At 42.3% G+C, this 576,716-nt stretch overlaps 6 protein-coding genes across 12 annotated transcripts in view; 2 read left to right on the plus strand and 4 right to left on the minus strand.

The window, feature by feature from the left end:
* Positions 1 to 10,325, plus strand: part of LOC140724717 (serine/threonine-protein phosphatase 4 regulatory subunit 4-like) — an 11,103-nt gene extending 778 nt beyond the window's left edge. The window contains exons 1-3 of the mRNA XM_073039184.1: positions 1 to 12; positions 2,200 to 2,273; positions 9,565 to 10,325. The exon at positions 1 to 12 is cut by the window's left edge and continues 778 nt beyond it. Of these exons, the coding sequence (XP_072895285.1) occupies positions 1 to 12; positions 2,200 to 2,273; positions 9,565 to 9,640 (162 nt within the window). The 3' untranslated portion in view covers positions 9,641 to 10,325. The remainder of the gene's footprint in view (positions 13 to 2,199; positions 2,274 to 9,564) is intronic.
* A 45,862-nt stretch (positions 10,326 to 56,187) lies between these two features.
* Positions 56,188 to 325,128, plus strand: LOC140724713 (serine/threonine-protein phosphatase 4 regulatory subunit 4-like). Of its 2 annotated transcripts, none has more exons than XM_073039175.1 (23): positions 56,188 to 56,291; positions 115,236 to 115,338; positions 130,482 to 130,629; positions 131,669 to 131,742; positions 136,611 to 136,717; positions 140,289 to 140,396; positions 147,180 to 147,301; positions 158,656 to 158,778; positions 159,970 to 160,139; positions 163,962 to 164,081; positions 184,857 to 184,934; positions 200,110 to 200,193; positions 203,780 to 203,959; positions 206,727 to 206,832; positions 214,464 to 214,611; positions 219,454 to 219,598; positions 221,235 to 221,276; positions 221,383 to 221,457; positions 231,986 to 232,037; positions 246,881 to 246,986; positions 247,474 to 247,538; positions 248,009 to 248,135; positions 324,449 to 325,128. In XM_073039175.1, exons 2-23 carry the CDS (start codon positions 115,288 to 115,290, stop codon positions 324,555 to 324,557), a joined length of 2,340 nt encoding a protein of 779 aa, XP_072895276.1. In that variant the 5' UTR covers positions 56,188 to 56,291; positions 115,236 to 115,287; the 3' UTR covers positions 324,558 to 325,128. The 2 variants fall into 2 exon arrangements, with proteins under 2 accessions (XP_072895276.1, XP_072895277.1); XM_073039176.1 differs by lacking the exon at positions 324,449 to 325,128 and adding an exon at positions 250,579 to 252,911.
* On the minus strand, positions 256,832 to 279,705 carry LOC140724714 (protein Z-dependent protease inhibitor-like). Of its 2 annotated transcripts, none has more exons than XM_073039177.1 (5): positions 279,566 to 279,705; positions 272,877 to 273,600; positions 268,618 to 268,888; positions 261,554 to 261,701; positions 256,832 to 261,462 (listed from the first exon to the last, which is right to left on the minus strand). In XM_073039177.1, exons 2-5 carry the CDS (start codon positions 273,562 to 273,564, stop codon positions 261,271 to 261,273), a joined length of 1,299 nt encoding a protein of 432 aa, XP_072895278.1. In that variant the 5' UTR covers positions 273,565 to 273,600; positions 279,566 to 279,705; the 3' UTR covers positions 256,832 to 261,270. The 2 variants fall into 2 exon arrangements, with proteins under 2 accessions (XP_072895278.1, XP_072895279.1); XM_073039178.1 differs by lacking the exon at positions 279,566 to 279,705 and adding an exon at positions 279,189 to 279,325.
* Positions 323,463 to 377,818, minus strand: LOC140724715 (alpha-1-antiproteinase F-like). 2 transcript variants are annotated; one of them, XM_073039181.1, is made up of 5 exons: positions 377,677 to 377,818; positions 376,580 to 377,196; positions 372,132 to 372,402; positions 368,156 to 368,300; positions 323,463 to 323,957 (listed from the first exon to the last, which is right to left on the minus strand). In XM_073039181.1, the coding sequence occupies exons 2-5, from the start codon at positions 377,187 to 377,189 to the stop codon at positions 323,769 to 323,771; spliced, it is 1,215 nt and encodes a 404-aa protein (XP_072895282.1). In that variant the 5' UTR covers positions 377,190 to 377,196; positions 377,677 to 377,818; the 3' UTR covers positions 323,463 to 323,768. The 2 variants fall into 2 exon arrangements, with proteins under 2 accessions (XP_072895282.1, XP_072895281.1); XM_073039180.1 differs by having other exon boundaries at positions 377,636 to 377,730.
* A 21,577-nt stretch (positions 377,819 to 399,395) lies between these two features.
* Positions 399,396 to 430,896, minus strand: LOC140724718 (alpha-1-antitrypsin-like). The gene is made up of 5 exons (XM_073039185.1): positions 430,795 to 430,896; positions 429,388 to 430,064; positions 416,940 to 417,210; positions 410,442 to 410,589; positions 399,396 to 399,802 (listed from the first exon to the last, which is right to left on the minus strand). The coding sequence occupies exons 2-5, from the start codon at positions 430,055 to 430,057 to the stop codon at positions 399,614 to 399,616; spliced, it is 1,278 nt and encodes a 425-aa protein (XP_072895286.1). The 5' UTR covers positions 430,058 to 430,064; positions 430,795 to 430,896; the 3' UTR covers positions 399,396 to 399,613.
* A 47,838-nt stretch (positions 430,897 to 478,734) lies between these two features.
* Positions 478,735 to 547,522, minus strand: galcb (galactosylceramidase b). Of its 4 annotated transcripts, XM_073039189.1 has the most exons (19): positions 547,158 to 547,519; positions 547,082 to 547,123; positions 546,870 to 547,038; positions 545,343 to 545,411; positions 540,154 to 540,217; positions 538,078 to 538,191; positions 534,418 to 534,557; positions 531,017 to 531,055; positions 515,350 to 515,477; positions 509,875 to 510,030; positions 507,393 to 507,517; positions 504,699 to 504,826; positions 501,447 to 501,536; positions 500,289 to 500,378; positions 495,812 to 495,956; positions 491,385 to 491,565; positions 488,972 to 489,135; positions 483,720 to 483,796; positions 478,735 to 481,338 (listed from the first exon to the last, which is right to left on the minus strand). In XM_073039189.1, the coding sequence occupies exons 3-19, from the start codon at positions 547,008 to 547,010 to the stop codon at positions 481,195 to 481,197; spliced, it is 1,995 nt and encodes a 664-aa protein (XP_072895290.1). In that variant the 5' UTR covers positions 547,011 to 547,038; positions 547,082 to 547,123; positions 547,158 to 547,519; the 3' UTR covers positions 478,735 to 481,194. The 4 variants fall into 4 exon arrangements, with proteins under 4 accessions (XP_072895290.1, XP_072895291.1, XP_072895288.1 ...); XM_073039190.1 differs by lacking the exon at positions 547,082 to 547,123 and having other exon boundaries at positions 547,330 to 547,519; XM_073039187.1 differs by lacking the exon at positions 515,350 to 515,477 and adding an exon at positions 523,085 to 523,212 and having other exon boundaries at positions 546,870 to 547,522.
* Between the last annotated feature and the right edge of the window lie 29,194 nt (positions 547,523 to 576,716).

Below are 576,716 nucleotides of genomic sequence, written 5' to 3' on the forward strand. Positions count from 1 at the left end.
AGATACCTGAAGGTACGTACCTGGGACAGCGAATAATAGATCATATTTTAAATCGCATTTATTGATTGTTGCTCCGCTTGCAATAAGCAAATATAACGGACGGTCCAGTTGCAATGCATTCGCTCCCTGACCCGACGGCGCTCCGAATGATTTGAGAAGGAAATTTAACTACCTGGGATAATGGGATTCAATCCAATATTTTGTAATCACAAGGCAGTGATATGAATTGGGAAAATATCAGCAAATGAAGCATTTAAACCCAGCGTCGCAATTGGCATGGTTTACGAATTAGTTATTCTAACGGCAAACCAACACTATAAATATGGAGTACCCGTATCGTGCTTATTTACGGAGCGTAAAACGTTAGACTTATTCATGTTCTACAGATATGAAATCGGTCACAAATGTTACCAATAAATCGATCAGAATAAATTTCAGTTCACATTTCAATGTTAATTCAGTAGCATTATTGATGGAGAGATGTCAATCATTCACTGAAAGAATTTCTGGTGCTTTACAAACTGGGTATCCTTACACATAAAGCACATCTCACCTCAGTCTCTCTAGTCTGCACAAATACGTCAACTGTAGATCTGACACTTTAAAAAGAACATTTGCTGCAGTTATGTCCTTGGCTATCTCTTGTCAGCTTATGATTCTGGAGTGAAAGGATTAACATATGAGGAGTGTTTGATAGCTCTGGTCCATACTCGCTGGCGTCTGGAAGAATGGGGGGGGGGGGGGGTGGAATCTAGGACCACATTGCACAGCCTCAGAATGGAGGGATGAACAGAGATGAGAAGGATTTTTTTAGCCAGAGAGTGGTGAATCTGTGGAATTTGTTGCCACAGATGGCTGTTGAGGGCAAGTCATTGGGTATATTTAAAGCAGAAGCTGGTAGGTTCTTGATTAGTCAGGGTGTCAAAGGTTACAGGGAGAAAGCAGGAGAATGGGGTTGAGAGGGATAATAAATCAGCCATGATACATGGCAGAGCAAACTCGATGGACTGAATGGCCTAATTCTGCTCCTCTATCTTATGGTTTTATGTAATGTTTGTCCTGTGAAATGCATATACAACCACAATCATAAATACCTTAAGAGGTTAAAAATTAACATGTTCTTTGACTGGAACCTGTATGTCTTGTACAGTATGTCTCCCTGGCTGTACATAGGGAGTGTGGGTGATAATGTACCAACAGCAAATTCAAAATTTCTGAACCTTGGGCACATTGTTACCAGTGGATCAGAGGTCCTGCTATATTTAATTGATGATGATTTACCTTCCTGACGACTTCACACCAATGAATTTCTTGTATAAGTAAATAGGTAGTCAGAGCTGTGCTAACCTTTGACAATTCAGATTAATTTTCTTCCATATTGAGAAAAATAAGTTCCAAAATGTAACAATTCCATATAATTGTACAGAAATTTCAGAAATGGTATCTAAGCTTCTATTTTAAAAACAGTCACAAATATTGATGCTGAGATATTGTACATCCTTGGACACATCATCACTGATGTAACTTGGGGTCATCTGGTATTTCAGGTCTTTCAGCATCAGCCTCACTTGCCCAGCGACCCAGCCAGGGTTGATCAGGCCCTGGCTTGAGTCCCAGCAGCACTGGTCATATGTCTTGGTCCATAGCCAACAGAGGCTCACTCAGCAGCCTATGTTGTGGTCCTGATGGCACTTTTCTCTGCAGCCTCTGTCATGCCAAGGAGATAGTAGGCTCTGCACAGTGAGCAACCAGCAAAACCTGTACCTCTATAATCTCACAACGTGCCCTCCACCCGTCTCTGGCACTGTTCTACCAGCTCATAGTACTTGGCTTTCTTGAGCTCAAATGCATCCTTGATCCGGTCTTTCCAAGGCACTATCTGTGACGATCTGCTTTGAGGTTTCTAAAAGAATGACCATGTCAGGATTCAGGGATGATGATGCGATGAAGTCAGGTAACTTTAATTGATTGTCAGTTGCCAGTCGTACACCTGCCAAGTAAGCCTGCTGGTGATCTGGTCTGAGGCTGTGATTGGTCTCCAGCTTTGACAAAGGCTACGGGTTTTCTGGGTTGGCAGAGCTTCCTTTGGAGAGACTTTTCCATTACAGTTTATTTTATATGAAATCCTTTTAATAATTTCTTATTGCCACCCAGTTGTTCCAAATCAATAACATTTTAAATATCTATTTATATTTTTAGACTCCAGAGGAGATAGAAAGATTGACAGTTGATGAAGAGCTCAATGATATTGAAAGGGCTGTCTATCTTCTGAGGTAGGTTACAAATTCCAATTTCCTAACACTGAACAGGAAGTGAAATGTCTGAAATTGTAATTATAATTAAAGCCAATAATGTCATATTGTATTTATAAAAGTTTGAAGATCATTTGCTTATTTTGCAAAGTCATCAGCCAGTGGCATTTTTAAACCTGGTACTACTTTTTGAGGGGTGGAGATTCATCTCCAAAACAAGGTGTAAGGCACTCCTTCCCTCTGCTAGCCTGGAGGTCAAGCTTGGACAAGATGTAGCGCCTGCTTAGCCCCTCCGATCAGGGTCACGTGAAGCCATGGGACTAGCTGGTGGATGGTCGTATGAGCAACTGGTGCATATCACAAGTCTTCGTTATGCAACCATTGATGCTAGGCAGACAATCTCTAAAGAGTATTGATAATGGCTGGGGTCACCCATCTTGTAAAGACACTGTCCAGAAGAAGGCAATAGGAAACCACTTCTGTTAAAAAAGTATGTCATATGACACAACACATAATGGTGAAGATGATGATGACTATTTTTGGCCATAACACATGAGTAGAATTAGGACATTTGGTCCATCAAGTTTGCTTCATCATGGCTTGTTTATTATCCCTCTTAATTCCATTCACCTGCCCTCTCCCCGTAACCTTTGGTGCCCTATCTAATCAAGAATCTATCAATCTCCGCTTTAAATACACACAATGACAGTCTGCACAGCTGTCTGTGGCAATGAATTCCACAGCTTCACCACTCCTTGGCTAAAGGAATGTTCCTCATCTCTGTTGTAAATAGACATCCCTCAGTTCTGAGGTTGTGCCCTCTGGTCCAAGACTCCCCTGCTATAAGAAAAATCCTCTCCACATCCACTCTATCTAGGCCTTTCACTATTTGATATATTTCAAAAGGATCCCCTGTCCTTCTCAACTCCAGTGAGTATAGGCCCAAAGTCATCAAATGTTCCTTGTATGTTAACCCTTTCGTTCCTGGGATCCTTCTCATTAATGTCCTCTGGTCGCTCTCCAATGCCAATACATCTTAGATAACGGCCCTTAACTGTTCACAACACCCCAAGTGCAGTCTGATCAACGCCTTGTATAACCTCAGCATTACACCCTTGTTTTTGTATTCTGGTCCTCTCTAACATTGCATTTGCTTTCCTTACCACCGATTCAATCTGCAAGTTAACCTTTAGGGAAACATAACATGCATGAGTAATCCCAAGTGCCTTTGCACTTCTGATTTTTGAATTTCCTCCTTATTTAGAAAATAGCTTTTTGCCTTTATTCTTTTTGCCAAAGTGCATGACCATGCACTTCCCTATGTTATATTCCATCTACTATTTCTTTGCCCATTTCCACAATCTGTTAAAGTCCTTTTGCAAACACCCTGCTCCCTCAAGACTAACTACCCCTCCACCTATCTTTGTATCATCCACAAACTTGGCCACAAGCTATCAAATTCATTATCCAAATCACTGAAATATAATGTGAAAAGAAGGGTCCCAAAATTGACCCCTGTGGAACACAACTTGTCACCGGCAGACAACCTTTATTCCAACTGTTAGCCTCTTGTGAATCACCCAATTTTCTTAACATATCTTTTCATGCAATGTCCGTTAGGGTCTTTTTACACTTCAGTGTCCAGTAGGGTCTTTTTACCCTTTCAATGTCCATTAGGGTATTTTTACTCTTTCAGTGTCTATGAGGGTCTTTTTACCCTTTCAGTGCAATTAGGGTCTGTTTACCCTTCAGTGTCCATTAGGATCTTTTTACCCTTCAGTGTCCTTGAGGATCTTTTTATCCTTCAGTGTCTATTGGGGTCTTTTTACCCTTCAGTGTCCATTAGGCCATCAAGGTATTTTTACTGTTTCAATGTACATTAGGGTCTTTCTACAGTTTCAGTGCAATTAGGGTCTGTTTACCCTTGCAATGTCCAGTAGGGTCTTTTAACCCTTTCAATGTCCATTAGGGTATTTTTACCCTTTCAGTGTCTATGAGGGTCTTTTTACACTTTCAGTGTAATTAGGGTCTGTTTACCCTTCAGTGTCCATTAGGGTCTTTTTACCCTTCCGTGTCCATTGGGGTCTTTTTATCCTTTCAGTGTCTATGAGGGTTTCTTTTACCCTTTCATTGCAATTAGGGTCTGTTTATCCTTTCAATGGGTCTGTTTACCCTTCAGTGTCCAATATGGTCTTTTTACCCTTCCGTGTCCATAAGGGTCTGTTTACCATTTCAGTGTCCATTAGGGTCTTTTTACCCTTTCAGTGTCATTAAGGTCTGTTTACCCTTCAGTGTCCATTAGGGTCTGTTTACCCTTCAGTGTCCATTAAGGTATTTTTACCCTTTCAGTGTCAATTAGTGTCTTTTTACCCTTTCATTGTCCATTAGGGTATTTTTACTCTTTAGTGTCAATTAGGGTCTTTTTACCCTTCCGTGTCAATTAGGGTCTTTTTACCCTTTCAGTGCCATTAGGGGCTATTTACCCTTTTAGTGTCCATTAGGGTATTTTTACCCTTTCAGTGCCATTACGGTCTGTTTACCCTTCAGTGTTCATTAGGGTCTTTTTACCCTCTAGTGACCATTAGGGTCTATTTACCCTTTCAGTGTCCAATATGGTCTTTGTACCCTTCCGTGCCCATTAGGGTCTTCTTACCCTTCAGTGTCCATTAGGGTCTGTTTACCCTTGCACTGTCCATTGGGGTCTTTTTACCCTTCATTGTCCATTAGGATATTTTTACCCTTCAGTATCCATTAGGGTCTTTTTACACCTCAGTGTCCAGTAGGGTCTTTTTACCCTTTCAATGTCCATTAGGGTATTTTTACTCTTTCAGTGTCTATGAGGGTCTTTTTACCCTTTCAGTGCAATTAGGGTCTGTTTACCCTTCAGTGTCCATTAGGATCTTTTTACCCTTCAGTGTCCATTAGGCCATCAAGGTATTTTTACTGTTTCAATGTACATTAGGGTCTTTCTACAGTTTCAGTGCAATTAGGGTCTGTTTACCCTTGCAATGTCCAGTAGGGTCTTTTAACCCTTTCAATGTCCATTAGGGTATTTTTACCCTTTCAGTGTCTATGAGGGTCTTTTTACACTTTCAGTGTAATTAGGGTCTGTTTACCCTTCAGTGTCCATTAGGGTCTTTTTACCCTTCCGTGTCCATTGGGGTCTTTTTATCCTTTCAGTGTCTATGAGGGTTTCTTTTACCCTTTCATTGCAATTAGGGTCTGTTTATCCTTTCAATGGGTCTGTTTACCCTTCAGTGTCCAATATGGTCTTTTTACCCTTCCGTGTCCATAAGGGTCTGTTTACCATTTCAGTGTCCATTAGGGTCTTTTTACCCTTTCAGTGTCATTAAGGTCTGTTTACCCTTCAGTGTCCATTAGGGTCTGTTTACCCTTCAGTGTCCATTAAGGTATTTTTACCCTTTCAGTGTCAATTAGTGTCTTTTTACCCTTTCATTGTCCATTAGGGTATTTTTACTCTTTAGTGTCAATTAGGGTCTTTTTACCCTTCCGTGTCAATTAGGGTCTTTTTACCCTTTCAGTGCCATTAGGGGCTATTTACCCTTTTAGTGTCCATTAGGGTATTTTTACCCTTTCAGTGCCATTACGGTCTGTTTACCCTTCAGTGTTCATTAGGGTCTTTTTACCCTCTAGTGACCATTAGGGTCTATTTACCCTTTCAGTGTCCAATATGGTCTTTGTACCCTTCCGTGCCCATTAGGGTCTTCTTACCCTTCAGTGTCCATTAGGGTCTGTTTACCCTTGCACTGTCCATTGGGGTCTTTTTACCCTTCATTGTCCATTAGGATATTTTTACCCTTCAGTATCCATTAGGGTCTTTTTACACCTCAGTGTCCAGTAGGGTCTTTTTACCCTTTCAATGTCCATTAGGGTATTTTTACTCTTTCAGTGTCTATGAGGGTCTTTTTACCCTTTCAGTGCAATTAGGGTCTGTTTACCCTTCAGTGTCCATTAGGATCTTTTTACCCTTCAGTGTCCATTAGGCCATCAAGGTCTTTTTACTGTTTCAATGTACATTAGGGTCTTTCTACAGTTTCAGTGCAATTAGGGTCTGTTTACCCTTGCAATGTCCAGTAGGGTCTTTTAACCCTTTCAATGTCCATTAGGGTATTTTTAACCTTTCAGTGTCTATGAGGGTCTTTTTACACTTTCAGTGTAATTAGGGTCTGTTTACCCTTCAGTGTCCATTAGGATCTTTTTACCCTTCCATGTCCATTGGGGTCTTTTTATCCTTTCAGTGTCTATGAGTTTTTTTTTACCCTTTCATTGCAATTAGGGTCTGTTTATCCTTTCAATGGGTCTGTTTACCCTTCAGTGTCCATTAGAGTCTTTTTACCCTTCCGTGTCAATTAGGGTCTTTTTACCCTTTCAGTGCTATTAGGGGCTATTTACCCTTTTAGTGTCCATTACGGTCTATTTACCCTTTCAGTGTCCAATATGGTCTTTTTACCCTTCTGTGTCCATTAGGGTCTGTTTACCATTTCAGTGTCCATTAGGGTCTCTTTACCCTTTCAGTGCCATTAGGTTCTGTTTACCCTTTCAATGGGTCTTTTTACCCTTCAGTGTCCATTAGGGTCTTTTTACCCTTTCAGTGCCATTAAGGTCTGTTTACCCTTCAGTGTCCATTAGGGTCTGTTTACCCTTCAGTGTCCATTAAGGTATTTTTACCCTTTCAGTGTCAATTAGTGTCTTTTTACCCTTTCATTGTCCATTAGGGTATTTTTACTCTTTAGTGTCAATTAGGGTCTTTTTACCCTTCAGTGTCCATTAGGGTTTTTTTTACCTTTGCAGTTTCTTCACTCTACCCACAAGGATTCTATATTTTCTGATCATACGTCACCTCTTTCTAAGGATTTGATTTTTTTTTACCAACACAGCCAAGCCTCTCTCTCTGCCTACCTGCTTGTCCTTTTGATACAATGTATTTCCTGAGATGCTAAACTCGCAACCATAATTTTATTTCAGCTAGAACTCAGGTGCCCACAACATCGTACTTGCCAATCACTAACTATGATACAAGATCATCTACCTTATTCCCTACACTGCGTGCATTCAAATATAACACTTTCATTCCTGTATTGATCACTTTTTTTTGATTTTGGTCCCCTGTTACACTTTAATCCATTCTACTGACTGCAATTTTGCCCTGTTATCTGCTTTTTCTTCCTCACAGTCTCACTACACACCACGTCTAATTGTATACCAACTGCTTCATCCTCAGCCCTATCACTCCAGTTCCCTTCCCCCTGCCAAATTAAACCCTCCTCAACAGCTCTAGCAAACCTGCCTGCAAGAATATTGGTCCCCCTCAGGTTCATGAGTAACCTATCCTTCTTGTACAGGTCATACCTTCCCCAGAAGAGATCCCAATGATCCAGAAATTTGAAATCCTGTCCCTTGCACCAATTCTTCAGTCACCCATTCACCTAGCAAATCATCCCACTCTTACTGGTATGTGGCATAGCAGAAATCCAGAGATTACTACCTGGATGGCCTGCCTTTCAGCTTTCTACCTAACTCCCCATATTATCTCTCCAGGATCTCCTCCCATTTCCTACCTATTGTTGACACCAATATGTCCAACTGTTCACCCTTCCCCTTTAGAATACTGTGGATCTGATCTGAGACATCTTTGACCCTGGCACCTGGGAGGCAACACGCCGTCAAGGTGTCCCCTTTATGTCCATAAAATCTACTTTTTGCTCCTCTAACTACGGAATCCCCAATCATGACTGCACTCCTCTTCTCTCCTCTTCCCTCTGAGCCAGACTCAGTGCCAGGGACTTGGCAGCTGCAGCTTCCCCCTTGTAGGTCCGCCCCCACAACCTTGTCCAAAGTGGTATACTTACTATTGAGTGGTATGGACACAGGGGTGCTCTGCTTATTTCCTTTCCCACTCCTGACCGTCACCCAGGTACCTGCCTCCTGCAGCTTGGGCTGACTACCTCCCTGTAGCTTCTATCTATCACCACCTCAGTTTCCTGAATAAGCCGAGGGTCACCCTGCTGCACTCTGGTTCCTTAACAAGGTGTCGAAGGAGCTGCAGCTCGATGCACATCACACAGATGTAGTTACCACGGAGACTGAGGTCTCCGAGAGTTCTCACATCTCGCACAAAGAAAATACTACAACCTCTGGATTCATTCTCAGTGCACTAGCTATGTACTAACACAAAAAACACAATATTTTGCCTTTTGGTGCACTTAGTTTACATAATTAGTTTGCTCACAGCTGTGTCAGCTTTCTATCAGTCTTTCAAGGACTCTGATATTGGAGTGTTAAAATAACAATTGGAAGATGCATGACACTCTCCTAGATTGCCGCTGATCTGTTTTTATTTCTGTATCATTACTCAAAGGAAAGTTTTAAAAATGTTATTTCATGTATGTACATTATTTTCCTGTTATGTAATATGAAATATTCATCTGTTTCATTGGTTCTGTAATATTTAATCACATAGTTTCAAATTTTCCTTTTGCCCATGTTAGTCATGAAATGTAGATTTTGAGTTTTTGGACTTGGCTACTTGTGATTGAGATGAAAAAGACTACCATTCTGTTTCTTGAAAATACCTACTCAGTAGAATACAAGGCTATATTGGAACTATGCTGAACATTATTGTTCAATTTCAAGTTTGTTGAATGTCAATTCCAGTACACAAGTGTAAAGAATGAAATAATTGTTACTCCAGGTCTGATGTAACAGAAAAAAACACTATAAGATTTTAAAACGCAGTAATTAAAAGAAGCACGATTAATATATCTAAATACAAAAGATAGCTTGTATACATTGACTGTATGTCCATAAAGTGACACGAGGCACAGGAGTGTCTGTACATAAGGTGACTCTGAAAGGAAATGATAAAGTAGTGGTGGTTGGGGGTGTGGTGGGTGGGTTAGTGGTGGAGATGTTGATCAGCCTCACTGCGTAGGGAAAATAACTGTTTTTGAGTCTGGTGGTCCTGGTGCGGATACTACATAGTTTCCTCCCTCATGGGAGTGGGACAAACAGACCACGAGTAGGGTATTGCTGGCCTTTTGCTGGTACCTTTCTGTATTTATGTCCTTGATGGCAGGATGACAATGTACTGTTGTTCTATGTAAGGATTATTTCTTTGCTTGATAACAATATTATAAATATTTATTGTTTCTTACTTCTCAAAGCAATAAAATGTAAGACAGGCATAAAAGTTGTCTTGTTGTTTTTGTATCGTTTGGACAATGAAACATTCCAATCTTGTCCTTATTTGTTCATCTGATACATTTGCACTTCTTGCTTTTTGCTTTCCTAGGATTTGTGACATTCATTTGCTGGTGCAATTGCAAGAATCTAGAAGGGAGACAAAAGGCAATGTGTTTGAATGGTGACCAACAACTAGTTACAAAATGTATAGACTAGACATCTCTCCAAGAATATGAGCAAGTTCATCATGCACTGAGTATTGACCTTTATTGCTGGAGGATTTTAATGCATCACATTGAATTCCTATTGTCTTGATGAAATAATACCTGGAATAAGACCATAGAACATAGGACCAGAATTAGGCCATTTGGCCCATCGTCTGCTCTGCCATTCCACCATAGTTGATTTATTATCCCTCTTAACTCCATTCTCCTGCCTTCATGCCGTAACCTTTGACACCCAAACTAATCAAGAACCTATCAACCATCACTTTAAATATACCCAATCACTTAGCAATGAATTCCACAGATTCACCAATCTCTGCCTAAAGAATTTTTTTCCTCATTTCTGTTCTAAATGAGCACCCCTCTGTTCAGAGGTTCTGCCCTCTTGCCCTAGACTCTCCCACAATAGGAAATATCCTCTCCACATCTCTCCACACACTATCTAAGACTTTCAATATTCGATAGGTTTCAATAAGATCCCCCTCATTCTTCTAAACTCCTGTGAGTAGAGACCCAGAGTCATCAAACTCTCCTCATGGTAACCCTTTCTTTCCCAGAATCATTCTCGTGAACCTTCTCTGGCTACTCTTCAATGCCAGTGCTTTCCTAAATTGCTCACAATACTTGATGACCAATGACTTATAAACCCTCGGCATTACATCCTTGCTTTTATATTCTAGTCTTCTCAAACTGAGGATTAGAATAGTTCAACATTCAAATTAAATTTATTACCAAGGTATGTACCTGCATATGTTAGCATATACTCCCTTGAGATGCATTTACTTTCAGGCATTTATGGGAAAATGAAAGCATTATAGAATTTATGAACAATCTATCCTTAAAGATTGAGATACAAGTAATGTGCAAAAGACAAATTGTTCAAAAAACTAAGAACATGAGCCATAAAGAGTTCTTCAAATTAAGTCTATAGGTCATAGAATATTGTGTATAGGTTTACTTAAGAAATGAAGTAAAAGAAATAAAATGAAAGTGTACCAGTTTGATTCCAAGAAATAGGGGTTTGTCCTGTGAGCAGTGATTGTGTAGATTGGGTCTATACTTCTTCAGATAATCTTTCCATCTTCCAAATTCATTGAAGTGTACAAAGTGCTTACTCAGTCTGACAGGTTGTGTTGGGATGCTGTTTTCACTGCTGGAATGTCCAGAGTAAGGGATCATGGGTTCAAAATAGGAGGTCAGAGATTCAGGACTGAGATGAGAAGGAAGTCTTCACCCGTAGGGTATTGAATCTGGAACTCTATTTGAAGGACTAATTGATAGATATTTGAATGTTAAAGGACTCAAAGGATTTGCAGGGAATGCAGGAAAGTGTCTGGTGGCAAAGGGCGAGACTTGATCATATTGAATTGCATCTCAGGCAAGTTCAAGTTTATTGTCACCTGACTGTACATACAGTATAGACTGTACAACTAAATGGAACAATGTTCCTCCAGACCACAGTGTACCTGCAAATCACATATCACACACAGCACATACAGTTGCAAGAAAAATTTTGTGAACCCTTTGCAATTAACTGTTTTCTGCATCAGTTACTCATAAAATGAAGTCTGATCTTTATGTACGTCACAATAATAGACTAACGCAATCTGCCTAAGCTAATAAAATGCAAACAATTGTACTACTTCTTGTCATTACTGAGTACACTTTTTAAACAATCACAGTCTAGGTTCAAAAAAATATGTTAACCTTTGGGGTAATGCCTTCTACAAAATCTATTTGGAGTCATGTGTTCCAATCAATGAAATTAGATTGGAGGTGTGGGTTGTAGAGGTGCCCCGCCCTATAAAAAAGACAAAGTCAGAGCCTGTGCCCCTCAAGAAAAGATGTCTTTATGAGCACCATGCCTCGATCAACACAACTTTCAGAGGACCTTAGTAGAAGAGTTCTAGAGATGCATGAAGTTGGAAAAGACTACAAAAACATTTCTGTGAAGCATAGTGGAAGGAACATCATGGTTTGGGGTTGCTTTGCCTCCTCAGGGCCTGGACAGCTTGGAATTATTGAGAAAACAATAAATTCAAAATTGTGTCAAGATATTTTACTGGAGAATGTCAAGGTAGTGGTCCATGAGCTGAAGCTTAATAGAAGTTGATTGATGCAACAAAACAATGATCCACAACACAACTGTAAATCAACAACAGAATTGTATAAAAAGAAGAAAATTTGTGTTTTGGAATGACCAAATCAGAGTCCAGACCTTAATCCAATTGAGGTGCTGTGGCATGACCTGAAGAGGGCTAATCATGCAAGGTGTCCCAGAAATATTGATGAATTAAAGCAGTTTTGTTTGGAGGAATGGCCTAAGAGTCCTCCAAGCCAATGTGCAGGAGATATCAACAGTTACCGGAAATACAAAGAAGTCACAACAGTTACTAAAATCAAAGTATACTTATTCCAACAAATGTATGTAATACTGGATAATTTTTCTCCATAAATAAATGAACAAATATATTTCTTGTTGTGTTATTTATTCAATTGGGTTTTCTTTATCTAGTTTTAGAACTTAAACATGAAGATCTGATCACATTTTAGGTCATATTTATGTAGAAACAGAGAAAATTCTGAAAGGTTCACAATCTTTATAGCACCATTTTAAAACAAAATATTACACAAATAAGTTACTAAAATAGGTCCACCTACCCCAACTCTGAACTGTTTCCACAACCAGTAGACTCACTTTCAAGCACTCTTCATCTCTTGTTTTCTATTTATTTCAATAGGTTTCATTAGGTTTCAATAGGTGCATTTAATGTCAGAGAAATGTATACAACATACATTCTGAAATTCTTTTTCTTTGCAGACATCCATGAAAATAGAGGAGTGCCCCAAAGAATGAATGACAGTTAAAATGTTAGAAGCCCAAAGAACCCCCCAACTCCCCCTCCCACTCACAAGCAGCATCAAGGTAATGATCCCCCCAGTCCCCAGCACAAAGGCATCAGCACCCTCCATCAAGCACTCAAGCATGCAGCAAAGCATCGTTAAAGACACAGAGTCGTAGTACCCAAAAACTACATGTTCACCTGATAATTTTACATACCACACTCTCTCTCTCTCCCTAATAAGGGTAAAAGAGGTATCCCTGTTTCACATCGAGAGGGGAGACATAACAAACAACTAGCTGATTTATGATGTTAGAAGTCTGTTGTGTTGCTCTTTCTAAGCTCAGTGCTAGGAGAGTTGGCACCAAAAAGGCACAGCTCTCCGGGCACTCAGCCCACTACTCCCGGTGTTCTACGTTCTGCTGCGATGCTTCAGTTAGGGGCACTGGCCTAGAATCAGCACATTTCCAGAGCCATGAAATCCTGGAACCCTGAAAGTGTGCTTGTCTTCTCAGCTGTGTCCCGAAAAGGAAAAAAAGAGATATCAAAGATAGAAATAAAGTTGTTTCCGAAGATGCACGCAAAGGAGTTGCTGATGAAGATCATCACCGGATGCGGTGCAAAGCGGGGGGCGAACATAAGTGGAGATGTGGAGAAAGCGAACAAGCTGAACAACTTCTTCAACAGGTTCGACAGCTCAATCTCATCCTCACCGCAGAAATCCACACCAGGCTTACTTCCCTCACAGGAAAATAGCCACTCACAGGAGACCTTGCCCACGCCCAGGATTACGGCTGCACAGGTGGAAGGTCAACTGAGGAAGATCTGTACCAGCAAGGCGGCTGGACCGGATGGAGTTTCCCCACGATTACTGAGGGCCTGTGCGACTGAGCTGGGAGAACCACTACAGCGCATCTTCAACATGAGCCTGGAGCAGAGAAGAGTACCCAGACAGTGGAAAGCATCCTGTATTGTCCCGGTACCGAAGAAACCACAACCAAAGGAGTTGAATGACTTCAGACCTGTTGCCTTGACGTCGCACGTGACGAAGACCATGGAGCGGCTGATAATACAGAATCTGAGGCCACAAACCAGGCACGCCCAGGATCCTCTTCAGTTTGCGTATAAGGAGAAGGTGGGAGTGGAGGATGCTATCACGTATTTGCTGCACAAATCACTCTCTCACCTAGATGGGGTCAGTGGTGCTGTGAGGATTACATTCCTTGACTTCTCTAGTGCCTTTAACACCATCCAGCCCAAGATCTTAAGGCACAAACTAACGGAGATGGGAGTAGACTCTCACATGGTGGATTGGATAGTGGACTACTTGACAGATAGACCTCAGTGTGTGCGGTTGGGAGACTGTAGGTCTGACACAGTGGTCAGCAGCACAGGAGCGTCGCAGGGAACCGTACTCTCTCCGGTCCTGTTCACCCTGTACACATCAGACTTCCAATATAACTCGGAGTCCTGCCATGTGCAGAAGTTCGCTGATGACACGGCCATAGTGGGGTGTGTCAGGAATGGACAGGAGGAGGAGTATAGGAAACTGATACAGGACTTTGTGATATGGTGCAACTCAAACTACTTGCGTCTCAATATCACCAAGACCAAGGAGATGGTGGTGGACTTTAGGAGATCTAGGCCTCATATGGAGCCAGTGATCATTAATGGAGAATGTGTGGAGCAGGTTAAGACCTACAAGTATCTGGGAGTACAGTTAGACGAAAAGCTAGACTGGACTGCCAACACAGATGCCTTGTGCAGGAAGGCACAGAGTCGACTGTACTTCCTTAGAAGGTTGGCGTCATTCAATGTCTGTAGTGAGGTGCTGAAGATGTTCTATAGGTCAGTTGTGGAGAGCGCCCTCTTCTTTGTGGTGGCATGTTGGGGAGGAAGCATTAAGAAGAGGGACGCCTCACGTCTTAATAAGCTGGTAAGGAAGGCGGGCTCTGTTGTGGGCAAAGTACTGGAGAGTTTAACATCGGTAGCTGAGCGAAGGGCGCTGAGTAGGCTACGGTCAATTATGGATAACTCTGAACATCCTCTACATAGCACCATCCAGAGACAGAGAAGCAGTTTCAGCGACAGGTTACTATCGATGCAATGCTCCTCAGACAGGATGAAGAGGTCAATACTCCCCAATGCCATTAGGCTTTACAATAGGCTTTAACTGAGTTAAGTATTGTATGTAATTAGTTTTGCTACAACAAGTGTATGGGACATTGGAAAAAAGTTGAATTTCCCCATGGGGATGAATAAAGTATCTATCTATCTATCTATCTATCTATCTATCTATCTAGTGCCACCTTAATTTTGCTCCGCCTCCTTTATTATTATTATTTCTTTTTTTCTATTCTATTTGCGCAGTTTGTTGATTTTTGCACATTGGTTGACTACCTGACCTATTGGGGGCTGTTTTTCATTGACTGTATTATGTTTCTTTGTGTTTATTGTGAAAAGTAAATTTCAGGCTTGTATATGGTGACATGTGTGTACTTCGATAATAAATGACTTTAAACTTTGAATAGTTAATAGTATGTATAATTTCATCACAATTTACTTTGTATTGTTAGTTGTCTTGAATGTATGGTTGATACTCAGTTATCCAGCATAGTAGGGGGAGCACCTACTTCCCTCTGAATAATTGAAAAATAATGGCGTAAAACAAAACAATTTAAAGGATGTTGCTCATTTTCAACATAAATGTTTATTAAAACAGCTGTGCTTATTCAAGTTTATTGTGATATCATTATCTAGCTTCTCAAGCACTCCAAGTTTCTTTGCCGGGTGTTTCTGTTTACTGGAAATTACAGATCCATTTACAACACAGTATGCCTCTGGAATATCAAAGTTCAAAATAAAATTTATTATCAACATATGTATCCTGTATACAACCTTCTTCCAGGCAGCTACAAAGCAAAGAAACAAAATAACAAAGAAACAAAGAAACCCACACAACAAAGACCAGTGAACACCCAATGTATGAAAAAAAAGAACAAATCATGCAAACAAAAAAAAGTAAATAAGTAACATATAAATAGAAATAGAGAAACATAGAAAACCTACAGCACAATACAGTCCCTTCGGCCTACAAAGTGTGCCGAACATGTCCCTACTTTAGAAATTACTAGGTTTACCCATAGCCCTCTATTTTTCTAAGCTCCATGTACCTATCCAAAGGTCTCTTAAAAGACCCTATCATATTCACCTCCACCACCGTTGCTGGCAGCCCATTCTACACACTCACCACTCTCTGCATAAAAAACTTACCCGATATCTCCTCTGTACCTACTCTCCAGCACCTTAAACCTGTGCCCTCTTGTGGCAACCATTTTAGCCCTGGGAAAAAACCTCTGACTATCCACATGATCAATGCCTCTCATCATCTTATACATCATATAAAACATGAACTGCAGCATTCCCAAAAGTGAGTCCACAGCCTTGAACCAATTTAGTGCTTAGGCAATTGTATTAAGTACTTACATATAAATATTTGGAGTATAAGTACTTTGCATATATCAAAGTACAGATATGTCACCATATACCACCCTAAGATTCATTTTCTTGCGATCATTCATAGTAAATACAAAAAAACCAACAGAATCAATGAAAAACCTCTCACAACTAGACAGACAAATGACCAATGTGGAAAAGACAACAAACTGCAATTACAAAACAAAAAAAACCCAAGCATAATAATGACTCACTTTCAAGGACTCTTCATCTCATGTTCAATATGTATTGCTTATTTTTTTTAATTATTGAATCCAGAGGTTATGGGAACATTTCAGATGGGGTGAGTGAAGTTGAGTGAAATTATCCTCTCTGGTTGAAGAGCCTGATGGTTGAGGGGAAATAACTGTTCCTGAGTCTGGTGGTGTGAGTCCTGAGGCTCCTGTCCGGTGAGAAGGGAGTATGTCCTGGGTGAGGGGATTCTTGATAATCAATGCTGCTTTCCTGCAACAGCAATCCTTGTAGATGGGCTCAGTGGTGGGGCAGGCTTTACCCATGATGGCCTGTGCTGTATCTACAACATTTTGTGGTCTTTTCTGTTCAAGGGAATACCAGGCTGTGAAGCAACCAGTTTGTATACTCTCCACTGTGTCTCTATAGGTTTGTCAAAACTTTAGATGATAAGCTGAATCGTCACAAACTTCTGAAGAAGTAGAGGTGCTACATAATGTACATTCCTTCATAATGGTGGATCCAGGACAGATCCTCTGAAATGGTAACACCGAGGAATTTAAAATTGCTGACCCTGTCCAGCTCTGAACCTCCAATGATGACTGGCTCACAGACCTCTGCTTTCCTCCTCCAGAAGTCAATAAATCAACTCTTTGGTCTTGCTGACACTGTATAAAAGATTACTGTTGGGGCACCACTGAGCCAGATTTTCAATTTCTCCTATATTCTGATTCGTTGTCAGAAAATTTAAATATGGCTTTGGAGCTGTGCTTAGCCTCACAGTATAATATTGTGTAACACACACAAAATGCTGGTGGATTGCAGTAGGCCAGGCAACATCTATAGGAAGAAGTACAGTCGACGTTTCGGGCTGAGACCCTTCGTCAGAACTAACTGAAAAGAGATAGCAAGAGATTTGAAGGTGGGAGGGAGAGGGGGAGATCCGAAATGACAGGAGAAGACAGGAGGGGTGGGATGAAGCTAAGAGCTAGGAAGTTGATTGGCAAAAGTGATACACAGCTGGAGAAGGAAGAGGATCATGGGACGGGAGGCCTAGGGAGAAAGAAAGGGGGAGGGGAGCACCAGAGGGAGATGGAGAGCAGGCAAGGAGTGATTGTGAGAGGGGCAGAGAGAGAAAAAAGAGAGAGAGAGAAAAAAAGGGGGGGGAGTAAACAAATAAATAAGGAATGGGGTAAGAAGGGGAGGAGGGGTATTTACAGAAGTTAGAGAAATCAATATTGTATAAATAAGTTTCTCTAACTATTAATGTTCAATCATCTTTAAATGCACATTTTAAGTGTAATTAATCCGGTTCTGTACTTTTATTGCACTTTACCTGTCGTTGTCATCTTACTCTTTTCTCTAGAATTCTAGAGTCTAGAATTTCTGAATGCAGGCCTTTATGGCAATGTTGGCCTTGAAAGTATATGCATTATTAACTTGCAAACAACCCTGTAAATCATCTGCTGGTTAATTGGCAGGCCACTTTACATTCTGTTCCCGGCTTCATCTTGCATTTGTTTCATAATATTCCCTCTTATCAAGACTGCACTGTCTCTGAGTTGGGGGGGGGGGAGGGAATGGGGGATCACCTATTAGATTTGGCTCCTATTAGAATGCCCTTTTGTTATAAAAATCTATTAGTACACTTTTGCAATATTGTAAAAGAAGCACAAGAACCTGATACCACATATTAGGCTCATTCCTACTAAAATTCCCACTGAGAAATAGTTGGTAATTTGAATGAAAGGTAATTGTACTTTATTAAAAAAATTACAATTTCAAGACAATATTCGAGTCATAGAGAAGTACAGCCCAGAAACAGGCTCTTTGGCCCATCTAGTCCATGCCAAAATCATTAAAACTGCCTACTGCCATCGTCCTGCACTGGGACCACAGCCCTCCATATCCCTACCATCCATGTACCTATTCAAACTTCTCTTAAATGTTGAAATTGAGCTTGCGTGCACCACTTGTGTTGGCAGCTCATTCCCTACTTTCACAACCCCCCAAGTAAAGAAGTTTCCCTAAAGATTCCCATCAACTTTTCACCTTTCACCCTTAAGCCATGTCTTAGTCCCACCCAAACTCAGTGGAAAGAGGCTGCTTGCTTTTACTCTATTGCTACCCCTCATAATTTTGTATTCCTCCATCAAATCTCCTCTCAGTCTTCTACATTCTAAATTACACAGTTCTAACTTATTCAATCTGTCCTTATAACTCAGGTCCTACAGACCTCGGAACATCTTTGTAAATTTTCTCTGCACTCTTTCAATCTTTACATTTTCCTGTAGTTAGGCGACCAAGACTGCACACAATATTCCAAATAGCGCTTCACCAACGTCTTATATAACTTCAACATAACATCCCATCTTCTGTACTCAATACATTGATTTATAAAGGATAATGTGCCAAAAGCTTTCCTTACAACCCTATCTACCTGTGATGCAATTTTCAATGAACTGTGGATCTATATTCCCAGATCTTTGTTCTACCACGCTCCTCAGTGTCATATTGTTCACTCTGTAAGACCTACTCTGGTTGGTCTTACCGAAGTGCAAAACCTTGTAGTTGTCTGCATTAAATTCCATTTGCCATTTTCAACCCATTTTTCCAGCAGGTGCAGAACCCTCTGAAAGCCAGGATAGCCTTCCTCACTGCCTACTACATCCCCAATTGGAGTCAACTGTAAATTTAATGATCCAGATAACCACATTATCATCCATATCATTGATATAGATGACAAACAACAAAGGACCCAGCACCAATCCCTACTGCACACCACTAGACACAGGCCTCCAGTCAGAGAGGCAACCCTCTACTACCACTCTCTGACTTCTCCCACAAAGCCAATGTCTAATCCAATTTACTACCTCATCCAGAACACCAAGCAACTGAACCTTCTTGACCAATCTCCCATGCAGGACCTTGTCAAATGCCTTACTAAAGTCCATGTAGACAACATCCATTGCCTTCCCTTCATCCACTTTCCTGGTAACTTACTCAAAAAGCTCTATGAGATTGGTTAGGCATTACCTACCATGAACGAAACCATGCTGACTATCCTTAATCAGTCCATGTTTATCCAAATACTTATATATCCAGTCCCTTCGAATACCTTCCAATGACTTTCCCACACCTGATGTCAGATTCACAGGCCTACAATTTCCTGGTTTCTGTTTAGAGCTTGTTTTAAACAGCGAAACAACATCGGCTATCCTCCAATTCTCTGGAACCTTTTCTGTCGCTAAGGATGATTTAAATATCTCTACTAGGACCCTGGTAGTTTCTGCACTTGCCTCCCATAGTGTCCAAGGGTACACATTGTCAGGCTCTGGGGATTTATCCACCCTGATTTATTCAGAGTAGCAAACTGTACAGGGTCCATGATGTTGATGCCACTTTGTCTCACTTCTGTAGACTCTGTATATGTCTTCCAAGTAAATACAGATGCAAAGAATGTACTTAAGAGCTCTCCTGCCTGTTTTGGTTCCACATATGGAATGCCGTTTTGTTCTTCCAGAGGATCAATTTCGACCCTCGCAATCCTTTTGCTCTTAACATACTTTAGGATTCTCCTTCACCTTGTCTGCTAGAGCAACTTCATGCCTTCTTTTAGTCTTCCTGATTTCTTTCTGAAGTGTTCTCTTGCATTTCTTGTACTCCTTAAGTACCTCATTTGTTCCTTCCTGCCTATAACTGTTATGCGCCTTCTTTTTTCTCTTAACTAGATGCCACAATATCTCTTAAAAACCAAGGTTCCTTACACTTGTTATCTTTATATCTTATTCTGACAGGCATATACAAGGTTTGTACTTTCAAAATTTCACTTTTGAAGGCCTCCCACTTTCCAAGTACACCTTTGCTAGAATCCAACCTGTCCCAATCTACATTTGCCAGATCATTTCTGATACCATCAAAACAGGTCTTTCTCCAATTTAAAATCTCCATCCACGGCCCAGACCTTCTCTTTGCATATTTACTTTGAAACTAATGGCATGGTGGTCACAGGATGCAAAGTGCTCCCCTACACAAACTTCTGTCACCTGCCCTGTCTCATTCCCTAATAGATGATCTGGAATTACATGCTCTCTCATTGGGAAACTTTCCTGAATGTATTCGACAAACTCTTATCCCATCTAGTCTTTTTACAATATGAGATCCCGGTCAATATGTGGAAAGTTAAAATCACTTACAGTAACAACCTTATGTTTCTATTCTTTGTAAAGAGATTGTCTCATTGAGACTGTCCATCTTTCTGGTGGATTCCAAATAACATGTTGCTACAGTATATAATAAAATTATTAGTGGTATCAGCCAGTATTGTATAGACAATGCAAGCAGGATTTCCTTGTGGCCAATCCCCACTCCCCCACCCCATTGCAACATGTCAATTCGTGGACTCCTCTTCCATCATGGTGAGGCCACTCTCTGGTTAGAGGAGGAATACCTCATATTCCATCTAGGTAGCCTCCAGCCTGATGCCATGAGCATTGATCTCTCCAACTTTTGGTAATTTTTCTCCCTCCCCCTTCCCTCTGCTTTTATTTCTCACTCTGGCTCTCCTCTTAACTCTTTTCTTCTCCTCTCCCTGGCTCTGAAAACCTGTGCCAACCAACTAGCGGGAGTATTCATGGACATTTTCAACCTCTTACTCATACGGGCAGAAGTTCCCACTTGCTTCAAAAAGGCAACAATCATACCAGTGCCTAAGAAGAATAATGTGGGCTGCCTTAATGACTACCGCTTGGAAGCACTCACATCGACAGTGATGAAATGCTTTGAGAGGTTGATCATGACTAGACTGAACTCCTGCCTCAGCAAGGACCTGGTCCTGTTGCATTTTGCCTATCGTCACAGTGGGTCAATGGCAGATGCAATCTCAATCGCTCTCCACGCAGCTTTAGTCCACCTGGATACGTATGTCAGGATGCTGTTCATCGAATATTGCTCAGCATTTAATACCATCATCCCCACAATCCTGATTGAGAAGTTGCAGAACCTGGGCCTCTGTACCTCCCTCTGCAATTGGATCCCCAACTTCCTAACCGGAAGACCACAGTTTGTGAGGATTGGTGATAACATATCCTCCTTGCTGACGATCAACGCTGGCGCACCTCAGGGGTGTGTGCCTAGCCCACTGCTGTTCTCTCTATATACACATGACTGTGTGGGTAGTCATAACTCAAATGCCATCTATAAATTTGCTGACGATACAACCATTGTTGGTAAAATCTCAGGTGATGACAGGAGTGAGATATGCTAACTAGTGGAATAATGCCGCAGCAACAACCTGGCACTCAATGTCATTGAGACGAAAGATCTAATTGTGGACAACAGGAAGAGTAAGACAAAGGAGCACATACCAATCCTCATAGGGGGATCAGAAGTGGAGAGAGTGAGCAGTTTCAAGTTCATGGGTGTCAAGATCTCTGCGGATTTAACCTGGTTCCAATATATCAATATAGTTATAAACAAGGCAAGACAATGGCTATACTTCATTAGGAGTTTGAAGTGATTTGGCGTATCAACAAGTACACTCAAAAACTTCAATAGATGTGCGATGCAGAGCATTCTGACAGGCTGCATCACTGTCTGGTATGACGGGGTGGGGGGGAGCTACTACACAGAACTGAAAGAAGCTGCAGAGGGTTGTAAGTCTACTCAGTTCCATCTTGGGTACTAGCCGACAAAATACCTGGGATATCTTCAGGGAGCGGTGTCTCAGAAAGGCAGCATTGATTATTAAGGACCTCCAGCACCCAGGGCACGCCTTTTTCTCACTGTTACCATCAGGTAGGAGATACAGAAGACTGAAAGCACACACTCAGTGATTCAGAAACAGCTTTTTTCCCTCTGCCATCCTATTCCTAAATGGACATTGAATCCTTGAACACTACCTCACTTTTTTTAAATATACATTACCGGTATTTCTGTTATTTTGCACATTTAAAACAATCTATTCAATATGTTTATTCTGTAATTGATTAACTTGTTTATTTATTATTATTATTATTATTATTTTTATTTTACTTTTTTTTCTCTCTTCTGTATTACGTATTGCATTGAACTGTTGTTGCTACGTTAACAAATTTCATGTCACCTGATTCTGATTCTGATTTTGGTACCCCTCTTCCTTTCCTTTCTCCTTTGGTCCTCTCACCTTTCCTACCAGATTCCTCCTTCTCCAGTCCCTTACCTTTTACTTTATCAGCTCCCCGCTTCTCACTTCATCTCTCCTCCCCACCCACATGGCTTCACCTATCACCTGCCAGCTTGTATCCTGTCCCCTCCCTGTATCTTCTTATTATGTATCTTCCCTTCCTTTCCAGTCCTGATGAAGGATCTCAGCCCAAAACATTGACTGTTTTTTCAATAGATGCTACCTGACCTGCTGAGTTCCTCCAGCATTTTGTATGTGTTACATTGTATAGACCATATATGTTACAATATTTGTGAAAAGGCTGAAAATATTGGCAAAATTAATCTAACTGTTGTGGTCACCATCAACCCAAGATGGATATATTGTAACATCTTGATTGACAATGACAATCTAATAAGGAAATCATTGATATGAATAGAATTAATATATAATTGAAGAGTATAACATTCAATTAATGTTCCTGAGTAAATATTGATACTTCCCTATACATCCATGTTTATGGCTTTCCTTATTTGAATAGTTGTCAATGACTCTGGAAAAAGTCATTAGACTCTTGCTGTTTTCCACCAAGAGATTCATATCTCATCTCTACCATTCACTATCATCTACTTCTGAAGTCCCACAATGATCTCTCCTTTTTTTTCTTTTCTGAATAAGGGACTAACTGAAAACAATTCAGAAAATGTGTAGTTTGGGTGGTTGATGTTTGAGTTGAGTTGTTCTCCGATCTTGGCAATTTACTTGTAAACCATTCATCACCATATGAGGAGACATAATCAGTGCCCTGTAATTGTGGTCTGTCCTCCCAATTAATGGCCTTTATATACTTATCAATCATCTGACCTGTCGTCGTTTCGAAAACTTGTATGTGATGTGGGGAGGAATTCTCGTCACTGATTGGTTGCATGGTGAACCATGCTCTGTTCATAAATTGGATCGAAGTCTACGTGATTGTTTACAGAATTGTTCGCAGACAGCCATGCTTCTAGGAATATTCTTGCATGCCATGTGTTTGCTTGCATCATGACTTTCACTAATGCCCAGTTGAATTTGTGCCCCTCTCGATCTTCATGGGTAGACACCAGGGAGAGTTGGTCAAGCTGCTGCACAGCCAGTTGATGTTCATGGATCCTTGTGGAAAGTTTGCTCCCAGTTTGGCTGACGTAATAATTGCTACCATCCCTGCATTGGATTTGGTGGACAACATTGGTCTTGTTCAATAGCTTGTTTTGTTGCTTAGCTCTGCAGAGTACTCTCCCTAATGTTGCTTTTGTTTTACATGTGACCAAAATTCTACATTCTTGGAGCAACTGGGCTGTCATTTCCAAGATATTTCAAAGGTATGGAAAGACAACCCATTTGGTGGCTTTTTGGTTGGTGCGTTGTTGACCTCGTAGACATCCTTATATGAAGTTTCATGGGTATCCATTTTGTGCAAATACTTTCAAAGGTTTTAAAGGTACATTTAATGTCAGACAAATGTATACAATATACATCCTGAAATGCTTTTTCTTTGCAATCGTCCACAAAAAACAGAGTGTCCCCAATGACAGTTAAATGTTAGAACCCCATATTCACGCCAGCTCCCCTCCCTCCCACGCGAAAGCGGCAACAACAACGATCCTCCCTCTCCCGAACAAGTTCACCTGGCATTCGACATACTACAGGCTCTCTCTCTCCCTAATAAGGGAGAAAGAGGTGTCTCCGTTTCACAGTGAGAGGGGAGACATGATAAACAATTCGCTGGTTTACGATGTTAAAAGACCGTTGCATCACTTTTTCCGAGCTCTGTGCCCAAAGATCTCGGGTCTCTGGGCACACAGCCTTAGATCTTAAATCTCCTAAGACACACTGATATCCTTCCCGGACACTGACCTCCAATCCCCCTGTCTCCAGAGCCATGAGATCTCGGTCCTCTGATGGCAAGCGGAGCTTTTAGGCTGCACCCTTGGCATGCCAAAAGATGGCCATTCATGAAACCCTGAGAGCAGGTCCCATTCCCGCAAAGAACTGTAGTCAGCGTGTAGCTCTAGGTCAGGGTCTTCAAAAGAACCCGGAAAGGGAAAAATATAGATATTAAAGGTGGAAATAGAGCTGTTTCCGAAGATGCAAGCAAAGGAGTCACTCTTAGGCGCCATTGAACGTTCTAAGCTCTAAAATACTTTAAAGTACTTTAAAGGAGTAATTCCATTCTTCTGTTCCCTCCAGATATTCTTGAACTTTTTCTTGTTATAAATTATCCACAGTATGATAGTGATTTTCAAATTCTCTTCAGTGAATTCAAGAAAAATTGTAGCAGCATTTGACTTATGATATTCATTTGGTTCATACTATATTAATATTTCAATTCAATTAATAATAAAATGCTGTGCAAATATGAAATGCCAATGGTATTTCTATATTGTTTAAAAGATGCTGCTGGAATGAGAATCTGTCTTGTTTTTAAATTCTACATGTGCTTTGTATTTCATTATTCTACCATTTTACTTCATCCAAAAGCTCTGAACTCTGTTCTCTCCCAACATTTCCCCAACTTTATATTGTGCTCTTACCAAGCTCATCTTATCCAGGAGATGTATGTTCTGATTTCTTAAAACAATTTTTGGAACATAGATTTGGCCCTTGGGCCCATAATGGCATGAAATAAATTAGTAATCAAATAGCCAACTAAACTAGGCTCTTATGTCAATACAATATTTCAGTCCCTCCATTTTCCTCCCATTCTTGTGCCTATCTAAATGTCTTTTAAACGTCCTGAACATATCTGCCTCTACCACCACCCCTCTGAATATACATGCTGGCTGGTTTCAATTGTTTACTTCAGCTTGACTACTGAGTTCGGGTGACCTTGATTCTGGTGTGTAGAGGCATGGTGGATTGGACATTTTCCCATCAGTCCCATACATTGGATCCACTGCAAAAGAAAAGTTATTAGGTGTGAGGTAAAACACTGACAAGAAAGATTGATGGAGCCTTATTTGACACTAGTCTTCACTGCGATTAGATCTGATGTGGTCTAGGTTAGGATCGGGGCTTGTCTGGTGTCATGAAACAAATTGACTTCTTTATATGTACATTAGAAGAGAACAGCACAGGACCAATGTTGTGCCGCACCAGCTAAAAAGCGAATTGAAAACCCCAAATACTAATCTTTCCTACCTACACCATGTCCATGTTCCTCCATCTTTCTTACATTCATTTGCCTATCCAACTGTCTCTGAAAAGCCTCTAATATATTTGCCTCTACCACCAAACCAGGCAGCGCATTCCAAGCATTCACGACTCTCTGAATAAAAATCTTACCCCTCACTTCTCCCTTATATCTATCCCCTCTCACCTTCAATGCATGCCCTCTGGTATTCGACATTTTAACTCTGGAAAAAAGATACTCTCTGCCCACTCTATCTATGTCTCTCATTATCTTGTAAACCTCTATGAGATCTCCCCTCAACCTTCAACATTCCAGAGAAAACATCCCAAGTTTATCCAGCCTCTTGTTATAACACTAGACCAGGCAGCATCCTGGTGAATCTCTTCTGAACCCTCTCCAAAGCCTCAATATCCTTCCTATAGTGGGGCGACTAGAACTGTATGCAATACTTCAGATGAGGCCTAACTAGTTTTATAAAGTTGCAACATAACCTCCTAACTTTTGAACTCAATGCCTTGACTCATAAAAGCAAGCATTCCATAAGCCTTTTTAACCACCTTATTGACCTGTGTAGCCACTTTCAAGGAGCTAAGAAATTGGATCCCAAGATCTTTATGCCTAGCAACACTGTTAAGGACTTTCACCTTAGCAGTGTACTGTCTCCTTGCATTTGCCCCGCTGAGGCGCCATCCTTCACATTTATCTGGGATACGCTCCATCTGTCATTTCTCAGCCTATAACCATATAACAATCACAGCACGGAAACAGGCCATTCTGGCCCTCCTAGTCCGTGCCGAACTCTTAATCTCACCTAGTCCCACCTACCCGCACTCAGCCCATAACCCTTCACTCCTTTCCTGTCCATATACCTATCCAATTGTACCTTAAATGACACAACTGAACTGGCCTCTACTACTTCTACAGGAAGCTCATTCCACACAGCTATCACTCTCTGAGTAAAGAAATACCCCCTCGTGTTTCCCTTAAACTTTTGCCCCCTAACTCTCAAATCATGTCCTCTCATTTGAATCTCCCCTACTCTCAATGGAAACAGCCTATTCACGTCAACTCTATCTATCCCTCTCAAAATTTTAAATACCTCGATCAAATCCCCCCTCAACCTTCTACGCTCCAATGAATAGAGACCTAACTTGTTCAACCTTTCTCTGTAACATAAGTGCTGAAACCCAGGTAACATCCTAGTAAATCGTCTCTGCACTCTCTCTAATTTATTGATATCTTTCCTATAATTCGGTGACCAGAACTGTACACAATATTCCAAATTTGGCCTTACCAATGCCTTGTACAATTTTAACATTACATCCCAACTTCTGTACTCAGTGCTCTGATTTATAAAGGCCAGCGTTCCAAAAGCCTTCTTCACCACCCTATCTACATGAGACTCCACCTTCAGGGAACTATGCACTGTTATTCCTAGATCTGTCTGTTCCACTGCATTCCTCAATGCCCTACCATTTACCCTGTATGTTCTATTTGGATTATTCCTGCCAAAATGTAGAACCTCACACTTCTCAGCATTAAACTCCATCTGCCAATGTTCAGCCCATTCTTCTAACCGGCATAAATCTCCCTGCAAGCTTTGAAAACCCACCTCATTATCTACAACACCTCCTACCTTAGTATCATCGGCATACTTACTAATCCAATTTACCACCCCATCATCCAGATCATTTATGTATATTACAAACAACATTGGGCCCAAAACAGATCCCTGAGGCACCCCGCTAGTCACCGGCCTCCATCCCGATAAACAATTATCCACCACTACTCTCTGGCATCTCCCATCTAGCCACTGTTGAATCCATTTTATTACTCCAGCATTAATACCTAACAACTGAACCTTCTTAACTAACCTTCCATGTGGAACTTTGTCAAAGGCCTTGCTGAAGTCCATATAGACTACATCCACTGCCTTACCCTCGTCAACATTCCTCGTAACTTCTTCAAAAAATTCAATAAGGTTTGTCAAACATGACCTTCCACGCACAAATCCATGCTGGCTACTCCTAATCAGATTCTGTCTATCCAGATAATTATAAATACTATCTCTAAGAATACTTTCTATATTTGCCTATATTTGCAACTGGTCTATATCGTGCTGTATTCTTTTCCAGTCTTCTACACAATCCACAACTCAATCAATCTTTGTATCATCCACAAATTTACTAAACCACCCATATGCATTTTCATCCAGGTTCTTTATACAGTATACATTACAAACAGAAGAGGTCCCAACACAGACCAGTCATTTACCATCTGAGAATATGCAAAAATTAGTGAAAACAGTTCCATCTTCCCAGTAGTTCTTTTGACCTGTGTTGTTTATGCACTGCCTTACTATTTCTCTGTCATCCAGTCATGGTCCAAGATTCCTTCCACGTAAACTTTGGAAAAATACACATGTCAGTCCTTTCATTAAACATTGTTTGCTTCCCTTGCTGCTTCCATTGTCCATGAAGCTCTCGTTTTCACTTTTGTCACTCTAACATTGATTATTGATATATTTTCCTAACTGGCTTTATGATGTCCACACTTTATATAAAAAAAAAGATCTCAACTCATATGATAACAGTTGACAGACAGACATACTTTATTGATCCCGAGGGAAATTGGGTTTCGTTACAGTCGCACCAACCAAGAATAGTGTAGAAATATAGCAATGTAAAACCATAAATAATTAAATAATAACAAGTAAATTATTCCAAGTGGAAATAAGTCCAGGACCAGCCTATTGGCTCAGGGTGTCTGACGCTCCGAGGGAGGAGTTGTAAAGTTTGATGGCCACAGGCAGGAATGACTTCCTATGATGCTCAGTGTTGCATCTTGGTGGAATGTGTCTCTGGCTGAATGTACTCCTGTGCCTAACCAGTACATTATGGACTTGCTGTCGAGAGGACATATTTGCAAGTTTTGTGCGGATCAATTGAAGTGATGCTAGGATTTGGAGATTTAGATAGATAGATAGATAGATAGATAGATAGATACTTTATTCATCCCCATGGGGAAATTCAACTTTTTTTCCAATGTCCCATACACTTGTTGTAGCAAATCTAATTACATACAATACTTAACTCAGTAAAAAATATGATATGCATCTAAATCACTATCTCAAAAAGCATTAATAATAGCTTTTAAAAAGTTCTTAAGTCCTGGCGGTAGAATTGTAAAGCCTAATGGCATTGGGGAGTATTGACCTCTTCATCCTGTCTGAGGAGCATTTAAATTATGAGAACAGATTTCCTTCTGTGATTTTGTTCTAAAGTTTGAAAAATGACTGGATTAAGATTGTTAGCATGCTAAAAGAAGTCAATAAGGTATATACAAAGGAAGCATATTACTTTTGAGGAAAATAGAAAAATAGATGTAACCTTAAAATGGGACATGTTGGTTAATGAATGAAATTCAGAAATTTAGTTTCTCATGTAATATGCTCAGAAATCCTGATTTCTATCTCATGTGGAAGCTCAATCAACCAAGGCTTTCAAAAATGAGTTTGGTCAGATTCTTGCCAGAGAAAGAGAGAACCTTTGGTTTGTCGATTGTTGGAAGAAATGCGAAGCTTTTGGGGTAACTTTGGTCTGTGTCTTTGCTATTGCTTAGCACACGCTTAGGCTCAGTGATGGTACTGATTGTTTTTTTTTTTGCTGGTGGTAGGGAGGGAGGATCATTGCTTGCTGCCGTTTACGTGTGGGGGGGATCTTGGGGGGAACTTTGGGGTTCTCACGTTTAACCATCGTTCATTCTCTGGGGCGCTTCTCTGTTTTCATGGATGTCTGCAAAGAAAAAGCATTTCAGGATGTATATTGTATACATTTCTCTGACAATAACTTTGACCTTTGAACCTTTAAAAAAATTGTGTCAAAAGATATGAAGTATAGATTAGCCAGAATCTAGTTCAGTGAGATAACACTGTTGAAATACTGACTTACTACTGTGCACCTGTCTGTGCTGTTTATATCCTGTCCTTCAGTTCAAACTGCATTCACTCTTTACTTTGAATCTCCCTAGCCTATGTTCTTTGGTGCCTTGACCTGACCAATGTATACTTTAAAATTTCTTCCTTAAAAGCCTTGAGAAGCTTTCCAAAGTTAAAAGCACTGTAATTGAAGTTTATTGTTATTTGATAGATAAGTATTTGTGTACCTGCATTTCGAGACTGTGAACATTAATCTGAAATTTACAGTAACTTTCTGATAGGTGATGTAATTGCTAGTTTCTATTTGTGTCACATAAAATTGTTGGAAATTTGATGTTTGCTACAGTGTAACAAAATCTGCTGATTTTGGTCATTGTGTGCCTAAGAAGTTTAGAGTGAACTGTCTCAGTGACTATTGTCCAGTAGCACTCACATCTATGGTGATGAAATGCTTTGAGAGGTTGGTCATGTCTAGAATCAACTCCTGCCTCAGCAAGGACCTGGACCCATTGAATTTTGCCTATTGCCACAATAGGTCTACAGCAGATACAATCTTAATGGCTCTTCACATGGCCTCAGATCACTTGAACAATATAAACACCTATATCAGGATGCTGTTCTTTGAGTATAGCTCAGTGTTTAACACTATCATTCCCACAGTCCTGATCGATAAGCTACAGAACCTGGGCCTCTGTACCTCTGCCTGAATTTGGATCCTCAATTTTGTAACCAGAAGACAATCTGTGTGGATTGGTAATAATATCTCCTCCTCGCTGATGATCAACACTGGCGCACCCTAGGTGTGTGTGCTTAGCCTGCTGCCCTACTCCCTATATACCCATGGCTGTGTGGCTAAGTATAGCTCAAATATCATCTATAAATTTGCTGATGATACAACTATTGTTGGCAGAATCTCAGATAGAGATGAGAAGTCTGCAGGACTGAGATATATCAGCTAGATGAGTGGAGTCACAGCAACATTCCTACACTCATTGTTAGGAAGACAAAAGAACTGATTGTGGACTTAAAGAAGGGTAAGATGAGGGAACTTGAGCAAATCCTCATAGAGGGATCAGAAGTGGAGAGAGTGAGCAATTTCAAGTGGCAATTTCAAGGGGTGGGGGGAAGTGGCTACTGCACAGGACTGAAAGAAGCTACAGAAAGTCAGCTCCATCATAAGTACTACTCTCTGTAGTATCCAAGACATCTTCAAGGAGTGGTGCCTCAGAAAGGCAGTGTTCATTATTGTGGACCCCCATTACCCAGGGCATGCCCTCTTCTCTTTGTTACCATCAGGCAGGAGTTACAGAAGCTTGAAGGCACACTCTCAGCAATTCAGGAACAGTTTCTTCCCCTCTGCCATCCAATTCCTAAATGGACATTGAACCTCACTTTTTTATATATTGTTTCTGTTTTGCACTATTTAAAATCTAATATACATATATATATTTACTATAATTGATTTACTTTTTTTCTTTCTGTCTTGTTATGACCATAAAACCATAAGACAAAGGAGCAGAAGTCGGCCATTCGGCCCGTCGAGTCTGCTCCGCCATTTTTCATGAGCTGATCCATTCTCCCATTTAGTCCTGCTCCCCTGCCTTCTCACCATAACCTTTGATGCCCTGGCTACTCAGATGCCTATCAATCTCTGCCTTAAATACACCGATGACTTGACTTCCACTGCAGCCCGTGGCAACAAATTCCACAGATTCACCACCCTCTGGCTAAAAACATTTCTTCGCATCTCTGTTCTGAATGGGCACCCTTCAATCCTTAAGTTATGCCCTCTTGTACTAGATTCCCCCACCATGGGAAACAACTTTGCCACATCCACTCTGTCCATGCCTTTCGACATTCGAAATGTTTCTATGAGGTCCCCCCTCATTCTTCTAAACTCCAAGGAGTACAGTCCAAGAGCAGTCAAACTTTCCTCATATGTTAACCCTCTCATTCCTGGAATCATTCTAGTGAATCTTCTCTGAACCTTCTCCAACGTCAGCACATCCTTTCTTAAATAAGGAGCCCAAAACTGCACACAGTATTCCAAGTGAGGTCTTACCAGTGCCTTATACAGCCTCAACATCACAACCCTGCTCTGTACTCTATTCCTCCAGAAATGAATGCCAACATTGCATTTGCCTTCTTCACCACCGACTCAATGTTTTACCTTAAGGGTATCCTGCATGAGGACTCCCAAGTCCCGTTGCATCTCTGCATTTTGAATTCTCTGCCCATTTATTTCTTCTACCAAAGTGTATCACCATACACTTTCCGACACTGTAATTCATTTGCCACTTCTTTGCCCATTCCCCCAATCTATCCAGGTCTTTCTGCAGATTTTCTGTTTCCTCAGCACTACCGGCCCCTTCACCTATCTTTGTATCATCAGCAAACTTAGCCACAAAGCTATCTATTCTATAATCCAAATTGTTGATATACAACATAAAAAGAAGCAGCCCCAACACAGACCCCTGTGGAACACCACTGGTAACCAGCAGCCAACCAGAATGGGATCCCTTTATTTCCACTCTCTGTTTCCTGCCAATCAGCCAACGCTCTATCCACATATGTAACTTTCCCATAATTCCATGAGCTCTTATCTTGTTTAGCAGCCTCATGTGTGACACCTTGTCAAAGGCCTTCTGCAAATCCAAACATACAACATCCACTGCATCTCCCTTGTCTAGCCTACTTGTAATTTCCTCAAAAAATTGCAAAAGTTTTGTCAGGAAGGATTTTCCTTTAAGGAAACCATGCTGAGTTCTGCCTATCTTGTCATATGCCTCTAGGTACTCCATAACCTCATCCTTGACAATCGACTCCAACAACTTCCCGACCACCGATGTCAAGCTAACAGGTCTATAATTTCTTTTTGCTTCCTTGGCCCCTTCTTAAATAGCGGAGTGACATTTGCAATCTTCCAGTCCTCCGGAACCATGCCAGAATCTATTGGTTTTTGAAAGATTATTGTTAATGCCTCCGCAATCTCAACAGCTACTTCCTTCAGAACATGAGGGTGCATTCTATCTGGTCCGGGAGATTTATCTACCCTTAGACTATTCAGCTTCCTGAGTACTTCCTCTGTCGTAACTGTGACTGTGCACACTTCTCTTCCCTGACACCCTTGAGTGTCCGGTCTACTGCTGAAGTCTTCCTCAGTGAAGACTGATGCAAAATACTCGTTCAATTCCTCTGCCATCTCCTTATCTCCCATTACAATTTCTCCAGCATAATTTTCTATCGGTCCTATATCTACTCTCACCTGTCTTTTACTCTTTATATTCTTGAAAAAGCTTTTAGTATCCTCTTTGATATTATTTGCTAGCTTCCTTTCATAGTTCATCATTTCCCTCTTAATGACCTTCTTAGTTTCCTTTTGTAAGCTTTTAAAAACTTCCTAATCCTCTGTCTTCCCACTAATTTTTGCTTCCTTATATGCCCTCTCCTTTGCTTTTACTTTGGCTTTGACTTCTCTTGTCAGCCACAATTACATCCTTTTTCCATTCGAAAATTTCTTCTTCTTTGGAATATATCTGTCTTGCACCTTCCTCACTTCTCGCATAAACTCCAGCCACTGCTGCTCTGCTGTCCTTCCCGCTAGTGTCCCTTTCCAGTCAACTTTGGCCAGTTCCTCTCTCATGCCACTGTAATTTCCTTTACTTCACTGAAATAACGACACATCAAATTTCGGCTTCTCTTTCTCAAATTTCACAGTGAACTCAGTCATGTTATGATCACTGCCTCCTAAGGGTTCCTTCACCTCAATCTCTCTAATCAACTCTGGTTCATTACACAATACCCAATCCAGTACAGTTGATCCCCTAGGGGCTCAACTACAAACTGTTCTAAAAAGCCATCTCATAGACGTTCTACAAATTTTCTTTCTTGAGATTCAGTGCCGACCTGATTTTCCCAATCCACTCGCATGTTAAAATCCCCCACAATTATCATAACTCTGCCCTTCTGGTAAGCCTTTTCTTCACACATACAAATTATGAATGGCATTGAACTGCTGCTGCTAACTAACAAATTCCACGACATATGCCGGTGATAATAAAACCAATTCTGATTTTGATTTTGATTTTGATTCTGATTCAGGATGAGTTCCTTTGTCAATAACTATTAGGAAGTAATGCACAGTTTTATAATACTGCAGTAGTATTGGTAGTGTTCTAACTTATTCTGTATTTCATTTCAATACATAATTTGTTACTCAGTTTTTAATTTTAATACTTTAACTATTTCCATGAAACTTTGTTTAATTGGGACAGCCACTTAATTGGGCCAAAGTGTACTGGTCCCAAAGTGTCCCGATTAACTGAAATCCACTGTAGTAGGTTCCTCATTGACCACTGAAGAGGCATAATTATGAACTTAGATATTATAGTGTATATTAAGGCTATAACATGAGTATAGTGGAACATAATGAAATTAAACTCAGAAAGAGAAAGTTTAGTTTTTTAAACTGCAAAATTTAGTTTCCCATGTTTCTTCACATAAACCAATGGCAGTAGAAGGATGTAGAGATCTGGAGCACTTCTCCAATGTTCTGAGTTACTTTGCTGGCTCTTCCGTTTGGTTCAGACAGTACCCCGTGAACTATGTAATTGCAGTTGACAAAAGTGGCAGTTTTCTATAGAGGAGTCTTTGGCAGAGTCTGGATTCTGTTGGATGAATCTTTGGAAAGAAAGTAACCCTTCAGAAGTTGTTGAGGAACATGTTAAATAAGTTGACTACTTTGTAGGGATACATTTATTATGTCTCCATTCAGAGTAGTAGAAATTGAGGTCATTGCTTTTTCTTACAGCATATGGGACCTTGGGAAAGATAGAACATGATTTCTAGCTTTAATAGAAATCTTTCTAAGATGGCTTACTGCTTCCCAAGTGAAGCATCAACTTACAAACCACAGCTCTTCAGTGATGATGACATTGCTGCATTCTCCAGATGTGATATCTTAATTACTCCTTTTGCCTTTTCATCAGGTTCAAGATTCAACATTGAAGATTATCCTGCCTTTCTTCATCTGCTCTTCATTCTAGCCCAGGCTCAACTTCAATTGTGAGCATTCTACATTCAGGATTGTTTAATGTCATTTCCAGTACACAAGTGTAAAGCAGAACAAAATAATTGTTATTCCAGATCTGATACAGAACAAAAAAAAAACACACAAGTAAAAAAGGAACACATAATAATAAAAACACATAGGCTAGCTTATGTACCTAGATTGATTGTATGTGCATAAAGTGGTGCGAGGCACAGGATTGTCTGTACATAAAGTGACTAAAAGGAAATTATAAAGTAGTGGTGGAGAGTGTGGAGGGGTGGGTTAGCAGGTGTAGGTATTGATCAACCTTACTTAACTGCTTGGAGAAAGTAACTGTTTTTGTTTGTGGTGGTCCTATGTAGCCTCCTCTCTGATGGGAGTGGGACAAACAGTCCATGAGCAGGGTGCGTGAGATCAATCATGATGTTTCTGTCATTGCCTTTCTGTATATATGTCCTTGTTGGTGACTAGGCTGTGCCAGTGATGCATTGGTCTGTTTTGACCACCTGTGTAGAGCCTTCCTGTCTGCTGAAGGGCAGTTTCCATACCATGCAGTGATGCAGCTTGTTAGCATGCTCTCTACTATCAAGCAGTAGTAAATCAATGCAACTGGACTTGCTGTGTTGTCTAGAAGACATTTTGCCACTCACCTGAAAGGTGAGTGAGTTTGTACGCCGGAAAACTATCTACCATGGATCAGAACTGAAGAAGCCTCCCGGATGAATGGTGAAACATTTTCTAGACAACTCAGCAAGTCCAGTTGCCCTGATTTACTACTGCTAGATGTACAATAACCTGGATGATTGAGAGCCTTCATAGACATGATGCTCTCTACTGCATTTCTGTAGAATAACGTGCATATAGATATGCGCAGTTCAGCTCTCCAGCCTTCTCAGAAACTAGAGGTGTTAGTGACCTCTCCATATCGCTCTGTTTCTTTCAAAGCATAAAGGCCTGTTTCCAATCCCCTTCATTCTGAATGCATCTGTTTCTGTTCTCTTCAATTATCCTCTGTACATTCTCATTGCATTTTGGGTGACTACTATATATATGATTTCCACTTATGCTCGTTCCTACACATGGAAATAATTTTCCTGATCCATGATATTCGTAAATCATTCATATTTTTACTTGTATAGTGTCACTAAATGAGAGGCGCAGAGATGACAGAGGAACTGAATGTATATTTTGCATCAGTCTTCACAGTGGAAGTCATCTGCAGTATACCGGACATTCAAGTCTGTCAGGGAAGTGAAGTGAAAATTACGACTGAGAAGGTGCTCAGGAAGCTTAATGGTCTGAGGGGGATAAATCTCCTGGACCTGATGGAATGCACCCTCGGGTTCTGAAGGAAGTAGCTGGAGAGATTGCAGAGGCAGTAACAATGATCTTTAAAGAATCAATAGATTCTGGCATTGTACCGGATGACTGGAAAATTACATAAGTTACTCCGCTATTTAAGAAGGGTAGGAGGTAGCAGAAAGGAAACTATAGACCTGTTAGCCTGAAATCAGTGGTTGGGAATTTGTTGGAATCGATTGTTAAGGATGAGATTATGGAGTACCTGGAGGCACATGACAAGATAGGCCAAAGCCAGCGTGGTTTCCTGAAAGGAAAATCCTGCCTGACTAACCTGCTGAAATTTTTGGAGGAAATTACAAGCAGGGTAGTAGATGTGGTGTACTTGGATTTTCAGAAGGCCTTTGACAAGGTGCCACACATGAGGCTGCTTAGCAATATAAGATCCCATGGAATTACAGGGAAGTTATTAGTGTGGGTGGAACATTGGCTGATTGGCAGAAAACAGAGAGTGAGAATAAAGGGATCCTATTCTGGTTGGCTGCTGTTTACCAGTGGAGTTCCACAGGGGTCGATGTTGAGACTGCTGCTTTTTACAATGTATGTCAATGACTTGGACTATGGATTTGAGGCTAAGATTGCCAATGATACAAAGATAGGTGGAAGAGCAGGTGGTGTTGAGGAAATGGAGAACCTGCAGAGAGACTTAGATAGTTTAGGGGAATGGGGAAAGAAGTGGCAAATGAAATACAATGTTGGAAAGTGTAAGGTCATGCACTTTGGTGGAAGAAATAAATGGGGAGGTTATTATTTAGATGCGGAGAGAATTCAAAATGCAGAGATGGAAAGGGACTTGGGAGTCCTTGTGCAGGATACTCCAGGTTGAGTTGATGGCAAAGAAGGCAAATGCAATGTTGGCATTCATTTCTAGAGGTATAGAATATAAGACCAGGGGTATGATGTTGAGTCCCTATAAGGCACTTGTGAGAACACACTTGGAGTATTGTGTGCAGTTTTGGGCTCCTTATTTTAGAAAGGATATACTGACATTGGAGAAGGTTCAGAGAAGATTCACGAGAATGATTTCAGGAATGAAGGGGTTACCATATGAGGAACGTCTGGCAGCTCTTGAGCTGTATTCCCTGGAGATCAGGAGAATGAGGGGGGATCTCATAGAAACTTTCTGAATGTTAAAAGGCCTGAACAGATTAGATATGGCAAAGTTATTTCTCATAGTAGGGGAGTCCAGGCAAGAGACTACGACTTTAGGATTGACGGATGTCCATTTAAAATAGAGAAGTGGAGCAATTACTTTAGTCAGAGGGTGGTAAATCTGTGAAATTTGTTACCACGAGCGGCTCTGGAGACCAAGTCATTGGGTGCATTTAAGGCAGAGATAGATAGGTTCTTGATTAGCCAGGGCATCAAAGGGTATGGGGAGAAGGCAGGGGAGTGGGGATGACTGGAAGAATTGGATCAGCCCATGATTGAATGGTGGAGCAGACTTGATGGGCCAAATGGCCTAATTCTGCTCCTATATCTTATGGTCTTATGGTCACTCCAAATGTACCTATATGTATTCGGGCCATTTAAGAAACTCTTATGTAGGTAGATTCTTGATTAGTTAGCACATGAAGGGATATGGGGAGAAGGCAGGAGACTGGGGCTGAGAGGAAAATGGATCTGCCATGATGAAATGGCAGGGCAGACTTGATAGGCCAAATGGCCTAATTCTGCTTCTATATCTTATGGCCTTATGGTGGTACAATAAAAAAATGGAGGGCTGTATGGGAGGGAAGAGTTAGAATTATCTTACAGTACGCTAAGTGATCAGCACATCATGTTGTGCTGAAGGACCTCTGCTGTTCTTTTCTATGTTTCATTTTACCCTAGATGAAGAGATCTCATTCATTCATTATCATTTCCTTAAACAAATTCTGTTGTTTGCTCTTCGATATCTTGTAAATCTTGTCTCTTGTATCTTGTAAATCTTGTAAATCCAATATCTCTGTTTCTTTCATAACATGACTACTAGAACTGCATACAGTACTGTGGTCTAATCAAGGGTTGAAAGAGATTTTGCATAACTTTGTCAAATAAAGGTTAATGGTCAGTTTGATTTTTTTTCTAATGACATACATCTTCTGATTGCCTTAGTACCCAGAGATCATGTTGATCCTCCATTTCACGTATGTGTACATCCTTTAAGCAGTTAGTGACATCTGTGTTCTTCCTACAAAATATACTACATCATATATAATTCTGTAGAAACACAATTTGCTGATTATTTACCCATTCTGCAAATTTATTAATTATTTCTGTGAATTTAGAAATATTATGCTTCTAATTCCAGTAAAAGGAAAAGATATTGAATATTCAAAACTAAATATTTTTAAATACTAATTTAAATATGAAAATAAAGGACTTGCAGGACTTGACAGAGTAGATGCAGGGATGATGACAGCTTTGTCAGTGGTGCTAGAATCATTGATTACAATATCAAAGTCAGGATTGAGCTCAAAGGAAACTTATTCAACCAAAAGGAAGTAAATTTTGTATTTTTATTCCAAGAGGGATAGGGAGGCACAGTACAGTAGTTAAGGGTATTCAAGGCAGAAGTCAGTAGATATTTAGAGTCATACAGCACTATGAAACAGGCCCCTTTGCCCATCTAGTCCATGCTGAACTGATATTCTGTTGAAGTTGCATCGATCCACACTTGGACAATAGCCCTCTATACCCCTTATAACCGTGTACTTCTCAAACTACTTTTAAATGTTGAAATCAAACCTGCATCCCCCATTTACGCTGGCAGCTCATTCTACACTCTCACCACCCTCTGAGTGAAGAAATTCCCCCTCATGTTCCCCTTAAGCATTTCACCTTTCACCCTTAACCCATGACCTCTAGTTCTACTCTCACCCAACCTCAGTGGAAAAAATCTGCTTGCATATACTCTATCTATACTCCTTATCATTTTGTATGTCACTGTCAAATCTCCCCTCATTCTCCTATAGTCCAGGGAATAAAGTCCTAACCTATTCAACCTTCCCATATAACTCAGGTTCTCAAGTCCCAGCAACATCCTTGTGAATTTTCTGTGTACCCTTTCAATCTTATTGATACCTTACCTGCAGTTAGATGACTAAAACTGCACAAAATACTTCAAATTAGACCACCAATATCTTATACTACTTAAATCTGAATTTTGTACTGAATATTCTGATTATTGAAGGCCAATGAGCAAAAAGATCTCTTTGCAACCTTTTCTAGCTGTGACACTTTCAAGGATTATGGATCCCTCTTTTCTATCATCTTCCCCAGTGCCCTGCTGTTCACCCTAGTTTGTCTTCTCCAAGTGCAGCATGTCACACTTGTCTGCATTAGCTTCCATCTACCTTTTTTCAGGCCATTTTTGTAGCTGGTCCTGATTTCGCTGCAAGCTTTGATAGTCTTCCTCACTGTCCACTACACCCCCAGTCTTGGCATCATCTGCAAGTTTGCTGATACCATATTATCATCCAAATAATTAATATAGATGGCAAACTGGGGACTAGCAGCACACCACTAGTCATAAACTTCCAGTTGAATGGGGAGGGGGGAGGGGTATCGGGGGAAGGCTGTAATCATGTACTACCACTCTCTGGCTTCTCCTGCTAAGCTAATTTTGAATTCAGTTTACTACTTCACCCGAAATGCCAAGTGACTGAATCTTCTGTACCAGACTGCCATGCTAAAGTCCATGAGGACAATGTTCATTGCCTTTCCTTCATCAACTTTCCTTGAAAAACTCCTAAGATTGTTAGCCATGTTGACTATCCCTAATCGGGCTCTATCTACTTAAATACATATATATCCTGTCCCTCAGAATACCTTCCTATAATTTATCCACTAATGACATCAGGCTCACTGGCGTATAATTTCCTGACTTTTTCTTAGAGCTTTTCTGAACAATGGAATATCATTAGCTATCCTCCAGGCCTCCAGCATCCCACCTGTGGCTAAGGACATTTCAAATACCTCTGCCAGGGCCCTTGCAATTTATGCACGAGACTCCCACAAGGTCTGAGGGTACACCTTGTCAAGCCCTGGGGATTTATCCACCCTAAGACAGCAAGCACCTTCTGGATACAGTCCATAACATCTCTACTGCTTTTTCCCAGTTCTATTTGTTCCTTATTGCCTATACATGATATGTACCTTCTCAACCAGGGCCTCAATATCCCTTGGAAACACAAGTTTCCCTAAAACAGTTGCTTTGCATTTTATCCTAACAGGAACAAGCAAACTCAGCACTCTCAAAATAGTATTTCAAAAGTTCAAAGTTCAAAGTAAATGTATTATGAAAGTACATATATATCAGCAAATACTATCCTGAGATTCATTTTCTTGCAGGCACTCTCAGTAGAACAAAGAAGTACAATAAAAACTACACACAAGCAAAGGTTGTCAAGCAACTTATGTGCAAAAGAAGTCAAACTGTGCAAATACAAAAAGAAATGAATAATAATAAATAAGTAATACACGTTTGCGTACCTCTTATCTGAAATGCTTGGGGTTGGAGGTGTTTTGGATTTCTGATTTTTCAGATTTGGGGATATATAATGAGATAGTTTGGGAGCACCATCATTTATGACTCTGAATTTATGTGCAACTGTTAAGCAGTATTTGTCTTAGACCATAAGAACGTAAGACATAGGAGCAGAATTAGGCCATTTGGCCCATCGAGTCTGCTCCTCTATTTAATCATGGCTGAACCTTTTCTCCCCTCCTCAAACCCCTTCCCTCAGTCTTCTCCCCGTAATCTTTGATGCCGTGTCCAATCAGGAGCCTATCAATATCTGCCTTAAGTACACCCAACGCCCTGGCCTCCAGAGCTGCACGTGGTAACAAATTCTAGAAATTACATTTGTTCATCACCCATCTGCACTTAGCAGTAAAAATTATTGCATTCCATTAATGTAATGAAAATATAGCATGTGCAGGGTAACAAAAGCAGCCCAACGGCATCGGGAGAATACCTGAATCAGCTGTTGAACAACAACAAACAACAGCAGGCTTTTAGTCTCCACCTATGATGCCATGCTTTGATTAAGATGTTACAGTACACTATATTTGTATTTACTTTTTTCAGTTTTATATAAGGTATAAAAACAATCAGCATTGCAGACTTGTTCTGGTGTTAGATTTTCATCAGTGAAGATTTTCTCAAACTCCAATGAATTTCTCTGCTGCTTTGTGATCAGCAGATGTTTCGTCACCACAAATCTTTAAAAAAAATTGCTGTGCCTTTTTAAAATTTCTGCAACCAGAATTACCTTCAGAATATTCAGAATTACTTTCAATTTTCAGTTAGTCATGATAGATCTTCGCTTGTTTCATGATCAGCATACTGTTAAGCAGCGTATGTTCACTCCACCACTGGTGAACCCTCTTTCAATGTATGATCATCATTTTCATTTATTGCTTCATGCATTTTTTCTATTTTTCATTAAGTTCTGTTCATTACATATTACTTTTATCAACATACATATATGTCACCATATACAACCCCAAGGTTCATTTTCTTACGGGCATTCACAGCAAATAAAAAGGAGCAATTAAAAGAAATCAAAATAACAATAAGAAATAAATAAACATAGGTATCGAGAACATGGCATGAAGAGTCCTTGAGCCCATAGGTTGTGGAAATATTTCAGTCATGGGGTGAGTGAAGTTATCCCCTCTGGTTCAAGAGCCTGATGGTTGAGGGGTAATAAGTGTTCCTGAACCTGGTCGTGTGGGTTGTGAGCCTCCTTCCTGATGGCAGCAGTGAGAAGGGAGCATGGCCTGGATGGCAGGGGTCTCTGATGATAGGTGCTGCTTTCCTGAAACATCACTCCACGTAGATATGCTCAATGGTGGGGAAGGCTTTACCCTCTAGTTATGTGTTGTGGTGAGTGAAGATGTCCACACTATTCATGACCCTGATGGTTGAAGGGTAATAACTGTCCTGAACCTGGTATTATGGGACCTAAGTTTAAGTTCCAGTTAAATTATTATTCAATCATACACATGAATACAGCCAAATGAAAGTGTTTCTCTTGGGCCAAGGTGTAAAACACTGTACAACAGTCACATATAATTACGATAGCAGAAAAACATAGTTACAAAAAATATAAAGTAATATAATATAGCCCAAGTCCCTGAGAGTCATGGCCTGTGGATTGATGGTGCGTGGATGTTGTCCTGGAGCCATGTTTGTACAAGAACAAGCCTGTAGCAGTTTCTCATCTTGTGCAAATGCTGCCATAGACGAACACAATCCAGCTTGTCTTGCACTGTGCAAGCCCTAGAGAGCAGCACGCAGCTGGCTCCAGTATCTCCTTCCCTGGTGGCGACAACAGGCGACCCTGTGGCGTGAGGTCCTGGTCTCTGCAACAACTGAGGCCACACAGCCGCCTTGCTGTCAGTCTAGCAATGAATCAGTGAATCAGTGTTCTACATTACCAATGTCCAACAGTGTCTGGCAATCACAAGAAAAATGTCCAAGCTAATCATTTCCACTGTTTGTTGGATTGTGTACTGCCTCCACACACTGACGCTGACACCTTCCCTGGGTGGCTGAAGCAGGCTGCGGCTCAGTGTGGAACAAGTCCAGCTCCACTGCTGTAAGCAACTCGCCAGTGGGGTAAACCTGTAGTACTTGATGGTCTAGAAATTGTATCTTGCAATTGTAAAAAATGACATAAAGGATGAACAACTACACCTTTGTTTGGACCCAAAGAGACATTCTGAGCACTCCACCATCTTACCAGAAGAAAAGGCATTAACCTTTGAAGGCCTTCCACTTACCAAGCATCCCTTAGCCAGAAAACAAACTCCCTTAATCCATGCCTACCGATCCATTCTGATGCTATCAAAGTTGGCCTTTCTCCAATTTTGAATTTCAACCTAAGGATCAGTTTTACCCTTCTCCATAATTATCTTCAAACTAATGGAATTATGATTACTAGGTCTAAACACTGTCAACCTGCGTAACACCTATGGACATGGATCCCAAAATCTTGCTGATCCTCCACACTGCCAAGAGTCTTACCATTAATATTACATTCTGTCTTCAAATTTGACCTACCAATATGAACCACTTCACACTTATCTGGGTTGAACTCTGCCACTCAGTCCAGTTCTGCATCCTATCAATGTCACGCTGTAACCTCTGACAATCCTCCAAACTATTCACAAAACCCCCATCTTTTACGACATCAGCAAACTTACTAACTCACTCTTCTACTTCCTCATCCAGGTCATTTATAAAAATCACAAAGAAGAGGGGTCTCAGAACAGATCCCTGTGGATCACCACTGGTCACCATCCTTCATGCAGAATATGAACCATCCACAACCACCCTTTGCATTCTGTGGGCAAGCCAATTCTAGATCCACAAAGCAAGGTCTCCTTGGATCCCATATCTCCTTACTTTCTGAATGAGCCTCACATGGGGAACTTTATCTAATGTCTTATTGAAATCCATATGCACTACATCCATTGCTCTACCTTCATCAATGTGTTTTGTTACATCCTCAAAGAATTCAATCAGGCTCGTAAGTCATGACCAGCCCTTGACAAAGCCATGCTGACTATCCCTAATCAGATTTTGTCTCTCCAAATGCTCATAAATCCTGCCTTCTCCAACAATTTGCCCATCACTGAAGTCAGGCTCACTGGTCTATAATTTCCTGAGTTATCTCTACTCCCTTTCTTGAACAAGGGAACAATGTTTGCAACCTTCCAATCCTCTGATACTTGTTCCATCCTTATTAATAATGCAAAGACCATTGTCAGAGGCTCAGCAATCTCCTCCCACACTTCACACAGTAGCCTGGGGTATATCTTGTCCGGCCCCGGTGACTTATTTAGCTTAATACCTTTCAAAAGCTCCAGCACATCCTGTCTATACACTCAAGCATTCCAATCTGCTGTAAGTCATCCCCACAATTGCTAAGGTCCTTTTTCATTGGCCCTTCCTGCCCCTTCAACAACCAAGTCTCATCAAAGGCTACAATATCATAATTTAATGTATTGATTCATGTCCTAAACTCATCTGTCTTTCCTACAATACTCGTTGTATTGAAATAGAAGCAACTTACATCAGTCCCACCATGATCAACCTTTTGGTTCCTGTTTTTATATGTAGGCTTAACATCTGCTCTCCCCACAACCACTTCATCGCCTGTCAGGGCACTCTTGGTTCCCATCCCCTCGCAACTCCAGTTTGGATATTGAAATGATCAAAGAATATGGGGTTCATACCCCAGGAAATTGTCCCTAAAATAAAAGTTTACTCATTGTCTTATCGAATAGTGGAATTGCCACAAGGGAGGCCAAGTTGCCAATGTCTGCAGTTCTATTTCTCAAATTTCAGTGGATTTGCCACTGTTTCAGTGCAGCCTCGGGGAGTTTTTTCTTAATGATACTGAGTGTTGATTGTCGTGAGTTAAAATCTGGGCCATTATGTTATTGTCTTTTTTCCGATGTTAGCTGTTTCTGTATGCGGATACTGTTGTAATGTGGGGGAGGATGTGACAAGTTTGTGGTTTTGTAATTTTGTGCCTTGAAATTGCTCTGTAAAGTAAAATTTCTCATACAATAAAATATCAAAACAGCACGAGAGTTTAAGTACCAAAGCAGGTTAAAGAATGTACCAGCACCTGCAGAATTTCTTGTGGAAGGAATGCAATGCTGCTTTATTTATGTTTGTAACACAAAGTCAATGATGTCATGAAGCCATACTTTTATTGTATTACTGTTTCAGCTTGATTTAGAGAGATTGACATATGGCAATGTCTCACATTATTTTCATATAATAATGTGTGATAAGCTGTTCTATAAATGTTTTATGGTGACTTTGTTCAATAGTTCACATTGAACTTGGTTTTAGTTCAAAGAAAATGTCTCTCTGACCTCTTTTTGCTCCTGCTGCTTCTGTTTACTATACCAATACATTCAGTATATAACAAAAGTCATATATGAATTGATGGCTCCCCAACTTGATCCAAAAGAAGATTAAATCAACTAAGTTAGTAGACCATAAACCCACCAGTCAGAATGTTCTCCCTGGTATATCTGTAGAAGTTCTAAAGGTGGCATCCATCATTAAGGACCCTCATCATACAGGGCACACTCTCTTCTCATTGCTACCATCAAGGAGAAGGTCAACCTTTTAGTAACAGCTTCTTCTCCCTTGCTATCAGATTTCTGAATTGACAATGAACCCTCTGCACTATCTCACTTTTTCCCTCTTGTTTTGCACTGCTTATTTAATTTAATTTTTATATTATTGTAATTTACAGCTTTTTAATGGCATTGCACCATTATGTCTCTGCGCCACAAAGAGATCATGACCTATGCCAATAATATGAAACATAATTCCAATTTTGAGAACATATTGATTCTATTTGAACACTATTTGTTTAATAAAACAGGTTTTCAAAATGAACTTGTTCTGATGCTGTGAATAAAGACAAAATTGCAGTGTATTCTTCACATAACAATAAAAATGATTTTTTATGGATGTTACAAATCTTTACCAATTTCTTCCCTTTCATAGTTTTCTCTTTATCAGAATGGCTTATCAATTTAGTAATATCTTTCAAAGATCACATTCAATTTGGGTCATGCTAACCTGAGCAGAATTTGGTATGTAGTTTGGCTTCATTATGTCAGCTCATGGGCACATTTGCCAACAGATGTTCAGTATGAACATTTGTAATTAACAGAAGCTGAAACAACTTTTACAGCATTATTTACATGTGAGTGTTGTACCTTTCCAGCTATTACACATTCAGAGAATTTTTGCTCTGTTGTAAGGCTTAACTGTTGATAAAATAACTAATGTCATTTATGAGATCTTGATATCATGACTATTAAAATATAATTATTTCTGAAAAGTTTTTAACTATTCATTATGACTTTATTTGTGGGAAACTGGTAAAGGTTAATTTGATGTGAAAGTCTAGGTCAGAGCATTCAACTAGATCTTACAGTTTTAAAAAAAAAGTTAGACTGGTCTGATCTTCATTGTTCTGTATTGTTCAGTTAGTGGAAAACTTAGGGGTGTCAGGAGGAAAGGCAATTGCTGCAAAATTTCTATTTTCTACTTATCATAAAACAACTGTATTTCTGTGGCTAGTTCAGTTGCAATGGATATATCTGACCAAAAGTATATGATCACTTTGGAAAAGAATATTTGTTCATGAATAGATTCCAGAGATGAGATGAACATTCCCAATATCAGGGTTAAAGTTGATAATGCAACTTTCATATGAAGAATTCTAGAATCAGTTAAACTGTCTGCAGAAGTCAAACACCCTTTAATTAGCACATTGACATTCCTTTATCAGTTTCCTCTTTTAGTTAGCTGAATCATTCCTACAGCCCACTTGCTTATTTTGCAATTAAATATGTTCAGCCTAGAGATATGAGATTAATTGGCACAAATTATTCTCTTTTCAATCTTGTTGTAAATAGTTTTATTTCTTATTGCCTGTCTTCTGAATGTAAACTTTACTTTTACAATCTATACATTTTTTTGACTTTATGATGTAATTTGCTTGACAATGAAAGAAAAACAATTATTTCCCCTGATTTACTTTATGAGAAAAATGTTTGAAGTTCTTAAAAAAACACAATCTTTCTTTGCATTTTATTTGGTGGTAGTATTTAAACTGTCAGTAAATATTGTTGCTTATGCATATATTTCTTATTTGGTTAACTGATTTTATCATACTTCTGAAGAAGTGTTGACAAAAATCGACACAAGTGTAATTACTTCTAACATACAAACAGCAAACAAATGGCAATGTGTATATAGAAAAGAAAAAAATGGCGATGTTGTGTATATATAAGAAAAAAACCTGCCCCAAAATGTAATGACATGCAATGTAACACGTAACATACATCGCAAACTTAACCCTTAACAGTCTGAGTGAATTCTGCCTAATGAAATTAAGGAGTCCCTACAGATTCCCCTTTAATTCTTGCAGAATGAATATAAATACCATAAGACCTTAAGATATAGGGGCTGAATTAGGCCATTTGGGCATCGAGTCTGCTCCACCATTTCATTACATTTCCTAAGAAGGTTGGCGTCATTCAATGTCTGTAGTGAGATGCTGAAGATGTTCTATAGGTCAGTTGTGGAGAGCGCCCTCTTCTTTGTGGTGGCGTGTTGGGGAGGAAGCATTAAGAAGAGGGACGCCTCACGTCTTAATAAGCTGGTAAGGAAGGCGGGCTCTGTCGTGGGCAAAGTACTGGAGAGTTTAACATCGGTAGCTGAGCGAAGGGCGCTGAGTAGGCTACGGTCAATTATGGATAACTCTGAACATCCTCTACATAGCACCACCCAGAGACAGAGAAGCAGTTTCAGTGACAGGTTACTATCGATGCAATGCTCCTCAAACAGGATGAAGAGGTCAATACTCCCCAATGCCATTAGGCTTTACAATTCTACCGCCAGGACTTAAGAACTTTTTAAAAGCTATTATTAATGCTTTTTGAGACGGTGATTTAGATGCATATCATATTTTTTTTTTACTGAGTTAAGTATTGTATGTAATTAGTTTTACTACAACAAGTGTATGGGACATTGGAAAAAAAAGTTGAATTTCCCCATGGGGATGAATAAAGTATCTATCTATCTATCTATCTATCTACATCTGATCTGTTTTTCCTCTCAGCCCCAATCTTCTGCCTTTTCCCTGTATCCTTTCATGCCCTGACTAATCAAGAATCTATCTGCTCTGCCTTGAACATACCCAATGACTTGGCCTACACAACTGCCTGTGGCACAGATTCACCACTCCCTGGCTAAAGAAATTCGTCCTCATCTCTGTTCTAAAAGGACGTCTCTCTACTCTGTGGCTGTATCCTCCAGTCTTAGACTTCCCTACCATAGGAAATGTTCTCTCCACATCCACTCTATTGATAGGTTTCAATGAGGTCCCATTCATTCTTCTGAATTTGAGAAGATGGAGGTCCAGAACCATCAAACACTCCTCATATGATAAGCCTTTCAATCCTGGAATCATTTTCATGAACCTCCTTTAAACCTTCTCCAGTTTCAGCACATCCTTTCTAAGATAAGGGGCCAAAACCTTCTCACAGTACTCCAAGAGAGGCCTCACCAATGGTTTATAAAGCCTCAACATTACATCCTTGCTTTTATAGAAACTTAGAAAACTAGATTTATAATCCATTCCTCTTGAAAGAATGTTAACGTCACATTTGCCTTTCTCGCCACTGCCTCAAACTGCAATTTAACCTTTAGGAAATCCTGAACAAGGACTCCCAAGTCCCTTTGCACCCCAGATTTTTGTATTTTCTCTCCATTTCAAAAATAGTCTACCCTTTATTTCTTCTACCAAAGTCCATGACCATACATTGTATTCCATCTGTCACTTCTTTTTCCATTCTACTAATCTGTCTAAGTCCTTCTGTAGCTATTTCCTGAATAGATTTCCTGAATCTACCTGCCCCTCCACTTCTCCTCATCTACAAACTTGGCTACAAAGCCATCACTTCCATCATCCAAGTTATTGACATATAACATAAGAAGCAGTCCCAACACAGACCCCTGTGGAACAACATTAGTCACCAACAGCCAACAAGAAAAGTCTCCCTTTATTCTCATTCTTTTCCTCCTGTCAATCATCCACTCCTTTATCCCTGCCAGAATCTTCCCTGTAATACTGTGGGGTTATAGCTTATCAAACAGCCTCATGTGTGGCACCTTGTCAAAAGCCTTCTGAAAATCCAAGTAGACAACATCAACCAACTCTCCTTTGTCTACCCCGCTTGTTATTTCTTCGAAGAATTCCAATAGATTCGTCAGGCAAGATTTTCTCTTGATGAAACCATGCTGACCATGGCCTATTTTATCATATGCCTCCAAGTTTCCTGAGACCTCATCCTTAATAACCGACTCCAACATCTTCCCAACCACTGAGGTCAGACTAACTGGCCAATTGTTTATTTTCCTCTGCCTCTCTCCTTTCTTGAAGAGTGGAGTGACATTTGCAATTTTCCATTCTTCCGGAACCATGCCAGAATCAAAGCATGCAGGGATTATACTTAAAAATATACATATACAGGCATATCACTGTTTTGTGATTTTGCCAAATAAAAGTACTCCAGTAGCACAAGCCTTTGCATTCTTTAGCTAGGAATCAAAAATATTAAAAAATTGGAGGAATGAAGAATGATGTAGGGAAGAAAATGTGTTTTCCGTGATAAAGGGACATTCCTTTAATCATTTTAAACAGGTGTGGTTTAAAACAATTTCATACTTCTAGTTAATGATCAGCTTTGAAAATTGGCTTTTCACAGGTTTGCCTTTTTCTCTCCCTGCCCTCACCACCCTCCCCATAAACTAATTTAAATGAAGGCAATTTTTCCTAAAATCTCTTTTTTGCTCCCACTCTAATACCCACTCTAGTTACTTATATAGTGTATTTGGAGAAAAGAGAGAAAATTTCTGATTTCATCACAATTTGTTTGTTGTAATTCATTAATTTGCATTCCAGAATCCAAACTTAGAGCTTTTGGTTAGTCAGTTAATGAAAATTGAGAACTGTAATGAATGAATTAGACCATCAGACATAGGAGCAGAATTTGGCCATTTGACCCATCGAGTCTGCTCTGCCATTCGATCATGGCTGATCCTTTTCTCCTCTCCTCAACCCCACTTGCCATCCATCTCCCCGTAACCTTTGATGCCGTGTCTAGTCAAGAACTGATCAAGCTCTGCTTTAAGTGCACCCAATAACCTGTGCTAACAAATTCCACAAATTCACCACCCTCTAGCTAAAGAAATTTCTCCGCATCGCTGTTTTAAATGGTCCATTTATCTCGAGGCTGTGCCCTCTTGTTCTAGACTCCCTCACCATGGGAAACATCCTTTCCATATCCACCATGTATAGACCTTTCAACATTCTAAAGGTTCAATGAGATCCCCTCTCATCCTTCCAAATTCCAGTAGGTACAGACCTAGAGCTACCAACCATTCTTTGTATGATAATAACCATCATAGTACGTTGGTGCTGTCTTGGTCTGACAGAGAAATAATCTCTCTCAGATTTAGAACCATAGAACACTACAGCACAGTACAGGCCCTTCAGCCCTCCATGTTGTGCCGACCCATATAATCCTTTAAAAAAAGGACTAAACCCACACTATTCCATTACCCTCCATTTTCTTTCATCCATGTGCCTGTCCAAGAGGCTCTTAAATACCCCTAATGTTTTAGCCTCCACCACCATCCCTGGCATGTCATTCCAGGCACTCACAACCCTCTGTGTAAAAAACTTACCCCTGATGTCTCCCCTAAACTTCCCTCCCTTAATTTTGTACATATGCCCTCTGGTGTTTGGGACAATATTCAGAGTTATAGAAAATTATGCAATAATAATGAAGTTTGGGTTCCATTTCTAATCAAAACAATGAAATTGTTTTAGCATGGTTCAAATATGAATACCTTGGAAATATTCATTTAAAAAGAATATTAATTAGTATATACCTTGGAGAAATTAATTAGTACCGGTTTCTCAACATAGTTCAAGTTTATTGGACTGTACATGTATCTAACTAACCTAAACAATATTCCTCCAGATCCTGGTGCACCCACAATACATATATCACACACAGCACATAAAATAAAATATTATCACAAATAAGTTAATAAAATATAACGTGATTTCCTAAAATCTAACTTGCATACAGTGGCTCGAATTTCAGATTGGAGGCACATTACATATGGTGTATGCTGTTTTGTGTCGTGAAACCTGGGCTGATATTGCAAGTGCTGTTGTTTTTGCACCTATGGTCAACTTGATTGATAGGCTGGAGACCTGATAGCTGAGCTCTGCACTTAGTTAAAATCCATCAGTCAGGGATGAATTGTGAAGAGCAACAGAGAGCCCCACAATGTGCAGATTCCCAGTCTGGTGAGACAGAGGAGGAGCAGGGTGAGGAAGCACCCCACAGTACCCAGAGTCTCCGCGTGATGCAAGCTGTGCATCCTAACATCACATCTCAGACCGTGCGGATCAGAAGGCCCAAAGCCTGCCAGATAGCAGAGTAGCAAAGTTTTGATGAGGACGTAGATCTAGTGTTGAAAACAGTGGCCAAAGGTGGTGTGGAGAGGAGATTGCAGATGATGACAACAGTGATCATAACTGTGGCAGCAGAAAGATTTGGTACCAAGGAAGAGAAGCGGGCCAAACAGCCATATGTTAGAAACAACAGAGCCACCAAAATCCACAACATCCGGAAAGAACTCAAGGCACTCAAGCAACAACATAAACTGGCAAACCATGAGGAAAGGGGACCACTGGAAGAACTGCGTGTGATGCTGAGGAAAAGGCTCATAACTCTGAGAAGAGTGGAGCAACATCAGAGGCACAGGAGAGGAAGACCACAGAAAAGATCTGCATTTATCAGTAACCCATTTCAGTTCACCAAACAACTGCTGGGTCAGAAGAGAAGCAGAAAGCTGTCCTGTAGAAAGGAACAGATGGACCACCATCTTTGAAGCACCTTCAGTAACCTGGACAGAGAAGTTGAACTGGTAGACTGTGATGTGCTCATCGCCCCCGCAGAACCAACAGGGGCCTATGAGACCTATGAGAGCCTCTCTTCAAGGAGGTTCAGCAAGTAGTCAAGAAAGCCGGAGCTGGCTCAGCACCTGGTCTGAGTGGCATCACCTATAACATCTACAAACACTGCCCCCGGCTTCTCCGGTGGCTGTGGAGAATCCTCAAGGTCATCTGGAAGAGAGGCAAAGTGCCCAAGCAATGGAAGTATGCAACCGGAGTGTGGGTTCTAAAGGAAGAGAACTCTGCGAACATCAGCCAGTTTAGGATAATATCCTTACTGAGTGTTGAAGGGAAGATCTTCTTTAGCGTGGTGGCAAAGCGCCTAACAGAGTATTTTCTGAGGAACAATTACATCGACACCTCCATCCAGAAGGGTGGTGTTCCAAGGGTACCAGGCTGCTTGGAGCACACGGGAGTCATCACACAGCTCCTGAGAGAGGCCAGAGAGAATAAGGGTGACTTAGTGGTTTTGTGGTTGGATCTGGCCAATGCCTATAGATCAATCCCCCACAAGGTTGTTGAAGACGCTCTGAAGAGGCACCATGTTCCTGAAGGAATCAGAGGCCTCCCTATGGACCACTGCAATGAGTTCCACCTGAGAGTCTCAACAGGACCAATAACATCAGACTGGTGCAGGCTGGAGATTGGTATCATCACAGGCTGCACCATCTCAGTTATCCTTTTCGCCCTGGCAATGAACATGCTGGTAAAATCTGCAGAGCCAGTGTGTCAAGGCCCGAAATCAAGATCTGGGATCCACCAATCACCAAAATGAGCCTTCATGGATGATCTGACTATCACTACGGAGTCAGTGCCAGGTGCTAGGTGGATTCTTAAGGGGCTGGAAAGGTTGATAAGCTGGGCAAGGATGTCTTTTAAGCCTGCAAAATCAAGATCTGTAGTGCTGAAGAAGGGGAGAGTACAGGAGAAATTGTGTTTCTCTTTTGAGGACATTCTAATTCCTACCATCACAGAGAACCCTGTTAAAAGTCTTGGGAAGATGTTTGATACAACACTCAGAGATAAGGCAGCAATAAGAAACACCTGTGGGGAGTTTGAACAATGGTTGCAAGAGGTTGACAGGACTGGCCTTCCAGGGTGGTTTAAGGCATGGATTTACCAGCACGGTATACTACCAAGAATCCTCTGGCTACTGTTTCTCTATGAGTTTCCAAATTCCACTGTTGCTGAATTAGAGAGGGTAGTCAGCCGGTTCTTGCGAAGATGGCTGGGTTTACCAAGGAATATCAGCAGCATCGCTGAGACAATCTGCAGCACCCTTGACATCTGCCAGAAAACAAGTCCAGTTAAGAATACCATCTGCTTCGTCAAAGAGGGGGAAAGACCGACAGAACACCAGAAAGCAACCGGGTTGCTCTTCACTGTGCAGGATTGGAAGTTAAAAGCAGTCCTGGGAAAACAGCTGCAGTTTCCTCTCCACATCAGAGACCACATTGTGGCCCGACATTGCGTTGTGGTCTGACTCATCAAGCACGTTCTTATGCTTGAGCTTACAGTGCCATGGGAAGAACGCATGGAGAAGGCCTACAAACAGAAAAGAGCCAAGTATGATGATCTGAAGAACAACTGCCAAAGAAAAGGCTGGAGAGCAAAGTGTTGGCCCGTGGAAGTCGGACGTCGTGGCTTTGCAGGCCAGTCGCTCTGCAAAGTATACACTGCACTTGGAATCATGGGAGAGGGAAGAAGGAGAGCCATTTCTACCACCACAGATGCAGCAGAGAAGGCGTCAAGATGGCTCTGGATAAAGAGGGCAGATCCATGGGTTGTTGCTAGGGCACAGGCCGGGGTCTGATCAACCCCGGTCGTGTCGCCTGGGCAAGGGTGTATGATGTTGAAAGACCTGAAACACCTGAGAACCCCAGGTAACATCACTGATGATGTGCCCTAGCTTAGCATCATACAGATGTTTCTGTATGAAGAAGGGCACTTATTGTTCATGAATGGGGTGGGGTATTTAGAAGCCTTTTAGCCCTGAAGGAAAAAAACCTGCTCCTACCACATAGTGGACATAGATTGTGAATTCTAAATCTTGTAAGGTATTTTAAATCCTAGGAACTGGCTTATGATAGTTATGCACGGAATCATGGTAAGTGTAAGTACAGTACATGTTCCTATTCAGACACTTAAATGATCAAGCTGCCTCCTGTGGCTGACTCTCACCTTGCCTTTGTTAAAACCGGAAGTGGATAGATTTTTGAGTTAAACTTCACTTTAATTGTGCACTTTGATCTATGGTACCTTTCTTGTACTTACAGTCATAGAGCCTTTCTCCGTGCTGTAGTACTCTTCGGCCCATCTGGTCTATGCTGAACTATTACTCTGCCTAGTCCCATCCACCTGCACCCAGACCGTAGCCCTTCATATCCCTCCCATTCACGTACCTACCCAAATTTCTGAAATTAAGCCCACATGCACCACTTGCACTGGCAGCTCATTTCACACTCTCATCACTCTCTGAGTGAAGAATGTTCCCCATCTTGTTCCCCTTAAACATTTCACCTTTCACCCTTAACCAATGGCCTCTAGTTCTAGTCTCAGTAGAAAACAACTGCCTGCATTTACCCTATCTATACCGCTCATAATTTTGTATGCCTCTATCAAATCTTGTCTCAATCTTCTATGTTCCAAAGGACAAAGTCCTAACCTATTCAATCTTTCCATAAAACTCAGGTCCTCAAGTCCTGGCAACATCTTGTAACTTCTCAGGTTTTGTATTATTTACTGGCATTCTTGTAATGGTTGAAATTTGAAATGCAAGCATTCAACACAAACTATATAACTTGAATACCTGTTAAGTATTTGCATCTTTTATTGCTGATGGCTGATTAATATAGAGCACAATTTGTTTTCACTTACGACTAGGATATTTGAAATAGTACTGTGATTAAAATCTTGCTACTATCAGCAAGATTCTAATATTAACCTTTATATAATAAAAAATCAAATTATTATAAGTAGAAAGCAATCTTGTTTGGACTCAGTAATCTAAAGTTTTGCTTTATTTGGAGAGACCGATAGTGAGAAATTCTGCCTAAATACATGAATTAATTTTTGGTTACCTGTTATACTCTTTCAATGTATTTGCCTGCTCTGAAATTGATTATGTGGAAAGGAACATGTACAGATACTGTACTCAGGTGTGATTTTAGGGGAGGCGGCCAAAGGAAAATTTCGAACTGTTGCCTGTCTTACTATATAGAACATCTGATTAAAAGGAAGCTTTCTAAATAGTGCAGAGTTTATGAGCTAGTAAATTTAGTGATGAGTAACAATCTCCATGGTAATTGAGAGTTGCATAATTAGAGTCTGATTAATTTACAAAGTAACACACACAAAATGCTGGAGGAACTCAGCAGGTCAGGCAGCATCTATGGACAGGAATAAATAGCTGGTGTTTTAGGTTGAGACATGGGATTTCCAGCATCTTGTGTTTTCAATTTACATATTTTCACTTTGCAGAGAAATACTTCCTGTTGATTATAATTTATTGGAAGTTAATGCGTTAGTTTGGCTGGTACATCCAGTGACTTTGGTTCAAAGTCATTTCATTTTGCTCTTAATATATGATCATATTGTTTTGAGTTATTGCAATAAATCTGATTATACCTTTTGTGTGCAGTTAAAATGCTGAAGTGTTAAACTGGTATATTTTCTGTGAGGAAACACTTGGACTCCTGATAGAATATGTTAAAGTGAAACTGAATCTGGGGTTTATGTAATCTACTTTTAAAAATGGACAAGTTTTAGATTCTACATTTGTATTCAAAATGCACCAAAAGAAATGAGCTACAATGGCCACTTAAACACCATCTCATTGTAATGGGAAAATCAAGAACACATAATCTGTCAAGCATTCAAGCAACAGGTTCATAATAGAACTTAATACCTACAAAGAGAAGCAGACTCAGATGATATTTACATTACAGCTCAAAACCTAATCATTTAATCTTGCTTTTAGCTAACATCTTCTTGTCTTTTATTTTCATTTTGCATTTTAACCTTTGTAAAGCACTTTGAATTATATTGTCTATATGAAAATTACTCTATAAGTAAGTTATTGTTATTATTACTGAAATTTCATGTTAAGCAAATAAATGCTATTTTAAAGTTCTGAGGAGTGGAAGATAGCTGTGATTGATTATGTTCAATGTGGTGTGCCTGCTGAACTCAGATTACCACAGTCTTAACTAAACAACAGTGGTAACAGATGAATGGAATGAGTGGAGAGCAGGCTCTGCTAGAATGTTGTATAATTGTTAGTCAATACTAAACCACTATCAGAACAATGTTGGTGTATGCGTTCTTCATTAGAATTGGAGTCTTTGGATATATAATGCACACTGAACTTCATAATTTTGGGAACACCGCAACATTAATTAGGGAAAGACAAAACCCTTAAAACTTGGAATAAATTCAGGGGCTGTCTGTGATTTCCAACATTGTCACAAGCATACCAAGTTTTCTTTCTGTGTCTTCCCTGTACGTTTCTAAGCATACTGAATCCTTATATTTTTGTTGTGTTCTCCCTTCCTCTCAGACCTGTTGACCCCTTTTGTCTATTAAATTATATCTTTATCTTTATTTGGGCTCTTACTTTCTAAATCTCCCTATGACTTGTTCTGATTTGATATCATCTTCCACTATCTATCTGTCTCCCATTTTTTTCTCTCCTATTTCAGCAACAGCCCTCATCAACACTACATCGTACGAAATTGTGGTGGTGGGAGTGTTGCATCATATCAATCTTCCCGTTCCTTCAGTTCTCCACAAGCTCTTGCAGACTTCAATAGGGAGAAAACTGTGTTTCAAAAATCTACTGAGGACATTAGGTAAAGTTCTTCAGCCTTTATTTATGGATACATATATAATCCCTGTCTCTTCAGTTCTAAGTATGACATTTTTCTCACCCTCTTTATTTCCTCCTACACTTTCATTGTGTGCTTCTGATAATGGTAGGATTTCTGCCACAAAACGACAGTTTTCCATCACATGTCAGTGATAATAAAACTGATTCTGAGTCTGATTTGTAGACGGAGATCGAAAATGTAAAATCTGAGCACTATTTACTATTAAAGAATAATATGTTTAAGGTATCAGTGCAAACATAATATAGGCAACAGTTAATAGTAGTGGGGCTTTTTTTTTAACCATTCAGGCACTGGAACAATGTTAGAAATTCTTCTAATTTTATAAAATGAATTATTTGCTGTATTAACCTTGCCTCCCATGCATATCTTTTTTTCCATGAATGATCTTGTCCTCAGTAATGGCCATGAAAATTAATACTAAACAAATTAGAAAATTATTCTGGTGGATTACAGGGATCAGTGCCTCCTGATGATTATCTCATATATCTAACTCTCATATCATTGTTTAATGCAGTTGACTCATTTTTCCCTTGGGTTTTGATACTTAAGACTTTTGGTTGAATTCGAAGAGAGTAATGGAAGTGGAAAATATTTATAATGTGGTAACTGCTGTTATTTTACTATGAATAACCATCATAGCAGAAAGTCCTTTGTTAATTATTGAACTTATTTAGAAGTCCAGCCCTTATGTTGATCATATATAAGACACAAAAGCTGAAAAGATACCACATTACTAAACCTTTTCTAAGACTTTAAAAAATATCATATCATGGAAGGGGTTTTTATTACATCACAGAGAGAATTTTGAAATGTGGTATCTTTTCAGTTTTTGTATTTTGAAGTTCACTGCAGTAGTTAGCTATTTTTTTCACATGGGATTGAAGCCAAATGGCTTTAATCTACATGCAGATTAGCAGGTGCTGAATGCTATTTTAACCATGCACAGTGAATCTCAAATATCTCATCAAATCAGGTTGTCTTGCATTAATTTTAATTTCAAAATTCTGATTTACTGGAAATCTATAGAACACATCTATAGAAGTTTGCCAAGGTTTTCGATGACATGCCAAACCTCTGCAGACTTCTGAGGAAGTAGAGGCATTGTGCTTTCTTCACAATAATATTTGTATGATGGGCCCAGGACAGATCCTCTGAGTTAGTAACTCGCAGGAACTTAAAGTTACTGACCCTCTCCACTTCTGATCCCCTGATGACTACTTGCTCTTGGACCTCTGGTTTCGCTTTCCCTAAGTCTACATCAGTTCCTCAGTCTTATTGACATTGAATGAGAGGTAGTTGTTAAGTTTTCAATCTCCTTCCTGGATGTCTTTAAGATACAAAAAACCTCCTGGCTTATTATGATTAGGAGGGCGTTAGAAGGACAGATCTTGCTGGTGGGATAAAGTGAAGAGGTGGCGAAACACACAGACTGTTGAAAATAATGTGGTCTTTGGGCTATGGTGGTGGTGTTGGTAGTGATGACAGCTGGTGGGAGTGTAGGTGGTTCCTGAAGGAATTGTACTTGCTTACTTCAAGTCTGGAGCTAATCACCAAGAAAAATATATGAGTTAGCAAGGGAAAAGGTTTAGAACATAGAACATAGAATAGTACAGCACAGTACAGGCCCTTCGGCTCACAATGTTGTGCCGACCCTTAAACCCTGCCTCCCATATAACCCTCCACCTTAAATTCCTCCATATACCTGTCTAGTAGTCTCTTAAATTTCACTAGTGTATCTGCCTCCACCACTGACTCAGGCAGTGCATTCCACGCACCAACCACTCTCTGAGTAAAAAACCTTCCTCTAATATCCCCCTTGAACTTCCCTCCCCTTACCTTAAAGCCATGTCCACTTGTATTGAGCAGTGGTGCCCTGGGGAAGAGGCGCTGGCTGTCCACTCTGTCTATTCCTCTTAATATCTTGTACACCTCTATCATGTCTCCTCTCATCCTCCTTCTCTCCAAAGAGTGAAGCCCTAGCTCCCTTAATCTCTGATCATAATCCATACTCTCTAAACCAGGCAGCATCCTGGTAAATCTCTTCTGTACCCTTTCCAATGCTTCCACATCCTTCCCATAGTGAGGCGACCAGAAATGGACACAGTACTCCAAGTGTGGTCTAACCAGAGTTTTATAGAGCTGCATCATTGCCTCGCGACTCTTAAAATCTATCCCTGGACTTATGAAAGCCAACACCCCATAAGATTTCTTAACTACCCTATCTACCTGTGAGGCAACTTTCAGGGATCTGTGGACATGTAACCCCAGATCCCTCTGCTCCTCCATACTACCAAATATCCTGCCATTTACTTTGTACTCTGCCTTGGAGTTTGTCCTTCCAAAGTGTACCACCTCACACTTCTCCGGGTTGAACTCCATCTGCCTCTTCTCAGCCAACTTCTGCATCCTATCAATGTCTCTCTGCAACCTTCGACAATTCTCTACACTGTCCACAACACCACCAACCTTTGTGTCGTCTGCAAACTTGCTAACCCACCCTTCTACCCCCACATCCAAGTCATTAATAAAAATCATGAGAACTAGAGGTCTCAGAACCGATCCATGTGGGACATCACTAGTCACAACCTTCCAATCTGAATGTACTCCCTCCACCACAACCCTCTGCCTTCTGCAGGCAAGCCAATTCTGAATCCGCCTGGCCAAACTTCCCTGGATCCCATGCATTCTGACTTTCTGAATAAGCCTACCATGAGGAACCTTGTCAAATGCCTTACTAAAATCCATGTAGATCACATCCACTGCACTACCCTCATCTACTGTATATGCCTGGTTACCTCCTCAAAGAACTCTATCAGGCTTGTTAGACATGATCTGCCCTTCACAAAGCCATGCTGACTGTCCCTGATCAGACCATGATTCTCTAAATGCCCATAGATCCTATCTCTAAGAATCTTTTCCAACAGCTGTTCCCACCACCTAAGGCTCACTGGTCTATAATTACCTGGACTATCCCTACTACCTTTTTTGAACAAGGGGACAACATTCGCCTCCCTCCAGTCCTCCAGTACCATTCCTGTGGACAACGAGGACATAAAGATCCTAGCCAGAGGGTTAGCAATCTCTTCCCTCGCCTCGTGGAGCAGCCTGGGGAATATTCCGTCAGGCCCCGGGGACTTATCCGTCCTAATGTATTTTAATAACTCCAACACCTCCTCTCCCTTAATATCAGCATGCTCCAGATCTCCAACCTCACTCATAGTGTCCTCACCGTCATCAAATTCCCTCTCATTGGTGAATACCAAAGTGAAGTATTCATTGAGGACCTCACTCACTTCCACAACCTCCAGGCACATCTTCCCACCTTTATCTCTAATCGGTCCTATCTTCACTCCTGTCAACCTTTTGTTCTTTACATAATTGAAGAATGCCTTGGGGTTTTCCTTTACCTACTCACCAAGGTCTTCTCATGCCCCCTTCTTGTTCTCCTCAGCCCCTTCTTAAGCTCCTTTCTTGCTACCCTATATTCCTCAATAGACCCAACTGATCCTTGCTTCCTAAACCTCATGTATGCTGCCTTCTTCCACCTGACTAGATTTTCCACCTCACTTGTCTCCTATGGTTCCTTCACCCTACCATTCTTTATCTTCCTCACCGGGACAAATTTATCCCTAACATCCTGCAAGAGATCCCTAAACATTAACCACATGTCCATAGTACATTTCCCTGCAAAAACATCATCCCAATTCACACCCGCAAGTTCTAGCCTTATAGCCTCATAATTTGCTCTTCTCCAATTAAAAATTTTCCTGTCCTCTCTGATTGCATCCTTTTCCATGATATTGCTAAAGGCCAGGGAGTGGTGGTCACTGTCCCCCAGATACTCATCCACTGAGAGATCTGTGATCTGACCTGGTTCGTTACCTAATACTAGATCTAGTATGGCATTCCCCCTAGTCGGCTTGTGAACATACTGTGACAGAAATCCATCCTAGACACACTTAACAGACTTTACCCTGTCTAAACCATTGGAACTAATCAGGTGCCAATCAATCAGGTTTAGTGAAAGATGATGATGAAATCAATTACAATCTATAGTTCATTCACCATCCACAATGAATCAACCTACCTCCAACCTGTTAGCACGAATGTCGATTTCTTCAACTTCTGGTAATATTTCCATATTCCGCATCCCTCTTCTTTAAATCCCCACTCTGGCCCCGCCATTACTTCTTCTCCTCTCTTGTCTATCACCTTCCCCGATCCCTTTCTCCTATTGTCCACTCTCCTCTCCTATCAGATTCCTTCTCCAGCACTTTACCTTTTCCACCTATCACCCCCACCCTGCCCCCTCGGCTTCTCACTTTATTCGCCCTCCCCACCTGCCCATCTTCACCTATCACCTTCTAGCTTATATTCCTTCTCCTCCTTCCACCATCTTATTCAAACATCTTCCCCTTTCCTTTCCAGTCCTGGTAAAGAGTCTTGTCCCAAACATCAACTGTTTATTAATTTCCATAGATACTGTCCAACTTGCTGAGTTCCTGTTGCATTGCTCTGAATTAACTTCAGTTTGTTTCTGCTATAAACCCCCTAAATTTCCGTCTGTCATTGATTAAAGTATGTAAGAACTTAATAGATCCATTTTAGGTCATGTGAGTTCCATTTTATTTCAGTTTACATACTTTATAATTTGAGAATGAAAATGGTGAAAGTGTTATACTGTTTCCTTTTTAACTTGTAAAATGCACCTTATTATTTGTTGTTTTGTGGTATTATTACTTTATGTGTTGTGTGTCTAATTAATCAGTATTGTGCAAAACTCCTAGACACATTTACAGAGCCTATAAAAAGTATTCACCCCTCTTGGAAGTTCTCATGTTTTATTGTTTAGCAATATTGAATCACAGTGGTTTAATTTGGCTTTTTTTTGACACTGATGAACAGTAAAAGACTCTTCTGCGTCAAAGTAAAAACAGATCTCTACAAAGGCTCCAATATAAAGTGAAAACGGATCTCTAATATCAAAGAAGATACTCAAAGCTTTTTTAAGTACATACAGGGTAAAAAAGAGTCAAGGGTAGATATAGGACCAATACAAAATGACGCTGGAGATATTGTAATGAGAGATGCAGAGATGGCAGAGGAACTGAATGCATATTTTGCATCAGTCTTCATAGTGGAAAATATCTGCAGTATACCGGATAATCAAGAGTGTCAGGGAAGTGAAGTTTGTTCAGTGAAAATTATGACTGAGAAGGTGTTCAGGAAGCTTAATGCTCTGAGGGTGGATAAATCTCCTGGACCTGATGGAATGCATCCTTGGGTTCTGAAGGAAGTAGCTGGAGAGATTGCAGAGGCATTAACGATGAGCTTTCAAGAATCGATAGATTCTGACATTGTACCGGATGATTGGAAAATTGCAAAATTTACTCCACTACTTAAGAAAGGTGGGAGGCAGCAGAAAGGAAACTATTGACCTGTTAGTCTGACATCAGTGGTTGGGAAGTTGTTGGAATCGATTGTTATGGATGAGATTACGGAGTACCTGGATGCACATGATAAGGTATGGTTTCCTGAAAGGAAAATCCTGCCTGACAAACCTACTGCAACTCTTTGAGGAAATTACAAGCAGGGTAGACAATGGAGATGCAGTTTACGTGGTGTACTTAGATTTTCAGAAGGCCTTTGACAAGGTGCCGCACATGAGGCTACTTAGCAAGATAAGAGCCCATGGAATTACAGGGAAGTTACTAGCATGGGTGGAGCATTGGCTAGTCGGCAGAAAATAGAGTCTGGGAATAAAGGGATCCTATTCTGGCTGGCTGCCGGTTACCAGTGGAGTTCCACAGGGAACGGTGTTGAGACGACTGTTTTTTACGATGTATGTCAATGATTTGGACTATGGATCTTGGCTAAATTTGCCAATGATACAAAGGTAGGTGGAGGAGCAGGTAGATTTGAGGAAATAGAGAACCTGCAGAGAGACTTAGATAGTTTAGAGGAATGAGCAAAGTAGTGGCAAATGAAATCCAATGTTGGAAAGTGTATGGTCATGCACTTTGGTGAAAGAAATAAATGGGCAAACTATTATTTAGATGGGGAGAAAATTCAAAATGCAGAGATGCAAAGGGACTTAGGGGTCCTTGTGCAAGATACCCTAAAGGTTAACGTCCAGGTTGAGTCGGTTGTGAAGAAGCCGAATGCAAAGTTGGCATTCATTTCTAGAGGTATAGAATATAAAACCAGGGATGTGATGTTGAGGCTCTATATGGCACTTCTGATACCACACTTGGAATATTATGTACAGTTTTGGTTTCTTTATTTTAGAAAGTATATACTGACATTGGAGATGGTTCAGAGAAGATTCATGAGAATGATTCCAGGAATGAAAGGGTTACCGTATGAGGAATGTATGGCAGCTCTTGGGCTGTATTCCCTGGCGTTCAGGAGAATGAGAAGGGATCTCATAGAAACATTCCAAATGTTAAAAGGCCTGAACAAATTAGATAAGGCAAAGTTATTTCCCATGGTAGGGGATTCTAGGACAAGAGGGCACAACTTCAGAATTGAAGGATGTCTTTTTAGAACTGAGATGAGGAGAAATTACTTTAGTCAGAGGGTGGTAAATCTGTGGAACTTGTTACCACGAGCGGCTGTGGAGGCCAAGTCATTGGGGGTATTTAAGGCAAGGATAGACAGGTTCTTGATTAGCCAGGGCATCAAAGGGTATGGGGCAAAAGCAGGGGAGTGGGGATGACTGGAAGGATTGGATCAGCCCATGATTGAATAGTGGAACAGACTCAATGGGCCAAATGGCCTACTCCTGCTCCTATATCTTATGGTCTTATGATCGTAGGGTCTAAGTGATCTAATTTATTACAAATATATAACACAAAATTATTGATTGCATAAGTATTCACCTCCTTTAATATGACACACCAAATCATCATTTGGTTTTAGAAATCACATAATTAGTTAAATGGAGATCACAGTGTGCATGGAAGGTGTTTTAATTGATAGTAGTAAATATCTGGAAGGTCTAACTGCTGGTGAGATGGTATTCTGGCAAAACCACACCATGAAGACAAAAGAACACTCCAAGCAACTCCACAAGAAGGTTTTGAAAAGCATAATTCAGGAGATGGATACAAGAAAATTTACAAGTTACTGAATATCCCTTGGAGTCCAGTTAAGTCAATCATCAAGAAATGGAAAGAATATTGTACAGCTGTAAATCTCCCTAGGACAGGCTGTTCTCAAAAACTGAGTGACTGTGCAAGAAGAGGACTTGTGAGGGAGGCCACCAAGAGTCCTATAACAACTCTGCAGGAGTTACAAACTTCAGTGGCTGAGATGGTTGAGACTGCTCATTCAACAACTGTTGCCGAGCTGCTTTATCAGTCACAGCTTTATGGGAGAGTGGCAAAGAGAAAGGCACTATTGAGGTAAAAAAAACTCCCATGAATTCTTAGCTAGAGTTTGCTAGAATGCATATAGGAGACTCTGAAGTCAACTGAAAGAAGGATCTATGGTCTATTGAAACCAAAATTGAGCTTTTTGGCCAGCAGACTAAAAGCTGTGTTTGGCGTAAGCCAAACCCGACACATCATCAAAAACACATTATCTCTACCATGAAGCATGGTGGTGACTGCATCATGCTGTGAGGATGCTTCACTGTAACAGGCCCTAGATGGTTCTTGAAGGTAGAGATTAAAATGAATGCAGCAAAGTACAGGAAAATCCTGGAGTTAAACCTGATGCAGTCCGCAAGAGAACTGTGACTTGGGAGAAGATTTGTTTTGTAGCAAGACAATGACCTCAAGCATAAAGCCAAAGCTACACAGGAATGATTTAAAAATAACAAAGTTAATGTCCTGGAGTGACCAAGTCAGAGTCCAGACCTCAATCCAACTGAGAATTTGTGTTTGGACTCATGATTCCCATGCAATCTGACAGAGCTTGAACAGAGCTCGAATAGCTTTGTAAAGAAGAATGGGAAAAATTGCAGTATTCAGATGTGCAAAGCTGATAGAGACCTATCCACACAGAGTCAAGGCTATAATTGCTACCAAAGGTGCATCTTCTAAGTACTGACTTGAAGGGGGTGAATTCTTATACAATCAATAACTTTGTGTTTAATAATTTTAATAAGTTTAGAGCAATCTGTAGAGATCTGTTTTCACTTTGACACGAGTCTTTTTCAGTTGATCAGTGTCAAAAAACCCCAAATTAAATCTACTGTGATTCAATATTGTAGAACAATAAAGGATGAAAACTTCCAAGGGGGGATGAATACTCTTTACAGGCACTGTATATAGCTAGGGTGCCCCAGACTTTTACACAGTACTGTAACTTCAATTTACTGCTTGCAATTTATAATTTACATTCAGAACTGATGAATGATTATTGTTTGAATTAATATCTGCTATATTCACATAACTTCAGAATACTCCCTAACGGCAAAAGCATAAATGGCATTGAGCTCATCAGTGAGTAAACCTCATTACAGTGCAGTCCTACCACCCTAGCTTTCTATATGTGCCGAAGGCTTTTGCATAGTGTTGTATGAACTGTGTTGTGCATCTTGGTTTGGAGATACATTGTTCCGTCACCCGATGTACAGTGGATTCTAGTTAATTAGGACACCTCTGGACCAGTACATTTTGGGCCATTTAGCCAAAGTTTCATGGAACTAATTAAAAAGGTATAAAAATAGATAAACTACTATTTAACTGAGTAACAAATTATGTATTTAAACAAAATTCAGAATAAATTAGAATGCTACCAAACCTACTACAGTATTATAAAACTATATATTAGTTCCTAATAGTTAGCAATGGAGGAATTAATCCAGTGTACGCTGACTTGAACAAAATCAGTGCAGATACCCAGTGTTGATTACAGACTGCCTTCGTACAATGCTTTTGATGATCAAATTCTCTAAATCTTCAAATTCATTGTGATATTATTGATACCTTCAACTTGTTCTTAGTTCCTAATTTGCTGAAGTAGTGAAATTGCTTAATTACCACTCCCAGCAATTTTTCCATCTCTGAGCCCGAATGTTTGAAATTGCTGTGAACAAAACGGTTCTGAATTGTCTTACTGCTTATTTCTCACTAACCATCAGTGACAAAAATAACTACTTTCTAAACACAAACACATGCGACTGATGTCATTTAAAAACGATTCACTACCCAGATAAGTATGAAGTGGTTCGTTTCGGTAGGTCAAATATGATAGCAGAATATAGTATTAATGGTAAGACTCTTGGCAGTGTGGAAGATCAGAGGGATCTTGGGGTCTGAGACAATAGGATGCTCAAAGCAGCTGCGCAGGTTGACTCTGCAGTTAAGAAGACATATGGTATATTGGCCTTCATTAATCATAGAATTGTATTTAGGAGCCGAGAGGTAATGTTGCAGCTATATAGGACCCTGGTCAGACCCCACTTGGAGTATTGTGCTCAGTTCTGGTCGCCTCACTACAGGAAGGATGTGGAAGCCATAGAAAGGGTGCAGAGGAAATTTACAAGGATGTTGCCTGGATTGGGGAGCATGCCTCATGAGAATAGGTTGAGTGAACGACCTTTTCTCCTTGGAGTGAAGGAGGATGAGAGGTGACCTGATAGAGATGTATAAGATGATGAGAGGCATTGATCGTGTGGATAGTCAGAGGCTTTTTCCCAGGGCTGAAATGGCTGCCACAAGAGGGCACAGGTTTAAGGTGCTTAGGAGCAGGTACAGAGGAGATGTCAGGGGTAAGTTTTTTACACAGAGAGTGGTGAGTGCTTGGAATGGGCTGCTGGCAACAGAGCAACGGTGGAGGTGGATACGATAGGGTCTTTTAAGAGACTTCTGGATAGGTACATGGAGCTTGGAAAAATAGAGGGCTATGGGTAGCCCTAGTAATTTTAAGGTAGGGACATATTAAGCACAACTTTGTGGGCCGAAGGGCCTGTATTGTGCTGTAGATTTTCTGTGTTTCTAAGCATGTTGTAGTATCTGATGGCCAGACAACATGCACACAACTGATGCTAGAAAGAAAATGTTTGGCAACACTCTCTCGTCCCATTTAAGTGGCATAGTGTTCAAAATAAACAAAGGGAATCCTGGCTATTTTCTTGATTTGTTTTTATTCATTAAGAGTTGCCCCAACAAGTGGCTTCCCCGATTAACCAATGGGCCAAACCAGAATCCACTGTACACGTGCACGATTGAATGACAATAAACAGAACTTGAACTTGTATCTCAGCAAAGAAAGATACAGCTGATATTCGTGCTCGTTCAGAAAAGTGTCTAGTTAACCAGTAACTAACTTTTGTCCACCTGGACAAAAAAGACACGTACGTTCGGATGCTGTTCATAGACTTTATTTCAGCGTTCAACACAATCATCCCTCAGAAACTAATTGGAAAGCTGAGCCTACTGGGCCTGAACACCTCCCTCTGCACCTGGATTCTAGACTTCCTGACTGGGAGACCTCAGTCAGTCCAGATCAGAGGCAGCATCTCCAACACCATCACACTGAGCACGGGGGCTCCCCAGGGCTGTGTGCTCAGTCCACCACTGTTCACTCTGCTGACCCATGACTGTGCTGCAACACACAGCTCAAACCACATCATCAAGTTTGCCGATGACACGACCATGGTGGGTCTCATCAGCAAGAACAACGAGTCAGCTTACAGAGAGGAGGTGCAGCGGCTAATGGACTGGTGCAGAGCCAACAGCCTGTCTCTTAATGTGAACAAAACAAAAGAGATGGTTGTTTACTTCAGGAGGGCACGGAGCGAACACTCCCCGCTGCACATTGACGGCTCCTCAGTAGAGATCATTAAGAGCACCAGATTTCTTGGTGTTCACCTGGCAGAGAATCTCACCTGGTCCCTCAACACCAGCTCCATAGCAAAGAAAGCCCAGCAGTGTCTCTACTTTTTGCGAAGGCTGAGGAAAGTCCATCTCCCACCACCCATCCTCATCACATTCTACAGGGGTTGTATTGAGAGCATCCTGAGTAGCTGCATCACTGCCTGGTTCGGAAATTGCACCATCTCAGATCACAAGGCCCTGCAGCGGATAGTGAGGTCAGCTGAGAAGATCATCGGGGTCTCTCTTCCCGCCATTACGGACATTTACACTACACGCTGCATCTGCAAAGGAAACAGCATTATGAAGGACCCCACGCACCCCTCATACAATGTCTTCTCCCTCCTGCCATCTGGGAAAAGGCTCCTAAGCATTCGGGCTCTCATGACCAGACTATGTAACAGTTTCTTCCCCCAAGCTATCAGACTCCTCAATACCCAGAGCCTGGACTGATGCCTTACTGCCCTATTGTCTTGTTTATTATTTATTGTAATGCCTGCACTGTTTTATGCACTTTATGCAGTCCTGGGTAGGTCTGTAGTCTAGTGTAGTTTTTTTCTGTGTTGTTTTTTACGTAGTTCAGTCTAGTTTTTGTACCGTGTCATGTAACACCATGGTCCTGAAAAATGTTGTCTCATTTTTACTATGTACTGTACCAGCAGTTATGGTCGAAATGACAATAAAAAATGACTTGACTTGTAACAACAGGTCAGCCAGTTTAACTTCAGCATTAGGGAAAGTTCCATATTCAGTAATCAAAGACAAAAATTGTAGTCATTTGGCTTGTGAGAATTGAATCAAGAAAACCGGCACAGATTTGTTAAAGACAAATCATATCTATATAACCATATAACAATTACAGCACAGAAACAGGCCATCTCAGCCCTTCTAGTCCGTGCCGAATGCTTACTCTCACCTAGTCCCACCTACCTGCACTCCATTCCTTTCCTGTTCATATACCTATCCAATTTTTTTTTAAATGACAAAATCGAACCCGCCTCTACCACTTCTACTGGAAGCTCGTTCCACACAGCTACCACTCTCTGAGTAAAGAAGTTCCCCCTCATGTTACCCTTAAACTTTTGCCCCCTAACTCTCAACTCATGTCCTCTTGTTTGAATCTCCCCTACTCTCAACAGAAAAAGCCTATCCATGTCAACTTGATCTATCCCCCTTATATTTTAAATACCTCTATCAAGTCCCCCCTGAACCTTCTATGCTCCAAATATCTAACTAAGTTATTTGATGAAAGTATTTTGATGAATTAGCAAGAGAGGATTGACAGGGGAAATGCAACTGATATTGTATACATGGACTTCCAAAAGGCATTTGATAAGTTGTCATGTGGTAGGTACATCATAAAGATTGAATACAATGAACTTAAAGGGGGTGCAGCAATATGAGTAGGAAATGGGTGGGAACCATCAGGCTCCTGAACCAAAGGGGGTAACTTCATACAACTTCATTTGCCCCATCATTGAAATGTTCCCACAACTAATGGACTCACTTTCAAGGGCTCTTCATTTCATGTTCTTTATAGTTATTGGTTATTTATTTATTATTATTATTATTATTTCTTTCTTTTTGTATTTGTGCACTTGTCAAATGTCCATTCTGGCACGTTCTTTCATTGATTCGGTAATGATTATATTTTATTATGGATTTATTGAGTATGCCCACAAGAAAATGAATCTCAGAGTTGTATATGGTGACATATATGTAGTTTGATAATAATCTTACTTTGAATTTTGAAATTCATCATTTAACAGAAACATGCACTTATAGTAGAGTAGAATTTCATTCTAATTGTATAGTAGAATGCCACAGGGTCAGTTTTAGGACTATGCATTTCTTATGCATACCAATAACTAGGACTAACATACACAAGTTGTTCCTACAGATTGTGAGAATAGGTAAATAACTGGCAGATAGGAAGGTATGGTTATGCACTTTGGTAGAAGGAATAAAGACATACACTATTTTTTAATCTCAAAGAAAATTCAAAAATCGGAGTTGCAAAGAGACTTGGGAGTCTTTGTTCATGATTCCCTGAAAGTTAACTTGGAGGATGAGTTGGTGCTAAGGAAGGCAAATACAATGTTAGCATTGATTTTGAGAGGGCTAGAGTTTAAAAGCAAGGACATAATGCTGGGGTTTTATAAGACCATAAAACCATAAGAATATAGGAGCAGAAGTAGGCTATTTGGCCCATCAAGTCTGCTCCGCCATTTCACCATGCCTGATCCAGTTTTCCTCTAGCCCCATTCTCCTGTCTTCTCCCAGTATCCCTTCATACCCTGACCAATCAAGAATCTATTAATGTCTGCCTTAAGTATACTTAAAGACTTGGCCTCCACAGCTGCTTGTGGCAAAGAGTTCCACAGATTTAACACTCTCTAGCTAAAGAAATTCCTCCTCCTCTCCCTTCAAAAAGGATGCCCCTCTATTTTGAGGTTGTGTCCTCTGGTCTTAGACTCTCCCACCATAGGAAACATCCTCTCCACATCCACTCTATCAAGGCCTTTCACTATTCAATAGGTTTCAATGAGGTTACCTCTCATTCTTCTGAATTCCAATGAATACAGACCCAGAGCCATCAAATGCTCTTCAGATGACAAGTCATTTAATCCTGGACATATTTTTGTGAACCTCCTTTGAACGCTATGCAGTTTCAGCACATCCTTTCTACAATAAGGGGCCCAAAATTGCTCACAAGTGAAGCTTCACCAGTGCTTTATTAAGCCTCAACATTACTTCCTTACTTTTATATTTTAGTCCTCTTGAAATGAATGCTAACATTCACCATAAGACCATAAGACATAGGAGCAGAATTAGGCCATCTGGTCCATTGAGTCTGCTCTGCCATTCAATCACAGCTGACCCTTTTTTTTAACTCCTCCTCAATGCCAGTTCCTGGCCTTCTCCCTGTAACCTTTGATACCATGTCCAATCAAGAACCTGTCAAGCTCTGCCTTAATTATGCCCAACGGCCTGGCCTGCACAGCTGCACGTGGCAACAAATTCCACCCTTTGGCTAAAGAAATTTCACCACATCTCTGTTTTGAAAGGGCACCCCTCTATCCTGAGGCTGCGACCTCTTGTCCTTGACTCTCCCACCGTGGGAAACATCTTCCTCACATCTACTCTGTCTAGGCCTTTCAATATTGAAAGGTTTCAATGAAATCCCCCCTCATCCTTCTGAATTCAGGCGAGTACAGACCCTGAGCCATCAAATGTTCCTCGTATGATAACCCTTTAATTTCTGGAATCATCCTTGTGAACCTTCTCTGGACCCACTCCAATGCCAGTACATTTTTTTCTCAGATGAGGAGCCCAAAACTGTTCACACTACTCAAGTTGAGGCCTCACCAGTGCCTTATAAAGCCTCAGCATTACATCCTTGCTCTTGTATTCCAGACCTCCTGAAATAAATGCTAACATTGCATTTTCCTTCCACACCACTGACTCAATGCGCAAATCAACTTTTAGGGTGTTCTGCACAAAGACTCCCAAGTCCCTTTGCATCTCAGATTTTTGGATTTTCTCCCTGTTTAGAAATTAGTCTGCACATTTATTTTTACTACCATAGTGCATGACCGTGTATTTCCCAACATTGTATTTCATTTGTCACTTTCTTGCTCATTCTTCTAATCTGTCTGTCCTTCTGCATCCTACCTGTTTCCTCAACACTACCTGCCCCTCCAGCAATCTTTGTATCATCTGAAAACTTGGCAACAAGGCTATCTATTCCATCATCTAAATCATTTATACACAGCATAAAAAGAAGTAGTTCCAACACTGAACCCTGTGGAACACCACTAATCACTGGCAGCCAACCAGAAATTGATCCTTTTATTCCCACTTGCTGTCTCCTACAAATCAGCTAATGCACTAACTATGTTAGTAACTCTTAATTTGGTAAGCAGCCTCATGTGTGGCACCTTGTCAAAGGCCTTCTGAAAGTCCATATATACAACATCCACTGCAGCCCCTTTATCTATCCTACTTGTAATCTCCTCAAAGAATTCCAACAGATTTGTTAGGCAAGATTTTTTCTGAAGATAACCATGCTGACTTTGTCTCATCTTGTCCTGTGTCACCAAATATTCTATAACCTCATCCTAAACAACTGAGTCCAACATCTTCTCAACAACTGAGATCAGGCTAACTGGTCTATAATTCCTTTCTGCTGCCTTCCTCCTTTCTTAAAGAGTGGAGTGACATTTGCAATTTTTCAGTCCTCTGGCACCATGCCAGAGTCTAATAAATTTTGAAAGATAATTTCTAATGCCACCATAATGTCTAACGCTACCTCTTTCACAACCCTAGGGTGCAGTTCATCCGGTTCGGGTGCCTTACGTGCCTTTTAGAGCTTTTAGCTTTTTGACCACCCTCTCTCTTGTAGAAGTAACTGCACCTACTTTTCTTCCTTCACACATTACAACAATAGGCATACTGCTAGTGTCTTCCACAGTGAAGATTGATGCAAAATACTCATATAGTTCATCAGCCACCTCCTTGACACCCGTTATTATTTCTCCTGTCTCATTTTCTAGTGGTCCTTTATTCGCTCTCATTTTTCTTTTATTTTTAACATATTTGAAAAAACTTTTACTATCTACTTTGATATTATTTGCTAGCTTGTTTTCATATTTCACCTTTTTCCTTCTGATAATTTTTTTGCTCTCTGTAGATTTTTAAAAACTTCCCAATCCTCTATCTTCCCACTAATTTTTGCTTTGTTGTATGCCCTTTCTTTTGCTTTTACAATAGCTTTGACTTCCCTTGTCAGCCACAGTTGTATTATTTTACCATTTGAGTATTTCTTCATTTTTGGAATATACATGTCCTGCAGTTTCCTCATTTTTCCCAGAAAAGCACGGCATTGCTGCTCTGCTGACATTCCTTCCAGCAGCTTCTTCTAATTTACTTTGGCAGACTCCTCTGTCATACCACTGTAATTTCCCCTACTCCATCAGACTTTACTTTCTCCCTGTCAAATTTCAAGTTGAACTCAATCTCATTGTGATCACTGGTTCCTAACGGTTCTTTTACCTTAAGCTCCCTAATCACCCCCGGTTCATTACATAACACTCATTCCAGAATAACTGATCCCCTGGTAGGCTCAACAACAAACTGGTCTAAAAAGCCATCTCTTAAGTGTTCAACAAACTCACTCTTTTGAGATCCATTACCAACCTGATTTTCCCATCGACCTGCATGTTAAAATCTCCCATGACTACCATAATGTTGCCCTTTTGACATGCCTTTTCTATTTCCTGTTGTAATCCATGGTCCACCTCTTAGACACTGTTGGGAGGCCTGTATATAACTACCATCAACGTCCTTTTACCCTTGCAGTTTCTTAACTCAGCCCACAAGAATTCAACATCTTCTGACTGAACCTATGTCACATCTTTTCAAGTGGTTAAGGCGTTGGACTAGTGATCTGAAGGTTGTGAGTTCGAGCCCCAGCCAAGGCAGCATGTTGTATCCTTGAGCAAGACACTTAACCACACACTGCTCCAGTTAATCCAGCTGAAAATGGGTACTGGCAAAATTCTGGGGGTCAACCTCGTGATAGATTGGCGTCCTATCCGGGGGGAGGGGCTGGGGGAAGTCTCGTACTCTCAGCCGCTTCACGCCATGGAAACTGGCATAAGCACTGGCCTGATGAGCCTATAAGGCTTGGGACAGACTTTAACTTTAACTTTACCAGTATAGCTACACTACCCCCTCTGCCTATCTTCCTATCCTTCCGATATAACGCATAACCTTCAACATTCAACTCCCAATTACAACCATCCTTCAGTCATGATTCAGTGATGTCCACAACATCATACCTGGCAATCCTTAATAGTGCAACATGATCCTCCACCTTATTTCTTATACTATGCGTATTTAGATACAACACCTTGAGTACCGTATTTGCTATCCTTCCTGATTCTGCATCGCTAATGTTTTGATACTCAGCCTGTTGACTGCAACTAAGTCCCATTACCTGCCTGTCCTTCCTGACAGTCTGACTGCATGCTATCTTTACTTTTTTACCATCCGTCCTATGTTGAGTCCCTTCACTCCAGTTCCCACCCCCCCCCCTATAAAATTAGCTTAAACCCCACCTCCAACAGCTCAAACAAATCAGCCCATGCGAATATTGGTCTCCCTCGGATTCAGGTGCAACCAGTCACTTTTGAACAGGAAGAGATCCCAATGATCCAAGTACCTGAAGCCCTGCCCCCTGCACCAGCTTCGCAGCCACACATTTATCTGCCAATTTATCCTGTTTTAACCCTCACTGGTGCATGGCACCGGCAACAATCCAGAAATTACTATCTAGGAGGTCCTGCTTCTCAGCTTTCTACCTAGCTCTCTAATTTCTCTTTTCAGGACACCATTACTTTTCCATCCTATGTCATTGGTACCAATATGTACCAAAACATCTGGCTGGTCCCCCACCCTCTCCAAAATGTTGTGGTCGTGATCTGAGACATCCCTGACCCTGGCACCTCAGAGGCAACATACCATCTGGGTGTCCCGTTCAAGTCCAAAGAACCTCCTATTTGTTCCCCTCACTATTGAGTCCCCTATCATTACCGCTCCCTTCTTCTCTCTCTTTCCCTTCTGCCTGTAACTCAGTTGCCGCGGCATTCTCCCGGGAGGTCATCCCCTACAAAAGTATCCAAAGCGGTATACTTGTTTTTGAAGTGGATGTCCACAGGGGTGCTCTGCTGTAATTGCCCATTTCCATTTCTCCTTACGCTCACCCAGCTACTCTCCTCCTGCAACTTCGAGATGACTACTTCCCTGTAACTTTGATCAATTATCTCCTCACTCTCCCATACAAGCCAAAGGTCATTCAGTTGCTGCTGCAGATCCCTAACGTGGTCTTCAAGGAGCTGCTGCCAGATGCACTCGAACATCCGGCATGATGAACACACCACAGCCATTTAAATGAGACAGTAAGAGAGGAAAAAAGATAAAAAGGAGACCTTAACAGACCCTTTACACAGAGCTGACGCCTCTTCAGAGCCAAAGCCTCCTTTGAGCCAAAGCCTGTTGCTTCTACTTTGACACTGGCCTAATCCCGACAATGGCTGCTCTGCATTTGCCTTCTTCACCACAGACTCAACCTGCAAATTAACCTTTAGGGAATCTTGCACAAGGACTCCCAAGTCCCTTTGCACCTCAGATTTTTGTATTTTCTCTCCACTTAGAAAATAGTCAACCCTTTTATTTCTTCTACCAAAGTGCATGACCATACACTTCCGACACTGTATTCCATCTGCCATTTCTTTGCCCATTCTCCTAAACTGTCTGTCCTTCTATAGCCTCTCTTCTTCCTCAAAACTACCTGCCCCTCCACCTATCATTATATCATATGCAAACTTTGCAGCAAAGCCATCAATTCCATTATCTAAATCACTGACATATAACATAAAAGAATTGTTCCCAACATAGACTCCTGTGGAGCACCCTAGTCACTGGCAGCCAGTCAGAACAAGCTCCCTTTATTCCCACTCTTTGCCTCGTGCCAATCAACCACTGCTTCATCCATGCTAGAATCTTTCCTGTAATACCATAGGCTCGTAGTTTGTTAAGCAGCCTCATGTGTAGCACCTTGTCAAAGGCCTTCTGAAAATCCAAGTACATAACATGAACCAATTCACCTTTGTCTACCCTGTTTGTTCCTTCTGCAAAGAATTCCAACAGATTTGTAAGGCAAGATATTCCCTTGAGGAAACCAATCTGACTATGGCCTATTTTATTATGTGCCACCATGTACCCTGAGCCCTTATCCTTAATAATCGACTCTTAACATCTTTCCAACTACTGAGGTCAGGCTAACTGGCCTATAGTTAGCTTTCTTCTGCCTCTCTCCCTTCTTTTCAGTCTTTCCAGTCTTCTGGCACCATGCCAGAGTCCAATGATTTCTATGAAAGGTCATTACTAATGCCTCTACAATTTCTTCGGCCACCTTCTTCAGAGCAAAGGAGTGTACACAATCTGGTCCAAGTGTCTTATCTACCTTCAGACTATTCAGTTTCCCAAGAACCTTCTTCCTAGTAATGGTAACTTCACACTTTATGACATCTGATACCTGGAACTTCCACTATACTGCTAGTGCCTTCCACATTGAAGATGCAAACACGAGGAAATCTGCAGATGCTGGAAATTCAAACAACACACACAAAATGCTGGTGGAACATAGCAGGCCAGGCAGCATCTATAAGGAGAAGCACTGTCGACGTTTGTGTTGTTCACATTGAAGATGGATGCTTTATTCTGCCTTTCTCCTTTCTTGAAGAGTGGAGTGACATTTGCAATTTTTCCAGTCGTCCGGAACCATTCCAGAATCTAGTGATTCTTGAAACATCATTACTCATGCCTCCACGATCTCTTCAGCCACCTCTTTCAGAACTCTGGATCAGATGACTTACCTATCTTCAGACCTTTTAGTTTCCCAAGAACCTTCTCTCTAGCTATGTCAACTTCACATACATCCTGCTCCCTGACACCTGGAACTTCCACCTTACCTGACCTCTGTGACTTTCCTCTGTCAAGCTATCCCCCCTGACAGTATCCAAAGTGATATATCTGTTGTTGAGGGGGATGGCCTCCAGGGATACTCTGCACTGGCTCCTTAACCCCTTTCCCTTCCTGACTGTCACCCATTTTCCTGCGTTGAGCAACATGCATGTAACTAATTCTTGATATGTCCTATCCATTACCCCTTCAGCTTCCTGAATGATCCAGAGTTCATCCAGTTCCAGCACCATCTCCATAATATGGTTTGTTAGAAGCTGCAGCTGAATGCACTTCTCGCAGTTGTAGTCATCAGCAACACTGGAGGTCTCCCTACCTTCCCACATCCTGCAAGAGGAACATTTCACTATCCTACCTGTCATCCCTACCGTCCTAGCTGAGTAGATATAAAGAAGAGAAGGAAAAATCTTGAGCTTTTTTTCCCTTTGCTTTCTCTGAATGAAGCCTCCTTTCACTGAAGCCTTGAAGAGCTAAAACCTTAAGGTCATCACTCTGACTATGTCCACTCAGATGGCAGCTACTGTGCTTGTCACTGCCTTCCTTTAATTTGCTCTTACTAATCAATCCCAAATGCCAATTGGTTGCTGGTCAAAGCTCTATTATGCTGCCATGACTCGCTCCTGCCTTTTATCCTTGGGCAGTTGACCTAGTTGAAGTCCCCTCCTCTCCAACTTTCCAATGTCTGGATTGGCCGCTGAGCAAAGCTCAAGGCATTGGTTAGACCACACTTGCAATATTGTGAGCAGTTTTGGGCCTGCTTTGGAGAGATTTAACAATAATGATCCTGGGAATGAAAGGGTTAACATCTGAGGAGGCTTGATGGCTCTAGGTCTGTACTCAGTGGATTTTAGAAGAATGAGAAGGAATCTCATTGAAACCTATTGAATATTGAAAGGCCTAGATAGAGTGAATGTGGAGTGGATGTTTCCTATAGTGGGGGGAGTCCAGGACCAGAGGGCACAGTCCTAGAATAGAGGGACATGAATTTAAAACAGACATGAGGAACAATTTCTTTCGCCAGAGGTTGATGAATCAGTAGAATTCATTTTCACAGACGGTTGTTGAGGCAAAGTCATTGGATATATTTAAAGTGGAGGTTTGATAGGTTCTTCATTATTCAGGGCATCAAAGGTTACAGGGAGAAGGCAGGAAAATGGGATTGAGAGGGATAATAAATCAGCCATGATGGAATGGTGGAGCAGACTCGATGGACTGAATGGCCTGATTCTGCTCCCATGTCTTATGTCTTATATGTAAATTGACACAGCTTGGAAGTATGCAGAGGATACTAACTGAGTGAATAGGTGGCGGAAGATATTTAATGCTGACACATAAGATATTAAATTTTTGATACAAAGACTGAAATGAAGCAATATAAACCTGAATGCACAAATGTAAAAGAATTGCAAGTACAGAAAGATTTGAGGTAGATATGCATCATTCATTGAAAGTGGCAGGACAGGTTAAGAAAGTTCTTATCTTTTAAAAGAAAGGATATTGCAAGAACAAGGATATCACAATGGATCATTAATACAGTACTCTATCTACAACTAGAGTTTTGGATTCGGTTTTAGGATCTACTTTTTGGAAAAGATGTAAATGCTTTGGATTAACTGAAGAGTTTGCACATTTGAAGGTCTTTCATTGTGCATAGAGTTGTGCTGCTGAGGAAATCATCAGGAAATCTGACAGATGTACTTCAATCATAAAGGGTATAGTTAGAGTAAATGGTTAGAAATGGTTTCCATTAGCGATGGGGGGGGGTCAAGAAATAAGTTTCACAGATGGAAAGTCTTTATAGGCTTCCATTGGTCAGGGTTGATCATGGATGTTGCATCCTCGCTGTCCAGTGAAGTCAATTCACAAGCCAGGGCAGTACGATATGGAGAACAAGCTGTGACCCATGCAGCAGGTTTCCCCTCTTCATGCAGTTGATGAATCCAAAGGAACAGCAGAGACTGATAAGGTTTAGCACCAGCAGCATCACAGGAGTTGCTAGTCAGCATTGAACACAATGTAGGACTGCCTTAGGGACTCCAGCTCCGGATTTTTCCCCTTGAGTTTACTCTTGAAGCCTTCCCCATGTGTGGCTATAGCTGCAAGGCAGCAGAGTTTTGAGATCAGAGTTTTCCTTCTCCTTGATGAGCTTCCTACCATGGCTGATGAGCCCCATCTGCCTGAAACGACTGGTTTTAGGGTTCCAGTGAAGGGCAGGATCTGGACTTGGTTGTCAGTGGCTATTTGAGGCACACATTATTGGTAACATTTATAGGTAGTGGGATCTTATCCCCATTCCCACCCCCGGCTATAACAACCTTAATGAACCACAGATGAAAAGAGTTTGGAAAAAAAATCTGAAAGGCACATGAGGACAAAATTTTGTTTTGTGTAAGGAGCATTGATGGTTTGGAATTGCTCTTTTATTAGTTATTTAATTTATTTTATTCTTAGTTTTATGGATATAGGAACCATCTGTGTTCTAAATTGTCTGGAGTAATAGTACATGCATATTCAACTGCAGCATTTGAAAGAGATCTGTGTAAGGGTCTGAAAAGGAAAATAATTGCAAGGTTCTGGAAGAGAGGACATGGGAATGGGACTTGATTTCTCTTAAATAAAAGCAATAGTATTTCAACAGTCCACATAGCTACTTTCTATGCTATAACAGTTGTGGTTAGGTGATGAGACCACTTGGAATGTTTTTGTACCTATGAAAATGTTTATGGTCCACTTGAAACATGTATCAATTATTTTACCTGCATCCTAAGTTGAAATAGGTTCATTTCCCAGTTAAGTAGGACACTCATGTCATCTGTTGCATCACCCATTGCTTCCTTGGGATTTTTGCATTCTACTAATTTTTCTTCAATTTCCCTGAGGACAGACCCAATTAAAATCATATTAAATCATGCAATGCATATTTGACTTAAGCTCTTATTTGTCCTAATTATTTTTCTTAGTTTTATGGACATAGTAATCCATTAAGGCAGAAGCTCACTCCAAAAATGATTAGGGTAGCCAAACAAGGGAACTTGCATCTCCCTTCAACACTATAGTACACAAGATTACAACAAAAGTTGTAGTTCCATTGTTGTTTTGGTCCCCCTTGCCCCTGGAATAAGACTTTCTTCTTTGCAAGTCATCTGCAATGCAGTTGGCATATAACAACTGCTCATTCCACAATATGAACTTTGGGACCTGGAATGTTGTAGTTCTCAAGGACAAAATCAAAAGTAATTGACCTGAACATGGCTCTGCTATCATAGGCATAGATTCAAAGTACTACAGTGCAGAAGCAGGCTCTTTGATGTATCTCGTCTGTGCCAAACCATTAATCTGTCTATTACCATCAATATTCACATGGTCAATAGCCCTCCATACCTTTTCCATCCATACAGAAACATAGAAAACCGACAGCACAATACAGGCCCTTTGGCCCACAAAGTTGTGCTGAACATGTCCCTACCTTAGAAATTACTAGACTTCCCCATAGCCCTCTATTTTTCTAAGCTCCATGTACCTATCGAAAAGTCTCTTAAAAGACCCTATCATATCCGCATCCACCACCGTTGCTGGCAGCCCATTCCATGCAGTCAACACTCTCTGAGTAAAAAACTTGCCCCTGACATCTCCTCTGTACCTACTCCCCAGCACCTTAAACCTGTGTCCTCTTGTGGCAACCATTTCAGCCCTGGGAAAAAGCCTCTGACTATCCACACAATCAATGCCTCTCATCATCTTATACACCTCTATCAGGTCACCTCTCATCTTCTGTCGCTCCAAGGAGAAAAGGCTGAGTTCAGTCAACCTGTTTTCATAAGGCATGCTCCCCAATCCAGGCAACAACCTTGTAAATCTCCTCTGAACCCTTTCTATGGGTTCCACATCCTTCCTGTAGTGCGGTGACCAGAACTGAGCACAGTACTCCAAGTGGGGTCTGACCAGGGTCCTATATAGCTGCAACATTACATCTCGGCTCCCAAGTTCAATTCCACAATTAATGAAGGCCAATACATTGTATGCCTTCTTAACCACAGCATCAACTTGCACAGCTGCTTTGAGTGTCCCATGGGCTCGGACCCCAAGATCCCTCTGATCCTCCACACAGCCAAGAGTCTTACCATTAATGGTATATTCTGCCATCATATTTGACCTACTAAAATGAACCACTTCACATTTATCTGGGTTGAACTCCATCTGCCATTTCTCAGCCCAATTTTGCATCCTATCAATGTCCCGTTGTAACCTCTGACAGCCCTCCACAGTATCCACAACACCTCCAACCTTTGTGTCATCAGCAAACTTACTAACCCATGCCTCCACTTCCTCATCCAGGTCATTTATAAAAATCACGAAGAGTAAGGGTCCCAGAACAGATCCCTGAGGCACACCACTGGTCACCGACCTCCATGCAGAATATGACCCATCTACAAGCACTCTTTGCCTTCTCTGGGAAAGCCAGTTCTGGAGCCACAAAGCAATGTCCCCTTGGATCCCATGCCTTCTTACTTTCTCAATTAGCCTAACATGGGGTACCTTATCAAATGCCTTGCTGAAATCCATATAAACTACATCTACTGCTCTTCCTTCATCAATGTGTTTAGTCACATCCTCAATAAATTCAATCAGGCTTGTAAGGAACGATCTGCCCTTGACTAAGCCATGCTGACTATTCTTAATCATATTATACCTCTCCAAATGTTCATAAATCCTGCCTCTCAGGACCTTTTCCATCAACTTACCAACCACTGAAGTAAGACACACTGGTCTATAATTTCCTGGCTATCTCTACTCCTTTTCTTGAATAAAGGAACAACATCTGCAACCCTCCAATCCTCTGGAAACTCTCCCGTTCCCATTGATGATGCAAAGATCATCACCAGAGGCTCAGCAATCTTCTCCCTCACCTCCTACAGTAGCCTGGGGTACATCTCATCCAGTCCTGGCGACTTATCCAACTTGATGCTTTTCAAAAACTCCAACGCATCCTCTTTCTTAATATCTACATGCTCAAACTTTTCAGTCTGCTGCAAGTCAGCACTACAATCATCAAGATCCTTTTCAATAGTGAATACTGAAGTAAAGTATTCATTAAGTACCTCTGCTATTTCCTCCGGTTCCATACACACTTTCCCACTGTTACACTTGATAGGTCCTATTCTTTCACGTCTTATCCTCTTGCTCTTCGCATACTTGTAGAAGGCCTTAGGGTTTTCCTTAATCCTGCCCACCAAAGCCTTCTCACAGCCCCTTCTGGCTCTCCAAATTTCCTTTTTAAGCTCCTTCCTGTTAGCCTTATACTCTTCTAGATCCCAAACATTACCTAACTCTCTAAACATTTTGTAAGCTTTTCTTTTCTTCTTGACTAGATTTATTATAGACTTTGTAGACCACGGTTCCTGTACCCTCCCATAACTTCCCTGTCTCATTGGAATGTACCTATGCAGAACTCCACACAAATATCCCCTGAACATTTGCCACATTTCTTCCATACTTTTCCCTGAGAACATCTGTTCCCAATTTAAGCTTCCAAGTTCCTGCCTGATAGCCTCATAATTCCTCTTACTCCAATTAAACATTTTCTAACTTGTCTGTTCCTATCTCTCTCCAATGCTATTGTAAAGGAGAAAGAATTATGATCTCTAACTCCAAATGCTCTCCCACTGTGAGATCTGACAGCTGACCAGGTTCATTTCCCAATACCAAATCAAGTACAGCCTCTCCTCTTGTACACTTATCTACATATTGTGACAAGAAACCTTCCTGAACACACCTAACAAACTCCACCCCATCTAAATCCCTTGCTCTAGGGATATGCCAATCAATATTTGGGAAATTGAAAACTCCCATCACGACAACTCTGTTATTATTTCCAGGATCTGTTTCCCTATCTGCTTCTCGATATCCCCGTTACTATTGGGTGGCCTATAAAAAACACCCAATAAAAAACCCAGTAAAAAAACACCCAGTAAAGTTATTGACTTCCTGTTCCTTCTCTCCACCCACAGAGACTCCGTAGACAATCCCTCCATGAAGTCCAACTTTTCTGCAGCCGTGACACTATCTCTGATCAACAGTACCACGCCCCCAACTCTTTTGCCTCCCTCCCTGTCCTTTCTGAAACATCTAAAACCTGGCACTTGAAGTAATCATTCTTGTCCCTGAGCCATCCAAGTCTCTGTAATAGCCACCACATTGTAGCTCCAACCATCCATCTAAGTGCTTCCTTTTTCTATCACCTGTCTATCCTCCCTCACACACTGTCTCCAAGATTTCTCTATTTGTGAGCCAACCCCCTCTTCCCCAGTCTCTTCAGTTTGGTTCCCTCCCCCAACAATTCTAGTTTAAACTCTCCCCAGTAGCCTTAGTAAACCTTCTCGCCAGGATATTGGTCCCCCTGGGATTCAAGTGCACCCTGTCCTTTTTGTACAGGTCACACCTGCCCCAAAAGAGGTCCCAATGATCCAGAAATCTGAATCCCTGCCCCCTACTCGAATCCCTCAGCCACGCATTTATCCTCCACCTCATTCTATTCCTATTCTTACTGTCGAGTGGCACAGGCAGTAATCCTGAGATGATAACCTTTGTGGTCCTGCTTCTCAACTTCCTTCCGAACTCCCTGTAGTCTTTTTTCAGGACCTCTTCCCTTTTCCTACCTATGTCATTGGTACCAATATGTACCACAACCTCTGGCTGTTCTCCCTTCCACTGCAGGATATCTTGCACGCAATCTGAAACATAACGGACCCTGGCACCTGGGAGGCAAACTACCATCCTAGTTTCTTTCCGGCATCCACAGATTCACCTGTCTGACCCCCTAACTAAAGAGTCCCCTATCACTACTGCCTTCCTGTTCCTTTCTCTACCCTTCTGAGCCACAGGGCTGGATTCTGTGCCAGAGGCATGGCTAGTGTTGCTTCCCCCAGGTAAGCTATCCCCCCCACCCCCCCCAGCAGTATTCAAACAGTAGTACTTATTGTCATGGGGTACAGCCACAGGGGTACTCTCTAGTGCCTGACTCTTCCCCTTCCCTCTCTTTGAGTGATTATGCAGAAAATTTGAAGTTAGTAACTCATCAGTTAATAACTCATCAGGGGTGATTGATAAGCTTGTGGCCTAATGTAGAAGGAGATGTTATTAACTTCACACTTTATGCATAATCACTCAAAGAGTTGTCCTGCATATACATATAACGAGAGATGTATAACTCATCTTCTTCTACCTTAGGACACAAACTTATCAATCACCCACCTGTAGACACTTTATGGAGGTCCAAGATCCGTATGCTCCACGACTGCTGAGCTAAGTGTGTAAATGTAGGAGGAGACTATGTTGAAAAATAAATGTGCTAGGTTTTCTAAAATTGACTCCTTCTACCTTAGGCCACAAACTTATCAATCACCCCTCATATAAGTCATGATTCATGGGGCTTTCAATATGCAGGTAGATTGGGAAAATCAGGTTAGTGCTGATTTTGGATCCCAAGAGAGAGCTTTGTAGAATGCTTTTGAGATGGCTATTTATGTCGACTTGTGCTTGAGCCTATGAGGGAATCAGCTGTTCTGGATTGGGTGTCATGTAATGAACTGGTTTTGATTAGGGAGTTTGAGGCAAAGAAACCCTTAGGAGATAGTGATCATAGTATGATAGAATTCACCCTGCTATCTGAGAGGTAGAAGCGAAAGTCAGATTTATCAGTGTTACAGTGGAGTATGGAAAATTAAAGATGCATGAGAGAAGAGATAGCCAAAGCTGATTGGAGGACCAATATCCTCGTGAGCAGGGATGAGGGAAGAGTAGCAATGGCATGAGTTTCTGGGAGCAATCTGAAGGGCACAGGATGGATACATACCAAAAAAGAAGTATTCTAAAGGCCTGATGACACAACTGTGGCTGACATCTGAAGTCAAAGCCAACATAGAAATAAAAGAGAGGGCAGATTATAAAACAAATATTAGTGGGAAGTTGGAGAATTGGGAAGCTTTTAAAAACCACCAGAAGGCAACTAAACAAGCCAAAAAGAGGGAAAGGATGAAATATGAAGTTAGGCAAGTAATAATATCAAAGTGGATATCAAAAGTTTTTTTTCCAGATATATAAAGAGTAAAAGAGAAGTGAGAGTAGATATTGGACCACTTAAAATGACACTGGAGAGGTAGTAACAGGGGACAAGGAAATTGGCGGATGAACTCAATAAGTATTTTGCATTGGTCTTCACTGTGGAAGACACTAGCAGTATGCCACAAGTTCAAGAGTGATAGGGGGCAGAAGTGTGTGAAGTTGCCATTACTAGGGAAACAGTGCTTAGGAAGCTGAAAGGTCTGAAGGTACCTGGACCAGGTGGACTACACCCCAGGGTTCTGAAAGAGGTGGCTGAAGCGAATGTGGAGGTATTTGTAATGACCTTTCAAGAATCACTAGCTTCTGGCCTGGTTCTGGAGGACTGGAAAATTGCAAATGCCAATTCACCCTTCAAGAAGGGAGGGAGGCAGAAGAAATTATAGGCCAGTTAGCCTGACCTCAGTTGTTGGGAAGATATTTGAGTCTATTGTTAAAGGTGAGGTTTCAGGGTACTTGGAGCCTTATGGTAAAAATAGGCCACAGCCAACATCGTTTCCTTAAGGGAAAATCTTGCCTGACAAATCTGTTGAAATTCTTTGAGGAAATAACAAATACAGACAAAGGGGAATCGGTGGATTTTGTGTACTTGGATTTATAGAGGGCCTTTTACAAGGTGCCACACATGAGGTTGTTTCACAAGATAACAGCCCATACGAGCATGGAAAGAGCATTAGTTGATTGGCAGAAGGCAAACAGTAGGAATAAAGGGAGAATTTTCTGATTGGCTGCTAGTGATTATTGGTGTTCCACAGGGATCAATGAAGGGCCTTTTTATGTTGGAGGTCAATGATTTGGTTTTATGGCCAAGTGTGCAAACAATATGAAGATAGGTGGAGGGCAAGAAGTTTTGAGGAAGAAGAAAGGCTGCAGAAAGACTTAGGTAGATTAGGAGAATTGCAAAGAAGTATTAGATGGAAAACAGTGTTGGGAAGTGTATGGTCATGCACTTTGATAGAAGGAACAAAAGTGTAGACTACTTTCTAACTGGTGGAAAATTCAAAAATCTAAGGTGCGAAGTGACTTTGGAGTCCTTATGTAGGATTCCCTGAAGGATAACTTGCAGGTTGAGTCTACGGTGAGGAAGGCAAATGCAATGTTAACATTCATTTCAAGAGAACTAGAATATAAAAACAAAGATATAATGCCGTGACTTTTTAAAGCACTAGTAAGGTTGTATGAAGTATTGTGAGCAGATTTAAGCCCCTTATCTTAGGAAGGATGTGCTGACATTGGAAGGGTTCAATTAAGGTTCATGAAAGTGATTCCAGGAAGTAAAGGAGCATTTGACAGCTGGAGTGTACTCACTGGAATTTAGAAGAATGGGGAGGGATCTCATTTATACCTATCAAATATTGAAAGGCCTAGATAGAGTGGATGTAGAGAGGATGTTTCCTATAGTGGGGGAGTCTAGGACCAGAAGGTTCAACCTCAGAATAGAGGGACATCTGTTTAGAACAGAGATGAGGAGGAATTTCTATAGCCAGAGCATGTGAATCTATGGAATTCATTACCACAGGCAGCTGTGGAGGACAACGCAATGAGTTTATTTAAGGCAGAGGTTGATAAATTCTTGCTAAGTCAGGGCATTAAAAGTTATGAGGAGAAGGCAGGAGAAGGCAGGAGAATGCGGTTGAGAAAGAAATAGATCAGCTGTGATCAATTGACAGAGCAGACTTGATGGGCCAAATGGCCTAATTTTGCTCCTAAGTTTTATGGTCTTATATACAACCCTGATTTATTTTCTTGTGGGCATTCACAGTAAATAGAAGAAACACAATCGAATCAATGAAAGGCTGCACCCACCAGGATGGGCAACAACCAATGTGCATACAATAACAACAAACTGTGCAAATACAAAAAGGAAGAGAAGTAAAAAAGAAGTAATTATAATAATTAAATAAGCAATAGATATCAAAAACATGAGATGAAGAGTCCTTGAGGTGAGTCCATAGGTTGTGGGCACAATTCAGTGACGGGGTGAGAGAATTTGACAGAAGTTATCCCCTCTGGTTTAAGATCCTGATGGTTGAAGGTTATTAATTGTTCCTGAACCTGTGGCATAGGTCCTGAGGCTCCTGTGCCCCTTCCTAATGGCAGCAGTGAGAAGAGTGCAAGGCCTGGATGGTGAGGGTCTTTGATGATGGACGTTTCTTTCCTGTGACAGTGCCTCATGTAGATGTGCTTAATGGTGGGGAGGGCTTTAATCATGATGGACTGGGCCATACTTTTTGTAGGATTTTTGCAGGATGTCTTGATTTTACCAGTCAATATACTCTTCACCACACTTCTACAGAAGTGTATCAATGTTTTAGATGACATGCCGAATCTTTGCAAACTTTTAAGTAAGTTGACGCACTGCCATGCTTACTTCATAATGGCACTTACAGTATGTGCTGGATCTAGCACAGATCTTTGGAAATCATGACACTGAGGAATTTAAAGTTTCTGGCCCTCTCCGCCTCTGATCCTCCAATGAGCACTGAGTCACAGACCTCCAGGTTTGTTCCCCTGATGTCAATAACCACCTCTTTGGTCTTTCTGATATTGAGTGAAATCCTCCCAGCTAGATTTTCAATCTTCCTCCTGTAGACTGATTAGTTACCACTTTTGATTTGGTCCGTGACAGTTGGCAAACTTAAAATTGGCATTGGAGCTGTGCTTAGCCTCACAGTCATAAGCATAAAGTGGATAGAGCAGCACGCTAAGCACATAACCTTGTGGTGTACTTGTGCTGAGGGAATCTTGGAGGAGTTACTGTTATCGATCTTAACTGGCTGGAGTCTGCGACTGTGGAAAATGAGGATCCAGTTGCACAAGAAAGTACTGAGGCCTAGGACGAAACTTATTGTTTAGCTTTGAGTGGTGATAGTTTTGAATACTAAACTGTAGTCAATGAAGAGCATCCTGATTTCAGCATCTTCACTCTCCAGATGTTCCATGTTTGAATGAAGAACCAAGAAAGTAGCATCTGGATCCAAATCACCTCTCAGACAAGAGTTTCATCACCAAACTCTCAAAACACTTTATCACTGGGGACGTATGTGCTACTAGACAATAGGTGTCGCACATGAGGCTGCTAAACAAGATGAGAGCACATGGTATTACAGAAAAGTACTAGCATAGACAGAAGATTGGCTGACTGGCAAAGAATTGGAATAAAGGGGACCTTTTCTGGTTGGCTAGTAGTGTTCTTTGGGGTAGGTGCTGTGTCCACTAATTTTCACATTATATTTTAATGATCTGGATGATGGAATTGATGGGTTTGTGGCCAGATTCGCAGATGATACAAAGACAGGTGAAGGGGAAGGTAAATTTGAGGAAGCAGGTAGTCTTCAGAAAGACTTGGACATATTAGAAGAATAAGTTAACGAAGTAACAGATGGAATTCAGTCTAGACAAGTGTATGGTCATGCAGTTAGTAGAAGGATAAAGACATAGACTATTTTCTAAATGGCTGAGAAAATTGTAAATTCAGAGCTGCAAAGGGTCTTGGGAGTCCTGGTGCAGGATTTCCTAAAGGTTAACTTGTAGGGTGAGTCAGTAGGAAAAAAGGTATATGCAATGTCAGCATTTATTCTGAGAGGACAAGAATATAAAAGCAAGGATGCAATGCTGAGGCTTTATAAAGCTTTGGTCAGATTGTGTTTTGGATATTTTGAGCAGTTTTTGACCTCTTATCTAAGAAAAATGTGCTGGCATTGGAGAGGATCCAAAGGATATTCACAAGAATGATCCCAGGAATTAAAGGATTACTGCACGAGGAGCTTTTGATGGCTCTGGTTCTGTACTGACTGGAGTTTAGATGAAGGAGGGGGGAGATCTTATTGAAACTCATCAAATATTGAAAGGCTTAGGTAGAGATTTGGATTTGGAGAGAATGTTTCCTATAGTGGAAGAGTCTAGGATCAGAGACACCGCCTCAGAATTGATGTACATCCCTTTAGAACAGCGATGAGGAGGGATTTCTTTAGCAAGAGAGCAGTTAATTACATGTGATTAACCAGAAATGAATTCATTGCCACTGACAGCTGTAGAGACCAAATCATTGGGTATATTTAAAGTGGGCGTTGATAGGTTCTTGGTTAGTCAGGGCTTCAAAGGTCATGGGGAGAAGGCGGGAAAATGGGGTTGAGAGAGATAATGAATCAGCCTTGATCAAATTGTGGAGCTTTATATACATAGAGGAATGTAACATAAGATATAATATGGTGGAATAGGCAGAATGAAATGACATCCTTGGAAGAGTGGGGCAAGTAGCTCCAAAAATCTGTGGGATTATAGTGGAAGTTGGTGGATAGTCTATCCCTGAGTTAGATACACAGTGAACCAGAAAGGGAAAAGAAGGATCTGAAATGGAACACAGAAAGGTGAGTGCAGGGAGGAAATTTGTTCGTTCTGCGGGAAGCAGCACCAGTGCACTTTGATGTACTGGGAGAACAAATTTCTGTGAAGCTTGTTACAACAGGAACAAAGACTGTTTTGTGTTTTACCCTCTTTTCATGGTAGAGATCACAAAGATGTTTTAAAAGTGTTTGGAAGAATAAAATGAGGAATTGAAAATAATTGGTAGTAATATAAAAATGCTGGAGAAATTAATGTGACAGAAAACTAAGCAATCTCTAGCGTCTGGTGAGCTGCATCTCAGAATACAATGAGAAGTACTGTAGCTATGGAAATAAAGGATACCTTCAACATTTTATAGTATTGGAGCAGTCTCTGAAGATTGGTGGCAAATGATTTGAAAAGGAGCAAAGGGGAAAAGTAGGAACTGCAGAATTCAAAGCCTTACATTAATGAGAAGAAAATGCTTAGAGTCCATGCTGAAGGATGGGATTATAGGATATTTAGAAAATATAATTGGGATTAGATAAAGTGGACATAACTTTATGAAAGAGAAATCATAGTTGATAAATGGGAATATTGAAGATGTAACTGGTTGAATAGATAAGGGAGAACCAGCGTACTCGGATTTTCAGATGTCCTTTATATACTAAATAAGAGCTCAGGCTACCAATCTAAAACACCTGAGATCAGGGCTAATATGCTGACATGAACTGAAAGAAAGTAAAAATAAATGGATCTTTTTCTGGATAGTGGACAGTGACTAGTGGCTCCATCGAGAGTGCCTGATTGGCTGCATCACTGCCTGGTACGGGAATTGCAAGGCATCTGACTGCAAGTTCCTATAAAGGATTAGGATGACTGCTGAAAGAATCATTGGAGTCCCTCTTCCAACCATCAGAGATATTTATCAGGAGCACTGTGTATACAGGGTCTCGGCATTGTTGATTCCTCCCATCCATAAAACAATTTATTTGACCCCCTATCATCAGGCAGGAGGTATCGTAGCATTCGGATAAGAGCTGTTAGGATGGGAAACAACTTCTTCATTTAGGTTGCCAGACTACTGAACTCCCTGCCATCAGTCATCACATATGGAGTGCCAGTAGTATTATACTGTTTACTTTTTAATTTGTGTTGTAAATTCACCTTATTATTTGTTAATCTATTTGTGGTAATATTGCTTTATGGGTTGTGTGTGAGTTATATTTACTGTGTTGTGCACCTTGGTCTGAAGGAACATAGTTTCATTTGGCAGTATACATGCTTACAGTTGAATGACAATATACTTGAGCTTGCATACTACAGGGATCGTAGCTACTCATAATAAAAATAAACAGTTTGGTTACTGTGGTTTTTGCTGATGACACAAAATGAGGGAAGTTTGTGAGGATGATGTAAACAGGCTTCAAGGGAATTCAGACTCTTTGAATGAATGGGTAAATATTTGGCAGATGTAGTAAGGTGTAAAGTTATCCGTATGGACAGCAAAATCAAAGGTAATGTATTACTTAAATGCTGAAAGCTTTGGAAATGCTGCTGTACAAAGGGACTTGTACCCATTCACTGAAAGCAAATGTGCAGGTAAAGCATGCAGTTACAGACAGACAGACAGACAGACAGACATACTTTATTGATCCCGAGGGAAATTGGGTTTTGTTACAGCCGCACCAACCAAGAATAGTGAAGAAAAATAGCAATATAAAACCATAAATAATTAAATATTAGTAAGTTAATCATGCCAAGTGGAAATAAGTCCAGGACCAGCCTATTGGCACAGGGTGTCTGACACTCCAAGGGAGGAGTTGTAAAGTTTGATGGCCACAGGTAGGAATGACTTCCTGTGACGCTCAGTGTTACATCTCGGTGGAATGAGAATGGTGAGAATACATCTGGAATAATATGTGCCTTTTTTGTCTTCTTCTTTTCTTCGGCTGCCCATCGATTTTCGATTATGACTGAGGCCTGGGCAAGGTTGTATGGAAGACCAGCAGTTGCCCATGCTGCAAGTCTCCCCTCTGCACACCACCAATGTTGTCTAAGGAATGGGCATTAGGACCTATACAGCTGGACACTGGTGTCGTCACAGAACAATGTGTGGTTAAGTGCCTTGCTCAAGGACACAACACGCTGTCTCAGCTAAGGCTCTAACTTGTGACCTTCAGATCACTAGACCGACGCCTTATCCACTTGGTCACGTGCCACACACTTACCAAACAATTCAACTCAAGATCATTTAATGTCATTTCCTGTACACAAGTGTAATTAACAACAAAATAATTGTTACTCCAGATTTAGTGCAGCACGAAAAAATTCACAAAAGATAAAAATACAATAATAATAAAAACACAATAAATATAAATACATAGATAGCTTAAATACATAGAATAATTGAGGACCTCCAGCACCAAGGGCATGCCCTTTTCTGACTGTTACCAACAGGTAGGAGGTAAGAAGCCTGAAGGCACACACTCAGCGATTCAGGAACAGCTTCTTACCCTCTGCCATCCGATTCCTAAATGGACATTGAACCTGTGAACACTACCTCAGTTTTTAAAATATATATTATTTCTGTTTTTTGCATGATTTTTAGTCAAAACAATACACGTATACTGTAGTTGGTTTATATATTATTATTTTCTTCTTCTATATTGTAGCCCCCTGGTAAACCTCAGACTCGCTCAGCTCGCTTCCGTCTGGGGGGAGCAGCCTTTGACCCCGCCAAATTGGGTAATCAGCTTGTGTAGATGCTGTGTGATGTCCCCACCGTGCCAAATAACAGACAGTACACCATATGTGATTAAATGATTACACTTTATAGATCTTACTGGAGCTATGTACTTAATAGAGATACAATATAAAAGGAAAAGTAAAAGGCGCCAAACTTATCAAAGTCCAAACCACTTCGTGCACAACCGTTGGAGCTCAGTTAACAAAGTCTTCTTGCCACCATTCAATCCCCTCCGACCTCCTCGACCCACCGCCTGGGACTAACAACGATGGTCGACCAGACGCTCCACACAAATCTGTCCTCGTCTCCTCTTTTCGCCGAAAACTCTGGGCCCGGGACCCCCACTCGGGGTCCGTTCCGTCGCCCAGCTTACAACACCGCGACTTCTCCCTCTAACCCCCTCGCGCTGTCTCCCCAAAGCCCGCCCAACACTAGTTTACAGACTCACAAGAAAGAATAACCTCTATCCCAATTGGTTAACAAACGAATACAATTCTCGTTATCAGCAATTATAACACAAACAAGCTGCGAGAGAAAGCACTTTCTCACCAGTTAGCATAACAAGGAAGCATTTTTACTTTTAACAAACAAAGAAGCCATTTTGATTAATACACGCAGTAACATAAAGAAAGAAGAAACCCCCTTATACTATTATGTATTGCATTGAACTGCTGCTGATAAGATAACAAATTTCACGATACAGGCCGGTGATAATAAACCTGATTCTGATTCTGATTCTAATTGTATGTCCATACGATTAGATACTAGGCTATACATAAGGTAATTAGTTTCAATATAATTATGGAGAAGGATAGGACTGGACCCAGGGTTGAGATTTTTGACTGGAGAAAGGCTAACTTTGAGGAGATGCGAAAGGATTTAGAAGGAGTGGATTGGGACAATTTGTTTTATGGGAGGGCTGTAATAGAGAAATGGAGGTCATTTAAAGGTGAAATTTTGAGTGTACAGAATCTTTATGTTCCTGTTAGGTTGAAAGGAAAGGTTAAAAGTTTGAGAGAACCATGGTTTTCAAGGGATATTGGAAACTTGGTTCGGAAAAAGAGGGAGATCTACAATAAATATAGGTAGCATGGAGTAAATGAGGTGCTCGAGGAATCTAAAGAATGTAAAAAGAATCCTAAGAAAGAAATTAGAAAAGTTAAAAGAAGATATGAGGTTGCTTTGGCAAGTAAGGTGAAAATAAATCCAAAGGGTTTCTACAGTTATATTAATAGCAAAAGGATAGTGAGGGATAAAATTGGTCCCTTAGAGAATCAGAGTGGACAGCTATGTGCGGAGACAAAAGAGATAAGGGAGATTTTGAACAATTTCTTTTCTTTGGTATTCACTAAGGAGAAGGAGATTGAATTGTGTAGGGTAAGGGAAACAAGTAGGGTAGTTATGGAAACTATGATGATTAAAGAAGAGGAAGTACTGGCGCTTTTAAAGAATATTAAAGTGGATAAATCTCCAGATCCTGACAGGATATTCTCTAGGACCTTGAGGGAATTTAGTGTAGGAATAGCAGGGGCTCTGACAGAAATATTTCAAATGTCATTAGAGATGGGGATGGTGCTGGAGGATTGGCATATTGCTCATGTGGTTCCATTGTTTAAAAAGGGTTCTAAGAGTAAACCTAGCCATTATTGACCTGTAGGTTTGACGTCAGTGGTGGGTAAATGAATGGAAAGTATTCTTAGAGATGGTATATATAATTATCTGGATAGCCAGGGTCTGATTAGGAACAGTCAACATGGATTTGTGTGTGGAAAGTCAAGATTGACAAATCTTACTGAATTTTTTGAAGAGGTTACTCGGAAAGTTGACGAGGGTAAAGCAATGGATGTTGTCTATATGGACTTCAGTAAGGCCTTTGACAAGTCTCCACAGGGAAGGTTAGTTGGGAAGGTTCAATCGTTAGGTATTAATATTGAAGTAGTAAAATGGATTCAACAGTGGCTGGATGGGAGATGCCAGAGAGTAGTGGTGGATAACTGTTTGTCAGGTTGGAGGCTGGTGACTAGTGTTGTGCCTCAGGGATCTGTACTGGGTCCAATGTTGTTTGTCATATACATTAATGATCTGGATGATGGGGTGGTAAATTGGATTAGTAAGTATGCAGATGATACTAAAATAGGTGGCGTTGCGGATAATGAAGTAGGTTTTCAAAGCTTGCAGAGAGATTTAGGCCAGTTAGAAGAGTGGGCTGAACGATGGCAGATGGAGTTTAATGCTGATAAGTGTGAGGTGCTACATTTTGGTAGGACTAATCCAAATAGGACATACATGGTAAATGGTAGGACGTTGAGGAATGCAGAGAATAGAGTGATCTAGGAATAATGGTGCATAGTTCCCTGAAGGTGGAATCTCATGTGGATAGGGTGGTGAAGAAAGCTTTTGGTATGCTAGCCTTTATAAATCAGAGCATTGAGTATAGGAGTTGGGATGTAATGTTAAAATTGTACAAGGCATTGGTGAGGCCAAATTTGGAGTATTGTGTACAGTTCTGGTCACCGAATTATAGGAAAGATGTCAACAAAATAGAGAGAGTACAGAGGAGATTTACTATGTTTGTAGAATGTTACCTGGGTTTCAGCACATAAGTTACAGAGAAAGGTTGAACAAGTTAGGTCTTTATTCTTTGGAGCGTAGAAGGTTGAGGGGGGATTTGATAGAGGTATTTAAAATTATGAGGGGGATAGATAGAGTTGACGTGGATAGGCTTATTCCATTGAGAGTAGGGGAGATTCAAACAAGAGGACATGAGTTGAGAGTTAAGGGGCAAAAGTTTAGGGGTAACACGAGGGGGAACTTCTTTACTCAGAGAGTGGTAGCTCTGTGGAATGAGCTTCTAGTAGAAGTGGTAGAGGCAGGTTCGATGTTGTCATTTAAAGAAATTAGATAGGTATATGGACAGGAAAGGAATGGAGCGTTATGAGCTGAGTGCAGGTAGGTGGGACTAGGTGAGAATAAGCATTTGGCATGGACTAGAAGGGGCAAGATGGCCTGTTTCCGTGCTGTAATTGTTATATAGTTATATGGTAGCTGATGGGAAATAATAAAGTTATGGTGCAGTTAGTGTGTGGAGATGTTGATCAGCCTTACTGCTTGGGGAAAGTATCTATTTTTGAGTCTGATGATCTTGGTATGGATGTTATATAACCTCCTCCCTGATGGCAGTGGGAAAAACAGTCCATGTGGAGGGTGGGTTGGATCCTTCATGATGTTACATAGAAACATAGAAAACCTACAGCACAAAACCGGACCTTCGGCCCACAAAGCTGTGCCTACCTTAGAACTACCTAAGCTTTACCCATGGCTCTCTATTTTTCTAAGCTCCATGTAGCCATCCAGGAGTCTCTTAAAAGACCCTATCGTTTCCGTCTCCACCATCCTCGCCGGTAGCCCATTCCACGTACTCACCACTCTCTGAGTGAAAAAATTATCCCTGACATCCCCTCTCTAACTTCTTCCAAGCACCTTAAACCTGTGTTCTCTTGTGGCAACCATTTCAACCCTGGGAAAAAGCCACTGACTATCCATGCAATCAATGCCTCTCATCATCTTATACACCTCTGTCTCATCCTCCATCGCTCCAAGGAGAAAAGGCCAAGTTCAACCTATTCTCATAAGGCATGCTCCCCAATCCAGGCAACATCCTTGTAAGTCTCTCTGCATCCGTTCTATAGTTTCCACGTCCTTCCTGTATTGAGGCGCCCAGAACTGAGCACAATACTCCAAGTGGGGTCTGACCAGGGTACTATATAGCTGCAACTTTACCTCTCAGCTCTTAAACTCAGTCCCATGGTTGACAAAGGCCAATGCACCATATGCCTTCTTAACCACAGAGTCAAGCTGCGTAGTAGCTTTGAGTGTGCTATGGACTCGGATCCCAAGATCCCTCTGATCCTCCACACTGCCAAGAGTCTTACCATTAATGCAATATTCTGCCATCATATTTGACCTACCAAAATGAACCACTTCACACTTATCTGGGTTGAACTCCATCTGCCACTTTCCAGCCCAGTTTTGCATCCTGTCAATGCCCTGCTGTAACCTTTGACAGCTCTCCACACCATCCACTCCCCAACCTTTGTGTCATCAGCAAACTTACTAACCCATCCTTCCACTTCCTCATCTAGGTCATTTATAAAAATCACGAAGAGTAAGGGTCCCAGAACAGCTCCCTGATGCATTCCACTGGTGACCAACCTCCATGCAGAATATGACTTGTCTACAACCACACTTTGCCTTCTGTGGGCAAGCCAGTTCTGGATCCACAAAGCAATGTCCCCTTGGATCCCATGCCTGCTTACTTTCTCAATGCCTTGTAGAAATGCCTTGCTGAAATCCATAAAAACTACATCTATGGCTCTACCTTCATCAATGTGTTTAGTCACGTCCTCAAAAAATTCAATCAGGCTCGTAAGGGATGACCTGCCCTTGACAAAGCCATGCTGACTATTCCTAATCATTATGCCTCTCCAAATGTTCATAAATCCTACCTCTCAGGAACGTCTCCATCAGCTTACCAACCACTGAAGTAAGACTCACTGGTCTATAATTTCCTGGTCTATCTCTACTCCCTTTCTTGAAGAAGGGAACAACATCCGCAACGCTCCAATCGTTTGGAACCTCTCCCATCCTCATTGATGATGTTACTGGACATTTTCTGGTACCTTCCTGTATATTTGTCCTTGATGGTGTGTAGCGTGGTGCCAGTGATTCTTTGGGAAGTTTTGACCACTATTTGTAGAGCTCCTGTCCACTGGAGTACAGTTATTGTTCCAAACAGTGATGCAGCTTGTTAGGCTTCTCTCTATTGGACATCGATAGAATGATATGCAGATGGATGTTTGAATTTCAGCTCTCTTCAGCCCCCTCAAAAAGTCAAGACATTGATGAGCTTTCTTGACTGTGTAGGATGTGTTCTGGGACCATGAGAGATCGTGTGTACTATGTACTCCCAGGAGTTTTGAATCTGCCCGCAATTTACACTGCTGTGCTGCTGATGTAAAGGATGTTGTGAGTGGTGCAAGTTCTCTGATGTCAATAACCATCTTCTTTATCTTGTTGACATTAAGGAAGAGGTTATTTGCCTGGCACCTAGCCTCAAACTCTTCCATGCCCTCTCTGTAGGCCATCTCATCTTTGTTGATGATAAGATCATAAGACCATAAGACACAGGAGCAGAATTGGGCCATCTGGCCAATTGAGTCTGCTCTGCCATTCAATCATGGCTAATCTTTTTTTTCTATCTTCTCCTCAACCCCAGTTCCCAGTGTTCTCCCCATAGCCTTTGATGCCATGTCTAATCAAGAAGCTATCAATCTCTGCCTTAAATACACCCAATGACCTGGCCACCACAGCTGCATGTGGCAACAAATTCAATAAATTCACCACCCTTTGGCTAAAGCAATTTTTCTGCATCTCTGTCCCTCTATCCTGAGGCTGTGCCCTCTTGTTCTAGCCTCTTCCACCATAGGAAACATCCTTTCCACATCTACTCCGTCTAGGCCTTTTATCATTCAAAAGGTTTCAATGAAATCCCCTCTCATCCTTCTGAATTCCTGTGAGCACAGACCCAGAGCCATCAAATGTTCCTCGTAAGATAATCTTTTCGTTCCTGGAATCATCCTTGCGAACCTCCTCAGATACCTCTCCAGAGCCCCACTACTGTTATGTCATCGGCAACTTGATGATGATATTGCTCAGGTGTTAGGCCGTGCAGTCATATGTCAGCAGAGTGTACAGCAGTGGGCTCAGCACACAGCCCTGGGGGACACCTGTGTTGGGATGATGGAGAGGGAGGAGCAGACCTGACCATCTGAGGTTTGTTGTTAGGAAGTCCATCATCCAGTTGCATAGTGGTGTATTTAGACTGAGGAATAGGAGTTTGTTCACTAAGGTCTGTGACACAATAGTTTTGAATGTTGAACTGAAATCCAGAAACAGAACTCTGACATAAGTGTCCTTGTTTTCTAGGTGTGTCAGGGCCAGGTGCACGACAAATGCATTGGCATCTGTCGTAGAGTGGTTCTGTTGGTAAACATATTGGTGAGGGTCTAGCATGACAGGAATGGATTTTTACTATGTGCCATTATCAGTTGTTCAAAGTGCTTCATGAAGATTGGCATCAGTGCCACTGGGCAGTAATCATTTAGTTGTGAAGGTGTAGAGTTATTTGGTACAGGGATGATGGTAGTTGATTTAAAGCATGTGGGGACAGCAGCCTGGCTGAGTGAAGCATTGAAGTTGTCAGTGAGCTGGTGTGCACACTCCCTGAGTACTTGGCCTGAGATGTTGTCTGCCTGATCATAATGAATTGTGGAATAGTCTCAAAAGGGTTAAAACATCTACTCTTGATTTATTTTTTTCTAAAGTAATGTAGAAAATTGGACCATCTTCAGTGTAGTGAAATGGGTGAAACCAGAAACAAGAGCAGTCAATTTAAAATATTCCTTAATAAATCTAATTATAATTTAGAGGAAACTTCGTTGCCCATTCTGGTTAAAAGGAAAAAATCATGACAAGAGAGTAGATAGGGCAATAGCATAAATGTTAAAGGGTGAGTGAGTAAATTGAAGCTGTTGATGGGTATAAAGGTGGCAGGGTGGGAGGAGGTCCAAAGCCAGTATGACATTACAGATGGGATAGCCAGTTTCTATACTAAATACAATACACAGTGCTTCTGCCACACCAGACAAAAAAGATGGTGGAGCAATTAATGTCAGTATTTTTATGTGCTTTACATTTCATGGCAAGGTATCTGACTGCAATTCCCTATGAATTGCAAGGCATCTGACCACAAGTCCATACAAAGGATTGCAAGGATTATTCAGAGAATCATCCAAGTCTCACTTCTATCCATCAAAGATATTTATTAGGAGTGCTGCATATGCAGAACCCTTAGCTTTGCCAATGTTCCTTCCCATCCGTCCAACAATCTCTTTGAACCCCTCGCATCAGGCAGGAGTTGCTGTGGCATGGTAGTGTAGTGGTTAGCACAACACTTTACGACCCGGATTCAACTCCCACTGCTGCCTGTAAGGAGTTTGTATGTTCTCCCCATGGAATCTGTGGGTTTCCTCTGGGTGCACCAGTTTTCTCTCACAGATCAAAGATGTACCAGTTAGTGGGCTAATTAGTCATTATAAATTGTCCTGTGATTGAGCTAGGCTAAATCGGGTAATTTGTGAGTGGTGCAGCTCGAATGGGTGTTGTGTAATAACCCAGATCTTATTAGGGAGCTTAACATAAAGGAACCCTTAGGAGGCAGTGATCATAGTATGATTGAATTTATACTGCAAGTTGAAAGGGAGAAACATAACTCACATTTATCAGTATCACAATGGAATAAAGGAAATTGCAGAGGCATAGGGGAGGAGCTTGCTCAGGTGGACTGGAGGAGGATACTGGTGGTGATGAAGGCAGAGCAGAGATGGCTGAAGTTTCTGGGAATAGTTCACAAGGTGCAGGATAGATATGTTCCACAGAGCAAGAAGTTCTCATATGGCAGGGGTTGGCAACCGTGGCAACCATGGCAGATAAAGGAAGTTTGGGACTGCATAAAAGCCAAGGAAAGGACCTATAAGATAGCAAAAGTGAGTGGGAAGTTAGATGATTGGGAAGCTTTTGAAATCCAACACAAGGCAACTAAAAAAGTCAAAAGAAAGGAAAAGATGAAATATGAGGGCAGACTAATATAAAGCTTGATACCAGAAGTTTTTTTCAGTTATATAAAAAGTAAGAAGGAGATGAGAGTTGATGTTAGACCATGGGAAAATAATGCTGGTGAGGTAGTTATATGGGACAAAGAAGTGTCAGATCAGCTTAATGAGTACTTTGCATCTGTCTTCACTATGGAAGACACTAGCAGTGTGCCAGATGTCTGTGAGTGTCAGGGAGCAGCAGTGAGTGTCATTGCTATTACAAAGGAAAAAGTGCTAGGCAAAGTCAAAGGTTTTAAAGTGGATAAATCACCTGGGCCAGATGGACTACATCCCAGAGTCCTGAGAGAGATTGTTGAAGTGATAATGGATGCATTGGTCATGATCTTTGAAGAACCATTTGATTCTGGTATGGTCTCAGAGGACTGGAAGATTGCAAATGCCACTCCACTGTTTAAGAAGGGAGGAAGGCAAAAGAAAGGAAATTATAGGCTAGTTAGCCTAACCTAATTGGTTGGGAAAGTGTTGGAGTGTATTATTAAGGATGTGGTTTCAAAGTACTTGGAGACTAAAAATAAAATAAGCCAAAGTCAGCACAGTTTCTGTAAGGGGATAGCTTGCCTGCCAAATCTGTTAGAGTTCTTCAAGGAAGTAACAAGTAGGGTGGATAAAGGAGAGGCAGTGGATGTCATTTACTTGGATTTTCTGAAGGCACTTGATTAGGTGCCACATAAGAGGATGCTTAACAAGATAAAATCCTATGACATTACAAGAAAGTTACTGACATGGATAGTGGAATGGCTGACAGGCAGGAGGCAGTGAGTGGGAATAAAAGGAGCCTTTTCTGGTTGGCTGCCAGTGACAAGAGGTGTTCCTCAGTGGTCAGTATTGGGACCGCTACTTTTCACATTGTTTGTCAATGATTTAGATAATGGAATTGATGGCTTTGTGCAAAGTTTGGAGATGATACGAAGATGGGTGGAAGTATAGATAGTACTGAGGAAGCAATGTGATTGCAGCAGGACCTAGGCAAATTGGAAGAATTGGCAAAAAGTAGTCTTTGGAGTACTGCAAGTCTGTGTCTTTGCTTTTGCCTGGCTCACACTTGAGGGCTTGGTGGCGGGTGCCGATGCTTTTTTTTGTCACGGGGGGGGTGGATTGTTGCTTGCTGCCACTCACATGCGGGAAGGAAGGAAGCTGGGGGGCTTTCTAACATTTAACTGTCGTTCATTCTTTGGGGGCACTCCTCTGTTTTCATGGATGGTTGTGAAGAAAAAGCATTTCAGGATGTATATTGTATACATTTCTCTGACATTAAATGTAGCTTTGAAACCTTTGAAAATGTGGCAGATGGAATACAGTGTTGGGAATGTATGATAATACATTTTGGTTAAAGGAACAATAGTGCGGATAATTATCTAAATGGGGAGAATATTCAAACATCAGAGGTGCAGAGGGGCTTAGGAGTCCTTGAGCAAGACTCCCAGAAGGTTGATTTACTGGTTGAGTCCGTGGTAAAGAAGGCAAATGCAATGCTGGCACTTATTTCAAGTGGAATAGAATATAAAAGCAAGGAGATAATTCTGAGCCTTTATAAGCCACCAGTCAGGCTACACTTGGAGTATTGTCAACAGTTTTGGGCCCCATATCTCAGAAAGGATGTGCTGTCGTTGGAGAAAATCCAGAGGAGGTTCACGAGGATGATTCTGGGAATGACCGGGTTAACATATGAGGAACGTTTTGAAACATTAGGCCTGTACTCACTGGAATTTAGAAGAATGCAGGGGGATCTCATTGAAACCTACTGAATGTTGGAAGGACTAGATAGGGTGGATGTGGAGAGGATAGAAATACAGTTGTATTGCTGTGAGTAATGCTTCAAGGTCTGGCTATGATCATTACTGAAAACAAACTGGCGCCAACAGAAACCCACTTGGAGTATGTGAGGTCACATCTCAGAACTGTCTGTGGTGTGTAGAGACCTATGTATTGCCTGCGATCCTTTCCAGTGCCTTGTGGAATTTTATATGTGGCATTATGTCAGTACTCAAAAATCAAGACAAGTCTCAGTGTCAGTCTTGGATTGAGATATGAATCCACAAGTTTGCATGAAAGTTCTATAAACTGAGCTGCAGCCTGCACTATTTCAGAATTAGAATCAGAATCAGGTTTATTATCACCAGCATGTAACATGAAATTTGTTAACTTAGCAGCAGCAGTTCAATGCAATATATGACATTATAAAAAGAAGAAAAAGTAAGTAAATCAATTACTTTAAGTATATATGTATTTTGAATAGACTAAAATATTGCAAAATCAAAAAAGTGAGGCAGTGGTCAATACAATATCCAGTTAGGGTCATATGGCAGAGGGGAAGAAGCTGTTCCTGAATCGCTGTGTGCGTGCTTTCGATCTTCTGTACCTCTTTTCTGATGGTAGCAAGGAGGGGAAAGCATGCCCTGGGTGATGGGTGTCCTTAATACTGGATGTCACCTTTCTGAGGCACCACTCCTTGAAGATTTATTTTACATGTACCAAATATCATGCCTCAATGTATTCACTTCTTGGAAAATATTATAGAAACAAAGCTACTGGAGGAGCATGATAACTTGTATACCAAACTCTCAATTTCCTTGGTTAGGCAAGCATGTTACTTGCCACTTTGCTCTTAGCTTATAATGGATGCTAAGTCTATTACCATTGTATATTCACCATTGTTCTTATCACACCATGGGTAAGGACACTTTACCTCATGTTCTTGATATTTATTGCTTATTTATCTGTGCTCATTATTTCATCTGTGATTTTCTTTTTGTATATGCACTGTTTGGATGAAAGAAGACCATAAGACGTATAAACAGAATTTGGCCATTTGGCCATTCTCTACTGTTAAAAGAATACTTACTCTGAAATAAACAAGCCTTAAGTAGCAGACAAATTAACATCGGTGCATACATTTTAAGCTTATATTAGCATTTAGAATTGTATGTGTAGATATTTGGAGATGAAGTATTTGGCCATTGTAAATTGGCACTACAGTGTTTTCAGCAAATAGCCATTGTACATTTAAGTCTAAATAGCAGGGGAAAAATTACCTTTTGTGACCTCTGGATTTTCAACAATTATGGCTAATAAAGTATGTCTCAAATGTAGAGGCTCAACAAACAGCATATTGATAGCAAACACCAAAGGACAATTTATCATATTGTATTAATGGGGTGAAACATTAGCTTGGATACCTAGGTGAACTCTCCTATTGTTTCTTGAAATTGTGTTTTAGACTCCTTTCTTGCATCTGAGATTATAACTGATATCTGGAACGCATACTTGCTGAGATCTATAAGAAGTGATTGTGACCCTGATGGTCCTCTCAGCAGATCTTGCTTTCCTATCAGGAGGGCATATCTCACTCCTGTATGCCCTCTCATCACCACCTGAGATTCTACCAGCAATGGTTGTATTGTCAGCAAATTTATAGATGGTATTTGAGCTATGCCGAGCCAAATAGTCATGTGTATGTAGAGAGTAGAGCAGTGGGCTAAGCACACACCCTGAGGTGTGCCAGTATTGATCATCAGTGAGGAGGACTGATGAGGATATGTTGTCGCCAATCCACACAGATTGTGGTGTTCTGGTTAGCAAGTTGTGGATCCAATTGCAGACGGAGGTACAGAGGCCCAGGCTCTGCAACTTCTCAATCAGGATTGTAGGAATGACGGTATTAAATGCTGAGCTATAGTCAATGAACAACATGCTGACATAGGTGTTTGTGTTGTCCAGGTGGTCTAAAGCCGTGTGGAGAGCCATTGAGATTGCATCTGCTCTTGACGTATTGTGGCAATAGGCAAATTGCAATGGGTCCAGGTCCTTACTAGGCAGGAGTTCAGTCTAGTCATGACCAACCTCTCAAAGCATTTCATCACTGTAGATGTGAGTGCTACCAGGCTATTATCGTTAAGGCAGCTCACATTATTTTTTCTTAGGAACTAGTATAATTGTTGCCTTTATGAAGCAAGTGGGAACTTACGCCCGTAGCAGTGAGAGGTTGAAAAAGTCCTTGAATACTCCCGCTAGTTGGTTTGCGCAGGTTTTCAGAGCCTTACCAGATACTCCATTGGGACATTCCGCCTTGTGAGGGTTCACTCTTTTTAAAGACAGCCTAACATCAGCCACTGAGACAGAGATCACAGGGTCATCAGGTGCAGTAGGGATCATCACAGTGATAGTTCTGTTCTCCCTTTCAAAGAGGGCATGGAAGGGGTTGAGTTTATCTGGTAGTGAAGCATCACTGCCATTCATGCTATTGGATTTCGCTTTGTAGAAAGTAATGTCTTGCAAACCCTGCCAGAGTTGCCGTGCATCTGATGTCTCCTCTAACCTCATTTGAAATTGTCTCTTTGCCCTTGAAATAGCCCTCTGCAAATCATAGCAACACATACAAAATGCTGCTGCATTCCACCAGCATTTTGTGTGTGTTGCTTGAATTTCCAGCATCTGCAGATTTCCTCGTGTTTGCCTCTACAAATCATAGCTGGTTTTCTGGTACAGGCCTGGGTCGCCAGACTTGAATGCCATGGATCTAGCCTTCAGCAGATGACGTACCTCCTGGTTCATCCTTGGCTTTTGGTTTGGTAATGTACAGTAAGTCTTTGTAGGCACCCCACTCATCCACACAGGTTTTAATGAAGTCAGTAACGACTGCAACATATTCATCCAGGTTCAAAGATGAATCCCTGAATACAGTCCAGTCCACCGATTCAAAGCAGCCCTGTAAACACTCCTGTACTTCCCTTGTCCAAACCTTCTTGGTCCTCACTACTGATGCTTCAGTCTCTGCCTATACTCAGGGAGTATAGCCAGGTGATCAGACTTCCCGAAGTGAGGGCGTGGAATAGCACGGTAGGCATTCTTGATGGTGGTGTAGCAATGGTTCAATGTGTTGTTTTCTCTGGTATTGCAAGTGATCTGTTGATGGGGTCCACAAGTTAGTTGTGTACAGCTGAATGACAATGAAGTTCCACTTGAATTTGCTAGAAAAAATAAAAGATAATTTGTACCTCTGCTCACTAGACACATTTTCCATTTTATCAGTTTGTTTTGCATATGAACTGTTTTTTTAATGGAATGTTACTTCCCGTGACTTGATGAAGTTCTCGTCATCATTCTCTATTGCCCAGTCATACCTCCATCCACAGTGATGAAGTTTTTGAGAGGTTGGGATTGGAGAATATCAGCTTCTGTCTGAACAGTGACTTGGAGCCACTCCTATTCACCTACTGAAGCAACAGGGCTACAGTGGATGCCATCTCATTGGCTCATTATGCAACCCTGAAACATCTGGACAGCTAAGATGCAGATATCAGTATGCTTTTTCTCGATTACACTTTGACACTTAACACCATCATCACCTCAAAACTAATCAATGAACTCCAAGCCCTGGGTCTCAATATACCTTTGTGCAATTGGATCCTGGATTTCCTCACTTCAGATTGGCAAAAACATCTCCTCCACAATCTCCATCGGCACAGGAGCACCACAGGGATGTGTACTTAGCACCCTGCTCTACTTGCTTTACACCTATGGCTGTGTGGCTAAGTACAGCTCCAATACCATATACAAGTTTGCTGATGACACCACTGTAATGGTGTGATAAATCAGCATACAGGAGGGACTTTGAAAACTTAGCTGAGTGGTGTAATAACAACAACCTCTCATTCAATGTCAACAAGACTAAGGAAATGATTGTAGACTTCAGGAGAGGTAAATTAGAGGTCCATAGGAGACTCAATTTTGCAGTGCATGGAGTGAGACACATTTTATAGCGGCTCCACTTTTCTTTATATTCTACATCCCACTGTCAGATTCCTTTTAAGTTTGATGATTTATTACTTTTGTTGAAAGACTTACAATTTAACTGTGATGGCCGGAAGTCGATCTGGTATTGAACTGAGAAGCGGCAAGACTTTTCCTGAAATGGAGCAAACTGAACAAATAAAGAAATCGGAGGAACCTGTTACTTTAGCAGGAATATTCTCTTCAATACAAGATATGAAGTTTGAATTTGGATCGCTCAATACTAAGATTGATAAGCTGACAGATACCAAAGGGAAGCTTGAAAAATCTATCTTTAATGTCCAAGAATCTCTGAAGAATCTGGACTCTCAAATTCAGACGCTTAAGCAGACTACACACCAAATTGAGAATGAACACGAACAATTCAGGCAAACTATTAAAGATCAAGAACTGAAGATGTCTTCGATGGAAAAGACATCAAAATTACCTCGGAACTATCTAAAATGAAGAAAAAAATGATTGATTTAGACTGTAGAGCACATCGGAGGAATTTGTGTATATTAGGATTGCCTGAAAATACTGAAGCTGGTGACCTGCTAAAGTTCTTCTCAGATATGTTGTACTCACTTTTTAGTGAGACCCTGGAAGCGAGCCCTTTACTCAATATAGCCCATAGAGTTCCAAGATTTCAGCGTTCATCTGAATTACACCCTCGGCCAATCGTACTTTGTTTGCATTATTATACAAACAAAGAAGCCATACTTCGAGAGGCCAGAAGAAAGTGAAAGATAATCTTCAAATCAACAGAAATTCATATAGTCGAAGATTTTCCTCCTGAGATTTTTGCCGTAAGAAGGAAATACCGGGAAGTCATTAGCGAAATATATAAGAGAAATTTACATCCATCTCTTCAGTACCCAAGTGGCTGATAATCTTCCCTGCTAATTCTCAGCCACAGAAGATCTACTCCCCTCAAGAAGGATGGGAGTACATTAAAAATCTTAAAGTTAAGCTGATTGTTGAATAGGTAATTCTGATGTATGAGATGTTTATAGATGTCTTGAGCAAAGTCATCTATGCTTTTTTAATCTCCGTATGGGATTTGGCTGATTAAATTTTTTTATTCATTATTAGTATATACTCATAATTGCTTTGTAAGGAATCTTTATAGTATCATACTATAGAGGTCTGTATAGGTCCTGGCTTGAATTTTTTTTTATAATTTCACTTGTTCCAACATTAATATAGTTTTAGGCTTTATATATATATAAATATATATATATATATATATTCATTTATTGTTTTTGTATGACATAAGTTTTTTTGAAAGAAAGAACTTCAATTGTAATATTATTTGCTTGGATTTACATTTTTTTGAATATGTGATTAATACAATTTAGATGAATTTAAGATGGCTGTCGCCAGTTATGTTTTTATTACTGTTAGACATAACATTACAGTGTTTGAAATTTGTTTGTCTCTTTTAATATGGCTAAATTGGATGGGATTAATATTTCAATTTTAATATAAATAGCTGCAAAATGGAGGATAGGGTCAAGGGTCATTAGTTTAGCATGCAACCAGCCTATTGGTTGGTGTTTTTCTGGCTTTGTTATTAGAAATAACATTTAGAATAACTATTAGAATAGGTTTTCTTTCTCGACTGGGCGGTTCTTTAGATGGACATTTTCTCTCAAATACTTCATCCCTTCTAGTCATATCCGTACCTTTTGGATTAATCTGCCTTTGTGCAATAGTTTTCTTTATAAAATATTAAATTAAATCTTAAACATGGATGTTAATAAAATTAATATAATCTCTTGGAATCTGAATGGCGTGAATCATCCTATTAAGCGTAAAACAATTTTTAAGAAATTAAAAACACTTAATGCAGATATTATTTTTGCGTAAGAAAATCAATTACGGAGACAGGATAAGGACCACTTTTTCAAATTTTGGAAAGGTCCTTTATTTCATTCTTTATCGACTAATAAAGTTAAGGGGTATCAATTTTTGTTAACTCTAAAGTCCCCTTTGTACACTTTAATACTATTACTGATTCAATTGGAAGATATTTAATTGTTACTGGTTTATTATGCGATTAAAAGGTAGCTTTGGTGTGTATACGCATCTAATGTAGATAGTCCTGAATTTTTTTAAGAAGCTTTTTCCTGAGCTACCGAATCTGAATGAATATAAGTTGATCATGGGTGGTGACTTTAATTGTTGTCTGAATCCGGTGATTGACAGGTCATCAACCAATCCGTCGCTACCTAATAAAGCGGCAGCTTGTATTAATTCTTTTCTACTAGAATATGGCCTGGTCAATATCTGGAGATATAAACACCCTAACGACAAAAATTTTTCTTTTTTTTCACACATTCATCATAAATACTCTAGAATTGATTACTTTTTTCTAGATACACGCTTACTACACTCCGTTGTTGAGTGTGCGTATGATGTCATTGCGTTGTCAGATCACGTGCCTTTGAAATTAACCCTGAAGCTCTCTGATAGCTTTTTGAAAGTGTCACAGTGAAGATTGAATCCCATATTGTTACAGGATCCAGCTTTTGTTAGTTTTATTAAGGAGCAAATTTCTATATTTTTTGAATTTAATACAACTGAAGGAATGTCAAACTTATTTATATGGGACACGATGAGATCTTTTCTTAGGGGACAGATAATTTCACACTCAGCAGCTTTAAGAAAGAAAACTAAAGCAGAACTGTCAGAGCTTACTAATAAAATTAGAGAGATAGATAAAGCGTATTCAGTAAAACCTACTGAAGATCTATATAAGGAAAGGGTTGAACTTCAAACACAATATGATTTGCTTCTGACCTTTCCCATTGAACAGCAAATTTTTAAATCTAAAAGTCTATTTTATATACATGGAGATAAGTCAGTTAAACTTTTGGGTGGTCAGTTAAAGGCAGGCATGGTTAGAAGACAGATTTTGAAAATACATAGACCAGATAGAACTGAAACCCTAGATCCTTATGAAATTAATAAGATATTTATGGTTTTTTACTCTAATCTTTATAAATCTGAATTCTCTGACAATACTTTTATTATGAATAGATTTTTGCAAAAATTAAATATACCTAAAATTTCGACTCAAGGTATTGATATATTAGATGCAGCTATTAAACAAGAGGAATAGCCAAAGCTATATCCTCTATGCAATTAGGGAAAGCTCCGGGACCAGATGGTTATACGGTGGAATTTTACAAGACTCTCCATTAAATGCTTATACCACATCTTTATCAAACTTTTACTGATTCTATATCCTCTGGGAATCTTCCAAAAACTTTTTATGAGGCATTAATTTCATTGATTCCTAAAAAAGGAAAAGATTTATCAGAATGTGCATCCTATTGACCTAGCTCCTTACTGAATGTAGATTTTTAAATTCTCTCTAAGATTTTAGCAAATAGACTTGAGAATATTTTGCCTACTGTTATCTCAAATGATCAAACTGGATTTATTAAAAATAGGTACTCACATTTTAATATTCAAAGACTGTTAAATATCATTTATTCCCCATCAGTTAAAGAATCTGAATGTATTGTGTCTCTGGATGCAGAGAAAGCTTTTGATAGGGTGGAGTGGCCTTATTTGTTTCAGGTTTTGAAAGGATTAATTTCGGTCTGGGATTTATTTCCTGGATTAAACTGATTTATCAAGCCCCAGTGGCTGCGATTATAATTAATAAAAGTCTCCTTATTTTAGACTATATAGAGGAACCCGTCAGGGTTGTCCTTTCAGTCCTTTATTATTTAATTTGGTTTTAGAACCACTTGCTATTGCTCTTAGGGATTCTAATTCTGTTCAGGGTATTTAGAGAGGGGATAAATTACATAAAGTTTCATTATATGCGGATGATTTATTAGTTTACATTTCAGACACTAGGAGATCTATTCCTTTTATGTTATCTATATTTACTGAATTTAGCATTTTCTCTGGATATAAATTAAACTTACATAAAAGTGAATTATTTCCTATTAATAACTATTCTGATTATTATGATCCAATACCTTTTAATATTGCTAAAAACTATTTTACTTACCTTGGTATTAAAATTACTATAAATTTTAAAGATCTATGTAAATATAATTTTTCCCCTCTAATTGAATATACTCAACAAACGCTTTCTAAATGGTCGCCTATGTTGATGTCATTAATTGGTTGAATAAATGCTATAAAAATGGTTATTTTACTGAAATTTTATATACATTTAAAGCAGTTCCATCTTTTGTTCTGAAATTTTTTTTTGATAGAATAGATTCCATGATCCTGTCTTACATTTGGAATAATAAAAGCTCCAGAGTGAATAAATTTTTATTGCAAAAATCAAAAAAAGATGGAGGACTGGTGCTACTAAACTTTAAATTTTATTATTGGGCAATTAATATTCATTATATCACCTTCTGGATTCATGGTATAGATAACCAGGTTACATTTCATGGTTACATTTGGAGGAGAATGCAGCAAAGGGGTTTTCTTTAGCTTCTTTATTGGGAGCTCCTCTTCCTTTTTTGTTTTCCAGGATAGGTAGACAAGGTCTTAGTCCTATTGTTAAACATACTTTAAAAATTTGGTTTCTGTTTCGTAGATTTTTTGAATTAAATAACTTTGTACTCTCCAGTAATATCCATTTTAATTTTTTCTTTAAACCATCAACTCTGGATAAGGCTTTTTTATATGGAAAACTAAGGGAATAAAAACTTTTTTAGATTTGTTTTCAGAGGATTCTTTAATGTCTTTTTCGCCGTTAGTGGATAAATATGATATATCTAGTGCACATTTTTTTAGGTACTTACAAGTTAGGAATTTTTTACATTATTTTTTACCAAATTATCCAATGGCTCATTCACCAAATTTGATTTACGCTATTTTTCAGCTTAAACCACTTCAAAAATGATTAACAGCTATTATATATAAACAGTTAATGAATGCATGTATGATGCCTAATGATAAGGTTAAACGTACTTGGGAAATAGAACTTCAACATTCATTTTCAGATGATCAATGGAATAAAATTTATTATCTAGTTAATAATTCATCTATCCGTGCTCGTCACTCCCTAATTCAGTTTAAGATAGTACACAGGGCCCATATGTCAAAAGATAAACTAGCGCATATTTTTTCAAATATAAGCCCTACCTGTGACAGATGCAATGTTGAGGTGGCTACTCTAACTCATATGTTTTGGTCCTGCGTAAAGTTAAATAATTTTTGGAGGGATGTGTTTAGAATATTATCAAAAGTTATAGGTGTGGATGTACAACCCAATTCACTTACGGCAATCTTTGGGATTATTCCAGAGGAAGCTCCTGCTCAACATGTGATAGCTTTTTCAACTTTACTGGCTAGGAGAGCTATCTGGTTATACTGGAAAGATTCTAATCCACCTACTGTTTTTAACTGGCTCTCCTCCATTATGTCCTGTTTAAGTTTGGAGAAAATTAGAAGCCAGATGTTTGACACATCTTTTAACTTTGAGCAAGTCTGGTGACCTTCTATTCAATATTTTCATATGATTTAAACAAATTTTTAAGGAAACATTTTTTTTCCTTTTTGTTCCTCCTTATCCATGAAGGTTCAGAGATGACTAGAAGGATGTTTTCTTCTTTTTTTAAAATTTTTTTATCCTCAAATGGACTGCCCAATCTTTCTTTTTTTTTGTTTTAGGTTAGTTTAGCGGGTTTTTTCTCCTTACTATAAAAATTTCCAGTCTTTTTTTTTCTCTATGATTTGTCAAGAGAAGTTGTAGTTTTTTGTTCATATACAATAGCTCAACATCATATTTATTTGATTTTGACAGTATATATTCTTTTGTTGTTTCTGTGTTTTTTTGTATTATGTGTTTGCTACAACTTCTCCTCTGATCTGTATCTTTTCTTTTGTTGGAAAATCAATAAAAAAAAGATTGAAAATGAAGAATTAGAGGTCCATGAGCCAGTAATCGCCAGAGAATCAGAGGTGGAGAGGGTAAATAACTTTAAATTCCTGGGTGTCACTATCGCAGAGGATCTGTCCTGGACCTGTCATATAACTATTACTGCGAAGAAAGCAGGACAATGCCTCTACTTCCTCATGAGTCTGCAGAGATTAGGCATGTAATTGAAAACCTTAGCAAACTTCTATAGATGTGTGGTGTAAAGTTACTGTTCTATAGATTTGCTAAGTATGTCCACAGAACATGAATCTCGGTGTTGTATGTGGTGACATGTGAGCACTTTGATTATAAATTTTGCTTTGAACTTTGAACTTCATGGTTTTGGGCATCTCACTTTAGAATATGACATTTCTGTCTGGCGTATTCTCAATCTGTAACTTTGAAGTGAAATTGGGAATGAATGGAAACTCTTCTGCTGTTTTCTACATGTAGGTGGTTGGCATTGGCACTACTGGAGAAATAGGAGAAGGTTCACTTTATCATGTTTATCCCTTCTGCTACCTTGTAGTCTATTTTCACAAGTTGATTGTTTTACAGCTGCAGCTTCCTTCTGCTTTGCATTTAAGAAGAAAGAACCAGATAATTTAGACTTAAAGAAGTCATTTGATACAAGATACAACAGCACCTCTTTCACCTGAGATGGTTGAAGAAGTTTGGTGTGGGCGCTCAAATACCAAGAACTTTCTACAGGAACACAATTGAGAGCATCCTGACTGACTGCATCACTGCCTGGTATGGGAACTGTCCTTCCCTCAATTGCAGGATTCTGTAGAGAGTGGTGTGGACAGCCCAGTGCATCTGTAGCTGTGAACCTCTCACTATTCAGAACATTTACAAATCCAGGTGTGTAGAAAGGGCCCGAAGGATCATTGGAGACCTGAGTCACCCCAACCACAAACTGTTCCAGCTGATACCATCTGGGAAACGGCACCACAGCACAAAAGCCAGGACCAACAGGCTCCAGGACAGCTTCTTCCACCAGGCCATCAGACTGCTTAACTCATGCTGACACAACTGTATTTCTATGTTATATTGACTATCCTGTTGTACATACTAATAATTATAAATTACCATAAATTGCACATTGCACATTTAGATGGAGACATAACGTAAAGATTTTTTACTCCTGATGTATAGGAAAGCTAGAAGTAGTTAAATTCAATTCAATTCCACAGATTCACCACCCTCTGGCTTAAGAAATTCTTCCACATCTCTATTCTGAGGCTGTGTCCTCTGTTGCTAGTTCCTCCACGATAGGAATCATCTTCTCCTCATCCATTCTATCTAGGCCTTTTAAGGCCTATCTAAACAGAAGGTAAAAGTGTTAATTGTATGTCTTGTATTGCTCATGATGTAAGGGTACTTGATTTTATTACAATTACTACACTTCATTCATTTTCCTGCTTTGTTAAAAGGAATTGTATATAAGAATTATTAAGGAAATAAATGCCAGGGCTGCTATAGCCAAGCTGACTAGCTGTTAATGGTGTTGCTATGAGACACCTGGGACCAAATGCTGGTTTGAACAAATGTGTAAACAACATTTCTGACAAAAAGAGACGTGTCCTTTGTTTTGCTTTTCTCCTTCTGTCCTTGGATTCAAATTGTACAGTTATTTCAGTCTAAATCCATGAGCCTCAGTCACTACAGCTACATTAACGACTGTTTTTAATGTTTATAATTTTTTTAACCTGTTATTCAAGTTTGAGTTCAAGTTTAATTTAACCATTTTTAATTAATTAAAATAATTAAGCATTTAACCATATATGGACATCCATAAGTACAGCCAAACAAAACAGTGTTACTCCGGGGGCCAAGGTGCAAAACAGCTTTACACAGTATGAAACATATACAGCACGTATAATTATGTTAAAAGTAAACATACAGTCACAAAAAATAATAACATGGGCCAAGTCCCTGAACATCATGTTCTGTAAATTAATGGGGCATGGGATGTTTGACGGCAAGAACAAGCCCAAGGCAGTCCAATCATCACGCACTAGTGCAGCCGGAGACAAGTACAAACCAGCTTGTCTTCCACTGATCAAGCAATGAAGAGCATCACTGATGGGACGAACGAGCTCCCATCCCAGCTCAAATGCCTGCCTCGCCTCTGGCTTCACCTGCCCTGGGCGGCTGCAACAGGGCCTGATCTGTGCTACAGTAGTTTGAATGCTCCTACTACTTGCCAAATTAGAATATTGCTATGAAGTTATTTTGCTGCTAAGCCAACAGGAGCATTGAAGTTTATTGTTTGAACATAGTACAAAATGAACACACAGCATTCTAGTCAGAATACCCTCTTGACCTTGTTCCATTTGTCTCAGTCTAAATGCTGCACATCATCTTATTCATGAATAACTGCATTACCATTGATTAATGTTTTTGTTGTGCAGAGTTTCTGTGATTATAGAATTACTTTTGTACATCAACCAAGTCAATAGCGATTAAAACACTTTACATTTGACAATGTGAGATGACTCTTACATAGATTCGGACGCTACGTGCAGAAGTTCCATGTTCTCAGGGACGGCAAGTATGCTGTTATGCATAATTTGAGACACAGAAAGTCCTGATTGAAAATAACCCCTTCTATTGTTGACATGTACAGTGTAAATAAAGCAGATTATTATCACAAGCTCCTGACTCTCTTTGATTGACAGGTAAATAATAACTTGCATTCTTATGGCAGATTTTAACAGAGGAGCATTATCAATCAGATTGTGTCAACAAATCCCCTAAGGAGATGTGTGTGTGAACATTACTCCAGTTTCTATTTCTTGTGTAGTTTCTTTGGCCGCTCATTCCTGCTGTGCCCAGTTAATGCCCGTGTATGTTGAGGGAAATTAGTAAAAGCAAAAGCAGAACACTTCTCCATTGTATCTCCTGATTGATGAATAAATCATAACAATTGGTCATGTGGTATCCGCATAGAAGTCTGTTGCTTTATTTCAAAAACTAAGGATTCATCTGTTAACAATCAATTATCATTTTGCATGGTTATAATTTGATTTTAATGCTAAATCACATTCTTTTGGGAAATGAAGCTGTGCAAGTGATTGAAGTGTCAGTGACAGAGCAATTTTGGACTAGTGACCATAATTCATAGTTTTAAAATAGTAATGAAGAAAAGAGAGGACTAGTCCACCAGATCAAGTTTTAAGTTTAATTGTCATTCAGTCATACACATGAATACAGCCAAACAAGACATTGTTCCTGAGGGGCCAAGGTGCAAAACACAGTTCCAACAGTCACACACAGTACAAGGTGGCTGTAAAACCTATAGCCATAAAAATAATAAATAGTATAGCCCGAGTCCCTGATGTCATGGCCTGTAGATTAATAGTGCATGGGATGGTTGTCCTGGAGCCACGTTTCTGCAAGAACAAGCATGTACAGCAGTTCTTCATTACGCGTTGTGTAGCTGTAGATGATCATAATCCAACTTGTCTTGCTCTGAGCGAACAATGGAGAGCAGTACCAAATGGAGGGGCCAACCTTCAACCCAGTTACACTGCACTGCCTCTGATGTCTCCTCCCCTGTGTGGGGGCTGCCACAGATAACCTTGCAGCATGAGGGCCTGGTGCACTCTAGAACTGAGGACAGGCAGCTCCCCCGCCATCGGCCCCACTAACGAGCCAGTGGACCTACAGTATTCTACATTACCACATATTGAAGTTCTAAATTGGGGAAAGGCTGATATTGATAGTATTAGACAGGAACTTGCAAAAGTTCATTGGGAGACACTAACAGGAGGTAAAAAGGCAAGTTAGAAGCTTTTAAAAGTGAGATAGGGAAAGTACAAGGTTAACATGTTTGTGTTAGAGTTAAAAGCAAGGTTGGCAGAATTAGGGAGCCCTTGCTGATTATAGATATTGAGGTTCTGATCAGGAAAAGAAAGGAGCCATATGTCAAGTGGATCCTGCTGAGAAGAAGTAAATCCCTTGAGGAAGGGAATTTACTATAAGGGAGTGCAGGTAAGAAGTATTAAGGGAAGTAAGGGGTCATGAGATATCCTTGACAAATAAGTTAAAGGAGAATGTTAAGAATGTCTAATGATATATTTAAGAGCAAAATAATAACTAGTGAGAAAATAGGTCCCCTTAAAGATCAGCCATTATTTATGTGAGAGGCTACAGTAGATGTGTAGAGTTTTAAATTAATACTTCTCATTTTTACTTAGGATGGAAAAGATCATGGTAGCTAGATGATTGAGATAAAATGCAATAAAGGTTAACCAGAGTGATTCCTGCGATGAGCGAATTATTCAGATTGGAAGAAATTAAACAGACAGGGCCTGTGAATGAGAGGGTATGGCAGGGTAGATGCAGGAGTGATCTTGTACCCCACCCCCTGCAAATTGCTGTGTCTAGAACAAGTAGTTAGAATGCAGAGGTGCTCTTTCAAGAGCGAACTGAGAGGAAAGTTCATCACTCAGAGCATAGGGCATCTTTGGAATGATCTAGTCACAATGACTGGGGTAAATTCAAGACTGTGATTAATAGATTTTTGCATATTAGGGTTACTGTTCCCACAACCTTTAGACTCACTTTCAAGGATTCTTCATCTCATTTTCTCAATATTTATTGCTTTTTTATTATTATTATCGTTATTTTTATTATTCTCTTTTGTATATGCAGTTTGTTGTCTTTTGCATATTGGTTGTTTATCTGTCTTGTTGGGTGCAATCTTTCATTGATTCTATTGTTTCCTGGATTTACTGAGTATGCCCACAGGAAAATGAATTTCAGGGTTTTATACGGTGACAGGTATGTACTTTGATAATTAATTTACTTTGAACTTTGTGTATAGAAAAGTGATGTTGAAAAATATTTCCTCTCATTTTTTTATGATCTGCTGTCTATCTCATTCTGTTTGAAGGAGTAAGTTCAATTGTTTTTTTTTTGCAGTTCTGGTCAAGATGTTCAGCGAACCAGTGTGGTGGTTAATCTACCGAAGCTGATGCGACAGAATACTTCTGAGACTATTCGAAGAGTGGTGCCAAAAATTAGAGTAAGTTGCACCAGTAACAGAGTGCCAAGATTTGGACAGTTGAAAATATTGTATCAGAAATGGCATTGTACTAATTTCAATCACCTTGCAAGGCCATGGTAGCAGCATTTAAATGTCTGGTCTCACCACTATCATGTATCAGAAAAGATTACACTACATACTGTGGTATTAACATATTAAGTATTACAATTTCCAGAGGTTAAAGAATTCTGTGGGCTGACATATTTAATGACAGAATGGAAAAACATAAATTGCTTTTTGATACATTTGCCTTTGAAAAGTTCATCTACTTTATTCTCTGAATTGTTTTGTTTTTAGTGTCTGGACAAACCTCTCTCAGTCATCACCCCTCTACTCCTGCTGTGTTTTCAATATGAAAGATTTTCTTCACTTTACTCAGAGAATGTAGTGTTCCCTTGTACCTTGCAGTCACTATCGATGCTTGCGATATTAGTGAGGTGCTGTAATATAACCATTTGTTACTCAAAGTGTCCACTGCAGATGTGAAAGCTGTACGTAAAACAATTTGTTAAAAATCATAGCCAGTACTTGATATCATCCTGTGGCAATGATTAATTGCCCCATATTTATGAGAATTTCAGATATCAACTGTATATTTGGAATGCATCCTATTTTAAAGTATGTTTACTGTAATGGATCAGAATATTTGTCAGTCAAGCTGCCTTCAAAGTCTTCTCCTTTGTGAAATCAAAAGCATGTATTTTCTACAAATGTGACTGTTCAAATTGTTATAAGACCATAAGACATAAGAGCAGAATTAGGCCAGCCCATTGAGACTGTTCTGCAATTCCATCATGGCTGATTTATTATCCCTCTCAACCCCATCCTCGTACCTTCTCCCCAGTGACTTTGTTGTCCTGTCTAATTAGCCTCCACTTTAAATATACCCAATGACTTGGCTTCCACAGCCATTTGTGGCGATGAATTCTAAAGATGCACCACCCTTTGACTAAAGACATTCCTCCTCAATCTCTGTTTGAAATGGTTGTGGCCTCAAAATGTGACTGATCTTGTTGTTATAACTGATTTTTTGTTTATATAATCCACTATATTTGTTTAAAAAATCATCCATTAGGCATATCATTAACACTAGTTACATATATGCATGAGCAATTGCTTGGATTACATACTGCATCAAGTATTTATCAGGCATATTGCTAAGTGATTTAAATAATTCATTAATTCAGTTTACCAAACCAGTGCTTGCGCTTTGAAAGTGGTAATTAATTAATTAATCCCATTCCGTTACTCTTTCTCTATCTCTTCTCAACATTTTCTTTTTGATTAAATATCCAGATTCAAGCATATTACTGTTAATATCTAAAAGTTTCAGGATGGTTTCTTTCCTGTTGTATCAGTTTCATAAGAAGATAAGCTTTAAGTGCAAAGTACAGACAAGCGAATTCCTTTAATTCTAACCAAATATTTGAGGAAATTAATAATAATAACTTGACATTTTGAAATTGCATGAATCATGTGGTAATTTCCAAAAATAAAAACACCCTGCAAGTACTGTATATCTAAAATAAAAACAGAAAATGCTGGAAAAAAAGAGAAAATCTGCAGATGTTGGAAATCAAAGGAACACACACAAAGTGCTGGAACAACTCAGCAGGTCAAGCAGCATCTATAGAAATGCTGGAAAGGCTCAGCAGATAGGGCAAAACTGTGGAGAGAGAGAGAGATGGTTAATTTTGCATGTCCAGGAACTCTTCATCAAATGTAGGAAAGGGAGAGGGCAATTAGTTTTATTAGCAAAGGAAATTAAGAAAGGAGATGGATATGGTTATATGGTTATATTAAAGTAAAATTGGATAGGTATATGAACAGGAAAGGAATGGAGGGTTATGGGCTGAGTGCAGACTAGTGGGACTAGGTGAGAGCAAGCGTTCAGCACGGACTAGAAGGGCCGAGATGGTCTGTTTCTGTGCTGTAATTGTTATATGGTTATATGATATAACAAAATAAATATCTCCACTGAGATCAAAAGGCCAAGTGTGGCAGTAAATGTGTGGTATGGAAACGTCAAGGCCTTTGTATGGAAAAGCCAAAAAATAGTGGATACGTCCAGTCCATCATGGGTAAAGCCCTTCTCACCACTGAGCACATTATACAGACCATTGTCTCAGGAAAGCAGCATCCATCATCAAGGACTCTAACTATCCATGCCAAGCTCTCTTCTTGCTACTGCCATTAGGGAGATGGGGCAGGAGTCTCAGGACCACATGTTTAGGAACAGTTATTACCATTAAATTAAAGAGGAGGAGGTGCTTGCTGTCTTGAGGCAAATCAGAGTAGATAAATCCCCAGGACCTGACAGGGTATTCCCTCGGACCTTGAGGGAGACTAGTGTTGAAATTGCAGGGGCCCTGGAAAAAATATTTAAAATGTCGATATCCATGGGTCAGGTGCCGGAGGATTGGAGAATAGCTTATGTAGTTCCATCGTTTAAAAAAGGATCAAAAAGTAAGCTGGGAAATTATAGGCTGGTAAGTTTGTCATCAGTAGTAGGTAAATTATTGGAAGGAATACTAAGAGATAGGACCTACAAGTATTTGGATAGACAGGGACTTATTAGAAACAGTCAGCATGGCTTTGTGTGTGGTAGGTCACGTTTAACCAATCTATTAGAGTTTTTCGAGGAAGTTACCAGGAAAGTGGATGAAGGGAAAGCAGTGGATGTTGTATACATGGACTTCAGTAAGGCCTTTGACAAGGTCCCACATGGGAGGTTAGTTAGGAAGATTCAGTCGCTAGGTATACATGGAGAGGTAGTAAATTGGACTAGACATTGGCTCAATGGAAGAAGCCAGAGAGTGGTAGTGGAGGATTGCTACTCTGAGTGGAGGCCTGTGGATAGTGGTGTGCCACAGGGATCAGTGCTGGGTCCATTGTTATTTGTCATCTATATCAATGATCTGGATGATAATGTGGCAAATTGGATCAGCAAATTTGCTGATGATACAAAGATTGGAGGTGTAGTGGACAGTAAGGAAGGTTTTCAAAGCTTGCAGAGGGATTTGGACCAGTTGGAGGAATGGGCAGAAAAATGGCAGATGGAGTTTAATGCGGACAAGTGTGAGGTATTGCACTTCGGAAGGTCAAACCAAGGTAGAACATACAAGGTAGCCTGTCACTTTTAACTGCACTGAGTAAATCGTGCTCTTTACTTTGAGAGTCTTGTAATCCTCTCTGGATAACAAATTCATCTGGGCTCTGGTGTCAGGCTTCAATGTAATTACTGTTTCTGGAATAATCCATTCTGGAATAATTACTCAGTCTCTGGAATAATCCATTTTGTTTTACCAGCACCAGAAGTCTGTAGAGAATCCACAAAGACTTCCTCAATTTCCTCATCAACAGTGTGCACCTTTCTCTTGGGTAGCTGCAGCTTTGCAGCACTTTGCAAAATGATTCTTCTCCCAAATTATTGCAGGACTTTCCACAAGCAGGACGTGACTTTGGAATGTGATTACCTCCACGGTTGCTGCATTTGCTGTTTGAGCCTATCTCTTTGCTTTGCTGTTGATTTGAGAAACGATTTGCGCACTGCTCTTCTGTTTTACAGCATACACTGTTATGTCTGCCCTGTGTAGCTCCTTAGCTTGTGCTCGTGTGGTCTCTTCTGCTCTACACATGTCCACAGCTTTTTCCAATGTCTAAACATTTTCATGGATCAATTTTTCTCTGAGCCAATTATCTGGTATTCCACAAACTACCGTACTCTGTCTCCAACTGGTGAGTCTCTCAAATCTCTAAACTCACAGGACTTACTCAATGTGTGAACATCAGCTAAGTATTGGTCAAAGCTAACACCTTGTTTCTGATCCCAAGAAAAGAAATGATGTATTTACTTGGGACAAAATACTCCTCAAATTTTGTCATTTGTGTCCAATATAAAAGCTGTCTCATCAATTTGAAAACTCTTATAGCATCTTTGCCAATTATAGCATCCAAAGCATCTTTGCCAATTACAGAAAAATAGACTCTTTCAATTTTTCATCAACACCCCCCCTTACTCTGCCAGCCACTAAATATATATTGAATTGCTTTTTGACGTATTTCCAGTTATAAGTTAGATTGGTGATAAACTACATAGGTGTGGGAGGACTTAGGTTATCTATGATGGGAATTCTTGGCCTCTCACCTGAATTTCTTGGTGGATTTGGTGACTGCTGAACTTTGGGAACATATGTTGTTTTGCCTTGCTGGCCAGCTTTTCCCGTCATTAGTATCATCAGTCGCACACAGTACCGTGTTCATTTACTGTCAATGTTTAGACCTTACACTGACTTCTGGCACCATGTTATGTTTAATAAAGACAAACTTGGCATGAATATCGCTAGAGCTTTTAATTACTCAACAGTGTTCAAAACTAAGCACGTGAGTCCCGCTCACCATTGAAGCTTCTGGTTCTGGGTGAAGCACCCACATTGCCCACTAGGAACTGAAGTTCTTTTATTACGCAAGCACATAATAACTGAGGTGGATCTCCATTTAATTTCTGCCCTCACTTTAAACCTATGTCCTCTGGTTCTCGACATTCCTACCTTGGGAAAAAGATTCTGATGACCTATCCAATCCACGTCCTTTATAATTTTATAAATCTCCATTAGGTCAGCTCTCTGAATGGGTTGGTGGAAAAGGAATTTATTATGCTTGCCGTCATAGGAATAGGCAAAGTATAAAAGTTTGGATGTCATGTTGCATTTGTACAAAATATTGGTTAGACTGCACTTGGGCTATTGTGTGCACTTCCTGCCACCATATTGCAGGAAAGAAGTGATAACAAAGGAGAGAACTCAGGATAGATCAACCAGGATGCCACCGGGGGGACGTCACGTGATGACGTAGGATCGAGACGCTGGAACCCAGCTCTCCCGTAAAAAGTTAATAAATTAATGTCTAAATGAAGAAAAGTTAGTCAATACTTTCTAAAAGTTATTTATAAACTACTCCGGATTGTGTCAAGCTATGCCTTAAGGAAGGAAGATGAAGAAAACTAATACCGGGAAGACTACGCAAGTTGGAACAAGAACAAGGCCCATGTCTACCGAGGAACCGCGGTCTCAGGTACATTATACCACCGGCGATACGGAACAGGAGACTGCGGCAACATCGGCCATTTCTAAAGGAAAAAACCATCGTGAACTGCGCAAACATGAAGGATGGAGCATGCGCAAACGGGAGCAACAAGAACTACAAAGCCCAGCTACCACTGCAACTGAAAGTGATAGCAAATCGGAGGGAGAATCAGACCTTCCGGAAAGATCAGATGAAGAGGGAGTTAAAAGTCCTTCTAGAAATATAGAAAAGACTTTGAGGCAAATAATGCGTAAATTAGACACATTAAAAGTAATTTAAAATAATCAAAAAATACTCGAAAAAAAATGACCAATATGGAGATTATGCTTGAAAAAATGACAAAGAGACAGGAAAAAATGGAAAAAAGAATTACGGACTTGGAAACTACAACGGAGGACATGGTTGAAAGAATGGACAAAATGGAAAATGAAAATACTGCTTGGACATCAGAAAGAAAACAATTTATGGAAAAAATTGATAAGCTTGAAAATTTCAGTAGACGAAATAATATTAAAATTGTTGGACTTAAAGAAGATATAGAAGGAGAAGATCCAATAAATTTTTTTCAAAAATGGATCCCTGAAAAATTGGAAATGGAAAGAGAAACTCCAATTGAGATCGAAAGGGCTCATAGATCCTTAAGGTCAAGACCTCGAGCTGATCAAAACCCACAATCAATTTTGATAAAATGCTTACGATACCAAGACAAAGAAAAGATCCTGAAGGCTGCTGCCCAAAGTGCCAAAAATAGAAATGGGCCACTGATGATAGCAGGGAAACCAGTTCTTTTTTATCCTGATATAAGTTACAACCTGTTGAAGAGAAAGAAGGAATTTAACCCAGCGAAAAAAGCCTTATGGGAAAAGGGTTATAAATTTACAATGCGTCATCCAGCAACACTGATAATTTTTTTGGAGGAGGGAAATTTTTTTTTTTCAGTTTATCGAAAAGCGGAGGAGTTTGTACAAGAACTTCCATCTATTCGCTAATTACACATAGAGGCTTCCAAACGTAATGGATTAAAGATGAAGATAGACCCAACGAACAGAAGTGATGGACATTTATGGATATTATAGAAGAGAAAAGCAAAATTTTAGAAATACTAAATGAGAATAGTATTTTTTTTTCTCTTCTTATACATATACTTTTTTATGTTGCGGGGGGGCTGGGGAACTTTGGATCTGTTACTGCGGGATTCACGTGTGTAATCATGGCGGTTACCATGACCCGTACAGCAGAGGGGGGTAATGTTGTGGTTTTTTTCCCACAACATTAGTAGGGGGGTATTTTGTTTTTTTCTTTAGATAGATAGATAGATAGATACTTTATTCATCCCCATGGGGAAATTCAACTTTTTTTCCAATGTCCCATACACTTGTTGTAGCAAAACTAATTACATTTATATTTTAATTTTCTTCTAACTTTTTGCCTGGATGATTGGTGGGGACACACATAGCAACATGGAGATTTTTATAAAGATTTCCCAGGATACCACGAAAGTTGAAAGATTAGGTATTATTATAGATTGGAGTAATATAATAAAAAAAATAACGACTAATCTACTAAATTTTTTAAGTTTTAATGGAAATAATTGGTTACTTGGGGAAAGAAATAAATATATATACTAAAGTTATTACGAACTCCATGGAGCATGTGGGGATCTTCCAGTGTCCAGGCATTCCCTTTTTTTTTCTTTCTTTCTTATTTTTTTAATAGGGATGTTAGGGGGGAGGGGTTAAGGGGAGGGGGGCTGGGCAACACATTTTTTTTTCATACACATTTATTCTGTAACTATTTGAAAACAATAAAAAAAAGTTAAAAAAAAAACCAGGATGCTGCCAGGAATGTAGGGTTGTAGGTACCAGGAGAGATTGCATAGATTGGGCTTATTGTCTCTAGAACATAAGAGAAAGAGAGGATACCTTATGAAGATTTACAAAATTCTAGATTCAAGATTGTTTAATGTAATTTCCTGTACACAAGTTTAAGGAAAACAAAATAATTATTACTCCTGACTCAATGCAGCACAAAAAATACAAAAGATAAAATACATGACAATAGTAATAATAAATACACAATAAATATAAATACATTAGGTAGCTTATATATGTAAATTGATTGTATGTCCATAAAGTGACACTAGGTTGTACATAAGGTGACTGACAGGAAATAATAAAGTAGTGGTGGAGTTAGTGCGTGGAGAGGTTGATCTGCCTTACTGTTTCGGCAAAATAACTGTTTTTGAGTCTGGGTATCCTCGTGTGGATGCTATACAGCTTCCTCTCTGATGTGAGTGGGACAAACACTCCATGAGCTGGGTGTGTGGGATCCTTCATGATGCTACTAGACCTTTTCCAGCACCTTTCTGTACATATGTCCATGAGGGAGTAGGGTAGTTTTGTTGAGTCTTCCTGACTGCCACGGTGTGATTTTGCACCAGCCAGTGATGCAGCTTGTTAGGATGCTCTCTGCTGTGCATCTGTAGAATGAGGTGAGTATAGATGTGCAAAGCCCAGCTCTCTTGAGCCTTCTCAGAAGGCCAAGGTGTTGGTGAGCTTCCTTGACCATGTAGAATGTGCTCTGGGACCATGAAAAGTTGTGGGAGATATGCACTGCCAGGAATTTGAAACTGCTTGTATTTTCCACTGTTGTGTCTCTGATGTAAAGTGGGGTGTGAAAAGGAGGAATTTTGAAGGACATAGACATTTTCAGTAGTCAGTGACTTTTTCCCAAGGCTGGGGAGTCGAGAACCAGAAGGCCGAGGTTTAAGGTGAGGGTGGATCTAAGGGGTACGTTTTTCACATTTATCTGTAACGAGTATCCAGAGGATGTGATAGAGGCTGATGCAATTACAGTGCGTAAAAGGTGTCTGGAGAAGTACATAGGATAGGATAGGAAAGGCATAAGGGTGTACAGAGCAAATGGGATTAGCACAAATAGGCATCAGGCTGGCATCATCAAGGTGAATCATTAATCCCATTCCTGTGCTGTGCATTTCTAAGTTGATATTGATCTGCAAAGTGCTCAGATGGAAGGTGATATGTCGTTTCTCAACGTGTGCTATGTCTTGTTTGAACATTGCAGGAGGCCACAGGGGAGAGATCAGAGTGTGAGTGGGGTATTGAGTGATAGCAGCAGGCAACCAGCAGCTTTGGGTCACTCTTGTGGTTGGAATGCAGCCTCTCCACTGATCTGCTGCCCAATTTGCATTTAGTTTCTCGTTGTCCATTGTAGAGAGAGGCAAATAGTGAACATTGAATACAGTGCACTAGATTAAAGAAGGTGTTCTGCTACCTAAACTAGCTTGTTTTCTCCCTTTCTCAGCACTAACAAAGGGTCCTGGACTTGAAACATAAACTGCTTAGTTTTAAGAACATAAGAACATAAGAAATAGGAGCAGGAGTGGGCCATCTGGCCCGATGAGCCTGCTTCGCCATTCAATAAGTTCATGGCTGATCTGGCCATGGACTCATCTCCACCTATCTGCCTTTTCCCCGTAACCTTTAATTCCCTTACTTTGCAAAAATCTATCCAACCTTGTCTTAAATATATTTACCGAGGTAGCCTCTACTGTTTCATTGGGCAGAAAGTTCCACAGTTTCACCACTCTCTGGGAAAAGCAGCTGCTCCTCATCTCCATCCTAATTCAACTCCCCTGAATCTCGAGGCTATATCCCTTAGTTCTAGTCTCACCCACCAGTGGAAACAACTTTCCTGCCTCTATCTTATCTATTCCTTTTATAATTTTATATGTTTCTATAAGATCTCCTCTCATTCTTCTGAATTGCAGCAAGTACAGTCCCTTATAGTCAAACCCCCCTCATCTCTGGAATCAACCTGGTGAACCTCCTCTGCACTTCCTCCAAAGCCAGTATATCCTTCCTGACCAGAACTGCACATAGTACACCAGGTGCGGCCTGGATGCAGCAAACCTCCCTGCTCTTAAATTCAATTCCTCTAGCAATGAATGCCAACATTCCATTTGCCTTCTTGATAGTCTACTGTACCTGCAAACCAACCTTGTGTGATTCATGCACAAGCACTCCCAAGTCCTTCTGCACAGCAGCATGCTGCAATTTTTACCATTAAAATAATAATCTGCTGTTTCATTTTTCCTTCCAAAGTGGATGATCTCCCATTTACCAACATTGTACTCCATATGCCAGACCCTTGCCCACTCACTTAACCTAACTATATCTCTCTGCAGACTCCTCGTATCTTCTACACAATTTCCTTTTCTGCTCAATTTAGTATCATCAGCAAACTTACACTACACTCGGTCTCCTCTTCCAGATCGTTAATGTATATGGTGAACATTTGTGGGCCCAGCACTGACCCCTGTTGCACACCACTCACCATCGATTGCCAACCAGAGTGACACCAATGTATTCCAACTCTCCAGTTTCTATTAGTTAACCAATCCTCTATTCATGCTAATACATCATCCCCAACTCTACAGGTGCTTTTTGACCTACTGAATGTTTCTGGCATTTTCTATTCTGTAGTTACAGTTGTTTGGAGTATATGAGATAAACAATATAAATGAAGAACTTTTAATCCCTCTGTACTTTGTTGAATGCTTCAATGAATCATGTAAAAGTTCCATATCCATTCTTATTTCTTATAAAATGTGAATTTTTTAACTCTGTACTTATTAGTACTGTAACTACTGAAGGGATTGGGGATAAAAATCAAATATTTACCTAACAAGGAATCAATACATTATCTGCAGTGAAATTACCAAAAGAGTGTCCAGCTACACAAAATGCTGGAGGAACTCAGCAGGACAGTCCTGATGAAGGGTCTCAGCCCAAACATCAACTACACTCTTTTCCATACACTATGTTCTTTTTCATGCCTGGCCTGCTGAGTTCCTCTAGCATTTTGCATGTGTTGCTTGGATTTTCAACATCTGCAGATTTTCTCTTGTTTGAGAGTGTCATGAGAATAACGTGTTTCAATGGAATGTGAACCAATATATGTATATTTTTGTAATGTACATTGAAAAAGAATCCTACTTAATGCAACTAAGAAGCAGAAGTTTCAGTTACCTGCAGCTGAGACAATTACAGGTATAGTGACATTGTTTTGTTATTGTAGTTATGTATTTGAAATGTGTTTATTTCAACAAAAGCATTGTAAAAATATTAACCACTGATTACTGTCAGTTATTAACATTAACAGTTAACCCAGAATAATATTATTATTTATAATTTACAGAAATTCAGTGTGCACCAGTGGAGGGACCTTGATGAATATTAGGTCAATGTAGAACAAACTAATGCACATTGAGATTAAGAAAGAGGCAGTGTTGGAGCTTTTGACAGACATTAGTATCAGAGAATTGGAGGATGACAAATTTTGTACCCTTGTTCAAGAAGAGTAGTAGGGATAATCCTGGGAATTCTAGAGCACTGAGTCTTATATCAGTAGCTGGCAGATGATTCTTAGAGACAGTATTAATAAATATTTTGAGAGGCAAATTAATTACAAGGCATGTTTAATAATCTCAGCATAGTTTTATGAGGGACAGGTCATGCCTGACGAGCCTGATAGACTTTTTTTGAAGAAAAATACCAAGTTGATGAAGGTAGAGCGGTAGATATAATATACAGTGTCTATAAAAAGTAATCAGCCACCTTGAAAGTTTTCAGGTTTTATTGTTTTACAACATTGAATCACAGTGGATTTAATTTGGCTTTTTTGACACTGAACAACAGAAGAAGACTCTTTTTACAAATCAGAAATTTACAAATTTTTACGAATCTTTATTAATTACAAATATAAAACACTAAGTAATTGATTGCATAAGAATTCACCCCCTTCATGTCAGTATTTAGTAGATGCACCTTTGGCAGCAATTACAGCCTTGAGTCTGTGTGGATAGATCTCTATCAGCTTTGCATATCTGAACACTGCTATTTTTCTCTATTCTTCTTTACAAAACTGCTTAACCTCTGTCAGATTGCATGGGGATCATAAGTGAACAGCGCTTTTCAAGTCCAAATTCTCAATTGGATTGAGGTCTGGACTCTGACTTGGCCACTCCAGGACACTAACTTTGTGGTTTTTAAGCCACCTGTGCAGCTTTGGCTTTCTGCTTGGAGTCATTGTCTTGCTGGAAAACAAATCTTCTCCCAAATGGCAGTTCTCTTGCAGACTGCATCAGGTTTTTCCTCCAGGATTTCCCTGTATATTGCTGCATTCATTTTACCCTCTACCTTCACAAGCCTTCCAGATCCTGCTGCAGTGAAACATCCCCACAGCATGATGCTGCCACCACCATGCTTCATGGAAGGGATGGGATATTTTTGAGGATGTGAGGTGTTTGGTTTATGCCAAACATAGCGTTTAGTCTGATGGCCAAAAAGCTCAAATTTGGTTTCATTAGACCATAAAACCTTCTTCCAGCTGAATTCAGAGTCTCTCACTCTCACATGCCTTCTGGCAAACTCTAGCCGAGATTTCAGGTGAGCTTTTTTCAATAGTGGGTTTCTCTTTGCCACTCTCCCATAAAACTGTGACTGGTGAAGCACCTGGATAACAGTTGTTTGCGTAGCCACTCCCATCTCAGCTACCGAAGCTTGTAACTCTTCCAGAGATGTCATAGGTCTCTTCTCTTGGTGGCCTCCCATACTAGTCCCTTCTTGCATGGCTCCTCAGCTTTTGTGAATGGCCTGATTCAAGCAGGATTACAGTCATAGAACATAGAACAATACAGCACAGTACAGGCCCTTTGGCCCACAATGCTGTGCTGACCCTTAAACCCAGCCTCCCATATAACCCCCCACCTTAAGTTCCTTCATATACCTGTCTAGTAGTCTCTTAAACTTCACTAGTGTATCTGCCTCCACCACTGACTCAGGCAGTGCATTCTACACACCAACCACTCTCTCAGTAAAAAACCTTCCTCTAATATCCCCCTTGAACTTCCCTCCCCTTACCTTAAAGCCATACCCTCTTGTATTGAGCAGTGGTGTCCTGGGGAAGAGGCGCTGGCTGTCCACTCTATCTATTCCTCTTAATATCTTGTATACCTCTATCATGTCTCCTCTCATCCTCCTTCTCTCCAGAGAGTAAAGCCCTAGCTCCCTTAATCTATGATCATAATCCATACTCTCTAAACCAGGCAGCGTCCTGGTAAATCTCCTCTGTACCCTTTCCAATGCTTCCACATCCTTCCTATAATGAGGCGATCAGAACTGGACACAGTACTCCAAGTGTGGCCTAACCAGAGTTTTATAGAGCTGCATCATTACCCCGCGACTCTTAAACTCTATCCCTCGACTAATGAAAGCTAACACTCCATAAGCTTTCTTAACTACCCTATCTACCTGTGAGGCAACTTTCAGGGATCTGTGGACATGTACCCCCAGATCCCTCTGCTCCTCCACACTACCAAGTATCCTGCCATTTACTTTGTATTCTGCCTTGGAGTTTGCCCTTCCAAAGTGTACCACCTCACACTTCTCTGGGTTGAACTGCATCTTCCACTTTTTAGCCCACCTCTGTATCCTATCAATGTCTCTCTGCAATCTTAGACAATCCTCTACACTACCTACAACACCACCAACCTTTGTGTCATCTGCAAACTTGCCAACCCACCCTTCCACCCCCTACATCCAGGCTGTTAATAAAAATCATGAAAAGTAGAGGTCCCAGAACCGATCCTTGTGGGACACCAGTAGTCACAACCCTCAAATCCGAACGTACTGCCTCCACCATGACCCTCTTCTTTCTGCAGGCAAGCCAATTCTGAATCCACCTGGCCAAACTTCCCTGGATCCCATGCCTTCTGACTTTCTGAATAAGCCTACTGTGTGGAACCTTGTAAAATGCCTGACTAAAATCCATGTAGAGCACATCCACTGCACTACCCTCATCTATATGCCTGGTCACCTCCTCAAAGAACTCTATCAGGCTTGTTAGACATGATCTGCCCTTCACAAAGCCATGCTGACTAACCCTGATCAATCCATGATTCTCTAAATGATTCTCTAAATGCCCATAGATCCTCTCTCTAAGAATCTTTTTCAACAGCTTTCCCACCACAGACGTAAGGTTCACTGGTCTATAATTACTCGGACTATCCCTACTACTTTTTTTGAACAAGGGGACAACATTCGCCTCCCTTCAATCCTCCGGTACCATTCCCATGGACAATGGATACATTAGGATCCTAGCCAGAGGCTCAGCAATCTCTTCTCTCGCCTCGTGGAGCAGCCTGGGGAATACTGTCATGTTCTTTCCATTTCTTGATGACTGAATTAACTGTACTCCAAGAGATTTTCAGTGACTTGGAAATTTTCTTGTATGTATCTCTGCTGACTTGTGCTTTTCAAAACTTTTTTCTGGTGTTGCTTGGCATCTTCTTTTAGCTTCATGGTGTAGTTTTTGCCAGGATACTGACTCACCAGCAGTTGGACATTCCAGATACAGCTGTATTTCTACTACAGTTAATTGAAACACTTTGACTGCACACAGGTCTTCAAAAATAGATCTCCATTTAACTAATTATGTGACTTCTAAAACCAAATGGCTGTACCAGTGATGCTTTGGTGTATCATATTGGGGGGGGGGGAATTCTTAGGCAATCAATTATTTTGTGTTTTGTATTTGTAATTAATTTAGATCACTTTGTAGAGATCTGTTTTCACTTTGACATGATAGTTTTTTTCTGTTGATCAATGTTGAATGGTGGAGAAAACTCGATGGCCAAACGGCCTACTTCTGGTTCCCTATCTTATGGTCTTAATGTCAAACAAGCCCAATTAATCCACTGTGATACAATGTTGTAAAACAATAAAACATGAAAACTTCTAAGGCTGGGGGGGGGGGGGGGGTGAATTCTTTTTATGGGCACTGTATATGGATTTTAGTACAGCATTTAACAAGGTTTCTTTGGGAGGCTCTTCCAGAAAGAAATGAGGCATGATATCCATGGAAACCTGACAGCATGGATCAAAATTAGCCAGTCCACAGAAGGCAGAGGGTTATAGTAAATGGAACATATTGTGCCTGGAAGTTGTTGATTGGTGAATCTGTTGTGGTACCACTGCTCTTTGTGATTTTTGTAAATGACTTGGATGAGAAAATGGAAGGATGGTGTTGGGAATAGTGTAGAATGTTGGACAGAGGCAGATGTAGAGCTGGGTTGAGAAGTGGCAGATGGACTTCAGTCCAGAAAAGTGTGAAGTGATACACTTTGGAAGATTGAACTTTAAGGGATATTACAAGATTAATGGTAGAATTTTTTGCAGTGTGGATAAACAGAAGGACCTTGGGTATGAAGTCTGTAGATCCCACGAAGTTGCTGCAAAAGTTGATAAGGTGTTAAGAAAGTGTATGATGTATTGGCCTTCATTAGCCTGAGGAATATGTTCAAGATTCACAAGGTAATATTGTAGCTTTATAAAACCCTGGACAGACCACAGAGAGCATTGTGCTCAATCCTGGTTGCTTCATAGTAGGAAGGCTGTGGAATCATAAGAGAGGTTGCAAAGGAGATTTATCCAGGTGCTGCCTGGATTAGAGAGGATAGGATGAGTAAGCCAGAGCTTTTCTCTTTGGAGCAAAGGAGGGTGAGAGGCCACATGATAGAGGTCTATACAATGATAAGAGGCACAGAGAGTTGACAGTCAATGTCTTTTCCAAGGGTGGCAATGGCTAATAGTAGATGTCATCCTTTTAAGGTGAGTGGAGCAAGGTTTAGGGGAATGTCAAAGCTAGGTTTTTTAATACAGAATATTAAATGTTGGGAATGCACTGTCAGAGGTAGTGGTAGAAGCAGATACAATAAGGACATTTAGAGACTCTTTGATGGCACATAAATGAAAGAAAAGTTGAGAGTTATGGGTAATATAGGAGGGAAGGGTCAGATTGATCATGGAGTATATTCAAAGTATAGTCAAAGCAACCTCAGAGGTGAAAGGGCCCATACAGTATTGTACTATTCTATGTTCTATGTTCTAAATGTGAAAATTCAGATATTTTCCACTTATCAGTCAATTCTGATATAAAAAAAATATTTGTTATAGGAGGTACTCCATGTTGCAGGGGTGGAGATGCAGTTGGTTGCTGCAGTTGCATTTCTTACCATCTTACAAGAAGAGTTGGTTTCCACAGCAGCTTATATCCACTCTTTTCTCCCGATTATATTGGTAAACCTAGATCACAAAGATACAGGTTAGTTACATTACTGAACTGAATCCTTCAGCATTGCATGCTTGTGGTAGTAGTTTTAAAATCTGATTTTCATTCTTAATATCTCATCTGTTGTACTGATTTTAATAAGTAACCATTTTTGGAAAATTATGATAAAGTGTATTCGAATAATGGGGATAATGTGAATTTGAAACTGTCTTGTTTTCTTGGTGAAATATGTTGTTTTTTAAGTATTGGCTTGAAGGGGGTCAAAGATTATCCATTTAAGTATTGGCTTGAAGAAGACCAAAGATTATCCATTTAAAGCTCATGATATTGAGCAGCATGTGATCAGCAATTTGTATAAACTTGTTTAGTAGTGTTTAATAGGTATAGTTACAAAGAAACACTCCACAATAGTTCCTTTTGTGTGTGTGAGGGTGGGGTTGTGTGGGTGACAGGCAGAAATGACTGTCTCTTAAAACCATCAATGAAGAAATACATTGATGGTCAAGAAATTGTAATTGACAACGAGATTCAGAGTACTGGTAATCGGTTTATTATTGTCATGTCTACCAACATATAGTGAAAAGCTTTTATGTACTGTACATGCCATCCAGACAGATTATTTCATGCAGAAGTATTTTGAGGTAATACAAAAGGAAAAGAGATACTACAAGATACTGCTTTTTACAGAGCAGTTAGAATTAGGCTTTTCAAAATGTAGAAAAGTACCTAATGAAATATTTTAAGACAGTTTCTGCAAAAGTAATGTCTGCATAAACTCATCAGGCTTTTTTTACCTGGTAATAAGTTCTGCAGCATAATCTTCTGGAAGGTTGACTAATATGAAAATAATTTAGATCCGTACAGTTCTTCTCTAAGATCCAAATAAGTGTCTCTAACTTGTTACTTCATAATAAGACTATTTTGTTTCAGGCATAAAAATAAAGCAGATTTGTGCATGTGCCAAGCATGGCTCATGTATTAGGTTACAGAACTAGATAATGGACTTAATTATGCAATATGTTAATTTTGTAGATTAATTTGTCACCGTTTATTATGTTTGTATTTTGGTCAGTGGTCAGCAATGCATGGTTGGAGACTCTCCTGACTGTAATCAATGCTTTACCAAAGGAAACCATCAGGCAAGAGGTAATGTAAAAGTAAACCATGTATTTACTTTCTGATTGCATGAACATGAATATCTTGATGAATATGTCAACTGTGATGTTTGCATTTATTTACAGACATTCATTAAAATGGCACGAATAACAGTGAAGTGCTGTCCATTATACCTGCTCTAGTTAAAGCAGAAATGCTGCATCAGTCATGGAACATGGGAGAAGGCTGAATGATTAATCATGATTAAGCCAGCTCTTTATTACACCTGTCCAATTTCAGAATCAGATTCAGGTTTAATATCACTGGTATATGTCATGAAATATATTGTTTTGTGAGAGCTGCATATTGCAATACATAATAATAAAACAATAAAAATTACAATACAAATAAATATATTGTATATAAAATTAGATAATTTGCAAAAAGAGAGAAAAAGAATAATACAGTGCACATAGGTTCATTTTCCATTTAGGAATCTGATGGCGATGGGGGAGAAGCTGTTCCTAAACTTTGAGGGTATGTCTCCACACAACTGTTCTGCCTCTTTGATGGTGGTAATGAGAAGAGGGCATGTCCTGGGTCATGGGGTTCCTGAATGATAGTGATCCATTTATCTCAATACCCTCCACATCTCCTGCTTGTTTTTCCCCTTTTGGTTATTTATCCACCGTTCAATATGGATCCACACTGAGCTGCCAGAGCACTAAAGGATAGCAAATTTTGTTCTGTTGTTTAGGGAAGGCTCTAAAAATAAGCCAGGAAGTTCTAGGTCAGTGAGCCTGACATCAATACTGGGTAAACTATCAGAAGGTATTCTAAAGAAATGGATATATAAGTATTAAGATAGAAGGAGCCTGATTAGGGATAGTCAACATGGCTTTTGCTTGGTAGCTAGTGTGTAACCAATCTTATGGAGTTTTTTGAGGAAGTTACCAGAAAAGTTGATGAAGACAAGGCAGTGGTTCTTGACTACATGGACTTCAGCAAGGCTTTTGACAAGATCTGCATGAACAGGTTGGTCAGAAAGGTTCAGTTGCTTTGCATTCAGGATAATGTAGTAAATTGGATTAGTCATTGGCTACATGGAAGAAGCCAAGGAGTGGTAAAATTTTGTTGCCTCTCTGACTGGAGACCTGTGACTAGTGGTGTGCCACAGGGACTGGTGCTGGAAATGTTGTCATTTGTCATCTATATCAACGATCTGGATGATAATGTGGTAAACTAGATAAGAGAATTTGTGAATGACACCAAGTGGACGACGAAGAAGACTGTCAAAGCAGGGTTTGGACCAGCTGGAAAAACGGGCTGAGAAATGGCAGATGGAATTTACTATAGACAAGTGCAAATGGTAGAGCACGTGAGTATGGTAGAACAGTGAGATCTGAGAATAGTGATCCATAGTCCAAAAGACATTAGGGAGGCCTTATTTGGAGTGTTGTGTGCAGTTCTGGTCACCTACCTACAGGAAAGATGTAAATAAGATTGAAAGAATACAGAGAAAATTTACAAGGTTGTTGCTGGGACTGGAGGACTGAGTTATAAGGAAAGATTGAATAGGTTAGGACTTTATTCCCTAGAGCATTCAGTATTGTGCCAAATTCTTAGGCACACATATATAGCTAGGATGCCTAAGACTTTTGTATAGTACTGTATTTGTCAACGTTGAGTGGAGAGCGAATTCGTAAATCTGGTGGGAGCAAAGGATATTGGGAATAGCAGGGTGGAGTGCCGTGGGAGGGGTGTGAGATGGCTGGTAGAGAAGGAGTGCCAAGGTAGGATGGTGGTGTGGGTGCAGACTCACCCAGCCCTGAGACACCAGGCAGGGATATTTGATTCCAAACAATTGGTTATTGATTGTTACAGAATGCTTCTTTGGTGCTTGCTGCTGCCTCCCCTCTCCATTCCCCCTTTTCCAAGCATGATTACCCTCTCTCTGCCCCCTTCCTAATTTCAGTCCACAATAGAGACCCATATCAGAATTAGATCTATCATTGCAGCTATATAGGACCCTGGTTAGACCCCACTTGGTGTACCGTGCTCAGTTCTGGTCACCTCACCACAAGAAGGATGTGGAAGCCAAAGAAAGGGTGCAGAGGAGATTTACAAGCATGTTGCCTGGATTGGAAAGCATGCCTTATGGAAATAGGTTGAGTGAACTCGACCTTTTCTCCTTGAAGCGAAGGAGGATGAGAGGTGACCTGATAGAGGTGTATAAGATGATGAGAGGCATTGATTGTGTGGATAGTCAGAGACTTTTTCCCAGGGCTGAAATGGTTGCCACAAGAGGACACAGGTTTAAGGTGCTGGGGAGAAGGTACAGAGGAGATGTCAGGGGTAAGTTTTTTACTCAGAGAATGGTGAGTAAGTGGAATGGGCTGCCGACAATGGTGGTGGAGGCAGATATGACAGGGTCTTTTAAGAGACTTTTGGATAGGTACATGGAGCTTAGAAAAATAGAGAGCTATAGGTAATCCTAGTAATTTCTAAGGTAAGGACATGTTCGGCACAACTTTGTGGGCCAAAGGGCCTGTATTGTGCTGTGGGTTTTCTATGTTTCTATGTTCTATTACTCTCATATGTCATGAAATGTGTTTTTTTTTTGTGGCAGCAGTACAGTGCAATACATAGAAATACTGTGCATTTACTTAAGACTTTTGCACAGTACTGTAAGTGAATGGGGGAAGACTTGATAGAGGTAAACAAAATTATGAGGGGTATAGATATGGTAAATGCAAGCAGGCTTTTTCCACTAAGGTTAGGTGAGACTAGAGCTAATGGCTTAAGGGTGAAAGGTTCAATGTTTATAAGGGAACATGAGGGTGAGCTTCTTCACTCAGAGGGTGGTGAAAGTATGGAATGAGCTGTCAGTGGAGATGGTGGATGTGGGTTTCTTTTCAAAACAAGGGAAATTTCAATAGGTACATTGATTCGAGGGGATGGCGGTATATGATCTGGGTACACATCAATGGGACTAGGCATGTTAATAGTTTGGCAAAGAGTAGATAGGCCAAAGGGCCTGTTTCTGTTCTATAGTGTTCTAAGACTCCATGGTTTTCTATATATTAATGGCAGGGGATAACTTGGGAAAGTGTGGGGTTCATTTTGGTCCTAAATAGCAATCTTCTCTTGGAGCCAGAGTAGCAACAAACAGTTTTCTGGAGGAACATCTGTGGAGGGAGAGAACTTGCGAATATTTCAGGTCAAAACTGTGCAACAGGATTGAGAGTGGAGAGCTGAGATGGCTAGTATAAAAAGAAGGGGTGGGTTGAAATGAGTCCAAGGTGATTAGTGTACAGAGGAGGGATGCAAGATGACAGGCAGGTTGTTCTGGGTAGGAATGAGGTACAGACATGGAGTTGGAGCCAAAGACAGCTGGAATATAGATTTAGGGTAGATTAAAAATGGAGAAAAGTGGAGCGAGGTGGAGAATGGGGACTGTGAAGATTGGTAAAGAGCATAAAAAGGGGTGATAATGGGGAACCATTAGGGGAGGGGAAATGGTCAGTGGAAGCAGAACCAGATAGGGAGTGGACAGTCAGGAATCCGAGTGGGATGCTGGGAAGTGAGTGTTAGGAAAATAGGACAATAGTGGGGGGACCAGAGTAGGATTGGAAGTGGGGGGCAGTAGTGGGGGAAGGGGGAAAATAACTAACAGAGGGAAGGGTGGTTAAGATTGGAAAAGTCAATGTTAATGCCAAAGGATTTTGGACTACCCAGGTGGAGTATATGTAATGTTTATTCAGTTTGTATCGAGCATCTCCCTGGTGGTGGCGAAGGATGAATATGGACATTCAGAGGATGTAGAATACTTCTCATCTATATTCACTATGAAGGAGAACCTATAGGTGGAGAAATCAGGGAGTGGGTGGTGAGAACTCTAGAACACTGGGCCACAAACGCTGCCATGGGTGGCAAGGGAGAGTTTGCTTGGGGCCATGTTAGAGAGTTGTAAATCTTTACTGGCCACCAGTGAAGTTCCTACTGTATGACTCAGACAGCTACTGTGATACCCCAACTATCAATGTTAGGAAATTTATTTAGGGAGAAAAATTATGAAAGAAAAGATTAGTCTGAACTTACAAAAGGCAGAGATAAGCAAAGATGATCAGAATTGTTTTATTATTGGGAGATCCTGTCTGACCAATTTGACCAATTTTGTGAAGAGGCCACAGAAGATATTGATGAGGGCAATGTGATAGAAATAGTCTCAATGGACTTCATTGGGTCCTTTGTGTTCCTTGAGAGATCGGTGCAAAAAATTAGAGCCCATGGGATCCCGGACAAATGGGCAAAAAGGATTTAAAGCTGATATGATAATATTTGCAGAAGCTGATGGCGGAGGATTAGTTTTATAACTGTAGGTGAGAGTACGATATTGCTGAAGTGGGCAGAGCAATGGCAGATGGGATTTAATCCTGATACGTGTGAGGTGAAGCATTTTCAGAGGACTAGTAAGAGCAGAGAATACACCATGAATGTTAGAACCTTGCAGAGCATTGAAGAACAGAGGAAGCTTTTGTACAAGTCCAATGATCCCTGAAGATGGCAGCACTGGTCGCTAACAAACCAAGGAAGGCATATACGATACTTCTTTGTCAACCAAGACATAATTGCACTTATCATCAACCAGTTATTATTTCAACAATGAGTATCAGTGTGTAAAATATAGTTTGCTTTCAAAAGCTTTGCACTTACTCTGCCCATGCTTGTCCTATTTTTATGGGATAATAAATCATTGACTAAAGGTTTGCCTCTTTCTCCTAGCACACAAAATAGAATTCTGAATGAATTTTATAAGAGACTAAAGTTGCAAATCTTAAACTATTGTTGAAAGCATCATAGTTGTCTTTTAGTGCTTAAAATGTTTCTATTTTCAGTAAGCTTTTGTTCTTGTTTAGATTTTATCTCCACTGGTTTCAAAGGCTCAATTATCACAGACAATCCAGTCACGTTTAGCCAGTTGCAAAATTCTGGGCCGAATTGCCAGGAAGTTTGAATCTCATGTGTAAGTGAAATGAATGTTTCATTGGTGATTGCTTGCTAAATGTATTAATCTGATTGTACATAAAGCCCAAGATGCTATCATAATATTATGACTAAATATTTCAATTTAACATAAACTGAAAAATTGTTTTCTGAAATGATATGTCATTAATGTATTTTTACAGTAATATAGTTGATGTTTATTCTATAGCAAACATACATCATATAAATAATATGGACTATAATCTTTTCACTCCAGTTTTTACTCATTAAATTTTCTGTGGTTTTATTGAAACTTGTTCATGGAGCAGTGTTGTCTGTAACTCATAAAACATTATTAGTTTCTTAAAATATATGAATAACCACATATACAGCACTGTGCAAAAGTCTTATGCACACACTCATATATAGCTAGGGTGCCTAAGACTTTTGCACAGTACTGTATTTGTCCACTTCGAGTGGACAGCGAGTTTGTAAATTTGGCGGAAGCAAAGGATGTTGGAAATTGCAAGGGTGGAGTGCCATGAGAGGGGTGTTGCTTAGGTGGCAGAGAAGGAGAGCTAGGAGTGGGGGGTGGGTGGTGTAGGTGGAGACATACCCAGCCCTGAGACACCAGGAAAAGTAATTTGATTCCAAACAATTGGTATATTGATCATTACAGAATGTCTCTCTGGTGCCTCCTGCTCCCTCTCCTCTCCCTTCTCCTTTTCCCAACCATGATTCCCCTCTCCCAGTCCTTTCCCACTCACAGTCCACATTCGAGACCCATGCAAGAATCGGGTTTATCATCACTCAGATGTGTCATGAAATGTTTTTTTTTGCAGCAGTACGGTGCAATACATAAATTAGTATGTTCTGTACAAAAGTCTTATGCACCCTAGCTATATGTTTGTGCCTAAGACTTTTGTACAATACTGTATTTAGACCATAAGACCATAAGATATAGGAGCAGAATTAGGCTATCGATCCTGCTCCACCACTTCATCATTTTCCCTCTCAGCCCTAATCTCCTGCTTTCTCCCTATATCCCTTCATCTACTGACTAAACAAGAATTTGACAACCTTTGCCTTAAATGCACCCAATGACTTGGCCTCCACAGCTGCCTGCGGCATTGAATTCCACAGATTCACCACTCTCTGGCTAAATAAATTCCTCCTCATCTCTGTTCTAAAAGGATGTCCCTCAATTCAGAGGCTGTGTCCTCTAGTCTTAGACTCCCCCACCATACGAAACATCTTCTCCACATCCACTCTATTTATAAGAAAACATAAATTTCTGTTCCAACTCTACATCTAATTGAACAATTTCAAGGTGTAAATTGATTATTTCTGTTGATGTTATGGCGATCAGTAAATAGTTAATCCATAAAGATCTAAATGTAGTGCTTCGTGTGGTATTAACTCACTGTAATCTTGAACCTTTCTTTAACAACAATTTGTTCTCATTTTACCTGGATCTAATAAACATTTTAATACAGAGTTTCCCATTAACCTTTAACAGCAACTTGTTCACACAATGGACATCCTCGTATATTCTGTGTAATTGGAGTGAATATGCTGGACATAAATTCTGAAACCAGATTAAGCTGTTTCCAAAATGCACAATATATATCCTTTCATCACAAGTACATTCTGTCATTCAAATATCTGTTAAATAGCTGAATCATTTCACTGCCAGAGAGATATTCCCATTGTTTTTTGACCATATTTCATTACACTGGATTTAGGATTTCGTGCATTGTATCATTTTTCTGCAACAAAAAAAACATTTTTCTCTTTTCACTTGGTTTTATACACAAATGCTGCTTTTGCATTGATTCATATTACATCTTGAAGTGTGCTTGGTGTTTTGTTTCTGACAACAATAATTTAGTCTTTTATCAACATACATAAAATGCTGGAGGAACTCAGCAGGCAGGACTTGCTGAAGGGTTTTGGCTCGAAACGTCGACTGTACTTTTTTCCATAGATGCTGCCTGGTTTGTTGAGTTCCTCCAGCATTTTGAGTGTGTAGCTCAGATTTCCAGCATCTCCAGATTCTCTCTTGTTTGTAATTTAGTTTTTATATTGTACTTAGTAATTAGTAGAGATAATGCTGTCTATCAGAGAAGTTATTGAATTGAATTGACTTTATTTCTTACATCCTTCACATACATGAGGAGTAAAAATCTTTATGTTACATCTCCATCTAAATGTGCAATGTGCAATCGTAGTAATTTATAATAATTTATAATAAATTAAACAGTCAAAGTAGCATAGAAGTACACTCAAATCAGTGTGAGTTCATCAGTCTGATGGCCTGGTGGAAGAAGCTGTCCCTGAGCCTGTTGGTCCTGGCTTAACAGCTGGAATAGATTGTGGTTGGAGTGACTTGGGTCCCCAGTGATCCTACAGGCCCTTTTTACACACCTGTCCTTGTAAATGTCCTGAATAATGGGAAGTTCACATCTACAGAGGTGCTGGGCTGTCCGCACTACTCTCTGCAGAGTCCTGCGATTGAGGGAGGTACAGTTCCCATACCAGGCAGTGATGCACCCAGTCAGGATGCTCTCAATTGTGCCCCTGTAGAAAGTCTTTAGGATTTGGGGCCCATACCAGACTTCCTCAATTGTCTGCGGTTGAACAGGGAAATTCTACCTAGTATGTGTCCAAAGTGTCTCGTGTGTGCTATTTAACTGTGGTTATCTTTTATTTTGCATTAATATAGTTCAAAAGTGCTTTTAGACATCCCAAGAGTATGAAAGGCAGAATATTAATGCTGTCTTTTCTCCTCCTTGTTTTTTGCATTCTGTTTTTAGCCCTCCTTCATCTTTGCACTTCCCTTTCTGCTTTTATCAATCTTTGGTAGTAAAACTTTTAGCACCCTCTATTTTAATTCCTGAATTCCCTTCTACCTTTCAAAATGAATGTTTTTTATCCACAGTTTTAGTTTGCTTAAAATTGTCCCATTCTGGCACAATTACCATTCTTTTATCTCTTAAAATTCTTTGACCGACTTCAGTGAAGTACTTAGGTGCATTTCCAACTTTAAGGAAACTGTATAAATATAATTTATTGTTGTAAATTATTGACTATATTAAGTGTGGCAGCTCTTTCTGCTCTCTGGTCATATAGATTATAATACAGTTGAATAAGAGTTCAGTACGAACTAGAAGGGCCAAAGGACCTGTTTCTTTGTTGTAATACTCTACGACTCAATGGCACTATAGCTCTATGAATTCTGTTATTACAAATATGAGCAATTTGCTTTGTCATTGCTGGAATGTGAAGTAAGAATTAGTCATGGAAATGATTCTTGCTTGAAGGTTGCCTCCTCCACACCACTTGTAAATACGAGAATTGTAAATTACTGCTTTTTAAACTGTCAGGGTTGCAGCCTTCCGTTGTCTGTCAGCTAACAGGAGGGAAGCATTAATATGTTTGTGTTGGTATGTGACAACAATAAAATAGCCTGGGATAATAAGTGGTTTGTTTATTTTACATTTTTAACCATTCCTTTATGAGCTGCAAGGCACAACACACTAATGTTATATATTTATTATGATTATATTATAAAATTCAGAAGCACCTAAATAGTTGTATTATCTTTGCAGAATTAAGCGGGATATTTTGCCTCTAGTGAGATCACTTTGCCAGGATGTTGAATATGAAGTTCGCTCCTGTATGTGCCGACAGCTGGAATACATAGCACAGGGAATTGGGTAAATATGGTAACTTACAATTACAACACGTATAAATTCATGTCAATTTGAAATAGAATTTCAGTACAACCAATAAAATCATAAATACCATAATTGAACATGTACAATGAACTTAACCAAGCTTTTCTTCCAATTAGGCAACTCAGTGCCAGATTACACCAAGAAAAATATTGAAAGAAGATGGTATTCTTAAACATGGTGCATGTTGATTTAAAATAGTTTTGGGTGTTATCAAATAATTAGATTATGAATTTAATATGTGTGTGCTATAGCATTTAATCTGCATGCATTTTACTCTAAGATTTGCTTATTGGAACTAAAGAAAAGCCTTTATGAAAATGCCTAAATCTTTAACAGATAGGTATCTTTCATGAATTATATTTGTATTTTTGATATTTTGTGATAACATTTTTAATTTTCATACATTGATGTGAAATAGATCAATTCTCTACTTCATATAGGGTTTCTGCAAGCAAGCTTTTCATTTTACTTGTACCTTACCATGCTTATTCATGTAACAATAAACTTGACATGATCCTTATTTCAACACTAAATTTAAATTTTATCCTACAAAGTAGTATTTCCTCCATTGCTGGGGCTCCCAGCCTTTCTTATGCCATAAACCCATATCATCAACCAAGAGGTCTGGGAACTCCCACTCTATTGGAATTTTAGTCTTGCCATTCCAAAGTAATATTTTGCATTTAGTTTTCACTTCTAGTCACATTTGTGTTGAAGTAAAAATTAGTAAGCAGGAACATTTTGAAATGATTATTCCAGGAAATGAAATAATTTCAATATATATAGTAAGTTCTAAGTATTGAGTTTAGATGGTAATATTTTACCCTTTTTCTTTCAATGGATAGATTTTAATGGAACTTGCAATTCCACCATGTGTTTTGTAATAAGTCTTTGCTGTCAGTAGTGAAGTAGTAACACTCATTGCTCTTCTGGAGAAAGCTGCTTGCAAAAACCAGGATGATGCACTCCTTTCCCAAAAAAAATTGTTGCTGGACATGACCTCCAGGATCTTTGATATCTAGCACTAATGAAATTAACCAACTGACCAATGAACAACTTTCAATGAAGAATTTTCATAGATAGCAAATTGTGAAGTAAAAAAATACAATGTTTAGGGCATAAAATATAGGAGCAGAATGAGGCCATTCAGCCTTTCATGTCTACTCTGCCATTTCATCATGGCTCATCCATTTTCCCTCTCAGTCCCAATCTCCTGCCTTCTCCCTATACCCTTTCATGCCCTGACTAACTAATCAAGAACCAATTAACCTCTGGCTTTACCAATAACCTTGCTTGTATAGCTGCCTGTGGCAATAAATTCCACAGAATCACCCCTCTCTGGCTAAAGAAACTCCTCCTTATCTCCACTCTAAATGGATGACCCTCTATTCTGAGGCTGTGTCCTCTGGTCTTAGACTCCCACATTATAGGAAATATCCTCTCCACATCCACTCTATTGAGGCTTTTCAACATTGATAGGTTTCAATGAAATCACCCCTCATTCTTTTGATTCCAGTGAGTACAATCCCAGAATCATTTTCATAAACCTTCTCATTGTCAGCATATCCTTTCCTAGACAAGGGGCCCAAAACTGCTCACAATACTCCAAGTAAGGCCACACCAGTGCTTTATAAAGCATCAACATTACATCCTTGCTTTTGTATTCTAGTTATCTCAAAATGAACGTAACATTGCATTTGCCTTCCTCACCACTGATTAAACCTGCAAACTAACCTTTAGCGAATCTTGCATGAGGACTCCCTCATTTGCACCTCAGATTTTTGAATTTTCTCTCCATTTCGAAAATAGTCTACACTTTTATTTCTTTTACCAAAGTGCGTGAACATAAACTTCCCAACACTGTATTCCTCCTGCCACTTCTTTGCCCATTCTCCTAATTTGTCAAAGTCCTTCTGCAACCTCTCTGCTTCCTCAACACTCCCTGCCCCTCCACCTGTCTTCATATCATCTGCAAACTTAGTCATAAAGCCACCAAATCCATCATTCAAATCTTTGATATATAATGGTAAAAGAATCAGTCCCATCACAGATCCCTGTGGAACACCACTATTCACTGGCAGTCAACCAGAAAATGCTCTCTTTATTCCCACTTTTTGCCTCCTGCCAATTGGCTAATGCTCTATGCATGCTAGTATATTTCCTGTAATATCATAGGGTCTTAACTTGTTAAGCAGCCTTGTCAAAGGTCTTCCGAGAATCCAAGTACACAACATCAATTGATTTTCCTTTTTCTATCCTACTTATCATTTCCTCAACAAATTTCAACAGATTTGTCAGGGAGGATTTCCCCTTAAGGAAATCATGCTGACTTCCAGCTATTTGATTACGTGCTTCCAAGTACCCCGAAACTACATCCTTAAATATCGACTCCAACATCTTCTCAATCAGTGAGGTCAGACCTACTGGTCTATAATTTCCTTTCTTCTGCCTCTCTCCCTTCTTGAAGAGCGGAGCGACATTTGCAATTTTCCAGTCCTCTGGAAACATGCCAGAATCTATTGATGCTTAAAAGATCATTACTAATGTCTCATAATCTCTTCATCCATTTCTTTCAGAAACCAAGGTTGTATACTATCTGGTCCAGGTGACTTATCTACCTTCAGACCTTTCTCAAGCATCTTCTCTATAGTAATAGCAATTTCACTCACTTCTGTTCCCAGACACTCTCGAACCTCTGCCATACTTATAGTGTCTTCTACTGTGAAGACTGATGCAAACTACTTATTCAGTTCATCCACCATTTCCTGGTCCCCCATTACTACCTCTCCAGCATCATTTTCCAGTGGTCCAATATCTACTCTCGCCTCTTTTTTACACTTTCTGTATCAGAAACTTTTGATATCCTCTTTAATATTATTGGCCAGCTTACCTTTGTATTCTATTTTTTCCTCCTTTAAATTGCTTTTTGTTGTTTTTTAAAAGCTTCTTAATACTCTAGCTTCTCACTAATTTTTGCTCTATTATAATAACAATAGGCATCCGTTAGTCTTGTGAGACCATGGATTTGTGCCTGGGTGCAGGCCTGGGCAGGGTTGTATGGGAGACCGGCAGTTGTCCAAGCAGCAAGCCTTCCCCTCTCCACATCACTGATGTTGTCCAAGGGAAGGGCACTAAGCAGCTTGGCACTGGTGTCATTGCAGAGCAATGTGTTGTTAAGTGCCTTGCTCAAGGACACAACACGCTGCCTCAGCTGAGGCTCGAACCAGTGACCATTAGGTCACTAGACCAATGCCTTATCCACTAGGCCATGCGCCAACACACTCTAATATATGCCCTTCCTTTGGCTTTGATATTGGTTTTGATTTCTCTTGTTAGCCGCAATTTTGCATCTTCTCCCTTTAGAAGACTTATTTTTCAGTGGGATGTATCTATTCTGTGCCTTCCTACTTGCTCCCAGAAATTCCAGCCTTTGCTACTCTGTCATTATCCTTGCTGATATTTCCTTCAGACCAATTTTGGCATCTCCTTTCTCATGCCTTTGTAATTCCCTTTACTCCACAGTAATACTGATACATCTGACTTAGTTTCTCCTCAAATTGCAGGGTGAATTCTATCAATTCCTTTATCTTAAGCTCTCCAAACAATTCTGGCTTAGTTTAAATATTTAACAGAATATAAGTAAATTATCAGAATCAGAATCAGACTTTAATCGCCAAGTATCTATGCACATACAAGGAATTTACTTCCGGCAGATGTTGTCTCTCTGCTCATAACAATAATAATGATAAATATAAATGAAAATATAGATTATACATACAGGTAGTGCAATTCAAGTAATAGTTAGCCGACAGTTAACCGGCAGTTAACTGTTCAGCAAAGTGACCGCAGTAGGGAAAAAACTTCTCCAGTGCCTATTAGTCTTAGTCTGGAGGGATCTGAAGCGCCTACCAGATGGAAGCAGATCAAACAGTCCGTGCGCAGGATGGGAGGAGTCCTTTATGATGTTCCCCACCCTCTTCTTCAACCTGGAAGAGTACAGGTCCACAATAGAGGGCAGGGAGGCTCCAATGATGCGCTCGGCAGTCCTCACTGTGCGCTGTAGTCTGGTTCTATCCTGCTTGGTGGCGGCTCCAAACCACACAATGATGGAGGTGCACAGGACAGACTGTGTGTATGGGAAAATACACACAGAAATAAATTAAACTGATTTGTCTTGAACTTTAAAAGTAATTGATAAATAATACCACTTTTATCAAATTTTGAAATATTAGTCTGCAGTAAAGAAAAATCAACAAAATATTTGGATTTTATGGCTTAGGGATTATGATGGTTTAGCTCACCACCAAAAATTTTACAATATCCCACGTTACAAAGAAAATTCCATTTTTTAAAAAACAAAATTAATGTTTTATAAACACCTCATGTTCTCATCAATTCACTGATTTCTACAAATTATGTTTGAGGTGATTGTTACAAGGCACCTAATACATGAGCAGAGAGTAGAAGACTTTAGATGTTTTGAAGTTCTGTTGTCAGATTTCCTGGTGGCCTTGCTATTACTGTGCCGACAAAAAGTATTCACCCCCGGAAGTTTTCATGTTTTATTGTTTTACAGCATTGAATCACAGTGGGTTTAAATTGACTTTTTTTCAACACTAATCAACAGAAAAAGACTCATGTCAAAGTGAAAACATCTCTACAAAGTGGTCTAAATTAATTACAAAGATAAAACACAAAATAATTGATTGCATAAGTATTCCCCACCACCCTTTAATATGACACACTGAATCATCACTGGGTTTAGAAATCATGTAATAAGTTAAATGGAGATCTGTTTTTGGAGACCTATGTGCATTCAATGTGTTTCAATTGATTGTAGTAAAAACACACCTGGATCTGGCAGATCCAGCTGCTGGTGAGTCAGTATCCTGACAAAGACTACACCATGTGGACAAAAGAACACTCCAAGCAACTCTGTGAAAAGTTTATTGAAAAGCACAAGTCAGAAGATGGATGCAAGAAAATTTCCAAGTCACTGAATATCCCTTGGCATAGAGTGAAGTCAATCATCAAGAAATGGACAGAATATGGCACAGCTGTAAATCTGCCTAGAGCAGGCTGTCCTCAAAAACTGAGTGACTGTGCAAGAAGGGGACTAATGAGGGAGGCCACCAAGAGATCTATGACAACTCTGGAGGAGCTACAAGCTTCAGTGGCTGAGATGGGGGAGACTTCACATACAACTGTTGCCCGGGTGCTTCACCAGTTGCAGCTTTATGGAGAGTGGCTTGAGAAAGGCACCGTTGGGGTAAAAAAGCTCACATGAAATCTCAGCTAGAAATTACCAGAAGGCACGCGGAAAACTCTAAAATCAGCTGGAAGTAGGTTCTAAGGGCTGATGGAATCAAAATTGAGCTTTTTGGCCATCAGACTGAATGCTATGTTTGTCATAAGCCAAATACCACACATCATCAAGAACACACCATCCCTACTGTGAAACATGGTGGTGGCTGCATCATGCTGTGGGGATGCTTCACTGCAGCAGGATCTGCAAGGCTTGTGAAAGTAGAAGATAAAATGAATGCAGCAAAATACAGGGAAATCCAGGAGGAAAACCTGATGCAGTCTGCAAGAGAACTGCGACTTGGGAGAAGATTCGTTTTCCAGCAAGACAGTGACTCTAAGCATAAAGCCAAAGCTACACAGGAATGGCTTAAAAACAATAACGTTAATGTCCTGGAGTGGTCAAGTCAGAGTCCAGACCTCAATCCAATTGAGAATTTGTGGCTGGACTTGAAAAGGGCTGTTCACTCACAATCCCCATGCAATTTGACAGAGCTTGAGCAGTTTTGTAAAGAAGAATGGGGAAAAATTGCAGTGTCCGGATGTGCAAAGCTGATAGAGACCTATCCACACAGACTCAAGGCTGTAATTGCTGCCAAAGCTGCATCTACTAAATAATGACCTGAAGGGGGTGAATAGTTATGCAATCAAATATTTTGTGTTTTATATTTGTAATTAATTTAGATCACTTTGTAGAGATCTGTTTTCAGTTTGGCATGAAAGAGTCTTTTTCTGTTGATAAGTGTTGAAAAAATCCAAATTAAATCCACTGTGATTCAATGTTGTCAAATAATAAAATATGAAAACTCCAAGTGGGGTGAGTAATTTTTATAGCCACTATATTTGATTTTGCAAATTTGAGGATTGGCTTTGGATGCAATTTTCTTTACTTATCTTTTTCTGTGGAATGGGTGAAATAATTAAAATTCTACAGAACTTTTATAGCTCGAAACACGTAATCAGTTTAAATTTATCTCTTCTGTTTTATGAAATTTAAGTAAGATTAAGCAGTTAACACAGCTCAGGGTGAGAGAATTTGGAGCTCAATTCTGGTGTCTTCTGTAAGAAAGTTTATTCATTCTTCTAGTGTGTGCATGGGGTTCCTCCAGAGTTCTGGTTTTCTCCCACTGTCCAAACACGTACTGGTTAGTAGGTTAATTGGTATTGTAAATTGTCCTGTGATTAGGGTTAAATCAGTGGGTTGCTGGACAGTGCAGCTCATTGGGTTGGAAGGGCCTGTTCAGTGCTGTATCTCTAAATAAAATAAAATAAACCTAATTACAAGTTGTCATCATACAGGTTTAATCTATTCATGACATTTCAGATCAAATATATATTAATCTGCAGGTTACTGCTATGATTTACAAGCAAATTATTTTTTAGGAATTGAAAGAAGATAAAGAATGAACTTACAATTTTCATACTAATGTCTGTTTTTTATTTATTTTCATTACACAGTGTTGAACAGACAAAAACTGCAATACTTCCAGAGTTAGTGGAGTTGGCTAGAGATGAAGGGAGTACTGTACGTGTTGCTGCATTTGACACCATTGTTAACCTGCTTGTGATGTTTGACAGTGGTAAGTTAATGTGAGAAGGTAAATTAGTATGTTTTGAAATCATGGCAAATTCTAAATGTTGAATATTGATAACTATAAAAGGAACATTTTCACTCCAATTTACACATCAACAAATTTCAAATGAAATTTCAAATGATAGTAATTATCATATGATCTATGAATCTATCATATTCGATACTGTGTTTATTGGGTGTAATCTTATGAAACTGAAACATAGAAACATAGAAAACCTACAGCGCAATACAGGCCCTTCGGTCCACAAAGTTGTGCCGAAAATGTCCCTACCTTAGAAATTACTTGGGTTACTTATAGCCCTCTATTTTTCTAAGCTCCATGTACCTATCCAGAAGTCTCTTAAAAGACCCTATTGTATTTGCCTCCACCACCATTGCCAGCAGCCCATTCCATGCACTCACCACTCTCTGAGTAAAAAACTTACCCCTGACAGCTCCTCTGTACCTATTCCCAAGCCCCTTAAACCTGTGCCCACTTGTGACAGCCATTTCAGCCCTGGGAAAAAGCCTCTGACTATCCACACGATCAGTGCCTCTCATTATCTTATACACCTCTATCAGGTCACCTCTTAACCTTAGTCACTCCAAGGAGAAAAGGCCGAGTTCACTCAACCTGTTTTGATGAGGCATGCTCCCCAATCCAGGCAACATCCTTGTAACTCTCCTCTGCACCCTTTCTATGGTTTTCACATCCTTCCTGTAGTGAGAACTGAGCACAGTACTCCAGGTGGGGTCTAAGCAGGGTCCTACATAGCTGCAACATTACCTCTCGGCTCCTAAATTCAATTCCACAATTGATGAAGGCCAATACACTGTATGCCTTCTTAACCACAGGGTCAACCTGCGTAGCTGCTTTAAGCGTCCTATGGACTCAGACCCCAAGATCCCTCTGATCCTCCGCACTGCCAGGAGTCTTACCATTAATACTATATTCTGCCATCATATTTAACCTACCAAAATGAGCCACTTCACACTTATCTGGGTTGAACTCCATCTGCCACTTTTGAGCTGTCATAAGGGGATGGGAGGCTGGACCCAAGTGCAGGACGCAGGCACTGAAGTACTAGGGGTGGGACAGGAACAACTAAACGATAGACAAGATGTGGTGACCCTGGTGTGCGTGAGGGACGTGACGTTCAAGGTGATTCTAGCCCAGAGTTCAGGCAAGGAGGATCCCAGAGTTCAGGCAGGCAAGGCAGGATCCAGAGTTCAGGCAAGCAAGGCAGAATCTTGGAGTTCACTGGGCAGGCCGCTTACCTCTTAGGCAGGGCCCGGACCTCCCAGGCAGGAACATGGGGGCCTGAACAGGTCGCAGGGCACCTGGGTAGGTTGCGGGGCACAACCCATCGCAGCGATGGATAGGTAGGGGCAGAGACTTCTGGGTGAGCCACATAACTCCTAGGCAGGGCCCGGACCTCCCAGGCTGGAACACAGGGGCCTGAGCAGGTCGCGGGGCACAACCCATCGGCAGCGATGGATAGGTAGGGGCAGAGACTTCTGGGTGAGCCGCATAACTCCTAGGCAGGGCCCGGACCTCCCAGGCAGGAACATGGGGGCCTGAACAGGTCGCAGGGCACAACCCATCGGCAGCGGTGGATAGGTAGGGGCAGAGACTTCTGGGTGAGCCACATAACTCCTAGGCAGGGCCCGGACCTCCCAGGCTGGAACACAGGGGCCTGAGCAGGTGGCGGGGCACAACCCATCGGCAGCGATGGATAGGTAGGGGCAGAGACTTCTGGGTGAGCCGCATAACTCCTAGGCAGGGCCCGGACCTCCCAGGCAGGAACATGGGGGCCTGAACAGGTCGCAGGGCACAACCCATCGGCAGCGGTGGATAGGTAGGGGCAGAGACTTCTGGGTGAGCCACATAACTCCTAGGCAGGGCCCGGACCTCCCAGGCTGGAACACAGGGGCCTGAGCAGGTCGCGGGGCACAACCCATCACAGCGATGGATAGGTAGGGGCAGAGACTTCTGGGTGAGCCGCATAACTCCTAGGCAGGGCCTGGATCTCCCAGGCAGGAACATGGGGGCCTGAACAGGTCGCAGGGCACAACCCATCGGCAGCGGTGGATAGGTAGGGGCAGAGACTTCTGGGTGAGCCGCATAACTCCTAGGCAGGGCCCGGACCTCCCAGGCAGGAACATGGGGGCCTGAACAGGTCACAGGGCACAACCCATCGGCAGCGGTGGATAGGTAGGGGCAGAGACTTCTGGGTGAGCCGCATAACTCCTAGGCAGGGCCCGGACCTCCCAGGCAGGAACATGGGGGCCTGAACAGGTCACAGGGCACAACCCATCAGCAGCGGTGGATAGGTAGGGGCAGAGACTTCTGGGTGAGCCGCATAACTCCTAGGCAGGGCCCGGACCTCCCAGGCAGGAACATGGGGGCCTGAACAGGTCGCAGGGCACCTGGGTAGGTTGCGGGGCACAACCCGTCGGCTGCGAGGGATGGAAAGGGGCAGAGCCCCCTGCCGGGCAATGGCAGTCCGACTAGACTTGCCCGACAGAGGCAAGGGATAGGAAGGGAACTAGGTCCAGGGTGACTGCCAGACTTACTCGAAGAACTCGTCTTTAACGAGGTGTGACTAATTGGGCTCAAGGGCGAAAGAAGGAACGGCTACAAGACCCGGAGTCCGGAGTCTGCAGACCTGATCAAGACCCAGAATGCGGGCTCCAGACAGGACCATAACACCAGCCCAGTTTTGCATCCTATCAATGTCCAGCTGCAACTTCTCACAGCCCTCCATACTATCCACCACACCTCCAACCTTTGTGTCATCAGCAAACTTACCAACCCATCCCTCCACTTCCTCAACCAGGTCATTTATAAAAACCTCCATGCAAACTATGACCCGACTACAACCACTCTTTGCCTTCTGTGGGAAAGCCAGTTCTGGATCCACAAAGCAATGTCCCCTTGGATCCTATGCCTCCTTACTTTCTCAATAAGTCTTGCATGGGGTACCTTGTCAAATGCTTTGCTGAAATCCATATCCACTACATCTACTGCTTTTCCTTCATCAATGTGTTTAGTCACATCCTCAAAAAATTCAATCAGGCTCATAAGGCACGACCTGCCCTTGACAAAGACATGCTGACTATTCCTAATCATATTATACCTCTCCAAATGTTAATATATTCTGCCTCTTAGGATCATCTCCATCAACTTACCAACCACTGAAGTAAGACTCACTGGTCTATAATTTCCTGGGCTATCTCTACTCCCTTTCTTGAATAAGGGAACAACATCCGCAACCTTCCAATCCTCCGGAACCTCTCCCATCCCCATTGATGATGCAAAGATCATCTCCAGAGGCTCAGCAATCCCCTCTCTCACCTCCCACAGTAGCCTGGGGTACATCTCATCCGGTCCTGGCGACTTATCCAACTTGATGCTTTCCAAAAGTTCCAACACATCCTCTTTCTTAATATCTACATGTTCAATCTTTTCAGTCCACTGCAAGTCATCACTACAATCACCAAGATCCTTTTCCATAGTGAATACTGAAGTAAGGTATTCATTAAGTATCTGTGCTATTTTCTCCTGTTCCATACACACTTTCCCACTGTCACACTTGATTGGTCCTATTCTTTCACATCTTATCCTCTTGCTCTTCACATACTTGTAGAATGCCTTGGAGTTTTCCTTAATCCTGCCCACCAAGGCCTTCTCATGGCCCCTTCTGGCTCTCCTAATTTCCTTCTTAAATTCCTTCCTGTTAGCCTTATAATCCTCTAGATCTCTAACATTACCTAGCTCTCTAAACCTTTTGTAAGCTTTTCTTTTCTTCTTGACTAGACTTCCTGATTCCTTATTTGATTACAAAATACTGCAGTTCATGTATATGTTATTTTAAAAAATATTGATTTGGATAATTTAAGTCTATCAATACTGTCCCCATTGTGCATTTTATGTACTTTAAAATTACTAATATATGTAGTAAAGGAAATTTTAAAAATCCGAGTTTCCCAAGGTAACTATTCAAGGTAACTAACTCCAGAATAAGAATATGACTAGTTCAGAAAGTGCATAATACAACACTATATTTTATAATGAATAAGTTATTCTACTTCTTATATTGCAAAGCCCAAGTTTTAACTGCAAATATTCATTCACTTTGTTCTTAGCAAGTCATAATGACTTGACTCAACCTTTTAAATGTGACTTGGTCAAAGTAATGAAAGACTGTAAATGCCTTATCTTGTGAACAGAGGAACTATTTCATAATTAGGAAAGTGAGTAATTATCAAAGGAATTGGTACGTATATGTTCTTGTTTATAATATTGATTTTCAGATTTTTATTTGAAAGCAATGTACTTTGATTGTTTAAAACCTATTATTCTTGTCTTTGAGAATTGTTCTTAATCAATTGTTAGCACACTTTTGTTTAATTTGCATCATCTGGTCATTAGAACTTTCATCACTACAAAAATAGCATTAAGGGTTTTGTTTAATTTTCCATTTGGATGCAAACTTCAATCTGAGTGATTTATGTAATAAAGAAGTATTTTCAAAATGAATGAATGTCTTTTATTATATTGTTTGAAAGTACATCTCACTACTCTATGAAGTTAGAAATGAACATAGAACATGGAACAGTATAGCTCAGGAACTGGCCCTTCGGTCCACAATATTGTAGCCAACTAAACTAATCTCTTCTTCCAACCGATGTCCATATTGTTCCAGTTTTCTCACATTCAAGTGTCTTTCTAAACATCTCTTGTAAGTTTCTAATGTGTCTGCCTTCACCACCACCCCAGGCAGTTCATTCCAGGCACACATCACTCTGTATGAAAGAAAACTTGCCCTTCATATATCTTTGAAATTACCCTCTCTCACCTTAAAGGTGTACCTTCTGGTATTAGATATTTCAACCCTGAGAAACAGATACTGTCTGCCTACTCTATTTATGCCTCCCATCATCTTATAAACACCATTGTTCCTGTACCGAAAAAGACCAAGGTAGCATGTCTGAATGACTGGTGTCCTGTCGCACTCACCTCAATAATAAGCAAATGCTTTGAGAGGCTGGTCAAGGACTATATCTTCAGTATTTACCACCCACACAGGACCCCCTACAATTTGCCTACTGATCAACAGATGATGCAATAGCCACAGCTCTACACACTCTCCTTACACGTCTGGAGAAGAAGGATGCTTATGTAAGAATGCTGTTCTTGGACAGCATTCAACACCGTAATTCCCTCCAAGCTTGACAAGAAACTCAGAGACCTCAGCTTTCACTCTTCCTTGTGCAGCTGGATCCTGGACTTCCTGTCAGATCACTGGCAGGTGGTAAAAGTGGGCTCCCTCACTTCTGCTCCTCTGACCCTCAACACAGGAGCCCCTCTGGGCTGTGTACAAAGCCCCCTCATTTACTCCCTGTATACCCATGACTGTGTCACCACCCACAGCTCCAATCTGCTAATTAAATTGGCTGATGATACTACATTGATTGGCCTTATCTCAAATAATAACGAGGCAGCCTACAGAGAAGAAGTCATCACCTGACACAGTGGTGTCAAGAGAACAACCCCTCCCTCAATGTCACAAAAACAAAGGAGCTGGTTGTGGACTACAGGAGGAATGGAGACAGGCTCACCCCTACTGACATCAATGGATCTGGGGTTGAGAGGGTAAACAGCTTTAAGTTCCTCAGCATAAACATCACGAAGGATCTCACGTGGTCTGTACACACTGGCTGTGTGGTGAAAAAGGCACATCAACGCCTCTTTCACCTCAGATGGTTGAAGAAGTTTGGTATGAGTCCCCAGATCCTAAGGACTTTCTACAGGGTCACAATTGAGAGCATCCTGACTGGCTGCATCACTGCCTGGTATGGGAACTGTACTTCCCTCAATCGCAGGATTCTGCAGAGAGTGGTGTGGACAGCCCAGCACATCAGTAGATGTGAACTTCCCACTATTCAGGACATTTACAGAGACAGGTACATCAAAAGAGCCTGAAGGAACTTCTTCTCTCAGAGGGTGGTGAGAGTGTGGAACGAGCTGCCAGTGCAAATGGTGGATGTGGGTTCAATTTCAACATCTAAGAGAAATTTGGTTAGGAACATGTATGAGAGGGGTATGGAGGGCTATGGTCCGAGTGCAGGTTGATGAGACTAGGCAGATTAACTATGACTCTGTGACTCTATGTCCTTCATTCTGTGTTGTTTGTCCATCATTTCCAATAATAATGTTTGCCTGTGCAGCTGCTGCACGGAGAAAAACCTGTGCAGGATGAGTTTTATAGTGAAAAACCGGTTGCACTGTTGTAGTTCCACTCTCTTGCCTCAAAAATCTTGGTCCAATGGTACGAAAGTTGTCACATCCGGAGACTTCCTCAGCTGCAATAGATAACCATGGCATCTTCCCTGCCTTATTATGCCCTTCGTTCTCCATAAAGCATTGCAGCATTGCCTTCTTGGCTGCTGGATCTTGTAGTTGGTTTCATCGGCCCAGTCCACCAGAACTATTTTTGCCTGTTGGGGTAGGCATATACCTTTCTCACTGGCATTGGAGGTTTCCAGCTACCTTCACCTGGTTTAGCCCACCTGTTGAAATGGTGTACCGGGGTGTGGCCACTGTCACGTGCAAACAGTTACTTCAAGCCACTAGAATAATAGTTAAATGATTCTTCCTCTTGGAAGCTTCTTCAAAATCATGATTAAAGATTGTTTAATGCCATTTCTAGTACTCAAGTATAAATGAGAACAAAATAATTGTTGCTCTGGATCTGGTTCAACACAAAAAAACAGAATAATAAAAAAACATTAAATATAAATACATAAGATAGCTTATATACATATATTAATTGTATGTCCATTATGTGATACTAGGCACAGGAGTGTCTGTACATAATGTGACTCTGATGTGACCAGCTGTGTGGCAAAAGGCACAACAGCGCCTTTCACCTCAGACAGTTGAAGAAGTTTGGTATGGGCCCCCAAATTCTAAGAACAACTGTGAGCATCTTGACTGGCTGCGTCGCTGCCTGGTATGGGAACTGTACCTCCTTTAATCGCAGGACTCTGCAGAGAGTGGTGTGGACAGCCCAGCGCATCTGTAGATGTGAACTTCCCACTATTCAGGACTTTTACAAAGACAGGTGTGTAAAAAGGGCCCGAAGGATCCAGTTACTACCATCCGAGAAACAGTACCACAGCATAAAAGCCAGGTGCAACAGGCTCTGGGACAGCTTCTTCCACCAGGTCATCAGACTGATTAATTCATGCTGATGCAACTGTATTTCTCTGTTTTATTGACTATCCTGTTGTACATAATATTTATTATAAATTACTATAAATTGCACATTGCACATTTGAACGGAGATGTAACGTAAACATTTTTACTCTTCATGTATATGAAGGATGTAAGTAATAAAGTCAATTCAATCCAAAATGATAAAATAGGGGTTGTGGGTGTGTGGTTGAAAGCAGCAAAAATGAAAAGGGAGTTAATCTTCAGAGGAACTAAAGGTCATTTACCTTCAGTGATGGTTGAAACAATTCAGTGAAACAATCGTAAGCACAAGTGATTCTGCAGATGCTGGAAATCCAGAGCAACACACACAAAATGCTGGAGGAACTCTGCAAGTCAGGCAGCATCTATGGAATGAATAAATATTCAACATTTTGGGTTGAGGCCCTTCATCAGGTGGAAAGGAAGGAGGAAGGCAACAGAATAAAAAAGGTGTGGGGAGGGGAAGGATGATAGCTATAAAGTGATAGATGAAGCCATGTAGGTGAGAAAAGTAAAGAACTGGAGAGGAAGAAATCTGGCTGGAGAGAAGAGTGAACCATAGGGGAAAAGAGGTAATAGGCCGAAATTGACAATAGACAATAGGTGCAGGAGTAGGCCATTTGGCCCTTTGAGCCAGCACCGCCATTCAATGTGATCATGGCTGATCATCCACAATCAGTACCCCGTTCCTGCCTTCTTCCCATATCTCTTGACACTGCTATCTTTAAGAGCTTTATCTAACTCTTCCTTGAAAGCATCCAGAGAATTGGCCTCCTCTGCCTTCTGAGGCAGAGCATTCCATAGATCCACAACTCTCTGGGTGAAAAAGTTTTTCCTGAACTCCGTTCTAAATGGCCTACCCCTTATTGGGAATAGAGGAGTGTAGTGAGAGGGAATTTTTTTAACTGGAAGGAGAAGTTGATCTTCATGTCAATAGGTTGCAGGCTATCCACATGTGGCTTCTGCACCCTGATGTGATGAGGCCACGGACTGACATGTCAGAACAAGAATGGGAATCAGAATTAAAATATTTGCCCACTGGGAAGTTCTGCGTTCAGCGGAAAGAGCATAGCTGCTTGACAAAGTGTTCAAAGTGGTCCCCAATTTGTGATGAATCTCACCAACATGTAGAAGACACTGAACCAGCAGCACTGGATACAATAGAGGACCCCAGCAGACTCGCAGGTGAAGTGTTGCCTCAGCTGGTAGGGCTATTTGGGGCCCTGAATAAAACAAATTATTTTGTTCTCCTTTACACTGGTGTACTGGAAATGACATTAAACAATCTTGATACTTAGCAACTGTGCTTCAGAGGTAAGGAACACCACATTATATTGCTGAATCACTTTGAAGCATTGTGTTGTCAGACATGCTAATTTATTTGCAACAACTCTTCCAACTGGTGCCTGACAATCATGATAGTAGTTGACTTAGTAACCTTTGCAAATGAAATGTCTATGAGCTTTAAGCATCTATGAGTAAACAAGATCATACAAACCTCATTGACCAAAGATTGCATGGTTTTGGAGAATGCTGAAGACACATTTCCATGAGCAAAGCTTGTTAAAGATGTTAACATAAACTGATATTTATGATAGGTAGGGTTGCATTGAGATCATACATTTATTTAAAGGATCAGAAATTAATAGGGTTAATATGCTGATTTGTACTTCACTGCTTGAAGGTATTTGTGCAAACCTTTCCTGATAAGCCTCTTTGAAAAGGCATGAAATATGGAAATGACTAATATAGAACAAGAACAGTACAGCACAGGAGGAAGCCTTTCAGCCTGCAATGTTGTGCCGAACAAATTAAATAAGTAATCAAATAGCCAACTAAGCTACTGTAATCTCTTCTATCTACACAATGTCCATGTCCCTCCATTTTCCTCACATTCAGGTGCCTATTTAAGCAATTCTTAAAAATCCCTAATGTATCTAATGTCCCTGACGTAATGTGTGGGGTGGCACAGTAGCAGTAGTTACCATATTGCTTTACAGTACCAGCAGTTCCCGATGCTGCCTATAAGAACTTTGTACATTCTCACAGTAGCTGTATGGATTTCCTCTAGATGCTCCAATTTCCTCCCACAGTCCAAAGATGTACTGGTTGGTAAATTAAATTGTCATTGTAAATTGTCCTGTGACTAAGCTATGGTTAAATTGGAGTACTGCTGGGCAGTGTGGTTCAAAGAGCTGGAAGGGCCAATTCCACTGTATCTCAATAAGTAAGTACAATAGACCTACCTCTACCACCACTCTAGGCAGTGCATTCCAAGCATCAACCACTTTCTGAGTAAAAAAAAATGTCCTAACATCTCTTTTAAAGTTATTCCCCTCTCATATTAAATGCATCCCCTCTGGTATTAAACATTTCTACCATGGGGGGGAAAAGATACTATCAGTCTACTCTATCTATGCCTTTCATAATCTAATGAACCTCTATTAGATCTCCCCTCAGCTTCCACTGCTCCAGAGTAGACAATCCAAGTTTGTCCAACCTCTTGTTAAAATATATGCCCTTAAATCCAGGCAGCATCCTGGTAAACCTCTTCTGCACCCTCTCCAAAACCTTGACATCCTATAATGAGGTGACCAGAACTGTATACAATACTCCTGATGCAGCCTAACTAGAGCTTTATAAAGTTGATGATCAATATTGTCTACTTCTGTACCAACCTGTCAAATCTTCATTGTATGATTATACCTGGAAAAGTGGTAAATGGAGTCTTCTATAAGTACCATAGCGGCTATTACTTTTCAAGATTTTACCACAGTAGTTTGCATTTATTTCACAATATTAATATAGAAAAAAGATCACAGAAGATCTCTGAGAGAAGAAATCAAAATTGTATGAAAGTTCAGCAAGCTGTACAGTGATACTTGACCACAAAATCATCAGAGAAGATTTTTTTTCCACTTTGATAGAAAATCTCTTGGCTTACATGATGGTCTCACCAGAATTGCAATCTGTAGTCTCCTCTTCTGATTTACTTGTCTGGTAAAAGTTTGGAGGTCTTTCTCACTTCCCCAAAATTGTTCTGAACTCCCACAGTATGGTCCAACTAATAGAAGAGCCTTTAGCATTTTACTGAGGAAGCCCTGCTTCTGATGCTCCCCAAACAGATTTGACATGTGGTAAATCCTCCGTCCCTAATTTTGCCAATAGTTAAATTTGCAACATAGAACTGCCTTAGTGATTCCAGCTCTGAATTCATCCTGGATTTTTTTTTTCTCCTGAAGCCTTCCCTATGAATGCATATAGCCACAAGGCAACAGAAGTTTGAGATCAGGGTTTTCCTTCTCCTAGATGAGCTGCCAACCACTGCTGATGAGCCTCATCTGCCTGAAGCAACTGGTTTTAAGGTGCCTTTGCCCCTTTCCTGTCAGTAGAAATGGTTCCGCTGGACATAGTAGCTAAACCATATGTGAAGGCAGCTAGGATGTAACATCCATAGTGGACGTTGACCAACAGAGTTTGGAAAGGTTATTTGGTAGGTTTTGAATGTATCTGAAATAGTTTTAATTTAAGTTCTTACACTCTTAAGGAAAACTGTGTATTTGAAAAATAATTTAATTCAGTGGTTCCCAACCTTTTTTATGCCATGATGCAGTACCACTAAGCAAACGGCCAGTGGACCCCAGGTTGGAAACCTCTGCTTTAAATAATAAAAAGAATTTAAACCCAGGCATATAACTATATCTCTAATACAAAAGGAAAGGGTTCTGAATCCTGTTCCAGGTCTGACCAGCACAGGGTTCTATTACTAAAGTAAATGCTGAAGAATCTCAGCAATGTGGTACTCCTGGGCTTGATTACAGATTAGTCCCATGATGGAACATATTGGTAGCTATGGAGGCATCTGTGTTCGGCACTTCTGAAGTCCTGGACAATGTCATTCAGCAATGCCAGAATCAGCAATGTTTACCTGCACGATCAGGCACTCTGACCCGCTAATTGTGTTTTGAGAAGTGACATGTTAACATTTAGTACTTATCTATGATCAAATGACTTTTGCACTGTTACACTTATTGTTTGGATTATCTATTTCCCTGTGGTTATGGGAGAAAAATATTATTTTATGATTATCTTGTCAGATGACCGGACTCAAATTATATTCCCCTTGGTGATGATGTTTTGTGAGAAATCGTTCAAAACAGATGAGACCATCCTTGCACCTTTGTCACATCAGCTGGGGAAGCTCTGTCATGGTCTCTCAGGTAAGTATAACTGTCCCCTCCTCTAACCAGCAGAAATGGTTGCCCTCTCTACTCCATCTCACCTGTATGGTTCGATAATACTTCGATGCTCCGAAATATTTTTGAAAATTTCAAGTGACTGGATAATTTTTCAAATGTCAGAAAATGAAATTTGATTCATGGGGATTCACATATCATTGTAGTAAATCTGTGCTATTCCTTCTACATGGCCTGTAAATGGTTCCCAGACTCATCCACAATAGTCCATATTTGGTCTGAGTAAGATTTTGACATTCTGGTGTGTTTACAGACTCTTATTGTTCAAGAAAATTTAATTTGCTGCTTAAATTTTTCTTTGAAGAGGTATTTGATGTATCAATATCAATATTTCTACATATTATTGTAAAAAAATCAATTAGTGTCATTAGACTTATATGAATGTCAACACAAAATGATAGGGTTGAGTCCAAATTATCCCACACTCTCCACTCTCAATATGCATTCCTTATATATACCATTCTTTGAAAACCAACTCTTATAAGTACTTAGAGAATGTTATGGACAAATGCTATCATTCCCTATTTTAGTTACAAGCATGGTTCCTTCAACTCTTTCTGCCTTCAAAATTGTTTTTTTTTAACCATAGAAACATAGAAAACCTACAGCACAATACAAGCCCTTTGGTCCACAAAGTTGTGCCGAACATGTCCCTACCTTAGAGATTACTAGGGTACCTATAGCCCTCTATTTTTCTAAGCTCCATGCACCTATCCAAAAGTCTCTTAAAAGACCCTATCGATTCCGCCTCCACCACTATTGTCCGCAGCCCATTCCACTTACTCACTACTCTCTGAGTAAAAAACTTACCCCTGACATCTCCTCTGTACCTACTCCCCAGCACCTTAAACCTGTGTCTTCTTGTGGCAACCATTTCAGCCCTGGGAAAAAGCCTCTGACTATCCACACAATCAATGCCTCTCATCATCTTATACACCTCTATCAGGTCACCTCTCATTCTCCGATCTATAAAAAGTCTTTTCAGCATTTTTTTTTCCATTTCTGAGAGAGGTTTCTAGTAAACTGCAACACAGTGTAGTAAAAGAATGGTGAATCTAATCTGGGAACAGTAGAGCCTGTTTTGAGATTCCAATAGCATTGCTATCATGAACTTGTAAGATACTGTGTTCAGTCATAACCTTCTGACCCTTTTAGGGAATTTAACTGATGAACAGCATCTTTGGTTTTTGGATTTCTACAAGAAATTCAGTTCATTAGGCCTACAACATGAAAATGGCCAAAGTGAACACTTGACTCAGTTCTATGCAGCAGAAATGGATGCCAAATATGCGTCTGTGAGACAGAATTGTGCCTACAATTTGCCAGTAAGTATGGATAATACTTCTTTGCAGCATTTCTTAAATAATTACTGTATACAATTCCTGTGCATGATATTGCAGGAATCTAACCAGGGCTCTTTGCAATTGTAGTAGATGTTACACACCAGGAAGCATGCATTTTCAAATATAAAGCATTATTTTACCAAGACATTTTAAGGTCATTTAAAGATCATCCATTATAACATTCAAATCAGACATGAAGTTCATATAATTTTACTAAATAGCAACACTGGACTATTTTGATCACCATTTCTATCAACCTTCATACTCTCTTGGAACATCTGAAGCACAAAGGCACCTATGTCAGGATGCATTTCATTGATTACAGCTCAGTCTTTAACACCCTAGTACTGAACAAGCTGACTGGATCTTGGACTTCCTCACTAATTGTACCCAGATGGTAAAACTAGGCAATGGCACAACAACCCCATTCCACCCCCCCCAATCCTGAACACTGATGCCCACAAGGTTGGGTACTGAACCCACTTCTCAATTCTCTACTCTTTCCTCACCTATGACTGCATTCCTACTCACGTTATAAACTCAATCATCAAATTTGTAGATGACACAACTGTAACAATTCTGCATACAGAGAGGAGTTGCTGAATTGTCCATTTGTTGCAGGAATCACAGCCTATCACTCATCATCAATCAAGAAGACAAAAGAAATGATAAAGGGACAATAACTCTACTGCATGTTTTTTTTATAGACCCCCCCATTGGTAACAGGGATATTGAGGAGCAGATAGGGAGGCAGATTCTGGAATGGTGCAGTAATAATAGGGTTGTTGTGATGGGAGATTTTAACTTTCCTAGTATTGATTGGCATTTCCTTAGCACAAGGGGTTTAGATGGGGTGGAGTTTGTTAAGTGTGTTCAGGAAGGTTTCCTGATGCAATATATACATAGCCCACCAGAGGAGAGGCTGTACTTGATCTGGTATTGGGAATGAACCTAGTTAGGTGTCAGATCTCTTGGTAGGAGAGCATTCCCCCTCACCATAGTGCTGGAGAGGAATAAGAGCAGATAATTTGGGAAAACATTTAATTGAGGTTCGGGGAAAATATGATGTTATTAGGCAGGAACTTGGGAGCATAAATTGGGAGCAGATTATTCTCAGGGAAACGCTCAGCAGAAATGTGGCAAATGTTCAAGGAACATTTGCATGGCATTCTGCATTGGTATGTTCCAATGAGGCAGGGAAAGGATGGTAAAGAACCATGGTGTAGAAAGTATGTAGAAAATCTAGTTAAGAAGAAAAGAAAAGCTTATGAAAGATTCAAGAAACTAGGTACTGTTAAATCTTTAGAAAATTACAAGGTTGCTAGGAAGGATTTTAAGAATGGAATTAGGAGAGCCAGAAGGGGCCATGAGAAGGCCTTGGTGAGCAGGATTAAGGAAAACCCCAAAGCATTCTACATGTATGTGAAGAGCAAGAGGATAAGCCGTGTGAGAATAGAACCAATGAGGTGCGATAATGGAAATGTGTGCATGGAGTTGGAGGAGGTAGCAGAGGTGCTTAATGAATACTTTGCTTCAATATTCACCAGGGAAAAAGACCTTGGTCCATAACATAAAAAATTTTGGAACCCCCTGCCCTAAAGTGTAGAAGATTGAGGGGAGATTTGATAAAACTATAAAAATTATGACGGGTATAGGTAAATGCAATAGACAATAGACAGTAGGTGCAGGAGTAGGCCATTCAGCCCTTCTAGCCAGCACCACCAATCACTGTGATCATGGCTGATCATACACAATCAGTACCCCGTTCCTGCCCTTTCCCCATATCCCTTGACCCCACTATCTATAAGAGCTCTATCTAACTCTCTCTTGAATGCATCCAGAGACTTGGCCTCCACTGCCTTCTGGGGCAGAGCATTCCACATATCCACCACTCTCTGGGTGAAAAAGTTTTTCCGCATCTCTGTTCTAAATGGCCTACCCCTTATTCTTAAACTGTGGCCTCTAGTTCTGGACTCACCCATCAGCGGGAACATGCTTCCTGCCTCCAGTGTGTCCAATCCCTTAATAATCTTATATGTTTCAATCAGATCCCCTCTCATCCTTCTAAATTCCAGTGTATACAAGCCCAATCGCTCCAATCTTTCAACATATGACAGTCCCGCCATTCCGGGAATTAACCTTGTGAACCTACGCTGCACTCCCTCAATAGCAAGAATGTCCTTCCTCAAATTTGGAGACCAAAACTGCACACAATACTCCAGGTGGGGTCTCACAAGGGCCCTGTACAGCTGCAGAAGGACCTCTTTACTCCTATACTCAATTCCTCTTGTTATAAAAGCCAGCATGCCATTAGCTTTCTTCACTGCCTGCTGTACCTGCATGCTTGCTTTCATTGACTGATGTACAAGAACACCTAGATCTCATTGTACTTCCCCTTTTCCTAACTTGACTCCATTTAGATAGTAATCTGCCTTCCTGTTCTTGCCACCAAAGTGGATAACTCACATTTATCCACATTAAACTGCATCTGCCATACATTTGCCCACTCACCCAACCTGTCCAAGTCACCCTGCATTCTCATAACATCCTCCTGACATTTCACACTGCCACCCAGCTTTGTGTCATCAGCAAATTTGCTAATGTTACTTTTAATCCCTTCATCTAAATCATTAATGTATAATGCAAGAAGGATATTTCCAGTAAAGTTGGGCCTGTGCTCACTGGAATTTAGAAGGATGAGAGGAGATCTCATTGAAACCTTTCGAATGTTGAAAGGTCTAGGTGGAGTAGATGTGGAAAGGATGTTTCCCATGGTGGGAGAGTCTTGGACAAGAAGGCACAGTCTCAGGATAGAGGGGTGTCCATTTAAAACGGAGATGCAGAGAAATTTCTTTGGCCAGAGATGGTGAATTTGTGGAATTTGTTACCACAGGCATCTGTGGAGGCCAGGTCATTGGGTGTATGTAAGGTGGAGATTGATAGGTTCTTGATTGACCAAAGGTTATGGGGAGAAGGCTAGAGAGTGGGATTGAGTAGGGGATAAAAGGATTAGCCATGATTGATTGATGGGCCATATAGCTTAATTCTGCTCCTTTGTCTTCTGGCCTTAAGTAGGTTACATGGTCAGCACAACATTGTGGGCTGAAGGGCTTGTAAAGTGTTGTAAATTTCTATGTTCTATGTTATAGAGGTCATTGGTTAAAGGTGAAAGGTGAAATGTTTACAGGGAACATGAGGGGCATCTTCTTCATTCAGAAGGTGGTGAGATTGCAAAATGAGTTGCGAACACAAGTGATGGATGTGGGTTCAATTTCAACATTTAAGATAAATTTGGATAGTTACATGGATGAGAGAGGTGTGGAGGGCTATGGTCTGAGTGCAGGTTGATGGAACTAGGCAGATTAATAGTTCAACATGGATTAGATAGGCCTGTTTCTGTGTTGTAGTGCGCTATGACTCTATTCCATCTCATTTATTTTAGGAGAAGAATGAAAGGTAAATTAAACAAGTAGGATTAGAATAAGCTGTAAGAATTGTTTCCAAGGAGAGGGAAGGTAGATAGGAATTCTTATTGACTCAAGTGGGAGATGAACAAAAAGCCTGCTCTTTGGCTGTAAGTGTTACAAGGAGAGTTGATTGAGGCCATTAAGTGATATCAATGGAATTTAAATTGTCTAAATCATGGCCTTATTCTCCTCATTTACTTTTGAATTCCTGAATTGATGAGTGTAAAACCTTCCTTCTGTCATAGACTTCAATATTGATTTATGTGTAATATCCAAAATTTAAGTTACGTTTAAGTTACATTTGTTGATATTTAAATTTCTCTTTTCTCCCCCATAGGCCATGATACTTTTTGTAGATCCTAAATGTTTCTACACTGAACTTTATCCCACTTTTTCAACCCTTTGTCATGATCCTGAAACTTCTGTCCGACGAACGGTTGCCACTGGCTTCCATGAAGTAAGTATTTTTATTGACTTAAGATTAGAACTACAGCTAAATCTGTAATTAAAACTGTTTCAAGCAAGGGTTAAAAAAAACCTTCCCCTTGTAAGGGTAAGTTTGTAACCAGGCATCAGGATAGCATAGTGGTTAGTGCAATGTTATTACAGCTCAGACATTGCCGATTTGAGGTTCAATTCTGGTGTCGCCTGTGGAATATGTAGGTTTTCCCTGGGTTCTTCAGTGTTCTTCCACATTCCAAGGATGTACTGAGTAGATTAATTGGTCATTATAAATTGTCCTGTGATTAGATTCGGATAATTAGGTTTGTTGGGGGCTGCTGGTGTGTCGTGACTGAACAGGTCTACTCTGTGCCATATCGGTAAATAAAAATAAAGATAAAATATCATTGACTTTATGGGAAATATGAAAACATAATGATTAAGTCACTGGCCCAATGCCTGAAAGTTCCTTGATCCAGTGATAGAAGTTTAAATCCAACAGGGACATCCAAGGAGTTTAAATTCAATTAACTAAATAAATCCAGAATGAAAAAGTTGAACCTCCTACAAAAAGATAAATCTCAGGGTTGTATATGGTACTTAGATAATAAGTCTACTTTGAACTTTGAACCCAAATTGAAACTCAAACCTTTGGGAATGGAAACTGCTATTGGGCCCAATTGTGATTCCTGTCCAACCAATGTAGTTGAGACTTTGAATTCCTCTCTGAAAAAGCCTAATAAACCATTGCTTCAAGACACAGTTAATATACAAATATTGACCTCACCACAATGTCTACATTGAAGGACCCGGAAAAATTATTCAAGTTGTAAATTTCAAGGTTAACAGGTTTAGGGAGACTTAATTATCAGGGATATTATGGCCCTGGTGAAGAAAAAGAAGGAGGCACCTGTCAGTTATATGCAATTAGGTCAAATGAGGTGCTTGGAGAGTATAAGAAATGCAAGAGACCACTTGAGAAAGAAATCAGGAGGGCTAAATGAGGATATTAAATTTCTCTCACAAACAAGGTGGAAGAGAATCCCCAGGGCTTCTGTAGGCATATTAAGAGCAAAAGGATAGCAAGTGACAAAATTAGTCCTCTTAAAGATCAACGTGGTGGTCTACACATGGAGCCAAAAGAAATGGGGAGATTGGGATAGATCTTAAATTATTTTTTCCATCTGAATTTACTCAAGAGCCAGACACAGAACTGAGGAAAAAGAATAGTGAGGTCATGGACCACGTATGACTTATGGAAGAGGAGTTACTTTCCGTGTTGAGGTGAATTAGAGTGAACAAATCCCCAAGACCTGACAAGGTGTTCCCTCAAACCTTGTGGAAGCCTAGTGCAGAAATTGCAAAGGCCCTGGCAAAGATATTTAAAAGAATCAACCACAGGTGAGATGCTGGAGGGCTGGAGAATAGCCAATGTTATTATTTTGTTTAATAAAGATTCTAAGAATAAAACAGGAAATTATATGCCAGTGACTCTTAAATCAGTCATGGGTAACTTATTGGAAGATATTGAAGGGCCAGTATACATAAGTAGTGATAGTCAACATGACAGGTCATGCCGAACCAATCTTATAGAGATTATTGAGGAAATTATGAGGAAAGTTGAATGAAATATAATGAAAGTTGTCTACATGGACTTTAGCAAGGCCTTTGACAAAGACCTACATGGGAGGCTAGTCCAGAAGGTTAAGTAGCTCGGCATTCAGGATGAAGTAGTCAATGGCATTAAACAATCTTGAATCTGGGAATCTTAACAAATAATTGTTACTCCAAATATAATGCAGCACAAAAAATAAAGAACACAATAATAAAAACACAATAAATATAAATACATAAAATAGCTTATATACATAGATTGATTGTATGCCCATAAAGTGACACTAGGCTGTGCATAGCTGACTGATAGGAAATAATAATACTGTTGGAGTTAGTGGGTGTAGGGGTTGATCAGCCTTACTACTTGGGGAATATAAGAGTTTGTGAGTCTGGTGGTCCTGGTTTGGATGCCACGTAGCCTCCTCCCTGATGGGAGTGGGATGAACAGTCCGTGAGCAGGGTGGGTGGGATCCTTCATGATGTTACCGGACCTTTTCTGGCACCTTTCTGAATATATATATATCCTTGATGGTGGTAGATTGGTGAGTGATGCATTGGTGAGTTTTAGCTATCTTTTCTAGAGCCTTCCTGTCTGCTGCAGTGCAGTGGTGCAACTCATTAGGAAGCCGCCTATTGTGCATCTCTAGAATGACAAGAGTATGGATGTGCAAAGTCCAGCTCTCTTTGGCCTCCTCAAAAAGTAGAGACACTGGTGAGCTTTCTTGACTGCGTAGGATATGTTCTGGGACCACAGGAGGTTGTGTGTGATGAGCACACGTAGGAGTTTGAAATTGCCTGCAGTTTCCACTGTTGTGCCTAGATGTAAAACGGGGGGGGGGGGGGGGGTGAGTGGTGTGAGTTCAACTGAAGTTGATAACAATTTCCTTTGTCTTGTTCAAAGTTCAAAGTTCAAAGTACTGTACATATATGTCACCATACCTTGAGATTCGTTTTCTTGTGGGCATACTCAGTAAGTCCGACAACCACAATAGAATGAATGAAAGATCACATCTGACAGGATAGACAAACAACCAATGTGCAAAAGAGAAATGTAAAAGAACACAAAATAGTTATAAAAAATAAGCATTAAATATTGAGAACATGAGATGAAGAGTGCATGAAGGTGAGTCCATAGGTTATGGGATTAGTTCAGTGATGGGGGTGAGTGAAGTTGAGTGAAGTTATCCCCTCTGGTTCAAGAGCCTGATAGTTGAGGGATAATAGCTGTTCCTAAACCTGGTGGTTTGGGTCCTGAGGCTCCTGTACCTTCTTCCTGATGGCAGCACTGAGAAGAGAGCATGACCTGAATGGTGGGAGTTTTTGATGATGGATGTTGCTTTCCTATGACAGTGCTCTGTTTAGATGTGTTCAGTGGTATGAAGTGCTTTACCTTTGATGGACTGGATCATGTCTGCTACTTCTTGTAGGATTTTCCTTCTGTTCAAGGGCATTGGTATTTTCATACCTGGCCATGATGCAACCAGTCAATATACTCTTCACCGCACATTTCTAGAACTTTGTCAAAGTTTTAGACATCATGCCAAATATTTGCAAACTTCTAAGAAAGTAGGGGTGCTGCCATCCTTTGTTCATAAATTGCATTTATGTGCTGTGCCCAGGACAGATCCTCTGAAATAACACCAAGGAATTTAAATTTGCTATCCATCTCCACCTCCTGAAGTCAATAAGCAGCTCCTTTGTTTTGATGATATTGAATGAGAAGTTGTTGTGGCTCCACTCCACCAGATTTTCAACCTCCCTCCTGAATGCTAATTCCTCACCACCTTTGATTTGGCCAATGACAGTGGTGTCATCAGCAAATGTAAATATGGCATTAGACATTAAGTAAGAGGCTATTTGCCTGGCATCTGGCCTTGAGCTCTTCCACTTCCTCTGTGTAGGTCACCTCATCGTTGTTGATGATGAGTCCCACTACTGTCATGCCATCGGTGATCTTGATGATGTGATTGCTTGGATGATTGGCCATGCAGTCATGTGTGAGCAGGTTGTACAGCAATGGGATCAACAGACACCTGGGGGGGGGGCAACTGTATTGTGGATGATGGAGAGGGAGGAGCAGTTGTGCATCCTGACTATCTGAGGTCTGTTGGTTAGGAAGTCCACCATCCAGTTGCACAATGGTGTATTTAGACCGAGGAGCAGGAGTTTGTTCACCAAAGCCTGCGGGACAGTAGTGTTTAATGCTGAACTGAAATCCTGAAACAGCATTGTGACTTAAGTGTCCTTTTATATTAATGATTTAGATGATAATTTTGTGCATTGGATCACTAAATTTGTGGATATCACCAAGGCAAAGGCCAGTGTGGATAGTGAAGATGGCTATCAGAGCTTGCAAAGTAATCTGGGCAAGCTAGAAAGAAATGGGCTGAAAAACACCAGATGAAATTTAATGTTGATGAGTGTGAGGTGTAGCACTTTGGGAGGAAAGCCAGGGTAGGATTTGCACGGTAAGTAATAATCACTAAGGTATGCCATAGAACCAAAGAACCCAAGAATACAGGTTCATAATCCATAATTAGTTTAAAGTAGCATTACGGCTAGAATAAATTATAAAGAGAAATTTTGGCTCATGGAACTTCATAGATCAGGGCATTGAGTAGAAGTGTTTAGATGTTCTGGTGTAGTTGTTAAAGATGTTGGTGAGGCTAAATTTCAAATCAAAGCATCAATGTGAATTTATTATCAAGTGCAGTGTATATATATATATATATATGTCACCACAGATTATCTCAAGCTTCATTTTATTGCAGGCATTTACAGGAAAATAAAGAAATAGAATAGAATTTAGCTTTTGAATAACTTTGCACATAGCAGTATTATAAAATAATTTTGTCCTGCTAGACAGACATGAGGAATGTTTGTTTATCGTAAATAGAGATAGCTCGGTAGTGTAATGGTCAGCACAATGCTTTACAGTATAGGAGACCCGGGTTCAATTCCCGCCGCTGCCAGTAAATAATTTGTATGTTCTCCCCATGACTGTGTGGGTTTCCTCCCACAGACCAAAGATGTACCAGTTGGTAGGTTAATTGGACATTGTAAATTGTCCTGTGATGAAGCTAGGGTTAAATTAGGGATGACTGGGCTGCATGGCTCAAAGGCCAGAAGGGCTTATTCCCCACTGCATCTCAATAAATAAATAACCAACATACAGAAAAAAAAAATCAGCTCCAACCTAAACCGATAAAGGCATTTCTTCCAATAATAGTTACTTTCTGAATATGCAAAGCCCAGTAGGAGTTCAAAACTAAAAAAAAACATTTTCTCAAAGTTAAAACTTTATTCTTATTTAATGAGGCACCTCTGGGAATGTCATGGTAATTATAGAATATGTCTGGCATGAAAGACATAGGAAATCTGACTGACACTGAAATAGTAGAATTCCCCTTTTGACTTCTGCATTAATTGCTAGTTTATTGAGGTAGCTTTTCCATTCTCATTTCCTCAAAACTAAAATGAATGTTTCCCATTATGGTAGAGTGCCTTGTGCTCTTGTGGCATCTGTTCCAGCCTTAAGCCAAATTCAGTTCAGCCCATGTAATACCAAAAAACTAGTTGAATACTCTGGACATGGCAATGACAAAACATACGAGCATTGTGACAGCATCTTGGCTTTTCATGTAAACTTGTGCTGCTAAACTAGTCACTCTTTTAGCTAACCTTTTCCAGTATAGTAATGATGTGCTGGCATTGGAGAGAATCCACAGCAGGTTCAGAAGTATGAAAGGATTAAAGGTATGTTGAGCATTTGATGGCTCTAGACCTCCCACTCTGTGGTCAAAAGAGTGAGGGGAGATCTCATTGAAGCTTATTGAAGATTAAAGGCCTAGATAGAGTGGATGTGGAGAGGATACTTCCTATAACGGGGGAGTCTGGGACCAGAGGGCAGCCTTCAATCCCAGGGGGTCCTGAGTTTGCACCACTGGTGAACTGTGTCCTCTCCAGATCGCAAGCCTGGGTGGGAAGATTTGAAGAACCGGCTGTTGCCCATGCAGCGGGTTCCCCCTCTCCATGTCCCTGACCTAGTCCAAGGAAAGGGCAATCGCTGATACGGCTTGGTACCAGTGTTGTCACAGAGGTTGCCAGAGTGAAGTTGTAAACAACATCAAACTGCCTTAGGAGCCATGGCTCAAGATCTCTTCCTCGGAGTTTACTCCCGAAGCCTTTCCCATGGGTGGGTGTAGTACAAGGCAGCGGTGTTTTAAAATCAAAGTTTTCCTTCTCCTAGGCGGGCTGCTGTCCACGGTTGATGAACGTCATCTGCCCAAAGCAACTGGTCTGTCTTCGCCCCTTCACTTGTCAGTAGGAACAGTTCCGCCAGCCCTAGTAGCTAAGCCACACGTGAAGGCCAAGAGTTGGACTTGGTTGTCAGAGGCTGTTAGAGACGCACGCCATTTGGAGCACTTTATCGGTAGTGGGAGCTTATCTCTACTACCACCCCAGCAATGACAACCTTAGGAACCGACTAGAGGGCATAGCCTCAGAATAGAGAGATGTCTATTTAGAACAGAGATGAATAGGAATATTTTTAGCCAGAGGCTGGTGAATCTGTGGAATTCATTATCATAGATGGCTATGGAGGCCAAGTCATTGGGTATATTTAAAGCAGAGCTTGATAGATTTTTGATTAGACCATAAGACCATAAGATATAGGAGCAGAAGTAGGCCATTCAGCCCATTGTGTCTACTCCACCATTCAATTATGGGCTGATCCAGTTCTTTCAGTCATCCCCGCTCCCCTGCTTTCTCCCTATACCCTTTGATGCCCTGGCTAATCAAGAACCTATCTATCTCTGCCTTAAATGCACCAATGACCTGGTCTCCAGATTAGTCTGGGTGTCAAAGGTTATAGGAAGAAGCAGGAGAATGGGGTTGAGAGGGATAATAAGTCAGTTATAGTGGAGGAGGCTCAATGGGCCAAATGGCCTAAGTCTCCTATAGCTTATGGCCTCACGTTCTATACACTTGCATTTATGTGGGAAAATGCGAAGTTTTTTGAGCACTTTAACACAATCAATCATTGTTCATAAACTGTGCTCTAATTATCATTATCAGATGCATGGCATTGTCAACAGTAGTACCATAGTGCATACCCTCCCCAACAAATACTAACTTAGTTTAGTTATTTTTTCAGTATTACTAGGTTTACAACCTCATTGCAACTATCTATGGTCAAAATAGTTAAATGACCAAGGTGAGGTGAGGGTGCATAAAGTCAGAGTTTTAATTAATAGAGCAATAAGGAACCCTAGTAATATCTAAATGTGTGAAATTGAAAATGTTTTCAAAACCTACTTGAGCTTATTGGAAGATGATACAATTGTACGGCCTGTAGATCCACTATGCACGCTTCCAGTAATGCAGATTCAATGCTGACTGCTGATGCTGTCTGTACTGAATTTGCGTGTTCTCAAGTGACTGTTGGGGTTTCCCCTCACGTTTAAACACCTTTATGTGTCCATTTTATTTTATTCAGAGGTAGAGAGTGGAACAGGCCTTTCTGCTCCAACAAGCCACATTGCCAGCAACCCGCCTATTTAACACTAGCCTAATAACAGGACAATATACAATGTCAAATTAACTAATTAACTGGTAGACTAGGTTAATTGGCCACTGTAAGTTGGCAGTAATGAGTGAGTGAGTGGTAGAATCAAGGAGAAAGCTGGTGGGAATGCAGGGAGAATAAATTAGTTAGGGGTCGGCCTGGTATAAAATGGATGTTTGCTGACCGGTATAGACTCGGTGTGCAGATGCTGCATCTAATTCTTTGACTATCTCAGCTCTAGAAAAGTACTATTAGAGTTGGCAGTGTAATGCACTCAACCCACAACCATCTTTACATGCTTCATTAAAAGTAAGTGTTGAAATTGCAGGGGCCCTGTCAGAAATATTTAAAATGTCGATATCCACAGGTCAGGTGCCAGAGGATTGGAGGATAGCTCATGTAGTTCCGTTGTTTAAAAAAGGCTCAAAAAGTAAGCCGGGAAATTATAGGCCGATAAGTTTGACATCGGTAGTAGGTAAATTATTGGAAGGAATACTAAGAGATCGGATCTACAGGTATTTGGATAGACAGGGACTTATTAAAAAAAGTCAGCATGGCTTTGTGCGTAGTAGGTCATGTTTAACCAATCTATTGGAGTTTTTCAAGGAAGTTACCAGGAAAGTGGATGAAGGGAAGGCAGTGGATGTTGTATACATGGACTTCAGTAAGGCCTTTGACAAGGTCCCGCATGGGAGGTTAGTTAGGAAGGTTCAGTCGCTAAGTATACATGGAGAGGTAGTAAATTGGATTAGACATTGGCTCAATGGAAGAAGCCAGAGAGTGGTAGTGGAGGATTGCTACTCTGAGTGGAGGCCTGTGACTAGTGGTGTGCCACAGAGATCAGTGCTGGGTCCATTGTTATTTGTCATCTATATCAATGATCTGGATGATAATGGGGCAAATTGGATCAGCAAATTTGCTGATGATACAAAGATTGGAGGTGTAGTGGACAGTGAGGAAGGTTTTCAAAGCTTGCAGAGGGATTTGGACCAGTTGGAGGAATGGGCTGAAAAATGGCAGATGGAGTTTAATGTGGACACGTGTGAGGTATTGCACTTCGGAAGGTCAAACCAAGGTAGAACAAACAAGGTAAATGGTAGGACACTGAGGAGTGCAGTAGAACAGAGGGATCTGGGAGTACAGATACATAATTCCCTAAAAGTGGCTTCACAAGTAGATAGGGTTGTAAACCCTAAAAGTTTTTGGTACATTGGCCTTTATAAATCAAAGTATTGAGTATAAGAGTTGGAATGTAATGGTGAGATTGTATAAGACATTGGTGAGACCGAATTTGGAGTATTGTGTGCAGTTTTGGTCACCGAATTACAGGAAGGATATTAATAAGGTTGAAAGAGTGCAGAGAAGGTTTACAAGGATGTTGCTGGGACTTGAGAAACTGAGTTACAGAGAAAGGTTGAATAGGTTAGGACTTTATTCCCTGGAGCGTAGGAGAATGAGGTGAGAATGACTACCGACCTGTAGCTCTAACATCAATTGCTATGAAGTACTTCAAGCGATTGGTTACGGCACACATCAACCATAATCTATCAGACAACCTCGATGCTTTGTAATTCGCCTACCAGAGCAACAGGTCAATGGCAGATGCCATCTCTCTGGCACTACATTCCTCCTTAGAACACCTGGAGAATAAAGATGATATGTAAGGCTCCTTTTCATCAACTACAGCTCTGCCTTTAATACCATCATTCCAAATAAACTGATTCCTAAGCTCCGGAACCTGGGTCTTAGCACTCAGATCTGCAGCTGGATCTTCAACTTCCTCACAGACAGGACCCAGGCTGTAAAAATAGGGGACAAGCTCTCCTCTACAATCACTCTGAGCACCCGTGCCCCACAAGGCTGTGTACTCAGCCCCCTGCTGTACTCACTGTACACACGTGATTGTGTAGCCAAGTTTCCATCGAACTCAATATATAAATTTGCTGATGACACCACAATTGTAGGCCGTATCTTGGGTAATGATGATTCTGAGTACAGAGAGGAAATTAAGAACTTGGTGGCATGGTGCGAAGACAATAATCTATCCCTCAACGTCAGCAAGATGAAGGAATTGGTTGTTGACTTCAGAAGGAGTAGCGAACCGCACAACCCCATTTACATCGGTAAAATGGCTTTAAGTTCCTTGGGGTGAATATCACAAATGACCTGACTTGGTCTAACCAAGCAGAGTCCACTGCCAAGAAGGCCCACCAGCGCCTTTACTTCCTGAGAAAGCTGAGGAAATTTGGCCTGTCCCCTAAAACCCTCACTAATTTTTATAGGTGCACCGTAGAAAGCATTCTTCTAGGGTGCATCACAATCTGGTATGGAAGTTGTCCTGCCCAAGACCAGAAGAAGCTGCAGAAGATCGTGAACATAGCCCAGCACATCACACAAACCAATCTTCCATCCTTGGACTCACTTTACACCACACGCTGTCAGAGCAGTGCTGCCAGGATAATCAAGGACAAGACCCACCCAGCCAACAAACTTTTTGTCCCACTTCCCTCCGGGAGAAGGTTCAGGAGCATGAAGATTCGTACGGTCAGATTTGGGAACAGCTTCTTTCCAACTGTGATAAGACTGCTGAACAGATCCTGACCTGGATCTGGGCCGTACCTTCCAAATATCTGGACCTGACTTGCACTACCTTACTTTCCCTTTTCTATTTTCTAATTATGATTTATCATTTAAATTTTTATTATATTTACTTCGATTTGTACTTCAGGGAGCGCGAAGTGCAGGAACAAATATCACTGTGATGATTGTACGCTCTAGTATCAATTGTTTGGTGACAATAAAGTATAAAGTATTTGATAGAGGTGTATAAAATTATGATGGGTATAGATAGAGTGAATGCAAGCAGGCTTTTTCCACTGCGCCTAGGGGAGAAAAAAACCAGAGGTCATGGGTTAAGGGTGAAGGGGAAAAGTTTAAAGGGAACATGGGGGGGGGGGGCTTCTTCATGCAGAGAGTGGTGGGAGTGTGGAATGAGCTGCCAGATGAAGTGGTGAATGTGGACTCACTTTTGACATTTAAGAAAAGCTTGGGCAGGTACATGGATGAGAGGGGTTTGGAGGGATATGGGCGAGGTACAGGTCAGTGGGACTAAGCAGAAAAATGGTTTGGCACAGCCAAGAAGGGCCAAAAGGCCTGTTTCTGTGCTATAATGTTCTATGGTTCTATGGAACAATAGAGTGGACTATTATCTAAATGAGGAGAAGGTTCAAACAACAGATGAGCAGAGGGCTGTAAGAGTTCTTGTGCAAGACTTGCAGACAGTTAATTTACAGGTTGAGTCTGTAGTAAAGAAGCTAAATTCTAGGTTGCCATTTATTTCAAGGGGAATAGAATATAAAAGCAAGGAGTTAATGCTGAGCCTTTATAAGGCATGAGTCAGGTTGCACTTGGAGTATTGTCAACAGTTTTGGGCCCCATATCTCAGAAAGGATGTGTTGTCATTGGAAAGAGTCCAGAGAAGGTTCAGGACGATGATAATGGGAATGAAGGGGTTAACATATGAGGAGCGTTTGGCAGCTTTGGACCTGTAGTCACTGGAAGTTAGAAGAATGTGTGACAATCTCACCAAAAGCTACTGAATATTGAAAGGACTAGATAGAGTGGATGTAGAGAGGATGATTCCCATTGTGGGGGTATCCAGAACTAGAGGGCACAGCCTCAAAATTGATTTATTTAGCCAAAGAGTAGTAAATCTGTGGAATGCTCTGCCATAGACTGTGGTGGAGGCCAAGTCCATGGGTATATTTAAAATGGAAGTTGATTGTTTCCTGATCGGTCAGGATATCAAAGGATATGGCAAGAAGGCAGGTGTACAGGATTAAGTGGGATCTGGGATCAGCCATGATGGAATAATGGAGCAGACTTGATGGGCTGAATGGCCTAATTCTGTTGCTATGCTTTATGGTCTTATTCGCTCATCAGCTGCAATGATTGCGGATTGTGCTATCCATGAGACCAACTTCTGAAGGCATTTTTATTAAACTTACAACATCTACAAGAGTGGTATACACTTGACAATGGCAGTATCTGCAGATTTCCATCTAAATCTATTGCATTTCTTCATTGGTGGTGGATCAAAGTTGAGGAATTCTACTAAATAACGAAGTTCAAAAAGTTCAAGTTCAAAGTAAATTTTTATTACAGTACATATATGTCACCATATACAACCCTGAGATTATTTTTCTTGCAGACATTCATGAAAAATACAAAGATACACAATAGAATCAATGAGAAACTTCACATAGCAAGACTGACAAACAACCCAATGTTCAAAAGACAACAAACTGTGCAAATATAGCAGGAAAAAAAGAGCACAAATAAATAAATAACTAAGCAATAAATATCAAGAACATAAGATGAAGAGACCTTGAAAGCGAGTCAATAGGTTGTGGGAACAGTTTAGTGTTGTGGCAAGTGAAGTTGAGTGAAGTAATCCCATCTGGCTTAAGAGCCTGACAGTTGTGAACAGCTAATTGAATAGCTGTTCCTGAACCTGGTGGTATAATTCCTGAGTCTCCTGTACCTTTTTCCTGATGGTTACAGTGAGAAGAGAACACAGCCTGGAGGGCAGGGATTCTTGATGATGGATGTTGCTTTCCTGCAACAGCATTTCATGTAGATGCGCTCAATGGTGTGGAGTGCATTACCCTTCCCACCATTGAGCACAAAGTGGACGTATGTTCTAATCAAAGACTGCAGCTGCCCAAGAACGTGACTTATTGCCATTTACTAAATATAATTAGCAATGAGCAAAGAAATCATTGGGCTTATTGATCTCTGCATTCCATTACTGAATAATAATTTAAAGTAGAGAATGTTCTTTAATATGTTTGTAAGATCATATGTTCATGAGATGATTTGTCATAAAGAAAAACTAAGTAATTTAGGAGACATTAGATACAGTGAATGTCCTTGTGCCATATTTTAGAGCGTAAACTTTTAGAATTTTACTATTTGATAGCCTAACAATTTTTGACACCAGTGATCAATTTAGTCTCAGCAGATTTGTAAAGATCCAAGATATCATCTCCAAATTACCGTTAATTGTTCTGGCAGATGAACTGCCACTGTAATTATCTAACTGAGAAACAGAAAAATAGAAAATTGGATAATAGTCTGTCCATACATCCCAAACATACATGCAAGCATGTATATGATAAAGAGAAGGGAGAAGATGACAAGATGATGCAAGAAAGAAATGATGGAGATAGGAAAATAACATGATCATGATATGTAATATCACCTCCACCAACAAGTAGTCTCTGTGCATAGAATTTAGGAATTGGAAAAGGTCAATAACTCTACTGGATGTTTTTTTATAGACCACCCCATAATAACAGGGACATTGAGGAGCAGATGGGGAGACAGATTCAGGAAAGGAGTAATAATAACAGGGTTGTTATGGTGGGAGATTTTAATTTCCCAAATATTGATTGGTATCTCTCTAGAGTGAGGGGTTTAGATGGGGTGGAGTTTGTTAGGTGTGTTCAGGAAGGTTTCTTGACACAATATGGAGATAAGCCTACAAGAGGAGAGGCTTTTCCTAATCTGGTATTGGGAAATGAACCTGATCAGGTGTCAGGTCTCTCAGTGGGAGAGCATTTTGGAGATAGTGATCACAATTCTATCTCCTTTACTAGCATTGCAGAGGGATAGGAACAGACAAGTTAGGGAAATGTTTAATTGGAGTAAAGGGAAATATGAGGTTATCATACAAGAACTTGGAAGCATAAATTGGAAACAGATGTTCTCAGGGAAATGTACGGAAGAAGTGTGGCAAATGTTCAATGGATATTTGCGTGGGGTTCTGCGTAGATATGTTCCAATGAGACATGGAAAGGATGATTGAGTACAGGAACTGTGGAGTATAAAGGCTGTCATAAATCTGGTCAAGAATAAAAGAAGAGCTTACGAAAAGTTCAAAAAACTAGGTAGGGATAGAAATCTAGAAAATTATAAGGCTAGCAGGAAGGAGCTTAAGAATGAAATTAGGAGAGCCAGAAGGGACAATGAGATGGCCTTGGTGGACAGGATTAAGGAAAACCCCAAGGCATTCTACGAGTATGTGAAGAGCAAGAAGATAAGACGTGAGAGAATAGGACCAATCAAGTGTGACAGTGGAAAAGTGTGTATGGAACTGAAGGAGATGGCAGAGGTACTTAATGAATACTTTGCTTCAATATTCACTATGGAAAAGGATCTTGGCGATTGTAGGGATGACTTGCAGTGGACTGAAAAGCTTGAGCATGTAGATATTATGGAAGAGGATGTACTAGAGCTTTTGGAAAGCATCAGGTTGGATAAGTCACTGGGACCGGACGAGATGTACCACAGGCTACTGTGGGAAGTGAGGGAGGAGATTGCTGAGCCTCTGGCAATTATCTTTGCATCATCAAAGAGGACGGGAAAGGTTCCGGAGGATTGGAGGGTTGCAGATGTTGTTCCCTTATTCAAGAAAGGGAGTAGGGATAGCCCAGGTAATTACAGACCAGTGTGTCTTACTTCAGTGATTGGTAAGTTGATGGAGAAGATCCTGAAAGACAGGATTTATTAACATTTGGAGAGGCATAATGTGATTAGGAATAGTCAGAATGGCTTTGTCAAAGGCAGGTCATGGCTTATGAGCCTGATTGAATTTGTTGTAGATGTGACTAAACACATTGATGAAGGAAGAGCAGTAGATGTAGTGTATATGGATTTCAGCAATGCATTTGATAAGGTACCCCATGCAAGGCTTATTGAGAAAGTAAGGAGGCATGGGATCCAAGGAGGCATTGCTTTGTGGATGCAGAACTGACTTGCCCACAGAAGGCAAAGAGTTGTTGTAGGCATATTCTGCATGGAGGCCGGTGACCAGTGGTGTGCCACAGTGATCTGTTCTGGGACCCCTACTCTTCGTGATTTTTATAAATGACCTGGATGAGTGGAGGGATGGATTAGTAAATTTGCTGATAAAACAAAAGTTGGGGGTGTTGTGGATAGTGTGGAGGGCTGTCAGAAGTTACAGTGGGACATTGATAGGACACAAAACTGGGCTGAGAAGTGGCAGATGGAGTTCAACCCAGATAAGTGTGAGGTAGTTCATTTTGGTAGGTCAAATATGATGGCAGAATGTAGCATTCATGACAAGATTCTTGGCGTCTGATCTTGGAGGATCAGAGGGATCCGAGTCCATAGGATGCTCAAAGCTGCTACGCTGGCTGACATTGTGGTTAAGAACATAGAACATAGAACATAGAATAGTACAGTACATTACAGGCCCTTCAGCCCACAATGTTGTGCCGACCTTCAAACCCTGCCTCCCATATAACCCCCCACCTTAAATTCCTCCATATACCTGTCTAGTAGTCTCTTAAACTTCACTAGTGTATCTGCCTCCACCACTGACTCAGGCAGTGCATTCCACGCACCAACCACTCTCTGAGTGAAAAACCTTCCTCTAATATCCCCCTTGAACTTCCCTCCCCTTACCTTAAAGCCATGTCCTCTTGTACTGAGCAGTGGTGCCCTGGGGAAGAGGCACTGGCTGTCCACTCTGTCTATTCCTCTTAATATCTTGTACACCTCTATCATGTCTCCTCTCATCCTCCTTCTCTCCAAAGAGTAAAGCCCTAGCTCCCTTAATCTCTGATCATAATCCATACTCTCTAAACCAGGCAGCATCCTGGTAAATCTCTGTACCCATTCCAATACTTCCACATCCTTCCTATAGTGAGGCGACCAGAACTGGACACAGTACTCTAAGTGTGGCCTAACCAGAGTTTTATACAGCTGCATCATTACATCGCATCTCTTAAACTCTATCCCTTGACTTATGAAAGCTAACACCCCATAAGATTTCTTAACTACCCTATTTCCCTGTGAGGCAGCTTTCAGGGATCTGCGGACATGTACCCCCAGATCCCTCTGCTCCTCCACACTACCAAGTATCCTGCCATTTACTTTGTACTCTGCCTTGGAGTTTGTCCTTCCAAAGTGTACCACCTCACACTTCTCTGGGTTGAACTCCATCTGCCACTTGTCAGCCCACTTCTGCATCCTATCAATGTCTCTCTGCAATCTTCAACAATCCTGTACACTATCTACAACACCACCAACCTTTGTGTCGTCTGTAAACTTGCCAACCCACCCTTCTACCCCCACATCCAGGTCGTTAATAAAAATCACAAAAAGTAGAGGTCCCAGAACAGATCCTTGTGGGACACCACTAGTCACAACCCTCCAGTCTGAATGTACACTACGACCCTCTGCCTTCTGCAGGCAAGCCAATTCTGAATCCACCTGGCCAAACCTCCCTGGATCCCATGCCTTCTGACTTTCTGAATAAGCCTACCATGTGGAACCTTGTCAAATGCCTTACTAAAATCCATGTAGATCACATCCACTGCACTACCCTCATCTATATGCCTGGTCACCTCCTCAAAGAACTCTATCAGGCTTGTTAGGCACCATCTGCCCTTCACAAAGCCATGCTGACTGTCCCTGATCAGACCATGATTCTCTAAATGCCCATAGATCCTATCTCTAAGAATCTTTTCCAACAGCTTTCCCACCACAGACGTAAGGCTCACTGGTCTATAATTACCTGGACTATCCCTACTACATTTTTTGAACAAAGGGACAACATTCGCCTCCCTTCAATCTTCTGGTACCATTCCCATGTACAACAAGGACATAAAGATCCTAGCCAGAGATTCAGCCATCTCTTCCCTTGCCTCGTAGAGTAGCCTGGGGAATATTCCGTCAGGCCCCGGGGACTTATCCGTCCTAATGTATTTTAACAACTCCAACACCTCCTCTCCCTTAATATCAACATGCTCCAGAACATCAACCTCACTCATATTGTCCTCACCATCATCGTTCCCTCTCAGTGGTGAATACCGAAGAGAAGTATTCATTGAGGACCTCGCTCACTTCCGCAGCCTCCAGCCACATCTTCCCACTTTTATCTCTAATCGGTCCTACCTTCACTCCTACCATCCTTTTGTTCTTCACATAATTGAAGAATGCCCTTGAGGTTTTCCTTTACCCTACTCGCCAAGGCCTTCTCATGCCCCCTTCTTACTCTTCTCAGCCCCTTCTTAAGCTCCTTTCTTGCTACCCTATATTCCTCAATAGACCCATCTGATCCTTGCTTCCTAAACCTCATGTATGCTGCCTTCTTCCACCTGACTAGATTTTCCACTTCACGTCACCCATGGTTCCTTCACCCTACTATTCTTCATCTTTCTCACCGGGACAAATTTATCATTGGCCTTCATCAATCGTGGGATTGAGCTTAAGAGCCGAGAGGTAATGTTGCAGCTATATAGGACCCTGGTCAGACCCCACTTGGAGTACTGTGCTCAGTTCTGGTCACATCACTACAGGAAGGATATGGAAGCCATATAGAAAGGGTGCAGAGGAGATTTACAAGGATGTTGCCTGGATTGGGGAACCTATTATGAAAATAGGTTGAGTGAACTTGGCCTTTTCTCCTTGGAGCGACCGAGGATGAGAGGTGACCTGATAGAGGTGTACAAGATAATGAGAGGCATTGATCATGTGGATAGTCAAAGGCTTTTTCCTGGGGCTGAAATGGCTAACTCGAGAGGGCAAAGATTTAAGGTGCTTGGTACAGAGGAGATGTCAGGGGTAAGTTTTTTTACACAGAGAGTGGTGAGTGCGTGGAATGGGCTGCCACTGGCGGCGGTGGAGGCAGAAACAATAGGGTCTTTTAAGGGACTCCTGGATGGATACATGGTGCTTAGAAAAATAGAGGGCTATGTGTAAGCCTAGGTATTTCTAAGGTAAGGACATGTTTGGCACAGCTTTGTGGGCCGAAGGGCTTGTATTGTGCTGTAGGTTTTCTATGTTTCTAACACACGCAGCTTATGGCAAGGTCTGCACACCATTGCAGACTTCAAAGCTAAGTGCAGTGGTGCTGCCAACATTGCTGCCTTTCTCCTAGATGATCTAAATCTTTTTTATGCTCAGTTTGATGTCACCAGTACTGAACCTCCGAGGAGAACATGCCAAAGTGACCTGCTCCTTGGTTATCTCTGAGACTGAAGTACACAGGTGTTTCCAATGATTGGACAGCCACAAGGCTGCGGGACCAGATGGCATCCCAGGGCGGATATTCAGAGTGCGCAGTACAACTGGCAGTTGTCTTTACAGACCTTTTAATCTCTCCTTCTCCAAGTGTAGAGAGCCCACCTGCTTCAAAACATCCTCTATTGTCCTTGTACCTAAAAAAGCCCAAGGTATCATGCCTGAATGGCTGGCAGCCTATCGCACTCATCTCAATAATTCGCAAATACTTTGAGAGGCTGGTCAAAGATTACAAACACAAAATACACTGCAGATGCTGGGGTCAAAGCAACACACACAACAAGCTGGAGGAACTCAGCAGGTCGGGCAGCATCCGTGGAAACAAGCAGTCAATGTTACAGGCTGAGACCCTTCATCAGGACTGAAGAGGGAGGGGGCATGGACTTAGTGGTGGGGTCCTATTGAAAGTGGCGGAAGTTGCGGAGTTGGCGATGAACAGATCGAGTGCAGGTAGAAGGCCCGGGGGGGGGGGGGGGGTGGGGGGTGGTGTCCAGGAGGAGGAGAAGGGTTGAAGACGGGAGAAGGGGTCATCAATAGGGGGAGGGGAATCCTCATTGAAGTAGTAGGCTCAGAGACATAGGTGACGGAAGAAGAGTTCAGTGTCATGGCGGGCACAGAACTCACTGAGGGGTGGACGGAGGGGGACAGAAGTGAGGACCTTGTTAAGGACAGAACATTCTGCCTCAGAGAGAGGAAGTTCAGAGGGGATGGTGAAGACATGACAAGGATTGGGGCTGGGGTCAGAGGATGGTAAAAAATGGAAGGTCTCAGGACAGAGATAGGGAGTTGGGATGTTCAGGGAGAGCGAGGTGCGGGAGGATGAAGGAGAACGTTCTGTCCTTAGTGAGGGCCTCTTCCCACCCTGCCAAATGCAAAAATGCTATTCCCTGTTCCCAGTTTCTCTGTCTCCGCCACATCTGCTCCCAGGATGAGTCTTTCCGTTCCAGGACATCTCAAATGTCCTCTTTCTTTAAGGATCGTTGTTCCCTTCTGCCGTCATCAATGATGCCCTCATCTGCATCTCCTCCATTTCCCACACTTTGGCCCTCACCCCATCCTCCCGTCACCACAACAGGGACCGAATTCTCCTTGTCTTCACCTACCACCCCACCAGCCTCCAGATTCAGCACATTATCCTCCGCAACTTCCACCACCTTTACCAGGACCCCACCATTAAGCACACCTTTCCCTCTCTACCCCTCTCCACTTTCTGAAGGGATTGTTCCCTCTGCGACTCCCTGGTCCACACGTTCCTCCCCACAGATCTCCCACTTGGCACTTATCCCTGCATGCATAAGTGCTACACCTGTCCCTACACCTTCACTCTTACCACCATTCAGGGCCCCAAACAGTCCTTCCATGTGAGGCAACACTTCACTTGTGAGTCTGTTGGGGTAATCTATTGCATCCAATGCTCCCAGTACGGCCTCCTCTATATCGGTAAGACCCGATGCAAATTGGGGAACCGCTTTGTCGAGCACCTCTGCTCCGTCCGCCACAACAGGCAGGATCTCCCGGTTGCCAACCACTTCAACTCTGCTTCACATTCCCATTCAGATATGTCCATACATGGCCTCCTCTACTGCCATGATGAGGCCAAACTCAGGTTGGAGGAGCAACACCTCATATACTGTCTGGGTAGTTTCCAGCCCCTAGGTATGAACATCGAATTCTCCAACTTCCGGTAATTCCCTCCCTCTCCCTTCCCCCATCCCAGTTTGACTCTGCCTCCTCCTCCAGCTGCCTATCACCTCCCTCATGGTTCTGCCTTCTTCTACTACCCATAGTGCTTTCCCCTTACATTCCTTCTTCACCTTTCCTGCCTATCCCCTCCCTGCTTCTCCTCCCCCACCCCTTGATCTTTCCCCTTACTGGCTTTTCACTTGGCACCTACCAGCCTTCTCTTTCCCACCCTCCCTCCACCTTCTTTATAGGTCCCCTGCCCCCTCCCTCTTCAGTCCTGATGAAGGGTCTCCGCCCAAACCGTTGACTGCTCATTTCCACGGATGCTGCCCGACCTGCTGAGTTCCTCCAGCGTGTTGTGCGTGTTGGTCAAGGATTACATCTGCAGCTTGCTACCATCCACACTGGACCCCCTACAATTCACCTACTGACACAACTGATCGACAGATGGTGCAATAGCCACTGTCCTTACATACCGGGAAAGGAAGGATGCTAGTGTGAGTATGCTGTTCTTGGTCTAAGTTCAGCATTCAACACCATAATTCCTTCCAGGCATGTCAAGAAGCTTAGAGACCTCGGCCTTCACCCTGCCTTTTTCAGCTGAAACCTGGACTTTCCTGTCAGATCACCAGCTGGTGGTAAGGGAGGGCTCTGTCACCTTCCTGACTGGCTGCATCACTGCCTGGTATGGGAACTGTACTTCCCTCAATCGCAAGACAGCCCAGCACATCTGTAGATGTGAACTTCCCACTATTCAGGACATTTACAAAGACAGATGCATCAAAAGAGGCTGAAGGATCATCGGGGACCCAAGTCACCACAATCACAAACTGTTCCAGCTGCTACCATCCAGGAAACAGTATGGCAGCATTAAAGCCAGGACCAACAGGCTCCGTGACAGCTCCTTTCACCAGGCCACCAGACTGATTTATTCACCCTGATACAATTGTATTTCTATGCTATATTGACTCCTGTTGTACATGACATTGATTACAAATTACTATAAATTGTACATTGCATATTTAGACAGAGACGTAATGTAAAGATTTTTTCTCTTCATATATGTGAAGAATGTAAGAACTAAGTCAATTCAATTCAACCTGGTATTGGCTGAAGAAATTTCAGTTGCACAATGGAATGAATGGAGATTTGTTTGGTTGTAAATTGCAGAGAGGAGGAGAGGTAAAGAGTGGCGGGGTGAAAATACATCTCTACCAAGGGAGGTGTAAGGCACTCCTTCCCTCCGCTAGCTTGCAGGTAATCTTTGGATGAGGTGTAGAATCTGCTTAGCCCCCCATTCATGGTCACGAGAAGGCATGGGAGCAGGTGGTGAATGGTCGTATGAGCATCTAGTGCATATCACATGTCCTGGTTATGGGACCACTGATGCCAGGCAGACAATCTCTGAAGAGTATTGATAATGGTTGGGGTCACCCATCTTGTAAAGACACTGCCCAGAAGAGGGTAATGGCAAATCACTTCTGTCGAAAAATTTGCCAAGTACAGTCATGGTCATGGACAGACACAAAATGAATGAAGAAGAGGTTATGTCAAAATGTAGGTTTTGACAGATTTGCCGTATTGCATTTCCTGTCACAAAATGCTTACTGTTATTTACTAATGTTAGGTAGTTGATGTAGAATTTAATAAACCAAAAAGTTAGCGGAATATTTTCAGTCAATAGATATATAATTAAACAATTTGAATCTGTTGTAAGGTCTTTCTGAAGTATTTTTGGTGAGTGCTCAGTTCATTTATTGCTAGATTGTAATATTCCTCAAATGGATGAAAGTTTTGTGCATTTTTTCCACTCAGGTCATTAAGCTGCTAGGCTCCAGTGTTCATGTAGTTCACAAAGAATTAATTGCACTTTTGCAAGATGAATCATTAGAGGTAAGGTAAATAATTTATCACCAGTCTTCCTTTAGAAATTAATTCCTGTTTTTGCAGAATTTTGGCTTTTAAATAAAAGTCTTCAAAATCAGCTTTCTAAGAATATCCAGTTTTCTACTGATTCTATGAACACCTTTTCTGATTTATAGACTCATTAATTTGTGCCTCTCATTGCACAAACACATTTGCCACTCATTACAATTTCCATGCAATGCAATGATTTTTGTTTAGTGCTATGGATTTTTCATCTCTGCCTACTTTTCCTTAATTGTATTACATAATGTGAAGTTTTGTTTCATATGTAACACAGATCAAAGGAGAAATTAAGACATTTAATTTTAAAATGTTTTTTGCAATCCAAAATTTTCAAAGTGCTTTAGAAGCAATGTTTTTTCAAGGTATAGTCACTGTTCTGCTACAGATGCAACAGACCTGTCTGCTGGAAGCCAAGTGTCTCTGATCTGTTCAGCAGAGCACTCATCTTGCACTCACAGAGCAGGTAGACATTTAAGGATGAGCAGTGAGTGCTTTCAATTATTACCCCATCTAAGTCCAGAATTAACTCCTGTAATTGTAGGACAGGGGTAACGGAGCATTGCAGAAAATAAACTCCAATCTGCTCATTGTACATGTCACCAGTAAAAATTTAAGTATTGGCTTCACCAGCAAAGATGGAGAAAATGAGGAGAGACAAGTCAAGCGTGGGCTACAGCTTATGTCATAACCACAACTGCAGCACAAAAATGACTCACGATCAGGTTTAATATCACTCCCAGATGCCATGAAATTTGCTGTTTTGCAACAGCAGTACAGTGAAATACATAATAAAAACTATAAATATTTTAAAAATTAAATTAATAAGTAGTGCATGGAGACATTGTCCATTCAGAAATCTGATGCTGGAGAGGAAGAAGTTGTTCCTAAAACATGGAGCTGGTTGAATTTACAACTTCCTGCAGCATTTTCACTGACCCCTCCATGCCAGATAGTGATGCAACCAGTTAGAGTAGTTTAATAGTTATGCTAGCGGCGGAGTTTGCAGGTTATATGCAGAGACTAGATAGATAGATAGATACTTTATTCATCCCCATGGGGAAATTCAACATTTTTTCCAATGTCCCATACACTTATTGCAGCAAAACTAATTACATATAATACTTAACTCAGTAAAAATATGATATGCATCTAAAATCACCCTCTCAAAAAGCATTAATAATAGCTTTTCAAAAGTTCTTAAGTAGTTTACTTAAATACATTGAGTCCTAACCCCGGCACTTTAACATATCTTACTCCTGGCGGTTGAATTGTAAAGCCGAATGGCATTGGGGAGTATTGATCTCTTCATTCTGTCTGAGGAGCATTGCATCGATAGCAACCTGTCGCTGAAACTGCTTCTCTGTCTCTGGATGGTGCTATGTAGAGGATGTTCAGGGTGATTAGGAAGTGATTAGGAAAGAAAAGAATGAAGAAAAAGCTGTATTTGTTTTACAAAAGCATGACCCACTAATGTTCTCCACGGTTCATCTTCCGAAATTTGCAAGAGTCTTTGTTATCTGCAAAGACTGAGATGAGAGACCATACTCTCCCTAAAGGAAAGTGACCTGAAAGGAGCTGGGCACACATGACCAGAACTGTACTTCCTGCCAATTCCACACAAACATTAGCAGCTGGTTATGCAACTGGCCACTGTCTACCTGTCATGATGAATCAATTATTGAGTCTCTTACCTTTGGCTTCCAACAGTAAATATCAGGTGAACCAGGCTTCCACTAGAATGTACAATGCAACATGAGATTGCAAGCAGAACTGATTGGAAATAAGGGAAGGTGCTGGATCCCAAGAGAGGGGATTTGTAGAATGCATATGAGATGGCTTTTTTAGAGCAGTTTGTGGCTGAGCCCACTAGGGAAAAGGCAATTCTTGATTGGGTGTGTAATAAACCAAATTTTATTAGAGAGCTTAATGTAAAGGAACCCTTGGAATGCAGTGATCATAATATGATATAATTCATTCTGCAGTTTGAGAGGGAGAAGATAAAGTTAAATGTATTAGTATTAGGGTGGACATGAGAGAGGAACCAAAATTGATGGGAAATGGACACGGTCATGCATGGATGATGTCTGAACAGCAATTCTGGGGGTAATTTGGAAGGTGCAGGATAGATACATCAAAGAGAGGTGAGAGTCATATTGGATCACTGGAAAATGATGCTGGAGAGGTAGTATTGGGGGTCAAAGAAATGACGGACTAACCTAATAGGTATTTTATGTTTGTTTCTCTGTGGGATACACTAGCAATATGCTAGAAATTCAAGAAAGTCAGGGGACAGAAGTGTCTGTAGTTGCTATTGCAAAGGAGACGTTGCTTGGGAAGTAACAATCTGAAGGAAGATAAGACCAGATGGACCACATGCAAGGGGTCTGAAAGAGTTAACAGTAGAGTTTACAGAAGCATTGGTAATGATCTTTCAATAATCACTAGGTTCTGGAATGGTTCCGAAGGACTGGAAAATTGAAAATGTCACTCCGCTCATTAAGAAAGGAAATTATTGGCCAGTTAGCCTGACTTCTGTAGTTGGGAGGACGTTGGAGGCCATTATTAAGGGTGAGGTTTTGGGGTACTTGGAGGCGCATGATATAACAGGCCAAAGTCAACATAAGGGAAAACTTAAAACTTAAGGGAGAATCTTGCCTGACAATATCTTTGAAGAATTTTTTTTTTTATTAAGTGCAATCGTGAACAATAGCCAGATCAGAAATGCTGATCAAGTCAACTAGTTCCCAAAGAGAACTCTGATAGACCAATCCGATGATTCACTGCTGCTCAGCGATAGAACACAAAAAATTCATATGCACAATTCAGATTCAGGTTCAGATTCAGATTCAGTTTATTGTCATTTAGAAACCACAAATGCAATGCAGTTAAAAAATGAGACAATGTTCCTCCAGAATGATATCACAAAAGCATATGACAAAACAGACTACACTAGAAAATCCACATAACGTTTGGCAATCCCCAATCCGGAGTCCGGAGAGGCTGCTGCATATTAATATTGCACTACCGTCTTGGCGCGTTCCCCAGAAAGGAGCTCCAAATCCACCAGACAAACAAGACCAAAAACTAAAGTTACAAGACCTGCACAAAACCACATAATTACAACATATAGTTACAACAGTGCAAACAATAGCATAATTGATAAAAAAAACAATTAAGAAACATTTAAAAATAGTAGAAATACTGGAGTCATGATGATCATGATGAAGTCTGCTGGAGAGAGACATTTATACACATGCTGTCCTCCACAATTCAAAGAGATTGAAGGGTAAGGTTGGAGGGTAACAAAACATGACAGGAGCACTTGGAACAGGCAGGATAGACAAAGGAGAGTCAGTATATACTGTATACTTGGATTTTCAGAACATCTTTAACAAGGTGCCACACATGATGTTGCTGAACATAATAAGAGCTCATGGGATTACAGGGAAGATACTAGCATGGATAGAAAATTGGCTGATTGTCAGGAGGCAGAGTGGGCGTATTCTGGTTTTCTGCCAGTGACAAGTGGTGTTCCACATGGATTGGTATTGGAACTGCTTTTCACGTTACATGTCATTGATTTAGGTGATGGAATTGATGCCTTTGTAACCAAGTTTGCAGATAATACAAAGATAGGTGGAGGGGCAAGTAGTTTTGAGGAGGCAGTGAGTCTGAAGAGGGGCTTTGACAGATTAGGAGAATGGGCAAAAAATGGCAGATGAAATATAGTGTAGGGACATGTTGGTAATGAACTTTGGTAGAAGGAATAAAAGCATAGACTATTTTCTAAACTGGGAAAAAATTCAAAGATCAGAAATGCAAAGGGACTTAGGTGTCCTAATGCAGGATTTCCTAAAGGTTAATTTGAAGATTGTGTCAATGGTAAGGAAGGAAAATACAATGTTAGTATTCATTTTGAGAGAGCTAGAATATTTGAGCAAGGATGTGATACTGAGCTTTATGAGGCATTGCATGGCGTATTGTGAGCAGCATCGGGCTCCTTATCAAAGAAAAGATGTGCTGGTATTGGAGAGGGTTCAGAGGAGATTCATGGGAATGGAAGGGTTAAAATATGAAGAGTGTTTCATGGCTCTGGGTCTGTAATCATTAGAGTTTAGAAGATTGAAGAGGAATCTCAAGTCCAGGCTGGAGGGCACAACCTCAGAACAGAGAGATGTCCACTTTGAAAAGAGAGGAATTTCTTTAACCAGAGATTGATGAATCTCTGTGAAATTCATTGCCACGGATAGCTTTGTAGGCCAAGTCATTGAATATATTTAAAGCAGGAGTTGTTAGGTTCCTGATCAGTTAGGGCATCAAAGGTTTCATGGAGAAGGCAGGTGAATGGGTTTGGGAGGGGTAATAAATCAGCCATGATGGAATGGCAGAGCAGATTTGATGGGATGAGTAGCCTAATTCTGCTCCGATGTCTTATGTTCTTTTACCAAGTCTCCTCAAATTCCTAATGAAATATAGCCACTCTTGTGTCTTCTTTGTAAGAAAAAAAGTTGCATCAAAAAGTTGGCCCCAGGATACGTAGATCTTCAGAGATGTTGACACCCAGGAAATTGAAACTGTTCACCATTTCCACTACTGATCCCTTGAAGAGGACTCATGTGTGTTCCCCCAACTTCCTCTTCCCGAAGTCCACAATCAATTCTTCGGTCACTTCAGACATTTAAGTCATTTAGAGAGCAATGAAAACATTCTTAATAGCAGCACACACAAAATGCTGGTAGAATGCAGCAGGCCAGGCAGTATCTATAGGGAGAAGTGCTGTCGAAATTTCGGGCCGAGTCCCTTCGTCAGGACTAACTGAAAGGAAAGATAGTAAGAGATTTGAAAGTAGGAAGGAGAGGGGAAAATGCAAAGAGATAGGAGAAGACCGGAGGGGGTGGGGTGAAGCTAAGAGCCAGAAAAGTGATTGGCAAAAGGGATACAGAGCTAGAGAAGGGAAAGGATCATGGGACAGGAGGCCTAGGGAGAAAGAAAGGGGGAGGGGAGCACCAGAGGGAGATGGAGAACAGGCAGAGTGATGGGCAGAGAGAGAAAGAAAAAAAGGGAGGGGGAATAAAAAACTAAATATATCAGGGATGGGGTAAGAAGGGGAGGAGGGGCATTAACGGATGTTAGAGAAGTCAATGTTCATGCCATCAGGTTGGAGGCTACCCAGCTGGTATATAAGGTGTTGCTGCTCCAACGTGAGTGTGGCTTCACCTTGACAGTAGAGGAGGTAATGGATAGACATATCAGAATAGGAATAGGACATGGAATTAAAATGTGTGGCCACTGGGAGATCCTGCTTTCTCTGGTGGACAGAGCGCAGGTGTTCAGTGAAACAGTCTTCCAGTCTACGTCGAGTCTCACCAATATATAAAAGGCCACACCAGGAGCACCGGACGCAGTATACCACACCAGCCGACTGACAGGTGAAGTGTCGCCTCACCTGGAAGGACTGTCTGGGGCCCTGAATGATGGTGAGGGAGGAAGTGTAAGGACAGGTGTAGCACTTGTTCAGCTTGCAAAGATAAGTGCCAGGAGGGAGATCGGTGGGAAGGGATGGGGGGGGGGGAATGAATGGACAAGGGAGTCGCGTAGGGAGCAATCCCTGTGGGAAGCAGAAAGGGGGGGGGGAGGGAAAGATGTGCTTGGTAGTGGGATCCCGTTGGAGGTGGCAGAAATTACGGAGAATTATACGTTGGATCCGGAGGCTGGTGGGGTGGTAGGTGAGGACAAGGGGAGGATGTAACCAGGAAGTTAGACAAAGGAGATCCAGTGGAGTAGTGTACCTCGATTTTCAGAAGGCATTTGATAAGGTCCCACATAGGAGATTGGTGGGTAAAATCAGAGCTCATGGCATTGGGGGGAAGATATTGACATGGATAGAAAACTGGTTGGCAGATAGAAAGCAAAGGGTAGCGGTGAATGGGTGTTTCTCGGAATGGCAGGTGGTGACTAGTGGGGTGCCACAGGGCTCAGTATTGGGACCACAGCTGTTTAAGATTTACATCAACGATTTAGATGAAGGCATTGAGAATAACATCAGCAAGTTTGCTGATGATACTAAGCTGGGTGGCAGTGTGACATGTGATGAGGATGTTAGGAGATTCAGGGTGACGTGGGTGAGTGGGCAGATACTTGGCAGATGATGTTTAATGTCAATAAGTGTGAGGTTATCCACTTTGGGAGTAAGAACAGGAAGGCAGATTATTATCTGAACGGTGTAGAGTTAGGTAAGGGAGAAATACAAAGAGATCTAGGAGTGCTTGTTCAGTCACTGAAGGTGAATGAGCAAGTACAGCAGGCAGTGAAGAAGGTTAATGGAATGTTGGCCTTTATTACAAAGGGAATTGAGTACAAGAGCAAGGAAATCCTTTTGCATTTGTACAGGGCCCTGGTGAGACCACACCTGGAGTATTGTGTACAGTTTTGGTCTCCAGGGCTAAGGAAGGACATCCTGGCTGTAGAGGAAGTGCAGCGTAGATTCACAAGGTTAATTCCTGGGATGTCCGGACTGTCTTACGCAGAGAGGTTAGAGAGACTGGGCTTGTACACGCTGGAATTAAGGAGATTGAGAGGGGATCTGATTGAAACATATAAGATTATTAAGGGATTGGACAAGATAGAGGCAGGGAATATGTTCCAGATGCTGAGAGAGTCCAGTACCAGAAGGCATGGTTTAAGAATAAGGGGTAGGTAATTTAGGACAGAGTTAAGGAAAAACTTTTTCTCCCAGAGAGTTGTGGGGGTGTGGAATGCACTGCCTCAGAAGACAGTGGAGGCCAATTCTCTGGATGCTTTCAAGAGGGAGCTAGATAGGTATCTTATGGATAGGGGAATCAAGGGATATGTGGACAAGGCAGGAACCGGGTATTGATAGTAGATGATCAGCCACGATCTCAGAATGGCGGTGCAGGCTTGAAGGGCCGAATGGTCTACTTCTGCACCTATTGTCTATTATTTATTGTCTACTGATAAGGGGGACCCTATCCCGAGTGGGGTGGTGGGCGGATGGGGTGAGGGCAGATGTGAGGGAAATGGGAGAGATGCGTTTAAGAGCAGAGTTGATGGTGGAAGAAGGGAAGCCCCTTTGTTTAAAAAAGAAAGCCATCTCCTTTGTCTTGGATTGAAAAGCCTCATCCTGAGAGCAGATGCGGCGGAGACGGAGGAATTGTGAGAAGGGGATAGCATTTTTGCAAGAGACAGGGTGGGAAGAGGAATAGTCCAGGTTTTAAGAAAAAATTCTTAATGTTAGAAATGTATTGTGCAGAATCCACACTTGCAACATCTATCTTTTTTTAAAATAACTGAAATTCATGCAGTTTTTATCACTTTTGAAACTTACTTCCAAAATGTGTCATCGAGTCATGGACAAGCAAAACACAGAAATAGGCCCATCAGCCCATCCAGTCTGTGCCAAATCCATTTAAGATGCCTACTCCCATCAATCTGCACTGGGACCATATCCCTCCACAGCCCTACATTCCATGTACCTATACAAACTTCCTATTGAAATCGAGCTCGGATGCACCACTTATGCAGGTAGTTTGTTCCACACTCTCATGAGTGATGAAGGTTCCCCTCATGTTTCAATCTGCAGCAGAGTGGTAGGGCTTTGGCTCAACAGGATTAGGTGGTTACGGGATGAGGCGAGGTAGGTTTACCTGTGCTAATTGCAGAAAATAAGTATGTGTGTGAGGCCGGTGTTCTGTGCTCGGTGTCAGATGTGGGAAGTCCTGGAGTCTCCCAGTCTCCTGGACGGCCATATCTGCACCAGGTGTGTTGAGCTGCAGCTCCTAAGGGACCGAGTTAGGGAACTGGAGATGTAGCTCGATGACCTTTGCCTGGTCAGGGAGAGCGAGGAGGTGATAGAAAGGAGTTATAGGCAGGTGGTTACTCCGGGGCCAAGGGGGACGGACAAGTGGGTCACAGTCAGGAGAGGGAAGGGGAAGAGTCAGGTACTAGAGAGTACCCCTGTGGCTGTACCCCTTGACAATAAGTACTCCTGTTTGAGTATTGTTGGGGGGGTCAGCCTATCTGGGAGAAGCAACAGTGGCCGTGCCTCTGGCACAGAGTCTGACCCCATGGCTCAGAAGGGTAGGGAAAGGAAGAGGAAGACAGTAGTGATAGGGGACTCTATAGTTAGGGGGTCAGACAGGTGTTTCTGTGGACGCAGGAAAGAAACTCGGATGGTAGTTTGCCACCCAGGTGCCAGGGTCCGGGATGTTTCAGATCGCGTCCAAGATATCCTGCAGTGGGAGGGAGAACAGCCAGAGATCATGGTACATATTGGTACCAATGACATAAGTAGGAAAAGGGAAGAGGTCCTGAAAAAAGACTACAGGGAGTTCGAAAGGAAGTTGAGAATCAGGACTTCAAAGGTAGTAATCTCAGGATTACTGGCTGTGCCACGCGACAGTAAGAATAGGAATAGAATGAGGTGGAGGATAAATATGTGGCTGAGGGATTGGAGTGGGGGCAGGGATTCGGATTTCTGGATCATTGGGACCTCTTTTGGGGCAGGTGTGACCTGTACAAAAAGGACAGGTTGCACTTGAATCCCAGGGGGACCAATATCCTGGTGGAGAGGTTTGCTAAGGCTACTGGGGAGAGTTTAAACTAGAATTGTTGGGGGGTGGGAAGAGACTGGGGAAGAGAAGGTTGGCTCACAAATAGAGAAAGCTTATAGACAGTGCGAGAGGTTAGGATAGGCAGGTGATAGAGAAAGGACACACTCAGACCAAAGGTTTGAGATGTGTCTATTTTAACGAAATGAATATTGTGAACAAAGCGCATGAGCTTAGAGCATGGATCAGTACTTGGAGCTATGATGTGGTGACAATTACAGAGACTTGGATGGCTCAGGGACAGGAATGTTTACTTCAAGTGCCGGGTTTTAGATGTTTCAGAAAGGACAGGGAGGGAGGCAAAAGAGGTGAAGGCATGGCACTGTTGATCAGAGATAGCGTCACGGCTGCAGAAAAGTTGGACACCATGGAGGGATTGTCTACGGAGTCTCTGTGGGTTGAGGGTAGGAACAAGAAGGGATCAAAAACTTTACTGGGTGTTTTTTATAGGCCGCCCAATAGGAACAGGAATATCGAGGAGCAGATAGGGAAACAGATCCTGGAAAGGTGTAATAATAACAGAGTTGTCATGATGGGAGATTTTAATTTCCCAAATATCGATTGGCATCTCCCTAGAGCAAGGGATTTAGATGGGGTGGAGTTTGTTAGGTGTGTGCAGGAAGATTTCTTGACACAATATGTAGATAAGACGACAAGAGGAGAGGCTGTACTTGATTTGGTATTGGGAAATGAACCTGGTCAGGTGTCAGATCTCTCAGTGGAAGAGCCTTTTGGAGACAGTGATCATAATTCTATCTCCTTTACAATAGCATTGGAGAGAGATAGGAACAGACAAGTTAGAAAAGCATTTAATTGGAGTAAGGGGAATTATGAGGCTACCAGGCAGGAAATTGGAAGCTTAAATTGGAAACAGATGTTCTCAGGGTGTGGAGTTCTGCATAGGTACGTTCCAATGAGATAGGGAAGTTATGGTAGAGTACAGGACCGTGATGTACAAAGGCTGTAATAAATCTCATCAAGAAGAAAAGAAAAGCTTACAAAAAGTTCAGGGCGTTAGGTAATTTTAGAGATCTAGAAGATTATAAGGCTAACAGGAAGGAGCTTAAGAAGGAAATTAGGAGAGCCAGAAGGGGCCATGAGAAGGCCTTGGCGGGCAGGATTAAGGAAAACCCGAAGGCATTCTACAAGTACATGAAGAGCAAGAGGATAAGACGTGAAAGAGTAGGGCCTATCAAGTGTGACAGTGGGAAAGTGTGTATGGAACCACAGGAAATAGCAGAGGTACTTAATGAATACTTTACTTCAGTATTCACTATGGAAAAGGACCTTAGTGATTGTAGTGATGACAGTGCAGCAGACTGAAAAACTTGACCATGTAGATATTAAGAAAGAGGATATTCTGGAGCTTTTGGAAAGCCTCCAGTTGGATAAGTCACCGAGACTGGATGAGATATACCCCAGGCTACTGTAGGAGGCGAGGGAGGAGATTGCTGAGCCTCTGGCGATGATCTTTGCATCATAAATGAGGAAGGGAGAGGTTCCGGAGAATTGGAGGGTTGCGGATGTTGTTCCTTTATTGAAGAAAGGGAGTAGAGATAGCCCAGGAAATTATAGACCAGTGAGTCGTACCTCAGTGGTTGGTAAGTTGATGGAGAAGATCCTGAAAGGCAGGATTTATGAACATTTGGAGAGGTATAGTATGATTAGGAATAGCCAGAATGGCTTTGTCAAGGGCAGGTCGTGCCTTACGAGTCTGATTGAATTTTTTGAGGATGTGACTAAACACATTGATGAAGGAAGAGCAGTAGATGTAGTGTATATGGATTTCAGCAAGGCATTTGATAAGGTACCACATGCAAGGCTTATTGAGAAAGTAAGGAGGCATGGGATCCAAGGGGCCATTGCTTTGTGGATCCAGAACTGGCTTGCCCACAGAAGGCACAGAGTGGTTGTAGATGGGTCATATTCTGCATGGAGGTCAGTCACCAGTGGATTGCCTCAGGGATCTGTTCTGGGACCCTTACTCTTCATGATTTTTATAAATGACCTGGATGAGGAAGTGGAGGGATGGGTTAGTAAGTCTACTGATGTCACAAAGGTTGGAGGTGTTGTGGATAGTGTGGAGGGCTGTCAGAGGTTACTGCAGGACATTGATAGGATAGAAACACAAAGTACACAGCAGATGTTGGGGTCAAAGCAACATGTACATGATGCTGGAGGAACTCAGCAGGTCGGGCAGCATCTGTGGAAATGAGCAATCATTGTTTCGTGCTGAGACCCTTCGTCAGGACTGAAGAGGGAGGGGGCAGGGGCCCTATAAGGATGGTGGGGAAAGGATGCAAAACTGGTCTGAGAAGTGGCAGATGGAGTTCAACCCAGATAAGTGTGAAGTGGTTCATTTTGGTAGCTCAAGTACGATGGCAGAATATAGTATTAATGGTATGACTCTTGGCAGTGTGGAGGATCAGAGGGATCTTGGGTTTCGAGTCTATAGGACACACAAAGCAACTGTGCAGGTTGACTCTATGGTTAAGAAGGCATACGGTGTATTGGCCTTCATCACTTGTGGAATTGAATTTAGGAGCAAAGAGGTAATGTTGCAGCTATATAGGACCCTGGTCAGACCCCACTTGGAGTACTGTGCTTGGTCTGGTCACCTCACTACAGGAAGGATGCGGAAGCCATAGAAAGGATGCAGAGGAGATTTACAAGGATGTTGCCTGGATTGGGGAGCATGTCTTATGAAAACAGGTTGAGTGAATTTGGCCTTTTTTCCTTGGAGTGACGGAGAATGAGAAGTTACTTGATAGAGGTGTATAAGATGATGAGAGACATTGATCGTGTGGATAGTCAGAGGCTTTTTCCCAGGGCTGAAATGGTTGCCACAAGAGGACACAGGTTTTAAGGTGCTGGGGAGTAGGTACAGAGGAGATATCAGGGATAAGTTTTTTACTCAGAGAGTGGTGAGTGCGTAGAATGGGCTGCCGGAAACGCTGGTGGAGGCGGATACAATAGGGTCTTTTCAGAAACTTTTGGATAGGTACATGGAGCTTAGAAAAATAGAGGACTATAGGTAAGCCTAGTAATTTCTAAGGTAGGGACATGTTCGGCAGAACTTTATAGGCCAAAGGTCCTGTATTGTGTTGTAGGTTTTCTGTGCTTCTATGTTTCTAAACTTTACACCTTTCACCCTTAACCCATGACCTTTTGTTGTAGTTCCGCCCAACATCTGTGGAAAAATTCTGTTCACATTTACCCTATCTTTTCCTCTTATATTTTTGTTTACCTCTATCAAATCTGCCCGTCTTCTATGTTCCAAAGAATAAAGCCTAACTGATCCAATCTTTCCATATTACTCACGTCCTCCAGACCCAGCAACATCCTTGAAATTTTTTCTGTACTCTTTCAGCCTTATTTACATCTTTCCTGTAGATAGGTGAGGAAAACTGCAAACAATACTCCAAATTAGGCCTCAACAATGTCTTATAGATCTTCAGATAGCATCCCTTCTCCTGTACCGAATATTTTGATTTATGAAGACAATGTGCCTAAGGCTTTCTTTCCTATACTATCTACCTGTCATGCCACTTTCAATGAATTATGGAGCTGTATTCTCAGATCCCTTTGTCCTACTGCACTCTCAGTGCCCTACCATTCACTCTGTAAGACCTACCCTAGTTTCAATAGGTACATTTACTGTCAGGAAAACGTATACAATATGCATCCTTAAATTATTTTTCTTCACAAGCATCCACAAAAACAGAGGAGTGCCCCAGAAAATGGATAACAGTTAAATGTTAGAACCTCAACGCCCCGAGTTCCTCCCACCATAGTAAAGCAGCAACCCCCCTCCCCACCAGCAAAGAGGCATCTGCACCCCTCACCGAGCACTCAAGCGTGCAGCAAAGCATCAATAAAGACACAGACTTGCAGTACTCCAAAGACTACTCCACCCAGTATTTGACATACCACAGTGTCTCTGTCTCACTAATAAGGCAAAAAGAAGTGTCCACGTTTCACAGCATGAGGGGAGACATAACAAAACAACTTGCTGGTTTATGGTGTTAAAAGTCTGTTGCGTCACTTTTTCCGAGCTCTGTGCCCAAAGAACTTGGGTCGCTAGGCACACAGCCAGCAGCCAGCTCGCTGCTTACAATCTTTTGTGTACTCCCATGATGCATCAGGTGGTGGTACTGGCCTTGAATCTGCCCGCCTCCAGAGCTATGAAAATCTGGCACCCTGAAGGCATGCTAATCTTCCAGGCCGCATCCTTGGCATATCGAAAAACGGTCAGTCGTGAGGCCCCAAGAGTGGGTCCCATTTCCAAAAAGAACTAAAGTCAGTGTCTTCAAAAGAGCCTTGAAAAGGGAAAAAAAGGCATATCAAAGATAGAAATAGAGCTGTTAGAACTAACAAGCAAAGGAGTCCCTTTTAGGTGCTATCGTCCTCCTAAGCATAGCTTGTCCTATGAAGTGTAACACCTCACATTTGTCTGCATTAAATTCCATCAGACATCTTTTAATCCATTTTTTAGGCTGATCCAGATTCCACAGCAAGCCTTGATAGCCTTCCTCACTGTCCACTGAACCCCCAATCTAGGTGTAATCCATAAATTTGCTGATTCATTTATCAATATGCTCATCAAGATTGTTGATATAGATGACAAACAACAACAGACCTAGCTCCAATCCCTACAGCACTCCACTAGTCACAGGCCTCCAGTCAGAAGCAACTATCTACTATCCCTCTCTGACTTCTCCCACAAAGCCCAAGTGTAATCCAGTTTACTACCTCATCTTGAAAGCCGAGCAACTGAACTCTCCCATGTGGGTCTTCCAATGTGGGATCTTGTCGCATGCCTTGCTGAAGTCCATATAGATAACATCTACTGCCTTGCCTTCATCAACTTTCCTGGTAACTTCCTTGAAAAACGCTATAAGATTGGTTACCATGCACAAAGCCATGCTGACTATCTTTAATCAGTTCATGTCTATTCAAATAGTCATATATCCAGTCCCTTAGAATCCCTTCCAATAACTTTTCCACTACAGATGTCTAGGTCACTGTCCTATAATTTCTCGGCTTATTTTTTGAGCCTTTCTTAAACAGCGGAACAACATTGGCTATTCTCCAGTCATCTGGTACGTCACCTGTCACTCAGGTTGATTTAAATATCTATGCCAGGGTCCCGGCATTTTCTGCTCTTGCCTTTTGCAGGGTCTGAAGGATCATCTTGTCAAGATCTAGGGGATATATCCACTCTAATTTGGGTGCAAAGAACAGCAAACACCTCCTTTTCTGTAATCTTTACGGGGTTCATGAAGTTGACACCGTTTTACCTTACTTCTACAGACCCTGTGTCCTTCTCCTGAGTAAATACAGATGCAAAGAAATTCTTTAACATCTCTCCCACCTCTTTTGGCTCCACACATGGATTACCGTTCTGATATTCCAGAGGACTAATTTTATCTCTTGCAATTTTTGTCTCCTAGCATATCTGTAGATCCCTTAGGATTTTCCTTCACCTAGTCTGCTAGGGGAACCTCATGCCTTCTTTTAGCCATCCTGATTTTTTTTTTTTGCCACAGTATCTGTTGAAAACCAAGGTTCCCTGTACTTGTTATCTTTACCTAGAACTGTTTTATTTACAGATTTACAGAATGGCTTCTGCTCAACCATATCTTACTCAGGACCTTCAGCCAGCCATGAACATGTGTCTGTCCCGTTTACCAACATCACTTCCAGTTCTGGGTGAACCGCTTGCATTGTGCACTGGGAACAGAAGTTCCTTATTGGGTACACACATAGTAACATACCCAATGATCCAAAATCTTATACCCTCCCTCCCACATGAACTTCTTAGCCATGTGTAAAATTGTATAATTTTCCTAATTTTGGCCTCACTAGCACGTGGCATGGGTAGCAATCCTGAGATCACAACCTTGGAGGTCCTGCCCTTTATCCTAGCATTTAATTCCCTAAACTCACTTTGCAGAACCTTGTCACTTGTCCAGCCCATGTTATTGGTACCTAAAAAGACCACGATCTCTGTGTATTGATCGCTATGGGGCAGCTTGGTAGCCTAGTGGCTAGTGCAACGCTCTATAGCAACAGTTATATGATCAGTTGAATTCCCACTGCTGACTATAAGGCATCTGTACATTCTCCCTGTGACCATATGGGTTTCCTCCAGGTTCTCTGGTTTCCTCCCACAGTCCAATGAAGTAAAATCAGGATTAATGAGTTATGGACAAACTATATTGGCGTTGGAAGTACGGTGACATTTGTGGACTGCCCCTAACACAATCCGTGTGATTTGATTTGATTCAAACAGCATATTTTACCCAGTGTTTTGACGTACATTTGAAACATAAAGCTAATCTTTCAAATCTTTATCTTGAAAAGTGGGCAGATTTTTTTGGATAATATTTTATGTATGGATTATTCGCAAAGTGCAAAACAATTCCTTATATTTTTTTATAATTACTTTTGTTTACTTCCTGATATGGCAATGTGTTTAAGAGCATGTTTCATTCTTTTGCACAATCTAGGTTTTGGATGCCCTGCTAGATCACCTTCCTGAAATTCTAAGATTTATTGTTACAGGGGGAGACCATGTGGGAACAGAGAATAAGGTAAACAACATATATTTTCACTTTAGAATTATAGTTATTTGATTTCTTTGTCACTAGAATACTTTTGCTGCAACCATAAGACCATAAGACATATATTTATACAACAAATAGCATTTATACTATGAGGGTTTCATTCAGATCAATGACCAAGGTGATAATGAAGCAGTTGTCTTGAGTACAAGGTTTTAAGGATATATTAAAAGTAAGAGAGACTGAGAGGTTTAACACAGGAATTATGGATTAGAGTACCTTGATTGCTGAAAGTAGTCAATAGTGGTAGAACAATTTAAATAGAAAATGCTGAAGAGATCAGAAATGGAGGAACCTGGATTTCTCACAGATATAGGTAGGAGGTGTTTACTGATAACGAGGATCAGCGTAGTAATTTGGAGTTGTGAATTTGAATTTGACCATAAGACCATAAAATATAGAAGCAGAATTAGGCCATTAGGCCCATTGAATCTGCTCCAGCTTTTCATCACGACTGATGTACTATCCCTCTTAACTCCATTTTCCTGCCTTCTTCCCATAACATTCGATGCCCTAACTAATCAAGAATCTATCCAATTTTGCTTTAAATATACTCAAGGACTTAGCCTCCAAAGTCATCTGTGCAAATGAATTCCACAGATTTACCACCTTCTGGCTGAAGAAATTGCTGCTCAGCTCTGCTCTAAATGGATGTCCCTCTATTCTGAGGGTGTGCCTTCTGGTCCTAGACTCCTCCACTGTTGGAAACATCTCTCCACATCCACTCAATCTGGGCCTTTCAATAACCAATAGACTTCAATGAGATACCCCCAATTCCTCTAAACTATAGTGAGTACAGGCCCAGATCCATCAAATGCTCCTCATATGTTAAACCCTTCATTCCTGGAATCATTCTTGTGAATCTCCTTTGCACTCTCTCCAATGCCAGTACATCTTTTCTTTGTTAAGGGGCCCAAAACTGCTCACAATACCCCAAGTGTGATCTAACCAATGCCTTAAAAAGCTTCAGCATTACATCCTTGTTTTGATATTCTAACATTGCATTTGCCTTCCTTTCCCCTGACTCTGCCTGCAAGTTAACCTTTAGGGAATCCTGTACGAGGACTCCCAAGTCCCTGTGCACCTCTGATTTCTGAATTTAGAGCCTGATTGTAGCACACATTCCACCTTTAGCAATGCAAGACACCGGTGATCTCCTTCCCCGCTCTGAACACTAGTGACCACAGCAGCAGTGAGCTTGGATACTTCTCTTTCCATTCTCCTTCCCACTCCTTATAATTCAAGATTGAAAGACTGATAGGGCTTATGGACTTCCACAATGCCTTGCCACAAATTAAACCACTGAGTGGCATATTTCAGATTTCAAGAAAGTAATTTGCCTCTCCTACCAGCTTCCCATCATGTCTGTCCTGAAATCCATTCAGCACATCATTTTGGGTGTACTAGAATTTCTATCTTGTCAAATTTTGATATGCTAAAATGAGATGAAGGTTTCAACAGCACTACAACTAAGGTAAGATTAGAGATGAAAAATATTTTGGAGGTGGGAATAGATTTTCTTATTCATGACAGATATGTGGTTGGAAATGTGTGTCAGAAGTAAGTATCATATTGGCATTGTGGATATTCTTGAACAAGACATGCAGTATTCTGCAGGAAATCAGCAGGCCAGGCAGCATTCTTGAAAATGAATTAACAGTCAACTTTTTGGGCCAAGACTCTTCACCAGGACTGGAAAAAAAGGGGTAAGATGCCAAAATAAGAAGGTGGGAGAGGGGAAGGAGTACAAGCTAGAAGCTGACAGGTGAAGCCAGGTTGGGGGATGAAGTAAGAAGCTGGGAGGTGATGGGTGAAAAAGGCAAAAGGCTGAAGGAGAAGGAATCTAATAAGAGAGGAGAATAGACCATGGGAGAAAGGAAAGATGGAAGGGCACCAAGGAGATGATAGGCTGGAGAGGAGAAGTAGTAAGAAGGGAGACATTACTGACAGTTGGAGAAATTGAAGTTCATGCCATCAGGTTGGATGCTACACAGACAGAATATAGGTGTTATTCCTCCCACCTGAGAGTGGCCTTATCATGGCAGTGGAAGAGGCCCCAGACCGACATATCAGAATCAAAATGGCGATTGGAATTAAATTGTTTGGCTACTGGGAAATCCTGTTTTTTTGTGGATGGAGCAAAGGTGCTTGATGAAAAGGTCCCCCAATCTTCAGGCTATTGTCATGAAGGCTGATGGTGAGGAAGAGAAAACATCATCTACAGATTTCCCAGTACTGAGTTGGAGAAAGTTTGTGCTGCAATACTGGGTGTCAAGACGAGTAGTATGATATTTAAAAATAGTGGTGACTTGATGCTGCCAGTACATGTGGAAACTGATGTTGCTACATTCCTTCTGCATGATTTGAATTTACCTATGCATCTCGGTTAAGAAAGTGCTATTTCTGCAGTAGAAGAGCTGAGACCTAAAGGAAAGCTAATTATTGAATGATTAATTTCTGATGTTCCTTTGCTGTTGTTTACGTAAACTAGTAAAGATGATGATTAACCCAAAATTGAGCTTTTAAAAAATACTTTTAGTTTATCATCTAATTCAAATAACCAGACATGATTCTCAAAGCTTAATCAAATTTCTGTTAGGATGGACAATAATTGCATCAGAAGTTAAGTGCTTTGTATCCATGAGAAACAATCTCCAAGCTAGAAACAAACAGCAAACAATCTGATAATGTTAATTTAGTGAGGAAACCTACAAATAAAGCAATGGATAGGAGTTATTTTATCAAGGTAGATCTATTGTATTGTAAATGCAAGAGATTCTGCTGATGCTGGAAATCCAGAGCATCACATACAAAATGCTGGAGAAACTCAGCAGGTTGGGCAGTATCTCCGGAAATGAATAAACAGTTGATATTTTGGATCAAGACCCTTGATCAGGACTGGAAAGGAAGGGGCTGGGTGGGAAGAAGCCCGAGTTAGGTGGTGGGGGGATGGGAAAGATAACAAGCTATTAGGTGGTAGGTGAAGTCAGGCATATGGATGGAGTAAGATGCTGGGAAGTGATAATCAGAAAAGGCAAATTGCTGGTGAGGAAGGAATCTGATAGGAGAGGAGAGTGGGCATAGGAGAAAGGGAAAGAGGAGAGGTACCAGGGGGAGGTGATGGGCAGGTGGGGAAAAGAGGTAAGGGGCCAGAGTGGGGAGCAGAGAAAGAGGGAAGGAGAAAGAATAAAAAATATTACCAGAATGAGAAATCAATGTTCATGCCATCAGATTGGAGGCTGTCTAGACAGAATGTAAGATCATTTCCATAAATGGTGCCTGACCTTCTGAGTTCCTCCAGCATTTTGTGTGTCTTGCTTTTGTAATCATATAAATTATAGTGATAATTTTGCTTGTGTTTTAAAACTAATTTTCCCTTTGTGAAATCATTTGATTGTTTAGACAAAGTATATGCAGTAAATCAGTGACATTTTCAGTGCCATTTTAATATGTATGGCCTTGTAAAGTATTTGTATGCCTAATTCTATGCATAAAAATTTGGAACAATGATCACAGTGTCCAAGATTTTACCTTTAATTGGAAATTTTGTTGTCAGGTGCATATTCCTGATCTGATTCCAGCTCTCTCAATGGCTGAACAAAGAGCTGCCACCTCTTTAAAATGGAGAATACATGAGAAGCTGTTGTTGACGTTTTCCTGTCTGCCACAAGTCATTTCCAGTGATCAGATATACTACAAGTTTTTGCCCATAATGTTTAGAATAATGACGACAAATGTAAGATATATCTTTAGTGAAATTTTTACTCATCTTTCTTACTTCTTAAAAATAGCAAATGCATCCACATTTATAATGTTCATTTGAAAATTTATTAGTTATCTCTGTATACATCATCTTGCAGATTTCAACTTAATTATATAGCAAACTAATAGATAATAAAGAATATAAAGAATGTAAAAAATGTAAAAGGAAACTTAAGAAAGAGATTAGAAAAGCTAAAAGAAGTTATGAGTTTGGTTTGGCAAATAAGGTGGAAGTAAATCCGAAAGGCTTCTACAGTTATATTAGAAGCAAGAGGATAGTGAGGGATAAAATTGGTCCCTTAGAGAATCAGGGTGGTCAGCTATGTGTGGAGCCGAGGGAGATGGGAGAGATTTTGAACGATTTCTTCTCTTCGGTATTCACTAAGGAGAAGGATATTGAATGGTGTAAGGTGTGGGAAACAAGTAAGGAAGTTATGGAACCTATGACAATTAAAGAGGTGGAAGTACTGGCGCTTTTAAGAAATTTAAAAGTGGATAAATCTCCGGGTCCTGACCGGATATTCCCCAGGACCTTGAGGGAAGTTTGTGTAGAGATAGCAGGAGCTCTGACGGAGATCTTTCAGATGTCATTAGAAACAGGGATTGTGCCGGAGGATTGGCGTATTGCTCATGTGGTTCCATTGTTTAAAAAGGGTTCTAGAAGTAAGCCTGGCAATTATAGACCTGTCAGTTTGACATCAGTGGTGGGTAAATTAATGGAAAGTATTCTTAGAGATAGTATTTATAATTATCTGGATAGACAGGATCTGATTAGGAGTAGCCAGCATGGATTTGTGCGTGGAAGGTCATGTTTGACAAACCTTATTGAATTTTTTGAAGTAGTTACGAGGAATGTTGACGAGGGTAAGGCAGTGGATGTAGTCTATATGGACTTCAGCAAGGCCTTTGACAAAGTTCCACATGGAAGGTTAGTTAAGAAGGTTCAGTCGTTAGGTATTAATGCTGGAGTAATAAAATGGATTCAACAGTGGCTAGATGGGAGATGCCAGAGAGTAGTGGTGGATAATTGTTTATCGGGATGGAGGCCGGTGACTAGCGGGGTGCCTCAGGGATCTGTTTTGGGCCCAATGTTGTTTGTAATATACATAAATGATCTGGATGATGGGGTGGTAAATTGGATTAGTAAGTATGCTGATGATACTAAGGTAGGAGGTGTTGTGGATAATGAGGTGGGTTTTCAAAGCTTGCAGGGAGATTTATGCCGGTTAGAAGAATGGGCTGAACGTTGGCAGATGGAGTTTAATGCTGAGAAGTGTGAGGTTCTACATTTTGGCAGGAATAATCCAAATAGAACATACAGGGTAAATGGTAGTGCATTGAGGAATGCAGTGGAACAGAGAGATCTAGGAATAACAGTGCATAGTTCCCTGAAGGTGGAGTCTCATGTAGATAGGGTGGTGAAGAAGGCTTTTGGAACGCTGGCCTTTATAAATCAGAGCATTGAGTACAGAAGTTGGGATGTAATGTTAAAATTGTACAAGGCATTGGTAAGGCCAAATTTGGAATATTGTGTACAGTTCTGGTCACCGAATTATAGGAAAGATATCAATAAATTAGAGAGAGTGCAGAGACGATTTACTAGGATGTTACCTGGGTTTCAGCACTTAAGTTACAGAGAAAGGTTGAACAAGTTAGGTCTCTATTCATTGGAGCGTAGAAGGTTGAGGGGGGATTTGATCGAGGTATTTAAAATGTTGAGAGGGATAGATAGAGTTGACGTGAATAGGCTGTTTCCATTGAGAGTAGGGGAGATTCAAACGAGAGGACATGATTTGAGAGTTAGGGGGCAAAAGTTTAAGGGAAACACGAGGGGGTATTTCTTTACTCAGAGAGTGATAGCTGTGTGGAATGAGCTTCCTGTAGAAGTAGTAGAGGCCAGTTCAGTTGTGTCATTTAAGGTAAAATTGGATAGGTATATGGATAGGAAAGGAGTGGAGGGTTATGGGCTGAGTGCGGGTAGGTGGGACTAGGTGAGATTAAGAGTTCGGCACGGACTAGGAGGGCCGGAATGGCCTGTTTCCGTGCTGTGATTGTTATATGGTTATATGGTTATATAATTCTACTAATCTATTGTGACATTATATTTCTTTTAATACCATCTCTAAGAATTTCCTTAATTCTGATATATATATATTAAAAGTATCTAACACATGTATACATGTTCATGTTTTTTTTAGAAATGGTCATATTTATTGCAACCAATTATTTCAGTTGATTTCTTAATATATTTAAAATATGTAATTTCAAATTCACAATATCTTACTCCGAGTCTGTGCTCCAGTAATTAGCAGTTAATTCTCTGATTTGAGTTAGAAATAGCATGTGTCCGTTTCTCCCATTTATGTCTAAGGCATTTATTGATAATTATTTTTACCCTAATAAAGATGCTAGGCTTGCCCAATAAAAGTGTTATTGTAATTTCTAATGTTGTAAGTTAACTTTTAAGTTCAGGTATTCTGATAGATCTTTTAGTATAGGAATTGATTATAACAGAAGCACCTGTAGCATTTAATTTGAAACTTGTGAAAGTGTTCTGTTACTGTGCTGCTAGGCGTTTTGTTTATATTTATTAACTCACAGAGAGCTTATTTTACTCTTAGCAAATAGAATTTAAAATATAATTGATTATATCTATGTGCAGTATTATTGATGTCAACCATTTTGAAGGAAATGCTAATTTTGATAACACTAAAGTTCAAATTGGGATTATTATCATCTAGAATGTCCTCCCAGTCCAAAGAGCCTCAGCCAGAACCCTCTGTGTATTTGTTCGGTACAACCGTAAGCAGGAGCAAAGACAGGAAATATGCAGTAAAATCATTGAGCGTAAGTATACAATCACAAGTAAATATCATAAGATTACTTAACAGCTTCATCAATTGTTGCTCTAAATTTGGATGAGTGATAGAAACCAATCTTACTTTCCCCAATGTATCTCCAAGCAGTAAATGATGAAACTTGGGTTTATAATTAATTGTCTTTCATAGCATTGACATATTCCATAGTGTTTTGCAGCCAATGCAGGACCTTTAAAGTGTAGGAACTTTTGCAGGAAACACATCAGCCAACTGGGCGTAGTGGTTAGCACAATGCTTTACAGTGCCAGTTCAAAGCTTGCCGCTGTCTGTAAGCAGTTTATATATTCTCCCTGTGACAGCTTGGGTTTCCTCTCACATTACAAATTTATATGTACTTGAAGGTTAATTGGTTACATGGGGGTAATTGGGCAGTGCGGGCTTGTTGGGCTGGAGGGCCTGTTACCCTGCTATACCTCTGAATAATAATAACTTTGTGCACAGCAAGATACCATAAACTGAAGTATGATAATGACCAAGAGCCTTTTGGTGATGTTAAAGGCAAGTTATCTATTGGCTCTGACATTATGATCTTTGGAAAGCACTATCTTTGGTGTCCACCTGAAAATTGTTATCAAATAAATGATAGGATGGTGTGTCTAACTCGAAAACTAGACTTAAAGCCACAGTGTGTATGTCTAGAAATGTCATTTACAAATCTCTTGAATTTTCAACCATTTTCCACTATAAGCTGCAGCCTGGGTGTCAATGCAGAAATAGTAGATCTTGAGATACTCTGAAGGTTAACTAAAGGAAAAACTTGCAGTATTAATCCTGACACCTGGAAGGACACAACCATTAATAGGTTATGTGGTCTTTTGGATCATTTTGAATAAATTTCACTTTGAGATGCTAAATCTGCCATGCAGCCAACTTTTCCTCCTTTAACTTTGAACCACTGTGATAGTTCAACCTAATTTCTGGGAACAAATGTTTCTTTCACCCATCAGATGATATGCTTTTGCCTTGGTGCTTGTATGTATTGAGAGAATTATTATTGTGCTATTGCTGTTCAGTTTTCAGTTCAGTGCATTGAAAATTATCTCCCCTCCTACCCCCCACCCCAATTCCAGCCCCATCCCTCCTGCCCCTTTTGGTAAGTTGTTTGTGGACTGCCTTAGAATAATAATAGTTTTGGAAAAGATAATTTCTCATTTCAGCAACCCTATTTTTGTCCTGTTATTTTTCGGGAATATTAAGTTCTCTGCCAATTCCAACTGTGAACTATTTTACTGCTATCTCACACTCTTTAATCATTAATGTTATTACACTTTGAATATTCAATGAATTCACACAACTATTACTTATCTGAAAGTTGCTTTGTTTGACTATCTATCTAATTCTTCCAATCTCTAATCTTCTAGGTTTCCTGATATTCTCCCATGTATTCCAATACTCCTTTTGTTTAACTTCCAGTTTCCACATTTGCTATTCTTCTGCTCCTTCTTATCAAGTCTTAATGAGTTCATGGTTGATGTGTGACCTAACTCTGTCTATCCACTATGAATTGCATTAGATTTACTATTATCTCAATTACTGAGAAAGGCTTGTCTTGCATATCTGTTCATGCAGATCAATTCTTTACACTGTGCATTAAGGTAGAACACTTTCTGGCAGTTTTTCTTCAGAACCTGAGGGTACATGGAACTTAGAAAAATAGAGAGCTATGCGCTAGGGAAATTCTAGGCAGTTTCTAGAGTAGGTTACATGGTCGGCACAACATTGTGAGTCGAAGGGCCTGTAATGTGCTGTAAATTTCTATGTTCTATGTTCTAGTCTTAATATCTCAGCTCACAAAAACACATTGATCTCAAATTTAAATGAGAAAATGATTTCTCATTCCTTGCTGTTTGTAAAAGATTGATCCAAATGTCAGTCAGCCGTTTCCATGTAGAAATGTGTCTAAACTTCATCATGACCAGGCCCCTTACAACAATCAATAAAAATAATTACTCTTTTTCTAAACCTAAGAGATTCTGCAGATGCTGAAATTCCAGAGGAATAGATACAAAATGCTAGATGCTGGTTTGGCAGCACTGTAGAGAGGAATAAACAGTCAAAATTTAAAGTAAATTTATTATCAAAATACATATATGTCACCATATAAAACCCTGAGATTAATTTTCTTGCAGGCATCATAGTAAATACAAGAAGCACAATGGAATCGATGAAAGACCACACCCAACAACTAATGTTAAACAAAACTGTGTAACTACAAAAAGAAAGAAAAAAAGAAATAGTAATAAATAGCAATAAATATTGAGAACATGAGATGAAGAGTCCTTTAAAGTAAGTCCATCGGTTGTTCGGTTGGAGATCCTTCATCTGACCAGAAGGGGGAAGAAGATGGTGGAAGGAGCTAAAGATTACAAGCTTGCAGGTGGGTGGGTTGGGTAGGAGGAGAATGAGGTGTAGGTGGAAAAGATAAAGGGCTATAGAAGAAGCAACCTATTAAGAGAGCAGAGTACATCATGAGAGAAAGGGAAAAAGGGAGGTGATAGACAGATATGGAGAAGAGAAGAGGTAAGAGGGGTGCCAGAATGGGGAAGAAGAAAGAGAGAAGGTTGAGGGGAGAGAATTTACCAGAATCTTGAGAAATCATTGTTCATGCCATCAGGTTGGAGGCCGTCCAGTTGGAATATGAGATGTTGCTCTTCCAAATTGAGAATGGCCTCATCATGGAAGTAGAGTTAGCCATGTCAGAATGGGAACAATAAACAGAAGTGAAATGGGTGGTTACTGAGATATGGTGCTTGTTTTGACTGACTGAGCAAAGGTGCTTGACGAAGTGTTCCCCCCAATCTATGTTTGACCTCATCAGTGTGAAGGAGGCCACATGAGGAGCTCCAAACCCAGTAGGCGACCCGGAGAGACTTGCAGGTGAAGTGATGCCTCACTTGAAAGGACTGCTTTGGGCCCTGAATGGTGGTGAGTGAGAAGCTGAAGGGGCAGGTGTAGGATTTGTGTTCTTGCAAAGATAAATGCCAGAAGGGTGATCAGAATTGGATGCAGAGTATAACTGCTGTGGAGAGCACAGGATGAAGGAGAGGGAAAGATGTGTTTAGTGGTAGGGTTTTATTGACGATGGTAGAAGTTACAGAGAACGATAAGCTGGATATGAGGGCTCATGGGATGGTAGGTAAGGACAAGGGGAACCCTATTATGGCAGATGGAAGATGTCTGGGAAATGGACAAGATGAGGGTGAGAGCAGCAGTGATGGTAGAGGAAGGGAAACCACATTCTTTGAAGAAAGCAGATATCTCTGGAATGGAAAGTCCTATCCTGAGAAAAGATGCAGCCAAGACAGAGGAACCGAGAAAAGGGAATAGTATTATAGTATCATCAGTGACTATGCATTTCCCTCAAATAGACATTTCCTAGAGTGAGGGTTCCCAACCTGGGTTTCCCGGACCCATCAGTTAATGGTAGAGATCCATGGCATAAAAAAAGTTGGAAATCCCTGTCCTAGATAAAGTATTACGTTAAAGTATTAAAGCACAGGTAGATATAGTAGAGGTGCATGTTGTAATGAAGTCCCAAGTATATAGTTAATGGACTAAATTACTTGTGCATCTTCAAAGCCAATGTCCGTGTGGTAAGTTGTCAAAAATAACATAATCATTAATTATCTTTAAAGACCAATAAAATCACCATATACTGGCTCCTCTGATATTTGAATAATGTGTAATTTTCTCAACAAAACAATCATTCTCTTTAACTTAAAAAGTTGAGGGATAATATTCTGAACCAAATTAAGGGGGACTGATGGGATAGACAGAAACACACTCAAAATCTGGAGGAACTCAGCTGGTCAGGCAGCATCTAAACAATCAAAGTTTCGGGCCAAGACAATTAATCAGGACTGGAAAGGAAGGGAGAAGAAAGCAGAGTAAGAAGATACGAGAGGGGAAGTAGAAGCTGGTAGGTGATAGGAAATACCAGGTGATGGGGAAAGTGGGTGGCTGGGGTGGGGGGGGGGATGAAATGAGAACCTGGGAGGTGATAGGTGGAAGAGGTAAATAGATGGAGAAGAAGGAATATGAAATGAGTGGACAGTGGACTATGGAAGAAAAGGAATGAAGAGGGGCACCAACGGGATGTCATGAGCAGGTAAGGAGAAGAGAAGGGGAATAGGGGAGTCAGAATGGGGAATGGAAAAAGAGTGAAGAGGAAGGACAAGAAATTACTGGAAGTTAGAGAAATCAATGTTCACATCATCAGGTTGGAGGCTACCTAGATGTAATATTAGATGTTGCTTCTCCAACTTGAAAGTGTCAGTACAGGAGGCCATTTATTGACAGGATGGTGGTGGAGGGGAACTGGTTTGACCTGGACAAAATAAATAAGCAGTTTCCCTCCATCATTAGCCTCCTCTGTCTGGCTGAACTGGTCCTCATACTCAAGAATTTCCAACTCAAGGTGCAATCATGGGCATGTTCATGGTTCCCAGCTATACCTGCCTTTTCATGGGCTACGTGGATCAATACATGTTCCAAGCCTACACCAATAATGCTTCCCAACTCTTTCTGCACTACATCGACAACATCATTGGTCCATTTCTGACACCTCTATCACCTTTCTCAATCACTTGGTCTCCAATTGATACTCACAGCTCAAGTCAAGTCACTTTTTATTGTCATTTCAGCCATAACTGCTGGTACAGTACACAATAAAAACGAGACAACATTTTTCAGGACCATGGTGCTACATGAAACAGTACAAAAACTACACTGAACTATGTGAAAACAACACAGAAAAAAACTACACTAGACTACAGACCTACCCAGGGCTGCATAAAGTGCACAAAACAGTGCAGGCATTACAATAAATAATAAACAAGACCATAGGCACAATAGAGGGCAGTAAGTAGGTGTCAGTCCAGGCTCTGGGTATTGAGGAGTCTGATAGCTTGGGGGAAGAAACTGTTACATAGTCTGATCGTGAGAGCCTGAATGCTTCAGTACCTTTTCCCAGATGGCAGGAGGGAGAAGAGTTTGTATGAGGGGTGCGTGGGGTCCTTCATAATGCTGTTTGCCTTGCGGATGCAGCGTGTAGTGTAAATGTCCGTAATGGCGGGAAGAGAGACCCCGATGGTCTTCTCAGCCGAACTCACTATCCGCTGCAGGGTCTTGCTATCCGAGATGGTGCAATTTCTGAACCAGGCAGCGGTGCAGCTGCTCAGGATGCTCTCAATACAACCCCTGTAGAATGTGAAGAGGATGGGGGGTGGGAGATGGACTTTCCTCAGCCTTCACAGAAAGTTGAGACACTGCTGGGCTTTCTTTGCTATGGAGCTGGTGTTGAGGGACCAGGTGAGATTCTCCACCAGGTGAACACCAAGAAATTTGGTGCTCTTAACGATCTCTACCGATGTTCAGTGGGGAGTGGTCGCTCCGTGCCCTCCTGAAGTCAACAACCATCTCTTTTGTTTTGTTCACATTCAGAGACATGTTGTTGGCTCTGCACCAGTCTGTTAGCTGCTGCACCTCCTCTCTGTATGCTGACTCATCGTTCTTGCTGATAAGTCCCGTCTTGACTATACAGTACTTCTTTCCATCTTTTCACTTGTAAAAATCTGATGAGTGTGAGAGAAGATGACAGAAATGTCACTACATTAAATAATAGATTTCTCCTTTAAACTTGGACAATAAGACTGTTACAAAAAATCGTATAGAACAAATTGTAAATGAGGCATAGTATTTCACCATGCTAGGAATATTCTAAGATGATGAAATATCAGCATTAATTTGCATTTAAATACAGAATAAATGGAAACATTCTTTCACTTTTGTTCAAACAAAACTGAAGGTAGTTTTTCAAAATTTGTTCTTCACTCGTAACTTTTGTGTTTCTTAATGAGCTGACAATCTCTTGCTGATAGAGGCTTGATTCTTCTACTGAATTGTTTCCCACTGGCTAATAATCATTAATTCTCTCATCTATGAATTTTTGCCATGAAGATTGCTTTTGTAAGATTTAGAGTGGCCAAAAATGTGTGTAACAGATTATGAAAGTTACATTTATTCTAAGTGTCTCAGTTTAGAAAACCTATTACCATATACTAAGCTGGGTGGCAGTGTGACATGTGATGAGGATGTTAGGAGAATTCAGGGTGACTTGGATAGGCTGGGTGAGTGGGCAGATACTTGGTAGATGACGTTTAATGTGAATAAGTGTGAGGTTATCCACTTTGGGAGTAAGAACAGGAAGGCAGATTATTATCTGAATGGTGTAGAGTTAGGTAAGGGAGAAATACAAAGAGATCTAGGAGTGCTTGTTCATCAGTCACTGAAGGTGAATGAGCAAGTGCAGCAGGCAGTGAAGAAGGCTAATGGAATGTTGGCCTTTATTACAAAGGGAATTGAGTACAAGAGCAAGGAAATCCTCTTGCATTTGTACAGAGCCCTGGTGAGACCACACCTGGAGTATTGTGTACAGTTTTGGTCTCCAGGGTTAAGGAAGGACATCCTGGCTGTAGAAGAAGTGCAGCGTAGATTCACGAGGTTAATTCCTGGGATGTCTGGACTGTCTTACGCAGAGAGGTTAGAGAGACTGGGCTTGTACACGCTGGAATTAGGGAGATTGAGAGGGGATCTGATTGAAACATATAAGATTATTAAGGGATTGGACAAGATAGAGGTAGGAAATATGTTCCAGATGCTCGGAGAGTCCAGTACCAGAGGGCATTGTTTGAGAATAAGGGGTAGGTCATTTAGGACAGAGTTAAGGAAAAACTTCTTCTCCCAGAGAGTTGTGGGGGTCTGGAATGCACTGCCTCGGAAGGTTGTGGAGGCCAATTCTCTGGATGCTTTCAAGAAGGAGCTAGATAGGTATCTTAAGGATAGGGGAATCAAGGGATATAGGGACAAGGCAGGAACCGGGTATTGATAGTAGATGATCAGCCATGATCTCAAAATGGTGGTGCAGGCTCGAGGGGCCGAATGGTCTACTTCTGCACCTATTGTCTATTGTCTATTGTTTTAATTGATATTAAAATAAACACTGTAAAGTTTCAAGGAAATTTATTGCTACAAAATTGGAGAAAATGTTTTGTTGGAGCTACATGGAAAAGGATGAATGCATTTTAAAACACATGGGTGTCCCTAAGATTTTCCTGGAAGGTGGTAGATTTATTTCATGTAGAAGGCGGAATAATCATTAATTTTATTTTCCAATCATGCCTGACTACAACATATAAAAAGAATAGACATGTTATTAGAATTTTACATCTCTAAGTGTAAATCAGCCATGTTTATAAAGCTGCGCATTTGTAGAATTTTCCATTTTTATTTCAAATTTATAGCCTTTGAGTTTTTTTTTAATGTATCTATCCAGTTGTAGCTTTTGATGGTGGGAATAGGTATGCAGTAGATGGAAACCAGGAGGAGGTGCTAAATCTTCAAACCTGTTGTTCAATGGGCAGGTGGTCCTGGCTGGACCAAAGGCTGGAACATGCCCAGTGATCTGTGTACATTTTACTGAGTGAATTTCAATCTAACTTTGTACAAATAGAGAATATGATGAAACCCTAGAATATACTGCAATGTGTATAATAAGCATTGTGCTATTCATTCACAATTTGTTTTATTTTTCTTGTCCAGAGCTTGGTCAAGGAAAAAGTTGCTGGAACAGGCTAAGATTTCTTGACACCTGTGAATGTATCATGGAATTATTTTCAAAAGCCTTCTTCTGCAAATATTTTTTCCTGCCTGTACTTGAACTTTCAAATGATCCTGTCCCTAATGTAAGGTGAGTTGATTATTGATCTATAGATGTATTGCTTGGTTCCTCTTTTATTAAAACCATTTTAATTTTTGGAGAGCAGGAACATTTAGGATAGTAAAAACTGCCATGAGGATTACCAAGGTCTCTCTCTCCCTATTTGTGGCATTTACTGGGAGTGTTGTACATGAAAGGTCTGAAGCATTGTTGAGGATCCCTACTACCCAGCCCACAATTTCTTTGACCCACTACTATCAGGAAGGGTGAGGATTGCCAGATTGGGTAACAGCTTCTTCTCTCAGGCTGTGAGACTAATGAATACCTGCCACCAGTGCGGTATTGTCACGAGGACAGCACACTGTTCACAGTTTATCCACGTTGTGCACTACATACACTTTGAATTGTATTTTACATTTTATTAGCATTTTTGTTGTATGTGGTGTGTATGATATAATGCATGTTGTGTGGATGCATCATGATCTGTAGGAAAGTTATTTCATTTGATTGTATATGTGTACAGTCAGATGACAATGAATTTGAACTTAAACTTGAAGCTTACTGTCCATTTGCTCTGCTAACAATGTTAGTGTTTCCCTAGATGACTTAAATAATTAAAGTTCACTCCATCTGTTGAATATTTCCTTGATACATCTGTATAAACTTTCGTCATTTACAGCTAATTTATGACTGGTAATTTTGAGCATTAACATTATTAATATTAATTTGCAGCACAAATATTCACTCTGACTAGGCTGAGATGATAAAAACAGAGTTTATGATATCAACTTGTCAAGAAACTTTTTTAAATAGATTCTTGCTTCTCTGGCTAGAATGGGTTTAATTTTTTAAAAAAATTGTTTCTGTTCTTTCATTTATTCAAAGTCAATATTTAATTGATCATTAAATATTAATGCAACTGAATATGATTTCAACATCATCATGGACATAGTGTGCTGACCGCGAAAGCATTCTGATAACACAGGAATGCTTTATTGGTTCAGTGTGATAGACTAAAATATGTCCACAGATTCTACATCGGAATTTTACCAGTTGTGTTAAGTGACATCTAGAAAGTATTACTTTTTAATAAAACTACAGAAAGAAGCCTTTTTTTTTTAAAGACAAAGCATGTAGTTTTACAGAAAATACTTTGAAATCAGAAATAACAACCAAAAAGTATGTGCTTGTAATGTGATTTTACAACCAATAAGGAATTTATTGTTTTAGAAAATATATTATTAAAACCAAAGTAGATATGCTGTTGGTTTTCTATTTAGTTTATTGAAGAAAGATTTTGACTTTATTTTCATGATTCTCAAAACAGTAAAACTCCAATTATCTGTCAGCCTTGGAAATTCAGTGCTGAACTGGCAGTTTTATATGGCAGTTTGTCTTTTAGATGTTACACAAACAAATTTTCCACTGAACCAGGAGAGCCAGGTGCTGAGCCATCAATATTTCTGAACAACAGGATAATTTATTATTGGAGCTCTACTATACTTCCATTTATGATGACAAATTTTATTAGCAGTTTAAAATAATTGTAAAAGCTATTGATTTGATGTAGACCATAGAATGTGGGAATTGTTGGGCATTAGCATGAAAGTTTATCTTTAATTATTCATCTGCATATTCACTAAAGTCAGCTTGTTTACAAGATGAAAAAAAATTACTGAAGACATTAAATACTTGGAAGAAGGTTTTAAGACACAGAATGCTGCAAATATTTGGTGAAGAAACATCTCCCCATTCAGAGTCTATGCTTGCATCTGCAAGATGACAGACATAGTATTTGAAAACTGGAATGCTTCATAATCCAAGACCCAGAAAATAATTTTGAGTGTTGTTAATAACTGCCAAGTAGGCTTCAGTTTTTGCATTAGGAATGGGTATGTAGTAGGTGGAAAATCCAAGGGGCATGTCTTAAATCTTCAATCCTGCGGTCCAATGGGCAGGTGTCCTGGCTGGACAAAAAGCAGAAACAATTCCAGCATAAACACAAGAGGTTCTGCAGATGCTGGAAATCCAGAGCAACATGCACAAAATGCTAGAGGAACTCAGCAGGTCAGGTGGCCACTATGGAATTGAATAAATAGTCGACATTTGGGTCCAAGACCCTTCATCAGGACTGGAAAGGTAAGGGGAAGAAAACAGAATAAAAAGGAGAAGGGAGGGGAAGGAGAACAAGCTAACAAGTGATAAGTGAAGCCAGGTAGATGGGGGAGGAAGTATGAAGTGAGAAGCTAGGAGGTGATAGCTCGAAAAGGTAAAGGGCTGGAGAGGAAGGAATCTGATATGAGAGGAGAATGGACCATGGAAGAAAGGGAAGGGGAGGTGAAAGCCAGCTGAGGAGAAGAGGTAAGAAACCAAAGTGAGGAATTAAAGAAGAGGGAAGGGGGAGGGGAAAATTACCCAAAGGAGAAATTGATGTTCACTTCATTAGGCTGGAGGCCACCTGGATGGAATATGAGGTGTTGCTCCTCTAAACTGAGAGTGCCCTCATCATTGCTGTAGAGGAGGTAATGGACCGACATGTCAAAATGGAAATGAAGATTGGAATTAAAATGGATGGCTACTCCAAAATCCTCCTTTTTGCTTCCCTTACCCAACCTTCTTATTCTGGCATCTCCCCCTTCCTTTCAAGCCCTGATCAAGAGTTTTGGGCTGAAAAATCAACTGCATATCATTTCCATAGTTGCTGCCTGACCTGCCAAGTTCCTCTAGCATTTTGTGGGTGCTGCATTTGATTTCCAGCATCTGCAGAACCTCTTGTGTTTATGCAGGAATTGTTTCTGCTTTTTGCCCAGCCAGGACCACCTGCCCATTGGACCACAGGATTGAAGATTTAAGACATGATGAAGGGTATTGGCTTGAAACGTCGACTGTTTTTCATCTCCATGGATGCTGCCTAACCTGCTGAATTCCTCCAGCATCTTGTGTGTGTAACACTTCCAGTGATCTGTGTAGGTTTTTAAAAGGAGGGAGATTGAAAATCTGGCAAGTGGTACCATAACTACACCTTTTACCAAATGTTAGAAAGTCCAAGGAGCTGATGATTGACTTCAGGAGGAGAAAACCAGAGGTCCATGAGCCAGTTCTCATTGGAGGATCAAAACTTTAAATTCCTCATAGTTATTATTTTGGAATACCTGTCTTGTGCACAGCACTTAAATGAAATTATGAAGAAAACACAGCAAGACCTCTACTTCCTTAGGAGTTTGCAAAGATTCAGTGTGACATCGAAAACTTTAATAAACTCCTATGACGTGTGGTGGAGAGTATATTGACTGGTATAGAAACACCAATGCCCTTGAACAGAAAATCCTACAAAAAGAAGTGGATATGGCCCAGTCATCATGGATAAAGTACATCTACATGTAGTGTTGTTGCAGGAAACTAGCATGTATCATCAGGGATACCCACCACTCAGGACATTCTCTCTTTTCACTACTGCCATCAGGAAGAAGGTACAGGAGCCTTATGACTTGCACCAGCAGGTTCAGAAACAATTATTTCCCATCGACTAAGGCTCTTGAACCAAAGGGGATAACTTCATTCAACTTCACTTGCCCTGTCACCGAAATACTCTCACTTTCAAAGACTCTTCATCTCATGTTCTTGATATTCATTGTTTGTTTATTTGTTATTATTGTTTCTTTCTTTTTGTATTTGCACAGTTTGTTGTCTTTTGCACACTGGTTGAATGCCCAAGTTGGTGCAGTCTTGCATTGATTCTAATATGGTTATGATTCTACTTTGGATTTATTGAGCATGCCCACAAGAAAATGAATCTCAGGGTTGTATATGGTGACATATTGGAACTTTGGTAATAAATTTACTTTGAACTTTGAACTATGTGAACTTAAGTACAGCTTTGTGCCGTTATGCCTTCTTCCTTTGGCAATAGCATGGACAATTATTCATGGGTGTTAATACTCAATAATTTGTTTTGATGACTTTGGGTTAAGTATGTTTTTGGATTTTAATGTACATCAAGTAGCTAAATGACCACAGAAAATATGCTATGCTATTTATAGATTTATGGGAGCAGCAGCTGTGTATCACACTCATTTGAAAGCACCCTATGTAAATACAGATTTAAAACCGTGCGTAAATTTTCCCAAGTTCTTTCTATGCTTTGACATATAATGGTAACTGAGACCTCAGTAATTATATATCACATGAGTGAACAGTTAACATGAAACACAAATTATCTGTTGCAGCTGTTTAATGAGAGTCCTCCCACAGTTCATTTTCAAACCCTTGAGACCTTAAAGTAACACCATGGGCTGAAGAACCATTTGATTATCTCCTCTGTTTAGCTTTCCATTCTTTGCACAGAAAAGCAGTTAATTGTAGATCTCAACACACCAGAATACATATCCTGAGAAAATATTCATTTCTGTGACTATTAGTTATGTTCATTATAAGGCCTGTCGATTGGTGCCATGGTGGCGTAGCGGTTAGTGTGACGCTATTACAGCTCAGGACATTTCGGAGTATGGAGTTTAATTCTGGTGCTGTCAGTAAGGAGTTAGTATATCCTCTCTGTGGAATGCATGGCTTTCCTCAGGGTGATCCAGTTTCCTCACACTCCTAAGGCATACCAATTAGTAGGTTAATTGATCATTGTAAATTGTCCTATGACAATTAAGGTTAAATAGGTGGGTTGCTGGGCAGCTTGGCTTGTTGGGACAGAAGAGCTTGTTTTGCACTGTATCTCTAAGTAAAATGAAAATAATAACATTTAAAGAAAATAGGTTTTGTTTTCTAGGTTTCAAAGTCTTTGAAAGTTTATTTAACATCATGGACTAATATTGGTTGGTGTGTGATAACTCGAAATTTATGGCTTCATGATTATTCTTACAGGATTAAGTTCTGTTACATGCTGCCAAAATTGAAGTCTGTGTTGAAACTGCCAGCTGACAAACACCTTCTTCAACAACTTGATCTTTGTGTTAGAAAATTACTGTGTCAAGAAAAGGACAAAGACGTCACTGCTGTAGTGAGGGTTGTACGTTTGTTTCTTTATTTTGCTATTCATTTTCCATATTTATTCTTGTATCATGACAGTTGTAGTCAGAAACTTGATCTCTGTGACTGAACTATGAAATTAGTCATTTGAATTTAAAGTGTAACTTATTTTGAATGGCGGAACACTTCTTTGCTGTAGGGATAAGTGCTAGCAAATGGATGAGTGGGGAGGGATGAATGGGCAAGTGAATCATGGGGGGAGCGATCCCTGCAATTCCCTTTCCTCAGTTCCTCATCTCCACTGTATCTGTATGAGGCTCTTTTTCTGGGACAGTAGTGATTTTCTCCTTCAATGAACAAGGCTTCTTTTCTTCCACCATTGATGCTGCCCTTACCTACGATTTTCTGGACATCCATAATCATCCCATCTTCCTGTTGCCTTAACAGGCATAGAAATTCCTCTTGTCCTTAACTACCACCCCATGAGCTTCCACATACAGCTCCTTATTCTCTGCAATGCACCTCCCTGCACTCTCCAGTCACTGCAGGAATCACATTGGAAAAAAGTTGGAATTTCCCCATGGGGATGAATAAAGTATCTATCTATCTATCTATCCCTCAATTCCCGTATCTCTTTATCCCTGCCACTACTCTCCCTCTTCGCACTTAACCCTGCAAGCAGCAGAAGTGCTACAATGACTCAAACATTCCTCTCTCACTTCCATTCAGGGACCAAAACAGTCCTTCCGGATGGCACAACACTTTGCCTAGAAACTGTTGGGATTGTCTCCTGTATCTGGTGGTCCTGATGTGGCCCCCACTATACTGGTGAGATTCACCATCCATTGGGGGTCTGCTTTGTCGAGCACCACCACAAAAAGCAAGATTTCCCAGTGGCCAATCCCCAATCATGTTCCAACACGTCAGCCCGTTGTCCTCTCTTCCTGCCACATTGAGGCCACTCTCAGGCTGGTGGAGCAGCACTCACATTTCATCTGATTATATGAACCTGATGGTATGAACATTGATTTCTCCAATTTCTTGTAATTTTTCTCTTTCCCTTTTCATCAATTTCCCACTTTGGCTCCCCTGTCACCTCTTCTCTTCTCCTTACCTGCCTATCAACTCCCCCTGGTGCTCTCTGTCTTTCCCTTTCTCCCATGGTCCATTCTCTCCTCCCATTAGATTTCTTCTTCTCCACCCCTTTACCTTTTCTATCTATGCTCCCTGCTTATTAATTCCCCTCTCTCCCACCCACCTGGCTTTATCTATCACCTTCAATCTTGTCCACCTTCCTCTCCCCCCTCATTGTTATTCTGGCACCTTCCCCCTTCCTTTCCAGTCCTGATGAAGTGTCTTGGCCCAAAACATCGACTGTTTATCCATTTCCATAGATGCTGCCTGGCTTACTGAGTTCCTCCAGCATTTTGTGTGTTTTGCTCTGGATTTCCTGCATCAGAAGAATCAATAGCTTACCTGCTTAGGTGCTGTTGTCAAATACTAATTTATCACAAAGCAATTTCTGAAGAAAATTTTAAATAGGACGCTCTGCTAATTATAAGAAGGAAGTTATAGCAACAGGAAATGACAATGGGTAGGTTAGCTTTAGAAATTAATTTTATATTTTCTTTTGTACTTATTCCATCTAAGTGCTGCCAATTCACTTTATTTTTTAGATCACATTGGAATTAGATAGAATAGAAACAAGCATGGAATGTGTAAGTTAAACATTTTACAACAGCTTTGTTATGAAATAGTTTATTCTTTAAAAAATTGCACAATACACTTGCAAGGCAAACAAAATATGATATTTTTTCTCCCAAGTTTCCAAAAAGGTTACAAGAGGAAGACTTGCTTGATCACAAAAAGGAGAAGGAAGAACATTTACTGTTGGAAATGGTAATATCGGTGTTTATCCTGAAACATTTACGGTGTACCTTTTGAAAGAGAGATTACATTCTGTTTTATGCTCATCGTCATCATTACTATGTCTCATGTCGTGTTGTATGACGTTGGTGATCATGGTCTTTCCATGACCATGATTGTTCTTGGCAAATTTTTCTATTGCCTTCTCTAGGCAGTGTCCTTACAAGTTGGGTAACCCCAGCCATTATCAATACTCTTCAATGATTGTCAGCTTAGCATCAGTGGTCACATAACCAGGACTTCTGATGTGCACCAGCTGCTCATACAACCATCTACCCCTGCTCCCATGGCTTCACATTATCCTGATCAGAGGAGGGATGGAGGCTCTCCTGTGGTAAAGACTATCTCCAAATTGCCAGCACATTGTTTTATGCTAACTACAGATATCTCTGCTTATTCCCATTATATAAAAGTTAATGTGACCTGCTATTAATATGCAACTGGCTTACAATTACATCTACCTCTATTATAAGACAAAATACATAGGAGAAGAATTAAGCCATTTGGCCCATCGAGTTTGCTCCGCCATTCAATCATGGCTGATCCTTTATCTTCTCCTCAGCCCCACTCTCTGGCCTTATCCCCATAATCTTTGATGCCGTGGCCAATCAAGAACCTATCAATCTCCACCTTAACTGCACTCAATGACCTGGGCTCCATGGCTGCCACAAATTCATCATCCTCTGGCTAAAGAAATTTCTCCATATCTCCATTTTAAATGGATGCCCCTCTATTCTGAGGCTGTGCCCTCTTCTAGACTGTCCCACCATGGGAAACATTCTTTCCACATCTACTCTGTCTAGGCCTTTCAACATTTGAAAGGTTTCAAGAGATTTCCCCCTCATCCTTCTAAATTCCAGCAAGTACAGGCCCAACTTCTCTGCAAATATCCTGCTTGCTTATACCCTATCTATACCCATCATCATTTTGTATAGCTTTATCAAATCTCCCCTTAATCTTCTACACTTTAGGGCAGGGGTTTCTAAACATTTTTATGTTACAGACCACTACCATTAATCGAGGGGTCTGTGAACCCAAGGTTGGGAAGCCCTGCTCTGGGAAATAGAGTCCTAATCTATTCAACCTTTCTCTATAACTCAGGTCCTTAAGTCCTGGCAATGTTCTGATTTCCCACTCATCCTTCTAAATTCCAGTGAGCACAGGACCAGAACCATCAAATGTTCTTCATATGATAACCCTTTCTTTTCTGGAATCATTCTTGTGAACCTCCTCTGGCCCCTCTCCAATGCCAGCACATCTTTTCTTAGATTTGGAGCCCAAAACTGTTCACAATACTCAAGGTGAGGCTCACCAGTGTCTTATAAAGCCTGAGCATCACATTCCTGCTCTTATATTCTAGACCTATTGAAATGAATACTAACATTGCATTTGCCTAATTCACCACAGAATGAAACTGCAAGTTAACCTTAGGCCAGGGTGTTCTGCATAAGGTCTCCCAAGTCACTTTGCATCTTAGATTTTTGGATTTTCTCCCCATTTAGAAAATAGTCTGCACATTTATTTCTTCTACTAACATGCAGAACCATGCATATTCCAACAATGTATTTCATTTGCCACTCTCTTGCCCATTCTCCTAATCTGACTAAGTCCTTCTTCAGCCTTTCCGTTTCCTCAAAACTACCTGACTCTCAACCAATCTTCGTATCATCTGCAAACTTGGCAACAAAGCCATCTATTTCATCATCTAAATGATAAGATCTGCAGCATAAAAAAGTGGTCCCAATGCGGACCCATGCAGAACACCAGAATCACTAGCAGTCACCAGAAAAAGATCCTTTTATTCCCACCCACTGCTTCCTACCATTCAGCTAATGCTTCCTTCCTTCTTTCTGAAAGAATGGTGTGACATTTGCAATTTTCCAGTCCTCAAGAACCATACCAGAGTCTAATGATTTTTGAAATATCATTGCTAATGCCGTCATAATCTCTACTGATAACTCTTTCAGAACCCTAATGTGCAGTTCATCTGGTCCGGTTGACTTATGCACCTTTAGGTCTTTCAGATTTTTTGAGAACTTTCTGCCTTGTAATAGTTGTAGTGCCCTGGTTCTCATCTTTATTATTAAGGTGTAGGCATTTCACTTAGCAGCTCTGTAAGAGCTATTTGTTCTGCTTTCAGCCTCTTTGGGTTATTGTTGAAGATAAGGGATGATGTGGAATGTATGCTATCCAATTAGCAGGAGGTTTTTCTTGGTGAGGGACAATAAGGTTGGTCTTGGGCTTTTGTTTGAGATGAGATGAAGAGAGGAGACGCTAGGGAGAACTGGTTGTACCATACAATCTGGAGGGAGACCAGCTTGTTTGAGATGGATTGCGAGTGACGTTCTGAAGATGGTGTGTGTTTTCACGTTGACCGAGGGTCTGGTGTGTGAGTGACAGAGAAGTTGAAGATGAGCTCTAACTTGAGCTGACACCTATATCTCACACGTTTGGCATCCCTAGACTTATGTAGCTGAGGAAACCAGAGTGTTTCATAGTAAATGCACTCACTTATCTTTCCTCACACCTTTCAATACCTAGCACACTGCTAGTTTCTTCCAAAGTGAAGATGGATGCTAAATACTCATTTAATTCAACAGCCATCTCCTTGTACCCCATTATTATTTCTCTGACCTCATTTGCTAGCGGTCCTATATCTACTCTCATCTCTATTTTATGTTTTATATACTTGAAAAAGCTTTTTAAATCCATCTTGACATTGTTTGTTAGCTTTCTTTCATATTTCATCTTTTCCCTCCTAATGATTCTTTTAGTTGCTTTCTGTAGGTTTTTTAAAAACTTCCCAACCCTCTATCTTCCTGCTAATTTTTGCTTTGTTGAATGCCCTCTCTTTTGCTTTAACATTAGCTTTGACTTCCCTTGACAATAGACGATAGGTGCAGGAGTAAGCCATTTGGCCCTTCGAGCCAGCACCGCCATTCAATGTGATCATGGCTAATCATCCACAATCAGCACCCCGTTCCTGCCTTCTCCCTATATCCCTTGACTCCACTATCTTTAAGAGCTCTATCTAACTCTTTCTTGAAAACATCCAGAGAATTGGCCTCCACTGCCTTCTGAAGCAGAGCCACAACTCTCAGGGTGAAAAAGTTTTTCCTGAACTCTGTTCTATATGGCCTACCCCTTATTCATCAACTGTGGCCTCAGGTTCTGGACTCCCCCAACATCAGGAACATGTTTCCTGCCTCTAGCATGTCCAATCCCTTAATAATCTTATATGTTTCAATCAGATCCTCTTTCATCCTTCTAAATTCCAGTGTATACAAGCCCAGTCGCTCCAATCTTTCAACATATGACAGTCCTGCCATCCCAGGAATCAACCTTGTGAACCAACGCTGCACTCCCTCAATAGCAAGAATGGCCTTCCTCAAATTTGGAGACCAAAACTGAACACAATACTCCAGGTGTGGTCTCACCAGGGCCCTGTACAACTGCAGAAGGACCCCTTTGCTCCTATACTCAACTCCCCTTGTTATGAAGGCCAACATGCCATTAGCTTTCTTCACTGCCTGCTGTACCTGCATGCTTACTTTCAGTGACTGATGTACAAGGACACCTAGATCTCGTTGTACTTCCCCTTTTCCTAACTTGACACCATTCAGATAGTAAGCTGCCTTCCTGTTCTTGCCACCAAAGTGGATAACCTCACATTTATCCACATTAAACTGCATCTGCCCACTCACCCAACCTGTCCAAGGCACCCTGCATTCTCCTAACATCCTCTTCATATTTCACATAGCCAGCCAGCTTTGTGTCATCTGCAAATTTGCTAATGTTAATTTTCATCCCTTCATCTAAATCATTAATATATATTGTAAATAGCTGCGGTCCCAGCACCAAACCTTGTAGTAACCCACTAGTCACTGCCTGCCATTCTGAAACGGACCCGTTAATCCCTACAGGAGGAAATCTGCAGATGCTGGAAATTCAAACAACAACACACACAAAATGCTGGTGGAACACAGCAGGCCAGGCAGCATCTATAGGGAGAAGCGCTGTCGACGTTTCGGGCTGAGACCCTTCGTCAGGACTAACCGATCTTTGTTTCCTGTCTTCCAACCAATTTTCTATCCATGTCAGTACCCTACCACCAATACCATGTGCTCTAATTTTGCCCACTAATCTCCTATGTGGGACCTTATCAAAGGCTTTCTGAAAGTCCAGGTACACTACATCCACTGGCTCTTCCTTGTCCATTTTCATAGTTACATCCTCAAAAAGTTCCAGAAGGTTAGTCAAGCATGATTTCCCCTTCATAAATCCATGCTAACTGGGACCGATCTTGTTACTGCTATCCAAATGTTCCGCTATTTCATCTTTTATAATTGACTTCAGCATCTTCCCCACCACGGATGTCAGGCTAACTGGTCTATAATTCCCTGTTTTCTCTCTCTCTCCTTTCTTAAAAAGTGGGATAACATTAGCTATCCCCCAATTCTCAGGAACTGATCCTGAATCTATAAAGTATTGGAAAATGATTATCAATGCGTCCACAATTTCTAGAGCCACCTCCTTAAGTACCCTGGGATGCAGACCATCAGGCCCTGGGGATTTATCAGCCTTCAGTCATGTCAGTCTACCCAACACCATTTTCTGCCTAATGTGAATTTCCTTCAGTTCCTCTATTACCCTAGGTCCTCTGGCCACTATTACATCTGGGAGATTGTCTGTGTCTTCCCTAGTGAAGACAGATCCAAAGTACCTGTTCAACTCGTCTGTCATTTCCTTGTTCCCTGAATTGCCTTTTTAGTAATCTTCTGTTGCTCTTTAAAAGTTTCCCAATCCTTTAGCTTCCCGCTCATCTTTGCTATGTTATACTTCTCTTTTATTTTTATACTGTCCTTGACTTTCCTTGTCAGCCATGGTCGCCCCCTACTCCCCTTAGAATCTTTCTTCCTCTTTGGAATGAACTGATCCTGCATCTTCTGTATTATTCCCAGAAATACCTGCCATTGTTGTTCCACTGTCATCCCTGCTAGGGTATCCTTCTAGTCAACTTCGGCTAGTTCCTCCCTCATGGCTCCATTGTTCCCTTTGTTCAACTGTAAAACTGAAACTTCCGATTTTCCCTTCTCCCTCTCAAATTGTAGATTAAAACTTATCATATTATGGTCACTACCTCCTAATGGCTCCTTTACCTTGAGTTCTCTTCGCAAATCTGGTTCATTACACAACACTAGATCCAGAATTGCCTTCTCCCTGGTAGGCTCCAGTACAAGCTGCTCTAAGAATCCATCTTGGAGGCACTCCACAAACTCCCTTTCTTGGGGTCCAATACCAACCTGATTTCCCAGTCTACCTGCATGTTGAAATCCCCCATAACAACCATAGCAGTACCTGCGACATGCTAATTTTAGCTCTTGATTCAACTTGCACCCTATATCCAGGCTACTATTTGAGGGCCTGTAGATAACTCCCATTAGGGTCTTTTTGCCCTTACAATTTCTCAGTTCTATCCATACTGACTCTACATCTCCTGATTCTATGTCATCCCTCACAAGGGACTGAATTTCATTCCTCACCTGCAGAGCTACCCCACCCCCTCTGCCCACCTGTCTGTCCTTTCGATAGGATGTTTACTCTTGAATATTCATTTCCCAGTCCTGGTCCTCTTGCAGCCATGTCTCTGTTATTCCTGCAACATCATACTTGCCAATTTCCAACTGAGCCTCAAGTTCATCCACTTTATTTCTTGTACTTCGTGTATTCATATATAATACTTTTAATCCATTACTCCCCTCGCTTCTCACATCGATCCCTATTGCACTTGGCCATACTCTCCAATCCCTTCCTGAGCTTTCTGCCCCATCAATTCTGTTGTCTTTCTTAACTTTTCTTATTCTCTCTTTCCCTTTAACTCCATCCTTATATTTCCAATTCATCCTCCCCCACTTATTAGTTTAAACACACCCATGTAGCAGTGGCAAACCTGCCTGCCAGAATTCTGGTCCCCCGCCTGTTAAGGTGCAACCCGTTCCTTTTGTACAATTCATCCTTACCCCAAAACAGATCCCAGTGGTCTAAGAATCTAAAACCCTGCTTGCCGCACCAGCTTCTCAGTCATACATTGCGATCCCACATCTCCCTGTTCCTGCCCTCACCAGCACAAGAAACTGGAAGCAAACTGGAGATAACCACCCTGGAGGTCCTGCTTTTCAGCCTCCTTCCAAGTTCTCTGAAGGCATGCTGCAGAATTTCTTTCCTCTTCCTCTCAACATAATTTGTGCCAACATGCACTACCACTTCTGGCTGTTCACCTTCACCCTTGAGGATGCCCCGCAATCAATCAATGATGTCCTGAATCCTGGCTCCAGGGAGGCAACACACAATCCTTAAATCCTGCCTGTTGCCACAGAAGCCCCATGTTAGCTATGTTAGCCACAGTTGTAATATTTTGCCATTTGAGTATTTTTTTTGGAATACATCTATCCTGCATCTTACTCATTTTTCCCAGAAACTCACACTAATGCTGCTCTGCTATCACCCCTGCCAGCAGCTCCTTCCAATTTACTTTGGCCAACTCCTCTCTCATTACACTGTAATTTCCTTTACTCCACTGAAATACTGCAAAGTAAAGTCAGACTTTACTTTCTCCCTATCAAATTTCAAGTTGAACACAATCATATTGTTATCACTGCCTCCCAAGGATTAAACTCCATAATCACCTCTGGTTCATTACATAACACCCAACCCAATATAGCTGATCCTCTAGTAGACTCAACAACAAACTGCTCTACAAGCTATCTTGTAGGAATTCAACACATTCACTCTCTTGAGATCCATTAGCAACCTGATTTTCCCAATCTACCTGCATGTTAAAATTTCTCATGACTATCATAACATTGCCTCTTTGACACACCTTTTCTATTTCCCATTATATTCTGTAGTCCATAACCCAGCTTCTCTTTGTATATAACTGCCATCATGGTCCTTTTACCCTTGCAGTTTCTTAACTCAACCCACAAGGATTCAACAATATCCGATCCTATATCACATCTCTCTAATGATTTGATGTCATTCTTTACCAGCAGAGCCGCATCACCCCCTCTGCTTACCTTCCTACTCCTCTGACAGGATGTGTAGCCTTGGACATTCAGCTCCCAACTACAACCATCCTTCAGCCATGATTCAGTGATGGCCACAAAATCATACCCGACCATCAGTAAAAGTGCAATAAGATTATTCACCTTATTTCTTATACTCCGTGCATTGAGATATAACACTTCGAGTACTGTATTTACTTCCCTTTTTGATTCTGCATCCCTAATGCACTGATACTCACCCTGTTGGCTGTAATCTTGCAATCATCTGCCTGCCCTTCCTGACAGTCTGACTGCACGCTATCGATGCATTTGTACAATCCATCCTATCCTGAGACCCTTCACTCTGGTTCCCATACCCCTGCCAAAGTAGCTTAAACCCTTGCTGTCAGCACTAACAAAACTACCCATGAGTTATTAGTCCCCCTTGGGTTCAGGTGCAACTGTACCTTTTATACAGGTCATACCTCCCCCAGAAGAGGTCCCAGTGATCAAAGAACTTGAAGCCCTGCCCCTGCACCAGCTCCTCAACCACACATTTATTTGCCAAATCATCTTGTTTCTACCCTCACTGGTGCATGGCACAGGTAGCCATCCAGAAATTACTATCCTGGAGGTCCTGCTTCTCAGCTTTCTGTTTAGCTCTCTAAATTTTCTTTTCAGGACCTCTCTGCTTTTCCCCCTTATGTCATTGGTACTGTTATGTGCTAAGACTTCTGGTTGCTCCCCCTACCTACCAAAATGCCGTGGATGTGACCAACGATGTCCCTTACTGTGCACCAAGGAGGCAACATACCATCTGGGTGTCCTGTTCAAATCCATAGAATCTCCTGTCTGTTCCTTTGACTATTGAGTCACCAATCACTACTGCTTCCCTCTTCTCCCTCTTTCCTTTCTGCACCACAAACCCGTGCTCACTGCCAGTAACCTGGTCTCCATGACACTCCCCTGGGAAGTCATCCACCACACAGTATCCATAACGGTATATTTATTATTGAGGGAATGGCCACAGGGTGCTCAGCGCTAATTGCCTATTCACCATCCTATTCCTTCTTCTGACAGTCACCCAGTTACCCGCCTCCTGCAGCTTAGGGGTGACTACTTCCCTGTAACTCTGATCGATGATCTCTTCACTCTTCCTTGCATGCCAAAGGTCATCCAGCTGCTGCTCCAGATCCCTAACATGGTCTTCAAGGAGCTGCAGCTGGATGCACTTCATACAGATGTAGTTTCCTGGGACACTCTGGGTCTCCCAGGACTCCAATATCTGATGTGAAGAACACACAATGGCCATTTAAACTTTTAAGTACCCCTAACACAGTAAGAAAAGAGGGAAACTTATCAGAAACTTACCCAGAGCCAATGCCTCTTTCGAGCTGAATCCTCCTTTGAACCAAAGCCTGACACTCCCACTCTCACCACTGGCCCACTCCAACAATGGCCGATCTGCTTGTTTCCTCTGTACTTTTATTTACTCCTCTCTATGCTGCCCCCACCACTGATTGGGAAGCTGGAATGACACCGAACAGCTGCAAAGCTCTCCTTTTAAACCAGCACTGATATGGAATATAATTTGTTTATTCGTGAGACTTTTGAGTTGTATTTTTGAATATTCCAAGGCTTTACAGCCCAATATTTGGTTTAAGTAGAGATTGGTGGACTGGATTGTTTGATTGCTTTTGAGGTGAGGGAATAGTTAGGTGAAACATTTTTGTGAAGATAAAATATTATACAGCACAGAAACAGGTCATTTGGCTTAACTCATCCTTGCTGGTCAAACTGGTCCCATTTGCCTGCATTTGGCCCTTATCTCTCTCAACCTTTTACATCCATGTGCCTGTCACAATGTCTTTTAAACAGCATATTCAAACCCACCTCTACAGCTTCCTCTTGGCAGCTGGTTCTATATATCCACAACCCTTTGCGCTTGTCCAAGTTAAATTTCCATCTGCTATTCCTTGATCCACTTCCCATTTCATCTAGATCCTGCTGTAATCATAAATAACTACCTGTATTAGTCTAAGACATGACTAATTTTGGTGTCCTCGCAATGTTCCTAACCATGTTAATAACATTGTCATCCAAAGAATAATGGGCCTGAGGCATTACACTGGTCACAGGTCTCCAATTTGAATGACAACTCTCCACAATCAACCTTCTTCTGTTCCACCAATCCTATTGTATATCCAGCTGACTACCTTGCCCTGGATCCTAGGCAATCTAACCTTCAAGGCCAACCTAACATAAAAGCTCTTGTTAAAGGCTTGCTGAAGTCTGAATCTTTTGTCAGACTTCTTAATGTTTTTTTTCATAAATTCTGGTTCAATTTTGTTTCAGAATGCTGTTGTTGTTCACTTCAATTATTTGCTTGATTTTTATTTTTTCTTTCTCTTGCGCAACAAATGTTGGTCTTTTATTTTATTTTCATTCTTTTTTCCTTTAATTTGGTTCTTTCGGGTTTCTTGTTTTGTGGCTACCTGTGAGCAAGCAAATCTCAAGGTTGTATAATTTATACATTCTTTGATAATAAATGAATCTTGAATCCTCTATGCAACACACACAAAACTTATTTTCCTGTAAATGCCTACAAGTAAATAAATCGCAAGGTAGTATTTGGTGACATATATCTACTTTGATATAATAAGTTTACTTTGGATTTTGAATAGACATCCTATGCTACCATGCTCACATCAGTCACTTTTGTTACCTTTTTATTGATCCCATGACAACATTATTTTCCCCCTGTGCTTCATATTCTTATTCGCAAAGGTTTTCTGCATCCTTTCCTTGCATTAATGAGGCTGTCTGTTGGTCAGAGTTAACCATGGATCTTGTGTCGTAGCTGTCTTTGTGATACATAAGTCAGGGCAGTGTGAGATGTGGAGAGCAAATTGTTGCCGTGCTGCAGGCTCCCCCTTTCCTCACAGCTGATGGATCCAAAAGAGCAGCTGAGACCAATAGAGCTTGGCACCAGCAGTGTTGCATGAGTTGCCAGTCAGTGTTGAACTCAATTTTGGACTGCCTTATGGACACCAGCTGCAGACTTTTCCCTCGTGGTTTACTCCTGAAGCCCTTCCATGACTGAGTATAGCAATAAGGTAACAGAGGTTTGAGATTAGAGTTTTCCTTCTCCCAGATGAGCTGACAACCAAGTCTGATGAGCCCCATCTGCTCAAAGCTGCTGGTTTTAAGGTGCCAGTAACCTGCCTTTGCCCTTCCTCCTGTCAGTAGAAACAGTTCAGCGGGGCTGTGTAGCTAAGCCACACATGAAAGCCAAGAGCAGGACTTGGTTGTCAGAGGCTATTTGAGGCACATGTCATTGGGAGCATTTAATAGCCAGTGGGAGCTTATCCTCAGTAACTTCACTGGCTATGACAATCTTAAGGGACCGTTGCATTATTAATACTTAATAAAAAGCAGTCCAATATTTTGCTCAACAGGAAGACATGGAAAAACGAATAGAAAGCAAGGCAGTGAATGAAAAGAAATTAGGTGAGTTTCCTTTTGTTCTAATTTGATAACTGTTGAGCACATAATATTTTCCTGCAATTTAGTTATTTTTGAAAGCAAGTTTTATCACTACTTGAATACAAATAGATGACAATTTTGCAAAAGATTTTGTTGATAGTTGTATACAAACTTCACCTCTTTGTGAAACCCACCCTATAAAATTAATTGGGGTGACTGTGGAGGTAAACTAAGGCAGGCATCAAACTTTTTTGAAAGTAAATGGAATTCAAAAATTTGCAAATGCAGGAAATCTGAAATAAAAGCAGAAAATAGTAGAAATGTTCAACATAACAGACAGCAACCCAGTCCCTCCCACTCTGCTCTATCTCTCCTTGCCCATACTGCTTGCACCAACACCTCCCCCCATGAGGGGAGGATATTGCAAAAATACAACTCTGTAAATCCAAACTGGTTGCAATGTGTTAAACACAAGAGATTCTGCGGATGCTGGAAATCCAGAGTAATACACACAAGATGCTGCAGGAACTCAGCAGGTCAGGCAGTATCTATCGAAATGAATAAACAGTCCAGGTTTCAGACTGAATCCTGATGAAGGATGTTGGCCTGAAATGTTGACTGCTTATTCATTTCCATAGATGCTGTCTACCCTGCTACTCCTCCAGCATTCGTGTGTGTTGCTCTGGATTTCCAGCATCTACAGACTTTCGCATGTTTAGTACTATTTCTGAGTAAGTGTGACCCAAGAATATAATGTTTTAATGTTATAGAAATGACTGAAGCAGTCAGGATAAAACTTTTTACTTGAATCAATCATGTGTAAAATGGAAACTCTTCTATGGTGTATTTTCCTTAATGGAATTCCTTTTTTATTCTGCAAGTATTAATTAATATTAAGGAGATTTCAGAGTAATGAATGCACATTTACTGATGCCTTGCTTTCTGAGATGTTATTATTGTTTCATGTTAAGTAATACAGACAGTAGAAGGACAAATTTACCAACCTGGTTTTCCCCTTTACAACTACCCACATTAACAATGAGCCCCCCCGTCAGTAAGGGTCGACCATGGATGTTGCACCCTAGCTGTCTAAATATAGAAGCCAGGGCAGTATGATGAAGACCAGGGGGATGGGACCAGGGCAGTATGATGAAGAGATGAGGGGATGCGACCAAGGCAGTATGATGAAGAGACGAGGGGGATGGGACCAGGGCAGTATGATGAAGAGATGAGGGGGATGCGACCAGGGCAGTATGATGAAGAGGTCAATACTCCCCAATGCCATTAGGCTTTACAATTCTACCGCCAGGACTTAAGAACTTTTTAAAAGCTATTATTAATGCTTTTTGAGATAGTGATTTAGATGCATATCATATTTTTTACTGAGTTAAGTATTGTATGTAATTAGTTTTGCTACAACAAGTGTATGGGACATTGGAAAAAAGTTGAATTTCCCCATGGGGATGAATAAAGTATCTATCTATCTATCTATCTGATGAAGAGATGAGGGGGATGCGACCAGGGCAGTATGATGAAGAGACAAGGGGGATGGGACCAGGGCAGTATGATGAAGAGACGAGGGGGATGGGACCAGGGCAGTATGATGAAGAGACGAGGGGGATGGGACCAGGGCAGTATGATGAAGACCAGGGGGATGGGACCAGGGCAATATGATGAAGAGATGAGGGGATAGGACCAGGGCAGTATGAAAAAGAGACGAGGGGGATGGGACCAGGGCAGTATGATGAAGAGACGAGGGGGATGGGACCAGGGCAGTATGACGAAGAGACGAGGGGGATGGGACCAGGGCAGTATGATGAAGAGACGAGGGGGATGGGACCAGGGCAGTATGATGAAGAGACGAGGGGGATGGGACCAGGGCAGTATGATGAAGAGAAAAGGGGGATGGGACCAGGGCAGTATGATGAAGAGACGAGGGGGATGCGACCAGGGCAGTATGATGAAGAGACGAGGTGGATGGGACCAGGGCAGTATGATGAAGACCAGGGGGATGGGACCAGGGCAGTATGATGAAGACCAGGGGGATGGGACCAGGGCAGTATGATGAAGAGACGAGGGGGATGGGACCAGGGCAGTGTGATGAAGACCAGGGGGATGGGACCAGGGCAGTATGATGAAGAGACGAGGGGGATGGGACCAGGGCAGTATGATGAAGAGACAAGGGGATGCACCCAGGGCAGTAAGATGAAGAGACGAGGGGGATGGGACCAGGGCAGTATGATGAAGACCAGGGGGATGGGACCAGGGCAGTATGATGAAGACCAGGGGGATGGGACCAGGGCAGTATGATGAAGAGACGAGGGGGATGGGACCAGGGCAGTATGATGAAGAGACAAGGGGATGCACCCAGGGCAGTAAGATGAAGAGACGAGGGGGATGGGACCAGGGCAGTATGATGAAGACCAGGGGGATGGGACCAGGGCAGTATGATGAAGAGACGAGGGGGATGGGACCAGGGCAGTATGATGAAGAGACGAGGGGATGCAACCTGGGCAGTATGATGAAGAGACGAGGGGGATGCGACCAGGACAGTATGATGAAGAGACGAGGGGGATGGGACCAGGGCAGTATGATGAAGAGACGAGGGGGATGGGACCAGGGCAGTATGATGAAGAGACGAGGGGGATGCGACCAGGGCAGTATGATGAAGAGATGAGGGGGATGCGACCCGGGCAGTATGATGAAGAGACGAGGGAATGCAACCAGGGCAGTATGATGAAGAGACAAGGGGATGCACCCAGGGCAGTATGATGAAGAGACGAGGGGGATGGGACCAGGGCAGTATGATGAAGACACGAGGGGGATGGGACCAGGGCAGTATGATGAAGAGACGAGGGGGATGCGACCAGGGCAGTATGATGAAGAGATGAGGGGGATGGGACCAGGGCAGTATGATGAAGAGACGAGGGGGATGCGACCAGGGCAGTATGATGAAGAGACGAGGGGGATGGGACCAGGGCAGTATGATGAAGAGACGAGGGGGATGCGACCAGGGCAGTATGATGAAGAGACGAGGGGGATGCGACCAGGGCAGTATGATGAAGAGACGAGGGGAATGCGACCAGGGCAGTATGATGAAGAGACGAGGGGGATGCGACCCGGGCAGTATGATGAAGAGACGAGGTGGATGGGACCAGGGCAGTATGATGAAGAGACGAGGGGGATGCGACCAGGGCAGTATGATGAAGAGACGAGGGGGATGCGACCAGGGCAGTATGATGAAGAGACGAGGGGGATGCGACCCGGGCAGTATGATGAAGAGACGAGGTGGATGGGACCAGGGCAGTATGATGAAGAGACGAGGGGGATGCGACCAGGGCAGTATGATGAAGAGACGAGGGGGATGCGACCAGGGCAGTATGATGAAGAGACGAGGGGGATGCGACCAGGGCAGTATGATGAAGAGACGAGGGGGATGCGACCAGGGCAGTATGATGAAGAGACGAGGGGGATGCGACCAGGGCAGTATGATGAAGAGACGAGGGGGATGCGACCAGGGCAGTATGATGAAGAGACGAGGGGGATGCGACCAGGGCAGTATGATGAAGAGACGAGGGGGATGCGACCAAGGCAGTATGATGAAGAGACGAGGGGGATGGGACCAGGGCAGTATGATGAAGAGACGAGGGGGATGGGACCAGGGCAGTATGATGAAGAGACGAGGGGGATGGGACCAGGGCAGTATGATGAAGAGACGAGGGGGATGCGACCAGGGCAGTATGATGAAGAGACGAGGGGGATGGGACCAGGGCAGTATGATGAAGAGACGAGGGGGATGGGACCAGGGCAGTATGATGAAGAGACGAGGGGATGGGACCAGGGCAGTATGATGAAGAGACGAGGGGGATGCGACCAGGGCAGTATGATGAAGAGACGAGGGGGATGGGACCAGGGCAGTATGATGAAGAGACGAGGGGGATGGGACCAGGGCAGTATGATGAAGAGACGAGGGGGATGCGACCAGGGCAGTATGATGAAGAGACGAGGGGGATGGGACCAGGGCAGTATGATGAAGAGACGAGGGGGATGCGACCAGGGCAGTATGATGAAGAGACGAGGGGGATGCGACCAGGGCAGTATGATGAAGAGACGAGGGGGATACGACCCGGGCAGTATGATGAAGAGACGAGGGGAATGTGACCAGGGCAGTATGATGAAGAGACGAGGGGGATGGGACCAGGGCAGTATGATGAAGAGACGAGGGGGATGCGACCAGGGCAGTATGATGAAGAGACGAGGGGATGCAACCTGGGCAGTATGATGAAGAGACGAGGGGGATGCAACCAGGGCAGTATGATGAAGAGACGAGGGGAATGCGGCCAGAGCAGTATGATGAAGAGACGAGGGGGATGGGACCAGGGCAGTATGATGAAGAGACGAGGGGGATACGACCCGCTCAGTATGATGAAGAGACGAGGGGAATGCGGCCAGAGCAGTATGATGAAGAGACGAGGGGGATGGGACCAGGGCAGTATGATGAAGACCGGGGGATGGGACCAGGGCAGTATGATGAAGACCGGGGGATGGGACCAGGGCAGTATGATGAAGAGACGAGGGGGATACGACCCGGGCAGTCTGATGAAGAGACGAGGGGAATGCGGCCAGAGCAGTATGATGAAGAGACGAGGGGGATGGGACCAGGGCAGTATGATGAAGAGACGAGGGGGATACGACCCGGGCAGTATGATGAAGAGACGAGGGGAATGCGGCCAGGGCAGTATGATGAAGAGACGAGGGGGATGGGACCAGGGCAGTATGATGAAGAGACGAGGGGGATGGGACCAGGGCAGTATGATGAAGAGAAAAGGGGGATGGGACCAGGGCAGTATGATGAAGACCAGGGGGATGGGACCAGGGCAGTATGATGAAGAGACGAGGGGGATGGGACCAGGGCAGTATGATGAAGAGACGAGGGGGATGGGACCAGGGCAGTATGATGAAGACCAGGGGGATGGGACCAGGGCAGTATGATGAAGAGACGAGGGGGATGGGACCAGGGCAGTATGATGAAGAGACGAGGGGGATGGGACCAGGGCAGTATGATGAAGAGACGAGGGGGATGGGACCAGGGCAGTATGATGAAGAGACGAGGGGGATGGGACCAGGGCAGTATGATGAAGAGACGAGGGGGATGGGACCAGGGCAGTATGATGAAGACCAGGGGGATGGGACCAGGGCAGTATGATGAAGAGACGAGGGGGATGGGACCAAGGCAGTATGATGAAGAGACGAGGGGGATGGGACCAGGGCAGTATGATGAAGAGGCTACGGGATGCGACCAGGGCAGTATGATGAAGAGATAAGGGGATGCGACCAGGGCAGTATGATGAAGAGACGAGGGGGATGGGACCAGGGCAGTATGATGAAGAGACGAGGGGGATGGGACCAGGGCAGTATGATGAAGAGACGAGGGGGGTGGGACCAGGGCAGTATGATGAAGAGACGAGGGGGATGGGACCAGGGCAGTATGATGAAGACCAGGGGGATGGGACCAGGGCAGTATGATGAAGAGGCTACGGGATGCGACCAGGGCAGTATGATGAAGACCAGGGGGATGCGACTAGGGTAGTATGATGAAGAGACGAGGGGGATGGGACCAGGGCAGTATGATGAAGAGGCTACGGGATGCGACCAGGGCAGTATGATGAAGACCAGGGGGATGCGACTAGGGTAGTATGATGAAGACCAGGGGGATGGGACCAGGGCAGTATGATGAAGAGAAAAGGGGGATGGGACCAGGGCAGTATGATGAAGAGACGAGGGGGATGGGACTAGGGCAGTATGATGAAGAGACGAGGGGGATGGGACCAGGGCAGTATGATGAAGAGAAAAGGGGGGTGGGACCAGGGCAGTATGATGAAGAGACGAGGGGGATGCGACCAGGGCAGTATGATGAAGACCAGGGGGATGGGACCAGGGCAGTATGATGAAGACCAGGGGGATGGGACCAGGACACTATGATGAAGAGACGAGGGGGATGCGACCAGGGCAGTATGATGAAGAGACGAGGGGGATGGGACCAGGGCAGTATGATGAAGAGACGAGGGGGATGCGACCAGGGCAGTATGATGAAGACCAGGGGGATGGGACCAGGGCAGTATGATGAAGACCAGGGGGATGGGACCAGGACACTATGATGAAGAGACGAGGGGGATGCGACCAGGGCAGTATGATGAAGAGACGAGGGGGATGGGACCAGGGCAGTATGATGAAGAGACGAGGGGGATGCGATCCGGGCAGTATGATGAAGAGACGAGGGGGATGGGACCAGGGCAGTATGATGAAGAGACGAGGGGGATGGGACCAGGGCAGTATGATGAAGAGACGAGGGGGATGGGACCAGGGCAGTATGATGAAGACCAGGGGGATGGGACCAGGGCAGTATGATGAAGGGACGAGGAGATGGGACCAGGGCAGTATGATGAAGAGATGAGGAGGATGGCACCAGGGCAGTATGATGAAGAGACGAGGGGGATGCGACCAGGGCAGGATGATGAAGAGAAAAGGGGATGCGACCAAGGCAGTATGATTAAGAGACGAGGGGGATGCGACCAGGGCAGTATGATGAAGAGACGAGGGGGATGCGACCAGGGCAGTATGATGAAGAGACGAGGGGGATGGGACCAGGGCAGTATGATGAAGACCAGGGGGATGGGACCAGGGCAGTATGATGAAGAGAAAAGGGGGATGGGACCAGGGCAGTATGATGAAGAGATGAGGGGGATGCGACCAGAGCAGTATGATGAAGAGACGAGGGGGATGGGACCAGGGCAGTATGATGAAGAGACGAGGGGGATGGGACCAGGGCAGTATGATGAAGACCAGGGGGATGGGACCAGGGCAGTATGATGAAGAGACGAGGGGATGGGAACAGGGCAGTATAATGAAGACCAGGGGGATGGGACCAGGGCAATATGATGAAGAGACAAGGGGATGCGACCAAGGCAGTATGATGAAGAGACGAGGGGGATGGGACCAGGGCAGTATGATGAAGAGACGAGGGGATGGGAACAGGGCAGTATAATGAAGACCAGGGGGATGGGACCAGGGCAATATGATGAAGAGACGAGGGGGATGGGACCAGGGCAGTATGATGAAGAGACGAGGGGGATGCGACCAGGGCAGTATGATGAAGAGACAAGGGGATGCGACCAAGGCAGTATGATGAAGAGACGAGGGGGATGGGACCAGGGCAGTATGATGAAGAGACGAGGGGGATGGGACCAGGGCAGTATGATGAAGAGACAAGGGGATGCGACCAAGGCAGTATGATGAAGAGACGAGGGGGATGGGACCAGGGCAGTATGATGAAGAGACGAGGGGATGGGAACAGGGCAGTATAATGAAGACCAGGGGGATGGGACCAGGGCAATATGATGAAGAGACGAGGGGGATGGGACCAGGGCAGTATGATGAAGAGACGAGGGGGATGCGACCAGGGCAGTATGATGAAGAGACGAGGGGATGGGACCAGGGCAGTATGATGAAGACCAGGGGGATGGGACCAGGGCAGTATGATGAAGACCAGGGGGATGGGACCAGGGCAGTATGATGAAGAGACGAGGGGGATGCGACCAAGGCAGTATGATGAAGAGACGAGGGGGATGCGACCAGGGCAGTATGATGAAGAGATGAGGGGGATGGGACCAGGGCAGTATGATGAAGAGACGAGGGGGATGGGACCAGGGCAGTATGATGAAGAGACGAGGGGGATGGGACCAGGGCAGTATGATGAAGAGACGAGGGGGATGCGACCAAGGCAGTATGATGAAGAGACGAGGGGTATGGGACCAGGGTAGTATAATGAAGAGACGAGGGGGATAGGACCAGGGCAGTATAATGAAGACCAGGGGGATGCGACCAGGGCAGTATGATGAAGAGACGAGGGGGATAGGACCAGGGCAGTATGATGAAGAGACGAGGGGGATGCGACCAGGGCAGTATGATGAAGAGACGAGGTGGATGGGACCAGGGCAGTATGATGAAGAGACGAGAGGAATGCGACCAGGGCAGTATGATGAAGAGATGAGGGGGATGCGACCAGGGCAGTATGATGAAAAGACGAGGGGGATAGGACCAGGGCAGTATGATGAAGAGACGAGGGGAATGCGACCAGGGCAGTATGACGAAGAGACGAGGGGGATGCGACCAGGGCAGTATGATGAAGAGACGAGGGGGATGGGACCAGGGCAGTATGATGAAGAGACGAGGGGGATGGGACCAGGGCAGTATGATGAAGAGACGAGGGGGATGGGACCAGGGCAGTATGATGAAGAGACGAGGGGGATGGGACCAGGGCAGTATGATGAAGAGACGAGGGGGATGGGACCAGTGCAGTATGATGAAGAGACGAGGGGATGGGACCAGGGCAGTATGATGAAGAGACGAGGGGGATAGGACCAGGGCAGTATGATGAAGACCAGGGGGATGGGACCAGGGCAGTATGATGAAGAGACAAGGGGATGGGACCAGGGCAGTATGATGAAGAGACGAGGGGGATGGGACCAGGGCAGTATGATGAAGAGACGAGGGGGATGGGAACAGGGCAGTATAATGAAGACCAGGGGGATGGGACCAGGGCAGTATGATGAAGAGACGGGGGGGTTGGGACCAGGGCAGTATGATGAAGAGACGAGAGGGATGGGACCAGGGCAGTATGATGAAGACCAGGGGGATGGGACCAGGGCAGTATGATGAAGAGACGAGGGGGATGGGACCAGGGCAGTATGATGAAGAGACGAGGGGGATGGGACCAGGGCAGTATAATGAAGACCAGGGGGATGGGACCAGGGCAGTATGATGAAGAGACGAGGGGGATGCGACCAGGGCAGTATGACGAAGAGACGAGGGGGATGGGACCAGGGCAGTATGATGAAGAGACGAGGGGGATGGGACCAGGGCAGTATGATGAAGAGACGAGGGGGATGGGACCAAGGCAGTATGATGAAGAGACGAGGGGGGTGGGACCAGGGCAGTATGATGAAGAGACGAGGGGATGGGACCAGGGCAGTATGATGAAGAGACGAGGGGGATGGGACCAGGGCAGTATGATGAAGAGACGAGGGGGATGGGACCAGGGCAGTATGATGAAGAGACGAGGGGGATGCGACCAGGGCAGTATGATGAAGAGACGAGGGGGATGGGACCATGGCAGTATGATGAAGAGACGAGGGGGATGGGACCAGGGCAGTATGATGAAGAGACGAGGGGATGGGACCAGGGCAGTATGATGAAGACCAGGGCGATGGGACCAGGGCAGTATGATGAAGAGACGAGGGGGATGGGACCAGGGCAGTATGATGAAGACCAGGGGGATGGGACCAGGGCAGTATGATGAAGAGACAAGGGGATGGGACCAGGGCAGTATGATGAAGAGACGAGGGGGATGGGACCAGGGCAGTATGATGAAGAGACGAGGGGGATGGGACCAGGGCAGTATAATGAAGACCAGGGGGATGGGACCAGGGCAGTATGATGAAGAGACGGGGGGGTTGGGACCAGGGCAGTATGATGAAGAGACGAGGGGGATGGGACCAGGGCAGTATGATGAAGACCAGGGGGATGGGACCAGGGCAGTATGACGAAGAGACGAGGGGGATGGGACCAGGGCAGTATGATGAAGAGACGAGGGGGATGGGACCAGGGCAGTATGATGAAGAGACGAGGGGGATGGGACCAGGGCAGTATAATGAAGACCAGGGGGATGGGACCAGGGCAGTATGATGAAGAGACGGGGGGGTTGGGACCAGGGCAGTATGATGAAGAGACCAGGGGGATGGGACCAGGGCAGTATGATGAAGACCAGGGGGATGGGACCAGGGCAGTATGACGAAGAGACGAGGGGGATGGGACCAGGGCAGTATGATGAAGAGACGAGGGGGATGGGACCAGGGCAGTATGATGAAGAGACGAGGGGGATGGGACCAAGGCAGTATGATGAAGAGACGAGGGGGGTGGGACCAGGGCAGTATGATGATGAGACGAGGGGATGGGACCAGGGCAGTATGATGAAGAGACGAGGGGGATGGGACCAGGGCAGTATGATGAAGAGACGAGGGGGATGGGACCAGGGCAGTATGATGAAGAGACGAGGGGATGCGACCAGGGCAGTATGATGAAGAGACGAGGGGGATGGGACCAGGGCAGTATGATGAAGAGACGAGGGGGATGGGACCAGGGCAGTATGATGAAGAGACGAGGGGATGGGACCAGGGCAGTATGATGAAGACCAGGGCGATGGGACCAGGGCAGTATGATGAAGAGACGAGGGGGATGGGACCAGGGCAGTATGATGAAGACCAGGGGGATGGGACCAGGGCAGTATGATGAAGAGACGAGGGGGATAGGACCAGGGCAGTATGATGAAGACCAGGGCGATGGGACCAGGGCAGTATGATGAAGAGACGAGGGGGATGGGACCAGGGCAGTATGATGAAGAGACGAGGGGGATGGGACCAGGGCAGTATGATGAAGAGACGAGGGGGATAGGACCAGGGCAGTATGATGAAGACCAGGGCGATGGGACCAGGGCAGTATGATGAAGAGACGAGGGGGATGGGACCAGGGCAGTATGATGAAGAGACGAGGGGGATAGGACCAGGGCAGTATGATGAAGACCAGGGCGATGGGACCAGGGCAGTATGATGAAGAGACGAGGGGGATGGGACCAGGGCAGTATGATGAAGAGACGAGGGGGATAGGACCAGGGCAGTATGATGAAGACCAGGGCGATAGGACCAGGGCAGTATGATGAAGAGACGAGGGGGATGGGACCAGGGCAGTATGATGAAGAGACGAGGGGGATGGGACCAGGGCAGTATGATGAAGAGACGAGGGGATGGGACTAGGGCAGTATGATGAAGACCAGGGGGATGGGACCAGGGCAGTATGATGAAGAGACGAGGGGGATGCGACCAGGGCAGTATGATGAAGAGACGAGGGGGATGGGACCAGGGCAGTATGATGAAGAGACAAAGGGATGCGTGCAGGGCAGTATGATGAAGACCAGGGGGAGTGCCAGAACAGTTAGTGGAGAGGTTGTGGAGGCAGATGTTGGTAAGACCTCAGACAAAGTTAGGAATCAAAAGGTTGAGCATGGTGTGACTAGTGTCCTGAGCTACATACATTTCAATACAAGAAATATCGTAGGAAAGGTGGATGTTAGTGCTGAAAATGAGTTAGCTGGTTTTACAAACAGTGACAATTGTGTAGTGGGGAGGGCAAAATTGCTGTCAACAGGAAGAGTTGCAACGTAAAGCATGGACAAAATCAAAAAGGATCAATACATACTGAAGATACTGCATTTGAATGTATGCAGTATATGGAATAAGGTTGATGAACTTGCAGCACAGCTGCAGTTTGGCAGTTTTGATGTTGTAAGCCTCCCTGAATGATGGCTGAAAGATGATTATAGCTGGGAGCTTAATGGCCAAGGATAATCATTGCATCGAAAGGACAGACAGAAAGGCAGAGGGGGCAGTGTTGTTTTGCTGGTAAAAATGAAATCTAATCACTAGAAGAAGGTGACATAGGGTCAGAAAGTGTTGAATCATTGTAGAAAGAGCTAAGGAACTGCAAGGGTAAAAAGACTCTGATGGGAGTTATATACAGACCCCCAAACAGTTGTAATGATGTGGCCTACAAAGTACAATGGGCTATAGAAAATGCATGCCAAAAGAACAATATTACAATAATCATAGGGGACTTACATAGGCCGAATTTCTAGAATGTCTATGGGATGGCTTTTTAGAACAGCTTGTGGTTGAGCCCACTAGAGGATCAGCTATTCTGGATTGGGTGTTATGCAACAAACCAGAATTGATTAGAGACCTTAAGGTACAAGAACGCTTAAGGGAAAGTGATCATAATATGATCAAATTCACCCTGAAATCTGACAAGAAGCTAAAGTCAGATGTGTCAGTAATACAGTGGAGTAAAGGGAATTACAGATGCATGAGAGAGGAGTTGTTGCGAATTGATTGGAAAAGAACACTGGCAGGAATGATGGCAGAGAAACAATAGCGGGCATTTCTGGAAGCATTTCAGAAGGCACAGGATATATGCGTCCCAAAGAGGAAGAAATATTCTTAAAGAAAGATCATATAACCGTGGCTAACAAGATAAATCAAAGCCAACATAAAAGCCTAAGAGATGGCATATAATAGAGCAAAAATTAGAGGGAAGTTAGAGGATTGGAAAGCTTTTTAAAACCACCAAAAGCAACTAAAAAAGTCACTAAGAAGGTAAAAGTGGAATAGCCAATAGTATTAAAGCCAGCCAATAATATTAAATACCGAAAATTTCTTCCAATGCATAAAGTGTAAAAGTAAGGTGAGAGTTGATATTGGAGAATTGAAAAATGATGCTGGAGAGGTAGTAATGGGGGGGGGGGGGGGGTGGGTGCAAGGAAATGGTGGATGAACTGAATAAATATTTTGAATCAATTTTCACGGTGAAAGTCAATAGCAGTATGGTGGAAGTTGCAGGAGTCAGGGATAATGGACTGTGTGAAGCTACCAAAATTAGAGAGAAGATTCTGGGAAACTGAAAGCTCTTAAGGTAAATAAGTCACCTGGACCAGATGGTGTACACCCCAGAGTTCTGAAAGAGGTGGCTGAAGAGATCATGGAGGCATTAATAATGATCCTTCAAGAATCAATAGATTCTGGAATGGTTCTGGAAGAGTGGAAAATTGCAAATGTCTCTCCACTCTTCAAGAAGGGAGAGAAACAGAAGAAAGTAGGCCAGTTAGTCTGACCTCAGTGGTTGGGAAGATGTCGGAGTCAATTATTAAGGATCAGGTCTCAGGTTATTTCGAAGCACATGATAAAACAGGCCGTTGTCAGCATGGCTTTCTTAAGGGAAAATCTTGCCTGCCCAATCTTTTGGAATTCTTTGAAGAAATGACTAGCAGAATAGACGATGGAGAATTGGTTGATGTTGTGTACTTGGATTTTCAGAAGGCCTTTGACAAGGTGCCACACATGAGGCTGCATAACAAGTTATGAGCCTATGGTATTACAGGAAAGATTCTAGCATGGATAAAGCAGAGGTTAATTAGTAGGAGGCAAAGAGTGGGAATAAAGGGAGCCTTTTCTGGTTGGTTGCTGGTGACTAGTGGTGTTCCACAAGGGTCTGACCGATTTGTTTTACGTTATATGTCAATGATTTGGATGATGGAATTGATAGCATTGTTGCAAAATCTGCACCAATATGAAGACAGGTGGAGGGACAGGCAATTTTGAGGAAGTAGAGAGGCTACTGAAGGACTTGGACAGATCAGGAGAATGGGCAAAGAAATGGCAGATGGAATACAGTGCTGACTGTACATTGTCATGCAGTTCGACAGAAGAAGAGTTTCTAGCATGGATAAAGCAGTGGCTGATTGGTAGGAGGCAAAGAGTGGGAATAAAGGGAGCCTTTTCTGTCTGGATGCCAGTGAATAGTGGTGTTCCACAGGTGTCTGTGTTGAGACCGATTCTTTTTCGATTATATGTCAATAATTTGGATGATGGAATTGATCGGTTGATTGCAAGGTTTGCGGACAATATGAAAATAGGTGGAGGAGCAAGTAGTTCTGAGGAAGTAGTGAGGCTACAGAAGGACTTGGATAGATTAGGAGAATGGGCAAAGAAATGGCAGATAGAATACAGTTTCTAAAGTCATGCACTTTGGTAGAAGAAATCAAAGGGTTGACTATTTTCTATTTGGAAAGAAAATCTAAAAGAAACTGCGGTGCAAAGGGACTTGGGAGTCATTGTGCAGGATTATCTAAATGTTAATTTTCAGATTAAGTAGTGGTCAGGAAGGCAAATGCAATGTTAACATTCATTTTAAGAGGACTAGAATATAAAAACAACTATGCAAAGTTGTGCCTTTATAAATACCTGGTAAGGCCTCACTTGGAGTATTGTGAGCATTTTTGGGCCACTTATCTTAAAAAGGATGTGCTGAAACTGGAGAGGGTGCAAAGGTTATTCACAAAAACTAATTCGGGGATTGAATGGCTTGTCTTATGAAGAACATTTGATGGCTCTGGACAACTGGATTTTCTAGAATTCAGAAGAATGAGGGGTGACCTTGTTGAAACCTGTCAATGGTGAAAGGCCCTGATAGAGTGGATGTAGAGAGGAGTCTGTTACATTGACTGTCCTGTTGTACATTTCACTTATTACAAATGACTATAAATTGCACATTGCACATTTGGATGGAGACGAAACATAAAGATTTTTACTCCTCATATATAGAAACATAGAAAACCTACAACACAATACAGGCCCTTCGACCCTCAAAGTTGTGCCGAACATGTCCCTACCTTAGAAATGACTAGGCTTACCCATAGCCCTCTATTTTTCTAAGCTCTATGTACCTATCCAAAAGTCTCTTAAAAGACCCTATCGTATCCGCCTCCACCACCATTACCGGCAGCCTATTCCACGCACTCACCACTCTCTGAGTAATAAAACCTACCTCTGACATCTCCTCTGTACCTACTCCCCAGCCCCTTAAACCTGTGTCCTCTTGTGGCAACCATTTCAGCCCTGGGAAACAGCCTCTGACTATCCACACAATCAATGCCTCTCATCTCTTTCAGGTCACCTCTCATCTTCCGTCGCTCCAAGGAGAAAAGGCTGAGTTCACTCAACCTGTTTTCATAAGGCATGCTCCCCAATCCAGGCAACATCCTTGTAAATCTCCTCTGCACCCTTTCTATGGCCTAATTCTGCTCCTGTACCTTATGGTCTTATTTCAATTTGCTGTATTCTCAAATATTCTGTGAGCTGTTTCTACTGCTGCCTTATATTTCACCTTCCAATATTAAAATCAAATACTTTTTTTTAACTTAGTTTCATCTCTTAACAAGGATGGGAAGAAGAAGAATAAGTTAGCCCGTAGTCGTTCACTTGGGGCTCGAGTGGCACCACCAAAGCTTATTTCTGATAAGCCCACAATGTAAGTAAGATGATAGGAGTAAAATATCTTAAAATTGAGGGAACTAGAAACCCCAAACCATTCATTCTTTTATTAATATTCACTCAGTGTTGCCATTGGAGATGCCTTACTGTGTTGATGATATAACCAAATTTTAAAAAATAGTACAATTGCATGCTGCAACTAATGCAGCATATAATTGTTGTGTACTCTTTATGCAGATATGCAGCATTGTAAACATTTTCATGTACACTGGAATTTGTGCATGTGCATGAATCCAGGTCAAAACACAGGCATGCATTCCAAAGTAATCTTTTGTGAGCTGATGAATTTAAATGTTAAGTTCATAATTAATTTGTCCAGAGCTTTAAATATACTGTAATTAACCAGAATTTACAGGAATGTTCTTTTTTTTTTAGTAAGTTCTGACCCATTTGTATATCTGTTGAATTATTTTTGGCTACTGAAATAAATCTCAATTGCAACATTTGTAATGTTTATTTTTCAGGAAGCTCACTGCAATATCTAACTCGCAAATTGCTCCAACTGCAAAAAATGCTCTGCTGCCATTTGGTAAGAAATCTGCATATGTACAGAATGTTTGCGAAGCATTGTAGCACTCGATATTACTTAAGTACTTAAGCTCATCACCTCTACTAGGGCATATCCTGCCAGAATCCTGTGTCCTGGGCCAGTCTTCCACATTGTCCCAAGTGTAGCCTATCTTCTTGGTGTCCATCCTCTCCCTGGGATGAGGTCTTTGGTGTTTTTGTAGCTCTGGGATTTTAATGGAATGGGGTTGCTAGCCCCATACCTAAACCCTATTCCTTTCACAGTGGAGTTTGGTGGAGTTGTAACATTCTATATATTACTAAAAAATTGAATATTTTTACATTTTTATGCCAAAATAATAATAAAAATTTCTGCAAAGTTCAAACCTGCAAACAAATCTTATATGTTGATGAGTTGCATTAATATTGTGTCAAAGAAATAGCCATCAAAGAAACTTATGTAACAATTTGTGGTTTTGTGTTTTAATTCAGATTCAACATCTCAGAGTCATTCTTCAACTTCTGGTGGGCTTTCCCATCTGCCATCTTGTTCGCGTTTTTATTCCAATGAGCAAAAACCAAATGGAAGCAAAGATACCCTTCCAAAAAAGTTTAACTTGTAAGTCTGTGTATCCAAGTATGTTACTCTGTTTGTAGAGAAACCATTTTGAAAATCAAGATGATGCCTATTTACTCCCTTGAGTAACACACACAAAATGCCACAGGAACTCAGCAGGCTAGAGAGCACCTATGGAGATGACTAAATAGTTGACGTTTTGGGCCGAGCCCCTTCATCAGGACTGGAGAGGTGGGGGGAGGGGAAGGAGTCCAAGGTGGAAGATGATAGGTGAAGCAGGTGTGTAGGGTACTCTTTACCTATGCTGTACACTGCATGCATTTTTAACTATATCTTATTAACTTATTTATGGTAACATTTTGGTTTACATGATGGTTGTGATGTGGGTGAAAGATGGTCTGGATGAACATTGTTTTGTTTGGTTTTATATATGTACAGTCAGATAGCAATAAACATGAAATTAGAGAGGGATAGGGTATGATGTCGGGAGGTGATAGGTGGAAAAGGTAAAGGGCTGGAGAAGATGGAATACTCTTTTTCCTATTTTCCCAAAAGCATCATATCTTCACTAAGTGGTTCCAAAGCTGCAGTTACTTTGTCTTCTCTCATTCTCAAAGTAGTCATTCTTTGCGTAAGCAAGTGATTGATTGTGCCATTGACTCAATCATTCTACACTACATCAACAAATTTTATTGTTAAGCAAAGTTTATTATCTGGAAAGGGAATTAAGTCTTTTGTATTCCCTTACCCTTCACAGAGATAGAGTCAGAAATGGGCAGACACAGCTGCAATAGTAGAGCAGAGACCATTTGCTGGCTAGGAATCAAATTTGGGATTGATTAAGGCAGGCATTTTTCCATTCCATTTCCTTAGTGCACACCTGCGGCAGAGTATGATTTCCACTCACTTGCCTGTCCCAATTTTAGTTCTAATTCAGGGTCATTTCATATGCTGAATGTGGTCTTCCAAACTCAATGAATTACACTATCATGGGGTCAGAACCAAAGATGATTATCGGACCATCATCACATCTTTTTACCTTTTCACCCTGGTGTCTTGCTATTTTCTGAATGCTGATTAGCAGTACCTTGAAAGCAACCCACTGTGAGGTATTTTCAGAATCAGATTTAATATTACTAGCATATGTTGTGAATTTCAATGTTTTGCAGCAGTAGTACCATGCATTACATCATAAAAACCTGTATTGCCACTTAGAGCCTAACCCTCTGATTGCTGTTTTTGGTTCCTTGGGTGAGACAGATATACATTTGAGTCCGACTAAACGTCGAACATTATCTTTTGCTTCTCTTCTGGCTAGACGTTTAATTCTTCTTAGGTGGAGAAATGTTGCCCCACCCACGCATGCTCAATGGCTAATGATATTATGTCCTGTTTAGACCTTGAAAAAGTTCACTACTCACGTCTTAATTCGGACATAAAGTCTCATAAGGTGTAGGGACCTTTTCTTGAATATTTTCATGACTTTTCCTTAGACTGAGTTTTTTTTCTCAGTCCCTTACTTTCAGCTTTTTTTTCTTGGTAGTAGGCATTATTATCTTTTGTTCTTATTTTCATGTACAGTTTTGGGGGTTTGAATGTTCTGATTCATATTCCCTACATTTTGCTGTGGTTGGTCTGGAGTTTTTTTCCTTGCGGGGGGTGGGTACTAACCTTACACGACTTTAGTGTGGGTGCTTTTTTATCATTATTTTGAATCATATTATCATTGTATGTTTATCTTGCACTGTATTAATCTCTTATTTTGGTCTTGGGGTTTTTTTGTTGTAGTGTTGTAGAAATGCATAAAAAATTACAATAAGAAACATATATAAATTAAATAAGTAGCCCAAAAAGAGAGCAACAAATATTGAGGTATTGTACATGGGTTCATTGTTCATTCAAAAATCTGATGGTGGAGGGGAAGAAGCTGATCCTGAAATGTTGAGTGTGTGTCTTGACACTCCTGCATCTCCTCCTTGAAGGTAGCAATGAGAAGAGGGCATGTACTGGTTGTGAGTGTCCCTAATGATGGATGCTGCCTTTTTGAGGCATCAGGTTTTGAAAATATCCTCAATGCTGGGGAGGCTAGTGTCAATGATGGAGCTGGCTGAATTTACAACTTTTTGCAATTTGTTCTGATCCTGTGTATTGCCCCTCCATACTAGATGGAGATGCATCCAATTAGAATACTCCCTATGGTTTTGAGCATTTGTGTGGATCAATCCGCAGGAGAAGAGGGAAATGAGCTTTACTCCATAGTGCATCTCTAGCTGTTTTCTATTCAAACTCGGCTGAATATTCCATTGTTGGTATCAATATGGATTAATAACATTTTAGCCAACCTATTTATCACCTTGGATACAATGGGATTCCCAGTTTTATGTTTATATGAAAAAAGCCTCATGTGGATAAAAGGGTTTTAATTTCAAGTAAGTATTGAATAAGATACATTGTGTCTTATTAAATATACATTATTTTTTCAAAGGAAAAACAGAAAATCAAACCCTTAATGGAAGAAATGTTACATTCTATGATCAAACATTTGATGACATGCATCAGTGACTTCTTTAAAGGCAAGTTTCAGTGACTGTTTGCTGATTTTGCAAGCTGTGAGGAAATAATGTAGTTTTCTGACTGATTTGGAGAAAGATTCATTCCAAATTGAAGACTGTATTTGTGTCTCTGCAGAAGTAACTTATTCTCATTTTATTGTCCATGACTTGCTCTTTGAATATTTTTGCATATATCCTTGTTTATTACACAGTGTTGAAAATTCATTAAAAAGGTATTACCTAACTTTCACAACCACCATTATAGATAGGAATAAAGAAATTAAAACAATATATGATTTATGTCTCAATGCTTTGTTTTCAATATTTCTGTTTGCAAGGCATGTAAAGGGTAAGTGAACATGATGTATCCTTGTGTACTCCCAAACCTGTTAGGAATGTGCATCATAATCGGCCATGGTAGTTTCAAACATTTACTTTTGAATGATAGGTGGAAATTTCAACTTCTCCCTTTGAAAAAACTAAAAAGAACCTATATGCAAGTTGAATGATTTCAAATATGATCCCAAACTAGCTAATTAGTTCAAATAATGGAGGTTTATTAAACAGATGAGCTATGAAATAAAGTTTCAAGAGCTTAAATTCTCGGCAAATCTTAGTTCACTGTGGAAGTTGCTCCACACAGCTTAATCTGCCTCACCTTCAGTGATGAATTTGCTAAACTGAGCTTCACTTCAGGTGAGTAAATTGTGAGTTCAGAGTCTTTTCCAAAGAGGCATGTCTGCCTAATGTATTGATTTTACTTGCTTCTTAATTGGAATGTAGTTAGTCTTTGGGCAAAAGAAGAGATTATTGGAGCAGTCTTTTGGACTCCAGACTAAATAAAAACCCAGCTTACACACAAAGGAGATAATAGAAATCTGCTGCATGTAATATAGGGAAATCACCTTTCAAATAAATAGGTGTCAAATATTGAAAGAGTATACCTTAAAATGTGGAAGGTTGTTTGCTTAAATTAGAAATGAGATAATTCTGGTGCAAAATTTACATGTCCCATTAATTTGTGACTTGTATATTTCTGATCAAAATTGCTGGAGTGGAGGTTATTATTCTGTCTCAGAAGGGTATGCTATTTTTAGCATATCTTGGCGAAGTCTAATGTAATGAACTCACAACACTGGTATTACTGACTCAGTTCAGAAAAATCTAGATTGTATTTCAGCCAATGTGCCATTATGGATGCCAACTGAAGATGAGGTAGATCTTTCCCATAGAGCTGAATTTACTTTTGCTAGCACTGCTTGGCAATTGCTGATTCAGTTTGCTCTGTCCCTGTCAGTGTGATGAAAATATCAGTGTGTTGTCCTTACTGACAGTGGCTTATCATGCCAGCATTAAGTGACCCATGACTTTTCAGGTAATTCAAGAAACCTGTAAAAGTCATTTTGTGTTGATTTTACAATAGTGCAATTAGTACTAGCTCTTAAAACTGAATGTAACAACTTACCTATAAATGTTGTGTTTTTCTTTGTGTTATTCTGAAGGGTAAAAGATGTTTTGTTTTAATGAAGCTTAGCACACAGTGCAAAAGCTGTCTACACCACATGATATGCAAAATATCAGTATTAGCAGTTGTTGGTCTGCATTACTAATATAGTTTGAGGCACTGTATGTGCATTTCACAAGCTCTGTCTTTTCATGTTGCAACCTGATGACAGTTTGAAATAGTTTTTGGTAACCAGAGATTTGTAATAAATTTCTAGTATTGAATTTAATTTCTCATTGTAAAATGTTTAGGATACAGTATATTTTATTTTTCCCAATGATTTTGAGATCCCAATGTTATTCTGATCTAATATTTGATTCAAAACCCTATTGTACCTTTTCCGTTCTTAAGACTAATTCAGACTTCTGCAAGATTATCCTATCATTTTGCCATATATTGTAAATAACAGTGTATAATAACAAGCTACATTGTAAGCATGTAAAAGCAAATGCAGATACAGTTTTTCATAAGAAAAATGAAAACTATTTGAATTTTTATTTTCTTTTGCATGTCTCATGATATTTAAAGCTTATTTTGCATATATTCCTTTCACATGCCTACTGCTACAGGAATATATATATAAACAGTGTTATGAAATCCATGTGCAAACTGGTGTAAATATGGCCTTAATCAGATTGAGCTATGCAGTCCAAAAAATCTGGCTTTGTGAAAATCTTTAAATAGGTACAGTATTGTCACCTTCAATTCTGTTACAATTGTATGTTACATATTTTAAAATAAATTCTAAACACCAAATAGAAACTCAACATGTTCCTGTTCTTCATTATTTTTCACAAAACCTGCATGTAATTACTGCATTTTAATGCATTTTTGTTGTTTCTTCATATGACGATAAAGAAATTCTCTACTGTCGTTGACTGTTGAATGATAGCTTCTTATGCTAATTAATGGAAGGCGGGCTGATTAGAATGAAGGGATTGTAAGAATGAGATCTAGAGTTGTCTGACAACTTAAATTAAACAAAATTCAAATAATACGCTATATGACTATTTGGAAATCCCAATGGTTTTGTATCTGATCCACATGATCCCTGAATATACTGGGACCCTGTTCCCATGTTCCCTTGAGATTTACCGAGCTTACTGAAATGTTACTATATGACATTAAAAATTGAATCAGAATTGTAATGGAGTCAAGGCCCCTCTGTTGGTTGGAGTTGACCATGGATGTTGGGTCTCAGCTATTTACCTGATATGCAAGCCAGGGCAGCACAATATGGAGAGCAAGCTGTTGCCCATGCAGCGAGCTCCCCCTCTCCACACAGCTGATGAACCCAAAGAAAGCAACATCACAGGAATTGCCAGTCAGCATTGAACTAATGTTTTAGGGACTCCAGCGCTGGATTTTCCCTCATGGTTTACTCCCAAAGCCTTCTCCAAGATAAGCTGCCAAACATGATTGATAAACCTCATCTGCTCAAAGCGACTGATTTTAAGGCACCAGTAATCTGTCTTTGCCCCTTCTTTTGTCAGTAGAAACAGTTCTGCCGGGCCGAGTAGGTAAGCCTCATGTGAAGGCCAGGAGCTGGACTTAGTTGTCAGAGGCTATTAGAGATGCACGCAATTGGGAGCATTTAAAAGATAGTGGGAACTTGACCCCACTAACCCTTCTCCACTTCCCATGGCTATGGCAACCTTAAGGAAACCATGTTGGAGTATGAATAGAAAATCAACCAATAATCCCTAAAATTTGATAGCCCAACACCACCAAAGTCCCAATTAATTGATTTTTACTGTTATTGGTTCTCAGTTCTCAGCTGAATTCTAAGTAGAACAACCTTGATGAACAATTTCACCTCGAGTTTGAGGACAGGGCCCTCGTTATCTAAATTGTGATGCAACCACACATCTATGCAAGAGTGGCTTCTTATCGGGGTCAGAATCAGGTTTAATGTTACTGACAAATATTGTGAAATTTGTTGTTTTGTGCAGCAGTACAGTGCAATACCTAATGAATAAAACATAAATTACAGTAAGTATATACTATATAGGTATATAGTAGGTATAAAATAGTTAAAATTAAATAAGAATTGCAAAATAAAAATAAAAAAAGTAGTGAGGTACTGTTCATGGGTTCAATGCTCATCCTGAAATTGGATGGCAGAGGGGAAGAAGCTGTTCCTGAATCATTGAGTGTGTACCTTCAGGCTCCTGTACCTCCTTCCTGATGGTAGCAATGAGAACATTAAGATTCTCACTTTGTTTTTGTTGTAGACATGTTTCTTCCTTAACTGAGAAGCCACAACTATTTTTCTCCAGATGAGTGTAGGGCAGGGATGTTGTCTACTTGGGCTTCAGCAAGGACTTTTACAAGGCCCTGCATGGCAGGCTGCTCTGAAAGGTCGGTCTCATGAGAGAGCAGGTTAGATGGCTTCAAAATCGGATCTGAGGTAGGAAGCAGAGGGTAGTGTCTGAAGGTTCTTCTCTAGATGGAGGCAGTGAGTGGTGATGTGCCACTGGGGTCAGCGTTAGGACCCTTGTTAGTTATATAAAGTATTTAGATGCAAATGCACAAGGTTTGATTGGTAAGTGTATGGCTGATACAAAAGTAGGAGGAGTTGTTGATAGTGCAGAAGGTTATCATAGATTAAAGGAGGATCTTTATCAGTTAGGGAACCAGATTGAGGAGTGGCAAATGCATTTCAATGCAGGTAGGTATGACAACCATAAGACATATATGGGGCAATATGGTACCATAGTGGTTAGCACAACACCTTCCAGTACCAGCGAGCGTGGTTCAATTCCTGCTGCTCTCTGTAAGGAGTTTGTATATTCTCCCTGTGATTGGATGGGTTTCCTCCAGGTGCTCTGGTTTCCTCCCACAGACCAAGGAAGTACATGTACAATTATTTGGTCATTATTAATTCTCCCATGATTAGGCTAGCATTAAATTGGGGGTAGCTGAGCAGGGCAGCTTGAAGGGCCAGAAGAGTCTGTCCCACGCTGTATCTTAATAAATAAATAAATGAATAGATAAAACAATAAATGGTAGGACACTAGGACAGAGAGACATTAAAGTTAATTGAAAATGACATTGCAGGTAGTCAGCATGGTATTAGGTATTGAGGACAATGGTCTTCATCAAACCGGGCTTTGAGTATAGGAGCGGGGACATCATATTGCTGTTGTATAAGTCATTAGTGAGGCCATACTTAGTGAGTACATATATAATTTTGGTCATCCTATTGTAGGAAACACAGTTTTAAACTGCAAAGAGTGCAGAAATGATCCACAAGGATGTTGTCAGGACTTGAATACCTGAGTTACTGTAGAAGGAAAGGTTGGCTAGGCTAGGTCTTTATTCCTTAGAATGTACAGACAGAAAGACATACTTTATTGATCCCGAGGGAAATTGGGTTTCATTACAGTCACACCAACCAAGAATAGTGTAGAAATATAGCTATATAAAACCATAAATAATTAAATAATAATAAGTAAATTATTCCAAGTGGAATTAAGTCCAGGACCAGCCTATTGGCTCAGGGTGTCTGACACTCCGAGGGAGGAGTTGTAAAGTTTGATGGCCACAGGCAGGAATGACTTCCTGTGACGCTCAGTGTTGTATCTCGGTGGAATGAGTCTCTGGCTGAATGTATTCCTGTGCCTAACCAGTACATTATGAAGTGGATGGGAGACATTGTTCAAGATGGCATGCAACTTGGACAGCATCCTCTTTTCAGACACCACCGTCAGAGAGTCCAGTTCCACCTCCACAACATCACTGGCCTTACGAATGAGTTTGTTGATTCTGTTGGTGTCTGCTACCCTCAGTCTGCTGCCCCAGCACACAACAGCAAACATGATAGCACTGGCCACCACAGACTCGTAGAACATCCTCAGCATCATCTGGCAGATGTTAAAGGGCCTCAGTCTCCTCAGGAAGTCGAGACAGCTCTGACTCTTCTTGTAGACAGCCTCAGTGTTCTTTGAACAGTCCAGTCCAGTTTGTAAGAGAATCAGCAGTGACATTTTTCTTCTTAAGCCAATCACCCTTACTTGGGGTATTGTGAGCAGTTTTGGGCCCTTATCTAAGAAAGGATGTACTGGAATTGGAGAGGGTCCAGAGGAGGTTGGTGAGAATGATCCCAGGAATGACAGGGTTAATGTATGAGAAGCACTTGATGGCTCTGGACCTAAGCTCACTGGAGTTTAGAAGAATGAGACCTAGATGAAATTCATCAGATATTTGAAGGTCTAGATTGACTGGACATAGAGATGATGTTTCCTATAATGGGGGAGTCTAGGACCAGAGATAACAGCTTCAAAAGAGGAGGATTTTCCTTTAGATCAGAGATGAAGAAGAACTTCTTTCACCAGAAGGTGGGGAATCTGTGGAATTCATTGTCACAGATTGCTGTAGAGGCCAAGTCATTAGGTATATTTAAAGCAGAGATTGATAGGTTCTTGATTAGTAAGGGTATCAAGATTATGGGGAGATGGCAAAAGAATGGGGTTGAGGGGGATGATAAATCTGCCATGGAATTGTGGAGTGAACTCGATGGGCTGAATGGCCTAATTTTGCTTCTAGGTTTTATGGTTAATTAGTCAGAAACTGTCATTTGAGCTTACTGCCTCAGTGCCCACGTTAGAAATATTACAAGTCTCCAGTCTCTGGATGAAGAATAGATTCTAATTGCAAATGAAAATCAATAACAAATGATCTGTTTGATGCCAATAGTAACTTTATTAGTTGTCAAATCACAAACAAGAGAAAATTTGCAGATGCTGGAAATCTGAGCAACACACACAAAATGCTGGAGGAACTCAGCAGGCCAGGCAGCATCTAGGAAAAGAGTAGAGTTGGCATTCTGGGCCGTGACCTCAACTCTACCCTTTCCCTAGATGTTGCCTGGCCTGCTGAGTTCCTCCAGCAATTTGTGTGTGTTGCACTTCATTTGTTGTATTTACAATCTTACTCCAACACTAAAATCAAATACCTTAGAATAAATTTATACCTTACATAAGGAAATTTTCTTCAAAATCATTTATTGATTCTCATTCTTTAGACAAATCTACCACATCTTGCAGAGCAACTTGATACAGACAGTAGCTATATATTGGTCCATAAGCACTTTAATAGTGAAGAAATTCCCTAATCTTCACTATTCAGAAATGCAAAGGGTAAGCATTCCAGGTTCTGGGCAGTCATTTGGAAGTGTATAACCTCCTACCACTGGATGAATAGTTGTACTGGCCAGAAAAACAGGAGTGGCAGGAATCCAATTAGCTCCGCAAGAAGCCTGCTCCACAGAATCAGTAAGACCATGGCTGATCTAAATTTTGGCTCATCTTCCCATATCTCTAAAAAATCTTCAAACTGATCCAAACGTAGACTCAGCTTCCTGTATCTATAAAATCATAGATGATTCAGACGTAACCTCAACATTCCTTACCTCTAAAATCATAGCCATATGTAGCCTTTGCTTCCCTTATCTTTCTTCACCCTGACTCCCACACCCATAATATGTAAAATTTTCAGCTTTAGGAAAATGGGTCATAACTAAAAAAACATCCAGCATCAATGAGATGAACACAACTTCAGAGCATAAAAATGATGTTTGAGAAAAGATGATTTTATTTCAAATATTAAAAAAATTGTTTAACTGTTTCTGATCTTGTAAAAATGTTTGGGACTTTATGTTAATTGGGCTCGAATAAACTAATCCCATTACAACCTAAAATGAAGCCATTCCTATTCAGAGCCATTGTATGTAATTCTGATTGGCAACTATTCATTTATATTCATGAACTCTTTACTAGAATTTCATAAAAGTTAGAACACAGAAACAAGCTATTTCAGTTCAATCCAAGAATCCATGCTCTTTTCTAACTAACGCCGTCACAATGGAGGTACAAGAGCATCAGGACTCACCACCAGGTTCAGAAACAGTTATCACCCCTTATACATCAGGCTTGAACCAAAGGAGATAAACTTCACTTGCCCCATCACTGAACTCTTCTACCACAAACTAAACCCACCGAAGACTATGGAGTCACTTTTAAAGACTCTTTGTTTCATGTTCTCAATATTGCTTTCTTATTATTTGTTTTAAATATTTTTTTTCAGCTCAAGTTGGTAAAACCTGAGGTATGGCAATAGCCAAGTACACTCATTTCACAATTGCTAGGAACCTTCAGACTATTCTAGTAGTGTTTAGTATTGTGGCTTTTTTGAAGATTTACATAAATATTGCTGTGTAGTCCTAATTGTTTATTGCTATTGAGTAGTGCCTTTGGGTTGATATCAGTTGTAGAAATTACTATCGAGACAATGTACACCCTGTTCATGTTCCATAGTCTTTAAATTTTCCCTTTTAATTCAGCATATTTCTGGTGTTTTCACTTACTAATTTCTATATGTAATGTATGTTTGGAATGGCTATATCTATTCAATAAATTTTTCTTGCTTGTTTATCTTGTATTATTATATCCAGATGGGTATTATGGATTGTCCTGTCTGTAATTATTATAATATTGTTATTATTAATCTCAGGGTTGTTTTGTATATGGCGACAAAATGTACTATGATAATAAATGTACTTGGAACCTTGAATCTAGGCTCTCTTCTCCATAGTAATCCTTCCACATTCTCAAAAAAATTGAATCTGTACTTAAAAGGTAGGTAAAGTTAGTAGTAAGTATTAAAGAGATTGTTAAATCTGGATTATTTGCATTGAATGTTCCATCTAACATGCTGGTTACACAATAAATTTCTATACATTTATTAGAATGAAAAGGAGACAAACTTCCTTCATTCTTCTGGAGATGTATATCAATAACTTAGAAAATCATGGTGATGTTGTGAGACAGGATTAATCTGTCACTTTGACAAGGAAAGTTGAAAAAACAATTAGCTTGTCAGTGGTAGGGTATCTGATCATGTACTCATAATACACAAACAGAGGAACTCAATGAGTCAGTCTGCATCTGTGGAGGCAATAGGTTAGGCATGCAATATAGAACAGTAGAGCACAAGAACAAGGGCTTTGGCACACAATGTTGTGCTGAACCAGATAAATTAGTAATCAAATGGCCAATTGAACCAATCCTCTCTGCCTACACAATGTCCATTTCCTTCCATTTTCTTCACATTCATGTGTCTATCTAAATGTTTCTGAAAAGTCCCTAATGTATCTGCCTCTACCACCAGCCCAGGTAGTGCATTCCAGGAACCCACCACTCTCTGTAAAGAAAAATTGCCCATCACATCTCCTTTGAAGTGACCCTCTCTCACCTTAAATGCATGCCCTCTGATATTAGACATTTGAAGTCTGGGAAGAAAAAGATGCTGTCTGTCTACTCTGTCTGTGCCTCTCACAATCTTATAAACTTCTATCAGTTCTCCCCTCAGCCTGTGTTGCTCCAGAGAAAACACCTCAACCTCATCCAGTCTCTTGCTATAGGCATGCCCTCTAATCCAGGGAACATCCTGGTAGATACATCTTGTTCTGAAGCAGAGTCTTGGCTCGAAATATCAACCATCACTTTAGCTTTACAGATGCTGCTTGATCTACTGTGTTCCTCCAGCAGATCGGTTTTGTTCCATATTATAATATCTGCACTCTTGTGTATGTGTTCATGAGTAAAACTGATTTCACACACTTTACAATGCCCAATGCTAAGTACAGACATACAGTAGCTATCAGTGACATCATGGCAAAGGTATGGCACTTCCCATGAACCCATACACAATTAACGTGAAAGATGTGTTCATATTAGAGTCATAGAAAAGTACAGCATGGAAACAGGCCATTTGGCCCATCTAGTCCATGCCAAACCATTTAAGCTGCCTAGACCCATTGACCTGCACCTGGACCATAGCCATCCGTAGCTCCACCATCCATGTATGTGTCCAAACTTATATGTTTTCCAAATGTTCAAAGAAGGGGTGTCCTAAATATCATTTGTGCAGCAAACTTTCTGCAGTGGAGTTGTGGATCTGGAGAAGGATAATTTGGAAGATGATAGATTTGGAGGTTTCCCTGGATCACAATTAGTCACAATTGGAGATGGAAGCAGAAACGGCAGAACTGGGAGTGGTATTAATACTATTAGATTAGTGTGAACCATAACATTTATGGGAACAGGAAAGTAGCATTGAAACCAACCATGCCAAAGATCAGCTTGTAGATGGATGTGTGTGTGTGTGTGTGTGTGTGTGTGTGTGTGTGTGTGTGTGTGTGTGTGTGTGTGTGTGTGTGTGTGTGTGTGTGTGTGTGTGTGTGTGTGTGTGTGTGTGTGTGTGTGTGTGTGTGTGTTTTGCATCCTTCATTTTTAACAACTGATCTGTCATTTTATTTGTTAAATTTGTGCCAGGAATAGGTGCAGTACAAACTCATCTCACTTGTTTTCCTATTTACTTGTCTACTGAAGTCCTTGGGAATTCTTCATGGTGTGTATCCCATACAACTGATGCCTTTTGGAGGCCTTTGCAGACTTACTTTGCAATCTTCTGGTCTTTGTATATACTGTTCCACCAACTAATGAAACTATTTGCAAAAATGTTACTTTACATTACATAGAAGAAATACAGTATATAGATTTGTACAGCATTGCAGGCGGACATTTTAATAATGCTTTTCAATCTGATTTGCAATGATAGTTTATTTTATTTATGTAGAGATACTGTATGGACCAGGCCCAGCTCAATGAGCTACATCACCCAGGAACCCTTGATTTAAACCTTACCTAATCACAGGACAATTGACAATGACCAATTCACTTACTAACTGGTGCATCTTTGGATTTTGGGAGGAAATTGGAGCACCCAGAGGAAACCCACACATTCCATGTGAAGGAATGTAGAAACTCCTTACAGACAGTGTTAGAATTGAACTGTGAACTCTGATGCCCCGAGGTGTTTCATTAACCACGACGCTACCGTGTTCTTTGAGTAAACACAAAAAATAAATTACAGGATCACTTGTAATTCCAGGGTTTTTTTAAAGTATACTTCTGCTCAGTTAAGATGCATATGATTACTTGTCAATGTCAAATAAATAATTGACGAATGTAAAACTTGTGACAATGGTAATTATGGTATTATTTGAGCATCAAAACAAATTAACATGCAAATGATTTTTTTTTAATCAAAAGATCCCTTACAGTTTAGTGGGATCTTTCACCCTTCCTATAAAGAGTAGAGTTTTTGTTATATCTTCGTGAATCATAAAGATAAAAGGGTGGTCTATTTTTATGACAAGTGGCAGTGAATAAGGAATCGCAAAAACCCCAGTGACGGCTGCGGCTTCTGTCCCTTTCTCATCCACATTAATCACTGCTTTGTGAATAACCTGGAAAAATAAGCAAAAAAAACCCACAGTTAATCAAATTCTGTTTCCTCCTCATACTGCCTTAAGAGATTGTTCCTTGAATAAGAAATACCTCAGAAATCTTCAGCGGGTGTGATGAGGAGATTCCAGATAGGTCAGCAGAATTTGAGAAAGGCGTGATCATTCCCAACTGCCTTAACTTCCTTTCCATCTTGTATGACTTTTCCAATTTAAACTTCGGAAAATAGAGGTCAATGTGCCTAGGAAATGTTGGACAGAAATCATGATGGCAAGTTGAGGAAAAGCAAGGTTATTATTTAATACTGTTCAAGTGTAATGCTAAGTAATATATGATGCTAAACTATTCTATAAGAAGACATTGGGGAAGAATAGATGAACAGTTTAGATTCATGGAGTTATACAGCAAAGATAAGGCTCTCTGACCCACAATGTCATGATGAAGAGTTTTGGCCCATAACATGGACTGTAATTTTTTCCATAGATGTTGCTTAACCTGCTGAGTTCCTCCAGCACTTTGTGTGTGTTACTCGGATTTTGCAGGTTTTCTCTTGTTATATCTAAGTTGTCTTGCTTTGTCCCTTTATATAATGAGACCATTAAACATTTAGTCCATCTAGTCTGCTCCGCATTCAATAAGGGCTGATTTATTCTCCTGCCTTCTCCTTATATCCTTTGACACCCACCCTGCTCATGGACTGTTTGTCCCAATCCCATCAGGGAGTCGGCTATGTAGCATCCTCACCAGGACAACTTTCCCCAAGTTTTTTCCCCAATCAATAAGGCTGATCTACACCTCTACCCATCAACCCATCTCTCCATAGCCTCAACCACCACAACTTTATCATATCCTGTCAGTCATCTTATGTACAGACACTACTGTACCTAGCATCACTTTGTAGACACACAGTCCAATCTATGTATATAAGCTATCTTATGTATTTATACTTATTGTGTTTTTTATTATTGTTTTCTTGATATCATTGTGATTTTTTGAGCTGCATTGGATCCGGAGTAACAATTATTTTGTTCTCCTTTACACTAACGTACTGGAAATGACATTAAACAATCTTGTTTTGTTTTGTCCATCTATATCATTCAGCCCATTGAGTCTGCTCTGCCATTCAGTTATGCTGATATGTTCTCACACCTTCTCCCTGTAACTATGCCATTACTGATCTGTTTTAAATATATCCAATGACTTAGCCTCCACAGCTGACATGGTAATACATTCCACATATTCACCAACCTCTGGCTAAAGAAATTCCTGTGTAATTCTGTCCTAAATGGATGTCCTTCTATCGTGAGGCTGTGCTCTCTGGTCCCAGACTTCCCCAGCTTAGGAAACTCCACTCCATGTCCACTCTATCCAATCTTTCCATATTCCAGCCCTGTTCACCTGCAAGACGTCTGTATCTTCTATGCTCTGCTCTCTTCCTTAAGACACAGTGATTATTCTGACTCCATCAGCTCTTCTGGCAGCATGTTCTACGTATCAGCTATTGTCTGTGTGAAAAAAAATCCCTGCAAATGTTAGAGGGGAAACTTTTCTACCTACAGGAAAGGTGTAAATACGATTGTAAGAGTGCAGAGAAAATTTACTAGGATGTTGCCTGCACTTGAGGACCTGAGTTATAAGGAAAAATAGAATAGGTTAGGACTTTATTGCTTAGAATGTAGAAGATTGAGGGGAGATTTAGAAACATAGAAAACCTACAGTGCTATACAGGCCCTTCAGCCCACAAAGCTGTGCTGAACACGTCCTTACCTTAGAAATTACCTAGGGTTACCCAGAGCCCTCTATTTTTCTGAGCTCCATGTACCTGTCCAGGAGTCTCTTAAAGGACCCTATCGTATCCACCTCCACCACCGTTGCCAGCACCCCATTCCACACACTCACCACTCTGTGTAAAAAACTTACCCCTGACATTTCCTCTGTACCCACTTCCAAGCACCTTAAAACTGTGCCCTCTCGTGCTAGCCATTTCAGCCCTGGGAAAAAGCCTCTGACTATCCACACGATCAATGCCTCTCATCATCTTGTACACCTCTATCAGGTCACCTCTCATCCTCTGTCGCTCCAAGGAGAACAGGCCGAGTGCCCATACCACCACAGACTCTCAGATTAACATTGACTTATATACCAACTCTGTCCTTGAGCACATCAACAAGTGTGTAGATAGAGTGACATCACAAAAACAAATAAAAGTTTTGCCCAATCAGAAACCATGGATGAACAGAGAGGTTCACCTCCTGCTCAGAGCCAGAGATTCAGCCTTCAGGTCTGGAGACCGGGAGGCTTACAGCTCAGCCAGGGCCAACCTGAGGAGGGGAATCTCTCAGGCTAAACACACATACAAACAGAGAATCGAGGATCATTTCAACTCCTCGGACCCCTGGAACATGTGACATGGCATACAGGTCATTACAGACTTCAAACCACCTAGTACCGTGCCCCCTTCCAGCTCTGTTTCCCTCCCTGATGAACAAGTTACTTATACACTCACTTTGACCGAGAAAACAAGGAGGTCACCCTCAAAGCGGATCTCCCACCCAGCGAACTGCCTCCCTCACTTTCCACCTCCGATGTTTGCGCCACCCTGAGCAGGGTGAATGTACGGAAGGCAGCTGGTCCGGATGGAATACCTGGCCGTGTGCTCAGAGTCTGTGCAGGGCAGTTGGCCGGGGTTTTCACCCTGAGCAGGGTGAATGTACGGAAGGCGGGTGGTCCGGATGGAATACCTGGCCGTGTGCTCAGAGCTGGTGCAGGGCAGTTGGCCGCGGTTTTCACCCTGAGCAGGGTGAATGTACGGAAGGCGGGTGGTCCGGATGGAATACCTGGCCGTGTGCTCAGAGCTGGTGCAGGGCAGTTGGCCGCGGTTTTCACCCTGAGCAGGGTGAATGTACGGAAGGCGGGTGGTCCGGATGGAATACCTGGCCGCGTGCTCAGAGCTGGTGCAGGGCAGTTGGCCAGGGTCTTCACGGACAATTTCAATCTGCCCCTGGCCCAGGCAGTTGTCCCCACAAGCTACAAGATCGACAACATCGTGCCAGTGCCGAAGCATTCCACTGCCACGGGCCTGAATGAATTCCGTCCAGTTGCACTCACCTCCATCATAGAGACTGGTTCCATCACAGCTGAAATCCTGTCTGCCCACTACCCTGGACCCCCATCGATTTGCCTATCGCACCAACAGGTCAACAGAGGATGCCATCTCCACGGCACTTCACTCTGCCCTGATCCACCTGGACAGCCCCAACTCTTACGTCAGAATGCTGTTCATTGACTTTAGTTCAGCATTCAATACTGTGAACCCCTCCAAACTGATCACCAAACTTCACCAGCTTGGTATCAGCTCATCCCTCTGCAATTAGACCTTGGACTTTCTGACTAACAGACCCCAATCTGTTAAGTTAGACAACCTCTCCTCCTTCACTCTCACCCTTAACACCGGTGTGCCTCAAGGCTGTGTGCTGAGCGATCTTCTTACTCCCTTTTTACCTATGACTGCGTTCCTGTACATGGTTCTAACTCCATAATCAAGTTCGCAGACTACACCCAGTGGTTGGCCTGATCAGAGGGGATGACAAGACTGTCTTTCAGGACGAGGTCCAGCACCTGGCCGCGTGGTGTGCTGACAACCTGGCCCTTAACACCCAGAAGACCAAGGAGATCATTGTGGACTTCAGGCATGCTAGGAGCCACACTCACGTCCCCATCTACATCAATGGAGCTGTAGTGGAGCATGTATCGAGCTTCAAATTCTTTGGTGTCCACATTTTCGAGGATCTCACCTGGTCCCTGAACTCCTCCATCCTGATCAAAAAGGTGCAACAGTGTCTTTATTTCCTGTGGAGCATCAAGAGAGCTCATCTCTGTCCCAGGATACTGACGGATTTTTACCGCTGTATCATTGAGAGCACACTCACCAACTGCATCTCAGTGTGGTATGGTAATTGTCCCGTATCGGACTGCAAAGCACTCCAGTGTGCGGTGAAAACTGCCCAGTGGATTATCGGTGCCCAATTGCCCACCATTGAGAACATCTACCATAAATGCTGCCTGGGCAGGGCAAAAAGCATTATCGAGGATGTATCTCACCCTAACCATGGACTTTTTACTCTCGTCCCATCTGATAGGTGCTACAGGAGCCTCCGCTCCCACACCAGCAGGCTCAGGAAGAGCTTCTTCCCTGAGGCTGTGACCTTGCTGAACCTCACATCATTATTGCACCCATATTGTACTGTCTCAGTACTTTTATATTTGTGTGCTGTAGCACTTACTTTTTATTCGCAGTTATTTTGTAAATAACACTATTCTTTGCATTTCTGGTTAGATGCGAACTGCATTTCATTGGCTTTGTATCTGTACTCAGCACAATGACAATAAAGTTGAATCTAATCTAATCTAATCTAATTTAATTATTTAATCTTATTTATTTATTTACATTGTTTCTGTCCTGTCTCTGTTTCTGTTCACACTGTACACCTCAGACTTTCAGTACAACTCTGAGTCTGGCCACTTGCAGAAGTCCTCTGATGACTCTGCGGTGGTTCGGTGTATCAGAGATGGGCAGGAGTCGGAGACAGAGGACTGGTGGACAAGTTTGTGACGTGGTGTGGGAGGAATCACCTGCTCCTGAATGTGGCAAAACCAGGGAGATGGTGATTGATTTTAGGAAGAAGGGACTGTGACAAGTCCTGTACACATTCTGGGAGAAGAGTAGTACAAATACTTGGGAGTTCACCTCTACAACAGACTTGACTGGAAAATCAACATCAAATGCAATGAGCATATACAACAGTTCATCTCTGTGCAACAGGAGAACACACATTATCATACAATAGTCTCTGCTTTATTATTTTGTACATTATTATTGCATGTTGGTACATTATTTACTGTGTATATTATTCTGTATTTTATTATTTGTTAAGTCTGCACACTACTAAGTTTGTTTTTAAATGTTGCTGCTGTAATGAAAGAATTTCCCACTCAGGATCAATGAAGTAATTTTTGTTATTATGAGCACACTGATTTAGGGTGGCTTTTCACTGATTCTATTGTATTTTTTGTATTTACTGTGATTTCACACAAGAAAATGAATTCCAGGGATGTAAATGGTCACACTTATGTACTTTGAAAATAAATTAACTTTGAACTTTAATCAGAATTTCAGCAATGCACAATTACTATTTTAACTATAAAATCAATATGAGTATTAGTGGGAGAGACTTGCTTTTCCAATATTGAGCTGGAACTCCCTACAAATATTGCAAGATAATGTTTCTCCTCACAGAACCTATGGCTCTCTTCTCAATCTTTTCAAATTTACATCAACTGCTTCTCAATTCCACCATTTCCAGGAACAATCTCTCCTGGCTCACTTCATAAAATATCAATTGAATCACCTTTCAGTGTTCCCAATTAATGAAATACAACCACAGCTTCCCCTGTCTACTGTGTAACTGAAATCCCTCACCCGCAAAACAATCCCACCAAGTTTCTTCAAAACTTTAACTTTCCTTGGATGAGAATTGCTTCCAATGTTTTAGTTGTGGTCAAACCTGTGTTTTATAGAGCTGCCATACAGCGTCAGAGTCAAAGAGGTTAATGATACTGAAGGGATTTATTCAGCATATCTTGCCTATGTCAGGCATAAATGGGCTTCAGTTAATCTCACTTCCTGACTCCTGGTCCCAGCCGTACCCGACAGGTCAGAGCTCTTCACTCTCATCCAGATTTATTTTCGATGGACCGGTTCAAGGGATGAGCAATGTGCCACAAAGTGGATGAGCTCCTGAAGCTTGCAGGACCATGGCAAGGATGGGAAGTGGGTTATAAACAGACAGTATTGGAAGAGCTCAGCAATTCAGGCAGTATTTCAAGTTTGCTTAATTGTCATTCAACCATACTCATTGAGGCCCGCTGTTGATAGGGACTGACCATGGATATTGCACCCTGGCTGTCTACGTGATCCACAAGCCAGGGAGTATGATTTGGAGAGCACACTGTTGCCCACGAAGCAGGCTCCCCCCACCACACAGGTGGTGAATACAAAGGTACAGCAGAGGCTGATACAGTTTGGCACCAGCGGCATCGCAGGAGTTGCCAGTCAGCGCTGAACTAAATGTTTAGTGTTTAGTGTACTGGTTAGGCACAGGAGTACATTCAGCCAGAGACTCATTCCTCCGAGATATAACACTGAGCATCATAGGAAGTCATTCCGGCTGTCTTTACAACTTTACAACTCCTCCCTCGGAGTGTCAGACACCCTGAATCAATAGGCTGGTCCTGGACTTTTTTCCACCTGGCATAATTAACTTATTATTATTTAATTATTTATGGTTTTATATTGCTATATTTCTACACTATTCTTGGTTGGTGCGACTGTAACGAAACCCAATTTCCCTTGGGATCAATAAAGTATGTCTGTCTGACTGTCTGTTTAATGTAGGACTGCCATTAGGGACTCCAGCTCTGGACTTTTCCTCGGCTTTTACTCCCAAAGCCTTCCCAATGAGTGGATATAGCTTCAAAGCAGCTGAGATTTAAGATCAAAGCTTTCCCTCTCCTAGATGAGCTGCCAACCATTGCTGATGAGCTGTATCTGCCTGAAGCGACTAATTTTAACGTGCCAGTAACCTGCTTTTGCCCTTTCTCCTGTCAGTAGAAAGAGTTCCGCCTGGCCTAGTAGCTAGACTTCACATGAAGGCCAGGAACTGGACTTGGTTCTCAGAGGCTATTTGAAGTACACACCATTGGAAGCATTTAATAGGTAATGGGAGCTTATCCCCACGACACCCCTGGCTATGACAACCTTAGAGAACCACCATACTTATGAATTCAGCCAAACAAAACATCACAAGGTGCAAGCCACAGTACCAACACCACACAGCACAAAGCACATTTAGCACATATAATTATGCAGAAAAACACAGCCATGAGAAATGAAAATAAAAACAGCAAAAATAATAATAAATATAATAAAACAATAACAAAAATAAGAAATGGAAAGAGAAGGTCAGTGAGCTCCTGTGCACAGACATCAATGATTCTAAGGTTTTATTGAATCTCTATACTGGCCTGGATGCAAGAAATTACTGATCTGGTAATTCGTAAAGTAGGTGATTGTTTAATTATCAAATTGGAAATCATACTTGTTTCTCAAGGCGTTCATCCACTGGTCAATCAGTTCAGTTGATAGTTCATCTTCCAGAAGCTGATAGCCTACATCTGTTGGCATCACTACCAGCATGCTTGCACTTCCCTCGTACGGAAGCTTCAGGACTGTACACGAATGGTTCTTGTCATACGTTAACAAAAATGGACCTTCTTTGTACATCATTGGAACTTTAACTCGAGTGTACGCGTTCACATAGAATGTTCCATTTACTGTCAAGTTTGGATCAAATGGAGCCTTCCACTTCCCTGAAGAAACCAAAAAAAAAGCATTAGTCATTACTCCGTAGGTACATATTCAGTCATTATGTCATATTATAGAGAAACAAAATAAGCGGTGTCATTTTTGCCAGCACATACTGTAATTGAGAATAAATGGCAAGACATTTTCATTTTCTTGGTTTGTAGTTATTTATTTTTTAATTTATCTAAAAATGCAGCAGAGATCAAAGATGCAGCAGAGTGACTGGTCCTTGCAGCCTAACATATCCATGAGACCAATTAAATTATTAACCAGTATGTCTTTGGAAATAGGAGGAAACTGGAGCACCCGGAGAAGCCCATGCAGTCATGGAGAGAACGTACAAACTCCTTACAGACAGTAGTGAGAATTGAACCCAGATCGCTGGTGCTGTAGCAGCGTTACTTTAATCACTTTGCTAACTTGCCACCCACTTATGTAGAGAGTGTAGGGCAAGTTTTCTTTCCTTACATTTATTTCTTTTTACAATGACATATTAACAGGTACATCTTTGGATAGTGGGAGGAACCCCAAGAACCCAGAGAAAACCCCCACAGTCCATGGTGGGGGACATGCAAACTCCTTACAGACAGAGTTGGAATGGAACTCTGAACTCCACTGCTCTAAGCTGTAATAGCTTAGTGGTAACAGCTATGCCACCATGTCGTCCGATCTAGATGATGTTGTGAATCTAGCTGATTCAACATCCATAGCCCTGAATACAACATTCCTCTTAATAAAGACATATATCTTCTGACATCCACACCTTGCTATCAAGGCCAAAAGTTCTATATGTTCCAACTGATGAAATAACTGCAAGGCATTTGATATTTCTTATTAACATCGTCTCATTCAGTAAGACTGCAGTGAGTCATTTGACCAGTGACCCGCCGAGTGCAACTAGATCCGAATCGGTGCCCTCCACCACTGTGCTGGCGCCAGAGAAGAAACCTAGTGACAAAGAGATCACTGTTTGGACTCTCTCTCTAAGTAGCCCATAAGGGTGAGTTTGATTTCATTCGAACACGAAAGTGTGATTGTCACATAGTTAATCCACAGGAGTGGGTTCTCTGGTGAGGGGAAAACCGTTGTGAATACCACGTGTTTGTTTACCCTTGTTTGGGTGTGGTAGTTCACCGAAGAAAAGCACCCCTGTGGCAAATCACTGTTGGGATTATTTTGTATGTCAGGGAACTGGATAAGTGACTATCACGTTGTGTGTGATTGAGGTAACCTTGTGGAAGCTACCGGTGTGTCGACCTTTGTCTGGGTGGTGGTTCCCTTGAAGATGGTCCCCTTTGTGATAAGCTACTGCTGGTGATATTTCGTGAGAGGATTTGGAGGACAACGGGAAGATTGACGGCACCTGTTTGTTTGGATTACAAATATCTCTCTCTCACTTCAAATTCTGTGAATTGAACTGAACTGAACTTCCTTAAATACCATCGTAAGACTGTAACTCTTGCCACCTGAGCTTGAATAAGTTTGGGAACTTCATTGTTACACACATATATATGTATACCATTGCTAACTCTTGATTGAAACAACACATACAAAATGCTGGTGGAACACACCAGGCCAGGCAGCATCTATAGGGAGAAGCGCTGTTGACGTTTCGGGCCGAGACCCTTCATCAGGACTAACCAAAAGGAAAGATAGTAAGAGGTTTGAAAGTAGTGGGGGGAGGGGGAAATGCGAAATAATAGGAGAAGACCGGAGGGAGTGGGATGAAGCTAAGAGCTGGAAAGGTGATTGGCGAAAGTGATACAGAGCTGGAGAAGGGAAAGGATCATGGGACGGGAGGCCTTGGGAGAAAGAAAGGGGGGGGACACCAGAGGGAGATGGAGAACAGGCAAACAACTAAGTATGTCAGAGATGGGGTAAGAAGGGGAGGAGGAGCATTAACGGAAGTTAGAGAAGTCAATGTTCATGCCATCAGGTTGGAGGCTACCCAGCCGGTATATAAGGTGTTGTTCCTCCAACCTGAGTTTGGATTCATTTTGACAGTAGAGGAGGCATATCAGAATGGGAATGGGACGTGGAATTAAAATGTGTGGCCACTGGGAGATCCTGCTTTTTCTGGCAGACCGAGCGTAGGTGTTCAGCGAAACGGTCTCCCAGTCTGCTTCGGGTCTCACCAATATATAAAAGACCACACGGGGAGCACCGGAGCACTTTTAACATTTAAGAAAAACTTGGACAGGTACATGGATGAGAGGGGTATGGAGGGATATGGTCCAGGTGCAGGTCAGTGGGACTAGGCAGAAAAATGGCTTGGCACAGCCAAGAAGGGCCAAAAGGCCTGTTTCTGTGCTGTAATGTTCTGTGGTTCTATGAGACTACTGAACTCCCTGTCACCACCCCGGTCTCATTATGTGTGAAGCACCAGTAATGTTATACTGTTTACCTTTTAATGTGTTGTCAATGCATCTTATCATTTGTTACTTTACTTGTGGTAATATTACTTATGTGTTGTGTCAGTTACATGTTCTGTTGTGTACCTTGGTCCAGAGAAACATTGTTTTGTTTGGCAGTATACATGTGTACAGTTAAATGATAATAAACTTGAGCTTGACTTGATATGTTTGTCCAATGTAAACATTTTACAAGCCATGGGGAGGACTGAATTTGTGAATCTTTATAGTTCTTTCATTCTTTCTTTCTCTATGCATTTACTGACAGGTTTGGTATCACTTCCTTGTTACCAACTAATATATTGTAATTCTGCACAGTCGACATTTTGGGACGAGACCCTTTGTCAGGACTTTGTCAGGAAGGGTCTCGGCCTGAAACATCGACAGTGCTTCTCCCTATAGATGCTGCCTGGCCTGCTGCGTTCCACCAGCATTTTATGTGTGTTGCTTGAATTTCCAGCATCTGCAGATTTCCTCATGTTATTGTAATTTTTTTTTTAGCTATTGTTCTGACTTCACTCTGAAACTTCCACTGGAATTTTCAATTCAAAAATCAAGTGCAATGGATTCTGGTTAATTGTCACATTGGGGCCTGTATATTTTGATCAAAATAAGTTGCTGCCCCAATGGATACTTTCAAGAGAGAGTTAGATAAAGCTCTTATAGATAGCGGGGTCAAGGGATATGGGGAGAGGGCAGGAATGGGGTACTGATTTTGTATGATCAGCCATGATCACAGTGAATGGCGGTGCTGGCTAGAAGGGCCAAATGGCCTACTTCTGCACCTGCTGTCTATTGTCTATTGACTAATTAGTTTCACAAAATTACTTTAAAAAGTGTAAAAATGGGAAACTAGTGTTTAACTCAGTAACAAGTTATGTTTTTAAATGAAATACAGAACAAATTGGAACACTGCTAATATTACTACAATATAAAACTATGTATTAGATCCCAATAGTTCCCAAAGGTACGCTGCCGTGTTCTTGTGATTGACTGTGAATGAACAAAATCAGTGTAGACACAGATAATACAATGACTTCAATAATTGCATCTTACAAATCTTCATTTTCATTGTAACATTTAAGATAATTCTTGATACCTTCAAATTCTTCATAGCTCCTATCTTGTTGAAGTAGTGAAATTGTTTCATTTTTACTCTCAGCTATCTTTGGCATCTCCAAACCTGACTGCTTGAAACCACAGTGAGCAAAACAGTTGTGAATAAAGATCACTGCTTTTTGAACACAAACACATACAACTAATACTATTTAAAAACTGTTCACTCTAAGCACGGTGTAGTGTCGAACAGCCACACTAGTGCACATGACTAACCCTAGTCAGAAACTGTTTGGTAACGGTTTCCTGTCCCAATTAAGCATCATAGCATTGCAAATAAATGACGGGAATGCCAGCTATCTTCTCGATTATATTTTGTTCATTAAGAGTTGTCCCAAATAAGCAGCTGCCCTGATTAACTGATGGCCCAATTAACAGGAATCCACTGTAATGTGATTGGTTTATGATTACTAATACTTTGAAATAATTTCATATCCATAATAAAAATATTGGGAAAAAATCTTACCTTTGAATAAGATGTAATTAATAAACATAAGTCTGGCTTTAGCATCCACAGATTCTAATAACTTGTTGATTTTTCCATCTGTTCTGTTGCGAATATATTGGTTAATAATATCTTTGGTATTGACTGTGTCTTGAAAGTTTACTGGTGTAATATCAGCATTATAAAAATGGGAAAGGTCTGTGATGAATGTTTGTTTCAGTTCAAGGTTGTTCTGTATAAACAGGGAGTTTCCCTGAGAGATGAGCAAATCCCTGTTGTTGGTGATGTTTCTGTGGAGCCATTGGAACAAGCCATGCAGTTGGTACTGGTTGCCAGTACTGACAAGGCCCTCTATGTTGAGGCCTCGGAGTATGTTGTTACGTGTTGCTCCTTTGGCACCAAGAGAAAGCATGGTAAATGTTGTAGAGATGCTATTAGGTGAGAAAAATACATTATCTTCATGCAGGTTTGCTATTTTCCTGTAGACATTGAAACCAAATTCACTGTTCTTTTCCGTTAGCTGGTAGATTCTCTGTAGATCAGAGATTGATTCTGCTTGTTGCCGTTGTGCTTCAGCATTAGAACGTGAAGGCAAATTGAAATTCTGAGGATGCTTCTTCCTATGTTCTGGGCGAGAATTGAATCCAGGCCTCTGTGATACTTTGGTGGCCACAAATCCACCACATAGCAGAAAGATTAAAAATCTCATTTTCTTTTTCTCTTATCTTGATGACTTCAGAATTACCTGCAACATGGTATGCTACATTGTAGATGAATATTAGCTTTATTGACATACAATCAATCTATGTATATAAGCTATTTTATACCTATTGTGATTTTATTATTATTGTGTTCTTTATCTTATTGTGTTTTTTGTGCTGCATCAGATCCAGAGTAACAATTATTTTGTTCTCCTTTACATTAGTATACTGGAAATTACATTAAACTATCTTGAACTTTATTTCAATTTTCAACCTAGTTAAGTGTTCACAGATGTGGAATCTGTTGGTCATTTATCTTTCTTCTCTAACTGTCTCCGGAACTGAATAGCTTACTAGACCCAACTGGGGTGAGGGTGGGGGTGTTGGAGGGTTGCTTCTGACATTCAACCGTGTTCACGAATCTGGAGACAGTCATGGGCCAAGCTAGTAATGTCAGAGGGCAGTCTTCCTTCACTGATGGAATGGATTGGTTTTTATGACCTAGTGATTCTGCACAGCTGCCGAGTATTAGAGATGAATTCTTTGGGTCTTCGCAGCTTGTCAGACCTACACTTGTCAGCACCTCCCAGTCCCCACTCAGCTAACAGGAGTCAGCTGCCTCTCATTTCCAACATCACCTGCAGCCTATTTAACCCAGCTCTCATCCACAGTCCTTTGTTCACCCATCAAACTAGTCAGCTTCACTGGTTGATCCTAGCCTTACATAGAAAACCTACAGCACAATACAAAGTTGTGCGGAACACGTCCCTACTAGGCTTACATATAGCCCTCTATTTTACTAAGCTCCATGTACCTATCTAAAAGTCTCTTAAAAGACACAATCATATCTACCTCCACCACCATTGCTGGCAGCCCATTCCACACAATCACCACTCTCTGAGTAAAAAACTTACCCCTGACATCTCCTCTGTACCCACTCCCCAGCACCTTAAACCTGTGTCCTCTTGTGGCAACCATTTCAGCCCTGGGAAAAAGCCTCTGACTATCCACACGATCAATGCCTCTCATCATCTTATACACCTCTATCAGGTCACCTCTCATCCTCCATCACACCAAGGAGAAAAGGCTGAGTTCACTCAACCTATTCTCATAAGGCTCCTCAATCCAGGCAACATCCTTGTAAATCTCCTCTGCACCCCTTCTATGGCTTACTGTAGTGAGGCGACCAGAACTGAGCACAGTACTCCAGTGGGTCTGACCAGGATCCTATATAGCTGCAACATTACCTCTTGGCTCCTAAATTCAATTCCACGATTGATGAAGGCCAAAACACCGTATGCCTTCTTAACCACAGTGTCAACCTGTACAGCAGCTTTGAGTGTCCAAAGGACATGGACCCCAATATCCCTCTGATCCTCCACACTGCCAAGAGTCTTACCATTAATATATTCTGCCATCATATTTGACCTACCAAAATGAACCACTTCACACTTATCTGGGTTGAACTCCATCTGCCGCTTCTCAGCCCAGTTTTGCATCCTATCAATGTCCCGCTGTAACCCCTGATAGCCCTCCACACTATCAACAACACCTCCAACCTTTGTGTCATCAGCAAACTTACTAACCAATCCTTCCACTTCCTCATCCAGGTCATTTACTAAAATCACACCACTGGTGACTGACCTCCATGCAGAATATGACCCATCTACAACCACTCTTTGCCTTCTGTGGGCAAGCCAGTTCTGGATCCACAAAGCAATGTCCCCTTGGATCCCATGCCTCCTTCTTTCTCAATAAGACTTTCATGGGTTACCTTATCAAATGCCTTGCTGAAATCCATATACACTACATCTACTACTCTTCTTTCATCGATGTGTTTAGTCACATCCTCAAAAAATTCAATCAGGCTCATAAGGCATGACCTGCCCTTGACAAAGCCATACTGACTATTTCTAATCATATTATACCTCTCCAAATGTTCATAAATCCTGCCTCTCAGGATCTTTTCCATCAACTTACCAACCACTGCGGTAAGACTCACTGGTCTATAATTTCTTGGGCTATCTCTACTCCCTTTCTTGAATAAAGGAACAACATCTGCAACCCTCCAATCCTCCGGATGTCTCCCATCCCCATTGATGATGCAAAGATCATTGCCAGAGGCTCAACAATCTCCTCCCTCACCTCCGACAGTAGCCTAGGGTACATTTCGTCCAGTCCTGGTGACTTATCCAACTTGTTGCTTTCCAAAAGCTCCGGCAAATCCTCTTTCTTAATGCTCAAGCTTTGCAGTCTGCTGCAAGTCATCACTACAATCACCAAGATCCTTTTCCATAGTGAATACTGAAGTAAAGTATTCATTAAGTACCTCTGCTATTTCCTCCAGTTCCATACACACTTTCCCACTGTTATACTTGATAGGTCCTATTCTTTCATGTCTTATCCTCTAACTCTTCACATACTTGTAGAATGCCTTGGGGTTTTCCTTAATTCTGCCCACCAAGGCCTTCTCATGGCCCCTTCTGGCTCTCCTAATTTCCTTCTTAAGCTCCTTCCTAGTAGCCTTATAATCTTCTAGATCTCTAACATTACCTAACTCTCTGAACCTTTTGTCAGCTTTTCTTTTCTTCTTGACTAGATTTATTACAGCCTTTGTACATCACAGTTCCTGTACGCTACCATAACTTCCCTGTCTCATTGGAATGTACCTATACAGAACTCTACAGAAATATCCCCTAAGTATTTGCCACATTTCTTCGGTAATTTTCCCTGAGAACATCTTTTCCCAATTTAAGTTTCCAATTTCCTGCCTGATAGCCTCATAATTCCCCTTACTCCAAATAAACACTTTTCTAACTTGTCTGTCCCTATCTCTCTCCAATGCTATTGTAAAGGAGATAGAATTATGATCTCCAAAATGCTCCCCCACTGAGAGATCTGACACCTGACCAGGTTCATTCCCCAATACCAAATCAAGTACAGCCTCTCATTTTGTAGACTTATTGTGTCAAGAAACCTTCCTGATCACACCTATCAAACTCCACCCCATCTAAACCCCTTGCTCTAAGGAGATGCCAATGGATATTTGGGAAATTAAAATCTCCCATCACGACAACACTGTTATTATTACACCTTTCCAGGGTCTGTTTCCCTATCTGCTCCTCGAAATCCCTGTTACTATTGGGCGGCCTGTAAAAAACACCCAGTAAATTCATTGACCCTTTCCTGTTGCTAACCTCCACCCACAGATATTCTGTAGACAATCCCTCCATAGCATCCGCCTTTTCTGCAGCTGTGACACTATCTCTGATCAACATTGCCACGCCCCCACTTCTTTTGCCTCCCTCCCTGTCCTTTCTGAAACATCTAAAACCCAGCACTTGAAGTACCCATTCCTGTCCCTGAGCCATCCAAGCCTCTGTAATGGCCACCACATCATATCTCCAAATTACTGATCCATGCTCTTAGCTCATCCGCTGTATTCACAACACTCCTTGCCTTAAAATAGACACATCTGAAACTTTGTGTCTGAGCGTGTCCCTTCCCTACCACCTGCCTATCCTCCCTCTCGCACTATCAACAAGCTTTCTCTATTTGTGAGCCAACCTCGTCTTCCCCAGTCTCTTATATTCAGTTCCCACCCACCCCCCAACAATTCTAGTTTAAACTCTCCCCAGTAGCCTTAGCAAACCTCCCCACCAGGATATTGGTCCCCCTGGGATTCAAATGCAATCTATCCATAGTTGCCTTCTAACACAACTATATATTTACACTTACTAAATAAGACAAAAGTTATTAAATTGAAGCATGTGTTGCAGACCAAAAATAAATCGTACAAGGACTTCCTTGTGAAATGTGCATGCTCGTACCACACATTGTAAAATGCTATCCATGATATAGATGATTGAAGTGTAGAAGCCTGTAACATACCTCCTAAGAGATTAACTTTATTTGTCACATGTACCGTACACAGAAACATATGCATTTTGTATGCATCAAATTAAATCAGTGAGGATTATGCTAGGCAGCCCACCAGTGTTGCTATGTTGGTATCAAAATAACACTCCCACAACTGACTCACCCTAACCACATGTGTGTAGAATGTGGGAGGAAATCGGAATACCAGGAGGAGTTCCACATGGTCAGGGGAGAACATACAAACACCTTACAGACGGCATCAGGAATTGAAGCCTGATCAGTCATCACCGACACTGTGAAGTGTTGAGCTAACTGCTACACTACCATGCTGCTCAAATTAAAGCTAGTGAAGAATAAGTATTAGATAATTCACCATTCCATAGCTGGAATACACATCAAACTGCCCAACACATCACCAGTGCCATCCGACCTGCCAGCAAGAACAGAAAGTGCAGAAAGGTGCTGGAAAAGGGCCAGTGAGATCATGACAGCAGCCTCCCATCCTGCTTATGGACTATTCGTCCCACTCTCATCAGGGATGCAGCTACACAAGGACCACCAGACTCAAAAATAGTTACTTCCTTAAGCAGTGAGGCTGATCAACATCTCCACCCAATCACCATTACTTTATCATTTCCTGTCAGTCACCTTATGTACAGCGTCACTTTATAGACATACAATCAATCTATGTATTTAAGCTATCTTATGTATTTATATATATTGCTTTTCTTAAGTTATCATTGCATTCTCTATCTAATGTTTTTTTTTTGTATTGCATTGGTTCCAGAGTAACAACAATGTATTCCTTTACATTTGAGTACTGGAAATGACATTAAACCCTCTTTGGGACACCATGGTAGTGTGCTGGTTAGCACAATGCTCTTACATCTTGGGACATCAGAGTTTGGAGTTCAATCCTAGAGTGGTCTGTACAGAGTTTATATGTCATCCCCATGGAATGTGTGGGTTTTGCCTGAGTCCTCCGGTTTCCTCCCACACTCCAAAGATGTATTGGGTAGGATATTGTAAAATGAGGTTAGGGTTAAATTAGGGTTGTCAGGCGTTGCTGGGGCAGCAAGGATTGAGGGGTTTACTCCGTGCATGTTTCTAAATAAAATAAAAATCATGGATCTTGAATCATCAAAGCACCAAACTCTGATCTGATGACAACATGAGTCAGACAACACAGGAATTGAAGCACAACCCATATGTAGTAAATCAAGTTCCAGTTCTGTGCTGTGGGGTGATGGCCAGACGATACACCATCGGTGAGTGAGCATGCCACAGTGCTCCCAATGACTAGCTCTGATGATCATATTAGTTAATACCGATGATGACCTACAGTCACTAAGGAGGTGTCTCATTGTCTCTGACCATTTAATTAATTGTCCTGAAAACACTTTTAATGCATCAGAATATTAGACCATATGAGATAAGTGCAGAATTCGTCCATTTGACCTGTTGAGTCTATTCCGCTATTTCATCATGGCTTATCTATTATCCCTCTCAACTCCATTCTCCTGCCTTCTTCCTGTAACCTTTGATGTCCTTACTAATCAAAAACGATTAACCTCCGCTTTAAATATACCCAATGACTTGGAAACCACAACCATCTGTGACAATGAATTGCACAGATTTACCACCCTCTGGCAAAGGAATTCCTCATTCTCTCTGTTCTAAATGGATGTTTCTCTATTCAGAGTCTGTGCCCTCTGGTCCTAGACTGTCCCACTATAGGAATCATCCTCCCCACCTTTAAGAAAAGAGCAGAAAATAATGATGGTTTATTTGAATCCACTGGTCTTTGTTGTTGTTCCTCTCCATGCCTTTTGGTGCATCGGGCAGCAACCTTGCTGTTTCTTTAGTATTTGTCTATTTTTTACGAGGCAAAGTTGCTAGCTCAACATCAACCCAGCACGGATGGAAAGCGTGTAGTGTTCTTTAGTCCGTGTTATTTGATTGTACTTTATCACATTGCCTGTCTTGAGTCCAACGCAGTACTGGTCAAACACAGCACAAGCCAATAGTCTGAAATTAATTTAAACTTGCTAATTATTAAATAATGATCAAAACAATGAAGATAAAATACAATAGACAAAACTGTCGGTGTAAGGAAACCATACAACTCACATTTCTCTTCTTACTCGCACTGGTGCTAGTAGATATTTTGCTGCTGCATGTCTTACAACATCATTCTGATAGAGTCTGTGTTGTGGAAACAAGCCAAATGAGTCAGCAAACCACAAGTCACTTACTGCTCACTAACTATTAACGACGAGCACACATTACCCAATCCAATGTGCAAGCAGAAACATTTTAACCATAAACAGTGCTTCTGAATTACTTTTGTTTCTATTTTTTCCCTGCTGTCCTAAGTTAAGATATTGTAGTTTATGGTGGGGCAAATAGAAATCAGGTCTGGGATAATTCTTGCCCCATTCCAACTCAAATTTATGCAGTCTTAGATTGAAAATTAACAAATGACCTTGAATTAGCACTGGGTTTGGTAGCAGAGTGGTAACATTACAGAAACACTCAAAGCTGCTGTGCAGGTTGACTCTGTGGTTAAGAAGGCATATGGTGTATTGACCTTCATCAATCATGGGATTGAGTTTAAGAGCTGAGAGGTAATGTTGCAGTTATATAGGACCCTGGTCAGACCCCACTTGGAGTACTGTGCTCAGTTCTAGTCGCCTCACTATAGGAAGGGTGTAGAAACCGTAGAAAGGGTGCAGAGGAGATTTACAAGGATGTTACCTGGATTGGGGAGTACTCCTTATGAGAATAGGTTGAGTGAACTCAGCCTTTTCTCCTTGGAGCGATGGAGGATGATAGGTGACCTGAAAGATGTGTATAAGATGATGAGAGGCATTGATCGTGTGAATAGTCAGAGGCTTTTTCCCAGGGCTGAAATGGCTAGCACGAGAGGGCACAGTTTTAAGGTGCTTGGAAGTAGGTACAGAAGAGATGTCAGGGGTAAGTTTTTTATGCAGAGAGTGGTGAGTGTGTGGAAGGGCCTACTGGCGACGGTGGTGGAGGTGGATATGATAGGGTCATTTAAGACGCTCCTGGATAGGTACATGGAGCTTAGTAAAATAGAGGGTATGGGTAACCCTAGGTAATTTCTCAGGTAAGAACATGTTTGGTACAGCTTTGTGGGCCAAAGGGCCTGTATTGTGCTGTAGGTTTTCTATGTTTCTAAACAGACTTTTATACAGATAAAGGTTAACTTCCAGGTGGAGTTGGTGGTGAGGAAGGCAAATGCAATGTTAACTTTCATTGCAAGAGGTCTAGAATACAGGGATGTGATACTGAGCTTTACAAGTCATTTGTCAGATCGCACGGAGTATTGTGAGCAGTTTTGGGCCCTTTTCTAAGAAAGGATGTGCTGGCATTGGAGAGAGTCCAGAAGAGATTCACGAGAATGATTCCAAGAATGAAAGGGATAAGGTATGAGGAGCGTTTGATGGCTCTGTGTCTGTACTTGTGGGAGTTTAGAAGAATGAAGGGGACCTCTTTGAAACCTATCAAATATTAAAAGGCCTGGAGAGAGTGGATGTGGAGAGGATATAGTGGGTGAGTCTAGGACCAGAGGGGGAATAGCCTCAGAAAAGAGGGCCGTCCACTGAGAACAGTGACAAGAGGAATTTCTTTAGCCAGAGAGAGGTGGATCTGTGGAATTCATTGCCACAGTCAGCTGTGGAGACCAATGAGATTACCCCCTCATCTTTCTAAATTCCAAAAGTACAGACCCAGAGTTATCAACCGTTCCTCGTATGATAACCCTCTTATTCTCAGGATCATCCATGTGAACCTCCTCTGAACCCTCTCCAATTTCAGCACATTTTTCTTTGATGAGGAGCCCAAAACTTCACAACACTCAAGATGAGGCCTCACCAGTGCCTTATAAAGCTTCAGCATCACATCCCTGCTCTTATATTCTAGGCCTCTTGAAATCAATTGCATTTGCCTTCCTCACCACCAACTCAACCTGCAAGTTAACCTTTAGGATGATCTGCACAATGACTCCCAAGTCCCTTTGCATCTTAGATTTTTGGATTTTCTCCCTGTTTAGAAAATAGTCTGCATATGGTCCATGACCATGCATTTTCCAACATTGTATTTTATTTGTCACTTTTTTACCCATTCTCCTAATCTAAGCCCTTCTGCAGCCTGTCTGTTTCCTCAATACCACTTGCCCCTCACCAAATATTGAAGGTTATGGGGAGAAGGCAGGAGAATGGGGTTGAGAGAGATAATTAATCAACCGTGATATAATGGTGGAGTACAATCGATGGGCTAAGTGGCCTAATTCTGCTCCTGTGTCGCACAGAAGCACAGACCATTGACACAGAGATATGAAGGTTCCATAATGCCAATCGGGAATTCACAATCAAGCCACTGCATAAATATTAACTGTAAATCCAGGAGTGTTAACTTTTACAATTTAGTATCAAGTCGTGAAACCACTGGATTGTCGTGAAAACTCATCTGATTCAGTTGCTTGGAATGATTGAAATATGATCTTCAACTCAGGAATGCATTTAATTTCTTCACTGGGCCAAGCAAGCTACTTTGCACAGTTAGCAATGGCCAGTAACTTACTGCCTGACCACTACAGCCCACGGCCAAGCAATAATGAACAAAAATTTGTTTTTGTAAGAGAGTTCTATTTTTTATCACACACTGTAACCCTTTCAGCTCTCTACAGAAAAGTACCGGAAAAGGCCATTAAGTCATGAAGGATCCCACCCACCCGGCTCATGGACTGTTTGTCCCACTCCCATCAGGGAGGAGGCTACGTAACATCCAAACCAGGACTCAAAAACAGCTACCTTTCCCAAGCAGTGAGGCTGATCAACACCTCCACCCACCAACCCACCCAACCACCACTAGAACCATAGAACCATGGAACATTACAGCACAGAAATAGGCCTTTTGGCCCTTCTTGGCTGTGCCGAACCATTTTTCTGCCTAGTCCCACTGACCTGCACCTGGGCCATATCCCTCCAAACCCCTCTCATCCATATACCTGTCCAAGTTTTTCTTAAATGCTAAAAGCGAGCCTCCATTTACCACTTCAACTGGCAGTTCATTCCACACTCAACTACTTTATTATTTCCTGTCAGAGTCACCTTATGTACAGACACTCCTGTGCCTAGTGTCACTGTATGGACATACAATCAATTCAGGTATATGAGTTATTTTATGTATTTATATTTGTTGTGTTTTATTATTGTAATGTTTTTTTGTGCTTTTTGTGTTGCAACAGATTCAGAGTAACAATTATTTCACTCTTCTTTACACTTGTGTGTGGAAAATGACATTAAACAATCTTGAATTTTGAATATCTTAAAGGGTTTTGAAAGCTCAACCAGATACTCTATAGCATTCTACATTTGAAGGAATGTAACTATAGTTTGTGTTGGTGATTCTTTTAATTTAGTACCTGGAGTTCAAGGGCAACTGCTCTGCTCGTGAGCACAAGGAACTGCAGAGAGTTGTGGACACAGCCCAGCTTTCTCTTCATGGACTCTGGCTGTACTTCACACTGCCACAGCCAGCATAATCCACCCTCGATATTCTCTTTTCTCCCATTGTGCAAAGCTACAGAATCCTGAAAACACGTACTTCCAGGCTCAAGGACAACTTCTAACCATTCAGATTCTTGAGTGGGCCTCTTGTACAAAATGACAAACCCATGGCCTCACAATATACCTTGCATGTTATTTAACCATACTCATTTAGTCTATGTGGTAAACTATGTATACCTGTCTGGACACGCCCCTCTGCTGACTGCTCCTGTGGCTCCTTCCACAGACCCTTGTATAAAGGCGATTGGAGGCACTGCTCCTCCCTCAGTCTCCAGGATGTTGTGTGGTGTTCTCTTGCTACTAATAGTGGTCTCTTGCAGCTAATAAAAGCCTATCGTTTGCCTCTTGTCTCCGAGAGTTATTGATGGTGCATCAGTCCAGTTTTTACTCAACAGGTCTCATACTGCAAAGGCACATGAACCTTCTAACTGACAAGTTTGAAATGCTCCGAGTGATGCCCTTTGACCCAACTGGTATGTTCTGACCAAGGTTTCCATTTAAACTAATCCCATTTGTCCTCATTTGGTTTATATCTGTCTAAAGCAAGGGTTCTTGGTTAATGGTAGGGGTCCATGGCATAAAAAGGTTGTGAACCCCTGCTCTAAACCTTTCCTAGCCATACACCTCTCCAAATTAAATATTATTAATCTACCTACCTCAAACACTTCATTTGGCAACTCATATACTGTGTCCTGTGTGTGAAAATGCTGTTCCTTCAGGTTCCTTTGAAACCTCTCCCCTCTCACCCTAAACCCATGTCCTCTGGCAGTTGATTCCCCATCTCTGAGCAAAAGTGTATGTATACACTCAACCTGTCTATGACCCTCATGATTTTATAAGCCTCCATAAGATCACCACTCATTCCCCTACACTCCATTGGGTAAAGTCCCAAACTGCCCAACCTCTCTCCATCATTCAGTCTGTTGACTCTTGACAACATCGTTGTAAATCATATCTGCACTCTTTCCAACGGCATGGTGACCAAACCCGAACAAAATATTCCAAATGCAGTCTCACTGACGTCATGTTTTACAGCAGAATGACATCCTAGTTTTTACACTCAAACCACTGACTGAAGAGGCCAAAAGCTTTACTCACCATCCTGTTTACCTTTGATGCCACTTTAAGGGAACCATGTACTAAATAGTTTTTGATTATCATTGAATAAGATTGTTTTAAACTCTAATAAGATATTGTTAAGGACTAATTAGGATTATTGTGTGCAGTTTTGCTCACTTACCTATGGGAAAGATGTAAATAAGCTTGAAAGAGTACAGAGAAATTTACAAGGATGTTGCTGGGACTGAAGGATCTGAGTTATAAGGAAAGATTGAATGGGTTCAGACTCAATTCATTAAAACATAGAAGATTGAGAGGAGATTTAAAAGAGCTATATAAAATTATGAGTGGTATGGATAGGATAAATGCAAACGGGCTTTTTTTTCTGAGGCTGGTAGGACTATGACCAGAGGTCAAGGGTGAAAGATGAAAGGTGAAATCTTTAAGGGAAACATGAGGGGAATCTTCTTCGCTCAGAGGGTGGTGAGAGTGTGGAACGAGCTGCCAGTGCAAGTGGTGCATGTTCAATAGTTCAAAAGTTCCATTTAATATCAGAGAATGTATACATTATAAACCTGAAATTCTTACATTCCACAGGCATCCTCGAAACAGAAGGAAGCTGCCCGCCTCCCTCCCACACACAATCAGCATCAATCTTCCCCCTCCCCTCCCCTCCTTACAAATTATTCAGCAGAAAGCATCAGCATTCCCACCATCCATCATGCAAGCAACAGCAAGGCCCCAAAGAGAGACCAGGGTCTACAGTCCATCAAAAGCTGACTCCAACATTTCGACATCCCACAGGCTCTATCTCTCACTAATGAGGGAGAGACAGAGATCACTCCTTCCACAGCGGCAGGGGAGTTAACAGTTGTTTCAATGTTAGTCAGTCTGAAGTGTTGCTTTTTAATTTGTGTTCCCCGACTTGAGAATAGGCAAATCGATTACCGAGTGCAGAAGCCTCCGCCAGCCTCTCACTGTCTTCGATTTTCTGCCTCCCTCTATGCTTAAGTACGTGATGCTAGAGTCCTAGAATTTGCCTGACTTCAGGCCGAACCTTGTCATATGAAAACGCGGCTGATCAGCGAGCTCCAAGAACGGGAATACAGAGCTGCAGCTTTTGAGTGCTGCTGAAGATCAAAAATTCTGATAGGACCCCAGCCACCCTGAAAAGGAAAATAGAGACATTAGAATAGGAGGAATTTAACAGTTTTGCTGATAAGCTGGGAAAAGTAGCTCTCTGACACCATCGTTAGCTCTGGCCAACCATGCAAACTCAATTTCAATATTTAAGAGAAGTTTGGATGGGTACATGGATGGTAGGGGTATGGAGGCCTGTGGTCCAGGTGTAGGTTAAATTGTTTGGCATGGAATAGATGGGCCTTTTGCTGTGCTGTACTTTTCTATGACTCTATAATATTGTGAGTCATAATTCTGTACTGACTTAGTTAATGTAAAACAACTTTTGGCTGAATGCATAACACACGCAAAATGTCTGAGGAAATCAGCATCTATGGAAAGGAATCAACAGTCGATGTTTTGGACCAAGACTCTTCTTTAGGACATTTTGAGTTTGTTGTTCTGGACTACCAGCATCTGCGGAATCGCTTGTGTTTATATTGCTGTAAATCTTTTTGCCAATAGTGTCTCTTGGATAACTTGCTGAGGAAAAGAAGACAAAGGCTTGGATAGTGTGTCAGGGGAAGAAAGAGAAATAAGTGTAGAGAAAGAAAACTTCCTCTACATTCTCTATGGAAGTGGATAGCATGATCGCATAGTGGTTAATGTAAAGCTGTTACAGCACCAGCAAGCTGGGTTCATTTCCTTCAGCTGTCTGTAAGGAGCTTGTCCTTAAAAAAGGTATCAGCCCAGAATGTTGTCTGTTTATTCATTTCCATAGATGCTGCCTGGCCTGCTGAGTTTCTCCACCATATTGTGTGTGTTGTTCTGGATATCTAGCATCTCATGTTTTTGTCTGAATGAGTTAAGTTTCTGTATCCATATCGGTTGAAATATGTACTTCAATAAGTTGATGTTTATTTAAACTGTTGGACTGAATCAAATCGTTAAAGTCATTATTTGGATTTCGTAAAACAATGTCAACCAAACAGGTTCAAGTATTACACAAGTAAACAGAGCAGATAATGTCCCGAGTGATGGTTTTCATTGGCTCCTCGTGATACCACCTGTGTTCTTTTCTGAAGGTCATTTGTAAAATATTTGGGAGGACCTACAAAGATAGTCTTCTCTCAGAAAAATATTTCTGGAACACTTTGGCTGTAACTTTGATAATATTGTAAATGCTAATATGGAAAATGTACAAATACAAAAATTTCTGACTGGTAATTGATTGAAATGCCTAAGACCAGAGGGCATGCAAGGTGGGAGGGGGTAATTTCAAGGGAGATATGAGAGGCAAGTTTTTATGTTGAGAGTGATGGGTGCCTGGAAAGTGTGGGAATGTGATAACAACAGGGGTTGGGGGGGGGGGGGGGGGTTGCAGATGTTCCCTTATTCAAGAAAGAGAATAGAGCTAGCCCATGAAATTATAGACCAGTGAGTCTTACTTCAGTGGTTGGTAAGTTGATGGAAAAGATCCTGAGAGGCAGGATTTATGTACATTTGGAGAGGCATAATATGATTAGGAATAGTCAGCATGGCTTTGTCAAAGGCAGGTCATGCCTTATAAGCATGATTGAATTTTTTGAGGATGTGATTAAACACATTGATGAAGGAAGAGCAGTAGATGTAGTGTATATGGATTTCAGCAAGGCATTTGACAAGGTACCCCATGCATGGGATCCAAGGGGACATTGCTTTGTGGATCCAGAACAGGCTTGGAGGCACAGAAGGCAAAGAGTGGTTGTAGATGGGTCATATTCTGCATGGAGGTCGATGACAAGCGACGTGCCTCAGGGATCTGTTCTGGGACCCCTTCTCTTTGTGATTTTTATAAATGACCTGGATGAGGAAATGGAGGGATGGGTTAGTAAATTTGCTGATGACAGAAGGGTTGGAGGTGTTGTGGATAGTGTGGAGAGCTGTCAGAGGTTACAGTGGGACATTGATAGGATGCAAAACTGGGCTGAGAAGTGGCAGATGGAGTTCAACCCAGATAAATGTGAGGTGGTTCATTTCGGTAGGTCAAATATGATGGCAGAATATAGTATTAATGGTAAGACTCTTGGCAGTGTGGAGGATCAGAGGGATCTTGGGGTCCGAGTCCATAGGACACTCAAAGCAGCTGCGCAGGTTGACTCTGTAGTTAAGAAGGCATATGGTGTATTGGCCTTCATCAACTGTGGAATTGAGTTTAAGAGCCAAGAGGTAATGTTGCAGCTATATAGGACCCTGGTCAGACCCCACTTGGAGTACTGTGCTCAGTTCTGGTCACTTCACTACAGGTAACAGTGGTAGAGGTGGATATGATAGGGTCGGTTAAGAGCTTCCTAGATAGGTACGTGGAGCCTAGAAAAATAGAGGGCTATGGGCAACCCTAGTAATTTCTAAAGTAAGTACATGATCGGCACAGCTTTGTGGGCCGCAGGGCCTGTATCGTGCTGTAGGTTTTCTATGTTTCTATATTTCTATGTTACATTAGAGGCTTTTAAGAGATGCTTAGGTAAGACAATAAGACATCGGAGCAGAATTAGTTTACTCATCCTATCAAATCTTCTTCATATGAATTTACTTTGAATTTTGAACCCAGAGGAAACCCACATGTATACAGGAAGAAGTACAAACGTTCTTACCGAGGATGTTGGATTTGAACTCTCAGGTGTAACAGCATTGTGGTGTTACACTCCGAACTGTACAGCATTGTGCTAACTGTTACACTCCAAACTGTAACAGCATTGTGCTGTTACACTCCGAATTGTAACAGCATTGTGGTGTTACACTCCGAACGGTACAGCATTGTGCTAATTGTTACACTCCAAACTGTAATGGCATTGTGTTACCTGTTACACTCTGAACTGTACAGCATTGTGCTAACTGCTATACTCCAAACTGTAACAATATTATGCTACTTGTTCTGCTCTGAGCTGTAATAATGTTCTGCTGACTCTTACACTCTGAGCTGTAACAATGTTGTTCTAACTGTTCCGCTCCAAACTGTAACAGCCTTGTGCTGTTACTCTCTGAACTGTAATAGCATTGTGCTATCTGTTACTCTCTGAGCTGTAACAGGGTTATGCTAACTATTACACTCCAAATGGTAATAAGACCATAAGGTCATAAGATATAGGAACAGAAGTAGGCCTTTCAGCCCATTGACTCTGCTCCACCATTCAATCATGGGCTGATCCAATCCTTCCAGTCATCCCCACTCCCCTGCCTTCTCCCCATACCCTTTGATGCCCTGTCTAATCACGAACTTATCTATCTCTGCCTTAAATGCACCCAATGACTTGGCCTCCACAGCTGCTCGTGGTAACAAATTCCACAGATTTACCACCCTCTGACTAAAGTAATTTCCCCACATCTCTGTTCTAAATGGATGTCCTTCAATCATGAAGTTGTGCTCTCTTGACTTAGACTTCCCTACCATGGGAAACACCTTTGCCATATCTAATCTGTTCAGGCCTTTTAACATTCGGAATGTTTCTGTGAGTCTCTCCCTCATTCTCCTGAACTCCAGGGAATACAGCCCAAGAGCTGCCAGACGATCCTCATACAGTAACCCTTTCATTCCTGGAGTCATTCTCATGAATCTTCTCTGAACCATCTCCAATTCTATATCTTTAGAATATACTTTCTAAAATAAGGATCCCAAAACTGCAGACAATACTCCAAGTGTGGTCTCACGAGTGCCTTATAGAGCCTCAACATCACATCCCTGCTCTTATATTCCTTACCTCCAGAAATGAATGCCTTCATCACTACCGACTCAACCTGGAGGTTAACCTTTAGGGTATCCTGCTCAAGGACTCCCAGGTCCCTTTGCATCTCTGCATTTTGAAATCTCTCCCCATCTAACTAATAGTCTGTCCATTTATTTCTTCCACCAAAGTGCATGATCATACACTTTCCAACATTGTATTTCATTTGCCACTTCTTTGCCCATTCCCCTAAACTATTTAAGTTTCTCTGCAGGTTCTATGTTTCCTCAATCCTGCCCACCCGTCACCTATCTTTGTATCATTGGCAAATTTAGCCACAAGTCCATAGTCCAAATCTTTGACATACATTGTAAAAAGCAGCGGTCCCAACACTGACTCCTGTGGAACTCTGCTGGTAACCGGCAGCCTGCCAGAATAGGATCCCTTTATTCCCACTCTCTGTTTTCTGCCGACCAGCCAATGCTCCACCCATGCTAGTAACTTCCCTGTAATTCCATGGGATCTTATCTTGCTAAGCAGCCTCATGTGCAACACCTTGTCAAAGGTCTTCTGAAAATCCCTGTACACCACGTCAACTGCATCTCCTTTGTCTACCCTGCTTTTAATTTCCCCAAAAAATAGCAGTCAGTTAGTCAGGCAAGATTTTCCTTTCAGGAAACCTTGCTGGCTTTGGCCTATCTTGTCAGGTGCCTCCAGGTATTCCAAATCTGTTCCATTTCAAACTGTAACAGCATTGTGCTAACTGTTCCATTCCAAACTGTAACAGCATTATGCTAACTGTTACTCTCTGAACTGTAATACTGTTGTTATAACTGTTACTCTCTGAACTGAAACAGCAATGTTTTAATTGTTACACTCCAAACTGTTGCAGTGTTCTGCTAACTGTTATTCTCCAAGCTGTAACAGTGTTGTGCTGTTAGTCTCAGAGCTGCAACAGCGTTGAGCTATCTGTAACTCCCTGAACTGTAACAGCATTGTGTTAATTGTTGCTCTCTGAACTGTATAGCGATGTGCTAACTGCTGCTCTCCAAACTGTACCAGCATTCGGCTAACTGTTCCATTCTGAGCTGTGATAGTGTTCGGTTAACCTTTACTCTCTGAATAGTAACAGTGTTGTGCTAACCATTACTTACCAAATTGTAAAAGCATTGTGGTAACTGTTTCCATTCCGAACTGTAACAGCGTTGTTCTGTTACTCTCCTAGCTGTAACAGCATTGTGCTAACTGTTCCATTCTGAACTTTAAAGGTGTTGTGCTGTTACTCTCTGAACTGTAACAGCAATGTCTTAACTGCTACACTGCACTCTGAGCTGAAATTGTGTTGGCTAACTGTTCTGCACTAAGCTGTATCAGCTTTTTTCTGTTACACTCCAAGCTGTAACAGCATTGTACTAATTGTTACTCTCTGAACTGTAACAGAGTTGCACGAACTGTTACCCTCTTAGCTGTAGAAGTGTTGTGATAACTGTTACTCACCGAAATTTTGTTGTGCTAACTGTTCCGCAATAAGCTGTAACAGCTTTTTTTCTAACTGTTACACTCTGAGCTGTAACAACATTCTACTGTTACTCTTTGAACTGTAACAGTGTTGTGCTGTTACTCTCCAAACTTTAACAATGTTGTGCTAGTTGTTACTCTTCAAACTGTAAGTATTGTGCTAAATCTTGCTTTCCGACTGTAACAGCATTTTAGATAGATAGATAGATAGATAGATACTTTATTCATCCCCATGGGGAAATTCAACTTTTTTCCAATGTCCCATACACTTGTTGTAGCAAAACTAATTACATACAATACTTAACTCAGTAAAAAATATGATATGCATCTAAATCACTATCTCAAAAAGCATTAATAATAGCTTTTAAAAAGTTCTTAAGTCCTGGCGGTAGAATTGTAAAGCCTAATGGCATTGGGGAGTATTGACCTCTTCATCCTGTCTGAGGAGCATTGCATCGATAGTAACCTGTCGCTGAAACTGCTTCTCTGTCTCTGGATGGTGCTATGTAGAGGATGTTCAGAGTTATCCATAATTGACCGTAGCCTACTCAGCGCCCTTCGCTCAGCTACCGATGTTAAACTCTCCAGTACTTTGCCCACGACAGAGCACGCCTTCCTTACCAGCTTATTAAGACGTGAGGCGTCCCTCTTCTTAATGCTTCCTCCCCAACACGCCACCACAAAGAAGAGGGCGCTCTCCACAACTGACCTATAGAACATCTTCAGCATCTCACTACAGACATTGAATGACGCCAACCTTCTTAGGAAGTACAGTCGACTCTGTGCCTTCCTGCACAAGGCATCTGTGTTGGCAGACCAGTCTAGCTTCTCGTCTAACTGTACTCCCAGATACTTGTAGGTCTTAACCTGCTCCACACATTCTCCATTAATGATCACTGGCTCCATATGAGGCCTAGATCTCCTAAAGTCCACCACCATCTCCTTGGTCTTGGTGATATTGAGACGCAGGTAGTTTGAGTTGCACCATATCACAAAGTCCTGTATCAGTTTCCTATACTCCTCCTCCTGTCCATTCCTGACACACCCCACTATGGCCGTGTCATCAGCGAACTTCTGCACATGGCAGGACTCCGAGTTATATTGGAAGTCTGATGTGTACAGGTACAGGTGAACACTAATGTTCACTAATTAAACTAATGTTTACACTTGTAACTGTAACAGTGTTGTGATAACTGTTACTCTTTGGGCTGTAGCAGCGCTGGGTTAACTGTTACTCTCCAAATTGTAACAGGGCTATGCTAAATGTTACTCTCTGAGCTGCTACAGCATTGTGTAAACTGTTGCTCTCAGAACTGTAATAGTGTTGTGCTATCTGTTATGCTCTGAACTGTAACAGCATTGTGCTAACTTTTATTCTCTGATCTGTAAAAGCGTTGTGCTAACTTTGCCACTCTGACCTGTAATAGTTTTCTGCTAACAGTTACTCTCCGAACTGTTGTGCTAACTGTTCTGCACCAAGCTGTTGTTCTAACTGTTGCACTCTGAACTTTAACAGCGATGTGTTAACTATTACTCTCTGAGCTGCAACAGCAGTGTGCTACCTGCTACTCTCTGAGCAGTGTTGTGCTAGTTGTTACTCTCCGAGCTGTAACAGCACTGTGCTAATTGTTATTCTCTGAACTGTAACAACGTGCTAAAATTTTACTCTCCAAATTGCAACAACATTGTGCTGACTGTTACTCTCTGAATTGTAACAGCGTTGTGCTAAATGTTACTCTGCAAACTGTAACAGTGCTGTGCTAACTGTTACTCTCAGAACTGGAGCAGCATTGTGTTAACTGTCTCTCTCCAAACTGTAACAACATTGGGCTAACTGTTCCACTCTGAAACTGTAATAGTGTATGGTTAACTGTTACTCTCGGAACTGTAACAAAGTTGTGCCTACTGTTACTGTAATATTGTTGGGCTAACAGTTACACTCTGAGCTGTAACAGCATTGTGCTAACTGTTACTGTCTGAACTTAAACAGCAATGTGTTAACTGTTACTCTCCGAACTGTAACAGTGTTGTGACAACTGTTGTGCTCTGAACTGTAATAGTGTTAGGCTAACTGTTACACTCCAAGTTGTAACAGTGTTGTGTGAACTGTTACACTCTGATCTATAACAGTGTTGCTCTAACTGTTCCACTCCGAAATCTAATAACTTTGTGCTGTTATGCCACTGTGGTGCCGTGATAGGTGTATGAACAAGAGGGAAATGTGGACATTGATGGTGGGTAGGCTGGTGCTGGTGATGTATTGTGTAGTTCTGACTACCTGTCTAAAGCCTGGCAAATTTCTACAGATGTACCATGGGAAGTATTCTAACTCATTGCATCACTGCCTGGTATTTGGAGGATGGCTCTGTATGGGACTGGAAAAAGATGCAGAAGATTGCAAACTCAGCCAGCTCCATCACAGGCACTCAGCTCCCTACATTTGTGGACATCTTCAAAGGTCGGCATTTATCATTAAGGACCCCCATTACCCAGGACGTAGAGTCATAGAGTCAATCTCTATGACTAGAGTCATGCTCTCTTCTCATTGCAATCATCAAGGATGGGGTACAGGAACCTCACTCAATGATTCAAGAGCAGCTTCTTCCCTTCCACCATCAGACTTCTGAATGGACATTGAACCCATGAGCATTACCTCACTAGTTCTGTTCTCTTTTTGCACTACTTTATGATTTAATGTTTTATATATATATATTTTTACTATACTTTATTGCATATTTTCTGCATGTATTGCACTATAGTGCTGCCAAAATACAACAAAATCTCACACCGTATGCCAGAGAAAGTCACCCCGATTCTGACTGAGACCTGGCGAGTGATGGGCAGATCTGGGTGAAGGGGGGCAGGTGGGCAGATTGGGTCTTGTGGGGGAGGGAGGGTTGGCGAGAGTGATAGAGTCAGGGTGGTGAATGGTGAAAAGAACTAATGCACCATTTATCAACGGGGACCTCAGCACCCAGGCCAGGCTCTTGTCTCCGAGCTGCCATCAGGAAGGAGGTACTGGAGCCTCAGGACTCACACCACCATGTTCGAGAACAGTTATTACCCCTCAACTATCAAGCTCTGAATCTAAGAGGATAACTTCACTCAACTTCACTCATCCCAACACTGAACTGTTCCCATAACCTATAGATTCACTTTCAAGGACTCTTCATCTCATGTTCTTGATATTTATTTATTTATTCATTTTTTCATCCATTCATCCATCTAGCTATCTATTCATTCATCCATTGATTAATTTATTACTATTTTGGTTTTTCTTTTGCAGAATTTGTTGTATTTTGCACATTGATTGTTTGACTGTTCTGTTATGTACCGTTTTTCATTGATTCTATTTTGTTTCTTTGTACTCACAGTGAATGCTCGCAAGTCAGTGAATCGCAGGGTGGTATGTAGTGACATATATGTACTTTGATAATAAATTTACTTTGAACTTAGAACTCATAATAAGAAAGATGATTTGCGTCTAATTAGGACACAAGGATGAAGGGCACATGGGAGGGGGGAAAGAATCTGTGTGACGGGAGACTGGGGGGGGTGCAGAGTTTGAAAAGAAGGCATGTGCACAAGGCCCTGAGTAGAGGGCAAGGACACAAGAGAGTGTGGTGTGGTGACACTGGAAAATCGGGAACTCCAGCCTCATGCCTTTGGATGTAGGTAGGCTGCCCAGGAGGAGTGTGAGGTGCTCTTCCCCTGGCTTCCATTCGGTCTCAGGTTGACAGTGGATCACAGATAGAACGCAGTGGGAATGGGGAACAGAGTTGAAACTGGGAGTTCAGGATGGCCGCTGTGGGTTCTCCCAGGGTATGTTTGGTCTCACCAGTGTAGGGGCAGGCCACATCAAAGTCCAAAGTTCAAAGTAAATTTATTATCACAGTACATATACAACCCTTGTGGGAATTCACAGTAAATAGAGAGAAACGAGAAATAAACAAGCAAAATAATAATACATCAATAATTAATAAATATCAAGGACTTTAGATGAAGAGTCACCCCAACACAATTCAGTGTTGGGGTGAGTGAAGTTATCCCCTCTGGTTCTAGAGCCTGATGGTTGAGGGGTAACAACTCTTCCTAAGCTTGCTGGTATGGGATCTCTCCTCTACCCCCTTCCTGATGGCAGCAGCAGGAAAGAACATGGCCTGGAAGGAACGCTGACTGCAATAGACAAGGGTGGGGCAGATACATGTGGATCTTTGCCCTGCCTGGAGGGGCTCTTTAGATCCCTGAATGGTGCTGATGGAGGAGTGTAGGCTCAGCTGTTGTATCTCCTACGGTTGCTAACATCATAGTTTCTGCAATTCCTCATGTGTCCTTCGATACTGAATCCCTCCATCTTCATCTGAAAGCCGCAGAGAGGATGACTGAAGTCCCCCTCCCCGTATTTGTGACACTTACCAGGAACATCGTATATAAAGGGCCTGAAGCATTGCTGAGGATCCCTACCACAGTCTCAGTGAGCCATGACCATAGGAAGGAGGTACAGGAGCATCAGTTCTGGGACTGCCAGACTGGGTAACAGCTTCCTCCCTCAGGCTGTGAGGCTAATGAATACCCTGCCACCTCCGAGGTCTCATCACTCGGACAGCGACCTATTTGCTGTTTACTGTTTATCTGTGCTGTGCACTACATGCACTTTGAATTGTATTTTATTAACTGGCACTATTTTTGTTTCAGGTGCTGATTGTGATGTATGTTTTGTTAGTACACCATGTTCTGGAGGAATGTTGTTTTGTTTGGTTGTATGTATATCCAGTCAGATGACAATAAACATAGAACATAGAATAGTACAGCACATTACAGGCCCTTCGGCCCACAATGCTGTGCTGACCCTCAAACCCTGCCTCCCATATAACCCCCCACCTTAAATTCCTCCATATACCTGTCTAGTAGTCTCTTAAACTTCACTAGTGTATCTGCCTCCACCACTGACTCAGGCAGTGCATTCCACACACCAACCACTCTCTGAGTAAAAAACCTTCCTCTAATATCCCCCTTGAACTTCCCTCCCCTTACTTTAAAGCCATGTCCTCTTGTACTGAGCAGTGGTGCCCTGGGGAAGAGGCGCTGGCTGTCCACTCTGTCTATTCCTCTTAATATCTTGTACACCTCTATCATGTCTCTTCTCATCCTCCTTCTCTCCAAAGAGTAAAGCCCTAGCTCCCTTAATCTATGATCATAATCCATACTCTCTAAACCAGGCAGCATCCTGGTAAATCTCCTCTGTACCCTTTCCAATGCTTCCATATCCTTCCTATAGTGAGGCGACCAGAACTGGACACAGTACTCCAAGTGTCGCCTAACTAGAGTTTCATAGAGCTGCATCGTGTCTCTGAAACTATATCCCTCGACTTATGAAAGCTAACACCCCATAAGCTTTCTTAACTACCCTATCTACCTGTGAGGCAACTTTCAGGGATCTGTGGACATGTACCCCCAGATCCCTCTGCTCCTCCACACTCCCAAGTATCCTGCCATTTACTTTGTACTCTGCCTTGGAGTTTGTCCTTCCAAAGTGTATCACCTCACACTTCTCTGGGCTGAACTCCATCTGCCACTTCTCAGCCCACTTCTGTATCCTATCAATGTCTCTCTGCAATCTTCGACAATCCTCTACACTATCTACAACACCACCAACCTTTGTGTCATCTGCAAACTTGCCAACCCACCCTTCTACCCTCACATCCAGGTCGTTAATAAAAATCACGAGAAGTAGAGGTCCCAGAACAGATCCTTGTGGGACACCACTAGTCACAACCCTCCAATCTGAATGTACTCCCTCCACCACGACCCTCTGCCTTCTGCAGGCAAGCCAATTCTGAATCCAACTGGCCAAACTTCCCTGGATCCCATGCCTTCTGACTTTCTGAATAAGCCTACCATGTGGAACCTTGTCAAATGCCTTACTAAAATCCATGTAGATCACATCCACTGCATTACCCTCATCTATATGCCTGGTCACCTCCTCAAAGAACTCTATCAGGCTTGTTAGACACAATCTGCCCTTCACAAAGCCATGCTGACTGTCCCTGATCAGACTATGATTCTCTAAATGCCCATAGATTCTATTTCTAAGAATCTTTTCCAAACAGCTTTCCCACCACAGACATGAGGCTCATTGGTCTATAATTACCCAGACTATCCCTACAAACTTTTGTGAACAAGGGGACAACATTCGCCTCCCTCCAATCCTCCGGTACCATTCCCGTGGACAATGAGGACATAAAGATTCTAGCCAGAGGCTCAGCTATCTCTTCCCTCGCCTCATGGAGCAGCCTGAGGAATATTCCATCAGGCCCCGGGGACTTATCCGTCCTAATGTATTTTAACAACTCCAACACCTCCTCTCCCTTAATATCAACATGCTCCAGAACATCAACCTCACTCATGTTGTCCTCACCGTCATCAAGTTCCCTCTCATTGGTGAATACCGAGGAGAAGTATTCATTGAGGACCTCGCTCACTTCCACAGCCTCCAGGCACAACTTCCCACTTTTATAAACTTGAACTTGACAGACAGACAGACAGACAGACAGACAGACAGACATACTTTATTGATCCCGAGGGAAATTGGGTTTCGTTACAGTCGCACCAACCAAGAATAGTGAAGAAATATAGCAATACAAAACCATAAATAATTGAATAACAATAAGTTAATCATGCCAAGTGGAAATAAGTCCAGGACCAGCCTATTGGCTCAGGGTTTCTGACACTCCGAGGGAGGAGTTGTAAAGTTTGATGGCCGCAGGCAGGAATAACTTCCTATGCCGCTCAGTGTTACATCTCGGTGGAATGAGTCTCTGGCTGAATGTACTCCTGTGTCTAACCAGTACATTATGGAGTGGATGGGAGTCATTGTCCAAGATGGCATGCAACTTGGACAGCATCCTCTTTTCAGACACCACCGTCAGAGAGTCCAGTTCAACCCCCACAACATCACTGGCCTTACAAATGAGTTTGTTGATTCTGTTGGTGTCTGCTACCCTCAGTCTGCTGCCCCAGCACACAACAGCAAACATAATAGCACTGGCCACCACAGACTCGTAGAACATCCTCAGCATCATCTGGCAGATGTTAAAGGACTTCAGTCTCCTCAGGAAGTAGAGACGGCTCTGACCCTTCTTGTAGACAGCCTCAGTGTTCTTTGACCAGTCCAGTTTATTGTCCATTCGTATCCCCAGGTATTTGTAATCCTCCACCATGTCCACACTGACCCCTTGGATGGAAACAGGGGTCACCGGTGTCTTAGTCCTCCTCAGGTCCACCACCAGCTCCTTAGACTTTTTCACATTAAGCTGCAGATGATTCTGCTCGCACCATGTGACAAAGTTTCCCACCGTAGCCCTGTACTCCGCCTCATCTCCCTTGCTGATGCATCCAACTATGGCAGAGTCATCAGAAAACTTCTGAAGATGGCAAGACTCTGTGCAGCACTTGAAGTAGTTGCTCCGTGACCTCCTGAAGTCAACAACCATCTCTTTTGTTTTGTTCACATTCAGAGACAGGTTGTTGGCTCTGCACCAGTCCATTAGACGCTGCACCTCCTCTCTGTAAGCTGACTCATTGTTCTTGCTGATGAGACCCACCACGGTCGTGTCATCGGCAAACTTGATGATGAGGTTCGAGTTGTGTGTTGCAGCACAGTCGTGGGTCAGCAGAGTGAACAGCAGTGGAGTGAGCACACAGTCCTGGGGGGTCCCCGTGTTCAGTGTGATGGTGTTGGAGATGCTGCTCCCGATCCGGACTGACTGAGGTCTCCCAGTCAGGAAGTCTAGGATCCGGTTGCAGAGGGAGGTGTTCAGGCCCAGTAGGCTCAGCTTTCCAATCAGTTTCTGAGGGATGATTGTGTTGAATGCTGAACTGAAGTCTATGATCAGCATCGGAATGTATGTGTCTTTTTTGTCCAGGTGGGTTAGGGCCAGGTGGAGGGTGGTGGCAATGGCGTCATCTGTTGAGCGGTTGGGATGGTACGCAAACTGCAGGGGGTCCAGTGAGGGGGGCAGCAGGGTCTTGATATGCCTCATGACGAGCCTCTCGAAACACTTCATGATGATGGATGTGTGTGCAACGGGACAGTAGTCATTGAGGCAGGACACTGAAGACTTCTTCGGCACGGGACCGAAGATGGAGCTGACTAGATTTACAGCATCCTGCAGCTTCTTTCAGTCCTGTGCAGTAGCCCCTCCATACCAGACAGTGCTACAGCCTGTCAGAATGCTCTCCATGGTACAACTATAGAAGTTTTTGAGTGTTTTTGTTGACATGCCAAATCTCACTAAACTCCGAATAAAGTATAGCCACTGTCTTGCTTTCTTTATAACTACATCGATATGTTAGGACCAGGTTAGATCCTGAGAGATATTGACATCCAGGAACTTGAAACTGCTCACTCTCTCCACTTCTGATCCCTCTGTGAGGATTGATAGGTGTTCCTTCATCTTATCCTTCCCGAAGTCCACAATCAGCTCTTTCATCTTACTGACGCTGAGTGCCAGGTTGTTGCTGTGACACCACTCCACTAGTTGGCATATCTCACTCCTGTATGCCCTCTCATCACCACCTGAGATTCTACCAACAATGGTTGTATCATCAGCAAATTTATAGATGGTATTTGAGCTACGCCTAGCCACACAATCATGTGTATATAGGGAGTAGAGCAGTGGGCTAAGCACATACCCCTGAGATGCGCCAGTGTTGATCGTCAGTGAGGAGGAGATGTTATCACCAATCTGCACATGAAAGAAATTATTGTATATTTCCAACTGCAAAAAAATCTGCTTAATTGCTGATACTGAAATGATGAAGAATTTAACACTTGTTAAAATTTAACACCTTTTTTTAACACCTGTTGTTACTGATAATAAAATAAAGAAAATAGCTAAAGTAACTGGACCCGGAGCACATGCATTCTAATGACTGAAACATTCTTTTTATTTTACTTGTGCACAGAGTCCCACTGCCCCTGTCACCCACACTGTTCTGCGTTTGAACTGAAAGCTGCTATGTTTAGACAAAATTGGCTTATCTGTTATAAATATTGATTACTTATGAATTCCTTACTCCCAAGTTCAATTGCCAGCCACAATGGAAGCGTTAAAGTCAATCAAAACTTCAAGCGGACAGCTGATGATATTTTGAAGTGCAAACATGAGGAAATCTGCAGATGCTGGAAATTCAAGCAACAGACACAAAACACCGGTGGAATGCAGCAGGCCAGGCAGCATCTATAGGAAGAAGTACAGTCAATGTTTCGGGCCGAGACCCTTCGTCAGGACTAACCGAAAGAAGAGATAGTAAGAGATTTGAAAGTGGGAGGGGGAGATCCGAAATGATAGGAGAAGACAGGAGGGGGAGGGATGAAGCTAAGAGCTGGAAAATTGATTGGCAAAAAGGATACACAGCTAGAGAAGGGAGAGGATCATGGGATGGGAGGCCAAGGGAGAAAGAAAGGGGGAGGGGAGCACCAGAGGGAGATGGAGAGCAGGCAAGGGGTGATTGTGAGAAGGACAGAGAGAGAAAAGAAGGAAAAAAGGAAAAAATAACAAACAAACAAATGGATGAACGAATGAATGAATGAATAAATAAATAAACAGATAAATAAATAAATAAACAGACAAACAAAAAAACAAATTAATAAATAAATAAAATGAAGGATGGGGTAAGAAGGGGAGGGGTCATTAACAGAAGTTAGAGAAATCAATGTTAACTCAGCAGCTCAGACAAAACACACAAAATGCTGGAGGAACTCAGCAGATCAGGCAGCATCTATCAAAATGAATAAGTAGTCGACATTTCAGGTTGAGCCCTTCACTAGTCCTGATGAAGTTTCTTGGCCTGAAATGTCGCCTGTTCTCTTTTCTGTAGATGCTGCCTGGCCTGCAGATTTCCTCCAGCATTTTGTATGTATTGCTTTGTTTTCCAGCATCTGCAGATTTCCTCATTAGAAATAAATAAATTGCAAATGGTGAGTCAATTGCACTGAACTTTGTGGCATCCCAGAGCTAACACCTACACACCTGAAAATTTCATGCTTTTTTTCCCATTCTTCCAGTTACGAACTTCATCCAGTTTCTTTTCTATGCTAAACCTCCCAATATCACGTCCACTTTGTTAACTGGCTTTTAAATGTATCATGTTGGTAAGGTTTAATTTGGAGTATTGTGTGCTTAAATTTTGCTTACCTACCTACAGGAAAGATGTAAATAAGGTTGAAAGAGAAAATTCACAAAGATGTTGGTAGGTCTGGAAGACCTGAGCCACAGGGAAAGATTGGATTGGTTAGGACTTCACTCCTTAGAATGTAGAAGATTGAGAGGAGATTAGAGGTATACAAACTTATGAGGGGTAAGTGCAAGCAGGCTTTTTCCACTGAGGTTACAAGCACAGGTCATGGGTTAAGTGTGAAAGGTGAAATGTTTAAGGGGAACATGAGGGGAAACTTCGTCACTCAGAGAGTGGTATGAGTATGGAACAAGATGACAGCACATGAGGTCAATGAGAACTCGATTTCAATGTTTAAGAGAAGTTTCAATAGGTACATGGATGGTAGGGGTATGGAGGGCTGTGATCTGGGTGCAGGTTGATGGGAGTAGGTGGTGTGAATAATTCAGTATGGACTAGATGGGCCAAAGAGCCATCTTACTATGATGTTATTGAGTGCTTTTCCACACTCCAGTTATAACATGTTTTTTTTTATTCCATCTGGCCCATCAGCCTGCTTTGTTATTCAATAAGTTCATGGCTGATCTGACCATGGACTCATCTCCACCTATCTGCCTTCTCCCCATAACCCTTAATTCCCCTACTATGCAAAGATCTAACCAACTTTGTCTTAACTATATTTACTGAGGTAGCCTCCACTGCTTCATTGGGCATAGAATTCCACAGATTCACCACTCCCTGGGAAAAGCAGTCCCTCCTCATCTCCATCTTAAGTCTACTCTCTGGAATCTTGAGGCTATGTCCCCTCGTTCTAGTCTCACCCACCAGTGGAAACAACTTTCCTTGCCCCTATCATATCTATTCCTTTCATTATTTTATATGTTTTTACAAGATCTCCTCTTATTCTTCTAAATTGCAGTGAGGACAGTCCCTCATATTCTAATCCCCCTCATCTCTGGAATCAACCTGGTGAACCTCCTCTTCACCGTCTCCAAAGCCAGTATATCCTTCTTCAAGTAAGGAGACCAGAACTGTACACAGTACTCCAGATGCGGCCTCACCAGTACCCTGTACAGTTGCAGCATGACCTCCCTGCTCTTACATTCAATCCCTCTAGCAATGAAGGCCAACATCCCATTTGCCTTCTTGATAGCCTGCTGCTCCTGCAAACCAATCTTTTGTGATTCATGCACAAGCACTCCCAAGTCCCTCTGCACAGCAGCATGCTGCAATCTTATAGTATTGAAATAATAATCTGATTTTTCATTTTTCCTTTCAAGGTAGATGACCTCACATTTACTGACATTGTACTCCATCTACCAGATCCTTGCCCATTCACTTAACCTATCTATATCTCTCTGTATCCTCTGTACAATTTGCTTTTCAACTCAATTTAGTGTCATCAGCAAAATTAGCTATTATACACTTGGTGCCCTCTTCCAGATCATTAATGTATATCATGAACAAGCGGGCCCAGCACCGACCCCTGCAGCATACCGCTCACCACTGATTAACAACCAGAGAGACACCCATGTGTTCCAACTCTCTGCTTTCTATTAGTTAACCAATCCTCTATCCATCACCTCTATGCATCCTTATCTTATGGATAAGTCTTTTATCTGACACCTTATCAAATGTCTTTTGGAAATCCAAGAAAATAACGACCACCTGTTCGCCTCTATCTGGTGCGCTTGTTATATCCTCAAAGATCTCCAGTAAGTTTGTCAAATAGGAATTACCTTTATTGAATCCACACATCTGCCTGATGGAGCTGCCTTGATGCCAAAGCATAAAGCCCTGACTCCAACCAACATAACTCTCTGGGTCACTGAGGGATGAAACCTCCAAACCCTTTGTCAAGGTTGCTGACCTCTTGGAGGATGAGACCTTTAGTTCCCGATTACTTTTGTTGTGCTTACAATGGGTTTTACTGTGAAGAAAGGTCCAGGAAAATTATTTAGTATTTGCTCATTCTCTTCAGTACTTCCTGCTCCCCAAGATCCTTTAATAACTTTTTATAGGAAACTCGAAATATGAGATTGACTGTATTTTTTTCTAATTTTTCCAGTTGTTTCTAATTTTTCTAATTGTTAACCTGCCCCTCCGTAAACGAACTGTAATGAACCTACTTGATCTGTGTTTTTTTTTCATATTGTTTGTTCTAATTCATGAGCAATCATATTAAGAAAAAATCCTTTAACATTATCTGTGGCAGCTGGCTCAAAGGAAGGTGCAAGGTATCAGGACACAGGACTGACAGAGGACAGTGAAAACCAACAGAAGGATCACTGGGGTCTCCACAGACCCTGCAAGGTATCAGGACACAGGACTGACAGAGGACAGTAAAAACCAACAGAAGGATCACTGGGGTCTCCACAGACCCTGCAAGACATCAGGACACAGGACTGACAGAGGACAACGAAAACCACTAAGAGAACCACCAGGGTCTCCCTCCACCCCCCATTTGTGACATTTACCAGGAACATTGTATACAAAGGGCCCAAAGTATCCCCTCCACCCACAATCTCTCTGACCCACTACTGTCAGGAAGGAGGTACAGGAGCATCAGGACGAGGACTGACAAACTGGGCACAGTTTGCCCAGGCTGTGAGACTATTGAACATCCTGCCACAACCAAGGTCTCATCACTCGGGCAGTGAGCTGTTTTCTGTTTACTGTTTACCTGTACTGTGTATTACGTGCACTTTGAATTATAATTTTATTAACTAGTAATATTTTGTTTTATATATGTGCTGTGTGTGATATACGTACTGTAAGTTGTGTGGTTGTACCATGGTGCGGAGGAATGTTGTTTTGTTTAGTTGTACTGTATATATGTACAGTCAGATGACAATAGACTTGAACTTGAACGAGCCCATTGGCCCAAATTGTTGTGCCTATCTAATTAAATTAGTAATCAAATAGCCAATTAAACACTCTCTTCTGCCTTCACAATGTCCATATGCCTCCCCATTCCTTACTTTTATCTGACACCGTGCTGAATTCCTCTATTGTACTTGCCCCCATCATCACCTCCAGCTCAGGCAGCCCGTGCCAACTAACAACCTGTCAGAGGCCTTTGCCCCAGGAAGGATAATGAGACTACAATGGGATGAGGGGGGAGTTGGATAGGGTAGACTGGGAACACAGGCTAAATGGTGGGATGGTTGAGGAACAGTGGAAGATTTTTCATGGTGCTCAACAGAAGTATATTCCAGTTTTTCTGTGTGCAGAAAAACTCGGCCCTGCACATCTCCTTTGAACCTCCCCCCCCCACCCCCACGTTCAATGCAAAACAGAACCATTTACAACGAGAGAGCAAAGCGGTGAGGCGGTGTTCACAGTCTCATACACTGTTCAGAACTCTGTTGGTGGAAAGGAGTCAAGGTCAGGTTTATTATCACCGGCATGTGACGTGAAACTTGTTAACTTAGCAGTTAAATGCAGTACAGAAAGAAAAAAAATCAATCACCGTAACTGTATATAGTATATGTATATTAAGTAGTTAGGTTAAAGATAGCGCAAAACAGAAATAATATAATTTTTTTAAAAATGAGAAGAGGGCATGTCCTGGATGTGAGGCTCCTTAAGGACAGACGCCAGCTTCTCAGTGGTGGGGAGGCTCGTGTACAGGATGGAGCTGACTGAATCTACAGCCCCCTGTGCAGTGCCCCCACCATACCAGACACTGATACAACCAGGCAGAATGCTGTCCATGGCGGTACATCTGTAGAAACTTGCGAGAGTCTTTGGTGACATAGTGAATCTCTTCAAGCTCCTAATGGAGTATAGTTGCTGGCATACCTTCGCAAGTGCATCAGTTGCCTGTTCCCTTATATTAAAATACTTTCTTATCAAATGTTTTGTTTTGAAATGGGCTGGTTAGGGTGACATTTTGTGCGTAGCTCAGACAGAATCAAAATGAATCTATGTTGGAAATAATGGAATAGATTAGTCAAGTTTAAAAAGCATGAGCAATATTTTTGTTAGCTGAAATAATGAGATGTTAAAGTGACCCATTTAGATAAATAATTAGTATTTCTAAAGAAAACAATTGAGCTATAAATCTGGTTAAGTACTCATTGTGTGTGTGGAATATAAAATCAAAACCACAAATATAATGGCATGAAAGGGACATGGTCATACATAAGAGTTCAGAGGATGATGTTAATCTTACAATAGAAAACCACTTTACTGACTTAAGGTTAATGGAAATGTATACAAGTAAATCTACATTGTACTCAATAGTCTCATAGCATACAATTACATCCTTAAATGCATGAAAATTAAATACAACAAGAGTACATCTGCAGACGCTAGAAGTCCGAGCAACACACAAAATTCTGGAGGAACACAACAGGCCAGGCAGCATCTATGGAAAAAGTACAGTTGACATTTCAGGTTGAATCCCTTCAGCAGGACTGAAAATTAAACAAATGTTTTGCTCATCCCAATGCAGAAAAAATGTGGTTAAACTGAAAATACTGTAGAAAAGGTCTATTGTCATGTTGTCAAGTCTAGACTGCCTGAGGTGTTGTCCAGACTAAGTCTTTCTTCTTTGGAATTTAGGAGAATGGGGAGGGGAAATTTATAGAAATCTAATCTGGATCCAGAACACCTCTTCATTAGTCAAGAAGGCAAACCAATGTCTGCACTTTCTGAGGCGATTGAGATGTGCAAAGTTCCCTGTTCCCATTCAAGCAGCTTTCTACAGGAGCACTTTGGAAGGGTGTCCTGTCTGGCTGCCTCATTGAACAGTACAGAAGCTGCAAGGCAATGGACTGCAAGATGCTCCAGAGGACAGTAAACACCGCCGAGAGGATCACTGTGGGCTCTGTGTGCTGTTTATCAGGAGCAAAGGGCCTGAAGCTTTGTTGAGGATCCCTACCACCTAAGCTGCAATCTCTTTGAGTCACTACCATCAGGAAGGGAGGAGGCCCAGGAGCAACAGGACTAGACTTCTTTCCTCAGGCCATGAGACTAATGAATACCGTCTGAGGTCTCAACGCTCCGGCAGTGAGCTGCTTGCTGTTTACCTGTGCTGTGCACTACATACATTTTGCATTATATTTTATTAACTTACTTGTGGTAGTATTTTGTTTTACGTTCTGTATGTGATATATGTTCTGTGGGTGCACCACGGTGCAGAGGAACATTGTTTGCTTTGGATGTATATATGTACAGTCAGATGACAACAAAGGAACATAAGACCAGAAGATACAGGAGCAAAATTAGGCCACTTTGACCCATCGAGTCTGCTCCACTATTTCATCATGGCTGATCCAATTTTTCACTCAGCCCCAATCTCTTGCCTTCTGCTCGTGTCCCTTCATGCCCTGGCCAATCCAGCATCAATCACACTCTGCCTTAGATATTCATAACCACTTAGCCTCCCCAGCTCCCTGCAGCAAAGAATTCCACAGATTCACCACTTTCTGGCTAAAGAAATTCCTCATTTCCGATCTAAAATGACACAGCATCCACACAAACTGGGGTTTGGGGTGGGAGAGCCGTCTCAATCTCGCGTGTTTGACAGGACCAGAGAGTGACTTCCCCAGACTTAAGCAGCCAAGGAAACTAGGGGGTTTCATTAGCATGGATAAAGCAGTGGCTGATTTGCAGAAGGCAAAGAGTGGGAATAAATGGAGCCTTTTCTGACTGGTTGCTGGTGACTAGTGGTGTTCCACGGGGGTCTGTATTGGGATCGATTCTTTTTATGCTAGATGTCAATGATTTGGATGATGGGATTGATGGCTTTTTTTGCAAAGTTTGCAGACGATATGAAGAAAGGTGGAGGAGAAGGTAGTTTTGAGGATGTAGAGAGGCTGCAGAAGGACTTGCAGGACTTGTAGGATTGCCTAAAGGTTAATTTGCAGGTTGAGTCTGTGGTGAAGAAGGCAAATGCAATGTTCACATTCATTTCAAGAGGACTAGAATATAAAAGCAAGGATGTAATATTGAGACTTTATAAAGCACTCATGAGGCCTCACTTGGAGTATTGAAGCAGTTTTGGGCCCCTTATCCAAGAAAGGTTGTGCTGAAACTGTAGAAGGTTCAAAGGAGGTTCATGAAAATGATTCCAGGATTGAATGGCTTGTCGTATGAAGAGTGTGAGATGGCTCTGGGCCTGTATTCACTAGAATTCAGAAGAATAAGGGTTGACCTAATTGAAACCTATTGAATAGTGAAAGGCCTTGATAGAGTGGATATGGAGAGGATGTTTCCTATGTGGGAGAGTTTAAGACCAGAGGACACAGCCTCAGAATAGAGAGGAATCCTTTTGGAATGGAGTTGAGGAGGAATTTCTTTAGCCAGAGAGTGGTGAATCTGTGGAGCTTGTTGCCACATGCAGCTGGGGAGGCCAGGCCTTTATGTATATTTAAGGCAGAGGTTGACAGATTGTTGACTGGTCAGGGCAGGTAGGAATAAGGAGAGAAGGCAAGAGATTGGGCTGCGAGGAAAATTGGATCAGCCAAAATGAAATGGGGGGGCAGACTTGATGGGCTGAATGGTCTAATTCTACTCCTGTATTTTGTGGTCTTAGGCCTCACCAATGTATTACACAACTTCCATCTCTTGCATCGTATCATAGAAATCCACAGCATATTACAGGCCCTTCAGTCCATAATGTTGTGCTGACCATGTAACTTACCCTAGAAGCTGCCTAGAATTTCCATACCACATAGCTCTCTATTTTTCTAAGCTCCATGTACCTATCTAAGTGTGTCCTACAAGACCCTATTATATCTGCTTCCACCACCAGCAGCAGCAGTGCATTCCATGTAGCCACTAATCTCTGCATGAAAAACTTGCCTCTGACATCCCCCTTGTACCTACTTCCAAGCACCTTAAAACTATGCCCCCTCATGTTAACTATTTCAGCCCTGGGAAAATGCCTCTGGCTATACACACGGTCAATGCCTCTCATCATCTTATACACCTCTATCAGATCACCCCTCATCCTCTGTCACTCCAAGGAGAAAAGGCAGAGTTCACTCAACCTATTCTCATAAGGCACACTCTGCAATCCAGGAAGCATCCTTGTAAATCTCCTCTGCACTCTCTCTATAGTATCCATGTCCTTCCTGTAGTGAGGTGACCAGAACTGAGCACAGTATTCCAAGTGAGGTCTGAACATGGTCTTATATAGCTGTAACATTACCTTACGGCTCTTGAACTCAGTCCCAGGGTTGATAAAGGCCATCACACCATACGTATTCTTAGCAACACTGTCAGCCAGTGCACCAGCTTTGAGTGTCCTCTTTACAAATTTGTTCCCCTAAATCCCTAGGACTTCCTTTTATCATTTGCACAATTTCTCTTTCGCACATTGGATATTTGTCAGTCTTTGTTGTGTGGGTTTTTTTCCTCAGATTTTTTTTTTAAAAAATTATTTTATGGTTGCCTACAAGAAGATGACTCTCACGGTTCATGTTTTGATATATATTTACTGTGAATTTTGAAATCTTGAGCAAACACACACAAAATTCTGGAGGAACTCAGCAGGCCAGGCTGTGTTCTCTCTGCCAGTGCTGTTTGACCTGCTGAGTTCACCTTGTGTTTTTGTGGAATAGGCTTGCAACTGTAGGTTATTTTAACTTCCTGCACATTGACTGAGCCTGCAATAGATGGAGCAAAATTTGTCAAGTGGGTACAAGAATGTATTCTAAAATAGTATGCAGAGGACTCTACTGGAGAACATGTTACACTCAGCCTCCTCCTAGACAATGAAACTGGTAAAGTAGTTTTCAGGTCTGGTAAGATACATCTGATATGGAAGGGCCACTGGATAGAATTGGTAAAAGGTAGAGTAAGTTGTAAACAGAATCGGAAAGGTGGCATTGACACCAAGGACCCCCGTCACCCTCTTCTCATTGCTACCATCAAGGCAGAGGTACAGGAACCTGAAGACACAGACTATTCAACTGAAGTTTGATTATCCTTCAAACATACATAAATATCCATGAATACAGCCAAACAAAACAGTGTTACTCTGCGGTCAAGGTACAAAACACAGTACCAACAGTCACACACAGCACTAAGCACAGATAGCACATACAAGGCAGTAGCAAGCACATGCAAGATATCAGCAAAGTACAGCCCCACAAATAATAGTGCGGACCCTGAGAACATGAATGCTGCAGAAATCTGCAGTTGACCACAAAAAAGCTTGACTTCTGCCGTGCGAATACTGCGGGAGCAACACCAACTCCAGCCTGGATGCCAAGCCATAGCACCCTTGGTGAAGCATGATGGCTTCAATGCCTCTCGCCTGGTGCTATAAACAATCGATACTGTGGCTCGAGGCCTCGTCCTTGCTACGACAGAGGCCATGCAGCTCCCCTGCTGGCTGCTAATAAATAAGTGAATTGGACTCGCAGCATTCGCATTAACAATGTCCAAAATGGTCAACGTTTCAGGGACATTTTTTATTATTGTGTGTTGCAATGTTCTATTGCTGCAGAACAGTAAGTTTCGTGGCATATGTCAGTGATATTGAACCTGATTCAGATTCTGAGGTGGAGAGGCACTGTTTGGGTCTGGTGACCTATTAGTTTATTATTATTATTATTATTATTATTACTATTATTCTATTAGTTTCAGGATAGTCACAGACAAGCACAGGACTGATCAATGTCCTAAAGTCATGGACAAGCATAGGACTGAATAACATCCTAAAGCCAGGCAGATCTTTTTCAATGGTCAGGAGACAGAGGTATGTGTCGGGGAGCACTTCGGGTCCAATGATCACAATGCCATTGGTTTCAATATAATTATGGAGAAGGGTAGGTCTGGACCCAGGGTTGAGATTTTTGATTGGAGAAAGGCTAACTTTGAGGAGATACGAAAGGATTTAGAAGGAGTGGATTGGGACAATTTGTTTTATGGGAAGGATGTAATAGAGAAATGGAGGTCATTTAAAGGTGAAATTTTGAGGGTACAGAATCTTTATGTTGAAAGGAAAGGTTAAAAGTTTGTGAGAGCCATGGTTTTCAAGGGAAATTGGAAACTTGGTTCGGAAAAAGAGAGAGATCTACAATAAATACAGGCAGCATGGAAAAAATAAGCTGCTCGAGGAATATAAAGAATATAAAAAGAATCTTAAGAAATAAAATAGAACAGCTGGAAGAAGATACAAGGTTGCTTTGGCAAGTAAGGTGAAAATAAATCCGAAGGGTTTCTACAGTCATATTAATAGCAAAAAGATAGTGAGAGATAAAACTGGTCCCTTAGAGAATCAGAGTGGACAGCTATGTGTGGAGCCAAAAGAGATGGGGGAGATTTTGAACAATTTCTTTTCTTCGGTATTCACTAAGGAGAAAGATATTGAATTGTGTAAAGTAAGGGAAACAAGTAGGGTAGTTATGGAAACTATGATGATTAAAGAGGAGGAAGTGCTGGTGCTTTTAAGGAATATAAAAGTAGATAAATCTCTGGATCCTGACAGGATATTCCCTAGGACTTTGAGTGAAGTTAGTGTAGAAATAGCAGGGGCTCTGAGGAATGATATTCAGTCCCTTGTGAGGGGGGACATATAATCTGGGGATGTAGAGTCAGTATGGATAGAACTGAGAAATTCTAAGAGTAGAAAGACCCTAATGGGAGTTATCTACAGGCCCTTAAACAGCAGTCTGGATGTAGGGTGTAAGTTGAATGAAGAGTTAAAATTGGCATGTCGCAAAGGTAATGATACAGTTGTCATGGGGGATTTCAACATGCAGGTACACTGGAAGAATCAGAATGGTACTGGACCCCAAGAAAAGGAGTTTGTGGAGTGCCTCCGAGATGGATTCTTAGAACAGCTTGTACTGGAGCCTACCAGGGAGAAGGCAATTCTAGATTTAGTGTTGTGCAATGAACCGGAATTGATCAGGGACCTCGAGGTAAAGGAACCATTAGGAGGTAGTGACCATAATATGGTATGTTTTAACCTACAATTTGAGAAGGAGAAGGGAAAATCGGATGTGTCAGTATTACAGTTGAACAAAGGGAACTATGGAGCTATGAGGGAGGAGATGGCCAAAGTTCAATGAAACAATACCCTAGCAGGGAAGACAGTGGAACAAAAATGGCCGGTATTTCTGGGAATAATGCAGAAGGTGCAGGATCAGTTCATTCCAAAGAGGAAGAAAGATCCTAAGGGGAGTAAGGGGCGGCCGTGGCTGATGAGGGAAGTAAAGGGCAGTATAAAAATAAAAGAGAAGAAGTATAACATAGCAAAGATGAGCGGGAAACCGGAGGACTGGGAAGCTTTTAAAGAGCAACAGAAGATAACAAAAAAGGCAATACGCCAAGAAAAAATGAAGTACGAAGGTAAATTAGCCAAGAATATAAAGGAGGATAGTAAAAGCTTCTTTAGGTATGTGAATAACAAAAAAATAATTAAGACCAAAATTGGGCCATTGAAGACAGAAATGGGTGAATTTATTATGGGGAACAAGGAAATGGCAGATGAGTTGAACAGGTACTTTGGATCTGTCTTCACTAGGGAAAACACAAACAATCTCCCAGATGTAATAGTGGCCAAAGGAACTAGGGTAAAGGATGAACTGAAGGAAATTTATATTAGGCAAGAAACGGTGTTGGATAGACTGTTGAGTCTGAAGGCTGATAAGTCCCCGGGACCTGATGGTCTGCATCCCAGGGTACTTAAAGAGGTGGCTCTAGAAATCGTGGACGCATTGGTAATCATTTTCCAATGTTCTTTAGATTCAGGAACAGTTCCTGCTGATTGGAGGGTGGCTAATGTTGTTCCACTTTTCAAGAAAGGAGGGAGAGAGAAAACAGGGAATTACAGACCGGTTAGCCTGACGTCAGTGGTGGGAAAGATGCTGGAGTCAATTATAAAAGAGGAAATTATGACACATTTGGATAGCAGTAGAAGGATCAGTCCGAGTCAGCATGGATTTATGAAGGGAAAATCATGCTTGACTAATCTTCTGGAGTTTTTTGAGGATGTAACTATGAAAATGGACAAGGGAGAGCCAGTGGATGTAGTGTACCTGGACTTCCAGAAAGCTTTTGATAAAGTCCCACATAGGAGATTAGTGGGCAAAACTAGGGCACATGGTATTGGGGGCAGAGTACTGACATGGATTGAAAATTGGCTGGCTGACAGGAAACAAAGAGTAGCGATTAACGGGACCCTTTCGGAATAGCAGGCTGTGACCAGTGGGGTACCGCAAGGTTCGGTGCTGGGACCGCAGCTGTTTACAATATACATTAATGATTTAGATGAAGGAATTAAAAGTAACATTAGCAAATTTGCTGATGACACAAAACTGGGTGGCAGTGTGAAATGTCAGGAGGATGTTATGAGAATGCAGGGTGACTTGGACAGGTTGGGTGAGTGGGCAAATGTATGACAGATGCAGTTTAATGTGGATAAATGTGAGGTTATCCACTTTGGTGGCAAGAACAGGAAAGTAAATTACTATCTAAATGGAGTCAAGTTAGGAAAAGGGGAAGTACAACGAGATCTAGGTGTTCTTGTACATCAGTCAATGAAAGCAAGCATGCAGGTACAGCAGGCAGTGAAGAAAGCTAATGGCATGCTGGCTTTTATAACAAGAGGAATTGAGTATAGGAGTAAAGAGGTCCTTCTGCAGCTATACAGGGCCTTGGTGAGACCCCACCTGGAGTATTGTGTGCAGTTTTGGTCTCCAAATTTGAGGAAGGACATTCTTGCTATTGAGGGAGTGCAGCATAGGTTCACAAGGCTAATTCCCGGAATGGCGGGACTGTCATATTTTGAAAGATTGGAGCAACTGGGCTTGTATACACTGGAATTTAGAAGGATGAGAGGGGATCTGATTGAAACATATAAGATTATTAAGGGATTGGACTGGAGGCAGGAAGCATGTTCCTGCTGATGGGTGAGTCCAGAACTAGAGGCTACAGTTTAAGAATAAGGGGTAGGCCATTTAGAACAGAGATGCAGAAAAACTTTTTCACCCAGAGAGTGGTGGATATGTGGAATGCTCTGCCCCAGAAGGCAGTGGAGGTCAAGTCTCTGGATGCATTCAAGAGAGAGTTAGATAGAGCTCTTATAGATAGTGGGGTCAAGGGATATGGGGAGAGGGCAGGAACGGGGTACTGATTGTGTATGATCAGCCATGATCACAGTGATTGGCGGTGCTAGCTAGAAGGTCCGAATGGCCTACTCCTGCACCTACTGTCTATTGTCTATTGTCTGAAAGAAATATTTCAAATGTCATTAGAAACGGGGATGGTGCCAGAGGATTGGCATATTGCTCATGTGGTTCCATTGTTTAAAAAGGGTTCTAAGAGTAAACCTAGTAATTATCAGCCTGTAAGTTTGACGTCAGTGGTGGGTAAATTAATGGAAAGTATTCTTAGAGATGGTCTATATAATTATCTGGATAGACAAGGTCTGATTAGGAACAGTCAACACGGATTTGTGCATGGAAGGTCATGTTTGGCAAATCTTATTGAATTTTTTGAAGAGGTTTTGAGGAAAGTTGACGAGGGTAAAGCAGTGGATGTTGTCTATATGGACTTCAGTAAGGTCTTTGACAAGGTTCCACATGGAATGTTAGTTAGGAAGGCTCAATCGTTAGGTATTAATATTGAAGTAGTAAAATGAATTTAACAGTGGCTGGATGGGAAATGCCAGAGAGTAGTGGTGGATAACTGTTTGTCAGGTTGGAGGCCGGTGACTAGTGGTGTGCCTCAGGGATCTGTACTGGGTCCAATGTTGTTTGTCATATACATTAATGATCTGGATGATGGGGTGGTAAATTGGATTAGTAAGTATGCAGATGATACTAAGATAGGTGGTGTTGTGGATAATGAAGTAGGTTTTCAAAGCTTACAGAGAGATTTAGGCCAGTTAGAAGAGTGGGCTGAACGATGGCAGATGGAGTTTAATGCTGATAAATGTGAGGTGCTACATTTTGGTAGGAACCATGTTACCATGTTTAACATACATGGTAAACAGTAGGGCATTGAAGAATGCAGTAGAACAGAGTGATCTAGGAATAATGGTGCATAGTTCTCTGAAGGTGGAATCTCATGTGGATAGGGTGGTGAAGAAAGCTTTTGGTATGCTGGCCTTTATAAATCAGAGCATTGAGTATAGGAGTTGGGATGTAATGTTAAAATTGTACAAGGCTTTGGTGAGGCCAAATTTGGAGTATTGTGTACAGTTTTGGTCACCGAATTATAGGAAAGATATCAACAAAATAGAGAGAGTACAGAGGAGACTTACTAGAATGTTACCTGGGTTTCAGCACCTAAGTTACAGGGAAAGATTGAACAAGTTAGGCCTTTATTCTTTGGAGCGTAGAAGGTTGAGGGGGGACTTGATAGAGGTATTTAAAATTATGAGGGGGATAGATAAAGTTGTTGTGGATAGGCTTTTTCCATTGAGAGCAGGGGAGATTCAAATAAGAGGACATGAGTTGAGAGTTAGGGGGCAAAAGTTTAGGGGCAACATGAGCGGGAACTTCTTTACTCAGAGAGTGGTAGCTGTGTGGAATGAGCTTCCAGTAGAAGTGGTAGAGGGAGGTTCGATATTGTCATTTAAAAAAAAAATTGGATAGGTATATGGACAGGAAAAGAATGGAGGGTTATGGGCTGAGTGCAGGTAGGTGGGACTAGGTGAGAGTAAGCGTTCAGCACAGATTAGAAGGGCCAAGATGGCCTGTTTCCGTGCTGTAATTGTTATATAGTTATATGATTTCAGGGAGTTGGGTGCTAAGTTAAAGGGCAGGACTACCAGGACTGCGATCTTAGGATTGCTACCCATGTCACGTGCTAGTGAGGCCAGAACTAGAAAGATCATACAGTTTAACACGTGGCTAAGGAGTTGGTGTAGGGGGGAGATTTTTTGATCATTGGGCTTTTCCAGGGAAAATGGGACCTTTATGAAGGGATGGTTTGGACTTGAACTGGAGGGGGACTAATATCCTAGTGGGAAAGTTTGCTAATGCTGCACAGTGGAGTTAAAATTTGAATTGAAGGGGGATAGAAAACAGAGTGACAGAACAGTTAGTGGAGAGGTTGTGGAGGCAGATGTTGGGAAGACTTCAGACAAAGTCAGGAATAGAGAAGTTGAGCATAGAGAAACTAGTGTCCTGATCTAGGTGTATTTTAATATTATCATTGGAAAGGCAGGTCAGCTCAGTGCACAGGTCAACACCTGGAATTGTGATATTGTGGCCATTAATGAGACTTGTTTGCAGGAAGGGCAGGACTGGCAGCTCAGTATACTGGTGTTCTGGTTTTTCAAACATGACATAGAAGGAAGTTAGAACAAGGAAGGGTCAATAACTCTACTGAGTGTTTTTTTTATAGACCACCCAATAGTAACAGGGATATTGAGGAGCAGATAGGGAGTCAGATTCTGGAAAGTGACATAACAGCAACACACACAAAATGCTGGTGGAATGCAGCAGGCCAAGCAGCATCTATAGGGAGAAGTGCTGTCGACGTTTTGGGCCGAGACCCTTCGTCAGGAAACGTTGACTGTACTTCTTCCTATAGATGCTGCCTGGCCTGCTGCGTTCAACCAGCATTTTGTGCGTGTTGTTTGAATTTCCAGCATCTGCAGATTTCCTCGTGTTTGCGGACATAACAACAGGGTTGTCATAGTGGGAGAATTTCCCAAGTATTGATTGGTATCTCAAGGGTTTTAGATATGATGTGGTTTGATATGTTCAGGAAGGCTTCCTGACACAATATGTAGATAAGCCTACGAGATGAGAGGCTGTACTTAATCTGGTATTGGGAAATGAACCTAGTCAGGTGTCAGGTCTCTCTGTAACTAATGGTGTGCCTCAAGGATCTGTACTGGGACCCCCTTCTTTTCGTGATTTTTATAAATGACCTGGATGAGGAAGTGGAGGGATGGGTTAGCAAGTTTGCTGATGACACAAAGATTGGGGGTGTTGTGGATAGTGTGGAGGATTGTCAGAGGTTACAACGGGACATTAATAGGATGCAAAACTGGGCTGAGAAGTGGCAGATGGAGTTCAACCCAGATAAGTGTGAGGTGGTTCATTTTGGTAGGTCAAATATGATGGCAGAATATAGTATTAATGGTAAGACTCTTGGCAGTGTGGAGGATCAGAGAGATATTCAGGTCCGAGTCCATAGGACACTCAAAGCAGCTGCTCAGGTTGACTCTGTGGTTAGGAAGGCATATGGTGTATTGGCCTTCATCAATTGTGGGATTGAGTTTAAAAGCCGAGAGGTAATGTTGCAGCTATATAGGACCCTGGTCAGACCCTTCTTGGAGGACTGTGCTCAGTTCTGGTCACCTGACTGCAGGAAGGATGCGGAAACCATAGAAAGGGTGCAGAGGAGATTTACAAGGATGTTGCCTGGATTGGGGAGCATGCTTTATGAAAACAGTTTTAGTGAATGTGGCCTTTTCTCCTTGGAGTGGCAGAGGAGGAGTGTTGGCCTGATAGAGGTATATGTGATGATGAGAGGCATTGATTGTGTGGATAGTCAGAGGCTTTTTTCCAGGGCTGAAATGTTTAAAAAAAGGCTCTAGACATAAACCAGGAAACTATAGGTCACTGAGTCTGACATCCATTGTGGGAAAGTTTTTGGAAAATATTCTAGTGAACCGGATATACAAGTATTTGGATAGATATGGACTGATTAAGAATCGTCAGCATGACCTCATGCGGGATAGGTCATGTCTATTCAATCTTATAGAGTTTTTTGAGGAAGTTAGATGATTGCAAGGCAATGGATGATGTCTACATGGGTTTTAACAAGGTATTGGACAAGGTCCCACATGGGAGGTTGGTCAAGAAGGTTCTGTCGCTTGGCATTCAGGATGAGATTAAACATTGACGTTGTGGGAGAAGTCAGAGAGTGGTAGTAGAGGGTTGCCTCTCGGACTGAAAGCTTGTGATTAGTAGTGTGCTGTGGGGATTGCTGTTGGGTTCTTTGTTATTTATCATCTATATCAATGATCTGGATGATAATGTTAAATCGATCAGAAAATGTGTGGATGACACCAAGGTAGGGTGTGTAGTGGACAGTGAGGAAGTTTATCATGGTTTTCAGGGGGATCTGCATAAGCTGGAAAAATGGGCAGAAAAATGTCAGATGGAACTTAATGTGAGGTTTTGTTCTTCAGTAGGACCGACCAGGGTAGATCATTCACAGTGAGTGGTAGGGCACTGAGGAGTGTGGTAGAATCAGAATCAGAATCCTTTATTATCGCCAAGTATGAGGACACACACAGGGAATTTGATGCTGGTTTCCCTGAGCTCTCTCTGTACAGAATTAAAAGCAAACAAAAACAATAGTGCAAATAATCACAAACTATATACAATGAGGCCCACCTCATTGAATGTACAGGTGGACTTGATTTATAATAGACTAACATTCAAGTGTTCATAAGACTGATGGCATACGGAAAGAAACTGTTCTTGTACCTATTTGTCCTGGCATACAGTGATCCAAAGCGCCTACCAGAAGGAAGGAGTTGGAACAGGTGATTCCAGGCTGTGATGGGTCTACAATAATGCTGCTTGCTCGCTTCCTGACTCTAGATGCATATAAGTCCTGGATCGAGGGCAGCTTCACACCAATAATCCTTTCTGCAGCCCTGACGGTTCTTTGGAGTCTATTCTTGTCTTGTTTGGTAGCTGATCCAAACCAGACAGTGACGGACGAACAGAGAACAGACTGGATTATTCCTGAATAGAATTGAATCAGCAGCTCCTGGGGCAGGTTGGACTTCCTGAGTTGACGTAGGAAATACAACCTCGCTGAGCCTTTTTGATAAGAGTGTCCGCGTTGGGTGTCCACTTCAGGTCCTGGGAGATTGTGACACCCAGAAACCTGAAGGTCTCCACAGCAGACACAATACTGTTTAGTATAGTGAGTGGGGGGAGTATTGGGGGGCTCCTCCTGAAGTCCACTGTCATCTCCACAGTCTTGAGCGTATTTAGCTCCAGATTGTTCTGACCACACCAGAGGGCCAGCCGTTCCACCTCCCATCTGTATGCAGACTCATCACTGTCTCGGATAAGGCCAATGACAGAACAAAGGGATCTGGGAATACAGGTCTATAAGTTGTTGAAAGTGGGTAGACATGTAGATAGGTTCATAAAGAAAGCTTTTCACGAACTGGCCTTCATAAATCAAAGTACAGGAGATGGGATGTTATGCTGAGGTTCTATAAGATGTTGGTGTGGCCTAATTTGGAGTATTGTGTGCAGTTTTGATCACCTATTTACAGGAAAGATGTAAAGATGGTTGAAAGGATACAGAGAAAATTTACAAGGATGTTGCCAGGTTTGGAGGGCCTGAGTAATGTAGAAAGATTGAATATGTATACCTTAAAACTTAGAAGACTGAGAGGATAGAGGTATTCAAAAATATGAATGGTATATAGACAGGGTAAATGCAAGCAGGCTTTTTCCACTGAGGTTGGGTGGGACTTTAACCAGAAGTGATGGGTTAAGGGTGAAAGGTGAAAAGTTTAAGTGGGAAAATTTCTTCACTCAGAGGGCCGTAAGAGTGTGGATTGAGCTGCGAACACAAATGGTGCATGTGAGCTCGAGTTCAATATTTAAGAGAAGTTTGGATAGGTATGGATACATGGGGTAAGGAAGGCTATGGTCCTGGTGCAGGTCGATGGAAGTAGGCAGTTTAAATGGTTCAGTACAGACCACATGGACTGAAGGGCCTGTTTCTGTGATGTACTTCTCTATGATTCTGAGTCTATTATTCTATAAGAAATGCAAGAGAACATTTAAGAAGGAAATCAAGAGGGCGAAAGGAAGGCATGAAATTCCCCTAACCAGAGAAGATGAAGGAGAATCCTAAGGGCTTCTATAGATATACTAAGAGCTAAAGGATTGTAAGAGACTAAATTGGTCCTCTGGATGATCATCATGGTTATCTATGCATGGAGCCGAAAGAGATAGCGGAGAACTTGAATGGATTTTTTGTATCTGTATTTACATGGGAGTCCATAGAACTGAGGTAAAGCAGCAGCGAGCTCTTGGACCCCATACAGATTATCGAGGAAGAGTCTGCTAATATTAAGGCCAATTTAGGGTGGATAGAATCCCAGGGCCTGACAATGTGTTCCCTTGGAAGCTACAGGAGGCAAGTGCAGAAAATGAAGGGGCCCAGAACCTCTCACAATACTCCAAGGGTATTATGCCAATGCCTTATAAAGCTTCAGCATTACAGCTTTGCCTTTATATTTACAGCTATATAGGACCCTGGTCAGACCCCACTTGGAGTACTGTGCTCAGTTCTGGTCACCTCACTACAGGAAAGATGTGGAAACTATAGAAAGGGTGCAGAGGAGATTTACAAGGATACGTACACAACGCTGGAAGAACTCAGCAAGTCAGGCAGCATCCGTGAGAAAAGAGTAGCCAACGTTTTGGGCCGAGACCCTTCATCAGGAATGGGGGGGGGGAAGAGAGGACCGAAGCCCAGTAATAGAGATAAGGGAGGGGGTAGGGCCTAGAGGCGCCAGGTGGAAAGCCAATCAGAGGAAAGATAAAAGGGGGGGGGGGATAAGCATGAAAGAACTGTAGAGATAAAGAAGCAGAAAGTTGAAAGGGCAGAGAGAGACCTGGGATAGGGGAAGGGGGAGGGGGAGGGAATTACCGGAAATTGGAGAATTCAATGTTCATACCACCAGGCTAGAGGCTACCCAGACGGTAGATGAGGTGTTGTTCCTCCAACCTGAGTTTGGCCTCATTGTGGCAGTAGAGGAGGCCATGTATGGACATATCTAGATGGGAATGAGAGGCAGAGTTGAAGCAGGTGGCAACCGAGAGGTCCTGTCTATTGTGACGGATGGAGCGCTTGATGAAGCAGTCCCCCAATCTGTGTTGGGTCTCACTGATGTAGAGGAGGCCACACCGGGAGCAACGAATGCAATAGATGACTCCAACAGGATGTTGCCTGGATTGGGGAGCATGCCTTATGAGAATAGGTTGAGTGAACTTGGCCTTTTCTCCTTGGAATGACGGAGGATGAGAGGTGACCTGATAGAAGTGTATAAGATAATGAGAGGAATTGATCATATAGATAGTCAGAGGCTTTTTTCCCAGAGCTGAAATGGCTAGCACGAGAGGGCACAGTTTTAAAGTGCTTGGAAGTAGGTACAGAGGAGATGTCAGGGGTAAGTTTTTACATAGAGAGTGGTGAGTGCGTGGAATGGGCTGCCAGCGGCGGTGGTGGAGGCGGATACAATAGGGTCTTTTAAGAGACTCCTGGATAGGTACATGGAGATTAGAAAAATAGAGGGCTATGGGTAACCCCAGGTAATTTCTAAAGTAAGTACATGTTCGGCACAGCTTTGTGGGCCAAAGGGCCTATATTGTGCTGTAGGTTTTCTATGTTTCTAGTCTTCTCGAAATGAATGCTAACATTGCATTTGCCTTGCTTACCACCAACTGAACCTGCAAATTAACCTTTAGGGAACCGTGCACAAGGACAAAGGCCATACTGTTATTACTAACTTTGCAAAAACACATTATAATATAAATCTAATCTGCTGTTCTTCTTCACTTCTATTACATTCAGCATGATATCATTAGAGTCTTTGAGTCATAGGAAAGCACAGCACAGAAACAGACCCTTTGGCCCATCTAGTTCATGCCAAACCATTTCAAATGCCTACTCCCAGCACTTCCAGTAAGCAGACAGAGTGTCCAGATGCACTGGCCTCTTGGGGGTCAATCGAGGATGTTTTTTTCTTTGTTAATGTCTTTTACGATAGCAAGACACTGCCGGACTCCACGGACTTCGGGTATTGCTGGTCTAACCCATCAGTTGGTGAAGGTGCTGGACTGCGTAGAGACTGTGATGCTGCCACTACAGGAAGCCATCAAAGGCATTGGAGTTGGTGCACGAAGGTGGCGTGCAGGGTAACTGCAGGTGATTGTCTTGGACATTTCTCTTGCGATCACAAGGCCCTTTTGGACAGTGATAATGTAAGATGGCACAGGCCTGTTTCCCTTGTTTGGTGGTGCAACACACAGTGGGAAATATGTGTGACCTTAGTTGTAGCTTGGACTAAGCCCCAAGCTGCAGTTCTGGAGAGGAGATGCCAGAGATAGTGTAGTTTGGCGTGCGTACTCGGTTGGGGGCTGGCCTCTCCCATTGGTGCTACCCTCCAGTGTTCGGTCAGTGGAATGTCAGGCTGGATTGCATGCATATGTTTGACCGTTCAGTGCTGGGAACTACACCATCAAGTTGTAGAACTGTGTATTTTGCTCGCTATAATGGAATGTGCTGTGTGTGTTTTGCACCTTGACCTCAGAGGAACACTGTTCTGCTCAGCTGTACTCATGAATGGTTGAATGATAATTAAACTTGAATTTGAATTCAAATTCAACCTGCACCTGGACCATGGCCATCCATAGCCCTACCATCCATGTAAGGATGAAATCAAGCTTACATTCACCACTTGTTCTGGAAACATGTTCCACATTCTCACGACCCTCTGAGAGAAGACATTTCCCCTCATGTTCCCCTTAAACTTTTCACCTTTCATCCTTAACCCATGACATCTAGTTGTAGTCCCGCCCAACCTCAGTGGAAGAAGCCTGTTTGCAGTTACACTATATATATCCCTCATTATTTTGTATACCTCAAATCTCCCCAACATCTTCTACCTTCCATTCACTAGATTCTGTAATAGTTCCGGAAGACTGGAACATTACAAATGTCACTCCATTCTTCAAGAAGGGAAAGAGGCAGGAACGTGAAACTATAGGCCGAATAGTCTGATCTCAGTGATTGAGAAAATGTTGGATCGATTGTTAAGGATGCGGTTTCAGGGTACTTGGAGACATAGGCCATAGCAGGATTCCCTCAAGAGAAAATCTTGCCTGCCAAATCTGTTGGAATTCTTTGAAGAAGTAAAAAAAAGGATAGGCAAGAGAATTGGTTGATTTTGTGTTCTTAGGTTTTCAAAAAGGCCTTTGACAAAGTGCCACACATGAGGCTGCTTAGCAAATTAGAAGCCCATGGAATTACAGGAAAGATTCTAGCATGGAATAAGCAGTGGCTGATTGGTAGGAGGCAAAGAATGTGAATAAAGGGAGCCTTTTCTGGCTGGCTGCCAATGACTAGTGGTGTTTCTCAGGGTTCTGTGTTGGGACTGATTCTTTTAATGTTATATGTCAGTAATTTGAATGATGGAATTGATAACTTTGTTGCAAAGTTTGCCAATGATACGAAGATGGGTGGAGGGGTAGGTGGTTTTGAGGAAATAGAGAGGCTACAGAAGGACTTGGACAGATTAGGAGAATGTCAGAAAGTGTATGGTATTGCACTTTGGTAAAATAAATAAAAGTGTAGACTATTTCCTTCATGGAGAGAAATTTCTAAAACCTGAGGTGGAAAGGGACTTGGGAGCCTTTGTGCAGGATTCCCTGAAGGTTAATTTGCAGGTTGAGTCTGTGGTCAGGAAGGCAAATGCTATGTTCACATTCATTTCAAAAGAACTGGAATATAAAAGCAAGGATGTAATGTTGACGAATTATAAAGCACTGGTGAGGCCCCTTATCTGAGAAAGGATGCGCAGAAACTGGAGATTCTTGATTGGTCAGAGCATGAAGATTTCCAGGGAGAAGGCATGAAATGGGGTGGAGAGGATAAATGTATCAGCTCCGATCAAACTGTAGAGTAGACTCGATGGGCTAAATGGCTTAATTCCTCTCCGATACATTATGGTCTTATGGTTCCAAGGAATAAAGTCCTAACATATTCAATCTTCCCTTATAACTCAGGTCCTCCAGTCACAGTAACATCCTTGTAAACTTCCTCTATTCCCTTTCAATCTCGTTTAACAAAATTATACAAAAGCTCTGCCAGAGTTTCCCAATGAGTTCCTCCAACGGATATTCTGCTACTCCAGATTCACCACGTCTTGCATTTTCAGCAAAAATGTGATAACCTTTCTCCTTTCATTAGCCACTGTTTGACTGAACTGTGATAGTGGGACCATTTTGATTCCTATCCCCATTCTCATTCTGATAGGTTGATCCATGTCCTCTTCTTTCACCATGATGAGGCCACTCTCAGGATGGAGGAGCAATACCTCATGTTCCTCTGGGTCTGGATGAGAATCAGTTTCTTTCCCCAGGCTTTAAGGCTTCTGAACTCCTTGCCACATCATATTCTGAGTCACTAGTTAATCTGTTCGATACCTTACAATATTTAATATTAATACACTTCAATTTGTTATTTATGTGTGATTCATCTGTAGATTTTATCCTTCCATTCATGAGTTGCCCTGTTATGTGTACTAACCTGGTTCAAAGAAATGTCTCATTGCTATATATATTACATGGTTATATACGTTATATATAGGTATATAATTAATTGACAATAGACTTGACTTGTGTAGCCTCCAACCTGATGGCATGAACATCGTTTCTTCTGATAAAAAAAATCCCTCCTCCTCTCTTCTTTTCCCATCTCTGGCCTCTTGTTTCTTCTCACTTGCCTTCATCTCTCCCTGGTGCCCCTCCTCCTTCCGTTTCTCCCATGGTCCATTCTCCTCTCCTTTCAGATTCCTTTTTACCTTTCCCAGCCACTTGATGTGGCCTGGGCCTGAGATATACATTATTTATTCATTTCATGGACACTGCCTGACCTGCTGAGTTTCTCCAGCATTTTGTGTGTTTTGTGCATGTTGTTCAAGATTTCCAATATCTGTATTTTCTCTCATGTTTATTGCATTTTTATTGAGTGCCTGAGGATAAATGGATCATTTATACAATTTGGAAATCTTCCTGTGACTCTTATTCTTGAAATAAATGTCTACAAGAGTAAGTTGAAGAAGAACTTTGAAGTAAAACCAATAACAAACTCAACTAGTAAAGATCGGGTGCAATTTCTACTTTAATATAAATCATGTTATTCAGTCAAATATGTATTAAGCAAATCATAACAATCAAGAAGTCTATATTTGAAATGTTTTGTTAATTTGGATGTTGTTGAAGGGTTTAATTTGACTTGAAATCTCCTCAATCAATGCTTGACATGTTAACCTATTACAAAGAAAACTTATGTGCTAAATTATGTTAGTCAACTCCCAATATTTAAATGTTATAAGTTTAAGCGTTAGAAGTAACTGAGTAGTTTTCCAACCGGAGAGGCACAAGTTTTGTGATGTTGTGGATTCTGTGATCAAGCTGTGGGGTTTGTCACTCTCCCAGCAAATATGACACTCTTGATATAGTTATCAGCAATTAGTAACAAGAAAGGTCTGTTACATTCGAACTTCAAGGGAACACTCATTGGGATTATTTCCATTGATGTAGATGCACTAGCCGTTGTTCCTCTCTCATCTACTTTCAGCATAGCCCTTTGCATCACCTACAGAGGAAAAAAAACACATCAAACTTGATTTATAACAAAAACATCCAATTTATAAGTTTCATAGATTTGCCAAATACTTTATTACTAAATATGATTAATATCTTACAATTTACAAAAACAGTGTTGTTGTGTTTTAGGCCTGAATTATTCAAACTGCCTATTTAACTATTTAGCGATAATTAACCCTGAACCGAACCCTAACCCTAACCCACAGATTTAACACCAGCATAATTACATTTGCAGCCACTCACCATCCAGTTCATGCTCTCTTCTTGCTGCTGTCATGAGGAAGGTGGTAGAGGGGCCTGAGGACCCCCACTATCAGCTTCATGAAGAGTTATTACACCTCAACCATCAAGCTCTTGATAACTTCACTCAGCCTAAGTTTCAAATGTTCCCACAACCTATGGACTTACTTTAAAATGCTCTCAATATTTATTGCTTATTTATGTATAGTTATTATTATTTTCTCTTTTGTTTTTGCACAGATTATTTTTTGATGTTGCCATGTTTGCCGAGCTCGCAGATGTTTCATCAGCATTCGAGGCTCTTAAGAAATGTGAGGCAATAGAATTCAAAGGTCAACTGAAGGGCTAGCCAATCAGGATGAAAGCAAGTGACAGGGGTCTACATAAACACAAGCACTCCCAGAGAGAAACACCAACAACTGCGCACTGAGGATGTCACCGAGACTGCTGACACATCGGCAAGCTTGGTGAACACCACAACATCAGGCACCTGAACACAAGCGACCAAGATTCTCCACCATCATGTACAGATTTTGTGCTCCTTTGCACATTGGTTGCTTGTTCATCCTATTCAGTGCAGTTTCTCATTGATTCTATTGTGTTTCTTGGATTTATAGAGTATGCCCACAAGTAAACAAATCTCAGGGTTGTATGTGGTGACATATATGTACTGTGATAACAAATTTACTTTGAACTGATTTGCAATGAGCAATTAACCTACTAACCAGCGTGACTTTAGGCTTTGGGGGGAACCCCAGGTAACCCGAAGTAAACCCATGTGTTCACGAGCAGGAAGTACAATCTCCTTACAGACAGCATTGGTCTTGAACTCTGAACTCCTAACTCTGGAATGCCCCAAGCTACCATTCCTTTTCAAATGTTTGGAATGCATCAGTTAAAATTTCACTGGTGTTCTCACTGACATGGGGTTGGAATGCAGATGTATATTATTGAAGTTAGTTACTGATTTATTTATTGCAATACAATCTGGAAAAGGCCCTTCTGGCCCTCTGAGCTGTGCCTCCAATCAAGCCCTTTTTCCTAGCCTAGGGTCATAAAGACATAGAAATCTACAGTACAGAGACCCTTTGGCCCATCTGCTCTGTACAGAACCATTTAAAATGCCTACTCCCATCAACCTGCACAGGGAACATAGCCCTCCATACCCCAACTATCCATGTACCTATCCAAATTTCTCTTAAGTATTGAAATTGAGCTCACATGCACCACTGTACTGGCAGCTCATTCCACACTCTCGCAACTTACTAACCGGTACATCGTTGGACAGTGGGAAGAAACCAGAGCATGCAGAGACTATCCATGTGGTCATGGGGAGAATGTACAAACTCCGCAGAGGCAGCGTTAGCAATGTCCTGGGTCACCAGTACTGTAAAGTGTTGAGCTAACCAGTGTGCTATCATATAACAATCACAGCACGGAAACAGGCCATTCCGGCCCTCCTAGTCTGTGCCGAACTTTTAATCTCACCTAGTCCCACCTACCCGCACTCAGCCCATAACCCTCCACTCCTTTCCTGTCCATATACCTATCCAACTTTACCTTAAATGTCACAACTGAACTGGCCTCTACTACTTCTACAGGAAGCTCATTCCACACAGCTATCACTCTCTGAGTAAAGAAATACCCCCTCGTGTTTCCCTTAAACTTTTGCCCCCTAACTCTCAAATCATGTCCTCTCGTTTGAATCTCCCCTACTCTCAATGGAAACAGCCTATTCACGTCAACTCTATCTATCCCTCTCAACATTTTAAATACCTCGATCAAATCCCCCCTCAACCTTCTACGCTCCAATGAATAGAGACCTAACTTGTTCAACCTTTCTCTGTAACTTAAGTGCTGAAACCCAGGTAACATCCTAGTAAATCGTCTCTGCACTCTCTCTAATTTATTGATATCTTTCCTATAATTCGGTGACCAGAACTGTACACAATATTCCAAATTTGCCCTTACCAATGCCTTGTACAATTTTAACATTACATCCCAATTTCTGTACTCAATGCTCTGATTTATAAAGGCCAGCGTTCCAAAAGCCTTCTTCACCACCCTATCTACATGAGACTCCACCTTCAGGGAACTATGCACTGTTATTCCTAGATCTCTCTGTTCCACTGCATTCCTCAATGCCCTACCATTTACCCTGTATGTTCTATTTGGATTATTCCTGCCAAAATGTAGAACCTCACACTTCTCAGCATTAAACTCCATCTGCCAACGTTCAGCCCATTCTTCTAACCGGCATAAATCTCCCTGCAAGCTTTGAAAACCCACCTCATTATCCACAACACCTCCTACCTTAGTATCATCAGCATACTTACTAATCCAATTTACCTCCCCATCATCCAGATCATTTATGTATATTACAAACAACATTGGGCCCAAAACAGATCCCTGAGGCACCCCGCTAGTCACCGGCCTCCATCCCGATAAACAATTATCCACCACTTCTCTCTGGCACCTCCCATCTAGCCACTGTTGAATCCATTTTATTACTCCAGCATTAATACCTAACGACTGAACCTTCTTAACTAACCTTCCATGCGGAACTTTGTCAAAGGCCTTGCTGAAGTCCATATAGACTACATCCACTGCCTTACCCTCATCAACATTCCTCGTAACTACTTCAAAAAATTCAATAAGGTTTGTCAAACTATGATGCTACCAGAAGGTTGTCATTTACAGGGAAACAACTTATCATGTTCAGGTTTAGTGCACATTTGGTTTCTGTGTGCAGGCCACAACATGAAAATTATTCCTGTGCGAGTGCCAACTGTGCTCTTGGAAGATAGAACACAGACAGTACAGACTGGAGCGGCTGATAATACAGAATCTGAGGCCACAAACCAGGCACGCCTGGGATCCTCTTCAGTTTGCGTATAAGGAGAAGGTGGGAGTGGAGGATGCTATCACGTATTTGCTGCACAAATCCCTCTCTCACCTAGATGGGGTTAGTGATGCTGTGAGGATTACATTCCTGGACTTCTCTAGTGCCTTTAACACCATCCAGCCCAAGATCTTAAGGCACAAACTAACGGAGATGGGAGTAGACTCTCACATGGCGGATTGGATAGTGGACTACTTGACAGATAGACCTCAGTATGTGCGGTTGGGAGACTGTAGGTCTGACACGGTGGTCAGCAGCACAGGAGCGCCGCAGGGAACCGTACTCTCTCCGGTCCTGTTCACCCTGTACACATCAGACTTCCAATATAACTCGGAGTCCTGCCATGTGCAGAAGTTCGCTGATGACACGGCCATAGTGGGGAGTGTCAGGAATGGACAGGAGGAAGAGTATAGGAAACTGATACAGGACTTTGTGATATGGTGCAACTCAAACTACCTGCGTCTCAATATCACCAAGACCAAGGAAATGGTGGTGGACTTCAGGAGATCTAGGCCTCATATGGAGCCAGTGATCATTAATGGAGAATGTGTGGAGCAGGTTAAGACCTACAAGTATCTGGGAGTACAGTTAGATGAGAAGCTAGACTGGACTGCCAACAAAGATGCCTTGTGTAGGAAGGCACAGAGTCGACTGTACTTCCTTAGAAGGTTGGCGTCATTCAATGTCTGTAGTGAGATGCTGAAGATGTTCTATAGGTCAGTTGTGGAGAGCGCCCTCTTCTTTGTGGTGGCGTGTTGGGGAGGCAGCATTAAGAAGAGGGACGTCTCACGTCTTAATAAGCTGGAAAGGAAGGCGGGCTCTGTCGTGGGCAAAGTACTGGAGAGTATAACATCGGTAGCAGAGCGAAGGGCGCTGAGTAGGCTACGGTCAATTATGGATAACCCTGAACATCCTCTACATAGCACCATCCAGAGACAGAGAAGCAGTTTCAGTGACAGGTTACTATCGATGCAATGCTCCTCAGACAGGATGAAGAGATCAATACTCCCCAATGCCATTCGGCTTTACAATTCAACCGCCAGGAGTAAGATATGTTAAAGTGCCGGGGTTAGGACTCAATGTATTTAAGTAAACTACTTAAGAACTTTTTAAAAGCTATTATTAATGCTTTTTGAGAGAGTGATTTAGATGCACATCATATTTTTACTGAGTTAAGTATTGTATGTAATTAGTTTTGCTACAACAAGTGTATGGGACATTGGAAAAAAATGTTGAATTTCCCCATGGGGATGAATAAAGTATCTATCTATCAATCTATCTATCTATCTATCTATCTATCTATCTATCTATCTATCTATCTATCTATCTATCTATCTATCTATCTATCTATCTATCTATCTATCTATCTATCTATCTATCTATCTATCTATCTATCTATCTACCCTGAACAGGTCCTTCAGATAGAACACAGACAGTACAGACTCTGAACAGGTCCTTCAGACAGAACACAGACAGAACAGTCCCTGAACAGGTCCTTCAGATAGAACACAGACAGTACAGACTCTGAACAGGTCCTTCAGACAGAACACAGACAGAACAGACTCTGAAAAGGTCCTTCAGATAGAATACAGACAGTACAGCCCCTGAACAGGTCCTTCAGATAGAACACAGACAGTACAGACCCTGAACAGTCCTTCAGATAGAATACAGACAGTACAGACCCTGAACAGGTCCTTCAGATAGAACACAGACAGTACAGACCCTGAACAGGTCCTTCAGACAGAACACAGACAGTACAGCCCCTGAACAGGTCCTTCAGATAGAACACAGACAGTACAGACCCTCAACAGGTCCTTCAGATAGAACACAGACAGTACAGACCCTGAACAGGTCCTTCAGATAGAACACAGACAGTACAGACCCTGAACAGTCCTTCAGACAGAACACCGACAATACAGACCCTGAACAGTCCTTCAGATAGAACACAGACAGTACAGCCCCTGAACAGGTCCTTCCGACAGAACACAGACAGTAGAGACCCTGAACAGTCCTTCAGACAGAACACAGACAGTACAGACCCTGAACAGTCCTTCAGATAGAACACAGACAGTACAGTCCCTGAACAGGTCCTTCCGACAGAACACAGACAGTAGAGACCCTGAACAGTCCTTCAGACAAAACACAGACAGTACAGACCCTGAACAGTCCTTCAGATAGAACACAGACAGTACAGCCCCTGAACAGTCCTTCAGATAGAACACAGACAGTACAGACCCTGAACAGTCCTTCAGATAGAACACAGACAGTACAGCCCCTGAACAGGTCCTTCAGATAGAACACAGACAGTACAGCCCCCGAACAGGTCCTTCAGATAGAACACAGACAGTACAGACCCTGAACAGGTCCTTCCGACAGAACACAGACAGTACAGACCCTCAACAGGTCCTTCAGATAGAACACAGACAGTACAGACCCTGAACAGTCCTTCAGATAGAACACAGACAGTACAGTCCCTGAACAGGTCCTTCAGATAGAACACAGACAGTACAGTCCCTGAACAGGTCCTTCCGAGAGAACACAGACAGTACAGACCCTGAACAGTCCTTCAGATAGAACACAGACAGTACAGACCCTGAACAGGTCCTTCAGATAGAACACAGACAGTACAGACCCTGAACAGGTCCTTCAGATAGAACACAGACAGTACAGTCCATGAACAGGTCCTTCCGACAGAACACAGACAGTACAGACCCTGAACAGTCCTTCAGATAGAACACAGACAGTACAGACCCTGAACAGTCCTTCAGATAGAACACAGACAGTACAGCCCCTGAACAGTCCTTCAGACAGAACACAGACAGTACAGACCCTGAACAGTCCTTCAGATAGAACACAGACAGTACAGTCCCTGAACAGGTCCTTCAGATAGAACACAGACAGTACAGACCCTCAACAGGTCCTTCAGATAGAACACAGACAGTACAGACCCTGAACAGTCCTTCACATAGAACACAGACAGTAAAGACCCTGAACAGGTCCTTCCGACAGAACACAGACAGTACAGACCCTGAACAGTCCTTCAGATAGAACACAGACAGTACAGACACTGAACAGGTCCTTCAGATAGAACACAGACAGTACAGACCCTCAACAGGTCTTTCAGATAGAACACAGACAGTACAGCCCCTGAACAGGTCCTTCAGATAGAACACAGACAGTACAACCCCTGAACAGGTCCTTCCGACAGAACACAGACAGTACAGACCCTCAACAGGTCCTTCAGATAGAACACAGACAGTACAGACCCTGAACAGGTCCTTCAGATAGAACACAGACATTACAGACCCTGAACAGGTCCTTCAGACAGAACACAGACAGTACAGATCCTCAACAGGTCCTTCAGATAGAACACAGACAGTACAGACCCTGAACAGTCCTTCAGATAGAACACAGACAGTACAGACCCTGAACAGGTCCTTCAGGTAGAACACAGACAGTACAGCCCCTGAACAGGTCCTTCAGATAGAACACAGACAGTACAGTCCCTGAACAGTCCTTCAGATAGAACACAGACAGTACAGACCCTGAACAGTCCTTCAGATAGAACACAGACAGTACAGACCCTGAACAGACCTTCAGATAGAACACAGACAGTACAGTCCCTGAACAGATCCTTCAGATAGAACACAGACAGTACAGTCCCTGAACAGGTCCTTCAGATAGAACACACACAGTACAGCCCCTGAACAGGTCCTTCAGATAGAACACAGACAGTACAGACCCTGAACAGGTCCTTCAGATAGAACACAGACAGTACAGAGCCTGAACAGGTCCTTCAGACAGAACACAGATAGTACAGACCCTAAACAGTCCTTCAGATAGAACACAGTCAGTACAGACCCTGAACTGTCCTTCAGATAGAACACAGACAGTACAGACCCTGAACAGGTCCTTCAGATAAAACACAGACAGTACAGTCCCTGAACAGGTCCTTCAGATAGAACACAGACAGTACAGACTCTGAACAGGTCCTTCAGACAGAACACAGACAGAACAGACTCTGAAAAGGTCCTTCAGATAGAATACAGACAGTACAGCCCCTGAACAGGTCCTTCAGATAGAACACAGACAGTACAGCCCCTGAACAGGTCCTTCAGATAGAACACAGACAGTACAGACCCTGAACAGGTCCTTCAGATAGAACACAGACAGTACAGACCCTGAACAGTCCTTCAGACAGAACACCGACAGTACAGACCCTGAACAGTCCTTCAGATAGAACACAGACAGTACAGCCCCTGAACAGTCCTTCAGATAGAACACAGACAGTACAGACCCTGAACAGTCATTCAGATAGAACACAGACAGTACAGACCCTGAACAGGTCCTTCAGATAGAACACAGACAGTACAGACCCTGAACAGGTCCTTCAGATAGAACACAGACAGTACAGACCCTGAACAGTCATTCAGATAGAACACAGACAGTACAGACCCTGAACAGGTCCTTCAGATAGAACACAGACAGTACAGACCCTGAACAGGTCCTTCAGACAGAACACAGACAGTACAGACCATGAACAGATCCTTCAGATAGAACACAGACAGTACAATCCCTGAACAGGTCCTTCAGATAGAACACAGACAGTACAGCCCCTGAACAGGTCCTTCCGACAGAACACAGACAGTACAGACCCTGAACAGGTCCTTCAGATAGAACACAGACAGTACAGTCCCTGAACAGGTCCTTCCGACAGAACACAGACAGTAGAGACCCTGAACAGTCCTTCAGACAGAACACAGACAGTACAGACCCTGAACAGTCCTTCAGATAGAACACAGACAGTACAGCCCCTGAACAGTCCTTCAGATAGAACACAGACAGTACAGACCCTGAACAGTCCTTCAGATAGAACACAGACAGTACAGCCCCTGAACAGGTCCTTCAGATAGAACACAGACAGTACAGCCCCTGAACAGGTCCTTCAGATAGAACACAGACAGTACAGACCCTGAACAGGTCCTTCCGACAGAAGACAGACAGTACAGATCCTCAACAGGTCCTTCAGATAGAACACAGACAGTACAGACGCTGAACAGTCCTTCAGATAGAACACAGACAGTACAGACCCTGAACAGGTCCTTCAGATAGAACACAGACAGTACAGACCCTGAACAGGTCCTTCAGACAGAACACAGACAGTACAGACCATGAACAGATCCTTCAGATAGAACACAGACAGTACAATCCCTGAACAGGTCCTTCAGATAGAATACAGACAGTACAGTGCCTGAACAGGTCCTTCCGACAGAACACAGACAGTACAGACCCTGAACAGGTCCTTCAGATAGAACACAGACAGTACAGTCCCTGAACAGGTCCTTCCGACAGAACACAGACAGTAGAGACCCTGAACAGTCCTTCAGACAGAACACAGACAGTACAGACCCTGAACAGTCCTTCAGATAGAACACAGACAGTACAGCCCCTGAACAGTCCTTCAGATAGAACACAGACAGTACAGACCCTGAACAGTCCTTCAGATAGAACACAGACAGTACAGCCCCTGAACAGGTCCTTCAGATAGAACACAGACAGTACAGCCACCGATCAGGTCCTTCAGATAGAACACAGACAGTACAGACCCTGAACAGGTCCTTCCGACAGAACACAGACAGTACAGACCCTCAACAGGTCCTTCAGATAGAACACAGACAGTACAGACCCTGAACAGTCTTTCAGATAGAACACAGACAGTACAGTCCCTGAACAGGTCCTTCAGATAGAACACAGACAGTACAGTCCCTGAACAGGTCCTTCCGAGAGAACACAGACAGTACAGACCCTGAACAGTCCTTCAGATAGAACACAGACAGTACAGACCCTGAACAGGTCCTTCAGATAGAACACAGACAGTACAGACCCTGAACAGGTCCTTCAGATAGAACACAGACAGTACAGTCCATGAACAGGTCCTTCCGACAGAACACAGACAGTACAGACCCTGAACAGTCCTTCAGATAGAACACAGACAGTACAGACCCTGAACAGTCCTTCAGATAGAACACAGACAGTACAGCCCCTGAACAGTCCTTCAGACAGAACACAGACAGTACAGACCCTGAACAGTCCTTCAGATAGAACACAGACAGTACAGTCCCTGAACAGGTCCTTCAGATAGAACACAGACAGTACAGACCCTCAACAGGTCCTTCAGATAGAACACAGACAGTACAGACCCTGAACAGTCCTTCACATAGAACACAGACAGTAAAGACCCTGAACAGGTCCTTCCGACAGAACACAGACAGTACAGACCCTGAACAGTCCTTCAGATAGAACACAGACAGTACAGACACTGAACAGGTCCTTCAGATAGAACACAGACAGTACAGACCCTCAACAGGTCTTTCAGATAGAACACAGACAGTACAGCCCCTGAACAGGTCCTTCAGATAGAACACAGACAGTACAACCCCTGAACAGGTCCTTCCGACAGAACACAGACAGTACAGACCCTCAACAGGTCCTTCCGATAGAACACAGACAGTACAGACCCTGAACAGGTCCTTCAGATAGAACACAGACATTACAGACCCTGAACAGGTCCTTCAGACAGAACACAGACAGTACAGATCCTCAACAGGTCCTTCAGATAGAACACAGACAGTACAGACCCTGAACAGTCCTTCAGATAGAACACAGACAGTACAGACCCTGAACAGGTCCTTCAGGTAGAACACAGACAGTACAGCCCCTGAACAGGTCCTTCAGATAGAACACAGACAGTACAGTCCCTGAACAGTCCTTCAGATAGAACACAGACAGTACAGACCCTGAACAGTCCTTCAGATAGAACACAGACAGTACAGACCCTGAACAGTCCTTCAGATAGAACACAGACAGTACAGTCCCTGAACAGATCCTTCAGATAGAACACAGACAGTACAGTCCCTGAACAGGTCCTTCAGATAGAACACACACAGTACAGCCCCTGAACAGGTCCTTCAGATAGAACACAGACAGTACAGACCCTGAACAGGTCCTTCAGATAGAACACAGACAGTACAGAGCCTGAACAGGTCCTTCAGACAGAACACAGATAGTACAGACCCTAAACAGTCCTTCAGATAGAACACAGTCAGTACAGACCCTGAACTGTCCTTCAGATAGAACACAGACAGTACAGACCCTGAACAGGTCCTTCAGATAAAACACAGACAGTACAGTCCCTGAACAGGTCCTTCAGATAGAACACAGACAGTACAGACTCTGAACAGGTCCTTCAGACAGAACACAGACAGAACAGACTCTGAAAAGGTCCTTCAGATAGAATACAGACAGTACAGCCCCTGAACAGGTCCTTCAGATAGAACACAGACAGTACAGCCCCTGAACAGGTCCTTCAGATAGAACACAGACAGTACAGACCCTGAACAGGTCCTTCAGATAGAACACAGACAGTACAGACCCTGAACAGTCCTTCAGACAGAACACCGACAGTACAGACCCTGAACAGTCCTTCAGATAGAACACAGACAGTACAGCCCCTGAACAGTCCTTCAGATAGAACACAGACAGTACAGACCCTGAACAGTCATTCAGATAGAACACAGACAGTACAGACCCTGAACAGGTCCTTCAGATAGAACACAGACAGTACAGAGCCTGAACAGGTCCTTCAGATAGAACACAGACAGTACAGACCCTGAACAGTCATTCAGATAGAACACAGACAGTACAGACCCTGAACAGGTCCTTCAGATAGAACACAGACAGTACAGACCCTGAACAGGTCCTTCAGACAGAACACAGACAGTACAGACCATGAACAGATCCTTCAGATAGAACACAGACAGTACAATCCCTGAACAGGTCCTTCAGATAGAACACAGACAGTACAGCCCCTGAACAGGTCCTTCCGACAGAACACAGACAGTACAGACCCTGAACAGGTCCTTCAGATAGAACACAGACAGTACAGTCCCTGAACAGGTCCTTCCGACAGAATACAGACAGTAGAGACCCTGAACAGTCCTTCAGACAGAACACAGACAGTACAGACCCTGAACAGTCCTTCAGATAGAAGACAGACAGTACAGCCCCTGAACAGTCCTTCAGATAGAACACAGACAGTACAGACCCTGAACAGTCCTTCAGATAGAACACAGACAGTACAGCCCCTGAACAGGTCCTTCAGATAGAACACAGACAGTACAGCCCCTGAACAGGTCCTTCAGATAGAACACAGACAGTACAGACCCTGAACAGGTCCTTCAGATAGAACACAGACAGTACAGACCCTGAACAGGTCCTTCCGACAGAACACAGACAGTACAGACTCTGAACAGGTCCTTCAGACAGAACACAGACAGAACAGACTCTGAAAAGGTCCTTCAGATAGAATACAGACAGTACAGCCCCTGAACAGGTCCTTCAGATAGAACACAGACAGTACAGCCCCTGAACAGGTCCTTCAGATAGAACACAGACAGTACAGACCCTGAACAGGTCCTTCAGATAGAACACAGACAGTACAGACCCTGAACAGTCCTTCAGACAGAACACCGACAGTACAGACCCTGAACAGTCCTTCAGATAGAACACAGACAGTACAGCCCCTGAACAGTCCTTCAGATAGAACACAGACAGTACAGACCCTGAACAGTCATTCAGATAGAACACAGACAGTACAGACCCTGAACAGGTCCTTCAGATAGAACACAGACAGTACAGACCCTGAACAGGTCCTTCAGATAGAACACAGACAGTACAGACCCTGAACAGTCATTCAGATAGAACACAGACAGTACAGACCCTGAACAGGTCCTTCCGACAGAACACAGACAGTACAGACTCTGAACAGGTCCTTCAGACAGAACACAGACAGAACAGACTCTGAAAAGGTCCTTCAGATAGAATACAGACAGTACAGCCCCTGAACAGTTCCTTCAGATAGAACACAGACAGTACAGCCCCTGAACAGGTCCTTCAGATAGAACACAGACAGTACAGACCCTGAACAGGTCCTTCAGATAGAACACAGACAGTACAGACCCTGAACAGTCCTTCAGACAGAACACCGACAGTACAGACCCTGAACAGTCCTTCAGATAGAACACAGACAGTACAGCCCCTGAACAGTCCTTCAGATAGAACACAGACAGTACAGACCCTGAACAGTCATTCAGATAGAACACAGACAGTACAGACCCTGAACAGGTCCTTCAGATAGAACACAGACAGTACAGACCCTGAACAGGTCCTTCAGATAGAACACAGACAGTACAGACCCTGAACAGTCATTCAGATAGAACACAGACAGTACAGACCCTGAACAGGTCCTTCAGATTGAACACAGACAGTACAGACCCTGAACAGGTCCTTCAGACAGAACACAGACAGTACAGACCATGAACAGATCCTTCAGATAGAACACAGACAGTACAATCCCTGAACAGGTCCTTCAGATAGAACACAGACAGTACAGCCCCTGAACAGGTCCTTCCGACAGAACACAGACAGTACAGACCCTGAACAGGTCCTTCAGATAGAACACAGACAGTACAGTCCCTGAACAGGTCCTTCCGACAGAATACAGACAGTAGAGACCCTGAACAGTCCTTCAGACAGAACACAGACAGTACAGACCCTGAACAGTCCTTCAGATAGAACACAGACAGTACAGCCCCTGAACAGTCCTTCAGATAGAACACAGACAGTACAGACCCTGAACAGTCCTTCAGATAGAACACAGACAGTACAGCCCCTGAACAGGTCCTTCAGATAGAACACAGACAGTACAGCCCCTGAACAGGTCCTTCAGATAGAACACAGACAGTACAGACCCTGAACAGGTCCTTCCGACAGAACACAGACAGTACAGACCCTCAACAGGTCCTTCAGATAGAACACAGACAGTACAGACCCTGAACAGTCCTTCAGATAGAACACAGACAGTACAGTCCCTGAACAGGTCCTTCAGATAGAACACAGACAGTACAGTCCCTGAACAGGTCCTTCCGACAGAACACAGACAGTACAGACCCTGAACAGTCCTTCAGATAGAACACAGACAGTACAGACCCTGAACAGTCCTTCAGATAGAACACAGACAGTACAGACCCTCAACAGGTCCTTCAGATAGAACACAGACAGTACAGACCCTCAACAGGTCCTTCAGATAGAACACAGACAGTACAGACCCTCAACAGGTCCTTCAGATAGAACACAGACAGTACAGTCCCTGAACAGGTCCTTCAGATAGAACACAGACAGTACAGACCCTGAACAGTCCTTCAGATAGAACACAGACAGTAAACACCCTGAACAGGTCCTTCCGACAGAACACAGACAGTACAGACCCTGAACAGTCCATCAGATAGAACACAGACAGTACAGACACTGAACAGGTCCTTCAGATAGAACACAGACAGTACAGACCCTCAACAGGTCCTTCAGATAGAACACAGACAGTACAGCCCCTGAACAGGTCCTTCAGATAGAACACAGACAGTACAACCCCTGAAAAGGTCCTTCCGACAGAACACAGACAGTACAGACCCTCAACAGGTCCTTCAGATAGAACACAGACAGTACAGACCCTGAACAGGTCCTTCAGATAGAACACAGACATTACAGACCCTGAACAGGTCCTTCAGACAGAACACAGACAGTACAGATCCTCAACAGGTCCTTCAGATAGAACACAGACAGTACAGACCCTGAACAGTCCTTCAGATAGAACACAGACAGTACAGACCCTGAACAGGTCCTTCAGACAGAACACAGATAGTACAGTCCCTGAACAGGTCCTTCAGATAGAACACAGACAGTACAGACCCTGAACAGTCCTTCAGATAGAACACAGTCAGTACAGACCCTGAACAGTCCTTCAGATAGAACACAGACAGTACAGACCCTGAACAGGTCCTTCAGATAGAACACAGACAGTACAGTCCCTGAACAGTCCTTCAGATAGAACACAGACAGTACAGACCCTGAACAGGTCCTTCAGATCGAACACAGACAGTACAGACCCTGAACAGGTCCTTCAGATAGAACACAGACAGTTCAGTCCCTGAACAGGTCCTTCAGATAGAACACAGACAGTACAGACCCAGAACAGGTCCTTCAGATAGAACACAGACAGTACAGTCCCTGAACAGTCCTTCAGATAGAACACAGACAGTACAGTCCCTGAACAGGTCCTTCAGATAGAACACAGACAGTACAGAGCCTGAACAGGTCCTTCAGACAGAACACAGATAGTACAGACCCTAAACTGTCCTTCAGATAGAACACAGTCAGTACAGACCCTGAACAGTCCTTCAGATAGAACACAGACAGTACAGACCCTGAACAGGTCCTTCCGATAGAACACAGACAGTACAGACCCTGAACAGTCCTTCAGATAGAACACAGACAGTACAGTCCCTGAACAGGTCCTTCCGACAGAACACAGACAGTACAGACCCTGAACAGTCCTTCAGATAGAACACAGACAGTACAGACCCTGAACAGGTCCTTCAGATAGAACACAGACAGTACAGACCCTGAACAGGTCCTTCAGATAGAACACAGACAGTACAGTCCCTGAACAGGTCCTTCCGACAGAACACAGACAGTACAGACCCTGAACAGTCCTTCAGATAGAACACAGACAGTACAGACCCTGAACAGTCCTTCAGATAGAACACAGACAGTACAGACCCTCAACAAGTCCTTCAGATAGAACACAGACAGTACAGACCCTCAACAGGTCCTTCAGATAGAACACAGACAGTACAGACCCTGAACAGTCCTTCAGATAGAACACAGACAGTAAAGACCCTGAACAGGTCCTTCCGACAGAACACAGACAGTACAGACCCTGAACAGTCCTTCAGATAGAACACAGACAGTACAGACACTGAACAGGTCCTTCAGATAGAACACAGACAGTACAGACCCTCAACAGGTCCTTCAGATAGAACACAGACAGTACAGCACCTGAACAGGTCCTTCAGATAGAACACAGACAGTACAACCCCTGAACAGGTCCTTCCGACAGAACACAGACAGTACAGACCCTCAACAGGTCCTTCAGATAGAACACAGACAGTACAGACCCTGAACAGGTCCTTCAGATAGAACACAGACATTACAGACCCTGAAAAGTTCCTTCAGACAGAACACAGACAGTACAGTCCCTGAACAGATCCTTCAGATAGAACACAGACAGTACAGAGCCTGAACAGGTCTTTCAGATAGAACACAGATAGTACAGACCCTAAACAGTCCTTCAGATAGAACACAGTCAGTACAGACCCTGAACAGTCCTTCAGATAGAACACAGACAGTACAGACCCTGAACAGGTCCTTCAGATAGAACACAGACAGTACAGTCCCTGAACAGGTCCTTCAGATAGAACACAGACAGTACAGACCCAGAACAGGTCCTTCAGATAGAACACAGACAGTACAGTCCCTGAACAGTCCTTCAGATAGAACACAGACAGTACAGTCCCTGAACAGGTCCTTCAGATAGAACACAGACAGTACAGACCCTGAACAGTCCTTCAGATAGAACACAGACAGTACAGTCCCTGAACAGATCCTTCAGATAGAACACAGACAGTACAGTCCCTGAACAGGTCCTTCAGATAGAACTCACACAGTACAGCCTCTGAACAGGTCCTTCAGATAGAACACAGACAGTACAGACCCTGAACAGGTCCTTCAGATAGAACACAGACAGTACAGAGCCTGAACAGTTCCTTCAGACAGAACACAGATAGTACAGACCCTGAACAGTCCTTCAGATAGAACACAGACAGTACAGATCCTGAACAGTCCTTCAGATAGAACACAGACAGTACAGACCATGAACAGGTCCTTCAGATAGAACACAGACAGTACAGACCCAGAACAGTCCTTCAGATAGAACACAGACAGTACAGACCCTGAACAGGTCCTTCAGATAGAACACAGACAGTACAGCCCCTGAACAGTCCTTCAGATAGAACACAGACAGTACAGACCCTGAACAGTCCTTCAGATAGAACACAGACAGTACAGACCCTCAACAAGTCCTTCAGATAGAACACAGACAGTACAGACCCTCAACAGGTCCTTCAGATAGAACACAGACAGTACAGACCCTGAACAGTCCTTCAGATAGAACACAGACAGTAAAGACCCTGAACAGGTCCTTCCGACAGAACACAGACAGTACAGACCCTGAACAGTCCTTCAGATAGAACACAGACAGTACAGACACTGAACAGGTCCTTCAGATAGAACACAGACAGTACAGACCCTCAACAGGTCCTTCAGATAGAACACAGACAGTACAGCACCTGAACAGGTCCTTCAGATAGAACACAGACAGTACAACCCCTGAACAGGTCCTTCCGACAGAACACAGACAGTACAGACCCTCAACAGGTCCTTCAGATAGAACACAGACAGTACAGACCCTGAACAGGTCCTTCAGATAGAACACAGACATTACAGACCCTGAAAAGTTCCTTCAGACAGAACACAGACAGTACAGTCCCTGAACAGATCCTTCAGATAGAACACAGACAGTACAGAGCCTGAACAGGTCTTTCAGATAGAACACAGATAGTACAGACCCTAAACAGTCCTTCAGATAGAACACAGTCAGTACAGACCCTGAACAGTCCTTCAGATAGAACACAGACAGTACAGACCCTGAACAGGTCCTTCAGATAGAACACAGACAGTACAGTCCCTGAACAGGTCCTTCAGATAGAACACAGACAGTACAGACCCAGAACAGGTCCTTCAGATAGAACACAGACAGTACAGTCCCTGAACAGTCCTTCAGATAGAACACAGACAGTACAGTCCCTGAACAGGTCCTTCAGATAGAACACAGACAGTACAGACCCTGAACAGTCCTTCAGATAGAACACAGACAGTACAGTCCCTGAACAGATCCTTCAGATAGAACACAGACAGTACAGTCCCTGAACAGGTCCTTCAGATAGAACTCACACAGTACAGCCTCTGAACAGGTCCTTCAGATAGAACACAGACAGTACAGACCCTGAACAGGTCCTTCAGATAGAACACAGACAGTACAGAGCCTGAACAGTTCCTTCAGACAGAACACAGATAGTACAGACCCTGAACAGTCCTTCAGATAGAACACAGACAGTACAGATCCTGAACAGTCCTTCAGATAGAACACAGACAGTACAGACCATGAACAGGTCCTTCAGATAGAACACAGACAGTACAGACCCAGAACAGTCCTTCAGATAGAACACAGACAGTACAGACCCTGAACAGGTCCTTCAGATAGAACACAGACAGTACAGCCCCTGAACAGTCCTTCAGATAGAACACAGACAGTACAGTCCCTGAACAGGTCCTTCAGATAGAACACAGACAGTACAGACCCTGAACAGTCCTTCAGATAGAACACAGACAGTACAGTCCCTGAACAGATCCTTCAGATAGAACACAGACAGTACAGTCCCTGAACAGGTCCTTCAGATAGAACTCACACAGTACAGCCCCTGAACAGGTCCTTCAGATAGAACACAGACAGTACAGACCCTGAACAGGTCCTTCAGATAGAACACAGACAGTACAGAGCCTGAACAGGTCCTTCAGACAGAACACAGATAGTACAGACCCTGAACAGTCCTTCAGATAGAACACAGACAGTACAGATCCTGAACAGTCCTTCAGATAGAACACAGACAGTACAGACCATGAACAGGTCCTTCAGATAGAACACAGACAGTACAGACCCAGAACAGTCCTTCAGATAGAACACAGACAGTACAGACCCTGAACAGGTCCTTCAGATAGAACACAGACAGTACAGTCCCTGAACAGTCCTTCAGATAGAACACAGACAGTACAGTCCCTGAACAGGTCCTTCAGGTAGAACACAGACAGTACAGACCCTGAACAGTCCTTCAGATAGAACACAGACAGTACAGACTCTGAACAGATCCTTCAGATAGAACACACACAGTACAGCCCCTGAACAGGTCCTTCAGATAGAACACAGACAGTACAGCCCCTGAACAGGTCCTTCAGACAGAACACAGACAGAACAGACCCTCAACAGGTCCTTCAGATAGAACACAGACAGAACAGACCCTCAACAGGTCCTTCAGATAGAACACAGACAGTACTGTCCCTTAACAGGTCCTTCCGATAGAACACAGACAGTACAGACCCTCAACAGGTCCTTCAGATAGATCACAGACAGTACAGACCCTGAACAGTCCTTCAGATAGAACACAGACAGTACAGACCCTGAACAGGTCCTTCAGATAGAACACAGACAGTACAGACCCTGAACAGTCCTTCAGATAGAACACAGACAGTACAGACCCTGAACAGGTCCTTCCGACAGAACACAGACAGTACAGACCCTGAACAGTCCTTCAGATAGAACACAGACAGTACAGACCCTGAACAGTCCTTAAGATAGAACACAGACAGTACAGTCCCTGAACAGGTCCTTCAGATAGAACACAGACAGTACTGTCCCTCAACAGGTCCTTCAGATAGAACACAGACAATACAGCCCCTGAACAGGTCCTTCAGATAGAACACAGAAAGTACAGTCCCTGAACAGGTCCTTCAGATAGAACACAGACCGTACAGTCCCTGAACAGGTCCTTCAGATGGAACACAGACAGTACAGACGCTGAACAGTCCTTCAGATAGAACACGGACAGTACAGACGCTGAACAGTCCTTCAGATAGAACACAGACAGTACAGTCCCTGAACAGGTCCTTCAGATAGAACACAGACAGTACAGTCCCTCAACAGGTCCTTCAGATAGAACACAGACTGTACAGTCGCTGAACAGATCCTTCAGATAGAACACAGACAGTACAGTCCCTGAACAGGTCCTTCAGATAAAACACACACAGTAGAGCCCCTGAACAGGTCCTTCAGATAGAACACAGACAGTACAGAGCATGAACAGGTCCTTCAGACAGAACACAGATAGTACAGACCCTGAACAGTCCTTCAGATAGAACACAGACGGTACAGACCCTGAACAGTCCTTCAGATAGAACACAGACAGTTACAGACTCTGAACAGATCCTTCAGATAGAACACACACAGTACAGCGCCTGAACAGGTCCTTCAGATAGAACACAGACAGTACAGCCCCTGAACAGGTCCTTCAGACAGAACACAGACAGAACAGACCCTCAACAGGTCCTTCAGATAGAACACAGACAGAACAGACCCTCAACAGGTCCTTCAGATAGAACACAGACAGTACTGTCCCTTAACAGGTCCTTCCGATAGAACACAGACAGTACAGTCCCTGAACAGGTCCTTCAGATAGAACACAGACAGTACAGACCATGAACAGGTCCTTCAGATAGAACACAGACAGTACAGACCCAGAACAGTCCTTCAGATAGAACACAGACAGTACAGACCCTGAACAGGTCCTTCAGATAGAACACAGACAGTACAGCCCCTGAACAGTCCTTCAGATAGAACACAGACAGTACAGTCCCTGAACAGGTCCTTCAGATAGAACACAGACAGTACAGACCCTGAACAGTCCTTCAGATAGAACACAGACAGTACAGTCCCTGAACAGATCCTTCAGATAGAACACAGACAGTACAGTCCCTGAACAGGTCCTTCAGATAGAACTCACACAGTACAGCCCCTGAACAGGTCCTTCAGATAGAACACAGACAGTACAGACCCTGAACAGGTCCTTCAGATAGAACACAGACAGTACAGAGCCTGAACAGGTCCTTCAGACAGAACACAGATAGTACAGACCCTGAACAGTCCTTCAGATAGAACACAGACAGTACAGATCCTGAACAGTCCTTCAGATAGAACACAGACAGTACAGACCATGAACAGGTCCTTCAGATAGAACACAGACAGTACAGACCCAGAACAGTCCTTCAGATAGAACACAGACAGTACAGACCCTGAACAGGTCCTTCAGATAGAACACAGACAGTACAGTCCCTGAACAGTCCTTCAGATAGAACACAGACAGTACAGTCCCTGAACAGGTCCTTCAGGTAGAACACAGACAGTACAGACCCTGAACAGTCCTTCAGATAGAACACAGACAGTACAGACTCTGAACAGATCCTTCAGATAGAACACACACAGTACAGCCCCTGAACAGGTCCTTCAGATAGAACACAGACAGTACAGCCCCTGAACAGGTCCTTCAGACAGAACACAGACAGAACAGACCCTCAACAGGTCCTTCAGATAGAACACAGACAGAACAGACCCTCAACAGGTCCTTCAGATAGAACACAGACAGTACTGTCCCTTAACAGGTCCTTCCGATAGAACACAGACAGTACAGACCCTCAACAGGTCCTTCAGATAGATCACAGACAGTACAGACCCTGAACAGTCCTTCAGATAGAACACAGACAGTACAGACCCTGAACAGGTCCTTCAGATAGAACACAGACAGTACAGACCCTGAACAGTCCTTCAGATAGAACACAGACAGTACAGACCCTGAACAGGTCCTTCCGACAGAACACAGACAGTACAGACCCTGAACAGTCCTTCAGATAGAACACAGACAGTACAGACCCTGAACAGTCCTTAAGATAGAACACAGACAGTACAGTCCCTGAACAGGTCCTTCAGATAGAACACAGACAGTACTGTCCCTCAACAGGTCCTTCAGATAGAACACAGACAATACAGCCCCTGAACAGGTCCTTCAGATAGAACACAGAAAGTACAGTCCCTGAACAGGTCCTTCAGATAGAACACAGACCGTACAGTCCCTGAACAGGTCCTTCAGATGGAACACAGACAGTACAGACGCTGAACAGTCCTTCAGATAGAACACGGACAGTACAGACGCTGAACAGTCCTTCAGATAGAACACAGACAGTACAGTCCCTGAACAGGTCCTTCAGATAGAACACAGACAGTACAGTCCCTCAACAGGTCCTTCAGATAGAACACAGACTGTACAGTCGCTGAACAGATCCTTCAGATAGAACACAGACAGTACAGTCCCTGAACAGGTCCTTCAGATAAAACACACACAGTAGAGCCCCTGAACAGGTCCTTCAGATAGAACACAGACAGTACAGAGCATGAACAGGTCCTTCAGACAGAACACAGATAGTACAGACCCTGAACAGTCCTTCAGATAGAACACAGACGGTACAGACCCTGAACAGTCCTTCAGATAGAACACAGACAGTTACAGACTCTGAACAGATCCTTCAGATAGAACACACACAGTACAGCGCCTGAACAGGTCCTTCAGATAGAACACAGACAGTACAGCCCCTGAACAGGTCCTTCAGACAGAACACAGACAGAACAGACCCTCAACAGGTCCTTCAGATAGAACACAGACAGAACAGACCCTCAACAGGTCCTTCAGATAGAACACAGACAGTACTGTCCCTTAACAGGTCCTTCCGATAGAACACAGACAGTACAGTCCCTGAACAGGTCCTTCAGATTGAACACAGACAGTACAGACCCTCAACAGGTCCTTCAGATAGAACACAGACAGTACAAACCCTGAACAGTCATTCAGATAGAACACAGACAGTACAGACCCTGAACAGGTCCTTCAGATAGAACACAGACAGTACAGACCCTGAACAGTCCTTCAGATAGAACACAGACAGTACAGACCCTGAACAGTTCTTCAGATAGAACACAGACAGTACAGTCCCTGAACAGGTCCTTCAGATAGAACACAGACAGTACAGTCCCTGAACAGGTCCTTCAGATGGAACACAGACAGTACAGACCCTGAACAGATCCTTCAGATAGAACACAGACAGTACAGTCCCTGAACAGGTCCTTCAGATAAATCACACACAGTACAGCCCCTGAACAGGTCCTTCAGATAGAACACAGACAGTACAGACCCTGAACAGGTCCTTCAGATAGAACACAGACAGTACAGTCCCTCAACAGGTCCTTCAGATAGATCACAGACAGTACAGTCGCTGAACAGATCCTTCAGATAGAACACAGACAGTACAGTCCCTGAACAGGTCCTTCAGATAAATCACACACAGTACAGCCCCTGAACAGGTCCTTCAGATAGAACACAGACAGTACAGACCCTGAACAGGTCCTTCAGATAGAACACAGACAGTACAGAGCCTGAACAGGCCCTTCAGACAGAACACAGACAGTACAGACCCAGAACAGTCCTTCAGATAGAACACAGACAGTACAGACCCTGAACAGGTCCTTCAGATAGAACAAAGACTGTACAGTCCCTGAACAGTCCTTCAGATAGAACACAGACAGTACAGTCCCTCAACAGGTCCTTCAGATAGAACACAGACAGTACAGACCCTGAACAGTCCTTCAGATAGAACACAGACAGTACTGTCCCTCAACAGGTCCTTCAGATAGAACACAGACAATACAGCCCCTGAACAGGTCCTTCAGATAGAACACAGACAGTACAGTCCCTGAACAGGTCCTTCAGATAGAACACAGACCGTACAGTCCCTGAACAGGTCCTTCAGATGGAACACAGACAGTACAGACGCTGAACAGTCCTTCAGATAGAACACGGACAGTACAGACGCTGAACAGTCCTTCAGATAGAACACAGACAGTACAGTCCCTGAACAGGTCCTTCAGATAGAACACAGACAGTACAGTCCCTCAACAGGTCCTTCAGATAGAACACAGACTGTACAGTCGCTGAACAGATCCTTTAGATAGAACACAGACAGTACAGTCCCTGAACAGGTCCTCCAGATAAAACACACACAGTAGAGCCCCTGAACAGGTCCTTCAGATAGAACACAGACAGTACAGAGCCTGAACAGGTCCTTCAGACAGAACACAGATAGTACAGACCCTGAACAGTCCTTCAGATAGAACACAGACGGTACAGACCCTGAACAGTCCTTCAGATAGAACACAGACAGTTACAGACTCTGAACAGATCCTTCAGATAGAACACACACAGTACAGCGCCTGAACAGGTCCTTCAGATAGAACACAGACAGTACAGCCCCTGAACAGGTCCTTCAGACAGAACACAGACAGAACAGACCCTCAACAGGTCCTTCAGATAGAACACAGACAGAACAGACCCTCAACAGGTCCTTCAGATAGAACACAGACAGTACTGTCCCTTAACAGGTCCTTCCGATAGAACACAGACAGTACAGTCCCTGAACAGGTCCTTCAGATTGAACACAGACAGTACAGACCCTCAACAGGTCCTTCAGATAGAACACAGACAGTACAGACCCTGAACAGTCCTTCAGATAGAACACAGACAGTACAGACCCTGAACAGGTCCTTCAGATAGAACACAGACAGTACAGACCCTGAACAGTCCTTCAGATAGAACACAGACAGTACAGACCCTGAACAGTTCTTCAGATAGAACACAGACAGTACAGTCCCTGAACAGGTCCTTCAGATAGAACACAGACAGTACTGTCCCTCAACAGGTCCTTCAGATAGAACACAGACAATACAGCGCCTGAACAGGTCCTTCAGATAGAACACAGACAGTACAGTCCCTGAACAGGTCCTTCAGATAGAACACAGACAGTACAGTCCCTGAACAGGTCCTTCAGATGGAACACAGACAGTACAGACCCTGAACAGATCCTTCAGATAGAACACAGACAGTACAGTCCCTGAACAGGTCCTTCAGATAAATCACACACAGTACAGCCCCTGAACAGGTCCTTCAGATAGAACACAGACAGTACAGACCCTGAACAGGTCCTTCAGATAGAACACAGACAGTACAGTCCCTCAACAGGTCCTTCAGATAGATCACAGACAGTACAGTCGCTGAACAGATCCTTCAGATAGAACACAGACAGTACAGTCCCTGAACAGGTCCTTCAGATAAATCACACACAGTACAGCCCCTGAACAGGTCCTTCAGATAGAACACAGACAGTACAGACCCTGAACAGGTCCTTCAGATAGAACACAGACAGTACAGAGCCTGAACAGGCCCTTCAGACAGAACACAGACAGTACAGACCCAGAACAGTCCTTCAGATAGAACACAGACAGTACAGACCCTGAACAGGTCCTTCAGATAGAACAAAGACAGTACAGTCCCTGAACAGTCCTTCAGATAGAACACAGACAGTACAGTCCCTCAACAGGTCCTTCAGATAGAACACAGACAGTACAGACCCTGAACAGTCCTTCAGATAGAACACAGACAGTACAGACTCTGAACAGATCCTTCAGATAGAACACACACAGTACAGTCCCTGAACAGTCCTTCAGATGGAACACACACAGTACAGTCCCTGAACAGGTCCTTCAGATAGAATACAGACAGGACAGACCCTGAACAGGTCCTTCAGATAGAACACAGACAGTACAGACCCTGAACAGGTCCTTCAGATAGAACACAGACAGTACAGACCCTGAACAGGTCCTTCAGATAGAATACAGACAGTAAAGACCCTGAACAGACCTTCAGATAGAACACAGACAGTACAGCCCCTGAACAGGTCCTTCAGATAGAACACAGACAGTACAGCCCCTGAACAGGTCCTTCAGACAGAACACAGACAGAACAGACCCTCAACAGGTCCTTCAGATAGAACACAGACAGAACAGACCCTCAACAGGTCCTTCAGATAGAACACAGACAGTACTGTCCCTTAACAGGTCCTTCAGATTGAACACAGACAGTACAGACCCTGAACAGTCCTTCAGATAGAACACAGACAGTACAGACCATGAACAGGTCCTTCAGATAGAATACAGACAGTACAGACCCTGAACAGGTCCTTCAGATAGAACACAGACAGTACAGACCCTGAACAGGTCCTTCAGATAGAACACAGACAGTACAGACCCTGAACAGGTCCTTCAGATAGAATACAGACAGTAAAGACCCTGAACAGACCTTCAGATAGAACACAGACAGTACAGCCCCTGAACAGGTCCTTCAGATAGAACACAGACAGTACAGCCCCTGAACAGGTCCTTCAGACAGAACACAGTCAGAACAGACCCTCAACAGGTCCTTCAGATAGAACACAGACAGAACAGACCCTCAACAGGTCCTTCAGATAGGACACAGACAGTACTGTCCCTTAACAGGTCCTTCTGATAGAACACAGACAGTACAGTCCCTGAACAGGTCCTTCTGATAGAACACAGACAGTACAGACCCTCAACAGGTCCTTCAGATAGAACACAGACAGTACAGACCCTGAACAGTCCTTCAGATAGAACACAGACAGTACAGACCATGAACAGGTCCTTCAGATAGAACACAGACAGTACAGACCCAGAACGGTCCTTCAGATAGAACACAGACAGTACAGACCCAGAACAGGTCCTTCAGATAGAACACAGACAGTACAGACCCTGAACAGTCCTTCAGATGGAACACAGACAGTATAGACCCTGAACAGGTCCTTCAGATAGAACACAGACATTACAGTCCCTGAACAGTCCTTCAGATAGAACACAGACAGTACAGACTCTGAACAGATCCTTCAGATGGAACACACACAGTACAGTCCCTGAACAGGTCCTTCATTAGAATACAGACAGTACAGACCCTGAACAGGTCCTTCAGATAGAACACAGACAGTACAGACCCTGAACAGGTCGTTCAGATAGAACACAGACAGTACACACCCTGAACAGATCCTTCAGATAGAATACAGACAGTAAAGACCCTGAACAGTCCTTCAGATAGAACACAGACAGTACAGCCCCTGAACAGGTCCTTCAGATAGAACACAGACAGTACAGCCCCTGAACAGGTCCTTCAGACGGAACACAGACAGAACAGACCCTCAACAGGTCCTTCAGATAGAACACAGACAGAACAGACCCTCAGCAGGTCCTTCAGATAGAACACAGACAGTACAGACCCTGAACAGTCCTTCAGATGGAACACAGACAGTATAGACCCTGAACAGGTCCTTCAGATAGAACACAGACATTACAGTCCCTGAACAGTCCTTCAGATAGAACACAGACAGTACAGACTCTGAACAGATCCTTCAGATGGAACACACACAGTACAGTCCCTGAACAGGTCCTTCATTAGAATACAGACAGTACAGACCCTGAACAGGTCCTTCAGATAGAACACAGACAGTACAGACCCTGAACAGGTCGTTCAGATAGAACACAGACAGTACACACCCTGAACAGATCCTTCAGATAGAATACAGACAGTAAAGACCCTGAACAGTCCTTCAGATAGAACACAGACAGTACAGCCCCTGAACAGGTCCTTCAGATAGAACACAGACAGTACAGCCCCTGAACAGGTCCTTCAGACGGAACACAGACAGAACAGACCCTCAACAGGTCCTTCAGATAGAACACAGACAGAACAGACCCTCAGCAGGTCCTTCAGATAGAACACAGACAGTACTGTCCCTGAACAGGTCCTTCCGATAGAACACAGACAGTACAGTCCCTGAACAGGTCCTTCAGATAGAACACAGACAGTACAGACCCTCAACAGGTCCTTCAGATAGAACACAGACAGTACAGACCCTGAACAGTCCTTCAGATAGAACACAGACAGTACAGACCCTGAACAGGTCCTTCAGATAGAACACAGACAGTACAGACCCTGAACAGTCCTTCAGATAGAACACAGACAGTACAGACCCTGAACAGTCCTTCAGATAGAACACAGATAGTACAGTCCCTGAACAGGTCCTTCAGATAGAACACAGACAGTACAGTCCCTCAACAGGTCCTTCAGATAGAACACAGACAGTACAGACCCTGAACAGGTCCTTCAGATAGAACACAGACAGTACAGTCCCTGAACAGGTCCTTCAGATAGAACACAGACAGTACAGTCCCTGAACAGGTCCTTCAGATGGAATACAGACAGTACAGTCCCTGAACAGGTCCTTCCAACAGAACACAAACAGTACAGTCCCTGAACAGGTCCTTCAGATAGAACACAGACAGTACAGACCCTCAACAGGTCCTTCAGATAGAACACAGACAGTACAGACCCTGAACAGTCCTTCAGATAGAACACAGACAGTACAGACCCTGAACAGGTCCTTCAGATAGAACACAGACAGTACATACCCTGAACAGTCCTTCAGATAGAACACAGACAGTACAGACCCTGAACAGTCCTTCAGATAGAACACAGACAGTACAGTCACTGAACAGGTCCTTCAGATAGAACACAGACAGTACAGTCCCTCTACAGGTCCTTCAGATAGAACACAGACAGTACAGCCCCTGAACAGTCTTTCAAATAGAACACACACAGTACAGTCCCTGAACAGGTCCTTCAGATAGAACACAGACAGTACAGACCCTGAACAGGTCCTTCAGAGAGAACACAGACAGTACAGACCCTGAACAGTCCTTCAGATAGAACACAGACAGTACAGACCCTGAACAGGTCCTTCAGATAGAACACAGACAGTACAGACCCTGAACAGTCCTTCAGATAGAACACAGACAGTACAGACCCTGAACAGTCCTTCAGATAGAACACAGACAGTACAGTCCCTGAACAGGTCCTTCAGATAGAACACAGACAGTACAGTCCCTCAACAGGTCCTTCAGATAGAACACAGACAGTACAGACCCTGAACAGGTCCTTCAGATGGAACACAGACAGTACAGTCCCTGAACAGGTCCTTCAGATAGAACACAGACAGTACAGTCCCTGAACAGGTCCTTCAGATGGAACACAGACAGTACAGTCCCTGAACAGGTCCTTCCAACAGAACACAAACAGTACAGTCCCTGAACAGGTCCTTCAGATAGAACACAGACAGTACAGACCCTGAACAGGTCCTTCAGATAGAATACAGACAGTACAGACCCTGAACAGTCCTTCAGATAGAACACAGACAGTACAGACCCTGAACAGGTCCTTCAGATAGAACACAGACAGTACAGACCCTGAACAGTCCTTCAGATAGAACACAGACAGTACAGACCCTGAACAGTCCTTCAGATAGAACACAGACAGTACAGTCCCTGAACAGGTCTTTCAGATAGAACACAGACAGTACAGTCCCTCAACAGGTCCTTCAGATAGAACACAGACAGTACAGACCCTGAACAGTCCTTCAGATAGAACACAGACAGTACAGACCCTGAACAGTCCTTCAGATAGAACACAGACAGTACAGTCCCTGAACAGGTCCTTCAGATAGAACACAGACAGTACAGTCCCTCAACAGGTCCTTCAGATAGAACACAGACAGTACAGACCCTGAACAGGTCCTTCAGATAGAACACAGACAGTACAGTCCCTGAACAGGTCCTTCAGATAGAACACAGACAGTACAGTCCCTGAACAGGTCCTTCAGATGGAACACAGACATAACAGTCCCTGAACAGGTCCTTCCAACAGAACACAAACAGTACAGTCCCTGAACAGGTCCTTCAGATTGAACACAGACAGTACAGACCCTCAACAGGTCCTTCAGATAGAACACAGACAGTACAGACCCTGAACAGTCCTTCAGATAGAACACAGACAGTACAGACCCTGAACAGGTCCTTCAGATAGAACACAGACAGTACAGTCCCTGAACAGGTCCTTCAGATAGAACACAGACAGTACAGACCCTGAACAGTCCTTCAGATAGAACACAGACAGTACAGACCCTGAACAGTCCTTCAGATAGAACACAGACAGTACAGTCTCTGAACAGGTCCTTCAGATAGAACACAGACAGTACAGTCCCTCAACAGGTCCTTCAGATAGAACACAGACAGTACAGCCCCTGAACAGTCTTTCAAATAGAACACACACAGTACAGTCCCTGAACAGGTCCTTCAGATAGAACACACACAGTACAGTCCCTGAACAGGTCCTTCAGATAGAACACAGACGGTACAGACCCTGAACAGGTCCTTCAGAGAGAACACAGACAGTACACTCCCTGAACAGGTCCTTCAGATAGAACACACACAGTACAGCCCCTGAACAGGTCCTTCAGATAGAACACAGACAGTACAGTCCCTGAACAGGTCCTTCAGATAGAACATAGACAGTACAGTCCCTGAATAGGTCCTTCAGATAGAACACAGACAGTACAGTCCCTGAACAGGTCTTTCAGATAGAACACAGACAGTACAGACCCTGAACAGGTCCTTCCGACAGAACACACACAGTACAGTCCCTGAACAGGTCCTTCAGATAGGACACAGACAGTACTGTCCCTGAACAGGTCCTTCTGATAGAACACACACAGTACAGTCCCTGAACAGGTCCTTCAGATAGAACACAGACAGTACAGACCCTGAACAGGTCCTTCAGATAGAACACAGACAGTACAGACCCTGAATAGGTCCTTCCGACAGAACACACACAGTATAGTCCCTGAACAGGTCCTTCAGATAGAGCACAGACAGTACAGACCCTGAACAGGTCCTTCAGATAGAACACAGACAGTACAGCCCCTGAACAGGTCCTTCAGATAGAACACAGACTGTACAGTCCCTGAACAGGTCCTTCAGATAGGACACAGACAGTACAAACCCTGAACAGGTCCTTCAGATAGAACACAGACAGTACAGTCCCTGAACAGTCCTTCAGATAGAACACAGACAGTACAGCCCCTGAACAGGTCCTTCAGATAGAACACAGACAGTACAGCCCCTGAACAGGTCCTTCCGATAGAACACAGACAGTACAGCCCCTGAACAGATCCTTCAGATGGAACACAGAGAGTACAGCCCCTGGACAGGTCCTTCAGATAGAACACACACAGTACAGTCCCTGAACAGGTCCTTCAGATAGAACACAGACAGTACAGACCCTGAACAGGTCCTTCAGATAGAATACAGACAGTACAGACTCTGAACAGTCCTTCAGATAGAACACAGACAGTACAGACCCTGAACAGGTCCTTCAGATAGAACACAGACAGTACAGACCCTGAACAGGTCCTTCAGACAGAACACAGACAGAACAGACCCTCAACAGGTCCTTCAGATAGAACACAGACAGAACAGACCCTCAACAGGTCCTTCAGATAGAACACAGACAATACTGTCCCTGAACAGGTCCTTCCGATAGAACACAGACAGTACAGTCCCTGAATAGGTCCTTCAGATAGAACACAGACAGTACAGTCCCTGAACAGGTCTTTCAGATAGAACGCAGACAGTACAGACCCTGAACAGGTCCTTCCGACAGAACACACACAGTACAGTCCCTGAACAGGTCCTTCAGATAGAACACAGACAGTACAGTCCCTGAACAGGTCCTTCAGATAGAACACAGACAGTACAGCCCCTGAACAGGTCCTTCAGATAGAACACAGACAATACAGACCCTGAATAGGTCCTTCCGACAGAACACACACAGTACAGTCCCTGAACAGGTCCTTCAGATAGAACACAGACAGTACAGACCCTGAACAGGTCCTTCAGATAGAACACAGACAATACAGACCCTGAATAGGTCCTTCCGACAGAACACACACAGTACAGTCCCTGAACAGGTCCTTCAGATAGAACACAGACAGTACAGTCCCTGAACAGGTCCTTCAGATAGAACACAGACAGTACAGACCCTGAACAGGTCCTTCAGATAGAACACAGACAGTACAGCCCCTGAACAGGTCCTTCAGATAGAACACAGACAGTACAGACCCTGAACAGGTCCTTCCGACAGAACACACACAGTACATTCCCTGAACAGGTCCTTCTGATAGAACACAGACAGTACAGAGCCTGAACAGGTCCTTCAGATAGAACACAGACAGTACAGCCCCTGAACAGGTCCTTCAGATAGAACACAGACTGTACAGTCCCTGAACAGGTCCTTCAGATAGGACACAGACAGTACAGCCCCTGAACAGGTCCTTCAGATAGAACACAGACAGTACAGACCCTGAACAGTTCCTTCAGATAGAACACAGACAGTACAGTCCCTGAACAGTCCTTCAGATAGAACACAGACAGTACAGTCCCTGAACAGGTCCTTCAGATAGAACACAGACAGTACAGTCCCTCAACAGGTCCTTCAGATAGAACACAGACAGTACAGACCCTGAACAGGTCCTTCAGATAGAACACAGACAGTACAGTCCCTGAACAGGTCCTTCAGATAGAACACAGACAGTACAGTCCCTGAACAGGTCCTTCAGAAGAAACACAGACAGTACAGTCCCTGAACAGGTCCTTCCAACAGAACACAAACAGTACAGTCCCTGAACAGGTCCTTCAGATAGAACACAGACAGTACAGACCCTGAACAGGTCCTTCAGATAGAATACAGACAGTACAGACCCTGAACAGTCCTTCAGATAGAACACAGACAGTACAGACCCTGAACAGGTCCTTCAGATAGAACACAGACAGTACAGACCCTGAACAGTCCTTCAGATAGAACACAGACAGTACAGACCCTGAACAGTCCTTCAGATAGAACACAGACAGTACAGTCCCTGAACAGGTCCTTCAGATAGAACACAGACAGTACAGTCCCTCAACAGGTCCTTCAGATAGAACACAGACAGTACAGACCCTGAACAGTCCTTCAGATAGAACACAGACAGTACAGACCCTGAACAGTCCTTCAGATAGAACACAGACAGTACAGTCCCTGAACAGGTCCTTCAGATAGAACACAGACAGTACAGTCCCTCAACAGGTCCTTCAGATAGAACACAGACAGTACAGACCCTGAACAGGTCCTTCAGATAGAACACAGACAGTACAGTCCCTGAACAGGTCCTTCAGATAGAACACAGACAGTACAGTCCCTGAACAGGTCCTTCAGATGGAACACAGACAGTACAGTCCCTGAACAGGTCCTTCCAACAGAACACAAACAGTACAGTCCCTGAACAGGTCCTTCAGATTGAACACAGACAGTACAGACCCTCAACAGGTCCTTCAGATAGAACACAGACAGTACAGACCCTGAACAGTCCTTCAGATAGAACACAGACAGTACAGACCCTGAACAGGTCCTTCAGATAGAACACAGACAGTACAGACCCTGAACAGTCCTTCAGATAGAACACAGACAGTACAGACCCTGAACAGTCCTTCAGATAGAACACAGACAGTACAGTCTCTGAACAGGTCCTTCAGATAGAACACAGACAGTACAGTCCCTCAACAGGTCCTTCAGATAGAACACAGACAGTACAGCCCCTGAACAGTCTTTCAAATAGAACACACACAGTACAGTCCCTGAACAGGTCCTTCAGATAGAACACAGACAGTACAGACCCTGAACAGGTCCTTCAGAGAGAACACAGACAGTACAGACCCTGAACAGGTCCTTCAGAGAGAACACAGACAGTACACTCCCTGAACAGGTCCTTCAGATAGAACACACACAGTACAGCCCCTGAACAGGTCCTTCAGAGAGAACACACACAGTACAGCCCCTGAACAGGTCCTTCAGATAGAACACAGACAGTACAGTCCCTGAACAGGTCCTTCAGATAGAACACACACAGTACAGCCCCTGAACAGGTCCTTCAGATAGAACACAGACAGTACAGTCCCTGAACAGGTCCTTCAGATAGAACACACACAGTACAGCCCCTGAACAGGTCCTTCAGATAGAACACAGACAGTACAGTCCCTGAACAGGTCCTTCAGATAGAACATAGACAGTACAGTCCCTGAATAGGTCCTTCAGATAGAACACAGACAGTACAGTCCCTGAACAGGTCTTTCAGATAGAACACAGACAATACAGACCCTGAACAGGTCCTTCCGACAGAACACACACAGTACAGTCCCTGTACAGGTCCTTCAGATAGGACACAGACAGTACTGTCCCTGAACAGGTCCTTCCGATAGAACACACACAGTACAGTCCCTGAACAGGTCCTTCAGATAGAACACAGACAGTACAGACCCTGAACAGGTCCTTCAGATAGAACACAGACAGTACAGACCCTGAATAGGTCCTTCCGACAGAACACACACAGTATAGTCCCTGAACAGGTCCTTCAGATAGAGCACAGACAGTACAGACCCTGAACAGGTCCTTCAGATAGAACACAGACAGTACAGCCCCTGAACAGGTCCTTCAGATAGAACACAGACTGTACAGTCCCTGAACAGGTCCTTCAGATAGGACACAGACAGTACAAACCCTGAACAGGTCCTTCAGATAGAACACAGACAGTACAGTCCCTGAACAGTCCTTCAGATAGAACACAGACAGTACAGCCCCTGAACAGGTCCTTCAGATAGAACACAGACAGTACAGCCCCTGAACAGGTCCTTCCGATAGAACACAGACAGTACAGCCCCTGAACAGATCCTTCAGATAGAACACAGACAGTACAGCCCCTGAACAGGTCCTTCAGATAGAACACACACAGTACAGTCCCTGAACAGGTCCTTCAGATAGAACACAGACAGTACAGACCCTGAACAGGTCCTTCAGATAGAATACAGACAGTACAGACTCTGAACAGTCCTTCAGATAGAACACAGACAGTACAGACCCTGAACAGGTCCTTCAGATAGAACACAGACAGTACAGCCCCTGAACAGGTCCTTCAGACAGAACACAGACAGAACAGACCCTCAACAGGTCCTTCAGATAGAACACAGACAGAACAGACCCTCAACAGGTCCTTCAGATAGAACACAGACAATACTGTCCCTGAACAGGTCCTTCCGATAGAACACAGACAGTACAGTCCCTCAACAGGTCCTTCAGATAGAACACAGACAGTACAGACCCTGAACAGGTCCTTCAGATAGAACACAGACAGTACAGTCCCTGAACAGGTCCTTCAGATAGAACACAGACAGTACAGTCCCTGAACAGGTCCTTCAGATGGAACACAGACAGTACAGTCCCTGAACAGGTCCTTCCAACAGAACACAAACAGTACAGTCCCTGAACAGGTCCTTCAGATTGAACACAGACAGTACAGACCCTCAACAGGTCCTTCAGATAGAACACAGACAGTACAGACCCTGAACAGTCCTTCAGATAGAACACAGACAGTACAGACCCTGAACAGTCCTTCAGATAGAACACAGACAGTACAGTCTCTGAACAGGTCCTTCAGATAGAACACAGACAGTACAGTCCCTCAACAGGTCCTTCAGATAGAACACAGACAGTACAGCCCCTGAACAGTCTTTCAAATAGAACACACACAGTACAGTCCCTGAACAGGTCCTTCAGATAGAACACAGACAGTACAGACCCTGAACAGGTCCTTCAGAGAGAACACAGACAGTACACTCCCTGAACAGGTCCTTCAGATAGAACACACACAGTACAGCCCCTGAACAGGTCCTTCAGAGAGAACACACACAGTACAGCCCCTGAACAGGTCCTTCAGATAGAACACAGACAGTACAGTCCCTGAACAGGTCCTTCAGATAGAACATAGACAGTACAGTCCCTGAATAGGTCCTTCAGATAGAACACAGACAGTACAGTCCCTGAACAGGTCTTTCAGATCGAACACAGACAGTACAGACCCTGAACAGGTCCTTCCGACAGAACACACACAGTACAGTCCCTGAACAGGTCCTTCAGATAGGACACAGACAGTACTGTCCCTGAACAGGTCCTTCCGATAGAACACACACAGTACAGTCCCTGAACAGGTCCTTCAGATAGAACACAGACAGTACAGACCCTGAACAGGTCCTTCAGATAGAACACAGACAGTACAGACCCTGAATAGGTCCTTCCGACAGAACACACACAGTATAGTCCCTGAACAGGTCCTTCAGATAGAGCACAGACAGTACAGACCCTGAACAGGTCATTCAGATAGAACACAGACAGTACAGCCCCTGAACAGGTCCTTCAGATAGAACACAGACTGTACAGTCCCTGAACAGGTCCTTCAGATAGGACACAGACAGTACAAACCCTGAACAGGTCCTTCAGATAGAACACAGACAGTACAGTCCCTGAACAGTCCTTCAGATAGAACACAGACAGTACAGCCCCTGAACAGGTCCTTCAGATAGAACACAGACAGTACAGCCCCTGAACAGGTCCTTCCGATAGAACACAGACAGTACAGCCCCTGAACAGATCCTTCAGATAGAACACAGACAGTACAGCCCCTGAACAGGTCCTTCAGATAGAACACAGACAGTACAGTCCCTGAACAGGTCCTTCAGATAGAACACAGACAGTACAGACCCTGAACAGGTCCTTCAGATAGAATACAGACAGTACAGACTCTGAACAGTCCTTCAGATAGAACACAGACAGTACAGACCCTGAACAGGTCCTTCAGATAGAACACAGACAGTACAGCCCCTGAACAGGTCCTTCAGACAGAACACAGACAGAACAGACCCTCAACAGGTCCTTCAGATAGAACACAGACAGAACAGACCCTCAACAGGTCCTTCAGATAGAACACAGACAATACTGTCCCTGAACAGGTCCTTCCGATAGAACACAGACAGTACAGTCCCTGAATAGGTCCTTCAGATAGAACACAGACAGTACAGACCCTGAACAGGTCCTTCCGACAGAACACACACAGTACAGTCCCTGAACAGGTCCTTCAGATAGAACACAGACAGTACAGTCCCTGAACAGGTCCTTCAGATAGAACACAGACAGTACAGCCCCTGAACAGGTCCTTCAGATAGAACACAGACAATACAGAACCTGAATAGGTCCTTCCGACAGAACACACACAGTACAGTCCCTGAACAGGTCCTTCAGATAGAACACAGACAGTACAGACCCTGAACAGGTCCTTCAGATAGAACACAGACAATACAGACCCTGAATAGGTCCTTCCGACAGAACACACACAGTACAGTCCCTGAACAGGTCCTTCAGATAGAACACAGACAGTACAGTCCCTGAACAGGTCCTTCAGATAGAACACAGACAGTACAGACCCTGAACAGGTCCTTCAGATAGAACACAGACAGTACAGCCCCTGAACAGGTCCTTCAGATAGAACACAGACAGTACAGACCCTGAACAGGTCCTTCCGACAGAACACACACAGTACATTCCCTGAACAGGTCCTTCTGATAGAACACAGACAGTACAGAGCCTGAACAGGTCCTTCAGATAGAACACAGACAGTACAGCCCCTGAACAGGTCCTTCAGATAGAACACAGACTGTACAGTCCCTGAACAGGTCCTTCAGATAGGACACAGACAGTACAGCCCCTGAACAGGTCCTTCAGATAGAACACAGACAGTACAGACCCTGAACAGGTCCTTCAGATAGAACACAGACAGTACAGTCCCTGAACAGGTCCTTCAGATAGAACACAGACAGTACAGTCCCTGAACAGGTCCTTCAGATGGAACACAGACAGTACAGTCCCTGAACAGGTCCTTCCAACAGAACACAAACAGTACATTCCCTGAACAGGTCCTTCAGATAGAACACAGACAGTACAGACCCTCAACAGGTCCTTCAGATAGAACACAGACAGTACAGACCCTGAACAGTCCTTCAGATAGAACACAGACAGTACAGACCCTGAACAGGTCCTTCAGATAGAACACAGACAGTACATACCCTGAACAGTCCTTCAGATAGAACACAGACAGTACAGACCCTGAACAGTCCTTCAGATAGAACACAGACAGTACAGTCACTGAACAGGTCCTTCAGATAGAACACAGACAGTACAGTCCCTCAACAGGTCCTTCAGATAGAACACAGACAGTACAGCCCCTGAACAGTCTTTCAAATAGAACACACACAGTACAGTCCCTGAACAGGTCCTTCAGATAGAACACAGACAGTACAGACCCTGAACAGGTCCTTCAGAGAGAACACAGACAGTACAGACCCTGAACAGTCCTTCAGATAGAACACAGACAGTACAGACCCTGAACAGGTCCTTCAGATAGAACACAGACAGTACAGACCCTGAACAGTCCTTCAGTTAGAACACAGACAGTACAGACCCTGAACAGTCCTTCAGATAGAACACAGACAGTACAGTCCCTGAACAGGTCCTTCAGATAGAACACAGACAGTACAGTCCCTCAACAGGTCCTTCAGATAGAACACAGACAGTACAGACCCTGAACAGGTCCTTCAGATAGAACACAGACAGTACAGTCCCTGAACAGGTCCTTCAGATAGAACACAGACAGTACAGTCCCTGAACAGGTCCTTCAGATGGAACACAGACAGTACAGTCCCTGAACAGGTCCTTCAGATAGAACACAGACAGTACAGTCCCTGAACAGGTCCTTCAGATGGAACACAGACAGTACAGTCCCTGAACAGGTCCTTCCAACAGAACACAAACAGGACAATCCCTGAACAGGTCCTTCAGATAGAACACAGACAGTACAGACCCTGAACAGGTCCTTCAGATAGAATACAGACAGTACAGACCCTGAACAGTCCTTCAGATAGAACACAGACAGTACAGACCCTGAACAGGTCCTTCAGATAGAACACAGACAGTACAGACCCTGAACAGTCCTTCAGATAGAACACAGACAGTACAGACCCTGAACAGTCCTTCAGATAGAACACAGACAGTACAGTCCCTGAACAGGTCCTTCAGATAGAACACAGACAGTACAGTCCCTCAACAGGTCCTTCAGATAGAACACAGACAGTACAGACCCTGAACAGTCCTTCAGATAGAACACAGACAGTACAGACCCTGAACAGTCCTTCAGATAGAACACAGACAGTACAGTCCCTGAACAGGTCCTTCAGATAGAACACAGACAGTACAGTCCCTCAACAGGTCCTTCAGATAGAACACAGACAGTACAGACCCTGAACAGGTCCTTCAGATAGAACACAGACAGTACAGTCCCTGAACAGGTCCTTCAGATAGAACACAGACAGTACAGTCCCTGAACAGGTCCTTCAGATGGAACACAGACAGTACAGTCCCTGAACAGGTCCTTCCAACAGAACACAAACAGTACAGTCCCTGAACAGGTCCTTCAGATTGAACACAGACAGTACAGACCCTCAACAGGTCCTTCAGATAGAACACAGATAGTACAGACCCTGAACATCCTTCAGATAGAACACAGACAGTACAGACCCTGAACAGGTCCTTCAGATAGAACACAGACAGTACAGACCCTGAACAGTCCTTCAGATAGAACACAGACAGTACAGACCCTGAACAGTCCTTCAGATAGAACACAGACAGTACTGTCTCTGAACAGGTCCTTCAGATAGAACACAGACAGTACAGTCCCTCAACAGGTCCTTCAGATAGAACACAGACAGTACAGCCCCTGAACAGTCTTTCAAATAGAACACACACAGTACAGTCCCTGAACAGGTCCTTCAGATAGAACACAGACAGTACAGACCCTGAACAGGTCCTTCAGATAGAACACAGACAGTACAGACCCTGAACAGGTCCTTCAGAGAGAACACAGACAGTACACTCCCTGAACAGGTCCTTCAGATAGAACACAGACAGTACAGACCCTGAACAGGTCCTTCAGAGAGAACACAGACAGTACACTCCCTGAACAGGTCCTTCAGATAGAACACAGGCAGTACAGTCCCTGAACAGGTCCTTCAGATAGAACATAGACAGTACAGTCCCTGAATAGGTCCTTCAGATAGAACACAGACAGTACAGTCCCTGAACAGGTCTTTCAGATAGAACACAGACAGTACAGCCCCTGAACAGGTCCTTCAGATAGAACACAGACAGTACAGCCCCTGAACAGGTCCTTCAGATAGAACACAGGCAGTACAGTCCCTGAACAGGTCCTTCAGATAGAACATAGACAGTACAGTCCCTGAATAGGTCCTTCAGATAGAACACAGACAGTACAGTCCCTGAACAGGTCTTTCAGATAGAACACAGACAGTACAGACCCTGAACAGGTCCTTCCGACAGAACACACACAGTACAGTCCCTGAACAGGTCCTTCAGATAGGACACAGACAGTACTGTCCCTGAACAGGTCCTTCCGATAGAACACACACAGTACAGCCCCTGAACAGGTCCTTCAGATAGAACACAGACTGTACAGTCCCTGAACAGGTCCTTCAGATAGGACACAGACAGTACAAACCCTGAACAGGTCCTTCAGATAGAACACAGACAGTACAGTCCCTGAACAGTCCTTCAGATAGAACACAGACAGTACAGCCCCTGAACAGGTCCTTCAGATAGAACACAGACAGTACAGCCCCTGAACAGGTCCTTCCGATAGAACACAGACAGTACAGCCCCTGAACAGATCCTTCAGATAGAACACAGACAGTACAGCCCCTGAACAGGTCCTTCAGATAGAACACACACAGTACAGTCCCTGAACAGGTCCTTCAGATAGAACACAGACAGTACAGACCCTGAACAGGTCCTTCAGATAGAATACAGACAGTACAGACTCTGAACAGTCCTTCAGATAGAACACAGACAGTACAGACCCTGAACAGGTCCTTCAGATAGAACACAGACAGTACAGCCCCTGAACAGGTCCTTCAGACAGAACACAGACAGAACAGACCCTCAACAGGTCCTTCAGATAGAACACAGACAGAACAGACCCTCAACAGGTCCTTCAGATAGAACACAGACAATACTGTCCCTGAACAGGTCCTTCCGATAGAACACAGACAGTACAGTCCCTGAATAGGTCCTTCAGATAGAACACAGACAGTACAGTCCCTGAACAGGTCTTTCAGATAGAACACAGACAGTACAGACCCTGAACAGGTCCTTCCGACAGAACACACTCAGTACAGTCCCTGAACAGGTCCTTCAGATAGAACACAGACAGTACAGTCCCTGAACAGGTCCTTCAGATAGAACACAGACAGTACAGCCCCTGAACAGGTCCTTCTGATAGAACACAGACAATACTGACCCTGAATAGGTCCTTCCGACAGAACACACACAGTACAGTCCCTGAACAGGTCCTTCAGATAGAACACAGACAGTACAGACCCTGAACAGGTCCTTCAGATAGAACACAGACAATACAGACCCTGAATAGGTCCTTCCGACAGAACACACACAGTACAGTCCCTGAACAGGTCCTTCAGATAGAACACAGACAGTACAGTCCCTGAACAGGTCCTTCAGATAGAACACAGACAGTACCGACCCTGAACAGGTCCTTCAGATAGAACACAGACAGTACAGCCCCTGAACAGGTCCTTCAGATAGAACACAGACAGTACAGACCCTGAACAGGTCCTTCCGACAGAACACACACAGTACATTCCCTGAACAGGTCCTTCTGATAGAACACAGACAGTACAGAGCCTGAACAGGTCCTTCAGATAGAACACAGACAGTACAGCCCCTGAACAGGTCCTTCAGATAGAACACAGACTGTACAGTCCCTGAACAGGTCCTTCAGATAGGACACAGACAGTACAGCCCCTGAACAGGTCCTTCAGATAGAACACAGACAGTACAGACCCTGAACAGGTCCTTCAGATAGAACACAGACAGTACAGTCCCTGAACAGTCCTTCAGATAGAACACAGACAGTACAGCCCCTGAACAGGTCCTTCAGATAGAACACAGATAGTACAGCCCCTGAACAGGTCCTTCCGATAGAACACAGACAGTACAGCCCCTGAACAAATCCTTCAGATAGAACACAGACAGTACAGCCCCTGAACAGGTCCTTCAGATAGAACACACACAGTACAGTCCCTGAACAGGTCCTTCGGATAGAATACAGACAGTACAGCCTCTGAACAGGTCCTTCAGATAGAACAGAGACAGTACAGCCCCTGAAGATGTCCTTCAGATAGAACACAGACAGTTCAGCCCCTGAACAGGTCCTTCAGATAGAACACATACAGTTCAGCCCCTGAACAGGTCCTTCAGCTCACCAAATCAAATAGTCAGCAAATGATCAATTAATCGAATCCATTCTGCCTACACCATGTCCAATTCCATTCATTTCCTTCAAATTCCTTAAAATACCCTAATGTATCTTCCTCTACCACCACCCCAGGAAGCATATTCCAGGCACCCACCACACTTTGTGTTAAAGAATTTGCCTCTCACATTTCCTTTGAACTTACCCCCCTCACCTTAAATACATGCCCTCTGGTATTAGACATTTCAACCCTGGAAAAATCTGCTGGTCTGTCTATTCTATTTATAGTTGCCTCTCATAATCTAATAAAGCTCTATCAAATCTCCCTTCAGCCTCCGACACTCCGGAGAAAACAACCCAAGTTTGTCCAACCTCTCATTATAGCACATGTCCTCTAATCCTGGACAAGTGAAGGCAAGAATGCATATATGCCTTCTGAACTACCCTATCAACCTGAGTAGCCACTTTCAGGAAGTTATGAACTTGGACCCCAAGATCCCTCTGCTCAGCAACACTGTTAAGTCTCTTGCCATTAACAGAGTACTCTATCTTTACATTTGACTTCCCAAGGAGCAACACCTTGTTTAGCAGGGTTAAACTCCATCTGCCATTTCTCTATACATATATTCAATTATATTTTTCCAGTCATCTATATTATCCAGAACACCACCAATTTTTGTATCATCTGCAATTTACTAACCCTTCCATCTACATTTCCATCCAGGTCACGTGTATACATCAGAAACAGCAGAGGTCCCAGTACAGATCTCTGCAGAACACTGCAAATCATAGACTTCCAACTGGAGTGAGTCCCTTCAACCACCACCCTCTGTCCTCTATAGGCAAGCCAGTTCTGAATCCAAACTGCCACTGATCCCTTGCATCTTAATCTTCTGGATGAGCCTCCAAAGAGAGACATTGTAAAATGTGGACAACTTCCACAGTTCTATCTTCATCAATCACCCTCATCAATTTGTTCAAAAAAATCAATCAAGTTAGTAAGACATGACTTGCCCTGTACAAAGTCCCTAATTAGGCCGTGGTTCTCCAAATACTCAAATCCTATGGCTATGAATTTCCTCCAGTAACTTCCCAACCACTGATGTGAGACTCACTGGTCTGTAGTTTTGAGAATTATCCCTGAATCTCTTCTCATGACACAAAGATAGGCAGGAAATTAAGTTGTGAAGAAGACCTTGTGTGACTAGAAAGGGATATCGATTGTATAGGTGTATATGCAGAGATCTGAGAAATTGAGTATTAGATGGTAAAATGTGAAATTGTCCATTTTGGGTGAAGAAGTAATAAAACATATCCTCAGAACAGTTGCAGAACACTAGGAAGGGATCTCGGTTCTGGTACAAAATTCAAACCGATACAACAAGCACCTAGGAATGCTAAGAAGATCTTACTATTTGTTGCAAGTAGAGAGACCATGCTTCAGTTCTGTAGGTCTTTGGTAAAACCGTAGTGAGAGTACTATGTTTGTATATACCACCCAGAATGCACCCACTCCTCATTGCTACCATCAAGGAAGAGGTACAGGAGCCTGAAGACATGCACTCAATGTTTAGGAAAAGCTTCTTCCCCTCCAACATCAGAATTCTGAACAGACAATGAACCTATGTTAACTACCTCACTATACAAGGGGTAAGTTTGTGGCCTAAGGTAGAAGGAGTCAATTTTAGAAAACCTAGCACATTTATTTTTCAACATAGTCCCCTCCTACATGTATGCACTTAGTCCCTTCTTTGTAGAAGTGGTCCACAGCAGGGGTGACTGATAAGTTCATGGCCTAAGGTGGAAGGAGATGTTATACAGCTCTCATTACATGTATGTGCAGTTCAACTCTTTGAGTGAAATGCAGAAAGTTTGAAGTTAATAACTCATCTCCTTCTACCTTAGGCCATGAACTTATCAATCACCCCATGCTGTGGACCACTTGTGGAGGTCCAAGATGCCGACTTCTACAAAGAAGGGATCCGTATGCTCCACGACCGCTGGACTAAGTGTGTAAATGTAGGAAAAATAAATGTGCTAGCTTTTGTAAAATTGACTCCTTCTACTTTAGGCCACAAACTTATAAATCACCTCTCGTAATTTTTGCTCTCTATTTGCACTAATTATTTAATTTAATTTGTAAAATTATATTTCTTATTGTAATAGTATACATAGGAAATGTGGAGGGGTGGGTTAGTGGGTGGATATGTATAGTATACATAGGGAATGTAGAGGGATGGGTTAGTGGGTGGATATGTATAGTATACCTAGGAAATGTGGAGGGGTGGGTTAGTGGGTGGATATGTATAGTATACATAGGGAATGTAGAGGGGTGGGTTAGTGGGTGGATATGTATAGTATACCTAGGGAATGTGGAGGGATGGGTTAGTGGGTGGATATGTATAGTATACATAGGGAATGTGGAGGGATGGGTTAGTGGGTGGATATGTATAGTATACATAGGGAATGTGGAGGGCTGGGTTAGTGGGTGGATATGTATAGTATACATAGGGAATGTGGAGGGGCGGGTTAGTGGGTGGATATGTATAGTATACATAGGGAATGTGGAGGGGTGGGTTAGTGGGTGGATATGTATAGTATACTTAGGGAATGTGGAGGGGTGGGTTAGTGGGTGGATATGTATAGTATACTTAGGGAATGTGGAGGGGTGGGTTAGTGGGTGGATTTGTATAGTATACATAGGGAATGTAGAGGGGTGGGTTAGTGGGTGGATATGTATAGTATACCTAGGGAATGTGGAGGGATGGGTTAGTGGGTGGATATGTATAGTATACATAGGGAATGTGGAGGGATGGGTTAGTGGGTGGATATGTATAGTATACATAGGGAATGTGGAGGGCTGGGTTAGTGGGTGGATATGTATAGTATACATAGGGAATGTGGAGGGGCGGGTTAGTGGGTGGATATGTATAGTATACATAGGGAATGTGGAGGGGTGTGTTAGTGGGTGGATATGTATAGTATACTTAGGGAATGTGGAGGGGTGGGTTAGTGGGTGGATATGTATAGTATACTTAGGGAATGTGGAGGGGTGGGTTAGTGGGTGGATATGTATAGTATACATAGGGAATGTGGAGGGGTGGGTTAGTGGGTGGATATGTATAGTATACATAGGGAATGTGGAGGGCTGGGTCACTGGGTAGATAAGGAAAGGATGCATATGGATTGTGGAGGATGGGTTTGCGCATTCATATTCAACGACTGCATACAAACTTAAATGTTTAAATTATCCCAATAAACCAAGCAGTACTTTTGTGATCTTTTGTTAGTTAACATAAACTGTATTCAATATAATCAATTTTTTAATGGTTTACCTCTGATACTTGTACAGGCCATTCAGATAATCTAGAAAAGTTTGCACTGCTGGTAAATGCATCTCTGATACCCATGGAACTCAGTAGGGTTTTGAGTTGGTAATCTTTCTTCAGTATCATCTTTGGCAAATGCACATCTACAGAGCTGTCATGAACATAACACCAGAAAGGTATTGTATCATCTCATATTTTCTCACATCTTAGTTTTTTAAACTTCTACTGATAAATAAATTAAACTAACAAAAGGAAATCTAAAAATTAATGTAACACACACACACAAAATACTGGAGGAAAACAACAGATCAGGCAGCATCTATGGATTCAAAGTTCAAGATTGTTGTGTGTAATTTCCAGTATACAAGTCCAAAGAAGAATGAAATAATTGCAACTCTGGGTCTGATGAAGCTGCAAAAGAACACATTAATACAAACACAATAACTAGAAACTAGGTAACTAGTACTGATTGTGGATGATCAGCCACGATCACAGTGACTGGCGGTGCTAGCTAGAAGGGCTGAATGGCCTACTCCCGCACCTACTGTCTATTGTCTATAAAAGATCGAGGAGGTAAAAGGGGCGGAGCAGGAAGCAGCACTACCAATCGGGGACAATATCACAGCTGTACTCAGGGGAAACTTAATGGAGGGTCAGATGTCAGATGCTGAATCATTTGGATAAAACTCAGGAATAGGAAGGGTACAATCACACTGATGGGATTGTACCACTGACCCCCTAATAGCCAATGGGACATTGAGGAACAGATATGTAGTCAGATTAAGGAAATGTGTAAAAATAACAGGGTTGTCATGGGAGATTTCAACCTTCCTAATATAAAGTGGGAGCTTCTCAGTGTAAGGGGTTTAGATGGGGCAGAATTTGTTAAGTGTATCCAGGAAGATTTCTTAAATCAATGTGTGGACAGTCTAACGAGAGGAGGGGCCGTACTGGAACTGGTGTTGTGTAATGAGCCTGGCCAGAGGTGACTGACCTTTCGGTGGGTGAACAGTTAGGGAACAGTGACCTCAACTCCTTGAATTTCAGGATAGCAACAGATAAGGATAGGTACGGTCTTTGTGGGAGAGTTTTAAATTGGAGTAGGGCAAATTATGAAGATGTTAAGCAGGAACTAAGAAGCGTTATTTGGGAACACCTTTTCTCTGGAAAGTTCACATCAGACATGTGGAGTGTGTTTAAAGATCAATTATACAGAGTGCAGGAAACTTTCCTGTTAGAAGGAAGGACAGGGATGGAAAGATAAGGGAACCTCGGATGTCAAGAACAGTGATGAATTTAGTCAAGAAGAAAAAGAGAAAGTATGTATAGCTTCAAAAGTTAAGATCAAATGAAACACTTGAGGAGTAAAAAGAAGCCAAAAAAAGAACTTGAGATGGGAATTAGGAAAGCCAGGAGAAGTCATGAAGAGTCCTTGCCAAGTAGGATTAAGGTGAATCCAAAGGCATTCTATACTTACAAGAGCAAAAGGATAATGAGGAGAGGGTGGGATGACTCAATGATAAAGAGGGGAACATTTGCTTGGATACAGAGAATGTGAGTGAGGTACTTGGTGAGTACTTTGCTTCAATATTTATCAAGGAGAAAGTATTTGGAGGACCAGGAGATCAGTGCTGCATGTATATTTACATTAGAGTGTTCAGAGGTCAAGGAGAAGGAAGTGTTGGGCCTCCTGATGATAATTAAGGTGGATAAGTCACCAGAGCCTGATGGGATTTACCCCAGGTATTGAAGGATGCAAGAGACAAGATTGCTGGGCCGTTGACCGGTATCTTCATGTCCTCTCTGGCCACAGGCAAGGACTCAGAGGACTGGCGAGTGGCTAATGTTGTACCTCTATTTAAGAAGGAGACAAGGGAAAATCCTGGGAACTACAGACCAGTGAGTCTCATGTCAGTTGTCAGGAAATTGCCAGAGAAAATTCTTAGGGATAGAATATGAGCATTTGGCCTAATTAGGGAGAGTCAAATGGCTTTGTATGGGGTACTCCATGCCTTACCAACTTGACTGAGTTTTTGACAAGGTGACGAGAGAGATAGTTGAGAGAAGGGCAGTGTCTACATGGATTTTAGTAAGGCTTTTGACAAAGTCACTCATGTAAGGCTAATCCAGAAGATTAAAATGCATGGTGATTTGGCTGTTTAGATTCAGAACTAGCTTGCTCATAGAAGACACAGGGTAATGGTTGAAGGGACTGATTCCATAAGACCATAAGACCATAAGACATAGAAGCAGAGATTCGAGTTGGAGGTCTGTAGTTAGTGGTGTTCCACAGGGACCTGTGCTGTTTGTGATCTATATAAATGACCTAGATGAAACTGTAGATGGGTGGTTTAGTAAGTTTTCAGATGATGCCAAGATTGGTGGAGTTGTCAATGGTGTAGAAGACTGGCAAAGAATACAGCTGATATAGATCAGTTGCAGATATAGGCAGAGAAGTAGCAAATGGAGCTTAATCCAGATAAATGTGAGTTCCTGCACGTTGGTAGAACAAATGCAAGGAGACAGTGCGCTGTTAAGGGCAAGGTCCTCAACAGTGAGATCGCAGGATCCAAGTTCATAGCTCCTTGAAAGTGGCTGCACAGGTCAATAAGGTGATTAAGAAGGCTTATGGAATATTTGCTTTTATTAGTCAAGGAGATTGGTTCAAAAGTCAAGAGGTTATTTACAACTTTATAAAACTCTGGTTAGGCTATGCCTGGAGTATTGCATACAGTTCTGGCCACCTCACCATAGGAAGGATGTTAAAGATTTGGAGAGGGTGCAGAAGAGGTTTACCAGTATGTTACCTGGTTTAGAGGGCATATGCTATCATGAAAGACTGGATAAACTTAGGTTGTTTTCTCTGGTGCGTTGGAGGTTGAGAGGAGACCTGACTGAGGTTTACAAGATTATGAAAGGCGTAGATCATAAAGGCATAGAGGGAGTATCTGTTTCCCAGGGTTGAAATATCTAATACTAGAGGGCATGCATTGAAGGTGAGAGGGGGTAGGTTCAAGGGGGATGTGAGGAGTAAGTTTTATACTTAGAAAATTGTGAGTGCCTGGAATGTGCTGCTTGGTATGGTGGCAGAGGCAAATACATCAGAGGCTATTAAGAGATGTTTGGATAGGCACATGGATATGAGGAAGATGGAGGGATATGAACATGGTGTAGGTAGGAGGGATTAGTGTTTGGGTGTTTTTGATTTGCTTTTTAACTGGTTTGGTACAACACTGTGGGCCAAACGGCCTCTTCCTGTGTTGTCTATGCTCTATCATGACTTGTGTCACTGACAATAAGTCTGATTCAGAAGAAGGCATTTGGCATGTTTGTCTTCACTAGTCAAGAATATGAGTTCAAAAGTTAGGAGGTTATGTTGCAACTTTATAAAACTCTGGTTAGGCCACATCTGGTGTATTGCATCTAATGCCGATTCCCTCATTCTAGGAAGGATGTGGAGGCTTTGAAGAGAGTGCAGCAGAGGTTCACCAGGATACTGCCAGGATTAGAGAGCTTGTGCAATAATGAGACGTTGGATGTACTTGGTTTTCTGTTCTGTGGAGCAGTGAAGGCTGAGATGACATCTAATAGTGACGAATAGCCTATTCCTGTGCTGTACTGATCAATGGCCTATTTTCTATGTTGCCCCTTTAGAATAGAGATAAGGAGGAACTTTGTTGCTAAGAGGGTGGTGAAACACTTCCAGGGCTGGCTGTGGGGGTTAAGTCCATGAATATATTTAAAGTGGAGGTTGATAGGTTCTTGATTAGTCAGGGCATCAAAGGTTACAGGGTGAAAGCAGGAGAATGGGGTTGAGAGGGATAATAAATCAGTCATAATGGAATGGTGGGGCAGAATTGATGGCCAGAATGGCCTAATTCTGCTCCTATGTTTTATGGTTTTTCTATCATGGTAATTTTTTTAGCTCACTTGTACAGCTAAAAAATAATAATAACATTAAATTTGATTTAATTGAACTTACTGTATTTCCATTGACATCAAGAGCTGATAAAATTTTTGAACGGTCAGTTTCTGCTCCACCTCTGCCAATTTTCCAGGTCTCGGTAGCAAAATCAATAGGGAGGTATTTCCTACATATTCCATCAGAAGCACATCACTGGAGAGGTCCTCGGCATAGGTCCTGTAATACCTTCCCAACTTTCTCATCATCTGAACTTTCACTTTTGTATTGCTATCGACGTGAAAGTCAGCTTCATAAGTGTCTCTCCTCTCAAAAGGCTTCAACCATTCACCTGGAGAAATCAAAGAGATAAGCGCACTCAGGGTAATTTTATCAACATGTGGATGCATGCAACATACTATATGCTCAAAGATCGAAGTACATTCATTATCAAAGTACACACATTATATGCAGCTTGAGATTTGTCTTCTTGCAGACAACCACAAAACAAAGGGACACAATAGAATCCCTGAAAACCCCCTCCCCGCATGCAGAACAAACCGTCAATCACCCATTGTGTGAAAAAAGAACAAATTGTACAAACAATAAACAAGTAAACAAATACCACACAGAATGTGAACTGCAGAGACCCCAAGAGTGAGCTCACAGCCCCGGAGCCGGTTCACCACCGACGTGAGTGATATCAGTCCAGGAGCCCGATGACTGCTGACTGCAGGCCACAGCCCCAGAGCCGGTTCACCACCGACGTGAGTGATACCAGTCTGGGAGCCCGATGACTGCTGACTGCAGGACACAGCCCCAGAGCCGGTTCACCACCGACGTGAGTGATACCAGTCTGGGAGCCCAATGGCTGCAGGCAACAGCCCTGGAGCAGGTTCTGCGTTGAGGTGAGTGCCAATCACTACAGGCTACAGTTTAATGCTAAGAAAAGGATCCATGCAGAGTAGTGAATTCATCCTTTGCCGTCGAGTTTGATGCCTTGATCTTTTTAATCTAGCTGGGTGCTTCAACCGGCCAAGCATCCATTTGTTTTAACTCTCAGGCTGGGTCCTGCCACTTCCATCTTGTCTCAAGTGCACCCCAGCAACGGCTAAACATCAGTTCATTTTTCACTCTCGGGCTCAGACCCCGATGCTTCGATCCAGCCCCCAGTCTGCTCCAGCAATGGCCGCCACGGCTGTGTCTGCATTCTCGAGAGTCCGGTTTGCTGAATCCTTTCAGAGCTGGAGACTGGATCACATCTACCCCTGATGCACCATTTCTGGACATTGTCATATCGGAAATCACCAGAAAAAACACTATTTTCAGGCATTCCGCATCTAGGAAAGTATTCTCATTGTCTATGTGCTTGCTGAGGATATGTTAGATCTGTTAAAATGGACATCATGGTGGTGTACTGTGATATCTCTTATTTCCCTTTCAGGATTCTGTCGAAGACCCTGACCTGGAGTTACTCTCTGACTTTGGTTCTTTGTGGGAATGGGACCTGCTCTCACGTTCTCATGACTGTCCGCTTTTCAATATGCCAAGGACATGGCCTGGAAGACTAACGTGGTTTTTGTGGCTCTGGAGGTGGGCTGATTCAAGGCCGGTGCCACCGCCGATGATGACTGATGTGTCGCGGGAGAACAAGGAAGATCGGAAGCAGTGGACTTGCTGCTGGCTGTGTGCCCAGAGGCACAGAGCTCGGAAGAAGCGATGCAACAGACTTTTAACACCATGAATCAGTGAGTTATTTTGTTACATCTCCCCTCTCGCTGTGAAACAGGGACACCTCTTTTTCCCTTACGAGGGAGAGAGAGAGCCTGTGGTATGTCAAACACCGGGTGAAGGAGTAGTCTTTGGGGTACTGCAAGTCTCTGTCTTTATTGATGCTTTGCTGCACGCTTGAGTGCTCAGTGGGGCACCACTGATTAAGGGGAATGTGAGGAGAAACTTCTTCACTCAGAGGCTTATGAGAGTGTTTAAGTAGTGCCAGTGCATGAGGTAGATGAAAGGTACTTGGATGGGGGGTTACAGAGGGCTATGGTTGATGGAAGTAGGTAGTCTACATGGTTAAGCACAGATCAGATGAACCAAATGGCTTATCTCTATTGTACTTTTCTATGGCTTCTTATACCTTGTCTACTGTCTCAAGGCTGGGTGTGCCTGCCCCTGTACCAACCCCACCCCCATCCATGGCACTCCTCTTCCATCGGTCCCACACTCCTTCTGTGGCCCTCCACCCTCTCCATTCCCAACATCCTTTTCTCCCGCCAGATTTACAAACTCGTTCTGCACTGCACGTTGACAAATACAGTACTGTGCAAAGGTCTTAGGCACACGAGCTATATCTATGTGCCTGAGACTTTTACACAGTACGGTAGCTTAGCACAACATCATTGCCAAATGGCCTTTTCTGTGCTCTAATGTTTTATGTTCAAACCAATTTCTTGGCCATGATTTTATTCCTTTCTTGATGTTAACCAACGGAGTTTAATCGGAAACACAAGAGGTTCTGCAGTTGACGGAAATCCAGAGCAACACACAAAAAGTGCTGGAGGAACTCAGCAGGTCAGGCAGCATCTGTGGAGGAGAATGAACAGCTGATATTTCAGGCTGAGAAAGGAGTGGGTGGGACGTGGAGAGCGAAGTATGAGCTGGCAGATGATAGGGGAAACCATGTGAAGCAGAAGGTGATGAAGTGGGATTAGGAGATGAGGTGAGAAGCTGGGAGGTGATAGCTGGAAGAGGTGAAGGGTTAAGATGAAGGAGTCGGATAGTAGAGGAGAGTGGACCATGGGAGAAAGGGGAAGCAGAGTGAGGTGATGGATAAGAAAATAGGTAAGAAGTGAGCCAAAATGGGGAATAGAAGAAGTGAGAAGAGGGGGGTGGGAGAAATGACCAGAATTTGAGGTTCATGTTCAGATCAATCTTGTTTTTTCTCTATGTTCAGTACACATTGCAACACACTTTTAATGATATTAATGTTGCCAGAGGGAAATAAGCAACATGCTAACTGGAATGCTAAAAGTGATCTGTGTGGGTACAGTACATAAACCGCAGGTACAAAACAGTTTCTCTGTCTCTACTGAATTACAAGTACTGCTAACATCCACCAAGGAATGGAATTGCTCTTTGCAGAAATTGTAACAGAAAATCGAACCAATAACTGCTTTTGTTGATAGTCACCCTTATTGAATCAATTGCTAGTTAGACACACATCTCAGAGTAATTCAGTGGGTTTGATGATTTTTGGGTCATGTTGATAAGTTGTAGGTAGTACAATTTCTTTCTTTCCTTGAATACCCCCCTCTCTATCAATGACTTATCTGTGCATTGAACTGCAAGTCTGATCATGAGTCTTCTTACAATGAAACTATAATTTAAATGAACGAACGCCAAAAAGGAAAAGCAAAACAGACACGAGAAACAGACTATAAGATATAGGAGCAGAATTAGGCTATTTGGCCCATTGAGTCAATTCTGCCATTTCATCATGACTGATCTATTTCCCTCTCAGCCCCAATCTCCTGCCTTCCCTCCTGTAGCCCTTCATGCCCTGACCAATCAAGAATCTATCAATCCCTGCCTTAAATATACCTTATGACATAGTTTGAAATACACCCTAAAGATAGTTTGATGAAAGAGAGTTTAGTGCAGATCAAAGTAAGGCTCTTATCGGAGGAGAGATGGACAGAGATGTGTATGTTTGACTTCATTTATTTGGCAATACAGGGCAGAGTCAGCCCTTCTGACTCTTTAAGTTCCCTGAGAAATAATATTTTATAAATAGAATATCGTTCTAGGTTTTCTGGTTCACCAACAATAATCTTGCATAGAGCCGCCCAAATTAACAATGCATTCAGAAATGTTTGAATTACAAGTTATTCTGACATCATTATTTTGGGGACATCAGGGGAAAAAAATGGCAAGTGTATAAACTTTTAAATGATTTGAATTTTAAATTATTTCATTGTAAAACATGGGTGTCGGGGTGGAGATACGTCTCTACCAAAGGAGGTGTAAGGTGCTCCTTCCCTTCACTAGCCAGCAGCTCACCCTAGGCAAGGTGCAGCGTCTACTTAGAATCCACATCCCCCCCATCCCATCCCATCCCATCCCATCCGGGTCACGTGAAGCCATCGGAGCAGGTAGTGGGTGTTTGTATGAGTAGCTGGTGCATATCACAAGTCCTGGATATGCAATCACTGCGCTAGGTAGATAAACTCTGAAGATTATTGATAATGACTGGGCTCACCCATCTTGTAAAGACACTACCCAGAAGAAAGCAATGGCAAATCACTTCTGTAAAAGAATTTGCCAAGAACAATCATAGTCACGGAAAGTCAATGATTGCTCATGTCATACAACACGGCGCATAACAAACAAACCTTTTGCAAAACACCCTTACCCTCAAAGAGCATATAAAGATGTTTAGAAATTGTCCTACTCAAAATACAGAAGTTGAAGCATCAGCTGATTCAGTCATTAAATGATCTGTGTTTAACATCCAAATGATCTCTTACCTCTGAACAAGATATAGTTGAGAAGAAGCATCACAGTATCCTGTGAGGGGGGCTGTGTAAGGATGTTTGGGATTTTGCCTTCAGTTTTGTTACTCACATAAGCATTTATTTTGTCTTTTGTTCTTTGTTGTTCACGAAAATCAACATTCGTTATTTCGGCATTGTAAAGTTCCTTGACTTCTCTGAGGAACTTTTCACGAATTTCTCGCCCCTTTTGAACATACAGAGAGTTTCCCGTTTTGATTCCATTATTCAGATTGTTCACATGCTCCAGAAGCTCGTGGAATACCTGCCCCACTCTGACAGCGTCGTTTCTTGTGATGCTGCTGTACCCAAGAACCTGCAGGAGCTGAGTCAGAGTATCTTCCTGGGCACCCAATGACAACATGTTCAGGGCAGCAGAGATGCTCAGTGGAGAAAAGAAAATATTTTGGGACTCTGTGCCTGGTTGAGCAGCAATCTGTCTGTACAGACGCAATGCAAAATCTGAATTTGCTGCTGAGAGCTGGAGAAGGGAAGGATGTATAGAGGGAGGAGAGGGAACTCCACTGACCATGCCGCTGGAAGGCAAAGCGACCATCAGGAAAGCAAAAGCAAGAAACTTCTCCATGTTGAACCTGCAAAGTAAAACACAAACCTACAATGTATTTATTGTACTTTATTTAGAGATTCAGCGCAGAACAGATCCTTCCAGTCTAACGAGCCACACTACCCAGAAACTCACCAATTTAACCATAGTCAAATCACAGGACAATTGACGATGACCAATCAACCCACTAACCTGTACATGTTTGGAAGAAACTGGAACACATGGGGGAAACCCACGCACTCACGGGCAGGAAGTACAAAGAACTGAACTCCAGAACACCCTGAGCAGTAATAGCAACACACTAACTACTACATTACTGTGGCATGCTGTATTGTTCTGAGTTTGCTCAAAGCCTTCCTTTTACATTCTCCACAAAGCTTATACTGAAACTCTATTACATTTCACAAGTTAAAAAGATCAGATATTGCTCCTTAACTTCTAAAACAAGTTGATCCCTATTCACTTACAGATTCATATTGGTAGTCTATTTGTAATTTCAGAGTCCTACCTAAAGTGAAGAAGCCCGTTCGTCTTTGGCAGTCAACTTTCTGAAGTATAGTCCTTGGTCTCTAATGTCAATTTATACCATAACAATTGCAACACAAGTTAGACATTAATCAATGAAGTGACTTTTGATCCGTAGATATCATTGTTTAAACAATCCGATTGGCTTTGCAAGTAGGGATTTGACTACGTCACTGTGTCTCAGCAAATATTCCGGGAAGCATCTTGTAATATCAGTTTCAGGTATTGGATTTTGCATAGAGTCAAAGTGACATGTTAGGATAAATTTCCATTTTTATCCACTGATCTCCCCAAAACCACAAAGTCAGAACAGCTTGCAGATCAAACATTACTGGATACATTAAGGTTTGCATTGTTTATTGTGTGGTTTTACGCAAGGTTATTGTTGTTAGTGAACCTAAAAATTTTGAACTGCATTGTATTTTAGACAGAAAACTCCACCAAGGTCGGGAGGTACATCTATATTAAAAATTTTTCAGTGACATCTGCTTGAAAGTGTGTCAATACTTTTTCTTAGATTGAGCAACAGTTCACCATCATAAATAGAATTCAAGAATTATAACTCATCAAGTACGTGCAGGCTCTTTGTAAAGTAATCCACTCCCTCTTTCATCATGCTCCTGCTAAATATTTTTGACCAAGCTCTCTAATTGCCTTTTGAAAATCCTCCAACTACCCTTAAAGACAATGTGTTCTCAATTAGTATTCTTGTGTAAAAGAACAGATTTCGGAACAGACAAGGAACCCATGTACACTATCACTAGTGTTTGATTTTTGCTCTTTTTGCACTACCTATTTCATTTAATTTTTAATATATATTTGTTTTGCAATTTATAGTTTTTTATTATTAAGTATTGCAATGTACTGCTGCCACAAAGCAATAAATTTCAGAATGTACGTTGATGATACTAAACCTGATTCTGATTTATTTCTTTATTGAGATACAGTGTGGAATAAGCCCCTCTGGCCCTTCGAGTGGCACCACCCATCAGTCCCCTGGCCTAATCACGGGACAATTTATAATGACAAATTAACCTACTAACCAGCAGGTCTTTGGACTGTGGGAGGAAACTGGAGCACCCAGAGGAAATCCATACAGTCACGGGAAGAATGTACAAACCCATTAGAGTGAGGTACAGAATTCAACTTGTGTTGCCTCTACTGTTAAATGTTGAGCTATCCTCTGCACTACCATGCTGCTCGATTCTTATTCCTCACTCCTGCTCTATCATTTACTCCTAATATTGATATGTGTTACCCTTTAACCATTTCAAAGTGGCAACAATTTGTCTCCGCTTCACCTAAATCTGCATGATTTCATATCTTGATGATCTATCAAATCCCTCTCAAACCCCATCTAACTTAAGAGCTGAAGTTTCTGTTCCCTGGAACTTTTCTAGTACATTTTAGATCACTGTTTACCAACCTTTTTAGTCCTTTTAAAGCACTTTCATACTTGCCAACATTCCCTTTATGCACCTTCATACTTGCCAATGCCCCTATTAGGCACAATACCGTATATTTTCCAGCACCCCCATAGTGTAAAAACATGTCTACTGAATGCTAACATAAGAAAAATGATTGTGCTTTAAGTTTCTATTTGTTTTTAAACATAGCTTACACAGTACCTGTGTGCTGTACAGCAGCTTCGATATCAATGTGATCCTTGAGTTTGATGGTTTTTAGCAAGAGTTGAAATATCTGATGACAGCAGAAGCCTTAGGACCCCACACGTAACAATGTCCAAGCAGTTTATTGCTTCTTTGTGAGTATGTGGTTCACTGTACTGAAGTTTCTTTCAACAAGGTAGAAATGCAATGAAGAGCAGTTTGGCTCTTCTCCAAAGACCAGGAAACTTTGGATGATGGTGTAGCCACACATCACAAAAGACACATTTTTGAAAAACATATTTGCATCATCATCATTCTGAATTTTGATAATTTCTTCTTGCAAGTTCTCTTCCTACTCTTCCACCTTGCAAAGAAATGGGTTTATTTACCAGTCCAGAAATTCTAGATTGCTCAAATCCTTGAATCGATTCTAAAAATCCTTCTCCAGTGACTGCAGGTGGAAGCAGTGTTCTTGCTGGTCACTGTCTATGAAAGAGAGAGTCATACTTTCTGTGCAGGGAAACTGTAAGAACATTCTTCTCCCAATGTTTTACTTATCTATTTCCAATTTTCCAATAAAAGTGGACACTGCACTTTTTGCCTGGATTAAATTGAAATTCTCACCCTGCAGTTTCATATTTAGAATGTTCATTTTGTCATACAAATCAGCTCCACAGAGAATTTCAAACATTTTTCCCAAGCTCTTGTCGACTTTGAGTAAAAACTCAGCCACAGTGTCAAAAAGATCAAAGATATGTTTTAAACAGCAGCCTTTTTCAGTGTGAAGAAGCAAGCATTCAAGGTGTTCATCATTATCGTAACATAACGGGTGAAATATTCTGCCATTTAATGGATGAGCTTTTATTTTGTTGATAGCAGATATTACAAAAGTCATGCTTGAAAAAAGTTGCTGGCTGAGGTTTCTGGCTGTGACATGTTGATGATGAATTACACAATGAGTTGCAAATAGTCTTGGAATTGCCTTTTTCATAAATGCCACTAAACCAGCAAGGTGACCTGTCATAGGGTCTCGGCCCAAAACATCGACTGTGCTCTACCATAGATGCTGCCTGGCCTGCTAAGTTCTTCCGGCATTTTATGTGTGTTGCTTAGCTCTCCAGCATCTGCAGATTTTCTTTTGTTTGTGATATATGATTCAGCTGTTGCACAAGAAATCATGTTCCTAATCATGTTCAGAATACTTGTATCCTCAATATACATTTTGAGCTTCTTGTAGATTGATTCTCCATTGATATTTGTTTTAACTTTTTACAAAAGAGAACCTCTTCATAAACTTTTCCATTTTTGATAAACCATACATTTGCCATTAGCAACGTCTCATTGTCTCGCACAGTTGATCATCCAGTTGTATCCCAACTTTTGTTTGTTGTAGCTCTGTGCATACTTGATACTCAATGTCTTCACTCATTTCATCAATATGACGAGCTACAGCGTTATTACTCAGAGGAATTGATTTTAAAATACTGTTTTCCATTTTGAGGACAGTTAGTGCAAACTTCTGATGCAGCAGGCATTATTAATCTTTCACCCTTTGTATGCGATTTTCCACACTTTGCGGTTAGTGGGGAAATGTTATAAGAAGCAATGAGACCTCTATCAGTTTTAGCTTTCCTGGCAAATGACTCGAATGTGCAATGCTTTTCAAATGCTTCCTCCATCTTCATAAACACGCTATTGGTGGGGTGGGAGGCACTAAAGCCCTCATTAGGAACCATTGTTTAAGAGCACCAGTCAATAAGACATTGAGTAGAATTAGGTCAAAATTTGTTTCATTGAGTCTGCTTCACCATTCCATCATGGCTGATTTATTATCTCTTTCAGGAGATTAATGAAATGGTTCTGTAGATGAGAATTTTCAGTTGTAGGGTTAGATAGAACTGGCCTGATGAAGCCCAAAACCCTGTGCCAGTGAGGATAAGAATGGAATAATTTGGCAGATGAATCCATCTGAGAAAGGATGTTCTGACACTGCAGAGGATTCAGAGCAGCTTCACAAAAGTGATTCTGCGAATGAAAGGCTTATTGTATGAAAAACATTTGATGGCTCTGGGCCTGCACTTGCTGGAACATAGAACCTAGAAATCTACACATGACAGGCCCTTCGACCCACAATGTTGTGCCAATCATGTAACCTTCTCTAGAAACTGTCTAGAATTTTCCTACCGCATAGCCCTCTCTTTTTTTGAGCTCTATGTACCTATATCCAAGAGACTCTTAAAGATCCTATTGTATCCACACACTCACCACTCTCTGTGTGTAATTTAGAAGAATGAAGGGGGATCTCACTGAAACCTATTGGATCTTGAAATTCCTAATTAGAGTGGATGTGAAGAGGATGTTTCCTATAATTGGGGGAGTCAAGGACCAGAGGGCACAACCTCAGAATGGAGGGATGTCCTTTTAGAACATAGATGAGGAAGAATTTTGTTAGATAGAGGGTGGTGAATCTGTGGAATTTCTTGCCACAGGTGGCTGTGGAGGCAAAGTCATTGGGTGTATTTAAGGCAGAGGGTGATGGAGTCTTGATTAATCAGGACATGAAATGTTACAGGGCGAAGACAGGAGGACGGGGTTGGGGTGGAAATGAATTGGCCATGATAGAATGATGGATTAGAGTTGAGGGGCTGAATGGCCTCATTCTGCTTCTATGTCTTATGGTTGGTCTTATAGAAATGTCAAATATTTATTCCCCTCTTTAGAAGCTGCATACTCTGCTGAGTTCTTCCAGTACTTTATGTGTTTTTTTGGATTTCCAGCATCTGCAGAATCTTTTGTGTTTTGACAGAAAAAGCTCACACTTCTTCTGTTTAGATAAAAGAAGTTTAAGAGAATTATTAAGGTAATATTAACCTGCTGCAGTTGCAAAAACAAAACAATCCTTTAAAACTAGCTGAATGCATAAGACCATAAGATATAGGAGCAGAATTAGGCCAAGAGGCCCATTGAGTCTGCTCTGCCATTTCATCATGGCTGATCCATTTTCCCTTTAAGCCTCAATCTCCTGCTTCTTCCTATATCTCTTCATATCTCTTCCTGACCAATCAAGAACCTATCAACTTTTGCCTTAAATATGCATAAAGACTTGGTCTCCTTAGCTGCCAGCAGCAAAGGATTCCACAGAATCACTACTCTCTGGCTAAAGAAATTCCTCCTCATCTCCGTTCTAAAAGGACAGCCCTCCATTATGAGGCTGTGTCCTCTGGTCTAAGACTGTACTACCGTAGGAAACTCTCCCACTCTATCAGGGCCTTTCACCACTTGATAGGTTTCAATTACTGTGGGTCGCCCCTCATTCTGCTGAATTCCTGGGAATACAGGCCCAGATCCATCGAACGTTTGTTATATGACAAGCTATTCAATCCTGGAATCATTTTCATGAACCTTCTTTGAACCCTCTCCAGTTTCAGCACATCCTTTCTAAGATAAAGGGGCCAAAACTACTCACAATTCTCCATGAGGCCTCACCAGTGTTTTATAAAGTCTCAACATTACATCTTTGTTTTTATATTCTAGTCCTCTTGAAATGAATGGTAGCATTGCATTTACATTCTTCACAACAGACTCAACCTTTAGGCAATCCTGCACAACGTCTCCCAAGTCCCTTTGCGCTCAGTTTCTTGTAATTTTTCTCTATTTTCAAAATAGTAAACCTTTTCATTTCTTCTACCAGAGTGCATGACCATACACTTCCTGACACTATTCCATCTGCCATTTCTTTGTCAATTCTCCCAATCTGTCTAAGTCCTTCTGTAGCTTTTCTACTACTAAAGACTACCTGCCCCTCCACTTATCTTATCATCTTCAGACTTTGCAACAAAGGCATCAATTCCATCATCAAATCTTTGACATATAATGCAAAAAGAAACAATCCCAACACAGACACCTGTGGAACACCCCTAGTCACCAGCAACCAACCAGAAAAGGTTCCCTTTATTCCCACTCTTTGCCTCCAGACAATCAGCCATTGCTTCATCCATGCTAGAATCTTTCCTGCAATACCATGGGCTCATAGTTTGTTAAGCAGCCTCATGTGTGGCATCTTGTCAAAAGCCTTCTGAATATCTAAGTACACAATATCAACTGATTCTCCTTTGTCTATCTTGCATGTTATTTCTTCAAAGAATTTCAACAGATTTGTCAGGCAAGATTTTTCCTTCATTCAGATTCAGATTCAGTTTATTCTCATTTATAAACCACAAATACAATGCAGTTAAAAAATGAGACAACTTTCTCCGGAATGATATCACGAAAAAGCACAAAACAGACCACACAAGAAAAACCACATAATGTTTGGTAATTCCCAATCCAGAGTCCAGAGAGGCTGCTGTATATCGATATTGCGCTACCGTCTTAGCACGTTCCCCAGAAAGGAACTACAAACCCATCAGACAAAACTAAAGCTACAAGACCTAAACAAAACCACATAGTTACATATAGTTATAGTTAACATATAGTTTCAACAGTGCAGACAATACCATAATTGATAAAAGACTAACTGACAAAGACCACATAATTATAACACATAGTTTCAACAGTGCAAAGCGATACTGTAATCTGATAGAGAGCAGTCCATGGCACGGTTTAAAATAAAGTATTCTTTCATGGCAGGTATTCTTGGGAATAATGCACAAGGTGCAAAATCAGTTCATCCCCCAGAGAAGGAAGGATTCAAAGGGGGGAAAGGGGCCACAGTGGTTGACAAAGGAAGTCAGAGACTGCATAGCATTAAAAGAAAGGAAGTATGACAGAGCTAAGGTGAGTGGGAGGACAGATGATTGGGAAGTTTTTAAGGAACAACAGAACTTAACTAAAAAGGCAATACGGGGAGAAAAAATGAGGTACGAAGGCAAGATAGCCAGGAATATAAAGGAAGATAGCAAAAGCTTTTTTAGGTATGTGAAGAGAAAGAAGATAGTTAAGAACAATGTTGGGCCCTTGAAGAATGAATTGGGTGAAATTGTTATGGGAAACAGAGAAATGGCAGAAGAATTTAATGAGTACTTTATATCTGTTTTCACTAAGGAAGGCACAAGCAATCTCCCAGATGTATGGATGGGCCAAGGACATAAGGTAACAGAGGAAATGAAGCAGTTTGACATTAGGAAGGAAACGGTGATGAGTAGACTGATGGGATTGAAGGCTAACAGATCCCCAGGTCCAGATGGTCTGCATCCTAGGGTACTAAAGGAGGTGCCCCTGGAAATTGCGGATGCATTGGTAATCATTTTCCAATGTTCCTTAGATTCAGGATCAGTTCCTCAGGATTGGAGAATGGCTAATGTTATCCCACTTTTTAAGAAAGGAGGGAGGGAGAAAACAGAGAACTATCAACCTGTCAGCCTGACATCGGTCGTGGGGAAGATGCTAGAGTCCATTATTAAGGATGAAATAGTGGCATATCTAGATAGCAGTGATAGGATTGGGCCGAGCCAGCATGGATTTACCAAGGGTAAATCATGCTTGACTAATCTGTTGGAGTTTTTCGAGGATGTAACCAGGAAGTTGGACGGGGGAGATCCAGTGGATGTAGTGTACCTCGATTTTCAGAAGGCATTTGATAAGGTCCCACATAGGAGATTGGTGGGTAAAATCAAAGCTCAGGGCATCGGGGGGAAGACATTGACATGGATAGAAAACTGGTTGGCAGATAGAAAGCAAAGGGTAGCGGTGAATGGGTGTTTCTCGGAATGGCAGGTGGTGACTAGTGGGGTGCCACAGGGCTCGGTATTGGGACCACAGCTGTTTACAATTTACGTCAATGATTTAGATGAAGGCATTGAGAATAACATCAGCAAATTTGCTGATGATACTAAGCTGGCTGGCACTGTGACATGTGATGAGGATGTTAGGAGAATTCAAGGTGACTTGGATAGGCTGGGTGAGTGGGCAGATACTTGGTAGATGACGTTTAATGTGAATAAGTGTGAGGTTATCCACTTTGGGAGTAAGAACAGGAAGGCAGATTATTATCTGAACGGTGTAGAGTTAGGTAAGGGAGAAATACAAAGAGATCTAGGAGTCCTTGTTCATCAGTCACTGAAGGTGAATGAGCAAGTACAGCAGGCAGTGAAGAAGGCTAATGGAATCTTGGCATTTATTACAAAGGGAATTGAGTACAAGAGCAAGGAAATCCTCTTGCATTTGTACAGAGCCCTGGTGAGACCACACTTGGAGTATTGTGTACAGTTTTGGTCTCCAGGGTTAAGGAAGGACATCCTGGCTATAGAGGAAGGGCAGCGTAGATTCACGAGGTTAATTCCTGGGATGCCCAGACTGTCTTACGCAGAGAGGTTAGAGAGACTGGGCTTGTACACGCTGGAATTAAGGAGATTGAGAGGGGATCTGATTGAAACATATAAGATTATTAAGGGATTGGACAAGATAGAGGCAGGAAATATGTTCCAGATGTTGGGAGAGTCCAGTATCAGAGGGCATGGTTTGAGAATAAAGGGTAGGTAATTTAGGACAGAGTTAAGGAAAAACTTCTTCTCCCAGAGAGTTGTGGGAGTCTGGAATGCACTGCCTCGGAAGGCAGTGGAGGCCAATTCTCTGGATGCTTTCAAGAAGGAGCTAGATAGGTATCTTATGGATAGGGGAATCAAGGGATATGGGGACAAGGCAGGAACCGGGTATTGATAGTAGATGATCAGCCATGATCTCAGAATGGCGGTGCAGGCTCGAAGGACCGAATGGTCTAATTCTGCACCTATTGTCTATTGTCTATTGTCTAAAGTCTCAAAGTCCCGACAGCCCATCATCTCACGCAGATGGTAGAAGGAAGAATAACTCTTCCTGCCATGAACCTACAATGCCGCAGCTTGCCGATACAGCACTCTGGGAGCCCCGACCACAGGCAACTCCGAGTCCGTCCGAAAACTTCGAGCCTACGATCAGCCCTCTGACACTGGGCACCAAGCACCGAGCACCATCTCTGCAGAGCGCTTGGACCCCGGCACCAGCTGCCAAGCAACAGGCAAAGCCAAGGATTCGGGGGCTTCCTCCCGGAGATTTTTCCAATCGCACATTAGCAGCGGCAGCATAACAGGCATTTCAAAAGTTCCACCAGATGTTCCTCCGTGCTTCACACGTCCATCTCCATCAAATCAGGATTGTACACGGCATCCTACTTGACAGATCACAGATATTATCTTGTGCCTCCAAGTACCCTGAGACCTCATCCTTAATAACTGACTGCAAATTCTTCCCAACCATAGGGAAGAATGGGAAACTATAACCAATCGGCCTCTCTCTTCTTGAAGAGTGGAGTGACATTTGCAATTTTATCATTCTTCTGGAACCATTGCTGAATCCAGATCTTGAAAGATCATCACTAATGCCTCCACAAACTCTTCAGCTTCCTCTTTCAGAACACTGGGTTGTACACCATCTGGACAAGGTCACTTATTTACTTTCAGACTTTTCAGTTTCCCAAGAACCTTCTTTTTAGTAATGGTAACTTCACACACTTCATGACCCCTGCCACCTGGAACTTCCACCATACTTCCACCATACAAGTCACCAACTTCCACAGTGAAGACTGACGTAAGATATTTATTCAGTTCAGTTCCCCATTACTACCTCTCCAGCATCATTTTCCAGTGGTCCAATATCCACTCTTGTTTCTCTTTTGTACTTCATTTATCTCAAGAAATATTTGGCATCGTCTTTAGTGTTACTGTCTACTATACTTTTGTATTCCTTATTTACCTTCCTAATTACTTTTCTTAGTTGCCTTCTGTTGGTTTTTAAAAGCTTTCTGATTGTCTAACTTCCTACTAGTTTTTGCTCTGTTATATGCTCTCTCTTTGGCTTTGGCTGGTGTGGTATACTGCGTCCGGTGCTCCCGGTGCAGCCTTCTACATATTGGTGAGACCTGACGCAGACTGCGAGACCATTTCGCTGAACACCTATGCTCTGTCCGCCAGAGAAAGCAGGATCTCTCAGTGGCCACACATCTTAATTCCACATCCCATTACCATTCTGATATGTCTATCCATGGCCTCCTCTACTGTCAAGATGAAGCCACACTCAGGTTGGAGGAACAACACCTTATATTCCATCTGGGTAGCCTCCAACCTGATGGCATGAACATTGATTTCTCTAACTTCTATTAATGCCCCTCCTCCCCTTCTTACCCCATTCCTTATCTATCTATCTATTTATTTATTTATTCATTCACCTATTTATTTATTTATTTCCCCTTTTTTCCTTTTCTGTCAATAGACAATAGACAATAGGTGCAGAAGTAGACCATTCAGCCCTTTGAGCCTTCACCACCATTTTGAGATCATGGCTGATCAATTACTATCAATACTCGGTTCCTGCCTTGTCCCCATATCCCTTGATTCCCCTATCCATAAGATACCTATCTAGCTCCTTCTTGAAAGCATCCAGAGAATTGGCCTCCACTACCTTCCGAGGCAGTGCATTCCAGACCCCTACAACTCTCTAGGAAAAGTCTTTTTTCTCTCTCTGCCCCTCTCACAATCACTCCTTGCCTGCTCTCCATCTCCCTCTGGTGCTCCCCTTCCCGTTTCTTTCTCCCTAGGCCTCCTGTCCCATGATCCGCTCTCTTCTCCAGCTGTGTATCCCTTTTGCCAGTCAACTTTTCAGCTTTTAGCTTCTTCCCTCTTCCTCCTGCCTTCTCTTATCATTTTGGATCTCCCCATACCCCTCCCACTTTCAAATCTCTTACTATATTTTCTTTCAGTTAGCTCTGATGAAGGGTCTCGGCCCAAAACGTCGATTGTACTTCTTCCTATAGATGCTGCCTGGCCTGCTGCATTCCACCAGCATTTTGTGTGTGTTGCTTTGGCTTTTATGTTGGTTTGTCTTCTTTTGTTAACCACAGATGTATCATATTTCCTTTAGAATACTTCTACCTCTTTGGGATGTATACATCCTGTGCCTTCCAAATTGCTTCCAGAAATTGCTGCTCTGCCGTCATCCCTGCCAGTGTTATTTTCCAAATCAATTCTGACCAACTCCTCTCTCATGTTTCTGTAATTCCCTTTACTGCACGGCAATACTGATACATCTGACTTTAGCTTCTCCTCAAAGTTCAGGGTGAATTCGATCATATTACGATCAGTTTCCCAGAAGGGTTATTTTATCTTAAGTTCTTTAATCAATTCCAGCTCATTGCACAACACTCAATCCAGAATAGCTGATCCCCTAGTGGATCCAACCATGAGCTACTCTAAAAGCCATCTTGTTGGCACTCTAGAATTCCCCTTCCTGGAATCCAGCACCAACCTAATTTTCCCAATCTACCTGCATATTGAAATTTCCCATGACCATTGTAACATTACATGCATTTTCTATCTCCTGTTGTAACTTGTAGGCCACATTCTTACTACTTTTTGGAGTCTCTATACAACTCCCATCAAGGTATTTTTACCCTTGCAATTCCTTAGCTCTCTGCACAATGATTCAACCTTCCAACCCTATGCCACCTCTTTCTATTGATTTGATTTCATTTTTTACCTGCAGAGCCACACCACTCCCTTTGCTGACCTGCATGTTATTTCGATACAATGTGTATCCTTGGACACTAAGCTCCCAGCTATAATCTTCTTTCAGCCATAATTCAGCAAAGTCCACAGCATCATATATGCCGATCAGTAACCGTGCTACAAGTTCATCTTCCTTATTCCATAAACTGTGTGCAAAGGTAATACCTACAGTTCTGTGTTTACCCTTTTTGATTTTGCCTGCATGATGCTAAACTCAAGTTTCTATGAAAGATGGAACAGGATAAATCAAACAGTAATTTGAAATTTACAGCCTATATCACTCTGACACAAAAGTGCTAGCATATTCTCACACTAAAAGCATCTGTATTGGCATCATTTTTCCAACAAAATTTAGCTGATTATGTTTATATCTAAAATGGTGAAGCCAAACATTCTTGGAGTGTGGTTAGAAACTTATGCACACTGAGCTATGGAAAAAGAATTGAAATATACTTTTGCAATTGATGTTGGAAGAACTGAATAGAGATATTATGAGAAGGAGACCAAAGGTCCATGAACCACATCTCCTCAGAGGATCAGAGGTGGAGAGAGCCAGCAACTTTAAATTCCTTCTTGTTATTATTTTGGAGGACCTGTCCTAGCCCAGCACGAACATGTAATTACAATGAAAACATGGCAGTGCCTCTACTTCTTTAGGAGTTTTTGGAAATTAATGCATGACATCTAAAACTTTGACAAATTTCTATAAATGTGCAGTGGAGAGTATATTGACTGGCTGCACTACAGCCTGGTATGGAAACACCAATGCCCTTGAACAGAAAATCCTGCAAATAGTAGTGGATATGGCTCAGTCCATCATGAGCAAAGCCCTCCCCACAACTGAGCACATCTACATGAAACGCTGTTGCAGGAAAGCAACATCAATCATCACGGTCCCCCACCACCCAAGACATGCTCTCTTCTCTAGCTTCCAGTAAACACACCCCTCGTTCACCTTCCTCCCTCTAGCTCCCCATCTCTTGGTCTCCATTCTATAGTCCTCTGGTTTGCTTACAAGATTCCTTCTTCATCAGCCTTTTGCTTTTGTCACCAACCAGCTCTCAGTTTCTCACATTTGCCCTTTATGCCTCCTCACTCTCCTGCCTTCCCCCTCACTTGGATTAATCTATCACATGTCAACTCCTGCTCCTCCTCCCAAACAACACCTTTTTATTTATCTATCTGTCTATCTATTTAGCAATACAGTTTGGAACAGGCCCTTCTGGGCCAACGAGCTGCACCACACAGCAAACCACTGATTTAATGCAAGCCTAATCATGGGACAATTTACAATAACCAATTAACCTGCTAACCAGCATGTCCCTAGTTTCTGGGCGGAAACCAGAGCATCTGGAGGAATCACATGTGTTTACAAGGAAGACGTACAAAGTGCTTGCATACAGCGCTGGAATTGAACTCCAAACTCCAACAGCCCAAGCTGTAATAGCGTCACACCAACTGCTATGCTACCATAGCCTCCCATTATGGCTTCCATTCCTGTCCTGGTGATCTCGGCTTAACCATATAACCATATATCAATTGCTGCACGGAAACAGGCCATCTTGGCCCTTCTAGTCCATGCCGACGCTTACACTCACCTAGTCCCACTGACCCGCACTCAGCCCATAACCCTCCATTCCTTTCCTGTCCATATACCTATCCAATTTTACTTTAAATGACAATACCGAACCTGCCTCTACCACTTCTACTGGAAGCTCATTCCACACAGCTACCACTTTCTGAGTAAAGAAATTCCTCCTCGTGTTACCCTTAAACTTTTGCCCCCTAACTCTCAAATCATGTCCTCTTGTTTGAATCTCCCCTACTCTCAATGGAAAAAGCCTATCCACGTCAACTCTATCTATCCCCCTCATAATTTTAAATACCTCTATCATGTCCCCCTCAACCTTCTACGCTCCAAAGAATAAAGACCTAATTTGTTCAGCCTTTCCCTGTAACTTAGGTGCTGAAACCCAGGTAACATTCTAGTAAATCTTCTCTGTACTCTCTCTATTTTGTTGATATCTTTCCTATAATTCGGTGACCAGAACTGTACACAATATTCCAAATTCAGCCTTATCAATGCCTTGTACAATTTTAACATTGCATCCCAACTCCTATACTCAATTCTCTGATTTATAAAGGCCAGCATACCAAAAGCTTTCTTTACTACCCTATCCACATGAGATTCCACCTTCAGGGAACTATGCACCATTATTCCTAGATCATTCTGTTCTACTGCATTCTTCAATGCCCTACCATTTACCATGTATGTCCTATTTGGATTATTCCTACCAAAACGTAGCACCTCACACTTATCAGCATTAAACTGCATCTTCCATCATTCAGCCCACTCTGCTAACTGGCCTAAATCTCTCTGCAAGCTTTGAAAACCTACTTCATTATCCATAACACCACCTACCTTAGTATCATCTGCATACTTACTAACCCAATTTACCACCCCATCATCCAGATCATTAATGTATATGACAAACAACATTGGACCCAATACAGATCCCTGAGGTACACCTGTAGTCACCGGCCTCCAACCTGACAAACAGTTATCCACCACTACTCTCTGGAATCTCTCATCTAGGCACTGTCAAAACATCAACAGCCCATTTCACTTTGTAGGTGTTGTCTGACTTGTTGAGTCCCTCCAACTTTTGATGTGTGCTGAAATATTAAAATAAATAGAAGTACTGGCACAGATTGTTAAGTGCTTGATTTAACTCAAAACTAACAAAGGTTAAAATATTAAGGAAGCGACCAATCTTGGGTGTCTTTCAACCTGTTGGATAGTTTGTTCATAAAAACAGTTAATTTATTGATTGTTTGATTTGACTTCTGGTGGCTAAGAAGAAAGGATGGTACTTGGGGTTTCATGGTGAGTGAGGCTATTACAGCTCAGGGGTGTCAGAGTTCAGTTTCTTCCTGGCATCCTCTGGAAACTAGTTTGTATGTTCTTCCCGTGTGTGTATGGGTTTTCTGTGGGTGTTCCGGTTTCCCCTCACAGTCCAAAGATATATCAGTTAGTCAGTATATTAGACATTGTGAATTGTCCTGTGGTTAGACTAGGGTTAAGTTGGTGCAGCTAATTGGCTGGAAGGGCCTATTCTGTGCTGTAATCTCTAAATAAATAAGAAAAGAGAATGTTCAATAGCAGCAAAATGTCTGTATGGAGTTTATATGTTCTTGTCAAGAGCGTATGGGTTTCCTCCGGGTGTTCCAGCATCATCCCACCTTCCAAAGATGTACCGGTTAGTAGGTTAATTGGTTGTTGTAAATTGTCCTGTGATTAGTCTCAGGTTGAATCGAAGGTTTGCTGGGCAGTGCAGCTCATTGAGCTGATGGGGGCTGTTTTGCATCGTATCTCTAAATAAGTAAATAAATAGATAAATAAATATGTTTGTAAGTAAGTCATTTTAATGTATAAACCTATCTAATTTTAGAAAGTAAGTAGGCTCAGAACTGTCTAGGTCATATATGTCAAACTCAAGGCCCGCGGGCCAAATCCGGCCCGCGGTGGAATTATCTTTGGCCCGCGAGATAATATCTAATTACTATTAAAGCTGGCCCCAGTAATCGAAGCGCCTATGGCGTATGATATGGCTAATGCTGAGTTTATTCAGGTACCAGGTTTTCAGGGTTTTTAGTGTTTATTCGGCAGTCTTCTTCATAAGAAATGGAATTTGTAAAGTGAAACACTTTGTAGTTATAGCAGAGACTGAGACACATTACAGCAGGCTGAAAAAACGGAGGCAACGAAAGCTGCGTTCGCACGCGTCCGACTGATCCGGCCCGCATGAAGCTGCATTTTGCTCAATCCGGCCCGTGACCTAAAATGAGTTTGACACCCCTGGTCTAGGTCCTGGAACAGTGACATAAAGGTGGCATTATAGGGAGAGGAGATGAGTGCCATCATGTCACTCTGTCTGAGGCTGACTTAGATGCAAAAAACATTGAAACTTCAAAAGTGACTAAAGATTAAATTCCTCTGTACTTACCCTCTTTTACTCCAGGATTTGGTCTTACCAGACTCTAAAATGGATGTATGGGAATAATTAAAAGCTAATCTTTCATCCACAATATTGCAGAAGAAGTTCCTTAGAGTCTTCAACCTAAGCAATATCAGTCAGATTGATTCCAACTTTTCCCTGCAGTTTGCAGATAAAGCACATCTTCATTCAAGAGAAGTTAATGATAACAAGTTGCCAGTTTAAATCAGATACTGCACCTTACCTTTGGTTCCATTGTTACTGAAGTCTGAGTCCCTTAACTATATGGACGCTGATATTGCAATAAATGCTTGCTGATTTGAAAGCTTCTTTCAAGTCTTTTCTTAGGTTTTCTGTGTACCATTGGGGCTGAGATTGGTGCAGTCACTGACTGCACGTCAATCCAAAATGATCTTAAGGTCAGATCTTAGTCTGAGTGAACTCCTGATTCAATGATCTGATGTTTCTGGACAAAGAATTGAACAGGAACAATTGATAGTCCTGATGACAAACAGTCAGAAAGGTGCTGGAAATCGGATCCCACCCACCCTGCTCATGGACTGTTTGTCCCACTCCCATCAGGGAGGAGGCTACGTAGCATTCACACCAGGACCACCAGACTCAAAAACAGTTACTTTCCTCAGTTAATAAGTCTGATCAACACCCTCACCCACAAACCCACCTCTTCACACCTCCACCACTACAACTTCATCATTTCCTGTCAAGGTCACCTTACATACAGACACTCCTGTGCCTAGTACCACTTTATAGAAGGGGTTCCCAACCTGGGATCCACAGACCCCTTATTTATTGGTATTGGTCCATGGCATAAAAGAGGTTCAGAACCCCTTTTTATGGACACTTTTTCTGGGAAATGATCACTGCAAACAATAGCCTGTAACTTAGAACATAAGAAATAGGAGCAGGAGTAGCCAACTGGCCTGTCATGCCTGCTCTGGCATTCAATAAGATCACGGCTGATCTGACCATGGTCTCATCTCAATCTACCTGCCTTTTCCCCATAACCCTTAATTTCCCTGCTATGAACAAATCTACCCAGCCTTGTAATAAATACATTTACTGAGGTAGCCTCCATTACTTCACTGGGCAGAGAATTACACAGATTCACCACTCTCCAGGAGAAGCAATTCCTCCTCATCTCCATCCTAATCTATTTCTTTGATTCTTGAGGCTATGCCCCTAGTTCTAGTCTTACCCACCAGTGGAAACAACTTTCCTGCCTCTATCTCATCTATCCCTTTCATAATTTTATATTTTTTCATAAAATCTCCTCTCATCCTCCTGAATTCTAGCGAGTGCAGTCCCAGGTGACTCAATCTCTGCTCATAGTCTAACCCCCTCATCTCTGGAATCAACCTGGTGAACCTCCTCTGCACTGCCTCCAAAGCCAGTATATATTTCCTCAAGTATGGAGACCAGAACTGCACGCAGAGCTCCAAGTGCAGCCTCACCAGTACCGTTTACAGTTGCAGCATAACTTCCCTGCTCTCAAATTTTGATCCCTCTAGCAATGAAGGCCAACATTCAATTTGCCTTCTTGATAGCCTGCTGTTCCTGCAAACCAACCTTACGTGATTCATGTCGGAATTGACTTCCCTGTCAGAATTTGAACCACCTGCACAACCTGCTGTTTTTGTGGTGGGAGGTAAACTCTCAGAAGTGCAGGCCATTTGCAGCAAAGCGTGTATGGGCAAATCGTGGCCATGGGATCCAGGCCAAAGAGCGAGGAATAAGCCAATGTTTGGCCATCGTTGGAACTGACTTGGTGGAAATTCAAGGCAGCAGAGGTGAGGTGAGTGTAGGTGAGGCTGAGTCGAGGTGGAGCTCAGGCCTGAAAATGAGGAAAGACCTAAGGTATAATTGATTTAAGTGCTAAATCAAATTAGAAAGGACAGGTACGGGCCGAATCAATGTGGCAAGGTTTAGTCCTCAAGTATATGGAAGCAGCAGGACCCATCTCAGTGAGTGAGGAATGAGCCGAGGTTTGAACTATTTAAGCACCAGGCTAAATTGAAAATGTCAGGGTGTTGGTCCCAGAGGTGAGGAATGGGCTGGTTCAGCTCACTGGACCCATCTCGGTGAGTGAGGAATGACCCAGAGGTGAGGAATGGGCTGGTTCAGCTCACTGGACCCATCTCAGTGAGTGAGGAATGACCCAGAGGTGAGGAATGGGCTGGTTCAGCTCATTGCTTCATGAAGTTTACTCATCTCGGAACAAAACTGAGGCTGTGGCCTGCAACCAATTGGCTTCTGTGGACTCACTTTTGTGACAGAATGTTATTTACTTACTTTTATTGCTTGTTGTTTCTCTCTCTAACACACTGGGGCTTTGACTGCCTTCATTTGTTTTAACGGGTTCTACTGGGTTTCTGTTTTGTGGCTGCCTGTAAGGAGAGGAATCTCAAGGCTACCAGACAGAATATAAGGTGTTGTTCCCCCACTGCGACAGTAGAGGAGGGCATGGATGGATATATTGGAACGGATATGGGAAGTGGAATTAAAATAGGTGGCCACTGGGAAATCCCGCTTTTTCTGGCAAATGGAGTTTAGGTATTCAGCAAAGCAGACTCCCAATCTACGTCAGGTCTTATCGATATACAGGAGGCCACACCAGGAGCACCAAACACAGTGTACGACCCCAACAGACTCACAGGTGAAGTGTTGCCTCACCTGGAAGGATTGTTTGGGGCCCTGAATGGTAGTGAGGGAGGAGGTGTAGGACCAGGTGTAGCACTCGTTCTACTTACAAAGATAAGTGCCAGGAGGGAGATCAGTGGGGAAGAACGAATGGACACAGGAGTTGTAGGGAATGATCCCTGAGGAAAGCAGAAAGTGGGGGTGGGAGGAAGAGCTGTGCTTGGTGGTGGGATTCTGTTGGAGATGGTGGAGGCTGTGGGGAATTATGAGCTGAATGCAGAGGCTGGTGTGGTGGTAGGTGAGGACAAGAGGAACACTATCCCTGGTCAGGGGGCAGGAGGATGGGGTGAGGCAGACGTGTGTGAAATGGAAGCAATGTGGTAGAGGGCAGTGTTGATGCTGAAGGAAGGGAAGCCCCTTTCTTTGAAGAAGGAGGACATCGCCTTCATTCTGGAATGAAAAACCTCATCTTGAGAGCAGATGCGGCGGAGATGGTGGAATTAAATAAAGAGGATGGTATTTTTACAAATAACAGGGTGAGAAGAGGTATACTCTAGGTAGCTGTGAGAATCAGTGACCTTCTGTCCTCTCCTATCAGACTCCCCCTTCTCAAGCCCTGTATCTCTTTCACCAATCAATTTCCCAGCTCTTTACTTCACTCTTCCTCTCCCTCCTGGTCTCCTGGTTTAGCCAATCACTGTGTATTTCATCCTCCCCTCCCCTCACCTTTTCACTCTGACTTCTCATCTTTTCTTTTTCTCCAGTCCTGAAGAAGAGTCTTGGCCCGAAATGTCAACTGTACTCTTTTCCATAGATGCTGCATGACCTGCTGAGTTCCTCCAGCATTTTGTTGTATAAAGTGCATACACTTTACTAGTTTCTGGAATGGTTCCAAAAGATTTGGAAGTTGCAAATGCCACTCCACTCTTCAAGAAGGGAGCGAGTCAGAAGAAAGGAAACTATAGGCTGGTTAATCTGACCTCAGTGGTTGGGAAGATGTTGGAGTCGATTGTTAAAGATGTAGTTCTGGGGTCCTTGGAGGTACATGATAAAATAGGCTGAAGTCAGCATGGTTTCCATGAAGGAAAATCTTGTCTGACAAATCTGTTGGAATTCTTTGAAGAAGTAACAATGAGGATAGACAAAGGAGAATTGGCTGATATTGTGTACTTGTATTTTCAGAAGGCCCTTGACAAGGTGCCACACATGAAGCTGCTTAACAAGCTACGAGCCCATGGTATTACAGGAAAGATTCTAGCATGGATAAAGCAGTGGCTGATTGGCAGGAGGCAAAGAGAGGGAATAAAGGGAGCCTTTTCTGGTTAGTTGCTGGTGGCTATTGGGGTTCCACAAGGGTCTGTGTTGGGATCACTTCTTTTTACATAATATGTCAATGATTTGGATGATGGAATTGATAGCTTTATTGTAAAGTTTGCAGATGATATGAAGATAGGTGAAGGGGCATGTAGCTTTGAGGAAGTAGAGAGGCTACATCGGAACAAATAGAGAATGGTCCATTTGATGCCATGTCTTTGGGATGTTTTGCTGGAGTAACCTACTGTTTTTCCCAGAAAAAAATCCAAGTACAAATTCAGGCCCAGGGTTCCCTGAACCAAATCTCCCAACCCCAAACAATTTTACTTTCTCAGTAGAACCACATAAGATATCAAAGGTGCTAAGGATCGTTAGGGATAAACCAGTTTTAACCAGCAATTATGGGTTAGTGTTCAGTTTTCAAATGAGAACCAGTCTTCGGGTATTTTGAGGGCCAAGTCATTGTGTACATTTAAAATGGAGGTTGATAAGTTCTTGATTTGCCAGGGCATCAAAAGTTACAGGGAGAAGGCAGGAGAATAGGGTCTGAGAGAAAATAAATCAGCCATGATGGAATGGTGGAGCAGACTCGATGGGCTGAATGGCCTGACTCTGCTCCCATGTCTTACGGTTTCATAGTCTTATTTCAAAAGCAACCTGTACAAGCAGCAATTCTGCTAGAAATTCCAAGGACAGTTGGATGAATGCACACCATTGTTAGTTAAGGGAGAAAGCTACTGACATAGTGGGAAGCCTCTTTAATGGTGTAGTTCATAAACTGACATGACCGTAAGCGGAGTGCAGAATTTCTGCATTTCTTCAGTGCCTGTGTTTACTAATCATTGACTTAACGAGAGTCAGTAAGCTTTTGGCTTTCTGTTTAATCTAGTTAATTGGCGTGGCATGGGTTTTCTGATCTTTTGGTTATGCTTCCTTATGGTTATGATTTGTCTGGCAGTGTTGCTTGGTCATGCCACCAAGACTCTGTTGGTATACTTATGTGTATGGAGTCCGCCATTCCTCTGCACCTGGGGTCAGACAGTGCCAGCACTTACTGTGACAGAAGGACTCCACCATTAATGGACTCAGTGGATGTATACCATCAGCTGGCTGGAGACGAGGATGCCTTCTTTACTCAGTTCACGTCCCGAATGGCCCGAGTCTATATTCTCAGTGTTCGTTCTGAGCTTCTCCAGACTACATTCAATGTTTTTTTTCTGAGGTTCTCTGGGTTGACAATGTTTGTTTGGTCTCCTGTGGTATTCAATGTTTCTGAGCTAAGTGCAAACTCCCAAGTTATAAGACCAAAAGATATAGGAGCAGAATTAGGCCATTTGGCCCATCAAGTCTGCTCCATCATTTCACCATGGCTGATCCAATTTTCCTCTCACGCCAGTCTCCTGTCTTCTCCCCCGTATCCCTTCATACCCTGACCAATCAAGAATTTATCAATTTCTGCTTAAATATACATAAAGACTTGGACTTCACAGCTGCCTGTGGCAAAGAATTCCACATTCACCACTTTATGGCTAAAGAAATTCCTCTTCATCTTCATTCTAAAAGGATGCCCCTCTATTCTGAGTTTGTGTCTTCTGGTCTTAGACTCTCTCACCATAGGAAACATTCTCTCCACATCCACTCTGTCAAGGCCTTTCGCCATTCAATAGGTTTCACTGATGTCGCCCCTCACTCTTCTTAATTTTAATGAATACAGACCCAAAGCCATCAAATACTGTTCATACGACAAGCCACTCAATCCTGGAACCATTTTCATGAAACTCCTTTGAACCCTCTGTAGTTTCGGCACACCCTTTCTAAGAGAACCAAAACTGCTCACAATACTCCTAGTGAGGCCTCACCAGTGTTTTATAAAGTTTCAGCATTACATCCTTGCTTTTATATTCTAGTCCTCTTGAAATGAATGCTAACATTGCATTTGCCTTCCTCACCACCGACTCAACCTACAAGTTCAAAGGTTCAAAGGTTCAATTTAATGTCAGAGAAATGTACACAATATACATCCTAAGATGTTTTTACTTCAAGAATCCTGAACAAGGACTCCCAAGTCCCTTTGTGCCTCAGTTTTTTGTATTTTCTCTCCATTTAAAAAATAGTCAACCCTTTTATTTCTTCTACCAAAGTGCATAACCATACACTTTCTGACACTATATTCCATCTGCCATTTATTTGCCCATTCTCCTAATCTCTCTAATTCCTCCTGTAGCCTCTCAACTTCCTCAAAACTACCTGCACATCCAAAGTTGTCTGCAAACTTTGCAACAAAGTCATCCATTTCATCATCCAAATCATTTGCATAGAATGTAAAAAGAATCGGTCTCATCATTATGAGTCCTGATGAAGGGTCTCGGCCTGAAATGCTGACTGTTTATTCCTCTCCATAGATGCTGCTTGACCTGCTGAGTTCCTCCAGCACATTGTGTGCATTGCTTTTGATTTCCAGCATCTGCAGTACCTCTTGTGTCTTTATCTTATTGTGTTTTTTTTGTGATGTATCGGATCCTGAGTAACAATTATTTAATTCTCCTTTACACTTGTGTACTAGAAATGCAATTAAACAATTTTGAATCCTGTATCTTGAACTTTAATGTAAATTACTTTACCAACTTTACACTCGGCTTTGTACAATGCATGGTAAGCACGTCCACACTCAATGTGCTTGGTTTATTTGAGAAGAGTAGTTTACTTGGTAATCCTCTGAACTTTTTGAACATTAGTGGAAGTAACAGCATTGTTTACAATTTATGGATGTTGCATGTTTAGGGGATCAGTGGAGTTGACATATTTTAAACAGTGGGATTTATTACTCTTCCTGCAAAAAGGACACTCTTAGTGTTGTGATCGGCAATTAATAGCAAGAATGGCCTGTTGAATTTAAGCAGAGGAGCCCTTGACATTGGCATTAAACCAACTCTGGTCACTACAGAAGCTTCAGTGCCTTTTTCATCGATGTTGAGCACAACCTCATGAACCACCTACAGGAGCAGAGAAAGCAATAAATCTGATTAATGACGTTAACATTCCTCTCAGCTGCCCAAACAGGCTTCAGAAACAGGCTTAGCATTGGTTGCTTTGCTACAGCAGTGTAATGTATAATAAAATCACTCTAAGTTATGATAAGAAATATATATATATAAATTAATGTAAATAAGTAGTGTCAGGCCTACACATGCAAACTCCTCCCAGTCTCCATCCAGCTAATAGTCACTTTCCACTCATTTCCAATTCATCACCTTATTATTCCTCTCCACAACCTGAGGCAACCTTGCCATGTCTTTAGCATTGTGTCTGTATTTTATGAAGCCAAATTTCAAGCTTGATGCTCAACCCAGCACGGGCAAAAGCCTTGCAAGGATCCGTCCGGATTCGAACCGGGACCACTTGCCTCAAAGTCCAGTGCTGATGCCAGCAAACACATCACCGGCAACCTATTTAAACCCAGCTCCTCCTCACAATCCATGGTCACTCATGTGAGCCAGCCAGCCAGCCAGCATCAACCAGTTGCTCATATCGTTCAGTTACCTTATTGCCTGTGTGCTTAGTATCTGTGTTCTCTCTTGTTTTCTGGCACCACATGGTTTGTTTTGCAGCCAATTATTAAAGTGATTGCTTGCTGCCAAATTGTCTCCAATAGTTTGCTTTTGTGTCAAGCCTCCTCTATATTTCCTGACAAGCAGTGCAATGAGAGCAAAGAGATGTAGCTGTTTGTCAGGGTCCGGTCTGGTCCGGAAACTGCGTTCCGGGTCTCGTTTGGGTCCATCCGGCCCCCGTTCCTGACACTGTTTTACGTTCATACTAACCCTGAGTGTCTCATCCAGCAATAAATATTGAAGCAATAAACAGATTTCTCAAAGAGTTCAGCGGGACAGGCAGCATCTGTGGGTGAAAGGGATGGTCGGCGCTTTGAACCAAGATCTCACATCGGGACAAACTATTGGAAATAGTCAGAAGGTCAGGCCACACCATTGATAAGAGGAACATCTGAAGACCCTTCACACTACCCCAGTTCTCACAGTATGGCCTGACTTGCATTTCCTGTATTCATTCTGGCCACTGAATTGTACTCTCCAGCAACCTACTGATTTTAACCCATAGGACAGTTTACAGTAACCAATTATCCTATTAACCGGGACATTTAGAGCTATTGGGAAAGGTTTAAACTAATATGGCAGGGGATTGGAACCAGTATGACAAGGCTGAGAGTGAGCCAGAAGGTTTACAAGTAGATGAATGTAAGGAAAGCCAAGCCAATGATTGGGTACAAATGCAGACCGAGCAAAAAGTTAAATTGTACCACAGAGGCAAAATTCAAAAGGAGGAAGAATGCAGGACTGAAGGTGCAGTATTTAAATGTGTGTAGCATTCGGAATAAAGTGGATGAACCAGTGGTGCAATTAGAGACTGGTCAGTATGACGTTGTGGGCCTCACTGAGTCGTGGCTGAAAGAAGGCCATTGTTGGGAGCTTAACATCAAAGGATATACTTTGTATTGAAAGGACAGGAAGGAAGGTATAGGTGGTGTTGTGACTGTATTGATAAGAGATGGGATTACATCTTTAGAAAGAGGTAACATAGACCATAAGACCATAACCTTATCCTCTTCAGCTTGTCGGATGATTGCATTTGTTACATTACTGGCCAGAAAATCCATTTTATTGAATTGGAAAGAGATTAATCCTCCTACTACATTCCAATGGTTTTCCCAAACTATATCTTGTATAAATTTAGAAAAAATCAGAAGTGTCATTTTTGACTCTTCGGTTAAATTCGAAGAAACTTGGAGACCATTTATTCAACACTTTCATATGATGTAACTTGACCTTTTCCGAATTCTTTTTATTATCCTTAAATATTTGGATCGAGGAGCGGAGTTATCGACATTATTGATTGCATCTGATGTAATATAATAGCCCAGCTTTGTTTAGTTTAGTTTTGTTTAGTTCAGTTTTTTTTTGATGTTTTTTTTCTTTCATGTTAATTACATTAAGAGTTTGGGAGGCTTAGTACATTGGTGTTATCTATAGCTTATACTCGTATATACTGTTTACCAATAATGTCATCCCAATCTCTCTGTATTACTATTGTTGTTATGCCTATGTATTTGAAAATTAATACAAAGATTTAAAAAGAAAGAAAGAAAAAAAGACCATAGCCCATTGGAGCAGGATTAGTCCACTCAGCCAATTGAGTCTACACCGCCATTCCATCATGGCTGATGACAGAACCTACTCAACCTTATACATCTGCCTTCTCTCCATATCTTTGGATGCTCTACATTTGGTAAGGTGAGGCTGCTTAACAAGATAAAATCCTATGGAGTTACAGCATAGAGGAATGGCTGACCAGCAGGAGGCAGTGAGTGGGATTAAAAGCAGCCTTTTCTGGTTGGCTGCTGGTGATGAGTGGTATTCCTCAGGGGTCAGTATCGGGACCCCAACTTTCCACAGTGTTTGTCAATGTTTTGGAAAATAGAATTGATATCTTTGCGGCAAGGTTTACAGATGATACGAAGATAGGGGGAGGAGTAGGTAGTGCTGAGGAAGCAATTAGATTATGGCAGGACTTGGACAAATTGGAGGAATGGGCAATAATGTGGCAGATCAAATACAGTGTTGGGAAATGTATGATATTGCAATTTGATAAAAGGAACAATGTGTGGACTATTATCTAAATGGAGAGAAGGTTTAAACATCAGAGGTGCAGAGGGACTTGGGAGTCCTTGTGCAAGACTCCCAGAAGGTTAATTCACAGGTGGAGTCTGTGGTTAAGAAGGCAAATGCAAGGGGAATAGAATAGGAGAAAGGAGATGGTGCTGAAACTTTACAAGACACTAGTCAGGCTGCACTTGGAGTATTGTCAACAGGTTTGGACCCCATATCTCAGAAAGGATGTGTGATCATTGGAGAGAGTCCAGAGGAGGTTCATGAGGATGATTCGAGGAATGAAGGGGTTAACATATGAGGAGTGATTGGCAGCTTTGGGCCTGTACTCATTGTAATTGAGAAGAATGTGTGGGGATCTCATTGAATCCTACCAAATGTTGAAAGGACTAGATAGGGTGGATGTGGAGAGGATGTTTCCAATGGTGCAAGTATCGAGAACTAGAGGGCACAGTCTCAAAATTGAGGGGCGACCTTTTAGAACAGAGGTAAGGAGAATTTTTTTTTATAGCCAGAGAGTGGTGAATCTGTGGAATGCTCTGCCACAGATGGTGATGGTGGTCCGTGGGTATATTTAAGGCGGAAGTTGGTCATTTCTTGATATGGCGAGAAGGCAGGTGTATGGGGTTGAGTGGATTCTGGGATCAGCCAGGATGGAATGACAGAGCAGACTGGATGGGCTGAGTGGCCTGATTCTGCTCCTATATCTTCTGGTCTTATGGTCTTTGGACTGTGGGAGGAATGTGGAGCACCTGACAGAAACTCACATGCACACAGGAACGTAGGAATGTACCAACCTGCGTACAGATGGTGTCTGAATTGACCTGGGAATGTTGTTGCTCTGAGCTGTAAAGGCGTCACGCTAACCGCTGCACTGCCGTGCTCTCCAAATTCAGATTATCAGTATCAGCAAACTTTCAACTTTCAATGCACAAATCTTATTAGCATTTAAAAAGTTTTATTCTTTTGACGCTTACCAAGGCTCAGACTTCTGAATTGTTCACACTGTTCATATCATAGTCCAAGGTTTGGAATGGCTATTGAGCGTTTCAATCAAAAATGACCAATTTAAGCATAAATAAATGTTAAAGATTGACCTTTGGGCAGGGCAGATAGGAACGGTGCATGCTTTTCAGTAAGGGTTGATGTGCAGAGTTACTCTGTCAGATGTACAGAATGAAACATTTGCAAGGTTCTTAATACCATGTTAGAGGAAAGTTCAGGATTATTCCTTCACTGGGATCTCCAATCTTTTCCTGCCATTAACTGCTTATAATTTTCATGAAGACAAAGGGGATGGTTATGAACTTCAGGAGAACTCACACCCTCTTTTCATCATCAGCTCAGCAGTGGGAACTGTGAGCAGTTACAAACTCCTGGGAGGGCACCTCACACAACCTCTCATTCCAGCGGATGGCAGTATTGAGGGACTGATAACACTGGGCCAATTAATACTCATAAACACAAGAGATTCTGGAAATGCTGGAAATCCAGAGCAACACACTCAAAACGTTGGTGGAACTCAGCGGGTCAGGCAGCGTCTATGGAAATGAACAAGGCAGGACTTATGAAGGGTCTTGGCCTAAAACTTCGACTGTTTGTTCCTTACCATTAGATACTGCCTAACCTTCTGAGTTCCTCCACCACTTCTCAGCTATGTTTATCAGGGTTCAACGTATAGACCTGTGAGAAACAGTGTGGGTGGATTTCCTTGGAACAACTCCTTTGTTGGAACTGACATTCTCCGGATCTAAACTAAAGTATAAAGATACAGGAAAGGAACAATGTAGATTTGAGCCGTTTCCACGGCAACTTTCCAAGAATCATAAAACAGTGCATTCCTTTTTAGTCTCAGTCTTTCCAAGCATCTCACTGTTTTTAATGATCTTGTGTCAGTATTTCATCTTGGCATTGAAAAGTTTTGCCTGTTAAGTTTTCTGTGGACATTAGCAACGTTATAATGTCCAATAACCAAGCTTGTAAAGATTGTACCGTCTGTAGTTCGGCAATGAAATACAATCCGAACACTTCATCTCTTATTATCACCATAAGACATACAAGCTGAATTAGCACCAACAAGTCAGCCCTACCATTCGATCAAGGCAATTTTGGCCTCTCAACTCCATTCTCATGCCTTCTCCCTTTAACCTTTGACATTCTTGCCAATCAAGAACCTGTTAATCTCTGCTTTAAATACACTAATTCCACGGATTAACCACACTCTGGCTAAAGAAAGTTCTCCTACTCTGTACCAAACTGATGTCCCTGTATTCTGAAGCCTTGCCCTCTGGTCTTTGACACTCCCACTACTGGAAACATCCTTTACACATAAACTCTAAATACTGTAGGTTTTTCAATATTCAGTCTCCGAATCCATTCCTGGCACTAGTGATTCTTGAACCACTACTACTAATTTAAGTTTATTTATTTAGATACACAGTGGAACAAGCACTTCCAGCTCTTCGAGCGTCACCACCCACAATTCCCCCAATTTAACCCTAGCCTAAGCATGGGACCATTTACAAAACTAACTAACCTACCGACTGGTACATGTTTGGCCTGTAGGAGTAAACTGGAACACCTGCAGGAAACCCAAGCGATCACAGGGAGAAATTCCAAACTCCTTACAGATGGACAGGAACTGGACCCGGGTTGCTGGTACTGTAAAACATTTGTTCTAATTACTACACTACCCTGCCTCTCCATTCTCTTCATTTCCCTCTTCTCCATAGATGCTGCCTGACCTGCTGAACTCCTCCAGTATTTTGTGTGTGTTACTCTAGATTTCCAGCATCTGCAGAACCTCTTGTGTTCATGGTTTGTTGTTCTTCTAGAATCTTTGAGAATAGTCCATCCAGTCGAGCTGACCTGTTCACCTTCAGATCTTTCAGCTTTCTAAGCACCACTTGACTACACTCGCTTTGGTGCCCAAATCTCAAAGTTCTGACATGTTTCTGATATCTTCCACACTAACACAAAATACTTATTCATTTCATCTGCCCATCTCCCCATTACTACTTGTGAAGGATCACTCTCCAGTATCTCGCTGTCCCCTGCGTGTCTCTTTGGGCAGATGGTATCAGCTTGCCGCATACGCAATGATTAGAATGCATTTTTCATCTGTTGGCTCTTTGAAGAAGTCTCACACCCTTCCTTAATCCTCAGTTGTGGGAGGAAGACATTATTCCTGTATTGCAAACGTAAGAGATTCTGCACTTCCTGGGAGAGCTCATTCCTCACAACCTCTCATTGTCTCAAAACCTGTCCTACACAATCTGGAAAGCTAACCAACATCTGTACTCTCAGAGGTGCCTGAAGAGAGCTACACTATATACATTTAATCTACCGCAGATGTGCAGTAGAGAGCTCCCTAACAAGCTGCATCACTGCCTGGCATGGAAAGTGGGGTGGACTGGAGGCTCTACACCAGGCAGTCAGATCTGCCCAACACATCACTGGCACCAGCACCAGCCTACCCACCATCAACGATACACAGTGTATAGAGAAATGTGTTAGAAAAGGACCAGTAACATCTTCAGGGATCCCACCCACCCTGATCGGAATGTTTGTTCCACTCCCATCAGGGAGGAAATTATGCAGCATTCTCACCAGGACCACCAGACTCAAAAGCAGTTACTTTCCCCAAGCAGTGAAGCTGATCAACACCCCCACCCACTAACCCACCCCTCTAAACCCCCACCACCACTACTTTATCATTTCCTGTCAGAGTCACCTTATGTACAGACACTCCTGTGCCAAGCGTCACTTTATGGACATACTACCATAAACCTATGAACACTATCTTGTTACTTTTTTTCTATTTTTGCTTTACTTACTTAATTCACCTTTTAAAATATATATATATATATATTTATTACATATATTTACTTATTGCATATATTTTATTACATATATTTTAAAATTAAATATATATATATTTATTACAGTCATTTATATTTTAATTATTATGCATTGAAATGTACTGTTGCCATATAACAACAAATTTCACAATATATGCCAGTGATTTAAAACTGATTCTGATACAATCAATCTATATATATGCTATCTTATGTATTTATATTTATTGTCTTCTTATGTAACACATGTAAGACAATCCTTTATTTTATTAACACAGTTATGCTATTGGGTATTTTATTTTTTTGCAGATCACCTCAAAGTGCAAATTTATATAAACAAATATTCCTTTAATTGCTTTATACAATCAAGTATTTCAGTTTTGCTGTTTAAAATAAAATTTCCAGTTGATTAATAAGTTAGGCTTGTTGAATTAGTCAATAGGATTTGTCTTGTTAATATTTCAGCCAATAAGATGCCCCGGAGAGAAAAGCAGTAATGGGTAGCCATTCTAGAGAGAGCATGGGATTGAAGAAGTTTCAAGAAAGATGGAGAAAGTCAGGGAAGAGAAATGGACAATGCTCAGAGAAATAAATTTGAAAAAGCAGACCAAGTTTAAAATAGAAAAATAAAAAACTGTCTCCTCTTGCCCTCTCTCCAAGCTCATGTGCTAGCTGGCTGACTGAAAGTTATCTGGACATTCTCCAGAAAACCATTGTCTACATGAGGATTTTCTGATATCAGTATCTGTCCTTCCACAGCACAGGACCATTTTGGCACTGTGAGTAAGGGAAGGGTAGCAACTGGATTGATTAAGCGGCAATGAGATCCTACGATTATGTGTGCGCTATAGACTGACATCTATGTGATGGGCCCTTTTCTTCATTTTGTTTGTTGTAGTTTAAAATATTTTGCCAATACAATTTCAATTCAAGTTTGCACTGGTGTGAGTTAAACTCTTTGCTTCCTGCCAAACAGTAAATTTGCATGGATGTGGCAGTATTCATATTAGCAACAGTCCTACTTTTCCTTAAAGGAACAAACAAACTGTTATGTTTTTTGTTTACCTGAATCATATTTATCCTACATATGTTTATTTATTAGGAATGGTTTTCTCGTTATTCTCCATGCATCGTAGAGTTATGTTACTGTCAGTTTGTATTCACAGTATGAACTATTTCATTACAGGCCTATGGCAAGATGACTACACACTACGACATAGAAACATAGAAACATAGAAAAGCTACAACACAATTCAGGCCCTTCGGCCCACAAAGTTCTGCCGAACATGTCCCTACCTTAGAAATGACTAGACTTACCCATAGCCCTCTATTGTTCGAAGCTCCATGTACGTATCCAAAAGTCTCTTAAAAGACCCTATCGTATCCGCCTCCACCACCATTACCGGCAGCCTATTCCACGCACTCACCACTCTCTGAGTAAAAAACTTACCCCTGACATCTCCTCTGTACTTACTCCCCAGCACCTTAAACCTGTGCCCTCGTGTGGCAACCATTTCAGCCCTGGGAAAAAGCCTCTGACTATCCACACAATCAATGCCTCTCATCATCTTATACACCTCTATCAGGCCACCTCTCATCCTCCGTTGCTCCAAGGAGTAAAGGCCGAGTTCACTCAACCTATTCTCATAAGGCATGCTCCCCAATCCAGGCAACATCCTTGTAAATCTCCTCTGCACCCTTTCTATGGTTTCCACATCCTTCCTGTAGTGAGGCAACCAGAACTGTGCACAGTACTCCAAGTGGGGTCTGACCAGGGTCCTATATAGCTGCAACTTTACCTCTTGGCTCCTAAATTCAATTCCATGATTGATGAAGGCCAATACATCGTACGCCTTCTTAACCACAGCGTCAACTTGCGCAGTTGATTTGAGCATCCTATGGACTCAGACCCCAAGATCCCTCTGATCCTCCACACTGCCAAGAGTCTTACCATTAATACTATATTCTGCCATCATATTTGACCTACCAAAATGAACCACTTCACACTTAACTGGGTTGAACTTCATCTACCACATCTCAGCCCAGTTTTGCATCCTATCAATGTCCCGCTGTAACCTCTGACAGCCCTCCACACTATCCACCACACCCCCAAACTTTGTGTCATCAGCAAATTTACTAACCCATTCCTCCACTTCCTCATCCAGGTCATTTATAAAAATCACAAAGAATAAGAGTCCCAGAATAGATCCCTGAGGCACAACACTGGTCACTGATCTCCATGCAGAATATGGCCCGTCTACAACCACTGTTTCCCTTCTGTGAGCAAGCCAATTCTGGATCCACAAAGCAATGTCCCCTTGGATCCCATGCCTCCTTACTTTCTCAATAAACCTTGCATGGGGTAACTTATCAAATGCCTTGCTGCATTTACATCTACTGCTCTTCCTTCATCAATGTGTTTAGTGTTTGTTATTGCGTTCTTTATCTTACTGTGTTTTTTTGTGCTGCATTGGATCTGGAGTAAGAATTATTTCATTCTCCTTTACACTTGTGTACTGGAAATGACATTAAGCAATCTTGGATCACTGCATCACTGTCTGGTATGGAGGGGCTGCTGCACAGGACCAAAAGAAGCTGCAGAAAGTTGTAAATCTAGTCAGCTCCATCTTGGGCACTAGCCTACAAAGTACCCAGGACATCTTTAGGAAGTGGTGTCTCAGAAAGGCAGCGTCCATTATTAAGGACAACCAGCACCCAGGGCATGCACTTTTCTCACTGTTACCATCAGGTAGGAGGTACAGAAGCCTGAAGGCACACACTCAGCGATTCAGGAACAGCTCCGATTCCCCTTTGCCTTCTGATTCCTAAATGGTCAAGGTCACGGGTTGCAATGCTGCCCTCTGCAGGCGGGTTTTCGGCAGCTAAACATTGGGCAATAGCTCTTTCAATTGACTCTGGGTAATGCAAAGTAAAATATTAAATCACATGTTGTCCAGAATGAAAGATTCCTAAAAAGGATGAAAAGACATAATTTCATAAATTTCCTGACATACGTCAGTGTCAGTGAACACAAGAGATTCTGCAGAAGCTGGAAATCCAGAGCAACGCACAGAAAATGATGGAGGAACTCAGCAGGTCAGGCAGCATCTTTGGAAATGAATAAACAGCTGGATGTTTTGGGCCAAGACCCTTCTCCAGGACTGGAAAGAAGAGAGAGAATAAAGAAGGTGGGGGAGAGGAAGGGATGCATGCTAGATGTTGACAGGTGAAGTCATGTGGGTGGGGAAGGGGGATGAAGGGAGAAGCTGGGAGATGTAAGGTGGAAAAGGTGAAGGGCTGGAGAGGAAGGAATCTGAGGAGAGGAGAGTCACCATGGGTGGAAAGGAAGGAGGAAGGGCAAAGGGGAGTGGTGATACGTGGAAAAGGTAAAGGGCTGGAGAAGAAAAAAGATCTGCCAGGAGAGGAGAGTCACCATGGGAGAAAGGGAAGGAGGGGCACTAGGGGGAGGTGATAGCCAGGTGAGGAGAAGAAGTAGGAGGACAGAGTGCGGAAGAGGGAAGGGGGAGGGGGACAATATAGTGATAATCACTGTAGTATTACTAAATATTTGGGTGGTGGAGGGGAGGTAGGTCTTTACCAAAGAAGATATAAGGTTCTTCCTCCTTCTGCTAGCCTGCAGGTCACCCTTGTGCAAGATGTAGCACCTGATTAGCCTCCCCGATTAGGGTCATGTGAAGTCATGGGAGCAGGTGGCAGATGGTTGCATGGGCAGCTGATGCACATCACAAGTCCTGGTTATGTGACCATTGTCAGCAGGATGATAATCTCTGAAGAGTATTGATAATGATTGGGGTCACTTGTCTTGTAAAGACATTGCCCAGAAGAAGGCAATGTCAAACCACTTCTGTAGAAGAACTTGCCGGGAACAATCATGGCCATGGAAAGACCATTATCACCCATGTCATATGAATGAAATGAATTTGTAAATATAGTGACCAGAGATAATAAACCTGATTCTGATAGTTATTCTGATCCCAACTAAAACTTCCCAAAGTTTTGTCCAGAGTTTCACGATCTTTTTTCAAGATAAAAATTGATTGCACAGCGTATTTCTGTTGAACATGAAAGTATCTTACCTTTGACAGTTTTAGTTGTGTAGATTTAGTTATCTTGGAGAGGTTTGCATTTTTAGTGAACAGGTCGGTGACACCCATTGCCATCAGTATATGTTTGAGTTGGTAGGAAGACTTGAGCAATAACTTTGGAAGGCGTAGATCCACAGATCTATTGTAAACAGGGTCAAGAATATATTAGTTCCATTGTTTCCTTAGGTTTTTCATTTTATGGAGCCACTCTCATTGGGAGGAGGCTACGTAGCATCCACACCAGGAACAGTGACTTTCCCCAAGCAGTGAGGCTGATCAACACCTCCACCCACTAACCCACCCCTCTAAACTCCCACCACCACTACTTTATTATTTCCTGTCAGTCCCCTTATGTACGGCCACTCTGGCACCCAGTGTCACTTCCCTTACACTTGTGTACTGGAAATGACTTGAATCTTGTCATCTCTATGTATAACTGAAAAACACTGTCAGACTTCATCCATTGACTTCACAATGTGTAAGATAGAACATACCTCGATACTGCACCAGAAAACCAATGTTTCTGCAAAACTTTTCAGTAGAAATCTACAGCCTGCTTCACGACAGTGAGCATTACATAAATTTATGAGGGGTATAGATAGGGCAAATGCAAATACACTTTTTCCATTGAGGTTGGGTGAGACTGGAGCTAGAGTCATAGGTTAAGGGTGAAAGGTGAAATGTTTAAGGGAAACATGAGGGGAAACTTCTTTATTCAGAGGTGATGAGAGTGTGGAATGAACTGCCAGCGGAAGTGGTGGATGTGGGTTCAATTTCAACATTTGAGAGAAATGTTGATAGGTGCCAATTTTGTGTGGTTTGCTTTGGAATCATAATGTCCATGCTGACTGTGAATATACTTATTCTCCAGCAGGGGTCACTAATGAGCAACCACAAGCACAGTCTTCTTGACTGTGTTTATTAAAATATTATTCAAATTAACCAAAGAAATGGTTTAAATCTAAAATTGTAGTTTAGCATGGAAAGATTTGTAAATATTTTTCTTACAGTGAATATAGGTTTTAAGTACAGCAAACTATTGACATATATTTCTTTCATCCTTAAAATTCAGTATGATTTAGGTACTGAAGATTATTATGAAATGAATAAATATAATTTAATTGGAGTGTTTTACTCTGAGTATTGTTGATTATTGTTTCCAACCAAAACGTTTACCACACCAGGCTTTGCAAAGGGTGATATTGAGCCATATATTTTATTTCTGAGTAGAGTTTTCTGAAAGGCGCAGTGTGAATGTATAGCATCCTTCACAACTTCCCGATGGTTCAAATGAATCCCAGCCAGTGAAATGCTTTGGAAATGGCTCACTGTTGTTGTGTAGGAAGCGTGGCAGCCAATTTACACTCTGCAGCCTTCCAGAAACAACAGCATGATAACGATGATAATTTATGCTCAGCGATGATGCCTCGGGAACAAAAATTCCAGATGGAGCCCTGCTTCAACACAGCAGAATCTGTCACCAAGGATACCCACCGCTGACCGAGATACAAGTGGGATAGGCCCTTCCAGCCCTTTGAGCTATGCTGCCCAGCAACCTCTGGAATTATTCCTAGCCTAATCACAGGACAATTTACAATGACCAGCTAACCTACTAACCAGTAGTACTAGTTAATCGTGCTAACCGTTCCGCCCTCATTTAAAGATACAGCACAATAACAGGACAACATGTACAACACGCTGGAGGAACTCAGTAGGTTGGACAGCATCCGTGGAAATGTTGGGTCCTGATGAAGGGTCTCGGCCCGAAACATTGACTACTTGTTTCCACAGATGCTGCCCGACCTGCTGAGTTCCTCCAGCGTGTTGTACGTGTTGATTTGACCCCAGCATCTGCAGTGTACTTTGTGTTTACAGTAACAGGACCTTTTGTCCCAATGAGTCTGTGACACAACAACAGAAGTGTAGCAAATTAAGCTAGTGTCTGGTTCATCTTTGGACTGCGTGAAGAAACTGGAGCACTCGAAAGAATCGCATGTGATCACGGACAGAACATACAAACTCCTTACAGACAGCAGTGGGAAACAAGCCCCAGTCGCTGGCACTGTACCACTGAGTGCTGTCCTCATCTGTGTCATACCATCTTCTCTCTGTTACCACTAGGCATGAGGTACAGAAGCCTGAAGTCCCACACTACCCAGTGCAGAAGCAGTTGCTTTCTATAATCATCAATTGGTCTACACAAACCTAATCCCGTCTCAATAACAGAACACCATGGGACACCATTTGAATTTCTATTGTGAGTCATCATCTCTATTTTTTCCACCAATGAACAGCAATTTTTCCTCACTCTCTTGTGTAATTAATACATAATTTAAATTCTGTGTGTTGTCTCCAGTTTCAGGCCTGTGGCTGCTGCAAGCAAATTTTCCAGTTCACCTGTACCTCAACACATTGTAGACTGAACAATAAATTCACCTTGATTTGACATCAGTTCTCAGGAGCCTTGGTTAAACACTTTATCTAAAGAGCAGAGGCTCCAATTGCACTGGTGAATCAGCCAAGACTCTATTTTTTATTTATCTTGAGATGCATGCCCTCCAGTCCAACAAGTTGTTCTGCCCAGCAACCCTTGCCTACTCACAGGACTTTCTGCAATGACCAATTAACTTACTAACAGGCACACCTTTGGACTTTAGGAGGAAACCAGAGCACCAGGAAGAATCCTGTGCAATTGGAGAGAACGTACAGACTCCTTACAGAGCACGTCAGAACTGAACTCTGAACTCCCATGCCCTGAGCTGTAATAAGGTCACAGTGACTGCTACCCTAGCTCAGAGTCCACAATGCTTCTGTGATTCTTGTGATCGAGTTTCTGGAGTGGGACTTAAACTAATAAATTTCTGCTCTGAAGCTCCCTCAAAAGCTCAGAAGTTATTTAAATATATTAAATCACCAATAACATAAACCAATAGAATGAGAATAAACATTGATTTCCACTACTAGCAGTTTTTTCTAAATATTTTTTGAGCACGTGGTAGTATAGTGGTTAGCATGATGCTATGAGAGCTCAGGGCATCAGAGTTAATGTCTTTGGACATTCAGAGGACACAGCCTCAGAATAGATATGCGTCCTTTTAGAACAGAGATGTGAAGGAATTTCCTTAACTAGAGGCTGGTGAATCTGTGGACTTCATTGCCACAGGCAGCTGTGAAGGCCAAGTCATTGGGTATATTTCAGGCAGAGGTGCATGCAGGGAGAAAGCAGGAGATTGGGGCTGAGAGGGAAAATGGATCAGCCATTATGAGATGTTGGAGCAGACTCAATGGGCCAAATGGCCTAATTCTGCTCCTATGCCTTATGGTCTTATAGCTAGGAGTTCAATTCCTTCCTGTGCACAAATGGGTTTTCTCCAGGTAATCCCACTTTCTCTCATATTCCAAAGCTGTACCAGTTAGTAGGTTAATTGGTCATTGTAAATTGTCCTGTGGTTAGTATGGGGTTAAATCGGGTGTTGTTAGGTGGTGCAGCTTGTTGGGCTGGAAGGGCTGTATCTTTAAATTTAAAATCAAAAATAATTAAAACCACAACCTCAGCAAACGTGTCCTTATCAGCCCCATCATTTTGTGATTTATTTATTCTAAACCACTGAGAGAAAAAGAGCAGTTTCACACTGTTTAACGTATCTGAAAGTGAGATAGGCAGTGAGTGAACTGTTACTTTCGACAGGTTGAAGGAACACTACGTTTTGGAGAGCAATTTCCAGCTTCTTGCTTTTAACTGAACATCTGCGATCACCAGAAGCTGTGGTGCCACTTTCCGTGTGATTAATTAGCTGCCTCGCAGTTACGTCTACCGCAGATTTCAACTCCCACACTGAAAATCCTCGAAGATGTCACTACGCTGTAGAACAAGTCGCCCCCCCAGTGAAAGGCTTTGACAGAGTGAATGTGGAGAGGACGTTTCCTGTGGTGGGAGAGTCTCAGAGCAGAGGACCCAGCCTCAGGATTGAGCGGCATCCTTTTAGAATGGAGATAAAAGGGTGAATCTGTGGATTCTTTGCCACATACAGCTGTGGAGGCCAAGTCTTTGTGTATATTTAGATTCTTGATTGGTCAGGGTATGAACAGATACAGGGAGAAGGCAGGAGATTGGGGCTGGGAGGAAAATTGGATCAGCACTGATGAAATGGCAGAGCAGACTTGATGGGCCGAATGGGTAATTCTGCTCCTAGATCTTATGGTCTTATGGGGCTTGTCAGCCGTGGTTGGCAGCTCAATTTGGACAGGGTTTCCCAACCTTTATTATGCTACTGAACCCCCACCATTACCTAAGGGGTCTGTGGACCCCAGGGTGGGGACCCTTGGTCCAGGAGAGGGAAACCTCCGATCTCACATCTGTGATACCTTGCAGCTATACCCGCTCATGAGGGAGGCTTTGGGAGTAAACCCCGAGGGAAAAATTCAGAGATGGAGTCTATATCACAGTTCGATGTTGAGTGGAAGGCTGACTGGCAGCTCCTGTGACGCAGCTGCTTCCAAACTGTATCGGTCTCTGCCATTGCATCAGACGTGCGGAGGGGAGGAGCTTGCTCTCCGTATCGTACCTCCCTGGCTTGTGACTCAACTTCACTAGGTGGCTAAGGTACAACGTCCTTGCCTGACCCTGACCTACGGAGGGCTCAGCTCCCCATCAACTTAACTTCTCTCGGTAGGATCAAGATTCATTCTTCAAACTTTCCAGTTCAAAGATATTACAGCTAAAACTGTCGGATTCTAAATATTTATGAGCATAATAGATAGCCTTTCAGTAGGAAATATACGTTTGGATTTTATGATTGCGATAACAGGAATTCTTTTATTGTGCCCATGAAGTCGATGCCAACTTTGCCACCTCTCCAGGTGCTCATAAACATAGAAATTGAGAGGCTGTAAATTCAGTGATATCTTGTTCCACTCCACGGTGCTAATTTGCAACCTTTGGAGATAAAGTCAATTAAAAATTATTGACTGGATGAGAACTATTAAAAACCACCCTTGCTCTAAATTGAATAAGATGAGAGTGAGTTTTAAATTGATTTCAATAAACACAGATGAACAACCTCACTGGTCCTGAAAAAATAATTTTATGCTTGGAACCAGGTTTCCTGAGACAAACAATTTCCAAATTCCACATTCTCTAAAATAATTATTGAACAATATTTATGTTATTTAAATTTGTTAATGATTTTATTTACTTTTAATTTTACTTTTTTGAGATACAGCATGGAGTAGGCCTTCTGGCCCTTTGAGCTGAGGCACCCAACAGTCCCCCGATTTAACCCTGCTTAATTACGAGATCAATTACAATGACCAATTAAACTATCAACTGCTATGACTTTGGTCTGTGGGAGAAAACCAGAGCATCCAGAGGAAACCCACACGGTAACGGGAAGAACATACTAACTCCTTACAGGCGGCGGTGGGATTGAATCTAGTCACTGGTACGGTAAAGTGTTGTGCTAACCACTGCACTACCATGCCACCCCCGTGATATTTAACTTTTATCTTTAACTTGGCCTTCATTACGTTCTCTGTAAAGTGTTTAAACAATTGGTGTAAGAAATGAGAGGACTTTTTATCTCTCTAGTTTGCTGATTGGATGCTCTTTGGATGACATCACTCTCGATGGAAGATAGAGATTTCCCGTTTGACCTTTGGAAGGAAAGTTGCAATCCATGCCTCAGGAGCTTATTGGACCTTTATGTGCTTGTTTCTTTCAGATCAATAGCAAATGCAATGCTTAGCTGCTGATTTGACAAATCAGGGTCAGAAATTCCAACTCTTTTGGCCTTTCTCCCTTCAAAGCTCTTGTCCTGAATGTACTGTACCTCAGAGCTATACAGGTATGTTATAGAGTCATAAAACACTACAGCACAGAAACAGGCCCTTTGGCCCATCTAGTCACTGACAAGCCTTTAATCTGCCTAGTCCCATCGACCTGCATCTGGACCAAACCCCTATCATCCACATGCCTTCTCTTAAATGTTGAAATGCACCACTTTTGCTGGCAGCTCATTCCACACTCTCAGCACCCTCTGAGTGACGAAGTTGCCCCTCACGCTCCTCTTTACCCTTAACCCATGACCTCCAGTTCTCGTCTCACCTACCCTCAATGGAAAAATCCTGCTTGCATTTACCCTATTAATGTTCCTCATAATTTTGTATATCTCTCAATCTCCTTTGCTCTAGGGAGTAAAGCCCTAAACTATTTCCCAATAATTTAGGTCTTCAATTCCTGGCAACATCCCTGTAATTTACTTTCTGCACTATTTCAATCATTGATATCTTTCCTTCAGGTAGGTGACCAGAACTCCACACAATAGTCCAAATTTGGCCTCACCATTGTCTTAAACAACTTCAATGTAAGCGATTCTAAAATGAGGGTAGTAAGTTTAACCCAAGGCATTTTATCCATTCTCATAACTATCTGCAACATATCAGCTCTGCAAAGCAGAACATAACCTATTTTTGTTGTGACAGCAGACTCACCCAATCCGTAATGTATTTATTAATGTCTGAAAACTGGTAATGGTTAGATTCTGTTCAACACCCGTCAGTTTTCCAGGGTCCGGTAGTATTAGTACCAAGGAAGCATTTCCTTTATATGGAACCAAGATCACAGAACTGGAGAGTTTTTCATCATAATTCATTGCATATCTTCCTTTGCACTTCATCATTTGAACTTTAACTGTTGTGGTATCATCCACATGAAAGTCAGCTTCGTGAGTGTTCTGGGGATCAAAAGGCTTCACCCATTTACCTGTAGGGAAATAGACAAGCATAATGAAACACTGACCTCATCTTGAAACTTCAGGACCTTTTGTCACAAGTTGTTTTCAAACCCCACCAACCCCCCCCCCCCCCATGCTCTGACATGTCTTTCACCTCCTCCTGCCCCACACGAAAATCAACAAGCGCAGTTTTGTTTTTTGCTGCACATCACTGCCACCAGCTTACCTGTCATCGAGGGCACACATACAGAGAAGTGCTGGAAAAGGGCCAGTAACATCATGAAGGATCCCACCCACCCTGCTCATGGACTGTTTGTCCCACTCCCATCAGGGAGGAGGCTACATAGCATCCACACCAGGACCACCAGACTCAGAAACAGCTACTTTCCCCAAGCAGTAAAGCTGATCAACCCCTCCACACCCCCAGCTACCACCACTTTATCATATTCCTGTCAGAATGATCACATGTACTGACACTCCTGTGCTGAGCATCGCTTTATGGTCACACATCAATTTATCGTCCAAAAGGACCACAAACTTCTCATAGAGTTTGGAGGCTTGTGTGCCTCAATGACTCAGAGAGCTCTGTTGCTAGAGTCAGGGCTCTTGGTAGGGTCACCTCTGCCAAACAGGTCAAAGGCATAGTACTGCAGCAGGCAGGTCATAGACATCATGGCAATGCAGAGCACGGAACAAGAGACTGCAGATACTGGACCCGAAGCAACATCGAGGAACTCAGTGGTTCAGGCAGCGTCTGAGGACTCGGCATTTTGGGTTGAGACTCTTCTGAAAGAAGGTGGCATGAGCAACACCCTGGCCCATTACGCTGCAGCAATGAAAATCCACTGTCTCTGTCTGTATAGAAGGATTCTTCATTGCTGTCTCCATAACAAGTTTGTTTCACCAGTCGGGGTTGTTAGCCCTCATATAAAAACAGGGATGTGATGCTGAGGCTTTACAAGGCACTGGTGAGGCCTCACCTTGAGTGTTGTGAACAGTTTCGGACTCCTCATCTTTGAAAAGATGTGCTGGTATTGGAGAGGGTTCAGAGGAGGTTCACAAGGTTTATTCAGGAACGTTTGATGGCTCTGGGTCTGTACTCACTGGAATTCAGAAGGATGGGGTGGGGGTGGAATCTCGTTGAACCCTTTTGAATGTTGAAAGCCCTAGGCAGAGTAGATGTGGAAAGGAATTTTCCCATGGTGGAGCAGTCTAGGACAAGAGGGCACAGCCTCAAGATAAAGCGGTGTCCATTTAAAACAGAGATGCGGAGAAATTTCTTTAGATGAGTGTGGTGAATTTGTGGAATTTGTTACTACAAGCAGCTGTGGAGGCCAGGTCATTGGGTGTATTTAAGGCAGATATTGATAGGTTCTTGTTTGGCCATGGCTTCAAAGGTTACAGGGAGAAGGCTGGGGAGTGGGCTGAGGAGGGAAAGTAAAAGGATCCGCCATATTTGAATGGCGGAGCAGACTCGATGGACCGTGGTCTAATTCTGCTCCTACATCTTATGGTCTTGTTCTCAAAACAGGTCATGAAGCAATTCATTTCACTTTTACATCTCTTTATTTCAGACATGGTCCTGCCACTGTTACAGCCCGAAATCTAGTTTGGCGTTGTGATTTCAGGCCGATTGGGTGATCTGGCACTTTGCTGTCTCTGAGACGGTTCCACAAGGACACAGCCTGGAGGCCAGGAAGCCTGGAGATGTGATGCCAGTCCATGATCGGCTCCATCTCTCGCCAAACTCACTGATTAAATCATCGAGGAAGATTGAAATCATCGTGGCGAGCGAGTGTTTGGCTCCATCTATCAGCCTCTCACTCACTGCTGCTGGAGAAGGTGCCTATGTGTGATGGTCTCTTGCTTGCTGCACCCGAGGGAAGGCCCTTGCATTTGAGAGATCTCCCTCCGGCTCAAAGAGTTCGGTGCATTGGGCCAGAGCAAAGTTTAATTGATGCAGATTGAACATTGGACTCTAATCTGGGTTTTATAATGTGTTCCATTTCTAGATCTAGTTCTCATCACTTATTTTCTGCTATTACTTTTGGGCGATTTTTGAAACGGGGCGGCTTGTAGAGACTGAACACTGAGCTGAAACTGTACTGAAATATGCCTTTTGTGTTTTATATTCTGTGTTTTTGATCTGTGTTTTGGTTCCCATTTGCACATGGGCAGTGAGGAGGTTCAATGTTTGATATTTTTCTTTGAATGGATTGGTTCAATAATTTTCTTTGTTTCATGACTGACTGTGAAAATAAATTTCAGAGTTAAATACTGCATACAGACTTTGATAATAAATGCACTTTGAACTTTTGAACTTGTTGAACTTTATATGGACTGAAAGATCAGTCCAGAATGATGTTAGTTATATCTTTCCAACCAAACTTCAAAGTCAAGTTAATTTCAACTCCTATTCCTTGGTCAATTGCCCTGAAGGTCATGGCTGAAGGTTGTTCTTAGCTACAGACGTGTTTTTTAATGTGGAGAAGGGTTCTGCCTCAAGTCATCCTTTAAGATTCAAACCTACAACACTTGTTCAGGTTGATAATTTTATCACAATTTCCCAACAATTGACTTCATTCTAATGCCCCTATGTACTGAGCTCAGCTAAGAGAAATAGATTCTTTCTATTTATCCTGTTTCACACTCTTGTAATTGTAAATTTTATTGCAAGATTTCCATAATGCATCGTTTCTGAAGTGGCATATAACGTTGTCTGACTGAAGATGGCAATGATGTGTTCTTAACCCACTGCTCTACTCTCTCTACACCCACGACTGTGTGGCTGGGCACAGCTCAAATGGCATCTATAAATCTTCCAAAGACATAATTATCGTTGGCAGAAATTCAAATGGTGACGAGGAGGCGTATAGGGGTGAGGTAGATCAGCTGATTCAGTGGTGTCAGAAAACCAACCTTGCATTCAAAATCACTAAGACCTTGGGATTGATTGTGGACTTCAGGAATGGGAAGATAAGGGAAGACACACCGGTCCTCATTGAGGGATGAGCAGTAACAGAGTGAGCTGTTTCAACAGCTCCGAAGATCCATCATGGGCCTAACAGATTGATGCAATTCAGGAGAAGACAAGACTGAGCTATGTTTCATTAGGAGCTTGACTTGACACCAAGCCTCTCGCAAATTTCTACACATGTACTGTGAAGAGAAGTTTAACTGGTCACATCACCATCTGGTATGGAGGGGAGGGGCACCTGCACAGGATCAGAAAAAACTGCAGGAAGTTGTCAACTCAGCCGGCTCCATCGTGGACACTAAACTTCTTAGCATCGAGAACATCTTCATCTGTGATACACAACATTAAGGACCTCCAGCACCGAGAACATGCCCTCTTCTCATTGCTACCATTAAGGAGGAGGTACAGGAGTCTGAAGACACACACACAATGTTTCAGAAACAGCTTCTTCCCCTCCACCAGCAGATTTCTGAATGGACAATTAACCCATGTACACTACCTCAATATATTTTCTCTCTCTTTTTGTACCACTTACTTAATTATTTTCTTATTGTAATTTATGGATTTATGTGTATTCTAATGTTCTGCTGCTGCAAAACAACAGATTTCACAACATCTGCCAGTGATATTAAACCTGATTCTGACTTTATGTCCATGAAATCTTGTACATACATAGTCTGAATTTCTCCACCCTTGGAATTGCTTCACAATTCTGAATATTGTTTTCTGTTTTGGGCATTTGCACAGGTGCCATTAAGCTGGGAAAGAGCACAGAGGAGATTCAAAGGATGTCATCAGGATTCGGAGAGAGAAGCTGAACAGGCTGGAGTACTGGAAGATGAGGGATATTATAGAGGAATATATATCCATGAGAGGCGTAGACAGATGGAGTGAAGGCACACAGTCTATTTCCCAGGAATGGAGCATTGCGAAGTGGAAAGCACAGGTTGAGAATGAGCGGAGAACCAATTCAGAGGAAACAGGGCTCATTTTCCTTTCAGAAAGTAGTCCATACATGGAATAACCTGCCAGAGGAAGTGGCTGAGGCCAGTACATTAATAACGTTTAGGACGTTTAGGCGGGTACAATACTATGCTAAAGTCTTAGGCACATAAACCTGATTCTGATATGGGTCTCTACTGTGGAGTGAGAGTGGGAAGGAGGCAGGGAGAGGAGAATCACGGCTGGGAAAGGGGAAGGGAGAGGAGAGGGAGCAGGAAGCACCAGAGAGACATTCTGTAATGATCAATAAACCTGTTGTTTGGAATCAAATGTCCTTGTCTGGTGTCTCAGGCTGAGTGTGTGTCTGCACCTGCGCCACCTCCCTGTCCCTGGCAGTCCATCTCTGCCACCTATCCCAAACCCCTCCCGCAGCATTTCCAACATCCTTCACTCACGCCACATTTACAAACTCACTGTCTGCTCCACGTTGACAAATACAGTACGGTGCAAATATCTTAAGCATCCTGGCTATATATATATGGGTCCAAAACATTTGCGGTGGACTGTACATAGACAGGAAAGCTCTAGAGGGATGCAGGCAAGTGGACAAGCTTAGTCAGTGTAGAGCAGTAGGGCAAAGGCTTGTTTCCTTGCTGTATTTGAAAGTTTGAACCTTTGACCCTGTTAAATGTAACCGGGGTGGCTGCCAGACTGGGTTTGAACCGGGTTTGTTATGGTGAAGTTCCCCATTTTCAACCTGTCAACTACCAAGAGAGACTTAGACCAGGTGGAACCAAGCGCAGAAGAGACCAGAGACGAGGATGGATTTGAACAAAGACTCTGCTTCACGGAAAACACAGGCTAGGACTCGAGAATCACCGCACACATGATAGATAAACTCCAGGCTGGGCAAAGAAAACAAAACAAAGTACAGCTGCACTGGTAACTAAAACAAGACACTGGTGAAAATACTCAACTAATAATCGGGGAGGAGAAGCTTCGGAGCCTGGGGAACTATGGTGCCTCCTGGTGATCAAACCGAAGCAGGAAAGCTGAGGGCTGTGATTTTCACCATAAAATTGCTCTTATTAATGTGTTACTGCAAGTTGCTGACAGTCTCACATACCAGACATCAGCCACTTTCTACTTCGACCACAAAAGCTGTCATGTCTGAGTTAAGCAACTGAGTAGGGACAGACAGCAGCATGGTAACTCCAGCCAGCCTGTGTTCTGAGCGCAGTGAGGACTGAGCTGCCCTACTGCCCAACCCTGCGCGTAGTTCTGAGCAGCTAGTGCCGTCTGCATGGATTTTGCATGTTTGTCCTGTCACTGAGTCATCCATTTTTCCCCTCAGACCAATCAGCTAGTGTAAATTAGCCCCCAGTGAAGGTATGTGGGGAGAGCAGAATCTCCACAGTTATTGGGCATCTGATGGGGGGCTTGTCTTTGAAAGTAAGTAGGCAGGTGATACTTATAGAATTGCTTTGAGAGCAGACAGAGCTTTGTTAGACAGAATGGCCTCCTCTAGATGCAAGGCCTGAAGGAAAGCATTATGGTGTCCATATTTGCTGCCCAACATGTCGCCTGGACATATCTGACAGGACAATTCAACCACCTCAGAGGGCCCAGAGACAACATGAATCAGCTTGAATGTGATTCCAGGCAGCCAAAGTTCAAAGTAAATTTATTATCAAAGTACATATATGTCATCATGTACAACCCTGAGATTCTTCTTCTTGTAGGCATTCACCGTTAATAGAAGAAACACAACGGAACAATGAAAGACAGCGTCCAACAGAACAGACAAAAAAGCAATAATAATAATAATAACAAATAAAGAAGTAATAAATATCAAGAACATGAGATGAAGAGTCCTTGAAAGGGTAGTGCATAGCTTGTGGGAACATTTTAATGAGGGGGTGAGTGAAGTTGAGTGAAGTTATCCCGCTTGGTTCAAGAGCCTGATGGTTGAGATGTAATAACTGTTGCTGAAACTGGCAGTTGAAGTCCTGAGGCTCCTGTACCTTCTTCCTGATGGCAGCACTGAGAAGAGAGCATGACCTGAATGGTGGGAGCTCTGTTTAGATGTGTTCAGTGGTATGGAGGGCTTTACCTGTGATGGACTGGGTCATGACTGCTACTTTTTGTAGGATTTTTTGTACGTTGGTGTTTCCATCCCAGGCCATGATGCAACCAATCAATATACTCTCCACCACACATCTACAGAAGTCTATCAAAGTTTTCAATGCCATGTCAAATCTTCGCAAGCTTCTAAGGAAGAAGAGGTGCTGTTGTACTTTTCTTCATAATTACACTTACATGCCGGACCCAGGATAGATCCTCTGAAATGATAACAATGAGGAATTTAAAGTTGATGACCCTCTTCACCTTTGGTCCTCCATTGAGGACCGGCTCATGGATCTCTGGTTTCCTCCCCCTGAAAGCAATAATCATCTCTTTGGTCTTACTGACATTGAGTGAGAGGTTGTTGTTATGGCACCACTCAGCCAGACTTCAATTTTCCTCCTAATGCTGATTCATCACCACTTTTGATCTGGCCCACAACAGTGGTGTCATCAGCAAACTTGAACATGACATTAGAGTTGTGCTTAGCCACACTAATGACAGAATATTGAACCAGAATCAGGTCTAATATCACAGGGAGATGTTGTGAAATGTGTTGTTTTGTGACTGCGGTACATTGCAATATATAATAAAAACTATAAATTAAAATAAATTTATTTTAAAAATAAATTAAATAGGTAGCGCAAAATGTGAGCAAAAAGAAAAGGATATTGAGGTAGTGTACGCGGATTCAATGTCCAATCAGAAATCTGATGGTTGTGGGAAGGGGCTGTTCCTGAAATGTTGAGAGTGTGTCTTCAGGCTCCACAGATATATGAAGGATGTAAGTTATAAAGTCAATTCAATTCTGTTCAATTCCTGTACCTCCTCCTTGTTTGATCAAGTGAAATCTATCAGACGGGTGATTGCAGGTTTCCCAAGAACATTCTCCATGCTGAACTGACGACTGGATCACAATTTGCTGAAAACCCGTATCTCAATTAAAAGGATAACTGGAACCCAGATATGACAGAAACATATTGAATGGGGAGATCCCTGTTGAAAATTAGAATCTGGAGCTTGGCTATTCAAGACCAGGTAACCTATTGATGCCACAAGATGGTGGCATGCACAGTCTCAGCAGACTCTCCGGCTCCAATCAACAGTGAAATTCCTTGTCCTGTTCATTTTTTCTATGATCTCAGAACTCTGCTGACTTCTGCTGCGCACTACATGCATTTGCAATTATATTTTATTAACTTATTTATGGCAGTATTTTTCTTTTATGTGCTGTGTGTGATATATGTATTGTGGGTGCACCATGGTCCGGAGGAACATCGTTTCATTTGGTTGTACCATATATATGTATAGACAGAAAGCAATAAACTTGAAATTGAACTTGAAGAGAGGCAAGGAGAAGTGGAAAGCTCAGCTGATAGAGAAGATGGCTGAGAGACCACAGAGGCCTGTACGTTGGCACCTTCTCAGTCCAGTGCTTTAACCTCTGAGCCACACCTGAAGATCTCCAACAAGCAGTTGACCACCAAGGCTCAAACCTCTATTCTTTGGGTTTTGGAAAGATGTCAAGCATAGAATTATAAAAGACTTAAAAACAAGGATCTAATTCCTTTGTCATGAAGATCAACAATTAGGATACCCCTCTACTCTGAGGCTATGCCCTCCGGTCTGAACTCGCTCAGTATAGGAAACATCCTCTCCACATCTACTCTATCGAGGCCTTTCAAGATGCAATAGGTTTCAGTGATATCCCTTCTCATTCTTCTAAACTCCAGTGAGTACAGGCCCAGAGCCATCAAACACTCCTCACAGGTTAACCCTTTCATTCCTGGAATAACTCTCACAGATGTCCTCTGAACCCCCTCTAAGGGTGGCAAATCTTTTCTTGGATAAGGAGCCCAAAATTGCTCACAGTACCACTAGTGTGGTCACCAAATGCCCTATAAAGCCTCAGCATTACATCCTTAATATTATACTCCAATTACTTTTAAATCACACCTCCATGCCCTAGTGCCCCCTGTCTATGGTTGGTCTATAGCTCTCTAAACTTTTCCTATTCATGTACTCATCAAAATGCTATCTCAATGATGCTACTGTGTTTGCCTCAGTTACCATTTCTGACCAAATATACAGCACACTGCATGAAGAGATTCCTCTGATCTCCCTTTTAAGTCTCCTTGCTTTTGATTTTAAATCTCTGCAGTCTAGTTTGTTGCAGCTCCTCCATGGGAATAAGACCATGTGTTTTCTCTCTGTCTACGTCTGTCATGATCTCATACACCTTCATCAGATCAAACCTCAGTCTGCTACTTACCGTCACGTTTCTGCGGACAGACACACAGTAGTACACATAACACACATACGAGGGGTGATTGGTAAGTTCGTGGCCTAAGGTAGAAGGAGATGAGTTATTAACTTCAAACTTTCTGCATAATCACTCAAATTGTTGAACTGCTTGTGCATGTAACGAGAGCTGTATAACTCATCTCCTTCCACCCTGAGCCACGAACTTATCAATCACGCTTGCTGTGGACACTTTCTGGAGGTCCAAGATCCGTATGCTCCACGACTGCTGGACTAAGTGTGTAAATGTAGGAGGGGACTATGTTGAAAAATAAATGTGCTAGGTTTTCTAAAATTGACTCCTTCTACCTTAGGCCATGAGCTTATCAATCACCCCCCAGTATAACACACAGTAACTTAGGAAAGTAGGAATAAAATCTACAGTTGAATTATGCATAAATAAACAATGTAAAGTGCATAAATTACAGAATAGATTAACTGGTGACACGGTGAATGCGATGCAGCAGTTCAGAAGCGTAATAGCCTGTGGGAAGAAGCTGTTTCCCATCCTGATCGTCTTTTGGAAGTGGAGGCGCTGCTGTGCCTCCTCGTTCAGGGAAGTGATATTGAGGGACTGGGTGAGGTCATCTGTGACGTAAACTCCCGGGAACTTGGTGCACTTCTAAGTGAGGGTTCACCAATGCCTTATAAGCCTGCAACATAACTTTCTCAGCTCCTGAACTTAATGCCCCAACTGAAGGCCAGTCAAAAGGCTTCCTCACGGCCCTTTCTAGCTGAGAAATCACTTTCAGTGAAGGATCCAGCTGCACTTTCAGGCCGCTCCGTTCCATAACACTCCCCAGGGCCCTACCATTCATTGTCCATAATTTGATGCCAGAATACACAATACATCACATTTATCTGGATTGAAAGCCATTTGCCAGTACTGAGTTATCAGTTTTTATAGAGATATAGAAGAATCATAGAACAGTACAGCACAGAAACAGACCTTTCAGACCATCTCGCCCATGCTGAGCTATTAATCTGCTTAGTCCCAGCAATATTCACCTGGCCCACAGCCCTTCATACACCTCCCATCCATGTACATATACAAATTCCCTAAAATATTGAAATTGAACCTGTATCCACCACTTATGCTGGCATCTCATTCCACACTCTTAACATCCTCATCTTCCCCTTAAACATTTCACCCTTCACCCATGACCTCTAGTTCTAGTCTTACCCAACCTCAGTGGAAAAACCCTATCTATACCCCTCATAATTTTATATACAGTATATCAAATCTCCTCTCAGTCTTCTATGTTCTAGGGAATAAAGTCCTAGCCTATTTAATCTTTCCTTATAACTTGGATCTTCAAGTCCTGGAGCTGAGGACCTGAGTTTCTGGAAGTTACTCCCAAAATAAATAACCATAAATCAACAACAAGGAGAGAACTGAAAAAAATAGAAAACTAAGTGATATAACAAAGACATTCAGTTGTGGGGGTCTGCTCAGATGCAACTAAAATTTCTGGGAAGAAATGCTTGAAATCAGGGAGATGCCACATGTCCATCACCACCAGGCCAACACTCCAGCTCCGTAGCTACACCCCGGTAGCTATCCAGCTCCCCAACAGAACTCACTCAGCTGTGATACCCTGACTGAACCAAACAACATCCGTTAGATGGTCTTTCCTGCTCTCCTTGCTCTGTTGAGAATTATTAGATCAGAATCACAATCAGAATCAGGTTTAACAGCACCAACAGATACCGTGAAGTTTGTTGTCTTTGCAGCAGCAGTAGAATGCAATAAATGATATTAGAGAAAAAAACTATGAATTGCTGTATGTATATATCTATTAAATAGTTAAGTTAAATAAAGAATGCAAAAATAAAAGTAAAAAATGTAGTGAGGTACTGTTCATGGCAGAGGGGAAAAAGCTGCTCCTGAGTCATTGAGTGTGTATCTTCAGGCTCCTGTACCTCCTCCCTGATGGTAGCAATGAGAAGAGGGCCTGTCCTGGGTGATGAGGGTCCTTAATGATGGATGTTCATAAGTTCACTTTTATTTAAGTTTGATTATTGATGTTAGCGCATGTGACCTTTCTGTTAATTGTTGATTGCTCATGGCTGTCTACACTATTGTCCTGTAAATTACCCCATCAGCCAACTTTTATATACATACATAAAATTATAATTTATAGCTTTTTATGCATTGCACCGTACTACTGGCACAAGACAACAAATTCCATCACGTATGCCAGTGAAATTGCGAGGGCCTGGGACAGAGCTGTATGTTTCTATTGCAGCCCACCTCTGAAAGAGACAGACACCTCATCTTTGAACTTTAATTTAAAACACTGTTTAAAAGAGATGCGTGCGACATGTTCTTCACACAGAGAGGGAATGGGTTTCCAGAGGTTGTAGTGGGAGCAGTCCTGATGAAGGGTCTCGGCCCAAAACATCGACTGTATTTCTTCCTATAGATGCTGCCTGGCCTGCTGCGTTCCACCAGCATTTTGTGTGTGTTGCTTGAATTTCCCGCATCTGCAGATTTCCTCCTGTTTGCAGATATGATTAAAAGGCTTTGAGATACATGAATGTATAGGATATGGATCATAGGCAGGCTAAATAGATTTAAATTTAGCATCGATGATCGGCAGAGACGTTGCAGACATTGTGGACCAAAGGGCCTGTTCTTGTGCTGTACTGTTCGATGTTCTATGATCTTGTCACAACAGCGGACAGTGCCACGGAGTCAGGGCGCTCTCGCGGGCGGCAGCTGAAAGAAGATGGCAATCTCACACGTGAGAGTGCACACATTCCAGCTTATTAGGGTTTCTTTGTGCTTGTAGTTAGCTCTCTTCCTTTTGTTTCAGTCTTGTCAAGTCTTGATTGAAGCTCTACACAGCAATGGTCTCTGTTTACCTTAATCCGCATTCCAGGAGAGAAGATTAGTGATTTTGATAGACACTGTTAAAGCAGCAGTATTAATTTAGTTCTAAGTTACTGTTTTAGAGCCGGAGTGATGGCGTTAGTTTTCAATTACTTAGAGAGTTTTTAGTTAGCAGCCCTGTTGGCCTAGTGTTTATTATTCTCCTCTGTTCTGTACAGATCTTATTAAAACTCCATGCATGTCTATGTGTCTTTCTCTCTACACTTGGGCCATCACTGAACTCTTGTGTGTTCCATGTTCTTTGTTCTAAGACCCTATCCAGTCCTAATCATATTGATCTTCCCCTCATTCCGCAGAGAACTTGCTGAAAATTCTGTTACTGGCAGTCATTAACTCATCCCTGTTCATTGATTAACTCTGTGTTACTGCCCTGAAGTTCATCAGACAACCTTAAACTAAAAGTTATTCTTTTTGCTCTGTCACCAGCCTTCAAAATTTTTAATACAAATTTCCCTTTCATTGCAAAGTCCATAAAATGCAAAGTCACAAACAAATCCCTCAAAAGGCCTAACATTTAAAAAGTATTTCCCTGATGTGGAAATGATACTTTACTTTTCTCAAAAACCTTCATAGTTTTTATCTATATCTATCCATCTATGTATGTATGTATCTGTCTGTCTCTCTATCAATTAGTTAATTAATAGGCACTTGCATCTTGCAGTTACCCACTAATTTTACACTAGCCTAATCACAGAACAATTTTCAATGGCCATTTAACCTACTAACCTGTACGTCTTTGGACTGTGGGAGGAAGTGGGAGCGTCTGAAGGAAACCCACACACACGGGGAGAAATGTACAGGCTTGCTCACAGAGGACGCTGGAACAGAACTCTGAACTCCGACACCTGAGCAGTGATAGCATCACACTAATCACCTTGCGTGACAGGTAACGCTACAGAGAGTGGATGTGGAGAGTATGTCTTCCCATTTTTGTTCAGTGCGAATTATTTACAGAAAGTTTCCTACCTTTAAACATGACATAATTGAGAAGAATCATCAGTGTGCCCTGGTCAATGGTTTTGATTAACTCTAGAATTTTGCCATTCGTTTGTTTTTTCACATAGGTATTGATCTTCTTTTTTGCTTTGTCAATCGCACTGAAGTCAACACTCATGAGCTCTGCATTGTAAAATCGTGCTGTGTCATCATGGAATTTCTTTTGCAGAGTTAGACCCTTCTGGATGTGAAGAGAGTTTCCCATCAACAACTGCAGCTCGTTGTTTTGCCCCGTCAGCTCTTGCAGGAGATACTGGAATGCCTCGTGCACTTCAGTAGCATCGTTTTGTGTCATGTTAGCGTACCCAAGGACCCGTAGAAGCTGCTCTCGTGTGTTCTGCCTTGCACCTAGTGACAGCATGCTCAGGGCAGCAGAGATGCTGAGTGGCGAGAAGAAAATGTTCTTGGAGCCGGAGTTTGGCTGCGCAGCAATCTGTCTGTAGAGGCGCAAGGCAAAGTTGATGTTTGCAGCTGAAAGTCTGAACACAGACGACTGTCTGATCGGATTATTCCTTGTTTTTGAAGCAGTGGGCGCCTTCGTATTTACAGCCTTTAGTGTAGAAATTTTTCCACTGGCACTGGTGATCCCGCAGAACAAGGAGGCAACTAGTAACAAATAGACAGGGAACGATTTCCCCATCTTTAACCTGCAAAACAAAGATCAATCACATATTGCAAAGCTCAAGTCTGTTCAAAGTCTGAGCTCACTTCATTCAAGTAAGTTAGGCTTTATAAGACCAAAAGACGTTGGAGCAGAATTAGGCCATTTGGCCCATCGAGCCTGCTCCACCATTCCATCATGCCTGAATTATTATCCCTCTTATCCCCTTTCTCCTCCCTCCTCCCCATAACCTTTGTTGCCCTGACTAATGAAGAAGCTATCAACCTTTGCTTTAAATATTCCCCATGACTTGGCCTCCACAGCTGTCAGTGGTAATGAATTCCACAGATTCACAAGCCTCTGGTTAAGGAAATTCCTTCTCATCCCTGTTCCAAAGCAGTATCCCTCTACACTCAAGCTGTATCCTCTGGTCCTAGAACCCCTCAACCCCCACCCCCACCCTCCTCTGTGGTAAACAGTCTCTCCACATCCACTCTATTTAAGCCTTTCTACACTCAATAGGTTTCAATGAGATCCCCCTCTCGTTCTTCTAGATTCCAGCGAGTACAGGTCGAGAGCCATCAAACACTCTTCGTGTGTTCATCTGGAATCATTCTTGTGAAGCTCGACAAACTCCTTTCTAACGCTAGATAGGGGGCCCAGAACTGCTCACTACAACTTTATCAATGACATTTTGCTCCATCCAGTAAAACAAAGCAGTTCTAACGAGATTTGATATATTGCCAACTTAATCTCTAAAACAAGGAACTTCTTACTTGGTCCAATCGCAGTTCTTCTATCTAAAGTAAATTTGGGCTGTTCCTACTGTAATTTTCTTTTCCCTTCAATAAGGTTTTGGTGCATAACACCAATTTATACAGTGGCAAATGCAAACAGACCAGTTACGTATTAATCAGAAAGCGACCTTCAGTCTGACAGTAAACATTGCTTACAATGATATTTGCATTGCAAGTGCGTTTCCAGTGACCTGAGTAAACCGACAGATGACAAGTGCAATTTGGGAAAATCATGTTGGCTATTTTACCTCCAACAGTGAACATAGAGACGTGGAACACTACAACACAGAAACAGGCCCTTCACTCCATCCAGTCCATGCCAATCAATTTAAACATCACCCTCCGATTCACATGCCTACTCAGATTTCTCTTACATGTTGAAACTGAGCTTGCATCCGTCACTTCTGCTGGCAGCTCATTCCACACTCTCACCCTGTCTGAATGAAGTTCCCTTTAAATATTTCACCTTTCACCCTTAATCCATGGCCTCTATTTCCAGACCCACCCATCCTCAGTGGAAAAAATCTGCTGGCATTTTCCCTATTTATACCCCATATGATTTTGTATACCTCTATCAAATTTCCCCTCATTCTCCTACACTCTAAGGAATAAAGACTTAATCTATTCAACCTTTCCCTATAAATTAGGTCCTTAAGTCATGGCAACGTCCTTGTAAATTTTCTCTGCACTATTTCAATCTCATTGAAAACTTCCCAGTAGATAGTTGACCAGAACCGCACATAATACTAAACCTGCACCCTCTAGCTCCAGACTTGCCTAGCCTGGGGAAAGGACTGTGACCATCCACCTTATCCCTGCTTCACATAATTCGAAACATTTCTGGAACGTTGCAGCTCGTTCTACATCCAAGGAATAAGGACCCAGCCTGACCATGTTCTCGCTATAACTCAGGCCCTCTAGCCTTTTGCAACATCCTGGCCCAAAGCTCAAAGTAAATTTATTATCAAAGTACCTATATGTCACCATATACAACCCTGAGATTCATTTTCCTGTGGGCATTTACAGGTAAATAAAGAAATACATTGGAACTTATGAAAAATTATACATAACAAAGACTGACAATCAATCAACACACACAAAATGCTGGTGGGACGCAGCAGGCCAGGCAGCATCTATAGGAAGAATTACAGTTGACGTTTCAGGTCGAGACTTTTCGTCAGGACTGGCAAACAATCAAGGTGCAAAAGAAGACAGACTGTGCAAATCACAAAAGAAATAAATAAATAATAGTGAGTTGTAGAGTTCTTGAAAGTGAGTCAGTCCATAGGTTGTGGAATCAATTCAGTAGCTCAGTAGTTCCATTTAATATCAGAGGAATGTATGCAATATACATCCTGAAATTCTTGTTCTTCACAGACATCCATGAAAACTGAAGACTGCCCCAAAGAATGAGTGACAGTAAAAATGTTAGAACCCTGAAGCCCCCCCACACAAACAGCAGCAAAGCATTGATCCCCCCACCCACTTACTTCAGCAAAAAGCATCAGCACCTCCACCCACCAAGCAAGCAATAGCAAAGCCCCCAAGAAAGACCAAGATCTGCAGTACCACAAACACTAATCATTCACCCAACTATTCTACATGCTCTACCGAGAAGAGAAAGAGAGAGAAAGGACAATCGGCATGGTGGGAGATTCTAATTTCCAAAAAATATCGATTGGCATCTCCCTAGAGCAAGGGGTTTAGATGGGGTGGAGTTTGTTAGGTGTGTTGGGTAAGGTTTCTTGACACAGTACGTAGATAAGCCTACAAGAAGAAAGATGGTACTTGATTTGGTTTTGGGAAATGAACACGGTCAGGTGTCAGATCTCTCAGTGGGACAGCATTTTGGAGATGTGATCATAATTCTATCTCCTTTAGGAACAGACAAGTTAGAAAAGCATTTATTTGGAGTAAGGGGAATAATGAGGCTATCAGGCAGGAACTTGGAAGCTTAAATTGGGAACAGATGTTCTCAGGGAAAGGAATGGAAGAAATGTGGCAAATGTTCAGGGGATATATGTACCCCAATTACTACTGTGGGAGGCGAGGGAGAAGATTGCTGAGTCTCTGGTGATGATCTTTGAATCATCAATGGGGACATGGGAGGTTTCTGAGGATTGGAGGGTTACGGATGTTGTTCCCTTATTCAAGAAAGGGAGTAGATATAGCCCAGGAAATTATAGCCCAGTGAGTCTTACGTCAGTTTTGTTAAATTGATGGAAAAGATCCTGAGAGGCAGGATTTATGAACATTTGGAGAGGTATAGTATGATTAGAAATAGTCAGCATGGCTTTGTCAAAGGCAGATCATGCCTTACAAGCCTGATTGAATTTTTTGAGGATGTGACTAAACACATTGATGAAGGTAGAGCAGTAGATGTAGTGTATATGGATTTCAGCAAGGCATTTGATAAGGTACCCCATGAAAGGCTTATTGAGAAAGTAAGGAGGCATGGGATCCAAGGGAACATTGCTTTGTGGATCAAGAACTGGTTTGCCCACAGAAGGCAAAGAGTGGTTGTAGATGGGTCATTTTCTACATGGAGGTCGGTGACCAGTGGTGTGTCTCAGGGGTCTGTTCTGGGACCCTTACTCTTCGTGATTTTTATAAATGACCTGGATGAAGAAGTGGAGGGTTGGGTTAGTAAGTTTGCTGATGACACTAAGGTTGGAGGTGTTGTGGATAGTGTGGAGGACTGTCAAAGGTTACAGTGGGACATCCATAGGATGCAAAACTGGGCTGAGAAGTGGAAGATGGAGTTCAACCCAGGTAAGTGTGAGGTGGTTCATTTCGGTAGGTCAAATATGATGGCAGAATATAGTATTAATGGTAACCCTAGTAATTTCTAAGGTAGGGACATGTTTGGCACAACTTTGTGGGCCGATGGGCCTGTATTGTGCTGTAGGTTTTCTATGTTTCTAATCTGAGTACAGAGCCCCTGACAGCCGAACCACCGTTCCTGATATTCACTTTGTCCTGCAATGCTTCAGTCAGCGGCGCTGGCATAGAATTAGCCCATCCAGCGATCTGCAAAGCCTTGGAACCTCAAAGGTGCGTTCATATTCAAAGCCATGTCCTTGGGATTTCAAAGTATGCCTGGTCGTGAACCCCTGGAAGCAGGTCCCACCAGCACAAACAACTGAAGTCTGAGTGTAATTCCAGGTCAGGACCCCATCCACCCCATCCACAGAACCCCATCCACCCTGAAAAAGAAAAAGAGAGACATCAAAGGTAGAAATTAAGCTATTCATTGTTGAGGTGAGCCAAGTTATCCACGCTGGTTCAAGAGGCTAAAGGTTATAGAGTATTCCTTAATGACAAGGCTTAAGGGCTTTGGCTGAACGGGTTTAGGCAGAAACAAGTGAGGCAAGGTAGGTTAGGTTTCAGATTTTCCTGTTATTTGAGGAAAGGGGGAAGTATGAGTGTGAGGGCAGCTTGTTGTTCTCGGTGTCGGATGTGGGAGGTCCTGGAGTTTCCTAGCCTCCCGGATGTCCACATCTGCACCAGGTGCGCCGAGCTGCAGCTCCTAAGGGACCGTGTTAGGGAACTGGAGCTGCAGCTCGATGACCTTCGTCTGGTCAGGGAGAGTGAGGAGTTGATAGAAAGGAGTTACAGGCAGGTGGTCACACCGGGGCCACGGGAGGCAGACAGGTGGGTCACGGTTCAGAGAGGGAAGGGGAAGAGTCAGGTACTAGAGAGTACCCCAGTGGCTGTACCCCTTGACAATAAGTACTCCTGTTTGAGTACTGTTTGGGGGGACAGCCTACCTGGGGGAAGTGGCACTGGCCGTGCCTCTGACACAGAGTCCAGCCCTGTAGCTCAGAAGGGTAGAGAAAGGAAGAGGAAGGCAGTAGTGATAGGGGACTCTATAGTCAGGAGGTCAGACAGGCGATTCTGTGGACTCCATCAGGAAACACGGATGGTAGTTTGCCTCCCTGGTGCCAGGGTCTGGGATGTTTCTGATCGTGTGCAAGATATCCTGCAGTGGGAGGGTGAGGAGCCAGAGGTTGTGGTACATATAGGTACCAATGACAGAGGTAGGAAAAGGAAAGAGGTCCTGAAAGGAGAATATAGGGAGTTAGGAAGGGAGTTCAGAAGAAGGACCACAAAGGTAGTAATCTCAGGATTACTGTCTGTGCTATGCAACAGTGAGAGTAGGAATGGAATTAGGTGGAGGATGAATGCGTGGCTGAGGGATTGGAGCAGGGAGCAGGGATTCAAGTTTCTCAATCATTGGGACAGCTTTTGGGGCAGGTGTGACCTGTACAAAAAGGACAGATTGCACTTGAATCCTAGGGGGACGAATATCCTATCGGGGAGATTTGCTAAGGCTACTGGGGAAACTTTAAGCTAGAATGGCTGGGGGGTGGGAATCAAATTGAAGAGACTAGGGGAGAGGATGATAGTTCACAAATAGAGAAAGCTTGTAAACAGTGTGTGAGGGAGGATAAGCAGGATAGAGAAGGGGATTAAAGAAGAGGAAGTACTGGTGCTTTTAAAGAATATAAAAGTGGATAAGTCTCCAGATCCTGACAGGATATTCCCTAGGACCTTGAGGGAAGTTAGTGTAGAAATAGCAGGGGCTCGGACAGAAATATTTCAAATGTCATTAGAAACGGGGATGGTGCTGGAGGATTGGCGTATTGCTCATGTGGTTCCATTATTTAAAAAGGGTTCTAAGAGTAAACCTAGCAATTATCGGCCTGTAAGTTTGACATCAGTGGTGGGTAAATTAATGGAAAGCATTCTTAGAGATGGTATATATAATTATCTGGATAGACAGGGTCTGATTAGGGACAGTCAACATGGATTTGTGCGTGTAAGGTCATGTTTGACAAATCTTATTGAATTTTTTGAAGAGGTTACTAGGAAAGTTGATGAGGGTAAAACAGTGGATGTTATCTATATGGACTTCAGCAAGGCCTTTGACAAGGTTCCACATGGAAGGTTAGTTAGGTATTATTCAATCGTTAGGTATTAATATTGAAGTAGTAAAATGGATTCAACAGTGGCTGGATGGGAGATGCCAGAGAGTAATGGTGGATAACTGTTTGTCAGGTTGGAGGCCGGTGACTAGTGGTGTGCCTCAGGGATCTGTACTGGGTCCAATGTTGTTTGTCATATACATTGATGATCTGGATGATGGGTGGTAAATTGGATTAGTAAGTACTGTATGCAGATAATACTAAGATAGGTGGTGTTGTGGATAATGAAGTAGGTTTTCAAAGCTTGCAGAGAGATTTAGGTCAGTTAGAAGAGTGGGCTGAAGAATGGCAGATGGAGTTTAATGCTGATAAGTGTGAGGTGCTACATTTTGGTAGAAATAATCAAAATAGGACATACATGGTAAATGGTAGGGCATTGAGGAATGCAGTAGAACAGAGTGATCTAGGAATAATGGTGCATAGTTCCCTGAAGGTGGAATCTCATGTGGATAGGGTGGTGAAGAAAGCTTTTGGTATGCTGGCCTTTATAAATCAGAACATTGAGTATAGGAGTTGAGATGTAATGTTAAAATTGTACAAGGCATTGGTAAGGCCAAATTTGGAGTATTGTGTAAGTTCTGGTCACTGAATTATAGGAAAGATGTCAACAAAATAGAGAGAGTACAGAGGAGACTTACTAGAATATTACCTGGGTTTCAGCACCTAAGTTACAAAGAAAGGTTGAACAAGTTAGGTCTTTATTCTTTGGAGCGTAGAAGGTTGAGGGGGGACTTGATAGAGGTACTTAAAATTATGAGGGGGATAGATAGAGTTGATGTGGATAGGCTTTTTCCATTGAGAGTAGGGGAGATTCAAACAAGAGGACATGAGTTGAAATTTAAGGGGCAAATGTTTCAGGGTAATACGAGGGGGAACTTCTTTACTCAGAGAGTGGTAGCTGTGTGGAACGAGCTTCCAGTAGAAGTGGTAGGGGCAGGTTCGATATTGTCATTTAAAGTAAAATTGGATAGGTATATGGACAGGAAAGGAATAGAGGGTTATGGGCTGAGTGCAGGTCGGTGGGACTAGGTGAGAGTAAGCGTTTGGCACGGACTAGAAGGGCTAAGATGGCCTGTTTCCGTGCTGTAATTGTTATATGGTTATATGATTTATCAATTTATTTTGGTAATGCTATGCATTTCTAGGCATGGCAGCTCACCTTTGTCAGACTCTGTGTTGTCTGATTCCTTTTCACATTTGGTCACTATATGCATTGGCTTTGTTTTGTGTGTCTTTTCTCTTTGGTTGGGCTTTTTGTCTGACTTTTGTGTAACCCTGTCTATGACTCTTCCTGCATACTTTTATTGAACCAACATGGAAAAATGGGCAAAAAAGTGGCAGATGGAATACAGTGTCGGGAAATGTATGATAATGCATTTCAGTAAAAGGAAAAATAGTGCAGACTATTATCTAAATGGGGAAAAGGTTCAAACATCTAAGGTACTTAGGAGTCCTTGTACAAGACTCCCTGGAAGGTTAATTTACAGGTTGAGTCTGTGATGAAGAAAGCAAATACAATGTTGACATTTATTTCAAGGGAAATAGAATATAAAAGCCAAGGGATAATGCTGAGTCTTTATAAGACACTAGTTAGGTCGTACTTAGAGTATTGTCAACAGTTTTGGGCCCCATATCTCAGAAAGGATGTGTTGTAAAACCGTAAGACCATAAGCTATAGGAGCAGAAGTAGGCCATTCAGCCCATTAAGTCTGCTATGCCATTCAATCATGGCTGATCCAGTTCTTCTAATCATTCCCACTCTCCTGCCTTCTCCCCATACCCTTTGACATCCTGACTAATCAAGAACCTATCTATCTCTGCCTTAAATACACCCAATGACTTGACCTCCACAGCTGCTCGTGGCAACAAGTTTCACAGATTTACCACCTTCTGACTAGAGAAATTTCTCTGGATCTCTGTTCTAAATTGATGTCTTTCAATCCTGAAGTTGTGCCCTCTTGTCCTAGACTCCCCTACCATGGGAAATGACCTTGCCATATCCAATCTGTTCAGGCCTTTTAATATTTGGAATGTTTCCATGAGATCCCTCCTCATTCTCCTGAACTCCAGGGAATACAGCCCAAGAGCTGCCATTCCTCATACGGTAACCCTTTCTTTCCTGGAATCATTCTCATGAATCTTCTCTGAACCCTCTTCAATGTCAGTATATCCTTTCTAAAATAAGGAGCCCAAAACTGCACACAATACTCCGTGTGGTCTCATGAGTGCCTTATAGAGCCTCAACATCACATCCCTGCTCTTATTTTCTATACCTCTAGAAGTGAATGCCAACATAGCATTCACCTTCTGCACAACTGACTCAACCTGGAGGCTAGACTTTAGGGTATCCTGCACAAGGACTCCCAAGTCCCTTTGCAACTCTGCATTTTGAATTTTTTCCCCATCTAAATAATAGCCTGCTCATTTACTTCTTCCACCAAAGTGCATGACCATACACTTTCCAACATTGTATTTCATTTGCCACTTCTTTGCCCATTCCCCTAAACTATCTAAGTCTCTCTGCAGGCTCTCTGTTTCTTCAACACTACCTTCTCCTCCAACTATCTTTGTATCACCGGCAAATTTAGCCACAAATCCATTAATCCCATGGTCCAAATCATTGATATACGCCGTAAAAAGCAGCAGTCCCTGTTCAACTCCACTGGTAACTGGCAGCCAGCCAGAATAGGATCCCTTTATTCCCACTCTCTGTTTTCTGCCGATCAGCCAATGCTTCACCCATGCTCATAACTTCCCTGAAAATTCCATGGGCTCTTATCTTGCTAAGCAGCCTCATGTGCGACACCTTGTCAAAGGCCTTCTGAGAATCATTGGAGAGAGTCCAGAAGAGGTTCACAAGGACGTCTTGCTTGCTGGCTTTTTAGGGGTCACTAAACTGTGTAAGAACCGTACATATTAGTACCCATTAAGCCAAAAAATGTGGATATTTCTTTTCCTCATCCCTCTCGATATACAATTCCCAAACCTCTTTAGCACTATCAGATTTGTCGGCTTTCCCGACTAAGATTGATTTCACTGGTTTGCTGGTTGTGTGCATTGTGTTCTATTACTCACGCATTCCTTTGTTAGTGTTTTTTTTGACTTTCTCTGTACAGATTCACTCTTTCCTCTCATTGTCTCTCTCCGTTCCTCCGAATTCCGTCATCTCGTAAACGTCGGTGCAGTTGATGACATTCAGGATTGTACTCGTCACCAATTTGTTGTGTCTGTACAAATACATATCAATTAAATAAAGGTATGCCACGGAGATGGCTTTAACCATATGACCATAAGATAAAGGAACAGAATTAAGCCAGCTGGCCCATTGAGCTCGCTCCACCATTTCATCGTGGCTGTTCTAATTTCAACCCCAATTTCCTGATTTCTCCCCACATCTGTTCATGCCCTGACCAATCAAGAATCCATCAACCTTTGCCTTAAATATGCATAAATTCTTGGCCTCTATAGCTGCCTGAGGCAAACAACTAGATTCCCCACTCTCTGGCTAAAGAAATACCTCCTCATCGCTGTTCTAAAAAGACACCTCTCTATTCTGAGGCTGTGTCCTCTCATCTTAGACTCTCCCACCACAGGAAACACCCTCTCCACATCCACTCTATCAAGGCTTTTCAGCAATCAATAAATTTCAATGAGGTCACCCCTCATTCTTCTGAATTCTGGTGAATACAGGCCCAGAGCCTGACAACCCATTCAATCCTGGAAGCATTCCTTTGAACCCTCTCTGGTTGCAACACATCCTTTCTAAGATAAGGGGCCCAAAACTGCTCACAATTCTCCAAGTGAGGCCTCACCAGTGCTTTATAAAGTCTCAACATTACATCCTTGCTTTTATATTCTCTTCCTTGGAGGTGACATACACTTTGGAGGATTATTGCCAGGTGCGGTTAGTGCTACGCTGTTACAGCTTGGAGTGTTCTGGGTTTTGGAGTTCATTTCTGGTGCCGTCTGAATTTCCTCCTGGTGCTGCAGTTTCATCCAAAGATATATTTGTTCAAAACTTCCAAAGTACATTCATTACCCAGGTATGTATATTCTGTACAACCCTGAGATTCATCTTCCCCACAGACAGCTACAAAACAATAAAAACCATGGAACCCATTCAAAGAATAAACATCAACATCCACATGCACAAAAAAAAATCACAAACGGCCACAAAAGAAAAACAAGCAAGTGAAAACCAGCATATAAAACACAAAATCGAACAAGTGTAGACGCATTCAATTCAGTCTGTCTCATTATCTGCTGGTCTCCCCGACTCAAAATTGTCCAATATAGCAACAAAACAGGAGCAGTCAGGACCAGAAACACACCATAACGTGAACTACAGAGTCCAAACCACAAACCCGGTTAAGTAAATCTCGGCCAAGACCCAGGTCTCTGTTAGGTCATCCTCTGACAGCATCGAGAGAGGGAGATGCCATTTGAATGCAGGGAACTTCCTCGGAGTGCAGCAAGCAAGAGGGAGAGGGAGAGCATTATACGCAGACACCTTCCTCTAGTAGCAGTGAGCAAGAGGCTAATAGATGGCGCTGAACACACACTCACCATCTGGACGCTGCGATGATTTCTATCTTCTTTGGCACTTCAAATGGTGAGAAATGGAGTTGATCATGGGTTCATGCCCCATCTCCAGGACTCTTGGCCTTGAGGCTGCATGCTCGGAGACAGAAATGTTCCAGATCGCTCAATCAACCTGAAAAGCACATCACCAAAATGTTGATCACAGGCTCCAACAGTAGCAGAAACACTTTTGAAAGAAAAAGAAAATGTGAAAGAGGTGAAGCTAGTAATTTCACAAACTGGCTGGAGGACGTTGCCCATGGTCGCATTGTTCTCAGGCGCAATCTTTTTCCTGTCATAATAGGTCATTTTAAATTGTCTTATGATTAGTTAATTATTGCTTGTTATGTTGCTGGAATTTAGAGCAGCAATGTAGGTCTTCCATCTGTCTGTCCTTGGTCATCTTGTCTTTTGAGCCCCAGGTGTGGTTCAGGGTCCTCATTTCTCCCTCTACAGTTCGGCACCAAGTTGTCTTTGGTCTTCTGTGTTTCTGTCACCCTTCAGCGGTCTAGTGAAATGTTGTCTTGATGATGGAGTTGGCCTCTCTTCTCATCATATGCCCAATCCATCTCCAACCTTTCCTTGTGAGATTGTGGCCAAGTCCTTGATGACACTGAAGGAGAGGGGCATTTTTGGAGATCTTTCTTGGCCAGAAAATGCAGAGGATCTTCCGAAGGCTCATTGTGTGGAACAACAGATTGGCAAGGTTGCTTTCTGTCACATGCCAGCATTCTGACCCATACAAGACTGTGGACAGAACACAGCCGATAGAGCTTCACCTTGGTGTGGACGCTGTACTTGGTTGATCCCCATATACTGCTCATTGATCTGAAGATATTTCTAGCTTTGCTGAGTCTGCATTGGATGTCCTCCTTGGTTTCATCATCCTGCCAAATGATGCTATTCAGGTACGTGAATCTGCCGGTGTTGGGTAAGGCAACACCATATACCTTAATAGGAGGAGGAGACCCTAGATTGAGGATCATGATCCCAGTCTTTCCGTGTCTGACCTGTCCACCAAAGGTACACAGGTGCTGTGTTTTCTCTAGTGTGTGATAGTAAACCAAGGTCATCTGTGAAGTCAAGGTCCTCTAAAGTAGAGAATACAGTCCACCTAATGCCTCTCTGCTGATCTTTCATTGTTTGCCTCATAATCCAGGTTAAATATGGTTAGGTTTATGATTAAACTAGTGTTAAGTAGGTGGGTTGCTGGGTGGCGCAGATAATTGGGCCGGAAGAGCCTGTTCCATGCTGTATCTCTAAAACAATGATATTTAAAAACAAATGAATAAAAATGGGAAAAAAAAACAAAGACTGGAAGGATCTAGCATTATGAATAAACAGATTTGACAAGGACTCTCCTACACCCACCGATGACCCCTTCTCCCATCTCCAACCCTCCTCCTCTTCATGCACACCCCGCTCTGGTCTTCTACCTGCTCTGGATCTCTTTATTGCTAATTGCCGACGGGACATCAACCGTCTTGACTTCACTGCACTCTGTTCCAATTCCAACCTCACTCCTTCCGAACGCTCTGCTCTCTGCTCCCTCCGCACCAATCCCAACCTCACTATAAAACCTGCTGATAAGGGGGGAGCTGTTGTTGTCTGGCATACTGACATCTACCTGGCCGAGGCACAGCGACAACTCTCTGATAACACCTCTTATTTACCCCTTGATCATGATCCCACTAAGGAGCACCAGGCCATTGTCTCCTATACCATCACCAACCTTATTAGCTCTGGGGATCTCCAATCCACTGCCACAAACCTCATAGTTCCCACACCCCACACTTCCCGTTTCTACCTCCTACCCAAGATCCACAAACCTGCCTGTCCAGGTAGACCCATTGTCTTAGCTTGCTCCTGCCCCACTGAACTCATTTCTGCATACCTTGACACTGTCTTATCCCCCCTTGTTCAATCCCTTCCCACCTATGTTCGTGACACTTCTCATGCTTTGATTTTTTTCAATGATTTTAAGTTCCCTGGCCCCCTCCATCTTATTTTCACCATGGACGTCCAGTCCCTATATACCTCCATCCTCCACCGAGATGGTCTCGAAGTTCTTCGGGTTTTTTTTGGATTCCAGACCTAACCAAATCCCCTCTACCACCACTCTCCTCCGTCTAGCGGAATTAGTTCTTACTCTCAATAATTTCTCCTTTGGCTCCTCCCACTTCCTCCAAACCAAGGGTGTAGCCATGGGCACCCGTATGGGTCCCAGTTATGCCTGCCTTTTTGTTGGCTTTGTGGAACAGTCCATGTTCCAAGGCTATACCAGTATCCATCCCCCTCTTTTCCTGCGCTACAATGACGACTGCATTGGCGCTGCCTCTTGCACGCGTGCTGAGCTCGTCGACTTCATTAACTTTGCCTCCAACTTTCACCCTGCCCTCAAATTTACCTGGTCCATTTCCGACACCTCCCTCCCCTTTCTTGATCTTTCTGTCTCCATCTCTGGAGACGGCCTATCTACTGATATCTGCTATAAGCCTACAGACTCTCACAGCTACCTGGACTATTCCTCTTCCCACCCTGTCTCTCGCAAAAAAGGCTATCCCCTTCTCACAATTCCTCCGTCTCCACCACATCTGCTCTCAGGATGAGGCTTTTCTTTCCAGGATGAAGGAGATGTCTTCCTTTTTTAAACAAAGGTGCTTCCCTTCGTCCACCATCAACTCTGTTCTCAAACGCATCTCTCCCATTTCCTGCACATCTGCCCTCACCCCATCCACCCGCCACTCCACTTGGGATAGGGTTCCCCTTGTCCTTACCTACCACCCCACTAGCCTCCAGGTCCAACATATAATTCTCTGTAACTTCCGCCACCTCCAACGGGATCCCACTACCAAACACATCTTTCCCTCCCCCCCTCTTTCTGCTTTTCACAGGGATCGCTCCCTACACGACTCCCTTGTCCACTCGCCCCCCCATCCCTTCCCACCGATCTCCCTCCTGGCACTTATCCTTGTAAATGGAACAAGTGCTACACCTGCCCTTACACTTCCTCCCTCACCACCATTCAGGGCCCCAGACAGTCCTTCCAGGTGAGGCGACACTTCACCTGTGAGTTGGCTGGTGTGGTATACTGCGTCCGGTGCTCCCGGTGTGGCCTTTTATATATTGGTGAGACCCGGCGCAGACTGGGAGACCGTTTCGCGGAACACCTACGCTTGGTCCGCCAGAAAAAGCAGGATCTCCCAGTGGCCACACATTTTAATTCCACGTCCCATTCCCATTCAGATATGTCTATCCATGGCCTCCTCTATTGTCAAAATGAATCCAAACTCAGGTTGGAGGAACAACACCTTATATACTGGCTGGGTAGCCTCTAACCTGATGGCATAAACATTGACTTCTCTAACTTCCGTTAATGCCCCTCCTCCCCTTCTTACCCCATCCCTGACATATTTAGTTGTTTGCCTGTACTCCATCTCCTTCTGGTGCTCCCCCCCTCCTTTCTTTCTCCCGAGGCCTCCCGTCCCATGATCCTTTCCCTTCTCCAGCTCTGTATCACTTTCGCCAATCACCTTTCCAGCTCTTAGCTTCATCCCACCCCCTCCGGTCTTCTCCTATCATTTCGCATTTCCCCCTCCCCCCCACTACTTTCAAATCTCTTACCATCTTTCGTTTCGGTTAGTCCTGATGAAGGGTCTCTGCCCGAAACGTCGACAGTGCTTCTCCTATAGATGCTGCCTGGCCTGCTGTATTCCACCAGCATTTTGTGTGTGTTGTTGTTCACCAAAGGAACAAGCAGGTTCAATGAGGTTATCAAAAAAGTAAAAACTAATACTGAGGTTAATTTCAAGGGGTGTAAGGCTGGAAATTAATTTAAACTACCATTCAACCTTAGTTCAATCACAATTGGAGCTTCAACAATGACTAGAAAAATGGTTCTGAAATAAAACATAAAATGCAGGACATACTCAGAAGATCAGGCACTATGTGTAGGGAGAGAGGGAAACAGAGTCAGTGTCTGATGATTTTCTCCTTGGAGTAATGGAGGACGAGAGGTGACCTGATAGAGGTGTATAAGATGATGAGAGAGAGGCATTGATCATGCGGATAATCAGAGGCTTTTTCCCAGGGCTGAAATGGTTGCCATAAGAGGACACTGGTTTCAGGTACTGGGGAATAGGTACAGAGGAGATGTCAGGGGTAAGTTTTTTATGCAGAGAGTGGTGAGTGCGTGGAATGGGCTGCCAGCAACGGTGGTGGAGGCGGATACGATAGGGTCTATAAAAGATTCCTGGATAGGTACATGGAGCTTATTAAAATAGAGGGCTATGGGTAAGCCTAGTAATTTCTAAGGTAAGGTCATGTTCAGCACAACTTTGTGGGCCAAAGGGCCTGTATTGTGCTGTAGGTTTTATATGTTTCTATGTTAAGAATTGGGACAAGGTTAAGAGAAGTTGGGATGCCTCAGTAGCGTGGTGGTTAGTGTGAGACTGGGTCGTTGGAGTTTGGAGTTCAGTTCTGGTGTCCTCTCTGTGAAGTTTATATGTTTTTCCCATGATTATTATTGTTTAGTGATGAAATGTTTTGAACGGCTTGTCAAGCCTCATATCACAGCCAGCCTCCCCTCATCGCTGGATCCTCTACAGTTTGCTTATTGTCCAAATCGCTCTACGGAGGATGCAATATCCACCACACTGTACACAGTTCTCTCTCACTTGGACAACAAATACACTTATGCCAGAATCCTAACAACAACACACACAAAATGCTGGTGGAACACAGCAGGCCAGGCAGCATCTATAGGGAGAAGCGCTGTCGACGTTTCGGGCCGAGACCTTTCGTCAGGACCAGAATCCTGTACATTGATTTCAGTTCAGCGTTCAATACCATCATCCTGCAGAGACTAGTGGAGAAACTGTCGCTGCTTGGCCTTAACACTGCCATGTGTCGCTGGATTCTGGATTTCTTCACAGAGAGACCACAGTCAGTCCGTGTTGGCAGAAACATCTCTGACTCCATCACACTGAGCACTGGATCCCCACAAGGCTGTGTGCTTTACATTGCTAACACATGACTGTGCAGCCAGATTCAAGGGGAACCTGATCATTAAATTTGCTGATGATACCACAGTGGTGGGGCTCATCAGCAAAAAAAATGAAACAATGTACAAGGAGGAGGTCAAACACCTAGAGAGCTGGTGCAATGACAACAACTTGATGCTTAATGTCACCAAAACCAAGGAGATGATCGTCGATTCCAGATGGTCTCAACCTGAGCACACACCCCTTAGCATCAGCGGCTCCACAGTGGAGAGAGTGGAAAACATCAAGTTCCTTGGGGTGCAGATCTTGGACAATCTCACCTGGTCCAGGAACACCACTGGGATTGTGAAACGGGCCCAGCAGAGATTGCACTTTCTGAGGAAGCTTAAACAAACATCATTCCCCACTAACATCTTAACTACATTCTACAGAGGCGTGGTTGAGAGTGTGCTGACCTTTTGCATCACAACCTGGTACTCCAGCTGCAGTGCTGCTGACAAAAAAGCCTTGCAGAGGGGGGTTAGGGGAGCAGAGAGGGTTATTGGGGTCTCCCTATCTTCTGTCCAAGACCTCTTTCAGAGCCGATGCCTCCAGAAGACATGGTACATCATTAAAGACCCCTCACACCCTCTCCATGAACTGTTTGTTCTTCTGTCATCAGGTAAACATTACAGGAGCATCAAAACTAAAACCACAAGGCTACTAAACAGCTTCCTGTCAGACTGCTAAATAGCTGCTCTACCTGACTCTGTTTTGGATACTTCTAACTTGCATTGGACACTTATAACTTGATTTTAACCGACATGTGGCTGTTGTGTTTTACTATTTATTGTTATGTTTATTATTTAGTGTTGCGTTTGTTATGTTATGTTATGTTATGTACTGCTCCTGGGAAACGCTGTCTCATTCTGCCCTGCAGAGCTGATGTACGGTTAGAATGACAGTAAAGTTTTTGAATCTTGAATCTTGAATCTTCTTTGTGTGCTCTGGTTTCCTCCCATTGTCCAGAGACATGCCAGTAAGTAAGTTAAAAAAATGATGAAATATAAAGAACTATCTTTTTCGGATAATTGGAACCTCAAGGCTGATTTAGATTGTGGGATAGATCATTACCTTATGAACTCATTACAGGTACAATGACAAAACAGAGAGTAAGAAACTTTTCTGTTGGTAGTAGGGCATTAGTTTAGAGTATGAGATGGGAGTTCAAAGGGGATCTGAGGAAGAACTCTTTCACCTAGAGAGTTATTAGATTCTGTGTTGGCGCGTGGCCAAGTGATTAAGACGTTCGTCTAGTGATCTGAATGTCGCTAGTTCGAGCCTTGGCTGAGGTTGCGTGGGTGTCCTTGACCACACATTGCTCTGTGACGACACCGGTGCCAAGCTGTATGGGTCCTAATGCCCTTCCCTTGGACAACATCGGTGGTGTGGAGAGGGGAGACTTGCAGCTTGGGCAACTGCCAGTCTTCCACAAAAAAAAACCTTGCCCAGGCTTGTGCCCTGAAAACTTTCCAAGGTGCAAATCCATGGTCTATTGAGACTAATGGAGGCCTACACACTACACTATTAGATTAGTGAGATTATGGAGGCAGATTCAGTCACAACACTTGTAAAGACCCTACAGGCACATATGAATCACCAAAACATAGAAAGCTCAAGTCCCAGAGCTGGTAAATCGAATTAGGATAGATAGGTGCTTGATGGGTGGTGTGGGTTTTACAGCTCGTATGCTGTAGGACTTCAGGACTTTCAAGGAAGAACATTTTTAAATGTTTTTACCAATGACATAGGTAGGAAAAGAGAAGAGGGAAAGGAAAGAGATAAGAGCAGACAAGTTAGAAAAGGGTTTAATTGGAGTAAGGGGAATTATGAGGCTGTCAGGCAGGAAATTGGAGGCTTACATTGGAAACAGATGTTCTCAGGGAAAAGTACAGAAGAAATGTTGCAAATATCCAGGGGATATTTGTGTGGAGTTCTGCATAGACACGTTCCAATGAGACAGGGAAGTTGTGGTAGGGTACAGGAATCACAGTGTGCAAAGAAAAGCTTACAAAAGGTTTAGAGAGCTAGGTAATGTTAGAAATCTAGAAGATTATAAGGTTAACAGGAAGGAGCTTAACAAGGAAATTAGGAGAGCCAGAAGGGGCCATGAGAAGGCTTTAGCGGGCAGAATTAAGGAAAACCCCAAGGCATTCTACAAGTATGTGAAGAGCAAGAGGATAAGACGTGAAAGAATAGGACCTATCAAGTGTGATAGTGGGAAAGTGTGTTTGGAACCAGAGGAAATAGCATAGGTACTTAATGAATACTTTACTTCAGTATTCACTATGGAAAAGGATCTTGGTGATAATAGTGATGACTTGCAGCAGACTGAAAAGCTTGAGCATGTAGATGTTAAGAAAGAGGATGTGCTGGAGCTTTTGGAAAGCATCAAGTTGGATAAGTCGCCAGGCCCAGATGAGGTGTACCCCAGGCTACTGTGGGAGGCGAGGGAGGAGATTGCTGAGCCTCTGCCAATGATCTTTGCATCATCAATGGGGACAGGAGAGGTTCCAGAGGATTGGAGGGTGCAAATATTGTTTTTTTAATTCAAGAAAAGGAGTAGAGATAGACCAGAAATTTATAGAACAGTTAGTCTTACCTCAGTGGTTGGTAAGTTGATGGAGAAGATCCTGAGAGGCAGGATTTATGAACATTTGGAGAGGTATAATATGATTAGGAATAGTCACAATGGCTTTGTCAAAGGCAGGTCGTACCTTACAAGCCTGATTAGATTTTTTGAGGATGTGACTAAACACATTGATGAAGGAAGAGCAGTAGATGTAGTGTATATGGATTTCAGCAAGGCATTTGATAGGGTACCCCAAGCAAGGCTCATTGAGAAAGTAAGGAGGCATGGGATCCAAGGGGACATTGCTCTGTGGATCCAGAACTGACTTGCCCACAGAAAGCAAAGAGTGGTTGTAGACGGGTCATATTCTGCATGGAGTTCGGTCACCAGTGGAGTGCCAGGGATCTGTTCTGGGACCCTTACTCTTCGCGATTTTATTAAATGACCTGGATGAGGAAGTGGAGGAATGGGTTACCAAGTTTGCTGATGACACAAAGGTTGGAGGTGTTGAGGATAGTGTGGAGGGCTATCAGGGGTTACAGCGGGACATTGATAGGATGCAAAACTGGGCTGAGAAGTGGCAGATGGAGTTCAACCCAGATAATTGTGAAGTGATTTATTTTGGTAGGTCAAATATGATGGCAGAATATAGTATTAATGGTAAGGCTTTTGGCAGTGTGGAGGATCAGAGGGATCTTGGGGTCCTAGTCCATAGGACACTTATAAGCTGCCACGTAGGTTGACTCTGTGGTTAAGAAGGCATACGGTGCATTGGCCTTCATCAACCATGGGATTGAGTTTAAGAGCTGAGAGGAAATGTTGCAGCTATTTAGGACCCTTGTCAGACCCCACTTGGAGTACTGTGCTCAGTTCTGGTCACCTCACTAGATGAAGGATGTGGAAACTATAGAAAGGGTGCAGAGGAGATTTACAAGGATGTTGCCCGGATTGGGGAGCATGTTTTAGGAGAATAGGTTGAGTGAACTCGGCCTTTTCTCTTTGGAATGACGGAGGATGAGAGGTGACCTGATAGAGGTGTATAAGATGATGAGAGGCATTGATTGTGTGGATAGTCAGAGGCTTTTTCCCAGGACTGAAATGGTTGCCACAAGAGGACACAGGTTTAAGGTGCTGGGGAGTAGGTACAGAGGAGATGTCATAGGGTAAGTTTTTTACTCAGAGAGTGGTGAGTGCGTGGAATGGGCTGCCGGCAGCAGTGGTGGAGGTGGATATGATAGGGTCTTTTAAAAGACTTTTGGATAGGTACATGGAGCTTAGAAAAATAGTGGGCTATAGGTAAGCCCAGTAATTTCTAAGGTAGGGACATGTTTGGCACAACTTTGCTGGCCGAAGGGTCTGTATTATGCTGTAGTTTTTCTATGTTTCTATGTTAAATCACCATCTCCAGATATGGCAGAGATTTGAGTGTACAATTTATGAATTAACTTGCTTCTAAGAAGTAAAGTTCTGCTTCGTCTCTCCTTTCAGTTGCCAAGAACTGTCAGAGATATATATATATATATATATCTCAAGACAGACTTTCATCTTCTAACTTGGAAGAATTTCCTTGAAAATTTGACCCATTCAAGTTACAGCTTGTTTATACAGAAGCTAATGATCTTGACTGCTTGAGTAGACTTTGTGGAGGAATAGAGACCATTCCGACAAAGATATTTGACAAGTTAAATTCATCAAAAGATTGTTTTGCTCCAGAAAATAAGCAGTTTCATTCTTATATTTGCTCCCCAAATACTTCTAAATATTTAAACTATCAGAATGCTTACCAGGTCCTCTAGCTATCTTACATTGGAATTTGAGACTGACTCTGTCAACCTTGATTTTATCTTCCATGTTATTTGAATGATTTATGCTACAGTGGTGCTAGAAAGTTTGTGAACTCTGTAGAATTTTCTTTATTTCTGCATAAATGCAGTCTAAAATGTGATCAGATCTTCACATAAATCCTAAGTCTAGATTAATAGAACACAATTAAATAAATAACACAATACATTATACTTGTTCATTTATTTATTGAGCGAAATGATCCAATATTACAGGGATTTTTTGGAAAAAGTAAGTGAACCTTTGTTCTGAGTAAAAGGTGTGACCCCTTTGTACAGCAGTAATTTCAGCCATACATTTCTGGTAACTGTTGATCAGTGGTGAACTACATATACCTGTCTGGACACGCCCCCTGCTGACTGCTCCTGTGGCTCCTCCCACAGACCCCTGTATAAAGGCGATTGAGGTCTGAGCCCGGCCTCTCTGTCTCCAGGATGTAGTATGGTGGTCAAACACTGCTTGTTCCTTCTTCCAGTCAATAAAAGCCAATATCTCGCCTTTACGTCTCAGAGAGAGTTATTGATGGTGCATCACCCACTCATCGGCTCGGAGGAAACTTCGGCCACTCTTCCTTAAAAAGCTGCTTCAACTCTGGGATGTCGGTGGACTTTCTTGTATGAACTGCTTACTTCAGGCCCTTCCACAACACTTTAATAGGATTAAGGCCAGGACTTTGATTCAGCCATTCCAAAATATGAATTTTCTTCTTTTTATACCATTTTGTTGCTGATTTACTCTTGTCTTTCAAACCATTGTCTTGTTGCATTATCCAACTTCTGTTAAACTTCAGTTGATGGACTGCTACCCTGACATTCTCCTGTATAATATCCTGATACAATTTTGAATTCATTGTTCTGTCAATAGTTGCAAGCTGTCCAGGCCCTGAGGCAGCAAAGCAGCCCCAAACCATGATGCTCCTTCCACCGTGCTCCAGATTTGGGATGAGGGTTTGGATTTGGTGTGCAATGCCCTTTTTCCTCCAAACATAGCAAAGTGTATTTCTGCCAAAAAGTTCAACTTTGGTCTCATCTATCCACAGAACATTGTCCCAGAGGCCTTGTAGAACATCTGGGTGGACTTTTGCAAACTTGAAGCATGCAGCAATGTTTCTTTTGGAGAGCAGTGGTTTCCTCTGTGGTGTCCTTCCATAAACACCATTCTTGTTCAGTGTTTTTCTTATAAATGAAAAGAGACTTCACCAAGTTCTAGAGAATTCTGCAGTCTTCTGCTGTTACCCTTGGGTTTTTTTTTCCACCTCTTTAAGCATTGCATGTTGTACTCTTGATGTGATCTTTGCAGGATGCCCACTCCTAGGGAGAGTAGCAACAGTACTGAATTTCCTCCATTTGTAGACAATTTCTCTTACTGTGGACTGATGAACACTCAGGTCCTTGGAAATGTTTTTGTAGCCTTTTCCAGCTTCATGCATCTCGACAATTCTTCTAAGGTCCTCCGAAAGTTGTTTTGATGGGGGCATGGTGCACATAAACAGATCTTCCTTGAGAAGAGCAGGCTCTGTCAGTAATCTGACTTTCTGTGTCTTTTTTATAGGACAGGGCACCTCTACAACCCACACCTCCAACCTCATCTCATTGTTTGAAACATGTGACTCCAAATAGCTTTTGTAGAAGGCATTACCCCAGAGGTTCACATACTTTTTGCAACAAATACATGTAATGTTGGATCATTTTTCTCAATAAATAAATGAATGAATACATTGTTTTTGTGTTATTTATTTGGGTTCTCTTTATCTAGTTTTAGCATTTATGTGAATATCTGATCACATTTTTGTGATCAAATCTGGTCATATTTATGCAGAAATAGAGAAAATTCTACAGGGTTCACAAAATTTCTAGCATCACTGTCCAGAATACACAGAAAATGAAATATGCATCCATTATCAATAATAACCTATTTATGGAGCACTTTTCATACAGATGATGTAGTTCTAAGTGCTTTACAATGGGATAAAGTGCAAAAATGAAAATAAACCTTGAAGAGCACCACAATTTTGTCATAGGGTTTGGAGGCTTGTGTGCCTCATTGACTGAGGGAGCTACTTTGACTGGAGTCAGGGCTTTATGCTTTGGCTCTTGGTAGGGTCACCCATGCCAAACAGGTCAAAGGGTAGAGGCCAGAATAAGAGTGGTCCGCCGGTCCTCTAGTTTCAGAGGTTCAGCGCAGGGCTAACAACCCTGACTGCCAAAATAAAATTGTTACCGAAACAGTACTGAAGAACCCTTCTATATCTGTGTGTGACAGTATGGACGGACAGAGATGGAGGACTTCATTGCTGCCCTAAACACCAGCGGTGAAGTAACAGGCAGGAAGTAAATATGGAAATAAAAGAAAAAAAATTAAAGATTTTACTTTTTTTCAACAAGCTGTATATATTTTTGTAGCTCAAATGCACAAGCATTTTAGGTTCATAATAGCTTGTTGACCAGTTCTGTAGTTAATGACAAATCACACAGAGGTTAATTTTCCTGCAAATTGCATGATGCATACAGGTTGACTGTATTGAAATAGAGAGGAATTTTAATTTGCTAACAGACTATTTTCAATTAAGCAACTGGCTCAATTAATTCAGAATTTCCAGTGACTGGACAAAATGCCTACTCCACAAACCATTGCAAAGTCCATAAATACAATCAAATATTAACCAAAAACAACCGTACAACCATTGAGAAACAGATGTTCTAAGCAGAACATTGTGTGAGGATTCAGGGAAGGAAATGCAGTACTGAGAACGATAGGACCATGAACAAGTTCAAAACATGTATATTGTTGCACAGAAGGGACAGGACTCAGCAAAACAGAAACCAGATAGATTCTGAAGAAGATAAAATTTTGAAGAAGTGTGAAGAGTAAAGCTAATGAACTTAGAGCATACATGCTTTGGGATCTATAGAGGTTAGTAAATTTCACTGTTGCAGGAGAAGAAATGAAATGCAAACAGCAGTGATTGCAAAAGCACACAACTTGAAAAGTCAACACTGAACAGGTCACCAAGTCGAGGGGTCATGATGGCACAAGTAAAAGTCTTGCAGTCAGTAGAGGAGAGACACCAGTCTGGCGAGCAGGCACTGGTGGAAGACAGCTAAATTGCAAGGCTTCTTCCTCATCCTGCGTTAACCTTAATTACCAATTAAATGGTTCACTGGTGGTTCTGGATTTAGAAATGGAAGCAAGGTGGGCGGATCAAGGAAAGAAACAAATTTGCTTAAAGTGATTATTGTGTTTTGAATGAAGCTAATTTATGCACAGTACTGTGCAAAAAGACTTACGCACATGTAAAACACTAGAGTGCCTAAGGCCTCTGCACAGTACTGTATATAATGTCTTTCCAGTTACCAAATAACACCTAGTTCCACTGAGCTAATACGTAGCTGTGTATTCTAATGGGGTGCTGCTTTGTTGAGCACCTCCACATCATCCATTACAAGAGGAACTTCTGGTGGCCAAGCATAATAATTCGAATTCCCATTCCCTTTCTGATGTGTTGATCCATGGCCTCCTCGTACCAAGATGAGGCCACCCTCAGGGTGGAGGAGCTGTGGTGAACTACATATACTTGTCTGGACACGCCCTCTGCTGACTGCTCCTGTGGCTCCTCCCACAGACCCCGGTATAAAGGCGATTGAGATCTGAGCCCGGCCTCTCTGTCTCCAGGATGTAGTATGGTGGTCAACCACTGCTTGTTCCTTCTTCCAGTCAATAAAAGCCGATATCTCGCCTTTACGTCTCAGAGAGAGTTATTGATGGTGCATCAGGAGCAACACCTTATATTCCACCCGATTGCCCACCAACCTGATGGCATGAATATTGATTTCTCCTTCTAGTGGACATTATTCCCCACCCCCCCACCATTTCCTCTATTCATCACTCTGACTTTTCACTTCTTCTCTCCTGCCTAACACTTCCCCCTGGGTCGCCTCCTCCTGTTGTCCACTCTCCTCTCCTATCAGATTACTTCTTCTCCAGACCTTTCCACACCCATTTGGCTTCACCTTTCACCATCCAGCTAGCCTCTTTCTCCCTCCTCCTCCTTTTTTATTCTGGCATCTTCTCAGTCCTGAGGAAAGGTCTTAGCCCAAAACTGTAGGAAACATCCACTTTACCACGGCCTTTCAACATTCGATAAGTTTCATTGTGGCTGGTAGTTGGACTACATTGTGTAGAAGCAATGATCCTTATTGACACGACAGCTGGTCAGATTTGAACGTTGGGCTGGTAAACCTTTACTAGTTGTGCCACTCAGTCGCACAGAACTAACCACTCCATTGCATTGTAATTATGTCACAGATCTTTCAACAACGTTTCCTAACCACTCCTACTCCCACTCACTCTCAGAACACCTGACCTTGGGATCCCCAATGCCTGTAGCCTGATCCCTGCCATGGAGATCTCTGACTCAGGGAGAAATGTGTTGTAAACTCTGTCAGCTGATGCATCTACGCTCACGTTTATTCTGTAGATGGCAGTAGAGAGCATCGGAACAAGCTGCATCACGTTTGGTACAGAAACTGCACTGCAGTAGACACAAATGCTGTACAACGGACAGTCAAAACTGTGCAGCACATCTCTGGGGGGCAGCAGCCTAGCACCCCCTCCCCATCAAGGACATATATACAGAAAGGAGCCAGTAACATCATGAAGGATCCCAGCCACCCTGCTCATGGACTGTTTGTCCCACTCCCATCAGGGAGGAGGCTACGTAGCATCCACACCAGGACCACCAGGCTCAAAAACAGTTACTTTTCCAAAGCAGTAAGGCTGATCAACACCCCCACTCACTAACCCACCCGTCAATCATCTTATATACAATACTCCTGTGTCACTTTATGGACATGAAATCAATCTATGTAAATAGCCTATCTTATGTATTTATATTTATTGTACTTTTTAAAAAAAATGAGTCTATATCTTACTTTTTTTGTGCTGCATCAGATCCGGAGTAACAATTATTTCATTCTCCTTTACTTTCGTGTACTGGAAATGACATTAAACTATCTTGAAGACTGATGATCCTGAAGATTTCCAGAATGTTTGTGTTTAATGTGACAAAAATACAGAAACATAATAATAAATTTTCCATCAAAAATTATGTCATCGATGCTGGCTCCAGCTAAATCTAGCTCAATTCCATTAAAGCTATTTGTAGTTCTTTCTGTACACACCAAAAACTGATGATTGGACATTTTGTAATATATTGATTAAATGTCAAATAACCTTGCTCCTTTAGTTAAACATTGAAGTAAAGTGATGAGGTCTGTATTTCTGACATTTTGCAATGTGATTCACTCATGTAAATAGAATGGTAGATAATGAGAAAAAACTCACCATAGTATGTGCTGTAATGATCATAGACAAGGTGCCAGGGTGGCGTAGTGGTTAGCCTGATTCTATTGCAGCTTGAGGTGTCGGAATTTGGAGTTCAATTCCAGCATCCTCTGTAAGAGAGTTTATTCATCCTTCCTCTGAGTGCGTGGGTTTCCTTCGGTTTCCTCCCACAGTCCAAAGACAGTTAGTAGGTTAATAGGTCATTGTAAATTTTCCTGTGATTATGCTAGTGTTAAATAGGTGGGTTGCTGGGTGATGCTGTTTGTTGGGCCGGAAGGGCCTGTTCTGTGCTATCATCATCGTGATATGTGCATGACATATGACATAATCATTATGCGCCATATTGTATGATGTAGGCGATCATGGTCTTTCCGTGACTATGATTGTTAGTGGCAAATTTTGTCATTGCCTTCTTCTAGGCTGTGTCTTTACAAGATGGGTGACCCCAGCCATTATCAATACTCTTCAGAGATTTTCTGCCTGGTCTCAGTTATCGCATAACCAGGACTTGTGATATGATCCAGCTGCTCATATGACCATCCACCACCTGCTCCCATGGTTTCACATGACCCTGATCGGGGGCTAAGCAGGTGCTACAGCTTTCTCAAGGGTGACCTGCAGGCTAGCAGAGGGAAAGACTGCCTTACACCACTTTGGTAGAGATGCATCTCTACCCCGTAACTCTATCCCTGAACAAGATAAAAATGTATCAGAGTTCCTATAGTTAAACATACATTACGAATATGGTTTCAATTTCGTAAATTCTTTGGCTTGAATAAGTTTATCTTATCAAGCCCTATTATATCTAACGTTTTTTTTCAGCTCTTTTTAATGGACCAAGCCTTTGTGTTATGGAAAACAGGTATAACATGTTTTCGTGATCTATTTTTAGATAACAGTTTTATGTCCTTTGAACAGCTGTCCAATAAATATAATTTGCCTAAAACTCATTTTTTTAGATACTTGCAAGTTAGAAATTTCTTGAATAATATGTTACAGTCTTTTCCGAAATTATGTCCAATGGATATTATGGAAAAAATTCTAGCTCTGAATCCTTGCCAGAAGGGTTTAGTAGCCATCATTTATAATATGATCATGAAGCCAGAAGTATCAGAAAAAAATTAAGAAGGAATGGGAAAAAGAACTTCACTGTCTTATACCCACAGAGCAGTGGGAGAAAATTTTACAATTAGTTAATTCTTCTTCTATTTGTGCTAAACATGCCCTAATTTGTACATAGGGCTCATATGTCCAAGGACAAACTCGCTCGATTTTATTCTCATGTTAATCCAACCTGTGACAGATGTTATTCTGAAGTCACTTCATTGACCCACATGTTTTGGTCTTGCCCCTGTTTGCAAAATTACTGGAAAGATATTTTCGGTACTATTTCAACAGTTCTGAACATCAACTTGCTACCACATCCTATTACTGCAATTTTTGGTTTACCAATGGTGGATAATAGTTGTTTATCCTCCTCAGCCCGGCGGATGATTGCATTTGTTACATTAGAAGATTAGAAGATCTAGAAGATCTATCCTATTGAACTGGAAAGAAATTAATCCTCCAACTGTATTTCAGTGGTTCTCTCAAACTATTTCTTGTTTGTGTTTAGAAAAAATTAGAAGTATTGTCTTCGACCCTTCAGTTAAATTTGAAGAAACTTGGAGACCATTTATTCAACATTTTTATATGAGCTAAACTGACTTTTCCTAAACCTTATTCTTATCATCTTTAATTATTTGGATGGAGGTGCGGAGTTATTGACGCTACTGTGTATATTTGATATAATGCAATGGCCCGGGTCGGTTAGGTTTTTTTTCTTGTTTTTTTTGGGGGGGGGTTTATTTTCTCCATTTTTTGTAACTACTATGAGTTTGGGAGGTTATTATATATGGATTATCATCTATTTGTATTTATACTTTAACCTATTATGTACTCTCAAGCTCTTTGTACTCAATGTTTCAATTATGTTTGTTTAAAATCAATAAAAAGATTTAAAAAGAAAGAAAATAATTCCTTTTCCTCTATTGCCTGTTCACTGCTATGCAATACATGAGGCAATTGGATATCCTGTCCCTGGGAACCACAGTATCAGCAAACTATGTAAAGCAAATGGATTTGAAAATTTGAATCTCTGAGCAATTCTCGGTGTTTCTAAGCTAAGGATTTGGAATACACAATGCTGCCAGTTATAGGAAGATATTTTTAACAAAACTGACATCCCACAAAATCTACTACGAATTCTTGATCTAACTTTCATTAAAGAAACTAAATTTGTAAATACTGTATATTCCATGAAAGAGATTATCATTCCGAGAAAGATTCTTAGACTTTAAGATGTTCTACTTACACTTGGCAACATCTTCCATGGATGCAGAATTAACTGAAGCCAGTTAAGCCTGCCTCAGGGTTTGGAGATTTATTGTGGCAGTGTGATTGCACGTGGAGTGCATATCAAGATACAGCATGGTTTCTTAATTCAAAATATTCATTGAGTGCAAAGCTGATTAAAGTATATATAGCCAAGTGTGGTGAACTACATATACCTGTCTGGCCAAGCCCCCCCGCTGACTGCTCCTGTGGCTCCTCCCACTGACCGTGGCTCCTCCCACTGCCCGTGGCTCCTCCCACTGATCGTGGCTCCTCCCACTGACCGTGGCTCCTCCCACTGACCGTGGCTCCTCCCACGGACCCGGTATAAAGGCGATTGGGGATTCCGCCCCGGTCTCAGTCTCCAGGATGCAGTGTGGTGGTCAATTGCTGCTTGTTCTTTCTTCCAGCCAATAAAAGCCGATATCTCGCCTCACGTCTCAGAGAGTTATTGATGGTGCATCACCAAGGAATGGGGTTTAAAAACAACAGTGGTTTGAAAGAACAATAAGATTTCACAAAATGTTTAAAAGTTCCCAATTCCACATAAACATTTCAGCAATGATTCATACACAAAATGCTGGTCGGCAGGCCAGGCAGCATCTATGGAAATGAATAAACAGTTGATGTTTTGGGCTGAGACCCTTCATCAGGTCTGTTGTTGTTTATCATCTGTATCGACAATCTGGATGATAATGAGGTAAAGGCAGAGGTTGATAGGTTCTTGATTAGTCAGGGCATGAAGGGCTATGAGGAGAAAGCAGGAATTTGGGGCTGAGAGGGAAAATGGATCATTTCAAGTCTTGATGAAATGACAGAACAGACTTGATAGGCCAAAAGGGCTAATCTGCTCCTATACCTTATGGTCTTATGGCCTAAAATGGATCAGCAAATTTCTGGAAGACAGCAAGACTGGGGGTGTAATGAACAATGAGGAAGACTATCAAAGCTGGCACTGGGATCTGGACCAGATATAAAAATAGGCTGAAAAATGGCAGATGGAATCTCATGCAGACTTGTGTGAGGTTGTGGTGAACTAGATATACCTGTCTGACTGCTCCTGTGGCTCCTCCCACAGACCCTGCTGACTGCTCCTGTGGCTCCTCCCACAGACCCCTGTATAAAGGTGACTGTGGTCTGCTGCTCTCCCTCATTTTCCCAGGATGTAGTGTTGTTTGTTCTTCCAGTCAATAAAAGCCGATATCTCACTTCCCAAGTCTTAGCGTGAGTTATTGATGGTGCATCAGAGGTGTTGCACTTTCCACATACGCTGCCTGACCTGCTGAGTTCCTCCAGCGTTTTGTGTGTGTTGCTCTGGTTTTCCAGCATCTGCAGAATCTCTTGTGTTTATGAACAATAATGCTTTCTGTAGTAAACGAGAGTCTGATAATATTACCATCTAAAAACAACTTTTCTAGGTGCTGTTAATTTCAAGAGCTAGATGATCACTTCAAGATAAAACATCAGTTTGAAGCACTCTTGAACCTTAGTCAGAAAGGTGTGGGTACAATGCTTAGCACAAAGATTTAGGCTTCACTGTAGTATGCCACAGGGCTGTGCTGTTCGAATTGGGAGCCTTCTTTCACATGCAATCATAGACTGACATCCTGTTTATACTATTTTTTTTAAAAAGTGAGGAGTCTGACTGGTACTCTTCTCTTCATCAATATTATTACTGCAGTTTGCTTGGTGATTATTGCGGAATGAGAATCAGATTAAACATCACCGGTGTGTGCTGTGAAATTCGTTGTTCTGCGGCAGTGCAATGACCCATCAAGGAGGACATGAGAGAGCCTCCTGGTACCAAAGAGTGACAACAAACCCACTGGTCCTGATGATATTCCAGCAGAAATCCTCAAGGAAGTTGACACAGAACTTTTAAATCATATTCATGACTTGCTTGTCAAGATCTGGGACCAGGAGAAGATTCCAGCTGACTTCAGGGACACCTTGATTGTCACACTCTTCAAAAAGGGCAACAAAGCTGACTGTGGAAACTATAGGGGCATCTCCCTCCCCTTTACAACAGGAAAGGTACTCACCCGAATTTTATGTGACGAGCTTTCACCTCTGGCAGAAGATCTCCTGCCTATGTCTCAGTGTGGCTTCTGTCCAGCCAGGGGAACATCTGACATGATTTTTGCAGCACACCAATTGCAGGAGAAAGCCCAGGAACAAAATCTCCCTCTTTACATGGCCTTCACAGACCTTATAAAAGCATTTGACTCTGTAAGTCGTCCTGCCCTTTGTCAGGTACTGTCCAAAATCGGGTGCCTGGTGAAATATTTGATGATCCTGCGGCTCTTTCACAATGATATGAGTGAAACAGTCATCAGCACCAGTGGCTCTGAAACAGCATCGTTCAGGGTTGAGATCAGGGTCAAACAGGGGTGTATCATTGCCCCAGCTCTCTTTGCAACCATTCTTCACCTCACAGGCAAAGACCTCCCACAAGGACTCCAGGTTCTCTATAGGACAGATGTGGGGGTGGGGGTCTCTTTAACCTTAACAGGTTCAAGGCAAGGAGCCAGCTGTCAACTACCTCCATCATGCAGCTCCAATATGCAGACGACAACACCATCCTAGCTCGCATCATGGGTACTTTTTCCTGGGACTTGATCCAAACACCAAAAAGTTCCAAGTCCTGCACCAACCTACTCCGGATCAAGCTCTTAAACCTCCAACCAACCAAGTTGACAACATCCTTCTGGAGAACACATCATTTCCCATACCTTGGCAACCGTCTTCCTTCAAGGGCCAACATTGACCTTGAGATTGATCGCAGAATAGGCTGCGCGAGTGGAACTTTTGCCAGGCTGAGAAAAAGGGATTTTGAAGTCGGGAACACTAAGCTTCTGGTATAAGCTAAAGTCGTCCCCTCCTTGCTAGATGGAGCAGACTCATGGAAAACAAACAGAAGACACAAAAATTTCCTAGAAACTTACTATCAAAGATGCCTCCAAATGATTCTGAGAGTTAGCTAGAAGAACAGGTGCACTAACGCCAGCATCCTGGAGCAAACTAACATTAACTCCATAACCACAATTATGACTCAATGATGAATCGGCCACATCATCCGTGTGCCTGACTTCCACCTCACTAAACAACTGCTGTTTGGCCAACTCAAGGATGCAAGAGCACTCCTGGAGGGCAGGAAAAGCAGTTCACGGACAACATCAAGACCCAGCTGAGGAAGTGCCACATCAGCCTGAATGGATGGGAGGAAGTAGCACAGGATAGGGAAAGCTGGAGAAGGACTGTCTATGAGGGGACTGCACAGCTCGAAGAATACCTCCACCATGCCGCTGACACTGAAAGGCTTCAACGTAAGGAGAGACTGGGAAAGGGCCAACCAGCAGCATCCACCAGCACCTCAATGACCTACACCTGCCAACACTGCAACAGGACTTGTCGATCACGGAACAGCCTCTTCAGTCATCTCAAGACCAACAAGTGACCAGATCAACCATCAGGAGAAGAATCATACTCAATTGGAATGATGATGACAGTGTAACACATAATAAAAAAATACAAATTACAATATCTCGGTATGTGTATGAGTGTATGTATATAGTATATATAAAACAAGTCAAGTCACTTTTATTGTCATTTCGACCATAACTGCTGGTACAGTACACAGTAAAAATGAGACAATGTTTTTCAGGACCATGGTGTTACATGACTCAGTAAAAAAGCTAGACTGAACTACGTAAAAAGACAACACAGAGAAAGCTACACTAGACTACAGACCTACACTGGACTGCATAAAGTGCACAAAAACAGTACCGGCATTACAATAAATAATAAACAGGACAATAAGGCGAGGTGTCAGTCCAGGCTCTGGGTATTGAGGAGTCTGATAGCTCGGGGGAAGAAACCGTTACATAGTCTGGTCGTGAGAGCCCGAATGCTTTGGAGACTTTTCCCAGACGGCAGGAGGGAGAAGAGATTGTATGAGGGGTGCATGGGGTCCTTCATAATGCTGTTTCCTTTGCGGATGCACTGTGTAGTGTAAATGTCCGTGATGGCGGGAAGAGAGACCCCAATGATATTCTCAGCTGACCATACTATCTGCTGCAGGGTCTTGCGATCCGAGATGGTGCAATTTCCGAACCAGGCAGTGATGCAGCTGCTCAGGATGCTCTGAATACAACCCCTGTAGAATGTGATGAGGATGAGGGGTGGGAGATGGACTTTCTTCAGCCTTCGCAGAAAGTAGAGATGCTGCTGGGATTTCTTTGCTATGGAGCTGGTGTTGAGGGACTAGGTGAGATTCTCCAATCAGGTGAACACCAAGAAATTTGGTGCTCTTTACGATCTCTACCGAGGAGCTGCCGATGTTCAGCGGGGAGTGGTCGCTCCATGCCCTCCTGAAGTCAACAACCATCTCTTTTATTTTGTAAAAAGAGTGTAAAAAGAGAGCAACAAAGAATTAAAAAATCAAACTAAGTATTGAGATAGTGTACATGATAGTGTCCATTGTCCATTCAGAATTCTGATGGCGGAGGGGAGGAAATTGTTCCTGAAACATTGAGTGTGTGTCTTCAAGTCCTGATGGTAGCAATGAGAAGAGGGCATGTCCTAGGTGATGGGAGTCCTTAATGATGGATGCCGCCTTTTTAAGGCATCGCCTTGTGAAGACATCCTGGATGCTGGGGAAGCTAGTGCCCATGATGGAGCTGGCTGAGTTTATAGTTTTCTGCAGATTTTTCCAATCCAATGCAGTGGCCCCTCCATACCAGTCAAAATGCTCTCCATGATACATCTGTAGAAATTTGAGAGTCTTTGGTGATATAGCAAGTTCTCTTTAAAGTCCTATTGAAGTATAGCTGCTGTTGTGCCTTCTTTGTACGGTAATTGCATCAATGTGTTGGGCTTAGGATAGATATTTAGAGATGCTGACACCCGGAATGAAGGAGGGCCAAACGAAGGAATGCCCATGTTCTCTCCAAGGCCAAAAACCTCAGCACTGTGACTATGGCTACATTGAGTTTATCATACTGGACAGACCACATTGTTCACATAGCTAACACTTGACTTCTGACGCTGTCACCCATTTAGGAAGTGCAACAAACACAAATTCCTGCAATCGAGGTGTAGCCTCAACATGGGCTCTATAGTGGTAATAAGAGATGCTTGATCCTTTAATCTAAACCTTTCACAGTGAAATTCAATGTATCTACATATTTGCTTTCAGTGCCTGAGGGAAAAGGACATCTAGATCCATTACCAGCCACAATGAAACCTATTTAATATTGAAAGGCTTGGATAGACTGGACATGGAGATGGTGTTTCCTTTAGTGGGGAGTTTAGGGCCAGAGGACACAAGCTCAGAATAGGACCTCCATTTAGAATGGAGATGAGGAGGAATTTCTTTAGCCAGTGGATGGTGAACCTGTGGAATTCATTGCCATAGACAGCTGTGGAGGCCAAGTCTTTGGGTATACTTAAAGCTGGGGTTGATATGTTCTTGATTAGTCAGGACACCAAAAGTTACAGAGGGAAAACAGGAGAAAGGGTTTTTATTCTGGCTTCTTCCCACTTTTCTCTCTGGTCCTGATGAAGGGTCTCAGCCCACAACGTCGACTGTTAATTCATTTCCATTGATGCTGTCTGACCTGCTGAGTTCCTCCAGCACTTTGTGTGTGTTGCTCTGGGTTTCCAACATCTGCAGAATCTCATGTTTGTGACCATGAAACATTTTATTATTATTATTCTCTTGAAAAATGCTTTGATAATATATGGGAGGATTAAGTCAAGTCAAGTCAACTTTTATTGTCATTTCGACCATAACAGCTGGTACAGTGCATAGTAAAAAAGAGACAACGTTTTTCAGGACCATGGTGTTACATGACACAGTACAAAAAATAGACTGAACTACGTAATAAAAAAAACACAGAGAAAGCTATACTAGACTACAGAACTACACAGGACTGCATAAAGTGCACAAAAACAGTACCGGCATTACAATAAATAATAAACAGGACAGTAGGGCAAGGTGTCAGTCCAGGCTCTGGGTATTGAGGAGTCTGATAGCTTGGGGGAAGAAACTGTTACATAGTCTGGTCGTGAGAGCCCGAGTGCTTTGGAGCCTTTTCCCAGACGGCAGGAGGGAGAAGAGATTGTATGAGGGGTGCATGGGGTCCTTCATAATGCTGTTTGCTTTGCGGATGCAGCGTGTAGTGTAAATATCCGTGATGGCAGGAAGAGAGACCCTGATGATCTTCTCAGCTGACCTCACTATCTGCTGCAGGGTCTTGCGATCCGAGATGGTACAATTTCCGAACCAGGCAGTGATGCAGCTGCTCAGGATGCTCTGAATACAACCCCTGTAGAATGTGATGAGGATGAGGGGTGGGAGATGGACTTTCTTCAGCCTTCGCAGAAAGTAGAGATGCTGCTGGGATTTCTTTGCTATGGAGCTGGTGTTGAGGGACCAGGTGAGATTCTCCAATCAGGTGAACACCAAGAAATTTGGTGCTCTTTACGATCTCTACCGAGGAGCCATCGATGTTCAGCGGGGAGTGGTCGGTCCGTGTCCTCCTGAAGTCAACAACCATCTCTTTTGTTTTGTTCACATTAAGAGACAGATTCTTGGCTCTGCACCAGTCCGTTAGCCGCTGCACCTCCTCTGTATAAGCTGACTCGTCGTTCTGGCTGATGAGACACACCACGGTCGTGTCATCGGCGAACTTGATGATATGGTTCGAGCTGTGTGTTGCAGCACAGTCGTGGGTCAGCAGAGTGAACAGCAGTGAACTGAGCACACAGCCCTGGGGAGCTCCCCGTGCTCAGTGTGATGGTGTTGGAGATGCTGCTCCCGATCCGGACTGACTGAGGCCTCCCAGTCAGGAAGTCTAGGATCCAGTTGCAGAGGGAGGTGTTCAGGCCCAGTAGACTCAGCTTTCCAATCAGTTTCTGAGGGATGATTGTGTTGAATGCTGAACTAAAGTCTATGAACAGCATCCGAACGTATGTGTCTTTTTTGTCCAGGTGGGTTAGGGCCAGGTGGAGGGTGGTGGCAATGGCATCATCTGTTGAGCGGTTGGGACGGTACGCAAACTGCAGGGGGTCCAGTGAGGGGGCAGCAGGGTCTTGATGTGCCTCATGATGAGCCTCTCGAAACACTTCATGATGATGGATGTGAGTGCAACGGGATGGTAGTCATTTAGGAAGGACACTGAAGACTTCTTCGGCACAGGGATAATGGTGGTGGCCTTGAGGCACGTTGGAATGGTGGTGCTGCTCAGGGAGATGTTGAAGATGTCAGTGAGAACATCTGCTAGCTGGTCTGCACGTCCTCTGAGCACTCTACCAGGGATGTTGTCTGGTCCAGCAGCCTTCCGTGGGTTGACCCTGCACAGGGTTCTTCTCACATCGGCCACGGTGAGACACAGCACCTGGTCATTTGTAGGAGGGGTGGACTTCCTCGCCGCCATGTCATTTTCCGCCTCAAACCAGGCATAGAAGTCATTCAGCGCATCTGGGAGGGAGGCATCACCTGCACAGTCAGGTGATGTTGTCCTGTAATTGGTGATGTCCTGGATGCCCTTCCACATGTGCCGTGTATCACTGCTGTCCTGGAAGTAACTGTGGATTAGCTGGGCATGTGCACACTTTGCCCCTCTGATGGCTCGGGACAGTTTGTCCCTTGCTGTTGTTAGAGCTGCCTTGTCGCCTGCTCTGAAGGCGAAGTTGTGGGACCTCAGCAGCGCACGCACCTCTGCGGTCATCCATGGCTTCTGGTTAGCGTGTGTAGTGATGGTCTTGGACACAGTAACGTCGTCGATGCACTTGCTGATGTAGCTGGTCACTGATGCCGTGTACTCCTCTAAGTTGGTAGAATCACCATCGGTTGCAGCCTCCCTGAACATGTGCCAGTCAGTGTGCTCAAAGCGGTCTTGAAGAGCAGAGATGGCTCCTGCTGGCCAGGTTTTCATCTGCTTCTGAACTGGTCTGGAGCGCCTGACGAGCGGTCTGTATGCTGGGATTAGCATTACAGAGATGTGGTCTGAGAACCGAGGTGGGGGTGGGGCTCTGCCTGGTACGCATCGGGGATGTTTGTGTAAACCAGGTCCAACACGTTCTCCCCCCTCGTCGCAAAGTCCACATACTGATGGAATTTGGGGAGCACTGACTTAAGGTTCACGTGGTTAAAATCTCCAGCGACAATAAACAGACCATCAGGATGTGCGTTCTGCAGTTCGCTAATAGCCCCCGTATAGTTCACAGAGCGCCTCCTTAGCATTAGCGCTGGGGGGAATGTACACACCGAATATAAGGACAGAGGTGAATTCCCGTGGCAAATAAAATAGTCTGCATCGAACTGCACAAACTCCACTAACGATGAGCAGTGTCTGGAAACCAGCACAGAGTTCTTACACCATTCCGTGTCAATATAAATACAGACACCGCCACCACGGACCTTACTGGAGACAGCTGCATCTCTGTCTGAACGAAACAAAGCTAGCCCGTCCGAAATCCCATCAGTGAGCCATGTCTCTGTGAAGACATCCGCGGAGCAAGCTCTGTACTCCCGCCGAGTATTACGTTGGAGTCGGATGTAGTCCATTTTATTGTCCAGGGAGCGGCCATCGGAGAGCAGAATGGACGGGAGAGCCGGCCGGCTAGGGTTTGCTTTTAGCCTGGCACGGACCCCTGCCCGTTTGCCTCGCTTCTGCTTCCTCGCTCATTGCTTCCGACGTCTCCATCTCCATCTCCGGCTCCCAACATCAGGCAAGTCTGAGGATTGTAGACCCATTCCCTTCAGCAAGCCGACGTTGCGTAATTCAGCCAGCAGATCTTTGTGAAGGTTTGGTTTTGGCCGATCTCTGTATTGTAGTAGTATCTGGCGATGGTAGATAGCCGCTCTATTATCCACGTGCCCTAATCGAAAATTGTGTATCAAACTTAAAATAGAAAATTAAATTAAAGTAACACCAGGTCTGAAAGGCCGCCATGCCACAACACCTCATATAAAGTCCAATTTCCATAGGTAGGCTCTCCAACATGTGAAAAGGAATATCATCTTTAGAATGTTTGGTTACGCTAATTAAACCACATTCTGGGAGGAGACGCACAGCGTGATTTTTATCTATAAGTACAGCATGATAACAGGCCCTTTAAGCCTAACAAGCCTGCACCATCCTATAACATCCATGTGACCAATTAAGCTGGTAACTGGCAGCTCTTTAGTATGTGGGATAAAACTGGAGCATCCGCAGGCAACCCACACGGTCACGGGGAGAACGGACAAACTCCTTACGGGCAGCGGTAGGAATTCAACCCAGGTTGCTAGCGTTGTAACGCATTACACTAACCACTATGTTACTGTGCCGTCCCCTAAAATATATTACTTATTTATCTGGAGTGTTATGAGTGATGAAGAGACCTGGCAGAGTTAACCATTCCCCCCCCCCCCCCCAACTTCTGAGAACCACGAACTATTGCTGTTGTTATGCTGCTAATGAGAGAGAGAGATAAAGCCCAGGCAAGAACATCTGCTACAGATAAGAGGGGGAGAGAGACTGTTGATTTACTGTATTATGACTCTTCCTGGATTATTTACCTTCCACTACAAGGACTGTACTTTGCTCGTTAACATTCCTCAGGAGATAGCAGGAGTGGCCTGATTTGGTGGACACGGTCATTCAGAGTTGATGGATAGCTGAGACCCTGTGAGTGGGGATAAAAGACAGGTGTGGAGAGACACTCTTCAGACACACCAGTGGACACTGATTGAGTGTTGGAACCCACAGGAAAGGTGGGGGCTTCGAAGACCGAACCAGGAGATCGGTCAGTAAAGCTCACAGTGTTACAGCAGGGCCGGTGGGGACTTGTGTGTGTGTCCACTCATGCCAGAGTGACGAGTCCACCACAGAAGAACAGTCTAGCTGAAGACCAGAGGGGTCATAACTGAATGACCACAACGATACGACGGATTAAGAAGGCCACAAAAAGGTTTGCCTGCCGCAGCTGTTGCTGTTACATCTTGCTCGCTCTCTCTCTCTCTCTCCAACGATTTCAACACAACAACCATAACCACCTCAGCATTTATGAACTGAACTCTATACTTTCCTATGACAATTCATTTACCCCTAGACATCAATAGAGCTTGTTTATTATTGATTACTATTATTCCTACAGTTTTAGGTTTATTACTGCTAACTTGTTTTATATGTATATTTGCATTTTTGATACTGTATTGTGCAGTTTACTAATAAACACCTTTAGTTTGGTATCACCAGACTCCAACGGATTCTTCTTTCTCTGCTGGTCAGACACCCAGTTACGGGGTACGTAACAGGAGGTAGAATGTAGAACAGGTTCTTCTGGTCCTTTGAGTTGTGCTGCCCAGTAGCCCACTTATTTAACCCTGGGTAATCACAGGACAATTTACAATGGTCAATTAACCTGCTAACCAATAAGTCTTTGGACTGTGAGAGGAAACCGGAGCTCCTGACGGAAGCCCATGCATTCATGAAGAGAACGAACAAACCAGGAGCAGGAGGAGGCCACTTGGCCTGTCAAGACTGCTTCACCATTCAGTAAGGTCATGGCTGATCTGGCCATGGACTCATCTCCACCTACCTGCCTTTCCCCCATAACCCTTAATTCCCCTACTAAGCAAAAATCTATTCAAGCTTGTCTGCCTCTGCTGCTTCATTGGACAGAGAATTCCACAGATTCACCACTCTTTGGGAAAAGCAGTTCCTCCTCATCTCTAGCCTAAATCTACTCCCCCCTAATCTTGAGGCTATGTCCCTAGTTCTAGTCTCACCTACCAGTGGAAACAACTTTCCTGCCTCTACCTTATCGATCCCTTTCATAAACTTGCTTACAAAGGACGCAGGAATTGAACTCGCAGTTCGACGACCCAAGTGGTAGTGGCATTGCGCTAACTGCTATGGTACTTGGCACCACACGAAGGTAAGCTGTTAAGCAGAGAAGGAGAAACTGCCAATGAGAAAAAGACAAATGCTCATATTGTTAATCAATGGCATTATTTCACAGAGCTTGACATGTCAAGGCACACCAGGCAGAGACATTCACACATACATTGGTGCAGTACCACATGATCGGTTCACAGATCAGTCCCAGGGCTGAAATGGATAACATAAGGGGCATAGTTTAAGGTGCTTGGAAGTGAGTACAAGGGGGACGTCAGAGGTACGTTTTTCACACAGAGAGTGGTGGGTGTGTTGAATGCACTGCTAGCAAAGGTGGTAAAGATGGATACCATAGGGTCTTTTAAGAGCCTCTTAGATAGGTACATGGAGCTTAGAAAAATAGAGGGCTATGCGCTAGGGAAATTCTAGGCAGTTTCTAGAGTAGGTTACATGGTCGGCACAACATTATGGGCCAAAGGGCCTGTAACATGCTGTGAATTTCTAAGTTCCTACATTTCTATGATAAGGTGCCACACATGAGGCTGCTTAACAAGATAAAATCCTATGGCGTTACAGGAAAGATATTGGCATGGATAGAGGGATGGCTGACAGGCAGGAGGCAGCGAGAGGGAATAAAGTGGGCCTTTTCTGTTTGGCTGCCAGTTACTAGTGGTGTTCCTCAGGGGTCAGTATTGGGACAACTACTTTTCACATTGTTTGCCAATGATCTAGATCATATATGTCAAACTCAAGGCCCGTGGGCCAAATCCGGCCCGCGGTGGAATTATCTTTGGCCCGCGAGATAATATCTAATTACTATTAAAGCTGGCCCCAGTAATCGAAGTGCCTATGGCGTATGATATGGCTAATGCTGAGTTTATTCAGGTACCAGGTTTTCAGGGTTTTTAGTGTTTATTCGGCAGTCTTGCTCGGCAGTCTTCTTCATAAGAAACGGAATTTGTAAAGTGAAACACTTTGTAGTTATAGCAGAGACTGAGACACGTGAGAGCAGGCTGAAAAAACGGAGGCAACGAAAGCTGCGTTCGCACGCGTCCGACTGATCCGGCCCGCATGAAGCTGCATTTTGCTCAATCCGGCCTGTGACCTAAAATGAGTTTGACACCCCTGATCTAGATAATGGAATTGATGGTTTTGTGGCAATGCTTGCAGAAGATATGAAGATATACCAACTAGTGGAGTGGTGTCACAACAACAATCTTGCACTCAATGTCAGTAAGATGAAAGAGCTGATTGTGGATTGAGGGTAAGATGAAGGAACACATACCAATCCTCACAGAGGGATCAGAAGTGGAGAGAGTGAGCAGTTTCAAGTTTCTGGGTGTCAAGATCTCTGAGGATCTAACCTGGTCCCAACATATCAATGTAGTTATAATGAAGGCAAGACAGCAGCTATACTTCATTAGGAATCTGAAAAGATATGGTATGTCAACAAATACACTCAAAAACTTCTATAGATGTACCATGAAGAGCATTCTGACAGGCTACAACACTATCTGGTATTGGGGGGCGAATGTGGTGAACTACATATACCTGTCTGGTCACCCCCCCACCCCCACGGACTGCTCCTGTGGCTCCTCCCACTGACTGTGGCTCCTCCCACAGACCCCGGTATAAAGGCGATTGGAGGCACAGACCCTTCCTCAGTCTCCAGGATGTCGTGTGATGGTCACTTGCTGCTTGTGCTTTCTTCCAGCCAATAAAAGCCTACCTTAACTCACGTCTCAGAGTTATTGATGGTGCATCGGGGGGTGGGGGGAAGGGCTACTGCACAGGATCGAAAGAAGCTGCAGAGAGTTCTAAATTTAGTTAGCTCCATCTTGGGTACTAGCCTACAAAGTACCCAGGACATCTCCAGGGAGTGTTGTCTCAGAAAGGTAGCATCTACTATTAAAGACCTTCAGTACCCAGGGCATCCCCTTTTCTCACTGTCTCCATCAGGTAGGAGGTACAGAAGCCTGAAGGCACACACTCAGCGATTCAGGAACAGCTTCTTCCCCTCTGCCATCCGATTCCTAAATGGACATTGAACCCTTGGACACTACCCCACTTTTTAAATATATATTATTTCTGTTTTTGCACAACTTTTAATCTATTCAATATACGTATACTGTAATAGATTGATTTATTTATTATTATTCTGTTTATTATTTTTTTTCTTCTATATTATGTATTGCATTGAACTGCATGTGGTGGCCTCGCTCAGCAACTCCACGGCTGCGAGAATGGGGAGTCGACTGAGACACTCGCCTGAACACGATAAATACCGGTCGCTGAAAACTCATCTTTTACAGATGTCTGGACTATCGGAGCCTGAGCACGCCAAACAGTTGCTCCCCTTACCCTTCGTTGGCGATGGTAAGCCTAATGGAACCCATGCTGTCTCTGCTGGGAAATCACCATCCTTGTAAAACACACAAAATGCTGGAGGAACTCAGCAGGACAGGCAGCATCTATGGAAAAGAGTCCAGTTGATGTTTCAGGCTGAGACCCTTCAGCAGGATTTCAGCATCTGCAGATTTTCTCTTGTTTGAAATACCCATCCTTGTTTTTTTTCAAAGAAATCTTCATGCAGCAAATGCCTGATAAAGTTCGCATAGCCCTCACTTATGCACCCGTGAAGGACAATAGGGAGCTTGGTCTACACTCATCTGGGCACTGGTACATCATCCCTCCTTCTGTCTCCGCCTTAATAAGCCTGGTCAGCAAAACCCCCAACACAAGGACGCTCACGGCTGCAGGACAGACACCGCCGGGCCAGTGATTCACCATGTTCACTTTGGTATGGATGATAGGAAGTGCGGATGGCCTCGCAGCTTCGACAGAGCCAGCACAATGGGACATCAGAGGTCTGTGAACACCGTGGGTTCCAGCTGCCAGGGTCATCTGTCGTTTATTATGGGCAGCCTTTCAGGGCAATGCTTCCTGTGTGACACCGGTGCACAGGTGAGTGTGCATTGCCCATTGACGAGAAAGCAAAGAATGACAAAACCTCACTGGGCTTTTGGCTGGTCAGCGGACGTGACCAGGGCGTTTGATGCTGCCAAACACAATGCAACCCTACTGGCCCAGCCACCCATAGACATTATTACTGATGCTGGGCACGGACAGTGGGTTGGAGGCAGCCGCTCACCCTCTTCGGCTGTCAGCTCCATCCCCCCAAAAGGAGGGACGGTACGTTTGACTGTGAGCTTCTCGGTCTCTATCTGGCTGTCTGCTATTTTTGTTTTTTTCTAGAGGATCACCATTTCACAGTGTCCGTTGACCATAAACCCCTCGTGGACGCAATGGGCAAAATATGAGACCATTGGTCTGTACTGCAGTAATGCCACCTGGCTAACCTACCTGAGTTCACAACTGATGTACAACTTATCAAGGGGAGAAATTATGATTGCCCGTCACGGCCAGCTGCTGAGGTCATACACATAGTTGACAGCATGGCAACCGATCAAGCTACCGACCCAGAGGTCCAGGCTGACCGAACGGCAGTCACAGGCCTGCGGTCAGCTGCCATGAAGTGTGGAGAAGCTGGGATTTCTCTCATGTGTGAAATCTGAACCGGTTGCCCTCACCCCATAGCACCCTGGGGGCAGAAGGTTTTTAACTCCATGCAGGGCCATTCTAGGCTGGAAGTTTTCACAGAAACGGGTTGCACTTAAGGCTCTGTGGCATGGCCTTCGAAAGGACATGTGGACTGCAGCCTGTGTGGAGTGCCAGCGGGCAAAAATTAACTGTCACGTTCAGATGCCATTGGCACCTTTTGAGGCTCCCGAGCGATGGTTTGACCATGTTGGTCCTCACACTCCCACACAGTTTCAAACACCTCCATACCACGGTGGACTAAACCAGGTGGCCGGAGGTCATTCCCCTGGCGTGAATGATGGCAGCAGACTTGGCACGGCCATTCATCAGCACCTGGGTTGCTGGGTTTGGCAACCCACCTGGTATTTCCTCTGACTGTGGCCCCCAATTCATATCAGACCGCTGGGCCGTGATGGCCCCGAACCTCAGCGTTAGGCTACATCACACCATGGCCTATCACCCGCTGTCCAATGGCCTATGTGAGCGGTTTCACTGCTCTGCTCTGAGGGCTCACCTGACTGATGAGCTTGGGCATGATCGTTCCCTGTGGGTCCTGCTGGGGCTCAGAACAGCTCCAAAAGAGGACCTGCAGTTTCCCTGGCTGAGTTGGTATACCGGCAGCCATCACAAATGCCAGGGGATTTTATTTCTGACACCATGACAGCCTGGTTGGCCTCACAATAAGTTCCATCCTCCTCAGTAAATTCAATTATTTTTCACCTATTCCTTCCTCCCAACATGGCAAACAGCACTCTTCGGTTCCTGCAGACCTACAGTCCACCTCGTTTGTTTTCATCCGCCATGATGTACACCAACATCGCCTTACTCTCCTTTACAATGGCCCATTCTGCATTTTGGAATGGGGAGAGAAAAGACTTTTATCATAGATACGAGGGGTAAACCTGAATGTATTTCAGCAGATCCCCTTAAACTGGCCCATCAAGATCTGGAGGATCTGCTACCATGCCCCTATCATAATGACATGGGCACGTCAACACACCTCTGGACAAGCTAGAGGCACCTGCTGTCCCTTCATATATGAAACAAAGGACCTAAGCTGTGTGGTTTGTCTGAGCTCCGGAAGGCTCCCAATGTCAGCCTTAGTGAATTCTGGTGGGGGGGGGGGGGGGGGGTAATGGAATTGGTGGAAATGGACATAATTCAGTTGAGTTGGGGTTCACTTTCAGAGGGTGGTCTGACATGAAGATGTAATCACATAAAGCGTTTTTAGTGTGCTTTCAGGTTTTGAAATCCAATAAAATGTGTAGCATCTTTTTCTTCAATGCCTCACACAGTTTTATTTCCGAAAACCCACCGTTCTCTGTGTAGATGAGCTCAGTAATGGATTGAATGTAGGATTATGTTGAACTCAAGCCACAACGAGGAGCAGGCCTGAAGACTTAAATCATCTTTCTATTTTCTATGTTTGATAGTGATCTCAAAATCAGACACGGTTCTCTCTTTCTGGAATGATATAGCTATTGCTGTGGGGATTTTTAAAATTGGGATCTACAAAAATAGTGGATATGGCCCAGTCTATCACAGGAAACACCCCCCCCCCCACCCACCCACCATTGAGTACATCTGCATAGAGTACCGTCACAGGAAAGCAGCATCCATCATCAAGGACCCCCACTGCTGCTGCCATCAGGCAGGAAGTACAAGGACCTTAGGTTCAGGAACAGATGTTACCCCTCAAACACAAGGAAATCTGCAGATGCTGACGAAGGGTCTCGGCCCGAAACGTCAACAGTGCTTCTCCCTATAGATGCTGCCTGCCCTGCTGCGTTCCACCAGCATTTTGTGTGTGTTACCCCTCAAATATTGGTCTCCTGAACCAAAGGAGTTAAGTTCACTTACCTCAACACTGAATTCCCAACTGACTCACTTTCAAGGATTCCACACTCATGTTCTCAATTTTAGTTATTACATATTTATCTATTACTATCATTTTGATCTTTTTTTTATATATTTGCACAATTTGTTGTCTTTTGCACATGGCTGTTTGTCCGTCTTTGCTTGTGTGTAGTCTTCATTGATTCTGTCGTGTCTCTCTAAATTTATTGTGAATGCCTGCAAGAAAATGATCTCAGCATTGCGTATAGTGACATAACAGTATATATACTTTGGCAATAAATTTGCCTTGAATTGTTGAACTTTTTGTGGGAAGATCGCATGGAAACAAACCCTTCAGCTGACCAAGTCCTGTAATGAAGGAGAATGAGGAATGATCTTGTCAGGTGCTATAAAATCATGAGCGACTTTGATAGCCACAATACTTTTTCCCAGCAGGAGAGTCTAAAACCAGAAACCAGTCCTGGGATGGCAGGACTTTCATATGAAGAAAGACTGGATCGACTAGGCTTATACTCACTGGAATTTAGAAGATTGAGGGGGGATCTTATTGAAATGTATAAAATTCTAAAGGGATTGGACAGGTTAGATGCAGGATGATTGTTTCAGATGTTGGGGAAGTCCAGAATGAGGGGTCATAGTTTAAGGATAAAGGGGAAGCCTTTTAGGACCGAGATGAGGAAAAACTTCTTCACACGGAGAGTGGTGAATCTGTGGAATTCTCTGCCACAGGAAACAGTTGAGGCCGGTTCATTGGCTATATTTAAGAGGAAGTTAGGTATGGCCCTTGTTGCTAAAGGGATCAGGGGGTATGGTGAGAAAGCAGGTACAGGGTTCTGAGTTGGATGATCAGCCATGATCATACTGAATGGCAGTGCAGGCTCAAAGGGCCGAATGGCCTACTCCTGCACCTATTTTCTATGTTTCTATGTTTCTAGAAGACATAGGGTTAAGATATAAAATGCTAGAGTAACAGGCAACATCTATGGAGGGAATAAAAAGTCAATGATTCGAGTCAATGTAATGAGAAATTGGTTGGTGCTTGAATGGTTGTAAAACAGTGCTCCCTCATAACAAGAGTGCAGAGTTACATTACCATGGGCAGTGTGTCATCACGATAACATAGGCTGAAGTCAGCAGAGTTACACAGAACATAGAGGAGTACAGCACAGCAACAGGCCATTCAGCCCACAATGTTGTGCTGAACCAGCTAAATAACAAATCAAGAACACCCAAACACTAATTCTTCCTACTTACACTATTTCCGTTTTTCTCCATCTTCCTTAAGGGAAAATCTTGCTTGACCAATCTGTTGGAATTATTTGAATAACAAGCAGGATAGGCAAATGAGAATTGGCTGATGTTGTGTACTTGGATTTTCAGAAGGCCTTTGACAAGGTGCCACACGAGTCTGTTTAACAAGCTACAAGCCCAAGGTATTACAGGAAAGAATCTAGCATAGATAAAGCAGTGGCTGATATGCAGGAGGCAAAGAGTGGGAATAAAAGGAGCCTTTTCTGGTTGGCTGCCGGTGACTAGTGGTGTTCCACAGGTGTCTGTGTTGGGACCAATTCTTTTTACGTTATATGTCAATGATTTGGATGATGGAATTGATGGCTTTGTTACAAAGTTTGCTGATGATATGAAGATGGTTGGTGAGGCAGGTAGTTTTGAGGAAGTAGAGAGGCTACAGAAGGTCTTAGACAGATGAGGAGAATGGGCAGAGAAGTGGCAGATGGAATAGTGTCTGGAAGTGTATGGTCATTACTTCAGTAGAAGGTATAAAAGTGTAGACTATCTTCTAAATGGAGAGAAAATTCAAAATTCTGAGGTCCAAAGACACCTGGGGTCCTCGTGCAGGATTCACTAAATGTCAACTTGCAAATTGAGTCTGTGGTGAGGAAGGCAAATATGATGTTAGCATTCATTTGAAGAGGACTAGAATATAAAAGCAAGGATGTAATGTTAAGGCTTTATAAAGCACTGGTGAGCCCTCACCTGGAATATTGTGTTCTGTTTTGGGCCCGTTACCTAAGAAAGGATATGCTGATATTGGAGAAGGTTCAAACGAGATTCACAAAAATAATTCCAGGATTGAATGGCTTGTCATATCAGGAGTGATTGATGGCTCTGGGCCTCGACTCACTGGAATTCTGAAGAATGAAGAAAAATATCTCCTTATGCAAATGGATCCTTGATTTTCTCACTTGCACCTGTGTTGGGACCAATTCTTTTTACGTCATATGTCAATGATTTGGATGATGGAATTGATGGCTTTGTTACAAAGTTTGCTGACGATATTGAAGATGGTTGGTGAGGCAGGTAGTTTTGAGGAAGTAAAGAGGCTACAGAAGGTCTTAGACAGATGAAAAGAACACTGGCAAGAACATCTCCTCCACAATCTTCATCAGCACAGTTGCACCACAAGGCGATGTGCTTAGCCCCCTACTTTACTCGCTTTACATTTATGACTGTGTGGCTAATCATAATTCCAATGCCATATTTAAGGTTGCCTAAGAGACCACTGTCATTGGCCAAGCTAAAGGTGGTGATGACTCGGTATATAGGTGGGAGATTAAAAATCTGGCTGAATGTTGCCACAGCAACAAACTCTCACTCAACATCAGCAAGAACAAGGAGCTTATTACACTGGACATTTTTTTTATAAAGTGCTGCTTACTCAAGATTTTTTTTTTGTGCTTATGATAGACCGCTTGAAACTGAAAACAAATATAATTTCAGACTACTTGCATAACGTGGAATTTGGAGAAACAAGAAAGTGACATTCATTGAATACAATGCATTTAATTGCATAAAATTGCTGATGCTTTGTAATAGTTCAACTAAGCTAAAAATGTTATGTTGATGATTTTCATTTGAACTCAATGTTTAAGGCTTCTTGCTTTTGTGTCCAACAATAATCTGCCAGTATTGATGGATTCCAGTTGCCATTTCTCCATGACTTCAATGTCTTGGTGAAACTTTTCACCATGCCCATCTCTGACAGTGCCACAATTTGCAGCAAAGTCTACGTGGGAATGCAGAAAATTAATCTTTAGTGACATTCATTGGTTTGTATGCTTGAAACATGTTGCCAACCAGCTGCACATAGTTTAGTGCTCTGTAGTTCCCAAGAAAAATTTCAGCAATGTCTTCCATGCAATTTTCTCCATCCCACTAGAAGCACTTCAAATTGCCTGTCACTACTGACTTGCTTGATTTGTGGGCCAACAAAAATGGCATCTTTAATCTTGGAATTATTCTGACCTGAATTATGAATTGAAATAAAAAGCATGGGCAAAAAGATTCTGTGATCAGCAGTCCAGAATCTATCAAATACACCCAAAGGTATTCAGGAAGCAAAGTCTTTGTTGTCCAGTGTTACTAACTTCAGGAGGAGGAAACTGGAGATCTATGAGCCAGTCCTCTCATTGGGGAATCAGAGGTGGAGAGGGCTAAAAATTCACATAAGTAATGAAATTTGATTTTTTTGTGGCAACTGTGTAGAATCACTACAGTACTGTGTGAAAGTCTTAGGCATCCTAGCTAAATATATGTGCCTGAATTCCTTAGCATTATCATCAGAGAATCTGAGTCCAGCATGCAAGCGCCATGACAGCACCTCTACTTTCTTAGAAGTTTTCGACGATTTGGCATGTCATTTAAAACTTTGACAAACTTCTATAGATGTGCATTGGAGAGTATATTGACTGGTTGCGTCACGGCCTGGTATGGAAGCACCAATACCCTTGAATGTAAAAACCTACAAAAGGCAGTGGATACGGCCTGGTCCATCACAGGTAAAGAAAGCCCTCCTAAGCATTAAGCACATCTCCATGAAATGCTGTTGCAGGAAAGCAGCTCTTCCCAAGACCATGCTCTTTTCTCACTGCTGCCATCAGGAAGAAGGTACAGCTACCTCAGGACTTATGCCAGCAGGTTCAGGAACAGTTATTACCCTTCAACCATTATGCCCTTGAACGAGTGGGGATAACTTCACTCGCCCCATTATTGAAATGTTTCCACAACCTCTGGATTCACTTTCAAAAACTTTTCATCTTATGTTCTCAGTATTCATTTTACTAATATGTTACTTCTTTTGCATTAACACAGTTTGTTGCCTTCTGCACTCCGGTTGATCATTTGTTGATCCTTTTATATTTACTAGTCTATATATTTACTGTGAATGCCCACAGGAAAATGAATCTCAGGGTTGTATATAGTGACATACATACTTTGATAACTATCACCTTAAAGTAGGTGTGGATCAACATTGCATAGTCAAAAAATTCTATTATAACCATATTGATGCTCATGGTCAGTTTGTTCCACTCCCATCAGGGAGGAGGCTATGTAGCATCCATACCAGGATCACCAGACTCAAAAACAGTTACTTTCCCCAAGCAGTGAGGCTGATCAACACCTCCACCCACTAACCCACCCTCCACACCCCCAACCACCACTACTTTATCATTTCCTGTCAGACACTTTATGTACAGACACTCCTGTGCCTAGTGTCACTTTATGGACATAACATCAATCTATGGATATAAGCTGTCTTATGTATTTATATTTATTGTTTTTTATTATTATTCTGTTCTTCATCTTAGTGTGTATTTTTTGTGTGGATCCAGAGTAACAATTACTTCATTCTCCTTTACACTCATGCATTGGAAATGACCTAAAACCATCTTGAATCTTGATCTCAGACTGAATTGTTGACAATCCTACCCTTCCCTTCTGTCCAGTCAGCAGAAAGTCAAATCTTAACATCACAACCAAGGATAAAATATATAATCAGATAACCACCATACTTGCAACTTTTTTCACAGGAGTTGGATAAAATCATTTTTATTGACTCAAAAATTAAATATTTAAAGAAAATGTTAGGAAGATTTTATTTATTTGGAGAATTGCATTAGAAAAACAATGAATCAGATTTAGAGAACGACTCAGATTAAAAAGAAACCCAAAGGTTATTCTGTAACATGAACAAGTCAACTAAATATTCCTGACTGGTTTCCTGTAACAATTCAGTAGAATTGCTTCATTGCAATTTACACAAATTAAACAATTAGTTAAAATACAAAAACAATCGTCAGTGCTTCATCAAATAATTCCATAAGAGACACAAAAGATGTGACTGAAATCTGGGTGAGAGGCAGCACTTAGGAAGCTTCTGAAAAAGGATAAAAATCAGCAGAGCAGATACTTAGAGAAGAAGTTCCAGAGCTCTGGGATTTGGCAGGAAGGTACATCTGCCAATGAAGTAATAATAAACAAGCAAGGATGTGAGGCTGAAGCTTTATAAGGCATTGGTCAGACCGCATTTGGAGTATTGAGAACGGATTTGGGCCCCTTATCTAAGACATGTTGGCATTGGAGAGGGTTCAAAGGAGGTTCACAGGAATGCAAGGGTTAATGTATGAGGAGCGTTTGATGGTTTTGGGTCTGTACTCACTGGAGTTTATAAGAATGAGGGGGCATCTCATTGAAACCTATCGAATATGGAAAGGCCTTGATAGAGCGGATGCTTTCTATAGTGGGCCTGTCTAGGCCCAGAAGACAGAGCCACAGAATAGAGAGACATCCATTTAGAACAGAGATGAAGAGGGAATTCTTATCTGTGGAATTCACAGACACAGAGGCTATCGAGGCCAAGTCACTGAGTATACTTAAAGCGATGATTGATAGGCTCTTGATTAGTCAGGGTGTCAGAGGTCATGGGAAGAAGGCAGCAGAGTGAGGTTGATGGAATTGCAGAGAAACCTCAATGGCCCAAATGGTCTAATCCTGCTCCTGTGTCTTGCGGTTTTATGGCCTAAACTTGCAGGATTACAAGGCTGAGTAAGATTACAGAGAAGGGAAGGAATGAGGTCAGCTGTTGTAGGACTGATCTCTAAAGATAAGTGAACTAAGACGTCTGTAGTAGAATTTATTTATTTTTATGTTTTATTTATTTAGAGACACAGCATGGAACAGGCCCTTCCAGCCTAATAGGCTGTTCCACCCTGCAAGACACCTATTTAACCCTAGCCTAATCATGGGATATCCTACAAGACAGTGAGTGGAAACCAGAGCACTTGGAGCAAACCCACTCATTCACAGGGAGGGTGTACAAACTCCTCACAGACAGCATCAGCATTAAACTCTGAAATCCAATGTTCCGAGGTGTAACAGCGTCACGCTAACTGCTACATTACCATGCCCCCCCCCCCCCCCGATGTTTAAAGAAGGTAGAACATGTAAGGCAGCTAGGGCAAGATGGAGTGTAGTAATCTATGGATGGTTAGTGAGTATATGCACAGGGCAGGACTGCAATTATGCAACATTACAAAGGGTAGAAAAAGAACCTTAGGAATGACGTCAATATCCAGTGCAATGTTTATCAGAGGTTCAAATTTCATTGTAAGGTTTCAAACAGTCAGGTTTAGCCTTGGTCAGTTGTCATGGAAGCAGATGAGTTTTATGAGACCGATATCAGATGAATGTAGGACAGAGAATGAAAATCTGGCCAAGTGGTGCCATGGCACTAACCTCTTACTCAGTGAGTCCAAAGAGCTGATCACTGGAACTGTTCCCAGAACCTACGGACTCACTTTCAAGGACTCTTCATATTTAATATTTATTATTATTTCATTTATTTTCATTCTTTTTGCATTTGCACAATTGGTTGTCTTTTACGCACTCGTTGTTTGCCTGTCGGTGCAAGCTTCCCATTATGGTTACTGGATTTATTGAGAGTGCCCACAGTAAACTGAATCTCATGGTTTTATAGACACACACTTGTACTGTACGTACTTTGGTAATAAATTCACTTTGAACTTTACGTTTTCTTGTTCAAAAAAAAAAAGGATTAGTAGTCAGAATGCTTTGGCCCTTCTGGTACATACTTTTCCTAAGGAAATTTCAGTGGAGATTGGTAAACAGCCTGGCTATTGTAGTTAAGGAGGCAGGTGGTTTACCTTACCCACACTCACACAATACCTTTCACCTTGTTGTATTTCATTCCGGGTACACGGGGGAACAGATGTGTGTGTTGTATACTGAAATTAAAACATTTGCTTGAAATGCAATGCCATAAGATGTTTTCGATTAGACTGAAGCAGCAAGTCTTGTGCTATTACCACAGCATTGGCACTTGGAAAGAAATCAGAGGGTGGGGAAGATGCTGCCAGCAGTGTCTGAATGCACAAAGTGGGAAGATATACTCATTCTTTCTGAGGCACTTCAGGACTGCAAACATAGAAATGCGGCACTGTGCTTGAGTTACACAGGAATGGATCCACTTGGGATTAACCAGCTTGTACGTGAAAATTATCAAACTGAGCCAATTCGAAGCTCCATGTTCCAATAGCAGCCCAGCCGTTGCGAGGTTGAACTACAAGGACATCCTTCCACAGTGGGTAGCCATTCAGGAATCCATATGCGAAGTCATCCTAAGTGGGAATGAAATTAAAATGAATAGATTGCTGCTTTAAAGTAGTTCTCAGCAACACAATTAACTATCAATAATATTTTGACTCTTCATAAAGCGTATTAAAATCAATACATATAGCAAATTTATAACCAGAACAAAATGCCTCAAGTATTTATTTTTGTCTAATCCAGAAGGGGGAAAACGCCAGATAAAGGCAGGGGGAGGGGAAAGAGGACAAACTAGAAGGTGATAGATGAAGCCAGGTGGGTGGGAGGTGAAGTAAGAAGCTAGGAGGTGATAGGTGGAAAAGGTAATGGGCTGTAGAAGAAGGAGTCTGATAGGAGAGGAGAAGAGGTAAGAGGTCAGAGTGGGGAGTGGAAGAAGAGTGAAGATGGAGGGAAGAAGATTACCAGAAGGAGAAATCCATGTTCATGCTACCCAGACGGAATATGAGGTGTTGCTCCTATAAACTGAAGGTGGCCTCATCGTGGCACAAGAGAAGGCTGTGGATTGACATGTCAGAACAGGAATGGGAATCGGAATTAAACTGGTTGGCCAAGGGGAAGTTCTGCTTTGGGTAGTAGAAAGGAGGTGTTCAATGAAGTTGCCCCCCAAGTATCAATATGCATCGGGAGCATTTGATCCAACAGATTTGGTGAAGTGTTGCCTCACCTGGAAGATGGAGGAAGTTGCGCAGAATAATGATTTGGATACCGAGTCTCAGGGGTGGTAGGCAAGGACAGGAGGAACTCTATCACTATTAAGGCAGAGGGAAGGTGGAGTGAATACAGATGTCTGGGAAATGGAGGAGGTGTGGGTGAGGGCAGCAGCAATGGTAGAGGAAGGGAAACCCTGTTCTTTTCAGAGCCAGAGTTAAAAACAAATTCTTGGAAGATGAACAACATCTGTGATCTGAAGAGAATAACAAGGGAAAGGCAGCAGCAAACACTCATTTCCACCAACAAACCCAAATAAAGATTTTAGATGTACTTTATTAAAGGAAATTATATCACAAATAAAGTAAGATTAATTTATTTAACACTCTCTCTTTTACTTTCTGCAAATAGGGAATCAGACGATGAAAGTGCTGCAGAATTCAACAAGCCAGAAATGAAACACGTGATAGGAATTATGGAAAACATGCACAATCATAGGCTGATGAAGATTAGTAAGTTGGACAAGCCACTGTAAGTTAATTTGGCCCTGTGCAACATTCCTTATAATGTCCCTGACGGTGGAAATTTATCAGCCTTACAGGTGACTCTACACACTCAGTTCATTAGTAATAATGTCCCTGACGGTGGAAATTTATCAGCCTTACAGGTGACTCTACACACTCAGTTCATTAGTAATAATGTCCCTGACGGTGGAAATTTATCAGCCTTACAGGTGAATTATCTCTAAAGTGACCCTAGAGAAGAGCTCAGCTGTAGGCGGCCCCGCCTCTACAAGACAAAGAGAGCTGGCCTTGCCACTGATGCACAGTTCTGAAAAGTGATTACAATGTTAAGGACTTGATGTATTATTTGCAACTATAACCCGGTACAATCATTGGGTACATTTAGAACATAGAACAGTACAGCACAGGCCATTCAGCCCAATTGTGCTGAACCAGCTGAAAAGAAAATCAAAATCACCCAAACACTAACCCTCCTACCCACACTGTGTCCACATCCCTCCATCTTCCTCACACCCATATCAGGAGCAGATTCAATGGACGATGGCTAAATTCTGCTGCCATGTCTTACGGTCTTGTGGTATCAGATCATACTATCTTAGTTAATAAGTAGAGAAGTAATTATTAGAGCTTATCATATCTATTGATTGAGCCTAGAATGCCAGTTTCTATCTCCTCCTCCAAGATCAGAATCCCAAGCACATTGCCATCAGGTTACTGAAGGTCAGATTCTGTAGATATTACAGGGCATTTTTCCATTCATTACTTATTTTATTCTGTTTAGAGATGTAGTGTGGAACAGGCCCTTCCAGCCCAATGAATCCCACCGCCCACCTTTTTAACCCTACCCTAATCACTGGACAGTTTACAACGACCAGTTAACTTACTGACTGGTATGGCTTTGGACGGGGGGAGAGAACCAGAGCACCTGAGGAAACCCATACACTCACGGGAAGGATGTACCAGCTTTGTCACAGAAGATGCTGGAACAGAACTCGGAAGCCCTGAGCTGTAATAGTGCTGCGTTAACTGCTACACTACCATGGTATCTTCACTAGCAGTTAAAAGAATTTTGTAAGTAATCAAAATACCAGCGAGACTAGACTCTGAGTATTGTCCTGGATTCCCGTTTAGCTTGAAAATAATTAAAATTTAGAATTATGTAACTGACATAAAACAATAGAAAGGGCAAACCACTTGAACATCAAGGACGGGACGCGTACCTGAATCCTGAGAGTGAGAGTGTGCCATTTTCCTGCCCGTGTTCCGGATTTGCCTGAAGCCAACACAATGTTCCCGGCTGCAAGGAGAAAATAATTAATTCACGTCCAGCAATTATCAGCACCATATCTATTGCTGTGCTCTTCTGAGAAAGGGGATGATGTTCAAAATGGAGTGCCATTTTCCTTCTAGACTTCTGTACCGCCTATCGACTATTGAAATGCTGAGAGAGAATGGCTGTGGAGAAGATGCTTCCTATAGTGAGAGAATCCAAGTCCAGAGGGCACAGACTCAGAATACAAGGAAGTCCATTTAGAACAGAGATGAGGAGGAACTTTTTTAGCCAGAGAATGGTAAATCTGTGGAATTCATCACCTTAGATGGCTGTGAAGGCCATGTCACTGAGTATACTTAAAGCAGTTGGTAGTTTCCTGATTTGACAGGCTGTCAAAGGTTACGGGGAAAGGCAGGAGAATGGTTGATTTATTATCCCTCTCAACCCCATAATTAATAGCAGTCCAGACTTGATGGGCCAAATGGCCTACTTCTGTTCTTATATTTTATGGTCTTATAGTATTCATGACACATTTTAAAGTGATTTTAATGCCATGAGTTTGTTAATGAATTATTAATGATTATGCAATAATCACTTTTTTATGTAATAATTTGTAATTCAATATTTTATTGCCATTCATTGGAGTAAGGGGAAATATGAGGCTATCAGGCAGGAACTTGGAAGCATAAATTGGGAACAGATGTTCTCCGAGAAATGTATGGAAGAAATGTGGTAAATGTTTAGGGGATATTTGCGTGGAGTTCTGCATAGGTACGTTCCAATGAGACAGGGAAAGGATGCTAGGGTACAGGAACTGTGGTGTACAAAGGCTGTTGTAAATCTAGTCAAGAAGAAAAGCTTATGAAAGGTTCAAAAAACTAGGTAATGATAGAGAACTAGAAGATTATAAGGCTAACAGGAAGGAGCTTAAGAATGAAATTAGGAGAGCCAGAAGGGGCCATGAGAAGGCCTTGGCGGACAGGATTAAGGAAAACCCCAAGGCATTCTACAAGTATGTGAAGAGCAAGAGCATAAGACGTAAGAGAATGGCTGCTTCAGTATTCACTACGGAAAAGGATCTTGGCGATTGTAGGGAAGACTTGAGCATGTAGATATTAAGAAAGAGGATGTGCAGGAGCTTTTGGAAAGCATCAAGTTGGATAAGTCACTGGGACCAGACGAGATGTACCCCAGGAGGAGACGAGATTGCTGAGCCTCTGGTGATGATCTTTGCATCATCAATGGGGACGGGAGAGGTTCCGGAGGATTGGAAGGTTACAGATGTTGTTCCCTTATTCAAGAAAGGGAGTAGAGATAGCCCAGGAAATTATAGAGCAGTGAGTGTTACTTCAGTGGTTGGTACGTTGATGGAGAAGATCCTGAGAGGCAGGATTTATGAACATTTGGTGAGGCATAATATGATTAGGAATAGTCAGCATGGCTTTGTCAAAGGCAGGTCATGCCTTACGAGCCTGATTGAATTTTTTGAGGATGTGACTAAACACATTGATGAAGGTAGAGCAGTAGATGTAGTGTATATGGATTTCAGCAAGGCATTTGGTAAGGTACCCCATGCAAGGCTTATTGAGAAAGTAAGGAGGCGTGGGATCCAAGGGGACATTGCTTTGTGGATCCAGAAATGGCTTGCCCACAGAAGGCCATGGTTGTAGACGTGTCATATTCTGCATGGAGGTCGGCGACCAGTGGTGTGCCTCAGGGATCTGTTCTGGAACCTCTTTGTGATTTTTATAAATGACCTGGATGAGGGATGGGTTAGCAAATTTGCTGATGACACAAAGGTTGGAGGGCTGTCAGAGGTTACAGCAGGACATTGATAGGCTGAGAAGTGGCAGATGGGAGTTCAACCCAGATAAGTGTGAGGTGCAAACACGAGGAAATCTGCAGATGCTGGAAATTCAAACAACACACACAAAATGCTGGTGGAACACAGCAGGCCAGGCAGCATCTATAGGGAGAAGCACTGTCAACGTTTTGGGCCGAAACGTCGACAGTGCTTCTCCTTATGGATGCTGCTTGGCCTGCTGTGTTCCACTAGCATTTTGTATGTGTTGTTTAAGTGTGAGGTGGTTCATTTTGGTAGGTCAAATATGACGGCAGAATATAGTATTAATGGTCAGACTCTTGGCAGCGTGGAGAATCAGAGGGATCTTGGGGTCTGAGTCCATAGGACACTCATAGCTGCTATGCAGGTTGACTCTGTGGTTAGGAAGGCGTATGGTGTATTGGCCTTCATCAATCGTGGAATTGAATTTAGGAGCCGAGAGGTAATGTTGCAGCTATATGGGACCCTGGTCAGACCCCACTTGGAGTACTGTGCTCAATTCTGGTCACCTCACTACAGGAAGGATGTGGAAACCACAGAAAGGGTGCAGAGGAGATTTACAAGGATGTTGTCTGGATTGGGGAGCATGCCTTATGAGAATAGGTTGAGTGAATTCGGCCTTTTCTCCTTGGAGCGACGGAGAGTGAGAGATGATGAGAGGCATTGATCATGTGGATAGTCAGAGGCTTTTTCACAGGGCTAAAATGACTAGCACGAACAATTTTAAGGTGCTTGGAAGTGGGTACAGAGGAGATATCAGGGGTAAGTTTTTATTTATTTATTTATTTATTTATTTATTTATTTTTTTACGCAGAGTGGTGAGTGCATAGAATGGGCTGCTGGTGTTGATGGTGGAGGCGGATACGATAGGGTCTTTTAAGAGACTCCTGGACAGGTACATGGAGCTCAGAAACATAGAGGGCTATGGGTAGCCCTAGGTAATTTCTAAGGTAAGGACATGATCGGCATAGCTTTGTGGGCCGAAGGGCCTGTATTGTGCTGTAGGTTTTCTAAGTTCTATGTTTCTATCATCCCTCTGTATTGGCCAAAATGAAAACTTCACCAACAGTCTTTGAAGTGAAGAAGTACGGAGGGTTGTGATTCAGGTGCAGGTCGATGGGACTGGGTGGATTAAATGGTTTGGCACAGACAGGATGGACTGAAGGCCTGTTTTTGTGCTGTAGTTTTCAATGACTCTCTGACTGTTTCTCTTCCCACAGATACAGCCTGATGTGTTGAATATTTCTAGCATTTTTGATCTTTATTGTCATTAAAATTAACCAGTAGGACAAAGTTACAGATTTAGAAACATGCTTTTTCCTCCGGGATCAAGTTGCATTAATTTTAAAATAATTATGCAGGTTAACTGTTTGAATAGAAAAGTTTAAGTCCTTGAATAACCAAAATATTAGGCCAGCAAATGGAATTGGTCATTAATATAATTGGAAAGTGTTCCTTTAAGTACATGAAAGCCAGCTTTTACTCTCTCCAAGTCTAACGAGTGGTGGAGGAAGATACATTAGGAATATTTCAGAGATGTTTAGATTGACAGAGCAATGAAAACAAAATGGAGGCCTATGTGGGCGGAAAGGGTTAGAATGAACTTAGAGGAGGTTAAGGTGCTGGCACAACATTATGGACTGAATGGCCTGTATGGCACAGTATTGTCCTACACCTTATTTTAAATCACTTGCTTGATAGGGCAGGAAGTCTGTACTAGAAGCATCAGCCTCCATACTGACTGAATACTTAGAGCTGACAACAACTGAGTCAAAATCATTTTCTGCTCAGAGATAGCGACCAAAAGTAAACTTCTCCATCTTTCGTTGAGATTTATTTTTGGTATAACTTTAGTGCTTCAAACATAATCTTGTCCCACAACACCTCATTAGTCAAGAAGGCACTCCTGGCCCAATTTTAACAACTTTCTACAGGAGCACCATTGAGAGTATCCTGTCTGACTTCTGAAAAACTACATCTTGGAAATCACAAGAAATTTTCCATTTCAGAAAACAATCCGCCTTAAAACTTTAAGGCATTTCGCAAACACCTTGAGAGTATTTTTTCCTTAAACATCTGGTTGACTAGCCAGACAGAGAGGGTGACATACTAACTCCAACCTGAGTGAAGATTATACATGACAACTGAAAGGTACCAAGATTGGTAAAACAAAAACAGCATTTGCTAATTGCAAGGGGCCTAGATTTAGAAGCAGCAATTAACTTACATAACCACTAAAATGACTACAGTCGGCCCTTATCTGTGGGGGATTGGTTCCGGGACCCCCCACGGATACCAAAAAATGCAGATGCTCAAGTCCCTTATTTAACCTGTCTCAGTGCAGGTGGACTTTAGGACCCGGGGAGCTCCGAACCTTATTTAACCTGTCTCAGCGTGGGTGGACTTTAGGACCCAGAGGAGTTCCGAACCTTATTTAACCTGTCTCAGTGCGGGTGGACTTTAGGACCCGAAAGAGCTCCAAACTTTATTTAACCTGTCTCAGTGCAAGTGGACTTTAGGACCCAGGGGAGTTCCGAATATTATTTAACCTGTCTCAGTGCAGGTGGACTTTAGGACCCGAAAGAGCTCCAAACTTTATTTAACCTGTCTCAGTGCAGGTGGACTTTAGGACCCAGGGGAGCTCCGAACCTTATTTAACCTGTCTCAGTGCGGGTGGACTTTAGGACCCGGGGGAGCTCAGAACCGCCGCCTGCGGCTGCTGCTGAATCCGCAGTGTTTCTGTTCCGGAAAACGATCACGATAGAAAATAAAGTGGAAATAATAAAGCGATCGGAAAGAGGTGAAACACCATTGCTCATTGGAACAGCGTTAGGTTACAGTCAGTCAACGATCGGAACAATTTTAAAGGATAAAGTGAGAATAATGGAGCATGTGAAAGGCCCTGCCCCAATGAAAGCTACAATTATTACTAAGCAACGCAGTGGTTTAACTATGGAAATACATATGTTTTTAAGTGTTTTATATGCATAGAAAGGTAAAATATATCCTATATACTAAGACAAACGTTTGACTAACTGACGCTAAATAATATCGGATGTACCTGTTCCGACTTTTTACAAATCCCACTTAAAGACTGCCTGTATTTTAAATCATCTCTAGATTACTTATAATACCTAATACAATGTAAATGCTATGTAAATAGTTGTTATACTGTATTGTTTAGGGAATAATAACAAGAAAGTCTGTACATGCTCAAACAACGAGTGCTGGAGAGAGAACTTCCGAGTTCCCCGATCCACAGTTGGTTGAATTCGCACATGTGGAACCCGCGGATAAGGAGGGCCGACTTTATTCTCTTCAAAACAGGCAATGAAGTTGTAATAACTAACACTTACGCAAGTCATTAGTAACTTTGTACGTCCCATCTGCAAAGATCCAGTAGTATAATCCTTCTGCATGTCGAATAAGTTCCCCTCCTTTATTCACCCTTCCAGCAATGAATACACCTCCAGTATTGGCCGTCTCAATGAGTACATCGCAAGTTATATTGAGATGTTGCCTGAGGAAAAAAAAAGTCTCAAAGTCCGACAATAAGCAGAGATCACCTCAAAATGTGTTGTCTCATTGGGTTCTTTAGAGTCGTACAACACTACAGCACAGAAACAGGCCCTTCAGCCCATCTCATTTGTGCTGAACTATTAATCTGCCAAGTCCTATCTAACTGCACATGGACCATAGCCCTCCATACCCTTCCCATCCAGGTATCTATTTAAATTTCTTTTAAATGTTGAAATCGACCCTGCATCCACCACTTCCCCTAGCAGCTCATTCCACACTCTCACCACCCTGAGTAAAGAAGTTCCTTCATGTTCCCTTTAAACTTTTCACCTTTCAAACTTAACACATGACCTCCAGCTGTAGTCCCACCCAACCTCAGTAGAAAAAGCCTACTTACATTTACCCAATCTATACCCCTCATTATTTTGTATACTTCTATCAAATCTCCCCTTATTTCCTATGCTCTAGGGAATAAAGTCCTAAACTACTGTATCTTCCTCAATAACTCAGATCCTCACGTCCTGGCGACATCCATTCATACCATCCTGAATGCTTGTTCATCTACCTTATGAGCCACGAGTTCCAAGAGACATTTGGGATGTTGCATTCTTTCAAGAGAATATTTGAGCATATCTTCGAATCTATTTTTCTAAATCCATAACCACGGGGTGTCACAGTAGCACCGCAGTTAGTAGAGTGCTATTACAGCCTGGGGCTTCGGACTTCAGAGTTCAATTTCAACGCTGTCTGTAAGGAGTTTGTACATCTCCTTGTGAGTGAGTGGGCTTCCTCCAGATAGTCCGGTTTCCTCCCACAGTGCAAAGACATACTGATTAGTAGGTTAATTGGTCATTGTTCAATCGGTGGGTTGCTGGGGTGCTGTGACTCGTTGGGCTGGAATGACCTGTTACACGGTGTATCTCTAAAATAAATGGTAGTTTAATGTAATTTCCAATACAAGAGTGTAAAGGGGAACTAAGTAATTATTACTTCAGATCCTTATGTTTTGTAGCCTACCGCCCCCCCCTCCAATGGGAGAGGGACAAACAGTCTCTGAGCCAGGGGGGTGGGATCCTTCATGATGTTACTGGCCCTGTTCCAGCACCTTTCTGTATATATGTCCTTGATGGTGGGTAGGCTGGTGCCAGTGACGTGTGAAGCCATGGGAGCAGGTGGTGGATGGTCACTGGAGCAGCTGGTGCATATCACAAGTCATGCGACCACTGTCTCCAGGCAGACAATCTCTGAAGAGTACTGATAATGACTAGGGTCACCTGTCTCATAAAGACACTGCCTAGAAGAAGGCAATGACAAACTACTTCTTCAGAAAAATTTTCCAAGAACAATCATGGTTATGGAAAGATCATAATCGTCCACGTCATATGGCATGGCACATAATGAACAAACTAACATAATGGCAGATCATAAAATGATAAAATGTCTGAGGTTTTACTGACTGGGATAAGTCAGCTGAGGCATTTTGTAAAGTGATAGAAATTCACTTCACAAAATTAAAGTCCAGGCGTTGAGTTCATGAGAAAGGAACTCATGTTGTAGTTTTATAAAACTCTTAGTTAGGCCACTTCTGGAGTTTCGCATTCAATCTGTCACCCCCACTATAGGAATGATGTTTAGGCTTTGGAGAGAGAACAAGAGAGGTTTATCAGGATGTTGCCTGGATTAGAATGCAGTGCTGTGACGAGAAGTTGGACAAACTTGGGTTGTTTTCTCTGGAACGGGGGAGGCTGAGGGGAGATCTGATAGAGGTTTATAAGATTATGAGGCACAGACAGAGTAGACAGACAGCATCTTTTTCCCCAGGGTTGAAATGTTTAATATCAGAGGACATGCATTTGAGAGGGGGTAATTTCAAAGGCAATGCGAGGGGCAAGTTTTTTTCCATAGAGGGGTGGGTGCCTGGAATGGACTGCCTGGGGTGGTGCTAGAGGCAGAGACATTAGGGACTTTAAGAGCTGTTTAGAGAGGACGATGAATGTGAGGAAAATGCAAGGATATGGACATTGTGTAGGCAGAGGAGATTAGTTTAGTTGGTTATTGATTACTAATATAATTGGCTCAGCACATCATTGTGGGCTGAGTGGCCTTTTCCTGTGCCGTACTGTCTGTGTTCTAAATGCAATGAAAAGATCAAGAGGCAACATCATCCAGTGAATTCACAAATCAAAAGATCGTGCATCCAAAGCAGGTTGAGTTTCTATTTTTTTAAAAATTAATAAACCAGATACTTACCACATGTAATCACCAATAACACTAATTGTTTGGTCAGCATCACTTGCCCAGGTTACAGGTCGCTGTGTTACCACCTGTCGCAGAGTCTGCATATGTTCACCAGGGTCATAGTAGTTTATAAAATATTCAAACACTCCAGTCTGGTCGGCAAAATTAGGTGCCTCACTGAAAGGTGAAGTCTCTAAATCACAGAAAAAACAGATTGAATTAGTTTATGAAATGCCAACCACATTAACACCTATCAATCCAAAATCCCATTAACAAGCACTGGTCTTAAAAGAATATTCCAGATGTTTCAAGATGAGAAAAAAATGGAATGACATTTTTCCGTATTCATTACTGAGCATAAACTCCAGATTTTAACTTTTTCAGTAATCAAATACTTCTGAATATTTTCCCCGACTATCAATACGTCAACACCTATTTCAATGAGGAACTCAACATCCATCTTGTTTGGTTTTGGAAATTCAGAACTTGCACCTGGTAATTGGAAAATTTGTTGTTACAACCTAAAGTAAAAAACTCATCTTTTTTTAAAAAACCACGCTTTTTTAAATAGTAATCTTCCTAATTCAAACCAGAATACCATATTTTCACTCTTGATGGAGCGGTTTGGATGAGAAACATCTACAGTGGTAAAATTTAGTGTTAGGTTCCAAGTCTGCAGAATCTAAATCGATGAGCTTACTGATTAAATATTCCTGCTGTCATCAGGCAGGTGGTACTGGAGGCTCAGGACCCACACCACCAGGTGCAGGAACAGTCATTACCCCTCAACCAGCAGACTCTTGAACTAAACTTCACTCTCCCCATCACTGAAATGCTCCCACTGTACTGGACTCATTTTCAAGGAGTCTTCATCTCATGTTCTCAATATTTATTGCCTATTTATTTATTATTTCTTTTTTTCCTTTTTGTATTTGAACAGTTTTTTCTGCACACTGGCTGTTGTCAATCCTGTTGGGTCTGGTCTTTCAAAGATTCTATTCTGTTTCTTGCAGTTATTGAGTATGTCCCAAGAAAATGAATCTCAGGGTTGTATATGGTGACATGTATGTGCTTCTAAAATAAATTTCCTTGAAATATGAAGATGCTTAAATACAAATAGGTACAATTGGTTGTTAGTTCATCTTTGTCTGCAGTTCGATTCTATTGTGTTTATTCGTTATCTTCTGTGAATGCCCACAAGAAAACAAATCTCACTGTAGTATATTATACTACATATATATATATATATATACACACACACATACACACACACATACATTGATAAGCTTATGTGGAACCTAGAGTTTCTACTTGCAATAGTTAATTAAGCTCTCTTAACCTAGTTACACATGAAAAACCAATATTGGATTTGAATTGGTGAGGAAGGCAAATGCAATGCTGAAGCTTTATAAGGCATTGGTCAGCCCACACTTGGAGTATTGTGAGCAGTTTTAGTTTTATCTAAGAAAACACAAAACTGGCACTGGAAAGCGTCCAGAGGATGATCCCAGGAATGAAAGGGATAACGTATGAGTAGTGTTTGATAGCTCTAACGCTGTACTCACTGGAGTTTAGAAGAATGAGGAGGTACCTGACTGAAACTAAAGGCCCAGATTATGCAGTTATGGACAGGATGTTTCCTATAGTGAGGGAGTCTGAGACTAGAGGGTATAGCCTCAGACCAGAGGGATGTGCATGTGGAACAGAGATGAGATAGAATTTCTTTAGCCAGAGGATGGTGAATCTGTGGAATTCACTGCCATGGGTAACAGTAGAGACCAAATCATTGGGTATATTTAAAGCAGAGGTTGATGGGTTCTTGATTAGTCAGGGCATCTAAGGTTATGGGGAGAAGGCAGGAATGGGGTTGAGAGCGATAATAAAATCAGCCACGATGGAATGGCAGAGCAGACCTGATTCTGCTCCTATGATGTATGGTGTAAAATATTGCAAATGAAAAATGAGTTAAGAACTCGTGCTTCAGAATTGTAACTCAATTATATTCTATGCAAATCTATTATTACAATTCAGATCTAAAGCTAACTTCTCAAACTTCAATATTGAATTGTATATATAAAATCTGAATATTTAACTCCATTATATGTTTGAGTACTGAATCTGTAGGAGTTGTTGGCAAATAAAAAAATGTGTCAATTAATCACACACTGCTTCTTCATAAGTGTTTCAGACCACTGCTATTTACTGTTGAAGTATTAAAAGTGTACATTACTGTGTACATAAATCCCTGTCACTGGAGACGCTGCTGTAAATTTTGGCAATGAAAATTTCAATATCCTAACTTGTTGGGGAAAGTATTGTCAGTTGTGAAAGTTTCACAGTTTCATGGAAAGTGCATGGATAAACATATTCCTTTATAATTTCTGCTTCCTTTGTATCAGCTAGATTATCCTTCATTCAAAAGTATTCAGAATACAAAATATAAAATTCGGCCACCTATATTTACAGTCAGTAGTCCCTTTATTAGATACACCTGTCCATGTGATGCATTTTTGTTTTCTTTGTGCACTGCTTATTTAAATTTTAAAATATGTTTCTTATTGTAATTTATTAGCATTGCACCGTACTGCTGCCACAAAACAACATGTTTCACGACATACGCCAGTGAGATTGAACCTGGTTCTGATTGACAATAGACAATAGGTGCAGAAGTAGACCATTCAGCCCTTCGAGCCTGCACTGCCATTTTGAGATCATGGCTGATCATCTACTATCAATACCCGGTTCCTGCCTTGTCCCCATATCCCTTGATTCCCCTATCCATAAGATACCTGTCTAGCTCCTTCTTGAAAGTATCCAGAGAATTGGCCTCCACTGCCTTCCGAGGCAGTGCATTCCAGACCCCCACAACTCTCTGGGAGAAGAAGTTTTTCCTTAACTCTGTCCTAAATGACCTACCCCTTATTCTCAAACCATGCTCTCTGGTACTGGACTCTCCCAGCATCTGGAACATATTTCCTGCCTCTATCTTGTCCAATCCCTTAATAATCTTATATGATTCAATCAGATCCCCTCTCAATCTCCTTAATTCCAGCATGTACAAGCCCAGCCTCTCTAACCTCTCTGCGCAAGACAGTCCTGACATCCCAGGAATTAACCTTGTGAATCTACGCTGCACTTCCTCTACAGCCAAGATGTCCTTCCTTAACCCTGGAGACCAAAACTGTACACAATACTCCAGGTGTAGTCTCACCAGGGCCCTGTACAAATGCAAAAGGATTTCCTTGCTCTTGTACTCAATTCCCTTTGTAATAAAGGCCAACATTCCATTAGCCTTCTTCACTGCCTGCTGCACTTGCTCATTCACCTTCAGTGACTGATGAACAAGGACTCCTAGATCTCTTTGTATTTCTCCCTTACCTAACTTTCCCCCGTTCAGATAATAATCTGCCTTCCTGTTCTTACTCCCAAAGTGGATAACCTCACACTTATTCACATTAAACGTCATCTGCCAAGTATCTGTCCACTCATCCAGCCTATCCAAGTCACCCTGAATTCTCCTAACATCCTCATCACGTCACACTGCCACCCAGCTTAGTATCATCAGCAAACTTGCTGATGTTATTCTCAATGCCTTCATCTAAATCGTTGACGTAAATCGTAAACAGCTGTGGTCCCAATACCGAGCCCTGTGGCACCCCACTAGTCACCACCTGCCATTCTGAGAACACCCATTCACCGCTACCCTTTGCTTTCTATCTGCCAACCAGTTTTCTATCCATGTCAATGTCTTCCCCCCGATGCCATGAGCTTTGATTTTACCCACCAATCTCCTATGTGGGACCTTATCAAATGCCTTCTGAAAATTGAGGTACACTACATCCACTGGATCTCCTTTGTCTAACTTCCTGGTTACATCCTCGAAAAGCCACTTTTGAAGCCACTTTATTAGGTACACATGTACGCTGCGTTAACGCAAATATTTAATCAACCAATCAGGTGGCAGACAAGAGCATGCATACACGTTTGAGGTTCAGTTGTTGTTCAGACCGAATATCAGAATAGGGAAGAAACGTGATTTAAGTGACTTTGACTGTGGAATGATTGTTGTGCCCTACTGGGTAATTGGAGTATCCCCAAAACTGCCGATCTTCTGGAATTTTCACCACAAAGTTTCTAGAGTTTACAGAGAACAACATCCAGTGAGTGGCAGTTCTGTGAGCAAAAATGCCTTGTTAATGAGAGAACTCAGAGAATGGCCAAACACAGTCAAGCTGACAGGAAGATGACAGTAACTACAATAACCATTGGGGGGGGGCTGAGAAACACCAAAACGTTGAACCTTGAAGTGGACGGGCTACAACATCAGAGACTACACTGTGTTCCACCCCTGTTTGTAACTGGTCACTGAGTGCATCTTGGTACATCTTCTTGGGCGTGATGAATGCAGTGGCCTAAGTTATTTTTAATGAGTTACTTACTAATATTGAAATCATCCGCGTAGTCCTTCGGAAATGAGCTAGAGGGAGGTGGCTCAGCAAAACTGCCATGTTTCCCTGTGCTAATGGTGGTCATGGTCCATATTTCATCCACCTCCAAGGGCATGGAGAATGATCCATTCACGAGCTGTACAAGTGAAATCAAATACATCTTCAATTTGTTTTCAATTTACAAGGCAGGATGAGAAAGCCTATCTCAGTATGTCACACCGTTTCCTGTCCCAACTTCCATCAGCCAACTATAAAACTTTCTAATAAAATGAAAACTAGTGAAAACTGCAGCTTTCTTTTAAATACATGGATACGCAATATTTCTAAAGACGTTTGATCTAATCCAATACATTTGTTGTATCAGAATCCCATGCCCGCCAGATTGCTTTTAGCACAGACTACGATATCTCTGCCGTTTACATAAAGGTAATCTTAAGGACTATCGCATTTCTGCCATGCACCTTGACTAGAAGCAAGTCACATTATGACTAATTATGTACAATTGTTTGGATTGCACGCTGGCAAGTCAAACCGTTGCTTATCACTTCCACATTTCATACTTCTGTTACCAGTAATTGCCGGTTATTGCAAATATGAGAAACTATGTAGAGTCAGAGCCACAGGAAACTACAAGCACAGGAACAAGCCCTTCATCCCATCTAGTCGATCTAACCATTTAAACTGCCTACTCCCATCGACCTGCACCAGGAGGACCATAGCCCTCCCTACCCCTACCATTCATGTACCTATCCAAACTTCTTTAAATATTGAAATCAGGTTCCCATGCATCACTTGCACTGGCAGCTGGTTCCACACTTTCACCACCCTCTGAGTGAAGATGTTTCCCCTCATGTTCTCCTTAAACATTTCACCTTTCACCCTTAACCTATGAACTCCAGTTGAATTCTCAACCAACCTCAGTGGAAAAAGCCTCCTTGTTTATACCTATCCATACCCCTCGTAATTTTGTATACTTCTATCAAATCTCCACTCAATCTTCGATGTTCTGAGGAATAAAATCCTAACCTATTTAATCATTCCTCATAACTCAGGTCCTCCTGAACCAGCAACATTCTTGTAAATTTTCTCTGTGCTCTTTCAACCTTGTTTACATTTTTCCTGTAGGTAGGTGACAAATCTGCACACAATCTCCAAATTAGGCCTCACCAACATCTTATACAACTTCAACATAACATTCCATCTTCTGTACAATACATTGATCTACAAAAGGCCAATGTGCCAAAAGCTTTCTTTATGACCCTACCTACCTGCGAGATCATTTTTAATGAATGATGGACCCGTATTCACAGATCCCTTTGTTCTATCACACGCCTCAATGCTCTACCGTTCACTGTGTAAGACCTACCTATGTAGGTCCAACTGAAGTGCAAAACCTTGCACTTGTCTGCATTACATTCCATCTGCCATTTTCCAGCTGATGCAGGTCCCTCTGTAAGCCATGATAGCCTTCCTCACTGTTCACTACCCAAATCTTGGCTTCATCCCAAATTTATTGATCCAGTTAACCACATCATTGTAAATATGTATTGGAATGCCATGACCAAAATATTGACTCTTCATTGGTTAAAAACAATCATCTGTGAGACACACAAGAGATTCTGCAGATGCTGGGAATCTGGAGCAATACGCCAAAAGGCTGGAGGAACTCAGTGGGCCACACTCCATCGGCGGAAATGAATAAAAAGTCAATGTTTTCGGGCTGAGACCCTTCTTCAGAACTGGAAAGGAAGGGGGAAGGTGCCAGAATAAAAGGTGGGGGAGGGGAAGGAGGACAAACTGGAAGGTGATAGGTGAAGCCAGGTGGGTGGGGGAGGGGGATGAGGTAAAAAACTAGGGAGGTTTGATGCACCATCGATATCTCTCTCTGAGACGTGAAGGCGAGATATCGGCTTTTATTGACTAGAAGAAAGAACAAGCAGTAGTTGACCACCACACTACATCCTGGAGACTGAGGGCCAGGCTCAGGCCTCAATCGCCTTTATATCGGGGTCTGTGGGAGGAGCCACAGTCAGTGGGAGGGGCCACAGGAGCAGTCAGCAGGGGGCGTGTCCAGACAGGTATATGTAGTTTAGCACAAGGTTATAGGTGGAAAAGGCAAATGGCTGAAGAAGGAGGAATCTGATAGGAGAGGAGAGTGGACCATGGGAGAAAGGGAAGGAGAAGAGGCACCAAGGGGAGGTGATAGGCCGGTGAGAGGAGGTTAGAGGGGGCCAGAGGGAGAAATAGAAGAAGAGCAAACGGGGATGGGAAAAATTACAGTAAATTGGAGAAATTGATTTTCATGCCATCAGGTTGGAGGGTTCCCAGATAGAATACAAGGTGTTTCTCATCCAGTCTGAGAGTGGTGTCATTGTGGCAGAACCTCAATGCTATGACTGACATTTCCACAATCTGCATATTGCGTTAGCTGAAATAGGGGTTTGCAATATTCTTAAGAGCTTCGATAAAGTAAATAAGACAAACTGATCTTCATTGATGGGTGAGTCAAAGAACACAGATTTATCATAATTAGCAAAAGCACAGGGACCCATCACTCAGGACCTGCCCTCTTCTCATTACTACCATCAAGCAGTAAGTACAGGAGCCTGAAGGCACACACTCAATGTGTTAGGAACAGCTTCTTGCCACCTGTACATTTTGGTCAAATGTCCCAAATAAATGAAGGGAATCCTGGTTATTTTCTTGATTTGTTTTTCTTCTTTAAGAGTTGTTCTAAATAAACGGCTGTAGTGGAGGAAGATTCAACACTAATGTGCAGATTCTGACTGGAAATAAAGAAAAAAAAATCAGGAAGGAAGATTGAGAAAGAAAGACTGAGACCAATCATGAGACCATGACTGGGCCCAACTGGATGGTCCATCTTTGAAACAAAATTTGCTGCAAGTTTCTACAGGAGTGTATAATTATTCTTCTATATTTTTTCTTGATGTGTGGGCAACATTAATAACACACTTATTGATTTCTTCTTCTCCAGCCCTTTACCTTTTCCACATTTCACCTCAAAGCTTCTCACTTCATCCCCCCCTCCCCCAATCCACCTGGCTTCACCTATCACTTTGTAACATGTCCTCATTCTCCTCTTACCACCTTCTTATTCTGCCGTCTTCCCCCTCCTTTCCAGTCCTGATGAAGGGCCTCGCCTGAAATGTTGGCTGTTTACTCATTTCCATAGATGCTGCCTGGTCTGCTGAGTTTCTCCAGCATCTTGAGTGCGTTGCTCTGGATTTCCAGCAGCTGCAGTATCTCTTGTGTTTACAATTTATTGCACATCTTTGGTTTTTGTGAGGGTATTGGGACCTTTCTGTAGCATGTTGATCTAAAATCACAACCTCCATCCATTTATTTTGGTGTCAGCACATAAAAGTATCATAGTTTACTACCTTTCATTCGACTAGGTGCTATGGAGCAATTTTAACTCATGGATTGATGGTGCAATATTGTAACTGCAGGTGTATCACACAAATCTTTCATTTTAAGCAAATCTATAAAGCTAATGCAATGTATTCTTCACATAATTCCAGAAATCATTAAAAATAACAATAGTAAAGATTTGGGGATCGGTAATCTAGACTCAGATAAAGAGGAGAAAATAACAATGGCAAAAGTACTGGGCAACACAGCAGTGTAGCGTTAGTGTAACGTTTTATTAATCTTGCAACGGGGGTTCAATTCCTGCTGCTGTCTATAAGGAGTTTATATATTCTCCCCATGGGTTTCCTCTAGACCAGGGGTGTCAAACTCATTTTAGGTCACGGGCCGGATTGAGCAAAATGCAGCTTCATGCGGGCCGGATCAGTCGGACGCGTGCGAACGCAGCTTTCGTTGCCTCCGTTTTTTCAGCCTGCTCTCAGGTGTCTCAGTCTCTGCTATAACTACAAAGTGTTTCACTTTACAAATTCCGTTTCTTATGAAGAAGACTGCCGAATAAACACTAAAAACCCTGAAAACCTGGTACCTGAATAAACTCAGCATTAGCCATATCATACGCCATAGGCGCTTCGATTACTGGGGCCAGCTTTAATAGTAATTAGATATTATCTCGCGGGCCAAAGATAATTCCACCGTGGGCCGGATTTGGCCCGCGGGCCTTGAGTTTGACATATATGCTGTAGGTGCTCCAGTTTCCTCCCACATACCAAAGTCAAACCAGTAAGTAAGATAATTGGTCACACGGGTGTAATTGGGCCCTGTGGGCTCATTTGGTTGGGCAGAAATGGTGTATTATGGCGCTGTATCTCTTAAAAGAAACACCAACCAGAAAGCTAGAGGCGTTTCTCTATGACTAACGACCTGTCCAGAATTGCACAGTGAACCATAGAAACTAAACTGGGGTCAAACTCCACCAGCAGTTTAATGCATTTCAGGCAATCTTTCCAGTGTGAAATATTCAAAGAACAGAAGTTAGAAGTTTAATCTTAACTGGACAAGAGAAAAAATTGTGGATTACCTTGATGTCGGAATGTTGAGTGAAAAATTTGGAGGAGTTCTTGTAGAAGTCCAGTTTTGTATGCCATACTTTTAAAGTGTCAATCTTTTTCTAAAGAGAGAGCAAACATTAAAACTGTTTAACTGAAATACGTCACACAGAAGTTCAAGGACTGGAGGCATGTTTAAACTTGGAAATATAGGCCCGATTACAAACATTCCAAAACTATTCACAAACCTAGCATAACAGACATAGACTCATAGAACACTACAGCATAGAAATCGACCCTTAGTCCATCTAGTCTGTGTCAGAATATTAATTTGCCAGTCCCATTGACCTGCACCTGGACCATAGCCCTCCATATCCCTCCCATCCATGTACCTATACGAATTTCTCTTAAACACTGAAATCAAACCCAAATCGACCACTTCCACTGGCAGCTCAATTTACACTCTCGCCACCCTCTGAGTGACGTTCCTCATGTTCCTCTTAAACAGTTCACCTTTCACCCTTAAACAACAATCTCTAGTTGTAATCTCACCGAACTTCAGTGGAAGAAGCCTGCTTGCATTTACTCATTTATACCCCTCATAATGGTGCGACACAACGGTACACTGGTCAGCACAATCCCACTGCTGTCTATAAGGAGTCTGTATGACCCATGACCCTGTGGGTTTCCTCTGGGTATTCCGGTTTCCTTCCATGATCCCAAGACGTACCGGTTGAAAGGGTAATTGATCACTGTAAATTGTCCCACAAATAGGCTGGGATTAAACTGGGGGTTGCTAGGCAGCGCCACGCTGTATTTCAGTACATAAAGAATTCTATACCTGTATCAAATCTCCCCTACGTTCACAAGGATTAAACTCCTAATTCTAATCAAACTTTTCTTATAACTTGGTCTTTCACTCCCGGCAACATCTTTGTAAATTTTCTCTGTACTCTTTCAACCTTACTGACATCTTTTGTGTAGGTAGGTGGCCAAAACTGCATACAATACTCTAAATTAGGCCTCCCCAACGTCTTCTACAACTTCAACATAACATCCCAACTACGTTGATTTACGAAGGCCAATGTGCCAGAAGCTCTCTACAGCGCCATCTACCTGTGACTCCGCTTTCATGGAATTCAAACATTCTCTACTGTATTCAAACAATGGCTACGGATTGTGATACTTACAAATGATCCTCGGAGGTGAAAAGTTACATCTTGTGGAAAGACCTTGAAAGGTGACAGTGGAGGCCGTATACATATCGAATGATCATGAGTCTAAATTTAAGAGCAGCAGATTTAAAATATTAGTCAGTATTCAAATATACAAGATGAAACACTATTTAATGGCAGATACACAGTAATTCTACAGTTGCATTGGAATCAAGGAGTCCAAGTGGAGGTTTTCAAATGGCAAAGTTCCAACAGTGTGAGAGCAAAACAGTCACTGTGATTACTCTAATCTACTCTAAAAGGTGCAGAGCAGGGTTACCAGAATGCCGTCTGGATGAGAGGGCATGTGCTATGAGAAGCTGGACAAACTTGGGTTGTTTTCTCTAGAGCGACAGAGGCCAAGGGGAGATCAGATAGAGGTTTATTAGATTATGAGAGGCATGGATAGATAGAGAGACAATTGCTTTATCCCAGGGTTGAAATGTCTAATACCAGAGAGCATGCATTGAAGGTACGAGAGGATAATTTCAAAGGAGTTTCATTTCTTTCCACACAGAGTGGTGGGTGCCTGGAATCTGCTGCTGGGGTAGAGATAGATTCATTAGGGACTTCAAAGAGTCATTTCGATCGGCACATGAAAGCAAAGAAAATGGAGGGGTATGGACACTGTGTAGGCGGAGGAGTTTGGTTTAGCTGGCTATTAGATTACTAATTTAATCGGTTCAGCACAATATTGTGGGCCAAAGGGCCTGTTTCTGTGTATGTTCTGTGTGTAAGTGTCCTTATCTATATCTTACCTCTTATCTACTGCACTCTTTTGACCTCTCATTTATCTTAACATCTCCTTTAATAAATGACATGAAATTGCCCCAAGTTGCTTTGGTGGCAGCAAGTTGCAGATTGTAAACATTCAGAAGCACCAGTCAGTTGAATACTCTCTGGTAGATGTAAACCACTGCTTTAAGTCAACACTTCTATGTCCTTTAAATTATCAGCAGGGCTGAAATGCTTACAGTATTCTAAACAAGCTTCTTTACATTTAATAAAACCTCTTCCTTTCAATTCTTTTCTTTGCAAATAAATTCAATGCACTGTGTTTCTTAAAAATAACTTGCATTACTAATCTAGTCATTATCTGCACAAACAGATACCTTGGCTCTTGTGTTCTCCTTGGACTCTGAGAGGTAAAGGTCATTCAACCTGAACACAACATGCTGAAGTGGCAACACGTCATCTTGCTCAAGGGCTGATAGATGATGCGAACGCTGAGACAGAGCTCAGTGTCAGCACCTATAACCTTACCACTTTGCAAAAATCAGATGCCAAACTTCTCGCTTCCATGGCAGTGCAGCCAGAAGTCACTCAGTATCCACCGGCAGTGGAAGTTCTCAGCTCTGCTGTTTGAGCCCAGAATCCCACCATCCACTGTTGCATCGGTCACAGGGGCCATCACTTCCTTGCCATCCAGTCTCTGAGATTGCTGCTGCTTTCTCCAAAGGGACGACTAGCACTTCTGTAAAATGACAGCATTCACACACCTGCCCTGCTACTCAAGATAGTGCTGTCTGACAACATGTTATATTGATCCAGGGACTCCATCATTGAGACCTCCATGGAGATCTCCACCCTCTCACTGAGACCTGAACAGAGATCTCCGTCCTCTCACTGAGACCTGAACAGAGACCTCCGTCCTCCTACTGAGACCTGAACAGAGACCTCCGTCCTCCCACTGAGACCTGAACAGAGACCTCCGTCCTCCCACTGAGACCTGAACAGAGACCTCCGTCCTCCCACTGAGACCTGAACAGAGACCTCCGTCCTCCCACTCAGACCTGAACAGAGATCTCCGTCCTCTCACTGAGACCTGAACAGAGACCTCCGTCCTCTCACTGAGACCTGAACAGAGACCTCCGTCCTCTCACTGAGACCTGAACAGAGACCTCCGTCCTCCCACTGAGACCTGAACAGAGACCTCCGTCCTCCCACTGAGACCTGAACAGAGACCTCCGTCCTCTCACTCAGACCTGAACAGAGATCTCCGTCCTCTCACTGAGACCTGAACAGAGATCTCCGCCCTCTCACTGAAACCTGAACAGTGATTTCCGTCCTCTCACTCAGACCTGAACAGAGATCTCCGTCCTCTCACTCAGACCTGAACAGAGATCTCCGTCCTCTCACTCAGACCTGAACAGAGATCTCCGTCCTCTCACTCAGACCTGAACAGAGATCTCCGTCCTCTCACGGAGACCTGAACAGAGATCTCCGTCCTCTCACGGAGACCTGAACAGAGATCTCCGTCCTCTCACGAAGACCTGAACAGAGATCTCCGTCCTCTCACTCAGACCTGAACAGAGATCTCCGTCCTCTCACTGAAACCTGAACAGAGATCTCCAGTTTCTCACTGAGACCTGAACAGAGATCTCCGTCCTCACACTGAGACCTGAACAGAGATCTCCGTCCTCACACTGAGACCTGAACAGAGATCTCCGTCCTCTCACTGAGACCTGAACAGAGATCTCCGTCCTCTCACTGAGACCTGAACAGAGATCTCCGTCCTCTCACTGAGACCTGAACAGAGATCTCCGTCCTCTCACTGAGACCTGAACAGAGAGCTCCACCCTTACCCTGAGACTTGCATCAACATCTCCATCCTTCATGGTTAGCTGATAGTTGTCATTACAAACAAACAACCACACATAAGCTTGGCTGTAGTCTATTGTGCAGAGATGTAGAACATTATCAGAAGCCAGGTACTAAAGACCTGATGAATAATTAACTTACGAGATGGTGGGGTTAAAGTTAATCCTGGAATTTTCAAGGCTTAGAAATGAAGCAAAGGGCCATGGTTAGAGGGAATACCTCTTAAATTTCCAAACCATCTATCGCAGGTGAACATGGTGGGTATTGCTTCAGAATAAGTCTGCATTTACACTTCCTGTTTCAGGATGATCCTCCAGTAGTTACATCACAGAATCAGCTCCTTCAGCTATTTGTGGTGCCCGGTACAACAGAATCTATGCTGCTCCCTAAATTATTACTATTTTCAAATGACTGATTATTCAGCAAACAAGAGAAAATCTGCAGATGCTGGAAATCTGAGCAACACACACAAAATGCTGGAGGAACCCAGTAGGCCAGACAACTTCAATGGAAAAGAGTACATCTGACATTTCAGGTGAATCTCTTCGACACGACTGGCAAGTTCAGAGGATATGTACCATGAAGAGCCAAAACAAGATAAGATGTGAAATAATGAAAGCTAGATACCATGGTCTCTATGATAATGGTGAGATTTCCTTTCCCATCTGTCAGGGCCACATAACTCCCACCCTTTTCCAAGTGACCAACAGTCTTCAGGTAATGCCAGCCCGGCTGAGTGAACTGTGTAGTGTGCGCTGGAAAAAGATAAAAGTGCGTTTAAGCAAGCACGTATATGTTGTAACTCAGGAAGGATACAAATTACTGTTTGCAAAGTGCACATTACCTTTTTATATTATTACATACAAAAACCTAGCAGTACCAACTCATTTCATCTAATGTACCGCAATAAAACTGAACAAATCATTTCAACCACCACACATAATCAAATAATTTCAAGTTATCGTCCAGTCACTTTAAAATGAATTTTAAGCATTCAAGATTGTCTAATATCATTTCCAGTACACAAGAGTAAAGGAGAACAAAATAATTGTTATTCCAGGTTACAATGCAGCACAGAAAAAAACACAAAAAGAAAACAAAAGACTATAAATATATACTTATGATAGCTTATACACATAGATTGATTGTGCGTCCATAAAGTGACACTCAGCACAGGAGTGTCTGACAGGAAATGATGAAGTAGTGGTGGTGGGGGTTGTGGAGGGGTGGGTTAGTGGGTGGAGGAGCTGATCAGCCTTACTGCTTGACGAAGGAATGTAGCTGTTTTTGAGTCTGGTGGTCCTGGTGTGGATGCTACGTAGCCTCCTTCCTGATGGGCGTGGGACAAACAGTCCATGAGCAGGGTGGGTGAGATCCTTCATGATGGTACTGGCTCTATTTTTAAATTAATTACTGTATTTAAATCATTGTTTATGTTTTTCATTCAATTGCTTATAATAATATTATCCTGATAAAGGGCCTCAGCCCAAAACGTTGACTGCTTATTCATTTCTATAGATGCTGCCTGATCTGCTGAGCCCCTCCAGCACTTTGTGTATGCATGTGTGGTTTGCCCACCGCTCTTTTCCCTCTATACCAATGACTGTGTGGCCAGGCACAGCTCAAATGCCATCTATAAATTTGCCAATGATACAATTATTGCTGGCAGATTTTCAGATGGTGACAAGAGGGAGTGTAGGAGTCAGACAGATCAGCTGGTAGAGTGGTGTCACAGCAACAACCTTGCACTCAATCAAAGGATTGGCTGTGGACCAGATAGGGTAAATTGACGGAACATGTACCATGGAGAGCATTCTAACTGGCTGCATCACTGTCTGATATGGGGGGTGTGGTTCTACTGCACAGGATCAAACAAAGCTGCAGGGAGTTGTAAGTCAGCTCCATCATGGGCATGAGTCTCTGTGGTATCCAGGACAGCTTCAAGGAGCGATGCCTCAAAAAGGCTGCATCCATCATTAAGGACCTCCATCACCCAACCCATGCCTTCTTCTCATTGCTCCCATCAGGGAGGAGGTACAGGAGCCTGAAGGCACACACTCAATGATTCAGGAACAGCTTCTTCCCCTCTGCCATCTGATTTCTGAATGGACGTTGAACCCATGAACAATACCTCAGTGCTTTTTTTTGCACTATTTACTTAACGAATATATTTTGTCTGTAATTCACAGTTTTAGTATTATGTATTGCATAGTACTGCTTCCACAAAATGACAAATTTCACGACATACGCTGGTGATATTAAACCTGATTCTGATTCCTTTCTTCCAGTTTGAAACAAATTCTACTTTCAGCATGATGCTTGAATTGTTTGGAGCATGAACAGAGAGGATGTCAGGAAAATTAAATAATATTGGCGTCCACAACAGTAGAATTTTATTTTATACAGTACTGTGAAAACGCCTTAGGCACTTACATATAACTGGAGTGCCTAAGGATGTTGCACAGTACTGAAGCCCTCTGTTAATCGGGTTGACCATGGAGGTTGCATTCTAGCTGTCATACCCAAGCCAGGGCAGTTCATCATGGCGAACAAGCTGTGGTCCACGTAGCAAGCTCCCCCTCTCCACAGCTGATGAACCCAAAGGAACGGCAGAGACTGATATGGTTTGGTACCAGCAGTGCTACAGGAGTTGCCAGTCAGCGTTGAACTCAACGTAGACCTGCCTTAGGGACTCCAGCTCTGTATTTTTCCTCTGGGTTTACTCCTGAAGCCTTCCCCATGAGTGGGTGTAGCCACAAGGCAGTGGAGGTTTGAGATGAGAGTCTTCCTTTTCCTAGATGAGCTGCCAACCAAGGCTGATGAATTCCATCAGCCTGAAGCAACTGGTTTTAAGGCACCAGTAACCCACCCTTGTCCCTTCTCCTGTCAGTAGAAATGGCTCCATTGGGCTGAGTGGCTAAGGCACACGTGAAGGCCAGGAGCTGGATGATTTTCCTAATTCAGATGCACACTGCTAGGAGCATTTAATAGATAGTGGAAACTTATCCGCACTAACTCCCCACCCTCTGACTACAACAACGTTAAGAAACCTGCACGTGCATAATCATATTATTAATATTATTATTATTATTATTTGGTAGCATGTCTGCAACACAGAACACAATAAACAACGAATCAATAACAACAAAACAAGCCCCATATTCCTCCCTCCCACCCACACAGTCGTCCAACTCCAGGACAGATTGTCTTCAGCCCCCTGTGTAGAAAATGCACTTGGGTTGAAGATGATCTATGACAACTCACTTCAATGAGAGAAATGTGGATTTTTTAGGATCCTATGATGATAGAAGTGTGTTTCACCTGTAATCCAAATGGGTGACTGGACTTCATAGTGCCCACTCCATGGTTCATCTGCTGTCATCAGCCCATCCAAGCCAAATGGTAACTCCTTATAGTAACTTGCCAACAGATTCCATGCAATTGTACTAACACAGAAAAAGAAAAGCACTGAAATGTGACTGAACTTCACAATTAACATCAAAAACATTTTAACCTTGAGAGTCCTGACCTTTTCATTTTATGATTCAAGCATCTCCATAACCATGGGAAGATGCTAGTGTGTCATGGTCATGTAGGAATTAGCACGACTCTGTTACAGCTCAGGGCGTTCCAGTTTGGAATTCAAATCTGCTGTTTCTCTAAGGAGTTTGTACATTCTCTGCGTAACCATGTAAATTCCCTTTGGGTGCTCCGGTTTCCTCCCACAGTCCAAAAATGTACCACTTACTAGGTTAATTGGTGGAAATAATTAGGAATAAGTGTAGCTCAGCTGGTTGATGGTTGGGTTGAGTTGTTCACCGATCTTGGCAACTTACTTACAAATGATTTGTCACATATGAGGAGACACCATCAGTGTGCTGTTGATTGTGCTGTGCCCTCTGAATGCTTGGCCTTTGTATACTTTTCAATCACTTGATCGATCGGTTGCCATTTCAGAAACTATAAGTATGTAACGGGCAAGCATTCGGAGGACAGGCCACAATTAACAACGCGCTGATGATGTCTCCTCATACGGTGATGAAACGTTTGCAAGTAAATCGCCAAGAGTAGAGAAGAACTCAACCCAACCAGATTAAATGGTTGGTGTAAATTGTCCCGCAATTCAGTTAGTATTAAGTAGGTGAGCTGCTGGATGGTGAGACTCGTTGGCCCTGTTGTACGCTGTCTCTCTAAATAAAAAAATAAATACAACAAAAAAAAGACATTTGAACGAATAAACCTACCCACCCATAAGGAAACGAGGCAATTCACAGATCCATCTCTGCTCTCCATACTCTGATCGCATTCCTCCTCTCATTCCCGATAGCCCCAAATACAACCTATCAACTCCCCGTTAATCACAAACAAGAGATCTCCCCATTCATCCTCATTATTTTATTTCTTTATTTGCTCTCTTTTTGCACTACTTATTTAATTTTGTTATATTCATTATTGTCATTTATACTTATTGCACAGAATTGCTGCAGCAAAATAACACATTTCATGACAGATGCCAGCGATATGAAACCAGATTGTGACTTGGAGGTCAGGATCAAACCTGGACTCATGCAGTATCAGAACACCACCTCCAATTTTCTGCTACTATGTTGATACAGTTTGCTTTGGAATATTGCACAGAGATATGCACTGGTTTTCTGTTAATTAAATTAGGCTTAGTTTAGGGGACAATGGCTATTGAGGGATACAAAGAGCAAAATCAGGCAGAGATGAGGTACAGATACGTAGCAGGCATCAAACAAATAGATCGCTTATGTATATGGTATGTAGGAGTATACTAAAGGAATAAATCAGGGAGGCAAAATGAGGGTGTAAAATAGCATTCACAGATAAGGCAAAGAGGAATCTGGGAGATTCTGTAAGTACATGAAGATCAGTGAGATTGCCTACTTATGAGATGGGTCCCCATAAAGATCAGTGTGGTTGTCTACGTGTGGAGCCGTGAGAGATGGGCGAGCTCTTAAATGGATACTACTTGTGTGTATTTATTGTGGAGCAGACCAGTAAACATCCCAAATTTAGGGTACAGGAGCATGAAGACACATACTTAACTGACTTATTTGGGACAAGTCTTAAAGAACATAAACTAATCAAGAAAATTGCTGTGATTTAATTTGTTTACTTGAGACACTATAGCTTAATTGGGACAGGATACTATTGTTAACTAGCATCAGATGCATGCATTTGTGTGGCCATTAGACACATCATGCTTGCAGCCATCAGTTTTTTTAAAATAGTGTCAGTTGTGTGTGTTTGTGCTCAAAAAGCAGTGATTTTTGTCACTGACAGTTGGTGAGAAATAAGTAGTAAGACAATTCAGAACTGTTTTGCTCACTGCAGTTTCACTACTTCAACAAGTTTGGAGAAGAATTTGAAAGTATCGGCAATCATCTTGAATGTTACAATGAAAATGAAGATTTGCAGGATGTAATTGTTGAAAGCCTTTATAAAGGCACTCTATTATCTACACTAGGTGTCTGTGCTGATTTTGTTCTTTCATAATCAAAAGAATACGGCAAGAACGCTGAACTAATTCACCTGTTAGTAACTATTAGGAACTAATACAGTTTTATAGCACTGTAGTAGTATTGTTACAAGTACTCCAATTTGTTCTGTATTTCATTTAAATACATAATTTGTTACTCAGTTATACAGTTATATGGTAGCTTATCTTTTTTTTTTATACAGTTTTAACAATTTCCAAGAAACTTGACTAATTGGGATAGCCAATTAATTAGACCAAAATGTATTGGTCCCCGTGTGTCTTATCGATGTTTGTACTTACGACGTCATATTGCCATTAATGTAGTTCTGGTTAAGTATTCGAGCCCAACACCCTCCTCCTGTATTGTTATTGACCGTACTGTAGTCTTCGGATGACCATAGTTTCTTGCCAGTTTTCCGAGCATTGCTGCTTGAAATAGTTCCAGGATAATGGGCTCTATGGAATGAAATAGGACGTTTATAATAAATACAAAATGCATTTCATTTTTTAAACAACATGCATTTATATCATACACTAAATACAGCAAAAGATCACCAACTGATTAATAAACAGAATAAAAAAAAAAATATTTTGACATCAGGGACGAGATACAGAAGCCAGAAGGCACAAGCTCAATGATTCAGGCAGAGACACTGCTATATGATTTTTTTTAGTTATTTAATTTAGAGATAAGAGTTGGAACAGGCCCTTTGAACTGCTCTGCCCAGCAACTCCCCTATCTAACCCTAACCTAATAACAGGGCAATTTACAATGATTTGGGTTAATTGGGCCAACAGGTATTCAGGGCAGATGTTTGTTTGGGACCAGTGTTAAAGAACAAAAAAAAATTGACAAAAATAGCTGGGATTTCCCTCTATTTGGGACGCTGTGCCACTCATTTAGGACAGGAGAGTTTCTGAACAGTGCAAGTCATTTGCATTTGTGTGGACACCACAACGTGCTTGGAGCAATCAACTTTTTACAATAGCGTCAGTTGCATGTGTTTGTGCTCAAAAAGCAGTGATTTTTGTCACTCATATTGGTGAGAAATAAGCAGTAAGGCAATTCAGAACTGCTTTGCTCATGGCAGGTTAAAGCATCCAGGCTTGGAGATGCTGGAAATGGCTGGGAGTGGAAATGAAATGGTTTCATTACTTCAACCAGTTAGGAACTACAAAGGGATTGACAATAATCCTGAATGTTACATTGACAATGAATTTTGGAAGATGCTATCATCAAAAGTATTGTATGAAGTTAGTCCATTATCTGCACAAGGTGTCTGCGCTGATTTTGTTCATTTAGAGACAAGCCAGGTAGCGGAGTGAAGATACATCTCTACCAAAGGAGGTTTAAATTGCTCCTTCCCTCTGCTAGCCTGCAGGTCACCCTTGGGCAAGGTGTAGCATCTGCTTACCTTCCCCATCCACACCGATCAAGGTCATGTGAAGCCAAGCGAGCAGGTTGTATGAGCAGTTGGTGCATATCACAAGTCCTGGTTATGTGACCACTGTCACTAGACAGAAAATCTCTGAAGTGTATTGATAATGGCTGGGGTCACCCACCTCGTAAAGACACTGGCCAGAAGGCAGCAAACCACTTCTGTAGAAAAATTTGCCACGAACAATCATGGTCATGGAAAGGCCATGATCACCCATGTCATACGACACAGCACATAATGATGACAGTCAATCAAAAGAACACAGCAGCATAAACTGGGCAAATTGCTCTGTCGATAACTATTAGTTTTGCAGTACTGGAGTAATATTGGTGGTGTTCTAATTCATTCTGTATTTCATTTAAAATACAAAAGTTGTTATTCAGTCAAACAGTGGTTTGTCTTTTTTATATTTTTCCAACTATTTCCATGAATTAGGCTAATTGGGGCAGTTGCCTAATTGGGCCAAAATGTACTGGTCCCGACGTGTTCTATTTAACCGGAATTCCCTGTATTCAAAGGGAAATAGCCATATGATGACAGGAGCAGAAAAGATGATCTCCATGGTTCTTCACACGGCTTTAGACAACCTGGACAACACAAACACCTACATCAGGATGCTGTTCATCCACTATAGCTCAGCATTTAATACCATCATTCCCACAATCCTGATTGAGAAGCTGCAGAACCTGGGCCTCTGTACCTCCCTCTGCAATTGGATCCTCGTCTTCCTAACCAGAAGACCACAGTATGTGTGGATTGGTGATAATATCTACTCCTCACTAACGATCAACATTGGTGCATCTCAGGAGTGTGTGCTTAGCCCACTGCTCTACTCTCTGTATACACATGACTGTGTGGCTAGGCATAGCTCAAATACCATCTACAAATTTGCTGATGATACAACTATTGTTGGTAGAATCTCAGGTGGTGATGAGAGGGCGTATAGGAGTAAAATATGCTAACTAGTGGAGTGGTGCCACAGTAACAACCTGGCACTCAACATCAGTAAGATGAAAGCTGATTGTAGACTTCAGGAAGGATAAGACGAAGGGACACATACCAGATCTCATAGAGGGATCAGAAGTGGAGAGAGTGAGCAGCTTCAACTTCCTGGCTGTCAAAATTTGAGGATCTAATCTGGTCCCAACATATTGATGTAATTATGAAAAAGGCAAGACAGTGGCTATACTTTATTAGGAGTTTGAAGAGATTTGGCAAGTCAACAAATACACTCAAAAACTTCTATGGTTGTACCATGGAGAGCATTCTGACAGGCTGTAGCACTGTCTGGTATGGAGGGGCTACTGCACAGGACTGAAAGAAGCTGCAGAAGGTTGTAAATAGATAGATAGATAGATAGATACTTTATTCATCCCCATGGGGAAATTCAACTTTTTTTCCAATGTCCCATACACTTGTTGTAGCAAAACTAATTACATACAATACTTAACTCAGTAAAAAATATGATATGCATCTAAATCACTATCTCAAAAAGCATTAATAATAGCTTTTAAAAAGTTCTTAAGTCCTGGCGGTAGAATTGTAAAGCCTAATGGCATTGGGGAGTATTGACCTCTTCATCCTGTCTGAGGAGCATTGCATCGATAGTAACCTGTCGCTGAAACTGCTTCTCTGTCTCTGGATGGTGCTATGTAGAGGATGTTCAGTTATCCATAATTGACCGTAGCCTACTCAGCGCCCTTCGATCAGCTACCGATGTTAAACTCTCCAGTACTTTGCCCACGACAGAGCCCGCCTTCCTTACCAGCTTATTAAGACGTGAGGCGTCCCTCTTCTTAATGCTTCCTCCCCAACACACCACCACAAAGAAGAGGGCGCTCTCCACAACTGACCTATAGAACATCTTCAGCATCTCACTACAGACATTGAATGACGCCAACCTTCTAAGGAAGTACAGCCGACTCTGTGCCTTCCTGCACAAGGCATCTGTGTTGGCAGTCCAGTCTAGCTTCTCGTCTAACTGTACTCCCAGATATTTGTAGGTCTTAACCTGCTCCACACATTCTCCATTAATGATCACTGGCTCCATATGAGGCCTAGATCTCCTAAAGTCCACCACCATCTCCTTGGTCTTGGTGATATTGAGACGCAGGTAGTTTGAGTTGCACCATATCACAAAGTCCTGTATCAGTTTCCTATACTCCTCCTCCTGTCCATTCCTGACACACCCCAAATCTAGTCAGCTCTGTCTTGGGTACTAGCCCACAAAGTATCCAGGACATCTTTAGGGAGCATTGTCTCAGAAAGGCAGCGTCCATTATTAAGGACCTCCCTTTTCTCACTGTTACAATCAGGTAGGAGGTACAGAAGCCTGAAGGCACACACTCAGCATTTCAGGAACAGCTTCTTTCCCTCTGTCATCCGATTCCTAAATGGACGTTGAACCCATGAACACTACCTCACTTTTTAAAAAAGTATACAGTATTTCTAATTTTGCATGTTTTTTTAATCTATTCAATATATGTAATTGATATACTTGTTTATTTGTTATTATTCTTGTTTATTTATTATTTTCTCTGCTATATTATGTATTGCATTCAGCTGCTGCTGTTAAGTTAACAAATTTCACATCACATGCCAGTGATAATAACCCTGATTCTGGTCTGGTTACTGATGTGCTGGAGTTTGGCCTGTGCACAGATGGGCTGAAAAAGAAACTCACAATGCCTAGGAGTAAACACTAATTAAAGAAATAGAAATCTGCATTACAAAGATGCAGTGGCATGACCAGTCATGAAATCTGCATACTGCAATCCATCAGGAGCAGACACCAATGCCCTCATCTCTACCACGCACATCTACACGGAGTGCTATTGCGGGAAAGCAGCATCCATCATCAGAGACCCCACCACCAGGTCATGCTGGCTTCTTGCTGCTGCCATTAGGCAGGAGGTAGAGGAGCCTCAGGAACAGTTATTACCCATCAAACATCAGGCTCTTGAACCAAAGAGGATAACTTCGCTCATCCCACCACTGAACTGTTTCCCCAACCTATGGACTCAACTTTAAGGACTCTACAACCCATGTTTTGACTATTTATTGTTTAGGACTCTCCAACCCATGTTTGCTTATATATTTACTGTTATTTTTCTTCAATGTTTGTATTGGTTCTTTGCCTGTCTCCGTTACGTGCAGTTTTTCATTGATTCTATCGTGCTTCTTTCTATTTACTATGAATGCCTGTAAGGAAATGAATCTCAGGGTAGTGTATGCATGTATGCAGTTTGGTAACAAATTTACTTTGAACTTCGAATGTGGGAAAACTACAGTTAAAGACCAACTGAACTTCAGGTGAAATCAGCAAAGAAGCAATCAGACACGCTGCGATTGTTGAGCAAATTCACAGGTTAGTTGATGTGTATGCATTTCCAATTAATTAATTATTTCCAATCTCAGTGTCGAAACAGCCTGAGGTGACTTCCGCCATACTTTACAGTAGTGATAGTGTTACTGAGCAGTATTAGATTTATGTCACATGTACCACAAAAAAAGCATATCCTTGCCCATAAAGACTTTGCAAAGTATTACTTAGAAGACACTGTAAAGATGTGGAAGAAGAACTTGTGATCAAATGAGACTAAAGTGAAACTTCTTGTCCTCGACAACAAGCTGTATGTTCAGTGTTTCTGGCAAAGCTAATAGATTCTTACCCAAAAGACTATTGATTTTAACAGCTGTGAGAAGTGGATCAACTAAGTACTGAGCTGCGAATATGCTTCACAGTTGAATACTTTTGAACTGCTGACATGTCAGTTTTTGAATTTTTAGTCTTTCATGCTTTACAATTTTCCCTGCTTTCTTGGACTCTACAGCGAAAAAAGGACCACGTGAATAAATTTAATTCACAAATAAAAATTCTCAGTTAAATTGACCAAAATCTCTGGTTGCAATACTTATTTATGTGAACAAAAGGTTAGGGGCTGAATACTTTTACAAGGAAGTATAAATTGGTTTTGAGCTGGTGTTTAAAAGCGTTAACTGAGTCTGCATCCCTTATAGTTTCAGGTATTGAGTTTAGGAGCATAGCTCAATAAAGCAGACCCACCAATTATCTTTAAATTTAAGGGCAGAAGACGACCTCAGAGTTTGAGCAGGATTATAAAACAAAAATGATTCTCTGATGTACTCAGTACCAGTTCATTGAGAGCTTTAAAATCAAGTAAGAGAACTTTAAAATCAATTCTGAAAGATACAGGAAGCCAAAGCAGAGTTGCTAGGATGGGAGCGATATGTTCCCTCAACCTGGTCTTAGTTAAAAGTCTAGCAGCGATGTTCTGAAAGAGTTTGAGAATGAATGGCAGGAAGAAATGCCTACCCTATGATGTCGACCACATCGCTTAGCTCAGTATGAAGCACATCCCAAGATATCGGTTCCCAAAGATTATCGCTGGCTATGATTTTCACCTGCTCTAGACCCATTTTGTCCAGGGTATCTCTCAGCAGCTTGGCATATAAAAAAAAAGTTAGAGAGAATATTAGCATTTTAAACATCAATGTGCATTTGCAATTAAAATTAAGAATGAAGAAAATGTGTCACAAGGCCTATTTAGAATGGATGTTGAAAGGATGCTTCCAATAGTGGGGGAGTAAAGGACCAGAGCAGACATCCTCAGAATAGAGGGGTGTCCATTGAGCACAGCGATGAGGAGGAACTTCCTCAGCCAAAGGGTGGGGAATCTGTGGAATTTGTTGCCATGGATGGCCGTGGAGGCCAAGTCATTGAGTACATTTTAAGTAGAAGCTGGTAGGTTCTTGATTAGTCAGTGTGTCAAAGGGTACAGGGAGAAGGCAGGAGAAGATACAGCATTGTGGGCTGAAGAGCCTGTAGGTTTTCTATGTTATAATGGGGTTGAGAGGAACAAAAATAACCATGATGGGACAGCAGAGTACACCCAATGGGCCAAATGGTCTAATTTCTCCCATGTGTATGGTCTCCAAGACAGAATTAAGGAGGCCCGTAGACAATGTTTCAGATATTGGAAATGCTTTTAAAAATGTAACAAATAAAACTAAAGATTGCTTGGTGGTGTCAAAATTTTCTTCAGTACGGCACTGTAATCCGTCCTGCATTGACATCTTGATTTCCTACTCCCAACTTCAAACAAAATTGCTTGCTGATACATTTAATGGGAGAATGAATTCAGGTCAAGCCATTCTTTCATACAACAGAATACAGACAACAGAAACAATAAATTGCTTCAAATATATTGAGGTTTAAATGTGGATGCCAGTGAAGACAGTTCTTAATGGTCAAGCGAAAAAAATTAGCAAGCTCACATTTCATGATCAACCATTTCGCAACATCAACGTGAAAACGAAAGCAAGAGAAAGGACAAGTTTTCATTTACTGAAAAATAATTTCAAATGCAATGCCTTGGCAACAATTTATGGCATTAAAAAGAACCTTTCTGTATATGGAGTGATACACACAAAATGCTGGAGGAACTCAGGTCAGGCAGCATCTATGGAAATGAATAAACAGTCAACATTTTGGGCCAAGACCCTTCCTCAGGACTGGAAAGGAAGGGGGAAGATGCCAGATTTAAAAGGTGGGGGGAGGGGAAGAGGACATGCTAGAAAGGGATTGGTGAAGCCAGGTGGATGGAGAAGGGAGAATGGGAATGAAGTAAGAAGCTCGTAGGTGATAGGTGGAAAAGGCAAAGGACTGGAAAAGAAGGAATCTGGCAAGAGAAGAGAGTGGACCATGAAAGAAATGAAATGAGGAGGGGCACCAGGAGGAGGTGATAGGCAGGTGAGGGAAAGAGTTAAGAGGCCAAAGTGCCCTCTGTAAGTGGAGTTGCAAAACTTAGTGGTTTTCAACTGGACTAAACTTTGATAAATGGAATTGGTGAAACAATTATAGTGTAGTACAGCATGGAAACATATGACTTAGCAAGAGGAATGGTCTCTTCGACCCCACTCTGCATGTTGGAGCAATGTATTATGTGCTGAATGGTCTCGTTGCCCCCACTCCGCACATTGGAGCCAATGGATAGTGTGCTGAATGGCCTCGTTGCCCCCACTCCGCACGTTGGAGCCAATGGATTGTGTGCTGTGCATTTATTATGGGGACGTCACTTGAGTGTGAGGGAGGAAGTGAAGGGATTAAGTTATGTATTCACCTTCTTTCAGGGCAGTTTGTAGCTTGGAACCGGTGAAGGTCACATCTTTGCTGACTGCTGAGATAAAGCTTAGTTGTATGTTTGCTAATTGCTAATAAAGGATTGAATAGGGGGCTTGTCTTTTGGAGCGATCATTAGAGCTGGGGGGTGAGTCATGGTATAACAGCAGGCTAGTAACAATGGGTTTGTTTTGATTTTGGATCAGTTTTGCTGCTGCACTGCATTTAATAAGATCATCATTAATCTGAACATAGTAATTTGCACATCCTTATTTACCAAATTATTTACAGAGTATAGCACAGAAACAGGCCCTTTTGCCCATCTAGTCTGTGCCAAACTATTAATCTGCCTACTCCCATCAACCTGCACTTGGTCCATACCTTCCAATCCATGGACCTGTCCAGATTTCCCTTAGATGTTGAAATTGAACCCACGTCTATCACTTGCACTGGCAGCTCATCCCACTCTCTCACCACCCTGAGTGAAGGAGTTTCCTCTCATGTTCCCTTTAAATATTTCACCTTTCACCCTCAACCCATGACCTCCAGTTCTCATCTCACCCAAACTCAGTGGAGAAAGCTTGCCTGCATCACTCATAATTTTGTATACCTCTACCAAATCTCCCCTCATTCTCCTATACTCTATGTACCCTAGTCTTAAAAATATTGCGAGACACAGCTTCCACTGCCCCGAGGAAAGGTGTGTCAAAGACTCAAAATCCCTTGAAGGAACCATTTCATTTCCCGTCCCTGGATCTAGATTCTCCAACAGCATACATTCACGGCACATACCATGATCGTCCCTCAGAATCAAACGCTTCAGCCAGCGCAAAGGAAAGGTAGAAGCCAGGCACGTTTTAAGTTGCAGAGAAGGGGAAGGGACAGAAAGAGAATGGGAATAGTTATGAAACATTATTCATCAAGACAGTAAAAGACAGAAATTGTGATGATGCTGTCTGAAAACACGTGGGAAAGGCATTGCATCACACTTTGTCTGTCTGGGAGAGGTACAAACAAGAGGTGAAGAACAAGGGAATTATAAATAACCAAACTCTGGCACTGCAAGATACTGAACATTGCAGATGTTGTAAATTTGAACCATAAAATAATGCTGGAAATCCTCAGCAAATCAGACAGCATTTGTGGAGAGGGAAGAATCAAGTTAACATCAAGATCCTTCATCAGAATTAGGCACTTCTGATATAGACTGGAATGTCAGGTGCATGTGATTGTTGAAATAGGTTCATAGGTCACATGGGTGTCATAGGTCAGCAATGGCTCATTCAACCAGAAGGCCCTGTATCTTTACATACCAGGGGCTCCCAACCTTTGTCTTGCCATTGATTAATACCATTAAGAAGGGGGTCCATGGAGCCCAATTTTGGGAACCCCTGACATAAACAATAAAAAGAAAAACTGTGTCCAGAGAGTTGCAGCATACCTAGTCAGGGCTTGGGATCACATTCCCTGAACGTACACTGGTCTTTGTTAGAACGTTGTCATTGTAATTCAATAGAAGTGAGCAACAGCAACAGAATTTTGAACCAAATTGATTCCTGAGATCCAAATGCCTGGAGCAGCACGGAGTAGGCCCAAAGCCTGGTTATCTGTCCATCATATTAGGGGGCAAATAAACGCACAATTTGCAGACACAAAGCGCAGCAGTCAGGAGTGTGGGGGAGGGGGGTCCTTAATGATGGATATCATCTTTTTGAGGCATCCACCTTTGAAGATTTCCTTGATGTTGGGAGGCTAGTGCCCATGATGGAGCTGACTGAGTTTACAACTTACTACAGCTTTTTATGATCCTGTGAAGTGGTCTCTCCATACCAGGTGGTAATATAACCACTTAGAATATGTAGGCCTGTATCTCATAGTTCTAGTTCTGTTCTTAACCCCTCTCCTGATCATTTATTTCCATTCACTTACAGTATCTTCATCACCCACCACCACTTCTGTCGATCAGTTCCACCACAGAAATTCTCTTCAGTCCTCCCACTTCTCCGAAACCGAAAACATCAGCTCACAGCAACACACAGAAAATGCTGGAGGAACTCAGCAGGCCGAGCAGCATCTGTGGAAAAGAGTCCAGTTAGTGTTTCCAACTGAGACCCTTTACCAGTCATGCTTAAGTGTCTCGGCCCGAAACTATTACCGCACTTTTTCCCATCGACGCTGTCCGGCCTGCTGAGTTCCTCCAGCATTTTCTGTGTGTTGTTTGGATTTCCAGCATCTGCAGATTTTCTCTTGTCTTTAACATATGTGATTGCTAACCTTTCCTTGTATTGATAACAGGGCATTGATCTGAGTCATTAACTCCGTCCTTCTCTCCGGAGATGCTGCCTGAACTTCGAAGAATATATTCCAACTGGCAACCCACTCATGTCAAATACAAAATTACTGAGTTTACTGTCAGGTGCAGAGGGTGACAGGTCACAGTTAAAGTAGAAATCAGATTTTTTTTTCTAAAGTTCAGTGCGCAGAGGATTGCACCCAATACAAAGTTCAAAGTACGTATACTATACAGTCTCGAGATTCCCCTCCTTACAGGCAGCCACAGAGAAACTCAATAGAACCCATTAAAGGAGACCGTCAAACACCCAATGTACACAAAAAAACAAATCGTGCAAATCACAAAAAAAATTAAATAACATTCAGAACTAAAGTTCATAAAAGAGAGTTCATAGCCACGAAGCCCATCCAGGAGTCCATTAGTTACAGGCCACAGCCTCGGTTCAGAGCAGAAACGAGTGTAAACGTCATCGGGCTGTGAGCTGAACACCCGTCAACTCTATTCTCTGGCTCCAACATCCTATGCTTAAATCGGCCAAGCACTGGCTCGTTCCTCACTCTCGGGCCAGCCCCTGCCTCACCTCAGATTGGCCACTTCAATTCAGCTCCAAGCCAGCAATATTGTGTGTTAATTGGCTGTGACTCTGTGACCTCCCCAGTGATCATCCTCCAAATCCTTCCTGAGCCTACCCACCTTCAAAAAGCAGGCAAACCTAGTGCCAGCCTCCTTTCCTCGCTGATCAGCTGGCTATGTCTTTCTTCCTCTGATTCAACGGTGAACCTGATCTGGTGGATTCAGCAAAGTCTGACTGAACTTTGAAGGATGAACAAATATCAAACCGGCTAGTTCCTAACAGTTATTGATGGCAAGATTCATCCGATGTATGTTGTGTTCTTTTGATTAAATTTAAATGAACAAAATCAGCGCACACACCTAGTGCAGTTAATGGACCACCTTCATACAATGTCTATACAATATAATGCCTAGTGCCTTCATACAGTGCTCTGGATGATTGCATCTTTCAATTCCTCATTTTCATTGTACCATTCAAGATGATTCGATACCTTTAAATTTCTCAAAGTTACTAACTTGGAGTAGTGAAACCGTTTCATTTTCACTCCCAGCCATTTCTACCATCTCCAAGCCCGAATGTTTGAAACTGCTGTGAGCAAAACAGTTGTCTTACTGCTAATTGTCTTACTGCTCATTTCTCGCCAACTATCAGTGACAAAAATCACTGCTTTTGAACACAAACACATGCAACCGACACTGTTTAAAACTGTTCGCTCTAAGCAGAGTATAGCGTGAAACAGCTACACAAGCACACGCGACTGACGCTAGTTTGAAACAGTCTTTTGTCCCAATTAAGCGGTGTAGTATCCCAAATAAATAAAAGGCAAGTTTCTCAATTAGTTTTTGTTCTTTTCATACATACAGTACATGTTGAGAAGGAATTTAGCCTATAAATATAAATCACCAACTATCTCTTTGGCCAAGTATCTTGTTTTGAACAGGACGTGATTCATCTCAATGTGCACGATCTATTGGTAATGCAGCCTCTGATATTTGTGCATTGACAGGCTGAAAGCTACACATTTTTGATGGATTAGGAAACTGAAGAAGCATGTCAGGACTGGGTAAGAAGGTTTATTTGTTGCTTCAAGGAAAGAGTAAAGGAAACAAAAGATTAAAGGAGAAGAGCAGCTTATTTGACTTTATTATCTGTAAAACTGTGTTATACTTTGACAACCCAGCATTTAAAAATGTGACAACTTTCTCATCTTCCAGAATCAGGCTTTCATACCACATTTGGTTTAATTTTATTTAGCGATACAGGGTGGCATAGGCCCTGCGTCGCACCACCTAGCAACTCACCGATTTAACCCCAGCCTAATCATGGGACAATTTATAATGACCAATTAAACTACTAACCCGTACACCTTTGAACTGTGGGAAGAAACTGGAGCTCCCAGAGGAAAAACATGCACTCCTGGGAAGGCAGTACAATTTTTTATTTTTTTTATTTTTTTATTTATTTATTTATTTTTTTATTTTTTTTTTACAAAGGATGCTGGAACTGAACTCTGAACTTGCTGTAATAGTGTGACGCTAACCGCTAAGCTGCTGGGGAAGTTCACGTGTGTTCTGTCTAACCACTCTGTAGCCAGATCCAATTTCAGGAGAATTTCCAAGTGCAGATTAAAAGCCACTATATTCACAGGCACATTCTAAACTTAAAACTGGTTTGATGGCTACACTCCACTCAATTCACTCTACACACAAAGTGTTTAACTAGATTGTCTATAGACAGAGGTGAAAGGTTTTTTTAATTCAAATGTCGCACCACTGAGACATCCTCTATGATTGTTTTCTTTAAAAATCAACATGATTTTTTTAATTGTTCATCCATCGGTTTAGTCCCTCCTCTCTTCCCCAAAAAACATGTAAACCTGAAACACCCCTCTCCACACGGCTGATAAACCCAAAGGAACAGTGGAGACTAATACAATTTGGCACCAGCAGTATTACAGGAGTTACCAATCAGTGTGGAACTCAATATAGAACTGCCTTAGGGACTCCAGTTCTGGAACTTTCCTTGGGGCTTAATCCTGAAACCTTCCCCATGAGTGGGTACAGCCACTAGGCAGCAGGCGTTTGGGATCAGAGTTTTCTTTCTCCTAGATGAGCTGCCAACCACGGCTGACAAGCCCATCTGCCTGAGGCAACTGGTTTTAAGGCACCAGTATCATGTCTTTACCCCTTCTGTCAGCACAAAAAGTTGAGCTGGGCATAATAGCTAAACCACTCATGAAGGCCAGGAACAGGGCTTAGTTGTCGGAGGCTATTTGAGATGGTTCAAAGGAGGCTCACGAAAACGATTCTGGGATTGAAAGGCTTGCCATATGAGGCTCATTTGATAGCTCTGGGCCTCTACTCACCGGAATTCAGAAGAATGAGGGGTGACCTCATTGAAATCCATTAAAAATGATGAAAGGCCTTGACAGAGTAGATGTGGAAAGGATGTTTCCTTTGGTAGGGGAGTCTAAGACTGGAGGACACAGCCTCAGAATAGAGGGACATCCATTTAGAAAGGAGATGAAGAGTAATTTCTTTAGCTGAAGAGTGGTGTATTTATGGAATTTGTTGCCATAGACAGCTGTGGCAGCCAAGCCACTGGGTATAATTAAGGCAGAGTTACATAGATTCTCGATTGGTCAGGGGATGAAGGGATATGAGTAGGAGGCTGGAATTGGAGCTGAGAGGGAAAATGGATCAGCCATGATGATCAATTGGCCAAACGGCCTAACTCTGCATCTACATCTAATGGACGCATTTGGGAGCATTTCACAGATAATTGGAGCTTATCCTCACCACCACCCCTATTATAACATTTAGGAACCAAAAATACTTTTATAATAATGGTAAAACATCATAATACAAAAACTGAACCCAAAATCAATCTGTGCATGATTTTCAATAAAGCAAGATATCAAAAACCCAGAATACATAACAGTTCTTTTTAAGATCCTTCAGCATTTTGAAATCATTTTCTAATTAAAACTCTACTCTGGACAACAAGAGAACATTTTAGTAAGAGAGCTGGATTCTCTAGTGCAATTTAGCCCAAAAACTTACCCTATAATTTCAACTGCATCACTTAAGTATGGATCAACTATTAAATCATCTGCGATCTCCCACTGTCCATCTGCAGCAATAATACCAACATCTTTTACACCAACTTTATCCAGTAACTGGTGCAGAACCTTGGCAATAGATAAAGATGAACATCAATGGATGAAAAATGGAATAGTAATGAATAAAACCCCTGAAAACTATCTTTAATAAGGCCTGATGCATGGGCAGACCGTGGGAAGGGACAAAACTTCAAAATTTAGTTCAAGGCAGAGAGGATCATTGGGATCCCTTACACACAAAGATAGCTATCAGGAGCGCTGTGTAAATAGAGCCCTTAGCGTTGTTATTGATTTCTCCCATCCATCAACAATCTATAACCCTTACCACCAGGCAGGAGGTACCGTAGCATCAGGACCAAAAGTGTTAGGATGAAGAACATCTTGTTCCCCCAGACAGTGAGACTACGGAACTCCCTGCCACCACGCAGGTCTCATCACTTACGAAGTGCCAGTAGTGTTATACGTTTACTTTTTGACTTGTGTTGTAAATACACCTCATTATTTGTTAATTTATTTGTAGTAATATTACTTATCTGTTGTGTGTCCGAGTGTCTGCCTGTCTATTTGTGAGTTATATGTACTGTGTTGTGCACCCTGGTCCAGAGGAATGTCGTTTCATTTGTCAGTATACACGTGTATGATTGAATGACAATAAACTTGAAGGGACATCATCACAGATAGAGGGCAAAAGAAAACCAGGGCTACTTAGGAAGAAGGAATTAAGTCACACAAGGAAAAAAAAATTGTAGGATGGATGATGCGAAAGGAAGGACTTCCACAACTCTGACATACGGGAAAAACAAAGATTTTAATGATCATTTTTATTAATGCAACAAAGATGAAGGTAAACCAATATTTAAACTTAGAAAGAACAAGGGGCATATCAGCCAAAAGTTACCATAGCAAGTGTGGTAAGAGGAATGAAGGGTTATGGGGAAAAGGCAGGTAGGTGGAGATGAGTCCATGGCCAGATCAGCCATGATCTTACTGAATGGCGGAGCAGGCTCGACGGGCCGGATGGCCGACTCCTACTTCTTATGCTCCCTGTTCTTATGGAGCTGTTGATAAGAATTGCCACACCTTATCTGTTGCCAGCTACCATTCTATAGCTTGGCAATTTGCCCAACATGCCCTGTGTTCTCAGCAGATGCTGGAAATCCAAAGCAACACATTTTTAAAGCAGTTGCAATTTATAAAAAGGTATCAGTGGACAGTTTGTCTCCAGAGATGAAGAGAGAGAGATTGAGAAAAGGGAGGGAGGTGTCAGAAATGGACCAAGTGAATTCGACAATAGGATGGAAGATGGAGACAAAGTTAATGAATACGATGAGCTCAGCACCAGTGCAGGAAGCAGCAGCAATGCAGTCATCGATGCAGCGCAGGAAGAGTACAATTTCCATAGATACTGCCTGACCTGCTGAGATCTTTCAACATGTCCTGTTGCCTTGACAGGACGAATGCAATCCAGGTAATTACTCTTTGTTACATCCACTCTCCCCCTCATAATCTGCTATTTTTCACATTGACTGAGCTGTCACATTGGTAATGGATTGGAGTCACTAGTTGGCCATGAATCTTTCCTTTTCCAAAGGATGTCAGTGCATGATTATCCTCATCTATTAGTTTCCTTCTTCAGCCCATTACCTCTTCGCCCCATCACCTTCCAGCTTCTTACCTCATCCCCTCTCCTCCACCTTCCCCCTACCTCATCTCACCTGTCCCTCCTTTGCTTCACTCCTTATTCTGGATTTGTCCCCCTTCCTTTCAAGTCCAGATGAAGGGTCTCAGCTGAAACATCAAAAATTCCCCTCCACGGATGCTGCCCGAGTTCCTCCAACCTTTTGTGTGAGCTACTAAAGACTTCCAGCATCTGCAGGAAATCTTGTGTTAATTAAATACCTTTTTGTTCTTTTTAAAAACCAGAATTTATAAGACCATAAGATGCAGGAACAGGACTAGTCCATACAGCCCATTGAGTTTGCACTAATATTTTCATTTTCATGCCTTCTCCCTGTAACCTTTGACATCCTAACCAAGAACCTACCTACCTCCACTTTAAACATATTCAATGACTTGCCCTCCACAGCTGCCTGTGGCAATAAATTCCAGAGATTATCTACCCTCTGCCTAAAGAAATTCCTCCTCATCTCTGTTCTAAATGGACGTCTCTCTAATGTGAAGCTGTGCCCTCTAGTCCTAAACTCACCCACTATAGGAAACATCACCCCCATATTACTCTATCTAGGCCTTTCAATATTTGATACATATTAACGAGGTCACACCTCATTCTTCTAAACTCCAGTAGTACGGTCCTAGAGCCATCAAATGCTCCTCATGCATTAGACCCTTCATTTCTGGAATCATTCTCGTCAAACACCTCTGGAAACTCTCCAATGCCAGCACAGCTTTTCATAAATAACAGGCTCAAAACTGCTCGTAACTTTCCAATGCCTTATGAAGTATCCTTGCTCTTATATCTCAGTCCTCTCGAAATGAATACTATCATATTTGCATTCCTTACCACTCAACCTGCAAGTTAAACTTTGCAGCTCTGCTTCTTGAATTTTCTCCACTTAGAAAATAGACTTCATCTTTGTATCATGCACTTCCCTACACAAAATTCCATTTGCCACTTCTTTGCCCATTGTCCAAGTCCTTCTGTAGCCTCTCTACTTCTTCAAAACTACCTGCCCCTCCATCTATCTTCATATCATCTGCAAACGTTGCCACAAAGCCAAATCCATGATTCGAATCACCGATACACAACGTAAAAAGAATCAGTCCCACCACAGACCCCTGTGGAACACCACTAGTCACCAGCAGCCAGTCAGAAAAGGCTCCCCTTATTCCCACTCTTTGCCTCGTGCCAACTAGCCATTGCTTTATACATGCCAGATTCTTTCCTGTAATACCATGGGCTCGTAACTTGTTAAGCAGCATCACATGTGACACCATATCACAGGCCTTCTGAAAATCCAAGTACACATCAACTGATTCTCCTGTTGTCCATCCTGCTTGTTATTTCTTCAAAAAAATCTAAGAGATTTGTCAGACAAGATTTTTTCCTTGAGGAAACCATGCTCACTACAGCCCATTTTATCATGTGCCTCCAAGTTCCCTGAGACCTCATCATTAATAATGAATGTCAACATCTTCCCAACCATTGAGGTCAGACTTTTTGGCCTATAGATTCCTTTCTTCTGCCTCTCGCCTTTCTTCAAGAGTGGAGTAACATTTACAGTTTTCCACTCTTCTGGAACCATACCCAAATCCAGTGATTCTGTAAAGATCATTACTAATGCCTCCACAATCTTTTCAGCCAACTTTTCCAGAACTCTGGGGTGTACACCATATGGTCAACATGTGACTTGCCTACCTTTAGACCCTTTCCTTTTCCCAAAGAACTTCCCCCTAGTAATTGTAACTTCATACACCTCATGACCCGATATCTGGAACTTCCACCAAACTGTTAGTGTCTTCAACAGTGAAGGCCGATGGAAAACACTTATTCAGTTAATCTGCCATTTTCTTGTCTCCCATTACTACCTCTCCAGTATTGTTCTATAGCAGTTTGTTATCAACTCTCATCTCTCTTTTACACTTTATAAATCTGAAGAAACTTTCAGTATTCTCTTTAATATTATCAGCTAGCTTACATTTGTATTCCATCTTTGGTTTTTCATGACTTTTTTAGTTGCCTTCAGTTGGTTATTAAAAAGCTTCCTAAACCTCTAACTAGCTGCTCATTTTTGCTCTATTATATGCCCTCTTTTTGGCTTTTATATTGCCTTTGACTTCTCTTGCTGGATATCCCCTAGTAGGCTCAACTATGAGTTGCACTAAAAAAAAACCATCTCGTAGGCATTCGAGAAATTCTCCTTGGAATCTAGCACCAACCTGATTTTCCCCCAGTCTGCGTTTGAAATCCCCCATCACTATAGTAACACTGCCCTTTTGGCATGCATTTTCTATGCCACATTGTAAATTGTAGACCACATCCTTACTATTGTTTGGGGGTCTGTATACAACTTCCATCAGCGTCATTTTACCCTTGCAGTTCTTTAGCTTCATCCACAATGATTCAACACTCTCTGGCCCTATGTCACCTCCTTCTAATTATTTGATTTCATTTTTCAGAGCCATACCCCCCACCCCCCACCCCCCCACCTTCCTGTCTATCCTTCCAATACAAATGTTCATCCTTGGACATTAAGCTCCCAGCTATAATCTTCTTTCAGCCACGATACAGTGATGCCTATATCATACATTCCAATCAGTAACTATGCTGCAAGTTTATTTACCTTACTCTCTGTACTGCACGCATTCAGTTATAACACTTTCAGTCCTGTAGTCACCCTTTTCAATTTTGTCCACCTTTTACATTGCAGCTCATCCTGTTGATTGCAATTTTGCCCTATCATCAGCCTCTCCTTGCTGGGAATCTCACTACACATTCCCTCTGTTTGTGACCAACTTCATCTTCAGCACCATCACCCTGGTTCCCATTTCCCTGCCAAATTAGTTTAAACCATCACAAACAACTGTAGCTACCTGCCTGCAAGGAGATTGTGGACTCCCTTGGGTTCAGGTATAACCCGTCCCTTTAGTACCTTCCCCAGAAGAGATCCCTACAATCCATAAATCTGAACCCCTGCCCCCTGCACCAGTTCCTCAGCCATACATTCACCTGCCAAATCATCCCACTCTTACCCTCACTGGCATGTGGCACAGGCAGCAATCCAGAGATTACTACCCCGGAGCTCCTGTTGCTCAGCTTTCTACCTAGCTTCCTAAAATCTCTCCTCAAATCCTCCTTACTTTGTCTACCTTTGCATTGGTGCCAATATGTACCAAGACCTCTGGCTGTTCACCCTTATCCTTGAGAATGCCATGGACACGATCCGAGGCATCCCTGATCCTGGCACCAGGGAGGCAACTTACCATCCGGCTGTCTCTATCATGCCCACAGAACCTCACCTCTGTTCCTCTGACTAGGGAATCTCCTATCAACACTGTAGTCGTCTTTGCCTCTCTGGTCTTCTGAGCCACAGCACTAGGTTCAGTGCCAGAGATGTGGTCACAGTGGCTCCCCACTGGTTGGTTGTCTCCCTCAATAGTGTCTAAAGTTGCATACTTATGATTGAGGGGAACGGCCACAGGTGTACTCTGCACTGGCTGTGCATTTCCCTCTTTCCCCGGACAGCCACCTTGTTACCAGTCTCTTGCAATGTAGTGGTGACTATCTCCCCGTACCTCCTGTCTAACATCTCCTCATTCTCCCGTATGAGTTGAAGTTCATCGAGCTGCAGCTCTAGTTCTTCAATACATTCTCCCAGGAGCTGCACCTGGTGCAGATGTGTTCATCCAGGAGACTGGCGGTCTCCAAGACTTCCCACATCCCACACACAGTATAAAACACTGCCCCTGGAGCCACTCTCACTAAAGTAACTGTGCCATAACAGACAAGGAATGAATAAGTAAGAACAGAAAGAGAGAAACCCAACAAATCCTTAAACTCGCCCAAGCCCGATGAGCCAAAACCACTCTAAACAGTGACACGCTCATAAGAATGGCTGCTCTGCCTGCACCTGCGTTACTTTATTCCCCTCTCTAATGAATCACTCTCGCTGTTTGGTCACTCCTCAACTCCGAGAATCTGCCGCAAAGCTCTGCCTTTAAAATCTCCATCAGTTTCCTCACACCCTTTATTACCCTGACTAATCAGGAACCCATCTACCTCCTCTTTAAATACAACCAATGACCTGGCTTCCACAGTCATCTGTGACAAGGAATTCCACAGATTCAACACTTTCAGGCTAAAGAAATTCCTTCTCATCTCAGTTCTAAGGCAATGTCGTTCTGTTCTGAGGCTGTGCCCTCTGGTCCTAGACTCTCTCACTATAGGAAACATCCTCTCCACATCCACTCTATGTAGGACTTTCAGCATTTGATAGATTTCATTGAGACCCCCTCTCATTCTTCTAAACTCCAATGAGTACTGGCCCAGAGCCATCAAACACTCCTCATACATTAACCCTTTCATTCCCAAAATCATTCTCGTGAACCAACTCTGGATCTTGAATGACATCAAATTATAGCAAATCAGTGTATTCAGGTCAAAGAAAATCCACTTTCCTCTCTCTTCACACTTAAAAGCATTGTTGACTATAAACTCTATGTTGAACTGTGTGTATTTCAGCTCTGTAGAGAATGAATGCAGAGGCAAAGTACAACAGGGATGTTATTATACGGGCAGTTCACTGGGTTTGAAATTTCAGGCACATATCTTTCCAAATGAATGAAACTTCTTCTCATACAATTCAATGAAGCAAAAATTAACATTGGAATACATAATGCACACTTCTGTAATACCTGACTTCAACAAAAGCCTGAGGAACATGTTAAAGATGAAGCAGGAACAACAGCATCAAGAGCTCTTATAATTTCCCGAAGGAAACTGAATGAAGGTACATTCAGTAGCCACTTTATTATGTATACCTGCTCGTTAATGCAAATACCTAATTAGACAATCATGTGGCAGCAACTCAATGCATGAAAGCATGCAGACATGGTCAACAGATTCAGTTGTTGTTCAGAACAAACACCAGAATGGGGAGGAAGTGTGATCAAAGGGACTTTGACCATGGAATGATTGCTGGTGCCAGATGGGGTGGTTTAAGAATCTCAGAAACTCCTGATCTTCTCCAGGGATTTTTACACACAAGTCTCTATTGTTTATAGAGAACAGTGCAAAAAGCAAAAAAAAAAAATCCAGAGAGCAGCAGTTCTGTGGGCAAAAACACCTTGTTGATGAGAGAGGTCAGTGGAGAATGGCCAGACTGGCTCGAGCTGACATGAAGGTGACAGTAACTCAAAGAACCACGTGTTACAACAGTGGTGTGCAGGACAGTGTCTTTGAATACACAACACATCGAACCTTGAAGTTATGGGTAACTGCAACAGAACAGCATGAACATGTTTTTGAAGACCACGCGTGTAGACTCAGCGGCCACTTTATTAAGTAAAGGAAAAAGTGAGTATAGTGCTGGACTTAATTTTAATGTCATCACATTGCACCATCCTAAAATATAGAGTTATTAATTTTACATAATTATTTTAAAGATTCTGCTTATTTATAAACACTACCATTTTAATGTTTTATCATACTGACGTTGCACAAACTCTTTTTGCAGAAAACCTTATGTTCTTGCCTCACCATATAATAAAATCATTCAAAAATATTTACCATGTAAATTTAAATCCCTGCACTTGGTTTTTAAAAATTTGTTACAAATAAAAATTAAATTGGAAATATGTTCAAAATATTTCTCAACAGAAGTTATTCTTGGAAGGCCCTCCCCAACTCTCCCTGGTACTTTAATTTCCTCCCATACGTACAAGATGTGCTAGTAGTGTAGCTGATGGCATGGGAAGTCAAGGTGAGCTGCTGGATCTGACGTTGCTTCCTATGGTGGGGGAGTCCAGGACCAGAGGACACAGCCTCAGAATAGAGGGGCGCCCATTTAGAACAGAGCTGAGGAGTAATTTCTTTCGCCAGAGGGTGGTCAATTCATGGATTTCATTGCCACATACGGCTGTAGAGGCTGAGTCATTGGGTATATTTAAATCTTGATTAGTCAGGTAGTCAACGCTTACGGAAAGTAGGCAGCAGAATGGGACCGAGAGAGAAATGGATCAGCCATGATGGAATGGCGGAACAGACATTGGACAGAATGGCCTAATTCTGCACCTGTGTCTTTTTTGGGAGAGAACAGGTTACAAGACAATACGTGGGAGAATGGGACTGACAGCCAAATGGCTCAATGGGCTTCTGTGTTATAAGAAAATAGGAGACAAAATATGTGAAACATACCATGATGTACTTCTTGTTAAAGTGTCTCTCATTCCAAATCTAGGAGAGAAACATAAATGAATCTGATTATGCACAAAATATATATCTTTAAATAGATTAGTGCCAACTCTACCAGCAACATTAATTTTGTTGCCAATTATTTACCATTAGAAACAAAACTTAATCTATGAATATTTACAATTATGAACACTAAATTACTTTCCTTCCATGAGTAGGATTTGAGAAATGAAATACAAATCTGAATTATAGGGCTATTTAACAACAAAAAAAAACACATTTTAGCACACTATTTATTCCAGATTCAGCATTGACACCAATATTCAACATAAAGACCAAAAAACCGCAGCTAATTTATGGGCAAAATACCCATGAACACAACCTCACTATTTTTCCTCTCTTTCTGCATGACTTATTTTTCATATTTATGTGCAATTTATAATTTTTATTATGTATTCCAATGTACTTGTACAAGCTATGTATCCGTCTGTATTGTATTTTGTGCCGCATGTTTATTATGGGTAATTTTTCACGTGGGTTGGGCATGGTAGAAGCAAACAGTATAGTTACGAAGTCACACTCTGTCTTGGGTCAGTTTTGTCCAGGTAGAGCCAGGGTGTAAGCCATGTGCTGATTTTTTGGGTGACCATTTAAATACGTTTAAAACGCTTAGTACCACTAGCGTCATTATTTTGTTATATCGCTAGTTTTAGTTTAATTAGTTTTTTAAAAAATCATAACTAGATTGTCCATCTTTGCTGGATTCTTAAAAAGTATCAAACATATTCTTTGAACTTTGGAACGTCATTAAATTTGAGTGCATCAAATCATACAGTGTCAACGCCCTTGCCCCGACCGTGCTAGTCTTTGGTTTGTTTGCAGTACCACCACAGAACAACAAATTTCACGATATATGCTAGTGACATTAACCCTGATTCTGACCAGAGACTCAAGCATCTGAATGGCCCATCCCTACTGCTTCTTGTTTTGAAACTGCACGGTAAAGAGAGGAATCATTTGGTAAATTTACTTGTGTTTTCCCTGAAGGATCTGTGCACACTCGTGACATGCACCCGAGATTTTCCTCAAACTCAACAAATAAATTTTTGTATCCAATTGCATTCTAAGTTCACATTGAAGTTGATTTCACAAACCTTTCTTGTTGTGTGTTCTGGATTACATATGAGTTTTGTAAAAATAAAAACTTAAAATCACCTTTCTAATGATTCTGCCAATTAACTTACACCGATGAATTCCAATACTGGCTTACTTGCCAGAGGAAACTGTTTCTCACCAGCTTGGGTGTAACTGTTAATCGGTTTAGCATACCAGCTCAAACTTGTGTTCATCTTCAGTCTCAAGTACTACATTAATTGCCTTGTCAACTTGCCTGGCCACCTTCAAGAATTAGTGTGTAAGGAAATTCCCTCAAAGACTACTTCTCATTAAAAAGTGTGATTTAGATTACATCAACTCCCTATGTTACTTCACTTGAATGGGTACAATTTTACAGAAAGCTACTGCTTGCTAATGTTTGCTCATATCTTGTTCAGTCTTTGCTTTGACTCTTAGTTCTGTATCATTCCTGTATCGAGGACTCCTCCCTCGGAGTGTCAGACACCCTGAGCCAATAGGCTGGTCCTGGACTTATTTCCACTTGGCATGATTTACATTGTTATTTAATTATTTATGGTTTTATATTGCTATATTTCTTGGTTGGTGCGACTGTAACAAAACCCAATTTCCCTTGGGATCAATAAAGTATGTCTGTCTGTCTGTTCAGGAGTTTAGAAGAATGGGGGGTGGGGGGGGGGTCTCATTGAAACCTATCGACTATTGAAAGGGCTACATAGAATGGATGTCGAGAGAATGTTTCCAACATTCCAGAATGTTCCTGGTCTAGGACCAGAGGACACAGCCTCAGAATACTGGGACATCCATTTACAACAGAGAAGATGAGGAATTTCTTTAGCTAGAGGGTGGTGAATCTGTGGAATTCATTCCTACAGACAGCTGTGGAGGACAAGTGATTGAGTATACTTAAAGTGGAAGTTGACAGGTTCTCGATTAGTAAGGGTGTCAAAGGTTATGGGAGAAGGCAGGAGAATGGGCAATAAATTAGCCATGATGGAATGGCAGGGCAAAGTCAAAGGGCCGAATGGCCTAACCTGTTCCTTTATCTTATGGTCTTCAAAATTTGTATTTAACATGACAAACAATTGTCCTTGTATTAACCCCTGGGAGATCTCACTGCATAACTGTCTCTGAGGAGAGGGAACAGAGAACATGCATTCATTGCTGCTGTTCCCCATTACTCGGAATTGCTTTAGGCAAAACATGTTTCAAGTGCCCCTTTGCTGCCTCTTACTGTCATTTTCTGATCAGTGGTATTTTATCAGATGCGTTTGAAAGGGACATAAATGTTTACTAGACTGACTAATGTGAATAAAATACAACTCTAAACACTCCTACATTTGCATTTGATTTGGCACTAAAGTTGGTAGTCACTAATCTATTCTAAATCTCTTGGATAATTGTTATGAATTTAAATGGACAGCTGAGAAAAAAAACAGCCTTCAGTTTATTTTCTTTTCCTCAGATCAAAAGATACAGGAGCAGAATTAGGCCATTTGGCCCAGAGTCTGCTCCACCATTTCATCATGGCTGATTCATTCTCGCTCTCAGCCCCAATCTCCTGCCTTCTCCCCGTATCCCTTCATGCCCTGACCAATCAAGAATCTATCAACCTCTGTCTTATACATACATAAAGACTTGGCCTCCACAGTTGCCAGTAGCAATGAATTCCTGACGAAGGGTCTCGGCCCGAAACGTCGACAGCGCTTCTCCCTATAGATGCTGCCTGGCCTGCTGTGTTCCACCAGCATTTTGAGTGTGTTGTAATTATTTAAGTTGCTAATTAATGATAGGTTTAAAGATAATTAAATATAGGTTTAAAAAATGTTCTATCCTATGTTCCTCCCTCTGCTTTTTTTATACTTTGTACTTAGAGATAGAGTGTGGGCCAGGCCCTTCGGCCCGACGAGCTGCACCACCCAGCAAGCCACCGATCTTAACCCGAGAATATAACGTTAGTAATCCACTATCCGACTGAATGGGGAAATTCAACCTATTTAACACGGGTCAATTTACAATGACCAATTAATCTACTAAACGGACATCTTTGGACTGTGGGAGGAAACCCACTTGATTACAGGGAAAACATACAATTTCCTTACAGATGGAGCTGGAATTGAACTCCGAACTCCAGAACACCCTGAGCTGTAACAGCATCGCACTACACATGATGCTGTCGTGGCACCTTTAGTTATTCAGATTCAACATGCGGTATAAATTACCATTCTACAATGTTACCATAAACAACAAGTATGTTTTACTTTACTAACCCCAACATAGTCAATATCAAGATTATGATAGTATTTAGCACCACGAATCCACGAAGAAATATAATAGGCTGTTCTGTGTGGGTAAGAGTAAGGCGACATCTCTCCATAACCAATCCAAGCAGGAAAGGCCCAGGGTAACCCTGAGAAATAAATAAAGGATTCACTTAAAAAGCAAACTACAATTAGAACAATATTAAAATGGTTTTATGTTTAGATTTCAAGTCCATCATCACCAGGACAACACTCCAGCTCCAAAGCTACACCCCGGTAGCTATCCAGCTCCCCAACAGAACTCACTCAGCTGTGATACCCTGACTGAACCAAACAACATCTGTTAGATGGTCTTTCCTGCTCTCCTTGCTCTGTTGAGAATTATTAAATCCGCTCATATTATTCACATTTAAGCTTGATTATTGATGTTTACACATGTGACCGTTCTGCTAATTGTTGATTGCTCATGGCTCTTCGGTTGCTATTGTGTTGTCAGTTCTGGTATTGTCCTGTGTTTGGCATCAAACCACAATCAATTCTGGTATGTTTCACATACTGATAAATTGATTCTGATTCTCTTGAATTGTGGAGATGCTAGATTTCCTGGGGAATTTAGAAGGTTTTGAAATACCTCCCTTCAGTAACATTTTCTTCTTGATTGGAATTACTTTGCTGTAGTCTACCTTACGGTTAATATACAAACTATTCATCTAGCGTGCTTGGGACTTGAGTGGAGCTGGATTATCAGAGTTCCAGACTCCTACACACTTTATCATTTCTTCTTTAGATGTGACATAGTAGTCTCATAAATTTTCTAGTGCACTTAGTAGGTTTGAGTGTAGCAGGGTCAGCTATGACCTTGGTGTGTTGACAGGAGCACAGAAACAGCAACAAGGTTCAGGTCACCTATTGCAGCTGCCCAGGAGAGGAGACGCTGGAGGAGGTGTGGGAGAAAGCAGAGGTCTCTGTGTGCACACTGGAATCCATACTGGGTTAGGGGCTGCTGCCTCCAGTGTTTGCTCGCTGGAAGACAACATTCTACACACCATCAATCTACAGGCCATGCCACCCAAGGGGTATATTTATTTTTGTGATTGTATGTTTTTCTGCTATTGTAACTGTGAACTATGAGTACTGTGTTTTGCACCTTTGGCCCCAGAAGAACCCCGTTTCACTTGGCCGTATTCATGGGTATGGCTGAATGATAATTAAACTTGAATCTGAACTTAGTGAACCAAAGTTGAACGAACTCATGGCACAATGAGAGATTAGTGGGTATAGCGTTGTGGGCATCACTGGGTCGTGGCTGAAAGAAGGCCACCGTTGAGAGAATAATATCAAAGGATATACTTTTTATTGAAAGTACAGGCAGGAAGGCACAGGCAGTGGTGGGGCTGTGTTGGTAAGAGATGGAATTACATTTTTAGAAAGAGGTGACATAGGGTTAGAAAATGTCGAATCTTTGTGGGTGGAGTTAAGAAATTGCAAGGGCTAAAAAATACACTATGGGAATCATATACAAGCCTCCAGATAGTAGCCAAGATGTGGGGCTGAGATTGCAAAGGGAGCAGGAAAAAGCATGTAATAAGGGTAATGACACAATTGTAATCGGGGACTTCAATATGCAAGGGGACTGGGAAAATCAGGTTGGTGTCGGATTCCGAGAGAGGGAATTTGTTGAATGCCTACGAGATGGTTTTTTTTAAGAGCAGCTTGTGTTTGAACCTACTCGGGGTAAGGGCATCTTAGATTGAGTGTTGTGTAATAATCCAGATCTTATGAGGGAGCTTAACATACAAGAACCCTTAGGAAGCAGTGAACATAATATGATTGAATTCATACTGCAATTTGAGAAAGAGAAACACAACTCACAGGTATCAGTACCACAGTGGAATAAAGGGAATTATAGAGGCATGGGAAAGGAACTTGCCCGATGGTTTGGAGGAAGATACTGGTGGGGATGACAGCAGAGTGGAGATGTAAATTTTAAATTTCTTTTACAAGAAACTTGTAAATTTTCTCTGAACTCTTTCAATGTTATTTACATTTTTCCTACGAGTAGGTGACCAAAGCTGCTCACTGTAGTCCAAATAAAGCCTCACCAACATCTTATACAACTTCAACAAAACCTCCAAGTACTGAAAACTTTGACTTATGAAGCCAATGTGCCAAAAGCTTCCCTTACAACCTTATTTTCCGGTGACACCACTTTCAATGAATTAAGGACTTGTATTCCCAGATCCCTTTGCTCTACCACACTCCTCAGTGCCCTACTGTTCACTGTGTGGTTCCTCCCAGAGTGCAACACCTCACACTTGTTTGCATTAAATTCCATCGGCCATTTTCTCAGCTGGTCCAGATCCCATTGGAACCAGAGTCTTCTTTACAGTCCACTACATCCCAGTCTTGGTGTCATCCACAAATTTGCTGATCCAGTTAACCACATTATTATCCAGATCATTGATAAAGATGACAAGCAACAACAGACCCAGTACTGATCCCTGCGGCACAGAGGCAACCCTTTACTACCACTCTCTGGTTTCCCCAATAAAGCCAACATCTCAATCAGTTTAATACCTAATCTTAAATGCTGAGTGACTGAACCTTCTTGACTAGCCTCCCATGTGGGACTTCATCAAATGCCTTGCTAAAGTCCACTGGGACAACATCCACTGCTTTGCCTTCTTCAACTTTCCTGGTAACTTCCTCAAAACACTCTATAAGATTGGTTAGGCATTACCTACCATACACAAAGCGATGGTGACCATCCCTGTCTATCCAAATACATAGGACACTCAAAGCTGCTGTGCAGGATGACAGCGTTGTTAAGAAGGCGTATGGTGTGTTGGCATTCCTTAACTGTTGGATTGAGTTCAAGAGCCGTAAGGTAATGTAACAGCTATACAAGACCTTAGTTAGACCCCACTTGGAGTACTGTGTTCAGTTCTGGTCATGTCACTACAGGAAGAATGTGGATACTATAAACAGTGCAGAGGATATTTATAAGGGAGTTGCCTGAATTGGAGAGTATGCCTTATGAGAATAGATTGGGTGAACTTGACCTTTTCTCCTTGGTGTGATAGAGAATGAGAGGTGACCTGATAGAGGTGTACAAGATGTTGAGAGGCATTGATCATGTAGATAGCCAGAGGCATTTTCCCAGGGCTGAAATGGCTAACACGAGGGTGCATAGTTTAAGGTGCTTGGAAGTAGGTACAAGGGGGATGTCAGAGGCAAGTTTTTCACACAGAGTGGTGGGTGCGTGGAATGCACTGCCAGTGGTGGAGGCAGATACAGTAGGGTCTTTTAAGAGACTCTTAGATGGGCACATGGAGTTTAGGAAAATAGAGGGCTATGTGGTAGGGAAATTCTAGGCAGTTTCTAGAGTAGGTTATGTGGTCGGCACAACATTGGTCATCATGCAGTGTACTCTCGTGTTCTATTCATGCTCTAGAAATAAACATAGATGTTCTTAAAGTTTGTTATCATAAATGTGCCAGGAGTTGTATAAATAAAGTATTAATCACTTGAAAGAAACTTAGCTTCATATAAACTTCAAAACTCCAACTAAATCATCATTAATGCACTGAGATGGAACAGATCCCAAAATCAATACCTAATTACATTGTCTGGCTTTTAGCCACACTTGCACATAGTTATCATTTATACCTATTAATTTAATATTAGGATTCCTTTTCTTTGCTTCTTTCATCAGCCACCACTCATATCCTCGGAAATAATTGGCATCATCTTCATAGTGCATATGTGAAGGTTCTGTCCCATCTACGAAGAAAAGAAACCTCTCTCATTATCACTTCTCAATTGATTTACAAATGGATCAAGTTCATGTTTGTTGTCATTCAACCATACACATGTACCACCAAATAAAACAACATTCCTCCGGACCAAGGTGCGCGCACAGTACACATAACTCACACGTACAAAACAAGAAATCTTACCACAAGTTATAAGATGCACTGATCACACAAGTTTAAAAAGTAAACAATATAACACTACTGGTGCTTCATACGTGATGAGCTGGGTGGCGACAGGGAGTTAGGTCATCTCATGGCCTGGGGGAAGAAGCTGATTCCCATCCTAATAGTTTTTGTCCCAAGATGCAACTATGCTTCTATTAGTTGTCCTGAGCTGTGAGAGGTACAAGCACCTATCGATGGCAAACCACAGCAGACAGAATGAAAACTACTGAATACCAGTTAAATCTTGCTAACAGACCCCAGCAAAAACCACGAGAAACATGCTGAACTGAAGTTAAACAGGTAATAATGGAACACTCTTCCACTCATTCTTAGCGGTAGGGGTCAATGGAGGAGGGGTGGCAGTACTAGTCAGGGAAAATGTCACGGCAGTGGTCCGTCAGGACAGACTGGAGAACTGGACTAGTGAGGCGTTATAGGTGGAACTGAGAAAGAAGAAAGCTATGACCACACTGGTGCAGCCATATTACAGATCACAACAGTCCTAGAGATTGAGAGGAACAAATTTGTAAAGAGATCGCAGACTGTTGCAGGAAAAATAAGGTTGTGATAGTAGGTGATTTTAACTTTCCACATATTGACTGGGAATCCCAAACTGTTAAAAGGACCAGATGGAATACAGTTTGTCAAATGTGTTCAGGATAGCTTCCTTCAGCTTGGTTCTTCAATGGATATCGAGACCCTTGTTAAGAGAAAAAAAGGAGGTACATAGGAGCTATAGACAATTCGGAACAAATGAGGTGCTTATGGAGTACAAGAAATGCAAGGAAACACTTAAGAAAATCAGGAAGGCTAAAAGAAGTCATGAAGTTGCTCCAGCAGACAAGGTGAAGGAAAATCCAAAGGGAGTCTATAGAGATTTTAAGGGCAAAAGGACTGCAAGGGACAAAACTGGTCCTCTGGAAGATCAGAATGGTAACCCACGTGAGGAGCCAAATTAGATGTGGAAGGTCTTAAATGAATTCTGTATTTACTCGGGAAATGTCTATAGAAGTGAGGCAAATTGATACAGAGGTCTACAGAACTGAGGCAAAGCGGCATCAACATCTTGGACCCTGTAGAGATTAGAGGAGGAGGCGTTTTCTACCCTGAGAAAAACCAGGGTGGATGAATCCCCAGGGCCTAACAAGGTGTTCCCTCTGACCCTACGGGAGGCAAGTGCAGAAACTGCTGAGGCCTAACAGAGATATCTCCTTAGTGACAGGAAAAGTACCAGAGGATTGGAGGATGGCCAATGTTGCTCTTCTGTTTAAAAAAGGCTCTAAACAGAAACCAGGAAATTATAGGCAGGTGAATCTGACATCAGTTGTGGGAAAGCTATTGGAAGGTGTTCTAAGGGACCGGATATATGAAAATTCAAAAAGACATGGACTGATTAAGGATAGTCAGTATGGATCGGCCAATTTGCAGGTGACACCAAGACTGGCGGTGGAGTGGACACTGAGAAAGGCCATTATGGCTTGCAGAGGGACTTGCATCAGCTAGAAGATTGGGCTGAAAAGTGGCCGATGGAATTTAATGCAAACAACCAAAGTGCAACAGACAACAAACTCAGCGAGTACAGAAAGAAAAAAAAAGTAACTTTAATTTCTGATTGAAAGAAATCTTACAGAAAAGTTGGAAGCACCATTTCTTGGCAACTCTTTCGTGCAGTTGGGAAAATACAGGCACACGGGTAGCCAGAATATCATCTTAGTCAGCAAAGATCAACATTCTGTAGTTGGTCTTTAACAGAAAAAATTCTTACCTGTTGTTTGGGCATCACCTCCAATCTCAACTTTCAAGATATGCAAAGAAGCACCAAAATTTGGCTGACAATAGATAATAAATAATATTAGCAGATTGATATGATTAGGTTATAAATGCCTATAACTTGTATTTTCATTCACCATGCCATAGTCTACTTAATTGTTGGATGTTGAACACAAACAATTTATGTACAAAATATTGAAATTACAGTGTGTCATCTGCAAAGAGATAAGCAAAGTTAAACAGTCAAATAAACATTTACCATAGAATAGTGCAGCACAGGAATAGGTCCTACAGCCCACAATGCTGTGTTGAACTAATTAGTAATCAAATGGCCAACTAAACTAACCTCTTCTGCCTACACAATGTCCATATCACTTCGTTTAGGGGAAAAGGATGACACAGCAGAGGACAAAATTAGCTGCAGCAAGTTGAAAACTCAGCCAGCTAAATCACGAGCACGAGCCTCCCCAGCATCCAGGACATCTTCAAGCAGCAAAGCCTCAAAAAGGTGGCCCCCATCGTGGGAGGGAGATGGGGAAGAGAGAGGATTTATTTAAAATTAAATAGAAATTTTAAAAAGTGAAGTGGTGTTCATGGGTTCAATGTCCATTTAGGAAAAGGATGGCAGACAGAAAAAGCTGTTCCTGAATCACTGAGTGTGTGCCTTCAGGTTTCTGTACCTCCACAACGAGAAGAGGGCACGGCCTGGGTGGCGGGGGACCGTAATGATGGACAAACATTACCTTTCTGAGGCACGGTTCCTTGAAGATGTTTTAGATACTATGGAGGCTAGTATGCAAGATAGAGCTGATTAATTTAAGCGTTGTCTGCAGTTTACTTCAATCCTGTGCAGTAGGCCCCCCTCCCCATACCAGATGATAATGCAGCCAGTCAGAATGCTCTCCATGGTACATCTGTAGAAGTTTGTATTTTAGGTGAAATTCCAATTCTCTTCAAACTACTGATGAAGTATAGCCAATGTCTTGCCTTCTTTATAACTGTATCACGATGTTGAGACAAAGTTAGATCCTCAGAGATATTGACACCCAGGAACGTGAAACTGCTCCCTCTCTCCACTTCTGATCTCTGTGAGGATTCTACGTGTTCCTTTGTCTTACCCTTTTTGAAGTCCACAATGAGCTCTTTCGTCTTACAAATGCCGAGTTAAGGTTGTTGCGGCAACACCACTCAACTAGTTGGCATATCTCGCTCCTGAATCTCCTCTCATCACCATCTGAGATTCTGTCAGCAATATATCATCAGCAAATTTATAGATAGATAGATAGATAGATAGATAGATACTTTATTCATCCCCATGGGGAAATTCAACATTTTTTCCAATGTCCCATACACTTGTTGTAGCAAAAACTCCTTACATACAATACTTAACTCAGTAATAATATGATATGCATCTAAATCACTAACTCAAAAAGCATTAATAATAGCTTTAAAAAAAAGTTCTTAAGTCCTGGTATTTGAGCTATGCCTAGCCACACAGTCATGTGTATATATAGAGAGTAGAGCAGTGGGCTAAGCACACACCCCTGAGGTGCACCAGTGAAGATTGTCAGGGAGATGGAGATGTTATCGCCAATCCACACAGACTGTGGTCTTCCATTAGGAAATTGAGATTCCTGTGCAGAGGGAGGTAGCGAAGCCCATGTTCTGTAGCTTTTCAATCAGGGCTGTATAAATTACAGTGAGAATTCATAGTTTTTTTTATTATGTATTGCTTCTACAAAACAAAAAATTTCACAACATACGCCAGTGATATTAAAAATGATTCTGATTCTCACCTGGAACAAAGGCTTAGTTAATGGGGAAATGGAATTGGTCAAAGCACGTCTATTTACTCAATCTTGCAAATTAACCACATTAAGGAGAAATACACTACAGAATTGGGAAATGTGAAATAAAATCAAAACACTCAGCATGTCAGGCAGCATCTGTTAACTAAATGTTCTACTGATAAAAATTTGTTACAAAAATAACAGATTTATATAGGATTCAAAACCAAGGTATCACTACTTTCTCTATAGAACATTGAAACTAATCAAGAAAGGCAGTTCCTCTAAAACACCAACAAGAAAAACATCACCAAGTTACACACAAAGCTGCATCTATTCAGTTCACAAAATAATCAGTGAATATCAATGTAGAACTACAGTTATAATCATCAAGTGCACTAGAATGCATTTCAAACTTTAACTTTATAATCCTGCTTGAGCTCTTAGTTATTCCACTGGTCTACTAAATTTAAATAATCTCCCTCAAAAGGTAATTAACTGGCAGGTCATCTTTTTTCAACTACGCTCCTAAACTGTAGAATTCAATACCTGAAACTATAAGGGCTACAGACTCAGATGACACTTAAACATCAGCTCAAAACCTATTTGGTTAACCTTGCTCTTAACCAACATCTTTTAGTCTTTTATTTTCATGTTTGCACTTTATTCCATTGTAAAGCACTTTGAACTATATTGTATGAAAAGTGCTCTGTAAATAAGTCATTCAGATTATTACCAACACAAGAAAATCTATAGATGCTGGAAATCCAGAACATCACACACAAAATGCTGGAGGGAGGAACTCAACAGGTCAGGAAGCATCTATGGAAAAAGAGTACAGTCAACGTTTCGGGTCGAGACCCTTCATCAGGTCCTGATGAAGGGTCTCAGCTCAAAACATCAACTGTTTATTCTTTTCCACAGATGCTGCCTGACCTGCAAAGTCCCTCCAGCATTTTGTGTATTATGATTATTAAATGCTTTCTCAGCCAAAATTGCAAGCAATTCAAACAAGCAATTCACCAAGGCAAACAACAAAGCAAATTTTATTTTAATTTTTATATTTCTAATATAATGCACCTACTTATTTCTACGCCTTAGTTTCCCCCTGTACAATTAACACAATAGTTAGTTGATATTTTAATACCAGAAGCAAGAGTCCCAATGCTCAATCATTGATCAAGCAATTTTAGGCAATGACGTGAAAATGCACTCTAATGAACAATATTACCATACAGTGTTCAGCATTAAACTAATGCCGATGGCTGCCACAATATTAACTTCAATCAGGCAGTACCATATTTAATAAGAATGCAAGAAATTACGTTAAGCAAAAGGCCCCTTGTGTCAGCTCCACTATCCAGTAATATCAAGGTTACTTGACTAACTCAGGTCCAATTTCCCGGTTTCTGAGTGGCAAAAACGTTATTAATTTCAGGTTTAAATGTACCCAATAATCAGGCACCATTGATTCCTGGAGCAGACAATTCCAAAGTTTCACAATTCTTTGCAGAAAGAAATTTCTTTAAATCTATTTCCTGAGCAGTAGGGACTTCGTCTTTTTATTATTGATTTTTAAAATTATTTATTGAGATACAGCATGGAATCACCCCTTCCAGCCCGCATAGCAATTCCCCTATGCTAATCACAAAACAATTTACAATGACCAATTAACCAACCAACCGGTACATTTTTAGACTGCGGGAGGAAACCGGAGCTCCCGGAGGAAATACACACAGTTACGGGCAGCTTTCGACTGGCAAATAAGCCACACCCTCACACTGCACAAGGAGAGCATACACACTCCTTACAGGCAGCAGCAGGAATTGAGTTTGTGTGGCCTGTACTAACCACTCTGCTACCTTGAAACAATGGTATAGTTCTATAATCTCCAATGAGATAAAATAGCTTCTTAGCAATTCCACCATCAAATCCTCCCACAATCTCACTTAGTTTAATGAAATGATCTCTCATCCTTCTATTCTCTATTTACTTTGGCCAATTGGACACAACACCTCGTCATACTATAGCACATTTTGTTAAATAAGGAGAATTTAAATGCACAGAACTACAGGCATGAACACACACATCTCAAAAGGCAAGAGGGGTTATTTTACACTTCAAGCATCTTACAGAGAACTGCTCGCTCTATAGTTTTGTGTTTTTGTGAACTAGTAAACAATGATTCTCTACGTACCAGTTTGTCAATTCACACACAAAATTTTGAACTCATTGCTCTTAGCCAAGAGAGATACGTGCATGCGTCAACCCACAAGTGCAAGGCTCACAATGGTTATATTGACAGGTTGATAGGGTGGTTAAGAAGGCATGTGACATGCTTGTCTTTATTAGTCAAAGCACTGAGTCCAAAAGTCAGGAAGTTATGTTGCAGCTTTAATCTCCAGTGAGACCACGTCTGGGGTACTGCACGCAGTTCATCCTTACAGGAAGGATGTCGAGGCTCTGGAGAGAGTGTAGAGCAGGTTTACCACGATGCAGCCTGGATTAGAGGGCATGTCCCATAATGAGAGGGTTGGACAGCTTAGGTTGTTTACTCTGGCACGGCGGAGGCTGAGGCTTATAAGATTATGAGTGGCATAGATAGACAGGGAGTATCTTTGTCCCCCACAGTTGAAATGTCCGACACCAGACGCCATGCATTTAAGGTGAGATGTGGCAAGTTCAAAGGAGATATGAGGGGCAAGTTGTTTTTTTGTTTTCAGCTGTGGGTGTCTGGAATGTGCTGCCTGGGGTGGTGGTACAGGCAGATGCATGAGGGACTTTTAAGGGACGTTTAGATAGGCACATGACTGTGAGGAAAATGGAAGGATGTGGACATTGTGTAGGCAGAAGGGATTAGTTTAGTTGGCTATTTGATTACTAATTTACTTGGTTCAACACTACATTGTGGGCTGAAAGATCCGTTGCTGTGTTGTACTCTTCCATGTTCAATGTTCTAGATGAAGTCTTTTCTCTGCTGGGAAGCAACATCATGTGTGAAAGCACATTCACAACGGAATACAACGAATGAGAGCCAAGAGCTGGCACAGTGCCACTTTGGTGCCAGTCTGCCACAGCAAGTTACGGTTAGAAGACAATCTAGGCTCCAGTTTATGAACATTGTGTAGGTAGAAGAAATTAGTTTGGCTGGCCGTTTGATTATTAACACAACTGGTTTGGCAGAGCACAGTGGGCCGAAGGGCTCATTCCTGTGCTGTAACTCGTCTATTTAATTTGACACCAAATCAGAACATAATTACACCTTTATCGTACACAAACAAAAAACGTTATCCACAGAATTACCAGCTTTTCAGATAGTCCGATATTGCAAACTTCCCCATATCCTTGGTATCAATCATGAAGTGCACAAATGTATCGATTTGAACATCAATCCTACCTTGAACAAGTAGTCCAAGATCTGGCTGCGATATGGCTCTTGGTAGTTGACAAGAAGTCGGGAAGTTGCCTACAACAAAATTATTATGATTTCTTAGTCATTAACTGAAATGGAAATGGCAATGATTTGCTCGGTAGATCACTTAATTTCCAACTGATTGCAATTAGACTATCATTGCTCAATACGACAGCCCAAATTGGAAGGTGCCGGGAAGAAGACCAGAAGCTTCATGAAGGAACCCTCCCACCAGTGAAGAGGCTATGTAGCATCCACACCAGGACCACCAGACTCAAAAACAGTTACTTTCCACAAGCAGTCAGGCTTATCAACACCTCCACCCACTAACCCGCCCTTCCACATCCCTCACCCCACCACCACTAGTTTATCATTTCCTGTAAGAGTCGCCTTACGCACAGTGCCTAGTGTCACTTTATGGACATACAATGTATAAGCTATCTTATATATTTATTGTGTATTTTTATCATTGCATTCTTTATCTTATTGTGCTTTTTTAGTACTACATCAGATCCAGAGAAACAATTACTTTGAAATAAAAACACAAAATGCTGGCAGAACTCAGCAGGCCAGACAGCATCTATGGGAGGAGGTAGTGACGACGTTTCGGGCCGAAACCCTTCATCAGGAGGGTCACTACCTCCTCCCATAGATGTTGTCTGGCCTGCTGAGTTCTGCCAGCATTTTGTGTTTTTATTTATTTCCAGCATCTGCAGATTCACTCGTGTTGCCAAACAATTACTTTGTTCTCTTTTACTCTTGTGTACTGGAAATGACATTAAACAATCTTAAATCTCAAATCTTGGAGCATATTGCTATTTGTGAAGGAGAATTAAATTAATTTTATATTACGTGTTTTAAATACTAGACCCACGGTCACTACCATCTAGAAGAACAGCAGATATCTGGGAAGATCACCACTTGGAAATCCCCTCCAAGTCACTCACCATCCTGACTTGGAAACATATCACCGTTCCTTCATCGTCGCTGGGTCAAAATCGTGGAATTCCCTCCCTAACAGTACTGTGTGCAAGGACAACTAGGGATGGGCAATAAATGCTGGCTTAGCTGGCGACACCCACATCCCGTAAACAAATACATTAAAAAATCATGTAGATTTCTCCTTAATCATCTCAAAATACTGTAACTCGATTTAACACACACTCACCGATTCAGAAACAGCTTTTTCCCCCTTTGCCATCCGATTTCTGAACGGACACTGAACCCATGTATACAACCTTACTACTTCCCCGCTCTTTTGAGGAACTTCAACTTAAATTCATATATATATATATATATTAATTATTGTATACACATTTTTTTTGTAATTTATAATTTCATTTGCAATGCACTGCTTCCGCAAAGCAGCTAATTTTACGACAGGAGCCATTGATATTAAACCTGATTCTGAAATAGATTTGCAGTAACTGCGTAATATAGGCATTCTCACCAAAACTGTATTTCTGCGCCTTGAAAACTTTGTAGCGAGTTAACCCTGCCAGTATGACTTACCCCGCCGCCGCTCAGGCCGCCGATACCGTCAAACTCCGGGCCGAGACCCGCCTGATCGTCCAGCACGTAGTCGGCAGCCCCCGGCATCGGCAGCAGCAACACGGCACAGCACAGGAGGGAGATCCGGGCCAGCCCGGCCATTGTCAGCGTCCCAATGGGGCAAACCGGCCTCAGCTGACCCATACACCGCCGTCCCAATGGGGCAAACCGGCCTCAGCTGACCCGTACAGTACCGTCACAAGGGACAGGCTCGGTTCGTACACCACCGTCCCAATGGGGCAAATCGGCCTCAGCTGACCCGTACACCGCCGTCCCAATGGGGCAAACCGGCCTCAGCTGACCCGTACACCGCCGTCCCAATGGGGCAAATCGGCCTCAGCTGACCCGTACACCGCCGTCCCAATGGGGCAAACCGGCCTCAGCTGACCCGTACACCGCCGTCCAAATGGGGCAAACCGGCCTCAGCTGACCCGTACAGTACCGTCACAAGGGACAGGCTCGGCTCAGCTGACCCGTACACCGCTGTAGGGACAAACCGGGCTCAGCTGACCCGTACAGCACCGTTACAAGGGAGAGAGTAGCGGCGACACTAACTCCCCGAAGAGGCAGCACTTCCGTGTGCCGTGGCCAGACCAACATGAAATGTATTTTCTCCTTCCCCCTTTTCCCTTTCTTCCATGACCTTCCACCAATCAACTTGCCAGCTCTGTGCTTCATCCCGCCCCCTCCAGGTGTCACATATCACCTTGTGCTTCTCCCTCCTGTCCCACCCCCTTTTAAATCTACTCGGCAGCTTCTTTTCCCTCCAGCGCTGTGAAGGGTCTCGGCCTGAAACGTCGACTGCACTCATTTCCATCGATGCTGCCTGGCCTGCTGAGTTCCTCCAGCATTTTGTGTGTTATCGCTGCCTATCGAGCATCAGCGTGGAGGAAAGATACAGGAAGTACACCCACTAAATCACACTCCCGCTCCTCTCAAAAATATTTCAAATCATATTAACCCTTCATATTCTTTTCCTTCACAGTATGGTCCGGGTCAATTTTGACCTGGCCCAATCAATTCCCTCCTAACAAGTGTATAGACCAAATTTTGAACCATAAATCTATTTATGGTAGTGTGGATAGTCAGAGGCTTTTTCCCAGGGTTGCTACAAGAGGACACAGGTTTAAGGTGCTGGGGAGATGTCCGGGAGTGGTGAATGCGTGGAATGGGCTGCCGGCGACAATGGTGGAGGCGGATACGATAGGGTCTTTTAAGAGGTGTTTAGATAGGTATGTGGAGCTTAGAAAAATAAAGGGCTATGGGGAAGTCTAGTAATTTCTAAGGTAGGGACATGTTCGGCACAACTTTGTGGGTGGAAGGGCCTGTATTGTGCTGTAGGTTTTCTATGTTTCTAATGTATAAATAGCCTACCTGGCATTAATAAATGGGTGATTAATCCTTAATTAATGGTTCAGAGATCTAAAATCCATTTCAATAAATACAGGAACACAAGGAAATCTGCAGATGCTGGAAATTCAAGCAACACACACAAAATGCTGGTGGAACGCAGCAGACCAGGCAGCATCTATAGGGAGAAGTACAGTCGACGTTTCCGGCTGCGACCCTTCGTCCTATAGATGCTGCCTAGCCTGCTGCGTTCCACCAGCATTTTGTGTGTGATGCTTCAATCGATATGGGTTAAATTTGACCCGGAACAGCCTCGATGTACAAAAATTTGGAACCACCTGTACAAAAGTATAACATTTTAAAATATTTTCATTTTTGCACATTTTGGGTCTCTTTAGGAAAAGTTACCAAATTTCGGCCAAAAAATAGCATTTAGGGTGTTTTTACTGCTGTCAAATGTCAAAACGGGTCAAATTTGACCCGAACAGTATATAAGGGTTAAAAAGTCTAATGCTTTACAGAAAGTCATATACACACCTTTATACAATATGATGGCAGTGCTATCCTAAGAAACTTTCCACTTTAAATTGTGCCTGTCCCAAAGATCTCTTGGGACTGCATTCAAACAATACATGTAGGGTGGGGTGGGGTATCTCATCAAAACCTACCGAATGTTGAAAGGACTAGATAGGATGGCTGTGGAGAGGATGTTGCCTATGGTGGGTGTTTCCAGAACTAGAGGGCACAGCCTCAAAATTGAGGGGCAACAAGTTAGAACACAGATAAGGAGGATTTTTTTTAGCCAGAGAGTAGTGAATCTGTGGAATGCTGTGCCACAGACTATGGTGGAAGCCAAGTCCATGGGTATAGTTAAAGCAGAAGTTGATAGTTTACTGATTGATCAGGGCATCAAAGTTATGGCAAGAAGCCAGTTTATAGGGTGGAGTGGGATTTGGGATCAGCTATGATGGAATGGTGTCAGACTCAATGGGCTGAATGGCCTAATTCTGCTCCTATGTCTTATAGTCTTATGCTGTACCATATCTTGACAAGTGCACTCCCTAAAAATGCCATGTCAAGCATATTAATTCTGAACAAGGAATTATTCAACCTAGTCTGTCCAGTATGTAAACATGTTAGTGTAGCTTCTTCCCTCATTTCCAACATTCCCTCTAATTATTTTATGGCTACACAGACCAACCATTGCTCTGAGCAGGGCATTTTTACATGGCCTGAAAACTGTACAGCACTTCATTTTGTTTTAAATATGTGTACTATGAATCTATAGAATGAAAATTTAAAAATCACATACTTTTGAATTTATTTAATTCAAGGGTATAATGAAACACAGTAAAACAAAGAAAATCTTTTACATTTCATAAATTTATAAAATAAGACAGTATCAGCACCCAGGGCTGACAACTTATTAACAATGAGCTACCGACATCCATTCTGAGCTTATTGTTACAATTTCTAACAGTGTTGTAAATGGAAGCACTGACAATGTAAATATGTTGAAGCTCTAAATGAAGCTCTAATATTACTAAGCAAAGGTAGTAGTAGCATAAGAACATAAGAGATAGGAGAAGAATTAGGCTTTCAGCCCATCAAGTCTGCTCTACCATTTCCACATTGCTGATCCATTTTCACTCACAACCCAATTCTCCTGCCTTCTCCCTGTAACCTATCACACCCTACTAATCAAGAACCTATCAACATCAGCCTTAAATACACTCAACAACTTGGCCTCCACAGCCACTTGTGGCAACAAATTTCACAGATTCACCACCATCTGACTAAAGAAATTCCTCCTTCTCTCCATTATAAATGGACATCTTTCTATTCTGAGTCTGTGCCCTATGGTCTAAACTTCCTCACCATAGGAATCACCTTCTCCACATCCACTCTATCTAGGCCTTTCAAGATTTGGTAGATTTATATCATAACCATAAGACCACAGACATAGGAGCAGAATTAGGCCATTTAAATGAGATCGCCCCTCATTCTTTTGAATTCTAGTGAGTACAGGACCACACACTCCTCATGCAGCAACCCTTTCATTCCTGGAATCATTCACGTGAACCTCCTCTGAACCCTCTCCAGTGTCAGCACTTCCTTTCTTAGATAAGGGGCCCAAAACTGCTCATAATACTCCAAGTGCAGTCTGACCAATGCCTTATAAAGAGTTATCATTACATCCTTACTTTTTATTCTACTCCTCTTGAAATTAATGCTAGATTGCATTTGCCTTCTTTATCACTGACTCAACCTGCAGGTTAATCTTTAGGGAATCCTGCACAAGAACTCTAAAGTCACTTTGTATTTAATATTTTTGAGTTTTCTCCCCACTTAGAAAAGAGTCTATGTTTCTGTTCCTTCTACCAAAATGCATGACCATACATTTCCTGACACTATATTCTATCTACCACTTCTTTGCCCATTCTCCTAATCTGTCAAAGTCCTTCTGCAGCCGCCCTGCTTCCTCCACCTACCTTTGTATCATCTGCAAACTTAGCCACAAAGCTATCAATTCCATCATCCAAGTCATGACATATAACATTAAAGAAGCGTCCCAACACCATCGTCTGCAAAACCCCACTAACCACCAGCAGCCAACCAGAGAATGCTCCATTTATTCCCACTGCTTGCCTCCTGCCAATCAGCCAATCTTGTATCTATTCCTGTATCTTTCTTGTAATACCATGGGCTCTTATTTTGTTAAGCAGCCTCGTGTGTGGCACCTTGTCAGAGGCCTTCTGAAAATCTAGATAAACAACATCCACTGATTCTCCTTTGTCCATCCTGTCTGCTATTTCCTCAAAGAATTACAACAGATTTAGAAACATAGAAAAACTACAGCGCAGTACAGGCCCTTCAGCCCACAATGCTGTGCCAAACATGTACTTATTTTAGAAATTACCTAGGGTTACCCATCACCCTCTATTTTTCTAAGCTCCATGTACCAATCAGGCAAGATTCCTCTTCAGGAAATCAGACTGACTATGACCTATTTTATCATGTGCCTCCAAATACCCAAGTATTCTTAATAATCGACTCCAGCATCCTCATAATCACTGAGCTCAGGCTAACTGGCCTATAATTACCTTTCTTCTACCTCTCTCCCTTCTCGAAGAGTGGAGTGACATTTGCAATTTTCTAGTCCTCCAGTAAGGTGCTGATGAATCAGAATATAGGAGAGATTGAAAATCTGGCTGAGTGGTGCCCCAACAGTAATCTTTTATACAGTGTCAGCAAGACCAAAGAGTTGATTTATTGACTTCTGGAGGAGGAAAGCAGAGGTCTATGAGCCAGTCATCATTGGAGGATCAGAGCTGGACAGGGTCAGCAATTTTAAATTCCTCGGTGTTACCATTTCAGAGGATCTGTCCTGGATCCAGCATGGAAGTGCCATTATGAAGGAATGTACATTATGTAGCACCTCTACTTCTTCAGAAGTTTGTGACGATTCAGCTTATCATCTAAAGTTTTGACAAACCTATAGAGACACAGTGGAGAGTATACAAACTGGTTGCTTCACAGCCTGGTATTCCCTTGAACAGAAAAGACCACAAAATGTTGTAGATACAGCACAGGCCATCATGGGTAAAGCCTGCCCCACTACTGAGCCCATCTACAAGGATTGCTGTCGCAGGAAAGCAGCATTGATTATCAAGAATCCTCTCACCCAGGACATACTCCCTTCTCACTGCACAGGAGCCTCAGGACTCACACCACCAGACTCAGGAACAGTTATTTCCCCTCAACCATCAGGCTCTTCAACCAGAGGGGATAACTTCACTCAACCTCACTTGGCCCTATCACTGAAGTGTTCCCACAACCTATGGATTCACTTTCAAAGACTCTTCATCTCACGTTCTCAATATTTATGCTTTCTTATTTTTTCTTATTATTATTCCTCTTTGTATTTGCACAGTTTGTTGTCATTTGTACACTGGTTGTCCGTCCACGTTGCTGCAGTCTTTCCTTGATTCTATTGTGGTTCTTGGATTTATGAATCTCAGTGTTGTATATGGTGACATATATTTGTACATTGATAATAAATTTCCTCTGAACTTTGGGGCGAATGTTTATTTTATACAGAGTGTAGTACCTGCCTGAATGGGCTGCCAGGGGCAATGGTGGAAGATGATGTGATAAAGGCCATGAGGCATACATAGAAGTAGAGTTAGGCCATTCAGCCCATTGAGTCTGATCCACCATTCCATCATGGCTAAGTCATTATCCCTCTCAACCCCAGTCTCCTGCTTTCTCCCCGTAACCTTTGATGCCCTGACTACTCAAGAACCTATCAATCTCCACTTTAAATACACCCAATGACCTGGCCTCCACAGCCGCCTGTGGTAATGAACGCCACTGATCCACCAGCTTCTGGCTGTAGAAATTCCTCCTTATCCTTGTTCAAACGAATGTCCCTTTGACAGTGTCGTTTAAAAGGGTTTTAAAAAGACACATGACAATGCAGGGAATGAACGGATGCATACGGATCTCATAGAGGCAGATTAACGCCATTATATTCAGACAGGCATACTAGGCCAAAAGGCCTGCTCCTGGAATGTACCTTTCTGTGTTTTTCAATATTTGTCTCCATATCTTACAGTTTTACCTCATTTCTGATTTTTAAGAATAATTGTTCTTATTTCTTCAGTGTTCCTGTTTGATTTATTATGGTATATGGTGTTTGCACTTTGTTCTATCTGCCACAGAAGGCTTGAGTTTCAATTCAACTTTCCATTCCCATTGTGACATGTCAGTTCACAGCTGTCTCTACAGTCATGATGAGTCCACTCTCAGTCTGGAGGAGCAACACCTCATATTCATTCTGGGTAGCCTCCAGTCCGATGATATGAATATCAATTTCTCTATCTTCAGGTTATTTCTCCCTGCTCCCCTCTCTTTCTTTCTCCATTCTGATTTCTGGCTCTCCTGTATCACATCACTTCTCTGTATCTCTGTATTTGTCCATCATCTTCCTCCGGTGCTCCTCCTCTTTCCCTTTCTCTCATCATCCTATCAGGTCTGTCCCTCTCCAACCCTTTATCTCTTCCACCTCTCACCTCCCAGCCTCACATTTCACCCCTGTCCCCAACCACCCACCTCCCTTCTCACCTGGCTTCACCTATCACTTGCTGACTTGTCCTCCTTCTCCTCTCCCCACCTTCTTATTCTGGCTTCTTCCCCACCTCGTTCCTTTCCAGTCCTGATGAAGGGTCTCAGCCTGAAAAGTCAACTGCTTATTCATTTCCATAGATGCTGACTGACCTGCTGAGTTCCTCCAGCATTTTGTGTGTGTTGTCTTGGAATTTAAGCTTCTGCAGAATCTCTCGTGTTTGTTATTTACAACCTTCCATTTCACTGTGCTTTGAATGTGGAAACAAACTTTTCTCCAGCAAGCTCATTTATAACTTAATAGACATGGTGATGAATCACATTTCAGTTGCCTTTACATTATTCTTAGAGATGGTATATATAATTATCTGGATAGACCGGGTCTGATTAGGAACAGTAAACATGGATTTGTGCGTGGAAGGTCATGATTGACAAATCTCATTGAATATTTTGAAGAGGTTTCGAGGAAAGTTGATGAGGATAAAGCAGTGGATGTTGTCCATATGGACTTCAGTAAGGCCTTTGACAGGGTTCCATACGGAAGGTTAGTTAGAAAGGTTCAATCGTTAGGTATTAATACTGAAGTAGTAAAATGGATTCAACAGTGGCTGGATGGGAGATGCCAGAGAGTAGTGGTGGATAACTGTTTGTCAGGTTGGAGGCCGGTGACTAGTGGTGTGCCTCAGGGATCTGTACTGGGTCCAATGTTGTTTGTCATATACATTAATGATCTGGATGATGGGGTGGTAAATTGGATTAGTAAGTATACAGATGATACTAAGATAGGTGGTGTTGTGGATAATGAAGTAGGTTTTCAAAGCTTGTGGAGAGATGTAGGCCAGTTAGAAGAGTGGGCTGAAAGATGGCAGATGGAGTTTAATGCTGATAAGTGTGAGGCGCTACATTTTGGTAGGACTAATCAAAATAGGACATACATGGTAAATGGTAGGACGTTGAGGAATGCAGTAGAACAGAGTGATCTAGGAATAATGGTGCATAGTTCCCTGAAGGTGGAATCTCATGTGGATAGGGTGGTGAAGAAAGCTTTTGGTATGCTGGCCTTTACAAATCAGAGTATTGAGTATAGGAGTTGAGATGTAATGTTAAAATTGTACAAGGCATTGTGAGGCCAAACTTGGAGTATTGTGTACAGTTCTGGTCACCGAATTATAGGAAAGATGTCAACAAAATAGAAACAGTATAGAGGAGATTTACTAGAATGTTACCTGGGTTTCAGCACCTAAGTTACAGAGAAAGGCCGAACAAGTTAGGTCTTTATTCTTTGGAGCGTAGAAGGTTGAGGGGGACGTGATAGAGGTATTTAAACTTATGAGGGGGATAGATCGAGTTGATGTGGATAGGCTTTTTCCATTGAGAGTAGGGGAGATTCAAACAAGAGGACATGAGTTGAGAGTTAAGGGGCAAAAGTTTAGGGGTAACATGAGGGGGAACTTCTTTACTCAGAGAGTGGTAGCTGTGTGGAACAAGCTTCCAGTAGAAGTGGTAGAGGCAGGTTCGATATTGTCATTTAAAAAATAATTGGATAGGTATATGGGCAGGAAAGGAATGGAGGGTTATGGGCTGAGGGTGGGTCAGTGGTACTAGGTGAGAGTAAGTGTTCGGCACGGACTAGAAGGGCTGAGATGGCCTGTTTCTGTGCTGTAATTGTTATATGGTTATATGGTTATAAATAAAAATTCTCACAGAGCCTGAACTCAGGAGGTTTTCTAGACACAGAGAAATCTAGAACTCTAACATAGCCTGAGCTAGGAAATCCTTTAGTAACAGTATTTCAGTCCTTTTTCTAAGGTCTGAGTGCAGCTACTTTAGAGTCTCTTCCAGATATCCCATTACAGTGCAACCTGTAACAACATGCAAATGGACTTGCATAAATTCAAAGGAGGATGGTGTAACCCAGGTTAGTTCAACCCAAAGATGTAATGGCAGAAAGCTCCACCTGTGGAGGGATGAAAACAAGATTTACTGAATTTTAAAAAACTGAGGACTTGACAAAAATAGCTATGCGAGAACAAGTTATGGGTGACGCAGGGATGGACAAGTGACAGAAACACAGCAAACTATAGAAATTTGCAAAAGATAGAAACTTTTAAAAGTGGAGTTAGTAGTATTTCTACCCTACTTATTGGAAATCCTCAGGGTGAAACACCTGGAGGAGAGACGACAGCAATAAAAGTTTATTGAAGCTACGGCTATAACAAGCACCAGCTACAGCGAGATGATATTGGCAGAGACTAGTGTCCAAGATCTCTACTGTGAAACCAGGAACCTGTTCTGTTAAGTTATACCAAGGGATTTGGTCAGGGTTTATTTGTGTAAGTATTGTGAACAGACTTTCCATGGGTGACCCGCCATTTCTTCCAACAAACCAAGAAACAAAATAAAAATGCAAATATTAGTCTGTAAACCTGAAGTAGGGAATTACACCAGATCTAATTAGTTAGAGAAATTAGAATAATAAAGGTTGTTCTAATGAATCTCACTGATTCTAAATAAAAGGGAACTTGTTTTTAAGACCATAAGACTGTAAGACATAGGAGCAGAATTAGGCCATTTGGCCCATTGATACTGCTCTGCCAATCAATCATGGCTGATCCTTTTATCCCCTCCTCAATACCATTCTCCAGCCTTCTCCCCGTAACCTTTGATGCCATGTCCAATCAAGAACCTATTGAGCTCTACCATAAATACACCCAATGACCTGGCCTTCAGAGCTACATATGTAACAAATTCCACAAATTCATCACCCCTTGGCTAAAGAAATTTCTCCGCATCTCTGTTTTGAATAGACATCCCTCCGTCCTGAGGTTGTGCCCTCTTGTCCTAGACTGCCCCACCATGGGAAACATCCTTTCCACTTCTACTCTGTCCAGACCCTTCAACATTCAAAAGGTTTCAATGAGATCGCCCCTCATCATTCTAAATTCCAGTAAGTACAAATGTTCCTCGTATGATAACCCTTTCATTCCTGGAATCATCCTTGTGAACCTCCTCTGGACCCTCTCTAATGCCAGCACATCTTTTCTTAGATATGGAGCCCAAAAGTATTTACAATACTCAAGGTGAAGCCTCACCAGTGCCTTATAAGCCTCAGCATCACATCTTGTATTCAAGACCACTTGAAATGAATGCTAACATTGCATTTGCCTTCCTCACCTCCGACTCAGCCTGCAAGTTAACCTTCAGGGTGTTCTGCACAAGGACTCCCAAGTCCCCTTGCATCTCAGAATTTTGGACTTTCTTCCCACTCAGAAAATAGTTTTCACATTTATTTCTACTACCAAAGTGCACGACCATGCATTTTCCAAGATTATATTTCATTTGCCACTCTCTTGCCCATTCTTCTAAACTGTCTAAGTCATTCTGCAGTCTACCTGTTTCCTCAACACTACCTCCACCAATCTCCATATCATCTGCAAACTTGTCAACAAAGCCATCTATTCCATCTTCTAAATCATTGATAAACTGCATAAAAAGAAGCGGTCCCAACACCGATCTCTGCGGAACACCACTAGTCACTGGCAGCCAACCGGACAAGGATCCTTTTATTCCTATTCACAAGAAATTGTGCAGACAATGTCCAGGATGGAGTATGTCCTTAATGATATTATGAGTGTGCCATAGGCATCAAGATTTATAGATTGTCTCCAGGCCCGGCAGTTGAGTCCCAACAATATGCTGAGCAATCTTAATCACTCATTGGAGTGCTTTGTGATCTGTCTTTCTGCAGTCAAGTACCACACTGTCATTCTGTACATCAGTATGCTCTCGATAAAAGCTGGTCAGTTGGTATTTCAATGCCAACTGTGGAAATACACAGGTATATCACTGAGAAATGCCTTCTTAAGACTATAAGAAACAGGAGCAGAATTAGGCCATTTGGCCCATCGAGTCTGCCCCACTATACCATCATAGCTGATTTATTATCCCTCTCAAACCTATTCCCCTGCTTTCTCCCTGGCACCAAGCTTTGGCACCCTGACTAATCCAGAAACGATCAAACTTAGTTTAATCTATATGCAATGACTTGGCCTCCACAGCTGTCTGTGGTTATGAGTTCCACTGATTCCCCTATGAATGGTCTTGGCCGGGAGTGTAGACTGTTTACTCCTTTCCATAGATGCTACCTTACTTGCTGAGTTCCTCCAGCATTTGGTGTGTATTCTCACAGAAATACCACCACTTTCATCTTGAGATGACACAAGTTCAATATGTATGTTTTAGTCTCCTAACAAGTAGTTCAATTTAAGTTAATATTTTGTTTATTTGATTTTCTATTGGTAGTGAGAATCCTAGCAAAGTTAGCAGATGTCAGCTGAAAGTTCAGAGCTGAAAGTAAATTACAGTAGATTTCGCACTACAGAGCGCACCTGATTAAAAGCCGCTGGCTCTAATTTTAGAAAGAAAATCAATTTTGTACTTGTACAAGCTGCACTGGATTTTAGGCCGCAGGTGTCCCACGTTGTAATATGAGATATTTACACAGAAAGATATTACACGTGAGGATTTTTTAACTTTTAATTAAATCCGTATGGTAACATAAACAAATACATATTGCAAATGCTTTTTTTCGAACCGTGCCTCTAACACGGCTACTTTTAAATATACATACGTATCGGTAACACACAAATTACGTTGCATATACTTTTTTACTGAACAGTGCACGAACAACATTCCAATATCTCCTAACGACGTAAAAAAATATATACTGCAGCCTACCAGGAAAAGTTATTGATCGCCTTTAACTTAAAAGCAGTGTTTTCGCTCGGGTAATGTGCTTGGCTAATGTGCTCCCCCCACCTTCCCGTTTATCGCAAACCGGTATTTCCCACAAGACGCGGCGAAACCGGATGTGATGTCATAGTATCCCGGGATGTACAGAAAACAAATAGATAGATAGATACTTTATTCAACTAGAAAATACTAACAAATGAATTACTAAGCAAAAATATTATAAACTAAATAACTGCCATAAATGCAGCACAATGCTTTTCTTCGAGTGTTTTCCATGTTGATGAGGGTGAGTACAAATGACTGATTTACAATAATTTAATTGTGAAAGTGCGCTTGATTTATCATACAATTTCATTGGACCTCTGTGAACTACTCATCAATTTTATTGGTCTACTGTTACGAGGCAAAATGTTTTTGGCGGCATGAAAAAAAATCATGCATTAGCCGCACCGTAGTAAAGGCCGCAGTGTTCAAAGCTGTTCAAAGCGTGGGAAAAAAGTAGCGGCTTATAATCCGACATCTACGGTAGTTATCGAAGTACGTATATGTCATCATATATAGTACGACCCTGAGGTTTATTTTCTTGCTGGCATTCACAGTAATTACAAGAAACGCAATAGAATCAATGAAAGACCTCACCCAACAGGATGGAAAAACAACCATTGTGCAAAAGCAACAGATTGCGCAAATATAAAAATATTTAAATAATAATAATAATAATAACAACAAACAAATAAACATGAAATATTGAGAACATGAGATGAGCACTCTTGAAAGTGAGTCTATAAGTTGTGGAATCAATTCAGTGTTGAGGTGAGTGAAGTTATCCCCTCTGGTTCAAGAGCCAGATGATTGAAGGGTAATAACTGTTCCTGAATCTGGTGGTCTTGTACCTCCTTCCTGATCCAGCAGCAGGAAGAAAACATGGACTTGATGAGTGGGGGTCCTTGGTAGTGACTCCCACATTCATCAAAGGTGCTCCTTTGGTTTGATCTTTCTTATTGGGCTGGTGATATCAAGATGGCTTACTGCTCATACATCAGTCCCAAGGAGACTCATATTTGTACTGTTCATGACATAAGCATATTTCAAAGTTCAAAGTTCAAGTTGAATTATCTTTCAACCATACGTGAATATAGCCAAACAAAACAGAGGACCTCTGGGGCCAAGGTGCAACGCAGACTGCCAACAGCAGACAGCACATTGCAAAGGGCACATAGCACAGATAGCATATATGGTTACGAGTATTAGAAAATGATATGGTCATGAAGAAAAATAATGAATACTGCCCATGTTCCTGAGCTGCATCACTGTGGAATGAGGGGGTGGGGTGGGGTGGCTACTGCACAGAATCAAAACAAGCTGCAGGGAGTTGTAAACTCAGCCAGCTCCATCATAGGCACTAGCTTCTGTAGTACCCAGGACATCTTCAAGGAGTGATGCCTCAAAAAGGTGGTATAGCACGCCTATCACCCAGGACATGCCCTTTTCTTATTGCTACCATCAGGATGGAGGTAGAGAAGCCTGAAGACACACACTGAATGATTCAAGAGCTGCTTCTTCCGCTTTGCCATCGGATTTCTGAATGGACAGTGAACCCATGAACACTACCTCACTACATTTTTGTTTCTAATTTTACACCACTTATTTAATGTAACTATACATATATATATTTATTGTAATTCACAGTTTTATTTCTCTATTATATATTGCATTTTACTGCTACATCAAAGACAACAAACTTCAAGATATACGCCAGTAATGTTAAACATGATTCTGAGTGGCATGACTGTAGTCCTGGTCCAGCTTGTTCTTCCAATGATCGAGCACTGGAGGGCGCTCATTCCATATTCAACTCGTGCATTACTCATACCAAGGGTAATATCAATCTATAGAGGGTCTGTGTTCTCACTGAATTGTCCCATTGTAATATCATTACAGAATGAGATTATAATTTCAGTACACTATACTATTGTGACCCTTTTGCCAATAATAGTTGTGTCGGCTGATGGTATTTGAATCAACCCATTTAAACTGCAGCACTGATATTCTGACATCCTCCAGAAGCCTGAAAGTGCCATTCAGACAATATTAAACCGCATTCTTAATAGGGTATAATCCATGTCCCCAAAGGTTCAAACCATTAAATGAATCCTCGCAGCAGATTAGCATTTAAATCTCAGCCAATGTGAATTCTGTGAGTAAAAGTATTAAAGCAGACACATCTGCTAATGCAGTAATGGGTCAGATACAACTATGATTAAATTGTGTTTCACTAATCCTCCTGCAAGTCACAGCTTCCCAATTAAAATAAAACTTTGGGAGACCAGTGCCTGAGGGGGACGTTGGTTTTAATTGATGAAAGCCTCAGTTGTTATATTTCTTGCCACGGGAATGAGAGCTTGTCAGATGATTTCATAAGTCTGCACGCGAGACTTTATTCAGGAGTGATTTTTTTTGACGGAGTATGATTTTAACTCTCCTTTTATTCAGAATGAGTAGTTTGCTTTGGTGTATTTGTCACTACAAATATCACAATTTGCTTCAATGGGAGAAGTATTTTTATTTATAGTCCAAGTTAAAGATCACACAGGAACTATGATCTTTCTACATTTGCTAACATCAACTTAATGTATAAAAGATGTTGTTCAACCACGCTGATCAACTGGAATGAAGAGAAGCAAGCTGAAACAATTCACTATGTTTAAAGGACTTGAAGCTCTTTGCTTCTTTGTCAACCCCATCAAGAATCGATTAAAGCTCTCTGCTTCTTTCTTTCACCATCAAGAATGCTTTAAGGTTTTCTACTCCTTTATCGACAACAGACTCAACCACCTCCCCTCCTCACCACCCTCTGCCATCTGGCAGAATTGCTCCTCGCACTCAACATCTTCTCTTCTGTCTCCTCTCACTTTCTCCAAGCTCAAGGTGTAGCCTTGGGTACTCGCATGTGCCCCAACTATGCCTGTCTTTTCATCGGCTGTGTGGAACAATCTATGTTCCTAGCTTTCACTGATAATGCTCCCCAACTCTTCCACTCTCCTATATTCTGGCTTCTTCCTCTTCCTTTCTAGTCCTGATGAAGGGTCTTGGCCTGCAACATCAACTGTTTATTCTTCTCTATAGATGCTGCCTGACCTGCTGAGTTCCTCCAGCATGTTGTGTGTGTTGCTCTGAACTTCCAGTGTCTGCAGAATTTTTTGTGTTTATCGCCATGCTGAAGAAATGTTAATGACACAAAGTTCTTCACTCTCCATAGATGCTGCCTGGCATACTGAATAATTTCCAGATCTTTAGATTCTAATTTCCAAATACTTGGCTTGCTCTGGTATCCGTCACAGTAATGGCCACATTAATTGTTGAGTGCAGGTTTTGTAAACCCAATACAGAACACTGAGACAATCCTTTTCTTTCAAAATTTCACCGTCAACATATGATTGATGGCTTTGGCAATCCTCTACTGCCCTCACTGTACACATGGACACAGCTATGCATTGAGCTAAGCAACTTCTCGAAAATCATCCAAGATGCAAGCTTTTTTCAGGGTTTTTAATGAAATCTCCTGACTGTAAAACTGCTGAGAGTTAAGTAAAATAAGTATTCAATTCAATACAGAATCATCGTGCACCTGTATATACTAATGATTACTGTCACAGCAGGTGTTAACCAAGGTTGTTACGTGTATGTAACACTCCATATCGATACAGTGTAAAGGTATAGACTAGTTTCTAAATGGAGAGAAGATTCAAAATTCAGAGGTTCAAAAGGACTTGGGAGTCCTTTCCAGGATTCTGTAAAGGTTGAGCTGGTGGTGGGGAAGGCACATGAAATGCTAGTGTTCATTTCCAGAGGACTGGAATGTAAGTGCTAGGATGGAATGCTGAGGCTTGGAGTACTGTGACCAGTTTTGGGCCCCTTACCTAAGAAAAGATGTACTGGCTTTGGAGAGGGTCCAGAGGAGGCTCACAGGAATGATGGGGTTAATGAAGTGTGAAAAGCATTTGATGACTCTGGGCCTGTGATCGCTGGTGTTTAGGAGAATGATGGGAGATCGCTTTGAAACCTACAGAATATTGGATGGCGTAGACAGAGTGGACGTGGGAGAGTCTGGAACCAGAAAGCACAGCCCCAGAACAGAACGACGTCCATATGGAACTGAGAAGAGAAGGGATTTGTTTAGCCAGAGGGTGGTGAATCTGTAGAATTCATTGTCACAGATTGAGTATAGTTAAAGCAGAGGCTGATAGGTTACTGATCAGTCAGGATGTTAAAGGTTACGGGGAGAAGGCAGGAGAATGGGTTTGAGAGGGATAATAAATCAGCCATGATGGAATGGTGGAGCAGACTCGATGAGACAAATGGCCCAATTCTGCTCCTACATCTTATGGTCTTACGTGTGCTACATACACTATTCCATATAACGTTTCCTTAATCATTCTGAAGATCCTTACAAATTCATGCAATTATAATTGTGGGACTCTAAGCATTTTGAACACAGTATTTAACAGTTAAATTTCCTCAATTAGCACTCCTTTAGTGTATAATTAGTTTGATACAGTCTGCAAGCACCTGGTCTTCATTGACATGATCTTTATCACACTTCACTGATCATGACCGACATGCAGTCAAAACCCCAGTGGCCAGGATTGAGGTCACTTCATTCTGACAATAACAACCTCATTGCAGTAAGCTGGCCAGATATTGAGAAATCTATCTGATGATAACCCAGAGACGGATGTAGAATTGAAAATACCTGCCTTACAGCAGTGTTGATATTTGTTATCAGTGACATGCTGCAATCTATCTCTCTTTATAATAAAAATTCTGATGCCTGTCATGAACTTGGGAACTCAATTCAAAAGCAGAAGCTACTGGAAATTTTCAGCAGGTCAGTCGGCATCTGGAAAGACAGATTTGGGCTGGTGACTCTTCACCTTCTAATGGCAGTCTTCAAACAATGACCAGAGCAACACACACAAAATGCTGGTTGAAGTCAAAGGTTAAGCACGATCTATGGTCCACTGGAGCAACATGGTAATGTAGCAGTTAGCGCAATGCTATCATAGCTCAGGGCATCAGAGTTCAGAGTTTAATTCCGGCATGTTCCTCTCTGTTCTGGCCTTTTAACTCTCCTCATCCGCCTCGCACTTCTCCCGGGTCTCCTCCTCCTTCCCTTTCTTCTGTGGGTCACTCTCCTCTCCTATCAGATTCCTTCCTCTCCAACCCTTTACCTTTCACCTTCTGGCTTGTCCTCCTTCCCCTCCCTCATGCTTTTTATACTGGTGTCTCCCCTCTTCATCTCCAGTCCTGACGAAGGATCTCAGACCGAAATGTTGACCGTCTATTAATTTCCATAAATGCTGCCTCCAGGATTTTGCGTGTGTTACTTCTGTTTCCATGCTGTAGTGTTCCATGATTCCCATACAGTTAAACCATTGTCAATAAATGTACTTCAAACAACCTGTGGTCAGAGTAAACAATAAACTGATTTGTGGTAATATTTTGTTTTATGTGCTGTGTTGTGGAAGCACCATGGTCGGGAGGAATGTGGGTCATGTACGTACAATCTGATGACAATAAACTTGAATATGAATAAAATTTCTAGAGCAGATGGGTTGGAATATTTGTAACTAGACAATGGATATGGTGACAAAGAATTTTGTCAAGCATAATTGTAAAACAAAAACCTCACATTTGTAGGTATGTGTAAAATGGACTGTTCTGATTCATTGACGAGTTTTCTTTTGCAAGCAGTACAGTGTGTTTCTCCAATTCTGACCTCTAGTGACCTTCAGTTTGCCTGTCATCATTGTGCCTAATGTACTCGGTGAGAAGTGTAACTAATGCAGCCTATCTCTACAAAGCGCTATAAGAAGCCAGTTACTTTGCTTGCTTTGTAATGTTTCAAATCAAAGAAGCAAGGACTGCTGGAATGCCGTAAGCAAGTGCTGAACAATAACTAGAACGTTTACCCTCTACGTGCTGAATGGCCTGCACTCACTGCAAAGGACCAGCTGGAAATTTTCAGGCAAATCATATGCTTTACTTCGCAAGACTGTAACGAAATCATTGCAATTCAACAAATTCGAGCAGAAAATATCACAATATATCAGCACACTTCCCTCTCACATGTCTCTGGACATTGCCATTTGCTGGTGACGTGAATAATAATGACTCCAAAATCTATTGAAGGCCAGTTACCCAAAGCTCCTGACGCTCTGTGCTTGGTCTCCTGGAGTACGTTCCCAGACCTGCTCTGGGTTGGCAAGACTCACCAGGGCAGAACCATTTTGCCACAAGTAGCAGGAACTGCCCTGTGTGCTGCAGCTTTTGTCACTTGTCAGCTCATGGAGGAATAGTCCAAAATTAATTCAAGAGAACCAGGTGAATGAAATCATCTGAAAATTAAATCGCAGAAAAATACACAATTAAGTCATTTAACTGTATGTATATAAGTTGAATATTGAATGCATTTAAGTTAACTGAAGTAATTAATCAAAAAAATGATATTTTCAGGTTCCAGTCAGTATTAGAAGCAGAATCAGCTCTAATATCACTGGCATATGTTGTGAAATTTGTTAACTTTACAACAGAAGCACTATGTCATACATAATAATATAGAAAACAATTGAATTAAAGTAAGTATTTGTATATCAAATAATTAAAATAAATAAGTAGAACTAAAACAGAAATTAAAAAGTAGTGAGGTAGTGATCATGGGTTCGATGTCCATTCTGGCAGAAGTTCAGCACCCCAGTGAACACCCCCCCACAAGTGTGCCACTGAGCTGCCCAAACTGTGTCATGATACATTCTCACGCTGGACAAAACGCAGTGTCAGTCGGGCAGGAAAACTGGAATATACGCTTTTGCATGATTATCTTCAGAAGAAATATGTGTTGTCTCTTTGCACCATGCCCTGGTATGGAAACACCAGTACCCTTGAACTGAGTATCCTACAAAAGTAGCAGATACAACCCAGTTTAGCCATTCCCAGCTCTGAGCATACCTACATGGAGCGCTGTCACAGGAAAGCAGCATAAGTTGTCAGGGATCCCTCGCCATCCAGGACATGCTCTCTTCTCACTGCTGCCATGAGGAATAAGGTACAGGAGCCTCAGGACCCCCACCACCAGGTTATTACCCTTCAGTCATCAGGAAGAAGGTACAGGAGCCTCAGGACCCCCACCACCAGGTTATTACCCTTCAGTCATCAGGAAGAAGGTACAGGAGCCTCAGGACCCCCACCACCAGGTTATTACCCTCAGTCATCAGGAAGAAGGTACAGGAGCCTTAGGACCCCCACCACCAGGTTATTACCCCTCAGTCATCAGGAAGAAGGTACAAGAGCCTCAGGACCCCCACCACCAGGTTATTACCTCTCAATTATCAGGAAGAAGGTACAAGAGCCTCAGGACCCACACCACAGGTTATTACCCCTCAAGCATCAGGATTAAGCTACAGGAGCCTCAGGACCCACACCACAGGTTATTACCCCTCAAGCATCAGGATTAAGCTTCAGGATCCTCAGGACCCACACCACAGGTTATTACCCCTCAAGCATCAGGATTAAGCTACAGGATCCTCAGGACTCACACCACAGGTTATTACCCCTCAAGCATCAGGATTAAGCTACAGGATCCTCAGGACCCACACCACAGGTTATTACCCCTCATGCATCAGGATTAAGCTACAGGTTCCTCAGGACCCACACCACAGGTTATTACCCCTCAAGCATCAGGATTAAGCTACAGGATCCTCAGGACCCACACCACAGGTTATTACCCCTCAAGCATCAGGATTAAGCTTCAGGATCCTCAGGACCCACACCACAGGTTATTACCCCTCAAGCATCAGGAATAAGGTACAGGAGTCTCAGGACCACACCACAGGTTATTACCCCTCAAGCATCAGGAGTCACAGTGCACAGCATGGAGCCATTACAGTTGCACACAGAAATATCTTCACTCAACTTCACTTGGAATGTCCTCACAACCTATGGACTCACTTCCAAGGGGTCTTCATCTCAAGTTCTCAATATTTATTGTTTTGTTGATTTTATTCATTTGGTACTTCCAGTTTTATGTCTTTAGGACACCAGTTTTTCATCATCTTGGGTGTAGTCTTTCATTGATTCTGTCATGGTTCTTCATATTTACGGTGAATGCGCACAAGAAAATGAACCTCAAGGTTGTGTATAGTGACATATGTACATTGATAATTGATTTACTTTGAACCTTGATTTTAAGGAACATTCAATTGCCAATTATTACACTAGGGGGCACTGTGCACCAGTTTGTGATAACTGAAAAGTGGAAAAATACAGCGTAAGGTATTGCTTATAATGATCAACAGATGACAGCACTGTGCAATTTTCATGGAAAAGTATTATATATATTTATCATTATAAGAACTAATAGATTTACCTTATTGTATTTACTTAGAATTTAATCTGCTTAAGTATACCGGTGATATGTGAAGTCTTTGGCAAGAAGTTGGAAAAATAAGCATACAAATCTCCTTCCACTGGGTGAGTTTCATTATGCATTCCTACATATGCATATTTTGAAGCATTTCAATGCATTATTCATGTAGGGTTAGATATAGGTTGCATACAGAGACTTTAGGGATTTGAACAACATATATGTCAAATGACTATTTTAAGGTATCTCAGCTGAAATTAATTGGTGTTACATAAATCATTGTATGTCAGTAAAACTGTGGGATGGCTGGCAATGTAACTTCTCTTTGGTTGCCTGATACTGATGCTTTGATCTAGTGAATGCCTCGTGTGTTACAGGCTTTTATCAGTCTAAGTTCCTCTCTATCTATCTATCTATCTATCTATCTATCTATCTATCTATCTATCTATCTATCTATCTATCTATTCATTAAGAGATATGGTGCATTAGGGTTAGGGTCCTTCTGACCCAGCAACCCACCTATATAACCCTAGCTTAATCACAGGACAATTTACAATGACCAATTAACCTACTAACCGGTATGTTTTTGGACAGTGGGAGGAAACCAGAGCACCCAGAGGAAACCCACACGCTCACAGGAAGAACCTACAGAGAATCTGAACTCCGAACTGTAATAGTGCTGTGCTAACCATTATGCTACCATGGCTCCCCTTATTTTGAAATAAATAAGATAACAATAACATACAGGAAATTTACAAGCTGGTTTGCGTTCGTTTGTGGCTTCACTGGCACGTGATGATCGGACTGTCACGGGCTTGTTCTTGCTGACAAACAGCCCAGGACAGGTCTTGGCTATATTATTATTGTGTGAGACTGTATATTTCCTGGTAATGTAATTATATTTGATATGTGTGCCTTGAGCTGTGTGCTGTTGGTGCTGTGTTTTGCACCTTGGCCCCCGGAGTAACGCTGTTTTGTTTGGCTGTATTCATGGATATTCAAGTATGGTTGAATGACAATCAAACTTGAATTTGATATTTGCAATATATGAAAGTGTAGTTTTTGCTAATATTTCACTGCTCCCTTTGTGTGTAGATGTGATGAACAAATCACATAGGATTCTTTAAAGCTTTATTTTTCCTTCCTTCCTACTAACAATCAATGTCTGTATACTTGTATCTGTTTGGTCTGATAAGACATCCTTTTATCACAAAATGCAGGATGAACTCAGTAGGTCAGGCAGCATCTGTGGAAAAAAGTAAACAGTCGACGTTTCAAGCTGAGACCCTTCGCCAGGACTGGAAAGAAGTCAGAGTATGAAGGTGCGGGAGAGGAGGAAGAAAGAGAAGGTTGTAGGTGGTAGGAGAAACTGGGAGAGAGGGAGGGGTGAAGTTGATTGATGAAGGATTTGAAGGGCTGGAAAAGGGGGAATCTGATAGGGGAGGATAGAAGTCCATGGAAGAACGTGCTCCAGAGGGAGCTGATGGGGAGGGAAGGGGAGAAGGTGTGAGAGGGAATCAGGGTTGGGCAATGGTGAAAGGGAGGAGCAATTACCGAAGTCCATGAAATCAATGTTCATACCGCATTGCTGTTCAGGTCCACTAATCAACTTCCCAGCTCTGTTCTTCACCCCCTCCCTCTCTCCCAGTTCCACCTATCACCTACCACCTTGTATTCGTTCCCCCCTCCTCTTACCTCTTATTCCGACTTCTCTTCCTTTCTAATCCTTATGAAGGGTCTCAGTCTGAAATAGTGACTGTTTATTAATTTCCACAGATGCTGCCTGACCTGCTGAGTTCCTCCAGTATTTTGTGTGTGTTTCCAGCATCGGCAGATTTTCTTGTGTTTGTGAGGCATCCTTCTGTGGGTCCTTTAATTCTGTGCTTCATAATAGCATCGCTCTGCTTGTAATTATTATCTTTTTGATAATGTTGATTTAGTAAAAAGCTTTAGAAACAAAATAAATATTCTCATAGAGTTTAATAAGCAGTTTTAAAGAACTGTTTGGTTATTGTGTTTTTTGCTTATTGTAAATGTTTATCACTTGTTCAGACAGTTAGGTACTAATGAGCTTTCAAGTTACTAATTCATCACAGAAAACTAATACATGATAATGGTTATGTTGTGCTTTCGATTCTAAACTCATTCCAATTACTTTCTTCAGTGGCAATCTCTTAGGATTCACTAAAGAAATAGCTTGCAAACCCAGTATTTCAGGGCAATGCAATTAATGTTTGCTTCCCATTTTTGAAATAATTTCTAACACACAGCACAAGACACACATAAGATAGCAAGCACATGTAAGGTATCAGAAAAATGCAGTCCATGAATGTTGCAGATCTGGACGGAGATTGTGTGAAAGATTAAACATGATGCAGTGAGTGACGGAGCAAGTTAAAGATTGATCTGAAGTAATGGTGTGGGTATAGCTGAAAGATTTATAGAGACCTAGTTTGAGAAATTGAGCTCATTTTTAACTCAAGACACAAAAGTCAGGGATAGCCTTTCACTGTTGCCTTTGCATTTGGAGAGAAGACCCATCAGATTAATTCACTGCTTGGATAAGGCTGTGAGCTACAAGCTACGATAAGGGCAACCTTATTTAAATATATTGGTACACAATTAACTGGATGTAAACCAAAGGAAATGAAATGGATTAGCAGAAAGGAAACTTTAAGTACAATATCAGGTATCTTGATAAAATTTGCAGGTTATCAATTTACTTGAATAAATCAGAATCAGAATCTGGATAAAATATAATTAAATTTGTTGTTTTGAGGTAGCAGTACATTGCTATATATAATAATTGAAAAGCAATGAATTACAATAAGAAATATATAAGTCGAGCAAAAAGAGAGCAAAATAAATAGTGAGGTAGTGTACATGAGTTCATTGTCTATTCAGAAATATGATGGCAGAGGGGAAGAAGTTGTTCCTGAAACATTGAGTGTGTGTTTTCAGGTTTTTGTACCTCCTCCTTGATGGTAGCAATGAGAAGAGGACATGTCTTGGCTGATGAGAGGCCTTAATGATGAACGTCACCTTTTGAATCATTCAGGGCACATACACAACAAATTGGCGACGAGGATGGGATGTCACATTTACCTCTCCCGACTTCCGAGATAACTACACAAATAGATTCAGCAGAGGTCGTTCACACAACAGCAGTTGAACAATTACCAGTAACAAACAGCCTCATTCAAAGGGAAACATGCAATGACTCTACGTTGTCAAAAGTGTATGACATCACAGTAAAGGGATGGCCAGCGCGGGGTAACACACTGTTTTCAGCTTTCTCAGCGAGGAAGGAGCAGTTGTCAGTGTGTTGGGAAACACTAATGCGTGGCTCACAAGTTGTGATTCCTCCCAAGCTACACACCAGAGTGCTGGAGGAACTGCACAAGGGACGCCTGGGTACAGTGAAGCAGAAAGGTCTTGCCTGTGCCAATGTGTGGTGGCCAGGAATCAATAAACAGATTGAGGACGTGACCGAGAACTGCTCTGGATGTCAAAAGATCCAGAACACACCACTGCAAGCCCCTCTCCATCCATGGGAGTGGCCCTCATCACCATGGCAACGAGTGCACATTAACTTTGCTGGACCATTCATGGACTCAAACTTTTTAATCACCGTTGCACATTCCAAATAGCCAAAAGTCATCAAAATGAAGACAACCACAATGGAAAATACCATTATGGTTCTGAGGACCATATTCGCCAGGAATGGCATACCAGATCAAATCTGCACAGAAAATGGACGACAATTTGTCTCTGAAGAATTCCAAAGTTTTGTGAAGAACTCTGGAATCAAGCACTTTACATTGGCCCTTTACCATCCATCCACAAATGGCTTGGCAGAAAGATTCGTACAGACATTCCAGAAAGCCCTCAAGGCAAGGAACAGTGAAAATCGACCAGTGCAACAGAAGATAGACAACTTCCTCCTTGCCAATCGTAATGCAATACCTGCAACCACTGACCAGACTCCTGCAATGATGTTTCTGAACAGGAACCTGAGGATCTTCTCAAACCAAATGTACAGCGTGATGTGGGGAACAGACAGTCCAAACACTTGAATGCTAAGTCAACACGGAGCTTCAGTGTGGGACAGTCAGTTCTTGCACGTGATTACCGGACTGAAAAGTGGCAGCTGGGTATAATTTCTGCCATAGACGGGCCACTGATGTACAGAGTACAGGTGGGAGAGAATGTATGGAGACAGCATGTGGACCAAATCCTGGATGCTCGGGTGAAAAACACAACAACACCTTGCCTGGACTCCCCTGACGTAGAAGCAAACACTCCTGATGTGACCACATCAGCCTCATCTACAGATGAGCCTGTCATCAGTGCTGAGAACCCACCTGAGGCACCTGTGGAGACTCATTCCCCAAAGTAAACGTTTCAAGTTACCCGGAGAGGCAGAGGAGACCTCCCCAGGGACTTGAGCCATAAATGGGTCTTAGACCAAAACTAAATCAAAAGGCTTGTTATAATTTGATATTATTACATTACTTTGTCATAATTGGATATTATTAAGTTACTAAGTAAACAAGTAGTAGGTGTTTGTATGTCATATTTGTTTAGCATAGTGCTATTAAAATAAAAGGGGATGAGTGTACCGTATGGCCTACATTATAATAAAGGACTACCGGTACTTCATGTTGTAGTAACACATCATTGAATGCGCTATTAGGTGGCTATTGATCTGTACATGTGTGTTTCAGAGTTTGGTTTCTACCAGTAAAGAGCCAAGAAACTTAGCTCCTGTCTCCAGCGTTTTTTATTGCCTTTTGAAGGTGTCCTCGATGTTGGGGAGGCTAGTGCTCATGATGGAGCTAAGCTAGCTGACTTTACAACTTTTTGCAGCTTTGATTGTCTTTGGTTGGGAAGCGAAGCACCATATGTCTCCATACAAGCACTTTGTACAGAATGTTAATCATATATAATACATATTTCTATGACCAGCATTGCTATTGCATTTGAAGGGATTTTGAGGTCCAAGAATCTCCGTTTTAACCAATCATCGCCTGTCATTTTTCATTAGTGTTTTCATCACTCATGAGCTGCTGACCTTTAGCAATGAGAAAAGGGATATTTGTAATTCAATAAGCCTTTATTAATCTTGTGTTTGTATTGCGATCCTCACCATTGTTACATCTCCAGCAGAATAATGTGGCTTCATAAAGCCATAGATATGCAAGCAGATATAATCTATACTAATATGAGCAGGGAATTGCTGGGTGGTCAACATATGAATGAGGAATTACAGTGATGTATTCTGCATTGGCCTTTATCAAAGTATTAATGAACATATTTTCTTTCAGGGACACTCCTGTATCAATGCATAATGTGTCTAGACTAAAGGACCCACCACTCTGTCCTTCTATGTTCAGGAACAGTTATTACCCCTCGACTATTTGGCTCTTGAATCAAAGGGGATGACTTCACTCAACTTCATTCACACCATCACTGAAATATTCCCACTATCTATGGACTCACTTTCAAGGACTCTTCAGCTCAAGTTCCTGAAATTAATTGCTTATTTATGTATTATTATTACTTTTTTCTTTCATATTTGCACAGTTTGTTGTCTTTTGCATGCCGGTTGTTTGTCTGTCCTGTTAGGAGGGGTCTTTCATTGATTCTGTTATGTTTCTTTGTATTTACGGTGAATGCCCACAAAAATTGAATCTCGGTGTTGTATCTGGTGACATATACATACTCTGAAAATAAATTTACTTTGTAATTTGAACTTCGAACTTTGAACAAGAATGCGAAGCCTAGAGCAGGACTACTGTATCATGGCTGTGACAGTGTTATACAACCATTGATACCTCATTGAAAAAAAACATTATGGAGCACACAGAGCTATTTAGAATTCCTCAAAGATGTACGGACACATAATCAACAAATAAATGATACTCACAAAACCTGCCAGTACAGGAAGTCTGAAGAGAAAACTTCAGTGTCAAACTCCTGGGAGTACTCATCTCGCATGACCTCCCATGGTCCCAGACACACATTCTATACAGCCGGGAAGGCTCACCAATGCCTTTACTTTCTGAGGAGGCTGAAGAGAGCTGGACTGTGTACATCTATGGTCCCGTCTTTCTACAGATGTGCAGTAGAGAGCATCCTGACAAGCTGCATCACTGCCTGGTTCGGAAACTGCACCGTAGCGGACAGGAAGGCTCCACAATGGGTCGTCAGAACTGCCCTTCGCAACACTAGAACCATCATGGACATACTGTATATACAGAAAGGTGGCAGGACAGGGCCAGTATCACCATGAAGGACCCTATTCACCCTGCTCATGGACTGTTACTCCCACTCCCATCAGGGCAGACACTATGTAGCATCCACCAGATTCAAAAACAGTTGCTTTACCCAAACAGCAAGGCTGATTAACACCTCCACCCAATAACCCACCCCTCCACACTCCCAATCACTACTACTTTATTATTTCCTGTCAGTCACCTTATGTACAGACACTCTTGTGCCTAGTGTAACTTTATACAATTAATTGATGTATATAAACTATCTTACATATTTAGATTTACTGTGTTTTTATTATTGTTGTGTTCTTTATCTAATTGAGTTTTTTTTGTGTGTCTCATCTATATATGTGTGTCTCATCTATATATCTATATATATAATTTCCTCCTCAAATTTTGGAGGAACTCAATGGTCAGGCTGCATCTAAGGACCATAAGACCATAAGATATAAGAGCAGAAGTAGGCCCTTCGGCCCATTGAGTCTGTCCCACCATTCAATCAGGGCTGATCAAGTCATCTCCACTCGCCTTCCTTCTCCCCATACCCTTTGATGCCCTGGCTAATAAAGAACCTATCTTTCTCTGCCTTAAATGCCCCCAATGACTTGGCCTCCACAGCTGCTCGTGCCAACAAATTTCACAGATTTACCACCCTCTGACTAAAGTAATTTCTCCGCATCTCTGTTCTAAATGGATGTCCTTCAATCCTGAAGTTGTGCCCTCTTGTCCTAGACTCCCTACCATGGGAAATGACCTTGCCATATCTAATCTGTTCAGGCCTTTTAACATTCGGAATGTTTCTATGAGATCCCTGCTCATTCTCTTGAGAAGGATAAACTGTTGAAGTTTTGGACTCAGACCCTTATTAAGATGAACTTAATTTTTATTGTATTTTATTTTATTTTATTTAAAGATACAATGCAGAATAAGCCCTTTTGGCCCAAAGACCTATAATTCCCAGTAACCCACTGATTTATACCCAGCCTAATCACAAGTCACTTTACACTGTCCAGTTAACCAGTACGTCTTTGGACTGTGGGAAGAAATGGGGAGGAGCCCTTACACACGGCGCCAGAATTGAACTCTGAACGTTCGAATACCAGAGCTGCATTAGCATTGTGATAACCGTTATGGTACTGTGGTGCCCCTGTTTCCCTTTGCACTTATGTACTGGAAATGACATTAAAGAATCTTGAATCTTAACTCTTAAATATAAATCTAAATGTTATTGGAGCAGGCGAATGAAACTTCAGCTTAATCTCTTATCTGAAGATTGATATCTTTGATTTTGAATAATTCCCTCAGGACTAAAGTATTTTCAGTTTAAAAAATATGTTAAAGTCAAGGGATTGACCTGAACTTCCACCTTCTGGCTAAAAGCAAGACTGCTATCAAATAATTTATGAATCAGGAGAATGCTAATCTTTCATATCAGACAGACATAGAGGGAGTGGCATTGCTCTGTTGGTAAAAAATGGAATCAAATCATTAGAAAGAGGTAATGTAGGGTTAGAAGGTGTGGAATCATTGTGGCTAGAGCTAAGGAAGTGCAAGGGTAAAAAGACCCTGATGGGAATTATTTACAAACCCCCAAACAGTAGCAAGGACATGATCTACAAATTACAATGGGCGATAGAAAATACATGCCAAAAGGGCAATGCTACAATAGTCAAAGGCGATTTCAATATCCAGGTAGATTGGGAAAATGAGGTGCTGGATCCCAAGAGGGGGAGTTTCTAGAATGTCTACAAGATGACTTTTTAGAGCAGCTCGTGGTTGAGCCTACTAAGGGATCAGCTATTCTGGATTGGGTGTTGTGCAATAAATTGGAACTGATTTGAGAGCTTAAGGTACAAGAACCCTTAGGGGAAAGTGATCATAATGTGATCGACTTCACCCTGAAATTTGAGAAGGAGAAGCTAAAGTCAGATGTATCAGTATTACAGAAGAGTAAAGGGAATTACAGAAGGATGAGAGAGGAGTTGGACAGAACTGATTGGAAAAGAACACTGGCAGGGATAACAGCAGAGCAGCTATGGCTGGAGTTTCTGGAGCAATTCGGAAGAGACAGGATATCTATGTCATGGTTCCAGTTGGCCATTCCCCTTTAAAACTCCTTTCTCCCTGATCGTGCCCCAATTTCAGTTAATTGCTGTTAGTTACCCAATTACCGTACATCTGGCTTTCAATCAGAGAATGGGAAATAAAAACGAGGACGACCCTATCACAGTTTGCCAGTTCATTGGTCAATCCTTGTGTGATACTTCGTTCCCTGTTCCAATTGGAATCGGCAATTCTAAGTTCCACCCTAGTTCTAGAGAATCCCTGTGAATCCCGTCTCCTTGTCAAGATCCCCCTGGTTTTCTGCTCTACTTTCAAGTCTACGACAGCCTCTCCAACTGAGTTGACGTGCCAGTGTCCTACACTTGGGTTCTCCACCATCGCCCTTTGTAACAATATACATCCCAAAGAGGATGAAGTATTTTAATGACAAGATTAAACAATCATGGCTAACAAGAAAAGTCAAAGCCTACATAAAAGTCACAGAGAGGGCAGAAAATAGAGCAAGAAATAGTGGGAAGTTAGAAGAATGGGAAGATTTTAAAAGCCAACAGAAGACAGCTAAAATGTCATTAAGAAGGTAAAGATGGAATACAAACGTTAGCTAGCCAATAATATTAAAGAGGATACCAAAAGTTTCTTCAGATACATGAGTGTAAAAGAGAGGCAAGAGTAAATATTTGATCACTAAAAAATAATGCTGGAGAGGTCGTAACGGTGGATGAACCGAATAAGTATTCGGCAAGAGTCTTTGCTGTGAAAAACACGAGAAGTATGGTAGAAGTTCCACATGTCAAGGGTCATGAATTGTCTGAAGTTACCATAACTAGAGAGGAAGTTCTTGGGAAACTGAAAGATCTTAAGGTTGATGTCACCTGGACCAGATGGTATACATCCCAGGGTTTTGGGCGAGGTGGCTAAAGAGATCGTGGAGGCATTGGTAATGATCTTTCAGGAATCACTCATTCCACTCAAGAAGGGAGAGAGGCAGAAGAAAAGGCCAGTTAGACTGACCTCAATGGTTAGAAAGATGTTGGAGTCAATTGTTAAGGATGAGATCTCAGAGTGCTTGGAGGTACATGATAAAATAGGCTGTAGTCAGCATGGTTTCCTCAAGAGGAAATCTTGTCTTACAAATCTGTTGGAATTCTTTGAAGAAATCGCAAGTAGGATAGACAAAGGAGAATCAGTTAATGTTATGTACTTGGATTTTCTGAAGGCCTTTGACAAGGTGCCACACATGAGGCTGTTTAACAAGCTACGAGCCCATGGTATTACAGGAAAGAAACTAGCATGGATAAAGCAGTGGCTGATTGGCAGCAGGCACAGAGTGGGAATAAAGGGAGAGTATGGTGTTTTGCTGGAGTCTGTGTTGGGACCAACTCTTTTTACATTATATGTCAATGATTTGGATGATGGAATTAATGGCTTTGTTGCAAAGTTTGCAGATGATTCAAAGATTGGTGGAGGGTCAGGTATTTTTTGATGAAGTAGAGAGGCTGCAGAAGGATGTAGACAGATTAGGAGAATGGGCAAAGAAATGGCAGATGGAATACAGTGTCGGAAGTGCATGGTCATGCACTTTAGTAGAAGAAATGAAAGGGTTAACTATTTTCTAAATGGAGAGAAAATTCAAAAATCCAAGGCACAAAGGGACTTGGGATGTTAGTATTAATTTCAAAGGGACTAGAATATAAAAGCTATATATAGAATACATAAAGACTTTATAAATCACTGGTGAGGCCTCACTTGGAGTATTATGAGCAGGTTTGGGCCCCTTATCTAAGAAAGGATGTGCTAAAACTGGAGAGGGTTCAA

The sequence above is a fragment of the Hemitrygon akajei genome, chromosome 3 (assembly GCF_048418815.1).
Source record: "Hemitrygon akajei chromosome 3, sHemAka1.3, whole genome shotgun sequence".
Lineage (NCBI taxonomy): Eukaryota > Metazoa > Chordata > Chondrichthyes > Myliobatiformes > Dasyatidae > Hemitrygon > Hemitrygon akajei.

Bases quoted from the DNA above. Each gene is read 5' to 3' on its own strand.
- LOC140724713 (XM_073039175.1), top strand. From the start codon at position 115,288: ATGCGACAGAATACTTCTGAGACTATTCGAAGAGTGGTGCCAAAAATT. The intron at 140,397-147,179 runs GTAAATATGGTA...TTCATTACACAG, and splicing joins TACATAGCACAGGGAATTGG to TGTTGAACAGACAAAAACTG. The intron at 221,458-231,985 runs GTAATATCGGTG...TTTGCTCAACAG, and splicing joins AACATTTACTGTTGGAAATG to GAAGACATGGAAAAACGAAT.
- LOC140724714 (XM_073039177.1), bottom strand. From the start codon at position 273,564: ATGAGATTTTTAATCTTTCTGCTATGTGGTGGATTTGTGGCCACCAAA. The intron at 268,889-272,876 runs GTAAGATTTTTT...TGGTTTCTTCAG, and splicing joins TAATTACATCTTATTCAAAG to GGAAGTGGAAGGCTCCATTT. The intron at 261,702-268,617 runs GTATGATTTCCA...AACATTTCCTAG, and splicing joins ATGAACGCCTTGAGAAACAA to GCACATTGACCTCTATTTTC.
- LOC140724715 (XM_073039180.1), bottom strand. The intron at 368,301-372,131 runs GTAAGTTCAATT...TGTTCATGACAG, and splicing joins TTGATGTCAATGGAAATACA to CTCTGTAGATGTGCATTTGC. The intron at 323,958-368,155 runs GTAAACCATTAA...TTTCCTCTGTAG, and splicing joins GGCCTGTACAAGTATCAGAG to GTGATGCAAAGGGCTATGCT.
- LOC140724718 (XM_073039185.1), bottom strand. From the start codon at position 430,057: ATGGGGAAATCGTTCCCTGTCTATTTGTTACTAGTTGCCTCCTTGTTC. The intron at 410,590-416,939 runs GTGAGTCTGCTG...TGTTTACAATAG, and splicing joins ATAAATACATTACGGATTGG to ATCTGTGGATCTACGCCTTC. The intron at 399,803-410,441 runs GTAAGATACTTT...CTGCTCCTGTAG, and splicing joins CACAACTAAAACTGTCAAAG to GTGGTTCATGAGGTTGTGCT.
- galcb (XM_073039187.1), bottom strand. From the start codon at position 547,052: ATGGGTCAGCTGAGGCCGGTTTGCCCCATTGGGACGCTGACAATGGCC. The intron at 523,213-531,016 runs GTATGTTTCACA...TCTATTGCCAAG, and splicing joins TTAACAAGAAGTACATCATG to GTTCTGCACCAGTTACTGGA. The intron at 491,566-495,811 runs GTAAGTAACTCA...TCTGTGATTTAG, and splicing joins CGCGGATGATTTCAATATTA to AGACTTCACCTTTCAGTGAG.